General features: G+C 46.0%; 10 protein-coding genes and 1 pseudogene across 31 annotated transcripts; 3 read left to right on the forward strand and 8 right to left on the reverse strand.

Annotated features, from left to right (window-relative positions):
* Positions 1 to 4,418: 4,418 nt before the first annotated feature.
* Pex14 (peroxisomal biogenesis factor 14) lies at positions 4,419 to 140,530 on the reverse strand. 2 transcript variants are annotated; one of them, XM_075945693.1, is made up of 9 exons: positions 140,397 to 140,530; positions 116,838 to 116,885; positions 80,818 to 80,902; positions 31,908 to 32,036; positions 14,749 to 14,834; positions 11,358 to 11,460; positions 10,095 to 10,192; positions 7,279 to 7,370; positions 4,419 to 5,669 (listed from the first exon to the last, which is right to left on the reverse strand). In XM_075945693.1, the coding sequence occupies exons 1-9, from the start codon at positions 140,430 to 140,432 to the stop codon at positions 5,216 to 5,218; spliced, it is 1,131 nt and encodes a 376-aa protein (XP_075801808.1). In that variant the 5' UTR covers positions 140,433 to 140,530; the 3' UTR covers positions 4,419 to 5,215. The 2 variants fall into 2 exon arrangements, with proteins under 2 accessions (XP_075801808.1, XP_075801809.1); XM_075945694.1 differs by lacking the exon at positions 31,908 to 32,036.
* Positions 140,531 to 143,317: 2,787 nt separating this feature from the next.
* Positions 143,318 to 153,122, forward strand: Dffa (DNA fragmentation factor subunit alpha). The gene is given in 11 exon segments (XM_075944638.1): positions 143,318 to 143,329; positions 143,709 to 143,997; positions 145,616 to 145,876; positions 146,706 to 146,749; positions 150,940 to 150,967; positions 150,970 to 151,047; positions 151,050 to 151,127; positions 151,305 to 151,456; positions 152,375 to 152,461; positions 152,463 to 152,542; positions 152,544 to 153,122. Coding segments are annotated over 11 exon segments (1,146 nt in total). The 3' UTR covers positions 152,581 to 153,122.
* A 9,751-nt stretch (positions 153,123 to 162,873) lies between these two features.
* Positions 162,874 to 164,398, reverse strand: Cort (cortistatin). The gene is made up of 2 exons (XM_075946239.1): positions 164,150 to 164,398; positions 162,874 to 163,156 (listed from the first exon to the last, which is right to left on the reverse strand). The coding sequence occupies exons 1-2, from the start codon at positions 164,267 to 164,269 to the stop codon at positions 162,947 to 162,949; spliced, it is 330 nt and encodes a 109-aa protein (XP_075802354.1). The 5' UTR covers positions 164,270 to 164,398; the 3' UTR covers positions 162,874 to 162,946.
* Positions 164,399 to 166,598: 2,200 nt separating this feature from the next.
* Cenps (centromere protein S) lies at positions 166,599 to 175,142 on the reverse strand. Its single transcript, XM_075946238.1, has 5 exons — positions 175,038 to 175,142; positions 171,250 to 171,373; positions 170,230 to 170,263; positions 167,991 to 168,057; positions 166,599 to 166,872 (listed from the first exon to the last, which is right to left on the reverse strand). Exons 1-5 carry the CDS (start codon positions 175,083 to 175,085, stop codon positions 166,735 to 166,737), a joined length of 411 nt encoding a protein of 136 aa, XP_075802353.1. The 5' UTR covers positions 175,086 to 175,142; the 3' UTR covers positions 166,599 to 166,734.
* A 7,447-nt stretch (positions 175,143 to 182,589) lies between these two features.
* Pgd (phosphogluconate dehydrogenase) lies at positions 182,590 to 201,231 on the reverse strand. Its single transcript, XM_075946237.1, has 13 exons — positions 201,086 to 201,231; positions 200,559 to 200,634; positions 199,496 to 199,675; positions 197,452 to 197,517; positions 196,195 to 196,313; positions 195,080 to 195,149; positions 192,872 to 193,006; positions 190,036 to 190,225; positions 187,167 to 187,297; positions 186,858 to 186,991; positions 183,713 to 183,812; positions 183,462 to 183,584; positions 182,590 to 183,368 (listed from the first exon to the last, which is right to left on the reverse strand). Exons 1-13 carry the CDS (start codon positions 201,091 to 201,093, stop codon positions 183,249 to 183,251), a joined length of 1,452 nt encoding a protein of 483 aa, XP_075802352.1. The 5' UTR covers positions 201,094 to 201,231; the 3' UTR covers positions 182,590 to 183,248.
* A 10,595-nt stretch (positions 201,232 to 211,826) lies between these two features.
* Positions 211,827 to 346,413, reverse strand: Kif1b (kinesin family member 1B). 16 transcript variants are annotated; one of them, XM_075946213.1, is made up of 50 exons: positions 346,275 to 346,413; positions 326,985 to 327,164; positions 309,296 to 309,372; positions 307,547 to 307,726; positions 306,988 to 307,053; positions 303,331 to 303,509; positions 302,635 to 302,746; positions 299,739 to 299,816; positions 298,669 to 298,734; positions 297,776 to 297,793; positions 295,757 to 295,832; positions 293,998 to 294,076; positions 293,232 to 293,374; positions 292,173 to 292,214; positions 289,124 to 289,257; positions 284,524 to 284,603; positions 282,810 to 282,885; positions 277,205 to 277,284; positions 276,642 to 276,748; positions 275,955 to 276,038; positions 275,246 to 275,426; positions 275,043 to 275,115; positions 257,510 to 257,606; positions 257,017 to 257,165; positions 255,473 to 255,651; positions 254,479 to 254,616; positions 252,820 to 253,068; positions 246,847 to 246,965; positions 245,253 to 245,338; positions 244,794 to 244,923; positions 244,497 to 244,659; positions 241,666 to 241,756; positions 240,278 to 240,396; positions 239,587 to 239,642; positions 236,278 to 236,386; positions 234,525 to 234,591; positions 232,762 to 232,846; positions 231,703 to 231,808; positions 229,280 to 229,306; positions 226,173 to 226,287; positions 225,327 to 225,460; positions 224,228 to 224,289; positions 222,882 to 223,027; positions 222,494 to 222,733; positions 220,688 to 220,759; positions 218,774 to 218,895; positions 216,851 to 217,000; positions 216,371 to 216,563; positions 216,141 to 216,259; positions 211,827 to 215,591 (listed from the first exon to the last, which is right to left on the reverse strand). In XM_075946213.1, exons 2-50 carry the CDS (start codon positions 327,088 to 327,090, stop codon positions 215,549 to 215,551), a joined length of 5,403 nt encoding a protein of 1,800 aa, XP_075802328.1. In that variant the 5' UTR covers positions 327,091 to 327,164; positions 346,275 to 346,413; the 3' UTR covers positions 211,827 to 215,548. The 16 variants fall into 16 exon arrangements, with proteins under 16 accessions (XP_075802328.1, XP_075802324.1, XP_075802325.1 ...); XM_075946209.1 differs by having other exon boundaries at positions 289,124 to 289,335; XM_075946210.1 differs by lacking the exon at positions 297,776 to 297,793 and having other exon boundaries at positions 289,124 to 289,335.
* A 7,771-nt stretch (positions 346,414 to 354,184) lies between these two features.
* Positions 354,185 to 354,765, forward strand: LOC142833570 (small ribosomal subunit protein uS3-like; annotated as a pseudogene).
* A 10,907-nt stretch (positions 354,766 to 365,672) lies between these two features.
* On the reverse strand, positions 365,673 to 472,323 carry Ube4b (ubiquitination factor E4B). 5 transcript variants are annotated; one of them, XM_075946609.1, is made up of 29 exons: positions 472,118 to 472,323; positions 449,114 to 449,300; positions 436,609 to 436,744; positions 434,769 to 434,856; positions 433,361 to 433,505; positions 430,227 to 430,455; positions 429,626 to 429,770; positions 428,889 to 429,481; positions 416,312 to 416,453; positions 414,816 to 414,916; positions 412,436 to 412,550; positions 409,658 to 409,741; positions 406,970 to 407,026; positions 405,984 to 406,100; positions 405,805 to 405,903; positions 405,031 to 405,144; positions 403,440 to 403,638; positions 400,220 to 400,358; positions 396,991 to 397,090; positions 395,576 to 395,703; positions 394,738 to 394,836; positions 392,544 to 392,779; positions 383,196 to 383,322; positions 381,482 to 381,626; positions 374,623 to 374,757; positions 372,338 to 372,529; positions 368,287 to 368,461; positions 367,422 to 367,568; positions 365,673 to 367,005 (listed from the first exon to the last, which is right to left on the reverse strand). In XM_075946609.1, the coding sequence occupies exons 1-29, from the start codon at positions 472,139 to 472,141 to the stop codon at positions 366,944 to 366,946; spliced, it is 4,260 nt and encodes a 1,419-aa protein (XP_075802724.1). In that variant the 5' UTR covers positions 472,142 to 472,323; the 3' UTR covers positions 365,673 to 366,943. The 5 variants fall into 5 exon arrangements, with proteins under 5 accessions (XP_075802724.1, XP_075802723.1, XP_075802721.1 ...); XM_075946608.1 differs by having other exon boundaries at positions 429,530 to 429,770; XM_075946606.1 differs by adding an exon at positions 428,103 to 428,246 and having other exon boundaries at positions 428,889 to 429,770.
* Positions 472,324 to 491,901: 19,578 nt separating this feature from the next.
* Rbp7 (retinol binding protein 7) lies at positions 491,902 to 498,923 on the reverse strand. Its single transcript, XM_075945763.1, has 4 exons — positions 498,784 to 498,923; positions 496,945 to 497,123; positions 496,442 to 496,543; positions 491,902 to 492,131 (listed from the first exon to the last, which is right to left on the reverse strand). Exons 1-4 carry the CDS (start codon positions 498,854 to 498,856, stop codon positions 492,081 to 492,083), a joined length of 405 nt encoding a protein of 134 aa, XP_075801878.1. The 5' UTR covers positions 498,857 to 498,923; the 3' UTR covers positions 491,902 to 492,080.
* Positions 498,924 to 507,289: 8,366 nt separating this feature from the next.
* Nmnat1 (nicotinamide nucleotide adenylyltransferase 1) lies at positions 507,290 to 531,455 on the reverse strand. Its single transcript, XM_075946939.1, has 5 exons — positions 531,368 to 531,455; positions 515,308 to 515,478; positions 513,252 to 513,435; positions 509,551 to 509,693; positions 507,290 to 509,161 (listed from the first exon to the last, which is right to left on the reverse strand). The coding sequence occupies exons 1-5, from the start codon at positions 531,453 to 531,455 to the stop codon at positions 508,746 to 508,748; spliced, it is 1,002 nt and encodes a 333-aa protein (XP_075803054.1). The 3' UTR covers positions 507,290 to 508,745.
* A 40-nt stretch (positions 531,456 to 531,495) lies between these two features.
* Positions 531,496 to 543,119, forward strand: Lzic (leucine zipper and CTNNBIP1 domain containing). Of its 2 annotated transcripts, none has more exons than XM_075946940.1 (7): positions 531,496 to 531,830; positions 532,950 to 533,058; positions 534,166 to 534,301; positions 534,865 to 534,963; positions 538,604 to 538,699; positions 539,096 to 539,177; positions 541,134 to 543,119. In XM_075946940.1, the coding sequence occupies exons 2-7, from the start codon at positions 532,958 to 532,960 to the stop codon at positions 541,190 to 541,192; spliced, it is 573 nt and encodes a 190-aa protein (XP_075803055.1). In that variant the 5' UTR covers positions 531,496 to 531,830; positions 532,950 to 532,957; the 3' UTR covers positions 541,193 to 543,119. The 2 variants fall into 2 exon arrangements, with proteins under 2 accessions (XP_075803055.1, XP_075803056.1); XM_075946941.1 differs by lacking the exon at positions 531,496 to 531,830 and adding an exon at positions 532,108 to 532,204.
* Positions 543,120 to 546,077: the final 2,958 nt, after the last annotated feature.

Consider the following 546,077-nt stretch of genomic DNA (forward strand, 5'->3'; position numbering starts at 1 on the left):
TCAGGGCAGGGCTCAAGGAGTGGAGTCAGTTTCTGAGGTAGACTCATGGGGCCCAGAGGAGGGGGTTCACTAATCTTGACTGCCCCCCAAAACATCCCTTCATCTCCTGCCCCTGGGCTTTCTGGGCACGGACAGACCTTGGCAGATCCATACCCAGTGGATGGTGGAACCAGCTTTCTAGCCACCTTCGGGCAATGCCCAGGGAAAGGCACCAGGTGTGCCCCCAGAGAATGACTTGCTGTCTCTGACGGGCCAAGGACGACACACAGCCTTGCATCTGGTACTTGAGCCCACTTTGATGGGGTTCTAGCCCTACCCCTAGAGTTGGGAGGGGAGCTAGCTGCTGTGGGTGGCACCACACCTCAGGGCCCATGATGTTCCCTCTGGTCTGTTGGATTTGGCACAAAATGCTGTAAACCATGTTATGTCCTGGGCCTTAATTCGCTGAGGGGTGTGATGCTTCAGCACCCAAACTGGGGCAAATTCAAGAGTTTGTAACCTCAAGGAATGAGTTTGAAACAGCTGTGTGGGCCTGCAGGGGATCTCAATGGACGCTTTCCTTCCCAGACAGGGCTGGCCAGAGGGCTCTGGCAATGGGGCCAGCGGCTAGTGCGGGCCTTGCCCCCAGCTCAGCGGGAATGCACAGTACTAAGGCAGTGTCCTCCCTCTAAGCGGTACATTCAGGCCACTGGGGACACAGGTGTCCGTCATGAGAGGCGGTCCCAGCTCTGCAGGTGGCTTTAGCCCAGAGCCAGGACACAGGGATGAGCGTTCTGCTGCCTAAGGACAGGTCGGGCCTCTAAGAAGCAAGGCCCCCAGAGTGCTGGGGACCTTACAGAGATAAGAGGGCCACCTGGGCCTTCATTTCTGACAAGAGCTACCACAGCCTGGAGGCAAGCTGACAGACAGTGACTTCCAGGATGTGGCGGGCAGCTGCTTGGCCTCTGGGAGAGCATGCCACTAAAGGGAGACCCCGCTTCCCCACCAAGGAACTTTACCCGGCCCTACCTGCCTCAAAACGTCCAGCCCTTAGCTTTGCCTGAGTCTCTGGAGGCCAAATGCTGTACCCTGGAGAGGGTGTCAGGGTCGGGGAGACAGGCTAGCCAGCACGCACATCTGAGGTACCACAGATTTAGAGTCCACAGAAACCACAGTCCGAGGGGGCTGGAGCCATGGCTGAGCTGGTAAAGCACCTGTCCTGTAAGCACAAAGGCCCACGCTTGGCTCCTAGAACCCATGCAGAAATGCTGGCATGGCAGCACATGCCGGGGAGGTAGCGACTGGCGGGTCCCCCGGGCTCATGGCCAGTCAAGCCCGACAGTGGCAGGCCAATGGGAGACGTCTCAAAGGCGGTGGACAGTATTCCTAAGAATGACAGCACAGGCTGTCTCTGGCCTCCGCGTGCATATCCACATGTGTGTGAACACACATAAAAACCAAAGCGCAATTGAACCAGAAGCGGTCAGAGCTCGCAGTCCAGCGGCCACAGCAAAGGAAGTGGCCCCATGCCAGCGCGCCATGCTGCCGTGAGGGGAGTTTGGACACTTAACTTTTCAACGAGGGCAGGCTTGCTGACTGTACTGTAGGTCGAGGAGCAGCTGCATCTAAAGCCACACGCCTCCTACTCTATTTGGGTTTTCTTTATTCTTTGAGGGTCTCTCCAGAGTCTGGAGCTTCCCGGGTAGCTGGGACTGGAGGCACGAGCTACCAGACCCAACATCCCTGTTCCTTTAAAGTCTTCCCAGGCCTCACCGTAGAGCAAGGACAGACTCCAGGCATCTCCTTATAAAGCGGCAATAAACCCACCCTCTCCTGGGTGGATGCGGACTCTGAGGCCTCCTGGGAATATGAACTATAGTTTGTTCATCTTTCAGGTAAATCCACCCGAGAGGCAGGCCCAACTCTCAAACTCGTTTCTGATGAGGAGCCACGGGGTTTGACCCGAGATTGGACTGTGCAGGCAGGGGTGTGGAAACAGCAGGCCCCTGTGGCCGTATGTAATGTGTTCAATGGCACAGGCATGCCACCTCATGTAGAGACCCTGAGGTATCAGCTAACATGCCTCCCTTAGCCACTTGGCCAGACAGGATGGGTCTGGATGAGAAAGACCTGTGCCATGCCAGGAGCAGGTTGAGGAGAGTAGCCAGGCTCCACCTGCCAAAAGGCCAGTGAGGCCTGGGCTTCATGCCCAGGGAGTACTCCACGTGAGTGGGACCTCCCTGGTGCCTTCTGCTCTGGTGTCCCACCGAACTGTTTAGACCAAGCGTGCTCCTGAGAGTGACTACAGATTGCCTCCTTCCCTGAGCAGGTGCAGGGCAGTGCCCAGGAGCGGCCTGGCTGAAACCCCCAAAAGCTAGTGCCTTCTCAAGCCTGGATGGGCCCAAGTGAGCAGTGGGTATGAGGGCCCCAAAGGACAATCACAGACCCTTTTCCTATCAATAGGCAAGTCGCTCAGCATGAGGACTAACAGGAAATCCTACAAACATTAAGTCACAACTCAGTTGTCCAGGCAGAAGGTCCCTCTATCCCCTCCCAAGACACGAGTTTTTCCTGAATACATATATATATATATATATATGTATTCTCGTAGTATATATACATATACTACGAGAAGCCCAACACTTTGGGGTACAAACTTAACAGTCCCCGGGCACTCCTTTCCCCACCAACTATGCCTGGGATGCCTGATGCAGACCCACAAGCTCCAACAATGCTCCCCCATGCCCAGCATCCTCCGCCCTGGGTGGCAACTTCCACCGTCCTTTCTATCCTGCCCAAGGTAGTTGCAATGAGTCAGCCGGCATGGGGGAGGCCAGAGTCTGAGGGGAGCTCATGCAGGGGGGTCAAGACAGCTGGGTACGGCCTCCAAGCACTGGGGTTCGTCCTCTCCCAAACGACACTTTATAAAAAGACATCGTAATTGAGTTTAATAATGTACTCCCTTCCAGAAAGGGCCTGACAGGCGCTGCCTGCTGCTCACTTCTGCCCCATTCCAAATATTTTTACCTTATTTGGATGAAATGCATTATTTTTCTAATGAAAGGCTTTTTTCAAAGGGCCGTTTCCCCCGTCCAGCAGCCGCCTTTATTAGGCAGCCCTCACACAGTTTGGGGAGGGGCTTTTCTCTCCCTGAAGTCACGCCAGACTCTGTCCTCCAAAGCTGAAGCCAGGTTTCTGTCCCTTCTCTTCTGAGCGTGAGCCTAGGCCCCCCCCACCTGGTAACACCCCCAGGTGGGGAAAATGCAGGGGCGAAGAGGGACAGAGGACTCTCAGAGTATTGGGGGGTGGCGGAGGCTGCCAAAGCCCCTGCTCTGACTTCATTTCGGTCCCAGGGTATCTGCCCTTCTAGTCTGTTTGGTTCCCTTTGTGGGGGACCTCAGAAGGTACCAACAGTACAAATGCTTACTAAACCAAAGAGGATTGTGATCGCACAGCAACAATGTTCCCAGGGTCCAGGGTCCCATTCACTAGAGGGACATGACCCAGCCCTCTGATGGCCCAGCTCAGTCTACCCACCTGCCTCTTGACACTAGGACTCCTTGGGGTTCCTGGGAGAACAAGGTCCCCCAGCCATGCTGGAATGTGGTCCCCAGGAGTGAAGAAACATGGCTTCATCAGGGACATGAGAAGAAGAATGACTGCAGGGCGCGTTTTCCAGAGCTCTGCTTCTATCCAGGGACCAGGAGGCTGGAGATCCAGCCCAGAGGATTCATGCGGGGGGATAAAGGGGAGACCTGAGACAGAGACAGTACCGGGAGGTAGACATCTGGGACAAAACAGCCCAAAGCCACACCCCTCAGCTATACTATATGTCCTGCCTTCCTTTCCCAGGACAATGGGGAGCAGTGGCCTGCAAGTCCGCTGGAGGGACAGGTGCTTTGCTGTGTGGCTCTGCCTTCAGCAGTGGCCACTACTGGGCACGCTCCACTTCTCAGGCCCACACCCACGCGAGGCACATGATAGGCTAACTCTCCATGGCTCCAGGCCTGGCCAGACCCCATTGGAAGGAGTGGAGAGTGTCCCTCGGAGAATGCTCCTCCTGCCCCAGCTTTCTGGTCATAGCTCAGCACACTGTGAAGGTTAAAGGGAGACAGGGAGGGCTTGAGCGAGCAGGCGAGGGACTAGCAGAGCACAGACGGGCTCCTGGGGAATGTGCATCCATTTAAGGAAGGCAGCTCATCCCGCAGCAGCAGGTCTATATACAGTAACGAGTCCCTTCCTTCCTGCTCTCAGGGGAATGTCGCCCTCCACAGACACCAGCGCAAGGAAGGAGCCCCTCCAGTCCTGGGTGAGCAGCTCTGACAGGTCCCTGGGAGCCCTTGTCCCTCGGGGCCCTACTCTGGTGGTCACCTGGTGAAGCTTTAACTGAGACTCACCTCAGAGACGCAGGTGGTAGCAGATGAGGTCAGAGCCAGGAGTTAAATATGGCAACTCATATTTATTACAATTATGTACAGTCATATCTTATATTCTGAAATCTATACATGATCACATAAATGAACATGTGTTTCTCGGTGGGAAGAGCAGACGTGGCTGTTGGTCAGGAAGGCCCTGCTGCCTGGCTCCACTGCAGGAGGGAGAAGCACGCTCACCACCGAGTAGGCAAACCGTAACACAGCAAGCGAGGATGCTCTTGTGTAGTATACAGGACAACAGGGCAGGTGGGCTGGAAACAGGTGCCCAAGGGCAGCATCTGTCCGCCAGGACCTTGCTGTGGGGAGGCTGGGTCCTGGTAGGCCCACAAATGAAGGGCAGGTCCAGGGCTCTGGCTTTTGGAACAGGCAAAGAAAAAACCACAGGCCAGCCAGGGCTCAGTGGGAGACAGCAAGACCAAGGGGGGCATAGTTCTCCCTGCACGAAGGTGACAGGAGGCAGGAGATGCCATGCACGGTGTCAGGTAGTCAAGATACTCAGAGGACACACCTGGACAAGACACCTGTCCAGGAGGGGTTCAGCAGGGGCTTGAGCACAAGGCTCCTGAGTCCTCTGTCTGGCTGTGAAAAGCCAGAGCCACCAGGGCCGAGGCTAGGGCTGAGGCCGGGGGAGGTGTCTGAGAGGCTGGTGAACAGAAATACAACCCCACACTGCTGCATCTTAGGACAGCCCCATCCCTGCTTGGGCTGCTGGCCACCCTCATGGAGGCAGAGCCACGACTCATGCCCACCTGCCACTGATGTCCTGGGTCGCTGGAAAGGCGGACAAGCAAGTGCCAGCCCTAGTCTCGCTCACTCTCATTGCTGGCACCCTCCGGTCTCCGCAGCTTCTCTACCTGTTCATTGATCTGCCCGTCCCCGCCCCGCCGGTCCTCCCTCTGTACCCCGAGGACATCCTCCTCATCCACATGGCTCACATCGTCGTCCTCATCCTCCTCGTCCTCCTTGTCCTCCCTCTTCTCCTCCTCACCCTGCACCTCCATCCTCACCTGGCCTTTGACATCTACCACCCCCTCACCCTCTTCCTGGGGACCCAGCAGGTGGTATGTGGCTGTGGAGCCCTCAGGGCTGTGGCTCTCCTTCCCAGGAGAGGATGATGTGGATTCGTTGCTGACTGGGGAGATGTCACTGCTGCTGTGGTGGTTCACGGCTGCAGGGCTGGAGGGTGACGGAGACTTCACTGGGATCTGCCAGGAGGGGATCTTCGGGGCTGATGGGGAGGGAGGGAACTGCCTCCTGGCAGTGGAAGAAGAAAAAAAGGAAGTAGGCAGAGGTTGGTGATAGATCACTTCAGGCTCCAGAGTCACACACTCCCTTGATCCCTGATCCCCGAAGGCTCAGGGATGGGAACAGTTCTTCCAGGGCCACAAAGCAGGGGACTTGAGGTCTCATTAGTCAAGCTGGATACCGGAAGTGCCCTGTGCTAACACTGTCCTAATGCAGCCTTACACCACCTCAGGGCAGGACCTACCTGCCTTGGCAGCTGCTGGTCTGCCAGCTGGAGGTGCAACACACTCTGGGGCCTGCCCCACCCTATGCAACACTGTCCCTGTTCCACTCCTGTGGCTACACAGGGACAAAACAGGAAGCCAAAGAGACCAAGACTGGGAACACAGGAACCCTAGTTAGTGCGTTCATCATTTCAGCACAAGGCAGCAGGGGGGAACCCTGGCTACTGGTCAGGGCGCAGAGGCATTAAGAGCAAAAGGTGACGTTAGAACCCTCTGCTGGAAACCTGTGAGCCCAAGGAGAAGCCAGTTCTCCTTCCAGGCTCCGGATCAGCAGCCTGCCCAGAGTGACACCCGTGCCAGAACGTATCTGAAGTCAGGTCAGCGTGGTCATGGCTCAGAAATGGAGCTCTATGACAGGCTGGGAGGACAGCCTGCTCCTGTCCAGGGCTGTGCCACCTTCCAGCATCAGCTGCAGAGTCAGCCTCTGACCCAGAGCCCACCCGGTGGCAGCACTCATCAACACATAAACGCACTAAGAAACTCTGTTTGTCGTTTTCTTGGCTTGAGTATCACCCACGGCCTGCATGCGTCCCTTAGTCACACAGTCACCTCTCTGCTAAGTTTGGAAAGCCAAAGACTTCTAAGAACAACCTGCCTGCCCTGCCTGGATTGCCCATATCTGCTGTAGAGATCCATGTCTGTCCGTCCATCTGTCCTGTGCCACCCACCCCCAAGAATTGTGGTTTAGGAGGCTTTAGGAAGCACAGTCCTCCAGTTTGGGCTCACCACGGCACTCCTTACCCCGTCCTTGCACCCCTATAAAGCCCACCTTGGGTGTCATGGTCTTGTTTCTGGCCAAGTAGACACACACATGTTCAGGCCCAGCCTGCTAGGACACACTCAGGCAGACTGACTGCTCACTCCGGCTTCCTGGGCATTGCCCTTCAAGTTTTCGAACTGGGAACTCCCCAATCAGGGCTGCCCTGAGAACAATGTGCTGCTGCTACAGGGGGCACCGGGAAGCTTCATGGGGGCAGCGCTTATTCTGACTCTGATTCTGCAAGCTCTCACTCCCTGTAGCTCAGGGGGTGTTGTCGAGACAAGGCTGCCTAGAGAGGTGCAATGCTCAGGAAGGAGTGGACGCCTCCAGGTGCCCTGTGTCAGTCAAGTTCCCTGCTCTCTGCCTCAGCGCTGTCCCTCTCAATCGGTTTCTAATGCGACGCTGTGGACACTGTCCTCCTGAAGTGGGAGGGCCTCTTGGGAGGGGAGGCAGGATCTTCATCTTCCAGCTAAGTGAGGGTCCTGTCCCGCCCATGGCTGCTGGGCCAGCCCACAAGTCACATCCCCACCAGGTTGACCCTGGACAAGACTGAGCCCCAAGCGTCCCCTCCTACCGATTCAGAAGAAGCCCTTTCAAGGAGTTGATTTCCGACTTGAGCTCATTGATGTTCTGGGATTCCAGGATCCAGTTGGTTGACGTGGTGGCCTAAAAGTCAGAACACAGGGAACATGGGTCATAATGGTGCCTGTTGCCAGCCTGGGTCAGGTGTCGGGGGACTTAGAAGGACCTGGATGGGCAGCAGCTGGAAGCCATTCTGTTTCCCACTCTATCACTGTCACACCTGCCCGTGACAACACCCTAGAATAAACAGTCCCCAAACCCTGTCTGGGTATACAGTTGACGCTAAGATCACTGCATGTCCGTAGGCTGGCACTACAGTGTGGTGTAAAATAACAAAACAAGCCCTATCCCTCCCACAGACACTGGCATATTCACAGTGGCAGGTGACAGTGGAGGCTTTTGTAGCCATGAGAATCTTCCACTTCTGTCGAATACCTGAAACTTCCATTTAAACCACCACCCTGAAACCCAGTTCCCCCAGAAATCAGGGCTAAACCAGTCAGGAGAGGCCATGGACAGAGCACAGCTGGAGAGAGACCACTGTCTGCAGTTCTGCCTTTAAGCAGGGCAAGATGGCAGCCTCACCCTACTGTAGTCTCCATGGTGCTTGGGATCTCTGCTCTGGCGATGACCTCGGGTCTCCAGGGCCTTCCCAGGGTCAACAAGGACTCCCCCAGCCAAACCCCACGCCATCCAATCTTATTTATTCTTTGGGACAAATCAAGGCTGAGTGGTGAGAAGGCCTCAACCTGGCCTCCAAAGGGCAGGGGTAGGGCACCTTCCTCCCACTAAACGTCAGCGAGTCATGCTTTACAGTGTGAAGAGGAAAGGCCAGGCAGCGGTTTACACGCCAGGGCTGTGGATGGCCACGTGGTCTGTGTGGGCAGGCATGAGAGGCAGGAGGCTCTCAACTCACCAGACTCTCCCCAGGCTACTGAAGGGACACCCTTGGATATACCATGATTCCTGACAAGGTGGGGTACGTTAGGCTAGCCTAGACAGCCCACTGGGCACACTTTTGCGGGAAGAAACCTCTCCGCTGCTGGTCTCAGAAAGGAAGACTGGGGGAATCTAGAGGGAGCAGGAGCGGCCAATGTCCTCACACGCATCGCCATAGGGTCTGTACACCAGACCACAAGGCCCGGGAGCCACTGTTCTGGCTTCTGCGAGCCCTTGACAGCTACAGAAGCCCATTAACAAGGGAGCGATTTCCACTCACTGGCCACAAAGGACTCAGATTTCCAAACGCACATGGTGCCAGATGCCAGGATTTAGAAATAAAACCTGACATCTGGGGCTTTTTAGCCAGTCTCTTTAAAAAACAGTTGTAGCAAACTCGCAGGCTTCCGTTTTATGTAGGTTTTTAATTACTTAAAGCTCTTCTTTTCATTTTTTACAGTACTCCAGTAGGAGTTTGGAAGGCAGATATAAAAACTTACATTACAGCTGAGAAAACATAGCTTGAATCTTTGGTTTATGGGGTAAGAGGAGTCCGCACATACTGTGGGCCTGGGTGCCAGGCCAGAGCCCCACTTCGGCTAGGAGAACAGAGAAACGCTCTGCTGGGCGGGAGCTGTGACAACTGCAGACCCTCCCAGACCCCCAAGCCAGCCAGCCCCACCCTCTTAAAGTACAACACGTGGTCTTCATCTCGTGCTTAGGTCCTGAGAACACTTTTCCAATTTCCGGAATGGCTGCTGGCCACTGGCAGGCCACAGATCTGAATGATAACAGTCAAATGGGGGCACATGGCCTTCCTGCTTGCTTTACAGCCGCCTGGAGGAGACACACAGCCCAGCAGGGTAGCACCCAGTCACCTGAGCAGGAAGTGAGACAGCCTGTGTGTAAAATGGAATGGATGTTGGGAGAGGGCTCTTGGGAACTTTCCTTACAACAAGGACCCTGGGCTCCAGCACAAGTGCAAAGATGCTCAGTTTCCTGGATCTGCAGTCCAGCTGTGCAGTCTGCTCAGCACCCCTGGCAGCAGCTCGGGCGGGATCTTCCAGAGGGTCCCATGGACCCAGTAGATGCTGCCTCTCAGATCCTTCTAGCTAAGATCGGTGCTTCGGGGATGACACTTCACATCCAAAGCTGAGGACCCGAATCCTCGGCTCTGACTAGTACCAGACACCACTCTTAAGCACAGAAGACACACAACAAAGTAGATACTGTCCCAGCTCCATCTTACAAACAGACTCAGAACACATACGCAACTTTTGCCTGTGGTCTGACAGCTGGCAAAGGGAAGAGTGAGGATTTTATCCAGACAGACTGACCCCCCAGTCTGCTGTTGAGCAGACTGCTCCAGACCTAAGCAGCGAGGCATGGAAAGCACTTCAGTCAACCCTGGTTGGCTCTAATTCCTTTCAGATCATCTGACCCCATGGATTCTGGGTCTAGGAACTGCCCACTGCAAGGCTGAGCCCAGCACCTTCGGCAGAGTGGGAACTAGGAAACCACCCGTGGTGCGCTTCTCTGTTGCCTGGACTTCTCCTTGGCCAGGCTGTGACCCACAGCTTGCCGGGGCACGCCTGCCATCAAAAGTCCAGCAGCAGAGGGTGGCTTTTCATTCCTGTTGTCAGGAGGTGGCACAAAAACAGGAATATCATTGTTGATGGTTAATGCTACACTGAGGCAGTGGTGCCCCGCTTCTTTAATGGAGGACAGCGTCAGCCTGAGGTGTAACCCCATGACAGAAGATGACAAGCGGAAGACACTAGGCCCTCAGAATACAGTAGACAGGTGGAGACCTTAGAGCTAAATGGAACAGACCTGGGCCTGGGGACCCAAGGGTCCAAAGATAAGTACCTTGGCAGCGGCCAGCTCATGGGCCAGCTCCTGGACCTTCTGCTGCTGCTGTCTCAGTAGCTCTTGGACAGAGGCCAGCGTTGTCTGTACCTGAGTCACTGGGGAAGAGAGCATTACATCTGGTAGTCAGTGCCCAAGGTTCCCTCCTCGCCCACATACCTGCAAGCTGCCCGCCTCCCTGCTATGTGTAATTTATCTGTAGGCCCTGCCCCCACACCCAGATAATTTATCTGTGCCTGGGGTGATCCACCCGCACTGTGTGTAACCTCTGGTGTTTCTCCTTCATCTTTCCATTGTGTGCCTGTCCGTGGTCAACAGTACATCCGTCCAAAACCTCTCCCCTCTAATTACGCCTGGCTGTGATGTGCCTGGCTCTCTAGCTCCTGCCATGCTCCAATCATTCATCTCTCCGGACTCACAGTGGCCTTGGGGGCTCTAGGGTAGCTTCAGTCCCAGGAGAACTGAGACTCAGGTCTCTGCCATATCCAGGAATGGGAAAGTACAAGTCCCACCTGCGCTGGTTTTTCCATTCTGTTCTGCCCCACTGAGGACTTGTCAAGGCCGCTCTACCATGTGACTACTACTATGTCCCTGCCTCCTAGGAGCAATGGCCCATGGGACAGACGAGTTAGAGAACTCCAGACAGCTCTGCACAGGTGCCAGTGAGGGGCTGACTCCTGCCTGGGACAGGTGACTCTTCTCCCTGCCTCAAGGTTTAGATGTGCAGCTTCCACTTAGTAAACAAGTTCATAAAGGAGAAGAACCACCTCTGCCACAACAGGTCCCAGCTAATCTGGGCCATCACTGGGGCAGCAGGTACTGAGTGCCATCGGCATGGAGTCGATAACAGAGGAGGTGGCAGGGGTCCCGGGAGCCACAGTAATTACAGACTCTCTTGACCCTGCAACTGGATTCTTCGAGGGAAGGGGGAAATCACTGAAAACCCCCCTGAAAACCTCATAGAAGCAGAAATTAAAAATGAACTTTACAGCCCTTAGAAAGGCTGTCATTTTATTCCCCTTATTAATATTCTGAGGTTGGGAGCCTTTCCGTAAAAACATAATTAATTGAGGCCGCGCCGACAGTAAACAAGCAATTTCAAATTAAACCGAAATGACGGCGGCTTCATTTGCAAATGTGAACAGATTCTCAGAGCAGATAAATGAAGTCACCACAGAGTGGAGACGGAGGGAGAGGGAGGGGCCGAAAGGGGCTGCGTGAGGGGGCTTTGAGGGGTGACTTGATGGAGTCATTAATCTTTACCTGTCTGGGCCACGCTGCCACTCAGTTCGGAGAGACTCGCCGCCATCCTCTCCAGCTGCTTCCTGTCCTCTCGGCCTCCCAGGATGAGGGGCAGCAGGTACTTCTGCATGAAGGAACCAGGTGAGGAGGTGGCCACACCAGCCTCTCAAATCCCACCACCCAATTTGCCCTGATCTTCTGCGGGTCACTCCAGTCCCAACACACTCCATACTAGAAAAAAGGTGCTTGAGAAAGTTACGGGGCTGCTTACGGCCTCCTAAGAACTTCTGCGGGAACAAGGACAAAGACCAAGAGAAGGGGAGGAGGAGTCAGGGGTGCCTAGCACAGGCCGAGCCAGGTCTCTGAGCTGTCCCTTGTCCCTTTCACTTACTTTTCTTAGATATATATGTCTACGATGTTGTAAATTCTACTTGAAAAGTTCTAAGGAGGCTGCAGAGGGCTAGAGGACAGCCAGGCACTGGCCCCGTGGTAGGTGGCTCTGGGGGAGAGCAAAGCAGCTTTCACTGTTTCTTTCTGAATCTTTAACACCTGAACTTTGTGAATGAAACAAACGGCCTCACCCATCCAGAAACAGCATTAGATCTGCGTAAACACAAGGTTACTGGAGAAAGGGGGAAAATCAACAGCTTCTGGGGTGGTTATCTTCCACGGTGGGAATAAAGAGGGCACCCTGAACTCTTCTAAACATCAGAAGGGGCTTTCTTCACGGGAAGCCAAAACAGTCTAGACCCTCCCAGAACTGAAAGACAGGCAGAGGAGAAACTGCACCAGGGACACAGGAAGCCAAGGCTGCTGACTGCAGGGCTACCAGGCAGGAACACCTATGACCAGCCTCCCCATCCTTTGGGAAAGAGGGGGGCACAGCTGGAAATCTGTAGGGAGTGGAACAAGGAAGTACAGGGGTTGGAGGTAGCAGTAGCACGTGCTAGGAGAACAGATGGGAGAGGCTGTGCTTTGCCACCAAGCAGTTTGGGATCTGGAGACCTTCTGGCCCCCACTCTAGGGAGGCGAGGTCCATACCAATCTGAGAGGACACTGTTTCAGCCAAGCACACAAGCCTGGCAAGTGGTACCCAGAGAGAACTTAGATTTTCTGTTTATTTGGGTTCCAGACAGGAAAAACAGAGAGAATGTTCTCCATTATGGGTTCTGTACTAGGGAAGAAAAGCAAGTCTCATGGGGGTTTGTGGGAGAACTCATTTCAAGAGAAACTCCGAGTGAAGCTCACCACTTAGCATGTACACAGAAGCCGTTTCTATTTTGCAAAGTGCTTTGCAGCCACAGTGTGAGTTATTACCCACAACAGAGCGGAACTCATCAACTCAGCCTGACGTTTCCTAAGTATAAAAGTCAAGAAATTCTCAGTCGCACAACCAGCTACCCCCAATTCCTCGGGCCAGAGCCTGTGAGCAGGGAGTGCTACCACTGTTCTGGCTAAATCTCTGTGCCTATAGAAGGCAAGACAGTCCCCCACTTTTTAAAAACTTAAAGAAAAGTACCAGAAGATGCTCAAGACATTGTTGTGCCACCATTGTGACCAACACTTCAATGTTTCCTTTCTTTTTAAAGCAGGCTGGTGGCCAGAGCAGCACAGAAACAGGTGACAATCTCTGTGTCACATCTGAACCCAAGTGTCACACCTCCTGTTCTCTTGGAGGGTGGGGGCAGGCGATGGGACAATCATGTGCTGTTCACAGGACACTCTGTGTTGGCGTCTGTCTGCAGCTGCCCCATGCACACAAGGCAACACAGCAGCTCAGCAGCGGATGTCCCAAGCTTCTGAATTTCTGCACAGGAATTGCTATTCTGGCAACAGACACTACACTGAAGAGTTACTTTCTGCCACAACTCTGTCATTATCTATTCTATGAAGTCAAAAACTAAGAATCCAAGAATGCAATGCAAGGTTTACACACATTTCCTGTGCTAAAATCTACACTGCAAGCCTGGGAATTCAATAGGGTCCTTAAAAAAAAAAAAAGTTGCCGGGTAGCGGTGGTGGCACACACCTTTTTTTCCCAGCACTCAGTAGGCAGAGGCAGGTGGATCTCTGTGAGTTCAAGGCCAGTCTGGTCTACAAAGCTAATTCCAGGACTTCCAGGGCTAGATAGAGAAACCCAGTCTTGAAAAACAAACAAACAAACAAATAAACAAAAAAGTCACCAAACCACGCTGGATTAGTGGGAGACCTCAGAAGAGAACATGGCTTCTCTCCAGGGTAAGCAGGCCTGGCTGTGGGGCCATCCTGGCTGTGGCCATCCTGCCTGTGCATATTGTAGACTAGCTTCTCCCAATCAAGGCGGGGCCTTTCCACTGGTATTATGGGAGAAGATGTTTGTTCAGTGCCTTCAGCTCTGCTACAAGCATCAACTCTACAGTTGAGGGCTGGCTGACTCACAGGCTCAGGGAAAATCCCACATTTATACAGATGCTACCACAATCCACAGAAAACAAGAAGTGGGCTCCCTGAGCTAGTTGTAAATACCAGGGTGGAATAAAGCCATCTAAGGGGCTTCCCACGAGCCAGCACCACTCCAGCACTGTCCCAAGACTGACTCCTGGGTAAAGTCTACAGATGCTGAAAGCCCTCACTCACAGCCAGAAGATACATCAATACACCTGACCTCCTAAGCAACACGGTGCTCCCAAACTACTTCACTGTGCCCAGAATACTTGCTGCAGAGGTTGGGCAAAACTGTCAAAAGCAAAGCCTGTCTCTGTTTCTTCACTGAGTATTGTGCCCAAAGTGGGAATACTAACGTGGGTAGGCATACTTTCACACCACTGTGAAGTCAGATCATCTGGTCTAGTCCTGCCTTACAGACAAACCGCTACTCTGGGACAGAGTCAGGTTCAACACATACAACTGGGCTCCAGAGTCCAAGCTCTTAACCACGAGGTTACTATGTCTCTCAAACGTACTTCTCGGCCAGGCGGTGGTGGCGCACACCTTTAACCCCAGCACTTGGGAGGCAGACAGGCAGATCTCTATGAGTTCAAGGCCAGCCTGGTCTGCAGAGTGAGTTCCAGGACAGTTAAACCTACACAGAGAAATTCTGTCTTGAAACCCCCGTCCCCTCCCCCCAAAATTTACATACTTCTCACTGGTAACAGGCGCTACTCTGAACACCCACCTGGCCTTTTAGCTCATGCTGTGGGGGTGGAGGGGGGAGGATGGGGGTAGGGGTGATCCAGCACGGGAAGCTGGAGTAGCAGTGCCTGTGTGCCTTGTGTTTCGCTTGCTGTACTGCCTGCTTCCACCACAGCCTCTGTGCTCTAGGGCAGAGCATCCACTGAGGTCAGTGCCTCTGTAAGTCAGGGGTCAGGAAAGATGGCTGAGCGCCAAAGGGTAGCGGGGCACAACATTCTGCTGCCCTTGGGAGGCAACTTACCTTGTAGAGCTGGTGAAAGCCAAATGCAATTCCCGCCATGATGATGGCCAAGGCACCGTAATCTCGCCATCGGGAACCTCCGGGGCCTAGTCGTAGAAAAAAAAAGGAAGAAAGCTAGGTCTCCAGTATCCCTCCCTAGGAGTGGAGAAGTAGGAGTGTCTCAGTTGGCAGGCAAGTGAGACACACAGCTGTAGAAAGTAGCACGTGACCATCAGAACGTCTGTAAGGCTCTCCTCTCTTCTTCCCAGGCTCCCGGAACCATCTGCCTCACTCGAGATAGGAGTGACCTGACCCTGAGATGCTTAGGAGAGGTATCCAGCTGTGAGCTGAGGGTCCAGCCTTGAGTGCGGGTCAGAGGATCTTTGGCCTGGCCTATGAGGTCAAGGAACAAGGATCATTCTAGAGACTACACACCACACAGAGGGATAAACCAGGGCCCACAGTGACCTGGGCCTCCCTGCTCTGCTCATTCCTCAGGTTCTAAAGACACGAGTCTGCAAAGGACTAAGCAAAGCAACTTCTGAGAATGGTGAAGGACAGGGCCAAAGCCTACGTCCTGGAGGCCAGCGTGTGTGGGGTGAGGAAGACAGGTCGGGGCCATCAGAGTACCAGCCCACAGCAGTGAGGTGGCAGTGAAGGACTTGGGAGAGGAAGTGCCACAATCACAACTCTGTTCCAGGAGAATACTGGGATAGCTCTGGGGAAAGCTAGAAGTAGGGGACATTTTTGCAAGGGCCACGGAGGCGGAAATAGGCTAGATCAGAGGTCAAGGACATTTTAGAAGGAGAATTTGCCATTGTTTTGAGGAAGTGGACTGAGCATCCAGTCCTCACCTCACGCCAGGCTCCTGGCCATTTTTTTTTAATTGTATTCTTCCTTTCTGCAACTATGATCTGAAAACAGTAAATGGAAAATTCCAGAAAGAAACAACTCACAGGCTTTAAACTATATACCATTCTAAGTAGAATGATGGCATCCGAGTCCTCCTGTTCTGACCCCCAGGACCCCACCAAGCTCTGCCCAGCGTATCCACACTGTATAGGGCCACTGATTCCCATCTGCCTCTCAGACCGATTGTCTCAGCATCTCAGCACAGTCTGGGCAACCCTTATTTCACTTAACAATGGTCTCAAAGCACAAGAGCTGAGATGCTTTGAATCTGCCTAAGAAAAGCCTAAGCATTTCCCTTAAGGGAAAAACATGAAAGTCCTCAATAAGAAAAACAATGATGCGCTGTCAGATCCTGGGGTGAGGAGGGCATGCCTTTTATGACAACATACTACCACAGTCACACTTTACTACTGTTAATCTGTAAGTGAAACTTTCGCACGGCTGTGTCTGTAGAGAGCACCCAGTCTCAGGCTTCCACTGGGGTCTTGGGATGTATACTCTGTGGGCCAGGGAGATTCTACTTGCATGACACAAGTGGGCTCTCTACCATCCCATGAAGGGTTCATGAGGGGCTTGGGTCTGTAACCTGGCCTGCTTTCTCCAGGCCTCTGGGGCCCTGCCAAGAGGAAAAACAGAGACCACGGTGGGCACCCTTGGCAGTTACGGATGAAGCAAGGTACTGTGCCAAAGAACAACTGCCCAACAGGGCGCCTCACAGGCTGAGGGGAAGCTACCTTCCTCCAAAGTCAAGCCTGGGAGCAAAGAGGGACAGGAATACTGTGGGGACCCTCGGAGGGGGACTAGAACCAGCTTTGGTGCTTCAGAGAGCTCTCCTCCTCTCCCTTCCCTCTCCACCTGTGCCAGCAAGCTCACGGAGGTGCCTGCCACCATCTGCTGTCTCAGGACCAAAGGAGAGGAGCGAGGTCTCGTGCAGGCTTAGTGGTGGGATAGGCATGGAGCTGGGGTTGTGGGCCTGTGGCCCAGCCAGGAAAGCCAATTCCCCATGACTTCCAAGAAGGTGAGGGGCACACCCGTTCTATCTGGACTACTAAACAGCATTTTCAAGAGGCAAGAGGGTATCGGAAGAATGTCTCTTTTCCTGTACTCATGAAATCCACTTGGGATTCCCCAACATGGCCCAGCTCATCTTGGCCATAAAACTGCAATTAATGTAATGGCTTCTCCCAGCCTTCAACTCCCATTTCTATTTTACAGATTCTGACAAGACTCATAGTTTAAGCATCAAGTAGAAGTCAGCGTACTGTAAAGAGGCATTCTCTGCTACAAACAGCCGTTGTCCACAGCTCCACGCTATCCTTCCAGAGAATGTTTACACACGTGTAAAGCACGAGGTGCACGTCTGATTCTCCCCCTTCCTCCCACTTCTGAGCGTCTTCCCCAGAGCTGTCTGCTATTCCACGGAACCTGCTTGCTGACACACAGAGCCCCTCTCTGGCCCCTAACTGCAGCACACACACTGACTTGTGTCAGCTCCCATAGAGGCTGTCAGAAAACCCGAGACTTCACAGGGACATGGGTCAGAAGGCATGGTTGTGATGCCAAGAGACAGGCCAGACTCCTTCCATAGGGCTTTGCAAATCCAGCCACTAGCCACGGTTTCAGCTTCCGTTCGGTGCATTCAGCAGACGTAGATTGGCAGCAGCAGAACGGTGCTTTGCTCTGCTTTTGATGAGCACCCATCTTATTTGTGTGCATTCCATTTTCCTACTTCATTCCTTCCCCTCCTCACTTTTGAGAGACTTTTTTATGTAGCACGGCCACTAGTCCTTTGTGACAAGAATCATAAAGACCATTTTTTTTTTTTTGTAGTTCTGCTTATGGTCTTAAGTGGCATGCAAATGTTTCGTGTGTGTGTGTGTGCACAGACGTATTTGTCAATGTGTTCTTTTTTTGGTTTTGTTTTTTTTTTTTTTTGGATTTTTCGAGACAGGGTTTCTCTGTAGCTTTGGTGCCTGTCCCGGTACTAGCTCTTGTAGACCAGGCTGGCCTCGAACTCACAGAGATCCGCCTGCCTCTGCCTCCCAAGTGCTGGGATTAAAGGCGTGCGCCACCACCGCCCGGCGTCAATGTGTTCTTTTGTGAGGCCTGGGGTCTGTGTTATGGCTAACAAGGATGTCCCTACTCTCCGTCTGGACTACACTGTGATGCCCAATGAGGTGCTCACATCTGAAAAGGCCATCCATGAAGGTAAGGACTGCCTTGCTGGTTACAGACAACCCTGTGTGTTGCAAGTTCCCTCTAGTTCCATAGGAGGCTCCAAGGCCTCTCTTAGTTGGACCCTGAAATGCAAAATCTGAGTCTTGTGTGGGTCTTCCCATTGCTCCTTCTCTTCTAGTCAGCTCTGCTCGTTACGCCAGGTGTAAAATACACCTAGTGAGGGGAAGTCCATTTTTAGGAGAAAAATGTCATAAAAGAATGACCTTGCCACACTTCGAGAGGGTCCTTGTTCCAGAGGGACATCTGTCCACACAACCCAAATCCCCAGAGAACACCTTCCCATGGTGCTGCAACCAGCAAACCACATTCACCATTAACTCTCAAACTGCCACTGGCCACTGAGTATCCTACAAGAAGACAACTGCACTAGGCTGACAACTCGAGCAGACCCCCAGCCTGCTGAATCAGCTGCTTCCCCACAGGCACACCTCCCATGCTTGGACAAGCGCAGCCTCTTTCTGCTGACATCGAGACCCTGAGGCCAAGCAGCCTCCGCAGCTTGCGATCTGGGAGCTCAGGCCCTGCACAGCTGTCCACCATGCAGGAGCTCTGCCCTCCCCAGGCCAGAGAAACACCTGTAGTTCCCTGCCAGCTCACCCTTCGCCCTCACTGCCGTGGCGTTCCTGCCAGGCTCGCGTTAAGAACATTTTATTGCCCCCTGGTTTTCATTATTAATGAAAAGGGACCAGAATGATCTTTCCTAAAGTTCAGAGAGTCTATAAAGACTAGAAGCTGAAATGCCATGTACTCGTTTTAGAGATGTGTGATACAATTCTGTCTTGGCAAAATGAAGAGAGAAAAACTCAGATGCGAAAGCTTCTTTTCCGCTGCATGGCTTCAAGGGTAAAAGTCTCCACTGAAGCAGCAGACCCTGGCGCCCACCTCCTGCCCACTCTGAGTCCAGGAGACACTCCTATCACTGCAGAGCCCAGTGTCCGAGGGCAGAAGACAGGGCCCACAACCTGATGGCTCCAGGTAGGAAGGAAGATGAAAAAGCTTTTTAAAAATTATTGCATATATTTATCTCCCTATATGTGACTAAGGGCATGAGTGCACCCACGCGTGGCTGTGCTTTCCAGAGTCTGTTCTCTCCTTTCACCACATGGGTCCCAGGGACCAAACTCAGGTCATCAGGCTCAGTGGCAAGAGCCTGTACCACTGAGCCAGCTTGCCGGCCTGAATAAGCTATACAACTGGGGCTGGAGTTATGGCTCAGTGGTTACTAGAACTGGCTGTTCTTCCAGAGGGCACGAGTTTGGTTCCTAGCATCCGCATGGCAGCTCACTACTGTCCATAACTCCAGTTCCAGGAAATCTGATGCCTCTGTAGTCCAAGGGCACTGCACACATGCACACACAACACACAATGAAAACTAATACAAATAAATCTTTTTTAAAAAAGCTGCACGACTGACTACCAGGCAGCGTAGTCATACCCATAATCCTAGTATTTAGGAAGCTGAGGCAGGAGGACCACAAGCTGAAAGGCAGTCTGGGCGTCACGACACAAAAGTGGGAGTGCGAGCGCCAGAGAGCAGGATCAAGAGGGCCCTGCTCCTCTCAGACTACTGACGGCTTCAGCACCCAAAAGGTGGGACAGAGAGCGCCTCCAATACTGTATCCCTGGGGGCTTTTTTTTTGTTTTGTTTTTAAAGATTTATTTATTATATATACAGTGTTTTGCTACATGGTCACCTTCACACCAGACGAGAGCGCCAGATCTCATTACAGGTGGTTGCGAGCCACCATGTGGTTGCTGGGAATTGAACTCAGGACCTCTAGAAGAGCAGCCAGGGCTCTTAACCACTGAGCCATCTCTCCAGCCCCCCTGGGGGCTTTGTAAGCACGCGGACAGCAATGAGTGCGCTATACACTGGGACTCTAAGGTATGGCAGGGAACGTGCTGTGGTGAAAAGTCTTTGAAGTCTGACACTCTGTAACCTTTACACACTGCCTCTCTGAAGCTGCCTGGAGGTCTGCTCAGAGGTTCAGGATTGGGGCAATTGTAGGGACAGTGGTCACAGTGGCAGGGGAGCATCTCCAAGGCTCTGTAACTATTCTCCAAATACCAACAAACTCAGTATTGCCAGGTTCTTTCACTATATCTCAATCAAGAGAAACCCTCTTAGAACACAGGGACAAACAGAAGCAGGCAGGAATATGCAGAGGACTGCAGGTCCAAGGCAGGCAACTGAGCTGAGACTATGGTCTCAGAAGCTCCACCAACGGCTCAAGAGCAGCAGCAGCAGCAGCAGCAGCCCTGGCACTTGGCATGTGATCATCTTGCTGAGACAATGTACTTCAATGACTGCCCTTGGGAGGCTGGTGGCCCAAGCACAGGGTAGGGCAGTGGCAGACATCAGCAGGACAGGTGCATGCTCCTCCTTGCTCATCAAGGCTGGAACTGTGACTCTACAGTGGTGGGCCTAGCTCCTCAAAGCTGTCTGCCAGCTCCACTCAGAACCCACCCTGAAAATTAAATGACAAGACAGGATCACTCAGTAGGGTCCTGGACAAAAGCCAGTCCACAAACCAGCACCTGCCATGGTGTGGAGTCGCTGGGCCTTTTGCACAGACAGCAACTGAAGGTTCTGCAAACCAAGCTAAGCCAGGCTGGCTGCAGTGCCAGGCACCCAGGCACTTGGCTGTGGATTGCCACTGTGGACAGAGAACTGAACCTAGAGGCCAGCATCTAGAAGAAGACATCGCAGCTCTGTGCACAAGAAGTGAGCAGTCAGTTCAATTTTAGCTCTTCCACATGATGTTGACTCCTGGCAGCTTATTATATACTGGGCGTATCATGTCACAAATGAAGGCAAAGAACCTTAACACTAAATTGCCAAGCAGCAGTCGCAGCCAACATAACCCAGGCCTGGCTTCACACGCATTTCCAAGAGATATGAGCTTTTCCATATTTCTTGGGGCTGTGATGCTACTAGCAGCGTTATCTTTAGGCAGGAAGGCTAGCGAGTAGTGTGTCCACGTTCCCTCATCACAGCTGAAGAGCTATAAGCTCTGAAATCAGGTGCAGTGTAGTCCAAGATACTCAGAGGCTGAGCCCAGGAGTGGAAGACCGACTCAGGCAATATAGGGAATAGGGTCTCGACAAAAACCAGGGCTAGAGGGATAGCTCAAGGCAGAGCATTTGCCTAGCATTGATACCTTAGAAGAAAAGGGAAAAAAAGGGTAGGGGAAGGGAGGGGAGGGAGGGGAGGAAAGAAAATTGTGGTGGCTCAAGCCTTAGCTCTAGACTACAGAGTGAGACCTTTCATGTGCGCGCACACACACACACACACACACACACACACACACACACACACACACACACCCCAGCCTAATTAAAGAGAATCCAGAAGAGATCAGAAATAGACCATGTTGATGACTAACTGATTTTTAACAAAGAAGCCAAGGTCATCCTGTGGGAGAAAGGACGACCTGTGATAATGGCATTGGAAGAAGTGAAAATCCACATAAAAAAGTCATGAGTTTACACTGTATGCAAAAATTAATGCTACATGGGTCACATGAGCAAAGAACAAAAACTACATAGCCATACAGATTCCATATGAAAACAGAAAACACAGAAGTCAAGTCTTGGGACAGGGAAAGACATAAAAAGTGTGGGCCATAATGTTGTGGGATTTTTGTACACTCTGTGAAAATGTGTTGCTATGATCAGTGTAAATAAAAGCTGAATGGCCAATGGCCAGGCAGGAGGTACAGGTAGGATTTCTGGGAAGAGAAAGGAAGAGGAGAAGATAATTGAGACACCAGTGAGACATGGAGGGAATCAAGACATACAGAATAAAAGAAAGGTAAAAAGTCATGAAGCAAAATGTAGATTCATATAAATGGGATAATTTAAGCTATAAGAACTAGTGGGACAAGCCTAAGCTAAGGCCTCGCTTTCATAATTAGTAATCAGTCTCCATGTCATTATTTGGGAGCTGGCTGGTGGACAGAGAAAGACTCGTTACATCATAAAAAGCAAAACAACTGAAGAAATGAAAGTCAACAAAAGGAACCATCACAAAAAAATCTGGGTCACAGACTGGGAGAACAAGAGATGCAAACAGGAGGGACTGGAATATCGACAAAGTCTAGCAACTCAACAAATCAAAGACAAGGCAGCATTTAAAAGGTTGGAAGACTGCAAGAGTCTTCATAAAGGACTATGAACAACTGGGAGGAATCTGAAGGAGGGAGGGTTCAGCAGTTCAGAGCACTGGCTGTTCTTACAAAGGAACCAGATTCTGTTCCCATCACCTACACAGAGGCTCACAACTGTCTGTAACTCCAGTCCCAAGGGATCTGATGCCTCTTTCTGGCCTCTACAGCACCAGGTACACATGTGGTACACAAATGTACACGCAAACAAAACACTCATACACATAAAATAAAAAAATGTGACCCTGAAAATATGATTAGCATCACTCATCAGTATATAAAATGCAAAGTTAAACCACAGTGAATCCTGCTACATAATGTTAGGACAGCTAAACTTAAAACTGAGAGAACCGAATTCCAGCAAGGAGATGTAGAACTGCAAAACAAACACACAAACCTTAAAACTCCCATTATGGATGTCCTTAAGATGGCACAGTGGGTAGAGACACTTGCCACCAAGTCTGGTGTCCTGTGTTCAGTCTTTACAATACAGACAGTAGGAAAGAGCTGGCTTGTTCTTTGACCTCTACTGCATAGGGTTTCTCATGACAGATACTCTCTCCTGTTTCTTTCTTTTCTCTCTGTCTCTCTGTCACACACATTCACTGTGTGTGTGTGTGTGTGTGTGTGTGTGTGTGTGTGTGTGTGTGTGTGTAATATGTAATGTATGTATGGATCAACTTTTAAAGCATTTATGGTAATAAACTAAGCACAGAAACTACACATATGTAACCTGAACATAAATGAAGCTTGTGAGAAGACAGCTTTATTTTATTTTATTGAGCTCTACATTTTCTATGCCCCTCTCCCCGCCTCTCTGCTCCCCTCCAACCCTCTCCCATGGTCCCCATGCTTGCGATTTACTCAGGAGATCTTGAAAGACACAGCTTTCTTCCTTTTTTTTTTTATTAATTTTTATTGAGCTCTACATTTTTCTCTGCTCCCCTCCCTAACTCTCCCCTCCAATCCTCTCCCATGTTCCCCATGCTCCCAATTTACTCAGATCTTGTCCTTTTCTACTTCCCATGTAGATTAGTTTTATGTAAGTCTCTCTTAGGGTCCTCACTGTTGTCTAGGTTCTCTGGGATTGTGATTTGTGGGCCGTTTTTCTTTGCTTTGTGTTTAAACATCACTTATGAGTGAGTACATGTGAAACTGTCTTTCTGGGTCTGGGTTACCTCACTTAAGATGATGTTTTCTAGCTCCATCCATTTGCCTGCAAAATTCAAGATGTCGTTATTTTTTTCTTCTGTGTAGTATTTCATTGTGTAAATGTACCACATTTTCCTTATCCATTCTTCGGCTGAGGAGCATTTAGGTTGTTTCCAGGTTCTGGCTATGACACACAATGCTGCTATGAACATAGCTGAACACATGTCCTTGTGGCACGATTGAGCATCCTTTGGATATATACCCAAAAGTGGTCTTGCTGGGTTTTGAGGAAGGTTGTTTTCTAATTTTCTGAGAAATCATCACACTGACATCCAAAGGGGCTGTGCCAGCTTGCACTCCCACCAGCAATGCAGGAGTGTTCCCTTTACCCCACAATCTCTCCAGCATAAGTTGTCATCAGTGTTTTTGATCTTGGCCATTCTTACCAGGTGTAAGATAGAATCTCAGAGTTGTTTTGATTTGCATTTCTCTGATGACTAAGAATGTTGTACATTTCCTTAAGTGTCTTTCGGCCATTTTAGATTCCTCTGTTGAGAGTTCTCTGTTTAGGTCTGCACTCCATTTTTTATTAACAAGGCACAGACTGGTAGTTACCAGAAACAAGGCACGGTGATAAAGGCACAAAGAAACTCTTTAGGATAATAGAATCTACATTATGCTCCTTTTGGAATTTTCTGCATTGTAATTGCAGTGATGGTTACACTAATAAAATGAGTTACAATTTATCAAATTGGATACTGAAAAACCAAGACTCTTACTACATGCATATCATACTTGAGAAAACTGATTAGAAAGAAAATAACTAAGATCCAGAAATCAGAAACTTGGTATCCAGCAATTCCATGTAGACACCATCCATTCAAGCATGTGTCCACATAAGACTTGCACATCAATCTTCTCAGCAGCATTATACGTGCCAGCCAAAACAGGGCCAAAGACAGAGAAGCAGTAGAGTACTTGCCTAGCATGTACAAGGCTCCAAGTTCAACTCACAGGATGCAAAGAACCAAAAACACAAGCAGGAAGTCATATACTGCCCTTCATCTGGTGCACAAAATAAGGACTATTAATACAATGAAGTGAAAAGGAACACTGCAATGTGGCTGAGCCTCATTATGCTAAGAAAAAGAAGCCAAACACAGAAATCACCCACTCTGTAATTCCATTACCTAAAAGCCCAGAAGAAGTGGACTTATGGTGATGGAAAGTAGACTAGTGTTGCAAGAAAAGGGCCGCTTTTTCATCCTGGCCACCTGGCTAGCTCAGTAGGTAGAGCATGAGACTTTTAATCTCAGAGTCATGGGTTTGGGCCCCACATTGGGCACCAATTGTTGCAAGGGGAGGGCCGCTTGTTTGTCCCGGCCACCCAGCTAGCTTAGCCCCGAAATAACCACACAGAAATTGTATAATTAAATCACTACTTGGCCCATTATTCTAGCCTCTTATTGACTAACTCTCACATCTTGGTTTAACCCTTTTCTATTAATCTGTATATCACTATGTGGCAGTGGCTTACCAGGAAAGATTCTAACAGTGTCCCTTACAACAGGCAGAGGATCCACGGCGTCTCTCTGACTCTGCTTTCTTCTTCCCAGCATTCTGTTTAATTTTCCCCACCTACCTAAGTTCTGCCTATCAAGGGCCCAAAGCAGTTTCTTTATTAAACAATGAAAGCAACACAAAGACAGAAGGACCTCTTACACCAAATTAGTGGTTACCTGGGTAAAATGGTAGGAACAAGGGTTAATAGTGAATGGCTCCAAAGGGTCCTATGTGAGTATAAGAATTCTCTAAAGTGGGTCTATGGCAACGGTTGTACCCTAGCCGAGTTACTAAAAGCACTGAATTGTACACCTGTGTAGTAATAAGAGCAGCGGGGCTGTGTCCCCAGCACCCTGGCCGTCTGGCTAGCTCATACCCCGAAATAATTACACGGAAACTGTATTCTTTTAAACACTGCTTGGCCCATTTCTATCTAACCTCTTCTAGGCTAATTCTCACATATTAATTTAGCCCATTTCTAATCACGTATGTAGCACCCCAAGGTGAGCTTACCGGGAAGATTCTAGCCTACATCCATCCTGAATCGGAGTTCATTGCGTCTGCCCGGGAGAGGGTAGCATGGCCTCTGCTCCAGAGAGCAGAGCTGTCGAGTCTGAGCTCACTTCCTCTTCCTCTCAGCATTCTGTTCTGTTTACTCCTCCCACCTATGTTTTAACTTATGAGGGCCAGCCAAGCAGTTTCTTTATTTTTTTAACCAATGACCTTCCTCCATCACACCTGAAATGGGTAAGTCTTGTGATATATAAAGTATACTCCAACAGTTCTAAAAAAAAACTGTTTGAGGGGCTGGTGAAATGGTTCAACGTGGTAAAGGTGCTTGCTGCCAGGGCTGCCAAGTTCAGTTCATTCCCCAGAAACCACATGATAGAAGGACAACCAACTGCCATGGCTCCCAGCTGAAAACACCAGCTGCTGCAGCCGAGGCTGCTGGGGGGAAGCTGACACAGGATAACCACTCTGGAATACAGTTTACCAGCTTCTTATAAGGTTAAACATACACTTAACATACAAACCAGCAATTCTCCTCCTAGGCATTCACCCAAGAGAGAGAAAAGCACACAGAGACTTCAACAGGAATGCTCACAAGAGTTTTATTCATAATGGCTAAAAACTGGAAACAACCCAAAGTCCATCAACTGCTGAGTGGATAAACAGTGATACATCCTTCCATACAGTGGGATGAGGCTCAGTAATAAAATGAAGCAACTTCTGACATGCACGGCAACCTGGATATATCTCAGCACTATGCTGGGCAGAGAGACTAGACTAAAGCGTACATGCCATATGATTCCACTTATACAAAACTCAGGAAACAAAGCTCTAACAGGCAGTAAGAAAAAGCAGCATAGTCGTGGCCCTGGAGGCAGGATGGGGCTGGAGTGACTGGAAATGGGGCACAAGAGAACCTTTTGGGGGTACTGGAGATGTTCTGCAATGCAGTGATGTTTACCTGAAGTGCACACTCAAATCTCAGATGGTGCAATTACAATAGGTGCATTTTATTTCATGTAAACTACCCTCAATAAAGATCACACACACATACACACACACCCTGTTCAATGTTTTTTCAAGGAAGTTAGTGGTGGCTGAGAGCAAAACCCAATAATACTAAAAGTTTTCCCTAGGCAGTTGTGGCTGAAATCAAGGGAGAAATATGACCCAAGGATTCTAACACAGCCTGAAAATTCACGCCTGAAAATGCTTGACTTATACAAAAGAATCTAACATTTAGATGTTATAAAGAGTGATAATAAAGTAGCAAGTCCTACCTTCCTAATATGCCAGCTAAACCTTTCTAAATACCACAGTACTAGCCACTGGAGCCTGCCCAGGTAACAATACCCTGTGTGTAAGCGCTCATGTCAGCTCCAGCGACACCTTGCTGGGTACATGATAAGGAGGGCAGGAGCAACTTGGATAGGCATAGCCTCCAATGATAGCCCCCAATTTGTCAGCATCCATTGTAGATGGGAAGATGATGCAACCACACTCTTGTCAGCACGCAGAGGATAAGAGGATATGGAAATTCCTAGGTGTTCTTGGGAGGCAGCTGTGATCCTTTTCCTTCCTGTAAGTTGGTAGTGGCAGATGAGGCATTTGGGGCTGGAGCAGGTGGGCAGGACAAGATGGATGCCAGCAAGCTGTCAAGGATGCAGACCTGGGTCCCTGAAGACAGCAGAGCCTCCACGGTGAGCTAGATGCCCTATGTTTAGATAGCAGAAAACCTATTTTCTGAAATGTAGCCTTGACTTAGTGACACGCAAAACCAGTTCAAGCCTCGTCCTTTGGGGACACTGAAGACGACCATTCTGGAGTTCCAAACCTTTGCTCCTGCACACTGCCAGGAAACTCGCAAGCCCATCATTGCACGGCACAGCAGTGGCGACTCATCTCTGTCCCTCCCCAAAGCCAGGCCTCCTGAAAGTGAGCCTGGCCCTTACTGTTTCCACAACCTGCCCAGAACAGACTACATGGACTGAGCATGAAAATGGTCTGGCCAGTGGGCTGGTGACCAAATGGGCAATTGTCAACAAGCATTTCTTCTCGGTTCTCACACACATTCCCACCATAGTTGGTCCAGGCAAAAGCATTTCTAGACATGCTAAGTCAGAGCTTCAGGCCACTAGAGTTTTTAAAAAGCCTCAGGACTCAGACTAATATAAAAGACACTTGAAGTGCACAGTGGTAGGGAACAAGGGTGTGAGAGCCATAGGGCGCCTCCATCAGGTCAGAATGAAGCACTGAGAAGATGCCCTGAAGGGGTGGACAGTGGCCTTAGGGAAAAGCAATGTGCTGCTGGACAAAGATGACAAGGAGGGCAAGAGAGACTCAGGCAGGCACACCCCCTGTGTCCAACTCTGAAACAAACAACATTAGCTCTCCTTGTCTGTTGCTGCCTATCCTCTGTCAGAGACGGATAAGACGCTTTTTTTTTTTTTTTTTTTTTGCCTCTTCCAGCACGCTCCAGCTTCTCAGATCACCCAAAGATCCTTACAGTCGTCATGCAGTTTCCTGTCTTTGCGCTCTTGTTCATCCTGTCAGAACACTGAACCCGTCACCCACGGGGTCAGTGAAGCTTTTGCTCTCAGGAGCACCCCTTCCCCTCTTCTGCACCAGCCTCCTCCCTGGTCCTGCCTCCTAGGCACTGACATGCCGGCTTAACTGTCTTTCCCACTAGATGGGGGCAACCTCAGAGAGCGGCCAGGCTTCTGCTATGGTTTAGTTTGTTTCCCAGTGCTCTCAGGAGGTAGTGAGACCTTCAGCCACCATGGAAGTGACACAGGGCCCGAGACCCTTTCCTTCCTTTCATCTCTGGCCGTGACACCAGCAGTTTCTCTCTATTACATGCTCCCTGCCATTGTCACCCAACACCCACAGCCAGAGAGCCCAGCACCAGGGTAGCAGAAGATTGGAGCCCCACAGAAAAGAACTTCTCTCTCTCATTCTTTGTTTGGTTTCCAAGACCACGTTTCTCTGTGTAGCCCTGGATGTCCTGGAACTTGCTCTATAGACCAGGCTGGCCTCGAACTCACAGAGATCCACCTGCCTCTGCTTTCCCCAGGCTGGGATTAAAGGTGTGAGCCTCCATCACCTGACCCTTTTTCTCTTTCTGAGTTGACTCTCTCAAGTCTTAGCAATGGGAAACTAACAGATCTTGTTAATGACCTTTGTCCCAGAGGTCTAGCACAGCACCCGGGATACCAGAGTCCCTCAATGAGCGCCTGCTCAGTGGGTTAAGTATATGTTACTAATAGGACTGCAACAGGAGCAAACTGACAAGAATTCTCTCTCAGGACTTCTAATCAAATGATTCAAAGCTCTCTGCCAGCACCAGGCAACTAGAGCTCAGGCTAGCCTCTCAAAGGGTCCCACCGTCCATCAAAGATGAGAGCAAATGCTGGAGTCCAGAACTGCCCCACAAAATTTACACTGGCCCTGCTTATACCTCAGCGCCCCTTGGTGCTTTGTCCCTCTGGGCGGGAACAAGACAGCTCAGCACCAATCACTGAGCTCAGCATGAAGCAGGACCCAGAACCTATCCACAGGGCCTGTGGATGCACACACAGAGCTTTGAAGCAAAGTCAAACAATGAAACCAAAGGGAGAAACAGAGTATCAGATTTCTTCTTGGATGCTAGCCTGGCTTTTCTTGAGCTCTGCCTGACTTTCTCTCAAGTCCTCACACACTGGTTCATTCTTCTACTAGGTGACACAGGCTTCCCAGTGTCATCTCCTGCCACTCTCACAAAGCCTCCTGACTTCCTCAGCCCACATTAATTTTTCTCTTTTCTGTAATCTTATAGAAATTTTTGTCAGTATAATTAATTTTGGCATTAACTCACAATGTCTGATATTATTCTCTTTTTCTTAAGAGCCTGTAAAATTCTGAAAGACCATGCTTTGAAGCTCTCCCATAATTCAGAGCTGAGCATCTAGTAGGTACTCACACACCGAACTGTAGTAGGTGCTCACACACAGAAACACAGTGCTTTCTGGGAGTTCTTCCGTGTTCTCTCCCTCGCTGGCATTCACTAACTTTCAAGGTCAAACACACTCACCAGAAAGCAAAGATGGCACAGGAGGTACCCAGCAGCCATGGCCACTGGGCCAGGTCAGGAGATAAAGGTCTGCATATGCCAGCTTCTCCAGGTGTTCTCAAGAGACCCTAACCCTGACACAAGAGCATCTGGGGCTGGCCCGAGGGAAACCCATTTTCTAGACTTGGGCTCAGAGGTGAAAAGTCCTTAAGCAGCTGAGCAATAGGAAGGAAAGGCCTGCTGTGGATCTAGGCATAGAACCCCCAGGAACACACATGAACAGAGGCCATAAATCCCTCCCAGACGCAGACAATGCCTCGGTGATAAGCATGCAGATTGCACACCTAGTTCAGAAACTCCCCTGAGTTTGCTTGTAATTAAGGGGGTTAGAGAGGTAAAAAAATATATATATATATAAACCCAATTAATCATTTAAATATTTAAAGTCAGATTTTTTTTCCTCACTCCGGGATTAGTATATTTCATAACGCCAGCAGCCAACAGCCCTGGTTTTTACTGGGGTTCATTTTAGAGCATGTTAAACTAGTCAGATTGAGTGATGCTTCCAGCAACTAATCGCATGTCAAATAAAAGATATTTTATGTAATAAATTACCGCTACAAGTAATTCAAATGTCATTTATCAGTTTTATTATCAGTCAGGCAAAGTCTTGTTTCTCTATATTAATCAAAATCAAGCTTTTTTTTGCCCTTTTTTTTTGAGCAGTTTTGACACCTCTTGGCAAAAGTACAGCAGTGAAGAGCAGGGACCCCCAGAGCTGAAAGGAAAATGTAACGGTACGCGAAGTATGAAGCTGGATGGTGACAACTGAAAACTCCAGGATTAAAAATTATCATCCCCATTGTTTCTGTGCTGGTGTCAAAGCAGGAGGAAGCCTACCTCTAAGAGATGTGTGTTACTGCAGGAGACTAACAGACTCTAAGCCAGGAATCTTGAAAGAGACTGCAGACTCAATTGCTGCTGCTGGCCAGAAAAACTAATAGTTAACTCTTTGCGCTTCCAGAAGGCAGGCAAGCTTATGATGTTTGATGCCCACTCTGTGACCAAGCAGAACAATTTGTTCCAAGCAGGAAGTTTTCAAGTAGCAGAGAGACCTGTTTGGTATTAAGCAGTGGGAGGAAACAGCTGGAACGCAACAGATGTGCTTAGACAATTCTGCACCCCAGCTGCCACTGCCTATCCTCAACAAATCCTATCAAATGGCTGGGCTCAGGGACACAACTCAGAAAAGTATGGACACTTACTTAGCCTTTGGTTAAAAAGTATGTTTAGGGTCCAAAGCCTACACAACAGATCGAGAGGATTTGGACCGGGAAAGAGAAATGAGTCAGTCCCCTGCTCACAAACGGCAGAAGCCTGCTCCTGGGGTCTCAAAGGCTCAGGCCAGACACAGAGGGACAAGAAACATGGGTGTATGTATTCTGGCTTCACCACTCAGCTTTATCCAGAAAGCAAAGGACTCTAAATACAACTTGTGATGCACACAGCAGCCTGGCCCCCACCTGACCACAGGAGAGAACACCCTACTGGCTGTGTCTGCTGGAGAGAGATCACCTACCCAGCTGCAGACAAGGGGAGAAGGAAGAGGGCTTCAGTCCACGAGTTCTGGGACCAAAATGAACCTGTCACTTTAATTTTTTTTCTTTTTAAGACAAGGTTTCTCTGTGTAACTGCCCTGGATGTTCTGGAACTTGCTCTGTAGACCAGGCTAGCCTTGAACTCACAGAGATCCGCCTGTCTCTGCCTCCCAAGTGCTGGGATTAAAGGTGTGCACCACCACTGCCCAGCTGAACCTGCCATTTTTTAAAAATATACCCTTTAAAATCTGGTCTTGAACTCTCTTAAATCACTTTTTGAAAAAAAGGAAAACTTCTAAAGAATTAAAATGAAGACAATTTTAGAAAAGACTTGAAAGACAATAGAGCCTCTGCTGATTATGGAAAAGGAACAAATCGAGGCTGTTTCTTATGGCTTTGGAGATAATGGTAACTTTTTTAGAATTTTCCACATGACTTACAGAAGAGGTGATGTTCTTGTTTGCATGGATGCATAGCACTGTATCTGTTACTACAGCAACCTCCATTTAAAAAACAAACTCCCCTCTGCCAAGATCCCGTGTCATCATTAAAGGACCTTTGTACTTAATCTGAAATCACCCGAGACTCTGTCACCACATGAATGCACACAGTGGAGTCAGGACAAGGGAGTGAAGGCTGACCCAAACCTCTGAATATTCAGTTTAAAAATAAAATTAGGAGCAAATTACTTCCATGGGCAGAGGAGAACCCACTCACTCCCATGCCTGTGTTAGGGAACTGATGCTCAAAACCACTGGGTAAGAAGAAGGTGCAGAACTGATCACCATGTGACAACACAAAGGCTGGCTTCATTAGCCCTGAAACCTTTGTCACATACTTATAACTGGCTCTAGACAAACACAGGTGTGCCGTTTTTTTCCTAGAAAAGTCAAGCTCTCCCAGTCTGCTGTGGTGGGAGCGGTGGGGCCCTGCTCTTCCCCAGTGTCCTGAGTCCCAGTCCCAGTTCAGCAGGACATGGAACAGGTGACTTACTGTGTGGCTGCGGGATGAGGTGAGGGGGCTGGATAGGAGCCACTGGCGTAGCCAGGCCCAAGGATGGAGGCTCATCTGTGGCAGTGCCTGACTGCTGGAAAGCCAGGTCAATCTCGTCATCTGTCAGTCCTAAGGGGAGAAAAGCAAAGGACACTGGTGAGGACCTTGCCGGCATCCACACTGCAGCAAGCCTTCCTTTGCAGGAGGGCCTAACGGCCACGGAGTGCCTTGCATTCGAGTCTGCTGCCTGCTCGATTTCGGATTCTCGGGAACCTCTCTCAGCTGCAATTTAACCTTAAGCGACAGAATATTAGCCTCAACACTGCTTCCAAATGTGGCTCATTCAATTTCCTTAATTTATCCTTGAGTTTATTGCTGCCTTTGAAGTCGCTCCATACTGCAATTCTCCATTCTTCCCCCGAAAACAGATACCATCAACTGCAAATGTGGCTCATTTTAATCTGTAATGGTGTTAAAAAAAGAGGGGAAAAAACTAACAATAATGCATGAAAACAGACAGGGAAACAAAAAACTAATTATTGGGTGAGACGACTAATTAGTCTAGATCGTTTCCGAAGACGGGAATAATTTGCTTTATTTTATGACAAATGCAGAAATAAAAAGAAAAATCAGGACTGACTGTGATTAGTATGAATGGGATATAGAATGTAAAGAAGAAAATAAAACAAGAAAACAGATCAAAACAAGACCAGGCCCACACTTTTGGATGATTATTGCTCTACCCTATCACGGGCTGCCTGGACCGCCCTTGGCTAGTTTCTTTCCCCCCTTTCTTTAATCCTCCGACACTCTAAACTACAATGCACACAGGGCATCAGGAAACCGCGGGCGCCATCTGCAGTGGCTACGGCATGTGTAAAGGATTTTCCTAAGAAATGGAAGGCAAGTGAAAGCCCCCCAAGACCCTAGTCCCAGAAGGCTGAGCACACAGAGAGATTCTCGGGGGCCGAGACTGACAGGGTGACTACTGGTGTCAGCACTGACCAAAGTACAGAATAGCAGACGGGAACTGTGGAGCCCACAGGTGTGCAACAAGAGTCCCACAGGCCCCACCCAGGAAACAATGCTGTGTACAAGAGAGCCTCTGTGGCGGCTGGGAAAGCGGGTAAGAGGTCACCGCTAGTGTGACAGCTCGAGCTGGTCCAGGCTGTTCCGGGAATCCCAATAGCCACTGAAGCCGCAACACAGAGCTTTTAAACCTGGGCCGAGAGCTTTTCCACATCTGGTCAGCAGCTCTCCATTAGAGGCCCACAGCATGGTATACTTGCCCCTAGGGGTGGGTGAAGTACAGGCGGTTCTGAAGATCAGCAACTTCAAAGTGTGGTGCCTCGCACACTGCGCCTGGGGGCTAATACATGGTGCGCATTAATGCTTCAGAGCGCAGCTCTGCCCTGCATCACATAGCTCTGCCCTGATCACATTGGCCTGAGTGGACTCCCACCGTCCCTCAGACTGTTCATGCCCTACCGCAAATGGTCAAGGGAGTGCCTCGACTATTCCAGCGGCCCTTGACCTTTCTCTCAGGTGCTGCAGCAGCACTTCTAACGGGAAGCAAGCGAGCACTACCGCTGTCAGTCTAGGGAACTGCGGGAGCATTCGCCTAGAAGGGGGTAGGTGATCACATAACAGAGCATCTCAGACCGGGCTGGACAAGGTGCCCCACTTCTTGCCTCCGTAGCTTGCCACAAATGAGTTGTCTCTGCCCCAGAACAGGGTTAGGACAGACAGACAAGCCAGGCAAAATCGGAGGACACAGTTCCGTACAGCTTATGCCTCTCAGGCTTTTTCTCCTGTCAGTCACTGCCAAGTGCTCATCCTAACTAGGAAGGGGCGCTTCTGTCCAAGTGCTGGAAGGAGAACGCTGCTGTACCAATTCACAGGGAGAAGGGAGCAGCACCTGCGACATCAGCACAGGCTGCTGGTCACTGGCACACCATGGAATTCTAGAGACCTGGTGGATCGTGTGCCTTGTCAGCTGCTGGCTGCAAATGAAGATAATTTTCCCAAAAGGAGCATTCAGTTGCAGTCTCAATCTCCCTTTTGGCTCCTTCAAATATAAACAAGTACGATAATGTTCAACGCTGGGGAAATATACAGCAAGTTGCAGGCTGTGTCTCAGCCTTGCGAGCTAGAGCTAGTTAAAGGAACAGGACTTTGTGCCTGTTGTTCTGTTCTGCCCTCTGGCCCTGAGCTTTCAGGAGCCTATTTTCCTAATAAAACACACCTTGCATTGCCTCTGCTGCCCACCAGTGAGGCGACAGTTTAAATGCCGTCAGCACTTCCTTCCAAGTTCTTGCTCTCAGAGCCCTTATCATCTGATGCTTTAAATCTATGCTGGCTGGAATTCTCCCTACCTAGTTCTCCAGGAGAGTCAGCATTCTGATTCCATTTCAATAAATGAGTCATTTTTCTTTAGAATGAAGGAAGGAAGGGAGGGAGGGAGGGAGGGAGGGAGGGAGGGAGGGAGGGAGGGAGGGAGGGAGGAAAGGAGGGAGGGAGGGAGGGAGGAGAGAAAGGAGTATAACTTTAGAGTTGGAAAGTTCTCTCAGCCATAGCCCCACTCAGCAGATGAAAAGCTGGAGGCAGGGTGAGGACTGCCCAGATTAAACTTGTCCTGGAGAGCAGTGAGGCAGATGACAACCAGAGTTACAAACGCAGACTCAGAACTTCAGTCTTGAGTCTGTCCAGGTTTAGAGAAAGATTCAATTCCTTTCTCCCCTGCCACCCTGAACCCCATTTATAGGTAAGAGCCAGTAACATGGGGCATGATACCTGGATAACATTTTAACAGCACCAGAGTGACAAATGGGCATCCATGTGCTTCTCAGGGTGTCCCCAGCTCAGGCAGCACTGGCCAGTTTATGGACTCTACAGAGCCCGGTGACCCACCTGGGATGCAGCAAGGCCAAGCAGGGGGTCCCTCACTTCTCCCAGCCACTGGTTCCTGGTACAGAGATGCCCCTACCTCTGGGATGAGTTGTTGCCAGAGGGCCCGTGCATAAACACCCAGATGCCCTAGTCCCAGCTTTCCTACTCACCCACAAGATAAACAATGCAGATCTTTGATTGAGACCTTGCAGAATCCAAAAGGTTAAAAGGACTAATAAAGGAAACTGCCAATTGTGAGTGAATTATACTTGGTTCTGCGAGCCCAGGCACAGGCTATATTATAAAAGGCATCTCCTTGCGCTGTTTACCGTCACCCTGACTAATGCAGACCTTTTTTGTTGTTGTTGTTTTAAATAATCTCATGCAAATTAGACACACACACTTCCTTCCAGTTGATTGCTATCTGTGAGGAATAATCTAACCGCACAGGGTCTGAGCAATGGTTGAACAGAGCAGAGAGCAAAGAACTTTGCCATCCTGCGAGCTAGCGGCAAGCAAGCCACCTGCACCCTCCCTGCCTTTGGAAGCGTTAGTTCATTTTGATAAAGCTCATATTTTCCTCTTCGTTGAGGTGCAGACTGCTGTTATCTGACACCACTAGGACCTGGCATTTTATCCTCCTTGCAGTAACTTTCCTTCTACCACAGGGTGATTTTTCTAGAGTTCCATTCTACCCCCTATTACTGGTAAAGAATCACTCCAGAGAGTCCTGTCACTCACTCTCTCATTAAAAGGGAGGAACAAGAGAACCATCCAGGAGGGGAAGAGGAGCAGTGACAGGAGGCTGTGACTAGGGACAGAGAATGCTGCTACCTCACCTGCAAGGCCATAGTCGCCTCATCTGCAAAAAGTGAAGGTCTCGGGCACCTTTTTCGTTCCCTTGTGTTCCTCCAAACTACTTCCCCAGACACCAGCAAGCTTCCACTGCTGCCGGTGCAGGCGGGACTGAGGATTTCTTTCCCAGCACTTCTCCACAGGGGCTGCATTTAGAAGAAGGGAAAAGAGGAGCAGCACCCTTGTGCTCCAGAGGCAGGCTGCACTGCCATCCGAACTGACTCCTATTTTTATCTCCTAGCAGATAAACAAACCTGTTCTCTTTTTCTAAAGGTTTCTATTGGAACACAAACAAAGCCCAGCACACCGGGTGAACATGATGGCCAGCCTTCGTTTCCCAAGACTCAGGCGAAGCCCAGGACCCAGAAGAGCTATTTTCTGTGGGACTGGCTGCAACTCCACACTAACTCCAGCGTCTGCCGGGCAGTTCTCAGCCTGACTCTGTGGAGGTGAAGCTGAGAATGTCTGTGGAACATGACAGACGACAGCAGTGTTCTCTGCACCGTGCAAGGGCAAATAACCAAGACGGGGGCTAGGGACGGGTTGAGAGTACGCAAGGCAGTGAGCCTCAGCAGCACCTTCCAGTCTGTTCTGTGCTTTATGATCGCACTGCAGAGAATGAAAGGAACGTGGGAGGAGTGGGGGGAGGGGGGTCAGACCCCAGGCCCACAGCCAAGGACAGCAGTGAAGGACCCAGAATTCAGATTATCTTCCTCCATCCACAGCCCCTCCATTTCTGATTCATCTGGGACTCTGGAGACTGAGCGAGGGTCACCTCTCTCAGAACACAACTAGTTATCTGCCTGGCACATTCCAGAAGGAGATGAGGCAGGAAGACAGCTGGCTAAAGATATTCCCCAAATTAAAAGAAAAATCAACTCTCTCGGAATGGGTTCGGGGAGGGGAAAGGGAAAAAGTATTTTTATTTTATTTTATTAACATTTTGTTGGAACAGTAGAGTACAATAAGGACTCTTGGAGCCTCTAAAAGTCGTTGGATGACCTGTGGACCCCTATTTCCCAGTGCCTTGTATAAAATTGAATTTTTTAAACATAAATTACACGTAATGACGACACTGTAAAAACTAACAGTAATGGAAAGCTGTGCTGTATTTCATTAGCCTGTATTATTCCGTGCCACCTGATCCAGCCGGGCCTTGTTTATGAGTTAGTGTGCTAGCAGATGCCGATGGAAGCATTTGCTTCGACCTTGCTCTTCTCATTGGGGCATGAAATTACGACGGCAGCACCTTGATATTACAGCCATAAATACAGTAAACTGCAAATTTAAGCCAACGGCTCCTATTGTCTCTGAACATAAAGCTGATCGGTATTTATTTAAAAGGAGAACAAAAAAAATATTATATATCACCTTGTTTATGGGGCTGCCCCACCCACCCTCTTATCCCCTCCCCCAGGTCCCCAACCTGTCCAATCTGCTAGGTTAAAATATTAAGCAAATAAGCCAAATACTTTCTTCTCTGCTGATGACTATTCCCCCAAGCAACAAAAATGGTTTTTGAGAAAAACAGTTCTAAATATCACTAGTCTGAATGAAAGTTTTTATGCAAATGAAGGTGGAGGTGGGCTGGTTCCCATCATCTTGATATTGATGTGTAATTTCAAGAACAGGACCAGAGCCTTTCCCCTCCTTAAACGAAGGGAGTCCACACAACTGGGAAAAAGTTGCTGCTGAGCCTTGGGACTGGATGCTGCCTCAGTATCCTGAAAACTGCTCCGCAGAGCAGCTGCCTCGGAAACAGCCAAACATTTGTCTCCTGCCACCCAGGGTAAGAAAGATATCTGACCACGGATGTAATTCTCATCTCAGCACAGAGCACTTGGGCCTCTCATTAAAACTTGCCCAGTTCCTTCCTTATCCCAGTGATCCATAAAGACAACACATCCTTTAAATACATCAAGTGTGGAGGAAACTAAACAAAGATGAAAGGACCTGGATACCAGCAGGCACCTCTCCCAGTGTAAATCACTGAGTAAGAAGCCGGTGCCGACGACCAATTTCATTGCTAGCTACAGACTCAGAGCCTGGGAAGGCTTCTGCTTCCAACCCAAGGAAGGGAGTCCCTGGGGAGACAGAGGAGCTGTGAACACTCAGTCGTATCCAGGTGTGGCGCTCTCAGGAGTTAGCAGCCAAAACTAGAGCATCAGCAGGCAAGCTCCAAGTCTACCAACACAGCACAGAGGAGGACCATTTCAGCAGCAAACTAAATCCAGTCTGCTTGAACTTCAAAGCAGACTGGGGTCTTAGGGCCTGAGCCCAGTAGTACAATGACATAGGCAAGATCAAGAGTTTCTGTACACTTTTGGCAGGTTATTCATAAGGCAGATGTACTCCCTCGTAGCCCTAAATTATAACAGCCACACTGGCCGCCCTGAGCTTAGCACCTTCCACATAAGGAGGGAACTTTCTATAAAATTTATTGAGCGCCTCGGGGGAGTAGTATACCTACCGAACAAGACGGAAGTGAGCTGCCTCTCTACGTTACACAAATTGAGACCTCTTGTATAAAAGACGGAGGGGTTCCAATCAGCGTCCATGATGCCTGTTTCCAGGTCTGTGACCTAAAGCACCCCCACCTTCCTTCTAATTCTCCCTGGCTACACTGGAAATAAGCATGCAGAGGGTTACTTTTCATGTCTGCCACCAGGTCTGGAGGATTACAGACCACTCCCATCAGAAGACAGACAGCCTCTAAGGCTCAGGTCTTTAGCAGCAGGCTGCAGCAGTCTCTTCACAGGCCCAGGAGATGTGCAGTTATTTACACGCCAAGGTCTGGTGAGCTTTTGTGAAAGCCTGAGAAACCCAAGGAATGAACACTTGAGCGACACTGACAATGTCAGCAACACTTAAATTGCACTATCTCAGAAGAGACTTGAGGAGGCTGTTCACGTTTGTAAAAATTAGACTATTTTATGTGTATGAGTGGTTTTTTGTTCTGTTTTGGTTTGGTTGTGATTTTTCAAGACAGGGTTTCTCTGTGTAACAATCTTAGCTATCCTTGTAGTAATAGGAGCGGCGGGGCTGCGTCCCCAGCACCCTGGCCGCCTGTCTAGCTTATGCCCCGAAATAACAACACACAAATTGTTTTCTTTTAAACACTGCTTGGCCCATTTCTATCTAGCCTCTTCTTGGCTAACTCTCGCACCTGGACTAGCCCATTTCTAGTGTAGCCCACGAGGTGGCTTACCAGGGAGATTCTAGCCTACGTCCATCCTGGGTCGGAGCTTCATCGCATGTGTCTCAGAGAGCAGAGCTCTTGCGTCCGCCCAGGAGAGGGTAGCATGGTGTCTCTGTCTGAGGCATCTTACCTCACTTCCTCTTCCTCCCAGCATTCTGTTCTGTTTACTCCACCCACCTATGTTCTAAGCTATGAGCCCAAGCAGTTTGTTTATTACTTAACCAATGAAATCAAAAGATTGATATATGACACTCCCACATCATATCCTGGAACTCACTCTGCAGACTAGGCTGGCCTCGAACTCACAGAGATCCACCTGCCTCTGCCTCCCAAGTGCTGGGGTTAAAGGTGTGCGAGCGGTTTAATGGCATGTGCATTACATGTGTGCAGTGTCTGCAGACGTCAGAAGAGGGCGGTGGAAACCGTGAGCTGGAGCTACAGGTGGTTGAGAGCCATCATGTAAGTGCTGGGAACTGAAACCGGGTCCTTTACAAGAGCAGTCAGTGCTCTCAACCACCAAGCCATATCTCTAGTCCCTTGCCTGCCTTTTTAAATTTACTTTTTATCTTATGTAAGAATTTTGCCTGCAAGTATGTCTGCACCATGTGCACACAGTGACCATGGAGGCCAGAAAAGGGCACTGGATCCCCAAGAATGGAGTGACAGATGGACGTGGGCCACCATGTAGGTTCTGGGAACCCCTGTCCTATGGAAGATCAGTCAGTACTCTTACCCACTGAGATAGCCCTCTGGCCTCTTGTCCGCTTTTTAAACAATAGCAACTCATCTTTACAACCAAAGGAAGTCAGAATGAAAAGGAAACTTGAAGTTCTTGGGGTCTATACCATTCTCTTTCTCTTCCACCATCCTGCCCTTTTCATTTACAGATGAAGAAACAAACAAACAAAAACCCCATAGAAGCCATTCATGGAGGTGCACACCTTTAATCCCAGCACTGGAAAGGAAGAGGCAGGGGGATCTCTGTGAGTTCAAGGCACCCTGCCCCATGAGGGCTCTCTCACCACCCCAGGGTGAGTGGGGACATGCTGGAGAGCCTGCGTCCACTAACACCTGACATGACACATTTTCAACAGCAAAGTCAGAGAACAAATCCCCCCAAAGGAGAAAAGCAAAAAGGACAGGCGGTGCAGAGGGAGGCAGGACAAGGCACAGGTTCTGAGTTACAGACGGGCAGGAAGCGCTAGGGCACAGCTAGTGGTTGGAGGTAAGGGTGGCACATGGCGTATTTCTAAAGCGAGCAGAGAGAATTTTAATGTTTTCACCATAAAGAAATGATTCTTTGAGGAGACAGGTATGCTACTCTGATCCGAATATTATCTATACAATACACATATCATAAAACATGATGTGAGCCCCTATAAATGTTCAACATTTAAAAAAAAAACATGAAGCTGTACAAGGTAGCTCATGCCTGTAATCCCCGCACTCAGGAGGCTGAAGCAGGAAAGCTAAAATCTGAAAAAAATAGTGAGCCTAAAAAAAATAGTGAGGTCCAGGCTATCCTGAGCTATACATAATGACACCCTGTCTCAAAAAGGGAAAAAAAAAAAAGGTTGTGGGGGGGGGAGGGGGATTACTTATGCTTAAGAGCTCACAGTGTTGTAGCAGAGGACCTGAATTCAGTTCCCAGTGCCCACATCAGGCTACTCACAATTGCCTGCAACTCCAGCTCCAGATCTGATGCTCTCTTATGGATTTGTGAGCACGCGTGCGCGCACACACACACACACACACACACACAAGATCACAAAATAATAAATCTTTTTTTTATAAAAAAAAACTTTAAAATAAAAACAAAAAAATAGCAAATCCCTTGAAAAAGATTTAAAGGTATAAATTATTTGTAAACCTGGGTATGTTCACACACAGGCACGTACTTACCTGTGGATATGCACAATGCAGAGAGAGGAGGGTGGGGACTGGAAGCATGGGTTAGACATAAAAAGGGACCATCAGCTGGGGGCAAAGACTGAAGGTAGAATTTCTTCTGCATACCCCCTGTGAATTATGCTGTACATATATCCAACGTATTTTATTCACATGGACAAACTAAATTTTATTTTAATTTTCTTTCTTTTTTAAAAAGGGTATCACTATAGCCCATCCTGGCCTGAAGCTTGCCATGGATGAAGGCTAGCCTTGAACTCACAGAAATCTACCTTCCTCAGCCTCTCGAATACTGAGATAAAAGGCATGTGTCACCTACCATGTCTGGCTGGATAAATTTTTCAAAACAAGTGTCTGGAGGCAGGAACACAAAAACTCTGATCTTGTCTGTTTTCTAGCAGGGAAGCCAAGGCAGAGACAGAAAAGGTGCAAAGCTGGGCCTTGCACCTGAGACGGGAACAAGGCCACATTTCCAAGTTCTAGCATAGCCCTCTGCTGCAGCCACAGCGGTCAAGGGTAAGGGGCCTTTTTCTGAAACTGTTTTTAAAAGGCAAACATCTGTCCAATTTTGATACATCCTGGCTGCCCAATCGTTTCTTTCAGCTCTAAATATTTGCTTCAGCAACAGACATGTTTCTAGCACTGAAAGAAAACAAACATGTACTTTGTGACGAGGGATGGCCACCACGTTCTCACACGGCCTGACGCGGAGGCAGCTCTGCCATGGAGTTGCTGACCTCCGTCCCCAAAGGAAAAGCCTCCTCATGGCACTTGAGCGCAGTAGGGCTCACTCTTCAGTCACGGGCTGAGTGTCACAATGTTCCTTCAGGATTTTCTTTTACATCCTGAATCTTAAATTCATAACTGGAAGAAAGGTTTATTGTTTGATATTCAACTTCCCCAAATTTAAAATGCCCAAGCATTTTAAAAAGACCTCAACATTAAGCTGTACAAACACATTAAAACACTTTGTATCCTAATAGGTCAATATATAAATGACTTTGTCACCAACTATGTGTGTAGCTCAAATGCATGTGGTATTGCAGTCTCCTTCTCTGAGGAGCAGACTACTGCTAGACAGGCTGGAACCTGGACCAGGCTCCTCTCCTTAACTCTACAATCAAGGGGGAGAATAGTCCAACTTTTGCTCAAGTACAAAGTACCAACTACAGTCTACCATTCAAATGCACTGGCATAGTTATTAACTCTGATTACTTTTAAGTTAAAAAACTTTTTTATACAATGTTGGTTGCAGTCTGAGGGTATAGTGGAGGAACAAACTGAGAAACTACTGAAAGACAATTGGTATGCTGCCTCAATAATATTCTAAAATGTTCATACACTCAGACTCAATGATTTTATAATAATAAGATATAATAATAGTGCAAAACACTATAGACTAAGATGGCTTATCATTACTTTTTTCCCTAGAACTGGGGATTGAACTCAGGGCCTCACACATACTAGGTAAGCTACATCCCCAGCCTTCATGTTACCAATAGATAGATAGATGGGTGGATGGATGGATGGATGGACGGATGGACGGACAGACCGACAGATAGATAAAAGCAAGGGCTAGGCATGGTAGTCCATGCCTGCCATCACAGCACCTCACAGGTGTAAGGAGAAGAACCAGACTTCATGGTCCTCCATGGATTCAGGTGAATTTGAGACCCTACACCTCAGAAAACAATACAAAAGTAACAAAGAAACTTAATGACTGGGTGACATGTGCTACATTTCAATAACTGAGTATTATTCAAATGTTTATATTCATCTGAGAATTTCTCATAACATTTTTAAACATGAAGACATAAAGAGCTGACGTATATTTAAAGCGAATGTCATCTTTAAGAAGAACAAGGGGAAGTCAGAGTATTGCCATGCGAGAGGGAAGCACAGCTTGATGGAGCAGCACTTGCCCAGCACACACCAGACCCCAGGCTCAATCCCTAACACTGCACAAAAGGCAGGGGTGTGGGAAGGAGGAAGAGAAGGAAGAGGAGTGAAAGAATTTCAAAAATCACACAGCAGCACTATAAATGGTGAAGGAAGGCCCTGTCACTCTATCTGATGACAGCCTGCCTGAGAGTAGGCAAAAGGGGCAGAGGCTTGAATCTACTGGCCCCTCATGACATCATTCCCCTCTGCCTCACAGTCTGAGATCTCCCACTTCCCACAAATGCTACCTGGTAACAGACATAGCTTCATGGAATTTACTTAGTGATAATTTGCCCATCTTCTACATAATACCCTTCTAAGAAACTTTTTTATAATTGTTTGTAACTCTCATGGTACAAAATTCTAACAATACATATGCCACCTGGTTACTCTGTTACACCAGTCAGAAGAAATCACAGGCACTAGCTTCTATGTCAAAGCATGTGTGTATATACATGATTTATACATATATATTATGTGTATATTTACATATATGATAGAATGCTATACACAATTTTGTATCTTGCTGTTTTAATTAAAATTAATTAATGTGGAGTTGGAGAGATGGCTCAGCAGTTAAGAGTCTATACTGCTCTTGCAGAGGACCCGAGTTCAGTTGGTACCTCGCACTTCCATGGGCATATGCACACACATACATTCATCTGCATATAAGCAATGATATACTCACAGATACACATAATATGAAATAATAAATTTTAAATCAAATTAATATGTCCTCAGAGAACATTCGGAATGGGCACATCTACAGAGCATCACCATTCTGCTCAATGAAGTCTGCTGTGTGGAAGGTCTATAACTCCTACTGGACATCTCCTCTTACAATGAAGACCACATGACAAGACCTTGGATGCAGTTTGCACATGTATGGTATCACCTCAGGAACCCCAAGTTGATTCTAATCTGCTTTCCTCTGATGGCTAATAAGTTGGACACCTTAGGGTCTCACTATCTAGACCAGGCTGGCCTCAAACTCACAGAGCTCTCCCTGCCTCTGCCTCCCGAGTGCTGGGATTAAAGGTGTGCGCCACCAGTGCTATTGTCCTTTTTGTTTTTGTTTTTCAAGACAGGGTTTCTCTGTATAACCATCCTGGCTGTCCGGGAACTCACTCTGTAGATCAGGATGGCCTTGAACTCACAGAGATCAGTCTGCTTCTGCCACCACCTCCCAATTGCTATTGTTTATTCTTAATATGGCTGATAGATTGAGACTATTAAGGCATCAGTCCTCTGCCTAGAAATGATGATTTCCAGTGTGTTCAAAGTTAAGTACACAAACTTCTCAAGAAGCCAGTATCTCCTACACGCCACTGCATGGACTGTTGGTACAGTGACCATGCCTCCCACTACTGCCCATCCTCCCCACACAACACGCTTCACTCTGTTCCTGGAATTTGATAGATATGATTTTTCTCAAGCACAAGTCCTTCCCTTTTCATAGAATTCCTTCTCTATAAAAATTCATGAGGTTTGCTTCCTCATTTTTCAAGTGTTTCTCAAAATGTCACTTTACAGGGGCCTTTCCTGATCATTCCATTTAAAAATTGCAATTTCCTGAGAAGTCTGCTGCCTTACTAGCTTCACACCACATTTGCTTTTACCTGGTTACCACCATCTCCTGTAACAGGCTTCCTCTGGACCATTAACCAGCTCTCAAATCATGACACAGAGACTTACTATTAGTTATGAATGCTCAGTCTTTGCTTATGCTTGTCCCACCAGCTCTCATAATTTAATTTAATCTGCTTCTCTTCATCTGTGTTTTTCTTTCATTCTGTACGTCCTTCTCTGTGTCTGGCTGGCTGTCCCTGGGTATCTCTTCTCTTTCTCCCTTGTGCTCCCTTCTGGTTCTCTTCTCTTCTTCCAAGCCTAGATTCCTCCTACTTAGTCTCTCTGCTCACCAGCTCCGCCTATCCCTCTACTGCCTAGCTACTGGCTGTTCAGCTTTTTATTAGACCAATCCGGTGCCTTAGGCAGGCAAGGTGAAACAGCAACACATCAATTACACAACAATTAAACAAATGTAACACGCCTTTTCATAGTTCAAGTAATATCCCATAACAATCTATCTCCCTTCCTCCTTGCTACTGGAACGTGAGCTCGGCAGAGGCAAGGACTTGGGGCTACTTGACACACTATGCTCTTCCCTTATACACCAATTCTGTGCAGCAGTTCAAATGTCTTGCCTGGATGGCCATTCTGCTTGTCAAGACAGGAGGTATGAGTCAGCAGTAGAGCACATGCCTTGTTTACACAAGGTTCTGTGCCTCAGCACCACATACATACATACATACATACATACATACATACATGAATAATAAAGACAAAGGAACAATGACCAGAACTATGGTTGACTCAAAATCAGAAACCATGAAGCCAGCTAGAAATTAAATAGTGTCCTCAGAATGGTGAAAGAAGGCTGGTGAGGTGTTCAGTGGGCAAAGGTGCTGCCACCAAGCTCTATGACATGAATTTGATCTCAGCAATCAACATGGTGGAAGAAGAGAACTGATTTTCACAAGTTGTCCTTTGATTTCCACACTCAGATATACAAAATAAACGTAATAAACATACATGTGTGTCCTGCTAATGTTTAGTCACACTTCCTGGGTTCATAAGGTTTTGGTTTTAATCATAATTGGGGATTTCTTTGCCAATAACTTTTGAAAAACATTTTTTTTTCTTCTGTCTCACTCTTCTCTCCTTTTGGGGCCAGAAATTACCCCGATAGTCAGTGTGACTTTAGGCACTGTCCAGGTCTACATTCCCAGTCTTTTTTCCTCTGTGTACTTTGGTTTGTTTGCTTTCTACTGGTCTGTCTTCAAGATCACGGATCCTTTTTTCTGTTATATCCAAACTGCTGGCAAACTCACGCAATCAATTTTCCTTTTTAACATGAATTTATTTTATGTGTGTGTGCGTGTGTGTGTTGAGAACACATGTGGAGGTCAGAAACAACTTACAAGAGCTGGTTTTCTCCTTCCGCCACGTGGGGCCTAGGAATCAAGCTTGGCAGTGAGCACCTTCCAATGAGCCATCTCACTTGCCCCACACCAGTGAAATCCCAGAATCAAACTGGTTTTCAATTGTAAGAGCTCTTTTGCTTCCTGTACATGGTTTGTGTTCACTGCAATCACCCTCGTCACCCGTTCACTCGCTTTTATGTGAATTCTTTAACATTTTTCACTAAAGTTCTTGTTAGTCTTAGGTATACTAACATCAAAAGCAATTTGCTTCAGTCAGGGTCATGGGACTCTGCTTCCTTCCAGCAGATTCTAATTTTGAGTTGAGGAAAGCTGGTGAGACCCGGCTTCTCTTCCGAGCAAGCAGGCTCAACCTTAGTCCTGGGAGACAGTATTTGCCCCAGGTGTCCCTTATGGGGTCTGGTCTCTTTTACCATGAATCCTGCGTCTCCTACAGTAGCTGGCTAGCCCTGAGCTCCTTGCTGGTACCTGTGGAGCTTCTGCTGCGCACAGGCAGGTTGCCAGGCATCCCAGCGCTCACACGAGCTTCTCTATGCAGAGTTGGGGGCACCTCCTTCATAGTCCTCTCCTTTGGCTTCCAATCTCAAGTTCTGGCCACTCACCAGTCTTCAATCTGTCCCCCAGCTCCTCAGATCAATAGCACAGCTTTCTGCTTGAGCTCTGCTTTCTCACTCAGACGGATAAAGGGTTACCTCAAGAAAAAGGCCCACAAAAGTGGCTTTTTCAGATGCCCTCCAACCTTCAAGAAAGAAGTGATACTTCCCTGGTCTTTTTTGGTTTTTTAATTTTTTTATTTTTTACATTCACTAGTGTTTTGTTTGCATGCATGTCTGTGTGAGGGGTCAGATCTTGGAGCTACAGACAGTTGTGAGATGCCATGTGGGTTCTGGGAATTGAACCCAGGTCCTCTAAAAGAGCAGTCAGAACTCTTAACCTCTGAGCCATCTCTCCAGCTCGATCCCTGCTCTTATACATATTAAAATTTATAATAAAGACATAACAATTAAAACACAGTGGCTCTCATGTAAAAATGTATGGGTCAATAAAACAGAATGGATATCTCTGAAAGAGACTGTTATACATTAAAATTTAATATATAATAAGAGAATGACAAACAAATGATTTATTCATTGAAGGACAGTCTTGAAAAATGTTTGAAAGGAGCTTCACCTATACTACACAGATTTTAGGCTCAAAAAGTTAAATATAAAAACCATAAAAGCTAAAATAAAACATGGGAATATTTATCACCAGTTCCATGTTCACAGATAAAATACTTAATCATCTTAGTTTTTTCTCAATTACAAGAATATTTAAAAAACAAAAGTAAAAAACCCTCAACTCAAATGAAAGCTTTGTTTTTTTAAAAAAATTGATTTTATTGAACTCCACATTTTTCTCTGCTCCTCTCCCTTCCTCTCCCCTCCCCTCCCCTTCCACCCTCTCCCAAGGTCCCCATCTCCCAATTTACTCAGGAGATCTTGCCCTTTTCTATTTCTCATGTAGATTAGATCCATGTATGTTTCTCTTAGGGTCCTCATTGTTGTCTAGGTTCTTTAGGATTGTGATTTGTGGGCTGGTTTTCTTTGCTTCATGTCTAAAAGCCACTTATGCATGAGTACATATGATATTTGTCTTTATGGGTCTGGGTTACCTCACTCAGTATGATGTATTTTAGATCCATCCATTTGCCTGCAAGGGAGCTTTGCTCTTTGTCTAATATATGATCAGGTCTTCAGTAAATGCTATAATTATTATGATTGTTTAATAACTATAGAGAAGGAAGTTCCTTAACATAAAAGGAGTATCAGAAAATTGATTAATAGGACTGTGCAAAATAATCTACTTTATTTATTAATGCAAAAAGCAAGGAATAAGGGGTAAATGTTTCCAAACATGACAAAGGATATCCTTAATATAGAAAGGGCATTTAAAAATCAAGAAGCAAGGTCAAAGAGAAGGCTCAGTGTGTAAAGGTGATTGTTATCAAGCCTGATGGCCTGAGTTTGATCCCTGGGATTAAAAGGCAGGAGAACCAACACTCACAAGTTATCCTTTGACCTGAACATACACAGCCATATTGTCCTGGTTAGTTTTGCCATGAACTTGAGCACTTGGAAAGTGGTTAAGTGAATAACTGTCTGGATTGAACTGACTTGTGGGCATGCCTGTGAAGAAGCATTTCAATTGCTAATTGATAAAGGGGGCTCAGCTGACTGAGACAGGTGGGCTTGGGCTGTGTAAGAAAGGTAGCTGAGGAAGCCAAGGGGAAGTAAGCCAGTAACTGCCTTCCTCTAGGGTCTCCGCTTGAGTCCCTGCCCTGACTTCCCTTGATGATAATACTGTAACCTGTGAAATTCTGTAGTAAACTCTTTCCTCCTCAGGTAATCTTATGTGTGGGTGTTTTGCGTGCATGTGTGTATGTACACCATATGTGTCCCTGTGGAAACTGGAGAGGGTGTCTGACTCCTTGGAACTAGAGTTAACAGGAGTTGAGAGCTACCACCTGGGTGTTGGGAACTGAACCCTGGTCCTCTGGAAGTGTAGCTAGTGTCCTTAACAGCTGAGCCATTTCTCCAGCCCTTCATCAGTGTTTTATCACTGCAACAAAATGCAAACCAGGAAACACACACTCATGCACACACGCACGTACTCACACACGCACAAATCAGTAAATAAGGGCTAGAGAGATGGCTCAATGGTTAAGAGCAAGGGCTACTGTAGTATTGAATACATGCAAAAGAAATCAATCTGAGAAAGCTTGCTTTTGGGTGGCCGCTGGCAGCAGTAAATTGAAACGGACTCTCACTCCCTGAGAGGGATCGGGTAAGCCCTATTTGGGAAACTATGGCTGTGTGTGTGGAGTTTTGAGCCTGTGAGTCAATACTTCCTCATTTCAGGAATCTATTCTGAGGACGATCTCAGGCAGTGCTACTCACCATTCTTCTCTAATCCTCTTAATAAAAAAACAAGGATGAAAATAAATTAAGAACTCATCCCAAGAAGCCAGGAGAAAAACATTAGAAAAATCCCTACAAGGTAAACGAAAGGAGCTGTGTTTTACATTTTATGAGGGTCCAGAGTTTTCTCCCAGGGTTTCTGGCTCTAAGTTCTTATTTTACTGCCTCATGGAGAAGAAGGGGATAATATGATTTCTGCCTCTTGGTGGACAAATGACTTAATTTTTTATAAGTGAAGCAACAGTACTGAACAACTGAATAGTCTGGTCTCTGTGTACCAAATTCTGTTATTAATACAAAAAACAATTTTGTTTGTTACTATCTAATTATTTCCCATGAACTCTTTTGCCTGTTGGTTTATTAAACCCTGCAGTTCGTTAACATCACCAACCGTGTGGTTTTACATTCCTTTCAAACAGTCACTGCCTTACACACTGTGAAGCATGCATTTTCGGGATTATTAGCTCATAGGTAGGCTAAACTTCCTAACAGAATAAGCTGACTTTTCACTCTTAAAATTCTTTAACGAGTGTGTGCGACTGTATGTGGGTGTTTGCATGTGTGTGCAGTGCCTGAAGAGGCCAGAAGTGTGAGATCGCCTGGAACTGATTGTCAGCCACCTGAGATGGATGCTAGGAACCAAACTTGGGTCTGGAAGAGCAGTACACGCTCACAACCATTGAGCTATCTCTCCATCCCCAACTTTTCACTCTCTAAAGTATTTGTTCCTAGGACGTCTGGCCCACCTTCATTAGTGAGACATCTCTCCCCCTGCTGATTTAGTTTGCATTACTGCTCACTATTGCCTCTTCTTGTTTCAGTTTTCCCACACTTTAAGTATGTTTCATATATTTGAATGCTTAGTCTCTAGGAAGTAGCACCATTTGAAAGGATTGAAAGGATAAGGAGGTATGGCCTTGTGGAGGAAGTGTGTCACTGGGGGTGGGCTTTGAGGTTTCAAAAGCCCGGAGTCTCTCTCTCTCTGCTTACAGATCAGGATATAGCTCTCAGCTACTACCCTAGCGGCTGCAAGCAGTCTGCCTTGTTCCCCATGTGATGATAATGGACTAAGCCTCTGAAGCTGTAAACAAGTCCCAATTAAATGCTTTCTTTCATAAGAGTTGCCTGGCTCATGGTGTCTCTTCACAGCAATAGAACAGTAACTACGACACGTTCAGAGAATAAAAGAAAGCAAGGTGTAATGGCACACACCTTTAACCCCAGCACTGGGGAGGCAGGGGCAGGCAGATCTCTGTGAGATCAAGGCCATCTTTATCTACACAGTGAGTTCCAGAACAATCAGAGCTACACTGTAAGACTCTGCCTCAAAGAAGCCAAATAAATGAATGTATAAGCAAGCAAGCAAAAATAAAGGATGCATTCATGAAATGAGAACAATGCTGGAACAAAAGGACATTTGAAAAAAAAAGCAGAAATATTTTCAGGAGAAATTTTGGAAGATGAAGTTATTGTAAGATAAACTGTTGGAGCCTGGCAGTGGTGGTGTACTCCTTTAATACCAGTACTTGGAAGGCAAAGGCAGGTAGATTTCTGTGAGTTCAAGGCCAGCCTGGTATATAGAGAGAGTTTCAGGATAGCCAGGACTACACAGAGAAACCCTGTCTCAAAAAAACAAAACAAAACAAAGAACCCACAAACAAACAAAAAAGATAATCTGTTAGGAGAAATATATAAAGTAGAACTGAAAAAGAAAAGTTTAAAAAACTTGTTGAGGATTAACCCAAGACATTTCTCATCCATCTAACAGAGGGAGTTCAAGGAAAACAGAACACAGAACATAACAGAGAGAACACTACCATAGAAATCATTTAAGGCCATATCACAAAACTAGGGTGATACCTCTCCTAATAAAAGGCTTAAGGAGAGCCCAGCACTGTAAACACAAAGAATAACAAACAAAACCCCTGATGCACATTGTTGAGAAGTCACAGGACACAGCCTAGAAAAATAAGGGTTTGGGGAGAAAAAAAAAATAGTTCACATAGGAAGGGACCTGAGTCAAAGTGGCCTTGGACATCCCAACAGCAGGCAGCAGAACCGGCTGCTGAGAAAATGGTTTGTCCCTTCAAATTTCTTTAAAAAAAAGAAAAAAAGAAAGAAAGAAAGAAAGAAAGAAAGAAAGAAAGAAAGAAAGAAAGAAAGAGAGAGAAAATCCCCAATCTAGAACTTTAAACACAGGCAAGCAAAGATGGAAATGAAAGTCGACTCATTTTCTTGGTTTGCCTCCCATACACCTTCTCAGGAAGCTACTGAAGGGTCCATTCCATCAACCCAAAGATGAGAACCAAAAAGAAGCCAGGAAACAGGGAATGGAGCTCGGGGAGCTAAGGGCATCCACAGATTAAGAGAACAGAGGCGTTGCGATGCCACAGCTCTAGAAAGCAAACAGACTGCAGCAGGTACGCAGGGCTCTCAGACCAGCACCAAGAAATCAGTGAGCTCTCTGACATCTTTCCGGTGTCAAGGCAGCAAGCATGAGGACTGAGTGGTGATGATAAGCAATCCCAGCTCCCAATCAGAGCCTGTTATACCACTATGTGGTATAAGGGGAAAACGCTTATCATAGGTAGTATTCCTAAACTTACTAAACTACGAATACTGTCCTATTTTTTTTAATGCTTAGAATGTGGAATTCACACTGCTAGCAGCGTTCAGTATTTAAAGCCTCTCGTTCTGATAAACTAGAACTCCACGCCCCACTCTTCTGTTTCCAAACAATGTTCTGTCTCAAAACAATGATGGCTGAGAGCACAAACACAAAAGACAGCCAGACTTAGAGATAGTTCTGCTAACTGCACAACAACAGCACATAGATATAGGACATTAAAAACCACGATTGACTAGAATCCATGCTAATAATACAACGATGATTCACTACTGCCTATTATAATATTTTATTATATTAAGAGATTAAAAGACAACAATGATATGATTATTTCCGCAAGTGAAGGGCATTTGATATAATTCGATATCCACTCTTAATGAAAACTCTTAATAAAATGAACAACATGAATACTTCCTTGATGGGACCCAGCGAGAGCAGATGGGCTAGTGTCACTCAGAAGTTGGCGTGATGCTTTATGAAAAGATGTAGAAGCGGACCGTCTGAAAACGAGAGCAGGACAAGTGTCCTCAGGCCCATCTGCCTTATTCGTGTGGAGCTGCTCTGGGGGCCAGGGACCCAGACAAAAGGAAAACACGAACAATGCAGAGGGCAAAGCACTGTCTCCCAGGGCCAGGCAGGGGCTGAGCAGCCAGCAGCATGTTAGCAGTGCTGAGGCAAAAACTCGGTCCACAAAAGTTAAAGAAACAAGGAATAAACAAATGTGTGGGATGTTCATAAAGACAGGGATGGAAACTAAAAAAGTCAAGTGGGAATAACTGGCTCTTTCTCCTATAGAAGTGTTAGGATTATAAACATGTCATCTGTCCTAAGTTAATGTAACTCCAACATCCCGTATTCTCCTTTTAGCTGGGCAAGCTAGTTTTATAAGTTATATGTGTAAAGTAGCAAACATGAAGCACGGAATGAATCTGCATAACTGAGGAGATGGCAGGGTGGCTTAATTCTAACACAGCGCACACCTAAGAAAGGGAATGTGACATTCAGCAGGCACACTGAGGGGACAAAGTATCTCAGGACACTACAGACAGCTAGCACATGATGAAGTTTAGCGCAGGTCAGGGGAGGAAAACACCCAGCAGCCAAACTCAGCCTGCTGTTCACTTCGGTTTGTTGGATTTGGTTTTGTTTTAGGCAGAGTCTCACTCGCAGCCCTGGCTAACCTGGAGCTCTATGAAGACCATGTTAGAGCTGCCTTACTGCCAGGAGAGAAGGCATGCACCACCATGCCCAGTCATTTGTCTATTTTGGGATGGTCTTTCAGCTAAGAACAGCTTTACTGTCTTACAGGGGTGAGGAAAACAAGATCATTTTGTCACACGTGAAAAGCGTTTAAAATCCGAATGCCAGTGTCTGTAAATGTGGCTTTCCTTCTCGTCAGTTTCTCATGAGCGGCACATGCAGTTCCTTCATGGATACAGCCCCCGAAGCCCACATGCACTGACTGGCTCTTTACAAGAAAAGTTTCTCTACTTCTGCTGTGAATGGCAACTACACTTTATTAACCAAAAGAACAATAAACAAATAAAGTGGAATCTTTACACTCTGTTGACCAAAATAAACTTTGAGTTACTGAAGTCTATGAAACAAAACTCAAATCACAAAGGAACTGTCAAATAAGGAGCCACACAGGCTGGCTCTGCAGGTAAAATGTTTGCCACACAAGCCTGGCCACGCCTGAGTCCAATCCCTGGAACTCATGCAACGTGGAAGAACTGACTCCACAAAGTGGCTCGCTGATTTTTATGTGCCTGCGTGTGCACGCACGCACACACACAGACAGTCATGAGCACACGTATACACAAACACACTCTAATATTGAAAGTTTTTAAATGTCAAAAGAAAAATTTTAATGTCAAATAAAAAGTTCTGCCTGACAAAAGTACTGTAAAAGCAGCTGATATAAATCTGAAACCAAAAGACTCTAACACATATCCCCGACACAGAGTCAAGTGCATTCAAAACACAAATCAATTTCAAAACAATAACTATCATCCCATGAAAAGATATAAAAAAAAAACTGGGTATATGGTGATGCACACACCTACCTACAATGGTTACAACACAGAAGCTGATGCAGGTCTTAGGCCAGCTGGATCTACATAGTGAGACCCTATCTTTAAAACAAGGGAGGGAAAGAGTACGCGAAAAGCTAAAAGGCAAAAATGGAGGAATAAAAATGACTTGCATCAGTCTGGTGGGGCAGGCCTGTAATGGCAGCACTGATGATCAGTAATTCACAGCCAGCTAGGAGACCCTCTCAACAAAACAAAGTGCCACGCAGAGTGGTGAGCTCACACAATCCCAACAGAAGCAGAGGCAGGGAGATGCCGTGTTCAAGTCTAACCTGGACTACAGCATTAAGTTCCAAGCTAGCCTAAACTAGAGAGTAAGATAGACCCTATCTCAAAAAGAAAAGGAAAAACAAAACAAAAGAATCCCCGCTGAAAGGCATTTATTTCAAAACAAATTCAAAACAAAATGACCTTGAGGCCATGCCTCTAAGCCCTAGAACTTGGAAGGCAGAAGTAACAGGATCAAACAATTAAGGCCGGGCTCAGTTAGAGCTCAAGGCCATCCTGGGCTTCACGAGATTCTCTCTCTCTCTCTCTCTCTCTCTCTCTCTCTCTCTCTTTCTCTCTCTCTCCCTGTCTCTCTCTCTCCCCCCCCTCTCCCTCCCTCAAAAATAAATAAATAAATACCCACCTCATTGAAGGGTTTCCACATCTAAGGTGGGGTATCTTTTTAGACTCAATGATATTGCTAAGAACAACTGAAACAAAACTATTTTAAGGCACTAGGGAGCTACCAAGACAGCCAAGGCTTGACTGTACGTGACCCAGAAAAGGGAAGTGCAGACACGTGAGCAAATATTCGAGGTGCTCAGGCAGAATCTGTCATGAGATGAGAGAGAGCGGTGACTATCTCTAATCTGAAAATCCAAATTCTTAATACGTAGAGAATGCTACAGTTCAGAACACAGGTGCACTAACATGCTGTAGTGAGTAGAGAATGCTGGGATTCAGAACACAGGTGCACTAACATGCTGTAGTGAGTAGAGAATGCTGGGATTCAGAACACAGGTGCACTAACATGCTGTAGTGAGTAGAGAATGCTACAGTACAGGTGCACTAATATACTGTGTCAATAGACAGAATCACAGAGGACGGGCAATGTGGAACACACCATAAAAAATGGGACCTTAGCAAAGGTCTACTATAAACATCACTGCAGTCCAAGAAAGGAAAGAGAATAAAAAGCAAGGCAGACCAATATTGAAAAGTAAGATTGCTAATCTTGTAAAAGTTCATCAAAGGCAGATATTCCAAGACTCCATGAAACTTTATCTCAAAGACACATAGAAAAATGGGGTCTGGAAAGAAGGCTCAGCATTTAAGAGTATGCACCACTCTTGCAGAGGACCCATATTCCCAGCACCCACCTGGAGGAGCTGATGTCCTCTTCTTGGGTACCTGCACTCATGTGTGAACACACGCACAAGCAGGCACAAACACACACATTAATTAACTAATTAATTAATTAGAAAAATGATCTTAAAAGCAGTCAGAAAAGAATGATTCATTAACTCTCAGAGGAATACAAAACTGACAAATATCAGCAAACATGAGAAAATGAGCACAATCTGCCCTCCAGGGGCTGAGAGCAGCCCAGCAAGGAGGCGCATGGTCTTTCCAGCACTTGGGATTCAAGGCCAGCCTTAGCTACTTAGCAAGTTAGCAAGCCCTACCTGAACTACACAGGGACGATTTTTCTCAAACCAAACCAAAAATCATTGCTGGATGGTAAAAATGACGCATAAAAAAAAATCAATGAAAAATAGAACACACAGCCTTGAAGCCTCTGCTTAAAAGACACTTTACTAATTGCAAAGGGAAATATAATTCATTAATGGGAAGCCTGGGAAATGCAGCCTCAGTCAACAGGTAAAGGTGAAATCACCAGCAATGGGGGGGAAAAAATCACCGTCAATGTCATATACTTCCCATTAGGAAAAAGCAACACTTTCTATCAAAAATGAAGTCCACATCTAGTCATGAGGGTTTGTCACATGATCATCTCATTAGATGCTGAAAAGGCCTATGACAAAATACAATATCCCTTCATGATAAAGGTCTTGGAGAAAACAGAGATACAAGGAACATACCTAAACACAATAAGGGTAATATACAGCAAGCCAACAGCCAACATCAAACTAAATGGAGAGAAACTCCCAATGATCCCACTGAAATCAGGAACAAGACAAGGTTGTCCAGTCTCTCCATATCTATTCAATATAGTTCTTGAGGTTCTAGCTAGAGCAATAAGACAACAAAAGGAAATCAAGGGATAAAAATTGGAAAAGAAGTCAAACTCTTACTGTTTGCTGATGATATGATTGTTTACATAAGCTACCCCAAAAATTCTACCAAGGAACTTCTACAACTCATAAACACTTTCAGTAATGTAGCAAGATACAAGATTAACTCAAAAAATCAATAGCTTTCCTTATATCACAGATGATAAATGGGCTGAGAAAGAAAACAGAAACATCACCCTTCACAATAGCCACAAATAGCATAAAATATCACGGAGTAACTCTAACCAAACAAGTGGAACACCTGCATGACAAGAACTTTAAATCTCTGAAGAAAGAAATTTGAAGAAGACACCAGAAAATGGAAAGATCTCCCATGCTCTTGGGTAGGTAGAATTAACATAGTAAAAATGACAATCTTACCATAAGCAATCTACAGATTCAATGCAAAACCCATCAAAATCCCAGCAAATATCTTCACAGACCTCGAAAGAACACATTGAACCTCATAAAAGAGAAAGTTGGGAAATACACTTGAATGCATTGGCACAGGAGACTACTTCCTAAATATAACCCCAATAGCACAGACACTGAGAGAAACAATTAATAAATGGGACCTCCTGAAACTGAAAAGCTTCTATAAAGCAAAGGACATGGTCAACAAGACAAAACGACAGCCTACAGAATGGGAAAAGATCTTCACTAACCCCACATCAGACAGAGGTCTGATCTCCAAAATATATAAAGAACTCAAGAAATTGGACATCAAAAGACAAATAATACAATTTAAAAAAAATGGAGTACAGACCTAAACAGAGAACTCTCAACAGAGCAATCTAAAATAGCTGAAAGACACTTAAGGAAATGTTCAACATCTTTAGTCATCAGAGAAATGCAAATCAAAACAACTCTGAGATTCCATCTTACATCTGTAAGAAATGGCTAAGATCAAAAACACTGATGACAATTTATGCTGGAGAGGATGTGGGGCAAAAGGAACACTTCTGCATTGCTGGTGGGAGTGCAAATTGGTATCCTCTTTGGATATCAGTATGGCAACTTCTCAGAAAATTAAGAAGCAACCTTCCTCAAGACCCAGAAATACCACTTTTGGGTATATATCCAAAGAATGCTCAACTGTATCACAAGGACATGTGCTCAACCATGTTCATAGCAGCTCTGTTTGTCATAGCCAGAGCCTGGAAACAACCTAAATGCCCCTCAACCAAAGAATGGATAAGGAAAATGTGGTACATTTACACAATGGAGTACTATACAGCAGAAAAAATAATGACATCTTGAAATTTGCAGGCATGAAAACATCATATTGTGTGAGGTAACCCAGACCCAGAAAGACAAATATCATATGTACTCACTCATAAGTGTCTTTTCATCATAAAGCAAAGAAAATCAGCCTACAATTCACAATCCCAGAGAACGTAGACAACAATGAGGACCCTAAGAGAGACATACATAGATCTAATCTACATGGGAAGTAGTAAAAAATAAGATCTCCTGAGTAAATTGGGAGCCTGGGGATCATGGGAGAGGGTTGAAGGGGAGGGCAGAATCAATTTTTTAAAAAAGAATATTGGGTTTTGTAAAGCCAGATGTGGTGGTGCACACCTGTAATCTTAACACTTGGGAGCTGGGTGCAAAACATTCAGAAGCTCAAAGTCCCTCTCATCCACACAGCAAATCTGAATCTGGACTAGGTCACATGGCACAGCTCTCAACACCAGCAAGAAGAATGCTTGTTTCCAGAGCCAGGCGGATTCTGCTCAGCAGGCACTTGCCAACACTTGAAAATACCTGTTTATAACTTTAAAAAAAATTTTTTATTGAGACAGGGTTTCTCTATATGTAACCCTGGTTGTCCTGGAACCTGATCTGTAGACCAGGCTGGCCTCAAACTCACAGAGATCCTCCTGCCTCTGCCTCCCAAGTTAGGAGTGCCATTTGGCTAAATTATAATAAAGTATAAAAATAAGTATACCAAATTGTTGGACCAAGTTTCTGATTACAAAGGTAATATGGATATAAAAGTAAATCCAATCATGCTCAATTTAGATTTTCTGAGTATATATAAACATACATATAACATACTACAAATAAACACAAACAAGTAGTGTGTGTGTGTGTGTGTGTGTGTGTGTGTGTGTGTGTGTGTGTATGTGTGTGTGTGTGTGTGTGTGTGTGTGTGTAAAAGTCCAAAAGCAGTGTCTGTGACTAGTGTCCGGGTCCTGGCTTCCCAAGGTCATTCTCACTAAATAAATCTCGGGAAGATGTTTAATTCTGGGCTTAAGTTCTGAGATGTGTATCCCAGGAATCACGGGACCCAACCTGAGTCTGAACCCATTGGACCAAACCTGAAACAGTAAACCAAATACTCCAGACTACAGGATATAATAGATAGTCAAACATTTTGTTTTCAGACAGTCTCATAAGAAGCTGAGAACTTGCTTTATAGACCAGGCTGAACTGAAGTTTGCGGTAGTCTTCCTGAATCCACCTCCACATGCTAGAATTACAGATATGTAAGTATGTACCATCCCATTCAGCAAATAACATATAAATGATACAAATGAGAGTGATTTTCCCAGAAGAGGAAAGAGGAGGACGCGCTAGCAAAAAAAAAGTTTGCAAATAACTGTGGTGCTCGGTGATCCAGAAGGATTAAGAGTTCAAGGCCACTGTCAATCAAGACTGGTGCGGCTGGAGAGATGGGTTGGTTCTTCCCAAAGACCTGAGTTACTCCAAGCACCCATGTTCAGTGGCTCACAACCCTGTAACTCTAGCTCCAAGAATCTGACTCCTCAGGTCAACACCAGCACCTGCACATGCGTATACATATACAAAAACATACACAAACAGGCATACACATAATTAAAACAAATCTAAACAAAATATTTCTTTTTTTTTTTTTTTAAATTTTTTTATGGTTTATTTAATTTTATTTTATGTGCATTGGTGTGAAGGTGTCAGATCCCCTGGAACTGGATCTTCAGACAGTTGTGAGCTGCCATGTGGGTGCTGGGAATTGAACCCGGGTCCTCAGGAAGAGCAGTCAGTGCTCTTAACTGCTGAGCCATCTCTCCAGTCCCCAACAAAATATTTCTTAAAAAGACTTAGAACAGCCTGGGCTAATGAGATCATAACTCACGTAAACTATAAAAAATAAAAATAAATGTATGAGAAACAACATATTTAGGAAGTCCATTTTTTTTTCTAATTTCAAAGAAAAAGTCAATTATAGCAAAGTTCTCCACTAGATGCTAAAGGTTAGAGTGAAGGCTGCTGGGTAACAAGCTAACACGAGCTCAGAGAAGCCCTTCTTAGACTAAATGGATCTGCTAATCACCTCGATAACCAAATGGTCACATTAGCATCAGCAGAGAACTCTGACATTCCTTCCTTGTAACATGGTACAGTAACGAATATGTAACATTACTTATTAAGTATCCTTGCCAAAAACATGTGATCTCAATCTTATGAAACGGGAAAAATGAGACAAGCCCAGAATAGTCAATAAACCAACTTGATTTCTCAGATACATCAATGGCAACTAAAGCTACAAAAGTCAAGAGGGCAGGTCTCTAGAGTGAGCAGGGAAGCTCTAGGTGTGACCGCTGGCTGTCTCCTGGAATGACAAGCTACAAAAGAAACTGGGGGACAATTAGGGAAATTTAAACACGAAATATATACATCTATATGTATACACATACACACACACACACACACACACACACACTCCTGGAATGATATATATCAGGTACTTTATGAGATTCGTGTTAATTTTTTTCTCTGTGATATGTGAAGTGATTATGTGGGAGAACATCCTTATTTGATAAGGTATATGCTGAAGTAATTAAGAGTCATCATGATATCTACAAATCCCTTTCAAATGGCCACTGAAACATGCAACATGAATGTAGATGCATGTACAGAGAGAAGACAGAGAAGCATATATGGGAAAATATCAATCAGCAAGAAACAAGATAAAAGTTATCTGGGTGTTCTTGCAGGGTTCCATTTTTCTGTGAATTTGAAACTATTCAATATTAAAAGATTAAGGAAGAAGTCAGGTTGGATGATGCCAGCACTCAGCAGGTGGAGGCAGGACACTCAGACATTCAAGGCCATCCTTTACAAAGAACAAGTCTGAAGTTAGTCTGGGTTATGTGATGCCCTATCAAAGAAAGAGAAAAGGCGGCTGGAAAGATGGCTCCCTGGATAAGAGCACTTGCTGCTCTTGCAGACAACCTGGGATCAGTGCCCAGCACCCATAGTCTGTAACTGCAGTTCCAAGGGCTCTAACACCTTCTTCCGGCCTCCACAGACATTGCATGCACTGGGTGTACATTGGCACATGCGGGCAAAACACTCATACACACAAAATGAAAACAAATAAATCTTTATTTTGTTTTGTTTTTCAAGAGAGGGTTTCTCTGTGTAGCCCTGTCTGTCCTAGAACTCAATCTGTGGACCAGGCTGGCCTTGAACTCACAGATCTGCCTGCCTCTGCCTCACCCCCAAGTGCTAGCTAGGATTAAAGGTATCACCACCGTCAGGAGTAAATAAATCTTTTTAAAAGGGGGGGGGGGGGTCCACAGTGGGGTACTGGTGTCAAGTTGGAAAGAATCCAAGCCCACAGGCCTTGACCCAAAGTGCTGGTGCAGGGAATCAAGGCTGAGACTGAGCAGAGTCTTACTACTTGCCCTGACCAGAAGAGGTGAGACAGAAGACCAGTGCCTACTCCATAGTTACCAAAGTGAGGTGAAGAAAACATTCACCGTCCTGTGGCCATCAGCTGGCACTGATAAAGGCAACAGATTCCCGACAACACAGGAACTGCCATGGTTAGGTGTCCTAGTGAGGCCAGGCCTCCAGGTCTGTATCATAAATTATCACTCTAGACACCACCGTTTCCTGTAGAAAAGTTTGCCCTTTTCTGTTAAGATTTAGCACTGATGCTGAGCCCATCCACAGTCCCCTCGGTGCAATGGTTTTGCTTTACACAGGAGACTAAGTCACCTGTATCTGCCAACTGAGTGTAGGAAGGATTCCCACTGTTTCCCAGCTCTTCTGCTTGGCAACACAGAACACAGAAATAACACGGACTTTCTCACTGGACAGAAGACAGCAAGAAGCACATTAAACAGTCTGCCCAAAGGATAAATACCTTGCAGAAATAGGTTTGTTTGTTTGTTTGTTTGTTTGTTTGTTTGTTGTTAAGTCCTTTCGTGAGGGAGGACTTTGAAAAGTCTAGGGATCCTTCTATAATTATGCTTCTATGGTCTTGGGCAGGAGGCAGCAGGGTTATTCCCATTGACTACCTTGAACACTCAGGCCCAACACAGCTCTGGACAGTCCAGCACAAATAGTGTCTCCCTGCCACTGAGAAAGCCTAGGAGACCAATGTGCTCATTAAGACGATAACAAAGAACACGAAAGGATAACTGTAAAAGCACTGAAATCAACAAAGTATTAGCAAAGAACAGAAAATATAGTGGAAATAAAGGTCACAAAACATTAATAATAAATTTTAAAATACTTAGGATTAAAGAAAATGTGTAAGAGCTAGACAAGAATTTAGCCAAACCATCAACAGGAAACAGTTCACTTGAAAGAGACCTCACTTCCCAGGACACAAAGGCTGCAGTCTGCAAAGATGTCACTCCTACCCAAGGTAATTTCCATATTGAGTGTAATTTTAATCAGAATACCAAAGAGATTGATTGGCAAAGGGTGAGGGGAGGAAGAGCATCAAGAAAAGAAGATATGGGGCTGGAGAGATGGTTCAGTGACTGCAGAGGACTTGGCTGTCATTCCTAGCACCCACATAGCTCACAACCATCTATGACTCCAGTTCCAAAGGACACCCTTTTCTGGCCTCTGCAGACACTGGATGCATGTAGTTCAGATAAAATACCCTTACAGATAAAATAAAAATAAGAAGGGTTGCAAAAGTCCTTTCACAGGAGAGACTGAGAAAGAAACTGTAAATGCCAGGGCTATTCTCAGCAGCAGCAGGAACAACAGGGAAGTACAGTCTGCACCGACAGAGCAGGAAGTAACAATCGATAATAACAAAAACACTGCTACATGAGCACAACAGACAGGGACATCAACAAATGAGAACAATCAGAACACAATAGATGACAAAGTGACATGTCACTAAGCGGTGCCAAACAATCGGATTGGTCACCAGGAAAAATAAAGTTATAGTCCCTGCTGCTCAGCTAATAAAATAAATTCCATGAAAGAAAACTGGAGCCACAAAAGAAAAAGGGAGGCAAATATGTTCACGTCCTCAGAGCGTGGGAAGGATTTTCTCTGGTTTCAACCAAAACAAGGAACTATGAACTTGATAATCTGGAAGTTTAAGGCCTGTGCTGGAGAGCACGGCTGAGGTGAAGGGTACACACCAGCACAACCTTTCCAAAGGTCAGGAAAGTGGCACATATTAAAATGAAAACAAACCCATTTCCTTTAACCCAGGATTAGCAACTTAGTTTTTTGCAGTTTTTACCCTAAAGGGGAAATCACAAAAGTAATACCCGTTTCTCCAGAGCGTTCAAAGAAGGGCTGCTGTAACAGAGAAGAATGACAATCATCTGGATGTTAGAATAAATTATAACACACGTTCTCTGTCCAGCACTGAGCATTATTAACTTGGCGGTGGAGAACTGTATTTATAGACACAAATTATGTCTGAGAAACAGTGCCTAGCAAAAAGAACGAGCAGAAGAGGCAAAATCGGCAAAGATTTGACAAAGGAAAGGAAGATCCAACAGCCCCAAAGAAGGCAAAGGTGAAGGCTCCTACCAGCCTTTTTATTTGTGCCTTTCCACTGGCCCAAACATCAAATTTTTCCCTATCCCTAGTCTCTCAGTCTCTAAAATGGTAATTCCAAAAACCCAGCAGTGCCATAATCATGCCCTGTGCTGTCCCTGGGGTTCGTTGGTGTCTGTGAAGTACACTGCTGTACCAGGCTATTGCAGCAGATTTTCCATCAGCCTCACCAGGTCTTTAAAGTTCTTATGCAAAACTAAAGAACTTTAGCTGAAATGCCCCAAAGACAAGCAGGCCAGGTAACAAGGAAGCTACCTGTAGGAGAAACATCCCAGCAACCTTCTCCCCACCCCCACACCAGGTGCAGCACTGGCAGCAAGGCTAAGTCAGAGTTTCATCAGCAGTCCCCTTGGGATGAGGTCATCACATCCCGACTAGCTCTAGTCCTCCAGGGGGACGATTATCACACTGTCACCAGTGTCCCCAGGGCTCCTTATTAGTCTAATAGAAACCCTTCATGCTTGCATAGAGACTGACAGAGACTGTGAGCTTGAAATGAACTTGCATGTATAGGCACTCCTACCCCAGGGCCTAACAAGGGGTATAGCTCATCTTCCGGAATCCTAAGGGCAGCTGCCAGGCTCTGGGGATGTCTAGGGAGAAGTGGAGCACCTTCTGGGGGCAGGGGTGGGGGACAGTATACAAACAACACCTCAAATCACAGCCAAGAGCCCTGAAGACAGAGGTGATGTCACTAAAGGGCAGATGGGACACAGCTAATCCCTGCCACTTCATATAAGAACAAACATTGTGTCATGGAACTGGCAACCTCTCAGCAAGGGGTGGCATTGAGATGCTGGTGGAGGCTCCACAATGGCCTCCCAAGTCACCCCTCTGTCCAGCTCCCTGGAATGCTGGCTGTGGGCGCTAGATCAGTAACATAGGATGCTCTGTCCCCACAGGTGAGGCCGAGCACCACCTTCCAGACTATTCCACTTTACTCAGCTCACAGTTACTGTGTCTCTCTCTCCCTATATAGTATCCTGTCTCTCAAATCTACTACCGTGTGTCCCATGGGGCCAGAATGAAGCAAGTTCTAGCTATATGATGCAACGACCAGCCACAGGTGAGGTCTGGGCTTTTCTGAAAACCTAATGAACAGGCGGCAGCAGCTTGTGCGCTTCTTGACAGCACACAGGTGCTGGTAAATAGTCCCATGGGTGTCCTGGTAAACTCAGGCAACAGTCCCTCCCCCTCACACGCACACACTCTCAGAATTAGCGAACACACACACACACACACGCACACACTCTCAGAATCAGTGCATGCACACACAATCTCAGAATCAGCGCACATGCACACACTCAGAATCAGGTGCACATGCACACACTCTTCACACCTTGCCAGCTCTGCCTGGAACCTCAAGAACAGATCTAACCACTCTCTTCCCCAAGGGTTAGACTCCAGTTTCAAACTTGCAACTTCTTGTCTCACACAGAACACTCCGGTAGGTTCGATGCTGCTGCTGAATTACCGTAATGAGAGGTGTTTTTGGGGGAGGGGCTTCTGCAAACATTCATGTTCCCCTGTCCTACCTTATGTGAAAATCATGGTTCAGCAGTGTTTCCCCATAATCCCCCCTCCCCTTCCCTTACCTCCCCATGTGCAGGGAAGGAGAGAGGCTCTTCAGTCAGTGCCCCCACATTCCCAGAGGTGAGTGGGTACCTGCACCAGTTTCCAATCCATTCTTTTACACCGCAATGTTACCTGCAGAAAAGCAGCAAGGCCAGGGATGGTGTCTCACATCTATAATCCCAGTTCTTACACTGAGGCAGGAGAACCAAGAGGTCAAAGTCATAGAAAGTGAACTATCAGCACCACCCTGGTCTGAGGGCAGGAAAGTCCTGTAAGTAGTATTGGGAGGGAGGCGCCAGCTCCAGGGCTGGCCAACACAAGCTCTAGAGCAGCCCAGAAGGCTGCTTTCTGTGAAAAAGCTGGACGAGGAGGCTAAGCAAGATGGCTACAAAAGAGATTTGCTTTCAATTGCGCTTAAGTTTTAAAAGTGTACAATCTGCATGCTTTTCACTGCAACCCTATGGACCACCAGAGTCCTACCTCTGGCCTGGAATGTAGCTCATCAGCATCCACAAACACAAAAAAGAAAAACCTTAGCACAGACCCAGGGCTAAATACTCTGTCTGAGCTGGAACAGCAAAAGAGGAAAAATAAGGGTGAAAGATGCGCCTCTCCCAGCCTCTGCAAGCTGAGAGTCAGGATCGCCCGGTTCACTGGCTGTGTGCGGCTCTGAGATCTCCCAGGAAGTCAGTTAATGGACTGTCTTTTTCATCCTTTGGAGTCTCTGACCTTTAGCCTCTATACCCGAGCCACACATCTTTTTCCTCCTAGACTCTATGGATTTAAAAGCGAAGCGGTCCATCTGTTTCTAGAACACCAAGGCACAAACAAGGTCAGGTAACCACAGCGCAGCACCTTGCATGGAGGATCTGAAAGAGTTACAGCCAGAGCAGCAAGCCAACTGACTATCTCAGAAAGCCAGGGAAATGCAGACATGACACAGTCAGGAGGAGGGGAAAGAGTGGATGAGAAGGGCAGACAGGAGCTCTGCAGGAGCTGGGCGGTCAGTGTGCAGCGGAACAGCTTCTGAGAACTGTGGTCTGACACTGTGGGACCCTCCCATGGCAGAAGGGGCTTCACCGGGAAACTGAGTGACAGGGCTTGTCCCAGAGAAGCTACTTCTAGATAAAGTAACACTCGCTTCACAAATGTCATCATCTCTTTCTTCAAGATTTCAGTAAAACCACTTAGCAATGCACGGGTGAAGTGAGCAAGGCCCACAGTCCCTGTGTAAGCAGCTCAGCACCAGGGGTCTCCCCAGGACTTCCCTCCCCCTCCTCACTCTCTGACCCATCTTGCTGTCTTTCAGTCATCATCCCTCATGCCTAGCTGCTCCCAACCCTTAAAGAGAGCCTGAAAGCCCAACGTGACACACCTCTACACATAGAACTTGCCCACTGTCCACATAATAAAACCCAAATACCTGAGCTAATAAAAACGTCTCCCACTAAACAGGCTGTTTTCAAAATCTCTTGCCTCAGACTCTGTCTCCTCGCATCCTCTACAGGGACTAGTTACTGAAAGACAACTAATCCTGGAGGTGGGAAACGAGGCTGACCTCTCTAGGAAGGCTTCTTTTAGAGCTCTCCACCAACAAAGCTGGCCAAGCATTCCCGACCCTGCAGCCCAGTCGATCTTGCTCCAGTCCTCCCTGATTTTGTGCCTACTACATATCACAAACCCTACTCAACTGAAGACATACGGTGAGGCAGGAGGGAAAGGGCGTCTCACAAATGACCAGTGGCTAAATGAAGAGATGCGTTTTCCGCAGCCTCGCACCGCTGTGTGCTGAGCTCTCTGTGAACAAGCACATGACACAAATTACACGGATACAGAAGCTGCAGACAAAGGAACAGGAGAAGGAACCCAGAAGCAGAGTCTAAAGAGCACAGCCGGTTGAATACTGAGGAGTCATGCACATTTGCAATGTAACTTTCTGGGGTGTTTCATTAGATAAAATTAGTTTGCATCCCTGGCACCACAGTGGTCTGCAGGCAAGTGAAGCTGCAGAGAACTAAAGGAAAACTGGTCGGCGATGATAGTTTTGCGATGAATCATTCACAAGTGAGCAGCTGAGAACTGGCTGCACTGTGTACTCTTGGCTCCGTGAAATCCTTTTAAACAAATACCCACCATTTCCCCAAAACAAATAGGGCAATTATGAGAAAGCCTTGTTAGTGTTCAGCAGTATCCGTGCTCCCGTTCACTGCCCTGGAACCACCTCCATCTAACTAATCCCTGGCCTGCCGCGCACTGGGTGGGGGCAAGGCTTCCTAATGCACCTGCCTCAGCTAGGCATAATGGCTTCAAGCTAATGGAGATAAGCTCCGCTTCCTAGAGGTTCGACTCCTGAGGAGGGATCTTAAAGGTGAGGCACAGCAGGCGGCGCAGGAGAGAGTGGATTTAATTTGTTTAACATCATAAAAAGGGACATTTCCACATGGACAGCAAGGACATGAATATCATGTGTGTATGGCAGAATTATAAACGCATTTTTGGCAAAATTCAATAAAGCTGATTCTACTGCATAAGGTCAGCAATTTACTATAAAAAATGATATGATTGCAACTTTTAATATAACCCATGTATTTGCCGCAAGATGCTCTAGAAGACCATAATGTAACCGTCCGACCTCTCCTCAGGAGCAGAGCTCGCCAGCCCGTTTACCCTTCATGGTCCTGATAAGAGCAATCACCACCCCCCACCCCACCCCACCCCACCCCCGTTGCCTTCCATTTTGATGCCTCACCCTGCTTTCACGCTTTTGCTTATTTGTTCATATTCTGGAGGAGCTGTTTCTAGAGCTGATCTGTCTGCTCTATTCACCAGGGCAGCAGAGTGTCTTGTGAGGTACCCCCACTCAACCGATACTTGTTAGGTGGGTGGAGAGATGGACAAATGGACAGGAAGAATCACTTAAAATCAGGCAGAAAGGTCTTCCAAGAAATACCACTATTTTTGCCATTTCTATTTTAGCATTTAGTTTCCTCTCTGCAGGACTGTTTAAAGCAGAGCCTTTGATTAGAAAAAAACCTAAGTAAATATCAAAAATCATGGAGCTCCATATTTGTTCTCTTTCAATTATATTCTGTGCAAATCATATCCATGTGTAAGTTAAACTGACTCCTAACTGCCTCTTCTTCAAACGCAACCTGTGTTCTTTCGGGCAGGACCCCAAGTTTTGCAATTAGAGAAATATAATTCACAATTCCATTTGTGACTCTCAAGCTGGAAAGGGTTTGTCTTTGTTCTTCAGCTTCATGCACTGACAGTGAGTGGTAAGGTATTTTTCTTGTCGGTCAAGAGTACCAATACAGCTTGCAGCCAAAGCAGTAGGAGGGTCGCCTTCCCACACACTTGCGCTTTCCCTGGAAAGATGACATTTATTCGGGTGTGATATTTAATTTATCACAGAGGGTCAAGATGGTTGGGTTTTTTTTTCTGAAATACCATGATATGATAAACTTCAACTTTATGAATGAAAGCCTTTGCAACCATTTAACAAACTCAAAAGTGTGCAAAATTTAAAGACCAGCATCTCACTAAAGACAATCTAGTCAACAATCTAATTACAGAAAGATTACTTTAAAGGGGCTTTAAAACTAAAAGGAATAATTACCAACGGAGACAGTGCCGTCCCAAGCCCCTATATCTGATGACAGAGGCAAGCCCTGAGAAGACAGGCTCCTGTGATGATGGTGTAAGCCAAGCTCTCTGACGCTCCAAGTCTGGAGGTGTCCAGCTCTGTCAGTTTAAATAGAAGCTTGTGTGGTCCATCCCTCTGTGCACTGAGGACTTCTACTGAATTGCTTCTGCCCACTTCAAAAAGGAAAAGGAAATAAGATTGTGCTACTACACAGCCTGTGCTGAAGCAGGAGGATCACAAGTTCAAGGCCTGCTTGGCTACCTTAGTGAGTTGGGAGCCAGCCCAGGCAACTTAGTAACAAAACAAAATTTAAAAGTCTATATATAACTCAATCATAGAGCTCTTGCTTAGTGTGTGCAAAGTCCAGGTTTAATCCCCAGTGTTACGAACAGTAGTAGTAAACAAATAATTAGCATAACAATAAAACTTTCCTGCTGTGTCCTGAATGCTCAAAGCCGTGCTAGCCAGACTCCTCAAGCAGCTGAACAAAATAAGCATGAGAGTGAGGATGGGGTTCCCTCAGTGAGATGCACCCACAGGTCTCTGGGAAGTGGAAAGGAGGCAAACAGGAAGTGACCCGCCCTTGCTGCCCCTGCCTCCCCCTCAAAAGTGAATGCATGTGTATGGATGTGTGGGTGGAGTCCTGGAGATGACAGTCACTTCTTCAACTGCTCCTCTATTTTTTGAGACAGGTCTCTCAGTGAACCCTAGACATGCCATTTCACCTAGACTGCCTTGCCATGAAAGCCCTGGGAGCGTCAGTCTCTGTCCTCCAGCTGTGCTTAGAGACGTGCACCCCACACCCAGCCTTTCACATGTCTAGGGATCTGCACTGCAGTCACTTGACCCACAGAGCCATCTCCCCAGGCCCTCTCTGTTGCTTTTGGTTGTTGTAGAAGTCACAGATGGATAAGGAAGATATTAGAGACGCCAAGACTCAGCTGGACATCAGCAGCTTTCCCTTAACCATACTAGCTGGGAGGCTGAAGAAAGAGGACCCAGCTTGAGGTCAAACTGAGCTACATGGCAGTTCAAGACCAGCATGGATGGCATGGTGAGACTGTCTCAAAACTAAAGTAAAATACCACCCCAGTTTCCCACGGCAGTGCCCCATCTCCGGCCTCTGTTTCCCAGGGATCCGCTTTAATAGGTGGAGGCCAAGCTCACTTTCCGAGGTCTCTGTGACTATTTTTGTGACTGTCAGTAGACACCTGAAGTGGTATCAGCAATGACTTCCTGGTCCCTAGATTACAGACTGGACAGTGTGCTTCAGAGGCAGCTTTCTTTTTTTTTATTTATTTATTTATTTATTTATTTATTTATTTATTTATTTATTAAATATACAGTATTCTTTCTGCGTGTATGCCTGCAGGCCAGAAGAGGGCAACAGATCTCATTACAGATGGTTGTGAGCCCCCATGTGGTTGCTGGGAATTGAACTCAGGACCTTTGGAAGAGCAGGCAGTGCTCTTAACCTCTGAGCCATCTCTCAGCCCCGAGAGGCAGCTTTCTTATCCAGACAGACAGCAGAACAGTGTCTCTGGCGAGTTCTTTAATGCTCTGGACATTCCTTGTTCCTGAAGGCCTGGCTTCAGGCAACTCCTTCAGCACTTTCTTTCTTTTTTTTTTTTAGTGTGTGTGTGTGTGTGTGTGTGTATGAGAGAGAGAGAGAGAGAGAGAGAGAGAGAGAGAGAGAGAGAGAGAGAGAGAGAGAGAGAGAGAGAGAGACAGAGGGGGGGGAGGGAGGGAGGGAGGGAGGGAGGGAGGGAGGGAGGGAGGGAGGGGGGGGGGGGGTGTATGGCGCATGGCGCATGCATGGGAGTATGAAGGCATGCCTATGAGTGCACATGAGAAGGCCAGAGCTGGACTGTATCCCCTCTACTGGCTTCTCTCTTGTGGCCTCACACACTGTCCCTCACTGAACCGAAAGGTCACTGTTTTGGCCTGGCTGACTGAGTCAGGAAGCTCTCTGGGCCTCCTGTTTCTACCTCCTAGTGCTGAGGTTACAGGCACATGTAGCCATGCCTGGCTTTTTGTTTGTTTACTTGTTTTTGTTTTTCAAAGCAGGGTTTCTTTGTGTAACAGTCCTGGCTGTCCTGGAACTTGCACTGTAGACAAGACTAGCCTCAAACTCAGAGAAATCCAACCTGCCTCTGCCTCGCAAGCACTGGGATTAAAAGATGTGTGCCACCACTGTCCAGCTATGCTGAGCTTTTTATGTGGACACTAGCGATTTGAAAACAGGTCCTCCTGTTTACAGAGAATGTGTTCTTCCCCACTAAACTACTTTACACCCCTGCCATCCCCTTTTAAAACAAGGTCCAGTCAGTGTGGTAGTGCACACCTTTAATCCCAGCACTTGGGAGGCAGCGACAGGCTGATCCCTAAGTTCCAGGCCAGCCTGATCTACAGAGTGAGTTTCAGGACAGCCAGGGAGACCCTGTCTTGAAAAACAAAAAAGCAGGGGCTGGAGAGATGGCTCAGAGGTTAAGAGCATTGACTATTCTTCCCTAGAGGTCCTGAGTTCAATTCCCAGCAACCACATGGTGGCTCACAACTATCTATAATGAAATCTGAGGCCCTCTTCTGGTATACAGGCAAAAACACAGACACAATACTATATACATAATAAACAAACAAACAAATCAGAAAGAGAGAGAAAGAAAAAAACATGTCTCATGTAGTCCTGGCTGGCCTCAAATTCACGATGTAGCTAAGGATGACCTGAATTTTCTGATCCTTCAGCCCCCCACCCAGGCCAAGTTGTAGGATCTGTAGATCAAACTTACAGCTTTGTGCATGGTAGGCAAAAACTACCAGCTTTCAAAAACCTTTCAATAAGTATGTGGGTCCTAGAAGTTCCTGTTGTGTAAAGTGTTACAGTACCATCAACTTCATCATGTCAACCTATTTTACAATGAACTCAATGCGGCCTTGACAGTGAAGAATCCAACACCTCAGCAGAGGTCTGTAAGTACAGGCCGTGTATACTGCTTGTCCCATGCACGTACACACGTTTATTTTATACAGTAGGCACAGTAAGAGATTAAAAACTAACAATAAAGTAGAACAATTACTGCACTAGACTGCAGTAAGATTTACATAACTGTGGTCTCCTCTTATTTCCCCACACCCGGGTATCTTACCATACTGCATTCACCTCCCTGCAATGCCAACAGGAACAGAAGAGAGTTGAGGGGTACGGGCCTGGTGATGCTGCACTAGAGACTATGCTGTGAAAGTCACCTGCACACAAGCACTGTGACAACTCAGACAGACAGATGGTAGGTTGTACAGAGTGGATCCAATGGATGGAGATGACCCATGTCCCAGTTAGGACGGAGCAGAGCAACTCTAGATTCCATCACCTGCCCATATGTTATGTATTTTAAAACTTATTAATTGTTTATTTCTGGAAATTTCCCTTTTAATATTTTCAGACGGAGAGAGATTGCAAACAACTGAAACCACAGAGAGCAAAGCGGCAGGTGAGGAGGGCTCCTTCAAAGCCCATTAAGAGTGCATCTTCTGAGGGCAGTGGGGAGGGGACTGAGAACAAAGATAATGCACATATGAATGAAAATGTTACAATGGAACCCATTACTGCCTATGCGATCTTTCAAAAGAGACTCATGAAAAAAGGAACACATTTTCTAAAGGATATACACTATTGATCACTGTTGCCATCAACTAAGCCTTCATTTTCATAGTAGGCATTTTTTTGTATTATTTTCACTCAATTCCGGCAAGAATCTTTTGATACTATCATCAACCTCTTCTTACAGACACAGAAGCTGAAACACAGTGGTTAAGTATTTAATGCAAGTTATACAGCCAGTGAGACTGGGTGTGACCCCGGGAGGCTATGCACCATGGCAAGGGCTCTCAACCTTCCAATGCTGCGACCTTTAATGCAGTTTCTCCTGTTGTGGTGACCCCGAATTGTACAATTATTTCGTTGCTATTTCTTTTTTCTTTCTTTTTTTTTGGGGGGGGGGGTTTCGAGACAGGGTTTCTCTGTAGTTTTTGGTGCCTGTCCTGGAACTAGCTCTTGTAGACTAGGCTGGCCTTGAACTCACAGAGATCCACCTGTCTCTGCCTCTCGAGTGCTGGGATTAAAGGCATGCGCCACCACCGCCCGGCTTTTCATTGTTATTTCATAGCTAATTTTGCTACTGTTATGAATTGTAATATAAATATCGGATATGCAGGGTATCTGATATGCAACCCCACAGAGGTCAAGACCCAAAGGCTGAAAACCCACTGCAACTATGGCACTCCAAGCTTAAGTTTTCCAAATGTGACCTACTGTTTGGCCCTAAGGCTGCCTCCATGTGGCTCTACTAGTGGATAATTGTGCCTGCATCTTGATTCTATGTTCGAAATGCTGGTACACACATACGCGACTGGGGAGAATGGAAATGGTATAACCACTTTCAAGAAACAGTTGGGAAGTTTCTTAAAAAGAAACTCGGGGCTCATCAAGAGATGCCAAACCTGACATGACCTGAGTTCGATTTCCAGAACCCACATGGTAGGAGAAAACTGATACAGAGAGTTATCCTCTGACCTTAACGCGCACAATAAATCGTGTGAGGGCACATACAAACTTCAAATGTAATTTTTAAAAGGGGGGGGGGACATCAAACTTAGGCATGAGGTCCTGAGTTCAAATCTCCACAACTTCGAGGATGGTGGTTCTCGTCTGTAATCCCAGTGCCCTGTAGTGGGGCTGAAGGGAAACAGGAGGATTTGTGGAAAGCCTAAATACGCAGAGGCGAACGATGGCAAAGAGACCTCTCTCAAACAAGATGAAAGACAAGGACCAAGCCCCAAGGTTGACCTCTGACCTCTACATGTGCACCATGGCATGCTCACACCCCATACATGAACACGCGTGCACACACACCTCCCTCTCGTGCATACAATCACAGAGAAAATATACTCTGACTCCACAATCTAGTTATTCTACCCCTAGGTACTTACCCAAACAGCATCATATAAGCCTCCGAAGTCTTACTCACAAATGTTTGTATCAGTTTTAGTTTTAGTATCCCCAAACCAGAAACAACCCAAATGTCCAGAAAGTGAACAGGTAAACAAATACAGCCAAACACCTACTGACACACAGTGCAGGGGTAAACCTCAAAATGATTATACTGTATGATTCCATTTCAAATACATTCTAAACAGGCTGTAGTGCTCGCCTCTAATCCCAGTACTTAGAAGGCTAATGCAAGAGCAACGGGAGTTCAAGGTCAGCCTTGGGTACAAAGCAAAGCTCTGTCTCAAAACAAAACAAGCCGCCATTTATGTCCCTGCCACCACCCCAGCCCAGATCCTCCACAGCTGACTTGCAATGCACTTAGGAGCCTTTTGGGAGCTGCTTGGGCAACTGCCAGGCAGCCTTTAAGTACAGAACCTAGAGTGAACCTCCAACTGGCCCAAGAATTACTGCCATCCATACTTAGGGTAGGGGCTTCGCCCTGGCTGCCTAGGCCATCAACCCCAGTTCTTTTCTTGCCTCCACAGGCCAATCTTGTAAGAGCGTCCCACCTGAATGACGTCCTGCCCGTTCTTCATCTAAGTCCCTGGTCTCCCTCCAATCCAAGTCAAAATTAAGCTTTGATGACCCCAGTGCCTGGGAAGAGGGTTCTAACTAGACAGAAATCTGAAAACAAAGGACACACACCAGTCAGCATGTACTCTAATCAGATGCCTGAAGGCCAACCGTTCTGAAACTGCATTATTAGACTGGAACAAATAAATTGTAACTTTTTTAAAAAGGGACTGAACAATTGCAGCCATTTTCATCCATCTTCAGTCGCTGAGGGCTGGCAAGGTACTGAGGGTTCTAGTAAGAATATGATGAGATGACTGCCCTTGGGCTCAGCTGAGTGAACATTACACGCCAGCCTCCCCTGCCCTGACTGCTGACTTTCAGCCCCTCCTCCTAGCCAGCATCTACTAATGCAGGTGCATGCTAACACTCTGTAAACAGTAGGTGGCAAATTAAGGGTGAGCATCCCAAGGGCCACTGTCCCATGAAACATCCAATCACAACAAAAGAAAGAAAACATACAAACTTCCCTTGCAAACAGATCCTATCCTTCCAGTCCGAGGCTCTCCACTTATTTGAGCATGTGCCTGGACTGACGTAAACTTCTGAGGCAGGTGTGGTGGCACACACTTGCAGTTCCAGCTACTCAGGAGTTCAAAGCCAACCTAGGCAACATAAAACCAATTATCAAATAAATAAATAAACTGGTTAGTCAATTAATTAAAATTATGAGCCTGTTTATTCAAAAAGCAAGGAATGAATAGATTCTTCTAGCAGAAAAGTATCACTCAGGTAATCCAAGACCAAAATGTCCCTCAGGATCCAAACCCATGCGAAGCAGTAACAGCAATGCGTGAGACTGTCCTTTTTCTCTTCATAGTTTCTTCAAGCCAGGTAGAGTGGCTCCCTCCTACTTGCAATCCCAGCACTTGGTAGAGGTAAGAGAATCGTGAATGTGAGGCTAGCCTGGGCTATAAAGAGAATTCTAGACCAGCCTAAGTTACGCAGTAAGACCCTGTTAAAATAATAATAATTTCTATGTACAGTTATATGTTCCTATTTCTACTAGAAAATCATTGTCTAATTTCCTATAAAACTTAGAATTTTTTTATTACTGATTTTTATTGCACTCTACATTTTTCTCTGCTTCCCTCCCTGCCTTTCCCCTCCCCTCTAGCCCTCCAAGGTCCCCATGCTTCCAATTTACTCAGATCTTGTGTTTTTCTACTTACATAGATCTAATCTACATGGGAAGTAGAAATAGAAAAAAACTTCAAAATTTTAAGCAAGAAAAATATCCTGTTAGCCTGCTTATCATATGTAGAACTCCTCTTGTTTTCAGCAAGTGCGCAAACTCACACATGATCAACCACACCTAAGCAACAATAATCACTATGGCATTGTCTCAAACAGCAAAAGACAGAATAAAAGACCAAACTACAACCCTGGGGCTGATTTAAAAAAAAAAGTTAGGATGCATGCACACAATGGAATACCATGCAGTCAAAGAAAAGAGTAAAGCAGTCTGTCTGCTTCTGAAGGCCACAAGTCAGATGGCTCTGTGTGGCTGGCCAGCAGAGATGTTAAGGCTCTTTCTCTCAGGCTGGGTTGCCTCTGGGCATGCCAGACTCCAGCACTCTCCAGGAGGGAAGCAGGGCAGAGGACAGCTTTGTGGAGTCTGCTCTCTCCTCCTACCTCTGCATGGGTTCCAGGGATTAAATTCAGGTCACCAGGCCTACAGAGCAAGCATCTTTACTCAGAGCCATTTTGTCAACCTCTGACTAAATTTTCAATATTCCAAGAAGAAGAAGAAAAAAAAACTCTGGAGGCAGAGGCAGGCAGATCTCTATGAGTTCGAGGACAGCTTGGTCTACGGAGTGAGTTCAGGACACCCAGAGCTACATAGAAAAACCCTTTCTCAAAAAAACAATAGTTTTTTTATTTGAGTAACACAAGGTATGTGACAGTGTCGATGCAGTCACGCCGTCTTCGCAGAACGGTGTAGGCACAGAGTTTTTGGAAGAACCCTCCTCCTCTTACGAGAGTATCTGGGCAAATCCTCAAAAGCACCCCACATAAGAGCCTCTGTATAGAAAACCACACAGCTCTGCTTCTGGGGCAGCGAATGCTATTGGCCCCCCTAAATGGGACAGCACACCATAGCTGTTCTCAGCACTAACGTGCTCAGCAGCTATAGGCCTCTCCTAGACGCTGAGAAAAATCTTCAGAGTTCAAGACAAGTTTGGATAACAAGGGGTGCAGGAAAATTGATGGGGAGAAACCAGTCAGCATGATGAATAGGCTGGTCCAGAGCAGCAGGTGACGGATATGCAGATGCAAGACTGGCAGGGAGGGAAGAGAGTCCATGCACAACAGATGGATGGAGATGCTCAATCATCCTCAGGAACAAGCACACGGTGCCACAGTCCTGGTCTGCTTGCCGGCTCCTCACTCACCTGCAGGGTGCAGCCCCCACTCCCAGCAGCTTAGTGAAACAGCCCCATGAGGAGCAGGGCCCAGGGTAAGAAGAGCAGGAGGAGGGAGGAATGTGCCATCCCCAGCAAGCTGACTTGTGGGCCATGGTGAGCGGCCTCCTCCAGCTCTTTGTCTTTCTCACTGCCCCACACTCCCAGGGAGAGCTTTTACTGTTTGCCCAGGGTGGAGGGGCTATCACTACACAGGAAATTTAGTGGGAACCAGAGAGGCAGGGCAAACTGGGATTGCTGTTCCAATGTCCACTGTCCTGTTTTTGTCCATCATTATCAGTCTGTGACAGAAAACCTAAGTCCAACCTGTTCATATCAAGTCTGTGACTGCAGAGCTCATCAGTTAGGGGGAATTGTTCCCCCACCTCATCTGAGGTAACAACCGCAAGAACAAAACACTCACTGGGGCCTGCAACGGGGCTCAGTGGCAAAGCACTTGCCTAGGATGCCAAAGGTCCCTGATCTGATCCCCGGTACAAAATCAAGGAGGGGAAGAGGGGAAGGAAGGAGGAGAGAGAAGAAGGGAGGGGAGAGGGGAGGGAGGGAGAGGGGGAGGGAGGAGAGGGAGGGAGGGAGGGAGGGAGGAGAGGGAGGGAGGGAGTGAGGGAGGGAGGGAGGGAGGAGAGGGAGAGAGGGAGGGAGGGAGGGAGGGAGGAGAGGGAGGGAGGGAGGGAGGAAGGGAGTGACTCCGCAGGAATTGCTTTTAAAATGTCTGTGCTGTACCAGGTTCAAATACTCCAACAAATACTGGAATGAATCTAAATCTTGGTGCCATAATCCGCATCTCATGAACAAAGACTCAGAAGGGCCAGATGGCCCCTCACGGGACCAACACTGCTGCTTCCAGCTCAGCCGCAGTCAAGCAAGGGGTGGTGCTGGCAAGGTGTCCACCCCCTGCCCCTAAGCTATCTGCTGGACCCCAGCTCCAGGAACAAAAGCTCTATAAAAACACTTCTGCTTTCACTAAGACATATTAAAGAATTCATTATAAAGTAAAGCTGAAGGAGAAAATTAATTTTAGAAACACAAGAGGTTACTTTTTTTCCTAGAGATGGGGGAGGAAGCAGTTATTTTTGTCTTCATCCTGGGGCACAAGCTGGGAGCTGTCCAGTCGATAACCTGGCCATCAGAACAAGGTTTGTAATTAAAAGGTCAGCGACCTGGAAAGCCGGGCCCACTCCCAGAGCTTCTCAGTAATGACGGAGCTATTAAATTAAGACTGTTATGAAATCAATGCTAAAAAAGCTTTCATGGTAACGAGATTCCATTCAAGGACATGCAAACTACCTCATGAAATGGACGTAAATGATAAAAAAGAAAAGTAATAAAAGAGAGTTAAATTGAAATCTGTGCAAGAATTTACTCCCCCCTTAAAGGACTCCAGGGAGAGAAGCCCTTCACCTCTACCCCACCACCAAGGTTGAGCCCACCAGGATTCTTTCTTCCCCAAGTTCATTTCCACAAGGAGGTAGCGTCTGTTCTGCCTTTAAGAAGAAAGTCATGGACAGGTGAGAAAAAAGTCCTTGGCTTGCACACTTGAGCAGGCACCACCCTCCCAACTCCAAAGGGTTATGCCGAAAAGCCTAGGCTGGCTTTGAGAGCTCCATTAGGGCAGCAGCTGACAACTCTATCCCCTCCTCCACCTCATCCTCCTTAGCCTCCCAGGCACAGGCATCTCATTTGCCCAACCTGTACTCAGCCTGCAGAGCATGCTGGGAAGTGACTTGCCTTATCCTACATTTTGTGGTAACGAATCAACAGCAGCCCATGGACAATGCTCTCCAAGCCTCTAACTCTCTGGACTGTTGCTACCGCTGTTTCTAGGCTGCCCTGCTGAGAGGCCCACTGCCTGCTCGGTCAGAAAAGTATCTCTATATAGACCAGCTCTATGAGGGCTTAAACCCCACGTGGTCCACCTACTGTCCTGTGTGGCTGACTCTCCCGTGGCGGTGTCATCTGCTCAGTCAAGAAGCTGGACACAATACAAAAATATTCATTCTAATATTCTGAAGGTGAACAGCTGCCTTTTCCTTCCATCAAAAAAAAATCCTGCTAATAGGAAGAATTGATGTAAATTACATAAAATGGCAATACAAACTTCAAAGAAAATGATAAATGATTCTAGAACTTCATGTTTCTCATTAATGACTCCATATCCAGCTTTAAAGCATCTAAAAAAGATCACAAAACAAACAACAACAAGCCAAAGAAGACAGACCCTTGCAGACCAATGCTCTCCCACTTCAGCCCACTCCCCAACCCCCATCAGAGAGCGCAACACTTAACCTTGTCGGTAACAGAGGCACAATGCAGCCCCTGCCCAGGGCTGTGGTTTCACAATAAAACAAACTCAGGCCGATACGCCCAAAGTAACCCTCATTTTCCGCTGAACTGACATGTACTACAGGGACCTCAATTTCTATATTAAATATTAAATAATATTAAAAGAAAAACAAAATTGGATTTGCTTTTTCAGGAAAGAGATGTTTATTAAGAAAAAAAAGAAGAAGAAGAAAGTCAGATTATAATTCAAGTCAGTGCTTCACTGCAATTCCCCGAAGTGACATTGCTAGGAAAAGCCAAAGCTACAGAAGTTGAGAGCTCTCCCGAAGCCAGCTCCCCAAGCCTCCCTTCCACAGCCCTGCAGAGAAAAGACCTACAGTAAGGTGCCAAGGCCTCGCTTCTTCCCCTTCCTCGCATAGCTACCATGAGGGGCGCGGTAGATGCTCCTTGCCCATCCTCATCACGGACGGCGCCAAGCACACTGGTTGTATAAGCCTGACCCAAGGAATATCAGAAATTTAAAAAGTGAAGTTTAAATCCACGAAGGGGCTTTTCTTCCCTAGATACCAATCAAACCTTGGAATTCTTTGCCCAGAAAAGGTCCTGCCAAAACTTACCCTATTGGGATTCCCCTCGGAAATGGAAAATCACCAACTGAAGGAGCATTTTAGAGGATAATGGAGATGGGTGATTAGCTTCAGTGATTCCAGGCTTAAGTACAGGGTGAACCAGTGTGGTTCTCTTAGGAACAAGAAGGGCTGGGTAGCCTCCCTGGGTTCTCAACACCCAAATTTCTGAAGACTAACCTGAACCAGGAGTCCACTCTACCAACACACTTGTCTCTCTCACAGCTCTGTGCCACGTGGCCCCCAGAGACCGCTGACAGCCTTTAGAGTCACCTCCCCTCCAGCCCTGCCGCTGCGCAGCCCCCACCCCGGTCCTAGTTTTATTTCCTCCCCAGGCACCTGTCACTGACACATCATGGACTTTGCTATTCCATTTGTTCATGTCCCGTCCCCGGCCCTGCTAGGATAGAAGTTACGTGAGGACAGGCTTGTCTTTTCTGTCCTCAGAGAATTCCCAGGGTGTGACAGAGAGCGGAAACTGACTCTTGGTGAACTAATTAATCAATCAGCTGAATGTTCTTTTTTTTTTCTCTCTCTCTCTTTTCTTTTTCCTTTTTTGTGAAGAACAACAAATAATAATTGCATAAATCAGCTCCCCCTCTACAGTGGTTATGAGCCAAGTGACTCAAAAGAAGTATTATTTGGTCCAGAGTTTTCCTCTCACTCCCTCTCTCCCTCTCCCAGTCAGGGATTTATTAAAATTAAACAGATTAGATGGAGCTCCTGATACTAAAACTGCTCAGCAAAGCCTGCGGTGGGGAAGTGCCGAGCAAACACCAGAGACATTTGTCTCTAAATTGCTCTAAATACCTTCTGCAAATGAAATTCTAACCCAGCTGCGTTTGAGAGAAAATGAGGACTAACTGGTCATTGTCGGTGGAGGAGAAGATCAGACAGTTATAATACTGCACAATGTACTGGGCTAAGGATCTCTCGGCAACCATAGATTTTGTCTCAGGTTACCCCGGGTAATCAGCTCAGCTTTTAGGCTCAGCTTTCCCCTGCTTCAATGCTTTGATGAGAGAGCTGAAATCCCCAAGCCTTTATGATTAATTACTCCCCATAGGTACACATATTTCAAGGAAAATCTCTTTTATGGCATGATGCTTGCGGAGTGGAGAGGCCAGCCAACACACTCCAAATTTTAATAATCTCCTAATGATGGGGCGAGTACCATGCAGCCAGCAAGCATGCACCTCTTTCACGGGCACCCTGCCTTGTGTCTGCTGCTAAGCAGCTGCTGTGGGTGCAATGTTTGGGCCTACTGTGTCCAAACCCTGTGAGTGGGTAGAGCATTGTTTTGTCCCTTCAGTGGGCACCACTGGGGTGTCTAGAAATGTTATGAAAACATCCCATCATCCATTTCAGTTAAAAAATAAAAATAAAAGACAAAAATCACCAAAATTTTGAGGTCCGTATTCTAGCTTTTAAAGGAAAAATAGTTTTGGGGTGAAGAAACACCCCCTCGGTGCCATGTAAGGCTCTTTAAGGAGCTTCCTAGATCTCTAGAAAAGTAAGCATCCTAAGAACGAAAGCCCGCCTTCTTTTTCGGTTAGATGGTTGTTTTCACTTTACAAAAACCCAAAAATATCCTAAACTCCAAGAAAACCAGAATAGATTATATCTGCTTCAACAATACAGAACTTGTCAGGATCCCTTTTATCCCAGCCTACAGAAAGAGCAAAAAATCAGCAATTTACCACTTCAATCTGGAAATCAGACTGACCCCAGGCTTGACCTTATTCTGTGTTTATTCATCTTGTTTGCCTTGTCTGTGATTTTTTACTGAGGCAGCTGGCTTCTCCTAGGCCAGGCAGGTCATTTTGTAGTCAGGTCACTAACGGACTGACCAAAAAGCAGGAGTCCCCCAGTTTTAGTCAATGGGCCACTTTTCTACTGAGTGCTGACTGTACCATGATGCTCTTGGCCTCAGATATGCTGCTTAATTATTCAAATCCTGTCATTTCTGTGCTCCACTGCGAATAAAGAAATGTACACTCCACTGAGGGGAGGTCACCTCCCCACTACGTCCCACCAGCAAACATGGGCAGCCACGGGCGATGCTAGAAGCATTCAGCACCTGTCTCTAGCTATCATTTCCACCTGCCCCAACCCCAGCCTCAGCCCCTTTCTACAGGCCACCCTACACTGCAAGAAAACCTGTACCTTTCTTCTTAAGAAATGCTCTCCTGGTTGCAAGTGGGCTCTGCCGGACCCGAGAATTCTGTAGGAACTTCACTGCTGTGGCAATCTGGTGGGGGAGATAAAACAGAGAGAGTAAACTTCAGCAATCTGAATTTCAAGGCCAGAAATCTTGAGTTCCAAGAGCCACAGACAGAAGGATACTGCTGGGATCAAATACACAGCAAGCTACTTCTTCAACTTGAAACCCACCTAAACAGAAGACTAGGTGTCTCTGTCTTCATTGGCTGGCTGTTTCTGAGAGGAACAAGTCGCACCTCCTTGGTTTAGCTTTTCTGACCTGCACAAACTTTTCCTGTCTTCCTGCTTCAAGCTGCTGCTTCAGTCACACTCAGTCAGTTACTATCCTTGCACCATGCACACCCTCGTTCTAGGAGGCTTCTCTTTGCTATCTCTACCTGTCTACACACACACACACACACACACACACACACACGCGCGCGCGCACGCACACACTCACAGAGGACCCTCATACAGCCTGTTCTGACTCCTCAGAGCTTTCCCCAAATCAGGAAGTACTTTCCAATTTTCCTATTCTCTCTTTAATTCCTCAGTGCTGTAGTGTGTACCATATAATTGAAGACATAATTATACTGTCTTCTCATGCTCAGGCTGCCTCCCCAACTGCACAGTAAGAAATGGCAAGGAAGAGACAAGCTCCCTATCTAGTATCTGGCAAAGTACTCGAGCTGATGGGTTTGTAAAGAACACGCAGCTGGCCACACTGGCCCACCATTGTGGTGAGGCTGAATTCTGGTGATCCTTCAAAGGGCAAAATTTGGGACTTCCTGGCTGCAAGCAAATAAGCTGACAGACTGTCTCCCTCTCTCTGGTATGAACAGGATGTGATAAAATCTTTCTACCTACAAATAAGTCGAGTGGGGATAGAAGAGGCTTCAACCCCACCCTTAGCACACACAAGGCATGTGCTTATCCTGCCTGACTGCTATTCACAGCAAACATGGCCCTACAGGGCAGAAAATGCCAAGCTGCTCCTGTAGGAGAGGAGGCTTATTTAGAATAACTGGTACTGTTCACCTCATCAAAACCAGAAGAAAAACATGATCTCCTGTTATGGTAAAGCTAATGCCGTTCACTTCTCGGGGGCCAAAAGTAAGGAGGTTTCTGTGATCCTAAACTGAGGGCAAACAGCAAGTGCTGTGCCCGTGCGTGCCGCCCAGGCTGCATGCACATCACCTCCTGAGACCAGAGTCCTCAGGAACAAAAGAAATGAAGGCAGATCAGGAAGAAAGAGGAAAAGAGAAGGAAAGCCAGGGAGACAACTCATTCTCCTCTAGACGAATATGATTCCTCGGTGTATGAAATCATATGCCTTCAGTGGGAGACTTACCCTGGGCTCATCCTTAAAGGTCAGGTTCAGCATCCCAACCCTCTGGAGCTGGACCTGTCACTCCAGACATACTACTGAGCTCAAGAGCCAAGCCCAACTCCCTGCGGGTGATGATCCCTCTGTCCACCATCGTAAACTGCAGTACAACCACAGTTCTAGGCTAAGGAAGATTCAGTGTGGGAACCCCAAAACTGACACCTCTCAACTAGATCACCTCAGCTTACACTAGAAAAAAAAATCTAACAAACCTCTACAAAATTATGATGAAGAGACTGGGGAGGGAGGGCACAGAGGAAGGACAGAAAAGAGAAACAGGAAAAAAAGAAAAAAGGGAATGAGCAAAAGAGATGGGAATCCAAAGGAGACACAGGAGAAGGGGTGGAAAGAGAGGAAGGGAAAAGAGGAAAGTTGGGTGGGGGTGGGGGGATGCTATGCTCCAGAGAGAGAAGGGATAGGTACCCATCACAGGCCCTCTAGGGTCAACACCAATCCGCACCGCTTACATGGCTCAGGTATAATTGTGTTCACCTGAGAAAATCATACACCTTCTACATGTTAGAAGCCGACAGTGCTGGTATCATGCGGCAGCCTCTGCGGCTGTGCTATGGGTACCAGGTGTCACAGGAGATGTGGGTGAACAGGTCTTGGGCAGATGGGAAGCACACCACTCCTATCATTCACCCATACAAAGAGAAAGCCTTCTGCATCCTTCCAAAATTCCCCATGACAGAGAAAGAAGACAGAACCACACCACTAAAACGCCCAGGCTTCACCTGGCTCTTTTAATACAGTCCTTGGTATATGCATTTCTGGTCAGAGAGCAAAGTTCTGATGGGTTTAATGGTGCACTCAATGCAGTGCTTGGCGCATTCCATCAATTTTTTTTTTTAAAATTGCATCTCTTATTTCTTTAAATACATTAATCAGCCTAGTGTAGGCAAAACGGATCCATCGGACAATGCAATAAACATGAATTATCATCTATCCAACACGCATAATGGCTTAAAAATACATAATAGCAGGTGTAGTTTAAATGATTAGTTATTACACCTGTGGTGGGTCTGATTCAATTGGGAAAAATCATCTTTAATAGGTTAAAAGGTTTAGATCACCATGCTTTCCTTAAAGTGGCTGCAGAGAGGGAATGATGGAGTGCTCTGTCATTAGTAATTCATTTAAGAAAAACGTGGGGGATATAGCAAAGAACAGCATAAACGAGTGAATCCAATTTAAACATCAGGTAAAGTAGAAAACACCTTTTAAAAAAGCAAGATAAATGAATTTGGAAGGGAGATGAAATTGACGTATTTATTTTAACGGGAATTTGACAAAGTCCCGGCACACTTCAAACTTGCAAAAATATGAACAATTTCTTTTAAAGTTTCCACTCACTAATTTCAAGTCATATAAAATAATACTGCCAAACACCTACATAAAGTGTTTTTGAGGCTTGTTTATGTTCCCCTTGATCTTTGTCTGAAAATGCAGGCGACAGGCAAATCACATATTTAACAGCATCGATATCACTACGCTAGATGCAAAATATAAAGCACCCAAACTAATAGCCTCAACATAATGTGCTGAATAAGAAAGATGCCCAGATAAGCGGCTGCGTGTAAGCGTGAGCACACGAGAACCTCTCTCCTCCTCTCACTGCCTATCCCTCCAGCCGCTCTTCCCTCTTCTCCTTCCTCCCCACAGACACTAGCACAGTGAAGGGGTAAAGGACTTGTCCAACCTAGAATTTCATAACCCTATGATTCAAGCATTGATGGTGAAAGAATTCCAAAAACTCCTTACCCATTATGCAAAGATCTTTGCCCACCAAATTAACTGACAAGGTGCTCAGGGTGGGCCTTTCACCAGCCTATTGTTGGACACTTTTCATTAACTTCATGAAACAACTCAACTGGCTTCTCCCTCTGCAAAGGTCCAACACCCAACACGTTTTTGTTGGATTCAATGATGGGGTTCCTGTGGCCTATCCTGTATTATCATTTGATTTTCTAATTAGAAATGAATGTGACTCTTCGTGGATTATATTTGTGCCCACCTAAATTACATAAATTCAGGCCAAATCTTCCGCCTCAATGTCAAAGATGTAAAACGGCGCCGGGGACTTGATTGCACATGCTGCGGGAGTGCAGCGAGCCACGGAGGATCCATTCTTGACGCCACTGCCACTGTTGAGCCGACTGCTGTGAAGGCCACGCCTCACCTTAGACTGAGTTCTCAGTGAGTGTCCCCTGAATTAGCAGTAAACTAGTTTGAGTTTAAAACATTAAGGATTCGCCGGGCAATGGTGGCACACGCCTTTAATCCCAGCACTCAGGAGGCAGAGGCAGGCGGATCTCTGTGAGTTCGAGACCAGCCTGGTCTACAGAGCGAGTTCCAGGAAAGGCTCCAAAGCCAGAGAGAAACCCTGTCTCAAAAAAACAAAAAAAAAAAAAAAAAAAAAATAAGGATTAACCCAAGGAAAAAAAAAAACAGAAGCAAAGTTTCCCCCAATTGTCCCAACAAGCAAAACAGAATGACTCTGCCAACTACCAACTCCATGATTTTAGGGATGTTTGTAATCTCACTGCTTATCCCTCTAAAGCTACAGGAAAAAACTGAAGAAGACAAATTCTCTTCTCTGCAATCTTGAAACAGTGATTACATTGGAGCTCCTGACAATTACTTGATGAGGAAGTAGAGGGGGGGATTCAGACTATGAAATACCTTTGGATTCAAGATAACTGGTCAACTGAGCAAGACCAGCATGGGAGCCCAGGCTCTGTAACTGCATAGTGAACAGAGCACGGTGATTCTGGGTGATCTGGCACTGGATGCTAAACACACAGAGTAAGTAGGCCTGCAAGGAAGAACCCAGGGTCCTGATGGTCTTCACTGAAGAGCCACTTCCTATGTGTTTGACATTCTCCCAAAAAAGAGCTACACACTGTGATCTTCAGAGCACACACGGTCTTCTGCTTAAGGGGAACGGGAAAATAAAACTTGGGGTTTCAGGGAGGCGTAGGCACTTTGCACCTGACATGCAAACCCTGATGTACTGTCTCTGGTGACACTTATTTGGAAAGTTACCAATTTCCAGCATACCTGTGTACTACGTACACATCTATCTCCTAAAATGAGAGCATTCATTAGCCAGTTTAAAATATTAAAAATATTCAAAAATTAATGACTTTAACAACCAAAGCCAAGTCCTTTTTAACCAAGGGAGAAAGCACCTAGAGGGCAGGGGAAGTGACCAGCACACAGGCCTGAAACCCACTACAGTGCCCCATTGCTCCGGCATTGCTCACCAGATTAAATTGCCTGGGAGAGGCTCCCACTCCAGCTCTCAAGCAGACACCCAGAATCCTATTAACAGGCGCTAGACCAAAGCCAGCTTGAGTTTTAACAAGGGCTGACTTTAAAAACCACGCAATGCTGAGGAAAGAGTCCTCGTGAAGCAGAAATGCTGCATTTTGGTAAGAAATCAGTACTCTGTCAGGAGTTCCTTGACAAATATGGTCATCGGTGGCACAAGGAAATAGTTGCAAAGCAGCTGTTAATCAGAGAAACACATCGTAGAACGCTGATGCTAGCACTCGTGAAAAAATGCAACGGGCTAATTATGAAGCCATATATCTCACTAAAGAGGCTGTGTGCCTGGAGATTCCAGGCAGAGCACACTCGGATCCAGGGTCCTAGGACAACATAATTCTGGTTTCTGCACCCAGATTCCTCTCTGATCTATAGTTCAGTGCCAAGCTCTTTCTTAATTCTGCACTTTCTTTCTAGGTAGGGCTAGGGAGGGACGGAAGCAGGGACAACCACAAGCCACATTCCAAGACATTGCAGGAATACATCCAAAAAGAGCAGATCTTAAGTCAAAGCAGAAGAAGTCTATGAGCCTGCGAAAAGAAAGGGAATGCTGGACCGGAGAGGACGTGTGCAATGTGTGGGAACTTCGAGGGCAGAACGGAGACCAGCATCGACAAACAAAAACCAGAAGCAACGCACATCGCACATCGGAAGCTCAAAGGAAGAAAGGGAGCCTCCAGAAAGCTTTCACCCGGGCGTGAAATTCAGTGCAGAAAGCTAAGGGTCTCACAGCCAGGTACAGGAGGGAAAGTTAATATGCAGAGGAAGGCTCGGTCAGCCAAAATTCAATACGGTTTGCTGCAAGGACAAGGAGGAACAGGCTCCCCGAAACCAGACTAGGGGAGGGGGAGGGGCGCCACAGCACACTCACAGCAAAACCACTGGAATGGCAAGAGGGGAATAACCTTGAGGTGGACATGTAGTCAGGAACCCAAGCACAGAGCCAAAGTGCCCCCTAGCCGGAGCCGGCGGAGGCGCAGGCCAGAGGTGGCCGCTGGGCTAACTCACACAGCCCAAATTAAGTGTTTCCACTCAGGGAAAATGAAATGTTTTGCAAGATGAAACAGAATGAAAATTGAGGTTTTAGGTAATTACTAGTTGGCATTTACATATCACGGGCTGGTTCAACACCTATTCATTTTCCTCTTTTATTTAAAAAATTGCTCATTAAAAATGAACAGATGACAGTGACAGGGTTTGGGTTGTTTTTTTTTTAAAAAAAAATATTCTTTCCCCTTCTCTGAGGGTTACACATGGAGAGGTACTTTTTAGTCCACTTATCTACAAATGAGACACAAGTGTGTGAATGCAAACATGAATGCACACAAGTATGTTTAATTCATATTTCTTTGAGAACGGAGAAGGGAAAGTGTCCACAAAACCCTCAAGTTCACCAACTGAAGACAGTGAGCTGTCTTAGCCCAGAGGGAGGGATGAACGATCAAGTTCTCCGGCACTCAAAGGGTTAAAGGAAGAAGTAGTCTCTCTTTCAGTTGGAATTTCCTGGTTGTGGTCATTGTGTCCTTCCTACTGTTGATGTGGGTTACAGCCCTGTAGTAATTATGCTTGTGAGCCCTAATTTCCTTTGTTTTATTTTCCTTAGTCCTTTTGTTTTTTACATTAAAGAAAAAAAAATACCTCTAATAGAAGCCAGAAGAGTTGACATGATACAACATAATATATTTAAGGGGCTATTGTGTAAATCTGTATTTAGGGAATTCTGAAGCATGCATTATTGACCCTAGTCTCTCTTAAAACACTGATATATGAAGTAAAAGCCTCTGTGAAAAGTGGAACTTCACACGCGCAAAAACCACCTTTCAAAGTGAATACCTCTGTCGTCTATATTCTTTCTTGGCCCTAGTTAAAAATACTGCATGAGCGACTCACCGGAACGACACTACTTATTGTTTTATGGGAGCAGTTCTTCCAGGGACCTCAGTCTCCTTAAACCACCACACACTACTTAGTACCCAGCAACAGTGGTCTTACGGACAGAGTGACTTTGGAGAGGTTTTCTGCTCAGCAGAGGACTCTGGGCCAACTTACAGCACAGAGGAAGATGCAGCAGTGTGGACAGCGGAGCCAGCTGGGAGGCAGGGCTGCGGATGCTGAGAGCCACTGAGCACGTTGTGCAGGAGCGAAATACACAAGCTCGCTATAGAGGAAATGAAAACCTCAGCCTCTGGGCTGAGAAGATCAAAGTTCCTTTTTAGGAAAGGTTGAGACGGAAAAGGAATTTCTTCTTTAGGGGAAAGAAAAGCAAATTTAAATGCCTTGTCCCCACGCATCCCCACCTGAATTTCCACAGCAACCCCTCTAATTTGTGATGCAGCCAACAAAGCAGTTACCCAAAGAGGGGAGAAAAAAAGGATGACATTTGCCTTTTCCTTGGCTTTGAAATCCAACTGGCAGCAAATTGTTTGAAGTCCTGTCTAGAGAAGAAACTGTAATAGCCTCCATACTGAAGAGGAGGGAAATGTCATTATACACGGATCACGGCAGCAGTGACCTCAGCAGAGAAGGCAGAGAGCTGGCTGCGAGCCGGAGGTGCGGCTGGCTAGCACGCAGGAACAGAAATGAAAGGTCTATGTGCCAGAGTTGAGTTGGTCCTGGGAAGCACCAAGACGAGCAGGGAGCTCAAAGCCCAACACAGCATTTCTCAATAGCCCCTGGACTGCCCCTCTCCCAGTGCCTTGCTTTTCTAATTCTAATTCCTCTAACAACTCCCTGCACTGTTAGGAGAGGAAGCAGAAGACACCTAGGCTTGGTGTTGTAAAATTAATGGGGTGTCAAGCTGCTGAGTTGAATCACTCCAAAGGAATGTAATGACTCAGTGTCCAAGATGCTCCTTAGAACCATGAGCTCACACAGTGACGGTGGCTGGTGACTCCAACACTAAAAATATGTAGCATACAGTGCCCAGAACCTTCCTGATAGTACCTAGGTTCTTTCTCTCTGATTTGTACTGCTCCACTTGGAGAGAGAGCTCGGGAGCTCAGGCGCTTGGCAGATGGAGAACTGCTTCAGCTCCTACTACTTCTGAAATCTGGACCAGACAAATTCCTCTCTTGTCATGCACAGCCAAGCTGTAGTACAATCATGACGGGGACAAAGAAAGGTTGTATCCCTGAGAGTGGCAACCTTAAACATTAAGTCATTACTGGGGCTAGATACAGAATAAATGACTGCCAGGTGGTGTGTACAGCACTCCCTCTAGAGGGCTTGGACACCTTGTAATCCCAGAGCAAGGAGGGCTCCTGAGTGCCAAGGAAGAGACTTGTTCTGGGTCAGCTATCACTGTCTACCGTCACTCATGGAACAAAAATAAAATGGTTTTGGTTTTTTGTTTTGTTTCGTTTGGCTATGTAGCCTAGCCCAGAATTCACAAGCTTCTTCTTCCAGCCTCCCAGAAGCTGGGATTCCAGCATGTGTTGAAGTGTCTGTATGAACTAAAACACCTTTTGAGGAGTCGTTACTTGGCACCTCCGACAGATAGCTAAGAGGGAAAGACTAAATGTTAACAAATAGGTGAGTACAAAAAAAAAAAAAAAAAAGGACCAGCCACAGCCTATATAAATAGCTAAAGTCCCAAGAATCTGGGCCTGGAGAGATGGCTAAGCAATTAAGAGTACTTGTTGCAATTCCAGAGGACCAGGATTCAATTTCCAGCACCCACAGAGTGGCTCACAGCTGTCTGAACTCCAGCTCCAGAGGTTCCAACACTCTTTTGACATCTGCAGGCACCAGGAACACGAGTGGTACACAGATAAACATGCAGGCAAAACACTCATACATATTAAGTGAATGAATGAATAATGAATTGAAGGTAGCAAGAATTAGAAATGACAGATTTGGGTAGCTAAAGATCACCTTTAGCTCCATCAAAAAGCAGACCTATGGCTAACACAAGACTACCTGGTCCTAGCTCCTGCTGTTACTCTAGAGAAGTTCATGGCCCAAGGGGAAAAAGCAAAAGTATGACTTCCAGAAACATGATTCATAACAGAGTAAGCTGGCAGGCTTGAGAACTTTCAAACTGACGGTAAAATGACAGGGACTGGAAAGGCACTACTCAAATGGTGGGATATGAACAGCTCCTCTGGGAGGGAGGTCACCCTCCTCATCAGACACAGGCCTAGACACTGAACAGGAGTGGGCTCACCACTGGAACCAGCTCTAGCAGTAAGAGGTGGCAGACATCAGATGTGCCTCATAGCCACATGAAACAAGTTCACAGCCAGGTCCTACATTCTAATAATAGGATCCCTAACACAAGCACCATGTCTGTAGACAACTTCCTAAGTAAGAGTCCATGCAAAGTGTCCAACACAGAGGGGCCTGTGACCCCATGAGGAAGAGGTACTGAAGAAAGGATGGCACAAGTGTCAGGCCTGCGCCATGGGGCACTTCATTAGTAGGAAGGTGCCTCAAGGAGCTCTTGTAGCGAACTTCAGTTTAGAAATGTTCAGCTCAGCAAGGAAGTCTGTCACGCACAGGGACAGTCGTCAGGGTTTAGAACCATCCAGCAGCCTTCCACTAGACGCCCTAAATATTGCTATTAAAAACTCGAGCTATTAAGAAATACACACACATAAAGAAGGAGGAGGAGGTAGCAGCAGCGGCAGCAGTGGCTGAGGAAGAGGCGGCAGCAGCAGCAGCAGCTTGTGGTGGCCTTAGTCCCCGGACTTGGGAGGCAGAGGCAGGTGCGCCTGTGAGTTCCAGGACAGCAGGGCTATACAGTAAGACCTTGTCTGAAGGGAGAGAAAAAAAAATCTCACAAAGGTCTCCTAGGCATCAAAGCCATGTTGGCCCCAGGACTGCATCTCACCCACAGAGGAAGGTAGAAGGAGCTATGTTAGTCTGAAGCTCTTACCAGCCCTGGGCATCTAGGGCAGGCCAAATGAGCATGCAATACACACAGCATTAACGCTAACTTTACACAGTTCTCACCATTAAGAGAGCCAGCTTTATTGAGTATCCTTCTCAAAATCAATGGTAACTCATTTCAAACTCCTTCCAGCTCTGCATGGGGGAACAGACAGAAGTTCACTTCTGTTATCCAAAGAATTATGAATTATCACTCTCTCTGCAGCCGTCATTCTTCACACTCTCTTTATAGAGGAAGGCACTCGAAAATCACAAAAATGCCTGAAATGTTCTCAATTTGGATCCTTGCAGCTCAGCGAGTTTCCTGAAGCTCGTGCATCGCCTTTTGCTTGCTATCCCTTCTGTCTCTGACTGTTTAAACACATGGACAGGGAGTTATTAACTTTTACAGGAAAGACAAATAAAATAACGTTGAAGCAAGAGCGCAGTGATGTCAGTCTGCAGCTAGCACCACTCTTCTGTGGGAATCTGATTAGCGCTCGAGTGGCAGAGCTACCTGGAAAAGTGCTCACAATCAAATAAAAAAATGATACCAAAACATTAACCTGATGGCTAAAAACTCCACATTTAAACAGTTAAAGTAATAAAGAAGCTTTTATTGAGTATTTTTTATATTTCATTATGCCTCAAATTGACGAGGACTCCCGGATACATTTTCTAGACTTTTGGTTCCTCAAATCAAATGCTCTCTTTGACTTTTTTTTTTTTTTGTAACTAAAAGGAAACAGCATTTCTTGTAAATTTGAAAGGATTAAAGCTCCAACAATATCGACATCAGCCATGAGTGCAAACACAGCCTCGACCCGCTCACCAGACACCACAGCATTTCTGTGATTTTTAAAAAACTTTCACAGTGTCTACGTTTCCTTATTTATACACAGTCTGTTCAAAATAGGCAGGGACAAAGCTAAAGGTGTGGCAGGGCAGAGAGAAGCCAGGCCTCAAGACAGCTGAGCACAGGGTCCAGCTGATGCCGATGTGCCATGAAACAAGCTCCCTGCATCCCTGCTCCCGACCAAGCCCTTCACACCTGGACACATGACCTCTCACTGGGGGTTTTTTCTTCTCTCTCTCTCTCTCTCTCTCTCTCTCTCTCTCTCTTGGTTTTTTGAGAGGGTTTTTTTGTGTAGCCCTGGCTGTCCTCTGTAGACCAGGCTGACCTTGAACTCAGAGATCCACCTGCCTCTGCCTCCCAATTAAGGGTGTTGGCCACCATGCCCAGCTCTTTTCTTTTCTTTCTAAGTCAATTTCATTAGGTAGTCTAAGACACCTACCTCAACCAGCGAGGTAGTCTTAGGACAAAGACAGTTTGGACAAGGACTGAGACGATGGCCTAGTGGGCGAGGTGCTGCCTCACAAGTATGGGGAGCCAAGTGTGAACTTTCGTAATACATACATACATACATAAAAGCATGTGTCTGATTGCGGACGGCTACAGCAGATACACAAGTCGGAAAGCTCCCAGGCCTATTAGCTTGGTGCATGCAGCAACAAGACAAGAGAGACTGCCCCAGACAGATGTGAGGTGAGGACCGGTGCCTGAGGTTGTCCTCTGACTCCATGTCCTGCATGTCCCAATCCACACAAATTTCACATGCATAATAGAAAGACAGAGAGGCATAAGAGAGAGAAAGGAAAGAGGAAGAATAAAGAATGGAGAGAGAGAAAAAATGAGGGAGGGATGGGTTGTGTGTGTGCGCACATATACAGATCAAAAAATAAATTTTAAAAATTAAAAAAGGAGAAATTAGAGACAAGATCCAACTTTTTTTCTTTTTTTTTTAAAATATTTATTTATTTATTTAGTATACAATGTTCTGTCTGTATGCCTACAGGCCAGAAGAGGGCGCCAGACCTCATTACAGATGGTTGTGAGCCACCATGTGGTTGCTGGGAATTGAACTCAGGACCTTTGGAAGAGCAAGCAATGCTCTTAACCACTGAGCCATCTCTCCAGCCCCAAGATCCAACTTTTTATTTAAAAAAAAAAAAACAACTAGCAAGCCATAGTGGCACATACCTTTAGTTCCAGTGTTCAAGAGGCAGAGACAGAGTTTGAGGCCAGCCTCGTTTACAGAGTGAGTTCTAGGAGGGCAGTATAGAAAACCCCTGTCTTAAAAAAGAAAGACAAAATCAAAACAAAAAAAAATTGGTGGGAACAGGAGAGGGGAAGAAAGAAGTGCCAAAAAAAGACATGGAAAAGCCATCTTTTTACTCAGAGAAAAGCATTCTTCATACTATGTACTATTTAATATAAGCTTAGTCACCTAGGGTTGGGAGAAGCAAGCCAACAAGTAGAAAGCCACCTAGAGAACAGAGACACAGCAGAAAACAGCTGACTGCAAACTCAAGAGAGGAACATCCATGAAAGTAAACAGAAGGTTTTAAAAGTTACTACTTTGGGGTCACTTAGCATGGTGAGCCAGCCACTCAGAGCAGAGGCCAATCAGTATTTCAGTGAGCTCAGGCCTATGCTTACAAAGAACGTAAATGTTTACATCTAGAACCTGGGCAGTAGTGGTGCACACCTTTCATACCAGCACTCAGAAGGCAGAGGCAGTAAATTCAAGGCCAGCCTGGTCTACAAAGCGAGTTCCAGGACAGCCAGGACTGTTACACAGAGAAACCGTGTCTTGAAATAAAAAATAAAAACAAAAAAACAAACCAAAAAAAAAAATTTACATCTAAAATGATGATACTAAGCCATCAGGATTAAATTATATCCTAGATAATGATGCTTAATAAAGCAGGAACATATACGATCCATTTGCAATCATTCTTGGCCAGAAATTGTAGAGGGTTTGGTTTACTGGATTTCATGTGGATCTCGATGGCTGCTGAGTAGGTAGGTATAGCTATCCAGAGTGACAGAGAGGGGTGGTTTTTCTGAATTGAACAAGAAGAATTTTTACACAGTTAGGTTAAGATTCAGGAAACGGGGCTGGAGAGATGGCTCAGTGGTTAAGAGCACTGGCTGCTCTTCCAGAGGGTCCTGAGTTCAATTCCCAGCAACCACATGGTGGCTCACAACCATTTGTGCTGAGATCTGGCGTCCTCCTCTGGCGTGCATGCATACATGGAGGCAGAATGTTGTATACATAATAAATAAATAAATATTTTAAAAAAAAAGATCAGAAAACAATGCCAGGCAGTGATGGCACACACCTTAAATCCCAGCACTCGGGAGAAGGAGAGAGGCAAATCTCTGTGAGTTTGAAACCAGCCTGGTCTACAAGTGCTAGTTCGAGGACAGCTAGGACTGCCTCAAAATAAATAAATAAACAAACAAATAACAAAAAAGAATCGGGAAACAAAAGATTAAATAATGGTTACCAAACATTCACTGGGTCCTCACAGTATGACAGGCACTTAGAAAATCAAAAGGAACAAGCAAGATGGTGCTCTGCTGTCATAATCTAGGGCAAGGGAAAAGGCCAACGCAATCTGAGGCCACCTGGTCCCACTCATGATCAAGGCCTCCTCTCTTCAATAACCAAGACAAATGATCAGCAAGCCTCTACTTAATACTTACAGTGGGCAGGAACTCATTCCCTTATTCCCTCAAGAGCCTGTTGACTCACTGTCAGGAGCCTTTCCCTTCCTTTCTTTTCTGTGTGCAGTTCTCCCTGTGCAGCCCAGACTGGCCTCCAACCTCAGATCCGTCACTCACATACGCACGCACACACACACAAAACCTCAAATCCATCACACACACACACAAAACCGCAGATCCATCACACACACATACACACACACAACCTTAGATTCATTACACACACAACACCTCAGATCCATCACACACACATACACACACACAACCTTAGATTCATTACACACACAACACCTCAGATCCATCACACACACACACACACAGAGCACCTCTGCCTCCCAGGCTGCTGGCATTACAGATGAGCACACAGGGCTGGGCCCTCAGGCCTCCTCCCTTTAAAATGATTTAAATCCCACTTTCCTGACCCTGCCATCCACTAGTCCTCTCACTATACGGAGTATTATTTCCTGACCCAAGTTTTGAGACCTAGGGAGAAAGGTTAGGGAGGCTTCCTTTCCCTATCCCCTCTGCTAAGTATCCACAGTCAGTACTGGTCTCACTGAATCCGAGTTTTTGAGAATTCTGCTCTTTAGCTCGGTTTTTGAGAATTCTGCTCTTTAGCTCGATGACAGGAGCCAAGCCCTTTCTGGAGAGCCAAGGCTGCACCTGTGATGTCAGGACACATTAGCAGTAACAAAGGCCACGGTAATGCAAGAGACCACTTCATACACACGTCATTCCAAAATGGCTAAATTCAATCAAACATGGCAGCGTTTCCTACAATGTTCTGATCACTAGGCCAGCGTGTGTGACGTGGGCACATTTACTGGAAGCTGCTGGAACCGGAGTGGGAGCCTCCGCTTGGAGATCATAATGGACAGGGTTTTTACCAGCCTCAAAGTGGCTTGGCATTCTTCTTTCCCAGGAATTACCCAGAAATTCATTTAACATCTAAAGACTGCAAATGGACTCCAGAAGGTTCCAAGTCCACACAGAGAAGGGAGACAGAGAACAGGATTCTTCATCTCACCTTAAATACAGGCCTCTCAAGGAGGGCAAAGTAGACTCCCTAAGATGGTAAATCAAGAGTCAAAGTCAGAGACATCCTGATTTAGTTCACTTCAATCACCAACTTCTTCAGTGACTTTTCAGAGTCACCTACCCAGTGTCTGCTTCCGCATCTGTAAAATGGAGCTGCTGCTGCTTCAGAGACTCACCAAGGTTACAAGGAGTAATTAGTTAGCATCATACGGTGCTTTCATCTTCAAAGCAAGATTATTAGACTATAAAGTAGAGTAGATGTGGTTTGAAAAATCTTTTTAAAACCAAAAATAAAGCACGTAAGCAAACAGAGATACAAAACGGGATGACATCATCCCCTCCAGGCAGCAGGCACTGCCTCCGCAGACACCTAATCTCTGTGTTCATAGAGACAAAGGCACAAAACAGTGAGGAGAAGAAATGGTAGGAGAGAGAAAGGAGAAAAAAAGGGAGCAAGGTTTGGGAAAGACAAGGCTGAAATGTAAAAGGAAGAAGCGATGAGGATGAAGGAAGGGATAGGAAACAGTAAGAAACAGGAAGGAAGGCAAACATCCCCAAGAAAAGCAGGATAAGGAAGAGAAGGAAGAGGAAGAGAGGGAAAAGGAAGAGAGGAAAAAGGACGGGACTGTGTGCAAAACACCAGGGTCATGAAGGAAACATTTTTTCCTTTTTTCAAAGAGAAAAAAAGAGGCTAAAAGTTCAATTTGTTAACTAAAAAAATGAGAAAAAGACAGACGAAAAGCAGACACTAGAAAAAGAGAGCATGAGGCTTCCAGGAGAATGTCTGGGAACCAGAGGATGGAAAAGAAATCATTAGCAAGTCCACAGTGTGTCCACGGCGCTGCTGTGCGGATCAATTCATTTACCGCTGCCCTGCACATTTACAGAAAAGTACCTCTGATATAATAAAGGCTCATAAACACGCAGAAATTGGGTTAGACCCGTTTCGAATTCCTGCCAAACAATGGTTCAGAAAAATGAAGCTCTATTTTAATTAGCTGGATTCATGAGTGATTTGATAACGGCAGATGCTGTCTGGATGCTTTCAGCTTGATGGGCTCCACATACATGAACTTAGAGTGGTTTTGATGCAATTAGGTATTTCTTTCTGCTCCTACATGGCAGGCTCAAGGATCTGACATGCTACTACTATATTTATCTGCACATTAATATTTCAAATCACAAAGATGAGAAAAATGATCACATGAGATAGATAGAAAAATTACTTTTTAAAAGTCATTGGTGGAGAGAAGGCTTCTTTCCACTGAGTAAGGCAAAGGCGGACAGCTGAGAGAAAGCCACACAGAGTGCAGAAACACCCAACGCCCCAGCTGAAACACGACACACTGCATGCACACTTCCAATTCTCCAACTGCAGTCCAGCATCACGGCAAAGGACTAGTGCACCTAATGCACAGCCTGGCCTAGGACTAAGTGGCCTTCAAAATGTCTTTGTAATCAGGTAGCCTATTATAAACCTTGAGTACTATTCCCCGGGACGCAGGACTCATGATCATAGCGCTGAAAGTCCAAGTATCTTCACCAGGTGCTTTCAAGCCCAGCACCTGGCTGCCCCTCTCCTTTTTAAGCACTCTCTCTTTCCCCGCAGTGCTCACTGCCCTCTGCCATGACCACTTAGTGCAGCACCACCCATATGCACTAAAGGAGCGGCAGAAAGCACAGCAGCTTCCAGCATCGGGACGCAACTAATAAGAGCCAGTCAACGCAATATCTGCCTGTGTGTCATGGCTATGCTGAGAAGCAGAGGCTAGGAAAAGGGGGCGCAGAGGGAACCCCTCCACTACTTCAGGAGTGTGTGACTCTTCCAAAATTCTGATGTAGGCTCTCAAAATTGCCACACACATACACACACACACACACACATTGGGTAGCATGGAGAAGAGAAGACACGGAGTGAGGCTGACTCCTCTGGCACTGCTGTGACAGGCACACGAAGAAACACAACTCGGTTCTTTTCTCCCACAGAGGACAAAGCGGACACAGGGACCTTCACACCATCTCCCCTTCATCGGCGCTAACAAGCTGAACACTGTAAATCAAGGATGAAATTCCTGTGCCAGGAAGTGACGGAGAGGCGTTTCTTCTCTAAAGAGCCCCAAGATGCCGCCTGCTTGGGAATCAGCATCTAGGGGCAAGAAGTGGAGAGGCAGGGAGGACGGTGGCAGCAGGTCTTCACCTAATAAACACAACTTTATTACATACAGTGGCCTTTCTTCAAAAGTTATTTATTTCACAAAACCACTCTGCTAAATAGAGGTTTCAATCTAATTGAATCGCATCTGCATATGGTAAATGCACTGAGTGCGTCTTTGGGATTCGCATTCTCCTCCACAGTTGAAGGGTTCACTGATTTCCCAATATGTACACACGCAAGACTGGAAGAAGAGAGGAGAGGACTGACTGCCCCTTAAACTACATATCCATTGTTTCAGCCCTTTACCGAAGACAGGCTCTGTAACACAGTTTAGTGTTTACAATACCCTAAAGGACACAAACCAAGAAGGCAGAAGGAGGTGCCTGTGCCGCGGGGCCCACAATCATGGGCGGTTTCTGCTCACACAGGTCTTCAGAATGCACCTGCCCACTACTACCTCCTTCTTCCACTCCCGAGGAGATGGGAAGGAACTCTTCTATCGGGCTCACTGGAACTCTCAGGGCTCATGGCCACATCCCAGAGTAGACAGCCCAGTGAGTTAAAATTGAGATACAAATAAAAATGACCATTTTTAACAATAAACAAAAAGTGTCACTAAATCAAACAAAATAGGGGTGGGGGTGTTGTTTTTAAAGGAGAAAAAATACTCAAAGCAAAAGATCCCATATGAGGAGCTGAAGAAGAGACAGGTCAGGACTTCCCACAAAGGCTCATACTAGGAAAAAGCGACCACGACACAGGAAGAGACACTATTCTGAAGAAGGGAAGCAGGGGCACAGATCCCAGATTCTGATGCTACTCCTGGTGGCATTCGCCCGCATTCCTGGCTACTCAAGAGGAAGGCAGAGGCATTGGCTACTGAGGGTGGGAGGCCTGCCTCATAATGACGGGAGGTCTGGAATCCAGCCTGCACCCAGGATGTACATCCCTGCACTATGGTCAACTGTTTCTTTCCCCTGATCCTCTTGCTCATGTCACAAGAAATTTAACTTTTTCAAGAACTGCATCCCAGAAGACATCCCTGCTCCAAAAGGTTAAGTACCTAACCTAGAAAAACTCTTTTTGGCCCTTCTCGTCCTCTATTAGACTAGCCTGTTGATACAAACTTCATCAAACCTTCCTATTAAAAACAGAACAGACAGAAAGATGCAAAGAATACAAATCAAAAGGAAAATTCTGCCATAAGCTGAGCCTCCTAAATCTGGTTCAGCCACATTCTTGCCCGCAGCCTGCACCTCTCGGTGCCTCCCTACGGTTTCAAAATGCAGCTGCACAGGTCTCTTCAAATTCAGATTTCTAGCACCTCTAATTACAGGCCTCTTGAGCCAGGCTCCTTTAATTAATGAACCTGACTCTCTCTCTTCAAAGGAAATCTGCATATGAGATGCACAGGGTGAGCTGACCTATCAGGGCTATATGATGGCTGCACAGCACTGCACAGCACACGATGGCAGCAGCACTCTGCATCCAACAACAGCAAAGGTGTCTCCACCTCCATGGCCCAGTCCAAGCCATCCTCACCCAACACTGTGTGCTTAAGGCCATAAAATACTTCTTGAACTCAAGAGAAGAGAAAACAGCTCTGCTGGGTGTGACTAGCAAGACCCAAAGAGAGCCCGGTTCTCCCTGGTTCCTGTGCTCCCTTGTTTTCACTTTCTTTCCTCTGCCAGAGTGAGTGTGGACTGCAGGCTAGAGAGAGGACCACTGCTCAAGGCTGGACCAACCGCAGAGGGAACAGCCTGGATTCTGAACTATCTGGAAGAAGTAAACACAACAGGCCTGGGACTGAGTTCATAGGACTGAAATAAAACTGGTTAGAACTTAATATAAAGCAGGTAGGGACCGGCTCCTGAAGGAAGGCCACCGTTCACCAGGTGTGGCAAAGGAAGAGCACATGCCAGGAGATACAGCCTTGGGGTCTGCCCTCACAGACCCTCCGCACCGCTCCTCTTCTGTCTGACTCGCTGCTGAGCCAGTTCTGCCTACAGCCCTCTCCCAAAAGTGGCTATGAGGCAGCTTGTACCTAGGAAAGCCGCACTATCTTTAGACTGCACAGAGCCTAGAAACATTCATAAATAACAACACAGACGGCAGAAGAGACAAGGTCTGGGCCACATTAAAACAATTCCAGGTAAAGTTTCAAGCCAAAGATTTGAGGGGCAGTAAAAGATCCAACAGGTTTGGCAAAAATGAAAACAGGCTGTGTTCTGTCCCTATCTAACTGACAGCCATTTCTCAAGGGTCCCACAGCAGGCCTAATGGGACAACATTTCCATTTTTTCCCTAATAAACACACCTCTTCTCCAAGGAAATAGAAGTTCTTAGGACACATAGGCTTCTCACCGAGGGTCATGGTATAAAACCAGGCTAGAAACTATGAGAGAACAGGGCCAGGACGAAAATAAACTGAAAGCACAAAGTCAGCTCTTCGTCCACTTAGTTCTTCCCACAGTATGTCACAAACCAGACATCGGAACTGCAGTGAGTTTCTGTCACTATGAACACAGTCGTGGAAGGGTGAAAACATGCGGCATCAGTCCAGCTAATAGTCAGCCTGGCACATTAATGTAGGGCATGCTCACCGAGCACTGAATCTCATGGGTCGCTTGCCATGTTATGCCCAGTACCCAGGAACTAACATGGGCCATCATTTCTGCACTCCCATTACGCCCAGTCTCCAAATCTGTCTGACTCCTTATTCCCAAAACATAAGCAGCCAGAGATGGCCAAAGAATCTTATATTTGGTTTGGTTTTCCAACCAAAACATTCTCTAAGTTCACTGTTATTTGAAGTGGAAGCATTTAATTTCCTATCAAAAGGTAAAAACAGAAGAATGGAAAATGCAAAAGCTAAAGATGAAAGTTGGGATGCACAAAATAAAGGGCTGGGAGTAGCTGAGATCAGGAATGTCCAGGGATTCTTGGCATGGGAAGCCACACCAGCAAGCCAGGCACTCTCTTTCCAGGGTGTCTCAAGGGGAAATCACCCATCGATCCTAGGACACACGCGCTCTAGGACCAATCCCTTACCTCAGATCTGCCTCTGCCTCAAATTCCTGCTTGCGCTTTAATGTTTAAATTATTAAATGCATTAATGTATTTACATTATTCAAGTCTTCTGTGCATTTTTTCTAAGATAATTTATGTATAAGAGTTTGGATGTCCGTGACTGTTAATGTCTACAACCCTTCCTGTTCATTATTGATTCTGGAAGAAAAAAAAAGTCAGAGTTTTAATGCCTTATTTTTAATGTATTAAGAGTCTGAATAAGTGCATTCTCTTTTTTCTTTTGTAATTTCATAATTTAAGTAGTGCATTTATTAAACTGACACAGTATGAATTGTGGTGAAGCCTGGCATGGCTCCATGCTGCCTAGCAGCTCACTCTGCTCCTGTGCAACCAGGCATCAGCCAGCGTTCTCTCAGGGAGCAATTCCCACCTCCGCATCAGGGGAGAGGCAAGCATTTGCCCAGTGCGTGCTCTCTAAAGAAGATTTTCTTCCTCCTTTTCAGGTTCTTGCCCAAATCAGCCCTCCTTACTACTCGGCTTCTAGAAGTCCTCTGCTCATCGGAAGTCCTCATCTGGATGCACTGCGGGTTACATCCAAACAGAGCTTGCAATCAGCACACAATTTTCAAGAACAATAAACATGCTTGAAGCTTAACATAACAAAATCAAGCAAACAAAACTACTTTTTGAAAGAACTCTCAAACATCTCTACACATAACATCTCCAACTTGGGAAATAAACGCTTGTTCCTATTGAAATCCAGTTCCCCCAGCAAAGAAATCACTTTCAACTATAGCCAGATCGACAGTGACACCCAATGGCCCATTAGTTTAATCCCAGCTGAGCAACCCCAAGAGGTTGCCCCTGGGGAAAAGGGTTTTAGGCACAGAGTTCCTGTGTGGTCACAGGGTGGGGCTTGAAGGAAAAATCACCTACCAACCTCTTTTCACGGCACTAAATTGCTAAGGGGTAGACAGCTTACCCCACCTGGACCAGGTGTATAACTTCCATGTGTGCAAACACTGGGCAGTATAACACATGGCAAGTCTCCTTCTGGTGGGAGGTGTGAGCACATCTGCACTAAGTGAACACCTACACATACATGCAGTGCACAACAGCTGGACTGAACAACACTGTCCCTATCAACTGGAAGTGAAAAAAGGAAACCAGAAGTTTGCTGCTGTTTTTAGAGCTTGACCCTGCCACATCTCACACTGAATGCACGTATGCTCATACACACACCTACCCATACATACACTACTTTATATATTTTCTCCCTTTTTTTCTGTTTTCCTGTTTCTTTTTTTTTCTTTTCTTTTTTGGCTACTCATTACCATTCTTTAACTGTTACAATTTATATCAGCATATAATGTTAAATAATTACAGGGAACGAAGCTCACTCTAGTGAGGATATAAACGCGCTGTGGGAATCTACAGATTTAAACAAATAACACTCACGGTAGGGGGTGAGCGGATGAATTAGCATTAATATCCTGCCTGGGAGATCCCAGTGCACTGGTACTGCTTAAATACAGATCTTTTCTGTAACAGTCAATATGACAGCTCCCGGCAATACGGCCCCTTTCCCTTTCTCAGTCAATATAGCAGCCAGTGAAAATAGAAACGTCCCTATAGAAATCAATATAGCAGCCAGCTAAAATAAACCCTTCCCTTTTAAGGGCTATATAATAGTCAGCTAAATGGAAGAATTGGCACCCCTGCTGGATAGCTCAGCAGCAAAGCCAAGGAACGAACAAGCCACGAACACTGAATGATCCTTGAGCTCCTACCTAGAAAGGGAGAAGATGTGTCCTGGGAGGACACCAAGTGAGAGCTGCAGAGTGGCACCGGCCAGGCTGTCTGCAGAACCTACAACCAATCACCCACGATGTAAGCAGCTACGGGGTCACCCCACACCAGAGTTAAATTAAAGCGGCCAGAAATTTTAGAATAATTTAAAATAACCTTATTCAAACTTTTGTTCTCAAAGAGGAGAGGTAGTATCTGGATTTGAACCCAGTACCAGTTCCCACCTTAGCCTGAGAAGGGTGTTGTACTAAGTTAACAGATCTGTACTTTCTGATCCCTAGCACCAGGACTAGTGAGTGAAACACACAGTCACGGGAGGGAACACAGCACTCCGTGTGAACAGACCCAGTGCACACACAGCCACGGGAGGGAACACAGCACTCCGTGTGAACGGTACCCAGTGCACACACAGTCACGGGAGGGAACACAGCACTCCGTGTGAACAGACCCAGTGCACACACAGCCACGGGAGGGAACACAGCACTCCGTGTGAACAGACCCAGTGCACACACAGCCACGGGAGGGAACACAGCACTCCGTGTGAACAGACCCAGTGCACACACAGCCACGGGAGGGAACACAGCACTCCGTGTGAACGGTACCCAGTGCACACACAGCCACGGGAGGGAACACAGCACTCCGTGTGAACAGACCCAGTGCACACACAGCCACGGGAGGGAACACAGCACTCCGTGTGAACAGACCCAGTGCACACACAGCCACGGGAGGAAATACAGCAATCCGTGTGAACGGTACCCAGTGCACACACAGCCACGGGAGGGAACACAGCACTCCATGTGAACGGTACCCAGTGCACACAAAAACACAGGAGGAGGAAATACAGCACTCCATATGAACGGTACCCAGTGCACACACAGAGCTCGTCTTAAAAACTCTTAAATATTGCAATGAAATCATACATCATACATATCTGGTACTCCACACACACATCAGGGAACGTAGTCTCCTTCCTTCAAGGCATGGCGGGGGAATGGTTATTACAACAGAATTTAGGAGATGACTCTTCCAAAGGCTAAAACTGGCCAAAGACCTTTTAAAAAAAAAGAGGACGGGGTGTTTGAATGAGAAGTCACTGGAACATTAGTTCTGCTGGACTTAAGGGTTTGACAAATGTGGAGTGCAATGCAGACACCCGCGCAGGTTTCCAACCAACAAGCCCTGGAGTCAATGCTGGGGCTGTTATGCTCCAAAATAGCTGAGCAGCAGGGACCCACCCCATCTTCATTAAAATTCGACAATCTGTCTGCCATCCTTAGAGTAAATCCACAGAGAACCCCTGTTTCCCTGGCCAGGTGTTTAACACCCAATGATGCTCATGTCATCAATCAGGTGACTCCGTCAAGTGCCACGGTGTCAGGTATCAGGAAAAAAAGATTCTCCAAGTCCTGGTTGAAAGCCCTAGTACTTAAAGTGTTAGATTACACCATGCTACCTACAGATACCTGCCCTTCACATCAGAATTCCAGTTACAGAGCATCTTCAGGGTTAAAAGGGTTAGCATCCTACAGCCCCTAAAAGTCACTGTCCCTTCCATTCCAGTAAGTTCTACTATGACTATGGCAGTCATCTGGTGGGGAAATGAACCTGTAGGATAGGCCAGGCTGCCTCTTACCTTACCAAATGTGCGATCATGAAAATGAGTCACTGCTATGACTTGACATGGCACTCAGCTTCCAGCACTGACCCCAATGAGTGCTTTATAAACCCTGACGTGCAAGGGCCCAAAAATGTGGGGTGGGCACTAGAGATGGCTCAGTGGTTAATAGCACCTGATGCTCTTGCAGAGAACCCAAGTTTGGTTCTCAGCACCCACAAGGTAGCTCACACCCATCCCTAACTCCTATTCTAGAATATCTGATACCCTCTTCTGACCTTCTGACCAGGCACACATGAGGTACATACACGCACACACAGCAAAACATTCATACACATAAGACAAATCTTAAAAAAAAAAAAACTTGTTTTTAACTGGGGTTATACACTTTCAGTCAGGAAGTATTAGAGCTAAAGAGAACGCATCATGATATTAGCAAAAACTGTCAACTCCAGATGCCACTATAGTCATCAAAGGTGAGCAAGAGGCAGGAAGGGAGGGAGGGACAGAGAATGAGAGAGTAATTAAAGAGAAATATAATTCTGAAAGGAAAGAGGGAAAGAGAAACACAGAAGACGAGATCGGAGATAACACAAGAGCTCACAAAGAAAGACAAAGCCCTCTCTGGCATTTGCAGCTCGCGGCTTTCGGGGCATTTGTGAAATGACGGTTGCAATAATACAAACAGAACGGTGAGTCATCTGCTTCCAACCTGAGTCAAAAAGGGCTGTTTCTAGACAATCTGAAAGCAAAGCAGCTCTGCCTGCACACTTAACCACGCCTACCGTGCACCACTGCTACAGGACAGGATGTGGGGAAGAACGAGGCGGTGGGAGTGAGTGCCGTCTTTACTGGTCCCAGTGTCACCGCAAAGAAATACTGTCAAGATTTAAACCATAATAATGGAAAGGCTATAAAGGTCTCAGTTATAATGCTTCCTCTGATGTTCCCGTTCATAAATGCCCCTTTATGCTGCCCACGTAGCAATGCTCCACTAAACATCAGTACATGTGTACCCCAGTGGGAACGCTGCACCCTAGGTTCCCAGCAGGAAGCCAGGCAGCAACTAAGCAACCCAACTCCTTGACTCATCATCTCCAGCCTGTGTAAGTGAGCACATACACTCACTTCCATCTCTCAAGGGTGGACTGAGTGCCACCCAGGAGCTAATGAATAGAGCATACAGCCATCCCATAGCAGGGTCAACAAGGCATCTACATGCCAAACACCTGGGAAAAACAGACATAGATGTATTCCATGTGGACACACATCCGTGTAATACAGAGACTCTTTTACTACTTGGACACCTAAAATCCTCACACACACACGCCTAGTGGCCTAATGTGAAATGCAGTTTCCTCTGCTTTGTGTTTTGTGTAGATTGCAGATCGGTAGCACTTAAAAGGAAGCTAATTAGGTGTGTTCAGAGAGACACCTTTACTTGGATTTAGCGGGCAGAAAGGTTTTAAAAAATGGTTTCAAGAGATCATTTCCCTAGCAGGGTATTGGGGTGCACGTTTTTAGTTCAAGCACTCAAGAGGCAAAGGCAGGAAGATCTACATAAGTTTGAGGCCAACCTGGTCTACAAAGCAAGTTTAGGACAGCCAGAGCTACACAGAGAACCCAGACTCGGAGAGAGAGGGAGAGAGGGAGGGAGAGAGGGAGGGAACGAGGGAAGGAGGGAGGGAGGGAGGGAATTTCCTAGCTGGGTGTAGAGCTCAGTGAACACAGCATACACCACCCTGAGCTGGCTCCCTAGATAACACCAGACAGTCACAAGGAAAGGTAGAGGGCTGGGGTGCAGTTCAGCAGGAGAGCTTTTCTCAAGCATGTACAAGGTCTGGGGTTCAACCCCCAGTAGCTCCAAAAGTAAAGAAACACTTCCCCATACAAATTAAGACTATAGGCATGAAGGTTGGGCATGGTGGTACAAGCCTTTAATCCCAGCACTTAGGGACAAAGGCCGGTGAATCTGCGAATTCTAGTCTAACAAGATCTATATAATGAGTCCAGACACCAGGGCTATATACTGAGACCCTGTCTCTTACATGCATGAATACCTCAGATGCATGTCGAGGAGATATAAACTAAGACATGGTGGATACAAGAACAGATGCCAGGATAAAATGAGGCTAAAACCTGTACCAAGAAAACCATGAAAGGCAATCAGGGAAGTCAAAGTATAAAATTATGAAAAGATGTCGGTTGCGGTGGCGCACTCCAGTAGGATTTGCTGAAGGAGGCAGAGGCAGGAGAATCACAAGTTCGAGGCCAGCCTGGGCTACACATTAAGAAAAACTATGAAAAGACTGATACAGTAAACCCAGCTTGGTGGCTGAAACAGGAGGACAGCGAGGTGGGCAGCCAGTGCCAACCACAAGCCACCACCGGCTTGCCTTCCCTGTTGATCTGGAATTGGTGAGTCTGTGACAGAGCCAGCAATTATCGTTAGGCCCCCTGTATTTATTTCACACACACAAAGGCAAGCAGAAGAGACCAGTTAGTAATGAGTAAGTGATGACCACGGAACACACTGTTTCACAGAGCTGCCAGAGCAGGAGACTATTTGGAAATACAAAGTGAAAGGATAAAATAAGCTAGAGAAACTCAATTTTCTTCTCCCTTCCTCCCAAAGCCACACTTAGGATAAAATGAGGTTTGTGCAGGTTAATCCTTATGAGGTAAGAAAAAAATGATTAAATACATTTAAAAAATCAATTGTACATTAAACCAAATCCAGGAACTGCAAAAACAAACACCACAGCGCTCCTCCAGCCAGTATTAGCTACAGTCTGGTCAGCAGGGGATACCCTGCCTGACAGAGTCCCAGGAGGTAATGGGGGCGGGGCACAGAAGAGGAACTGTCTATCAATCTATCTGAACTTCACTGGAAATACTGACTTCTAGATACTACAAAGGAAGAAATCTCCTATAAATAAGCCTCTAGAGATCAAGATGAAATCTTAAAAACTCCACTAAAACAATGGTAACCATTTGATAAACAGAAGTTATAAAATCACTTCAATGTTAAATTATTTGCCACTATTTCTAGTCATTCCTTCTGCTCATTAACAAAGTCTATTAACCGTCATTTCTAGAGGGACAACAGAACTAGAGAGGTTGTCTTTGAGGGGCACTCTGTGGGGAGCCCCTCCTGATTCCCAGGGCCCCGGGAGCCTCAGAGGAAAGACTATCAGAAGGCAAAGCCCTGGCTGCCTGCCCCTCCCACAGGGGCCAGGATGGTGTACCTCGCTAGCCTTCAACACCTTCCCAAGGCTGGCTGCCTTCTCTGCATGCACCAGCACCACCCAGGTCTTCACAGGCCTTGCTTTAGCTACACAACAGAAGCTCAGGGCCAGGGTAGAAGGGCTCTTCTGGGAAAGCTGTCTGGTTTACGCACTTCCAACAAAGCCCAGGGCCCAGTAATCAGTCTTTGACTCTAAAGTCTCAACAAGTGGCAAACCCAAAGCTTTCCCCTCCGTGTGCTTCTGACAGAAGCAGTCTGGAACTCTAGAGAAACCTCTGAAGCTGCCAGGATTGCAAGGCAAGCAGGTAATCGAACACATGACAGTGTATTCTCACTAGAGTAAGACAAGACTCATGGAGACGGTTCCAAAGCTCACAGCACTGTTCAAGTGGGTTATTGACGGCTAGCAGTTGGCAGCAAGCAGGAGCCGACAAAAAGACTACACTCCCTTAAAGGTATCTCGATTCTCTTATCTTCAAAGACTATGAAGGCCACTGCACTAACTGACAGGGGAAACGCCTGGATGCTGATGGGGTACAGATAAAGGATTCACCTGAGGGGCAGAGAAAGGGGAAACGGGGCCCTGGATATCGAGTTTCCTTTACTTAGGTGGATTCCAGTGACTCCCAGAGGACCCTGTGAGTCAGAAAGCAAAGCGCTCGCTTGCCCGACCTTGCCAGCAGGAGATGGAATAACAGGCAGCTGCTGCCCCCTAGAAGCTACCTGAGATGTAGCAGCTTCCGTAGAGACACCAGATGAAAAGATCCTATTATCTCCCTCGATCTCATAACCTGTCATTAGTGAGGTGCATGGGTGCAGACGCCTCCTCCGAGCCTGAGGAGGCGCACATCACCTGTGATAAATTAATAGGTGCCTTCCCAACAGCGAAGATGCACACAGAAGACTCCAACCAGGGAGAGCACAGCAAGGCAGCAGCTTCTCAGCAAGCACAGAGCAGCAGGCAGCCCCTGCCACAGCCTGTCTGAGCGGCACCGCACCACGCCAGTCAACACTGTGCCCAGATCTGCAGCTCCCATCCGCTCAAGTTCAGCAGGAACACCTGAGACTTTGAATCTCAGCCCACTGCACTCACTCTGGAGGTCTGATTGCCCTGGGCTTCAGGTCCCTCACTAGAAAACCAGAAGGGTAATCCTCACCGGAGTGTGAGACTTGAACCAGACGAAAATAAAGAAACAGGCACTGAGGCCACAGAACTATACAGTAGCCCTCTTGGCCGATGAGATCAGAGCTAATAATTGCTCAGTTAATAAAAGAAACTTTCAGTTAAATTGAAGAATCATTAAAAATGGAGCCTACTCTACTTACCTTCAACATTTTATACTAACTGAAAATCTATAAATGTACAGTCATTCACTAATCTTTTGATGTGGAGCCAAGACCTCTCCTTTGAGTGTGGGCCCACAGACTGGAGTTCCCAGACATCTCTCTCCTGAATAAACCCCGCCCACAACACACCCTCCACATTTCTAAAGCAAAGCAAGAGCCTACAGACATTACAAAAGCAGCTGCAGCATGGATCCGTCTGGATCCGTATGGTCTCAGCCTGGTGTTTATTGTCCCAGGCTGAATTTGATGGCAATCTTCTTAGTTCACTTCACCACACAAGTAACTGAATTTTTAATAGAAAATTTTGGTCTCGTTAGTCTCTACAGAATGCATCCCTCCGTAGAATCTTCACTTTGTCTCCGCTGTTGGTATCACAGTTAACGAAAGAGCACTGCTCAATAAGAAGCACACCTGGCAGGGGAGGGCTAGAAGCTGGCCGACGTCAGTGATAGGAAGAATATGGGATCAGCTGGCCAGCCTGCATCATGAAAATCCTGGTCAGGAGATGAGGTTCTGGAGGCCTGAAAGGAGTGGTTCTTAACCTTCCTAATGCTCTGACCCTTTAATACCCTCATGTTGTGGTAACCCCGACCACAAATTTTTTTTCATTGCTACTTCATAACTGTAATTTTGCTACTGTTATGAACTGTAATGCAAATATCTATGTTTTCTGATGGTCTTAGGTGACCCTGTGAAAGGGTCATTCAACACCCGCTGAGGGACCAAGATTCACAGCTTGAGAACCACTGAGTTATAGGCCGTCAGAAGACGCTCTTGACACTTTTAAAGAAATACATGTTTAGGGTACCCTACTTTATTTCACAAGAGATCGGTAGCAGTTCTCAAAAGTACATACAGGCCCAAAGTGAAGACATTTGCTACCAAGAATGAATGACAAGTTCAAGCTCCACATGTGTGCCATGGCAAATCATATGTACACACACACACACACATAAATAAATGCAAAACAATATTTTAATGTACATGCAAAAGCCAGGTATGATGGGAAACTGAGGCAGGAAAATCACAAGTTCAAAGACAGCCTGGACTATAAAGTAAGACCCTATTGCAGAAAAAAAAAAGGCACATAAGACAAAAAGCTGGAAAAGGAAAATACAGGAAAAGGGGAAGAACTGTTAACATCTCCAAAATCCACTTCCAGTGAAGTGTGGAAAAATAGGAAACCATTTAGACAGTCAACTTGCGAGCTGGATTCTGCTGGTACTAACTCCTGGTTACACAAGGCTAGAAAAAGAGGCCCTAACCCAAAGATCCCCTTCACTGTGGGCCTGGCTGAGTCACAGCTGACACCAGCAGTGAGAGGCCTCCTGGAAGATCCCTTGGCAAAAGGAACACTCGGAGCACCACCCCCGGACTGTAGACAGAGGAGCTGCAGCCCCGGGGGCTTCCAGGCAAGAGGTCGCAAAGGTGGCAGTGCAAGCATCTTCTCGACAGGGCAATGCATCCTCAACACGCTCCACTGGGGGCCATGTGTTAGCCCCTCTCTGCCTCCGACTGTCAAGGGGTACCCCTAGATAGATTTACCTCCAGAATCACTCAATGTCAGCCCATCTCAAGCCTGCTCGGACAAACTCATAATGGCAGAGCGAAGATTTGTGGAGCAACAAGCATAAATCTTGGTTATAACTACAAACCATAAAAGAAAGGAGAGCTGGGAGGGAAGAGGGAAGGGCGGCAGACACGTCCTTCTCCCAAGCACCACTTTATCTTCCTGCAGCTCTGCACCACGCACAGGGGATTAACTATGGGACATATTTTTCAAGCCCAATCAGTCTGTGTAGTTTGACAATGGGCTCAAACATTTTTAAATGGAAATTATCCTGGAAATGTGGGGCACACAGCTGTCCTAAGAACAGCGTATTCAGTGCTCTTCAGAGGGCTATATGAGTTCTGTTTGCCACCCTACAGGCCACACGAGAAGATATTTATATATAACAATTTTTCAAGTATGATAATGATCAACTTTAAACAAAGGAAAAGCATTTTTGGAATGTCCCTCTGCCCCAGTAAGAGGCATGGAGCCCACCTTCAGCAGCACTACTGGAACAGCTGAGAAACAGCCACAGCTGCAGGAGCAAGGGGCCACAGGCGTCCTTCTTAAAGAATGCGTCGGGACTAGATTAAAAACAAACCTCCCTTAGTATGCTCAGAAAAACATACAACCGCTCCAGCCGTGGATCCTACAGCTCCGAAATAAGAACGCTGTTCAGTGATCTCCAGGGCAGGGCCTCTCCTTACAGGAGCCACAGCAAACACAAAATAGAACCATGAAAAGCCAGGAAGCTAAAGCATAAACAAAGGTGAAAACTGTCTCAATGCCATTTCTCTAATTATTACCCCAAGAGTTTCGATTCATCTAATAATTATTTGTAAAAGAATACCTCCAAACTGAAAAAAACAACCTCCTCATCTACCTGAAAGAGGAAACAACTGAAGGGCACCGCCTAGTCTTTTCCATAAACCTCCTCAGACTATAATAGGAAGGATGGAGCAGGAAGAGGCAGTAATTTCAAAATCAGTAAGTGGCCTGGAGATTAGAGCCACCCAGAAATGGAATGAGGCTTGTTTCCAGTTCATCCATTTCAGCCTTTAGAGCTAACCAGTGTTCCTCCTAGACCTGTCAGGAAGAGGGAGCACCGGCACCTCCCCGCCCGGAGCTGCTCTGGGTGAACATTAGTGGTAAAAGGGTACATTTTCCTCACTAAAGGTTTTAGACTACTTAGGAGAGAAGCCTGGGAAAGGAGGGAAGCCAGCATGTCTTCCTATCCTGGCTCATCACACGGTGACAGCCTCCCCATCAAGAGGCACTGAGAGAGAGCCCCATCCGCAAACGCTTTACATGTGGTCTTGTTCCCGAGTTTCTCAGCAGCAAATACAGCCAGTAGCAGTTCTGCTAGTCAGACAGCTGAGGCCAAGGAATCATGAGAACAAGGGCAGCCTGGGCTTACAAAAACAAAGTAATGGATTTTGCACTATCTGTCTGGTGTCATCCCTATTCACTGCATTCTGACAGAGGTTCCTGTGCAAGAAAAAGGCAAGCAAGAAGTGACAAGCCAGCATGTAAACTCTGCCATATTCACTACCTTTCTGGAAAGAGAGACAACTTCCTGAGATTCCCGCATTTCTGGTTTCATTACTCATATGTGTAAAACACTTTTGCAAATGTATCAAAAACAAATATATGCCAGGTATGGCGGCATATACCTGTAATTCTAGCACTTTAACTAAGGCAGGAGAATTGCCATTAGTTCAAGGCCCAACCTGGGCTACATAATGAGTTCCAGACGAGCCGAGATTATTGAGTGAGATCACCTTAATGCTTCCACCCCCACCAAATTTTCCCAAAGAATATCTGAATTTTATAATATATCTACATTTGTTATGCTATTATACACACACATGTACACACATGTATACACGAGTATGCACAAAGAAATGTATTGAGCATATGAATGTCATCCTTCAAAAATGTTCTGATGAGTAAAAAAAAAGAACCACCTATTCCCGCTGACCCTGCCAATTAGTACAGCAGCAAGGTATTCCAACCACAAAAACTGCAAAAGACACAACCCCAAGGCAGACTGTCAGGAATACCCTAGAGATGGAGAAGACAGGCAACAGCCATAGCCATTCTTAAAGAAAAGCTCCCTAAATTCACCAAAATAGTTATGGTCTGTTTGTTTGTTTGCTTGTTTTTCAAGACTGGGTTTCTCTGTAGCTTTGGAGCCTGTCCTGGAACTCATTCTGTAGACCAGGCTGGCCTCAAACTCACAGAGATCCACCTGCCTCTGCCTCCTGAGTGCTGGGATTAAAGGTGTGTACCACCACAGCCTGGAATTAATGGTCTTTTGATAACCAGCCTCTGGTGAATTGGTTTCAAAAACAAAGAGAAGGAGCTGGAGAGGTGGTCTGGTGGTTAAGAGCACTTGCTGTTCTTGCAGAGGACCCAAATTCCGTTCCCAGCCATCCTCCACACAGCAGATCACAACTTCTGTAAGTCGGTTTCAAGATCTAGCGCCCCCTCTGGTTTCCTCAAGGCCTGGCACATCATGGTAGACACATGGAAGCACATACACAATGAAGGGTGGGGAGAAGAGCTGAGCTGAGCCATGTAGCACATGTCTTTAACTCCAACACTCAGTAAGCAGAGGCAGGCAGATCTCTGTGAGTTTGAGCCTCTCCTGGTCTACATAGCAAGTCTCAGGCCAGGTATGGTTGGTTATACAGAGATTCCATCTTAAATTTTTTTTTAAAAAAAAGTTTTAACCTAGAAAAGCTGACAAGGTAGAAATTTACTATCCTCTTTGGATTATTTTGGGGAAAGATGCAGAGAACAGGATCAAAAGCAAAAACAGCAGAATGGGTAATCCACGCCTGTGGTCCCAGCACTCAGGAGGCGGGAGCAGGAAGAGGCCAGCCAAGAATATAGCCTTAACTACAGAGTCTGACACTGTATCAAAACAAATAAATGGAAAACCCTTAGACCTACAGACCAGAAGCAGGAAACTCACCCATTAGAGAGAATTTGGTATCCAAGAGCAAGAAGCTGAAACTCTATTGAACCCAGCACAGGCCTGGGTAAAGCAGGGGAGCAATAATGCTGCTGGATACTGAGACAGATGGAGGCAAAAGAACAGATATGCAAACTAAACCGTATTTATCACTTCAAACAGCCAGCAATCAGATGACTAAAAGGAAATCTCAGGTACGTAGGCCTAGTTTCAGCATCCAGGCAAGACGAGAGCTGAGCTGTGCCAGGCGCTCGGTCATTCAGCGTCACATATGCAGACAAGTGCTCTACCACTGAGCTTCCCATGTACCGGCTCTCACCACACAGTCCAAGGCTGGCCTCGGTCTCACGCTGAGATTACAGGCGTGTGCCATGTGTTCAACGGCTTTCAGAGAAGTCCAGGGAACCAGATGCGGGATCTGTATGAGCCCCAGAATGGGCATACATGCATGGCCAGAGTCCTGGCTCAACAGAAGAGCCACAGGCTATTTTCAACACACCTGAGAGAAGACAGAGATCAACCCTCCTGAGGGCTGTCAACATTTCCTCCCTTAGGACAAGGGAGACAGCTCAGTGGGTAAAAGTGCTTTCCACGCAAGCCAGACTCCACCGAGAACTCAGAGTGGAGAAAGAGAAGCAACTCTGCTGTCCTGGAACTCACAGAGATCCACCTGCCTCTGCCTCTCAAGTGCTGGCTGGGACTGAAGGTGTGTGCCACTACACCCAGGCCTGAATTGTAGTTTTTAATAAGGAAAAAGTTTACTTCAAAGTGATCATCTGGGATTTAGCAAGAGGGCAGGTAACAGGTAGCACTTGTCACACAGACTGACAACCTGAGTTTACTCCCCAGAGTCACAGCAGGAGGGGAGAACCAGCTTCCCAAGCTGATCTCTGTTGTACAGAGCGCAAGCAGTGCTGAAGCATGTGCACACCCACATTCACACGCGCAAACATGCGTGCACACGCATGCACATGCCCCAAATAAAAGATAAATCCACTTTTAAGATGACCATCTAGGTTTTTTTTTAATAGTGGCGATTCGTTTTTTGTTTTGTTTTGTTTAAGACAAGGTCTTATTTAGCTCAAACTGGCTTCAAACTTACTATGTAGCTAAGGACGACTTTACCTTGAACTTCACCTCCCAAGTGCTAGGATTACAGGCATACACCACCTCTCCTGTTTCACGTTGTACTGGGGATGGAACCCAAGGCTTCACGCTTGACAGGCTACCAACTAAGCTACAACCACAGCCCTAATGATCATCTAGTTCTGGAAAACAAAATTATCTGCCTTCAGCATCTTGTGTTTAATCCTTCCCGTGCAGAGCCCAGAAAACAACCATTAAGGAATTTTGTACAAAATTCACAAGCAAGCTGGGGCATAATAGCACACACCTTTAATCCCAGCACTAGGGAGGCAGAGGCAGGTGGATTTCTGAGTTCAAGGCCTGCCTGTCTACAGAATGAGTCCCAGGACAGCCAGAACTACATAGTGAGACTCTGTCTTGGAAGGAAAAATTACAATGAGTTAAAAATAAACATAATTTTATCATCATAGTCCTCAAGACCTAGCTTCAGATACCTCAGAAACTATCCCTAAGCTCCCATTGACAACGCTCCCCCTTCTCTGAATGAGGCGCCCTCTCCGACTCCCAGCCAGGCAGGCAGCTCAGCCCAAATTATACCCAACTTTGTGCTGCTTTCTAAAATTACAGACAGTGCTCCCTTTTCGCTAATTGTTTCATGTACACAAATGTCTTTTTTTCCACCAAATAAAATACACGAATTACTTAAAAACAAGGCCTGTTTGATTTTGTAATCGTCTATTCTCCAGTGCTGCAGTTAAGCACTCACGAAGCAGCCGACACACTGGGCTTGCACCGTCTCCCTCCCTGCCGAAGGAGCTGAGCACCAAGGCTTCCCAACCACAGCCCTGTGTACTGAGCTGTGGGCCCGAGCTGCTCCCCACTTGTCCAGCACCCTAGGGTGGCCACCTAGCCAGTCACCACCAGTCCACAGCAGCCAAGAGCTCTCTTGCTACTCAATCTGTGCCCATGGCTTGCCCCAAAAGCAAGTCTCTGTGGGCTCCTCTGCCTGCCACCCTCCTGCCACCATTCCCAAGAGGAAGGAGTTGCTCACACAAAACCATACAACTCGGCTGGTGCCCTCATTTAATCAGGCTGCTGCAAATGGCTGGCCAAAAGCAATAAGGGCATGACTGAGAGACTGTGGGAGTTTAATATAAAAAAATTAATAAAAAAAGGGGGGGAGGAGAAAGGGTCTACCTTTTAATAGGGCCCTAATTACCCAACTCACAGGATCAGCCCAAATGAGATGGGAGTTTATTTCGGGTTTTTTTTTAATTATTGTTTTTTTTATATATATATAAATTGCTGCTATGTGTTTTCTTTCCTCTGAGCAATTATGCAGTAAGTACGTAAAGAAGAGAAAAAAATATTAATTAAATATAAGGTAATTGTAGCGTTGGCCTGGAGAGAATGAGTGTGAACTCTGGACGATCACAGGCTACCAGGGTTTGAAGACTGCTCAGGGGCTCCCAGGAAAGAAAGAAATAACATAACCAACCAACAGGCAGATGCACTGTGCAGCGGAAGAAGCCACATTCAGAACCCCACACAGCACAGGCCTGCAGGGCTCCCCACTCCCAGGAGTTAGCCAATGTAAGACACTCTGGGCTGCCAAAAGCTTTCTTAGTCGTACCCCCAAAAGACAGCCTGTCCTCACTTCTTAGGATGGAGAGCCAAATCAGGAAGTTTCAAACAAGCCCACAGTAGCAGGGATAAAAAGAGCACTGTGCTCAGTCTGGACTTGAGTCTGAAGGGTTTGGAAGGAGGACACACCTACGCCTGGGAGTGTGAAGCATCCTAGGAAGGGGCAGGCAATGCCAAGAGAGTGAAAGAGGTACGCAGAAATGTCGATATGAGAACCCACAACTAGTGACAAAAGGTGACAAGAAAAGTCTCAGAGGTACTTGTGTCCTCTGGGCCTAACTGCACCACAGCCGGATTCATCTCACCCACTGCCTAGAAAGCCTCAGAACATGCTAGAACCTGGACCTGTTCATACCAGGCCTTCACATCATCCCTCCAACTCGGCCAGGAGAAGAGTGGGAAAGCAGGGACGACTGCAATACACGGGCTGCGGAGACAAAGCCTGGCACTGTGCCCTGTGCTCACCAGTCTCCACTACTCTGAGAGAGGAATGGCTTGGCAAAGTTAAACCAAAGGCTGGCGCACCCCTAAAACTGATCTGGTTTGTACAGAACCGGTCTGACTACCCAGCCCAGAGGATTTACATCAAGTCCTGAAATGACAAACAGTGAGAACAGGGCAGGCGGACAGGGACTCTGGCTCAGACCACTAAGCAAAAACACTCTGCAAAGAGAGTGACTTAGCTGAATGTAGCAGCATTCGCCTTCTTAGTCCAGCACTTGTGAGGCTGGCTGTAGCAGAACTGTTGTGAGCCTGAGGCCAGCATGGCTGCTTAGTGAGTTCAAGGATAGACTGGGTTATAGAGTGTGAGCCTCCTGTTTAAGAAAAGAAAACGGAGAAAAAGAAAAAGCCCTTCAACACTAAGTAGGCCTCTTTCCTGTCAGAGTCTAGGATACCACGGGTGATGCAGCACTCAGTAGGCCTCTTTCCCATCAAGAGTCTAGGATATCACGGGTGATGCCGCACTCAGTAGGCCTCTTTCCTGTCAGAGTCTAGGATACCACGGGTGATGCCTATCACAAGCAACCACTGACCAGACCCCTTCCTCTTCACTGAGAGACAGAGCGGCTGTTTCAGTCTCTGACAATCGGCAACTGACACACAGCAACCTCAGGTGTCACTCTAGTTCTGCCATCAGCAGCAAGCAGTGCTCTCAGTTCCAGAAAAAGACAAAGAGGTTTTGCTAATTCCTTCCACTAAGCACAAGTCAGAGGCCAGAGTCAGGGACATGGCATCTCTAGGGAACATGTACTGGGATGCTGCTGGGAGGGGTTGGGTTCTTCAGGCTCCCTGACACCCAAACAGCGTTCGTACTTACCAGTGGGTCTCGGGGCACCACCTTTTCACTTCCCGGAGAAGAGCTTGGCTGCAGAGAAAAACAGAAACAAAACTAAGATCACAGTGCCACCCAATGGACAACAGAAAAACAAAGGTGTGCTGCTTCCAAGCACTGCACCCAAGTCTTTCTCTGTTCTTCATGGGCTGCAGTATGGCAAAATTTGCCGGGAAATGCAGAAACTGTGGGTTCGCTGTCATGGACCCTCACAACCAGGGCTTGCTTTTGCCCAGGAGGACTTTAGGATCAGATGTAAGCAAGCAGACGGGGCCATGACAAAATAAAGACCAGAGAAAGGCCTAAGGGGGAACCTACCATTTCTTCTTACCACCTCGCAAGCTAGAGTGAACAACAGAGCAGCGAGAACGTGCAGAACCAAAGGCAGCCACAGGGGGGCATTAGCTACCCATATATGGGTTTTTCTCTACCTGGAGTCAAGTGCTGCTTTCCTTGGGTTGTTTTGTGTCTGTGTTAGGGTCTCCAAGTAACCAAAGCTGACTTCAAACTCACTGTGTAACTGAGCGCAACTCTGAACTCCTGGTCCTCTTGCCTCAACCTCCCAAGTGCTGGGATCAAAGGGACATCCCACAAACATACCACCACGAGCCACTACGCTGGTTCAGGACTGCCCATCACAATGAACCCGCACTAGGGTTAAGTCTTTCGTGGAAATAATCTAGTGACGGTCTGAGAGAGATCCATGAGCAAGCACTGTGACAGATGGCCAAGCTCCCATCTATTCCCACAGCCTTTCTCTCACACCTTCGACCTGTTACTGCACTGACCAAAATTCAGAGTAGGGGTGAGGCAAGACACAAACCTCCAGAAGGGTATGACTAGCAGCCTGTCTGAGCAAGCTGCGGCCAGTTTACTGTTACTGATGTTAGAGTCAATTGCCAATTTTCTACAGATAATGTCCAGACAAGTGCAGCTAATGCGAGTGTCCCAGGAGCTGGCCTCCAAACCCTCCCAGCTAATCAGACGGTCTGTTCCAGGTCTCCTATGAACAGGGCAGAGGCTGGGAGAGCAAAGAGTCCTAACGACTGTCACTTCACGGCTGTCTGCCACCACACAGAAGGTACCTGACACAGTGCCGAGGCCTCTGCTGGATGAAGGCTCTGATGCCTCTCTCCATCCAGAGTCCTATCCTAAGAGCTCTACTATCCCAAGACTAGAAGTGCAGGCAGCGTGCAACTAACTGGAGGCAAACCCTCATACCTGAGTGACCTTACTCTTCCCCCTGCCATCTTCCCAGGCTCCCAGGCACCAAAAGCTCACACATTTAGATCTCTGACCTCCTTCCTGCTCCCCTTAGACCTTCAAGACAGACTACCCTGACCCCACCATGGGCCCGTCCTCCAGTATTGCTGGAAGGCCTTCCTCAAGCGCTCCCCTCCCTAAAGGTCCCCTCTCTCCTCCTGCCAGTCCTCCCTTCTAAACAGCCATGGAGTCAACCCTCAACTTCTATTTATCTCTCCTGCCATCACTTTGGTACAAGCTTCCAGAATCCTTTGCCTGGACCACTGTAAATGCTTTCTAATCAGCTTACCTGGATTCGTGCTGGCTCTCTTCCAACTCACTTTCCACAACACAAAAAGCAAACCATTATAAAGGAAAACTCAATCAGCCCCCTTACTTACTCACTCATCCACCCCCATAAGCAACATCATCAATAGCGTCTCACTGCTCTCAGAAGACAAGAAAAAACCCCTCGGTGCAGTCTTGGAAGCCTCACGTCTATCCTAACCACATCTCAGGTCTCACGTGGTGCCGAACTCAAGCTCTGTCCACAACAGCCACGGCTTGTGCTTTCTTTCAAGGGACTTTGCACAGATTGTGCCTTCCTCTCCTCCCAGACACATGAGCCCCTGCAGAGCCAGCTACGGCACTTCCTCAGGATGAATTCTTTTTAAGGCATCCTTGATCAGGTCAGTTTTCCCCGTTACATGCTCATATGGCACCAAGAAAAGAAGCTGAGGGGCTGGAGAGATGGCTCAGTGGTTAAGAACGCTGACTGTTCTTGCAGAGGACCAGGATTTAGTTCCCAGCATATACATGGCATCTCACAACTACCTGTGAAACTGGATCCACTTTCAGGGGATCCAATGTCCTCTTCTGCCTTCCAAGGGCACCACAGACACATGTAGTACACAGGCATACATATGGGCATATACTCATACACAGATAAATAAATAAATAAACAAAACGTTTAACCTTTTTTATGAGACAGGGTTTGTCTTGTGAAGCCAATAGCCCCTGGATGTCCTGGAAGAAGTTCTGTAGACCAGGCTGGCCTCAAACTACCCGCCTTTGCATGGGATTAAAGGTGTGCACCACCAAGCCTGACTTAAAACTTTTTTAAACAAAGAAACTGAATGTGGTGGCCAAGTTTGTAATCCCAGCACTCAGGAGGCTAAAGCAGAAGCTTATGAATTAGAGGCCAACTTCTAAGTCAATACAGCATGAGACCCTGTCTCAAAAAGAAAAAGGGGGGGGAGGAGGAAAAGGGGGAGGAGTCAAGAAAAGGGGCAGGGAAGACAAGGGACAGGGGAGGGGAGGAGCAGAGAGGGGAGGAGAAGGAGAGCAAAGGGACCAGGGTGAAGTTCACTGTGAAGTTCAGGTCCTAAGGTCAATTCTCAATAAACAAACAGAACAGTTGCTCTCAGTCACTAGCTCACAGTGGATTACACATCCAAATTCATCCTCCTCCTGAATGCTTCCTTCAGTGAAACTGGCAGATACTAACTCTGAGTGCTAACATTCATTTAGCTTTCTTCACTTAATTCTCACACTAACTGTACAGAATTATTGCTGAGGAAGAAAGGAAAGCAAAGGAGGTCACATAACTCAGCAAGCAGTAGTATCATAGGGATTTGCACATGCCTAACTAAATGAAATAATCAAATTGTTTCAATCATATTTCATTAAGCAGCAGCCTTAATTTAATGCTACCCCATAAGTAATAATGTAGCCTACCTGACTAGACAAAACAAACACCAGTGATGTGGTTCAGCAAATAAAGGCATTTGCCACCACAGCTGAAGACCTGAGTTCCATCCCCAGAACCCACACAACACAAAGAACCAACTCCCACAAGTTACCCTCTAACCTCCACATGCAAGTGCGTGGGAGCTCAGGCACATGCACACACACATACAGAAAAGTGTAAAATGAACACAAACATCTTTAGTATTTAAGCCGTCTCTCTCTCCCTCTCTCCTCTCGGCGGTTTCTCTGTGTAGTCCTGACTGTCTTGGAACTCACTCTGTAGACCAGGGTGGGTTCGAACACACAGAGGTCTACCTACCTACCTCTGTCTCCAGGTGCTGGGATTAAAGGCGTGTGCCACCACCACCTGCCCCCCCCCCACACACACCTTTATTTCTTTGAATAGTTTCACTATGTAGCCCAAACAGACCTGAAACTCATGATCCTCCTCCTGCCTCTACCAAGTACTGGGATTATAGGTGTACACCATTATGCCTATACTAAAATTCTTTACTTAAATAATTAAAACAAAGGAACTACTTGGTATATACAAGCCCAAAGGAAGCAAGCACCAACCAGGGCTGTATCTTTCCCCAGAACCAAATACGAATGTGACCCTTACTTTAATGTTGTGGACCCCAGTTATCTGTTATGGGACAGTGTCACTCCCAAAGGACATTCAGACACATGTGAAGGCCCTTCTGACTCCAGCGCTCCACTGGTATTTAGTGACAAGCAGCCAGTACAAAACTATTCTACCCCAAATACCCTCTGAACCCCTGGGGAATCCTGACCACTCTCACCTCTTCACACAGGCAGCACCTGGAAGATGAGCAAAGAGCAGAGCAGCTCACAGCCTGCCCAAACTGGACAGACCCAGCCTAGTCCCGTCTTTGCAAAATGTCCAGTGTTTTTTAATACCTGCCCCTAGATCTACCACTTTAAGTGATAGCCTGAAAAAAGATCCCTGCACACTAAATTCTAACTTGACTCTGGAACACTTCAAAATATCCACAGTTTTAAACAAAAGAGAGAGAAGGCTTATAACCCACCGACTGAGGTCTACAGCAGAGGTTTAAGAAGGAAGCTCTTGTGAACCCAACTCAGGACCCTTAGAGGTCAGAATAGGGATGTTGGGATGGGAAGAAAGCAAAGGATTAAGAGGGCTTTAAAAAAAATACGAAGTTGGGGTCAGTGAGATGGCAGAGTAAAGACACTTGCCACCATGCCTGAAGACGCAGGTAAAGGTGCTTACTGACAAGCCTGGAGACTTGAGACCCACAGACCCACGTGGTGGAGGAAGAAAATAAACTCAAGCAAGTGTACACACACACAGCCCCACACACACACACATACACACAAACACTATTTCAAAACAGCTGGGTAGCCAGGCAGTGGTGGTGCACACCTTTAATCCCAGCACTCCTGGAGCAGAGGCAGGGAATCTTTGTGAGTTCAAGGCCAGCCTGGTCTACAGAGAGAATTCCAGGACAGGCTCCAAAGCTACAGAGAAACCCTGTCTCGAAAAAGCAAAAAAAAAAAAAAACAAAAAAAACAAAAAAAGAAAAGAAAAAATAGCTAGGTATAGCTGGACAGTGGTGCAGTGGTGGCACACACCTTTAATCCCAGGACTTGGGAGGCAGAGGCGGGCAGTTTGAGGCCAGGCTGGTCTACAGAGCAAGTTCCAGGACAGCCAGTACTACACACAGAAACCCCGTCTGGGTGGGTGGGGGAGATAGTTGAGTATAGCACATGCTTTAATCCCAGTACGCAAGAGACAAAGGTAAGTAAGCATAGTCTATGAATTTGAGGTCAGCCTGATCTACATAGCCAGTTCTATACTAGCAAGGACTACATAATAAGACCCTGACTCCAAATTGATTCATTAACTAATAATTAAAAGTTAAGTTAGCAGGATATGATGATCTATGTATAATCAATCCCAGCTCCTGAAAGGTGGGGGCAGGAGGATCAGGGGTTCAAGGCCAGCCTCAGCTGCGTATTGAATTTGAGGCCAGTCTGGGCTACATAAGACCATGTTTCAATAAGCAAAAGTTAGGGGCCTGGGGAGATGGCTAGGTCAGTAACATGTTTGATGCTCAAGTCTGAGGCCCTGAGTTTCATCCCCTGAACTCAAGTAAAAGATCTGGCAGTGGTGGTGTAGGTTTATAATCCTAGTGCTGGGGAGGTGGGGGCAGGAGAATTCAATCCCGTCTACTAGGACTCACTAGCCACCCAGCCTAGCCTAACCTAGTGGGAGACCTGATCTCAAAAATCAAGATGGCCGTTCTCCTGAACAGTAATACCCATGGTGGATCTCTGGCCTCTGCATGCACACATCTATATGCAGACATGAGAGTGAGCATGTGTGCGCACACGTGCGCGTGCGCACACACACACAAATATTTTAAGTAAAAAAAAAATAAAAATAAAAAGAGCTGCCAAGAAGTAGTGGCGCATACCTTTAATCCCAGCACTCGGGAGGCAGAGGCAGGTGGATCTCTGTGAGTTTGAGGCCAGCCTGGTCTACAAGAGTTAGTTCCAGGACAGGCTCCAAAGCTACAAAGAAATCCTGTCTCGAAAAACCACAAAAAAAAAAATTTAAAATAAATAAATAAAAGAGCACAGTGGAAGAGAGGGAAGCTGTATGCGACAGAGACAAAGGTGTGCCCTCACCCCTGCTGTGGAGGGGTGACTTTCCCCTTCTGGGAAGCTTGCCAAGTGCTCACCTCACTGCACAGCAAAGGCCAACCGCAAAGGGTTCATGAACTTGAGCAGTCTGTGAGTGTAAGTCAGTGTCACTCTGCTTACGTACTAAGCCGTCCATATAAACAGCCCTTTGCCGGGGAAAGAAGAGCCAATCCACAAACTCTCTTGAGGCAGTGTGGCACGTGGAAAGGGCTTGTGCAAACTTGGGCACTAACAGCTAAGTGACTGGGCAGGCTGCTCGGCCAAGCTGAGCCTCAGTTGCCTCGCCGTGGGAATGATTCTGCAACATCTACTCAAGAGGAGGAGATAAACGGTCCTATCAGGCCAGCCCTTCGCTCTCCACTTCCAGCTGCGATGGAGCACCATGGAGACTCGGGTTTAGTCTCCCACCAGGTGGGATGCTTGCAGAATAGGCTCCTGCGACAGATACGGAACAACACCAAGGGTCTGTGCCCTGACACCACCCTGGCTTCCCGCCACGGGGCACACTCCAGACAGAGAAGAGGAAGCCCAGCACAGCATGGCAGTCGGTGTGCTGAGGAGTCAGAAACCAGATTTCAGGGAGGCCAAGACAGACAAAAGCGGCAGGACGAGTTCCAAAGAAAGCTTTGCAGAAAGAAAGTTCCAGAAATCCACATGGAGTTTTCTTTGAAACTTCGTTCATCACTACAATCTGTGCACACACATGGTGAAAGTCCACCACGAAGGTGGGGAAAAAAATGGTGAGACAGGAGCTATGAGAGCTCTCAGGTGCTCACAGGACTCTGGACCCCAAGTTGTCACAATACACTGCCCTGCTTACTCAGGGAATTCCATAGACACCTGAAAAATCTTCATCCAGGGGCAGGGATGCTGTCAAGCTATTCCCAGAGCAAAAGCTACTCTAACAAACCTTAAAAAAAAGGATTCGAGGGGCCGGGGCAATGTCTCGGTGGTTAAGAGCACATGTACAATCACGCTGTAACAAGCCAGGTGCACAAAGACTTGTAACCCCAGCTCTGAGGGGACAGAGACAGACAGAAGGATCATTGGGGCTTGCTGCTTTCCAGCACAGGGTTAGAAGACACCAGGCTTCAAAAGACTAGGCAGAGCAATTGAAGAGGGCATCTGATACCCTCTTCTGGGCTTGATTCTAGCACACAGATCCACTTAAGCAAAGAAAGAGACAAAGAGGAAGAAGAGGAGGAGAGCAGGACTTGAAAGAATCACAACCTCCCCTTCAGAACAAAGACCAACATTCTTTAATGAACACAAATTGCAGCCCAGTGTGTCCACACATGTAATACTACCATTCAAGGAGCTGATAGACAGATCCTGAGTTCAAGGCCAGCCTAAGCTACGTAGCAAGATCGTGTTTCAAACAAACAAGCAAAAACCCCACCAAAGACGAAAACTGAAGTTCAGCGGGAAAGGATGCTTGCTACCAACCCTCACAACCTGAGCTCGATTACCAGACCACAGGGCAGAAGGAGAGAACCAACTCCTGCAAGTCCTCTGACCTCCACACACACAAACACATACACACACTAAATAAATTCATAGTAATTTGCTTTTTAAAAATATACAAAATTGCTAGATGGTAGTGGCGCACACCAATTCCAGCACTCGGGAGGCAGAGGCAGGAAGATCTCTGTGAGTTTGAGACCAGCCTGGTCTACAGAGTGAGTTCCAGGATAGCCAAGGCTACACAGAGAAACCCTGTCTCAAAAAATAAAACAAACAACGAAAAAGTCCAGATCCTGAACATAAAAGTCACAACAGTAGAGGTAAAATTTACAATAGCCAGCACCCATCAAACCCCTGTTAGGCATGGTGCTCAAAGGCTAGTCATTCCAGGTGAAGGCAGGGGGACCAGGAGTTCAAGACCAGACTTTACTACACAGAAAGCTCAAAGACAGCCTGGGCTACAAAGACCCTGGAGAGGGGGAGGGAAAGGGGGAGGGAAGGAAGGGACCAGAAAGGGGACAGAAAGGAAGGGGGAGAATAAATGAACACCAATAGTTATATTCAAGTACATACAGAAAAACTGTACTGGAGACTGGAGACACAGCTCAGTGGTTAGGAACACTTGTTGCTCTTACAGAGGACTGTGGTTCAGTTCCCAGCATCCACATGGTAACTCACACCCATCCTGTGTCCTGTTCTAGGGGATCTGATGATGCCACCTTCTGACCTCCCTCCCCAACCTCCCCACACTGCAGGGACAAGCTGCACATACATAAATACAGGTAAAACACTCACATACATGAAAAAAATCTTTTTTAAATAAGGCATAAAAATAAAATAGCTCTTCTGGATATGAAGCGTTATATAAAGTAAAAATAAGTCCTTTGTGAGTGGCAGTGACCCTAAAGAGCTTTTGTAGCAGGCCGTGCTAGGGCTCCCACCGTGGCACTCAATGCTGACCAGAGCAGGGGCTGTCATGCTATGGTGACACCTGTGTCGCCCCCTCCTCAGAGCTCACCTCTAGTCTCGCCAACATGAGCAGTTCTCCACTGTGAGACCAAATCCCAGCTGCCCGCCACAAGCTGCATCGCCACCAAACGGCCCAATACCTTTTTCTAGTCCTGCCAAACTCCAGAAGAGAATTGAAAAGAAAAATACCAAAGAATAAAATGAAAATGAAGGAGCTGGAGAGCTGGTTCAGTGGTAAGAGTGCTTGCCGCTCAAGATGAGGACCTGAGTTCACATCCCCACATCTCCTATAAAAATGCTGGCAATGGGATCTACTTGTACTACCGTCGAGAATGGAAAGAGGAGGCTCCCTGGGGCTTGCTGGCTGCCAGCCTGGCTCCAGGCCCTGTCTCAGGGAATAAGATGGAGTGTGACAAACATCCTCCTCTGGTGACCACATAGAACACAAAAGTGTCTAAACACACAAATACAACACGTGAACACACATAAAGATTTTTAAAATGATAACAGCAGGGCTCGCCTTTAATCCTAGCACTCAAGAGATAAAGGCAAGCAGATCTCTGAGTTCAAGGCCAGCCTGGTCTACAGAGTAAGTTCCAGGACAAACCAGGGCTACACCGAGAAACCTGTTTTGAGAGAAACCCTGTCTCGAAAAACCAAAAAAAAAAAAAGAAAAGAAAAAGAAAAGAAAAAAGAAAGAGGCTCAGTGGTTAAGAGCACTGACTGTTCTTCCAGAGGTTGAGTTCAATGCCCAACAACCACATGGTAGCTCAAAACCACCTTTAATGAGATCTGGTGCCCTCTTCTGGCACGCAGGGACACATGCAGGCAGAAAAAAACATTGTATAGATAATAAATAAATAAATCTTTTTAAAAAAGAAAGGGGGAAGAGAGGGAGGATGGACAGACAGCAACAAGAAAAAGAAAGTATACTTAAAAACAGGGAAAAAACTAGACAAAATGAAGGACTAAAAAAAACAATGAAGAAAAATGAGTCTCAATGATCAGTCAGAACTATGGTCTATCAAATATCATAACACATATTTTATTATAGAACAACAAAAAATAGTGAGGCAGGAAAAAAAAGTGAAGAAATAATGGCTGAAAATTTTCCAAGTATAAACAAAACCATAAGCACAGAGAGCAAGTTCCAGGACAAACCTGACAAGTGCCAAGCAGAGCATACACAAAGCACTTAAGGAAATCAGAGCTCAGAACACATGAAGAAAAAAAATCTTACAAGAAATCTGAGAAAAAGAACATTGCCCAAGACCACCCAGGATCGGCCATGACTGGAGGGAGACTTCAGAAGCCATCCGAGCTACAACATAACAGAATGTAGCTGTCAATCACCCCCAACAGGGCTGCCAAGGTAGAACTCTAGCTAACTAAGCTGTCTTTCACAAATGGATACAACTGGAAGGGAAGGAGTTGGGGAGGGAGGAATGAATTTGTCAAATGGATACAACTGGAAGGGAAGGAGTTGGGGAGGGAGGAATGAATTTGTCAACGGAAGCATCAAGACATTAGTTTTCAGCCGGGTAGCTCAGGTATATTAGTGATCACAGGTATTCAAAGCTGAGGCAGGAGAATCACAAGCTCAAGAACTGTCTAGGGGAGAGTGAGAAAGACCCTATCTCATAATAAAAAGTAAAGAATTAGGGGCTGGAGAGATGGCTCAGAGGTTAAGAGCACTGACTGCTCTTCTGGAGGTCCTGAGTTCAATTCCCAGAAACCACACAGTGGCTCACAACCATCTGTAATGAGATATGGTGCCCTTTTCCGGCCTGAACACTGTGTACATAATAAATAAATAAATCTTAAAAAAAAAAAGAGTTGGGAAAATAGCTCAGGGGTACAGAGCCTGCCTAGGTTCAGTCTCCAGCACGAAAAGAGAGAGAGAGAGAGAGAGAGAGGGAGAGAGAGAGAGAGAGAGAGAAGAAAAGAAGTGAAGGAGAAAGAGGGAGGCAGAGAGGGAAGGAAGGAGAGAAGAATGAATGAATGAATGAATGAAAATGAATATAGTAAAGACTGTATTTCAAACAGGCCGGGCATGGTAATACGTACCCTTGATCCTAGAACTCGTGAGCAGAGGCAGGCAGATGTGAGTTCCAGGCCAGACAGGGAGTCGTAGAGAGACCCTGACAAAACAAACAAAACTAAAGATAAACGCTCTGTGCTTTCATCTCACAAAATGTCTGATAAAGCTGAGCAAGGAGACAAGCAGGCGGATGCCTTTCTCCAGCAGTTAAAAAGAGTAAGCTTGAGGCCGCTGAGGCCAGAAAAGGAAACCCAACCCAGCCAGGCAAAGCCCGACTCTCCTCAGAACTGGCACGTGTTCCAAAAGGCCATGCATGAGAGGTGGCCCTTAGCCATTAAATACATGATGGAAAAGAAAGACTCTTACTACTGTCACCAAATCAGTTGGTCATGCCAAGAACGGTGGTACCCACAAGGGAGCTTTGCAAAGATGCCCAAACACTGTCCTACTCAAGATGGCTGAACACGGAGTAGGGTGGGTAATCCTTGCAATCACCAAGTGAGAAACTGAGCGAGGGACCTGTCTGGTCATCGTCATGGGGCCATGAGGGAAGAAAGGGGATTTCCTGTACAGCCAGGCAGCAGCTGACTTGCTAGAACATCTTCCCGTGGGTAAGTTCTGCACAGCACACACCCAATGTCCATCATCACCACCTCCATAAACATAGTCTGGCACCATGAAACTCTTCCCCGATGCTATCTTGATATTTCAAGAAGAGCTGGGGTTGGAGAGGTGGGTCAGTGGTTAAGAGCACTTGTGGCTCTTGCTGAGGAACTGGCTTTGGTTCCTAGCACCCACATGGTGGTCCACAACCACCTGTAACTCCAGTCCCAGGGGACCTGTTGCCTTCCTCGAGCCTCCACGTGCTCCAGAACACACATGCTACACATACTACACATACACACATGCAGACTCAGATATGAAAAAATGTAATTTTTAAAAAGGAAAAGTCATGAAAGTTAGAACATGGGACTGGAGAGATGGCTCAGTGGTTAAGAGCACTGACTGCTCTTTCCAGAGGTCTCAAGTTCAACCCCAGTATTCATACGGCAGCTTACAACTGTCTATAACTCCAAGATAACATCCTCCCACAGACATACACACAGGTAAAACACTAATACACACAAAATAAAAGTAAATTAAAAAAATAAGTCAGAGCCTTGGGAAGATGCGATCTATCACATGACTACAGAGCAGTGAGGTCATCAGAAAGGCACAGGAGTCGAGGCTAGTCCTCAGCTCCAGCGGTACAACTCATCTCCACTTTAACAATAAAATTTACCCTTACCAAGCATTCCAAATTTCCCATCAAGAACCTAAATAAAGTGATACCTTTAAAAGGAGGAAGGGGGAAAGAAATAGCCAGCCAGATGCTGTCCTACCTGCTTTAACCCAGGCATCAGTCAGGAGATGGAGGCAGGAAGATCGGAAGATGGAAGTAGACATACCACACACGGGGTGGATGGTTTACAACAGGCACACACCAAAAGGGGTGTGGGGGTTATCCAGTGAGATGGTTCAGGGGACAAAGGCACCCGCCACCAAATCTGAAGCCCTGAGTCTGATCCCACAGGATATACACGGTGGAAGGTAAGAGCCAATACTATCCTGCAAGTTGTTCTCTGACCATCACATGCATGTAGATACACACGCACACACTGATAAATAAATGTTTTTTTAAAAAACTAAAATGAAAAAATTGTGAAGGGGCAGGAGGGGAGCACACAGGCATGCAGCTCGATTAGCAGAGTGATTGCCTAGTGTACAGGAAGCCCTAGGTTCCATCCCCAGCACTGTATAAACCATCACAGAATACAGCCTTGTAATTCCTCCAGCAATCGAGAAGTGGAGACAAGAGGATCCGAGGTCCAAAACCATTCTCCACTATCTAATGAGTTCGAGGACATGAGAGCCTGTCTCAGAAAAATAAGTAAGGCTGGAGAGAAGATGACTTAGCGGATAAAGGTGCTCACCACCAACCCTGATGATCCAAGCTCCAGCCTTAGAACCCACATGGTAGAAGGAGAGAACTGACTCCTAAAAGCTGTCCTATGACTTCTGCATGCATGCTGTAGCACACATCAATAAATAAATGTAAGAACAAATAATTAAATTAAAAATAACCCCCAGACCAAGCGGTGGTGGCACACGCCTTTAATCATAGCACTTGGACGGCAGAGGCAAATGGATCTGAGTTCAAGGTTAGACTGGTCTAGAGTGTGTTCCATCACAGCCAGGACTGTCATTGAAACAAAATTCTGTATTGAAAACAAAACAAAATACAAAAACCCTAGTTAAATAAATATGAACATATCAAGCCTAGCAAAATATAAAAAGAGTAATACTACATATATCATGACCAAGAAAATATACTGAGGGAGCTGGAGAGATGGCTCAGTGGTTAAGAGCACTGGCTGCTCTTCCAGAGGTCCTGAGTTCAATTCCCAGCAACCACATGATGGCTCACAACCATCTGTAATGAGATCTGGCGCCCTCCTCTGGCGTGTGGGTATACATGGAGACTGTTGTATACATAATAAATAAATAAAAATTTTAAAAAAAAGAAAAACCAAAATATACTGAATGAATAAACAAAGTAAAATCAATTCAGAGAACAAAGGAAGAAACCAAAAATAGCAGATACCAAAAAGAGCAAACGACATCACTGTTGTGGAATATTATTTTAAGATGTGTGGTATTTGTTTATGCTGTGGAACATTTGTTTTAATGATGCAAAGATGTGTTGCAGCCAGGCGATGGTGGCGCACGCCTTTAATCCCAGCACTCGGGAGGCAGAGGCAGGCGGATCTCTGTGAGTTCGAGACCAGCCTGGTCTACAGAGCTAGATCCAGGACAGGCTCCAAAGCCACAGAGAAGGCTCCAAAACCACAGAGAAACCCTGTCTCGAAAAAAAACAAAAAAAGAAAAAAAAGATGTGTTGCATTCTTTTATGTTACATTTGTTTAACTCTGTGAAGCTTTGTTACTTTGCCTGTCTAAAACACCTGATTGGTCTAAGAAGGAGCTGAACAGCCAACAGCAAGGCAAGAGAAAGGATAGGTGGGGCTGCTAGGCAGAGAGAAAAACACAGAAGGAGAAAAAGAGGGATTGGGCAGCAAGAAAGATCAAGGAACGAGAAAAAAAAGGAGGACATGGGGGACAGCCACCCAGCCACATAGCCAGCCACAGAGTAAGAAGAAAAGGAAGGTATATAGAATAGAGAAAGATAAAAGCCCAAAGGCAAAAGGCAGAGAGGATAATTTAAGAAAAGCTGGGGGGGGGGGGGGCTGGAGAAATGGCTCGGTGGTTAAGAGCACTGACTGCTTCTCCAGAGGACCTGGGTTCAATTCTTAGCACCCACATGGCAGCTCATAATTGTCTGTAACTCTAGTTCCAGTGACCCTGACACCAATGATAAAACACCAATGCACAGAAAACAGAAAAAAAAGAAAGAAAAGCTGGCTAGAAATAAGCCAAGCTAAGGACAAGCATCCATAAGTAATAATAAAACTTCACGGGTGTTTATTTGGGAGCTGGGTAGTGGGCCCCCAGAAGAGAAAAGAGTAAAAAACAACCAACATCACATCATTCAAAACTTACATACTTTTAAAAAAGATTTTTATTTATTTATGATTTTTTAGATTTATGTTTTATTTTATATGTATAAGTGTTTCACCTACATGTATGTATGTGCATCACATGGGTGCCAGGTGCCCAGTAAGGTCAGAAGAAGAGGCCAGATCCCCTGGAATTGCAGTAACAGATGGTTATGAGCTTCCATGTGTACTGGGAACCAAAGCCAGATCTTCTGCAAGAACAACCAGTGTTCTTAACTTCTGAGTCATCTCTCCAGCCCCTCAATTTGCTTTTGAAATTTTAATTTTTATGTGTATGAGTGTTTTGCCAATATCTGTGCACACCATCTGCAATGGCTGCAGAGGCCCAAAAAGTGTTGGACCCCCTGAAACTGGAGTTTGTAAACAGCTGTAAACCACCATGGGTGTGCTGGAAACCAAACCTGGGTGTGCTGGAAACCAAACCTGGGTCCTCTAAAAGGGCAGCAAGCGCCCGTAAGCACTCAGCTTCTCTCCAACCACAAAACACATCATTATTTTTAACCTTTATCTATTTTTTTTTTTTTTTTTGGTTTTTCCAGACAGGGTTTCTCTGTGGTTTTGGAGCCTGTCCTGGAACTAGCTCTTGTAGACCAGGCTGGTCTCGAACTCGCAGAGATCCGCCTGCCTCTGCCTCCTGAGTGTTGGGATTAAAGGCGTGCGCCACCACCACCCAGCTACCTTTATCTATTTATAAATGAGTTATGTGCCCCCACGCATGGAGGATTCCGAAGCAGAAGGAAGCCATGTGGATTCTGTGGGTTCTGTGAAATCCAGGTCCTCTGGAAGAGCAACAAATGCTCCAGCCCCACACACAATATTTTGGGAACAAAATACAAAGACAAGAAGTAGTGGATTGGCCGGGCAGTGGTGCACGCCTTTAATCCCAGCACTCGGAAGGCAGAGGCAGGATTGCTAAAAATTCAAGGTCATCCTGGTCTACTAGCTAGTTTCAGGTAACCTGGTCTATTCGGTGAGACTCTTATCTCAAAAATAAATAAATAAATAAGTAAATAAATAAATAACCCAACAGGCCAGACTTAATGGCATACACCTTTAATTCCAGCCTTCTCTGGGAGGCAAAGGCAGGTGGATCTCTGTGAGTGTGAGGCCAGTCTTATCTACATAGTAAATTCCAGGAGAGCCAAAGCTAGGGTAGAGAGACCTTGTCTAAATATATATATTTAAATAATAAGGAACCAGCTGGGGCCAGCACTTCAATGGATGGATGGATGGATGGATGGAGAGACGGACAGACGGACAGATGAAGGGACGGAAAACTCAGCAAGCTAAAAAATAAAATGTGAGTTTCCTCATCTTGATAAAGGGAACCTCAACAAAAACCCTACAGCTAAACACCTGAGTGTGGAAGACTATATACAAATATACAATCCCCTCAGATTAGTGACAGGGAAAAATGTTCAGACTCACTATCCCTTTGAGCATCATCTTTTTTTTTTTTTTTTTTTTTTTTGAGACAGGGTTTCTCTATGTAACCATCCTAACCATCCTGGAGCTCTGAAGACCAGGCTGACCTCGAGCTCTGAGAACTGCCTGCTCCTCTGCCTCCCAAGTGTTGGAATTAAAGGTGCGCACCACAGCCTGGCTTGAACATTATTCTTTTTTTTTTAAATATTTATTTATTTATTTATTTATTAGGTATACAATATTCTGTCTGTGTGTATGCCTGCGGGCCAGCAGAGGGCACCAGACCCCATTACAGATGGTTGTGAGCCACCATGTGGTTGCTGGGAATTGAACTCAGGACCTTTGGAAGAGCAGGCAATGCTCTTAACTTCTGAGCCATCTCTCCAGCCCCTTGAACATTATTCTTAAAGTTCTAGATAATGCAATAAAACAAAAAATAAGCTGCGCATAGTGATGAAGAAGAGCGGCTGGGAGGGAAGAGGAAGAGGAGAGAAGAGGTAGAGGAAGGAAGAGCTTAAACTGGAAAAGCAAAAGCACAGTTGCTTTTTTGCAGATGATACTATCGTCTACAGAAACCATGGGGAATCTACAAAAGGTTACCAAAATGCAAACCAGGGTTTTTTTTTAATTTATTTATTTCTTAGAAGATTTATTTATTAATTTATTTCTTATGTATACAGTGTTCTGCCTCCATGGATGCCTACAAGCCAGAAGAGAGCCCCAGATCTCACTACAAATGGTTGTGAGCCACCATATGAGTACTGGAAATTGAACTCAGGACCTCTGGAAAAGTAGTCAGTGTTCTTAACCTCTGAGCCATCTCTCCAGCCCCCGAAAACCAGGTTTAACAAGGTTGCAGACACATGGCCAATACACAAACCCACAATTTCACTTTATATACTAGCATTAAATAATTGTAAAGAAATGAAAACTGAACATGGTGGCACACGCCTGCAATCCTAGCACCTAGGAGGCGGGGCATGACAGTCATAGTCTAAGGCCAGCATGTGTAGTTGGAATTCTTTGGGGCAGCACCCAGCTCCCAAATAAAGACACGGAGACTTGTTATCAATTATGAATGCTTGGCCTTAGCTTAGGCTTGTCCCACAAGCTCTTTTAACTTAATTTAACCAATTTTTAATCATCTATGTTTTTGTCTCAGGGCTTTTTATCTTTCTCTCATTCTATATGTCCTGCTTTCCTGCTTCCTCTATGTCTGGCTGGCTGGTTGGTCCCTGGCATCTCCCTCGTGTCTCTTTTTCTTTCTTCCCCAAGCCTAAATTCCCTACCTGGAAGTTCCACCTATACCTCCTCCCCATCAGTTGGACATCTTTTTATTAACCAATCAGGTGCCTTAGGCGAGGTAAGGTAAAGCAGCAACACATCTTTACATAATTAAACACATTTTTGCATAGTTAAACAAATATTCCAAAACAGCATGGCTACATAGGAGAAGGCCTGTGTCAAAACCCAAAAATACACAAAACCTATAAATACAGTAGCACTCTCAATAGAATATACTTAAAGAAATTTAATCAAGCCAGGCAGTGGTGGTGCACATCTTTATTCCCAGCACTTGGGAGGCAGAAGCAGGTGGATCTCTGTGAGTTCAAGGCCAGACTGGTCTACAGAGTGAGTTCCAGGACTGTTATGCGGAGAAACCCTGTCTCAGAATAAGAGGGGGGCCGGAATTTAATCAAATGTGTCCATGACCTACACACTTAAAACTATAAGACACTACTGAGAAAAGCCAAAAGATCTGAGTAGGTGTCGACATGCTTAAATGGGAAGGTCTCAAAGAAATGATTGTTCTCTTCAAATGACCTGTGGGCTATACTCAGTCCCCATTATTCCCAGCAAGCTCTTATGTAAGACTTTTTTAAAGGATACCTTGGGGGGGATGAGGGGTGGAGAGAGGTGAGCCGCTGTAGTCCAGGCTGGCCTTGAATTCAAACAATCCTCCTGCCTCAGTCTCCTGTAATCTGGGGTTTTATGGAGGAGTTACTGCACCTGACTAGAACTATAAAATTTACCCCTAGAGCCGGGCGATGGTGGCGCACGCCTTTAATCCCAGCACTCGGGAGGCAGAGGCAGGCGGATCTCTGTGAGTTCGAGGCCAGCCTGGTCTACAAGAGCTAGTTCCAGGACAGGCTCCAAAGCCACAGAGAAACCCTGTCTCCAAAACAAAAAAACAAAAAACAAAACAAAATTTACCCCTAGAGGATGAAGAGATGGCTCAGTCATTAGAGTACTTATTATGTAAGCGTGAGGACCCGAACATGGATCCCAGACACCCAGGTAAAAGCCAGCTGTGACAGCGCATCTGTAAGCCCAGCACTAGGGCAAGTGCACAGCTAGTTTTGTCAATCAGTGAGCTTTAGGTTCAACAGCCCTATCCCCCAAAAATAAAAACAGAGCCAGACATATGGCATTCGCCTTTACTCCCACACTCAGGAGGTACATACAGGCAAGCTGTATCCAAGGCCAGCCTGGTCTACATAGGAAGTTCCAGGACAGCCAGAGCTACGTAGAGAGTCCCTGTCTGTCTCAAAACAAACAAGCAAACAAAAACAAAACCACAAAAGTGGAGAGCAACAGAGGAAAACACCTGATATCAACCTCTGGCCTCCACATACACACAAACAGGCACACAGATATAGACACACAAGTTACCAGGAGACCCAAGGCTGGACCATAACTTTACAGCAAAGCCTTTACCACCCCATACCAATAAACAAACAAACAAAATCAACATAAAGACACAAAGGACCAAAACTTAAACCATCTGCTTGTTGCACCACAAGACCCAGCCATACATTTTTTTTAAGACTGAGGACTTGGCAGATAGCTTGGGGGTAAGAGCACCTGCATACAGCATCCCCAACACCAATGTAAAAGGCAAACACAGACCTAGAACTGGGTGTATGCAGAGTCAGGAGACTCACTAGAGCTTACTAGCCAGCCTAGCTCAAAATAAAACAAAACACCAGCAAGCTCCAGGTTCAGTGAGCCATTGGCTCAGGGTGATAAACCAGAACACTGATGCCTTTCTCTGGCCTCAACACACACGACTGGAGCAGTTGTGAGCTCACAACCACCTCTACCTGCAATTCCAGGGTATCCAACACCCTCTCCTGGCCTCATGGGCACGTGCACACAAGGGCACACTCACACACAGGCACAACTACACATACACAAGAATAAAATCAAGGTGCTGGCTGGCCACTCAGGAGGCAGAGGCAGGCAGAGCTCTGTGAGTTTAAAAGTAGCCTGTTCTAAATAGTGAATTCCAAGACAGCCAGGGCTACATAGTGAGACCCTGTCTTCGTCCACCCCCAAAAAAATGGGGGGAGGCGAGCAGCTGGAGGTCTAGGTGGCTCCATGGTTAAGAGCACTTGCTGCTCTTGCAGAAGACCAGGCTCCACTACCTGCACCCAAGGGTGGTCACAACCATCCATAACACCAGATCTAGGGAATCTGATGCCCTCTTCTGACATCCAAGGGTACCAGTCTATATGCGGTTCACAAAACACGTGCAGGCAAAACATTCATAAACATAAAGTAAATAAATCTAAAAAAACATTTAATTAAAGGAAAACATCTTTAATAAAAGTTACAGAGTTCAAAACAGTGTGTATTTGCAATAGGCTTATAGATACACAGAATAGAATCCACAAATTCACCTTTGTGCATACTTAAAACAATTTGATTTTTAACAATGGCAGAGATAATCTAAAGGGACTCTTATCAACAAACGGCACTGGAACGAGGACACCACAAACAAAAGTGAACCTTCACACAATTAACACGTACAACCAGCCTCAGCATTAGTCAGCACAAGTAAATGGAAGCCATAAAGCAGTCCCACCACACACTCAGTAGAAAGGTTAAAATCAGAGTAACAGGCAATACCACGAGCTGCTGTGCGTGTGCACCAACCAAAGCTCTCAGACACTGTGGGGGATGAAAGACATAACACAGGTTTGCACGCAAAGCTAAATACACACTGACCACACGACCTAGCAATTCCACTCAGGAGAATTTACCAAAACCCTGAAAATGTCCTTACACACTCTACATGAATCGTATAGCTTTAAGCTAGCATCCAGGCTGTGGATTCTAGGACCACATCCTAAATGACCCCAGATTCCTACCTGCTGACATTTGTCCCCTTTTGTGTTCCTTCCCCTAGATTATGGGTGGAATCTGTGACTTGCTCCTGCCAAGAGGAGGCCAAAGAGGACAGGATACATGTAATTACATTAATGTGGGCAAGATACAAGACTACGATTTCCTTTAATCCATGCACTCTGAAGGCAGGGACAACTGGATCTCTGGGACTTCAAGACCAGCTTGATCTACAAAGCAAGTTCCAGGACAACCAGGGCTACATAATAAAAAGATCCTTGTCAAAAAATACATAAATAGATAAAAGAAACATGTTGTTTTGAACCTGCCAAGTTTGTGTAGTACTGTTACAGAGCAATAGAAAACTAATGCAATCCAAACGTCCATCAGCTAGCGTACATGGTGAACTATGCCTTAGTAGTAAGTTGTTGGAGGGGCTGGAGAGATAGCCCGAGGACAAGAACATTGTTCTTGCAGAGGACCTGAATGTGGTTCCCATCAGCCACATAAGTAGCTCATAACCACTTGTAATTCTGGGTCCTGGAGCCCTGATGCCCGAGACTCCACAGGTACCTGCACTTACATATGCACACACACAATTTAAAAAATAAAACACCACCAGGCGGTGGTGGCGTACGCCTTTAATCCCAGCACTCAGAAAGCAGGAGGATCTCTGTGAGTTCGAGGTCAGCCTGATCTAAGGAGCAAGTTCCAGGACAGGCTCCAAAGCTACAGAGAAACCCTGTCTCAGGGGACGGGGGAGGGGGGATTTAATTAATTAATTAAATAAAACACCAAAAATAAATTTTAAAAAAAAACTAGCAAAATTATAAAAAAAAGCCACTCACTTAGAAAATTACCTTACAACTGGGCATAGTGGTGCACACCTTTAATCCAGGCACTCGGGAGGCAGAGGCAGGTGGAGTTCAGTGAGTTCAAGGCCAGCCTGGTCTACAAAACCAGTGAGTTCCAGGACAGCCAGGACTGTTACACAGAGAAGCCCTGTGCGGTGCAGTCCCACAGGTCTATAAACCGTGTCGTCAGGCCCGGGGGATTACTCAACAGCCCTTTCCGTACCTCTCTGCCCACATGAAGAAATGCCAGGTAAATGCGGTGCACACTGGCTCTCCTGAAATGCACACTTAAGTGGGCTAGAGAGAGGACTCAATGGCTAAGAAAGCCTAGGTTTCAGTTCCCAGCACCCATAAACGGACACAGGCCCATAATCCCAGCACTGAGAAGTTCAACCCCTAGGACCCACATAAACAGACACAGGCCCGTAATCCCAGGACCTTCTACAAAGATAGAAGGCTTGCTAGGGCTCACTGGCCAGCCAGTCTAGCCAAGCCATAAGTTAAAGGTTCAGTGAGAGACCCTGCCTCAAAAAAATAAGGTAGAGCCGGGCGATGGTGGCGCACGCCTTTAATCCCAGCACTCGGGAGGCAGAGGCAGGTGGATCTCTGTGAGTTCGAGACCAGCCTGGTCTACAGAGTTAGTTCCAGGACAGGCTCCAAAGCCACAGAGAAACCCTGTCTCAAAAAAACCAAAAAAAAAAAAAAAAAATAAGGTAGAAAAAGTAAATAAAAAGGGTAGAGAGTGTGGGCTACAGAGGGCTTGGCAGCTACAGCGGGAGCTGCTCTTCAAGGACACAGACCCTCAGCTTCCACGTGGGGCCTCAGCACAGCTCCAACTCCACTTCCGGGGGTAAGAAGCTCTTCTAACTCCTGAGGTGCTAAGACACACCAACTGCAAAGACAAAACACCATGCACACACATAAAGAGCAACTGAGGAACACACCTAACTGACCTCTAGACTAGTCTGAGAAAGACAGCTTGACCTTGACCTACACACACACACCCCACCCCCCACCCCACCTCTCTCTCTCTCTCTCTTTCTCTCTCTCTCTCTCTCTCTTTCAAAATATAACAGCTGGGCATAGTGGCTTTTAATCTCATTTTAATAAATGCTTTTAATCTCAGCACTCAGGAGGTGGAGCCAAGTGGAGCTTGAAACCAGCCTGGCGTACATAGTGAGTTCCAGGCCAACTCACGGTTACAGAGTTAAGACTGTGTCTCAAAAAAACAATTAATTGGTTAACTAATTAATGAAAAGATTTTCTAATTAAAATTGAGGCTGGGAGTGTAGCTCAGTAGGTAGAATGCCTCCTTTGCATACACAAGGTCCTATCTCAGTCTCTATCACCAACAGCTTGGTGGCACATGCATGAAGTCTCACTTGTTTTAAAGTGTGTATTTACAGCTTGTTGTTAGTGACACAGCACGACAGAAAGCTCAACTTTTTCCTCAGGCTGCCAGCACATTCTGATGCAATCCCGTCGCCATCAGCTTTGGAAAGGAGGGCAAAGGAGCAGCAGAGCTCAAACCAAACAGGTGCTGCCAAACCCTAGAGACCTTGGACCCTCCAGACCAGCCTGGTCTACAAGGCAAGTTCCAGTTCAGCCAGGACAGGACAGTTACACAGAGAAAAGAGAAACCCTGTCTCAAAACACCCGAGAGAGAGAGAGAGAGAGAGAGAGAGAGAGAGAGAGAGAGAGAGAGAGAGAGAGAACGAGAACAAGAGGGAAACCCCAGAAACAAAGGAACCCTTCCTTAAGCACCCGAAGGGTTCCAAGTGGGAAGACTGTTAGTAGCCTTGGTAAAATGGCAAAGTGTCTTGGAGGAGGCAGAAACTGTGGGCGCATTTCAATCCCATTCCTAAGCAGTTCAAGAAAATTCAGGCACCGAGGTAGTTGATCAAACTAGGTGGGACAACACCAGGAAAGGAGATCCTTCTTTCAGACACCCCAGAGTCCAGAACCCTGGGCAGTGAGAAGTCCAGAATCAATTAGGAGTTCCTGTTTCTGTCTTACAGCACCCACATCGGCCTGAATTACACATACCACTAACAGAGGCCGGTCTAAGTGTCCAACTCCTTTAAGTGGGATCCCTCTGATTGGCTTATCACCAGCAGTAAGACAACAAGAAATATAAGTGCTAGCCCTCTGCCTAGGAAGGAAGTGAAATACTGGTGAGTGGTTGAAAACTCTCAAAGGTGCTTGAGCCTCCCAGGGCATGTGTTTTTCTTTTCAGGTCTATCCTAATTAAATTTAAACACAGATGGCCAACTAAAGGAGTCCCACACAGTGCGGGCTGAAATCAAGGCTAGGTGGGGCACAGGATTTAGGGCCCGTTGCAAAACCCTGCCACCCACTTCTGCACTTTGCAAAGGGCAGACAAGAGTTAGCTAAAAACCACTACTCGGTGGCCAAAGAGATGGCTCTGCAGGTAAAGGCATTTGCTGCCAGGCTGGAGGACTTGAGTCCCATCTTCGCCATTCACAAGGTGGAAGGAGAGGAAAGAGGAACGACTCCCGCAAAGTTGTCCTCCAACTTCCCCCAGTGCCACGGATTGTGCATATTCACAGGAATAAAACAAAATTAAAAGTAAACATAGCCTGACTTCTGCAAGGACAACGTTCAAGCAGTAAGTGGGCTGTCCCTTAACATCGCTCCTCATCCCAAGCCTCCTGGGCATCATGACCTCCCCACCGCAGAACCCCAAGCAGCAACCCTGCCCCATAACCGAAGCGAGGTTTGCTCCCGTCTACAGGTGAAGAACTCGGAGGGGAGTCCTCGGCCAAGAAAACCGAACCGAGAAGCAGAGAAGCGCGCGTTGGGTCCTCAGCCAAAATCTCGGTTGCGTCTGTTATTGACACTCCGTCCACTCTCCACGAACGCACAGAGAGCGAAGAAGTCCTCGGAGCGACCCTCCAAGTTGGCAAGGGAGCCCCCAGGGGACGGAAGACCAAGATACCGTCACGGGAGGGGCCGCAGCGGCGGGAGGGGAGTCGTCGGGCCCCTCCCCATGGGGGGGACAGCCGGGTACCAGCTCCTTCCCCACCTCGCCTCCGACAGGGCCCTCACATCAGTGCGCTGAGGTCCCAGCCGGGGCCCGCCGTCCCCCACGACCAAGTCCAGCGGGCTCCTAGGGGGCCTGAGGCCGCGGCAGAGACCCCAACTCCGAGATGTGGGAAGACAGGGGTCACCGGGGCAGGAGCCGGGCGCCGAGGACCCCAGAGGGGCGGGGCCCGGAGGAGAGACCACGTCGGGGGACCTCGGCTTCCAGGACTCGGGTCGCCACCCCAGAGCCAGCCGCGCGCCGAGAGCCGCGGCGGTCCCGGTCCCCGCCACTCGTGGCGGGGCAGTCCCACTCCCCTCACCTGGCTCGGCTGCTCTGCCTGCTCCGAGGACGCCATCTTTCTGAGACCTGACTAATCGACCGCCGCTGGCCCGAGTGTCTCCCGAGAGCGCTCGCTCTGGCTCTCCAGGCAAGACCAAAGTAGAAGGACCTGAGCCTGTCGATGTGGGCGGGCTCCGGGCAGAAAGGGTTGAGCCCGGTGTCAGGGTTACCTTGCAGGTTACAGAAAAGTCCATGGTCCCCATTCTCTATTTCTAATATAATATCTTTTCTTGTGGTTTTACATTGTTACTATGTTGACTTTGGGGTTTAGTCACATCCACTTTCAACTCCTTCCTCTCACTCTCCCCACATGGCCCACCAGGTTCCCCTTCTTTTTATTTATTTATTTTTTTTTTTTTTTGGTTTTTCGAGACAGGGTTTGTCTGCAGCTTTGGAGCCTGTCCTGGAACTAGCTCTGTAGACCAGGCTGGTCTCGAACTCACAGAGATCTGCCTGCCTCTGCCTCCCGGGTGCTGGGATTAAAGGCGTGAGCCACCATCGCCCAGCCCTCTTCTTTTTAAAAATAAATTTATCACCTGGCAGTGGTGGCGCACGCCTTTAATCCCAGCACTCGGGAGGCAGAGGGAGGCAGATCTCTGTGAGTTAAAGGCCAGCCTGGTCTAGAAGAGCTACTTCCAGGACAGGAACCAAAAAAAGCTACGGAGTAACCCTGTCTCGAAAATCAAAAAAAAAAAAAATCAAAAAATAAAAATAAATAAATTTACATGTTTGGATATTTAAAGGGGATTTAAAGAAGAGCTACTTCCAGGACAGGAACCAAAAAAAGCTACGGAGTAACCCTGTCTCGAAAATCAAAAAAAAAAAATCAAAAAATAAAAATAAATAAATTTACATGTTTGGATATTTAAAGGGGATTTTCATTTGTTTTCGTTTTCTAGACAAGGCCTCATGTAGTTCAAAATAGCCTCAAACTTCCTATGTAGCCCAGAATGGACTCCTGATCCTCCTGCCTCCACCTCCCGATGCTGAGATTACAGGTGTGCGCCACACACTCATTTTAATTCTTTTGTGTGTGTGTGTGGTTTTTCGAGACAGAGTTTCTCTGTGGTTTTGGAGCCACATTTTAATTCTTGAATTAAAACTCTCCCTATTCTCAGAGCACCGTGGTCACATTTAGGGACTATTTATTTAGTAAACAATCATAGTGGCAATTAGAGTCCAAGGTGTCAGCCACCAGGCTACTCTCTGATGACTGAATCTCATTTAGGCAAGGCCATGGGAGTACAGACCCCAGAATGTCTCTGGGTCCCAGAAAAACCACACCCTAACTTGGTCCCACCTCTTAAAGATAATTGGTTAACAAGACTGCCCCGTCATATGAATGCATGTGGGTTCCTGGGATAGTTTGTTTTTCACCTGTAGTACATAAAATGTTTAGTCATGTAAGGGATATGAAAAACATGATATTTTTTTTACTGTTTGTGTGGCATTCTTTGCAATCATTCACTCTAAAAATAGAATGTAATCACAGTGTAATTCTTATATTGCCTGAAAAACTTCATTGGGATGTATGAGCTGTAGGGAAAATGTATACAGTAGAAAGAACACAGAAAGTGAAAGAACACAAAGAACACGAGAAGAACAGAGACTAAAGGAGCAAGCCATCCAGAGAGTGAGCATTTCCTCTCCTAAACCCCCCTCAGATAGAAAAGTCTAGTTTATGTCAATTCCATGTGGATTCCTCTCGAAGCCCTGTGCTGTGGCTGGAAGCTGACCCCTCAGACAGCAGTCATCCATAACCCATCGAATGACTAAAAATCACCCACCCCACTCTTGGAAATGTGGCCACTGAGTTCTCTAAGCTGCTTCCTGGTGTTTGTGGGCAAAGGCATCTTTAGAAAATCCTGAGAACATTGAGATAAAGGTCAAGTCCTGGGAAAACCAGTTGTAACTTTTGTTGCCAAGTATCAGAACTGTTCCCATACCCAGGGATCTGCACACAGGTCACATGTCACATACTTTTTCTTGGTTCATTTCTTATGTCTGTAGTCAAGGTTTGCAGGGGATCTCCCCCAATCAAAATTGATCTCTATCAACCTTGAAAGAATCCACAGCCTTACGTTTCCTGTAAAATCAAAAGACTAACCTCTTCCCCAACTCAACACATTTTTTGAATTCCATTTTAAAGTTAAGGCATCCCTAAAATATCTAGGCTGGTTTAATTCAGCAATCCTTTTTACGATCCCATGTCTCTCAGCAACTGCTGTTCACTGATCAGCAATCAAAACATTCCAAGCCAACACAGCTCCATACAGGACCCAGACTCCCTGTGTATTTCCCATCTTTATATAGCATTTTTCTTTTTATATTACTCTACTTTCTCTTTAAAGACTTTATTATTTGAAAACTACTTTTTTCTATGACTGTCTATACCCATTTTTTTTCTTTCTTGGCCTATGCACATTTTAAATACACTGTAATCTGTTTAGAGAGGGGGTTTTTTTCCATCTAGACCTGTCTTTCCTGCATATCTCTAGCCTTTTCTCTCTCTCTCTCTCTTTTTTTAGGGGGGGAGGGGGATTTTCGAGACAGGGTTTCTCTGTAGTTTTTTTGGTGCCTGTCCTGGAACTAGCTCTTGTAGACCAGGCTGGCCTCAAACTCACAGAGATCCGCCTGCCTCTGCCTCCCGAGTGCTGGGATTAAAGGTGTGCGCCACCACTGCCCAGCTTGGGCTGACAACTCTTAAATAAAACATAAGAACGTGGTTAGTGACCGGTCGGTGGTGGTGCACGCCTTTAATCCCAGCACCCGGGAGGCAGAGGCTTGCGGATCTCTGTGAGTTCAAGGCCAGCCTGGTCTACAAAGGGAGTTCCAGGACAGGCTCCAAAGCTACAGAGAAACCCTGTCTCGAAAAAACAAAAAACAAAAACAAAAAAGAACATGGCTAGCAATGTGTGGAACTGTGCTATCCTAGGTTCCATCATACAGTGTTTCTTGCTTTTTTTGTTTTTTTGTTTATTAGTTGGTTTTTGTTTGTTTGCTTTTTAGTTTTTTGAGACAGGGTTTCTCTTTAGTTTTGCAACCTGTCCTGGAACTAGCTCTGTAGACTAGCTCTGTAGGTCCAGATCCGCCGGCCTCTGCCTCCCGAGTATACTGGGATTAAAGGCGTGCATCACCACCACCAGGCATTACCATACAGTGTTTTAAAGAAGAGAAGGGAGGGGATGGGTGAGAAAGGGGGGAGAGAGGAAAGAAAAGAATTTTAAAAAGGAAAGCCAACAATCTCTCCCACTTTCCTGAGCTGAATCCCTGACCCCAACTTTGAACCCAGAAACCAAAGGACTCCGGTAGTGCCCTGAAACGCACGCGATTAGCCAGCACTACATCTCCCGGCGTGCCTTGCTCTCACATCACTTGCTGTGGCGAGACCTGGAAAGCGGCTCTGGACTGCCCGCGATTTCCCAGTCTATTAGGTTGCACTTTGAGGAGGCTGGCGCTGTCGCGAGGAGCCAGCGACCCGGACGATATCCGGCCTCTCAAGCCGTGTCTGCTGCGCCGCAAACACAACCGCGATCTGTACGGCGTGGCGGCCTCCTGCCTCGAGGAGCTGAGGCGCAAAGGTGGGCTGCTGAGGGGACCAGGAGGGGTCGGGAAGGTGACCCCGGTCACCTAGGGACTGCAGCGGCCCACGTGGGTCCAGCGATTGACAAGGTTTTGGCGCTTTCATTTATCTCCAGTGTGAGGCTCTGTGCGGATCCAGGCTCACTGGCCTGATTCTGGATCCAACGGAGTCCAGCGTATTCACTCTACTCTGGCTCACAGAGGCGGTCCTGGGATCGCTGGCCGGGTCGGGACGGGTGGCCACAGTCCGTACCTGTCCCATTAAAAGGGAGCTGTCAGTACCTGCCCCCTTGAGTTCATACAAGGAACGTGAGCTGACCCAGGTTCTGAGCCTGACTACACGGCTGGACCTTGCACTTATCTTTGGAGCCTTAGTTTTTCAGCAACGTAGTGGATGCATTTCCAGCCTTGTGTCAAGGGATTGTTGGAGCTCTCAAAGGAGATGTTATGTTAATATTCTTTACGAGCGTTATTATCCCGCAGCGACAAATTGTGTAGCCAAAGAAGTTCTGCAGGGTTTCCATGGAAACTAGCCCAGGACCTGTAGTCATAGTGCATGCTGGGTGTGCAGAGCTTTCTCAGAGCCACTGAGACCCAGGAGCAGGGTTTGAGTTGGTGACCGAGATTCTGCCACATCAGTGTTTGCGTTTCACCCCTGGCACTAGGTTACTTCTGTTGCATCGGCTGGGTGTCCTTGGCACAGAGAACTATGTTTTCTGCAGCTGAGCCTAAAGGAAACTGGCTGTCCTATTTTGGGGGATGACAGCATTGTAGAGGGCCTCTTGCCTGGCAATAATAAAAATGAAAAGCTATTGAGACAAGCTTCTGCCGCTGCTGTATTTTCCTTTGGTTAGAAGAGCCGTGAAGGACGATAGCTACCAGCTATTGTATATAGCTACAAGCAAGCAAGCACTTTTCTCTCTTTTCTGACACTGGATATGTAGAACTCAAGACGAGTACTGAATAAGTGAACAAGAGTCAGTGTTACTTGTCCACAGGAAATTAGACCAGGTTCTGGGTAATGGCTCCTATGTCAGGGTGCAGAGAAGCAGCCGGAAACGTTTTCAGGAGCCACTCGGTTTAAATCTCAGTTTGGGGTGCTGGAAAGATGGCTCAGCTGTTAAAAGCACTGGCTGCTCTTGCAGATCTGGGTTCAGTTCTAAGCCCCCACATGACAGTTTCCAACCATCTGTAACTCCAGTTCCAGGGCATCCAGCGCCCTCTTTTGGCCTCCTTGGGCACAAGACATGAATGTGGCCCATATACATACATTCAGAAAAAAAACATTCATACATACAAAAATCAAAAAAATAAAAATGCATCTCACCTGTGCCACTTACTGTGGGATTTTGAATAGGTTACCTAATCTGTCTGAGCATAGGTTCATTGTCTGTAAATTGGGAATAAAAATAGGACCTCCTTACAGGATTCGTAGTTTACCTGACAAGCAGTTAGAATAGTACTGGGCATATGGTAAGTGTTACATTGGTACTAAGAGTTATGGTTATGATTTATCTATTATTATCTTCGAGCAATTCTACCTAGCTCTTGGGGCACACCCGAGAGGGGTGTGATTTCCTTGACATGTTTGTCACCTGCCGAACACTCTATTTTCAGCTTGCAAAGTAGTAGCCATTGATGAGTCCCTGACACCAGTCACCCTGGTCCTGGCAGAGGACAATTCAATAGTGGACGATGACGACTACTTCCTTTATGTCCCTTGCAATACCAAGTTTGTGGCATTGGCCTGTAATGAGAAGGGGGCGTGTAACAATTCGGGTAAGAACTTTGGGCCGAATAGCCAGTGTTGCTGTCACGATTCATTTGGCTTCACGGGCGAGCGGTTGCTGTTCGTCCGGCTGTCTAAACACTTACACGGCCATGCTACCTGAGCCTCTGTGTACCAGGCACAGGGCTAAGGGATTTAGGATGAGTGAGACTGTGACTCTGCCGTGTCTAGCCAGGTGACCGGGCAAATTACACAGCCTGCCAGGCCCTTGTGGAAATGGTGATTACAGTATCTGTCTGTCGCGACTGGGACAACCACAGACCCTAGCCAAGGCCTCGTCTTCGTGACTGCTCTTCTCTGGCACACGGGAGTTCAGTAGAGGCTAGTGATACCGTCATCATCACCACAGCAGATTCAAATTAACGCTCGCTCGTCCGAGAGCTAGAGAGGCGCCAGCAGCAGAGAGGTGGTGAAGCGTCTGCGGAAAAAAACCATTGCTGCTACGCTGAGGAAATCACCCGTCAGCCGTAGCTTTATCAGCCACCATTGTCCCCACCCCTCGCCACCCCAGGACCAGTGCTGCTGGTCAGAGTCACGTACAAAAATAACACAGCCAAGCATGGTGGCCGGCACCCGTTACCCCAGAAGTCAGAGGCAAGCGGATCAGAAGTCCTAGGCTAACCTCCACAACATAGTGAATTCAAGCCTAGCTCAGGCTACATGAAACCCCAGCTCCCCAAAAAAGAACACGCCCAAGCACAAAGACTAATCAAAGAGAGGTGTGGTCAGAGGGTCTGTCCATCATCATCCTGCTCCCAGAAGAGGACCTGTCCATCATCCTGCTCCCAGAAGAGGACCTGTCCATCATCATCCTGCTCCCAGAAGAGGACCTGTCCATCATCATCCTGCTCCCAGAAGAGGACCTGTCCATCATCCTGCTCCCAGAAGAGGACCTGTCCATCATCCTGCTCCCAGAAGAGGACCTGTCCATCATCATCCTGCTCCCAGAAGAGGACCTCCAAGTGAGTCCCCTCCACAGCCCACAACGCTCCCTAGCCTCTGCTGTCCTGGTACCTTAGGTTCTGTGCCCCCACCTCTCCTGCTGTAGTAATTCCATTTTTTTTTGGCTGGGGGGGGGTGGTTCAAGACGGGGTTTCTTTATGTAACAGCCTTAACTGTCCTAGAACTCACTCTGTAGACCAGGCTGGCCTCGAACTTACAGAGATCCGCCTGCCTCTGCCTCCCAAGTGCTGGGATTAAAGGCTTGTGCCACCACCTCCCAGCTCCTCTAGTCTTTTTCAAAATCAAGTATTTTATCTTTACACGTATGAGTGTTTTGTCTGCATGTTTGTCTGTGCACCATTTACATGCCTGATGCCCTTGGGGACCAGAAAAGGGTGTCCCATCCCCTAGAACTGGAATTGCGAAGAGCCATGAATAACCAGGTCCGTGCCTAGAAACTCATCTTGGGTCTTCTGCAAGATCAGCAAGTGCTCTTAGCCTCAGAACTGCCTTTCCAGTCTCTTGTCAACATTCAGTTTGCATCAGATTCATGAGTGAACTTTTTAAAATGTAAATTTCTAGGCCCCACCCTAGACTTATTCAAGAGAATACACAGAGTGGTATATAGGGAGTGGTGGGGACTACTATGTAGATTGGGAGATGATAAGCAAGTGACTTTCTTATTACTTTTTAAACTTACAAGTTTATTTTGAATAAATAAGATAAATTGTAACTGGAGGTTTCTCATCCTGCCTGGTCCTGCAGCCGCTTTTAAAATAACCACTCTGAGGTTTAATATTAATCACAAACAGTTTAGTCTATTAGCTCAGGCTTATTATTAACTAGCTCTTTGCTCTTTTTTTTTTTTTTTTTTTTTTTTGGTTTTTCGAGACAAGGTTTCTCTGTGGCTTTGGAGCCTGTCCTGGAACTAGCTTTGTAGACCAGGCTGGTCTCGAACTCACAGAGATCCGCCTGCCTCTGCCTCCCGTGTGCTGGGATTAAAGGCGTGCACCACCATCGCCCAGCTATTAACTAGCTCTTACAACTTAAATTAACCCATTTCTTTTGTTGTATATTTTACCATGAGGCGTGTGGCTCGTTACCTCACATCGTGCTTCTCTGGCAACTGCTGACATCTTCCTCACTCTTCCTTCTTTCTTCCTGACCCTCTGCTTGGATTTCCCACCTGGTTATATTCTGTCTTGCCATAGGTCAAAGCAGCTTCCTTTGTTAATCAATGGTAATAAAACATATTCACAGCATACAGAGGGGCACCCCAACCAATAAATACATTCACATAGTTCAAAATCCAAGAGGTATAAAAAAATAAGCTGACGTGGTGGTACGCACCTTTAATCCCAGCACTCAGGAGGCAGAGGCAGAAGGAGCTCTGTGGGTTCAAGGCCAGCCTGGTCCACATAGTTCCAGGACAGCCAGAGAGCTACAGAATGAGACCCTGCTTTGAAAAAAAAAAAAGTAATAAAAAGATAATGTCCTCGGTAAGGGAAACAGGCGTTCATCCACTGCTGACCAGGTCAGCAGAGTGTGGTGAGTGTGTCCATAAAAAGGCTGGGCTCTCGGGGCTGAGGAGACAGCAAGAACAAAGATGAGTTCATCCTCAGAGGCCAAATGAAAACAGTCCCCTGTGGTGGGGCACGCTGTGTCCCCAGCACTGGAGAGGCAGGCAGGTGGTCCCTGGGAAGCTTGCTGGCTAGCCAGCCTCACCTGCCTGCTCGGAGAGAGACGCAAGGGTGGATAGGACCAGAGGAACACTAGCCGAGGCTGTCCTCCAGCCACATGATGTATACACATCAGCATGTACGCAGAAAGAAAAGGTCTTATCACACGCTACAGCACCATTGAGTCTTTTTTAAATTTAGCAGTGTGTGTGATGGGAGAGGCTGGCCTCTCGTGGCCGCGTGTGGAAGGAGGAGAATGACATAGTGGAGGCAGTCCTCCCCGTCCCGCCACCTTTATGTGGGATTCGGGAATTGAACTCAGGTCCTCAGATTTGCACAGCAAGTGCTCCATGCTCTGAACCATCTCGCCAGCCCAACATCAGTGAATCTTGAAAGCACTGTAGTAGGTGAAAGAAGCCAGACATAGGCCATATAATTTATCATTGCAGCACCTAAAGATTTTTCTGTATTTACTTTATTTTGGTTGTTTTCTTTGGGACAAGCCTTGCTTTGAAGCCCTGGGTGGCCTGGATCTTACTACATGGCTCAGCTTGGCCTCGAACTTGTAGTAAGTAATCTTGCTGCTTTTACCTCCCAAGTGCTGGAACTTCAGATGTTGGCTCTGTGATTACATTTATACGAATTTGCTAGAATTTGCAGTACCATGGAGATTTAAGCTGAGGGTAGTAGTACTGGACGATATCCCAGCGCTTGGGAAATTGAGACAAAGGGACCATGAGAGTGTGGCCAGCCTGGGCTACACAGTAAGACCCTGACTTAAAAATAAATAAACAAGCTGGGCAGTGGTGGTGCTCGCCTTTAGCCCAGCACTCAGGAGGTAGAGGAAGGAGATCTGTGAGTTCAAAGCCTGCCTAGTCTACAGAGTGAGTTCCAGGACAGCCAGGGCTACACAGAGAAACCCTGTCTCAAAAAACCAAACCAAACAGAAAACAGAAGCAGACTCTTGGGTGGCGCGATGGCTCAGCAGTAAAAGTGCTTGCAGCACAGGCCTGACGACCTGAGTTCAGAGCCCCAGACCCCAGTAAAAAGCCATGCTACCTTCTCGTCTCCACATGCATAGACAAAAGTAAATACATAAATATTCTTTTTTTTTTTTCGGTTTTTCGAGACAGTTTCTCTGTGGCTTTGGAGCCTGTCCTGGAACTAGCTCTGTAGACCAGGCTGGTCTCGAACTCACAGAGATCGCCTGTCTCTGCCTCCCAAGTGCTGGGATTAAAGGCGTGTGCCAACATCGCCCAGCCTACATAAATATTCTTAAGAAACAGGGCCAGCAACTCCGCTTAGTGGGTAGAGGCATTCCCCACCAAGCTCAGTTTCATCCCCGGAGCTCACAGGGTAGAAAGACTCACTTCCCCACTGTGCACACTAGCGTCTTCATGCCTCCGCTCACAGACACTGTATACACTGTGACAACAATAACAGATTTTAAAACCCTTTTTATTGACTCATTGTGGAAACGGTCAGTTGCATCCTTTTTTTTTTTTTGGTAAGATTTAATGAGGTGTGTTTGTGTGTGCACACACGTGTGTGCTAGGAGGGGGAGTGGCCTGTGTACGTGAGTACAGGTGCTGGTAGAGGCCAGAGATGTGGATCCCCTGAAGCTGGAGCCACCCCACATGGCTGCAGGGAACTGAACTCAGGTCCTCTGCACGCTTAGTCCATAAAGTGCTGAGCCATCTCTGCAGCCCATGGAGTTGAATTTCTAAGTGGAGGCTTGTTTGAGGTAGGGTTTCTCTGTGTAGCCCTAGCTGTTCTGGAACTACTTCTATAGACCAGGCTGGCCTCGAACTCGCAGAGATCCACCTGCTTCTGCCTCTGAGTATTAGGATTAAAGGTGTGTGCCCCATTGCCCAGCCCTTAATTTTGTTTTTTTCTTTTTTTTTTTTTTTTGGTTCCCTGACCGGGAATCAAACCCGGGTCTTAATTTTGTTTTTAACGAGACCCCGATACATGATTCTCCCTGATGGAGGAAGGTCATTGGTTAAGTAATAAAGAAACTGCTTGGCCTCATAGGTTAAAACATAGGTAGGAGGAGTAAACAGAACAGAATGCTGGGAGGAAGAGGAAGTGAGCTCAGAGAGATGTCATGCTCCCCTCTCCCGGGCAGACTCGACAGCTCTCCTCTTGGGGGCAGATGCCTCAGAGAGATGCCATGCTCCCCTCTCCCGGGCAGACGTGATAGCTCTGATCTCTGAGGCAGACAGCGATGCGGCCAGCCACCAGATCACACATGCTGAATCTTTCCTGCTAAGCGCACCTCGTGGTGCTACATAGATTATTACAAATGGGTTAAGAGGCTGAAACTAATGGGCCAGGCAGTGTTTAAAAGAATACAATTGTGTGTTGTTATTTCAGAACATAAGCTAGCCTGTGGCAGGAGCTGGGTGGCGGAATGCAATCCCGCAGCTCCTACTACATCTCGCCGTTTCCACACTAGAGTTTTGGAAAGGGGTGTGCCTGAGAGCTGCCACACTCCCTTGAGGTTTCTCAGAGCCTTTATTGTCTGCCAGGTGCTCATTGACATCCCGTGTTCAGAACTGGTCAGGAGCTCTGCCAAAGCTGTTCCATTGTCCAAAGGATCCAGAACGCGCTCCAGCGGGAGCTTCACCAGAGAGAGGAGGCCGCCAGTTCAAGCAGATGCTAGAACTGTATCACCGGGCTAAGGAGAAGATGGGCTCCATCTTCTCCAACCAGGAAGGTAGGATTAGGCTACTCTGAGAGCCTCCTGGAGGGTGGGGCCTTGTCTGCAGAGCAGCTCGATTCCCTGAAGACGACAGTCCCCTGGGCATGCGGCTTCTGTCACCCTGGCGGGTTCTTGCTTGACTAAGTGACTGTGGGCTCACCACCTGCTGCTTTCCCCTGGTCTGCTCTGCAGAGCCAAAAGCCGCCCTCGGTGGAGACGTGGATGCGGTGGACGCGGGCATCAGCAAAGAGACGGCTTCCGAAGTGGCACTTACAAGCCAGATCCTCACTGTGCTGAAGGAGAAGCCTGCCCCAGAGCTGAGCTTATCTAATCAGGATTTGGAGGTGGGTAAGAACTAGGGGCCCTGACCTGCAGAGAGTGTGAAGGTGCGGAGGCATGTATCATGTATGTGGTTTCATGTACGTGGTATCATGTTTGTGGTTTCTCTCACCTCTGCAGGCTGACCCACAGCTGATGTTTGCCTTTTAACACATTTGCGAACATCTCAATCTAAATCCAAGTGGCTTTTTTCCCTTTTTTTTTTTTTCCAGACAGGGTCTCTGTGTAGCCTTGGCTGTCCTGGAACTTGCAGGCTGTCCTTGAACTCACATCAACCTGTCTCTCCCTCAAAAGTGCTGGGATTAAAGGTGCCGCCGCCACCCAGGTCCGAGTGGCTTTTAAGAGAAAAAGGATCCTCAGGTCACCGAACATTAGTTTTTAGTTCAAGTTGACAATGACCTGACCTGGAGAAACTGCTCGGTTTCAGCTTTTGAGGTGGCTTCAAGATAGAGTCAAAAAATCCCTACGTACTGCACAGCCAGTACAGTAGTAGCACAGGAGGCAAACATAAGGCTGGGGGTGACGATCAGCCCTTGGCGGACATTCACGGCTTGTGAATGTCGGTTTCATCCTCAGCACCATGGGGCGAGCAGGCAGTCTGTGGGGTCCGTCCTGTGCTGGCTACCTAGAGGGAGTCCCTTGGGGTGGGTATTCTTCACCCTTTGTCCTTGTCCCTGTGCACCGAGTGCATCCCAATTCTAGGTAGAAGGAAAGGGAAATGATAGCCACTCGAGCCTCCTTCAGCTTCCTGTTGGGCTTGAGCGATCTGTGCTCTGAAAGGCGCATTGCCATGCATTCGAGGCCAGCCTGGGCCGCAGTCCCGGACCCTGTCTCTAAAGAGAAGAAGAGGAAAAAGCGGGCACGCACCGCACAGGCAAGGGTCCCAGAAGCTGTGGGCTCAGTGGTTCTTATTCTCGCTGCAGCTGGTCTCCAAGGAGGACCCCAGAGCCCTGGCTGTTGCCTTGAGCGGGGACATAAAGAAAGCAGAGACAGTCTAGCGGGCCTGCAGCGCGGGAGTTTGCCCTGCGCCTGCAGCAAGTGCAGAGGTTGCATTCCCTCAGGAATGTCTCGGTGAGGGAGGGATCCATTGCCTGAGAGCCCCAAACGCGCCAGACAAGACCCCAAGTAGCTCCACCGGAAGCACGCTTTGCTGAGGAAGCCCTTGGTTTTGTTAGCAGTGAAGAACCTCCCTTCCGGGGCTGGAGAGATGGCTCAGCGGTTAAGAGCATTGCCTGCTCTTCCAAAGGTCCTGAGTTCAATTCCCAGCAACCACATGGTGGCTCACAACCATCTGTAAAGAGGTCTGGTGCCCTCTTCTGGCCTGCAGACATACACACAGACAGAATATTGTATACATAATAAATAAATTATATATATAGAGAGAGAGAACCTCCCTTCCCACTGTACTGCCTCCGAGCTGCTCTACCTCCTGCCTTCCAGGATGCTGTTGTAGCAGAGGTGGCCACGCCCTCCAGAAAGGCCGCTCCGGCGTCCTTCTATGTAGGGGAAGCCCCCCAGCCAATCACCTTGCTTGTAGGGCGTGGTCCCCTGAGGATATTTCTTACTAATAAATATTCCTGGTGTGCTCCCTGCCTTCCCTTCTGCTTTCCTGTTCTCCACGGGAACCTCTTATTATTTCATTATTAAATATTATTAAATATTTTTTAATTATTAAAGCCTAAGGTTATAATTTCCATCTGCCGTTCATTTACGCTGGTATACTTCTACCTCCTCTCGGCGTACTTAGATCTTCATTTTTGTTTCTTGTATGTGTATGAGTGTTTTGCTCGCATGTATATCCATGTACCATGTGTGTATCTTGAGTCCACAAAGGCCAGAAAAGGGTGTCAGGTCCCCTGGAACTGGAGTTACAGACTCTGGGTACTCTGGAAGAGTAGCCACTTCATTTAGCCACTGGGCCAACTCTCCAGCTCCCAGAATGTATGTTCGGCCTTAGGTGCCAAGTAAAAGTATTGTCCAAGGCTGTGAAAATCTCTCCTACTTTGGACTCAATGTCCTTATTCAACAACTTGAACAGTAGAGTTTTAGACCCAGATAAGGAAAGAAAAGGCTAATGCAGTGATCGTGGCCATGAACTTGCTTCTCAAGCTAATGAGTGTGGCTGCTGTTTGTTTAAAGGCATATTCTGAATCTGCAGCCCCCAGGGACGTGGAGTCTAAGCCACCGTCTCTGGTACCCAACTCAGGGCTGCGGAGCTGTTGCCACTGCAAAACTCCATTCCGTTTTCTAATATGCTCTTCCGGCAGGGGGTCCAAAGCGCCACTAAGTGATTCTTGCATGCTCTGTGGGTCCCGGTCTCCGCAGAGCACAGCACTTCTGGCTTTCTCTCCCGTATCTGCTCAGGCTTCTGCAACTTCGCAGCCTACACAGTGCTGGCTGCTTTCAGGGAAAGGACGCTCAGTTTGGGGGCATTTGATTTACGTATTCTGGGAAGAAAACAGCGCTGTCGGCCAGGCAGTGGTGGCGCACGCCTTTAATCCCAGCACTCGGAGGGCCGAGGCAGGTGGATGTTTGTGGGTTCGAGGCCAGCCTGGTCTAGGAGCGAGTTCCAGGACAGGCTCCAAACCACTACACAGGGAAACCCTGTCTCAAAAAACCAAAACCAAAATAAAACAAACAAAACTAGTGCTGTTGAGAGACACATGCCTTAGTTACTTTTCATTTTGTGTGTGTGTGTGTGTCTGTGTGTGTAGGTTCTGGGTGCTGGGGATTGAACTAGGGCTTCATACATGCTGAACATGTTCCCCTAATGACCCATCCCTCAGCACTGACCTGTTAAGCAAAGAAATATAGCATTAAGTCTTGGGGTGAAAGTGGGGTACAGAAAACAGAATTGCTTTCTTGCCTATAGCAGGAGTCATGTCCACCAGCCCCTTTTACATCTCAGTGCCTTACACGTCAGTTCCTGTGTCAGCACCGCCAGCTCCCAGCATCTCTGTGACGCCGCTCGGTCCTTCAATAAAGCCTCTGCTGATGCTGCCTCTCGGTCTTTCCTGTCACTTGTTCAGAAACACCAGTCCCTTCTGAGTGTAAAGTACACAAACACTAAGGGAAATGCCTTCCGATAAAGTAGTGTGTGTGCCGCTGTCTGCGTGTGACCGCATGCATGCACAGCTAGCTGTCGGGTCATTGATGACCGTGGATTCTCAGAGGCAGGCTGGCAGAGTGAGTGGGCCGTGAGCCCTAACAGCAGTCCTGGCAATGCGATTTCCCCAGTGAGGTTCTGAACAGAGTAACATCTGTCCTTAGGCTTCGTGTTAAATGTGTAGGTTCCTAGAAGTCCAGGTTATATTAGAACTAAGAATACTAACAACATTAATAACCTCAGCACTCAGGACCTCTGGGTTTGAGGCCAGCCTGGTCTACAGCGTGAATTCCAAGTCAGCCAAGGTTACAGAGGAAGACCCAGTCTCAAAAAATATAAGAGAATTTCAAAATAGAATCAGGTTTGGGGCTAAAATAATTTGGTCCAGGAGTTTGCTTTGGGTTATTTACCTGTTCTGGGAATGGTCTTTCTTTCCTACCACGTGAGCCCTGACGACTGAACCCAGTTCTTCAGACCTGGAGGGGGTAAGCGCCCTTATCCGCCGAGCCAGCTTGCCAGACACGGAACAGATTCCATCCGTGTGGATGATCAGCATGATTGAGTCTTGCAGGAAGCCAGGTACCATGTTATGGTGCACCTGTTACCCACTGCTTGAGAGGCTGAGGCAGGAGGATCATTTGAGGCCAGCCTGGGCAAAATTATCTCAGATAGGAAAGTAGTACTATGGGTTATGGAACAATTCTTTACATTCTGTACAACTTTACAGATTTACTTATTAAAATGTTTAGATTGACGTAAAGTGGAGGACTGTTTGGTTGCATGAGTGGCTGTGTACCACAGGTGTGTCTGGTGTCCCTGGGGATCAGAAGAGGGCACTGGATACCCCGGAACTGGAGTTATGGATGATTGTGAGCTGCCCTGTGGGTACTGAGAGCCTCAAACTCAAGGTCCTCTTCGAGAGCAACTAGTGCTCTTAACTGACCGCTGAGCCGTCTCTCCGGCCCCCTCCCCCATTTTTAAAAATTGTATGTGTGTGTGAGATTTGAAGTGGGTGCAGGCATTGTGGGTACCAGGGCACACATGCGAGTCAGATGCAGGCATTGTGGGTACCAGGGCACACACTCGAGTCAGATGCAGGCATTGTGGGTACCAGGGCACACACGCAAGTCAGATGCAGGCATTGTGGGTACCAGGGCACACACGCGAGTCAGATGCAGGCATTGTGGGTACCAGGGCACACACGCAAGTCAGATGCAGGCATTGTGGGTACCAGGGCACACACGCGAGTCAGATGCAGGCATTGTGGGTACCAGAGCACACACGAGAGTCAGATGCAGGCATTGTGGGTACCAGGGCACACACGCGAGTCAGATGCAGGCATTGTGGGTACCAGGGCACACACGCGAGTCCGAGAGACGAAATCCCCAGGCTCCCTCGCTCTGGAACTTTGCCACTGGGTCATCTGCTCAGGACACTGGGTGTTAAATCCCCAAGGCTGCAGAGGTTACATAAAATGCCGCGTGACCTAGGGAGAAGGCAGGATCCCTTTCACACCCCAGCGTCAGGAGGTGTGAGGCAGGAACACAGTCAGCACTGTCAGTGAGTCTAGGGAAGCCCTGCCCCAAGATGGGCTGAGAGCAGCTGGAGAGCGCAAGCTCACCCCAACATCCCCTTCCCACTCCACCATGGCACCTGACCTGCAAGGGAAATGCAGCCGCTTGCCAGTGTGCTAGAGCTGCTGAGTGAGGCCGGCCTGTGGTGTGCTAGAGAGAGCTGCTGAGTGAGGCCGGCCTGTGGTGTGCTAGAGAGAGCTGCTGAGTGAGGCCTGCCTGTGGTGTGCTAGAGAGAGCTGAGTGAGGCCGGCCTGTGGTGTGCTAGAGAGAGCTGAGTGAGGCCGGCCTGTGGTGTGCTAGAGCTGCTGAGTGAGGCCGGCCTGTGGTGTGCTAGAGAGAGCTGCTGAGTGAGGCCTGCCTGTCCGGTAGGAGAAAAGAATGTCGAGGCCACGCGGGGACTAATGACCTCTCCATTAAGCTTACTGCGCTCTTTCGACTCCGGTCCAAATGTCGGTCTCCGCTAGGCAATTGGCTTTGACAGGAACCCTGCTAATCACCACTTACTAACCTTTAATTTCCAGATAAAAGCAAGAGAAGAAAATGAGTGGATTTTTCATTTTCCAGAGAGAAAGGGCTAATGGTCATCTTTGAAATATATATATATATATCTCATTCATTACAAGAGTTATTACTGGGTCCTTAAGGTAATAATCTAGCCATTCAGTTCCTGATTGGCTATGCATCTTGCTTCTTCAGATTTGTCTATTATATTTTATTTGTAGGGTTTTATACGTTTGGTGTTTTGGCTGGATCTTATACTATACTTTTGCTTGTTTGTTTATTTTTATTTTGTTTTTTTTTTGATTATTTTGGTTTTTTTTAATAGTTTTTTTTTTCTTCAAGAAAGAGTTTCTCTGTGTAGCAGAGCCCTGGCTGTCCTGGAACTAGCTCTGTAGACCAGGCTGGTCTCGAACTCACAGAGATCCGCGTGCCTCTGCCTCCCGAGTGCTGGGATTAAAGGTGTGTGCCTCCACTGCCTGGCTCCTACCTCTGGTTTTTACGAAACTTGGGGCCAGATATGGTGCTGTTCAGGCCTTTAATCCCAGCACTTGGGAGGCAGAGGCAGAGGCAGATACATCTCTGAGTTTGAGGCCAGCCTGGTCTACACAGCAAGTTCCAGAACAGTCAGAGCTACACAGAGAAACCCTGTCTTGAAAAACAACAACAATACTGGCTCTTACAGAGGACTTGGGTTGGATTCCTGGCACCACAAGGTGGCTCACAAGTGTCCATAACTCCAGTTCCACAGGTGTTACCTCTTCTGGCTCCAGCCAGACACATGGTGCATAGACACACATGCAGGCAAAACACCCATAGATAAAATAACCACCCCCCACCCCCACAAAGTTGAATTGGATTTACAGTTCCCGATGGTTAAGTCCATGATGAGAGCAAGGCACTGACAACAGGGAACGCACGTCTCGGACCACAGGCAGAGCAGATAATGTCCTCATCCTCTGAAACATCACCCCTCAGGTGACGTATTTCCCCTGATCCTCCTCAAACATCTGCCAGCCAGGGACCAAGCATCCAAATGCCTGGGACTTACGGGGACATCTTCAAACCAGCACAGTGACATGAGATGCGGCCTCAGAAAGAAGTCATAAATAAGGGGTCACTTGGCTGCTCTTGCTTCTTTCCCACCTAAAAAGAGAGCGTCTCTTTTGTCAAATAACTAGATGCTTTCTTTCCTGGTTTGTTCCCGTGGAAGCTACTGATTAAGATGTGCAAGGTGTGTCCCTTGAGTTTACTGGGCCAAGCAAGGCTCCAAAGCCTGGAATCCTCTGCTGTTACCCCAAAAATACAAATCCTGTGGAGGAAGTGAAGGACACTCAACTCTTCCTCAGCAGTCAAATAACCAGTGATAAACTCTGGGTTAGAGTGGACGAGTCAGCTGACCAGGTCTGTGACACTGGCCATATCCTGACTACACCAGCTACAGAAAGGCACGCTCTAAACTGGTGTGGGGGCACTCAGAATGCAGAAGCAGGTGGATCTCTGAGCTTGAGGCCAACCTGGTCTACACAGTGAGTTCCAAGATGGCCAGGACTACATAGGCCCTGTCTCCAAAACACAAAAACAAGAACAAGTGTGCTCTGGGGCTGGAGAGATGGCCCAGAGGATAAGAGCACTGGCTGTTCTTCCTGAGGTCCTGAGTTCAATTCCCAGCAACCACATGGTGGCTCACAACCATCTGTCATGAGATCTGGTGCCCTCTTCTGGTGGGCAGGCAGAATACTATATAAAATAAATAAATCTTTTTTGCTTTTGTTTTTCGAGACAGGGTTTCTCTGTAGTTTTGCAGTCTGTCCTGGAACTCGCTCTGTAGACCAGGCTGGCCTTTAATTCACAGAGATCTGCTGGCTTCCTGAGCATTGGAATTAAAGCCACGCACCAACACTACCCAGTAAATAAATAAATCTTTTAAAAAAGGAAACAGTATACCTAAATCCTGATGCAGGAAGTTACCTCTTTACCCTTTACAGTTTTTTTCTTCATTTATTTGTGTGTGTGTGTGTGTGTGTGTGTGTGTGTGTGTGTGTAGTATGGATGTGTGTGGGTCCAGGTGTAACAACCCATGTGGGCGCATGAGAAGCCAGAAGCTGACAGGCTGTCTTCCTTTCCCTCTCAAGCTCATTTGTGACAGTGTAGACAGAAGTTTCTATTCCACCTGGGCCCGCAGCTGTCTAGTCCCAAAGAAACACACAGAGACTTATATTAATTATAAACTGTTTGGCCTATTAGTTCAGGCTTATTATTAACTAGTTCTTTTTTTTTTAAATATTTATTTATTTATTTAGTATACAATGTTCTGTCTGTATGCCTACAGGCCAGAAGAGGGCGCCAGACCTCATTGCAGATGGTTGTGAGCCACCATGTGGTTGCTGGGAATTGAACTCAGGACCTTTGGAAGAGCAGGCAATGCTCTTAACCACTGAGCCATCTCTCCAGCCCCCTAACTAGCTCTTAACAACTAAAATTAACCCATAATTCTTGTCTATGTTTAGCCACGTGGCTTGGTACTTTTTATGAGTAAGGCATTCTCATCTGGCTTCCTCTGCATTTGGGTTGTGACTGCAGACCGAGCCTTTTCTCTTCCCAGAATTCCCCTAGTCTGGATGCCTCACCTGTACTTCCTGCCTGGCTACTGGCCAATCAGCATTCCATTAAACCAATACATGTGGCAAATCTTTACCGGGTACAAGAGCATGATCCCACAGCAAGACAGAGTCTCTCAGGGAACCTGAAGCTGGCCATTTCAGGCGCATGGGTTAGTCACTGAACTCACAGGGTGTGCCTCTGACCCCAACACTGGAGTCAGCTCACAAGTGTACATTACATCTCCTGGCTTTCTTTACATGAGTGCCAGGGACCCAAACTCAGGTCCTCATGAGCGCAAGTACTTCACCCACCTATTCCCAACTTATTAATCATGTATTAATCATGATTAATATGGATCCATTCTGTCTCAGTTAGGGTTTTTGTTTTTGTTTTCAAGACAGGGTTTCTTTGTAGCTTTGGAGTCTGTCCTGGAACTCATTCTCTAGACCAGGCTGACCTTAAAGTCACAGAGATCTGCCTGCCTCAGCCTCCCAAGTGCTGGGGTTTAAAAGCGAGCACCACCACTGCCTGGCACAGTAGCTCTTACAAGGAAAACATTTAATCGGGGTGGCTCACTTAACAGTTTGCAGAGGTTTAGTCCATTATCATCATGACGACACGCAGGTAGACACGGTGCTGGAGGAGTGGCTTAGAGTCCTGCACCTTGAAGGCCACGGGAAGTTAACTGAGACCCTGGATGGTGTCCTGAGCATGGAAAACCTCAAAGCCCACCCCTACAGTGACACATTCCTCCAAGGCCACACCCACTCCAACAGAACCACACCTCCTAATAGTGCCATCCCCTGTGAGCATATCAAGGCAAATACCTGCAAACCGCAGACAGTCTAACACAGCTGAGGCCAACAACAAAGTCCTGAACTTAGGAGCCTGAACCAACAGACTGCCTGGCAGGATCATTAGCTTTATTGTCTTCCAGGGGGGCATAGCTAAGGTAAATTCACAGCCTCAAGGACAGTGCAGAGAAGACTCCCGGTGAATTTAAAACACTAGTATACCTCTGTTCTAGAAAAAAATTTTCAAGACCAGTTTCTGGAGCCTCTCTGGCCATTCAGCCGGACAGCGGCCACCAGGACACGGACCCAGCACTGGTCCCTAGGCTGCTGTGCAGAAGACCAGTTTCTGGAGCCTCTCTGGCCATTCAGCCGGACAGCGGCCACCAGGACACGGACCCAGCACTGGTCCCTAGGCTGCTGTGCAGAAGACCAGTTTCTGGAGCCTCTCTGGCCATTCAGCCGGACGTTGGCCACCAGTACACGGACCCAGCACTGGTCCCTAGGCTGCTGTGCAGATTGAGATGCAGCTCCGTCCATCACCATGTTGCCGTACTCAGCTAGTAATTACAGCCGGCCGGGCTCAGCTCTGAGGAGCACAGAGCCAAGTCAGCAGTCACAGTTGGAATCCGCTCCCTGGTGTCCAGAGAAGAGGATGAAGCTCATCCTGGTGAGCCAGCCTTGGGCTTTTCCCCCATTTTAGGTCCGACTCTCAGAAACCGATGTAATTCTAGATGCAGAACTGTATGCTTTGTGGTTCACACCTAGGCAGTTGCATCCCAGCCTCTTGCCACACACTGAAAGAAAGACCCACCCACTGCAGTGGCCTTCAGCCACTGCCAAGGCTGATCCTGAACTCACAGCAACCCACCTGTCTCAATCTCCTGAGGGCAGCAATCACCGCCCTGAACCACCACACCCAACCTGCCACAGTCTTGGTAGTCTGCAAGACAACTCAGTGATTAAAGGCGATCGCTCCCAAGCCTGAGAACCCTGGGTTGATCCCTGGAAGCAACACAGTGGACTAGAGAACTGTTGTCTCCAGCCGTGCTGACGCCACGTGCGCAGTGAACAAAAGTTTAGCATCTCGAGCCTTCACACTTAGTGTTTCTCCTAATGACTGTGGCTCAACAGTTCAAGTGTGTGGGACTGGAAAGGATTTCAGGGCTATGGAGGAGAATTAAAACATGCTAAACTTGGGAATAGTGATTTCTCTTCTGCTTCCTGGGGAAGACCAAAATCCTGCTTAGCTGGGAGGTCAGTGCTGCTTGCTGTCAGATCAGACACGGAATGGCCTCTCATCTGTTACTCACTGGAAATTAAAATGAAAAGCTGCCGTGACAATTGCGCATTAAGTGTGTGTTAAGTTTCAAGCCCAGGACAAGCAGCTGAGGTGTCTAACTCATCAAAGCCGATCTGGCTGCCAGGTTCTCCCAGCATCCCTCAGTCCCTACCTGTTACAGGGTATGGCTGGCACACCTGCCCTCTGCTCTGAACTCTTCAGCCTAGGGGTGGGTTGCCCTTCCCCAGAGGCTCTTCCTATATAATCCAGGCATTTTGGTAACCTCCCCTTTTACCTTTGGCCTCCTGGCTGCTGCACCTGCTTCCCCCTCACTCCCCATCTCTTCACCTGGCCCAGCTCAGCCTGGTCACGTCACTCTGGACTCTCCCAGTTGTTCCTGCCTCTGGCTGTGCTCTGGCTTTTATCTACGGTAAACGTTCTCCACCACACCTAGGAGCAGTCATGGCCTCCCCGCCTTTCTCTCATTCATCATGGATACTGGATTTTGGGGGTACCTGTCTCAGAAGTCAAGGCAAGCCAGGCAATGTGGTACACACGCCAAGTCCCAGCACATGAGAGGCAGAAAGAGGCGGCTCAATGTGCACTGGAGGCCAGCCTGGTCTGCACACCAAGGCGCGGGCCAGTCAGGGCTAAACCATGACTCCCGTCTCCAAATGGCTGGATGAGGCAGCGCTACTCAGTGTGATGCTTTTGTTAGATGTCTTTTCTCACAAAGTAAAACTGAAGCTACAGGCGGGGAAAAGAAATGTAACAAATCAATATTTCTAATTAAAACTGCTGCAGAGCGAATTTGAATATAACTTTTATAAGCATGTCAGCATGGTGTCAGCTTAACAGCACAACATTAGTTTCAAAATTAATTTTAGCTAAACTATGAGGAATAAGCAGGGTGCTGGTTGAGCAGTGTTGCTCACTGGCTTGTGAACTTCAGTGCTGAGGAGCAGGGGAGACCCTGTGGCTGTGGGCACACACTCTGCCTCAGGTCTGGGGAGACTTTAAATTAGACAACTCATATTAAAACAGACTGGAATAGAGCTGGCTGCAAGGGTGCATCTGTAATCCCAGCACTCAAGAGATGAAGACAGGCTGTGAGTTCAAGACCAAGTGGGCTATATGTGAGACCCAATCTCCAAAAGCCAAAAATAAACCGAAGGTGCTGTTTGGAACTCTTAAAAATGCTACCTTGAGCCCTTGAGGAGTAGAGGCAGGAGGGTCATTTCAAGGTCATTCTTGGCTATACTGGCCGTTTGAAGTTAGCCTGAGCTTACACAGACCTTGTTGAAAAAATTGTGTGCTCTGTACACACACACACACACACATACACATACACACAATTTTAGCTGTTTTCAATTGAGAGAAGAGAAGCCCTCTCTCTCAGCACCAGGACGGAAGCCCAGTGGTCCTGCTGGATACACTCTGGCAAGCAGCACCAAATTTTGAGTTGGAGGGTTCCCTATGGGTTTCCAGTTCCTTATTTCACCAATATTTGTAGTGGCCATTACTGAAATTTAGTAATTTTCACATGGCCTGGGAAGAAAAGTTGACTTATGAAAGCTCCATGCTGCCCGACACTCTTTATTCAGACTATGGATGCATTTCCAGGGGTGGCCAGGGCGGGGTTATTTGCAAGAGGAGAAGGTTTTCCAGAAGAAGTTCTTGCAGGGCTTTTTATCCCGGCGTGGGGGCTGCTGGAGAGGTGGGCTTTCCTGTCGCCTAGACACCTCGCTGGTATCCCCTCCGATGAGGGCGCTGGAGCTGGCTTGGGAGGTCCACCCGTGCCACCAGGCAAGGAAAGTCAGGAGGCTGGCCCTCTTCCCTTCCGCAGCTTCCTGTGTTTTCAGAGAAGCAAGGACAAGGTAGAGTGAAACAAGCCCTGGACAGTCTCAGGAGAGTCCGCCGCTCCCTCCCAGGCTTCCTCCCAGATGGCAAGCTTCTCCTTAACAAACCACACTTCCTTCAAAGGCTGCATCTGGAGAATCCTAGAGAAACTGCTGTGCAGAGGGAAACGGACAAATAATTTTTTTTTTATTTTTTTTTTGCTAATTTTCCCAGCCATGGTAGCACAGGTCTTCCTCAGCACTTGTGGGCAAAGGAAGCTGGATTAGTGTAAGTTTGAGGCTAGACAGGGCTACAGAGTGAGACCTTGTCTCAAAATACCAATGAGTGAATTGCTGACCTCTCCCTTCTAACACTCTTTGCTGAGGTCCTTAGCTCTGAGAGAGCTGCCCATGTGACTGACGGCACAGACACCCCGGGCAGACAGGTTCATTTAACTTGCTACTGTTTTCAGACACCCTGCTGGGTGTTCGGAGACCTGAAGAGACTAAGGTCTGGTCTTTCAAACCCCTTGGGAAACCGGCTAGCAGTATTCTGATGATAAACGACCCTCTGGAAACTCAGCTGGTAATTTCAGAGAAAAATCCGTTTCTAATGGTCAACTTTATGTACTCTTTCTTGGAATTTTTTCAAAATTGAAAAAAAAAACGAGAAAGTAAATCATTTGATGAAATTAGGAATTTATATCATAGAGAAAGGGATGGCAGGAATTAATGTGAGCGAGCGTAAATTAAGGCTCTTGCCGTCTGTGTGACCAATACTGGCAGGAGCTGGCCCACAAGCTCACGCTGACAGTCAGAAGTCAAAGCAGACACCAGCAGAGAGCCCCTGAACAGACACAGGCCAGGACAAGTGAGGGCAAGGGAGACCCGTGGTCTGAATGGTCCATTGTAGCATCCTGGGGTCACACACACACACACACACACACACACACACACACACACACACACACACACGGCAACTCACTGGGTGGGGACTGTACTCACCCCACTGTCCTGGCCGGTGGGACCACGCTCCAGCGGAAGGGCAGTGGCCACAGTCCCCCACAGCAGCAGCAGCAGCCCGAAGGCCGACAGCCACTGGCCTCTGGCTCGGCAGCCACCCATCCTCGGGCTGTCCGCAGGTCAGTGCTCTGCGGATGGGGTCTTTCTCTGGAGCTCTGGTATTTTAAGCTCCCGTGCCAGCTGTTTTGGGGCCTGCACACGTCCACTGAAAACTTGCATGCCTCTCCACTCGTGCCGTGACGCACAAGCCGGAGCAATCAGTTCTCACAGAAACATTCGTGAGGTTGGATTTAGCCCCTTAATTAAAGACTCAGGACTTTTCCTGCGCCAGTGTGGATCGGCTCTCATTTTAGAACACGTGCGTGCGCATTTGCAGTGAGGAAGTTCGGTTTCCTTGTAATTGTGCCTGCAGCAAGCAGGAAGCCATTAGGACAAAGTCGAGCGATTTAACAGAATAGGAAATTAGGCTTGGGTAAAGAGCTTCAAACGTGGGATCTTACCCATAAGAAAGCAAAGCTGAGGAAGGGGGTGCAGCACAGCACAGCACGGCACGTGCTTGTCAAGTGTGAGGCTCTGGTTCCGTCCCCAGATCAGAAATGAAGTCTGCCTGAATCTGCTAGAGAAGTAATAGGTGCAGAGAGGACTCGGGGACACAGGACAGCAGGGTTTCACCCACACAAGGGATGAACCAAGAGCTTGTCCCAGTGTTGGGGGCTGTGGACCCCCAGACTCTGAATTTCCTGTAAATGACTTGTTTTCTTGTGTTTGCAGCTGCTCTGAGCAGGAGACCCTCAGGAGTTCCTGATGGCAGGGGAGTTTCTGGTGGGCTTGGCTGGGGCGTGGCTATCAGTTAAGGATCCCTACATAAGCTGCCCTGGTACATAATACAGGGGGCATCTTGTTTCAAGGATGACCCACGTTCCTGTCCCTGTGTCTCTGTCTGTGTGGGTGTGTTTTTAAATCTCCAGCCTAGTTCCCGGTCCCGTCCTGTAGTGCAGGTGCTACATCCAGCACTGCCCTCTGCCTGGGCCAAACCCTGGTTCTTCAGCCAGACCTCCAACTCATTGACGTATAGATGCTGATGCAGAAGGCATAGGAGGAACCAAGGGCTTTCTGCATCCTGGTGACACCGAGCATAGCTCATGGTCTAGGGCTTCCCAAACTCCCCGTGTTAGTAAGTGTCACATTCTTTAAATTAGGCCAGTGAGATGGTTCAACAGGTAAGTCTGTCACCAAGCCTGAGGGCCTGTCAGTCCCCTGGAGCCAGCATGCTGGGAGATACGAGCATGCACACCATAGCACATGCGTGTGCCCACACACAGGCCGTGCGTGTTGACGCACCTTTAGTCCCAGCACTTGGAAATACACGCCTAATTCTAAAATTGGTGGTGCTTATTTTTTTGTTGTTTTGTTTTGTTTTTTTTGAGACAGTTTCTCTGTAGCTTTGGAGCCTGTCCTGGAACTAGCTCTTGTAGACCAGGCTGGCCTCGAACTCACAGAGATCCGCCTGCCTCTGCCTCCCGAGTGCTGTGATTAAAGGCGTGCGCCACCATCGCCTGGCTATGGTGCTTATTATTTTGGTCCAGAAAAGGAATGGCCAAACTTGTGAGGCAGAGGCAGGTGGATCTCTGTGAGTTCGAGGCCAGCCTGGCCTACAGAGCTAGTTCCAGGACAGGCTCCAAAGCTACAGAGAAACTGTCTCAAAAAACCAAAAATTTAAATTAAAAAAAAAAAACTTGGGCCAAATGTACGAATCCTTCAGAGCTGCCCAGACCTGAAACCCCTCTCAGGCCACTAGAGACCACCAGGACCCAAGGAAGGCTCATACCTAAAGCAAACTGAAGGCCGGAAGGCGCCTTCTGAAAGATCTCGTCCCTTCTCAACTTCTGGGAATCAGTTTTCTCCTCCAGCATGGGATTAAACTCGGGTCACCACGCTTGACAAATGTCTCACTTCACTGAGCTACCTTGCCGGCCCCAGGCCACCCTCTGGACCCTACCACTGTATAAAGGAAAGAGTGGGCCCTGAAGTCTATGCGGCCCCCTGCACCACTATTTCACACTGGAGCTCCAGACTCCCCCTCAAGCGACCTCTGCTCAGCAAAGCCTAGGCTTCATTACAAAGGTGCGCTAAGGAACGGGAAATCCCATCCCCAGCACCATCTTTCACGGATGATCAAGGGGCCACGGGTCTGAAAGAACCTTAGCAGCCAGAGCTAAGGAAACAGCTTTATTGACTGTTCAGAGACCGTCACGGCCTAGAAAGCAGGCAGTGAAGGACGGCTCACCCCAAACCCAGCATGTCTAACTGCTAACACGAGCCATCAGCCTCAGCCACGTCAGTGTGCCATCCAGACGCCAGCCTCGCCCGTGCCAGGGACGGCACGTGGACACCCTGCAGGCGAGGAGCGCCTGGTTCTTCCAAGCTGCCCTCAGATGTCTTGAAACTGGCAGCAGGAAAAGCTGCCCAGCCACGTGTTTCTTTTAGACGCCTCTACTTATCCCTCTGACTTGGTGGTGGGCACACTTGCGCGTGCTGGAGGCCGCCGGGTCCCACGTGGCCAGGACTCAAGTCTCAGTGTCCACCACTTCGGCAGCGGGCTCCCTGGAGTTACTGCTGTCATCCTCTGGCTTCCTTTTCTTCTTGGCCTTTCGCTCTAGGTTGAGCTGAGCAATCTCTTCGTTTTTCTCTGTGATGTATTTTAGCTATGTAGGTACATAAAAAGCAAAACTGTATTTAAGTCTTTACATCTGTCTGTAAACTTATTTGTAAACCTAAAAATAATCACGATAACTTATGCCTTCTCCAGGATTCCAATTATGAACACTAAAACTGAACTGAAGACGGAGAGGGACACAGTTCAGAGGCTGAGACCCGGCAGGGTTATGGTATTCTAGATCCGTTAGCTACAGTCAGGTGACCCTGGCACCTCTAAGTGTCAAGAGTCTTCACCTAGAAAATGACAGTTTGGTCAAAATGATTTTTTAGATGTGAAAAAATAGAAATTGTGCTCGCCTGCATAACTGACCTGGCAGGCTTCCATCGGTCCCCAGCCCATCAGAACTGCGGTACGGCTGGGCCTGGGGGCATACCTGTCGCACGTTCAAAGCCTACCTAGGCTAAAAGTCAAGCTCAAGACTGGCTGTATACTCAGCATGCCCCTTGTTTTGTCTCAGAACAAGAACTGAGGCTGGAGAGAGGCTTTGTGGTTTGCAGCACTTGCTACCTTCACAGAGGACCCAGTTTTGAGTCCCAGCACTCACTGTGGCTCACAACCACCTGTGACTCCAGTTCCAAGGGATCTGCCCTCCATGGGCACCAGACACACACACACACACGGTAGACAGGCACAAATGTGAGCAAACGCGCGCGCGCACACACACACACACAGAATAAAGGGGGCAGGACATGTGGTGCAGTGGTACAGACAGCATCTGACTAGCATGCACAAGGCCCTACTTTCAATCCCTAGCATTAGGTGGGGGTGGGGTGGGTACCACAAGGAAACCATCCCCATAGACCAACTAACCCATGACTGGTCTGTGACATCATGTTACAAATGAAACATGGCACCAAAGTTTTGAGATATTACTAAAAAGGTAAATTATGGAATCCAGAGAGAGCTGATTAGAAAATTTCAAATTGGCTTTGCAAGATCTATCATGATGAAAGGAGGGCTATAAATTACAGGAGGTCTGAATGGTTCAGCCATCTCCAGTTTTTAATGCAAGGTGCCCTGGAGAATAACTACACGCCTTCAAGTGATTAATTGGGAATAATGTATTCCGGGGGGACGGGGGTGAGGAAGAAATTCATCTCTCACCAGTGAATTACTCCGCCTGGCTAAGAGCTTCACGTCCTCAGTGGTAACTGTGCTTCTTTTCGCGTGTCTGCAGAAAGGGCAGAAACACATCACCAAACTGTGGTGTTAAAGTTAGGACAGGACATAAAAGTTCACGGCCGGAGGAACAAGGATGCCTGACCCATCCCGTCAGAGTCAAACCACCAGGCAATCATGACACAGTTTGCCAAAGAAACCGGGCGGTAATGGTGCACACCTTTAATCCCAGCACTAGAGAGGATTATAAAATGGGAGGAGACAGCTCCCAGACACAGTCTCATTCTGAGATTCCTGGAGGCAGGATCGCCAGTTCGGACTGAGGTAGAGGTAAGAGCCAGTGGTTGGCTGCTTTGCTCTTCTGGTCTTCAGGCTGAACCCCAATTTCTGTCTCTGGGTTTAGTAACCATGCTACAGGATACCAACTCCACAGAGGACCCTGAAGACAATCTGTCAACTGTGTCTGCGAGCCAGTGTGCTGGACAGCAAAGAAGGGTTAGACACTGTCTAACGCCACCCTTCTATCGCAGTCGTCTGTAAGACCACAGACCACGCAAGGTGCGCATACAAGGCTGGTGGAGAGAAAGGAGTCACATAAGACACGACTGCTCTGCATAAGTAGACGTTAGCTGAACGGGCAAGAAAACAGCCATGATGCTGGCTCTTGAAGCTCTTCTCCAGGACTGAATCACAGACAAAGCACCTGCAGCTCCTAGAACCCACTTCCCTGCAAGCTCTGAACGCCCCCCCACACACACACACACGAGAGTCCGGCAGAATTGAGACCTGCCTTTAAACTGGTTCTGCCTCCTGCTCACAGCTTGGACCGAGGTCCTTCACATCCTCCTGCAAGCCTCGCTGGGAAAGATGGGGGCTGCAGAGAGGGCTGCTCCCTGCTCTTGCAGAGGGTGGAGTTCAGTTCCCAACATCTGCATCTGGCAGATCACAACTCCAGCTGCAGGGGACCCACAGTCCTCTTCATTTCTATGCCAACCATATGACTGTCACTGAACTGCATCCTAACTCCTGGCTTCTGGATTTTACATTTTTACGTGTAGCATGTATGTCTCTCTCCCATTTGTGTCCTCGTGTCTGAGGATGGAAGAGGACGCTGGAGTTGTTAACACTTGTGAGCCATGGTGTAGGTCTGGAATTGAACTTGGGACCTCTACAAGAACAAGGGCTCTTGTTCTTGAAGCCACCACTCAGCCCAGCTTCTGGATTGTTCTGACAGCCTCACTATGGAGCCAGGCCAGTCTTGAACGTGGACGCCTCCTGCCTCACCTTCCCAAGCACCAAGACTGCCCCACCACGCCCAGCTTGTTTCTGGAACCACACAAAAACATTTTTTAAGAATTTCACTGACTTCCACAGCTAACACAGAAAGGGGAATTGAAGGTGATAGATACTTCGTGGGACTTGGGGGTGGGGCACAAATAAGCAGCAGCTGAATGAGCTGTCAGCATCCCATAATAGCGCTGTATTCCCCTCAGCCGAGCTGACGATGCCAAGCAGTTTTTAGGGACTGATAATATATACAGGAAGGGGAAGATTTAGAGCCCCTTGCTTTAATTCAGCGGAAAGATTCATCAGAGAATCAGCGCAGAGGGGTAAGGTGAGAAGTGTGGCCCAGAGGCTGAGGTGAGCAGAGGCAAAAGAGAAGCTTCAGCCCTCCCAGGCCCCAGCCATTCCAACGGCTGCATAAAAGCAATGGTTTCCAATTACCTGAGGTACTAATTGAAGAGCCGAACATAAATCACCTGTAAGAGCTCAGGCTTCTCCAGCTGAAGGCAAGCCTCCCCCTTCCCGGGAAGATTAGTCTTCCTCATAGCAAGCACGGAATGAAAGCCCTTGCCTGTCATTCTATGACACCTGCAAGCAATCAGGGCTGTGGCGCTCTGAGGCCCTCTCCACAGGGGGACTGACCCCCCAACTTCCCACGTCCTGAGCAATCGCAACCTCCCCAAGAAAGGGTTTTTAAAACAGGCAGCCGCACACCGCAGTCCTGGGGCCGCCATTCAGACCTCAGTCAGTGAGAGACCTTCAAAAGGACTCGGAGATACCAGACGATCAAGTGACGTGTTCGGAGCAGATGTTAGGTCCCTGTAGCTTCGTCATCAGGCACGAGCCCCCAGCAAACAGGCGCCACAGAACTGAAATACACCGCCAGATGGGGGCGGTGATGTCAATGGACCTCAATTACACAGCCAGCTCTTCTACCCACCTGGCAAACATCTCAAGGTCTTTGGCAAAATTTTCTGAAAGAGAAGGGGAGGAAAAAAATAGCTATCAGCTGGCCCATCTCCACCTCAGAACTGAAGCCTAGGCTTCTAGTCAGCAGACTCGGCAAACCTCGGAGGCGAGCAAAGGCACCCCAGGCCAGCAGTTACCAACTTTTCTTTCTTTCTTTCTTTCTTTCTTTCTTTCTTTCTTTCTTTCTTTCTTTCTTTTTTTTTTAAAGTTTTTCAGGACAGGATCTCTGTGTAGCACTGGCCGTCCTGAATCTCACTGGTCCAGGCTGGCCTTGAACTCAAGAGACCCACCTGCCTGTCTCCTGAGTGCTGGGATTAAAGTGTGCATCACACCCGGCCCCACCAGCTTTTCCAAACCGTGGCTGCATCCCTGTCCTTCCCAGCACCCTCCACTCCTCTTACAAGCCTTGTCCTACCTGTGATGACACCTTTGTTCGCTAGGGACCGCCCTGTATGTCTGCCCCAAGTAGGGTTAGTAAGAACTCTGATTTCCTCACGAGTGAGTATCAGCTCCGGGGTGCAGCTGTCACACACACTGTGGGAAGCATGGCCGTGTCACAGCACTGAGATGGAACGTGTCCAATGTTCCAGCCACCATGGCCATTTAAATGTCCTTCCCAGGGGCTGGAGAGATGGCTCAGTGGTTAAGAGCACTGACTGCTCTTCCAGAGGACCCGGGTTCGATTCCCAGCACCCACATGGCAGCTCACAACTGTCTGAAGATCAGTTCCAGGGGATCTGACACTTCACACCAATGCACATAAAATAAAGTTAAATAAACCATAAAAATATTCTATAAATAAATAAATAAATGTCCTTCCCACACAACTCTTCTGGCCATGAAGTGATCAGGGAGCCCGTGTGTGTGTGTGTGTGTGTGTGTGTGTGTGTGTGTGTGTGTGTGTGGTGTGTGTGTTGGGGGGGATGAGCCACACCACAGCTCCCACCCACACGGGTCCCCGGCCAAGCCCACAGATATCCTGGCCTCGTACCACACTGTCGGAAAGTCACCTCCGCGATGGCTGCCACGGTCTGCTTGTTGAACTGCACCTGTTTGTCCAAGGCCACTTCATTGCACAGACTGCCGACCGTGTAGTGAACTGCTGCCTTTAGCCTCTGCAGGGAAATCACACATCCTTAAGTGAAGACCAGGGAGAGGGGCTGCCCGGCCTAATTCCTGCAGAACATTCCATCATGGCGGAGTGACAGGCAAGTGCACTAATCAGTTAACGACACCCTCTGGAGTGTGACTTGGGGGGACATGACTTTCCAACTAATGGTTATGATTTAGGTCCCATAAAGATGAGAAACCACGCTAGTCAGCAAGGAGCATTGACAGCAGCCCTTGCTGCATCCTTCAGCTACTGTCCAGGCCCTGCGTGCTGAGGGCCCATCTGGAGAATACAGTGAGACACCAGTCTGCGGCCTTAAAATAGCTAACGAAAGACAGAAAGATCCCAGGCCTTGGCTCCAAGTCTCTAGCAGCCACAGCCTCCAGGCCCAGGCGACAGGACAGCCAGGGCTGATGACTACGCATCTGACCATCCTCTGGTCTACAGGGTCACCAGCCACCACAATGGTCTTCCTGCCCCACAGGAATTACCCTCCCCCATTTTTGGCAGTGCTGGGAATGGAACCAGAGCCTCACACACTAGGCAAACACTCCCACTGAGCCGCATCCTAGTCCCCAGAAAGCCTTTTAGATACTGAAAGTGTCACTCTTCCTAGGCAGACATCCCAAGGGGAAGCAGCTCAGAGCAAGCAAGGCAGCAGCCCTGCGGTCTCTCCACTGATGTGTGACCTCCTTCCCCGCGGAGATGTAAACCAACCTCTACCCCTCTTCACAGGGCACCAGCAAATAGTACCAACCATCACCCACGTCTAACTTGGGGAACCAATGTATTTAGTGGATGCACCTACAGAGCACGGGTGAGCCCAGAGCAGCCACAGGACCGCAGTCTCACCCAGCATGGATGATAACTTCCCCCGATTGCACACTGAGTGCCGCCTCCTGGTAACCTAGTCCATATTCACTCTCGCCCCCGAAACCCTGAGGCCAAGTACAATTAGGGCAGAATTATGTGCAGCTGTCTGGGAAGAGCAGGCTGGGGAGACTGAGATCAGGTGACGGGCTACCGGCCCTACCCACTTCCGATGAGGGGTATCAACAGTCTGCAGGCCTGATGGTGAGGGTCTCTCAAGTAGTCACGGCTGCTCTGTTTGGAAGACAGAGCCCAGGCAGGTGTGGTGTCACCTGAATCCAAGACACTAGCAAGTATCCGCTACACAGGCAGATCAACCACACAGATGGTCCAGGGCCTCTGGGCGAGGCCAGGAAGATGAGCTTGGGACCTGTTCCCCAACCCCCTTGTCTGCTCGGACATCAGACAAGCAAATCCAGCCTTTAGGAGATCAAAAGAATCATCAACCTAGAAGGGCGTAGACCCTGAAGGCCCTTTTAAATATGAGTGGGGGCTGGGGACAGGACGCAGAATCCTGAACACATCTGGCTCCAGGAAGTTTTGTCTGCTCCTGCTGGGCCGCCTTCCTTCTGCCACACTTTAGATCTTGGAGGCTAAGTCACGAGACTTGAAACTCAAGGGCAGCACCTTGTCAACCTTATCCCACACAGTCTGCATGCCAGGAATGCTGGTGGAGTGGGTGCTGGGGTCCTCAGAGCAGAGATGCAAATTTGAGCTCTTTTCTTGTTTGCTTTTTGAGATAGGGTTTCTCCGTGTAGCCTTGTCTGTCCTAGAACTCCCTTTGTAGACCAGGCTGGTCTCAAACTCACAGAGATCCACCTGCCTTCGCCTCCCGAGTGCTGGGATTAAAGGCGTGCGCCACCACCGCCCCACTTGAGTTCACCTTTCTGGCCTCATTTAATCAGTGAGCATTTACTGTCTCCTAAGCCAGGCTTTGCTCTCAGAGTTGATTCTACAGAAACAAAAAGACCCGGTAGTGTAGTTCAGGTACAGAGTGCCTGCCCGGCATGTGTAAGGTCCCAAGCTCGATCTCTAGCACCTCACACACAAACGAATAATAATAAAATTAAATAAAAAAAAGCTGGGCGGTGGTGGTGCACGCCTTTAATCCCAGCATTCGGGAGGCGAAGGCAGGTGGATCTCTGTGAGTTTGAGACCAGCCTGGTCAACAAGAGCTAGTTCCAGGACAGGCTCTAAAGCCACAGAGAAACCCTGTCTCGAAAACAACAACAAAAATAATAAAATAAATAAATAAATAAATAAAAGCAAGACATCTAGACGTGGTGGGGTGTGCCCTTCAATCTCAGAACTTGGGAGGTAGTGCGGGAAGGAATTTCTGTGATTTCCAGGCTAGCCAGGGCTAAACAATAAGACCCTGTCTTAAAAAAAGGGGGGGGGGGCTGTAGCCAGGCAGTGGTGGCGCAGGCCTTTAATGCCAGCCGTGGGGAGGCAGAGGCAGGCTGATCTCTGTGAGTTCGAGGCCAGCCTGGGCTACAAGAGTTGCTAATCCTGACAACCCGACTTCTGACAGCACCCCCATCAAAATAAATAAATATAATAATAACAAAAAACCCCATAGCTCCTGCTCTCCCATCCTACCCTGGCTGTTATCGCTCTCTTCACACCTGCTGGTGTCACAGATTGAAAGTGAAGGCTCGGGAGACAAGAGTAACCCTTGATTTGATCCTAGATAAAGAGAGGAGACCAGTAAACCTGCAGGTCAAATGGAGGCACTCGACTGCAGACTGTACAGCCAACAATGGAATCCCATTCAAGTTAGACGGCTGTTCCAGGCCTGGCTGCACGGAGTGCCTGACGTCCGGCACAGGGGAGGTACAGGCAGGAGATCTGAACAATGGGGACCAGTCTCCAAACACAGAACTTCTGAAATGTGATAAACTATGGGGAAGAGGTGAACTATGCCACCCTGACCTTGACCTGTTCATTTCATTGGATTTTTATTTTATTTCTTAGACAGGGTCCTACTGTAACACTGGCTGGCCTGGAACTCAGAGAGCAGCCTGCCTCTGCCTCCCCACGGCTGGGATCAAAGGCGAGTGCCTGGCCTCATCTGAACTTAGAGCCTCCAGCGGGCTAAAATGGTGATCAGCTGATCTCTAAGCGGGGTCGGGGCTTTAACGCTTAAATAGGAGCCCAACTACCTGAGAACGGTGCTTGCTACAAGAAAACAAAGAAAGTAAGATGCCAACAAGAGAAAACAACTGTGGGCATTTGGGTGTTCATGACTCGTCTAGCAACGCTTCTTTCTCGCTCTTCATCCCTTGGTGTCTCCTTGATAGGCTCTCCCTAGGTAGACTAGGCGAGCCGAAAGTTCTGCCTCCTGAGCGCTGGAAGAAAAGGCCTGAGCCCCGACGCCCTAACCTCTCTTGCTTTCGAGACAGGAGCTCCCATGGTACCTAACTGATCTGAAACTCATAATTCTCCTGCCTCAGCTTCTGCAGCACAGTCCCAGCCCCTCTCCCTTCACCGCACCCCACCCCCAGTCTTCTTCGAGACAGGTATTCCAGGTTGGCCTCGAACTCGGTATATCACTGAAGACGACTTTAAACTTGCTTCTGCCTCCACCCCACAGTGCTAGGATCACAGTCGTTCACCCCAGGCCCGTTTGTGCAGGGCTGGGACTCGAACCTACGGCTTCGCGCATGCTGCGCGAGCATTCTGCCAACCAAGCGCCGCCTTCTCCCGTGAGCGCCCACATTCCACCTTCCCAGCCCTGGGGAAGCCGGGAAAACAGGAACTCGCAATCCTGCCTTGCTGGGACCCCGTTTATTGTCTACCTGCCGGTGAGAGAACTGCCGCTCCTCCTCCTCCTCCGTCTCCTCCATCGCTGCGGGGCTCCCCGGGCAGGCGGGCCGCGGCCGAGTCAGATTTTCCCGCCCTGCGTCTGCGACGGGCCGCGCAGAGGGTCAAAGCGCGAAGCGCCTCCTTCCTGGCCCGCACGCTCCCCCTGGCGGCGGTTTGTGGAAGGGTCTTGCTGGCATTGGCGCGACCCCAGGATCAGGTGCAGCACCCTAGACGCTGTCTCAAGTCCTGTCACTTCCTTCAACATCTGAAAGAACATGTATGAGATAGCTCTGTAGCTAGCAGTAATTGAGGGCACCTGCCGCGTGACCGAGGATCCAGTACCCACACCAAGCGGCTCACAAAGCACCTGTAATTCCACCTCTAGGGGACAGATACAATGTCATCTTTTGGTCTCCATGGCCCCTGTGTGCACATGCACATACCTGCACACATGCATATGCATAAATAGTAAAATCTTAAAAATAACTTGGCTGGTCGTGGTGATGCACGCCTTTGATCCCAGCGCGGAGAAGGCAGAGGCAGGTGGATCTCTGTGAGTTCAAGGTCAGCCTGGTCTACAGAGTGAGTTCCAGGGCAGCCAGGGCTGTTAGACAGAGAAACCTTGTGTGTAGGGGGGAGATACGTATGTGCTGAGTGTGGTGGTGCACATCTTTAGTCCCAGAACTTGGGAGTCCAAGGCAGGTGGATCTCTGTGAGTTCAAGACTAGCCAGGGCTATTTAGTGAGGTTCTATCTCAAACTAAAAAACAAAACGAATGTAAATTACTAAAGGCAGTGCTTTCTATGGAAACTCACACACATGCAGCCTCAGGAGGCTTTGCAAAGAGCCACCAACTGCAGTGACCCCAAATCAGACTGAGATGCTTACCCAAATAGCATTCATTCAGAGTGAGTGGTTCCCATTGCCAGGGCCAGGGGAGCGTTGGCATGAGGACTGGTCGAGTCTCCCTTATGCTGAGCTATAGAACGAGCTGGGCAGTGAAATGGCTCAGTAACTAACTCATCGCGATTGCTACTCTTGCAGAGAACCTGGGTTTAGTCTGCAGCGCCGACGTGGTGGCTCACTTCTGTGATGACTGTTTCAAGGGATTCAACACCCTCTTTTGACCTCCAAGGGCACGCACCAGACACACACATACAATGTACAAACATGCATCATGCAAGCAACACATATACGCATAAGGTAAAAATAAACCAGTCTCTAAAGGTAAGGATCAGCGGGAGAGCTCTTGCCTAGTGTACTTGGGTAAGGGTGCAACACGAACCCAGTGTGGACCATCCTTCCTTCCTCCAGCTGTCTGCCTCCTTCCTGACTTGTTCTTTCAGACCTCCATTCATATCTCAGTTCCAAGAACAAACGACTTCTCTGCTGCTCCACGTATTCAATGTTGGAGGGCGGTTCTCGCTAGTGTGCTGTCACAGGTGAACAGACAGACGGTGCCTGCTGGAGTCTCCCGTGTGTCAGCATCATTACCTCCACCCAGTGTCGTCTGCTTCGGAAGGCAGGATTGGCTAGGACCGCTACACAGCCAGCCATCTGCCACACAGACACCGCAACGTCGGGAGCACGGGCAGACGCAGATGACACAATGCTGTCTAGGGGTGTAGGAAGGAGTTCATTTGTGCCACCAGCTAAAGAGTGAAAAGGTGCCTGGCAGTGGTGGCCGCGCACCTTTAATCTCAGCATTGGGAGGCAGAGGCAGCCGGATTTCTGGGTTTAAGACCAGCCTGGTCTGCAGAGTGAATTCCAGGACAGTCAGGGCTACACAGAGAAACCCTGTCTCAGGAAAAAAAAAAAGAATTAAAAGATAATGCCAGGAGTGGAATCCCAGCACCAGGGAGGCAGAGACAAGCACATCTCCTGAACTGAGGCCAGTGGGTCTACAGAGTTCCAGGGTAGCCGTCTTCTACACAGTGGGACTCTGTCTTAATAAGGAAAAAGAAAGGGGGGCTGGAGAGATGGCTCAGCGGTTAAGATCACTGTCTGTTCTTCCAGAAGACCCATGTTCAGTTCCCAGAACTCACAAGACAACTCGCAACCATCTTAACTCCAGTTCCAGGGGACCTGGAACCTACGGTAAAACATTAATGCACATAAAATAAAATTAAAAGAAACGATGACTGCTCATGACTGACAGATCAATCAGAATGAATTGTGAGTCATCTTCTGGGAACAATAAGATAAGAACTTGCTCTTTAACATTTGTTTCTTGAGACAAGGTTTTACTATGTAGCCTTAGCTGACCTGGAAGGAATTCCATGTGTAGATCAGGTCAGACTTGAACTCCCAGAGATCCGCCTGCCTCTGCCTCCCGAGTGCTGGGATTAAAGGCATGCGCCACCACCGCCCAGCTAACGTTTGTTTCTTGAGACAGGTTTCACTATGTAGCCTTAGCTGGCCTGGAAGGAATTCCATGTGTAGATCAGGTCAGACTTGAACTCACAGCACACACACCCCAAAACTTAAAAAAAAACAATGAAGGGGGTGGGGAAAGAAGGAAGGAGAGAAGTCTTGGAGAGTCCTGAATCTTGATAGAGAGATTAAATGATACCAGGGAACTCTCCCTCTTAGGGTCTCTCTTTCAGGTTTTCAAGACAGGGTCTCACTATGTAGCCCTGGCTGTCCTGGAACTTACTCTGTAGACCAGGCTGGCTTCAAACTCTCAGAGATATACCTGCCTCTTTTTCCTAAGTGCTGGGATTAAAAATACCTGCCACCACACCCAGCTGGGTTCTTTCCTTCCTTCCTTCTTTCAGTTTTTTGAGACAGGGTTTCTCTGTGTACTCCTAGCTGTCCTGGAACTCACTCTAAAGACCAGGCTAGCTTTGAACTCATGGAGATCTGGCTGCCTCTGCCTCCCAAGTGCTGGGATTAAAGGCATGCACTACTACCATCTACCTTGCTCTTTCTTTTTATAAAAAATAATTTATTTTAATTTATTCTATGTGTATTGGTGTGAAGGTGTCAGATCCCCTGGAACTGGAGTTAGACAGTTGTGAGGTGCCATGTGGGTGCTGGGAATTGAATCCAGGTCCTCTGGAAGAGAAGCCAGTGCTCTTAAATGTGAGCCATCTCTCCAGCCCCAGGTTTTTGTTTCTTAATTTAAGCAAATTAAGCCAGGCAGTAGTGGCGCACACTTATATTCCCAGCACTCAGGAGGCAGAGGCAGGCGAATCTCTGGGAATTTGAGGTCAGCCTGGTCTACAGAGCTTGTTCCAGAACAGCCAGGGCTACCCTCTCCCTAAAATAAAAATTAATTAAATAAATAAATTAAGAACAGATACAAAAAGAAATTTGAGGATAACGCATTGGTGTTTAAAAGGGAAGCCCCAGGATAGGCAAGCTGTAAACCCTGCAGAAAGAGAATGGAGAAGAGAGGACCATGGAGTCAGCCACATGGCCTCAGTCAGCCATGCTGTGTTAACTCCAAAGATGGGAGGAGAAAGACCACCGACCTAAGCAATCAGGGCTAAATGAGTTAAAGAAGCAATTAATTAAAACAAGCTTTTCTGCTCATGTATACAGGCTGTCCTCCCCCAACCCCCGCCTAACGTGGGGGTTCTGGGATATGTGCCACACTGACACTCTAAGACTGAGGGCAGAGCCAGTGACTGGCTGACTGAAATTACCCATAGACATTTTGGAGGACCCAGACAGGAGGGCACAGGAAGATAGAGGAAGGGGCTTAGAGAACGCTCGGCCTTTTCCATCTGGGAAGTGTAGAGAGTTAGGGTCACCTGATTGTTCCAACACTGCTCTTTGGATCTATCAGGCATTTTAATCCTAATATCTGACTCCAGACATATTATTTTATTGATATTAGAATAACTTACATAGATGAAGTAGCGGGGCTCAAGGGATCCGCAGTGGCTGTGAGGAAGGTTTCGGCAGATAGAACAGGCAGGGTTACAGGAGCGGAACAGAAGCATAACAAGCTAGTCATAACGCGCTCCAGAAACAAACATGATTGCAAGGTGGTCATAACAATCTTTTGAAACAAAGGTGTAGCATGATTAATAAGCCAGAGACAGAAATTGTGGTTCAACCTGAAGGTCAGAAAAGCAAAACAGCCAGCCACTGGCTCTTACCTCTACCTCAGTCCAAAATGGCGACCCTGTCTTCAGGAATCTCAGAGAGAGGCTGTGTGTGAGAGCTGTCTCCTCCTGTTTTATATTCCTCTTTATGGCTGGGATTAAAGACATGCACCACTACCGCCAGGCTTCTATGGTAAACTAGTGTGGCTACTGTGATTAAAGGTGTGCATCACCACTGCCTGGTCTGTAAGGCTGACCAGTCGGACTGTTTTACTCTCTGAGTAAAAAGTAAAACATTTCCGGCAAACTTTATCTATTAAAATACAATTGAGCCAGGGGGTGGTGAAATATCACTACACAAAGGTAGGTTTGCAAGATGGTTATAACAACTGTTTGAGATATGGTTGCCATTCCAGGACAGGTCACACGTAGGGTATAGCTCAGTCCTTGAGAAACAGAGATTTATTCATAAACAGGAATGAACTTAGTTTGTCTTTACTATCAGGAGGCTTTCAAACATAAGATGGAGGCGGACTGGTTCATCAACCTCAGGGAGGAGGCAATGGAGAAAGAGCAGGGAAGCCCTGGCCAACCCCAGAAGAGAAAGACAGAAGGAAAGGGAACAGTTCTGAGAGAGCACTCGGGACCAAGCGCAGAACCCCATGGCAGCTGGAGGGGTGATACTAGGGGGCAGGAAAAGTACGGAATCTTAACTTCTTGGAGTGTCCCTGGAAGCCAGGTCCCTGAACCATCCCACTGGGTTGGTTAAGCGTGAGAGAGAGAAGGGTTTGTCTCCACCTAAAGGAAGATTCCATTGTTTGCAGCAATAAGACCACAGGTCATCGAGTTTTGATTATTCATTTTTTAAAAAAGTCTCGAAAAACCAAAAAAAAAAAAAAAGAGTCTCTGAAGGCCTTAATCGATGGCCTAGTCTCCCCAATTTTCACATCAGCTTCTCTTTGTATGAAAACCATTTATGTTAGCCAGGATGGTGGTGAATACCTTAGGCTGAGTCAGGAGGCTAGTGAGTTCAAGGCCAGCTTGGGCTACTAAGCAAAACTGTCTCAGAAAGGGCTGAGTGTGGTGGTGCATACCTTTAACCCCAGCACTCAGAAGGCAGAGGCAGGCAGATTTCTGTGAGTTTGAGGCCAGCCTGGTCTACAGAGTGAGCTCTAGGACAGGCTCCAAAGCTACAGAGAAACCCTCTCATAAAAAACAAAGACACACAAAAAGACTTACTTCTCAGTCAGTCCCCACTCTTTGTTCTCCTCATCCTACCTCGTTTTGAAGTGGCCAATTACTAGGGTTAATGAACATCACTGTGGTGACCTGTGGGGTTTGAGTCCTAGCCTAGGACTGAGGCAGCATATTGCAGGTGTACTTTGGAACTATTTTCAACTGATAATGCAGGAGCCTGTACTGGCCACTAGATGTCATCATTGTCCCACTGATGATGCAGGAGCCTATACCGACCACTAGATGTCACCACTGTTCCACTGTACCAAGGTCAGGGTTGCCTTGCTGTACTGGCATACTTAGCACTGAATCTGGCCCTGTTCCCTAGATGCTCCTTCTCTCATCCGCCCGGTGTGAGCCTCATTTCATAAGCAGAAATAGTTACGGTACAAAAGAGTTCCTCATGGGATTAAACTGCTTGGAAGTGGTCTTCATCCTCCAGTTCCGGCGTGCCAGAGCTAGATGTGTCATGGCGCCCAGAAAGATACACACACTATGGCCCAAATGTCAGAGCTCAACTCCAGGAGCTGGCCCAGAGACTGAACTCAGGTGGTCAGACTTGGCCTTTCCCTGCTGAGCTATCCTGCTGCTGCTTCCTTTCAATGCTGGGGCTGAGCACTGGGCTTCACTCGTGTTAAGCAAGTGTTGTAACCACAGTTCATAAGAGATGGGGCGGGATTAGAACCCATGCCAAAAAAGCAAAGATCATCAGTCACCCAGCATGTGCTTCAAATCTGTCTGGGGAGGGAGGCAGGTGAATCCCTGGGGCTCACTGGCCAGTCAGCCTAGCTGAATTGGGTGAGCCGTGGGTCACAGTGCGACCGTGTCAAATAAACAATGGGCCTCCACACGCACATGAATGCGCTGCAACATGCTTAGGTGCATGAGGAAAACACCGTCAGGACAGCTCGGAATCTGAACTCTGCCTACATGGCTTTGGTGAGATTGGATGTTGGGACCAATTGGGTCCTGGCCTTCAGCTGCTCTTCCCTGCTAGAGCCTTCTAATTGAAGTGACTAGAAGCTGCGCTTTGCCTAGAGGATCAGAGGATGGGATTTTCACCTGTTGGCCATTGACGGCTGGGTATTTAAGCCTCCATGGTGCTATTAAAGAAGGGCTTTTGTACCAGCGATTGGAGGTCAGTGTGTCGGTCTTTTTCTGCGTGTTTCCTCAACCTCCAGCCCCTTGTCCGAAGCTTGCGAACTGGGTTCTAGCGCATAGAGCGCAGACAGGGGGGAGGGGGGAAGCAATTGTACATTAGTCCTCTGGCAGCTTTGCTACTGGAATCTTTTGTGTGGGATTGTGTTCATGTGCACGTGCGCCAAGAAGCATGGACACCAACTAATTTGTTGGAAATGCAGAAAGCGGGGCTCCACCCCAAACGGCACTTTTTGAAGCTCTCCAGGTGTCCGGGGGACATCATGCTGGTAGTATAGTATGAGAAGCACCGATCTGTTTTTAATTAGTACACCTACTGTGCGCACTCCATGCAGGACACTGGCCAGAGGCCTTCTGAACGTCTGTACAAACTCCCAATACAAGGTCAGATCCCCATGGCAACCGCTGTGTGGGTGCTGAGGACCAAGTGCCGCTTTTCTCGCTGGAGAAAACAGACCGAGGGCAGGAAATTATCTCCCCAGTTACACAGCCAGCAGGAACGGCTGTGTAACTCCACAGCTTCTCGCGGGGTGAACCAGGAAGGGCTGCAGTTGAACGTCCCGGCTCTCAGTCCTTCGTTCTTATCCTCAGTTTCTCCCCAGAATTTGCTCTATTCTCCAAGCATCCCTCTGCCTCTAAGGACTGCCTTTCCAGTCCTTAGTCTGTAGGCAGGGGCTGTAGGGGTGGGTGGGCCTGCTCCTCACTCCAGGACGCCTGGGTAAAAGGACACACCCAGTACTCCAGGAGTGTGTCATGGAGGCCATCGCCTCTGATAAAAGCCACTTTCCCAGTCAGCTCTGCCTGCTCTGCAGCTCCCGAGACTGAAGCCAGAGGCAGACGAGACAGGCCAGCTGTCCAAACAGGCGCTGTTTGCTCTGCTCTCAGGCCCCTCAGGGGACTAAATGGGTCCAGAAAAATCATCACAGAGCAGAGTTCACTGCTGGCCCAACACAGTCGAATGGCCCCAGCCTAGGTAATGGTATCACTAAACAAGACAAAGAGCCTGGTGGAGGAACAGATCCAGGGCACTGGAAATCCCATGGCAGACCAGGGTAGGACCCAGCCAGCTTTCACACAGCAGGAGAGAGCACCAAGCTAGTCTAAAAAGTTTATTACAAGAGTGTGGTGGGGTAGATGGTACACGAACTTCCAGGTACCTAGTGTGTCCGGTCAGAAACAACACAACACGAGAATCCCTGTCCATCTACTCCTCGGTGCCTCCTCACCTCCCTCCAGACTTAACATCACCTTCAATTTAATGTGTCCCGTGTTATTTGGAGTCTTTAAAGAAATCACTTCCCATCTATGAACTCAGTGCAGACCTTTCTGCCCACGGAAGAGCAGCTGGCATGCGCAGGCACGGCCAGAGAGCGGGTAGAAGAGGGTAACTGTATATAGCTTTTACTGAGTGGAGGTTCTGAGTGTACAGAGCCCACACACATGATCATGGTCCAGGTTGTACAATCCCACACACCCAGCCCCGCTGTGGGCTAAGAGCTGCAGCCTGTCTGACCCACATGGCACGACTCAGTCAGGGAGCGGTCACGCAGTGGAGCACAGGATCCAGGGCAGTGCAAAAGGTCGAGGTGGAGCGTGTGGTGGTTTCAGGACTATCGGACATCGGACCTCAGTGACTTCTTCAGCAGCCACAGCCAAGACTTGGCCAAAAGATCTGAGCAGGAACTAGGGCAAAGAGGAGTGCTGGCGCCGCAGGAACTGTCCTGCTGGTGGGAGGGAGGGCGAGCCACAATCCTACTAGGCATTGTATGAAGAGGATGACACATTGCCACCGTGGCCCGTCCAGTTGGTATGGATAAATTCTCCTGGTTTGGCTAAGAGTTCATAGGTGTGAGCCCCAAAGTAATCCCGCTGAGCCTAGGAAAGGAGTGCAGTTGGTTGGTTAGGTTGACACGTAGCACACAACCCTCAGGAACCAAGTTCAAGGGCACTGCCTGCTCCCACGCTCACCTGGATGAGGTTGGCTGGCAGCACCTCATGTCTGTACCCGTCGTAGAAGGAGAGGGCGGTAGTGAAGCAGGGCATGGGGATGCCTGCTTGCACCCCAGTGCTGACCACCCGCCGCCAGGAGTCCTGAGCACAGAGAGCAGAAGGTCAGTGGCTGGGTTTGCCCAGAAATGCTGAGGCTCCAGGCTGCAGGAGACCCCACCAGCATCAATGCTGCTGAATGAAACAGCCCAGCACCTGGGCCAGTTACGCACCTGGCAGTTGTCAACCGCTGACTTAAAGAAGTCATCTAGCAGCAGGTTCTGAAGCTCGGGGTTTCGTTCAAACGCATCTTTAATTTTCCCCAGGAACACACTGAAATTGTTTGCAAGAAATCAATCTCATGACAGAAGCAGGCTGAAGGCCTGGAAATAACCAGTCACTGCACTCCACAGAGGCACAAAGTCACGGCTCTCCCCCCTAGAGCTAGCAGAGTAACACTGAGAAGCACAGAGCAGCCAATGAGGTGACTCAGCAGGTAAAGGTGTTTGCCACCAAGTCTGACATCTGAAACAGTGGGAAGAGAAAACCAACCCCCACAAATGTCTTCTGACCTCTACACACAACTGTGGGACATGTGCATCACCTGCAAATGCATGGAGAGAGGAAAAGAGAGAGAAAGAGTATGTGCATGTGCTGCTTGCATGCATGCATGTCTGGGTACCAGAAGAGGACATTGTACCCCTTGGGACTGGAGTTACAGATGGTTGTGAGCTACCATTTGGGCGCTGGGAATTGAATCAAGGTCCTCTGGAAGAGCAGCCAGTGCTTGCCCCAACCCCTGTTTTTTTTGTTTTTTTTAATTGAGACAGGGCTTCTCTGTAGCTTTGGTGCCTCAGGAGAGCTGCGATTGAAGGCGTGTGCCACCACCTGGCAGCCAGTGCTCTCTAACTGCTGAGCCATCTCTCCAGCCCCGTAAGAACTACTGAAAAATAATATTTTTTTTCAAGTACAATGAGGTAGAGATAGAAGGATCAGTAGCTCAAAGCCAGTCTAGGCTATGTGAGACCCCTATTAAACAAAAAAGGGAGTGGGCCCCTGGAAACAAGTCCAGGGCCACGACACTTCTCAGAGCTAGCTACTTGCAGCGTGCAGGATAGACAATCCAGCTGGTGAGACTGAGTTGTCCCTCAAGTGTGGACAGGGGATGGGTTCAGTCAAAATTTGTGGGTGCTCAAGACCCTCAAACAGCTTAGTATTAATGGGCCAGTGACATGTCAGCGGGGAAAGGGGCCTACGACCAACCCTAAAGACCCCCAGGTAGCACAGGTGGAAGCGAAGGACTGACGGTGAGCGTAGGCATCGTAATGGGCCTGACCTGTAATGGCAGCACATGAGTTTATGGCGGCAGAACTCTGGGGACCTTTGACACTGGCTAACCAGTGGGGTTTCCAGGGACGGAACAGATTAGATAAGAAGCAGGAAATGCTCAAACCAAAGGCTATGCTGGATCGTAGCAAGATGGAGTCTCAGCTCAAGAACTAATTTTCAGACCCAGAACCCTTGGATGAGGGGCAGCAGGTCCCCTGAGGAAGGACACTGGTGAACTGCCCAAGAGCCTCACTGTTAGCCTTTCTCCAGCCCTTCCCCAGAGGGCCCACGGCCTTTACAAAAAGGTAACTGTGCTGCAGGTCGGGGAGAAGCAACTGCTACTGAACACCGCGTCTGAACTGACATTAATTCTAGGACATCTCAAGAAGCTCTGTGGTCCTCCAGCTAAAGTAGGGGCTTGTGGAGGTCAGATTAATGGTTTTGGCTGAAGTCAGACTCACAGCAGATCCAGTGGGTCCTGAACTCATCCTGTCAATTTCCCCGGTCCCAGAATGCACAATTGGGATAGGTACACTTAGAAGTTGGCAGAATTCCTACAGATTTTGCTGACCTCCACATGTGCCTGGCACCTGTAGCGCCTCCCACATAGAACTAAATGAATGGTGCTTTAAGTTACCTACACATCTGGGCTCTGGTGGCCACGCCTTTAATCCCAGCACCCAGGAGGCAGAGGCAGGTGATTCTCTGTGAGTTCAAGACCAGCCTGGTCTACAAGAGCTAGTTACAGGACAGGCTCCAAAGCTACAAAGAAACCCTGTCTCAAAAAACCAAAAAATCAAAACCAAACCAAACCAAACCAAACCAAAAACAAACAACAACAAAACCCTACACCAGCTCTATATGTTTTGAATCATCTCTAGCTGGCTTACTATGATGCAAATGGTACACAAAACAGGTTCACTGCACTGCCTAGAGAATGATGCTAAGAAAATAGTCTGTAAAAGTTCAGAACATTATCTGGTGCTAGTAGTAGAGCAGGGCCTAACAAGTGTTTTACACGTTTTGTTTCTTTGTTTTTTGAGACAGGGTTTTTCTATGTAGCTATGACTGTAGTGGAACTGTAGCTCAGGCTGACCTTGAACTCAGAGATTCATCTGCATCTGCCTCCAGAGTGCTTGGATTAAAGGCATGCACTACTACCACATCAGACCCCAATTTTCTTTCTTCCTTCCTTCCTTTGATGTGGGAGTGTCATATATTAATCTGTTGATTTCATTGGTTAAGCAATAAAGAAACTGCTAGGCCCATTTGATAGGCCCACCCTTAGGTAGGTGGAGTAAACAGAACAGAATGCCGGGAGGAAAAGGAAGTGAGGTCAGACTCGACAGCTCTCCTCTCCAGAGCAGACGCCTTCAGAGAGACACCATGCTGCCCGCTCCAGGGAAGATGCACGCTATGAAGCTCCGACCCAGGATGGACATAGGCTAGAATCTTCCCGGTAAGCGCACCTAGGGGCGCTACACAGATGATTAGAAATGGGCTAAATTAATATGTGAGAATTAGCCTAGAAGAGGCTAGATAGAAATGGGCCAAAGCAGTGTTTAAATGAATACAGTGTCTGTGTAATTATTTTGGGGCATAAGCTAGCCGGGCAGGGCAGGCGGCTGGGGTGTTTGGGGACGCAGCCCCGCCGCCGCGTCAATATTACTACCTTCCTTCCTTCCTTCCTTCCTTCCTTCCTTCCTTCCTTCCTTCCTTCCTTCCTTCCTTCCTTTTTTCAAGACAGGACTTCTCTACGTAGTCCTGGCTGTTCTGGAACTTGCTCTATAGACCAGGTTGACCAGGAACTCAGAGATCCACCCGCCTTTGCTGTGCTGGGATGAAAGGAGTGAACCACCACTGACCCGCTCATTTTTCCCCCAAATACTTCTGAACTATAATTGTTTTAAGGCACAGAGACCTATCCTAAAGGGGGGGAGGCTGTAACAATGTAACCCACACTGTTGCCAATGTTCAGCTGCAGGATGGCTGTTCCCAGATAGACGGAAATACAAGCACTGCCCAGGCCCTGAGTTCACCTCCACTTACCTTCTGATGATGCAGCCCCCTCTCCACATGAGGGCAATGCCACCATAATTGAGGGTCCAGCCAAACTCAGTGGCTGCCTGTCTGAGCAGCATAAAGCCTTGCGCGTAGGAGATGATCTTGGACGCATAGAGGGCCTAGAAAGCAACACCAGACTGGTTAGTGGAGTAGCCACACCCACCTCCCAGGTTCATTCTCACCTCAGAGGAGACCCCAGAGAGGAAAGGCTGGAAATGAGAACATGGTGGAGGATCTCTATAACCCCCACTGGCTTTCCCTGGTCCACAAAGGCCAAGGCTAGGGGCTGCCCACCTTTCGAATGTCCTCCAGGAATGACTCCTTACTGCCAGCCAGCTGGACCTTCTGGGGGCCCTTGAGCTTCCTGCTGGCCTGAACTCGCTCCTCCTTCAGAGAGGACAAGCAGCGAGCGAAGACAGCTTCTCCTACATAGGAAAGACGGAGTCGGTCAGAGAAGCCCAAGGAAAGGATGTGCACAGCCAAAGGAGAGAAAGATCCAATCAGTCAGAGATCCCCGAGACCAACACCTGGGCTAGGAGCTCTAAACAGTCAATTCCACAACTAAAACTCCAAGTTAGCATCCCAACACAAATGCATCAACCACAAAGACCAACCCAAAATTCCAAGGGAAGTTTCAAGGTGAAATAGAGGCAAGGCAATGATTACATATAATTCACATAATTACTCAATATTAACCCAATAGTAAAATTTCAGTTTCTATTTAAAAGGAATTAATTTTATGAGACTGAACTTCATGAAGTATAAGCTACCTGAAACTTACTATGTGGCAGAGGATGGCCTTGATGCCCTGGTCCTCCTGCCTCTACCTCCAACTGCTGGGATTATAGGGGTGTACCACACCTGACTTAAGAAAAATATTATTTTTTCCCTCAAGACAGGGTTTCTTTTTCTTTTTTTTCTTTTTTTTTGGTTTCAGGCTGGCCTCAAACTCGCAGAGATCCACCTGCTTCTGCCTTCTGAATGCTGGGATTAAAGGTGTGCGCCACCACTGCCCAACTAAGACAGGGTTTTTTTATGTAGCCTTGGCTGTCCTGGAACTAGCTCTAAAGACCAGGCTGGCCTCGAACTCAGAGATCCACCTGTCTCTGCCTCCGGACTGCTGGGATTAAAGACATGCAACACCACTGCCCAGCGAAAACAAGTGCTCTTAATAGCTAGGCTATCTCACCTCACTAGCCCCCAGGCTTAGCTTTGTTTTTTGGTAAGATTTATTTTTAAGGGTATGTATTCCCACATGAGTGAAGTGCCCTCAGAGGCCAGAGGAGTCAGATGGCACTAGAGTTACAGGGGGTTGTACTCAACCTGCTGTGGGTGCCAGGAAGCCAATCGCTGGAAGGGGAGGGTGTGCTCATAACTGCTGACCGTGGCTCCACCTCCCAGGCTGTTTTTATACCCACAACCACTGGTTTCACAACACCTTTCAATACAGAGCATGAAGACATTTAATACTTTCACAAACCACCCTTGTGACAGGCCACTTGCTCAATTTATTGAAGATGAATGAATTTTCTTTTCCTTCAACACAATGGGTTGAACCTCTGGGGCTAACAACTAATTTGGAACTTCAGTGCTGGGGAAAGCGTGCGAGCCACAGCTCAAGAGCAAGGTGAAAAGGCAATGTCTTCCTGCCCTTACCCAACCCGTCCTTCCGTGCAGCATGACTTGACAATTGTGCAACAGCAAGCGTGGCAAACCCTCCTGGCCATACAATAACTTGGACTGAGACTGTGTCCTTTTATTCTTTAGGTAGGAAAGGACCACATCTGGCCAGCATGGTGGGAGGGAACCCAGTCTCTAAAACTGAGGACAACACTGCTACATGTAGTGAGTCAGTGGTGGAGAGATGTTCCCGGCACACAACACTACTGGGATTGGCCAAAATGCAGCCAACTTCCTCCTACCTGTGCAGGGCACGCGCGCGCGCACACACACACACACACACACACACGCGCACACACACACACACACACACACACGCACACGCACATGCACGGCTTCCCTGTCCCGCCCCAAGTGTCTAATACAAGGTGAGCATGACTAAGCAGAAAATAAAGGAAGAAGGAGAAGGAGGGAGAGACAGCCGTGCATCCATATCTGGGAAGGTAAACAGGAAAACGCCCGAGTTATCAGAGAAGAACTGTTCCACCAGGAGCAAAGACTCCTGTGAACACCTGACTCACTCTGGTTATAACCTTGCAGAGGGGCATTTTATCTCTTAAGAAAGAAAGACAAAATTGGCAGAGTGCTTGTCGTACAAGGTCCCCAACACCTGTGTAAAAAAGCTAAGATGTGGCCACACATAACTATGACTGTAGCCCAGGAGTGTCAGAGACCAGTGGTCCCTGTAGCTGGCTGGCCAGTCACTCTAGCCAATCAGGTTCAGGTTCAATGAAGAGATTCTGTCTCAAAAATAAAGGTAAAGAGTGATTGGGAAGTGATGTGGGATGTCCTTCTGTATGTGTGTTGCTTCTATTGGCTAATGAATAAAGCTGGCTCAGCCAATGGTTTAGCACAGCAAAGCCCTATTTTTTTGTATATATGGGTAGAACCTGTAAAATATTAATAAATGTTGACTACATAAACAAAATGTGTTTGTATATGAACTTTTGTTCTGGACCCATTACAGAAATCTTAGCAAAACAAGCCAAAAAAAGCCAGGCATGCCTGCATTCCTCACAGTCAGGAGGCAAGAAGACACGTGTCCAAGGCTAACCTGAGCTCGAGAACCAACTGGACAAAGTCTTTTATGTTACTGACTATACTTAGTCAAATGTTTGTTTGTTCGTTTTGGTTTTTCAAGACAGGGTTTCTCTATGTAGCTTTGGAGCCTGTCCTGGACTCACTCTGTAGACCTGGCTGGCTTCAAACTCACAGATATGCACCTGCCTCTGCCTCCCCGAGTGCTGTCCGGCTTCAGTCAAATGTGAACATATCCAGGTTTAAAAGAGCACAGAAAGGACGGTAACGTCTGTGTTTACCTCGGAGCCCATAAGGAGAGTTCCCCTCGTGCAGAGAGAGGAAAGGCGCACTGACACCTGAGCAGGCCCAAAGACCGTCTCCAGACTGTCCAGAGCAGAGTTCCAGAAGGACACCAGGATCAGAGCAGTGGGACCAAAGGCACAGGTGGTAGATGTGACATTACCAATGAGGGTGACAGGCATGCCGTAGTCCAGTGCTGAGATGGCGGTCCACTTCCCAGTGCCCTTCTGCCCAGCACTGTCCCGGATCTTGGGTAACAGCTCTTTGCCATCAGTGTCCAGGAACTTGAGGATGTTAGCAGTGATTTCAATCAAAAATGAGTCCAGCTCTGTCTTGTTCCATTCCTCAAAGGCCTATACACAGAAGAGAAGGCAGGGTGGGTTGGGTTCTGTGGGCACCCTGGCTCATCGGCCGTATCCTTGCCTCTGAAACTGGTGCACCCACTGCTGAGCAGGCCCTCCTCTTGGTGGCCTGTAGCCTCCTGCTCCTGCCCACTGAGTCACGCTCACCGGGTCAGGCAGCTGTGTTGAGTGTCAGCCTGACGGCTTAATTTCTCACCACTGGAACTGCCCTCCCTCTCCTTGGAGCCAAGCTCCTCACTTCACTTGGGTCTATGCATGCTGTGCCTTCTTGCCCTATCTAAGTCATCTCTGGATGGAACTGGATGTAGCTCAGTGCTGGAACACAAGCTTAGTGAGCATGAGGCCCCGAGTCCCATCCCAGTACCACAAAAATAAAAACAAGAAACAAAATGAAACCTGTCTGTTAAGGCTGGAGAGATGGCTCAGCGGTTAAGGGCAATGGCTGCTCTTCCAGAGGACCCGGGTTCAGTTCCCAGCACCCACACGGCAGTTCACAACTGTCTGTAACTCCAGTTCTGGCACACTCACACAGACATACATACAGACAAAACCAAGTGCCAGGCGGTGGTGGTGCGAGCCTTTAATCCCAGCACTCGGAAGGCAGAGGCAGGTGGATCTCTGTGAGTTCGAGGCCAGCCTGGTCTACAAGAACTAGTTCCAGGACAGGCCCCAGAGCTACATACAGAGAAATCCTGTCTCAAAAAACAAAAACAAAACAAACAAACAAAAAAAAACCCAAAAAAACCCAAAACCAAAAACAACAACAAAAAAAACAAAGCAAAACACCTAATGCACATAAATCTTAAAAAAAAAAAAAAAAAGCTAAAATCCAACCCATCTCAAACCAAAACTCTGTCTGCTAATCCCAGTTTGCTTTTGTCTGTAACAATGACCACCAGTTTTCTGCTTTACACCCACTATTATTGTTTGTCTTCCGGCTCCGGAGCGCAGACTTCAGTTATGGTCATTGCTCCGCGCTCACACAGCCAGCACCTCACACATGCTAGGCTACACTATCTGAGCTCTACCCGGCCCTTCACGGTCTTATACTTAGCGTTTAGAATAGATCTTGCATATAGTAAAGTACTCACTTTGTTGTAGGAATACATTATTAAGTAAATGAATGAAATACAAACACAAATAAAAACTAAGTTAAATGTTTTAGAATGAACAAGGGCAAGCCAGTGAGACAACCAGCTGCCAAGATACATGAGGATCAGAACTGAAGCTCAGTGACAGTCCACGAGGCCTAGTCAATCCCCCACATACATATACACACACACACGCACACACACACACCCTTGTGCACAAGACCCGCAAAGCCAGCAAAATCAGTCAATATTCTAGCAGGCTGCAGTAATTAAGAGACAGTGGGTTATAATAAAGAGAGAGTGAGTGAGCGAGAGAGAGAGAGAGAGAGAGAGAGAAAGAGAGAGAGAGAGAGAGAGAGAGAAACACAAAGGGAGGGTGGGTATGATCAAGATACACTGTATCTGTGTATAAACTGTCAAAGGACAAATGAAAGATTCTGAAAATGACTGGTAAGACATACTTGCCTATGTTGGTAACTAAATATTCATCTAATGATGCTACATTGGGGAAAAAGGTCTCATTTTGACAGATTACCCTGGAATGTCTCCACACAGGATGGAAAGGGGCGGGGCTGGACAGTATGTGGTGAAGTGCAGTGACATGCTATGGTAGGATCCAGATGTGCACACACGAAATGACAGTGAGGGTCTTCAGTATTAGAACATTTTCATAAGAAAATGTGGGGGAGGGCTGGAGAGATGGCTCAGTGGTTAAGAGCATTGCCTGCTCTTCCAAAGGCCCTGAGTTCAATTCCCGGCAACCACATGATGGCTCACAACCACCTGTAATGAGGTCTGGTGCCCTCTTCTGGCCTGCAGACATACACACAGACAGAATATTGTATACATAATAAATAAATAAATATTAAAAAAAAAAAAGAAAGAAAATGTGGGGGAAATGCTTACGCTTCTCCACTGAGATGAACTTAAAATTTTTTAAAGGTTTATTAATATATTTAATTCTTACGTTTGGGTGTTTTGCCTGAGTGTATGCATATATATGCACCACCTGTATGCAAGGCCCACAGAGGTCAAAGAGGACATCAGATACCCTGAACAAGAGTTACTTGGCCCTCCGCCTGGGTTCTGGAAACCCAACCCTTCCAGTGCTCTACTGCTGAGCTCTCTCCCTGGCGCTAGGAGGAACTATCAGGAGTAACTTCCAGAGCTCTAGTCCTAACTTGATCAACAAGGACAGCCACTACCCTCCTCACGGAGCAAAGGTAGGAGTGAGAAAGAGAGTAAGGACTGGGATGGGCTCTGTGACAGAGTCCTTGCCTACCATGCCTAAGGCCAGGCCCTGGGTTCCACAGGGAGGGCCACATACGAGGTGGTGACACACCGTGCTGACAAAGCCTGGCTCACTAAGTGCCGACAATGATTACTGCTCTTGGCTGGATATCACATTTTATGATGCCATTACCACAGCTTCCCTTACATTAGGTTGAGTCCATGTGGGCCACCAGACAGCCAGATAAACAGGAAGGAGGAAGTCTTAATTGTCAGGGGCAAGTTCTCCCTCATCCGGTCAGTGCCTGGGACTCACCTGGGCCATCTCCTCGTGCCGCATGCCCAGAACGTCCTTCATCAGGTGGTAAGCCTCGCAGATCAGCTGCATGTCGCCATACTCGATCCCGTTATGCACCATCTTCACAAAGTGACCAGCCCCCTCGTCTCCCACCTGTCAGGGCAATCAGCAACAAGAGGCCTTCAGAGCAATAGACTATACAAGAGAAGTCTCAGAAGACACAGAAGAAGACTTCATCTCATACAATAGCATGAGAAAACAGCGTTTTTAACAGGAACCCCCCAACATACCTGAGCTCTTTAGTCTGTATTTCCCACTATTAAAAGCAACTCCCTATTCCCCAGCTCCAGCCACAAGTTAAAGTAGCCCTGGTCTTGAAGTTGCCACATTTCTAGCAATTGCTGCTTAAATTACTTGTATCTTTCCTAGACACAAATGTAATGCTGTTGTTCCTCACAGCTGGGGGTAAAGTACCCTTCTAACAAGGTACCATCTTGACCTTTCAAGTCCAGAAATGCATTCCCTTGTGGTCCTGTCACTGGCAAGGTACTGGCTAAGCTGGTAGGATGTCTCCAGTTTATCACGGGGACTTTACGAAGGGCTTTTCAGTCATGTTACTCTGATCAACGCTCTGCTCTCTAGAAAGGCCTCCTCTGAAAACTGTCCAATGGACAGGGAACAAGAACGAGCGCAGCAGAGTCAAGAGCATCACGGCACAGGCTCTGCAGTCCACAGCAGGCGGCTGGGACAGTCTTCCTGGCAGTCACTGCTGTGTCGACACTGTGATGCTTCTATCAGAGGCTTCCTTTTATCGCTGATCTGCCCCTTCCGATTGGGACACTAACTGTGCAATGTGAGGACATCTTACTTCACCCTCCTGTTGCTCCAGCAGTGGATAAACCTACCGTCACCTCCTTTCAGTCTCTACCATTTACTCTTATGGCCTGAACCCAAGCTTTAGCCCACGGCAGTCAACTCTGACTGAGTCAAGACCCACAAGTGCGAGCTGGCTTTTCCTTTTGACTTTTCCTAGAGGGAGTTAAAGGAAGGTACCGTGACTGTACTCTAAAGGTTCTACTCTGCCATCAGAGAAGGAATCCCTTCCACTAAGAAGACCGGAAAGTTTGGACGACTTTTACATCACCTTAGCAGAGGGTGACTAAACTTGGCACTGGCCCCTGGGGAAGGGCAGCCACCAAAGCCGGCAGGTCAGTGGGAGGGTTTCCCTTATGCCCAAGGCTGGGCCCTTAGGTTATCCCTATCTTAATCATACACATTACTAAAATGACCAAGTGGGCATATAAAATAACAGGTATAAAAAGGGAGCTAGGTGTGGTGCACAGGTCTGTAATTCAGGAGACTGATAAGGGGGCACCAAGGGCCCAAGGCCTGCTTGGCTACGCAGTGAGGAGACCCTGAGTGCTGGGGATGGTCAGGTGGTCCAGAGGTGAAGGTGCTCGCTGCCAAGCGGGACGACCTGAGCTTGATTACAGCACCCACACGGTGGAAGGAGAGAACAGACTTCTATAAACTGTCCTCTGACGTCCACATGTAGCCTCAAGTTCTCCCGTGCATATATATCAGACAGGTACAACTCAAAGTCAGACAGACAAAGAAAATGGAGGGGGAAAAGGAAGAAAAGGGAAAAAGAAAGGAAAATTAAAGGAAAGGAAAAGAGGAAGAAAATCTGGTGAGAGCATCGAGATTGTCGAGGGCAACTGGGGATTTCTCAGACAAGTCCTCCTGCAGTGACCTGTCCCAGGTCACACCATCAGCGAACAAAGACTCTCACAGGCAACTCTTGCCGCCGAGGCTGATGTGCTTTCCCATACATGGCACTGGCTGAAGCCACAGTGGGATAGTTATTTTCCAAACAGGAGGGAAAGTGCCTATGACCAGATTCCTCAGATCCTCACGGCCTGAGACACCAGCGTGACACGGCAGCAGGCCCGCTCTAACCCCAGCGTTCTCTGTAACGACCCCTGCTCCCCGGCTCCTATTTATGAAGCCCTCCTGTTAGGAGGACTGAGGATCAGCTCTTAACACAGTAGCATCCAGGCCCTGAAGGGCTTGTTAGGGCACAGCACCATCAGACAGGCAGGGATGTGCTTCTGGCACCAGCGGGGCAGTGACTTAGATGGAAGCTTAGAGCGGAGAGCTAAGCACTGGGACCACGGTGGTCTTTCTCCAGCCGTGCGGTTGGTCAGAGGGGAGCCCAGAACTTGCCCAGTCACAGCAGGGTTCTCCAGTTCCTACTTTTGCAGCGATGGCTTGGAAGATCGTCTTGATGTGGGGCCTGTGGAAAGGGGAAGTACAGTTTAGCCAACAAGAGAAGGCCGAGCTTTGGGGTCAGTGCTCAAGGGCACTGCTCTGAGAGTAATGGATGTGCTCAGCTTCCCAGAGAAACCCCAGTCCCCACTGCTGACAGGTGTGGACTCCACACCCCGTGTGTGGGCCTTAGAGAGGAGGCCACAGAACAACCGAGTCAACACAGAGGAACAGACAAGGCGGAAGCACCACGGAAGCACCAGAAGAAGGCAAGGGACGTGGCGCAGTGGTAAAGTGCACATCTAACATGCACGAAGCCTTGGGTTCCGATTCAGAATCTTGCTACCCTAACCCCCACAAAGCAGCAGAAGACTCTTCTGTCACTTTATCAGAACAAGCCAAGACTCCAACCCAAGCCATACAAGATCATCCTCAAAGACACCCTCCCCAGTGATGTCTGCTACAGGATCAGAGAGCATGCAGGGCCATGGACTGCGGTACAGGAAGAGACGCTCCTCTGGATCAGAGAGCATGTAGGGCCATGGACTGCGGTACAGGGAGAGACGCTCCTCTCTGGAGCAGAGAGCATGCAGGGCCATGGACTGTGCGGTACAGGGAGAGACGCTCCTCTGGATCAGAGAGCATGCAGGGCCATGGACTGCGGTACAGGAAGAGATGCTCCTCTCTGGAGCAAAAGCAGCTCTCCATTTCACCCCGCCCTCACTCTTGGCTCACAGGAACCCCAAGACCTTCTCACTATGCTGCCCTCTACCAAAGAAAAGGGCATCCTCTCAAATTTTTTGGTACAGACCCTCAAGCCCGACACCTGCAAAGTCAACGCTTGGGACTGGGCTAAGGTATAGCTGTCTCTATGCCAGTGACCTATCTGACAGGAAAAGTACGAGGAAAGCAAGCATGCACATGACGTAAGAACAAACTGTCCAGACGACAAAGCTGTGCCCATGCACAGTTCTAACCCCCGTCTCCACAGATCAAGCACAGAACTGTCTCCCCGTCCTGTTCACACCAGGCCGGGCCTGCACGGAAATGCACCTGGTGCTGATGGTACTCACCAGGCCTCTTTGTTTCCTCCTGGCATTAGGGAGGGCCCGTACCGAGCCCCTTCCTCACCACCACTGACTCCACTCCCCACAAACAGGATCCCCTTAGCCTTGAGGTCCCGGCATCGTCTCTAAAAGAGAGAAAAGCAATTTTAGTGTTTTCTCACAAAAATAAATTCTTTTTGATGAATGAGGTGGAAGGCCAATACAGAGAGCTCAAGTTTGCTAGTAAATGACCTAAGGGAATAGGAGCAGCCAAGCATTCGAGAGTCTAGACACCCAGTCTGGAGGGCTGAGCTTTAAAACAGTAATGGAGTCCTGGAAGTCACTCGGGAGGCTACAAACACAGGAGGATTACAGGATTACAGGCCCTGTAAAAAACTTAAAAGAAAAACCTGATTTTTGAGAAACCTACACCACCCCCTGTGGGAGTGTCATATATCAATCTGTTGATTTCATTGGCTAAGCAATAAAGAAACTGCTAGGCCCATTGGATAGGCCCACCCTTAGGTGGGTGGAGTAAACAGAACAGAACACTGGGAGGAAGAGGAAGTGAGGTCAGACTCCACAGCTCTGCTCTCCGGAGCAGACACTTCAGAGAGAGATGCCATGCTACCTGCTCCAGGGAAGACGCACACCATGCCCCAGCTCCGACCCAGGATGGACTTAGGCTAGAATCTTCCCGGTAAGCGCACCTAGGGGCGCTACACAGATGATTAGAAATGGGCCAGAGCAGTGTTTAAAAGAATACAGTGTCCGTGTAATTATTTGGGGCATAAGCTAGCCGGGCAGGGCAGGCGGCTGGGGTGTTTGGGGACGCAGCCCTGCCGCCGCCCCATATTACTACAACCCCCAAGGGGGCTCCCATCTTAAAGGAACAGACCGTCCAGGGTAAAATGCAGGGAAGGTGTAGTGGGGGACCCACTCGTGTCACACTTTAGACACGAGACTCGCCTGAGGTCAAAGGGCAGCGCTCCTCAGCCATGCCACACTGTGGCATGCTACGCATTATAGAAGGCAGAGATTATGCAGAAAAGCTCTCAGCCTGTTGTATCTAAGCCATCGTCTCTTGAGTCACACACACACACACACACACACACACACACACACACACACACGCACGCACGCAGCAAAGGCTGAGATCTAGCCCACCAGCACCGATCCCCAAAGGATCACGAAACAGTTCTCTCTGCTGTCACGTTTACAATGTAACGTTTCTTTCTAGAACGTTCTCAAGACCCGAAAGAATTTGGACTGAAGAACACTTACTGTTGTATCCCGGTATTCAGAATTTCCTCCATCAATGATGATATCACCAGTGTCCAACAATGGCACCTGTAACCAAATACTAGCTTAGGGTGGACCAAAGACAGAAATAAAACATACCTAGAACACTAAAAACAAGAATGTATCCCAAAGAAACAGCAGGAAGGCATTCACTATGTATACTCCAAAAATCTCTGCCTCTAACAGCAGCTTTAACTTGGAAGCTACTAACCCAGTCAGACCCTCCACAACATATTCTCTCTCTCTCCCCTTCTCTCCTTGATGGGATCTCACTGTGCAGCCCTGGGTGGCCTCACTCACAGAGATCCACCCACCTCGCTTTTGGAGCACTGGGATTAGAGGCGAGCGTCTCCGAGCCCGGCCAGCTTATGCTTTACCTCCCAGTCTCCCCTGCCACAGCTCCGCTTGAGAGCGCTTCAGTACTTTCCTACGTTGAAGAAAACTCAACCAGCTTTCAGCCCCCGTTTGGGAGGAACGGCGGGCAGTTGGCACCTTGCTGTACAGGGAGCTTTGTCCGTTATCACAGCGCTCTTCCTACCTAAGCCACCTATTTAGACAGCAGCGAACTGGTTAGATTTTCTCTCTTGGAGACAAACCCAATGGCAGTACTCTTCCGTAGACACACACGGAAGCCCTTCCCTCTGCAATCACGTGGTTTCTAGCAGCACTCCTGCAGCAGGTACCTTTCTTCTCCAGGAGCTATTGCACAATTATTTCTGAGGACCTAAATCATTTTTCTACGTGTTTTCTTTCATTCATAAGCATATTTCTTCTCTCTACAAAGATATTCTTGCTAAAGCCAAGGTACAAAGGTGTTAAAAAAAGCAACGATCTATGAATACCGAAGTGCGGGGAACCTCATGTCTAAACAAAACCCATTTTGGCCACTATGGTTTACTAGTGAGTAGCACTAAATATTCATAAATGTTTGTCAACACTGCAAGACACCAGAGATGGGGATACATACATCTCAGTGTGAGAGTGGGCTCAGAAGGTGGAAGGCCTTGGGTTCTACTTCTCAGGACCAAAACAGAAACAGTAACACAGACAGGTATGATAGATGGTGCCTATTAATCCTAGCACTAAGTAGGCCGGGGCAGGAGGATTGTCAAGATCCAGGCCAGCTAGATGGCTCAGTGGGTAAAAACACCTGCCGAATAAGCCTGATGACTTAAGCTTGATCCCAGGAACCAAAGCAAAAGTGGAACAGGAATCCGAGCGGCGGTGGCAAACACCTTTAATCCCAGCATTCAGGAGGCAAAGGCAGGAGTTTGAGGTCAGCCTGGTCTACAGGCCAGCCAGGTCAACACAGAGGAAACCATATCTCTATACACCCCATAAAAAAAAGTGGAAGAAGAAAACTGACTCCAAAAGTTGTCCTGACCTCTACTTGCAAGCCCGCCTCACAATAATAATAATAATACATTAAATAAATACAACCTTGGTCCAGTGAGAAGGCTCAGCAGGTAATGGGACCTCCCATCAAGTCAGACAACCCACGTTCTTTCCAGAAACCACACGGGGGAAGTAGAGAACCAACCCCCACAAACTGTCCTCTGACTTCTATATCCAAGTATGTCATGCTTACACCCCCACAAATACTAAATGAATGTAAAAAAAAAACAGAGCTGGAGAGAGAGCTTAAGATCACTGACTGCTGTCACCAAGGACCGGGGATTGATTTCCAGCATCAACATGGTAGGTCACAACTGCCTATTAACTCCAATTCCGAGGGATCTGATGCCCTCTTCTGGCCTCCTCAGGAACTTGACGAATGTGTGCAGTTACACATGCAGGCATATACACACATATAAAATAAAATGAAAATAAAGTCTTTTTGGAAAAGAATGGAAGAATTCCTATTGAGCAAGTGCCAGACTGAAACATTTAAGCGATCATTTCCTCAGAACTGATTAGTTCCTATCCAGAAACTGAAAATAAAAACATCTCTGAAGTAAGACATTAGAAGGAGGAACAGACACAAGCTCTGAGGTGCTAGCAGAGCTTTGCGCAGAGCTGGCCTTACCAGTTTCTCGATGAAATCGTCGACAGCTTGCCCGGCCTTCACGAGAAGTACGATCCGGCGCGGCTTCTTCAGCTTGGAGACCATCTCCTTCAAGGACTTTGCACCGACCACTTTGGTTCCCTTCGCCTCATTGGCTAAGAAGTCATCAACCTTGGAGACCGTCCTATTGAAAGCACAGACCTGGAGGACAAAAGGCCCACTTAGAGGATCCTGGACACACGTGACCTTTGGGTGGTGGGTCCAGAATAACAAAATGGTTATTTGGTCTGAGGTCTAAAGAGAGCTGGTCTGCCTTCTCTTTTTCCTAAGTGCCAGCGGATCCCTGCAGTTAGGTCTCGGCAGGACGAAACACAGAAGGGAGGCAAAGGCCAGCCACCACTTGTTGCTTATCAGGTTGAGCTTGTCACTACGGCCTGGTCTTTTGTCCCTGGTCATCCTGGCCTCTAAACCATGTTACTATTTAGGAAGAACACCCAGAGCCCACAGGCAGGAGGATCCTGTAGCTCCTGCTACTCGGCTGGCTAAGATGAGGATTCCTTGAGCCCTGAAGCCGAGACTCCAGTGTGGCAACACCGTGAGACGTTGTCCACAGGGAAAAAGAAATCCCGTTTTCCTTTGCCAAGTCTCGCTAGTCAACTGAGCTACAGTGCTCTATCTCCCTTTACGTCAGCGACTCTCAACCTTCCTAACGCTGTGAACCTTTACTACAGTTCCTTATGTTGTGGTGACCCCAACCAGAACATTATTGTGGTTGTTTTCATAACTACTTCATGACTGTAACTTTGCTACTCCTATGAATGGAAATGTAATTGTTTTTAGAGCTAGAGGGTGGTCAATGGGGTCGCGACCCACAGGTCGAGAAGCACTGTTCTATAGTCACCTCTCTCTAAAGAGGCTCCTTCTTCAACTACACGAACAGCACAATTAGAGCAGGACTTCTTTTACAAACGCGACTGAGCAACAACAGGGCTCACTGAGTGAGAGGCGCTCTCCAGTCGCCTTGAGATCTGCAAAAAATGCGTCAGTGCTCACCCCGGGAAGGCAACGTGCGCCCACCACTTACCACAAATCCATGGTCATTCATGTTCAGGATTAAGTTCTGGCCCATGACAGCCAGTCCAATCAGTGCAATGTCAGCCCTGAAAGGCCGGAAAAAGAACAAAGAAAGGACGTTGGTGCCACTTGGTCGCTTTTAACAGGACAGGTAGCTCGTCTGCACAAGCATGGCAAGCACCTGGGACCGCCCGCACCCTGCACCCCGCTGCTCCATGGGCCTCCGAGTTCCTTCTTATGGGTGCCCCGGCCATCACCCCTGCACGCCCGGCCCGCAGAAGGGGCGTGGGCCGTCCCCCACCCACTGCAGCCTGCCTTCCCCGCGAGCCCGTTGCAGCCGCGAGCTCCCACGCAGGGGAGGCCGGGCTGGTGCAGCCCACGGCGGGGACCCCGAGGTGCAGGAGTGCGGGCTGCGCAGGGAGGGCCAGGCGACCCCCGGGGCCGCGGCGCGCAGGGAGACAACCAGGCAGAGTCCCGCCAACACCACGCTCAGCCCCGGAAGTGTCCCGGGCCTGGCTGCGCGTGCCGGTCACTCACTGGGCCATGGCGGCGGCGGTCAGAGCTGGGGCGACAAGGAAGGATCACGAAGAACTGAGCGCTCCGAGGCAAGTGCGGGACGTCCGGCTCCAGGAGCCTCAGGAGGCTCACCACGACATCGGCCAATCGGAAGGCAGGGGCGGGGCGATGCCCCACGCTATTGGCTCGCACCGGCGCCTGTTATACCACCTGAGGGCAAACGGGCCCGCCCACCCCCGGGGCCGGATGTGTAGAGCGCCGAGCAGTCGATAGCACCGGAGAGTCCGAGGCGAGTTCCCGGGCATTGCGTAAGTGATCCACTCGGCCGCACGCTGCCTTCCCCCAGCGCCGGGGCTCGCGTGTGCACAAAGAGAAGACCCTGGGCTTGGTGCAGCCCGAAGGATGTAATTCCCTTAGACCACACTTAACAATTGACCAAGCCCACTGGCGCGCTTGGTCCCTCCGCACGGAGGCAGGAATCCAGTCTGATCCTCCTGTGGAGCTCAGTGTGGTCAGCGTGCACCATTTTTGCAGGCCCAGGGACAGAGGCACAGACTGGAGCGAGATGGTCAGCGGGAAAGGCGACAAGAGGGTGGAAAGAGAACCAAGTCCACGAAGTTGGCTTCTGACCTCCCCTGGCAGCAGTGGCTCGTGTGCCCACACGCACGGAAAGGAGAGGAGTGGAGGAGAGGCTCGAGGGGTTTTGTTTTTGTTTTTAGTTATTGTTTTATTTTTATCTGTAGGGGTTTTGCCTGCATGTATGTCTCTGCACTTCGTGCGTGCCTGGTGCTCAGGCAAGTCAGAAGAGGGTTTGGGATTTCCTGCAACTGGACTGACAGACAGTTGTTACCCACCACGGGGAACTCGGACCTGGGTCCTTTGGAAGAGGAGCCTGTGGTTTTGTTACTGTTGTTTGATTTGTTTGTTTTGGGCTTTTTTGTTTGTTTTTCGAGACAGGGTTTCCCTATGGTGTAACTCTGGCTGTCCTGGAACTCGCTCTGCTTAGACCAGGCTGGCTTTGAACTCAGAGATCTGCCTGCTTCTTCCTTCCGAGTTCTGGGATTAAAGGCGTGGGCCACCACCGCCTGACTAGCCTGTGTTTTTTGATCTAGACTGAGAGGTCATGGCTTATCGTTCAGTTGGGAGAGTGCTTCCCTGCCAGGTGTAAAGGCCTGAGGTCTATCCTCAGCATCAAGTGTAGTGGACAGCCGTTATCCCAGCAGCGGGGCGGGGTTCATCGCCGCTTTCCTGTCTGTCCATGTAGGAGCACTGGGGTTCCAGTCCTGCCCAGGCTCTGGCTTTACATGGGTCCCGGGGATCCGAGCCCAGGCCTTCATGCCTGCTTAACAAAGGCTTCACAAGGCTGGGCTTTCTTTTGCAGTTGGGAGGCTGAGGCAGGAGGACCGCTGGGAGTCTGAAGCCACCCCAGGCTACAAAGTGAGAATAAAAATAAAGTCCAAGGGGGCTGGAGAGATGGCTCAGTGGTTAAGAGCATTGCCTGCTCTTCCAAAGGTCCTGAGTTCAATTCCCAGCAACCACATGGTGGCTCACAACCATCTGTAAAGAGGTCTGGCGCCCTCTTCTGGCCTTCACGCATACAGACAGAATATTGTATACATAATAAATAAATTTATTTTTTAAAAAAAATAAAAAAATAAAGTCCAAGCACCAACACCATAGAGATTTTAAAAGCCTGGAGACGAGGGCTATGACTGAGACCCTGTGTCAAAAGCCTGGAGACCAGGGCTGTGACTGAGACCCTGTCTCAGACAAGCAAAACAACCAAACATTAAAGCAGAAACTTGGCTTTATTTTTTGGCCCTCAGGGCCTTCCACAAGCTAGACAATAGGTTGACTATAAGAACAGAGAACATGCTGCAGCAGCTCCCATCTCCCATATGGTACTGCCTTGGTGCCCGCCCCCTCTTGGAAATAACAGACTGACCAGCTCCCAGTGGGGCAAACTTGACTGTGTTGCTGCTTACAGGGGGCTAGAGAAACGGGAACAGCAGTCACCTGCCAGAGACACAGAAACAGACAGAAAGACATGGAGGGGCAGGCAGGGCAGATGTGGCTCAGTTGGTAGAGTGTGTGCCTGGCATGTACTGAGCCCTGGGTGCAATCCTTATCACTACATCACACCAGCACTGGTGAGATGCTTGTGTGGGTAAACTTTTTTTATTTAGGTTTTTCAAGACAGGATTTCTCTGTGTAACAGCCCTGGCTGTCCTGGAACTCACTGTGTAGACCAGGGGGACCTCGAACTCAGAGATCTACCTGCCTCTAACTCCCAAGTGCTGGGATTAAAGGTGTGCTTTTTGGTTGTTTGTTTTGAGATGAGTAAAAGCTCATGATTTTATTGTTGGCTCAGAACTGGATCACTTGGCCCTTTCTCATCTTACTGCCTCCTAGTTGAGACACTTGAATCTCTTACTAGCCAGCACTCTCTAGATCTGCAGTTGGGCTCAGCACCCTCCAGTCTCAGCATGGTCTTCTTTAGCTTTTTTGTGGAAATCACCTTTGTCTTCCCACCATAGTCTGTAGTCTGTTTCCTGTGTCATGCTGCTCTCCCTGGTCACACCGAGAACCCTTGCCCTTCTTGTCCTGTGTCACTTTGTGCCAGTTTCTTGCAGAATGCTCAGAGGGTCTTATGGACATGTTAGCGGGAACAATATCAGCACCAAAAGAAAGTCAGTTACTAAGGGTTTTTTTTGTTTTTTTGAGATAGGGTTTCTCTGTATAGCTTTGGAGGCTGTCTTGGGACTTGTTTTGTAGACCAGGCTGGCCTCAAATTCAGTGATCTGCCTGCCTCTGCCTCCTGAGTGCTAGGTTAAAGGCGTGTACCACCACCTGGCTCAGTTACTATTTTTTTTAAAAGATTTATTTATTTATTATGTATACAACATTCATTCCATGTGTGCCTGCAGGCCAAAAGAGGGCACCAGATCTCATAGATGGCTGTGAGCCACCATGTGGTTGCTGGGAATTGAACCTGGGTCCTCTGGAAGAGTAGTCAGGTCTCTTAGCCACTGAGCCATCTCTCCAGCCCTAGTTACTAGTTTTTTCTTTTTTTTTAAATTTTTTAAAAATATTTATTTATTATGTATACAATATTCTGTCTGTGTGTATGCCTGCAGGCCAGAAGAGGGCACCAGACCCCATTACAGATGGTTGTGAGTCACCATGTGGTTGCTGGGAATTGAACTAAGGACCTTTGGAAGAGCAGGCAATGCTCTTAACCTCTGAGCCCTCCCTCCAAGCCCCAGTTACTAGTTTTTTAAGGCAGCATCTTACTGTGTAGCTCAGGCTAGCCTCAAATTTGCAATCGTCAATTCCACCTCCTGGGATTGCAAGCTTGTGCCACAACACCCAGCTCTAAGGCCGTCCTCTTAAGACCAATGGAAAGGAGTCGGACCTGGACCACCAGAGAGGAGCTGGGTCGGCTGCCTTTCTCTACAGGATCAGAACACTTCGCCATTACTCCTGTACTGGATACCACAGGCATTTCTCTCTCACAGACTGGATTATAGCAAGTAAGGACCAATCCAGTTCAGAAATCCTAGGAGCAGGCCTCACAGAGGTCAAAAGAATGAGGGAGTTTTGCATAACCCAGTGATGGGTACAAAGCCCTGGGTTCAGTCTCCCGCACTGCCAACGCACATACACACAAAGACAAAGGAGTCAAGTCCATAAACACCTTGCAGAGCTGGTTGTGGTGGCAGAGGCAGGAGGATTGCTGAAAGTTCAAGGTCAGCCTAAGCTACAAAGTGAGTTCCATGCCAATTGGGACTACGTAGTGAGACTGTGTTAAAAAAAAACAAAACTCAGTCTCTCAGTGGAGCAGTGGTGGCGCAAGCCTTTAATCCCAGCACTCTGGGGCAGAGGCAGGCTGATCTCTGAGTTCAAGGCCAGCCTGGTTTATAAGTGCTAGTTCTAGGACAGGCTCCAAAGCAACACAGAGAAAACCTTATCTCGAAAAAAAAAAATTCAACCTCTCCAACTGGAGAGATGGCTCAGTGGTTGAGAGAGCTGACTACTCTTCCAGAGGACCCAGGTTCAATTCCCAGCACCCACATGACAGCTCACATCTGTCTTTAACTCCAAGATCTGACATCAGGCAGGCAAAACACCTATACATGTAAGTACAAATAAATTTTTTAAGATAGGAAAAAAAAATTCTTCATTTTGTGTGAGGTGCTCAGGGAATTGAAGTCAGCCAACAGTTGGTGGAACTGAACTTTAACCCCAGGCCCAGCTGGGACCAAGCCCTGGACTCTTTTAACAGGATCATGTCTACTGACAAGCCAGTTTTACAAGTTGTAAGTAGACATGATCCTGTTAAAAAAAAAAAAAAACTCTGGCTCCATCTGTGTATTAGAGAGTTTAGTTGACTTCAAATGGAGGCCTGCATTGAATTTCTCAACACAAAGTTTGGGAGAACAGCCATTTGGCGGAAGCATGGCTCTTTTAAGAGCACCGTGGTGGCAGGCACACCTCTCAACTCCGTGGCAACTTCTTCCTCCTTCTGTGGGCTTACTTCCAACAGTAGTTCATCATCACAGTTTGTCGCAGGAATGGATTGATTGCTCTTGTCTGAGATTTAACAAGGGAGGAATTATGCTGAGTCAATGTGACTAAACATCTGGACTTCCTAAGTCACCATTAGATAGACATTATGCACACATAGTGATCAAATCGCTGTTTTTCTTAGTTTACTGCTGTTAAACCCTTACTTGGATTGTCCAGTTTTATGTTAAGGTAGTGAGGAGAACATTCCTGCTGCCTGGGATTGTTGGGAAATGGTAGCAGAGTGGCAGATAGGAGAGATGAGACCAAGGCCAGTGGCCCTGGAGACACTGGTCACACTGACAGTGATGCTTAAAACTTCAAACAACTTTTTGGCTTGCCCTAATCACCTACATCAAGAAAGGTCAAAAACAATGGGCAGTGGTGGCACACACCTTTAGTTCCCGCACTTGGGAGACAGAGGCAGACGGATCTCTGTGAGTTCGAGGCCAGCCTGGTCTACAGAGCTAGTTCCAGGGGAGGCTCCAAAGCTACAGAGAAACAAAACAGAAAAGAAAAAGGTCAGAAACAGCCAGCCCTCTGCAGGCGGTGGCAGGAGCGCTGAAGGCGAAGCTAGCATGAATGGCAGAGATCGTCCAAAAAAAAAAGGTTGGGAATACAGCTTTGGGGTAGAGCATTTGCCTAGCAAATAAGGACAAGGCCCTGGGTTAAATGCCTAAAACCTCAAAACAAAACTCCACAACTGCCAAAACCCTTACTCCCTTGTAGCAATTAATCCTCCCAGGGCGGAGCCCTTTGTTTGACTTACGTAAGAGGGTGTGCCAGCAATGACTTAGTTGGTACAGACTTGAACATTTCAGCTCTGCTCTAAACTTGCTGTATCATTGTAACTGAGCTTGAATGGTTGGAGGCAGGATAGGGAGAAAGCAGTTCACACACATACACACGCACGCATGCACGCATGTACACACACACGGATATGAATCTCTAAGCCAGAAGGCTGAGCTTGTGACGGTACTCAGGGTTCTGCAGGGGCAAGGTAGTTACAAAGGGAGGTTGTGAAATCTCCTCCAGTGAAAAGCAGAAGGTTAAGAGAAAACTGGGCTGGGCTGTAGCTGAGTTGGTCAAGTGTTTCCTGGGCAGGCTTGAGGGCCTGAGTACCAGCCAAGTAATCCCAGTGCTTCCTGGCCAGTCAGCCTAGCCAACTATGAGAGGCCCTGCCTCAAATCAATCAATGAATCAATAGGGAAAAAGTACCTGAGAAATGACTCAGGAATGCATATACATACCAAAATCAATTTTAAAAAGGCCTGAAAACTATAGAAATAACACCAGAAAGTGCAGTTCCGTGACACTGCCTGGAGAGAGACAAGGCCGAAGTGAGGTAACCACGTCTGTGAAAAATAACCCTGGCACTCAGAAGGTAGATGAAGGAGGGTCAGAAGTTCAAGGTCAGCCTTGAGCTGAAGAGTTGGAGTGGTAGTTAAGAACACTTACTGCTCTCCCAGAGGATCTGGGAATATTCTAGAACCCACAAGAAGGCTCAAGACCCCAATCCCAGGGGATCTCTTGCTCTTTTCTGGCACTTGGGAGGTGAGGATCTGGAGTTCAAGGCCCTCTTTAACTATGTAGCAAGCTCAAGGCCAGCCTTGGGCTACAGGAAACCGTGTTTCAAAACTAACAAAGAGCTGCTCCAAACCCTCAACCCCACAGCTACCGAGGTTCAGATTTAGATGAATTACATTTGCTCCAAACCTAATTGGCATCTTCCAATAGCAGTTTTATTAATAGTAACAGTGACTGGGGCCAGCAAGACGACTCAGTGGGTTAAGGCACTTGCTACCAAATCTGAAAACCTAGAATTTGATGCCCATGACCCATTGGTAGGAGAGAATGGACTCCTTCAAACTGTCCTCTTCCCTCCACGCACAAACGATAAAGAAACAATGAAAAAGTAGTGATGTGGCCTCCATCTACCTTGTTCTTCCAGTTGGTTCGGAAATGAATAGTGACGTAATGGGTGACATCCTTTCCTGTTGCCCAAGCCTGTGGTCACTGCTCAGTCCTTGTTTCTGGCTCATCGGCCTCACAGGCCGTGGCAACTGAATCCTTCCTCTTTGTTACTTCCTCACTCTGGTGGCCAGGTGTCCCTTTGGAGACCCCCAAGACCATCTACTCCTCTTCCTCTTTGTGGGACCTCTTCCTGACCTCTGTGTAGTGAAGCACTCTGCCGCTTGCTCCGGCTGCCTGCCCAGGTCTTCTTGCCTGGTGGAACCTTTACCTCCACAAAGACCTTCTGCCATCCTCGCCACCTTGGGAAGCTGCAGCCCTGCTGAGGCGCATGCCCAGTGAGTGCTATGAAAATTTCAGCAGAGATGTTAGTTCTTTGTCTCAGTCTCCATAAATGCTGGGATTACAGCATGAACCGCCATGCCCATCCTAGTTTTATTAGAGAAAAAACCCTAAATTACATTAATTTCGAATGTATATGTGGGCATGGGTGCCAGGTGTGCACTGGGAGGTCAAAGGACAGCTTGTGGGAGTTATTAGTTCTCTCCTACTTTGTGGAAAACTGGGGATAGAGGGCTGGAGAGATGGCTCAGCGGTTAAGAGCACTGGCTATAGTTCCAGAGGTCCTGAGTTCAATTCTCAGCAACCACAAGGTGGCTCACAACCATCTGTAATGAGATCTGGTGCCCTCTTCTGGTGTGCACATGCAAGCAGAACACTGTATACATAATAAATAAATCTTAAAAAGAAAACTGGGGATAGAACCCAGGTCATCAGGCTGGGTAGCAAGTACCTTTACTTGCTGGGTCATGTTGATGGCCTAACCCACTCAGCTTTAAGCTTTAAATGGATGTTAGTTCTGTCTTTAACACATACTGAATCTGCTTGGAGACTTCCCTAAGGGACTGAAACGGCCTACTGTGTGATGCAGGACTCACCGAGTGCCGTCCTTCCCTGAGCACAGTCTATGCCCTCTGTCTAGCCTTCCTTCTCACCTCTCACTTGGCTTTGTTTCCTACAGTGACAGCCTGAAGAGATGGGGCAATGCCTCCCTGGGAGAGACAGTCACTGTCGGTCCTGCCCTGACCAGTATCTGGCTCCTCCACGAGCTATGCTGAACTAAACCATGTGGTGTTAATCCCATCACCCTGAGAAGCTGTGGATAGCACCCTCTTTGTTCTGGGGGTTTCTCTAGGTATTTTCCCCTAAGACTAAGAGATGTTTCTCTGCACCTCCCAGTTCTCTTTCTCTTACCCCCTCACCCTTGTTTTTTGTTTTTGTTTTGTTTTGTTTTGTTTTCTGAGACAGGGTTTCTCTGTGTAGCTTTGGAGTCTGTCCAGGAACTCGTTCTGTAGATCGGGCTGGCCTTGAACTCACAGAGATCCTGCCTCTGAGTGCTAGGATTAAAGGCGTGCACCACCATCTCCCGGTTTACTTAAGCACCACTCTAGGTTTTAAGGCACCCTTCACACTTGTAGCACATTATATGCACATGCATACACACACATTTTCTTTTTATGTTCTCTGGTGTTTTGCCATGAGCGTAGGGTCTCCTGGAACTGGAATTACAGTTCTGAGCTGCCATATGTGTGCTGGGAATTGAACCCAGGTCCTCTGGAAGAGCAGTCAGTGCTCTTAACCACTGAGCCCTCTCTCCAGCCCCATCATTTTCTTTCTAATGCTCTCCCTTCTACTTCATGGCCTGACTCCTGAAGAGTAATTCCATGCCAGCTTCATTTCCTGACCACTGCACTGATGTACCAAACACTTTCTGCTTGGTGTTATACATCTGGACAACCTCTCGCTGCAGTGGAAACCACAGGCATATTTGCTTGCAGTCTGTCGTGGAAACACCGCACCCGGACAGCACACAAGGTGTTGGATGGGCACTCAAATGTTCATTGAACACATCACTGCTTTTGTTTTTAATAGGGTATGCTGGGCTGAGCCACAATTCCCAGCGGCCACATGGTGGCTCAGAACCATCTGTAATGAGATCTGGCGCCCTCTTGAGGAAGAGATCTGGTTTGTCGTCCTCATCAGCTTAGACCATGAAACCCAATACGGACAAGTTCAACAGAACCACCAAATACGGGCTGCCCATGCAGGCTTTAGCACTGCCAGGGCATAAATAAAATAAATAAATAAATAAATAAATAAATAAATAAATAAATAAATAAATAAATATATATATAAAAAGTAAAGATGCTGACCTGGAGTTTGATAGGCATAAACTCTAATCCTTGTGCCCTTACACTTCCTGGGGTTCCTGGGGGCTGAGATCAGAGCTGTGTGCCACCATACCTAGTCTATATCTTGCTGGAGACTGAATTCAGGGCTTTGTGCATGCTAAGTAAGCAGTCTATCAACCACGACCCGGAACGCCCAAGTACTGAGACTGCAGGTGCGCACTGCCACACCTGACCACGTCATTGCTTCTGCTTAGGTCCAGCCTTCCATGCCATGGGCTTTACCTGGGTTCTGCTTACAAGGGGAAGCTCACTGCACCTTTCCCAGACTCTCTCCACCCTTCCCAGACTCCCATACAACTGATTATCTTGGGTAGTTCTACAAAAAGGGGCTTTCAGAGAATGCCCACTTCTTTTAGACAAACAACTGATCACACATTTAGCAGGAAACTCTTTCAAACAATAGTACCATATGTATTTCTCAGTTAGAAAGGAGCCTGTAGAGCACCATGGCCTTTTTTTTTTTTTTAAAGAGATTTATTACCAGGTTCAGTGGCAAACACCTTTAATACCAGCACTCAGGAGGCAGAAGTAGGCAGATTTCTGAGTTTGAGGCCAGCCTGGTCCACAGAGTGAGTTCCAGGTGAACCAAGATCACACTGTGAGACCCTGTCTCAAAAAACCAAATAAATAAATAATTAAACAAGCCAGGTGTGGTGGCGCACACCTTTAATCCCAGCACTGGGGGGTGGAAAGAAGAGGTAGGCAGATCTGAGTTCAGGGCCAGCCTGGTCTACAAAATGAATTAGTATAGATTTTGCTTTATTGATAGAGATTTACGGTCAATTTTGTTATATGTATAAATGTTTCTGATGTAACTTTTACTTGATAACTTTTGTTATATGTAATTTTGCTATGCTAAAGTTAAAGCCTTTTTTTTTGTTTAAACAGAAAAAGGGGAAGTGATGTGGGAGTGTCATATATCAATCTGTTGATTTCATTGGCTAAGCAATAAAGAAACTGCTAGGCCCATTGGATAGGCCCACCCTTAGGTGGGTGGAGTAAACAGAACAGAACGCTGGGAGGAAGAGGAAGTGAGGTCAGACTCCACAGCTCTCTTCTCCGGAGCAGACGCAGGAGAGACGCCATGCTACCTGCTCCAGGGAAGACGCACGCTATGAAGCTCCGACCCAGGATGGACTTAGGCTAGAATCTTCCCGGTAAGCGCACCTAGGGGCGCTACACAGATGATAAGAAATGGGCTAGTCCAGGTGCGAGAGTTAGCCTAGAAGAGGCTAGATAGAGATGGGTCAAGCAGTGTTTAAAAGAATACAGTTTCCGTGTAATTATTTCGGGGCATAAGCTAGCCGGGCAGAGCCGGCGGCTGGGGGATTTGGGGACGCAGCCTCGCCGCCGCTCATATTACTACAAAAATGAGTTCCAAGACATACAGGGTTACACAGAGAAACCATGTCCTGAAAAACCAAAAAATAAAAAATACAAAGAATTATCACTGTAAGAAGCAAAATTAGTATGCAATGGCTTTCCAAAGGGCACAGGAATAAACACAAGAGTCATTTGATGCACTGGTTGTACCTTTATTATTCTTACCTCGTTCACTAGCAGGTCTGTGATGCAAGGTTACCATACACAGTTAAATAATGTCTGCACTACACATCTAAGGCTATACAGCAGAAGAGTCAGGATTAGTACAAATACAAGAACTGTATTTACATTTTGTATACTCAAGCTCCAAACATCAGATATTTACAAAATAAAACATGAAAATGAAATCCAAAATTAATAATGTACATTGTTGCTTGTGCTCAACTCCTTCACTGGGGAGAGATCAGTTTGCAAAGTCTTGGTTCAAAAAGGCCACTTATGCTTCACGGGTTCTGTCACAGCATGGGGTGGTGATGAGAGACGTGGCTCTCAACAGACAAGTACTTTGGAGCCACAACGTCTAAGACAATGGTAACCATGAGGAGGCTGGTGAATTCCTTGGGAGAACTGATGCCAGAATACACAGCATGAAAAAAAAACAACCAAAGATGTGACAAGTGACGTGTAACATCCAGGACTTGGCATGAGACCAACCTCTGCCTGGACCTTCTGTCTGAGCAGCTATCTACTGGGAAGTTTTTGTCTCTCTTCGCAGTACTGGGGGACGGAATCAAAGGCATCACACAGAACTGCTAAGTGCTCTATCACTAAGCTACGCCCCTGGCCTCTGGCTGTAACCTCCGGTGTTTTTAACACCAGTTCTGTATCAACTTAATTTCTTTAAGTCATAAGGGGCTCTCTTAAGATTTTACAGAGCTCCAATACCCACTTCATAAATGGCCTTTTGAACAGTAACAGCAATAATCTCCCCGCCGATGGTCTTACCCAGTCTTGGTGGCTCACTGTCACGGTGGATGGCCGTAGTGCACAGCGCCAGAGTTCTATTCCAATGCGCTCAGCAGACCTTCTAAGAGCAGCAACAGAACTATGCTTTCCTTCTCACAGAGCGAGTTAAAGATTACACTTACAAAAGAAACCCAAGTGAAAAGTGAAGGACCCATGCCCACGAACACCCAGCCCCAGTACTGTTCAGGAGAACCAGAGCACGACACCCAGGAGGGAGTGCCGGAGTTCCACCAGGCACCACCCAGGGCAGAATCATCCCATCAGTCCAGTGTGCAATTCATTACAGCTGTATAAATATACAAATACCTTACAAAAGTAAATCTCCCTGTAAATTAGACAAGCAGCAGCGGGTAACAAAGTCTATGCTTTGAAATACATGAAAGAAGCCGTCTGTTTTAGACCCCAAAGCCCTCTCACAATCATCCTTCATCCTTCATCTAAACAAGATAAAAAAAAACAACTTGAAAACGAATAGATACATAGATTCCACACAGCTGAAGGGAAATAATGGCGTCCCGGTTGATGAGCCTTCAGCACTTGCCGCATCAGCTCTCTCATTTATGGATGGAGTTTGGAAGCAGCCTGGCCCGTGCTCTGCCTAACCTTGTACAGGGACTGCCTGGACCCGCACAGTCTGGGCCTGAGAGCTGGCTGACTCCCAGGGTGGTTCCCAGAAGCAGGCAAGGCCTGAGCACTGGTCAGGGGCAGCTAGGAGGCTGCATTTGCTCGGGAGAAGGAAGGAGGGAAAAGTCAGGAAGAGAGAGGGTAACTAGCACTCACTTTCTGTAATTTGTATGTTTTCATTCTAGATGTTTTGTTTAAAGGAATGCTTTGAAAATTAAAAAAAAAACCTTAAAAGGCAATCTCCTTAAAGACTAGTTGTCTTAACTTTCCTACTATTATGGCGGCCACAAAAATGCCACAAACATGTCCTGCCATAAAACCCTTCCTCTTTCAGAGCAGAGGTGACCGTGCCTGGAAAAGGAACTCAATCCCAAACTGCTCAGATTCCAATCTGAGCACGCACCCTACAGAAAGAGGGCGCCAACAGCAGCAGATAGAAACATGCCTGCCCAAGTTCCACCTCACTTTCCCTGGCTTCCCACTGAGGCCGCCTTATCTGGGCATTTATGAAGGGTCCGTTTGGCTCATTCTAACATTGATATTTGCAAAGCAAAGACTTTCTCACCCAGTTTTGTCTGAGTTTCAAGAGAACACAAGCATCGCATCGCACAGTTCCACTCCCTCAGGCTGCACACCTCTCTCAGAGACACGGGTCCCCCCCATCCACCCTCACAGCAGCAGCAACGTCAGTGACTCAGTTTAGAAGTGGCTTTTTGTCTTCATTTCCTTGAAGGAAAATTTAGTTCTGGTCCAGGACGCTGTCTCCAAGCACGGACAGAGCCTGCTGGATTTGAGTATACACCAGAGGGGCATGTTGAGTCCATTAGACAACAGGCTTCTGACTACATTAAACCTCAGACATGCGCTTAGAAGACAAGTAACATACAGTTAGTGACCTATGCTTTAAGGAGAGGAAGGAAGGGTTACAAACCCACCAGAGTATTTGCTGATCATTCTTTCAGATAAAACAGTCTTGATTTCTGCCCTTTCTTTCCATGGTGCACTTTTCCTTTCCTTTGCAAGGCAATGGTAATAACCGCAAGGGGCTGGGAGTCTTGCTCTTCAGGGAGAAGCCCCGCTGAGATGTCAGGAGCGGGTCTGCATGCCCACGAGCCTCCTTAATGGCTGCTCTGCAGTGCTGAGTGAGTTCCTGACCAGAAGGAAAATCTATTCCACCACTACCCTCACGTGGGGAACCCTCCCAGAGTGGAGGTGAGCAGACGCTTTCCTGGGTGCCTGAGCGGTGGTGAAACAGGCTGGCAGGACCACTCACTGGCCAAGCAACTGAAGGAAACAAGCCAGGGCTTTCTGTGCCCTACTAAGTCCCATAACACTCACTGGCAGGTAAAGGAAGAGCATTAGTTTCTGATGGTCTCTTGAATCCTGACCTGGTTTGTTAGAAGCCACGGGAACTAGTGGCAGGGAGTTCCTCTTCTTTCTAAGAAGGCATTTCCAAACCACCGGGGAACAGTGGCCAGTGGAGGGGAGGGGTGGAGGTGGTGGTGGTAGGGCCCCGCAGGTCAGGATCCAATGCAAACCACAGGACAGCTGGGGACACTCCTTCTTGTCCCTAAGTGTTGTCTTCTGATTTGTTTGGAATGGTGGTGGGGACTGGTCAATTCTGGCATTCAGAACCCAAAACTCACCATGTTCGTTAAGGAGACTAGCATTATTGGGAATGGCTGGAGTCAGAAGACGATTTCAAAGTTTACGCTGAAGCTGCAGTCCTTTGACCAAAGGGAGCTACAACAATCACAAGCTGCACTCAGCAATCTCATAGCAAAGTTGATCCAGTTTCTCCCACACGTCAAACACTCCACAGCGCCCCCTGCTGGGAGATGTGTGCATGACATCACATGATTCCAAACTGTCACCAGCATCAGGAATGCTGAGGACAGAGTTGGAAACCTAGACAAAAGCCTCCTTCCCAGTGAGGAGGAGAAAGGCTGCAGGACTCCACTGAGAGCCAGCGACTACAGCCTTCCTTTAAAGATCACCCCCACTGCCCACTGCCCGCTGGACTGCAACAGCCTGGCCTTAAAGGGCCAGCAGCAGCCGCTCTTCCAGGCCTATCACAAAGGCCCTTCTGTCTCTTCCAGTCTAAAAGTCCATGCTTTAGCCCTGATTTGGACAGAGAATATAAATCCCATTTCTGAGTTTCCCACAGTGCTTTCCTGAATGGAAATGCAGGATTAGTCACCAAAAAAAGAGACAGACGGAGGGAAAAGCAAGTTTTTTCTCACGGGCTGACATGCCAAATGTCTCCTCCCTTAGTCTCTAAGCCACCCAGGAAAAAGTAGTATTATCATAGACAGAAAGAGAGAGAGAGAGGGAGAGAGAAGTTACCCTGAAAACCAGAGTCACACAGAGACAGCAGACAGACAGTGATTATGAAGGGGATCTACCATTCAAACAGAAGCTGAAGTACACGGGAAAATAATCTGGAGATTTGCTGGATCCCCTCAGGGTTTGTGTGTGAGTGTGTATGTGTGTGTAGTGTTTTCCCCCTTTTGTTAGGCCACATGCTACAAGTCTTAGCACAAGAAAAAAGAAGAGTACAGAACCATGGAGATAGGGGCAGGAGAGCTGGAGAAGTGCTGGATGGAAGGGCAAAGGAGGAAAGCCACAGGTTACATACAAGAATAACCGTCAAGAATCACAAAGAGAATGAGAGGTAACACTTTCTTTATCTGTCGAAGTGAGCAAGGCTCAGCAGAACTGCTTAGTATTTTGGCTGGCTTGGGCATCTGCGAGAGAGTTTTGACCTGTGAGAAAGATGGGAGGCAGGGTTAGAAAAAGGCAGGGTTAGGTCTCCTCAAAGGTGACCCAGGGTCGCAGACCCAGTGTGCTATGCTCCTAAACATGGCTCTGGGAACTCTGTGAGGTAAGCCCCTCAGAAGCAGAGAGCTGAACTGTGGGAATCCATTAAAGCACTCACAGTCATCCCTTCACTCAGTGCCCTGCCAGCAGGGCCTCTTGACAACCGAAACCAAGAGGAGGCTCAGTGGTGAGCACAGCATCCTTATGGGAGGACACAAACGCCTTACAGAAAGGGTCTCATTCACACCTTGTGCCTTCATCACATTCTTGGCTTCCCTCCACTTTCAACCCAGTTAGGATGTCTTTCCCATTCATGTTGCTATCTCGGGGGCTAAAAGCCAAGGAGAGAAAGGAAATGGCTTCCTAGAGCTAGGCATGGTACTGCACACCTGGAATCCTAGCACTTGGGAGGAGGTGGAGAACTCAGAATCCAGCCTGGACTACACAGGAGGACTGTCTCAACAAGACAAAATCAGACAAGAGAACACCTTTACCTTATTGTGCCAGCCAGAAGTGGGTTAAAGGCATATAACCAGTCATTCATGTCTTTGTCATTGAGCGCTTGCAAAAGGACCCCACGGTGCTTTGTGCATACAGCAAAGGTATTAGGTGTCTGGAAAGAAACATTAAGTGAATGAGAAAGTCACTATAAGCACCTCGGATATAAAGTAGGGCCCATGCCACCGACCAGAGGGCCAGACTGTAAAGGGAAGGACAGACTGACCTTCACCATGGCCTGCTGGTCCTCACTGTACTCCACCTGTGCTGTAGACAGGTTAATGATGCCACGCTCCACGGGATCTTTGTCACTGTTATAGATGAAGACATAAGGGCGACGGACCACAACAAAATGTTTAACCCAGTTGCTGGAAAGAGGCTCCTTGAAGTGCAGGTATCCCTTCTTAGATACCACTGACCTAAAGGATAGAGCAAAAAGTCGGTTTGTCCAAAATAAGTGATAATAAGCTGAGAACCATCGACATATGCCTCCACTAGGGAAGCCCCCAGATGCAGCAAGACAGGCAAACGGTCCCTTTGGCCCAGAGTCCCATTGGTCAAAGCAACACAGAAAAGAGCAAATGCCACAACAGCGTCAAATGCCAGGCTCGGATGCCAGATACACACAACAGAGACAGTCAGTGTACTCCTGGCTGGAACACACTTGCCCAGACAACCCACTCCTGCTGCCTGTCACAGCACTCACCCTGCTCTGACTTCTTCAATGTCTGGAACAAGATTGAGAAATTCATTTTTTCCCGCTCGGGCCAAATAGGGCGTCTCCACAGTTGGGACGATCTGAAACTGTTCAAATTCTTGGCAGGGACTAGAGGCACGAGAGTTGGCTTCTGGGGTCCTTACAGAGAAGGGAAGGAATAAGAAGCGTCTCGGGAAGGTCAAAGCACCTGTGGACATCACCCTACCAGGACACAGTGCTTCTGCTTGACACCAGGGCAAACATCAGCTGCAGCGTTCAGCTAAGACAAGCTGGTGTCAGAAAGGTAATTCTTGATTACACTTTCTCATGAAAGGGCACTGGGGGCCACTGAGTCAGGACCTCCCGCTAGTCTATAAACTCTATTCCCTTGCGAGTTTCCTATCAGTCTCATGGCCAGACCCGAGGCAGAGGTTCCCAAGGTGTGCCCCTGACTGACAGCAGCAGCATTCTCTGGGACTGGTAGACTTCACGATCAGAAACTCAGGGAAACAGATGCTTGGCCACTGTGTCTTTAGTAAGTCCAAGTAGAGAAGCAAACAATGAGAAGCATCTAAGTCCCCAAGCCACAGGAGCAGAGGGCCATCTGGACATTCTTTATCCCTGTTCTGATTGTGTTAGGGACCTGAGGATACTGTATCTTTCTGATTCTAAAAGTCAATTTTACAAGCCTTATTATTCGTGTGTGTGTGTGTGTGTGTGTGTGTGTGTGTATGCATAGCTAATGATGCAGAGGTCAGAGGTCAACACTGGACATCTCCCTCTATCATTAGCCACTTAATTTTAAAAGTTTTAATCTTTTATAAAGAGTCTATTTTTTTCTTTGAGAGTTTTATACCTGGACACAATGTATTTTGCTAATCTCTACCTCTCTACTTCCCCCGACTCCCTGACTCACCAACACATGCCCCTTCCAGCTTCGTGTTCATAATCTACTGAGATCAGTTAGCGCTGCCTGTATTCACATAGGTGTGGGGTCATCTACTAGAGCAAGGATAACCTAGTAGTGGCCATGTCCCAAAGAAAAATGACTCTCTCCCAGAAGCCATCAGTTGCCAATAGCTCCTCGGCTAGGAAAGGGCCTTGTGAGCCGTGCCCTGACCCGTGGTAGGGCTGTGACTGTCTTCACCTTGCACAGATCTTAGACAGGCAGCCACAGCGGCTGTGAGTTCATAAGCTGCAATGGCTGTGTGACACTCAGGAGACAGCATTTCACAGTACTCCTTCCTGCCCCAGCACTGAAATTCCTGCTGCTCCCTCTTCTGGGATGTTCGTGAGCTTTGGAGATGGTATTTTTGAGACAGGGTCTCTCATTGAATCTGACCCTCACCAACTTTAGCTGGACTAATTGGCCAGCAAGCCCCAGGGTTCACCTGTCTCTGCCGCCTCGGCACTGGGGTTACAGGCACAAGGCACTGAAAATGCTTTTTACCTGGGTGCTGGGGGTCTGAACTCGGGCGCTCATGCTTGGACAGCAGGAATTTTATCATCTGAGCCGCCTCCCCAGTCCTCCACGTTTCATCATTTCCTCTTGAACTGGGAAGAAGCTTTCATTTGGTTGGTGTGTTTAATTAGCTTTTCCTTTCTTAGTGACAAATATAACAATTTTATAGTTAGTAACACTCTAAATTGATTGACTGACTCATTGATTGTTTGGTTTTTCAAGACAGGGTTTCTCTGTGTAGCCCTGGTCATCTGGTAACTTGATCTGTAGACCAGGCTGGCCTTGAACTCAGAGATTGGCCTGCCTCTGCCTCCTGAGTACAGGGATTAAAGGCACGTACCACTGCCGGGCCCTTTATTAAGGCATAACACGAAAAGAGCTCACACACATCTGGGTGGTCTGTAGCATCTTACTGAGAACCACAGAAAAGCTGGCATTTTCTCTGCCCGTCTGTGAAATCGGGGACTTACTTCTGGTCCATTGAGCTGCTCCTTGAGTCCGCCAGAGAGGGGCATGTGGAGGAGGGTGTGAGGGTGGAGCTGCTGAAACTGGCCACAGACGGGTCCCGTCCAATTGGAGAGACGTCAGACAGCTAGAAACATGAACATTACCTCTGAGACTGAGCAGCAAAATAATGGAGCTCACCAACTTTAGCTGGACTAACTGGCCAGCAAGCCCCAGGACCTACCTGTCTCTGCCTCCCCAGCACTGGGATTCTCGGCATGTTCCACTGGAAATGCCTCTCACTGGGGTGCTAGGGATCTGAACTCACATGCTCACGCTTCTATGGCAAGAGCGTTAGCTCTGACTCTTCTGTCGAGAGCAGCAGAGATTCTCCAAGACAACCAGTGCCTCATTTTATTAAGCTGATCCAAAGGTCATAAAAGAAGACAAACCTCAGCTGTGTGTAGAGGCACATACTCGGGGAGCAGAGGCAGGTGGATCTCTCTGAGTTCAAGGTCAACCTAGTGTAGAGTGATTTCCAGGACTGCCAGAGCTACACAGAGAAACCCTGTCTCAAAAATCCCAAAACAAAACCAAACAACTAAACAAAAAAGAAGCCACACCTCTATTTTCTGCATCAACAATTCTCCTTCTAAAGAGCCTCATGCACATACACATCAAGCACCTACAGCAAGCATGCCTTACTCTAAGCACATGGCACAAGTCCTGCTCTCACGGAGCATACATTATTTGATGAAGAAAATAGACACAAGCTTTCTCTGTTTAGTTCTGATTATCCTAGAACTCTGCAGACCAGGCTGGCCTCAAGTTCCAGAGTAGCCAGAGTTACATAGTGAAACTATGTCTCAAAAAAATTCACAATAAATAAGTACATAAAATAAAAATTAAAAGTGGCTGATAGTGGGGCTAGAGAGATGCCTGAGTAGTTAAGAGCACTGGTTGCTCTTACAGAGGACTTGGGTTCAATTTCTAGGACCCACATAGTGGCTCACATCTATCTGTGACTCCAGTTCTAGGGGATACAACACCTTTTTCTGACCGTAACAGACACGAGGCACAAATGCAGTGCATAGACCTACATGCATACAAAATGCCCATACATATAAAATTAAAAGAATAAAAATGAAAAACAAGAGTTTCAGAGAGCTGCTAGCTTGCTGGGGGTGCTGAAGAAGGCCCATTCCCAAGAAGGCAATGCTGGAACAAAAACCAGAAGACATGACGGATCCAAACATGGGAGTGTCTAGAAGAAGGTATATGAAGTATACAAAGACCCAGGCAGGCAGTAGTTGGGAAGGCTGAAGGAAAAGCCAGAGAGTCAAGCTGATTAAGACCGTGAAGGACACACAAGTACGCTCATGAATCATCATCATCCTTTGCTGAAGGCATTGAGCCTGATAGAGCCAGGAGCCTTACAATCCTTTTTTTTTTAATTTATTTATTTTATGTGCGTTGGTGTTTTGCCTGCATGTACGTCTGTGTGAGGGTGTCAGATCTCGGGGTTACAGATAGTTGTGAGCCACCATATGGGTGTTGGGAATTGAACCCAAGTCCTCTGGAAGAGCAGCCAGTGCTCTTAAGCGCTGAGCCATCTCTCCAGCCCTGCCTTACAACTTTTGTGTCATACAAAAGCATACCACTTCCTACAGCAGATGCTCTCCTAAGGGAAGCAGGAAAGAAACAAAATACTTCCTGTTTGACAGTGGTCCTAAGCATTGTAGAGGGAGACTGCCATCTTCAAAAGGCAGTGTTTTGACTACAAATCAGAAGATATACCAGAGAATAATGCTATGTCCCTCCAAACAAAATCTATGCCCACCGCAGGGCCTGAAAACACAGAAGCTGTGATAGGAAATCTGGAGCTGGCAAGGAAACAGTCATCACCACAGTGGTGAAAACAGCTGCCTTTGTGTGCTCACCTTACAGTCGCTGATGCTGCCATGAACCTGGTTGAGTTCCCGGTTGAAAGTGTGGGTGAGAAGCTGCAGGCACTAAAAAAGAAAGAAAGACAGATGAACTGGTTAAGGTTGAACATCAAACTCCAATGGCTAAAGGAACCACTGTGTACAAGGAAAGCTGGCATGTCCAACACCTATGCCAGAGCTCAGATGTTGCCTTAGAGTAACTAGGAAAATCCTGAGAAAAGCCAGCATATATCTAGGTAAAGCCATAAAGAACACATGGATTTAAAGAACCATTCTTTTTTCCAAGACAGGGTTTCTCTGTGTAACCACTAGCTGCCCTGGAACTCACTCCGTAGATCAGTTTGGCCTTGAACTCACAGAAATTCATCTGCCTCTGCCTCTGCCTCTGAGTGCTGGGATTAAATGGGTGTACCACCACCACATTCTTCATACAACCAAAACAAATGACTACAAACATCATAATTTCGAAGTGCTCAGGAGTTGAGCACAGTGGCCCTTGCAGAGGCAGGTGGATCTCTGTAAGTTCAAGGTCAGACTGGTTTACATATCAAGTTCTGGGCCAGCTAGGACTATGTAACAGAGAGACCCTACCTCAAAAAAAGGCACTGCTGTATTCAGAAGCACTATAGGCATGGCACTATACACCTCTAATTTTAGCACTCAGCAGACAGAGCCAGGAGGGTTGCTGCAAGTTCAAGGCTAGCCTGATCTACGCAACAAGTTCCAGCTCAGTCAAGGCAATACAGGAAGATTCTGTTTCAGAAAACCCAAAAGAATGGACATCCCTTTAATTCTCATTCAATAAAAGACATGGACATGAGTTGGCAATCTAGCTTAGTGGTAGTGTTTGCCTAGCGTATATGAGGATCTAAGTTCAATGCCCCACACTGGAAAAACAAAACCCCCGTCAGTTTCCATTTCCTCTGTTACCATCTACTGAGCAGCTACACACCCATGGGTCATCCTCATCTACCTTTGCCCTCTCCCATCCACCCAGAACCCCTTCTTCCCGCTCCTAAAAAGGCATCATCGCTCTTCCTGGATCACGGTCACAAGCTCTCTTCCACAGTCTCACAAAGCAATCCTTTTCATTTCACTAAAGAAAACTATTGTTGGGCTGGAGAGATGGCTCAGTGGTTAAGAGCGTTGCCTGCTCTTCCAAAGGTCCTGAGTTCAATTCCCAGCAACCACATGGTGGCTCACAACAATCTGAAATGAGATCTGGTGCCCTCTTCTGGCCTTCAGGCATACAGGCAGAAAGAATATTGTATACATAATAAGTAAATAAATATTTAAAAAAAAAGAAAACTATTGTTGTTGTTGTTTAATTTAATGTATTTTTTTATACTTAAGGTCAAACTCAGTGCCTTGCACATGCTAGGAAAATGTGCTACCACTGATTTATATACCATTATTTCTATAAATAATTATTAAATCTTGTTTAAAACGACATAGAAACAAATGCCATTTAAAATATTTACATCACTCCCAGGACCCACTGGACAGTCTTGGATGACCCACACAGAACCCACTCCATTCCAGCCCCCCCTCCCCACCTCATGAATTCCCTAAGCTACTAGCTGCCTCCTACCACGCACTTCCAAGGTCAGTTCAGGAAGCCTCATCTATGGGGCACACCCCGTGATAAGCTTGTTATCCAGGTTTAAGCTTAAGGGCAAGAATTGATCCCTATTATTTTTACATTCAGTGTCAGTGTCTTTAAAGAACACAGAGACTATCTCAGTCGTCCCCTCCACCCCTGTGGTAGGGACTCTGAGCAAGAAAGAAGGGATGTTCCACCTTTGTAGCCAGCTCTTTCTCTCGGTCCACCAGGCTTTCGATGTCTGCTGAGTCATAGCCACTGCTCTCGCTAGGTGTGATGGCGCTTTCAAAGGTGGTGGTGGAGATCTGAGAAGACATACTGGTGGAGGTACTGAGGGTTCCACTGCTGAGGCTGGGGGACAATGAGTCACTCAGAGACTTGGGTATGCTGTCACCAAGTCTATCCCGAAGCAGCAAGAAGTGGCGTGTTTTCTCCACCTGAGAATATGAACATCATTATCTAAGATCATTAAGTGTTTAATGCGCAAATCACTATGCTTGCATCTCACAGACCAACAAGCCGAGAGCCGTGGAGAGAAGGCAGGAGTGGACTGGGTGTTTGCTATCCTGCCTGAGTCCTCGATACCTCGTGCAACAGCTCCAGCTTCTCCAGTTCCCACTGGTGCTCCAGGATGAGGCTGTCTCCACGAGGTCGCCAGCCTGCTAGGTTCTCTTCTCCCCGCACATATGCCACAGAGGTGTCCAAGACTTTTCTCCTCCGCCTCTGCATGCCTAATATAAGAGGAAACGTATCTTTTGTTTTTTATTCCTCCAGAGAAAAATCTGATTCCAATTTAGGTCAAAACAAATTCCTAACTCTTACACATTTTTACATAGCAAACTAAATTTGGCCTTAAAATCTGTGAGATTTTATTGACAGCATTGATGCCTGGAACGGTGGCACTGCCTTTCACTCTGGCACTGCAGAGACAGAAGCAGGGAATCTCTGTGAGTTCAAGGCCAGAACCTCTACACACCGAGTTCCATGACAGTCAAAACTATATAGTGAGACCCTGGGGCAAAAAAGAGAAAGAAAGCCAGGTGGTGGTGGTGCACTGCTTTAATCTCAGTTCTTGGGAGGTAGAGGCAGGCGGATCTCTGAGTTTGAGGCTAGCCTGTTCTAATACAAAGGGAGTTTTCCAGGACAGGCAGGACTACACAGAGAAACACTGCCTCAAAAAAATGAGAGAGAGAGAGAGAGAGAGAGAGAGAGAGAGAGAGAGAGAGAGAGAGAGAGAGAGAGAATATATATCCATGGCATTCTCCCAAAGCTATTCTCGAAACTTGTTTCCATGTGAGATGCTGGGCTCAGACCTAGAGCCCTGCACATACTAAACTACTATTACTATTACTGACCTATGTCTCAGCCCTGACTGTAAACCCGATGGACTCTCAGTAAGGCTGATGTTGTTACAAGTTCAATAATGCAAGGCTGACAAACAATCTTCGTTAAGGCAGTACAGTAAGCAGCTGTGAGGTTTTCTGAGCAGCCATGCAAGGTGGCTCAGAACCCATGCCCCTGGCACGTGAAGGTAGGAGGACTGATGGAAGTTGCTAGCCTGAATAAAACCTGGTCTCAGGAAAAGCTTTCTAAGTCAAAGTTATCTAATTCTCAACAGCTTTATATTTCACAGTCTAGCAGATCATAAATCTTGTGTTTATGTACCCTACCCCCTGGTTTTTTGTTTTATTTTGTTTTTTGCTTTTTCGAGACAGGGTTTCTCTGTGGTTTTGGAGCCTGTCCTGGAACTAGCTCTCGTAGACCAGGCTGGCCTCGAACTCACAGAGATCTGCCTGCCTCTGCCTCCCAAGTGCTGGGATTAAAGGCGTGCGCCACCACCGCCCGGCTTTACCCCCTGGTTTGTAAAATACAGTTTCTAAGAGACGTGAGTAAGAAAGACTCTTGAAGCACATGGTATGATGAGCACTTACCTGGACTACCAGTATCTGCCATTTTGCATAGGCTCAGTTCATAAATTCCAGTAACTCGGTTGCTATTTGAAAATAAAGTAGAACAATGGCTGAGTTTCTTGTAGCATAAAAGTGGGGAAAACCTAGATTTGTTTACTTAAGAAAGAGTGGGTCTTCTGAAGGGGCTACAATTCCACATACACACTTCTTTTTTCATTTTTTTTTTTTTTTGGTTTTTTCGAGACAGGGTTTCTCTGTGGCTTTGGAGCCTGTCCTGGCACTAGCTCTTGTAGACCAGGCTGGTCTTGAACTCACAGAGATCCGCCTGCCTCTGCCTCCCGAGTGCTGGGATTAAAGGCGTGCGCCACCACCACCCGGCTTCTTTTTTCATTTTTATTTTGTGTGTGCGTGTGTGTTGAAGGACAGCTTGGGGAGTCAGTTCCCTGATGTCATCACGTGGGTTCTGAGGCTCAGACTCGTCTTTCTGCCCTGGCTAAGACACCGCTCACTTTCTTGGTAACTGTGGTTTACTTGTCTTCTCCTAAGAGGAGCTTATTTTCATTTTATTTTGGCCACTGTTATTTCAACAGGATGAAAAGAATAGGATAAACTAGAAAATTTACAACGTAACTGAGAAAACAGAAAACTTCTTGACATAAGAGAAGACAGGAAACCGTCTGACTGGAATGAAACGATCAACAATTCTGAACACTGTGAACAGAAAGGGCCTCTCAGCCTTTCACTGTATTATAGTAATTCTTATTTTCTTTGTTAAGCTGGGTGGTGACAGTCATGTGTCCATGCCATATCTTGTCAAATGTATTGGTATGCCTTAAATATGTACAATAACGCTTACAAAGACAAAACTATCATTATCAATTTGTTTAAAAATATGATTACTAGTGACAATTAGCCCTTGGAAACCTGTCCTGGAAGTATCTGCCATACAGCATTCTCCGTGCCTCACCAACACTGCACTGCATGCCAGCAGGTGAGCACTGCATCTCAGCTGTCAGTTACCCAGGTGGTCTGTAGACGGCAACGGCAGATGGGTACCCAAGGGCTGTTGTTTCTTTCTGTTGAACTGGGCGAAGACCTGGAATTTGTTTAAAAAACTTACGAGTCTGGTGACTTTGAATAGCCACTACCAAAGAGGCTTCGCAGAGAACGTGGCGGTGAGATCTTGGCATCTCGGGAATAGAAGACCATGCACACATCCTTGGTGATGACGGCTGGCTGAATGCAATGATCCAACTGCAAACAGACAAGATAAGGTGCCGAATGAACGCAGGCAGAGCACCTGGGATGCGAGGCTAGACCGTAAGCTGGTGTGGAGACAGGCAGGCTTCTGCTTCACCAATGATTTCAAAAGCCGCTCAACGGATAGTGATGGTGGATTCATAATGAACACATTCATTTTCCTTTGAGGGAAAATGCTATCATTACACGCTATTTAAAAATGTAGAAAGCTTATCTAAGGACATGGGCAGTAGGTGGCAGCACAAGGATTAGAACTCAGATCAGGCATGGTGGTACACGCCTGTAATCCCAGTACCCGGGAAGGGGAAACAGGAGTACCAAGTCACCCTCGGCTACATAGTAAGTTTGAGGTAAGCCTTGGATACATGAGACTCTGTCTCAAAAAATAAAATTAACAACAGAAGAACTCAGCCTTGTTCCCAGACACAGAACTATTAGTTTCTATTCTGACCAGGAAAGCCTGGTATGAAACTGTCTTAACCGGTGACTGGGTTCCTGAAGCTTAAGTAATCAGAAAGTTGTTATCTTCTGACTAAATAGAGCCCTGGAACAGAATCTAAAACAATCAGAACAGTTAGCAAAGTACAATCAAATAAAAAACTTTAAGGATACAGAGAGAAAAGAATTAAAAATAAGTTGAATTTTTGCTGACTGTTCCATGTCACTGCCCACTTCTTAGGGCCTGCTCAAATTCTGGGTCCCTTACCTCCAGATAAGCGGATAAAGTCATGTAGATCTTTTCTCCATAAGGTGTCACTCGGTTCAGAAGGAGGGAGTTATGTAGGGAGCTGTCCCATACAGCCTCAAAACGGTAGAAGGTCCTGGGTCAGAAAGACAATGTGTCAACCAAAAGGGGCTGATGTTAGGACAGCCAAGGGACTGCCAGTGTCAGGGATCCTAGAGTCCTATGCCAACCACTGCTCTGTCAATCACACTCTAACAGAGGGAGAGGCAGGTGCCCAGCCATCATTTAGGGACACTTATGAGCTCCCATCCCTGACTTTTGATAACCTTTCCTCCTATAACCACGACAGCAGTGACACCACCGCCAGGGACGGTGGCACAAGGCTGCAGTCCCCACACTCAGGCAGAGCCGGGACTGCTGAAGCCCCAGACTACCTTGGCCTAATACCGAGTCCCAGGCTGGCCAGGGCACAGCACAAAACTTGTTCTCAAACAAGAGCAGCCCCGTCAACAACATAAACTGTGAGAGCACTCAAAAGAAGGAAGACTCTGACGGAGTCTGCAAGAAGAAAAGTGACGGATGAGAAGGAAGGAGGCAGCCACTGTGAGGCAGTCCGCGCAGCAGAGAGCCAACCTCCCCGCACAGTCGGCTGACACGTAGAAACTCTATCTGGGAGGGCTAGAGGGAGGAGTGGGCAGAATTTAACTATGGAGAACGTTATTTCACTGAGTGACCACAGACCAATCCATCAACAGGAGAGAATTTCACAACACTGGAGGTGGTTAATTATCATTCAGTCCTTCCAAACACGTCTGAAAATCAACCTTCTATTTAAGAAATCATCAGAGCAGGGCGGTGGTGGCGCACGCCTTTAATCCCAGCACTTGGGAGGCAGAGGCAGGCGGATCTCTGTGAGTGAGTTCAAGGCCAGCCTGGACTACACGAGCTAGTTCCGGGACAGGAACCAAAGGCTACAGAGAAACCCTGTCTCGAAAATCCAAAAAAAAAAAAAAAAAAAAAAAAAAAAGAAATCATCAGAAGCTGAACTACTTAGTATTCATCCACAAAACGAGTTTAAGTTCTTCAAAGATTAATGTTTCCTGTTGGCAAAACGACAGACAAGGTGACACTGGTCGGCTACAGATGAATTGAAGCTCTGTACCATTTTCCTCCTTAGAACTGTAACACCTCGTGCAGGAGATGCCTGGTCACCCCACAGCCTCACAACACAGCTCCTCTAGCTCACACAGGAGTAAGCTCACCCTGTTCCCTGCAGCCCCATTCTTCCCCGCCCTTCTGACCAGTTCTTGCACACTACTTCTGCTTTTCTAGGTTTCCAGTGGAGGTCAGCAGCTGCCATCTGTCTGAGCGCACCCATGCATCTCCTCCTGCCTCACCTCATCAGGCCAGGGCCCAGGTTCCAGTGCCCTGTGTAGCTGTTCTTAGCTCTTTTCTGGAATGGGATGTTTCTCAGTGTCGAGTTCCGGAGGGAATAATATGAGTCATGAAAATTTTCCGTATAGACTCAGAAGGCAACAAAAATGCCAAACAGGGGAAGCCTTTTTCATGACTTACAGATTGACCAGAAAACCTTCATGCACCCCAAATCCCGTTTAACGTAAAATCGTTATTAAATTTGGTTTAAGGACAACTCTAGCTGGGTGGTAGTGGCACACGCCTTTAATCCCAGCCCTTAGGAGGAAGGCAAGTGGATCTCTGAGTTCAAGGCCAGCCTGGTCTACAGAGTGAGTTCTAGGACAGGCTCTAAAGCTACACAGAGAAACCCTGTCTTGGAAAAAAAAAAGGGGGAAGGAAGGAAGGAAGGAAGGAAGGAAGGAAGGAAGGAAGGAAGGAAGGAAGGAAGGAAGGAAGGAAGGAAGGAAGACTCTAATAATGGAAGATGGCATTCTGCCCTTTTATTCTGTCCCTACCTGCCACAGTGTCTGGGATGGGACTACCTGTCAGCTTGCCAGGGCTGGGGACATACATACTGAAGGAAATAAAGGTCCCTTGGAGTAGAGGGTGCAATGACAGAGATTTCTATCACTGTTCCCTGTCCTTAGAGCTATATTCATTCAATCCCAAATCCTCACTGAGCTCCACCTGGACCACTCCTGGGACTTCCCGGCTGAGACCATGTTTGCAGCTGTGGAAGAAAAGTCTTTTCACACTTCATTTTCAAGCTAAGACTGAAACAAAAATTATTCTAGTGCAGACCTGGCTAAGACAAAGGGGAACTCTTTCTTCCTTTCCTTTTTTTTTTCTTTTTCGAGACAGAGTTTCTCTGTAGCTTTGGAGCCTGTCCTGGCACTCACTCTGTAGACCAGGATGGCCTCTGCCTTCCAAGTGCTGGGACTAAAGGTATGCGCCACCACTGCCCGGCTAAATTTTTTTCTACACCCCCAAAAGAAAAACATATTAAGACATACAGATAAAAGAAATGTTTTAAAATACATGAGGCCACATGGAATGGCACACGCTTTTAACCCTGATACTCAGGAAACAGAGGTAGGAGGATCTTTGTGAGTTTAAGGCCAACCTGGTCTATACAGTGAAACTCTGTCTTGGAAAAAAAAACATAAAATAATAAACAGTTTAAAGAAACTAACGAGCTAACATTTCTTCTCACAGACTCAACACCCAAATAGCACAGAACCAAACAAAGATGAGCGGGACCTGCAAAGCTACAGAGCAATGAACCTTTCACACTTTTGAGAGAGTGGGGGTGGGGAGACAGGAGGAGGGCATGTCAGAGAATAAAGCCTGAAATTTCATATGAAAGGTGAGCTATTCTATTTCAGGATGTAGAAGAAGCATTTAAAATTTAGTATATGGAATGAGAAACTAGTTTAGAGCATTAAGTCATTGGAGAAGCTACATATGCAGCTGTGTACACGGTGAAGAACTACACAGAGAAACCCTGTCTTGGAAAAAAAAAGGGGAAGGAAGGAAGGAAGGAAGTTCTGAGGCTGCAAACTAAGGTCTTGCTCTGTTCTAGGTACAGCTTAGGCTTACACAGAAGTAAACCACTGAGTCAAAACAGCAACCAAAGCAACATGAGACAGAAAGCATTGGGTAAACTAGGACCTCTATGTGCAAAAAAGCAACAGAAAAGCAACAGAAAGTACCTAGGAATATCCTTATCAAGAAAGAGCCTGCAAAAATAGAAAAAGGCCTTCGTTAGTCCAGTGGCCAAAAGACAGAAGGAGAGAGAGACGGAGAGAGAGAGACAGAGACAGAGAGACAGAGAAAGAAATAGACAGAAACACAGAAAAAAATATTTTTAAAAAAGGCAAATTATGCTAACAAGCAAACTGAACTCCAGTGGGCAAACAACAACAAACAACAGAGACCTCTGGGACACAATCTAGCAGGGAACTTACAGTACCATGGACTCTTCTGAGACTTCATTAAGAAAAAGCATGGACGTACGAAGAGATATGGAGATCAGATCTATTACCCCCGCCCGCCCTTCGCCACGGGGACCTTGTACTGGTAAGAAACTGCTGTTGAGCTAAGAGAAAACCAAGGTAATTGGTCAACACAAGTATAGGTGTGGGAAGAAAGGGAACTGGGATCTGGCCAATTATTCTCTAAGACACAAATATACTACCAATCTGCAATCTATGCATTCAATTTAAACACTAGTCCTTAGATATGAGAACATGAGTCCCCTTAGTCAAACGCACTTAGCAACTCACCACACTAATCTGAGCTTGCAACGCTTAAAACTGTGTCAACTTGACAGGGCCTAGAAATCGTCCTCGGAGACAGCTCTGTAGGCATGTGCGTGAGGGCTTGTCTGGTTAGTTACCTGAGGCGGGACAAACCTCCCTAAAGGAGAGCTGTGCCATCCCACGGTAGGGGTTCTAGACTGAATCCAACGAAGACAGTGAGCTGAGCACCACTGAGTACCAGAGTGCTCCTCATTCTGCTTCCTGCCTGCAGTGCATTGTGACCAGCTGTCTCAGGCTCCTGCTGCCTCACTGTGGGGACCATGTTCCTGAACTGCCACAAACCTTTCCCTCGTGAGGCTGCTTTGCCAGGTGTGCTGTCATAGCAACACAAGTGATTAATACAGCCCTCTGCTGTCATAGCAACACAAGTAATTAATACAGGCCTCTGCCGTCATAGCAACACAAGTGACTAATACAGGCCTCTGCTGTCAAAGCAACACAAGTAGTTAATACAGACCTCTGCCGTCATAGCAACACAAGTAACTAATACAGGTCTCTGCCGTCATAGCAACACAAGTGACTAATACAGGCCTCTGCCGTCATAGCAACACAAGTAACTAATACAGGTCTCTGCTGTCATAGCAACACAAGTAACTAATGCAAGCCTCTGCCGTCATAGCAACACAAGTAACTAATACAGGCCTCTGCCGTCATAGCAACACAAGTAACTAATACAGGCCTCTGCCGTCATAGCAACACAAGTAACTAATACAGGTCTCTGCTGTCATAGCAACACAAGTGACTAATAACAGGCTTCCACCTCCCTAAAGCATAAAAATGTGAACATTCCAAACTAGAGAGGTGCTGGGCGGGGGGTGGCACATGCATTTAATCCCAGCACTTGGGAGGCAGATGCAGGCGGATCTCTGTGAGTTCGAGACCAGCCTGGTCTACAAGAGCAAGTTCCAGGACAGGCTCCAAAACCACAGAGAAACCCTGTCTTGAAAAACAAAAAAAAAACAAAAACAAAAAAAAAAAAAAAACCAAACAAACTAGAGAGGTGTCTCGTATGTCTCAGGTACTGGAACTGGAGTTACAGACAGTTCTGAGCTGCTATGTGGGTCTGGGAACCCAACCTGAGTCCTCTTGAAGAGTAGCCAGTGCTCTTAACTGCTGAGAAATTTCTCCAGCCTTCTTAATCCTTTGTATGCCAGCTGTGTTTATTGTTATAATAATTTCAATTTAATTAAACATTAGGCATGTCAATCAAATATGAAGGCTAAAAGAACTTTCTGCGGAGACCAATTGAAATGTTTTTTTCCTAAGTGAAAATTCTGAATTATTTAATTTAGTGCTAAATTTAGGTGAGTTTTTTTTTTTCTTTTAATCTGAGACAGGCTTTCACTATGTGGTCCACATGATTTCGGAATTTAAATCCTCTAAAGCTCTTCCTCTCAGCTGCCAGTTCTTGCTCCACCAACTTAATTAGAAAATTACACAATACATTATGAGTGTGGTTTTTACAAAAAAGAATGAGAATTCCAACAACTGACCCCACAACTCAAAAAAAAAAAAAGACTTCGACCTATTGCAGGGTTTGATAAATGAATGTGTATACACAAAGCTTCAGCCCTGAAAACATAATATTTTTGTTTATATTTTAATTAATTAGTTAATTAGAGACAAGGTCTCTCTATGCAGTCCTGGCTGTTCTGGAACTTGCTGTGTAGACCAGGCTGGCCTTGAACTCATGGAGATTTTCCAGTCTCTGACTCCCAGGACTGGGATTAAAGGTCCTAGGAGTTGTTAGGGAATCTAATGTGAGCCCCTCAATCCACACAGGGCTGACACCTCCGTGTCAAAAGGTACCCTACCTGCTGGAGTTGTGGGAAGACTTCAGGGACTTGGCTGAGATGATGTTTAGGGAAAGGATAGCATCAACGGCAGCTTCATCTACCTCGGGTTTATTCCTAATCCGACCTTAGAGAAGGAAACCAGAAGATGAGCACATCACAGACAAGACATAACTTTGTTAATCAAAATGTCTGGTGGCACAGGCCTATAATCCTAGCTACGCAGCAATAGCAGAAGGATCACAAGTTCAAGGCCGGCCTGGGCAATTTAGCGACATCCTGTCTTTAAGAAAATATATATATAAAGAAAAGATATAAGGAGATAGCTTAGTGGTAGAACACGTGCAAGATTCAATGTTAGGTACCTAGATTCAATCTTCAGTACCATATCTCAGTGAAAGACATTTGCCTAGATGTTCTTTCTCCTCTGTCTCTGTCTGTCTCTCACACACACTTCTTTCTTTGAGACAGGGTTTCTCTGTGTAACCCTGGTTATCTTGGAACTCGCTTGTAGACCAGGATGGCCTCAAACTCATAAATCTGCCTGCCTCTGCCTCCCAAATGCTGGGATTAAAGGCCTGTGTCACCACTGCCTGGTCACACACACTAGGTGTTAGAGATCATTTGGATAAGTGCAGGATCCAACATGATTTCCCAAGGTTGTCTCATTTTGTTTTCCTGTGCCGGGATGTAGGTCAGGGCTCTACCACTGAAACATGGCGCTGACTTGCCTAATTATTGTACATCAGCCAACTGCACATTCAGAACACGCAGAGACTTTTTCATAACCTCTAGCTCAGATCCACACTCACAGTTAATAGTAGAATGGCGTAGTAATAGAAACTGAGAAAAGGAGTTTCTTTCTCTCTTTTTCCCCCCTTTTCTTTCCTATTTGCAGCAGAAGGGATTAAACTCAGGACCTTGCATTTACTAGGCAATCACTCTATTCCTAAGCTACAACCCCAGCACCCAAGAGAACTTGAAACTCAAGGCCTTTATTTCCTCTACTCTGTCTTCTCCACATTTCTATACTTGAATGACGACACTTCTGAGAAGCCTCGGCTGATGGAATATACTCACCCACCACCAGCTCACGGACGTCTTTCCAGTGGAGCTCGCTACCCTTCTCGTGGATCATGGTCACTGTGATCCGCCGCTGGATGCCCTAGGGAATGGAATGAGATTACAATGTAGAATATGCTAGAAACTGAACAAGGCGATTGCTGAGCTGGTTTTAGGAGATGCCTGAAGGACACAGTGCTTCACACCTGTAAGCACAGCATGAAGGCTGAGGCATCCTGGGAGAGCGACATAAAGAAAGAGTGGCAGGGTGGGTGTGGGACGGACACACAGGAAGATACACAGGTGGGGGACTGATTGACTGAGCCCTGGTAATATGCTCTAGGGTGGTGGTTCTCAGCCTGTGGGTCTTAACCCCTCTGTGGGTTGCCCATCAGGTATTCTGAATATCAGATATTTACATTATGATTCCTGACAGTAGCAAAATTACAGTTATGAAGTAGCAACAAAATAATTTTATGGTTAGGGGTCATCACAACATGAGGAACTAACTTAAAGGGTTGTTGCGTTAGGAAGGTTGAGAACACTACTCTAGGGGAGGAACCCCATGCAACATGGATGGAAATCTAGACAAGTCGTTTTGATTTTTTTTTCTTCAAGATAGAGTTTCTCTGCATAGCCATGGCTGTCCCTGAACTCACTTTGTAGACCAAACTGGCCTCAAACTCAGAGATCTGCCTGCCTCTGCCTCCCAAACGCTGGGATTAAAGGCTTGAGACACCACCATACTTGGCCTGGCTAATTTTTTTTAAAAGATGGACTCTTGTTATTTAGCTCAAAATGGACAGGAATTTACTAAGAAGCCAAGATTAGCCTTGAACTCATAATCCTCCTGCCTCCTGGATGCTGGTATTACAAAAGTGTAGCAGCATACTAGATCTGAATATAATTTTACCAAATGAGTAGCAACCATTTATAGAGTGTATTTTTAATCCATCCAAATTTTCATCATCTGTGCCCATGAAGAACTTCTGGCTGGGCTAGCAGCACATGCCTGTAATCCCAGTACATGAGAGGCTGAGGCAGGAGGATCTCTAAGTTTAAGGACCTGGTGCTGTAGAGCATTTTGTATACCATGAAGATTTGTCATTGGATCGGTTTAATAAGAAGCTGAAGGACCAACAGCTAGGCAAGATTTTTGGGGCAGAGAGGACAGTGGGAAGAAGGGCAGAGAGGCAGACAGACACCAGGAGACTCAGAGGAAGCAGCGTGGGCAGTACACAATAAAGGTAACTGAGCCATGTAAAAGAATGCAGATTAAAAGAAAAGGGTTAATTTTTTAAAAAGCTAGGTAGAAAGAAATAGCTATCTTAAAATATTTTTATACAAAGAGGATATTAAAAAAAAACAAAAATGTTACGATGATTATTTTGGCTGTCAACCTGACTACATCTGGAAGTAGTCTAAACTAAAACCCAAAAATGGCAGGGCACACCTATGAGGGCTTTCTGCTTAATTAAATAATTTGAAATGGGATGATCTGCTTCTAACCTGGATCTCTGAGATGGGAACATACACCCTTAATTCAGATCTTGAGGTAGGAAGACCCACCTCTAAGCTGGGCCACACTGGAAACTGCTACTCTAGAGAACTCTAATAAAAACAGAAACAGTATTTGAAGTTTTGTGTTCAATTCCCAGTCATTTCCTACCCTGCTAAAAAAAAAAGGGGGGGGGACACAGCAAAAACGCTCTCCCACTTTACCCCCTCCAAATAGAGATGAAGAGTTGAGAAATCTGTTGTTCTCTCTCAGACTTCAGTACCTGGTGTAGCAAGAATGTCCCCTGGCAGGGTAAGCCTGCTGTATGGTCAACCACAGCCGGAATATACCTGTAAGAGTAAAAACACAAAACACAGAAGTCAAGGCTACTTCATCTGCCAAGTCTTCCTGGGCTGCTGTTTTCCTACACTCCGATCCCATGTCCGACCCATGCAAGCACTTCACCACAGAGCCCCGGGTGTCTGTCACCCTTCTCACGCATCTGCTTGTCATCGTCCAGCCCGACTGGAGTGCTCAAGAACAGTGATGGGGCCGGGCAATGGTGGCGCACGCCTTTAATCCCGGCACTCGGGAGGCAGAGGCAGGTGGATCTCTGTGAGTTTGAGACCAGCCTGGTCTACAGAGCTAGTTCCAAGACAGGCTCCAAAGCCACAGAGAAACCCTGTCTTGAAAAAGCAAAAAGAACAGTGATGGGTTTTGGTTCCATGTCTGTCCCTTGCACAAAAATTCAGTAAATAATGTGCAATTCATTCAGTAGAAACCATCAGTGTAACTACTTCTTCATAAAGCAAGCTATGACAGTGTCATGGACCTGCTTATGGAAAGCCACATTCTTCAAAGTGACTGACAACTGAGGAGTTACAGAGCTCCACTGAACACAGGCCGTACGCACAGCAGACATCACTAATGCTCATGGTGCTGACCACTGCTGATGTGGTCTGCTGCATCTCACACAGAGCAGCGCCACCTAACAGGTACTCCCCGCTGTGGTAATGGGTGCAGCTGCTTGCCTCTTCCAGGAGAAGGTTTTCTCTCTCTCTCTCTTTTTTTTTTTTTTTTTTTTTTTTGGTTTTTTGAGACAGGGTTTCTCTGTGGCTTTGGAGCCTGTCCTGGAACTAGCTCTGTAGAGCAGGTTCTCTTTTGTGTTCTTCCCAAGGCATTTTAAAGACAACTCTAAACACAACTGCATTGATTATTTACTCTACACAGCTCATAAGGACAAGGGTGCTCATGTTCCTGCTCACTCAGGAGGCTGGCTCTTCTCTAGGAGATATCTTTGGTCAGCACAGCTGGAGAGAGCTGTTGCTAGCCTTTCTCAGGTACAGGCCAGATACTGCAAAACACCCTAAAATGCCACAGTGGAAAATAAAGTGGCAAGGTTGAGTTTTTTTTCTTTATTGGTTTTTCCAGACAGGTCTTCACTGTGTAGCCTTGGCTGTCCTGGACCTTACTATGTAGACCAGGCTGGCCTTGAACTCACAGAGATCTGATTAAAGGGATGAGACACCACACCTGGCTAAGGCTGAAATTTTAATCCAGGGAAATATCCAAAGGGTCCCCCCAACTGCCCTCACTGAGATTAGTACTCTAAATTTACATTACATTTATTTACTTATTCCTCTGTGTATGTGAGGAGGGGGCATGGCACTGTGTGGAGGCAGAAGGACAACTCTAGTAGGTGGTTCTCACTTTCTGCTATGTGTGTCCCAGGGGCCAAGCCACCTCACTGCTCCCTAGTAACGTCCATCGGAACCTGAAGCATGTCTTCACCATACAGTGGTCCTCCGTCATAACCACGTGCATTAGTCTCCATCATATTGCTGTTGCTAACAAAAATGTCAACAATTCTACTGGATGGCCTCTGGCAAACATCTCATTTAGACATAAATAGCAAGGCACCCAAATTCAATCCCAAGGAGGAATTTGACAAGATAAAAACATGAGCCAAAACATACTCAAAACCCTATCTCTTAATTCTAAAATTTAAATGAAAAATATTTAAAAGTTGGACTTACTCTCCTGTAGGCTCCAGTTCACTGATCTCAAACCAAGCCAGAAGGTCATACTTGCTCATGCTCTGCCCAGGGCTGGTCTTGTTCATGGTGTTTAACTTGGTGGCTGGAACTTTAAAAAAAAGTTTATATAACACGTCAAAATCTGTTCCAAGTTCACTCAGCAAAAGCATAGACATCTTTATTTTTAATTAACCAGTTATCTTTATTTTATGTATACTAGTGTTTTGCCTGCATCTATGTCTGGAGACCCTGTGACAAGGGTTTCAGACAGTTATGAGTTGCCATGTGGGTGCTTGGAATTGAACCCAGGTCCTCTGGAAGAGCAGCTGGTGCTCTTAACCACTGAGCCATCTCTTTAAGAGGACAGATTTCAATGTGAAAGTTCCAGAGAACGTTCAACACTAAGTGAGCAGTGCCTCTCTGATCCAGAGCACAAGGAAAGCAAGCAGAGGCCCTCTGCCTCAAGACACTGTTCTAAACATGTGAGTGAAAATGGGTTTTATAGAAAATAAATGTGCTGCATAGAACATTCAAAACCGTTTTGAGAGCTTCCTATCCAGGGGCATGGTGTCCCATCACCACGGTACCGAGGAGAGGATGCTCGGGAAGCACCAGGGAGAACCTGGCATGTTACAAGGGTTGTCTGCCAACTCACAGCTCCCAGACCTCCCCACACCCAAGAGTCACAAAGATTGTAAAGACGGTGAAATCCAGGCCACACCCCAGATAATCAAATTATAAATAATGTCTTTGTGTGGGAAGCAGTTCTGCCTCCCATGTGGAAAGATCTGAGCGCTACTGGCCTGACTTATAGATCAGGAATCTGCATGCACTCTTTTGTACACATTTTCCTCAGATGTAAATTCCACAGTCTTAACAATACTTAATGTGGCTTCGGTTGAGCTTCTTATGCTGTGAGCCTTTCCCCAGTTTATAAAATGTGGATCATAATATTTAGTATGCTACTTAGAAAAAAATATTGTGAAGACCCATTGGCATAATGTATATGAAGAGGCTTTATCAACCACGGGGCATTTCTCTAATGAACAGCCCATTGTTCCATGTGCTGTTCATTAGAGAAATTACCCATGTGTTTCCATGTGCTGGGGCTGCTAATAAGGAAACTGGTAGCCAGGTGGTGATGGTAGTGGCAGTGATGCACACCTTTAATTCCAGCACTTGGGAGGCAGAGACAAGTGGATCTCTGAGTTCGAGGCCAGACTGGTCTATATAGCCAAGTACACAGAGAAACCCTGTCTTGAAATGACCAAAAAAGAAAGAAAGAAAAAGAAAGGAAGGAAGGAAGGAAGGAAGGAAGGAAGGAAGGAAGGAAGGAAGGAAGGAAGGAAGGAAGAAATCAAAAGAAAAGAAAAGAGAAAACTGGTTACTGTTCTGGTAATCTTCTAAATAAGCAAACCCTAAGTACTTAGGAAAAAAAGAGGAGAGGGGAGTGAAAGGGAGGAGACAGGAAGGAAGAGGAAGGGAGAGGAAGGGAGAGGAGAAGGGAGGGTAAAAGAGGGGAGGGAAGAGGAGAGAAGAGGAGAGGGGGAAGAGGAGAGGGGGAAGAGGAGAGGGGGTGAAGGCTTGAATGTAGCTCAGTGTTAAAATGCTTGTCTAACAGGCACAAGGACAAGGGTTTGATCACTAACACTACAAACAAACAAAAACCAACTCCTATTTTAAAAATCAAAATCAAAATATTATTGCAAAAAATACAAACGAAGTATCAGGAGGCCACGGTGGAGATGCAGCGGAGTAGGAAAAGTACTGGCCTAGTACGGATAAGGCCTGGGTCCAATCCCTAGCACCCCATAAACTAGGTACGATGGTTCATACATATACAGGCACTCTGGAGATGAGACTGGAGGGCCAGAAGTTCAAGAACATTCTCAGCTATATAGCTAATTCAAGGTAAGCCTGGGCTAGAGACCCTGTCTCAGAGAAAAGAGAGGGAACAAAAAAGAAAAAAGAAATCAGGGCACCTCATCCTCAAAGAGATGGAGGTAAAAAGGTGCCCCCTGCATCCTCCCCGAAGGAACTGGGATGTGATCTTGACAACAGAGCTCTACTGTAAACTAAGGGAACAAACTGAATTATTGGTATATCACATATGATGAGCCAGGTTTTAGGAGAAACGCCTAAAGTTGATTCTACATCTAAGGCGGAGCTAGTTTAGCTACTAACCACATCGTTTAGGTACCCTACATCTAAGGGGGAGCTAGTTTAGCTACTAACCACATCGCTTGGGTACCCTTTCATTCTGGAAGCTGGGAACTGGCAGAAAGGGCAAAGGTGGCAATGAATCAGCCTCATTCTGGAAGGTGGCAACAGCGGAGGAAGCTAGCACATTGGCGTGCTCAGAAAACGTGTCCAACACATGCACATTCACATAGCCAGACAAGAGGAACTGTATCAGCTCAATCTTTCTTTCATGGTCTGAAGCCAATGGGGTATGGAACAGAGGGAGGAGAATGAGCACAGGGGAGGGAGGGGTGGGAGTTTGGTAAGTGGGCAGAAAGGGAAAAGGACAAAAATAAAGAAAAGTGAAAACAAGATAAATGAAGAGCAATAAATTCTGCTGTTCTATTGTAAAACAGGATATCTATTATCAGTGTTAAAATGTAACAAGAAAAGATTTTGAATATACACACTACAAATAAGAAATGCTTAAGATATGGATATACTAATTATACTGATATATACATGTGTTCCTCAGAGCATATAGTTACAAATGCATTGTATTATAGTTTAAATATGTTTAATTATTATGTGTCAATCAAAAACAAAAATCCCAACAGCAAAAGTGAACAGGCAGAATAAATTTAATACGCAAATAAATGTTAAGAGACTGACAAACTAATTACATACAAAGCACAGAGATTTAAGAAATAGGAGGAAGTTATCAAGTCTGAATGAGAAGGCCAGAGAGACAGAGTCCATAGTTTCTGACTTCCTATCTCAGATCAGGAACCCAGCATTCGTGTTCCTGTTAGAAATACACAAGAGGAACAGGAACACACAAAGACACAGAGAGAAGGAACGCTAGTTATGATTCTTTTTTTTTTTTTTTTTATAAATGTATAGTGTCCTGTCTGCATGTCTGCCTGCAGTCCAGAAGAGGGCACCAGATCTCATTACAGATGGTTGTGAGCCATCCAGTGGTTGCTGGGACTAGGACTCAGGACCTCTGGAAGGGCAGCCAGTGCTCTTAACCTCTGAGCCATCTCTCCAGCCCTCTCCAGTGTGACTCTTGTCTGGAAACCATTCAGAACAGATGTATGCACATCAGGCAGTTTAGCTGCTGCTCACCTGGTTTGGAGAGTGGCATGGGTGGTGGAAAGAATCTTCGAGAAGGCTGAGGAGGACTGCAAAGAGAGGAAGAAGACATTTACCAGGACTACATACATGGAGTTAAGTGTTGCCATTAGTGATATGTTTATACCTTTTTTGGGGGTTTGGAGACAGGGCCTCTCTATGTTGTCCTGGCTATCCTGGAACTCGTTCTGCATACCTGGCTACCCTCAAACTCCCAGAGGTCCGCCTGTCTCTGCCTCCCTAGTGCTGGGATTAAAGATGTGTGCCATCACCACCTTGCCTTTCTTTCTTTTTTTCCCCCCAAATGTTTAAACCTTTTTAAGGAAACAGAAACACGCTGGGCGGTGTTTCCTCATTAGAAGCAATGACTCCACCCCAGTCTCCACTTTATAAGGTAAAGGCATCAGAAATAACTACACGCGTGTTCTAGCTCTACAGCACCAACTTTCTACCCTATTAAGAATTTCTTCTTACAACAGAAAGAAGGCATTCATAGTCATGTGGACAAAATCCGACTTGCTGTCTCTCAGCTTAGTGATTAGGTTAGCTACAAGAAGGCAGTGACATTTCAAGAGCAAAACCAGGGAAATGTATGAATCTACTGTTCAGTTATCTGCAGCCATGCAAAGGGTTCTTTTCCGGAACAACAGCAACAACAATCCACGTCTGCTCATCTGACTCAAACCTGTTAAGATCTTGTCCTTGCAGATGGAGCGGGTGCTGCTGGTAGTGCCCAAAGACCTCAAATACGATGGGCTTGGTTTTGATGTAGTCCACAAATGACTCGGTGACCTCCACTGCAATCTAGGAAGAAGAAAGTCCAGTGAGGCCGGGGTGGGTGAGGACGAGAAAGCGCAGGCTTGTGCATGCAGCAGCCCTTCAACACTGCTAGGCATCCCGCGCATGCTGGGTTCACTGCCAGGCCTCCTACACCACAGGACAGGTTTCCCTCTGGTTTTGCTTCGAATGTGACTTTACCAAGCGTCAGCATTCTAGACCCTCCATAGAGCATCAGAATTGACTTCACTTTGTTGCTGCTCATGATTTCAAGTCTTGCCTGTTGCTCTCTCTACCTGCTTTTTCCTTTGCTGTACCTCAGAAAAAGCCCAGGCAGCAACTCTGCTAGGAAGACCTTCTCTCCAAAGCCCAGGTGGGGTAGTAGAAGGGATAAGAAAAAGTGTGTTGGCTGTGGACTATGAGCAAGGCTCAATGCCCAGTTTGAGACACCCTTTCTTCTTTTGTCCACCTTTTATTTATGCTACATCTTTCAGAAAACCTACCTCTCTCTTCAGAACCATTTTCCCTCACCCAGAAAAGTAACTTAAAGTCTTTCTATATGGAAATCTTCCCTTTGAATTTAAATAATACCATTTTCATGTCCCTATACTGTATGACTATATTTCTCCTTAATTCTAAGCTCCTTGGGGACATCTGTGGTTTCATGTGTCAGTGGCTTGATAACAGCTGATCGGCATTTATCAAAGACATACTTTATTTTTAGTTAGAGATATGTACATATGTCTATGCCTGGGTTTGGACTATGTGCATGTTGACTATATGAACAAGTGTCCTCAGAGGCCAGAAGAGGTCTTTGGATCCCTTGGAACTGGAGTCTTATGCAATGGTGCCCCCGGGGAAGTGAGGTAGTCTTCAGGGGAGGAGCAGCCAGTCTCTTCCTGGGTGACAGTGGCCCAGCGAGTGTGTGCAGTCTAAGTCTCCCAATGAAATCTTCCATCCATTTGAATATCAGTTTTTAAAAAGATATTCCTACCCTAGAAAAAATGAGCATGGGCTGGAGAGATGGCTCAGCGGTTAAAGAGCACTGACTGCTCTTCCAGAGGTCCTGAGTTCAATTCCCAGTAACCACATGGTGGCTCACAACCACCTATAATGAGAGCTGGTGCCCTCTTCTGGCCTGCAGACATACAGACTCATTCTCTCTGCTCATTCTCTCTGCACAGCAGACAGCTCACACCTCACACGATCGTCACACCTCACATGATCGTCTTTCCTTAGCAAACAAAACCAGGAATGTAAACCTGAGGTGTGTGGCAAGCCATGCAGGTCACTCACATTCTGTACATGATAGAAGCCCAGGGGACTTCCTCTTCCGTTGTTTTTGAGGGGTTCGGTGGAGAACGCTTCATCATGCCGATGCAAAAAGCTTAACAAAAAGAGACAGATGAGTACTGCATCAGAATTCATCAGATACTGTTAGATTTTGAGAAAGCCTCACTATGACGCTCACCAAACTCTGTCTGCTTCTGCCTCCAGGTGCTAGGATCCAGGGTGTATGCTAGGGTGTCTAGAGGGGTCTGGACTCCACAGCTAGGATCCAGGTATATGCTAGGGTGTCTAGCGGGGTCTGGACTCCACAGCTAGGATCCAGGTATATGCTAGGGTGTCTAGCGGGGTCTGGACTCCACAGCTAGGATCCAGGGTGTGTGCTAGGGTGTCTAGCGGGGTCTGGACTCCACAGCTAGGATCCAGGGTGTGTGCTAGGGTGTCTAGCGGGGTCTGGACTCCACAGCTAGGATCCAGGGTGTGTGCTAGGGTGTCTAGCGGGGTCTGGACTCCACAGCTAGGATCCAGGGTGTGTGCTAGGGTATCTAGCGGGGTCTGGACTCCACAGCTAGGATCCAGGGTGTGTGCTAGGGTGTCTAGCGGGGTCTGGACTCCACAGCTAGGATCCAGGGTGTGTGCTAGGGTGTCTAGCGGGGTCTGGACTCCACAGCTAGGATCCAGGTATATGCTAGGGTGTCTAGCGGGGCCTGGACTCCACAGCTAGGATCCAGGTATATGCTAGGGTGTCTAGCGGGGTCTGGACTCCACAGCTAGGAGCGTGCTAACAAAGCACTTCCTCTGCTTCTGCTGCGTCAAGTGATGATTATTTCTTTCCATGCCAGCATTTCCCTATCACACAGACAGCATTTTAGATTCAAAATGGATGAAAAATTAAGTGACCCCGATTATTTAGACAAAGGGACATATACAGAAGCATGGCTCACGGAGAGTAAAGAAGTCAACTAAACAAATTTGTAGCAGGATATTGTAGTGCATGACTGTAACCTGAGCACTCAGGAAGGAGAGTGGGGAGAAGGGCAGGGCTCAGGCCAGAGAGGTCTACACAGCAGTTCTGGGCCAGCCAGGGCTACACAAATCTCTCTGTCTTAAAACAAGCAAACCCATAAAAACAAGTAAAAAAAATATACCCCCAAACCTCAATGAATGAACGTTACTACTCGCAAAACCCCAAAAAACAATGAACAAACCTACCCCCAACCCCCCCAAAAACGTGAAAAAACCTACCCCCCCAAAATCCCAATCAACAAAATATAAAGTCTTGTTCTTGTTTTACTGAAAATGAAATCACATTACTTAGAGAAAGCTTGGAAATTTGAGCCTCTGCCAGGCACGGTAAACCCTATGGTAGACTTGTCTAGCAGTCTATTATCTGGACAAGAGATGCTCAAAGTCATCTTCCAGGAAATGCCTCTGACATAGGCCTGATGGTTTTGTGTTCCCATGGCAGGGGACCAACTTCTCCTCAAAAGCTAAGATCTCACTGTTTACAAAGATGTACTCAATTGCCTGCTCTCCAGCAGATGGTAAGAGTTTATCCACAGGGCTTAACACACAGGTTACACTCTAAAAGGTCAGATGGGGGAAAGAACATATTTAAAAATCTTTGATTTTTTTTTTCATGACAGTGTTTCTCTGTGTAGCTCTGACTGCCCTAGAACTCACTCTGTAGACCAGGCTGGTCTCAAACCCACAAAAATCCACCTGCCTCTACCTCCCAAGTACTGGGACGGAAGGCGTGCCCTACCACTGACCCGCTTATTTAAGAATTTTTTTAGACTTAAGTGTATGTATGTTTTGCTTGCATGTATGCATATGTACCACATGTGTGCCTGGTGCCTATGGAGGGCAGAAGACGTGGTCAGACCCCCGAAACTGGACGTAAGGATGGTTGTTAAGCACTTTGTAGGTGTTCAGATCTGAACCTGGGTCCTTTGCAAGAGCAACAAGTACTCTTAACCACTGAGCCATCTCTCCAGCGCCCAGGAATGGGGAGGGATTTTGAACAGTGATCTTGATTTTCACACCAGTTGACAGCACCTCTGCCAAAGGCTCCAAATTACTAACAACTCCTACTGCTGACGCTGATGCTTTCTGTAATTATACAATATCTTTTTGAACTCCTTTTAAAAAATACACACATTTTGATTTTTTTTTTCTCAAGACAGGGTTTCTCTGTAGCTTTGGAGCCTGTCCTGGAACTAGCTCTTATAGTCCAGGCTGGCCTCGCTCCTGGAGCAAGGGGACTCCACTGAGTCCTCAGCAGTGTATGCTGTACGCTCCATGGGGAACCCTGAGCCGTCATGCCAGTGCAGGGTTTGATTCTCACCCTGGGAGAAGAAAGTGCTCTCAGAGACCTGCCATCTTTATCCCTCAAGAGCCTTAGTCTTTCACACAGGTAAGGCGCTCTACAGCAAGAAGGAATCTCTGCAGTTAACTCGCTGGATGGGCACAGCAAAAGGGCCGTGTGGTGTTTTCAAATGAGAAAAGCCCCATAGGTTCAAGTATTTTAGCACTTGGCCCCCAATCGGCAGCTGTTTGGGAGGCTATGGGTCCTTGAGGAGGAGAGCCTTGCTAAGGAAGTACATCACTGTGGGCAGACCTCTCTCTCTCTCTCTCTCTCTCTCTCTCTCTCTGAACCTGCCTGCAATGAAAGCGTGACTGGCCAACCTCTTGCTCACGTTGCCATGCCGCTTTCTCTGCCATGGCGGACTCCGGCCCCCTGAAGCTGAGATCTGCAGTGAACCTTTCTTCTCTCTAAGCTGCTTTTGCCAGGGTGCTCTTTTCCAGCAACAGCAGAGTAACAACGGCAGGTGGCTTACTTGAACTGACAGAAGATGTCCGCATACTCCGGAAGGATCCCACTGGCCTGGAGCACCGTGACTCGGAAGGTGAAGGCGCTGCCCAGCTTCAGGTGGTTGCCAATCTCCTCAGAAAACCCTTCCATCACCATCTTCCCATCCAGCAAAGTGCCCGACTTCAAATCTGCAGAGTTAATGATACACATACGGGTCAAGTAATGTGAAGAGGAGGACCTGGGTGCTCTTCCTGTTTCCAGCTGACCAGAGTCACTGCTCTGCCGTGGTATCAATGTTTCCCCTGAGAATCTGCCTACGCACCCAAGTCATTCATTCGGTTGACTTCTTCGGCAGGAGTGATGACATCAGAACTCTGACCCTGCCCTTCCACGATCCTCAGCTCTTCCAAAGACAGGCCAGAACGAGTCATTGCGACCGAAGAAAAGTCACTCTGGAAGTAAGGCAAGGCTGGGTAAATGACGTACTCTTCCATGTCTTGATCGATTCTTATTTGTATAACAATAATAATATTTTTATTTATACAACAAATAATTATTTGTACAAAATAATAGTAAGTGGGACTAAGAGATGTGGGAGAGAAGGCAGTCTGTTAACGCATTTTCATCTTTGTAACTATTAGACATAGCCCATATCTTACTGAGTAACTAACAGTGGAGTAACCAGCATCTTAGGATTGCTAACGTTCTAGGCAAAGGAAATGGGTGTTAGCACCTCCTCATAAATCCATTTACTTCCTTTTCTTTCCCAAATACTTCTTACCTGATTAAAGTACTCGTTATCAAAAGATATTTTAGCTGTTCCTGACTGCCGAATCCCAGAGCCATAATCAGGAGCTTCTTCATCCGCTAAATAGAAAGAAGCCAACAAAGATGGGATGATAGTGCACGTGAGGGGAACAGCGCTCAGAGAATCATAAAGTAGGGAGGAGAGACTCGGTATAAGAGTGCATGGCACTGCAGAAATGAGCCGCAGCTGCCGCTCCCAACCATTTCTGCTCAAACGAGAAGAGTTAAAAAGAACTGGTTTCAATCTTGAGTTTGTTTATAATGTCACACCTAGGAATTCTGACCCCTTAACATCTTGGCAAGACTATATATTCAATAATAGGCAACAGAGACTGAGACATTATATTGACTTGTGGACGAGGTGACTATGTGACAGTCTCCATCACACAGAGCCCAGCATTTATGAGTTAAGATAGACAGTACAGGAAACAGCCATATTCGTTCCTCAAAATGCTGGCACAGTCATGGGAAGTGAAACAGATTTGATCCATGTATTACATTTAGCAGGGAAATAAATGGCCTCTTGTCTTGAGACAGGATCTCATATATGAGTCCAGGTTGGCCTCAAACTCACTCTGTAGCTAAGGCTGACCTTCAGCTCCTGATCTTCCTGTCTCTACCTTCTAATTCTGGAATTACAGCATGTACCACTATGCTCAGTTAGAAAGAAAAAGTCTAATAGAAAGCTAGGCCAGAATAACCTAAAATCCTTGGTTATTCTGACGTTCAAGGCCTATCAGCTGGCTGTAGGGGCTCATACTTGTGAGGCCAGCACTCAGGACATCAAGACAGGAGAACGGTTGAGTACAGGACAACCTGGACTACACTGTGAAGCCTCAAACTACAAACAATTCAAAATACAAAAGTAAAATGTTCAATACGTGAGCCAAGCACTGGTGTATAATCCCAACACTTAAGAGGCTGAGGTAGGAAGAATTTGAGTTTGAGGTCAGCCTAAGATATACAGAAAAAAAAAAACTATCTCAAACCAAAAGAGCCTATCCTGACTTTTTAAAAACAAACAAAAACAATGTCTTACTATATAGCTCAGGCTGAGTTCAAACTACACAATCCTCTATGCTGGTCTAAACTGCTCATCACTTTTTCAAAGTCAATCCTAGAGTTAGATAGTTACACACAATTTTTCTCAAAACAGGCAATATCCCAGACTAAAGTGAAATCTACTTATGATACTTGTGGTGGTGAGGATATAGATACACTAATAGAGAGGAGGCTTAAGGAGGCCTTCCTCAATTGAAAAACACACTGCCACTTATATATGTGGCTGGAGTGTCACCCACATGGAGCTAGCCTGTTTCTCCTGTGATTTCTTTCTTTTTTTATTTTAAGAGAGTTGGTGTTTTGCCTGCATGTAAGTCTGTGTGAGGGTGTCAGATCCTCTGAACTGGAAATACAGACATGAGTTGCCGTGTGGGTGCTGGGAATTGAACCCAGCTTCTCTGGAAGAAAAGCCAGTGCTCTTAGCCACTGAGCCATCTCTCCACCCCCTATCCTGCTTTTTCTGTAGGAAAGAACCCACAGCTCCCATTGAGAAAAGGGTCACTCACCTGCAATGGCCTGCACAGCCACGCGCAGAAATCCCCGCACTTCCCCCTTCTCACTGACGATGGCCACCCTGTGAATCAGTGGCACCGGGTACAGCAGGTTGCTCAAGTACACAAATGCCCTGGAGACAGAAACCCAGAGACGAACGTCAGAACATCTGAGGAAGGAGAGGTTGGGACTTTCCATCGATTGAGAGAATGTTTCCCCAAACTGGTCTCTGGGCCTTTTAAGATGTCTCTGAATTCTGACATCTTAAATTGCCTCCAGCTGCTTTCTCACACAATCAATACATAAGCAAGTGTGAAGACCGACTTAGACCAAATTATTCTCTTAAAAAAATTACACCATAGGTGGAAGAGTAACAATTGGAAGTAGATGATCAATACTGTGATTTCTGCAGAGCAGAGGAGCTCACTGAAGAGCTAAACCTTCAGAGGTAAGCACGGACCAAGAGATCTGGCTTCTCACCATACACAAAAGAGAAACCAAGAGATTTAAAAAAGGCAGGGAAATGTGTCTGGAATAGTTACTAGTTCTAAAGTGGATTTTACATCGCAGTACTATGAGTCTTTGCTTTACTTAAAGGACTATTTAAAAGTGAGAGAAGCAGACATGTAGGCAGAGAGGCTATGCAGCCAGAAATTCCCCAGTAGTGAGCTGGCAGGAGAATGGGCATCAAGATGAAGGCTAAGGGAGAGGACAGAGCCAGCCCTATGCAGTTAGTCCCTGTTCCTCAAACTAAAGTCATCATTGTAAAAAGGGGAGTTACAAGTCTCTCCTGCCTCCCCTTCTATTTTCTTATTTTGTGGTCCTGGGGGAGAAACTACAGGTTCATACTTATTACATAAGACCTCAGCATTCTACCAGCCCAGCCCTTCTGAGACAGGGCCTCACTACTCAGGCTGTCTTTGAACTCACTTTGCAGCCTAGGCAAGCATTAAAAATCTCTATCCTTCTGCCTCAGTCTTCCAAGTAACTGCGATTACAGGCCTGAGCTTCCAGACCTGGCCAATACTTGATATTTCTAACACACTAGACAAGTCCTTTTAAAAGGTTCACTATTTTGTAGACTTTTTTAAACATTTGTATTCACGTGGTCTCACGAGACTGTGTGTATGCTGTAGGTGAGGGGATGGGAGACAACTGTGAATGAGTCCCTACTCTCTTTCCACCATGTGGGTTTCATGGATCAAAGTCAGGTGGTCAGGCTTGGTGGTAAATGCCACTACCCAATGAGCCCTCTCACCTGCCCCTGCTCATTTTTTTTTTAAAGCAATTAAAACTGATCATCACAAGTCCAAAGGGCACATGTTCCAATGACTGGAAGAAAAAGTGGAATCTAGTTCCTACTGTTACTCCTGTCTTCTCACTTGGTATATGCTGATCTTTGTACATAAAACAAAAGACAAAGAGTATATTACCCCAGGAAACTAAATATAACTGACCCTGATGCACAGGACTGTTAGCTGCATTTCTTGATCTAACGTTTACATTACAAAGAGAGAAGAATGAAGGAATGGATACTCAGGATTTCAACTCAAAACAATGAAAGAGATTATGAAAATAGGTACAATGCATTACATTAATAACATTTAAGAGCATAAATGAAGACGCATGAAAAGCAAACACAAATAACTGCAAATGAACAGGAAATTGTAGCATGATGTCTAATTCCCTTTCAGTCTGCTCCAAAGCAAGAGAGAATATTAACAGAGGAGTAACTTTCGCTCAACAGAAACTTATGAATGAAAATGTAATCTGAAAAGGATTACCAGTAGGATCAAACACCACTACCTCGACTGAGTTTCAAAAACTAAGGATTTGGCATATGGAAACAAATGGCTAATTTCACTTCCAAAGTCAGCACACACACAGGCTACACTCCTGCCTCAATGGCATTCCAGTCAGACCTGCCCACTTCCTGGGCCATTAAGAGCCATCACACGTCTCTTCTTCCTGCAGTCCTGTCCTCCACCCCATGCTTTGATTTCACAGCCTTAGGTCTTACTGTAAATGCTGCTTCCATGACAGGCCCTCCCAACATTACATGCTGGAGACACACACACACACACTCCTTTCACTGTGGCTATCACTGGCATCTATTTGATTATCACTCAGTGTCTTCATCACTCACCAGACTACAAGACTGTGAGGACAGGAGCCAGCTCTGGTTTGCTCACCTCTCTGCAGAGACGTGGCTTGCAGTAAATACACTCAATGAATATCTAGTAAGTGAATGCTTAAGTATGTTAGAACCCAGGAAGGTGACCCATCCTTTATCTTTACACAGAAGTGGAAAACTTTTCAGGAAGATGGGTCATACCGGGACAGAAACATAAGCCACCTAACTTTATACTAGTCTGACTTTTCAAAAGCAAACTTATGATGGATATTGACCACATAGACTACTTAGAGATCCCACTGTTACTTAATTTTACTATGTAAAGTATAATTATTAGACAAAATTAAAAACCACTGTAGTGCATGCGTTCTTTACGACCTTGACATGTTAGGCAGAGGCTGTACTGCTAAGCAAAGTCACCAGCCCAAGAGCTACTTGTTTTTAGAAACATACATTCACAGGCATATCATCACAAAATAATGCTGGACTGCACATTAACGGTGACAATTCCTTCTGCCCATGACAAAGGCTGTTCTAAACACTGATGCACTGGAGGCACTGTACACGCCCATCTCTAGGAGAGTCTACGGCAAGGCAGAGGCACTGGCTCTGTGACACAGACACGCTCACTAGACAGCTAAGTGCTGTGCAATCAGAACACAGCCTTTAGCCCAACGCTGTGCAAGGCTTCTCCTCGGAAGCTTTCAAACTCGAATTTCACAATTAACTCTGCATTGAATGTCCTTATACTTTGACCCAGCAGACTGAAGGAGAACAGGGATGGAGGGGAGAAGATGTAAAAAGACACATGAGCAGAAAACGATGTGAAGTTACATCAGTAAGAGAAGCTAATTTGTCAACATAAAGAAAATCAGCATAATTACGGTGATAGTCATAGAAAAGACATCAGTTTAGGTACTTGAGAAAGGTCACAGAATAACCACCTTTTCCTCCTTTCGCCCAGAAGACTAACATATATTTTACATTTCAGCCCGAGTTATGATGGCATTTCATAACATCCCAACATGCCGTAAGAGAATAGCTAAAGGGACAAGCTCTTTTACTCTGGATACAAAGATTCACCAGAGGCAGCCATGGCCAAGAAACACACCTATCAATGGAATTCAAAGGAAACATGCAAATTTTTACAGTGAGTTCTGTTTATAATTCTGGGCCAATAGGGAACCTGACACCGTGAACTATACAACAGGAAAGGACTTATAATGTGACACGTCCGGTCACCAGCGCACAACTGGGAGGTGCAGCTGGGGCAAAACTGGAGAGCTGTTCTTCACTGACGGCTGTGACTTCACCTTCTCCCAGGAGCTTCTGTTTGGTGGTAAGATTTGAACCCAGGGAAATCACCACCGACTTCTCCCCAGCTCACCACCTCAGCCCCCTTCTTGCAAAGAAATGATAGCTCTAGAACCCAGAAATCCCAACTAATGAAAACATCAACTCCTGAGCCCACAGCTCCACAAATATTCTAAATGAAAATCAGTGTAGCTGACTGCTTTATATCTATTCTTTTTTTTTTTTTTTTGGTTTTTCGAGACAGGGTTTCTCTGTGGCTTTGGAGCCTATCCTAGAACTAGCTCTGTAGACCCGGCTGGTCTCGAACTCACAGAGATCCACCTGCCTCTGCCTCCCGAGTGCTATATGTATTCTTATATACGACAGACGGAATAAAACTAGAAACTATGCATTTTACTTGGCACAGTGAGTGGCCACATTAAGGAGGATTCTGACTTAACTCTTTCATAAAACCAACTCAAGATACAAGTACTTCTAAGAAGAAGTCTTTTTTTTTTCTTTTTCTTTTGAAGACACTATGTAGCCCTACCTCTCCTGGAACTCACTATGTAGAGATCAGATTGGCCTTGAACTCACAAAGATCTGCCAGCTTCTGCTGTGTATCACTATGCCTGGCTCTAAGCAGAAGTCTTAATGGCTACATTCATTTTGTTAGTAGAAATAATAAAAAATAAAAAAGGGGGAAAATGGATTTTTTTATGGTGTTTAATTAATTAATTAAGTATATATATATAGTGGTCTGCCTGCCTGCAGGCCAGAAGAGGGCACCAGATCTCATTACAGATGGTTGTGAGCCACCATGTGGTTGCTGGGAACTGAACTCAGGACCTCTGGAAGAGCAGGCAGTGCTCTTAACCACTGAGCCATCTCTCCAGCCCGAAAAATGGATTTTTTAAAAAAGGTTCTTTTCCTCTAACTCATTTAAGTTGCTTGTCCTAAGTGAGTGCCAGAGAAGCCCAGGACTCAAGGTCCTCCTGACCACTGTGTTGGGATTCTCTTTACCAGGCCTCCTCCTCATAGCGTGATGTTGCAGAACACGGCAAACAGACAGAGGAGTGAATGCAAAGTGAATAAGCTAATGATCAGAATCTGGTTCTACTGCCAGTCTTCTTAGACTAGAACAGGAATGCAGAGGGATACAGATCGGAATAAATAAAGCACTCTTCATGCACACTTCTCTCACTTCAACATAAAATGGCTTCTCTAAAGCCCTAACACTGGCAATGCACCACAGGCTAACAATATTCACGACTATATAATCTCATCTCATTTGTTCATGGAGAATCTGTATTATAGAACTCAGGCCACTATAGCAATTTCGGTGTCACTTCTACCTAAAGCTTTTCTTTCTGTTCTCACCGTCATCCTCTCCAGTGAGTAACGAGTTCCCACCAGGGGTCCAGTCCATATGACAGTTAAGTCTGAACTCTATGTCTGTTGTGTCAGGAGACAAGCAACTGGTGCTTACCCGTTCCACAGTGGTAGATTAATGCATCATTAACCTTAATCTTTGTTTTTTCCAGACAGGGTTTCTTTGTATCACCTTGGTTGTCCTAAAACTAGCTCTGTAGACTAGGCTGGCCTCGAACTCACAGAGATCTGCCTGCCTCTGCCTCCTGAGTGCTGCCACCACCACTTGGCTTTGTTTCTGTTATTTTTTTTTAAGACAGAATCTCATGTGTCCCAAGCTAGATCTAAACTCTATGTAGCCACGTATAACCCCAAACTCTAATCTTCCTGCCTCCACCCCAAGTGCTGGCATTGGAGGAGTGCACTACCATACCCAGCTTAAAGCAATGAGCATTCTACTATCAAACCTAAAATTACTTCATTACCAAGAGTGGACGTGGAAATATCAGGAACCTATGCACCTCTGACAGAGGGGTGTGCACACCAAGAGCTGGAGACAGTGACTCAGCCTGGTCAAAGGTAAAGGTTTCATGTACCACAAACAAATACTGATGATGGTGACGAAGATAACTTCCTAAGATCCATGATTATAAACCCTACAAGTTATTTCTGGCAGAAGTCCAGACCTGCAGATAGGTTCAGAAACCAGACACAGCAAGACAGCCGCTGTCAACAAAGTCGGGCACTCCCAACTCTCCTCTAGAGCAAGTCCACTGCAGTCCTTTAATTTCTGAGGTGCCACCGATTCCTCAGCCTAACCTGGGGCTTTCTTGGCTCCCGCTCATTTTATTCCCATCTGTTTCCCTTTAGAGATGAAGCATCTAGACTACAGTAACGTGTACTGAACCCATTACATGGGAATCTTAATTGCTGGGCAATCTGGGCCAAGCAGTCTCCAGGTAGTCCTCATAAGATGCTGTCTCGTGTACTAAGTAGACCGTGCCTCCCAGGCAAGGCCTGTGATCATTTTCTAGCCTCACTGGCCTTCACAGACCTTTGAGCACTGGAAGACTCAGGCAGGACTGTTCTTGAAGTAAAGGGCTAAAGCAGGATTATCCAAAATTGTACAAAGAGGCATTTAGAACAAGAGCTGGTCCCTTTTCGCCTTTCTCACAATAACCTCACCAACCTTCCTACTAAAATGAACCAAGGGGATCGGTCGTAAAACGGGTCATGCCCATCACTGAAGAGATCTGATCCCTCTTCCATCCCTGTGTCAGAGCCGGTGTCATCCACGAATGCCTCATCATCAAAATCCTCCATGTCATCCTGCTGCTCGTCAGCCAGTTCAGTGATGTCGGAATCGGCCGTGGAAAAAGTGGGGGAGGGTGTGCGGTCGGCAAGGCGCTCATTCACACAGCCGTGGAAAATGGGGGAGCTAGACACCAGGTAAGACGCCGATTAACACAGGCAGGGAGAGAGGAACAGTTGGTTAAATAGGACGCTCAGGTGCCACCAGGACAGAATCCACTGACAGATCAACACGGTAAAAGCAAACAGAAAAGCAAAAGTGGAAAATGAGCATAAACTGCACGGCTCAGGTAAAGGGAGCAGGGCAGACTGAGAAGATCTATAAGGACAGAGACTCAGAATAAGAAACGCAAAGAGCCTCCATGAGTGGACCATCTCAGGTTGTTTATGTTCTCCAGTTTACACAAAAGATCAGCATTCTGTCCTCCAAAAGCCACTCATAAGGAAAATAATACGGCTTTAAGCAAATTCTCTTGTCAGTTCAGAGCAGAACACCAAATGGATGAAACTGTGTATACCAAAGCAGCAGAGGCTCACATGAGATGTGTCTGGCCGGTCCCCCTCTGCAAAGCCTCGTCTACTATCAGAATAGAGTGGAAAAGGTTGACCCATAACTACCTTCAGTCAGCTCCTTTACAAACCATAGCAGGGCATTGAAGAGTAACTCAAAATTCTGGAACTAGTAACCTCAAGATTCACCTAAGGCTGGAGAGATGGCTCAGTGGTTAAGAGCACTGGCTGCTCTTGCAGAGGACCTGGATTTGGTTCCCAGCACCCTCAAGTAGCTCACAACCATCTGGAAGTCCAATTCCAGGGGATCCAATGCGCTCTTTTGTCTCAGGTGAGCATCAGGTATGCATATAAATACAGACACATATGCAGGCAAAATACCCATACACATAAAAAATAAAATCTTTTTAAAAAATTTACATTTCTCTGCTTTTACATTTCTAGAACTCTTTAGAACTAAAATCTAAATACACACTCACTAAGGTGCTTTTGTTTCCATAAAATGTTGGGAGCGATGTCTTTATAAAGGAAGAGGCTAGCATGGTGTGCAGCTAACTTGCCCTGGGTAATAACCGAAGCAAGAAAATACTGATCAGATTTCAGAGGTTCTCCACCACAGTCTGAGAACACACCCTGTGACTTCTATCTATGCCGTATGGGATTCAGACAAGTCTTCTTTTTCTTCTCAGTTTACCTTGATCAACTACAAAACGTTTTGCAAGCTGAGAGTCCAGGATGACCGTCAGATGCTCTGGCTACAAGTCTGACAAAGCAATGCACACTGTGTGAAACTGCAGTAAATATACTAAAGAATACGGTGGTTCTGAGTGGAGAAGATCAGGCAGAGGTGGCTTTTGGTTTGTTTTTTCTTCTAGTGCTGGGAACTGACATCCTAGGCTGAGCACCAAACCTCACCTGAGAAGAAGCTTTTATATACATATTCCTTTCCCCCATATTCTCTACCAACATTTTCAAAAGTAAAAGTACTTGCTATTATTTTTCCAAAGACAACAAAATCACTACATACCTTCCCACAAGCTTGAACCAGTGGAACCGATCGTAGAAGGGGTCGCTGCCGGTCATGGTGGCTTCGCTCTCATCTTGGGCACCGGAAGCCATCTCACCTGCTCTGTCATACATCTCTCGCATTAAATCCAGTCTCTGTCTGTGGGGCAAACACAGGGCAAATTGAGTTCAGATCAGGAGACGGCACTAAACTTCGCTCTGGAAACTGCTTGCAAACCACTTCTAAGAAGCCACTTCTATCACTTAATGCTATTAGATCAGGCACAGCCATCAGCACAGAAACCAAAACGCTCAGAATCCAAAATGTGTGAGCAGAGAGAGAAGACACTGGAAGTAAAAAAACGGCCTATTGAGTCAGATTTTCTCAGAAGCACATACAAGCGTGTGATCTGATTTGATTAAACTTATAGTCGGGGAAGACACGAACTTCAATGGTGCTCGACATCTCAAATAAAATTAGATAAAAGGAATTATTTTGTCACACTCGATGTAAAAGAAATGAAATGGTCTCTCCCCTGTTTATTAAAGATAACCATGAGGTCCAGGACTAGAGTAAGAGGATCCAAGATAGAAATAAATACAAACTTGGCTCATCTAAAATATAAGAGGGCTTATGAAAGCAAATTAAAAAAAATCAATAAATGTCGAAGTTGTCTGAGAAATGAGTGTCACTGACTTGAGAAAATGGACAGATGATAATATTCTTGACAGTGCTTAAAGACCACAGAAAAGGAACTGACATTATCTTCAGAAAGAGGTGAGTATGAGGGGACCCATTTAAGCAATCAGCACAACCCTCTTTTTTTTTTTTCCCCTCAAGACCAGAGTTTCTCTGTGTAGCCTTGCCAGTCTGGAACTTGCTTTATAAATCAGGCTGGCCTCGAACTCACAGAGATCCGTCTGCCTCTGCCTTCTGAGTGCTGGGATTAAAGGCGTGCACCACCACAGCTGGCTATTTTCTTTTAAAGAATATTCTTTTATGAGTATTTTCCTACTTGAGTTTATCCAAAGACCAATAATGTGTTGCTCCATTCTTCAGGTCCTGGACTTCCACTGCCACCACTGTACGAGGGAAAGGCCTGTCCTCGTGAGTTTTTTCCATCTCCGTGGGAAGTAATTCAGGAGGCAAAGGGGAATACAGTGTGTCAGTCAGCAGAACGAACTGAAACTGCACCTAAAGCGAGAGAATAAAGACGGACAAGTGTGCATATGACTGTCTCAGCACGTGAGGGTCAGACACAAGGGACTGGGGATTTAGCAAGTGCAAGGCCCTGGGCTCGGGCCATAGTTCCGGGAGATTCAGAGACAAGGCGACATAGCATTGCTAAGGGGAAAGAGGTCAAATACAGAACATCTATCCAACAGACAGCTGTGGCTAACTGAAGACCTGGTCCACATTTTAACTGAGGGGACAATCTTAATTTTAAACTAAGGTGTTCACAAACTTTGTTTTCCTGGGGTGGCGACTTTCCCCCCACAAACCAAAACCTCAGTAAATCTGGTAGGAGGATGAAGACTCCCGTGGAACATAAACAAGAGGCTGAAAGGAGGACGGCCGTTTCCCAAGGGGAGGACGCACGTGCGGCCTTTTAGTGGACTGCGGAGGGTAACCACTAATCATTCAAGCGTTTGCTATGTAGTAAGTATCGTGACTATCATTTTCTTCTTGCATTAGTATTACTCCTTGCCTTGTATTATTACCTCCAAATACTAATTAAGCAACAGGTATGGCAACAAGAAAAGATAGAGTTCCCGACTTTAGTTCACGCAATGAAGAGAATGGTTAATAAATAACACAATGTATTTCTGAAATCATGAGTGAAGATGTCGCCTACCCCAGTTCACAAATGTAAAACACTCGCCTAGGAGAAGACAACAGTTTTCCAGTCAGGTAGTCTGTGTTTCTTCCTACTCCACAATACAGTCCCCAGCTCTTGAGCAGTGAGGCACACAGAAGAACCAAGGATTCCAAATTTAAGAACAATATTTGGACGTTGCACACAAGGCGGTGTGCTCAGTCACAGCAGCAGTTTGGGGCTGTTGACATGTCTAGGCACTGTTAGAGTTCTGCATGCAGCCGTGCTCTCTCGTCTCTCATCGTCCTTGGTGGCAGGTTCTGCTGCCACCCTAGTCTGTAGATGAGGCCATAAAGCTACGGAGCCATTAGGTCAGCTCAGCTGCTGCTGGGCTGGACTGGCTGGCTGAGCACAGAGCACATACACTGGTCTCAAAGCTGAAGGGCGAGAACTACAAGAAGACCATGGTTTTCCCCAGAAATCCAACAAAAGCATGTATCTGCTGACAGGTTTATCCAGCTCCCACTTAGAATACTCAGGTTTGTAAAATAAGCCAGAAAACAACGACTGTAAATTTTTCATTACTACCTATGTTAGCTTTTCATTACAACCTATGTTGTGCTGGCACACAGATGGAATAAAGCTTTTCACGGCACCGAAAAGCTGAGTCCCCCCAAGTGAAAAGCAAATTTAAGGCTATTAATTTTAGTGAACACACTCTGCCTCCAGATCACCCTCCATACCTTCTTCTTTAGCTCCACGCTGATGGCATTGGCTTCCTTCAGGTATACTGCATTACCCCAGAGTAAGTCCCGTAACGAAGTAAACTGGTGAGACTTCCATTTCCGGAAGGCCCACTGGGCCAACTCAAACTCATGCTGTGTCCAAGGAACTGAAAGAGCAGAGGAAGCAAACTTAACAGTGACTTCACAACCGTGAGGGACTTCATCCCTCCTATGCAGTATATATATGTACTCTAGAAAAACCTAAAGTGTAAAGAACACGGTTCTGGGTTGCTTGGCTTGTTTGAGACAGGGTCTCATGCAGTCCAGGATGGCTTCAAATCTGCTATGAAGTCAAGAGTGGCCTCGAACTCTTCATCCTCCTGCTCAACCTCCAAGGGTTGGGATCACACGCATCCCTGTTAGTTTGTTATATTTGTTTATTGTAAACGTTGCCTTGCAGTTTTTTATTGGAGGACGGGCATGTGCCATAGCTGCACGGAGAGGCTCTCACCTTCCTCCTCCTCCTCTTCTTCCTCTTCAGTTGTTTCTGCAGCCAGAGAACGAGTCTCGACCTGCCTCTGCAAGGCCTGCAGTTTACTCTCATAGTCCTGAGTGAAAAGAAAGGAGATAACATGTAGAGAAGGGAGGAAATAAGAAGGAAAGGGGAAAACGGAAGGAGGGAAAGCAAAGCCAGCAAGGGACAAACACAGGAAGCGGGTGGGGACAGTATCTCACACATCAAGGATTCCAGAGAACGAAAATCCCAGGGAGAATTCAAGTCACCAGGACCTCCTGAGACCCCACTCTTCTAACTAGTCGAAAGGGGAGAGAATTAGGCTATAGATTTTGAGGCTCCTTGTGGCTGAAGACTCCAAGCCCACAGTACTCCTGAACTGAAACAGCTGGTTCAAGGGGAAGTCTATGTTAAATATGTATTAGTATATGGATTGAAATGAGTACAATACAAATCAGGTTTACCTCTGTTTCTCCACCTGACCCACGTATTCTCTTTTCTCACTGAAGGACTCATTATAAGCTTTTAAATTTTGTGTCTGTGGGATCGTGCAGAAGAGGTCACAACAGGGTGCTGGAGCCCAAGGAGCCAGGGGGACAGCTGTGAGCAGCCCGCTGCTGGGACCTGGACTCATGGCCTCCCCAAGAGCAGTACCTGCTCCTCACCGCTGAGGTGTCTCTTCAGCCTTGCTCCGTGGACTTTCGGTACAAGCAGCATGACCACAAAGGGAGCAGTGGTCACTGGATGATGGGGAAAAGTCTTGTTCTTTTTATTAATTAAGATTTATTATTATTAGTTATTAAATAGGGGACTGAGTTTTGGGTCTAACAACTGGTCTTACTGTCTTTGGTTTTTTTTGTTTTTGTTTTTTGTTTTTTTTTCTTTTCGAGACAGGATTTCTCTGTGGTTTTGGAGCCTGTCCTGGAACTAGCTCTTGTAGACCAGGCTGGTCTCGAACTCACAGAGATCTGCCTGCCTCTGCCTCCTGAGTGCTGGGATTAAAGGCGTGCACCACCACCGCCCGGCCTGGTCTTACTGTCTTATAACTCCAGAAAGCAAACGTTTTCCTAAGTAACAGTTTCTTCATTTTTAAAGATTTTATAGTCTATGATCCTTCGTACCCAACAGCTGGAGAAGGATCAACAGATAAACACGAGAGCTCTCTTACGTGGAATGATGCTAATCAAATGGCACTCCTGTGTGTATGCATGCACACACATGTTTCTGTGTGTGAGTTCAGGGATGCACATGTGTAGAGGTTGTCGTTGGTACCTTCTTTATTGTTTTCTCCACCTTTTAAAGTTTTAAATTCTATTAATTCGTTTGCTTATTTATTTCTTTGTGTGTGTGTGTGTGCGTGCATGTGAGTGTGGGCACACACGTGCTGCAGTGAGGTGGAGGTCAGATGACAAACTTTAAGAATCGGTCCTCTCCTTCTACCATGTGGGTTCCTGAAATGGAGCTCAGTCAGCAGGCTTGGCATCCAGCGCCTTTACCCGCTGATCCATCTCACCAGTCCACAACAAAAAGATTAACAAGTCGAATCAATTCCATGGATAAATGTCAACTGAATCTCAGATTAAAACACACATGTTTTTTGTTTGTTTTGTTTTGTTTTGTTTTGTTTGATTTTCGAGACAGCCCTGGCTATCTTAGAACTTGCTTTGTAGAGCAGGCTGGCCTTGAACTCATAGAGATCTGCCTACCTCTGATTTCCAAGTGCTGGGATTAAAGGCATGAGCCACCACCACCTGGCTAAAACACACATTCTTCTAAAATTTGTATTTATGAGAAAAGTAAGAATAGATTATTTATTTATTTGTTTGCTTGTTTTTCAAGACAAGGTTTCTCTGTGTAGCCCTGGCTGTCCTGGAACTTGATTTGTGGACCAGGATGACCTCGAACTCACAGAGACCAGCCTACTTCTGCTTCCTGAGTACTGGGGTTTAAAGGCATGTGCCACCACTGCTCAGCTAAAAGGAGACTTTTAAAAATGGGTGTATATTGCATAATGTAGAACTAGCATTAAATTTCTTAAAAGATAATCATATTAATAGACTAGCACTGGATTTAGAGGTATAAATATAGAGGCATCGAGGAGCCAACTACCATGATGTCTTCCGTTTTCAAACTAAAAGGTGAACAAAGTGATGAGGGCTGGTGAGATGGCAGGGGTGAGAGGACCTGGGTTCAGTTCCCAGCACCTGCATCAAAACCACCTTGTAACTCCGGCTCTGGGAGATCCAATGCCTCCTGGCCTTGGCAGGCACCACGGTGCACATAAACTAATAAAGGCACATCACGTGCAGATAAATAAATAAATAAATAAAGTTCTTTGCACCATTTTTTCAGCTTCTCTGTAGTGTTGAAATGTGCACTTGGTAGCCATTAATTATTCTCCCCTTACGACCTGTTTATAACATGGGATCCTTCCAGCAAAAGGAGAAAGGCATGCCATTTCATCTCACAATCACCAGGGAGAAAAACCCACATTTCCTCTTGGGGAGTTCTTCAAGAACAAGTCTTTGAGTTGGTCAAACTACCAACCAGAACAAAGTCTAGACTCTACCAGCTAAGGTGTGAGGACAGCTTTCTTCAGAGGTTCTCCCCAGGCTTTAGTGGGAATAAACGATCTCTCATGACACTCAGAATGGGGAAAATACCAACCTCCAACTAAATTCTGACCAGAATTTGGTAGTTCAATAGAAGAACCATTTTCTGAATTGAAGTTCTTTTCCAAACCTAGCCACTTATGAGCTTCCAAGAATAGAGTCACAATATCTGTGTGTGTGCACGTGTGCACACACGAACATGTGCACGCATGCATGAGTGTACACATGTGTGCATGTGCCCCTCAGAGGCCAGAAGGTGGCACTGGCTAGAGCTACAGGTGACTGTGAGCTGTCTGACATAGGTGCTAGACATCCAACTCCGGTCCTCTATAGCAGCCGCAAGCTCTTAACCTCTAAGCCATCTCTCTAACCTCGAGACATATGTATTGTTTTCCTACGAAGAATCTGATGCTACAAATACAGAGGTTAGTAAGAAAAAGGGCCCATAGGTGAGGGGAAAACAGACGGCAAACAGTGGACATTCCCACACTCTGACCTTGGTAGAGAAAAGCATTCTGGAGAATAGACAGCAAGGCAGAAGACAGACGAGGAAGACCATCAGATGGGGTGGTAGGAAAAGTGAAGTGAAACCAACGTCAGCAGAGGGACAGGAGAGGCTGCTTGCATTCCTAGAGGCACCTGTCAGACCTTTTACAGCATCCTACATTTCTCTCTTGGCTGGTCACACAGTACTGATAACCAGTGTGGTTATCTGTCCAGTGGCTGCTTCTCCATAATTCTGAATTTCTCAAGCACAGGGAACACACTGTCATTTCCGATCCGAGCATCTGACACATATCTCTCTTCCAGACAGAGACAGTCATGTCCTCATCTTCTAGATCAAAAGGACTCAAAAATGACCGCCTTTTAGATCAAAGCCCAGCACACCATGGCCTCTGGGCTGGATCCAGACACCTATCCACATGGTCAACAAAGCTCAAAGCACTACTAAGGACTAGAAGTAGACTCTAGTACACGCACAAAGCCCCATCTGGTTCCATCCCAACACCAATTTTAAAGTGTTACAATCTGGCTTTTTACTAGAAAATGATCTGCAACCCCAGTTCTACCTCAACAGTTTTGGATTTCAAAGGTGCTTAAGGGATCAGACATCACCTAGGTACTCTGGATGCAAACGATTAGGTCTCATGCCAGACCTAGGCATCATTAATTTTGGCGGTGGACACATCAACTGCTCTCACAAGACTCTAGGACACTGTGACACTATACTCAGGAACGACTGCTCTGAGTCCTGTGTGCTCGAACACAACAGAGAAGGCCCTCATTCTGTTAGCTTACATATGCACGAAAGAACCAAGCAAGTGTATAGGCAGGCTAATCACAGGTTGTAATTACTAGAATAATGTGAGTTGATAGACCACTTGTCTAGAAAACAAAAATATATATAGCACTGTAGGGACTAGGTGTGTTGGGGCAAGCCTGCAATGTGAGCACTAGGGAGGTGGAAGCAAGAGGAACACAAGTTCAAGGTCACCTTCAGCCACACAGAAAATTAAGTGCCACACATGAGACCCCATTTCAAAAAATCATTTATTTCTTTTGAGACAGGGTCTTACTATGTAGCCCTGACTGTCCTAGAACTTACTAAGTAGACCAGGCTGGCCTCGAACTCATCCAGATCGGTCTGCCCCTGCCTCCCAACTGCCTGGCTGGGGTGAGCTGGGGTAGGAAGATTGGCACAGAAGCAAAGATTTGGAAGAGATAAGCATGACGGGAAACAAGCTGCTGTTGTGAGAACGTGTAACTGAGGAGGAATAAAAGGCCAGTGGCATTTGCGCTATGATGTGGTCGAGACGTGAGCTTAGAGGTCGGCAAATAAGCACAATATCTAAAACCTTGTAAACACCACCACAATTCAGGCTTAAAAGTACGATGGAAAACCCAAGAGGCCACTGACAGGAAGCAACTCGGACTCAGATGGCTCTGGCTACAGCATGGGCAGTGAAAGGCAGACATGAGAGCAGGCACAGGTCAGGCTAGGAGGTGAGAGGCGATGGTGACACAGCTTGGTGTCTCTACGATGACAATTTAGACAAAATCAAAGTCCCTACCCTGAGTTTTCTGGGTGGGCAGTTTTTAACAACAGAAGCTTGGCTTCAAACAACAAGATATAATCAACAAGGAATCACAAGAAGGGGTACATCCATATCCCAGGCGACACCTCACACCTTGTCACATTTAAACGTGCCCCTCATCAGGAGGAAGATAATCTCAGACCTATGTCTGCTCCCCACGGGCCAGTGGTCTTTTTTTTTTTTATATTTATTTACTTAGTATACATTATCCTTTCTGCGTGTATGCCTGAAGGCCAGAAGAGGGCACTGGACCTCATTACAGACAGTTGTGAGCCACCATGTGGTTGCCGGGAATTGAACTCAGGACCTTTGGAAGAACAGGCAATGCTCTTAACCACTGAGCCATCTCACCAGCCCCCTAGTGACCTTTAACACATCGCAAGACATCTTTTCAGACTTATTTATTTTATTTTATGTATATGAATGCTTTCCCTGTCTGTTGGATCCCTGGAACTGGAACTGGGGTTATGGATGATTGTGAGCCATGTGGATGTTGAGATATGAAACTGTAAACTCTGCAAGAGCACCAAGTGCTCTTAACCACAGAGCCATCTTGCCAGCCCCCTGTAGCCGCCCCCCTCTTTTTTTGGAGCGAGAGAAAGAGAGGCCCAGGAGATCTCCCTGTGGCAGTTTCCTCAGTGCTGAGATGACAGGAGTGAGCCACCATACAGTGATATTTTATTTGTGTTTTAATAAAGCTTGCCTGAAGATCAGAAAAGCAGAGCAGCCAATACACTAGCATTCTTACCTCTAGCAGGGCTCAAACAAAGGGGCGATCCTGTTCTCAACGTGACTGCAGACTGCAAGGCTCTCCACCAAATCTCCAATGGCCAACTGAGCCCTGAGCTCCTGTCTCCTCCCGTCTTATATTCATCTCTAGTGCCAGGATTAAAGGTGTGCACAATAAGAGAGAGTTCTAGGACAGGCTCCAAAGCTACAGAGAAACCCTGTCTCAAAAAACAATTAAAAAAAAAAAGTGCACCACCACTGCCCAGCCTCTATGGCTGACTAGTGTGGCTGCTGGGGTTAAAGACGTGTGCCAGCACCGCCTGGCCTGTATGGCTGACTAGTGTGGGTGGCTTTGCACTGATCTTCAGGCAAGCTTTATTTATTACACCGTTGCTTCTAAGGCTTTCCTCTCCCTCCTGGCACTGCTTAGACAAGCACTCTTTCTCACCTGAACCAAGCAGCAACTTCCCAACTGGCCCGCATGGTTCTGAATTGGCCTGCCTACAATTTACCTTATCTATCAGCGGCTCTCAACCTTCCTAACGTTGTGACCCTTTAATCCATTTCCTCATGTTGTTGTGACCCCCGACCATAAAATTACTTCACTGCTATTTCATAACTGTGTTTTGTCACTGTTGCGACCAAATGTAAACATCTGCTATTCAGGGTATCTTACATGTGACCCCTGTGAAAAGGACATTCAACCGCAAGGGGTCGCAACCCACAGGCTGAGAATCACTGCTCTATTCTGTGCCCACAGTGGGCTTTCTAAAAAGATGGATCTAATAAAGGAATCTCCAAGTTGACACACTGGGTTGACAGTTTGACCCTCATTCCTTCCAATCTCCTTGTCTTTTGCCCACCATGACAAATATGGCCATCTGACCATCCCAAGTAATCCACATTTCCCCAGTCCTATCCTGGTCTCTTCCATTCGGATCCTTCCCCCCCTTATTCTTTTTACTTTGGGAAATCCTCAGTTCTGCTGTGGGGCTTGCCCTTGGCTTAAGGCTTCGGTCTGCCACAAGCCTCACCTACCACTATCCTCTCCAGATGTGATTGCCCACACAGACACTACCGCATATACCGTACTGCACCTAAATCACTCCTGGGTCCTAGGACACGCGTGCTCCTGGAAACTCCACTAGTTTCTCCCAGAGCAGAGAAATATAAAGTAAGAGCCCTGGCCCGGAACAATTCACACTTAGCATGTCTCATGCATATCAGTTACATAAGTTGTGTTCTGAATTGCAATACACAGCTGTGTTATTTTCCAATTTGAAAAAGCTGCTAGGTCCAAATTTTTTTAAAGTCATGTCTGTGTAAAGGTGTCAGGCCCACTGGAACTTAAGTTGCAGATAGGAGTGAGCTGCCACGTGGGTGCTGGGAATTGAATCCAGGTCCTCTGGAAGAACAGCCAGTGCTCTTAACTGCTGAGCTCTCTCTATAGCCCTTGGCTTGGCTAAGATTTTTAACAAGACCAATGGCCCACCAAACAAACAAAATGAAAATTCTGCTTTGTCCGGCTTCATCTTTAGCAAACTAACAATAATCCGAGTGGAGAAAAGAGGAGGTTAAAGGGGAAAGAAATGGTTCATCACTTCAGGGAATTTCAAACCATAACTATATATGAAAAAATGGAAACATTTAATACAAACTAAAATCAAAAAGTATTACTCTCGCTCATTTAAAGTTCCCAGGGAAGACTGAATTACTTGTTTTCTTGTTGTTTTGTGGCGCTAGAGATAGAACCCGGGGCTTTGTGTAATAGGTTAAGCACTAGCATACCACTTAGCTACATTCTGTGGCCACAAATTTTGCAAAATAGAAAAGGCTATTAAATACAAAAGCTTGAAAATAATCCATACAAAATAGATCTAAAAAGGTCCATACAAAATATATCTAAAAAAAGATACTTGGTACGCAACTACCTTCCGCTGAAAGGGCAGTAAATACGGGTCAGGAGAGACTGATTAATCAGCATAGTCTGGTTTCACTTCCCTCCTCCACACAGAGATAAATCACACTTCCAAGAGCATTTCAACTTTTATTTATTGAGGACTTTATTTTTTAACATTACAAACTAACTCTCCTTTTCTGAAAAGGCAGGTCTTACACTCAGACAATCTTCAAGCATTGTTTTAAGAAATTGAGAAGAAAACCACAGTTCATCCACAAGAAGATTCACAACTTCTTCTTACAGTGATAAGAAAAACAACACATTCCACACACTAAAGTGGACCAAACTAAGTCTACCTAGAGCAGATTTTAAAATCTGGGGAAGATGACATCAGCCAGACAATTATAAAAATTGTTTGTAATGAATTTGTCCCTAACGATGCAGAACCCATGCTTGCTTTGCTCTGAACCTAAGCCTCCTTCATGATGGTACACAGACTACAGGAAGCTTTTCCTCCTCTTGGGCTTCTGTGTAAACCATTAAGGCAAGTCAACAAAGGACCAGTAAGGCACCAGGTACAGCAGCTGACCACAGGAAGCCTGTGTAATCTGATAGCATTTACAAATCCAGGCATTGGAGTGGCAAAGTCGGTGTTTTGTTTTTAGTATCTTACACTTAAGCACAAAAGGTCACTTCAAGTCACTTCAATGTAATAAACAATTTGCTGTACTAGAAGAATCAGAAACAAGAATAAAGGAAAGGCCCTTTGGTTTAAATTCATTAACCGGATTTTCTAACTGTCCATAGAATTACATTCTAGTCTGGAAAACTCAGTCCCAGTAATGCCAGATCATTATCTAATTTCCCAAGCACAAACACTTTCCCCCATTTCACAATGATAACACTAGGAATATTTTCATAATCAAACAATGCTTTGATGAAGACAATTTCTCTTTGGTCTTGTTTAATTTAAGCTGAAGGAGAGATACCACCATTTAAAATACAAAACAAAACAAAGGAGAAAAAAAAAACCAAGCTGACCCTGGTGACACAAACCTCTAACTCCAGCAACTGGGGGAAGCTGAGGCAGATGGAGGGTGGCAAGTTTGAGGCCAACGTGGGAAAATCAATGAGACTCTGTCTTAACAAAGTAATAAGGTCCCATGGTGGCGCTATATATGTCAGTGAATCAATCAAGCAATTTGTGCACACAGTTTTCTACGGTAAGTACTCTGAGATGCACGAGACGACATGGCTAGCAGTCAAGCCTTGGTTCATTTCTTTCCTGGTCACCTAAAAATGAAGGGCTCCTTTAGATGTCTTACCATTTCAGTATATGAGGGCACTTAGATTAGCAGGCAAAGAACAGAATTAACTCTCTGGACTACCCCGTGGGCCTACCCGTTCCCACATCTCACATGACAGTGTAAACACTCTATTCCAATGTCAACAGTGGCAAGTTAGCCGGCTCTAGTGTTCAGTAGTAAAGTGAGTATTTTATCTATAACTAAAAGCCAAACTCTGTGGACCTGAAATATGTTATTTCAAGGATTTTTTGCTAGAGTTGGAACCTAAGAAATTATGACTTTTAATTTTAGAAAATGAAATTCTTGACAAAAAAAAAGTCAGTATAATTATGTGTGGAAAAGAAAAGACAACTGTAGATTTTCACAGATTTGAAGTGACTGACATGAAGTAGCCGCCAAGAGTACATTCAAGCCAATGGCACAGATTGTCATCTCAAAGAAGTCAACCCAGAGCAGGTATCACTCACCCGCTGAAACTGCCACACAAACTTCCACTGAAGACTAGAGCTGCTCTAGCTCTAGCTCCCCAAATTCCTTTTTTTTTTAAGGAAAAAAAAAGTTGGAAGCAACTTTCTGTGCATTAAGACATTTTCTTAGAAGAGGGGAAAAAAGCCTGCTACAATGAAAAGTAAGGCTCTAATAAAGCATAGCACCCACACACAGAGCAAAAAACCAGCACACAGTCCCAGGCTAGAAGGCCCCCTGGAGGCTCTTGGCTGCAAGTTCTCACACTGTGGGGAGACAAGATGCTTGGCAGATGTCTGGGTGTGACTAGAATCTTCAACACTGTCAAGTCTGGTAATCTCTAGCTCTTCAAGCTGATTCTTAGGAAAGCTTCTGACAAGTCCAAGAGATCAGAACGTATATAGAAAGCCATTCTTTCCTTCCATTTAAATCCACTGTTTCTGTCTTTCTTTCTCTATTTAAAGAGAATTCTCCATTGAGGCAAATGCAACCACAACATGGCGAAGTGAGGTATTGACAGTTCATCAGGACTCATCTTTCCTTGCTTGAGTATCTGTGAGCAAACAACAGTTGACCACATGTGTCATCTCCAGACTCAACCACAGTTCATTTTTATTAGCTCATCAGTTATTGGAAAAGGCAATGAAGAGGTGAGACTCAGCCTTCTTCCCATGTCCAATCTCCTTCTCTCACCAGATAATCTTCTTAGAAACGTATACACATTGCTCAAAGCACATAATAAAATTTTTGTTGGTATTTCTGCTGGCATAATTTTAGCAAAAACAGTTCATTCTACATGTGAGATAGTAAACTTTGAAACACAATCAAATAGAAGCCCAGAGAGATTAAAGATTTCAGAGTCACAGCAAGTTTTACATGTGTTCTGATACACTAAAATTACTGTGTCAGGGCCCAGCAGTGGTAGCCATGCCTTTCATCCCAGCACTCGGAAGGCAGAGGCAGGCAGATCTCTGTGAGTTTGAGGACAGCCTGGTCTACAGAGTGAGTTCCAGGACAGCCAGGGTTACACAGAACCCTTGTGTGAGAAAAAAACAAAACTGAATTAGTTCCTTACAAATAGAGAGTAAGATGGCGATGCAAGGCTGCGCAGGACCAAGTCTGTCTGAAGAGCTTGGGCTTGAGCATCTAAAAATGCCAACTGTATTTGATGAGAAGACCAGACATCAAGGTGAAATCTTAGGCTGTGGCCACACAGTTACGTGTTATTTTAAAGCCAGTTTCTAATGTTTATGGGGACTAAGAGGCACTTATTCTATATATCAAAGTCCTCTTTTGAATGTTTGTTTGCATAAACCAAGTGGCAGGTCTTTTTGAATATCAAATCAATTTCTAAGGTACTATAAAAAAATAACAAAACTTACACCAAAACAAGACAAACCAGTGTAAGTGCATTAGTAATCTAGGCACCATGGAGAGAAGTGTCACAAAAACCAGGGCCTAGATGTTTTATACCAAATTCTAGAACCTGCCCACTGATAATACACAAGCCAAAGGGAGGTGTCAAAAACGCTTACCAGTGTTTTACACTTTAACAATAAAAACCAGTTAGTATTTGTAGGAACGTAACATTAAAATCATAATGCTCCGACACAATCCATGAGCTAACATTAACACTGCCTGTTTGCTTTGCTACAGTTTCAAGTTTGTCCAGTAATGTATTTATACTGTGGTTTCTCGACCAGCTTTGAGATTGGGTGCTGAGAATTGTCTCCTCATCCTTGGAGGTGTCACAAACTGGCTACAGTGGTTGGGCTTGTCAGTCTGCTTTTGACAGCAATTGGCTGTACTGCCTTCTGCCTGACCTCCAGTGTTGTAATTACAGTAAGACTGACGGTGTTGGTGAATATGACGCTTGGCCTGGAAAGCTTGGAGGTCAGCGGTGGGGTGGCCACTGTGGGAGTTTAATGACTCTGAGGAGGCAGTTGCCTGGCAGCGCGTATTTTTCGGTTGGCCATTATTGAGAGAATTGCTTCTCCAACGTAGCTGAGGTGGTGGTTGTTGATTGTTAAGATGCTGTTTGCTAACTTGGATATGATCTTGACTTCTTGTACCCTGGGAACCCCATGTTGACTGGGGGTCTTTAGAAGGTGCTCTACCAACTTTTTCTTGGCTTTCTTCTTTATTTCCTTTTCTTCCTTCTTCATCTTTTGGAATTCTCAGCTCAATAACCTCATCTTCTGTTATAATAATATGTGTCCCAGGACTCCAAGAGTTTCTATGTTTAGGATTGCTCTTAAAGGGGAAACGGGGCTTCCGGTTCTCAGGAGGGATGAACCTGTGGGGTACATTCTGCCGACGAAGCTGTTTTGTTATCTCCTGCTGTTGCAGGTTCTTAAAACGGATTTGCTCTTGCCTCATCCAGCGTAGACGCCCACGTCTAAAAGCTGGATCCCCATTCATCAGCTGGGAAACACGTTCTTCTTTGCCAAGGTCTCCACTTTCTCCTTTATTGACTCCATTATCAGAGATGCTGTTAGCACCAGCACCAAGAGGCTCTTTTGTTTTCTGATTTCCTTGGCTTTTTTGTTCCTGAGAGCCAATCAATGGCAAGACTTTCTCCATTTTGAGCATTTTATTTCTTAAGACTTTGATCTCTTCATCTTTCATATTATTCTGCTTTTTGACTTCTTGCAGAATATCTTCCAGCTTGTCTATGTGAACCTTGAGGTCATCCACATCTGTCCCAGCTTTCCCAGTGGCCATCACATCTTCCATCTTCTCATCCCCTACCCCAACAGTGTCCCAGACATCCCTGGCCACTGCCCTCCAAGAGTCCCGCTCATTGGGATCTTTCTTCCCATACATGGCGCAAAGTTCTTTCATTTTAACAATGGCCAAGGCTTCGATCTCCTGTCGACTGTGCCTAAAATCGTTGAGGGCAACTTCATAACAAATTTCTTTAACAGCCTGAATCTTAAGATCTGAGATGGTGACCCACTTGGAATCTTTACTCAGACGCCTTCTTTGAGGGATCTGATACATTTTAATCGGTTCTCGTTTCTTTCCACTGCTGGGGAGGCCACACTTTTTAACAATGGTTTGTAACTTGCTGGGAGGTAGCTTTTCTCTCAGAGAAGTAATAAGTTTCCAGCTCTCTTCACAGGACCTCTTGTCAGAATCGTCCCCGCTATCAGAATCCGCGTCCTTTGGAAAAACAAAATAAAAAAATGGCCCCCAAATAACCAAAATTAAAATGTAAAAAAGGAAAATTGAAGAAAAAACAAGCAAAATGCCTTAACCAAATTTAAAAAATAAAACAAAATACTAAAAAACAAATTAAAAAAAACTAAAAATCAAAACAAAACCTAGATGGGGAGGTCTACTAAGACTTCTGTATAGGTAGATTACTAGTAATTAAAGATGCTGGTATTCCTGATCCAAATACTTTCTGAGGTAAATGAAGCATATTACTGGAGGGTTGACAGCCTCTCACTCTAGTCACGTGAACTAGTGTGAGATAACCCTTCCATCATACCCAAAAACATGTAAAGCCCACGTCCCACACATGCTAACAACATGCAGCCGTTTCCCCACATTTGCCTTGGTTATTGCTGTTGCTTCTTCCAGAATCTCTTCCCCAAGAGTGAGCACGGATGCCACACAAAGATGTGACGAGCAGGCAGATTAACAAAGGTTAGTAAAACTGCAGGATGCCAAGTTTTGTTTAGCTTTACTAAAGTGAGCAACCCTAGGAAAAAGTTAGAAGAAAGTAGAGAAAGAAGCGAACAGAGACGATGTTAAAAGTGCCAAGAATTCCTATTTGCAGAACATAAAGGTTCTAATCAACCACATTCCCTTTTCTGTTGGATGGGGGGATTTTGAACTAATCCTTCTAGAAGCAGATACTGGATTTGCCCTTTTCTTTTGCATAGTAAATTAATCCACTTCATTTGTACATTAAAGTTTGTTACTCTGAGACCAACAAAGCATTTTAAAAAGGGATAATGGGCTATTTTTATTTTTACACAATGAAATCAATAATAACCTTCCTCTAAAGTTTTGAAGTTACTAGAATAAAAATTAAATTAAATATAATTTAAAAATTCCTAAGTAACAGTGTATTTTAAACTTTTTCCTTGGGAGAGGGTGTTTGGGCCTTGTATATGCTAAACAAGCACTCCACAATTCTAGTTTAACAGAGTATTTCAGAAGCTAGGCTTCGGAGTTCACACCTAGAGTCTTAACACATGGGAGTCTGAGACTGGAGGATTGCTACAAGTTCCAGGACAACCTGGGCTTAGTAGACAAGACTGCTTCCAACAAAAAAACCAACCAACAAAAATTCTACAGACAAAATGATTCATGTTTTCTACCTAGAAAACTTCTGCTTGGGGACTGTCACCTTTTTTTTTTTTTTTTAATTCAATATGCCAGGTTTTTTTTTTTTAAACTTTATTTAACTTTATTTCATGCGCATTGGTAGAACGATATCAGATTCTCTGAAACTGGAGTTACAGACATCTGCGAGCTGCCATGTGGGGGCTGGGAACTGAACCCGGGTCCTCTGGAGGAACAGTCAGTGCTTTTAACCACTGAGCCATCCTCACCAGCCCGGAGACTTTCACTTTTAAGTGGAAACGCTGCCAACAAACATAAAGAAAAGAGTCTGGCTCTGTGACGTGGACACACTTGGGCTGTCTTTCAGTTATCTGAGCTACAGTATTACTTCTTTCCAAAATGCAAGGCAAAAAATTTAAACCTAGGCTTAAACTAGTGAACTGGCATCACAAGACGATTTCATTTTCAGTGTACCCTGTGCAGGCCTGGGGCCCAATGAGACCCAGATTCACATGGTTCTCCTCCCCCAGGTTAGAGAGAGACGTGACTCCATGCCTGGGTTTTACACGGGTGCGGGGGAGAGCCACAGACAAGTCCTCAGGTTTGTACAGTAAAGCCTTTGCTCATGGCAGCCTCTTGTCCCTCTTCTCCTTTTTAGTTTAAACCAGCAGAGCGGTGGGAGCTTTAAGTGGAGTTCAGTGCCAGCGTGCTCGCCTAGAAGGCTAATCCTGTGTGTGCACGAGTGCCCAGAGAGAAGGTCCAAGGACAATGTTCTGAGCTCACGAGTTCAGCTAGGCTGGCCGGTCCCTGAACTTTAGAGATACACCTATCTACCTGCCTAGTTGCCACGCCCGGCTCTTTCCTTGAGTTCTGGAAACTGAAGTCAGGTCTCTACGTTTGTGTAGCAGCTACTCTACTGAGTGAGTCACCTCCCCAACTTCAAGACATCAGTAGATAAGAGTAAAAAGCATGTCTGGCTTGAATGGTGTATGTGTATATATACACACACTCAATTTATAGAATACAACTTTCCTTTGATTCTTCTACAGAACTATCACCCTTTTTCTTGGCTGTTTTTTTTATAACTGCTTAGGAATAAAATGACTATTACTGAATATAAAAAATAACAACTGTTCTAATCATTACTTAAGTGTCATACTTGAGAAATAACAAATACCTTTTAAACTCTAAATTGAAATATAATAGTTTGTATAAGTTCAAAAGTTCAAATCAAACAATTGTATTTTTCCCTCGTCACTAATGATCTATCTACCATCATTATACAGCGAGTGCCCGCTGAAAAGTCCCACACATGCACATACGTAAACGAGAAAGAGACAGGAAGGATAAAAGACACCAGGTGTAAAAAGCACTAACTAAAAGGGAGTGCTCAGAAACATAAGAGTGAGGTGCATTTCGGGAGCTATCATTACAGAAAAGTCCTCAATTCCAATTTTAAAAACTTATGAAATGTATCTATGCATGCATGTGCATGTATACTCGTGCATTTGAAAGCCTGCTAATACCATGGTACATGTGTGGAAGCTGGAGACAAATGCATGAAGGAACTTTCTCCTTCCACCATGTGGGTTCCGGAGGTGAAATTCAGCTCTTAGTTTGATGGCAAGCACCATTACCCACTGAGCCATCCTGTGGACTCGGAATTCCAATTTTTAATGTTGTCACTATGTTTAAAAATTATAGAATTAAATGTTTGATGATAATTGCTATCTAAAAAACATGAATATTTTAATAAAATATTTAATGAAACTACTTCATATCCTCTGAATCTTTATCCTTCTGTATTGGTCAACATAGAGAATCATGAAAAGCATATTTTCCACCAGTATTGTTAGATAATCATAGGCTACAAGTGTTAGATATCAGTTCCTCTCAAAGTCAAGAATCTTAAGCGAGATTTATGAATGGAAAGCAACTTCCTTGCCACTAGGGAGCTGTACTTACTATCCTAGGTTACCATTAGATACACAGAACAAATGACAACCAGAACCTCATTACCTGCAGACTATTGATGGCCCCCTAAAAACCAACACTAAGAACATCTTAAAGACAATTTACTTTCTCTTTATTAGTATCTCTTTCTCTATTCCTCCCTGCCTTCTTCTCTGTCCTCAGAACTGAATGCTAGGTAATCCCTGTCCTTCTGAACCACCCCCTACCCTTTCCAGCTCCTTTGTTTTAGATTTGAAGGCAGCGCCTTGCTGAACTATGCAAACTTTACTATAAACTCAGGGTCCTCTTGCCTCAGCCTTGTAGGAGCTGGATTCAGTTGTGACACCACATTGGGCTCTGTCAGTGTTTTTATCTCAAGGCATAACATGGTGACGGACCGCACCAGACACAGTTACTCTGGGACGCCTGTGCACTCAGTGTGTTCCCAAGGCCATTCGCATGTTATCACCTGGGAACGTCTGAGAAGCTCAGAACTGCAGATTCCACCCTCAGACCTAAATCACTACCTATATTTTAAACATATGCCCAGTGACCAAGAAGCACAGACATAAGTTAGAAGACTATGTAAGGCCACTACAGAGGTAAATTTTTAAAATGTGCGCATGCACATCAACATCGTTTTCAGTCCTGATCCCAACCATAAACTGAAGGCGACGTTATACACTTCATTTACATACACATCTACCAGAGCTGCTGTGAGGGTCAAGATGACAGACATTAAAGCTCTCTGTAAATTACAAAGCAACATACATTCAAATGGAAGACACTACTGTTAATAAACAGTGCTCGTGACGCCTTTCCACTTTGATGTCTCCGACCATGAGGAGTGCTATTAGAGCACACTATGATTACGATGAAAGGCCCCTTCATGGCCAAAGCTTTCAAGCCCTAGCCGTAAAGCCAAAGCCAAGGAAGCTACCAGAGCTACTCTTCCTGTAACACTGATATTACCTTGTTCCAAACACTTAATTTATTCTTCCAATCCATATTTTTGAGGGCCTCACTATAATTTTGAAGACAGTAAGTTAAGAACCAAGTGCTCTGACAAAGGCTTTTACTTAGCATCTTGGCTTTCATGGGCCGCAGGCAATGGTTTTCCAGCAGAACAGAGTGGCATGCGGCTGTAACTTATACGTTATACTTCATGATAAGGGAAGAAGTCAAAGTTCTCCTCCCTGATCTCGCATTAATGCCCCCTGTTGCTGTTGTTTTTTAAAGGGTAACTTCTTAAGCGGTATCAATTGTATTCAGTCCCTCTTTGTAATTCTGGAAGTCCTGGAACTCAGTAGGTAGACCAGGCTGGCCCTGAACTGAGAAATCCTCCTGCCTCTACCTCCCTAGTGCTGGGATTAAAGCCGTGCACCACCACCACATCCAGCACTACTGAACTTCTTACTATCAGAGCTTTATGGCTGGCTTTAAATATTAAAATCCACTAAGAGCAATTTATTCATAAGACATTTTTATAAAACTTGGGAAACCAATTATCATCACAAAATCCTAACCTGTTATAGCTGGGATGGGCAACTGACTTTCCAACTGTCCACCCGAATCCTTTCTCAACCCAGAGCAAGGAGGTGAGCCTGTCTGAGATGGCTGTGCAGCCCCCACCACACTGCAGCACCAAAGCCACTGAGAACCTCCCTGAGAATTCAGACTCATGCAGGGGAACAGAAGAGGATTAACACATGCAACTGTGCAGCAACACTTTTAGACACAGTTTAACTTTAAAAAAACAAAAAACAATCTGCCCAGCACAAGAACAATCCCATGTCAGCCTAAGAGCAGAGAATTAGTACTATCAAGTGGCCAGAAACAAAACCAAGGCAAACTCCCACCAAATTCAATATTCAGTTATTATCATCCAAAAAACCGCTGTTGGAACACATCTATAAAGCGCTACCAAAGGGCAAAGGTATCATCAAAGCTCTCATTATTTCTTCCTGATTGTGACAGAAGATCTAATGTTAAGAAATAAAAGGTACAAAATAGTACCCTACAGATGTTGTCCAGACCCAGATTGCCAGAAGATAACACGACAGTTCATTAAGAAAATGACAGTTAATGTGTGACACCAATGAGAGCTTGCTAGAAGGTGTGAGAGCCAACTGCCCTTCCCAATAGTTATAGCTCAGGACAGATTCCTACCAGTCTTTGCTGCTCCAGAAGAAGGTCAGCTTCCTCCTTCTCCTTTTTGTATAGGATCTCCATTTCCTGGAGCCTAGAAACAAAACAAACAACTTCTAGACAAAATACCAAAAGAGAGTATGCTGTGAAATCCCCAAGCTGTCGCTGTGAAAGCCACTATGTGCTCCAAACATCACCCAGGCTGCACAACACTTATGGGTTACCTTTTCTCCATCTCCTGTTTCATATCGATCCCTTGCTTTTCGAGGAGCTCTCTCTGAGCAAATGTCCAGTCCACAGGCTCAGAGGGGGTCTCGGCAGAGGGAGTCTTCTCCCGCTCAGCCCGTGCTTGCTCAGGGTGGTTGAAACGAAAAACGTGGTTTTTACCCATGATGATACGGTTCCCTATAACAAAACAGAAATAGGAACAAAAATGTATTTGTTTTGTAGTGCTGTGAGTCAAATCCAGGACCCTGTGTATACTAGCAAATGTGTTTATCACTCAGCTATAGCCCCAGTTCCAAAGAATCAATTTTTAATGAATAGTATCTAGGAGGTCAAGGCAAGAGATTTACAACTTTGAGGCCATCCCAGGCTATACAGTGAAAATCTATCTCAAAAACAGAAATACAATTTCACTCTCTTAATCTAAGACTACAGACACTCAGCTGGGTGTGATGATCCACCCATTAAATCCCAGCACTCGGGAAGCACCAACACGGTTTTATACGCACTGTGAATTCCAGGCCAACAAGAGCTACTTAGTGAGACCCCGTCTCAAGGACAACAAAAACAAACAAAACAATCAAACAAGCAAGCAACAACAGAAACAATGGATTCTAGATAACCTTGGCCTTTAGATAAAGAGCCGAGGTCAGTTGCTCACACAAGCCACACTCGTTGCTGAGGACTTCAGACCCTCCTCAGGCTCACCTGAGCGCAGCTGCACAGGCTGGGCCACCCTCTTGCCATTCACATATGTTTCAGAGCGCTCACAGGGCTCTAAGGTCACGATAACTAGGAAGAATACAAACTGACATTAATATCATAAACTACTGCAATCAAACCATGAAAAGTGGTCACTATCAGGACTCATGGAAAATATTAATCCTGATAAAGTATGATACAGCAGAAATCTTAAGTATTTAGCATTTTAGCCGATGAAGAAGTCAGTGCCTAGCACAAAATCCATTAGTCAGCTGCTGGCCTGTTCATGAACTGGGTTGTGTTGGGAACTCACCTAAGATTGACTTTCTCTTCCCTTTAAGACAAAAATAATTTCTACTAGATTAATATTAATGACTCTTCAGTTCTCCCATTATCTATCTAGTATAGTTATTTTTCTCTTACTCCCTACTAAATAGCTAACACTCAGACCCAGTCTAACTGCCCGCATCCTGCTCATCCCTTGGCAGGTAACAAAGGGCTCCTTTTGCCTAGCCATTTTCATGCTAAGGAGCCACATCTGCCCTGGCATTTATAAACATCACAGGCTCTCCATTTCTCAATATTTTGTTGATAAAAAAATTTTACTAACAGAGATAGGAAATGCTAAGTCTCAAGGATTTTGAGTACTCCAGAGGAAAAGGTGCTTGAGAAATTAAAACACAAGACTCTCACCTTCACCAGTGCTGTTCCTCTCACTCCGAAAGATACAATGCTCTTCTTTAATGTGGGCCCCGCTCAGCACTATGTCCTGGCGCCGCTCAGCATCGGCTTGGCCAACCCTGAACAAGGGAAAAGTGTTTCCCAGGGAAATTCAGACACAAAAAAGCCCTTAGAAACAATGAACTGCTTCCCCCAAAGAGCATCTTGGATACACACGAAAACACACTGCTTTGTACAGCCCATCTCCCAACTACAAGTTCTACTCTCAAGGAAGACGAACCTCCTTACAAGATCAGCACACTGATGTGTTCACACACCATAGGGAAACAGGGCAAACCAAGTTCTCTAGTGAACCTATCTGTGTCACTACAGGGTAATTTTCATTCAGGTTCTTCAAGAGGGAAACTACATCCTAACTGGTTCTACTTAAAACTGGGAACAGAAGAGAAGGTAATTTCTAATCACTTAAGAAAGAAGAAATAGCAGATTCCTACAATTTTTAGACAATTTCCCTTAGTTATTAATTATCTAGAAGAAAAGAAAATATTAAGTGGCTCAAACTAGAAGTAAATTACCTTGTAATCCCATCTTTGATATAATAAAGCAGACACTCCGACATTAGTGGGTCTTCATTGAGGTTAACAAGATGAGGTGTCTGAAAAAGTTTACAGATTATCAGTTTGGGGCAGAATCCATGAGACAGCTGTGTAGCAGGAATACACAGGAGGCCTAAAAGCTTTTCAGATTCTCCACAGTACCTGGAGGAAAAGGATCAATAAAAGTCCTACGTGTAGCCGGGCAGTGGTGGCGCATGCCTTTAATCCCAGCACTTGGGAGGCAGAGGCAGGTGGATCTCTGGAAGTTCGAGGCCAGCCGGTTCTACAAGAGCTAGTTCCAGGACGGGCACCAAAGCTACAGAGAAACCCTGTCTCGAAAATACCAAGAAAAAAAAAAAGTCCTACGTGTAATGCTGTAACTAATAAAAAAAAAAAAAAGCATGCTCTATAGGTCTCCTCAAATTAGACTACCACATCCTGTTTAAGAACGTGATTCTGCTGGGCATGGTGGCACACACCTTTAATCCTAGCATTCTGGAGGAAGAGACAGTTGAATTCTCAAGGCCGGCCTGATCTACACAGTTTCGGGCCAATCAGGACTAAGTAGTGAAACCCTGTTTCAGAAAATAGAATAAAATAAAATAAAAATAAAAGGAAAAATAAAAATGAGGTTGGAGCTGGGCGGTAGTGGCGCATGCCTTTAATCCCAGCACTGGGGAGGCAGAGGCAGGCGGATCTCTGCAAGTTCGAGGCCAGCCTGGTCTACAAGAGCTAGTTCCAGGATAGGCTCCAAAGTAACACAAAAACCCTGTCTCGAAAAACCAAAAAAATAAAATAAACAAATAAAGAAAAATGGGGTTGGAGACATAGCTCAGTGGGTAAGACCACTGTTTGTTCCTCCAGGGCAACTGATCAGTGATCTAATGATCTCAGCTGGCCCGTGGACATTAGGCATGAACTTGGCACTCAGAACATACACAGGTCAAACAGAAACGTAAAAAAGGGAATACGAGCTCTGAAATTAAGAAGACCCACTTTTCTTTTTTAAGTGTGTGTGTGTGTGTGTGTGTGTGTGTGTGTGTGTGTGTAAGAGGGGGGGGAGGTAGAGAGAATATAAATTAATAGATGTAGGGGCCATAAAAGGGCATTGGATCCTCTAGCACAATGGTTCTCAGCCTTCCTAACGCTGCGACCCTTTAATACGGTCCTTATGTTATGGTGACCCCCAACCATGAAACTATTTCCATTGCTACTTACTTCATCACTGTAATTTTGCTATGATCATGAACCATAATGTAAACCTCTGTGTTTCCCAATGGTCTTAGGTGACCCTGTGAGAAAGGGTCCGTCGACCACCAAAGGGGCAGAGACCTGAGACCTACTGCTCTAGTTGTGAGCTGCCCAGCAGGTTCAGGAACCACACTGGGGTCCTCTGAAGAGCCACAGGTGCTCTTAGTCACTGATCCATCTCTAACACCAAGTTATTTGTTGTTTTCATCAAGCATTTGTTTTGTCTGTATGGATGTACGTGTGCTGTATGTGTGTGCATGTACATGTGTCACAAAAGGCACATGGAAACCAAAGGACAGCTTGAGGAAGGTGGTTCTCTCCTTCTGTCTTGTGGGCTCAGGGGTTCAAACTCAGGCTGTCTGCTTAGTGGCAAGCACCGTCATTGATGAGCTGAAGCCCAGATCCTCACAAGGACACAGCATCGTGAACACAAAGGGGTGAGTTAAATATAGTCTTTGAAAATACCCAGATTAAAGGTCTTAAAACACCCAGGTGGTGGTGGCGCACACCCTTATTCCCAGCACCTGGGAGGCAGAGGCAGAGGCAGTTCCTGGGCAGCCTGGTCTATAGAGTGGGTTCCAGAACAGCCAGGGCTATATCTCTCGAAAGAAATCAAAACTCTTAAAACAGATTTTTCATTTTTACTAAAATAGCCATACCCTTGAAGTTCCCCTACTGTAAGTTTATGGCCCTACTTATTGTCTTTACTAGTATTTACCTTACCAAAAAAAAAAATTAAAGTTACTAAGAGGCAACCACATAAACATCTAAAAGTATTCTTCATCTAACACTAAATATTTCTAAAAATCTTAAAAACCACCCTTCTTAGGTGATGTGGGAGTCTCATATATCAATCTGTTGATTTCATTGGTTAAGTAATAAACAAACTGCTTGGGCTCATAGCTTAGAACATAGGTGGGTGGAGTAAACAGAACAGAATGCTGGGAGGAAGAGGAAGTGAGATAAGACACCTCAGACAGAGACGCCATGCTCCGCTCTCCCAGACAGACGCGATTCAGCTCCGACCCAGGATGGACGTAGGCTAGAATCTTCCCGGTAAGCGCACCTTGGGTGCAACACAGATGATTAGAAATGGGCTAAATTAAAATGTGAGAATTAGCCTGGAAGAGGCTAGATAGAAATGGGCCAAGCAGTGTTTAAAAGAATACAGTGTCCGTGTAATTATTTCGGGCATAAGCTAGCAGGCGGCCAGGGGGGCTGGGGACACAGCCCCGCCACTTTTATCACTACACTTAGGTAAAAAGCTCTCATAGGAATCAAAAAATAAGTCGCATGGCCTTGGGGCCAACATCTACTCCACACAGTGCAGGCGAACACGGAAGGCTGGAAGAGCAGTCAGATGAGCGGTGAGGAAAAGGGACTGCCGAGGGCGTCTAAAGGGAATGAAAGAGTCGCCTGCATCTTCACCAGCTTTTACTTTCTGATCCAAGAACTGGACTGCTCAGAAAGAGTCAAAGTCGGCTATGGGCAGCATTCCTTTTGTTTGATTTTTGTTTTTGTGAGACGGGTTCCTCTGTGTAACCCTGGTTATCTTGGAACTTTCTCTGTAGACCCAGGCTAGCCTTAGAGATCCACCTGCCTCTGTTTCCCCAGTGCTGGGATTAAAGGTGTGCGCCACCTCTGCCCAGCTAATGGGCAGCATTCCTTAAAGTCTCATTAGGGAACTAAGAAAAGGGAATCTGGGGATAGAGAGAGGGCTCAGTGGTTAAGAGAGCACTGACTGCTCTTCTAGAGGACCTGGGTTCAATTGCTGCACCCACATGACAGCTCACAAGAGTCTGTAACTCCAGGATCTAACACCCTCACATAAAAGTACATGCAGGCAAAACACTGCACTTAAAGTAAAAATAAACTCTATAAAAAAAGAAAAGGCAGTCTCAGTAACAGTCTCTATTGAGTCTAAATGTGGTCTGCAGTGTTTTTTCCCTTTCCTGAGAATGTCTAGATAATTAAAGCAAAAAAAATCTTTGAAAGTAGGGTTCAGCTTCTAATTTTATGCTGCCTACATAACAACAACTGTTTGGACTATTTTAAATTCTGACTAAATACCATATTATTATTTATTTTATCTAGTTTTTCAAGATATTTTCTTGTGTAGCCCTGGCTGTCCTGAAACTCACTATGTAGACCAGGCTAGTCTTGAACTCGGAGATCTACTTGACTCTGCCTCCCAAGTGCTGTGATTAAGCCAGATGTGTGCTACCATATCTGGCTAAATATCGAATTATTTATATAAGATTTTTTTGTTTACTTTTTTCCAGTGCTAAAGATAGAATCCAGGTCTATACATAGTGTTCTATTAGTGAGTTATGGTTCTTAACACACACACACACATTCATTCATTCATTCATTCATTTTGGTTTTTTGAGACCAGGTTTCTCTGTTCCTTTGGAGTCTGTCCTGGAACTAGCTCTGTAGACCAAGCTGGCCCCAAACTCACATAGATCCACCTGCCTCTGCCTCCCAAGTGCTGGGATTAAAGGCGTGCGCCACCACCGCCCGGCTCATATAAACTTTTTAAGGGCTGTGGATGTAGCTCAGTTAGCAGAGAGCTTCCACAAGTCTATAACACTTAAGAGTTGGAGCCAGGCTCCTTCTGCTACATAGTGAGTCTTAAGTGACCTGGGATGTGTGAGAGCCCGGATCACAAGGAGAAAAACCTTTCAAGGTGTGCAAGAGCATACTCTAACTCTACCTAACTCTATCAAAGCCATGACTGCCAACATCTCTATAATATAGGTAATACATATGAATAAATAGCTCAGTAAGGTAAAAAGGACTCAACTTCACATAAATATATAATTGTTGATATTCTATATATCTCAAAATCTTTAAAACAATTTCTATTTTTATTTTTGGCTTTTTAAGACAGTTTCTCTGTGTAGACTTGGCTGTCCTGGAATTCACTCTGTAGACCAGGTTGGCCTCCAACTCACAGAAATCCTCCTGCCTCTGCCTTCCAAGTGATGGCAAGTTCTGGTGCTAAAGGTGTGCGCCACCATGCCTAGCTTAATTTCTTCTTCTTTTTTTAAAGATTTATTTATCTCTCTGTGTGTAAATGAATGCTGTGTGTGCATAGATACCCACAAAGTCAGAAGAGGGCTTTGGATTCCTTACAGCTGGAGTTACAGGTAGGTTTTTAGCCTCCTGACTTGGGTGCCAGGTACCAAAGTAGGGTCCTCTGGAAAAATAGCAAGTGTTCTTAACTGCTGAACCCTCTCTCCAGCCCCTTTCTTCTTGTGCATAACCCAGTTGGTTTTGAATTTATTATAAACCAGATGCAGGACTCTTATATTCCTGCATTCACCTCTCAAGTGCCACTATACCCAGATAAATCAATGTTTTCTGCTGAAAATAACATATTGAAATTTGTAAGACAGTTTTGTGACTATGGTTTTTTAAAAAGCAAGCAAAAGAATTCTCACAAAATCCTAAGAACACTGGTTCACGTCGAGCAAAAGTGCTAATGCTAAACTCTGACCTTATACTCTGTCCTAGAACAGAGTCCACGCATGTATGCACTTGTTAATGATACAGTAGTAGACGCTGACACTGGGGCCATACACACAGCAGGGTACCACAGACACTTGAAGGAAGTTATCAATACTGACATATAGGCTTGATACATCAATACATGCTCTACTGTTGTCATATAAATAAGCACACAAAACAATTATTTAATAATGTATTCTAGTCCAACACTAAGAAGCAATTCAAGTCAAAAAGAACACGCAAGACACGTTATCAGTCTAATTAGCTAAAAGGCCTCTATTCTACAACTGTGATTACAGAAGTAGGAAAAGTGACTAATCTCATCATGTCTTTAAAAAAAGCATGCTGAAAGGGGAGCAGAGGCATCTAGAGGGTAGGACCTGGGCTGCAATAGAAATCATGGGACATTCCCATTGTTCACAAACCTTACCAGCTGAAAATGGTTCCCAGAAGCACGAGGATTATAGACAGGTGACACCTTCCCAGAGATCAAGCCTAGGGCTAACTGCATGCTAGGCAAGCACTCGACATTAAAAGGAGCACAGCTAAAGCAACTGGTGCTACGGTCAGGTCAGGAAGATAAGAGAGGCAACAAAAAGATGCTTAAATACACCCAAGGCTTTACAAGGTTCAGACTCACTACCCTGGGTTTTATCTTTTGTAAACACTATAATCATTTTACAACAAGGTTGCCCTTGTACTGTAAGATGAAAGCAGAAACATCTGAAGTTAAGCTAAGGCGCTAGATGAAAATGGCTATGTCAGAAGGACATGAAGACAACTGTTTTGTTTGCTTGAGTTTTACAACATGGTTTCCTACCTTTTTAGGTGAGAAAACGCCAAGTGTTCCTCCATCTTCCCGTATGGCAACTCCCATCTCAGCCAACAAGGCTTCTCTAGAAAAACAAAAAACAAAACAATCAAAAAACCCCAGTATACCAATTAAGTTAATTTAAAAAGAACTAGAAAACAAGACAGGCAACGCAAAACACTTGGCTGTATCTAAAGCTGGCCAGAGAGGTATAGAATGATATGCTTATCACTAATGAGAACTGATTTCTAAAAGAAGTAACATTCAGGGTTGAGGATTTAGATCAGTGGTAGAGCGCTTGCCTAGCAAGTGCAAGGCCCTGGGTTCGGTCTTCAGCTGGGGGGGGGGGGAGTGGGAGAGAGAAACAATATTTAAAGTAAGTCAGAGAATGTCCCCATGCTAAATTTCTGTTCACTCAGTTGAAATTTTGAAAGACTGTACTCCTTATGTCTGTGCAACCAATTTGAAAAATAATTTCCCCAGCATCTAAGAAAGCAATCAAAGTAACCTGGGGGTCAGCACTCTGGCTTTAGCATCAGTAAAGCCACAGACTTAATACTGTGGTGATGCGGGAGGGTAGGCTTGGGCATCTGAAGCATGGTCTGTAAATGTGATTTCTCCCAATATTCCCATCTCACCCCCATTCTGGCACAGTAATTCTAGGAAGGTTTTTCGTTTTCTGTTCATTTTATTTGTTTGTTTTTGTTTGGTGTGTGTGTGTGTGTGTGTGTGTGTGTGTGAGAGAGAGAGAGAGAGAGAGAGAGAGAGAGAGAGAGAGAGAGAGAGAGAGAGAGAGAGAGAGAGCGAGCGCCTAATGTGGGGACAACTCTGGGACTTGATTCTCTTCTCCACCTTTAAGTGGGGCCCAGGGATCAAACTCATGACAGGCCTGAGAGGAGAGTGCCTTTCTGTGCTGAGACATCTCACCTGTCCCAATAATTCTAGTTCAAAAAAATCTAATGCGAGTAAGAAAGTTCTTGGTTACATTTACTGATAGCACACTGGAGTTCATTTCTCCCTTATTTTCATAAAGGGGGAAGATAAGAACTGACTTTAAAAAAAGAAGCATGTATTTATTCCAACAGCATAGACAGAACAAGAATTTTAAAAGTTTGCAAGCTAAACAATACCTTTTACCCAAAAGGTTCTAGATGAAATAACTCTAAAGACAGGGTCACAGCTCTTTGCATATGGGGCTTTGCCAAGTAAAATCTACTTTTTACAAATGACAAAATCTCCTTTATTTAGTATGACTTTTCTCAATTGAAAGCCACATTCAAGTGTGAAAACTATTAAGCACATGACTCTCCATAGCAGTGGTTCCCAACCTTCCTAATACTGCACCCTTTAAATTCAGCTCCTCATGTTGTGGTGACGCCAACCATAAACCTATTTTTGTTGCTACTTCATCACTGTAATTTAGCTACTGTTATTAATCGTAATATAAATCTCTGATATGCAACCCCTGTGAAAGGGTCGGTCAAGCCCCAGAGGGGTCATGACCCACAGCTGAGAACCCTGCCTTAGAGACTCTTTCAATGTGCAGATTTCACTTCAGAGTGTAAACGTGACTGGATGCACTCCCCCGTGGATGTGGATGTGTCTGTGCTGTGTCAGGTGGGGAGAGTGCCCTTGTTTTTAATCCTCTTTCATCTTTTCTTACTACGAAATCAACTCAGACTTCCCAGAAAACTCAGCAGCATCCAGATTGTTAGTTCCCAACCTTTCCATTCTGATGGCCTCTGTCTTACGAAGTTTCTCTTCCCAGGTTTCGTTTAACTCAGCAATTATCTTCTCTGATTCCTATGGAAGGATGCACAGAATTTAACAAACCATATTCAGCAAGGAAGGCATGAAACATACAATATTCTTAGAAGACAAAGGAAGAATCCAAAGTGATGGGCCCTTCTTCTTTTTTAGAAGGTAAGAATCATAAATATTAAATCTAAAACTAAGTAACCCTCAGACACACAAACCTTCCAAGTCCTAATAAAAACAGGCAAACAGCAAATCCATGTATGTGTGTGTGAATACACAAGACAGAGGGAGGAAACAGTGAATTTGTGTGTGTGTGTGCATAAGACGGAGGATGGAACAGTGAATCCGTGTGTGTGTGTGTGCACAAGACAGAGGGAGGAAACAGTGAATCCGTGTGTGTGTGTGTGTGTGTGTGTGTGTGTGCGCGCACAAGACAGAGGGAGGAAACAGTGAATCCGTGTGTGTGTGTGTGTGTGTGTGTGTGTGTGTGTGTGTGCGCACAAGACAGAGGGAGGAAACAGTGAATTTGTGTGTGTGCACAAGACGGAGGATGGAACAGTGAATCTGTGTGTGTGTGTGTGTGTGTGTGTGCACAAGACAGAGGGAGGAAACAGTGAATCCGTGTGTGTATGTGTGTGTGTGTGTGTGTGCACAAGACGGAGGATGGAACAGTGAATCCGTGTGCGTGTGTGTGCACAAGACAGAGGGAGGAAACAGTGAATTTGTGTGTGTGTGTGTGCACAAGACGGAGGATGGAACAGTGAATCCGTGTGTGTGTGTGTGTGTGCACAAGACGGAGGATGGAACAGTGAATCCGTGTGTGTGTGTGTGTGTGTGTGTGCACAAGACAGAGGGAGGAATAGTGAATCCGTGTGTGTGTGTGCTGGGAAAGTAATATAAACATCCAAAAATACATGCACTTTCTTCTTTTTTTAATCATGGCTTCAAGTTCTAATATTTATGATGTTTAAAGATGTTATTGTTTTAAAAACTCAAAGGCCAGGTTAAAGAAAATGTCAACCGAGTGGCTCACTAGGAAGCCACTAGTGCATAATCACTCCACAGATAAGAAAACTGAAGACAAGAAAAAAAACCTATTTAATTAACCCAAGCCCATCCAGGTCTTCCTGACTTTCTTTACATTTATGAGGCATGACAGCCTTTTTGTGAAGGGTCTCATGGAGTTATCCCTGGCCTTAAACTCACTATTTAGCCAAGGATGATGCTGAATTCCTGGTCCTCCTGGTTCAGCCTTCCAAGTGCTGAGACTACAGTATGTGTCACCCTGCCCAGCTTTTTATTTCTTCTTGATGATTCAATAGAAGGCAGAAAATTTGATAGGGTAAATCAGACACACACACACACACACACACACACACACACACACACACACACACACACAGAGGGTAGTTTAGGTTTTGACATTCAGAAGGTTAACGGTTACTCCATGGAACATTCCTGGAAGCCATCAGATAGCTAAGGGTTTACTGTACAGGACAGCATGCTTTCTGAATAGGCTCCAAGTGTGGGTCCTCAGACTGCTTAGTACAGCATTTGCCCTGCCTATTCCTGGGATGGATGTTTATGGATATTTATAGGCTAAGTCTGTGCAATGGCACACATAGTACTGACTTTGATGCCAGTCTATAAACATCAGAGCCAGTGGCTATAGCTCCATGCTTGAAACTTTACTGAATAAAAATCACACACACAGGGATTTCAGTTCAAGCTGTGGCTTTAAAGTAAAATTACATACCACTATTTTTTTTTCTTTTTGCCAGAGAGGTTTATAGAGGAATCAAGATATTAGCATGATATATGGAAATCAGCCATACAATGGAGAAAGAAGTAGCAGCACCTATGTAAAAGCAGTGACAAACACTGGTCTACAGTTAAAAATACAGAGAAGCAAAGGCAAATAAACCGTTAGGAAGATGAATTAGCCTCCACTGTTGCTGTTTTCCACTGCAGTGTTTTCCCCTTGCAGTGTCATGCTTTAGGAATGCAGCTCCTAAGACATTCTCAAGCGTTTGCATTGCACAAATGCTGTCCCACACTCTGGACCAAAGATGTTCTCTGCCTGCATCATTAAAATGCAGGTCTGTCCCAAAGGAATTCTCACCATTCACAAAGTAAGAGTAGAACTAAGGCGCTTATGCTTCAGTGAACTACCGCATGGACTGAACACAAAGCGGTAAAGAAGCCATTGCACTCTAGAATAAAGCTGGGGAAAAAAGCTTTTACTTATGTTGTTTCAGGGAAAATTAAGAGAGCAATTTATTTGCTGATTAACATAGTACAGCTTTGTTTTAAGGAGATTAGGCAGCTGAGGGCAGAGTTCTTTGAATAAGGACAGCATTATTCCCTAGAAGCCATTTGGAAGACACTGGGTGACCTAATTCTTAAAAAACCTAGTGACTGTCGTAACTCCTAACATGTGGCATTATTTTCAGTTGGTTCTGGAAAAAAAAAATTCTTTATACCAGAGGTGAAAAAAGGTAATCTTGTTTATTTAGGAAGGCACAATATATAATAGTTAGGATTCAAAATCCCTAAAGAGAACACTGGATATAAAATAGTAAGAGGGAAGTTTCACTTCTCCCAAATGCTGGTAACATGATCACTGACCCCTACTTATGAGAAAATTTGTGAATGAATGCATTCTCCCACACAGAACATCAATAAAGTCTACAGGAAAGCGTCCAAGTCAATTTTACAACAGCAGAGATCACCCTGTACCTCGCATCCCCGAAAGATTTCTCCTTCCTCTCCTTTTGCCAGGCATGTTAGAACTTGACTGACTTTATGAATCAAGGCACAAAAGCACTGGTTTTATTTCTGAGTACCTTCTTTTTGAAGTAAGTAAAATGCCAAGGGAAAGGATGGGACGATAAGAAAGAGAACTCTGAAGCCCACTTCACATTAAATTCATTACAGCTTCACCGAAAACTACAATGGACGCATCTGACGCTGACTCACTTTTAGTAGTAAAGAAGCTCAACAAGTTAGTTTGCTTTTCCGAGACAGCGTTTCTCTATATAGCCCTCGCTGACTCTTGAACTCACAAGAGGTCTACCTGCCCCTGCCTCCTGGGTGCTGGGATTAAAGGCAAGCACCACCACTGCCCGGCTCTTTCTGTTTTCACCTTTACCTATTAGAGTACCACTGTTCTAACTATCTTTGAATGGGCAGCAGTTGGTAAATGGGGGAACTGAGTGATGGTGAAGAGGATCCCTGACTGGTAGCAGGACTGTAATTCCCCATATTCTAAGTGAGTTTTCTCTCCAACACAAAGGCCAGAAGGTAGAGGGAAACAATATCCCCGGAGGTAGTGAGCCAAAGAGAGAAAACAAGATGCTCCTGATAGGATCTGATGGCTGGCAAGAAGGCTGGTAATTGTTCTCAGCACCACAAGTGACGACACCTGTCTGCTCCCATTGTAGTCACTGAAGGGAAGAGGACAGGCACTGCCTCTGACTTTCAAATTCACAACCAGACAGGACAGAAGTGGATAGAGCCAGCAACAGCCTAAAAGAAAGGTCCATCCACAGAGGTGGAGCCAGGGATAATGTTACAGTTAATCAGATACACGTCTGACTGTCTGTGAGAGTACTACCAGGGAAGTCGAGTCAAGAGAGAAAACCCACCATGAATATGGGAGCACTAGCCTACAAACTGGGGTCCCACACTGAAATAAAGAGGGGAGAAGAAAGGCAGCTGAGTACTGGCATTATCCTTTCTCTGCTTCCTCATCGACAAAGATGTGAACAAGCAGCCTCACACTGTACAAACACGGCTTCCATGTAGACTGACCTCACATCATGAGATAAAAGAAGTTGCTTCTTCTCAGGTATTTGTAGCCAACACAGTGGGCAATCGGTAAATGTACAGCACCATGGCCCACAGACCTCAAGGCCCCAGACAGGAGGAAGCCTGCTTCTCTCATAACCAAAGGCTTTGTAAGGACTTCTAAAAGTTATAGCTTCATGTAACCTAATAATGCTCAAATGTCCAAACTTCCAGTTAATTGTATATTATTTACTAACAGAGGAATGGCACTACAGAGACTTCTATTTTCAATAAAACCAAATTTTCCAACTAGTTATTCCATTTAAAATGTAATTATTACCACTTTAGAAAAGGTTTCATACTGTCTAAGCCGACCTCACACTTACTATGTAGCCAGGATGACCCTGAATGCCTTATTTTCCTTTCTCCATTTCTTGAACGCTGGGTCAACAGGCTCATGCCAACATGTCTGGCTTTAAAACTAAATTTCTAACAAGCAACTTCACTATGATTTATAAACTATCCCCAAATTATTGTAAGTTTCTACTCAATGGCTATTTTGCATGGCTAAATTATGATCTTTCCATCTCTGGTCAAGTCAAACAAACATTCTGATAAAAAGAAATTAACTTAAGAAACAAATAATTTCATTTTCAAGGTACCTCTAACTGTTAGCATCTCCATGTGCTAAGACAAAATTTCTGGGCTGTTCATTCAGTCCTAGTTCTGCCTTCTGGAATGACATAAAGTGTTGTGCATTCAAGCTTCAGACTCACCTTTAGACGTTCAATGGCTTCCTCCCCTCCAGGTGTGGACATGATCCGCTCTTGAATACTGGTCACAGATGTTAAGCCCACCTGACTACTAAGTGAGCATGAAGATGGAGATGAAGTAAGGGACCCCATGGATGCTGTGGAAAAATTGCCAGGGCGTTGATTCTCAGAGGCTAGCAAGTACCTATGCTTATTGTTCTGAAAGTCTTTCAGATCTGGGAGACAGAAAGAAAGGAAGGTAGAAAAAGAGAAGGCGAGAAGCAGAGGAGGAAAAAAGACAGGAAGGAACACCAGTGTGAGAAAGGAGAGCATCAAAGCGCAAGACTAACACACGCTGACACACAAAGACAAGCTCTAGACTGTACAAATGGCAGTTCTAAAACATGTCGCCCTGTCATATTCGATCCTAAGCAGTCAGCCACTTCTGGGTTTAGAAGTGAGAGGCACGGGAGCTAGAACCAGAACTTCAGCCATGTCCTTCCTAAACAGGCAAACTGCAGCCCTGCAGTTCCTCCTCCTTCCTCCGTCTTCAATACAGCCTGACTGCAGCTTTAAACTCCAGGAGTTTTAAACAGAGGGATAGCAATTAGTGCCGCACATTGGCCGAGCTCAGCGTTTAATGCAGATGTTAGTTACGGTTCTGAGCATAGCAACATTTTAATATGCCAAAGATACATTCTAAATTCAAAGAAGTAATTGTAGAAATGAGAAGAATTTTGAGGAAGTATGATAATAACTTTGTATTGAATGGTTATTTCAAAAGGAAAGAATGATTAATGAATTAACAAGTTTTAGTGTATTTTTCATTTGAGTCAAAGCAAACAAAAATGAAAAACTATTTGATGATTTAAGTAAAGCCCTTCTGTGTCTAACAGCACAATCACTGGGCACTGCTAAGTCTCCTTTCCAGTATGACAGCCCAGTTTTCAGGACACGTTTTCACTGGCCAAGGTCTAGCACACAACTGGAAATTAGGACGTTCAACTCGGGCTAGAAAGTTTACCAATAACAACGCTCAATGATTTGCTTTTTTGTAATTTCATTCATTAATCAACCTTCTCAAATGACAGCAAAGAAACCACTGCTATTGGTACAATCTTTTTGGTTTTCTTTGTCTGAAGACAGGGTCTCATGCACCTCAGTCTAACTATAAGGCCGAGAATAACCTTGAACTCCTGACTGCTGATTCTGCTGGGAATACAGGTGGCACGACATACATTTGCATTTCTATGTCAAAATTTTTCTTTATTACATTTATTTATTTTGTGTGTGTTCCTGAGTGGTCAGAGGACAACTTGTGAGAGTCAGTTCTCTCCTTCCACCATGTGGGACCTCAATCCGGTCCTCAGCTTGGTAGCAAGCTCCTTTCCACCCAACCATCGTGCTGGCTCTCACTTTTAAATATGAGAAATCTACATCTCTGAATTTACATCAAAACTACATTTCCTTAAAGGATATAAGGCAATAGAAGTAGTTGGGAAAAACAGTCACTCTGTGGGTTTACTAATGTTTACTATTTAATGAAAACCAGTTCTTGAATCCCCTTAAAGCCTGTGGTAGTTGCTTCAAGACAGTTTGAAAACTACCATCTGCAAATATAGAACATGGGGAAACAAGCAAAGAGGCATGTTTGCAAAGTGAACAGGAATCAGAGCAAAAATCATCTGTCAGCTGATGGCAGCAAGGTGGAAAACGGGGGTAGACAGAGATTAGAAGGTCCCGCGGACACATGCAAGCCCTAAACCAAAGGGAAACTGCAGAGTAGCCAGGGCTGCTCTCCTTTGTGGATAGAAGATTAAAGCTTAGTCATGCATGGTTTTCAGGAAATGCCACAGCTGCTCAGAGAAGGGATAGGCAACAGGCCAGCAGCAGCAGCACCTTGAACACAAAAGCAAGAACAAGAAGGCATCCTCTCCACACCAATATCCTTCAGCTTTGGAGATCTCAGACAGAGCTGTTCCAGGCCAAGAGCCACAAGTGTGTTTGGGCATGCCAGTCCTGTGGGCTCGAGTCAGTACAGTAACTGGTACTACATTTGGGTTCTCCTATGTATTCCCTTGTCTGAAATGGCTTCCTCCAGATAAAAAGATCAACAGAATCTAAAAATTCCCAAACTAAGATTTGATATATCTTCATAAATTATATTAAAAGCATAAGCAACTATTTCCTTGTCAACTTAACATTTATATCGAAAAAATGGCTTGTGATCTTCTGCAATATATATTTCCATTTAAGTCATATACTTCAGAGATGTATTTTAAAATTTTAACTGTAATTTAAGAAAAGAGGAAAAATGTCAATCTAATGATCAAGTAAGATAAGGCCCAAGATACATAGAAAACCAATGGAGTTTAAGCACAGGTGAGTGCTTAACCCAGCACGCACAGGGTTCTTTTAATTACAGAACAGTTTGGCTAACTGGAACTGATTTTTGTAATTATACAGACTCACATTTACAATGCTAATTAAAAAGGAATTTTCCTATTAAATAATTGGTTCATAAAAGGAAACAAATCAAGAGGGAAAAGGGGGTGTTGACATAGTAGTGATTAAAACAAGAGCTCTGAGTTAAACTGCCTAACCTCAACACGAGAAACCGTGCAGCTCAGAGAAGGAACCACTCCTGGCTAGAGTATAATGGGGATGAAGTAACGTTATCAATAACAGAGTTAGTAGTGATAATATGTTTATGGTGCCTAGAACAGGGCCAGGGATATTACAGACATTCAATAAAAGTGAGCGGCTACCATCACTAGCCTCACCAACTGTAATTTTGAGTTTGATTTAGTTATATGGGTAGAAACACTGAAGACTGAGTGGAAGACTCAAGTTCTTACACCTCTAACTTCAGTCAAGGCACACACTAAAATTCACTAGGTTATTTTGCTGAATGGAGAAGGGCATACACAAGAGAATTTGATTTCACATTACACTCTGTCTGGGATTTCCCTGTTAGGGCTGCTGGCATGCAAAGCTCGCTGTAAGGCTGACGCAGCAAAGGCCGATTAGCAAGTCAGCATACGGGACACAAGCCAATACACGATATACACACATTTGCCTCCACTTCCAGAGTAATCATCGATCAATGGGTCAACTAAAGATAAGCAAGAGGGAAAACACAAGAAGGGTCAAAGTTCAGACTCGGTAGTGACATAGAGTGAGATTTGGCATTTGGGAAGCTAAGAAAATGAAAATTCAGTAATATATAATATCATTTTCACAAATTATATTAATTAAAATTCAGATTTTAATCAATAAGAGATAAATTGAAATATATTAGTATTTCAAAATATATATTTTTACATTAAAAATAAAAATATGTTTTACTAAATAAACCCATATTCTATCTGAAAAGTCTATTTTACGGCAAGAACTTTTTTTAAAGTGCTGAGACTAAAAGCAGAGCCTTGCACATGCTAATCAACAGTGATCAATAATGAGCTACACTGCCAATCGTAACTAAGAAAAAATGGATTCCATGCTATACACAGAGATGACTGCAGTCTTAAAGTCATGCACTATACAAGAACACTGTGCAGCAGTACTTTCTGAAAGTCTAGCTCTTGAACTCAGCAAGAATTAGCCTTTTCTTTTCACTTTTCCACAGAGAACGGTCATTCAAAGGTAACTCTCATCTGACAGTAGACAGGACTGGGGAATCCTTACACAAGCATTATTGCTACTGCACCAGTCCAGGGAAACAAGAGCTTCCAAGTAATACTTTTATGAAGTTTTTCAGAATGAACTTAACATTAACATGGCTTTGGGGGACATTTTGCATAAAGAAATTCTGAGATTATCTCATTTCACTGGCTTTTTTTTAAGACAAAAAACTTGTAAAACCATTTTTACTATCATTTAGCTTCATTCATCGAGTCTCTAAAATCTAAGCTTATTTTATTTACTTACTTATTTTTTTATTTGAGGCAAGGTCTCACTGTATAGCTCTGGCTGTCCTGCAGCTCACCAAGAAGACCAGGCTAGCCCTGAACTCACAGAGACCAGCCTGCCTCTGCCTCCTGAGTGCCCACCACACCCAGCCCTAAGCTTTTTTTTTAAGTCTACAAATCTGCAGAGGAAAGTAAGACTCTGTAGCTCCTTCCTCACTTACTATCAATGATGTCTCCCAGTCCCTGAGCACGAAGCAGGTCCTTCAGTCGGGTCACTTCCTCCTTCAACTCCCGTACCAGCTTGGCATTAGGGTCCTCATTGATAACAGCATTGCATTTAATTTGTTTTGCACGATCTGCATATCTAGATACAGAAAGAAAATGCATCCTTGACATTTCTCAGAGGCTCTAATTCTCATAAATAGCATACCATTTGCCTCTAAAGCAAACACTTGAAAAGCCCTGATAAATACCTTATTTGTAGAGGTGACACAGGCTCAGAAGAACTTAAGTGATTTGGCTAAGATCACAACAAAAATAAATACCAGAGAGAAGGCTCAAACCCAGTCTGTATTAAAAATATCTTTAATGGGAGAAGGGAAGATAGTTTCAGATTAAAATCTCCTATATATAAAAATTCAATGAATATTCCATTGGTAATTTATCAGAGCTACATATGCTGATAACTGTATTACTTTTTACAACTTAAACATATCTATAAAAGGGAACACTTCTATTAACATAAATACTATAAGACAATTTTATTATCTAAAACTTATCCAATATCTCACTCAAGTAATTTGAACATATTTCCTGTAAAAAAGCTCTTACTTATTCCAATGAATCTGGAAGCCACAGAAGTAAATGCCATCATAACAAAAATAATTCCCCCCTTATTATGAGAAAGAAAGATCATGATAGCCTTCAACGTGTAAGAAAATCTATGGCATACAAAACTACTCAGCTACTGAGAGCAAAGGAGTGTACCTCAGAGTGCTCAAAGTTTCATCGTAGTTGATATCTGCTGGGCTCAGAGCAGCAACCATTGCAGTTCGAGAGTTGCCACCTAAGAAAATGAAGTATGAGTATCTCCAGTTACACCCATTTTTAAAAGGAGAATTTTATTTACTATGATAAATTTGAGAGCAGACCCTGACATGTAACCAAAAGCCAACAAGTTTTTTCCTTTTATCATTTGTTTGTTTTGACAAGGTCTCCTGTAGCCTTGTTGGTCTGAGCTGGCTATCTTCCTGCCTTCATTTTCTAAGTGCTGGGATTGTAACTATGTGCCACCACGCCTGGAACACCAAAACATTCTTTTATACGATTTCTTTTTTTTCCAAGACAGGGTTTCTCTGTAGCTTTAGAGCCTGGCCTGGAGAATTTATTTTTAAAGATTTATTTATTTATTTATTTATTTATTTATTTATTTATTATGTATACAACATTCCTTCCATGTGCAGCTGCATACCAGAAGAGGGCACCAGATCTCATTACAGATGGCAGTGAGCTACTACGTGGTTGCTGGGAACTGAACTCAGGACCTCTGGAAGAGCAGTCAGTGCTCTTAACTGCTGAGCCATCTCGCCGGCCCCACAAAAACATTCTTCAATGTTCCCTTGCTATGCACTGTTTCCCTCACATTCTGCTCTCTGAATCTCCTGTTCAGCTCCCCCGCCAACCACTCTAACCAGGTATGGTAGTACACGCCTGTAGTTCCTGCACAGGAGGCTGTAGCAGGAGTTCAATGCAGCCTGGGTCGCACATGACCCTATCTTAAACAACCACTCTAATCAAGTCAACCACTCCACCAAAACTGCTCTGTGACAGGAAAACTGACTGGTTGCTTTTTCTGAATGAGGAGGAACAAGGATGAGGAGAATGGCTGATGGATCAAAAAGCATTAGGAGTAAGGAGGAGTAAGACTACGTGGTGAGCCAGGCACACGCCTTTCATCCCAGCACTCAGGAGGCAGAGGCAGGTAGATCTTTGTGAGTTCAAGGCCTGCCTGGTCTACAGAGTGAGTTCCAGGACAGGCTCTATTAGCTACTGGAAAACCCTGTCTCAAAAAAAAAATAACAACAAAAAGACTATGCAGCATGTACTTGGCTATGTAAAATGTGGAGGACTATGAGCTTCTAAGTACTCTGAGGAAGGGGCCAGAGAGATGGCTCAGTGGCGAAGAGCGCTAACTGCTTTTGCAGCAGTGTTTGGTGCCAGGGGATCCAATGCTGCCTTATAGCTCTGCAGGCAACAGGCACACACATGGAGGAAAACACTCGGGCACATAAAGAAGACTCGGCAGGAGTAGAGAGCTCTAAGTGGCTGTATAGAGTACAGAAGACAAAAACTGCTCCTCAGTGTCACGAAGTAAGTGAATCCAACCAGGGGAACCCAAAAGCAAAACCAGAGAAAGACAAAAAGGACTCAAGTTTACTATGAATCATCTAGAGATAATTCTTCTCCAAAGCGGACATGGAAGAATGAGCCATAACAGGCATCATTAGACAGTACTAAAAAGACATCTACTGCCGGGCGGTGATGGCGCACGCCTTTAATCCCAGCACTCGGGAGGCAGAGGCAGGCGGATCTCTGTGAGTTCGAGACCAGCCTGGTCTACAAGAGCTAGTTCCAGGACAGGCTCCAAAACCACAGAGAAACCCTGTCTCGAAAAACCACAATCAATCAATCAATAAATAAATAAAAAGACATCTACTAAGTTAACAGGGACTCGTGGTCAACATACCTAGATTTTCTCTAAGGAGCCAAGTAAGAACAGAATCCCTGTAAGGAATAAAATCAGTCTTCTTCTTCTTTTTACTCTATCAAAGAGAAGAGAATAATTTTAGCAATGTTATGGGGAAAAATTCACATGAAAAGCAAACCAGTTGAAACTTCTGAAACAAGCAAACTGTAATGGAATTCCATCATGATTGAAACATTTCACTCACGGCCCAATTTTTCAAAAAGCACATGCAAATTTTTTTATTTTAAAATCTTTACAATACAAAAAGTCAAGAAAATAGTATTACAATACACATGGTAGACTTACCACGTAGTTTTAATTATTATTATCTTGCCATTACCCAAACCACTTGAGTAAATTGCAGGCACAAGATCTAAATGCTTCAGCAAATATGTAGTTTATAAGGAACAAATTTAGTAAATTTAACAATAATGCTATTCACTAATAATACTATCCACATCTCTAGACCTGCTAATATTTTAAAACAAACTCAGTATTTCAGTTATAAATACTTCAAGCACATATCTTTGACAAGGAGTTAAAAAAACAACATGACCAGTAATATGGCTCAGGACTTGATACACTAGATAACACCCCAAAGGAGAAAGGCTCAGGACTTGATACACTAGGTAACACCCCAAAGGAGAAAGGCTCAGGACTTGATACACTAGATAACACCCCAAAGGAGAAAGGCTCAGGACTTGATACACTAGATAACACCCCAAAGGAGAAAGGCTCAGGACTTGATACACTAGGTAACACCCCAAAGGAGAAAGGCTCAGGACTTGATACACTAGATAACACCCCAAAGAAGAAAGGCTCAGGACTTGATACACTAGGTAACACCCCAAAGGAGAAAGGCTCAGGACTTGATACACTAGGTAACACCCCAAAGGAGAAAGGCTCAGGACTTGATACACTAGGTAACACCCCAAAGGAGAAAGGCTCAGGACTTGATACACTAGGTAACACCCCAAAGGAGAAAGGCTCAGGACTTGATACACTAGATAACACCCCAAAGGAGAAAGGCTCAGGACTTGATACACTAGATAACACCCCAAAGGAGAAAGCCAGCTCACAAGAGCTGTCCTCAGACATGGACACATGTACCACAACACATTCCTGCCCACAACAATAATAAAGAAAATCATTTCAAATAAGACCCAAGCAATGTCAAAAACAAATTAAACATTTGAATACTAAACATTTTAATGCAAATACTGCTTCTACCCTGACCTTATTTCATATAATTCTTAACTATTAGGTGCTCTGAATATTAAAAGAATATTCAGAAGAATAACAAAAAACTTAGCGTATTTGTATAGAAATAAAAGGAAGAGAGAACATACCATTATCTCATACATCTTAACTATTAGGTGTTCTAAATATTTTTGTTCATAATAATAACAAAAAATTTAGAATATTTGTAAAGAAATATACAGAAGAGAAAAATCTATGCTATTGGATAAAGGAAGATATGAAGAGTCGTCTCTAGCTTCAGTTAAGAGTTTAAATTCTACAGCCTTTACTTCAAAAATGTTTTACATTACTCATAAGCTTCAATTGTCAGAAATAAGATAAAAAAGGATAGAGATGTATTAATAATATATAATTTTATTTGTTTTATGTTACTTGTTTGCAATAATCTCAACAAATTAGCTATGCTTTAGACCAGGACTACAAGAAATATAAGCTTCTCTCTTTGGAGTGGTTTACAGAACTATTAAGAGACACTCTTACAGATCGCTGGATCAAGCATCATGAGACAACACAAATGCTTCCTCAAATTTCTCTCTTCTTCCTTTATTCTATTCCTTCTCCAAAGTACTTTATGTTCCTTAATTATTTCTAGTGTGAAGTCCCATGATTCACAGCATCCTAAACAATCATTCAAAATTCCACAGCCAGAAAAACAGCAACAAACCCTTTGTGAAGGTTCTGTTCTAACTGATGCCCCTATTTATCCTCTAAAATGTGCAAACCATTTGGCTAGTTCAGTGTGACTAATCCCCGCCGTACCTTGCTGGTGCAGTTATCCTACAAATGAAAGCATTTCAAGGAGAGAAAAAGAACACAGGATAAACCTCTAGAATAAATGGAAATCAGAGTACTTTCTAGAGACAAGAAAAGATTTAATTCTAAGTGGATTTGAATCACCCATTAATCTAAATTAGAGCATACAAAAACTATCTTAGATATTAAACCTAAATAATGAAGACTATGCAAAATTTGTTTTAGCTGTAGTGTGCCAGTGCTGTAGAAACAAAGACTTTAATCCACATATGCACTGCAAAGACAGTGACGGTCTGTTAAGATTATAGTGGAATTGAAAAGTTACAGTGTTGTTGCTCTCTTCAGGTGGTATCACAATGCACTGTTTAAAGAAATGTTGGTGGAAACAAACCTACTATACTGCCAGTCATATAGAACATACAAGTACACATAATTCTGTTCAACACAGGGCACTTGCTGATGGAGACTCACCTACGTATCACCAAACTGTTTTCCACTGCTTTAGTGTACCCTTTTCACTTCCTCAATGACAAAGTCATCTAATGGTGCATTTCTAGGAATGCATTCATCTCATTAAATGATACATGATTGTAGTTTAAAATATATATTACTGGCTTCTAAATTAACATCATTCTCCAAAGCCACACTGGTTAAAATACTCCAAAAATATATTTGAAGTAAGGCTCAAAAAAATTCGTCAAATTTTGTGTCTTTGCTCTAGCTTTACACACAGGTATAGCTGTTTTCAGTCCACTTCCAGTACAAAGCTATATTATACCCTAGCCCTGCTTGAAAATTTAAAAAACCACATAAAAAGGCCGAAAACATAAAGACACGTAAGTATCAGCAGTTTACTTGCTGAGCAGACATCCCCTCTGAGAGTGGAACAGAAAACTTACCACCTCCGCCAAGGCCGAAATGACTTTGCCCAAAGTCGTAAGAGACTTATTAATATTTGCACCTTCCTAAAATAAACACAAACATGAAAGAATCACAGCAACGAATTTCTACTGCGCACACCACTCATGCTGCTCCAAGCTGAGCACATCTGCTTCTCCCTGCTCCCCACCCCACCCCAGTCCCTGTGGGTGCTGGGATCTGAGTGCAGGTCCTGGAGTGGCAGCAAGCACTTTACCCAGAGACACCTCCTTAGCCCCACATATCTGCTTCCTTAAGACAGAAGTTCTAAAGACATCTATGTGTAGCCTTTGGTCTTTCCTCTGCTCACTTGGTAATATGCTTAGAGCACACACCCACCTCCCCATCCTTTCTGCATGTGCTGTGAAACCTCACACAAGCAAGCCTTCCTCCCACAGCTCACCAACATGGAAGTCCTGTCCTTGTGAAACAACAGCTCTGTCTCAGCTCACACATGTTCTTACATCACTATCTCATACATCTGATTCCCATTTTACTATCTCTTCCATCTGCCCAAATTTTGCCCATTTCTCAAAATATAATACAACTCTCACTCTTAATCAAAAACTCTTCTCTATTTTGTTATCTAACTTACCATTTCATTGAAATTATAGATCAATAATTGATAGATTTTTTTTCATTAAAAAATAGATTTAAACATTGGGTTTTGTAGGTCACAACATCTCTGATGCAATTCTGCCAGTGCAGCATAAAAGCAGTCACAGAGGACTGGGGTAAAGCACACTGGTAGTGTGCTTTGCTAGGACACACAAAGCACCACATAAAAGAGACACGGTGGCACACACAGCTAGTCTTAACACTCAGGATACAGAGAGATCAAGCCCATCCTAGCTACGTATTAAGTTCTAAGCCAGCCTGTATCAAAATAATAAATAACACTATAAACAATATATAAATTAAAAATCATAGCTATCTCTCAATAGAAACTAATTTGTAAAACCAGGGAGAAACTAGATTTGCCCCATAGCTACAGTTTGTAGGCCCTTGTTACAAAACATTGATTGACTAGATCTTTTGCTAAAATAAATACCTTTAATCGAGTTCCTTTGGCACCAGTTGAATCAGCTCGTTCGCTTCCTGCTAGATCCACCAAGCTGATTTTACTGACCTAAGTAAAGAAGAGTAATATGGAAATTATAAAATAAGCAAGATAGTTAGGTGTGTAGTTCATGGTTGTGATCCCAATACTCAGGAGGCAGAGCAAAGGCAGGAGGATCATCCACATGAGCTCAAAGACAGTCTGCTCTATATAGTGATAATAAATTCAAGACTTGACAACAAAGACAGGAGTCCATGCACCCAGGAAGCAGGCAGAGATGAATTTCTGTGAATTCCAGGCCAAACTGGTCTCCATAGCAAATTCCAGGCCAGCCAGAGATACATACTGAGGTCATGCCTCAACACTCATTGACATCATATGCATGCACATGTGCATACATGCACACCCACAGACACACACATGAAACCTATTAAATTGCCTTATGAAACATGAAGGATCAAACAACTGGAGCTCTGTCTCTCTAGCTCTCTCATTCTCTCTCTTTTTTTCTCCAAGACAAGACTTCTTTGTAGCTTTTTCGAGCTCACTTTTTAGACTAGGTTGGCCTCAAATTTACAGAGATTCACCTGCCTCTGCCTCCCAGTGCTGGGATTAAAGGTGTGCGCCTCCACTGCCCAGCCACAACTGGAGCTCCTATAAACATCTAGTGGCAATAACTATTTTGAAAACTGTTTAGCTGTTACTTAAGAAGTTAAGTATGACTTTAATCCCAACACTTAGGAGGCAGAGGTAGGTGGATCTCTGTGAGTTCAAGACAAGCCTGGTCTACATGGTGAGTTCCAGGACAGTCAGGATAATAAAGAGACCCCTCCTCAAAAAGCAAAACAAAATAAACCCAAACCAGAAACTAAACACACATCTGACACAAGACTTAATTCTACTCTTAAGTATTCACCAGTACAAATAAAAACAAAGTCAGATTCAAATTGCCAGCTGTGCATGGTGTGTACAACCAGCTGTGCGTATTGTGTACAACCATCTGCGCGCAGTGTGTACAACCATCTGTGCGTATTGTGTACAACCAGCTGCGCGCAGTGTGTACAACCAGCTGTGCATGGTGTGCACAACCGGCTGTGCGTGGTTTGTACAACCTGCAATTCCAATACTTGGGATGCTCATGGAGCTGAGTGAGGTCTAGGTCAAACTAAAGAACCAAAGAACGATCAGAAAAACAAGAAACAACAAATCTACACACACACACGTGCACAAATGTTCCCAGGGTCAGGTGAATGAAATAATAAAATATCTGTCATCAAGGAAAATGAACAAACTATCAACATAACACAAATGAACCTCAAAATCATCATAAACAAAAGAAAGTTGGCAAAAATGTAGTATATACTGTATCACTAAATATAAACTAATCTATAGTGACATAAAGCATTGGATGATGCTTTATAATACCTTTATAAGACCTCAATATAACACCTTAATAATATCTCAATAAAATTTTTCAAAATTTTTTAGTTTGAACAAAAGAAGAGATGACTTAAAAGTTGCTGAGCTGAGGTAAAGCTAATGGCAGGACACCTGTCTGAAATGCAAAAAAACCTGAGTCTAATTAGCAGAAACAAAAAAATAGTCACTAAACATAAAATGATTCTACTCTTAGTGACAACACTAGCAGATAGCATTCCCTTGACAGGGCAAAGGGCAGAGCGTCCTGTCTAAGGATCAGTAGAATAAATTTAGATTCAGGTGTGTCACACTAGGGATACAGCACAGGGGAAAGCACTTATCTAATATGAGTGTGTTCAAGTCCTAGCACCCCACTCACCCCACTCCAAACAAAAAGAATACCGCTGAATGCCACTTAAAAGTTTGTCATATTAGCCAGGCGGTGGTGGCACACGCCTTTAAACCCAGCACTCGGGAGGCAGAGGCAGGCGGATCTCTGTGAGTTCGAGACCAGCCTGGACTACAAGAGCTAGTTCCAGGACAGGAACCAAAAGCTACGGAGAAACCCTGTCTCGAAAAATCAAAAAAAAATTGTCATATCATAAATATATTTTAATTAGTTACAACTACAAATTAACAAATGTTGAGTGGTTACTTGGAGCCAGGCATTACTATATGAAGTTAACCTACACTGATCCATAACCATTTAAACAACTCTCTGAAGTTGTTACAGAGGGAGAATACAGAGGCACAAGGAGGTTAAGGTAGTTTGCTTGAGATTATGTAACTAAAAAGTAGCAAAGCCATAACTCACAAGCAAGCGATTTTATTTCAAGCTCTACAATATTTAACCACTAACAAAATGAGAAATTAACAATCAACAGTTGCTGGAGAAAGCTTGCCTAGTATGCTTGATGGGTTTCGATCCTCAGGACCAGAAAAACAGACAACAACAAAGGAAAACGGGGCTGGCAACAGCTCGTAGTAGAGGGTCTGCCTACCATGTAGGCTCTGAGTTCAATTCTCAGTAACAGAAACAAACAAGCAAAGGTGTTTGAACAATATTAGAGTTGTTACAAAGTTATTTCCCAAGAAGGAGCACACTATGCATGCCTGACCACCTGCAGACATCCCTGCAATAACTTTATCAATGGTTACTGTCATCCAGTCAAGAAGAAAAAGTATTTTTCCCCAAAAGAACTACTTAACTATCTTGCATGAAATAAGTAAACTATTAGACCCAGTTTTAACTTATATTTTAGCCGTGTTTTCTAGCTTTCAGTTCCATTAAATACCCACACTGAAAACTGATGTGGAGTAAATGCTGAGTGGAAATTAAAAACCACCTCCACAAAGTCAAAGAACACTTATCCCGTCTAAAACTAGCAGAGCTTAGTAGTATAAAAGGGATTTCTCACACTTATCTCCACAAAATCTCCTCATGACAAGAGATCAGAAGCTCTCCTACCTTCTCAGTGGACAGGTTAGTCTCGGTATCATGCTTCTTCTGGGTGAAAACAATGGTAAACACAGCGTGGGAACGGCTACTGGTCTCATTCATGTTGGTAGCTGCCACTGTCCTAAATAAACCCAAAGGTGATCATGTGACAAGAGAATTCTTCCATGAGAATTGAAATGGGTAGCAGGCTCTATGCAACCACACATAACAATCATGGACAACAGTCTGGAATTCAGACTAAAGGACTGTCACTGACACAATTGCTCTAAGTGCAGTCTTATTTGGGAGCCCATCAAGTTACCCCACAACTCCAAAGGCAGCCATCAGAATCACTCTTCAAACTCCAGCTATCCCTTTAGTAATCACTAGAGTGTTTAATTTTTATTCCTCATTTGGTGCTCATTTATTCCAGAATCAATTACTACCACAGCCTCATCTAGACATTACAGCTAACATTTTACCATGACTTAAATCAATACCAAGAGTTAACTAAAGTTCTGACCTGCTTCAACAATGCACCATTTTAATGAAAAGACATCTACTTAATGTGTTGAAGCCTATACCACTCCAGCATAGCCAAGACTCAAAGGACTCTGCAATTAAAAACAACTTAATAGTTACAAACATGGTTTCAATCCTTACAATGGAAAAAAGGACCTCAGAATATACCAAAGGACTCAGTCATTAGTCTATTTCCTACCATACCTGGCTTTGTTCCCAGCATCCATGAGGTCAGCAATGTCAGTATAAGAAGTGACTGCCAGCTTGGACAGATCCTCCACATAGGGTCCAAGAAGCGGGTGTTCACGCACACGCAAATTGCCCTTGTTTTTGGGATTCAGCAAATCTCGTACTCTCTCACAGTAGATTTCCATGTAGCTCACCTAGGAACATTTTATTAAAGTAAATTAAAGAATTTGGAAAAGATATATACACATTAGACACTTTTTCAAAGCTAAGTATAGTGTTTCAGACCTGAAACAGAAGGATCATGCATTCGTGGTCAGCTTAGACTGAAAAAAGGAGATCCTGTCTCTTTTAAAAAAGGAAAACATTCGTAAAAAACTGTTCAACCATAGGTCAGAACACTATAGTCCTGGACCCTGTACTCTACTATCAGTATTGTGGATGTCAGGTTACAGGGGTCAGAAATAGTCTTTCCTCAAGAAGGAAGAGAGGGGAGCTGGAGAGGTGGCTCAGAGGTTAAGAGCACTGGCTGCTCTTCCAGAGGTCCTGAGTTCAATTCCCAGCAACCACATGGTGGCTCACAGCCATCTATAATGAGTTCTGGTGCCCTCTTCTGACCTTCAGGCAGAACACTGTATATATAATAAGTAATTTAAAAAAAAAAAAGAAGGAAGAGAAGGCAAACAGGTACATATAGCAGCTATGTGTCTTAGGCACAACATATATTTCAGTAGAACTGTATTGGTGCTCATCCCCTTTAAAGCAGGATCTTTTGTAGCTAAACTGGGTCTCAATCTTGCAATCCTCCTGCCTCAACATTCCAAGTGCTAAGATTACAGGAATGTACCATCTCACCCAGCTTTATTGGAATTTTAAAAATGTGTATTACTGTCAGCATTGAGGCTTAACGTGAGGTTATTCTAAAAGCCTGGAAATTAATATTTTGATTAGTATTAAAACCAAGGGATAGCCAGGAGGTGGTGGCCCAAGCCTTTAATCCCAGTACTTGGGAGGGAGAGGCAGGTATGAGCTTTGTCAAGCAGTGTCTTCAAGATGCTTGGCATCGCCATTCTGAGTTCAAGGTCTGCCTGGTCTACAAAGTGAGTTCCAAGACAGCCAGAGTTAGTACAACCAAACCAAACCAAAACTATTCAGACAGAGAAAACAAGAGACCAATGACTAATTCTTTTGTTGTTGTTGTTATTGTTTTTGGTGTTGGTGGTGGTGGATGTGGTGTGTGTTCATGTGGACACACGTGTACATGCAGTGAAGAAGTGAAGTGTACATGCAGTGTACAGGTGAAGAAGTAGGAAAAAAAATCAGGAAATGTGGCAAGGAACCATAGTGCCCACTAGTATTTAAAGATGCACCCCGAACGATTTCTAGAAAGTAACACAAAATGGTATCTTCTCTTATTACCTATAAGCTCAAAGTTCTGCACCTGATTTACAGAACTGTTCTAGGCCAAGACAAGCTAGTTATAGAGAAAGTTGAAAAGAGCTCTTCAGAAATTCAGAGATATGTGCAACCCCTAATTAACAAAGAAAAAAGTCCAAAGCAATTGCATAAAATAAGTAGAAACCATGTAAATACTGTCAAAAATCACACCACACATGAAAAAAATGAATAAAAAAAGCTGGGTGGTGCCTTTAATCCCAGCAGAGGCAGGTGGATCTCTGAGTTCAAGGCCAGCCTGGTCTACAGAGTGAGTTCAGGACAGCCAGGGCTACACAGAAGAACCCTGTTTAAGGGAGAAGGGGAATCACTAGCATTTTCTTCAAAGGTAGCTTTACTTCCCAGAACAGCATGTTTGTGTGACAAGAGCATTTCCATTATTATGAAGCCCAATAAACAAAGGGTGTGTTTTTCTGTTGTGTGTACAACAATTTAAAAACCACATATTAGCAATATTAAAGAGAGTTTACATCAAGTAAAAAGAAAAACTGATTCTCAATGTAAATAAAGTCTGTGTTGGTGTTACAGTAGCGAGCAAAGCTGCTTTGCCTCCCAAATATTAAAGTGTGAATATAATTTATGAGATGATCACACACATTAATAATCAAAGAAATTCAAATTTAAGAAAAAGTTATATGCTATCAAAATGGCAAAAAAAAATTATCTTTTAAATGAAGTTTATAAACGTGTTTGTAAAAATGTGAGGGCAGAGACCTGCAGAGTCCAGGAAAGGGCATCAGATACCCCAGGGGTAGAGCTGCAGGTGGATGTGAGTTGCCTGGTTGGGTCCTGGGAACAGAACTCAAAGCCTCTACAAGAGCAGTTCTCATTCTTAACCACTGAGCCATCTCTCCAGCCCCAAATTGGAAAGAGTTAAAAATAAAAACACTTTATGGTTGCCAGTTTCTCCTGGAAGAATGAAAACTGCTATAGCCTTTCTTTCAAAAAGGCCATTTGCCAGTCAAGTGTATCACTTAACAACCAGATACATAACAACAACCAAAAATGACAGCCCAGAACTCTGAACTATTTCTTATTGCAACATTATTCATCATAACCCAAAGTCAGAAACAGTCTAAACCCATAAAATTAAGGGGATACTTTAAGTGAGCAGTAACAAAGTCACAACCAAGAGCCTTCTAACACAATGGGGTGACAGCACAGCCAAGGGGGGGAACCCACCTATAATCCCTGTACTGTTGAGACAGAGCCAGGGCATCTCTGATTTCCAGACTAGAGGAAGGAAGGAAGGAAGGAAGGAAGGAAGGAAGGAAGGAAGGAAGGAAGGAAGGAAGGAAGGAAGAAAGAGAGAGAAAGAGAGAAAGAAAGAGAGACACAGAGACAGAGAGACAGAGAGAGAGAGAGAGAGAGAGAGAGAGAGAGAGAGAGAGAGGAAGAAGAAGGAGGAGGGGGGAGGGAGGGAGAGAGAAGAGAAGAGAAGAGAAGAGAAGAGAAGAGAAGAGAAGAGAAGAGAAGAGAAGAGAAGAGAAGAAAAAAAAGCAATGGGGCCCAGCCTAGTGAGATGACCTAAATTCAATACTTGGGATTCCACATAGTGGAAGGATAGAATCAACTTCCATTCCTGCATCATGACACTTGATTGTACATTTGTGCACAAATACATTAAATAATTAATTAAATGGATTGTTTTGTTTGTTTGTTTTTCAAAACTTGGTTTCTCTGTGTAGCCTTAACTGTCCTAGATTAGATCTTGATCTTTGGACCAGGTTGGCCCTGAACTAAGAGATCCACCTGCCTCTACCTCCCACACCACCAGGCATTAAATGAATATTTTTATTTATTTTTTTTTAAATATTTATTTATTTATTATGTACACAATATTCTGTCTGCATGTATGCCTACAGGCCAGAAGAGGGCACCAGACCTCATTATAGATGGTTGTGAGCCACCATGTGGATGCTGGGAATTGAACTCAGGACCTTTGGAAGAGCAGGCAACACTCTTAACCACTGAGCCATCTCTCCAGCCCTCTAAATGAATATTTTTAAAAGATAATAGAGGGAGGCTGAACGTGGTAGCACACACCTTTAATCCCAGCACTCGGGAGGCAGAGGCGGGTGGATCTCTGTGAGTTCGAGGCCGGCCTGGTCTACGGAGTGACACTAGGGCTGTTGTAAGAGACCCTTTCTCAAAAAAGAATGCAAGGGAAAGGAGGGACAGGAACCTAAAAGCTCCCGGTCTCCATCACGCTCTACTCACCTCTACAGAGTAAGACATCTCTTCGTTACAGTTGTCATTGATCTTCTCAAAGAGCTCTTCGCACAGCTAGGAGAGCAGAATGAAAGGGACCGTCAACAGCCCAGCCAGAGAAGCACCTCATTATTCACAGCGATAAGATGATAGTCTCCCTTTTTATCTCTCCAAATGTGCATGTCATAAATCTCAAACACAATTAATTATTTTAAATAAAAACTTTATACTCTATCCGGGCAGTGGTGGCACACATCTTTAACCCCAGCACTTGAGAGGCAAAGGCAGGCGGATCTCTGTGAGTTCGAGACCAGCCTGGTCTACAAGAGCTAGTTCCAGGACAGGCTCCAAAACCACAGAGAAACCCTGTCTCAAAAAACCAAAAAAAAAAAAAAAAAAAAAAAAAAGCCAATCTTTTCCTCTCATAGGAAGTACTTCTGAGGGAACAGACAAGCGGTCTCCCTTGTGCCTTACATATCACAGTCTCTGAACACATTTTCTGGTAAATCAAAAGCAATCTGCGACTGAAAGTACTGATGGGCACAGATGCTGACACTCAATGCTTTACCTGTGGAATGATGCCAGCTTGGCTTTCTTCTTGCTTCCCCATCATTGTGTAGGATTTCCCAGCACCAGTCTGCCCATAGGCAAAAATACAGACATTATATCCTTCAAAGGCATGTAAGAGCATTTCCTTCCCAATGTCATTGTACACACGATTCTGCGATGCAAAGCAGGGATCTTCAGGCTGTAAAGATTAAGAAGAAAAGTTACAGTCATTTACTGAAAGTTTTTCCTATATTAATTTGACAACTTCTATATTAAAAATGTTTGGAATCAGAGTAGTCATTTAAACTATACATTTTTAAAGAGCCTTCTACACATTTTTTTTTCATTTACACACACACACACACACACACACACACACACACACACACATATTCACATAGAAAGGCACTACAGAAGTTGGAGCTCCAAGATTTTCTTAAGTAAAAAACAAGAATAACAGACCATAGGTCAGGTTCACACACAAAACTACTTCTTTGAACTTACTGTAGACAGTGTGGCTACTTCAAAGAAAAATACAATTTTAGTGAAGAACATTTTCAATTCCTCCCTCAACCCTCTCCTTGATTAGGCTTTGCAGACAGTGTGGAACATCTCTCCTCACAAAACAGGACAACTTACAATGCCTCAGACACAAGTGCACAGAAATGAAAGCCAGTCTTTAAAGTCACCAAGATTTGGTCCTACACTGACTAAAGGAGTCAGGAGGAACCAAAATACTTGATTAAAGTAAATGTTTTATTCCTCAGGTAGTATTCACTGCATCAAAACTGAATTTATGGCTGGATGTAATAACACAGAGTTGTAATTTCATCACTGAGGAGGAAGAGTCAGGAGGATCAGGAGTTCAAGGTCAGCTTCAGCTACACATAGTGAGGCCCAAGTCAGACTCTGTCTTATTTGGGTTTGTTTTGTTTTTTTTTTAAAACAGAGTTTCACTATACAGCTCTAGCTAGCCTGGAATTTTATATATCAACCAGGCTGTCCTGGAATTCACAGAAATCCATCTGCCTCTGTCTCTTGATTGTTGGGACTAAATCACCCACCACACCAGGACTTCAAAAAAACTGTCTTTAAAAATGAAAATAAATTAAGAAGCCAGGGATATGGCTCAGTGGGTAAACTGTGGGCTTCTGTGCAAACAAGAAAGCCAAAGTTTAGAGTCCCAGGACCCACATCAAAGCTGCCTATGGCAGCATGCATCTTTAACGGATCATAGGGCTCACGGACCAGACAGTTCAGCCAGTCAGTGAGCTACTGGTACAGAGAAACCCTGTCTCAATATGGTGGAAAGTGATGAAGAACACCAGATATCAACTTCCAGTCTTCATATGTACACACATGCATCCCCTGCACGCACTCACACAAGCACATGCGTGCACGTGCGCGTGCGCACACACACACACACACACACACAAATGAATGAACAAACAAATAATTTTTTAAAATGAACTTATAAACTGGGATTTTATTAGCCACGTGTTATAGCCTATGCCTGTAATTCTAGCTCTTGAAAGGGTAAATCAGGAATACTGGCCCAAGTTTGAAGCTAGCCTAGAGTATACAGTAAGTTCAATGCCAATGTGAGCAATGAGATTCTGTCTCAAAACAACAAAAAACTAGCAACACATCTTCCTCAAACACACAGACAGAACTCATCCTTGGCCACACTCGGAAAATCTGAATTGGATCTTGAAACAACCTAGGATAAAAGTAAGACAAGAAAGGCAGAGGGAGGCAGGGGACTCACCGAGGTGTGAGACCAGTAAGAGTAGTCGAAGCTGAAGGACTTTGGTGCTTCCTTTGGGTTCTTTGGGTTAATAATACCTAGAGAATAAAAATATTAAATTGTATTAAGTCCTTCAATTGTAAGTTCATTAGCTCAATATATTATACTATATGCTCAAACCATCCCATATTTATACTATTGAGTCTTAAGAGGACAATCAAAAAATAAAAATATCATTTAAGAGACAATTTATACTTATACTAGAACACACAAACACACTCAGATCAGACCACACACTCAATTGGATGTTACCAGTACTCAGAATATAACAGGTTCTCAGTAAATCTAGGACTGAGTGTCGTTTCAAAGGTAAGTTAGCAGATAAAACTTGGAAATGGGCTGTTTCTATCTCAAAGCACCTCATAAGGTTTGAAATACTTCAACACATTAGAAATAAAAATTAGAAAGATATTATTATATTAATCCAACCTAATATGAAACAAACTCTTTTGGAAATGCTTGCTATCTACTTCGAAAAAGTATTTGGAGCCGGGAGATGATGGAGCACATCTTTAATCCCAGCACTTGGGAGGCAGAGGCAAGCAGATCTCTGTGAGTTCGAGGCCAACCTGGTCTCCAGAGCTACAGAGAAACCTTGCCTTGAAAAACTAAAAAACTAAAAATAAAAAAATAAAAAATCATTTGGTAATGAGGTATTCATTGCAGTTTGTGTTTTCTGAAATTCACAGTAGACAATATGCAATCTACTACATGTATATATGTGCATGGATGTTTTTGCAGAACCACAGTGTACTAATAAATCACAAGTCTCATCACACGTACTGAAAATGCTTTCTCATGTGACTAATACCACCATACCACACTGCAGCAACTGACTGAATGCTGAAGTTTAATCCTTCTTTTTTATATATACAAAGCTTTATCTCATATTTCACATGAGACAGACTGTCCCAAACATGTAGTCATGAAATCTCTAAGACTGGATAGCTCAAGCAAATCATTTCGCTGAGGCAAGGCTACATCCCAAACAGTCCGGGACAACAGGACTGCAAAGTAAACCTGTCCTCAGCAGCTGGTGTGCAGTACACAAACAGCAACCGTTGCTACGATGCTAAGTTCTCCCTCCGGCCGGATTCCTCTGGGTACAGCCACATACTTATGTGGCAACCTCAAACGCTGACAGAGAATTAATAAGTCTCACATTACACATAATCATGTGTCAAGAGAACATGGTTCTAGAAAGAACATCTCTACAAATACACGGTGATTTAATCCAAGTCTGACAAGAGTACAACCAGCCAGAATTCGCCACATCGTTCCTCCAACCCGTTAAGTCTTTTGCATTTAGAAATCTTTTTTATCTTCCCAATCACCCAGTGAGGTAAATGCTTTCTCATCCCCATTTTATAAAGAAGTCATCAAAGAAAAGCTCAATATTCCTCAGGTCACAGAGCAGATTCAGAATTTGAATCTGCAGAGCTGCCACAATTAGCCAAGACATCATCACGTAAATGCTTACTCTCTACACACAATGATCACCAAAGTGAAACAGAAGGCGGCATTTTATATATTTGCATGTAACTATATGCATGTAGCTACTCCCTAAAATTAAGCCACAGGCATTGTTTAAAACTCTCTTTTATTCCTTGCTTTTTTTAGTTTTTCAAGACAGGGTTTCACTGTTTTGCTCTGGCTGTTCTGGAACCCATTTTGTAGACCAGGCTGGCCTCGAACTCACAGAGCTCCACCTGCCTCTGCCTCCCAATCCTAATGCTAGGATTAAAGGCATGCACTATCACCAACTGGCAAAGTTTCCTGGTTTTAACAGTACAAATTAGACAACAAACCCTACCAAGAACACAAATTTTAGAGTCCTGTTGTATGAGACAGAGCTAAAAACTAGTAAGAACCATGAGGTGCTGGGCATGTCCCTGAAGTCAGTCTTCACCACTCTGAAGCATGGTTAAATAAGCTCATCTAGAAAACTGACTGTTCCCAACACTTCATCCACATGTCAGTCTGTCAAGAACATGAGAAATACAAATTCTCAGATCCTGTCCCTTGATTTATCATTTCCCTACGGAGAAAAACAAAGAAATCTACATCAGAGTGTAGTAAGTTGACATGAAATCCTTTTCTTCTTTCTCAGCAGTTTTTCTCTCAGATCTTTGAAGCCTCTGATAGTTATACAACCAATCTGGGTTTCTTGTTTGTTCGTTTTCTGGGATTAAAGCCAGAGATTTGCACAAACTAAGCAAGTAGGCTACCATATGCTACATTCCCAGCCCCCTCCTATTTGTTTGTTTTTTAAAGAATCACTTATATCAACATAAATAGGCCAGGCAGTAGCCTTTAATTCCAGCACTCGGGAAGAAGACAGAGACAGAAGGAGCTCTAGGAGTTAGAGGTCAGCCTGGGCTACAGAACAAGTTCCAGCAGAGTCAGGGCAGTTACACAGAGAAACCCTGTCTCAAAAAAACCAAAACAAACAAACAAAATCAACAAACAAAACAAAATAATGAACAAAAATATACAAGTTTTCAAAAGCTCTTTATAAGGCTTGAGTTCTAGCTCAGTGCCTTCCTAACACATAAGACCAAGCTCAATCCCAAGCAACACACAGACAGTATATAATTGTATAATAGTTTTCATAAATAATATTAAATATACCCATGTTTGATTTTTCTTTTCGAGACAGGGTTTCTCTGTAGCTTTAGAGCTTATCCTGGATTTAGCTCTTGAAATCTACCCATATTTGAAATATTTAGTTATCAAATGAAAAAACATTGTTACTTATATTGTTCAGGAGGAAAGCATTATCAGGAACCTCAGAAGGATGGTAATTTCTCTACCTTTAGAAAACATCGTATTTTATGTGTAGGGTATTTTGTTTGCATGTATGTCTATGCATTTCATGCAAGGCCAGAAAAGGGCATCAGATTTTCTGGAACTGGAGTTACAGATGGTTGGTAGCCATCAAATGGGTGCTGGAAATCAGACAGTCCTCTGAAAGAGCAGCCAGTGCTCTTAACAACTGGGTCATCTCTCCATCCCCTAATTTCTACTTAAGTTTTGTATCTGTGATTGCAGAATTATTTGTTGTTTTCTTTTCTTTGGGTGAGGGGGGGTTCTTCTATGGGAGTTTACCTGCACTGTGTCTATGCATCACTTACATGCCTGGCCTGAAGAGTGCAGAAGATGAATGTTGGGTCCATTGCAGTTGGGGTTACAGACGGTGTAAACCACCCCATGGACACTATTAACCCAGATCCTATGAAGTGCTTGTAACCAGAGCCACCTCACCAGCCATATTCTTTTTTTATATTGTTTTTCAATTTTTTTTGTGTGTGTATGAGTACAGAAAAGGTGTCTGATAATATATAAAGATATCGTTAGGAATCCCCCCTCCTGAGACAGGATTTCTCTGTGTACCAGCCCTAGTTGTCCTGGAACTAACTCTGTAGACTACACTGGCCTCGAACTCAGAGATCTGCCTGCCTCTGCCTCCCAAGTTCTGTGCCATCACTGTCCAGCTCGTTAGGAATCATTTTACTGATCTTTTTCTATCATAGGGCTATTTGTGCTATCCAGCCTATGATTCCTGATAATATTTTTAATTAGGAAATATTTTATATATCTAAGATAACATATATATAAATAAAATATTAAAAAATAAAATATATCTGGCCTGGGCTGTGACCAAGGGCCAAGTCTTGATCCAGGGCCCTAGAACAACGCAGAAGCCTGTGTTGATGTCTGTGGCTTCTGTCGTCACTAGGGTCCATGCAGAGGCCTGTGGTGGGGTCATGTAGGTGTCCAAGGGTCATGCTGCCATGGTGGCCTTGCCAATCTGGGTGACCTGCATGGCCACCTGGAACCATGGTGACAACCCTGCCTGGGCTGCTGCCGAAGACCATGTCTGGGTCTGTGTTGGTGTTCCTTGCTCATGCTGCTACCAAGATCCATGTGGATGCCCGGCGTTTGGGACACACCTGTAATCATGCTGGTGTCCAAGGGCTGTGCCGCTGCCAGTGTCAGGCCAATTTGAGTAGCTAGGGCTGTCAACTGGGGTCATGGTATTGTCTGGACCGGGGCTGCAACCAGGGCCTTGTCTGGGTGTGAGACCTGCTACATCCATGGTCATAGATCAGTGCCTAGCCCAATCGACCCACAGCCAAATACTACATGGAGAAAGAGAGCCCAAACTGGAGATCTCCGTTGGGTCCCTCCCTAGGACATTGGGGAACACCATGGAAGAGGGGCAGAATGTAGGAACCAGAGTGGTTGAGATTACCAGGGGAACACGGTCCACAGACATCAAGTAAGTGGGTTCGTAAGGGCTCACAGACTGAAGTGGCAATCACAGGGCCTGTATGAGTGTGCACTAGAGCCTCTGAATACATAATATGTTTGTTAGCTTGGTGTTTCTGAGGTGGTCCCCTAACAGTGGGAGTGGGAGTCTCTGCTCTTTCAGATGCTCGTGTGACCCTTTTCCTCTTACTGAATTGCCTCACCCAGGCCTGATATGAGGGTTTGTGTCTAGTCTTACTGTATCTTGTTATGCCATGCTCATAGATATTCCTTGTGAAGCCTGCTTTTTCTGAAGGGAATCTGAGGAGGATCTGGAGGAGAGGGGAGATGGGGTGTGAGGGATGGGAGAGGGGAATGTGCAGTCAGGAAGTACCAAAAACAAGAGAGAGAAAAAATAACACCATGTACACATGCATATTAATACACACAGAGATACACACACACTTGATGGAATGGTAGGGGAAGGACCTCATAGCTCAGGCTGACTGAAAAGCTGTGCTCCTTCTACTCCCCTCCTGAATGATACTATTTCAGTCCTCCTTTATCAAACTGAAAAGCAGGTGCAGGGCCGAAGTCCTGAATGTTTCCTTTTCCCAAACCAAAGGGAAGCTAGAACCCTCATTTATCCTCTCCAGGAAATCTTCACACCGTTTGCCTTTGGGTTCAAACTCTTAATTCCTCATGCCACAGTCAACACTGGTTACCTTAAAAGGACAGAGAAGAGCAAGATGGAGTCTGCTACCTATAGTAGAGACGACTATCTTTAAAACAACGATCATGAAATGTTCCAAAGGCCTTAGTTTAATAATGAACCAGAACAAATGTGTTCTCTTTCTTACAGTCACTTCAAGTTAAGATTAACTTCAGAGGGGCAGGGAGATGGCACAGAGGACTCAGGTGCAGCACCCTCATTCAGCACTCCCACGGCAGTGCACAGCCACCTATACTCCAGCTCTAAGGGTTCTGACAACTACTGAATTCTTTAGTATAAATAAACTCACACAGGTGCACACAAATACACACAAATAATCAATAGTTTTTAAAAAGCTAAACCTTAGAGAACTGGCAAGACGGCTCAGAGGGAAAAGTGCTGGCCAATCAGGCCTGACGACCTGGTTTTGGTCCCTGGGATCCACACGGTGGAAGGAGAGAACTGACTCTCACAAGTTATTCCCTGACCTCCACAAATACACGACAGCTTGTGCACAGCCACACAATAAACTAAATAATGTTAAAAACAACCTCCAAAGCTGTTAAACACTCAATTTTACTCCTTCCCTCCTCTTCTCCTTGCCTGCTTTCCAATTTAGTTACCACAGCACAAAGACGCAGAAATGTTTTCATTACTGAACCCCAGAAAACAAGGCACTTAAAACAAGATTTGTATTTAAAACCCCTTTTATTCTCTAGAATAAATTTGTTTATCTAATATCTCAAAGTCACTAATGTAGTAATTACACTGTTGTCAACAAACTACTAAGACTCTGCTGCAACTATAATTAACACATCAGTGTGGGAGCACTGTAACTTTATATTCGCTCTTCTCAAAAGCATGCTTGGGTTGGTTAAAACTCCTAGTGATGGACTAGGTGCAGTGGTTCATGTCTGTAATTCTAGCACTCAGGATGTTGAAGCAGAAGGATCATGAGTTTGAGGACATCTAAGGCTGCACAGTAAGACCCTGCCTCAAAAACACAAAATAAAAAAGTCCAGTGATACCAGAGTAGCCTTCTTCTGCCAAAAAATATCCTATGTCAAAAATTAATGAAAAAAAGGCACAAAAATAAAAATACGTACACCACTTATATTACAAAACCATGAAATCAAAGCCTAAAGCCATACCCTAGTAGAGTCTTCTGGAAATATAGTAAAATGGCAGAAAGCATAAAGTACATTTGAACAAAATACATATAATCACAAAGTGTTTTAATTGTTTAAAATAACTACATACTCTAACATGATAAAAACTAGTGTAGGTATGTTATACATGCTCACCATATACTCGATCCCAAAGAACAAAAAAATATATAGTAAGAAAAGAAGCTGGGGGTGGTGGCACATATCTTTAATCCCAGCATTTCAAAAACACAGGCAAGCAGATCTCTATGAGTTCGAGGTCAGCTGGGTCTACATGGTGAGTTCCAGAACAGCCAGGGCTATATAAAGAGACCCTGTCTTGGAAAAGAAAGAAGGAAAGAAGGAAGGGAGGGAGGGAAAGAGGGAGAAAGGAAGGAAAGCGAGAAAGAGGAAAAATGAAAGGAAAACTACAACTCTTCCATGTCAGTACAGTTCTAACACACAGATACAGACATACGGTGCAATACAGCTGGAGAGACAATCAGTACAGTTCTGACACACAGATACAGACATACGGTGCGATACAGCTGGAGAGACAATCAGTACAGTTCTAACACACAGATACAGACATACGGTGCATACAGCTGGAGAGACAATCAGTACAGTTCTAACACAGAGATACAGACATACGGTGCATACAGCTGGAGAGACAATCAGTACAGTTCTAACACAGAGATACAGACATACGGTGCAATACAGCTGGAGAGACAATCAGTACAGTTCTAACACACAGATACAGACATACGGTGCGATACAGCTGGAGAGACAATCAGTACAGTTCTAACACACAGATACAGACATACGGTGCAATACAGCTGGAGAGACAATCAGTACAGTTCTGACACACAGATACAGACATACGGTGCAATACAGCTGGAGAGACAATCAGTACAGTTCTAACACAGAGATACAGACATACGGTGCGATACAGCTGGAGAGACAATCAGTACAGTTCTAACACACAGATACAGACATACGGTGCGATACAGCTGGAGAGACAATCAGTACAGTTCTGACACACAGATACAGACATACGGTGCAATACAGCTGGAGAGACAATCAGTACAGTTCTAACACACAGATACAGACATACGGTGCGATACAGCTGGAGAGACAATCAGTACAGTTCTGACACACAGATACAGACATACGATGCAATACAGCTGGAGAGACAATCAGTACAGTTCTGACACACAGATACAGACATACGGTGCGATACAGCTGGAGAGACAATCAGTACAGTTCTAACACACAGATACAGACATACGGTGCGATACAGCTGGAGAGACAATCAGTACAGTTCTGACACACAGATACAGACATACGGTGCGATACAGCTGGAGACAGCGCCAGGGTTAAGAGCAGTGACTGTTTTTCCCCGAGGTCCTGAGTTCAGCTGCTAGTACCCACAAGGCAGCTTACAACCACCTGTAATTCCAGTTCCCGGGGATGTGACCTCTCCTAACCTCCACAGGTACGAGGAACACAGGTGGTACAGAGACGTCCATGCAGGCAAATATTTATACACATAGAATAATAAAATAGAATTTAGAACATGCTTGTTTTATAGTGTTTTCTAAAATTCTCAAGGCTGAATATGGTAGCATATGCCTGTAATGCAATCACTCAGAAGATCAAGGCAGGAAAAATAGCAAGGTGAGGCCTGCCTGAGCTACACAGTGAGGCCCCACACTCCCACACCAGAAATGAAGAGCTTCTCAACGAACAATTCTGATCTTCCTAAGCAAATTTTGAACAATCGTACAAGGAGATGAGGTTGGAGCCAGAGAGGTAGCTCGGGGGTAAAAGTACTAGCCACATAAACCTGACTTTAACTCCCAGAGTCAGCAGCTGCACAGACGACTCTGCAGCTAAGAGCTTGCTGCTCAGTTAAGAGGCCTAGAGTTCAGATCCCAGCACCCTATCAGGCACCTCACTGACACAGAACAGCAGCAGAATCACGAGAGATGCCTCAGCAAACTGGAAGGCAGGAGACCCGCCTCTAGAAAGCTGTGCTTTCACCTCTACACATGCACCAAGACACGTGAAAATGCCTACTTGCTCAGGCACATACGTACACACTCAACGGATATTGAAAACAAACAGGTGAAGCTTCATCTGTTGGCACAGACCTGTAATTCAGCACTAACGAGGCAAATCTGGGAGGACAACCATGAGTTTAAAACTAACCTCATTTACAAAGCAAGTTCCAGGCCATTGAGGGCCACACAGTAAGGCAATCTCAATGAAAAAAAAAGAGGGGGGACTCTCTGGAAAGCCCCAATCTTATTTGATCTGAGTAGCCCAAAGATTTGAAGTTGTGCCCTTCTATTTTATGATTTCACTTAATAAAGAAAAACACTGGGCAGTGGTGGCACACACCTTTAATCCCAACACTCAGAGGCAGGTGAATCTCAGTGAGTTCAAGGCCAATTTTCAGAACAGCAAGGGCTATACAGAGAAATCCTGCCTCAAACACGTCCCCCCCAAAAGCCAAACTTAATCTAAAGTTATATCCAGATTGGACAAAAGTGTTATTGAATGAAATAGTACAACAGTAACTATGTTGAGCTGTACAGCAAAGGTGACTCTTACAAAGACTGGGGGACAGGCCAGACAGCCAAGGTCTAATTACAAGATAAAGGAGAGTCTAGGTAAGCAAGACAAAGTCTCCTAGCCTCAATGACTTCAAAGCAATGAGAAAGATCAGGAGGGAAGGAGGGGGAACTGTGGTTGGTATGTAAAATGAAACAAAATAAACAAAAAAGCCTTTTAAATAAAAAAAGTTAAGGAAACCAGTTAGATTATTTTGAGGACTGAATGAATAAACTTTGTAAGTGCCTAAATAAGACAACTTAGGTGTTTATTGTTTTGAATTAGAAATCACATTTTCTCCACAATTAAAAATATATAAAAAGTAAAGGTTTTTGGTTTTCCCTGTACATGTTTTGCCTCAAGTTTTTCACAGTGAAAGGGGTTCTCTGGTTTCTGGCCAGAACATGTCTGGCGAAACAATATAAGCAGTTAACTCATGTCTTCAATGTGTTCTCTGTCCTTCGAAAACAAAGGCTTCTAAGAAATTTCCAGCCTTTCCCCTCTCCTCTCTCCCTTATAAAGACGCCCAGCGCCAGGGCTTTCTAACAGGCGCCGTACTACTTCAATTACTTACACTATATCCAAAAAAGACTTAAAAACTAAAGCTTTGTGCCCTCTGCTTGCTGAATGACAAAACCCAATTTCCTATTTATGCCCACATCCCCACAACACTAACAACACACTGTGAAGAGCATTTAGTCTACTACGCTGCACAATCCTCGACAGCAAACACAGAAGTTGTGGATGCCTACCTTGCCTGACAGGAAGCAGATCAGCTCTCCAGCTCGCTAGCTAGCTCCCTCTCTGTCTCACACCTCACCAGGCTACCAAAAGCAATCACAATGTCCATGCTACGGACATGGATTTTTAAAACTGAACTCTAAAACGGAAAGCAGAAAGCAAAGACCAAATTTCCTAGCAGATCTTATTGTTGGGAGAGCACAGTGGCACACGTCTTTTTTGGTTGGTTTTTTGTTTTTTCGAGACAGGGTTTCTCTGTGGCTTTGGAGCCTGTCCTGGAACTAGCTCTGTAGACCAGGCTGGCCTCGAACTCACAGAGATCCGCCTGCCTCTGCCTCCCGAGTGCTGGGATTGAAGGTGTGCACCATGGCCGACTGCACTTGGCTCTTCACAGTTGCTCCAGCCAATGGAAGTCAGAAGACAGTATGGGGTTCCCCTGGATCCAGAGTTCTGAGTTACCCACCCCAGTGTGAACCTGGTCCTCTGCAAGAACAGCAAGTGCTCTGAACTGCTGAGCCATCTCCCCAGCCCCCAGCTGTCTCCTGCTGAGTTGTTTTTTGTTGTTTCTGTTTTGTTTTGTTTTTTGTTTTTTATTTTGGAGACAGGGTTTCTCCGTAGCTTTTGGTTCCTGTCCTGGAACTAGTTCTTATAGACCAGGCTGGCCTCGAACTCACAGAGATCCTCCTGCCTCTGATGCTGAGTTGTTTTGCTATGGAAATAATTCAAGTAGCTGAAGAAGCCTATACATAATAAAATCGGTTCTTGGCCAATGAGAGGCCTTGGCACTTGCCACCAAATCTGATGGCCCACATTTGGTCCCCAGAATCCCCACGGAAGGAGAGACTCTGATCTCCACACGTGCTCCATGGCACAAACACTGTTCCCACATACACACACACTAAACACACAAACTAAGTAAATGAATAAACAAATAAATAAATGTAATTTAATATTTTTAATGCAGTTCTTGGGCTAGCAAGATAGCTCAGCAGGTATGGGGTATGGGTACTTCCTGCACAAGCCTGATGAGTTGAGCTGGATCTCCAGAACCTGTGGATGGCAGGAGGAACAAAACTAGCACCCCATGGTTGTTCTCCACATAGGCGCTACCGCAAAGCACACACATACCACCCCCCCCACACACACACAGGATAGAATAAGTCTGAATAAATGGATGAATGAAAAACAGTTCTAAGTACACAACAGAAAAAGCCCTATCCAACTTATGCACTATTATTTCTGACTTTAAACTTATATTGTTGACCAGCAAGATATCTCAACCAGTAAAGATGCTTGCTGCTGAGCCGGACAAATTCAATCCCCGGAATCCACAAAGCAGGAAGAGAAATGACTCTCACAGGCTGTCCTCTGACCTCCATACATGTGCCATGGCATGCACACACATACACACAATAAAATACAAAACAAAATAAAATGAATGCAAAAACATAAAATAAAACAAAACATTAAACTTGGGCTGAAAAGCTGGCTCGGCAGTTAAGAGCACTGGATACTCTTCCAGAGGACTTGTGTTCAATTCCCCGCTCACAACTGTCTGTAACTTCAGTTCTAGGGGATCTAACACCCTCACACAGACATAAATGCAGGTAAAACATCAATACACATGACATTAAAAAATAATTAATTAAAAATTAAACTTAAACTCTGACTGAAAATAACTTTGGCACTAAGATTAACCACAAAAATTAATTTTTCAAATTTCATCCTACAAGTATACATCATTCTATCTGATCCCTGCAAAGAGCCCCAGAAGAGAAGGTTGGAAAGACATTAGCAACACCTTTGTTTCCCCTATTTATGGATTCTGGAAACTGAAGCCTGTGCCTAACACGTGGTAAGTGGTGGCTGTATCAGTGAACTACAACAAGCTTAACATCTCCATTTAATAAAGGAAGACTAAGGCTCGAGTGTCGGAAGACAAAAGATGACATAAGTGAAGCACAGATCATAGACACAAAACACCACTGTCAATCAAACTCCTGAAATCATGAGGTGTGGGTGCGGGACTGAGTTTGGCTTCATAGGGACTAAGCACCTGGTCTACCTGAGCTATCCCACTAGCTCTGGAATCACACTGCTTTGTTTTATAACAGGTTCTCATTATGAAGCTATGACTGGCCTCACACTCATTAAATAGCCCAACCTGACCTGAAAATCCAGATCTCTTGCCTCAACCTTTCCTAAGGGTTGACATTATAGGTTGGCATTATAGGTCTACGTCATCAAGCCTGGATGAATCATGTGCCAAGGAATGGGGGAAGGCAGTCAACAGACTATTAAGTGACACACCACTTTACCTGAACTACAGTGGTTTCACAACATGAGGGACGATCACTGTGCAAACTATGTTATTCTCACGGAAAATGGAGCAAACAGGAGAGTTCTATTTTTATTCTTAAAGGTATTATCTACAGTCAGGCATTGACGGTGCACGCCTTTAATCCCAGCACTCGGGAGGCAGAGGCAGGCGGATCTCTGTGAGTTTGAGGCTAGCCTGGTCTACAGAAAGAGTTCCAGAATAGCCAGGGCTACACAGAAAAACCCTATGTCGGGGGGTGGGGGGCTATCTGTCTGTCTATCATGACCAAAGAGAAAGGTAACAAATTCTATTTCCTGAACACTTCATTAAGGAAGGTGCAATGGATATGAAACACAATCTCAGAATTCCTCCAAATTCATGAGACCACTGCACAAGGTAAAAACCTGTACTCTGACACTTCGTCCAAAGGCCAGGCCTGCAATAGAGCAGTGAAGATGATCATCACAGCCAGACTAAGGTAAACTAAGCAAGCTAATTCTGATCTGCTAAGAAATGGATGAGTAAGGCTGGCTACATGCTCAGTAAAAGTGCCATGAAGCCTGACCCAAGCTTAATCCTTGGAGCCCACAAGGTACAAAGAAGGAATCACCTCCCTAAGTTGTCCTTTGACCTCCACACACACACAAATAAATAATATGTATGTGGATAAATACCAAAATGTCTTCAGAATAACTATTCTAACACTACCCAGATTTTCCCTAATATAAAGAAAACAATTACAACATTGACAGTAATTCTGCTGCAAATGATTGTTAAATCAAAAGAATCCTCTTTTGTTTGTAGAAACAGCCAAGAGATACATCATCTCTTCCTCAATGCTGTGCTATAAAAAGAACTCCACAGCAGGAACTTCTAAATAAACACAAGATAGACCACACACACCAAAAACCAGGTCCAACACTAATATTCTACTAATTTGTGTTCATGAACCCAACTAACCCTTCAAAGCAAGGAAATAAATAGAAGTAGAATATAGAAGAACTACTTCTAATTTACCAAAACCAGTATTATTTTCTATCACATACAAATATGTCTCAACATGATATGCTCACGTAATCAAATGCAGTAATACTTTTTAAGCAAAATAGGAAACAAAAAGAAGTGTACCCGTGGTCAGGATGTCACTCAGCATACACAAGGCCCACTGTCTGGCCCCCAGTACCCTGTAGACTAGAAGACTGATGACTGCCTCTAATTTCAACATTCAAAAGTGGAACAGGAGCATCAGAACGAAGCTGAAACTGAAAACCATCCTCTACTTTACAGTGAGTTAAAGGCCAGTCTGGGTTACAAGAGATAGTGTCTTAAAAAAAAAATTAGAAAAGAAGCCGGGCAGTGGTGGCGCACGCCTTTAATCCCAGCACTCGGGAGGCAGAGGCAGGCGGATCTCTGTGAGTTCGAGGCCAGCCTGGTCTACAAGAGCTAGTTCCAGGACAGGCTCCAAAGCTACAGAGAAATCCTGTCTCGAAAAATCCAAAAAAAAAAGGAAAAAAAAGAAAAGAAAAAATAAGAAAAGAGAGAGAAGGGTGCTCCTGACACCTTGTCTATAAATGAGAGCACAATCTAATGCCCGTCTCTATGAGAAAGCAACAGATATAGCAGGACAGAGCCAGCAAGGTGGCTCGGTGAGCAAGTGCTCTGCCATGCAAACTTGCTCCCTCAGTTCAAGATCCAGAACTCACGGAAAAGTGAAAGAAGTAAAGAATCTCCAAGGTTGTCCTCTGACCTCCATACCCACATAGTCACACATATTTGCTACACACACACACAGCCCAAACTGTCAAATAAGTATATAAACAAACAAACAAACTGGAAGAAGGGGCTGAAGGCCAGAGTGGGAAAGGTCCACACAAAGTCAGTACCCAAATACACAAGCCTGTGCCGAGGAAAGGTGGCCTTGAAGACCACAGTCCTTCCCAACCTTGACATTACTGAGAAAAGAGAGGGCCAAAGACAGTGCAGGATAGGGCCTGGAGAGGACCTGGACATTGTCTTACTTCTGAGAAACACTTAATCAAGTAGACATGTGGCTTTAGAAGTAAAGATTCCTCTCTTTGGAAAAGGAGCAAAAATACGGCAGAGAGATTTCAGAAGGAGCAGGCTATGAGGCAAGGCTGTGCCTTGGAAGACATGCCCTAACTTCTGCTGTGGACGGCATAACGCACCCAACTTCTCTTTTTGCATGACTGATTTAGATTAATTCATGATAGAAACATCGTACAAACTTAAGAGCACTCCCTTCTACCAGTGTGTAGTGGCTCACAATTACAATCCCAGCACCCAGAAGACTGAGGCTCACTAACCATGGGTATGAGAAAAGTCGAGACTACAGAGTGACACCTGTCTCAAAAGAGCAAAACAGTAAAATAAAAGCATTCTTTTTTACATCAGTCTTTCCCAAACTTCCATAATGGCCAAGCCCTCCCGACAGCCGTGTTCTCAGGAAGCAGACGTGGGACGTCCTCCGTGCCAGTCGTGATTTGCATCACTTGGTTCAGAATGCGTGTGTGTGGCTAGGAAAGCCTTAAAGTGCACCACTAGGAATCAAAACAAAAAACATGTCTATCCCACTGAACCTAAGATACCCGGCAAGAAAGACTGATAAACAAATGGATTTACCCAAGGGCAAGGCACAGAATTCTATGAAACACAAAGCAAAATCTTATGGTTCAGTCTCACGCCTGTGAGAAAAGCAGCTCTACCCAGCTCCTCTTTGTCTGAGGGAATTAGTGTATGCTCACTGTCTCCAAACTTCCACACATAACTCAAGCATGAATTTCAAAAGTTAAATCATTACTTTTGACCCATTTTCCTTTTTACTAAGTAATTAGACAAAAGAAATGCATCTCGGGGGCTGGAGAGATGACTCAGCGGTTAGGAGCATTGCCTGCTCTTCCAGAGGTCCTGAGTTCAATTCCCGGCAACCACATGGTGGCTCACAACCATCTGTAATGGGGTCTGGTGCCCTCGTCTGGCCTGCAGGCATACACACAGACAGAATATTGTATACATAATAAATAAATAAATATTTTAAAAAAGAAAGAAATGCGTCTCAAGTGGAAGAAATGTGAGGGAGGAAAGGATATTACTGAGCAAAGCTGTCTGTGTTCAGGACTCCAGCGTATGTAAGGCAATAATATTTGCTGTGCCAGAAACCACAGAGCACTTAAATAAAAAGGCTGCCAATAACCTTTCTGATTTTGCATAGTCCCCAAAGTATTCTTTATGCTTTTCTGCTTTTTGATAAAAATTATTACAGAAGGGCAGGCACTCCACTGTACTCCATCTGAAATGAGCTACAATCCTGCTATTACCCAGGCAGGCCAGTTTGCCAGCATCAACGGCCTTTTAGTATGTAACACATATGGCTATCCTGTATCCATTTTTTTCAATAATGCATGTACAGGCTGAACGGTGTGGTACACACACTTAATCTCGACATTCTCAAGAGGCAGAGGCAGGTGGATCTCTGTGAATTCGAGGCCAGCCTAGTCTACAAAGAAGTTTCCAGAACAGCCATGTCTGTTATACAGAAAAACCCTGTCTGGGGAGGAAGGAAAAAAAAAAAAGCATGTACCCTCTCAATCTAAGACTAATCTTTTAGTAAGAACACATGTTCTGCCGGGTGGTAGTGGGCATGCCCTTAATCTCAAGGGAGGCAGAGGCAGGACAATCTGTGAGTTCAAGGTCAGCCTGGTCTACAAGAGCTAGTTCCAGGACAGGCTCTAAAACTACGTGGAAATCACGTCTTGAAAAACAAAAACAAACAAACAAAAAACTACTTGTTCTTACAGAGGACTCAGGATCAGGTCCCAGCACTCATGTGATAGCTCACAACCATCTGTAACTCTAGTTTCAGGAGATCAAAAACCCTCTTCTGGTATGCATCAGGTATGTACATACATGGTGCACATGCAGGCAAAACACTCAGTCATACACATAAAATATAACTTTTTAAATGAATAGTCTTAATCTGTTTATTTCAAGTGCACCCTACAGCTGTCTCATTATTGACTTAGCCAATAGTCCCAGGAAAATGGCTGTTTTTACCTCCCTAGCAATGTGATTTCACACTCAGCCTTTTTGTCTGACTGTTTGTTTGTTACAAGACAGGGTTTCTCTGCATAGCCATGGCTGTCCTAGAATTTACTCTGTAGACCACGCTGGCCTCAAATTCAGATATCCACCTGCCTCTGCCTCCAGAGTGAGGGGATTAAAGGCGTGCGCCACCACTCAATCATACTCAGCTTTCCTAAATGAGGACTCTAGACCCAAACTCAGGTCCGGGGCCTGCAAGGGAAGCACTTTACTCACTGAGCTAACATCCGAGCTCGAATTTTTATTTTTAAGACAGGGTCTTACTCCATAACCAAAGCTATCCTCAAACTCACCATCCTTCTGCCTTAATCTCCTGAGGACTGAGATTACAAGTATACGCCACTACACCTGGCTGCATTTGCTCTTCTAAAAAACTTTAGTTTATGACAAGTATCACTTTGATCACTTTTATTTAGTATCATAATTTTTTTTGAGATTTGAGATTATAGCTCAGTTGGTTGAGTTCCTTTCTCATAGGCAGAAAGTCCTGGGTTCAACTCTCAGCATGGTATAAAGTCAGGTATGGAGGCACAGGGCCTGTAGGTATTCATGAGGTAGAGGCAGGAGGATCAGAAATCCAAGTTTGAGATCAACGTCTCATATATAAGACCCAATCTTTTAAAAAAAACTTTTTTTTTTTAAGGAAAAGAATTTAAAAGGGGGCTCATGGCACATGACTTGATTGCTCTGTGTGGGAACCAACACTTAAGAAGTTTTCAGAAGCAAGAACTTTTTGTACTTGGCCAGATGATCAACACTGGCTGTTTTGTCTTGTTTTTTTTTAAAAAGGAGAAAGTGAGCTGAGCAGCAGTCTCTGTCTCTCTGCCTCCCTCCCTCTAATTCCTGATTGTGGATGCAATGCAGCCAGCAGCCTCCAGCCCCCTGCAGCTATGTCCTTCTGGCAGGTATTTTGTTGCAGCAATGAAGAAAATAATTAATGTGGATGGATCACTAGCAACACACAGCTATTTTAGTATGTCACATTATTCCTATTGTAAAAGAATTCCACTGTGAGGGTGTAGCAGTAATCAGTCTGAAAAAAATCAATAACTCTGCTCTATTTACAAAGTAGACACTAAAATAAAATTATATTTTGCCTATAGACCCAAATAAAATAATTTAGTAATATGTGTGCAATGGAAACAGCTTAAGTCACTTTTCTCTAAGCAGTTTAATAGAGAACCAAGATAGGAGGAAACGACTGTTGGAGTATGTGTTGACCACACTGCATTTCTCAAGATACGGTCACTAAATAACCAGCAACCTTGGAACTCACTCTGTAGCTCAGTCTGGCCTCAAACTTCTTCCTGCCTCAATGCTGCAAGATTTATAGGTGTGTGCCACCATGCCTGGCAGTTTACTGTACATTACAATCATAACCAACATACAAACCAAACATTGTAGTCAAAAAACATCTTAGCAAGCTCAAATCGTATTTAATAAAAGAAATAAAAATAATCTTGGGGCTTTAAAGTTATATTTTACTTCAGAATCTAGTAAAAATCACTGCTTACACCTTCACTGTCATGTACCATCGACACTAGTGAAATTACTTAAGCTATTCAGGCTTTCTCAAAGACCAAGAGTAGAACTAACATCCCGTACTGCAGCAAAATGGCCCTAAGTGGAAGCCATCCAACGGGTCTTTCTGAACAGCAAAGGTCAAAGTGCTAGGACTTATCCTGAGCACCCTGAGAGGGAGGAAGGAGGGAAGGGAAGCACGGGTGGAAAACAGCTTGTACTCACTGGTCGAGTTGCCCTGCATCTGAATGATGCACTTGGACTCCTTGCTGGTCTCTCGAGAATTGAAGGGCCTCACTCGAACAGCTACCTTCACTGAGGCTCCCGACATTCTGGTGGCCTTATAATATATATGCAGTCCAGAGATAAAAATCAAATCTTCTTTTGAAGTTCTGTTCAAGACTCCTTTAAAAGAGAAACAGTGTACACTGTGATTAGAATTAAGGGACGTAAAGACTGACTCGTGAGCGCGGTCAGTTCTATTTCTAAAGTCTGTCCTTTCCAGGCTACAGATCTTACATTCCCAACAGTAACTTACCAAACAGGAAAGAGGAAAGTTCCTTTTCTTATCTTACTATTTTTCTCAAACCCTAAAATGTCTCGAACTCAGAGATCCACCTGCCTCTGCCTCCCAAATGCTGGGATCAAAGGTCTGTGCCACCACTGCCCCAGTAAAAACACCATTTATTACTTTAAGGGAAGTTGACGGATTTTTCTCTACTTGACAATCTGAAACACTTGGTTCTGTGACACTTAAAACAAAAAAGAGAGAATGTGGGCTGGAGAGATGGCTCAGCGGTTAAGAGCATTGCCTGCTCTTCCAAAGGTCATGAGTTCAACTCCCAGCAACCACATGGTAGTTCACAACCATCTGTGATGAGGTCCAGTGTCCTCTTCTGGCATGCAGGCATACCCACAGACAGAACATTGTATACATAATAAATAAATATTAAAAAAAGAGAGAGAGAATGTCCTAGTATGCTCCTTTACATACGACAGACTCTCTTTGACCCTCAAAGGCTCTGCACAACAATCAGGAGACTTGCCAGTGACTTGTGAGCTGAATCAAACCACTACACTCCACTACTGCAAAGACCAGAGGAAAAACACAAACATGTCAGAGGAAGTTTCTCTCTCCACAGACTAAAACCAGTAAAAGCCCATAGGGAAGAAAATGAATAAAGAGTAAGCCGTAAGTAATTTCCAAAAGAAACAACCAATAAGGTATTTTTATTCATTACAAAAACATCTTCAAGAAGAAACAATCAAAAAGCTAAAAAGACAAAGTATTTATGAGTTTTATCATAGAACCCTACAGAACTTTAAAATCTGACCAATATTTTCTTAAAAAAAAAAACAGTTCCCATATCAGAATTGAATCACATCTTTTTACTTTTTTGAAATTATTATCAATTTTGAACCACATGCTGAGGTATATAAGCTAAATGTTTTTTAAAAATATTTGAGATTATATCATTTTTACTCCTCTTTTCTCCCTCCAATTTCTCCCACACTCCCACCCCCCTGTCGAATTCAGAGCTTTTTTCTGTTATTTCAAGTGTGTGTGTGTGCGCGTGCGCGCGTGTGCGCAGATTCTTAAATACATAAATACACTTGCTCTGTATAATGTTACCTCTATGAGTAAGTTTTCAGGGCTGAACATTTGGGATTGGATAATCAATTGGGATGCTCTTCCCTTATGAATATTTTTTCTCCTGCTCTCAGCATTGCTTAGTTACCTATAGCTCCAAGTTAACATGTCTCTTGGTGAGCCCAGTATGGTGGCGCACACCTTTAATCCCAGCACTCGGGAGGCAGGTGGATCTCTGTGAATCCAAGGCCAGCCTGGTCTACAGAGTGAGTTCCAGGACAGCTGAAGCTACCCAGAGAAACCCTGTCTCGAAAAACCCAAAAACAAAACAAAAACATGCCCTTGGTGTCAGCCCTCTTAAGCTTATGTTTAGAAAGCATGTTGTTGAGACTTCATGGATGTAGCATCTTTTGACTTTTCTAGGAGACAAAATCTCATAGCAAACTCCCTGCTCTTCTAGCTTCGACAATCTTTCTGCCCCCTTTCCACAATGATTCCTGAACCTTACATTCAAGAGTTGTGTTGTAAAATATCATTGGGACAGGGTTCCACAAAACTCTGCATTTGCTCAGTTGTGGCTTTCTGTAATGGTCTCCACCTGCTGCAGAGGATGTGATGGGTCCTTGCAGAGGGGCGAGAACTATAGCAGTCTGTGGGGAGAAGGATGAATATTTAGAATGTAACTAAGGAATACACTAGGATAGTAAAGTGGCAGTTGTAGGTTCTCTTGCAAGATCTATGACTTCTATCACTAGCCCGGAGTAGAGTGGACCAGGTTTCCAGTATCAGGCGCAATTTCCTTCTTGTTTTGTTTTGTTTCATTGAGGTGTGGGGGAGGTCCTCTCTGTGTAGCCCTAGCTATCCTGGAACTCACTATGTACACCTGGCTGGCCTTGAATTCACAGAGAACTGCCTGCCTCTGCCTTCTGAATGAACAGGCCTCAAACCCAGTGAGTCCCAATGATGTCCCTGTCTCCATCTTCCCAAACACATGACACACAGGTTTTTTGTGTTATTTTTTTTTTTAACATGGTTTTGGAAATTGGATTCAGGTCCTCAGCACTTACTTCACTGACTAAGCTATCTATCTCTCCAGACCTCTTCTATGACAGGATTTCACTGCTGAGATCTGGCTAGACTGAAACTCACTGTGTAGACAAGGCTGGCTTCAAACTCACACAGATCTGCATGTCTCTGCCTCCAAAGTGATAAGATTAAAAGAATGTGCCACCAGACCTGGCTCCATTTTTTCAAGACAAGGTTTCTCTGTGTGACAGACCTGGCTGCCCTGGAACTCAATCTGTGGACCAGGCTGACCTAAACTCAGAGATCCACCTGCCTCTGCCTCCAGAGTGCTGGGATTAAAGGAGTGCACCACCGCCTTCAGGCTTATTTTCTTTTTTTTTTTTAAATATTTTTTTAATATTTATTTATTTATTATGTATACAATATTCTGTCTGTATGCCTGAAGGCCAGAAGAGGGCGCCAGACCTCTTTACAGGTGGTTGTGAGCCACCATGTGGTTGCTGGGAATTGAACTCAGGACCTTTGGAAGAGCAGGCAATGCTCTTAACCACTGAGCCATCTCTCCAGCCCCAGGCTTATTTTCTTAATAATATCATCACTGTTTGAAATTTTTCCTCTTGGGAAATGTTTTCTCTCTTTCTTTCTCTCACACCAGTCCAAACTGCCCAGAAATCTCTTGTCATATTGTATTTAGTACGTAGAACAGTATCTGGTGTAAGGGCCTGGGCAGTGTCCATTAAAGGATGGGGAAATAACCTGTTTCTTTGCCAGGTTCGATAATTTTTGGTTACTGCAATGTTTTTGATATTAATTTTTTAATACACACATGTTGCAATGTTTCTTTCCAGTCTGTTTATTTTATTGTACATAAACTGAAGAGTTCTTAATATAGCAAATACTTCTGGGGCCACATTTATCAAATGAAAGCTTGGAGTTATGAACTTTCCCAATTAATGTTGCATATGCTATAGTCACCAGTTCAATACTATCCCCCCATGACACCCTCACATCCACAAAAGAAAAGCAGCATTGAGGAAAAAGTTACATATAAAAACATAGTTCAATATGGGTGCGGTAGCATATGCCTGTAATTACAGCTACACAGGTAGGCCAGGAGGTTTGCTAGTTCAACACCAGTCTAGACTTGGTCCATTAAGACTTCGTCTCCTAATAAAACTTTTTAAAGGGCTGGGGATGTAACTCAGTGATCACCAAATGGATGGATGATGGATGGATAGACAGACAGACAGACAGACAGACAGACAGACAGACATACGGGGGAGGGAAAAAGAAAGGAGAAGGGAAGGGAGAACAGATGAGAAAGACAAACCACATCAACATTTCAGCCCCACAGAACTTTGACAAGTAACTATCATTTTAACTATTATGATGCCCAAAACTCAGTCATCTCCCCAACTAGCAGTCTATCAATTCCCACCTTTTTTCCCTTTTGGAAGCAAGGCCTCCCTCACATGTAGCCAAGGCTGGACTGGATTCTCCATCTTCCTCTGCCTCAGTCTCCCTACCTCTCATTCTCATCACCTGCACTCTGATCCAGGCCTAGGCCTCTCACAACAAATGAACTGTTCTCTGAGCTTTGTTTTTGTCCAATAGTCCTTTAGCAGGGCTGTACAAAACAGATCTGAGAAGCAATAAACCTAAGACAGCCACTGGCCAGTATTCAACAGTCTTAAGGGAGGCATCAAGTACTGAATTTTTGTTTTTAACTTTTTATTACATTTGATTTATTTTGTGTGCCAGAGGACAATTTGTGGGAAATGGTCCCCTCCATCCACCATTTGGAGCCTGAGAATGGAACTCTGACACAGTATCTACACAACTGCTCCTGCGTATCCTGACACAGTATCTACACAACTGCTCCCGTGTCCCCTGACACAGTATCTACACAACTGCTCCCGTGTCCCCTGACACAGTATCTACACAACTGCTCCCGTGTCCCCTGACACAGTATCTACACAACTGCTCCTGTGTCCCCTGACACAGTATCTACACAACTGCTCCCGTGTCCCCTGACACAGTATCTACACAACTGCTCCCGTGTCCCCTGACACAGTATCTACACAACTGCTCCCGTGTCCCCTGACACAGTATCTACACAACTGCTCTCATGTGTGCTCCCCGACACAGTATCTACACAACTTAAACCTCCCTCACGGGGCTGGGCTGGCAACCAGCGAGCCCCACAATCCACCTTCTCCTTCCCCTGCAGCACTAGAACTAGAGGCTTACGGGGCCATGTCAGCTTGTGCAGTTCTCAGGATCAAAACTCACGCACCCAAGCTTATGCACAATGAGTCCAACCCCCAACTCAGCTTCCTACACTATGACTTTCTACGCCACTCTTCCTTCCCAAGAGGCTACGACCAAAGCCAAAGGACACATCCCTGTTCTAGCCCGACTCCTTCAGTCACCCACACTCGCATGCTTTTACAATTCCTCACTAGACCTCCCTTACAACAGACCCACACATTCCAGAAAGCAGCAGTATTTCCTAAGCCTTACAGTGAGAACACTACCGTCACTTTACATGACTGCACGCTCTCAGGCTGATCTGCAATAGCTCCTCAAAGGGAACATCCCAGCCCCTTCGGAAATCACTTTGAACTTGGGCTGGGGGAGAGGCTCATACCATCTCAGCAAAGAAATTCAACATGATCTTAAGACATTTTAGTTAGGCCCAAAGCAAACATCTGTCAAAAATGACTAGGACATGTTAAAAGACATAGATATCAATTTTTAAAAATTCCCACTTTAAAGAGAGAGTAATGAGGGAAAAGGAAAAACAAAACAAAAACCAGTCAGGCACTGGCAGCATGTTTCTGTAATACCAGCACTTGGGAAACTGAAGGCAAGAGGATCAAAGAGTTCAAAGTGATTCTCAGCTACGTAGGAGGATAAAGACCTGTCACACGCACACACACACACACACACACACACACACACCAAATGTACAGTCTTAAATTCAAACAGCATATCTTATATAAAATATTCCAAGATAACCAAATAGTAGATAAGGGTAAATTATTATTATTATTATTTACTATCATTATTGGTTTTTCAAGGCAAAGTGTCTGGATGTAGCCTTGGCTGTCCTGGAGCTTGCTCTGTAGACCAGACTGACCTCAAACTCAGAGAGATTCACCTGCCTCTGGCTCCGGAGTGCTGTGACTAAAGGCGTGCGCCACTACCACCCAGTTTAATTTTTTTTTAAAGGATATATTTTCATGACTTTAAATTGTGTGTTCTCAACAACAACAACAACAAATCAAGCTAATAAACACAGAAGAAATTAGAATGCTTCTCTTTTCCAACTTAGGCAGCATAAAGGCTTTCTGCCACAGACAACAGTGGTTGCTAAAACACATTACATAAAAGAGTGGTAATTCGTTCTCTCATTACTAGAAGCAGGACATGTTTCCTGGTGTCCTATAAAAGGAAATACACCGCACACCTACCTACCACCTACTGACCTACTACCTACTGCCTAGAAAGTATTCTAACTCCCACCCCCTAAGAAGAAAAACAAATAGAATCAAGCCTTAGAAATTCATCATTTTGCAAGACACAAAAAGTAAGAGAATCTGGATAACACATCAAAGACATTATCCGAATCCAGAATACGGGAAGAAATACTCCACAAGTCACCTAACTTCTTCAAACAGAAAAACTAGGAGGAGACTGTAAAAGAGACATCATTGATCAACCAATTGAAATGATTTCAGGCAAGAAAACCTGTAAAAACATTTTTCCAGATAACCAGGAATAGAAAAATAAATGCTAAAATGTTTATAGTTATGTGACTACTTAGATGTTTTTAAGTGTTTCTTTTTTGTGTGTTCTACCCAGGGCCTGGTAAAGTACTCAAAGCTTCTGCCTTAGAAATAAAACAGAAAACACTGAACATTCTAGCTCAACTTTTGACATGACTTACAACTATGAACTAAAACAAAAACATCCTTAACATTCTCAGTCATTCTGCAGCAGGCTTAATTCCCCTCCCTAAATATTCTGCCAGATTTCATTCAACCTCACACAACCAAAGTCAAAATAGCTCTCACCGAAATACAAGTTTGCTTCCTCTATCCATCTAATCCAATAAAATACAATGAGGAAAAAAAACTTTCCCACAACAGAAACATGCAAAAATATATAAAATATAATACTTTTTCATTTAACTCTGTGGTAAAACCGAGAATATCTTCATAAATGAGTTAAAATTGTATACAGTAATTGAAATTCCAGTTAAGTGAACTACAAAGAGTTACTGTGTAAACTACCTACAACTATAGTCTTCTGTAACAGATGTCCATCAGGGAACTACAACTTTCCAGGTGTGACGGCCCATGCCTTAAATCCCAGTACTCAGGCATACTCAGAAGTTAGAGGCAGGGACAGACAAATCTGTATGATCTGGTCTACATAGTGAGTTCCAAGCCAGCCAAGACTAAACAGTGAGACCTTTTCTCAAAAAAACAAACAAACACCTGTCCCAGAAGCAGGAAGGCAGGGACAGAAGGATCTGTGTGGCTCTCTGGCCAGACAACCAACCTAATCATAAACTTCAGAAAATGAAATACCTTGTCTCAAAGCCAATGGATGACTCCCGAGAAACGATTGCAGTATGAAGAAAGGCCATTTGCTGGCTCCTGGCCACTTGGCCCCAAAATAATCACACAGGAACAATATTATTTAAAGCACTGTTTGACCCTTTAGCTCTAGCTTCTTATTGGCTAACTCTTACATCTTAATTTAACCCATTTCCATTAATATGTGTATTGGCATGTGGCAGTGGTTTACCAGGTAAAGTTCCCAGCATCTGTCTCTGGTTGTGGCTCCATAGCTTCTCCCTGACTCCACCCTTCTTTCTCCCAGCATTCAATTTAGTTTTCCCCGCCTACTTAAATTCTGCCCTGCTATAGGTCCAATGCAGTTTCTTTATTCATTAATGGTAATCATAGCATACAGAGGGAAATCCCACATCAAACCACTCCTAAAGCTGTTCTCTGACTGCACATATATGTACACACTAACACATATACACACATGACAGGTCACCATCTGCACCCCAGTTCTAGACTGTCTTGCTGACTAGTTTTCTTTCCTTATGGCATAGTTAGAAGCAGTAGGAAAGTAGAATGGAGCAAAACTTCCAGAAGCATTCACTAAAGGAACAATAAAACACTGAAATTTACCATTTGAATATTTCTCAAATTTTGCCTGTTTATCTTTAATCTTGTCAGATTCCCATTTGTTCTCAGAAGGAACATGGATTATTAGGAGTAAGGAGAAAACAAATGGATTCTTCTGCAAAGAAACAGGAATGAGTACTTGTTTATTATGAATAATACCAGATGTGTTGGCTAGTGTTTTGTCAACTTGACCAGGCTAGAGTCACTGAGAAGAGGGGGTCCTCAGTTGAGAAAACACCCCCATAAGATCAGCTGTAAGCAAGCCTGCATCCTCCTGGCAGATGACTAGTATGGAAAGGGCCCAGTTGACCCCTGGGGAGGAGGTCCTGGGTTCTGTAAGAAAGCAAACTGAGCAAGCCCTGGAGAGCAAGCAGTCACCTGCCTCCCACTGGTGGTCTCTCCGCAGTTCCTCCTCCTGGTTTCTGCCCCAAGCTCCAGCCTTGGCTTCCCCTGGTGAAGACACATAACTTGTAAGCCAAAGAATCCTTTCTGCACCACCTGTGGTTATTAAAGGTCTTTACCACAGCAATAGAAAACCAAACAAACACACCAGGCTGTTTTGATTTATTTGGGTTAATTTATTTTTGTCATATTCATCTTCTATAGAAAACATGTAAGATTATATTACCAAAAGAGATTAGTTCACTTCATTCTCTCTTCTTAAAAAGCATTATTTAGGGGGCCTGAGAAATGGTTCAGTAGTTTAGAGCTCTTGTTGCTCTTCCAGAGGACCTGAGTTCAATCCCCAGCACCCACATGGCAGTTTTTTACCAGCTGTAATTTAAGTCCCAAAGGAGCCAATGCCCACTTCTGGTCTCCACAGGTACTGCATAAGCACAGTGCACAAACAAACATGCAGGCAAAACACACATACACATAAAAATATTAAAATGTAAAAAGAAAACAGTTTTTAACCAAGAAAGAGTCTTTTTAAATCACTAGAAATAAGACAGACAGTGGTGGTACATGTGTTTAAGTCCCAGCACTCAGGAGGCAGAGGCAGGCGGATCTCTGTGAGTTCAAAGCCAGCCTGACCTACAGAGTGAGTTCCAGGACATCCAGGGATACACAGAGAAAGCCTGTCTTGAAAAAACAAAACAAATTAATATGAACAGAAGCTCACTGAAAGAAGCTGGGGAGGCCAGGTGGTGGTAGCTCATGCCTGTAATCCCATCACTAGGGAGGCAGAAGCAGGCAGATGTCCGTGAGTTCGAGGCCAGACTGCTCTACAAAGCAAGTTACAGGACAGCCAGAGCTGTTACACAGAGAAACCCTGTCTTGAAAAAAAGAAAGGAGGAGAGAAGGAGGAGGAGGAGGAGGAGGAGGAGGAGGAGGAGGAGGAGGAGGAGGAGGAGGAGGAAGAGGAGGAGAGGAGGAGGAGGAGGAGGAAGAGGAGGAGAGGAGGAGGAGGAGGAGGAGGAGGAGGAGGAGGAGGAGGAGGAGGAGGAGGAGGAGGAGGAGGAGAAGCAGCTGAAGAGATGGCTTAGCAATTAAGAGCACTTGTTGGCCTTACAGAGGACGAAGGTTTGATTCTTGGTATAGAAACAAAGGCTCACAGTACTCTGTAACTGCAGGGAATCCCACACTTCTGATTTCCATGGGCACCAGGCACACAAATAATAAAATAAATAAATCTTTAAAGAGTTTTCTAAGAAGTTCACTGAGCTGCATAAAGTTTAGGACTGAGTTGGTGCTTGCTTCAGCGACAACCATAATCAAGTTTTCCTGAGTTTATTATACTAAGGAAATTTCTATTTCAAAAAAGAAATTATTATAAACTCAACTTTCTGGAGCAATAAGCTGATATCAAGAAATTTAAAAAACAATCTTTTCCAATGAACTTTTTCATTGGAAAAAAAATATTTTATACTTTATTTAATTTATTATTTTTCTTTCTTTCTTTCTTTCTTTTTTTTTTTTTTTTTTTTTGGTTTTTCGAGACAAGGTTTCTCTGTGGCTTTGGAACCTGTCCTGGAACTAGCTCTGTAGACCAGGCTGGTCTCAAACTCAGAGATCCGCCTGCCTCTGCCTCCCGAGTGCTGGGATTAAAGGCGTGCGCCACCATCGCCCGGCTTATTTTATTATTTTTGAGACAGGATCTCACCATGTTGCCCTGACTAGCTGGAATTTCAAAAACCAGGCTGGCCTCTAATTCACAGAGATCCCCCTGCCTCTGCCTCCTGAGTGTTGTAATTAAAGACATGTACTACCATGCCTGTGACTGAACTATATTTTCAAAAAATAATTGTAATTTAAAGACTAAAGAAAGAAAAAAAGGCATGGGAAGTGGTGCACACCTGTAATCAAAGCATTTGGGTAGTAAGAACAGATCAGGAATTCAAGGTTATCTTAGATAGTGAGCTTTAATCTGAGCCGCGCGAGATCTTGCCTCAAAAGAAAAAAAAAGAATAAGCTAGTCAGGTATCTCATTCACTTGAAGAGTGAAGGCAGGAAGATGGAAAAACAGGATTTAAGAGCAGGCTCTACTACACAGGAGTTGAAAGCTAGCCTATACTGAATTAGACTATGCTTCCAAAAGAATAAATGTGGTGATATTTTGTTTATAATCTAATAAAGTTTGTCTGAAGATCAGAGCGCAGAGCTACACCACTAGTTAGCCATAGAGGCCAGGCAGTGGTGGCACACACCTTTAATCCCGGAAGGCAAAGGCAGGTGAATCTGTAAGGTCAAGGCCACCCTGGACAACGCACCCTGTCTAAAGGAGAAGCAGAGCTCACACAAAAGTGAGCCCAGCACTAGGGAGGTGGAGAAAGGAGTGACATGGCTGGGCAGAGAGAGGAAAATAAAGTGAGAGGAGACAGGAGCTCAGATACAGTCTGGAGATGGCAGTCTAGGATTCCTGGAGACAGGATTGCCCTTTCGGTCTGACACTGGTAGAGGTAAGAACTCTCTAGTGATGGGCCGCTCTGCTTCTCTGATCTTCAGGTGAGCTTTATTTGTTAGATTACAAATAGAATATCACGGGGCTGGAGAGATGGCTCAGCAGTTAAGAGCAGTGCCTGCTCTTCCAAAGGTCCTGAGTTCAATTCCCAGCAACCACATGGTGGCTCACAACCATCTGTAATGAGGTCTGGTGCCCTCTTCTGGCCTGCAGGCATACATGTAGACAGAATATTGTATACATAATAAATAAATAAATATTTTAAAAAATAGAATATCACTACAAATAAACATATCACAGAATGAAGTAAATCTCCACAATAGAGCCCCATTTAAGATGCTATAAATAGACGCTGGAGAGATGGTTCGACAGTTAAGGGCACTGGTGCTCTTCCCAGCAGCCACTTGGCAGCTCACAACTATGACTTCAGTTCTAGGGGACCTGACAGACATATATGCAGACAAAACACCAATACACATTAAAATAGATACTATTAATAATTCCTTTCTAGGGGGCTGGAGAGATGGCTCAGAGGTTAAGAGCATTGCCTGCTCTTCCAAAGGTCCTGAGTTCAATTCCCAGCAACCACATGGTGGCTCACAACCATCTGTAATGGGGTCTGGTGCCCTCTTCTGGCCTGCAGGCATACACACAGATAGAATATTGTATACATAATAGATTGTTTAAAAAAAATTCCTTTCTATGTAACATTTATGCATTTCTCTATCCAATAACTTCCATAAAATCCAAGCAGGTGTTAGGACCATGGCTAACCAGTAAAATGGCTCCAAATATGTAAGAATTTGTGTGTTTGTACAAGAGACAGACAGAGACAGAGGAGTGTGAGTGTGTGTGTGTGTGTGTGTGTGTGTGTGTGTGTGAGTGTGTGTACTCTTGATCTTTGGTCTTTAAGTCATTCTGAGATGGGAATGCTGCCTTTTGCATCCTAACTCAATGCCAGGAGTCAGTTTGCACAGGAATAGTCTTCAACAGATCAGATTTTCAATCTCCAATGTATGTGAACAGGCTCAGCCAGGCTTCCCAACTGTTTTCTTTAAACCACTGTCTAAAATAAACTGATACAATTTTTAGACTTACCAAACATATGTCCTCCTGCCTCTGCAACTGTGAAATCAAGAATCTTCCTTTGCACTGCTGACATGTTTTTGTGTTGTTTCTCTCTCTCTCTCTCTCTCTCTCTCTCTCTCTCTCTCTCTCTCTCTCTCTCTCTCTCAGAAATCAAGAAATGCCTCAAGAAACAACTTGGAAATGTAGCTCAGTTGTATGTAGAGTCCTTGTCTCAGATTCACAAAGCCCTGGGATTCCACCCCCCCACCCCACCTGGAAGTTTGGGGGAGGCACCCAGGGACTAGAGAACAATAGTCCCTATGGTTCATCAGCTTGAAATAAACTATTCTAAATGGAAGTCAGAATAGATTTTCTCAAAGAGCCAAGATTTGATTAGTTAATATTAAATCTATCCAGAAGTGACCTAGCTTTAACGACTAACCATATTCTAGAGATTTTTAGAGGAAAGAGGCAGATGTGAAACTCTGCCACTCAGACTCCAACATTCCACTAACATTCTCCAATGATCAAAATAAACGGTGACTATTCCTGAATCTATCCAGCAGAAAATGAGTTCAGCTTAATATGATACAAAAATGGCTAATTTTAAACAAAAGACAATTCAAATGTATTAATATTTATTTCTGAAATCAGCTTCTCATCACACCTACATACCTGGGTGATAACTCACTTTTGGAGGCAAGAAGGAAGGGCCAACTTTTCCATGTGTAACAAAGTATCACATGATAAACTGATCTGAATTTAATATGTTTTCTTTTAGATGAAAACACAAAATACAAGTACTTCAGGCTTTCCCCAAAATAGAACCATGAGTTTTGGGCTGATTTTCACTAATCTGTATATAAAATTGTACATTTAAACCACACCAGTTATATTTTTCACTGAAACAATTCAGGTATACTATATTTCCAGCTTGGAAAACAAGTGGATTTGGATTTTTTTGAAAGCATTTCCATTTATGTGTGAGTGTGCGTTTGTGTGTGTGTGTGTCTATGCACACACACAGCAGTGTGGTGGTCAGAGGAAAACTTGTTTAAGTGAATGCTGGGAATCAAACTCACGTCATCAGGCTTAGTGGCAAGTACCTTTACCCACTGAGCTATCTTGCCAGCCTGTGGATTAGTTTGTCAAAGAAATAAATATTAATACATTTGAATTGTCTTTTGTTTAAAATTAGCCATTTTTGTATCATATTAAGCTGAACTCATTTTCTGCTTGCTTTTGTTTTTTCGAGACAGGGTCTCACTATGCAGCCCTGGCTGTCCTGGAATTCACTAAGTTAACCAGACTGGCCTTGAAATCACAGAGATCCTCTTTGTACATAACGACCTTTCAATTAGACCAGTGGTTCTCAACCTGAAGGTCTCAACCTCTTTGGTGGGGTCATCTAAGACCATCAGAAAACACAGATACTTACATTACAATTCATAACAGTAGCAAAATTACAGTTATGAAGTAGCAACAAAAATATTTTTATGGTTGGGGTCACCACAACAAGAGGAACTGTATTAGAGGGCTGCAGCCTTAATGGAGGTTGAGGACCAGGCTCACCTCCTCCTGCCGCAGTCGACCAAGTGCTGCTGGCTTTATAGGCATGCCTACCACACCTGATCCACTTCAGAATTTAGCATCGGAAAAAGTGTCTCTTGACAAACCATTAACATTTTTTTTGCCAGATTAAAAACCCTATGATTAATATTTTCCTTTTTGCTTTGATTTCTAAATGTTTCAAAACTAAAATAAACCACATTAGCCAGGCAAGCTATATTTTAGTTAACTCTCAGTACACAGATTTTTGCTTACTTATTTTAACAACTTTATCATATATGTAGAGCTTATAGTAATTTGCTCAAATACTTTCCAAAGGCAATTCATATTACAAATTTTTTAAAGAAATCTTTTTTAAATTATTTATTTTTATTTCATGTTTATTCGTGTTTTTGCCTGAATGTATGTCTTATGAGGGTGTCAAATTCCCTGGAACTGGAGTTATAGACAGTTGTGAGCGGCCATGTGGGTGCTGGGAATTGAACCCAGGTCCTCTGGAAAAGCAAACAGTGCTGTTAACTACTGAGCCATCTCCCAAACCCTCATATTACAAATTATAAGTAAAGAAAATTGTATTTTAACTGGGATACGTAGTTATGTGGTCCAAGTGCTAGTTCTCAAAATCAAACAACAAAGCAAGCCTTTAAAAGTTATACAAAACTTTGTGTGCAATGAACTTGATAACTGTGTAAATGGACAGAAACGCAGGGGACCCAGCAGGTGACACCAACACCACAAACAAAAGAAGACAAAAGTTGAAGAGCAGAGCAACTTAAGTGAGCAATACTTCTAGAATGATGACATAAAACGCGCATGCCATCCCACCTTCACCTAGCAATAAAGGCTGGAACCCTGAACAAGAACAGTGTCCAAGATATATCTAGATTCCCTACGATCTAGAACCACTCATGCTGGGGTGGCAAAAAGAGAAAATGCCATCATAACTGACTGTGATAAACAAGAGAAAGGGAACAGGAATGAAGAAGAAATCTTTCTCTCCTTATCGCTTAATTTTTTTAATAGAAAAGACTCGCACTTTTGCATGTTGAATCAATACATTGCATACATATAGGGAATCCTTGTCTTGGAGGCACTCCCATTCTAGTGGGAAAGAGGCATTAAAAGTGATGAGCTACTGTGAATGTCACTGAAGGGAGGGAAGTAAAGTCAAGAAGGAGACGTGCTGTATGTAGCTAAGTCGGGGAGGCTTTGGTGAAGTGCTGAGATCTAAGCGAAAATCTAAAAGAGGTGAAAGAGTTAGCCAAGCAGATTAGAGAGAAAGAGCAATCCAGGCTAAAGACAGAGCGTGAGTCCCAAGGTAGAACTCGCCAGGAATGTTCAAGGAACAGTGGGGGAAAGTCAGTAAAGGAGAAATAAGAGCAATCAGTGAAAGTAATCCCAAAAGATTAGGAGCCAGTGATACACAGGGCACATGCCAAGGGATTAGCTGCAGTTGGGGGAAGATAACCTTTCTCAGGCTGGAGGAGAGGAGGAGGGCAGGGAGGATTGTCAGAAGAGGAAGGGGAGACTGAAGGAGTTCGTGCCTTTTCCCTACGAGGTAGTAAATATATGTTCTGCTAAGCAGAGGCAGTGGGAGACTTTAGCCACTGTGGACATCCTGAGAAACACCAAGCAGACCTGTTCCAGCAAACATCACAGAACTGAGGGACTCGATACGGATGGTAGCACTAATCCCCAGCCCTGGGAAGCTTCTCCATGAAACCAGAGTAAGAACAGAAGGTATGGATGCAGGAATGACTCAAGCTGACCTTCAGAGGAGCAAAGGATTTAAAACAGCCAATGGTGATATTGTAAGAAGAGCTGGAGCAATAAACGCGAGCCATGACAGTACGGGAGAAGAAGAAACTAAGAGCCTCAGAGACCTAACGTGGAATACACAAGCAGAGACTACAGAAGAGGGGGCTCTAAATTATCGGGGTGAGACCTGAAAGCAATGACATGTTAAAAGATGCGGCACAGGGGCTGGAGAGATGGCTCAGTGGTTAAGAGCACGGACTGCTCTTCCAGAGGACCTGGGTTCAATTCCCAGCACCCACATGGCAGCTAACAACTGTCTGTAACTCCAAGATCTGACACCCTCACACAGAGATACATGCAGGCAAAATACGAATGTATGTAAGATAAATAAATTACTTAAAAAAAGAAAAAGATGGGCTGGAGAGATGGCTCAGTGGTTAAGAGCATTGCCTGCTCTTCCAAAGGTCCTGAGTTCAATTCCCAGCAACCACATGGTGGCTCACAACCATCTGTAAAGAGGTCTGGCGCCCTCTTCTGGCCTGCAGGCATACACACAGACAGAATATTGTCTACATAATAAATAAATAAATAAATAAATATTTTAAAAAAAAAAGAAAAGAAAAAGAAAAAGATGCAGCACAGAACTTCACTAACTAGAAAAGAGCCAAGGCGGTGTTTGAGCAGAAGTGAAGAATTTGAAGTTATGGGTGTCTTTTAGGAAGTTCAGCACAAGGATAACTCAGTTAGAGCTAGTGATGCTAGAGAAGTCATTTAGCATGTTTAAGTTTCTTCACTGAGAAATGGGACAATAACAGTATCTTCTTGGCATGGTTGCCTATGAATTAAATTAATAAATCCGCTTACAAAAGGGTCTGGCATATAGAAAGTGCTCAAAATGAGTACTATACTTTATCATTCTTGCTTCTACAACTACTGTTTATTTATACAGCTGCAGACATCTGCCAAAATAATGTGAGAAATCTGTATGAGGCTAGAATCTCAGCTCGTATTAAGAGTCCCTGGCCCAGCATGTGCAAGGTCCAGGGTACAATCTTTAGGAACAAAAAAAACAACAATAAAATACAATTTAAATGGAAGGGAAAACTAGGCCAAAGGGCCCAAGTTACCAAAGGTGGAAATGGCAGAAAACTACATAACTGAATGACAAGCTTTGTTGTAAACAATATGATAGTTGGGGCTGGAGATTTAGCTGAGTGGTAGAACACTTCTAACAACTTCTAGGCTCTGGGTTCAGTCCTCTGCTCCCCCAACCAAACAAAGGTTTTGTATCCAACAGGTATTTTCAGTCTTTTAACTTAAAACACATATGCAGTCTCAAACAATTGCAAAATCACTAATACTACACAGCATAAGAAGGAGAAAAAAGGCTAGCTGGAAACCACAGGAGCTTCCACAGCACAAGCAGCAGCGCACCAACTGCACTAGAATAAAGAGAGTTGGAGTCTGAGTACAGATGGTAGAGTTGACATTCTTTTAGGATAAAGGCCTGAATCCCTATAAGGGCTGGATTATCTCCTAATGACTATGAGAACGAATCAATCACCGAGTTGTTAACCAAAAGAGAAAAAGAAAAATCCAAATCATAAGATTTTCCTATCACAGCAAAATCTGTTTAATGTCTTCTATCCTTCACCAAAATAAAGGTTCTAGAAGTGTCCATACTTATTCTCTCTCTTAGGGAGTCCACAAGTTTACTAGACTCTGCTCAAACAATACCCCTTCAAAGGGAACTTGGTGGAATAGGAAGGATACATCTTTAACTTCAGGACACCGTGAAACCATATCATGTCGGTGTACTAGACCGCAGGGGTATGCTTCCTCCTGGGAAAGGCTGATCACAGTGATCAGAAAAGGCCTGGAAAGGGCTTTGCAAACAAGGCAGCAAGGACCCACTGCTGTCTCTATTCTGTACCTAGAACAAGGCCCAAACTGAAAAAGTAGATTAGGAAGCTTTGGCCTGGGAAACTGCTAGCAGACTTTTCTTGGGCAATAATTTGACCTATGCCTTAGAAATTGTACTTAATTGGATAAATTCCAGAAAGATAGTCAACAGTTAAGACCTATACAGACTTAAGAAATCTTTCCTCCACTTCAGACTCACAATCAGGTCTGATTTTATCAAATGCTTAAATTATATTTAATCACAGTTCTTAACATATACTTACAACTACTTCTTATCATTTCTGACATGGAATCATAAAACAGACACTCTCTATTTCTTGAATATTAATGTACAGGAAAAACCACTGACTTCAGGCTAGAGAGATAGCTCAACAGCTAAAAGCTCTTGAGGAGGACCCATGGATTCCCAGCACCCATGTGGTGACTCACAACCACCTGTTACTCCAGGCCATGGGATCCAACCTCATCTGTCCTCAGAATGCACTAGGCACACACATGGTACACATACACACATGCAAGTAAAACACTCATACACATACAATAAATCAAAACAAAAAAAAACTAGTATCTGTTGAAGGTTAAAGAGATTGCTTAATGATAAAAATTACAAAAAATAAAGTGTTGACTTCTCTTAGAAAAACATTGGACCTTTTTTAGTAGTCATTCTCAAGAAGAGAAAAAAACAGAAAAAATTAAACAAAGAATTTATGCACTAAAAAAATGGAGTATGAAGGGTGGAAGTATAGCTCAGTAGGAGACAGCTTATCTAACATGCCTAAGACCTGAGCTGGCTCCCCAGCCCCCACCCATTGCCAAAGACAAAATATACATATATAATGAATAAAGTTAAAATTGAAGAGCATAAGGAAGGCAGGAGTCATGCCATCTCCCCAAGTCCTGTGCATGTTCAAAATAGAGGAAACCACATTTACAGGCTCACTCTGAACCCAGTTATCGATCATTTCTAGATCTACTTTAATACCAAGATGAGTAATCTTCATAATCCATCCTCAAATAGAACATTAACAACTTCAATGACTTCATAATCAATACCAACAAAATTAGAAAGCGCTACCACACTTCTCAAGTGAAAACACAAGCTAAAATGTTATGACTAAGCCAAGTGCACAGCCTTCGAATGGAATATCCACCGTAATGTGGCTTTTTAACTGTTCTACAAACCCCATCACCGCTCTCTCCGGGTTAGGACAGGCACACAACGACACAAAGCAGCGTGCTCAGTGCTGCCAGAACAGCTGCTTGGAACAGTGAGAGCTGCATAAGCAAGAGATCTGTTGACAATCTAATTTAGGCTACCTCCAGATTCCACAGCCATGACAAGCCGCATCCTCGGAGCCCCTGCTGCAAGTCTCCGCTATCAGAACATTCCAGTTTACCTAATCTCTGCACGCTGGGCTACTGTGCAAATCTATCCACGCAATGCAATATGCTGAGAGTTTCCAACGTGGTAAAGTGGCCTTCGCAGGAGGATGGGCATCAACAGGCCTTCGAGGGTCAAGGCAGCAATGGACAGCGGAGATAAGGACAGAATCCCAGAGTCCCACCCAACAAGAATGGACTCTCCTAGCCAGTTTACCCTAAAGGCTCCTGCAGCAATTCACCAAAGAGAAAGGGTGATTTGGGGGCTCAGTTTTGCTTTCAGAGTCGGCGAGGGTTTGCGTTGCCTGAACAATGACTCGCTTGCTCCGAGCGGCCTCCCAACCCCCACAACTTGGCTTCTGGTGCGGCTAGTCACCCTGAAAGCTGCCAGGGCTGTCACTCGGTGCCTTCCAGCAACCGGACTTGGCTCATAAACGATTTGTCAGATCATCCTCCCAATATGGCTGCCAGAGTAATCCTGGTCGGCTGAACGTCGAGCCCACACCAGCCTTCCTCCCAGCTGGCCAGCATCCAACAAGCCCCCCTCCCTTTGCATCCTAGGTCCTCCGTCCAGCCCTTGAGCCCTCGGCACCACCGGACGCCCTTTCCTACCTGCATCGGGCACAGCGGCATTGACACATTCCCAGTCGGAACCCTGATGCCAACCACAATGGGGATGAGAGGGTGAGCTAGCCTCAAGCCGGGCAGGGCCGGCTCCCTCAGAGCTGCACTGTGCGCAGATACGGCGGCGGGACAGCGACGGCTCTGCTGGCCCGAGGACAGAGCGAGGCCTGGCAGCCCGAGGGAAGCGCGGGGCCGGTGCAGGGCACTGCGGAGGACCCGCAGGCCGCTGGACCAAAGCCCGGAGCTCGCGATCGGCCAGCCTGGGCTCTCCACCGAGGGCGAGGCTCCTCAGCGCGGACCCGCTGCTCCGGTCGGTCGCCCCGCTTCCTCGCTTCGCCCGCCCCAGGCCCGACCCCAGCCCGGAGTGTGTCCAGCGGGAGCGGCCCTCTAGACCGGCCGCCGCCGCACCACCGCCCACCTCCCCTCAGCCGCCCCAGCTCCACCTCTCCGCTCAGCCTCCTCACCTCAGCGGCGCTGCGGACCGACGGGCGAGCCGGCCGAAGTCAGAAGACGCCAGGGCGCGCAGGGGCGCGGGAGGCCGGGCACCGACGCAGCTCAGAGCGAGCAGCGGCCGCCGGGAGCCGCAGGGCGCCGCTCCGCAACCCCATCACGCAGCCGCCCAGTTCTGCATTGAGGGTTGGCGGGAGGCAGGGGCGCGGCGGTGGCTGCGGCGAGGGAGCAGGGGGAAGCTCGGACGCGAGCTGTCGTCTCCCGGTACCACGGCCGTCTGACTACACAGCGTCGCCGCTCGCCAAAACTCCGCCCGAAGCCGCCGGCGCGGGACACCGCCCCGAGCTAGAGCGCCGCGCGTCACTTCGGCCCGCCCAGCAACCGAGACCGACGCAAAAGGTGACCAATCGAGAGGAAGATCGGGAGACGGACGACCAATAGGAAGGCGAGTCCGTCAGAGAGGGCGGGAGAGGCTGGCGGAGCGACGGAGACCCTCGCGCGCCCCCTGCTGGCCCAGGCTCCGATGCGGGTGCGGGCGTGTCGGGTGGGCGAAGCCGGTGACCCCCCAAGGGTGTTTGTGCGTAGCTGCCGCGCCTGTGTGGCCGGATGACCCGCTTCGTAAAGGGACAAAAGGCTGGCTGAGTGACCGGGCAGGACTGGACGGCCCAGCTGCCATCCGAGGGCTGGGATTCTGTGGGAGCGGCCGAGTGTGGAGTCATTGTCCGTTTGGAAAACAGCTCACACGGGTGAAGCCGCCGAGCCCGGCGCGGTGGGAAGGGAAGCACGCGCAGGCAGGAGTGTATCCAGCAGAAAGCTTCCTGGCCTATTCTTGTCGAACCCCAGCACAACACCTCCCACACGCCACCTTGGGAGAAAAGGAGGAATGAGTAATGGGAAAGCAAGCATGACTTCGTGGGCATTCAGCGTCTCCTTGGGAGACGGCGCGCTGGTGTGAGCCGAGGGAACAAAACGCTTTGTGTGGCGCCCAGTGAATGGGGTGAGCGGCCCGGGAGAGAAGCCCCTAAAGGGGGTTCCAGAACTCAGAACACAAAAGCTCTACGAGCCATGTTTTTTTTTTTTTGAAAAAAAAATCAGATTTAGGTTCAGCTTCAAAGGAAAAGCCCCACAGCCGTTCATGAGCAGCTCAATTCAGTACTTAAAAAAAAATTACAATGACAACCTGCCAATCACACTTCCTTTGAAGGTTGAGTAACATCTTTTGGATTTACTAGCAGAAATTGAAAGTAGGATTTTTTTCTCCTTCCTGACTTTAATACAGTCTTTTTGGGTAGAGAAAGGCCTACACACTAAAACATGAAAATGAAAATTAACTTTCTAAACTAACGGTTCTGGAAAATCGCCCATGACCCAGTAATTCCATATTTATTGGACAGCTCTCATTGTATTTTTTTCGTTTGTTTTGTTTCCTCTACCTCCTGTCTGCTGGGATTAAAGACTACCCTACGACCGGTTCTCATTTTATTTAGAATTTATACTTCATCGTCCAACAAAAAGATTTGATGTACTTTATACTGAAACATACAAGCAATAAAATTGCTTAAAAAGCTGGGAGGAACGAACTTGTGAGCTAAAGGCCAGCCTGGGCAACAGAGAAACAAGCAGGTTCGCCAAAATGGCTGAGTGGGTGAAAGTGCTTCTGATGAGGCCTAATAACCTGAGTTCCACCTTCAGAACCCCTGACGGGGGTGGAGGGGGGGGGCACACAGAACCTGATCAGCAAGGTTGTCCTCTGGCTTGGACACACACTTCATATACCATGCCATAATAATAAACATTTAACAGACAAAAATAATAAAACAAGAAGTTGACCTGGAAGGGTAGCTAAACTGTGGAGCGTTTGTTAAGCAGATGAGAGGTCCAGGGTGCAGTCCCTAGAATGGAGGAGGAGGAAGAGATGAATCCCTTAACGGATCTGCACAGGAGCTAGAGGTTCTGATGTGCGGTGCTGTTCCCAGGAGGATGTCCAGGGTCACAGTGACACACTTCAGAAAACTAGGAGAAAGGACCTCGAACGTTTTCACGATGAAGGAATGTTTGAAAAGGGGCTGGCGAGATGGCTCAGCAGTCAAGAGGGCTTCCTGCTCTTGAAGAGGACCTGAGTTCAGTTCCCAGTACCTGCACTTGGGCACCTCACAGTCACCATGGGGACCCGACATCTCTGGCCGCCAAGGGCACCTGCACTCATGTAAATTCCAACACAAAGATATGCACATACACATAACTTTTTAAGTTAAAAAATAAATCCTTTTAAAATGTTTGAGATAAATATGCTAAACCTGAATTAAACCTTATTCAATATATTTGGTGTTTTACTTTGTTTTGTTTTGATTTTTTGAAACAGGGTTTCTCTGTGTAACAGTTCTGGCTGACCTGCAACTCTCTCTATATACTAGGCTGGCCTCAAACTCACATAGACCCGCCTGCCTCTGCCTCCTGAGTGCTGGGATTAAAAGTGTGGGCCACCGCTGCCCGAATAATTTTATTTTTTTCCTCACTTTAAAAAAAATATTAAGGGGCAGGAGAGATGGCTCAGAGGTTAAGAGCATTGCCTGCTCTTTCAGAGGTTCTGAGTTCAATTCTCAGCAGCCACATGGTGGCTCACAACCACCTGTAGTAAGATCTGGTGGCCTCTTCTAGACTGAAGGCATACATGCAGGCAGAACACTGTATATATAATAAATAAATAAAATTTTAAAATTTAAAAAAGAAAATGATATTCTTTTATTTTACATACCAATCCCAGTTCCCACTCCCCTCCTCCCATTTCCTCCACCATCCCCCCATCCACTCCTCTCAACTAATTTTAATATCTTCATACATTATAAAGTTTTTTTAAGCAAATAAGCTATGAAGAGAAGCCTGCTCGAGCCAGGAATGGTGGATTGTCTATAATCCCAGCACTCAGCAGACAGGCAGGAGAAGCTGTGCAAATCAGGAACCAGCCATGCTATACATGGAGTAAGCTAGCCAGGGGTACATAGTGAGACCCTATCCCGAAAAACCAAGCAACAATCAAACAAAAAGAGGCTGCTTCAGCTCAAATAAGCAGAATACAGAGAAAGAAAGGTGATATCAAAAAACTAGAGCCAGGGAAATATGCTACCTCTGAGCATAGATTCCATACCTTAGCTTCCTGACGACCAAGCCAAGACCGCAAGTGCAATGGCTAAATAAGCAGAGCTCCACCGTGTCTTCGGAGACACCCACTTAAGTCCAAGCGTAGAGCTCCAAGATTACAGACCCCTAGGGTAGTGACTATGGTTTGAACACTCAGTGAAGCTCATTCTAAAAGAATCTCATTGGAGCTAGTGCGGCAGAAAAACAGAACCATCAATAGAGGCAGATAAGGCTGCTGTGCACAAGCTTTTCGCCCTCTGATGAATGAAGCCATTCTGCAGTCATTCAATTGGTCAGCTAACAGATTTTGTATAAAAGATTCTCCCTGAGATCACAAATTACTGAGTGAGCGAATGCACCATGGTCTGATGGGGCTACCCCTGAAATGCAAGGAATAAAAGTACAAAGAAAGGGAGAGAGAAAGGCAATTTGCCCATAGCTAGATGCTGTAACATTGTGCGGATTAGAGTTCAGTTGTGTTGGCACAAGGAAATTCACTAGAAATGGAACTGAGGAGTCAGGTGCACGTGCACACAAGCTGTGGAAGGAAGCGCAGTCGCAGCAGGGTTACAAGCCAATCGCTGGGCCCGTGCTAACCTACAGCACCTACAGCGACGCTAGATGGTGAAGGACACTAGCGTGTGCCATAGCAGGGCGAGGTGCTGCAGACTCACTCTGGGTGCTGAGAAAAACAGAGCCGGAGTTCAAGGAGTCAAGGTCATCCTTGAGCTTGAGGACAACAAGCCGTACAAGATTCCATCTCAAAGAGCAACAATAAAAACTGTTGAAAGATGATTTTTTTTAATTTTTTTTGTTTTTTTGTTTTTTGAGACAGGGTTTCTCTGTTTAGCTTTGGTGCCTGTCCTTGAACTCACTCAGTAGACCAGGCTGGCCTTGAACTCACAGAGACCTGCCGGCCTCTGCCTTTGCCTCCTGAGTACTGGAATTAAAGCCCTGCACCACCACCACCCAGCATGATTTTTTTCTTCATACTGTATAAAATAGAAATTCACATAGATTAAAAACCTAAATAAAAGCCTGGCATAGTGACTCAGGCCTTCAAACCCAGCACTCGGGGGGCAGAGGGAGAGCTACGTGGGTTCAAGATCAGCCTGGTCTACATAGTGAGTTCCAGGCTAGCCAGAGCTACACCATGAGACTCTGTCTCATAAAAAAAAAAATAAATGTTTTTTTTTTGTTATTTTTTTGTAAGTGGGGTTGTGGGGCTGGAGAGTGGCTAAGAGCCCTTGCTGCTCTGGAAGAGGACCCAGGTTCAGTTTCCAGCATCTACAAGGAGACGTATGACTGTAAGTCCAGTTCCAGGAGATCTGACAATGTCTTCCGCCCTCTAGACCACCAGGCACATCTGTGGTGCAGTTACATACATGTAGGCACTCACACACAAAAATAAATAATTACTAATATAGTTTTTGTGTGATTATTTGGGTCTTGACAGTCTCTGTACAGTCTCTGTTTACAGTATCCTGTCAAAACTTTCACCAAAATAAATTCTTCTTTAAGTCAAAAAAAAAAAAGAGTTACATACATGTAGGCACTCACACATAGACTGTAAAATAAATAAATAAAACTTTAAACAAAACAATCCCCGCCCCCAAGAAAAAACTTGGTTTCTTATTTTTGTTTTGTTTTAGGGACATGGGTGAATTCAATATATATAGTTCTTGAACTTTTCCTATTATAGTTCTTGGGGGCTGGAGAGACAGCTCAACGGTTAAGAGCACTGACTGCTCTTCCAGAGGACCCGAGTTCAATTCCCAGCACCCACATGGCAGCTCACAACTGTCTGTAACTCCAGTTCCTGGGCATCTGACACCTTCACACCAATGCACATAAAATGAAGCTAAATGATTATTAAAGAAAATAGTTCTCGGGTTGGAGGACATAGCTCAGTGGAACATTTGAGAGTGTGCGGCTCTGGGTAATAAAAACGCTACAAATTATGGGCTATATTTGTTCAGAAGCATCTGAGCCATGATACCACAGTAATCCTCTGTAGATTAGGACAGCCACTGGATCAGAGTGCTTGGGGGCCATGGCAGCTGGGCCCAGCCTGAGATGCCGCGTGGGCGGGACACAGAGGCCCATAGCCCTCCTCTGACCTGGCTTTAAAGCACACTAGGCTGCCAGCCTGCACTGTCAAAGCCTCCACATCTTGGCCAGACAGTTGGTAAAATGCGGAGAAGGGACACAGATGTCCTCTCTGGGGCCGCAGGAAGGTCTTTGAGAGTTGACTGAAGGGGGCGGTGGGAGTGGTGGGGATAGGGGGGTGGGGCCGTAGGTGGGGGGCAAGCTTGGAATTTCAGCTTTAGTGCGGCTGTGAGTTGCTTCCACTCCAAACTGCCACAAGCTGCCACCGCTACTGCCAAAACCATTTGAAAGGTCTATTTTTATTTTGGGGAGGGAAGATTTTCAAGACCTCTGCTGAGCTGTCCAGGCGCCTGAAGAGAAAGCATTCTCCAGGCACTTTAACGAAGGTCAGGGGACACATGTTCCCTCGGATCATGTTGCATATTTAAAAATAGGAGCCACTTATGGTTTTGGTCCTAGGAAACTAGAAATCTCTACCCTGCTAAGTTCCCCAAGTTTACGTTCCTATACAAAGCCTTTCCACATATTATCCAACACCTATTTTATATAGGCACGTCTACAGATTGCATTAAACTTTGTATTAACGTATGAGAAGCTGCTGAGCGTCAGTTAAGGCCCCGTGTTTCCCGGGAGTATTTTAACAACAGAGTGTGGTTTGGTTTGACTCATTCATATTAACGTATGGTGACACCGCACATGCCAGGTTATGTGGAACCAGAAAATCGAAACCTGAACGTACTTTGGAACCAGTTAGTCTGCTCTGTCAGAAAAGGAGTGATGCGTGTGTTTCTGTTCTGCTGCGCATTTGAGGCTAGCTGACCCATGGAATGCTGGGGCAATTCTACTGTTTCCGTTTCTTACATCACCATGGAAGTGCTGGAGTTACTGATGCAGGCCATTGAATGGGATTTTGTTTGTGGGTTCTGGGGTTCAAGCCCAGGCTTTCAGGCCTCACCCACTGAGCCATTTTGCCCACCTGCCCTTTTCAGTTTTTTTTTTCCTTCCTCCTTCCCTCCTTACTTCTTTCCTTTTTTTAGAGTCTTACTATGTATCCCTGGTTACCTAGAACTCAGTACCCACTATGTAGACCAGGCTGGCCTTAAATTTATGGAGATACACTTACTGGGATTAAAGGTGAACTTGGGTTTTCTTCTGAGACAGGGTCTTGCTATGGAGCCCAGGCTAGCCTGCATCTCACTACACAGTTGAAACTGGCCTGGAACTCTCAACAAAAGACAATTTTGTTTGTTTGTTGTTTGTTTTGCTTTCTGAGACAGGGTTTCTCTTTGTAGCCCTAGCTGTCCTGAAACTTGCTCTACAGCTGGCCTTAAATTTATGGAGATACACTTACTGGGATTAAAGGTGAACTTGGGTTTTCTTCTGAGACAGGGTCTTGCTATGGAGCCCAGGCTAGCCTGCATCTCACTACACAGTTGAAACTGGCCTGGAACTCTCAACAAAAGACAATTTTGTTTGTTTGTTGTTTGTTTTGCTTTCTGAGACAGGGTTTCTCTTTGTAGCCCTAGCTGTCCTGAAACTTGCTCTACAGACCAAGCTGGTTAGTCTATAGAGATTGCCCTCCTCTGTCTCCCAGGTGCTGGGATTAAAGTCGTTCGTCACCACTGCCCAGCAAAGATTCATTTATTTGTGCATTTTATGTATATGAATGCTCTATTTCAGAAGAGGGCATCAGATGTCATTACAGATGGTTGTGAGCCACCATGTGGGTGCTGGGAACTGAACTCAGGACCTCTGGAAGAGCAGTCAGTGCTCTCAACTGCTGAACTATCTCTCCAGCCCCCCGCCAACATTTAAAAATATATTAATTTAAAATGTTATTAATTTATTTGTGAAGGGGAAGGGATGTGTGCGTGAGGGGAGGAGATGGCTCTCTTCTTCCACTCCAGGTCCCAGGTCTTGAACTCAGTTTATCAGGTTCATACAAGGAACATTTTTGCCATCTGAACCATTGCATTTGTTTCTGTTGCTGCTGTTCGCTTGTTTTCAATTTCCTCTGAGACAAAGTCTCATATAGAGCAGGCTGGCTTCAAACACGCTCTAAAACTGAGGATGACTTCAAATTTTGGTCATCTGGTCTCTGTCTCCGAAATGCTGTAACTGCAGGCATGAGCCACTCTGCCTGGTTTTCTATGCGGTGCTATAGGGAGCACAAGACTCAGCGCAGGTGAGGAAGGCACTCTTCCATGTAGGAAGAAGGATGACTTTGATAGCCAGGCGGTGGTGGCACACACCCTTAATCTCAGCACTTGGAAGGCAGAGGCAAGTGAATCTCTGTGAGTTCTAGGTTGGCCTGGACTACAGAGCGTGTTCTAGTACAGGCTCCAAAGCTACACAGAGAAACCCTGTCTTGAAAAACAAACCAAGCCAGGCGGTGATGGCGCATACTTTTAATCCCAGCTCTTGGGAGGCAGAGACAGGCAGATCGCTATAAGAGCTAGTTCCAGGCTTTTCTCTTGCAGATTTCTAAGAAGAGGAAGTTTGTGGCTGATGGCATTTTCAAAGCCGAACTGAATGAGTTTCTCACTCGGGAACTGGCTGAAGATGGCTACTCCAGGGTTGAAGTCCGAGTCACACCAACCAGAACAGAAATCATTATTTTAGCCACCAGAACACAGAATGTTCTTGGTGAGAAGGGTCGCCGTATCAGAGAGCTGACTGCAGTGGTCCAGAAGAGGTTCGGCTTCCCTGAGGGCAGCGTGGAGCTTTATGCAGAGAAAGTGGCCACAAGAGGTCTGTGTGCCATTGCTCAGGCTGAGTCTCTACGTTACAAACTCCTCGGCGGGCCTGCTATGGCGTGCTTCGGTTCATCATGGAGAGTGGTGCCAAGGGCTGCGAGGTCGTGGTGTCCGGGAAGCTCCGAGGACAGAGGGCCAAGTCCATGAAGTTCGTGGATGGTCTGATGATTCACGTGGAGACCCTGTCAACTACTACGTCGACACCGCCGTGCGCCACGTGCTCCTCAGACAGGGTGTGCTGGGCATCAAAGTGAAGATCATGCTGCCCTGGGATCCAAGTGGTAAGATCGGCCCCAATCACGTGAGCATTGTGGAGCCAAAGGACGAAATCTTGCCCACCACCCCCATCTCAGAGCAGAAGGGCGGGAAGCCAGAGCCGCCTGCCATGCCCCAGCCAGTGCCTACAGCCTAACAGGGTTTGGGCAACTGCACCTGGAGGCTGGATGTTGTCCTGTACAGACGTTTAATAAAATCTTGCACCAAAAAAAAAAAAAAAAAAAAAGAGCTAGTTCCAGGACTCCCAAGCTACAGAGAAACCCTGTCTCAAAAAACTAAAGGCAAAAACAAAAACAAAAAACAAAGGAAGGATAATTGTGAACTGAGCTTCCTGCCTCTAGCTTCCCCAGTGTTGGGACGACATGGAGGTGCCACCACATCCAGCTTCTGTGGTACTCAGAATGGAACACAGGGCCTCCTGTGGTGACCAAGGTAAGCCTTTTAGCCAATGGAGCTGCACCCCTGTTTGGCAGAATCCAGAGGAAAGAATCGAATCTGTCAGAATCGTTGTTGTAAACACAGGTCCCCTACTCACAGAGTTCCTCAAACAACACACCCAGTGTCTACTTCTTCATCTGTTTTTCTCAGGGGTTAGAGAGATAGCCCAACAGCTACAAGTGCTAGGACTAGGCCCATCCCCGGGCCTGATGGTTCTTGAAGAATCCCTCAGGTGCTGGGCACGGAAATACATATCTTTAGTCCCAGCTCTTGGTAGACAGAGGAAGGCAGATCGCTGTGGGTTTGGGGACACCTTGCTCTACACAGTGATCCCCAACAGAGATTGACATTTTAAAAAGTCAGGGCTGCATAGTAAGTTCCAGGACAACTTGGAACATGAGATACCTGTCTTAAAAATCAAACAAAATAAACGCAAACAGGGCTGGAGAAATGGCTCAGTGGTTAAGAGCACTGGTTGCTCTTCCAGAGGACCTGGGTTCAATTCCCAGCACCCACATGGCAGCTCACAAGTGTCTATAACTCTGACCCCGGGGACCTGACACCCAAGGCAAAATGCCAATGCAAATAACAACAACAGCAAAAACCCACTAACAAAAGCAACACATTTATCTATTTATTTGAAGCAGGGTCACACAGTAGTATCTCAGGGTGACCTTAACCAACAAGCCTGCTTATCATGATTTCACCACCTCTCTCCCTCTCTGGGATCAAACCCAGAGCTAGGCAAATACAAGTCCAAGTCCACTACCAAGCCCCGTCCCAACCAGCCTGAAATTTTAGCTAGAGAAGTTAGAAGGAAGTTGAAGATGAGAGATCTCAATGTTAGGGGGAAGCTCGGATTATTTACAAAGATTGATCTTAATTAAGATTTTTAAGAATTTACTGTGCACGCCAAACCTGTATGTACATGTGTGCATGGTGTACATGCAGTGCCCACGGAGAGCAGACGGGGCATCAGATCCACTAGGACCATAGTTACAGATAGACGTAATCATTCATGTGGCTGCTTGGAATCAAACCCAGGTCTTCTGGAAGAGCAGCCAGTACTTTTGACCACTGAGCCATCTCTCCAGCCCCAACAGAGATTGACATTTTAAAAAGCATATATAGGGAGCTGGGATAGGGAGCTGGGGTGTGGTGGCTTTAAAGAAAATGGCCCCCATAGGGAATGGCACTATTAGGAGGTGTGACTTTGTTGGAGTAGTGTGGCCTTGCAGAAGGAAGTGTGTCACTGTGGGGGCGGGCTTTGAGGTCTCCTATGCTCAAGCTAAGCCCAGATGAACACAGACTCCTACTGCTCCCTGTGGGTCAAAAGTTAGAACTCTTAGCTCTCTGTCCAGCTCCAAGATTCCTGCAGGCTGCCACGTCCCACTGTGATGATAACGGACTGAACCTCTGAACCCCAATTGAATGTTTTCTTTATAAGAGTTTCTGTGGTCATGGTGTCTCTTCACAGCAAGAGAAACCCCAAGACATGGGGATGTAGCTCAGCAGCTGGTAAGCTTGGCATGCATGAAGCCTATGTCAATCACCAACACAGAACAAACATTAACATGGGAAGGTAGAGGCCTGTTGGGTGAAGGACAGAAGTGACACCTTCGAGAAGATAAGATTCTATGGCTGGTGAGATGGCTCTCTGGGTAAAAGCATCTGTCACCAAACCTGGTTACCCAAGTCCTATCCATAGAACCCACATGGTGGAGGAGGGGAATACACACACACACACACACACACACACACACACACACACACGTGCACTAGAGAGTATACTAAATCAATAGGTAGAAAAACAAAACATAATAAAGAGGCTAGTCCTCTAGATGACCTTGAAGAGAGGAAGTGTTTAGCTTCCTAGTGACCTTTTCTGATGACCTTAGAGGAATAGCAACTGAAAAACGGGACAGTTCCTCCTTTCCCTTAGATGCTACGCAGTGAGTTCAAGGTGACTCTAAGATGCACAATTGGGCTCTGTCTCAGAAAAGGAAGTGGGGAGGGAGGAGAGAGAAAGAAAGGATTGAGATCCAAACTCTAGGGCTGGAGAGATTGTGTGGTTAAGAGGACCCAAGTTCAGTTCCTAGCACCCATGTTGGGTGCTATACCTATATTGGGCATCCCTATACCCATGTTGGGTGCTATTACCTATAATTCCAGCTCCAGGAGATCCCATGACCACTCTCTTCTGGCCTTCAGGGACACCTGCACATGTCACTCACAGACATACACACATACACAAATAAAAATAATTTTAAAAAACTTTGATGCTTCGATAAAGACTGAATGAATGTTTGTTTTTGTTCTTGAAGCAGGATCTTACCCGGTAGTAAACCAACTTGGCCTTGAACTCAGATCCATTTACTTCTGCCCTTGGAGTGCTGAGATTAAAGGCGTGGATGCCTGGCCTGGCTGAATAGGAAGCTTTTATTTGATGTGTTTGCCCACAAGACAGGGTTTCTCTCTAGCCATGGCTGTCCTGGGACTTGCTCTGGAGTCCAGGCTGGCCTGGAAATCAGAGACAGCCACCTGCCTCTGCCTCCCAAGTGCTAAGATTAAAGGCGTGCGCCCCCGCTACCTGGCGTGATGTGTTTTCCTGGTTTGCAGTGGTTTATTTGGGATTTTGTGCTAATCAGCTATTGGCTCTCGCATGCACCGTCAGCCTCTATAATCAGGGCGTCTTTCGATTTCCGTTGGTCCCACTGGGCATCTCTCATTCCAGCCAGATAAGAACACTCTGCATAGATTTCCCTCTTCTGAATTGTAGTGTGTGCATCATTTTTCCCTAACAGGCATTTTTACTAATTAGGAACAACCTTGTATCAATTAACTTTGCTCTTAAAGCCATGATTTGAGAACGAAATTGTTGTTTACTGGGCTTGTTGTGCCAGTGACAGATGGCCCTGGAACACGTGGGCAAGAGACTGTGACTGAAATGGGCTCCCTGCAGCACCAGAGAGAGCTCAGCCACCAGGAGGGAGCCCTGCAAAACAAGAACGGGGGGGGGGGGGAGGGGGGGGACATGGGCTGTGCATACAGCTCAATAGTAAAGCGCTTGCTTAATGTGCAAGGTCCTAGGTTTAAATCCCAGCATGGCTATGTGTGGGTGACAGAGGAGAGAGACAGACAGAGACAAAGAGACAGGGAGGGGGAGAGATTCAAACAAACATACACACACAGAGAGACAGAAACAGAGAGACAGACAGAGACAGAGAGAGACAGGCGGAAGATAGACACACACACAAGACAGACAGAAACAGACAAAGACAGACAGACACAGAGAGAGAGAGACTGGGACAGAGAGATAAACAGAGAGAGGCAGATAGACAGAGAGAGAGACAGACAGACAAATGAAGGGAGGGAGCGAGGGTGTGAGGGAAGAGGAGATTCCTAGCACTCAGAGCACAATGCCCACTGCTAAACAGTTGCAATATCCTAAGGGACGCATCTTCTCCACCAGTCCCAAGTCTCCAGTCTGAGGAGACAATCCTGACAGCTCCAGGCACCTCAGTCCTCAGGCTTTCCGGCAGTGCTCCTGGGAACTGAACTTTATCCCTTTTAGTAAATTTACATTTTATTTATTTTGTGTTTGCACGTGTGTGAGGAGCGAAGGACAACTTCAACCCTGGGGCTCTCACCCCGGTGTCAGGTGTGGTGGCAGGCACTTTCACCTGCTGAGCCAATCTCACTGGTCCTAAAATGTTGCTACTCTGAGCAGGCTCTTTAGATGAGAATATAACTGTGCCATGAGAAGATGTCTGCTGGCAAAGAGAGCGCTGAGGGAGAGGCATCTGGCCTTGCCACGCTCTCAGCTTCCCGTCACGGTGACAAAGTACCTGAGATAGTCACATTACGAAGCTCATGGTTTCAGAGACCTCAGTCCACGGCCATTGGTGCTGCCAAGGTTCTTGAGCTATGTCAGATCCCCGGCTCAGTCACCAGCATCACACACACAAACACAGAGGTAAACTGGGCGGTGGTGGTGCACACCTTTAATCTCAGCACTCAGGAGGCAGAGGCAAGCAGATCTCTATGAGTTCGAGGCCAGCTTGGTCTACAGAGTGAGTTCCAGGACAGGCAGGGCTGTTACACAGAGAAACCCTGTCTTCAAAAAACAAACAAAAGAGGGGCTGGAGAGATGGCTCAGTGGTTAAGAGCATTGCCTGCTCTTCCAAAGGTCCTGAGTTCAATTCCCGGCAACCACATGGTGGCTCACAACCATCTGAAACGAAGTCTGCTGCCCTCTTCTGGCCTGCAAATACACAGAGACAGAATATTGTATACATAATAAATAAATAAATATTAAAAAAAAAAAAAAGAACTATCCCAGAGGAGCTGGTGAGATAACTCAGCAGGCAAAAGCACCTGCTTTTGTGAGCCTGGCAACCTGAGTTGGACCCTTGGAATCCACATGGTAGAAGCAGAGAACTGACTCCCAAAAGTTGTCTTCTGACATCCATGTGTGCACCATGGCATGTACATGCACACACACACATGCACACACAACATGCACACACACATGCACACAATGCACACATGCACACACACATGCACACACAGTGCACACACACATACACATGCACACACATGCACACACAACATGCACACACAACATGCACACACAACATGCACACACATGCACATGCACACACACATGCACACACAATGCACACACAACATGCACATGCACACACACATGCACACGCACACACACATGCACACGTGCGCGCGCACGCACACAGAACTACAGAAGAACAAAAGTGGGCTAGTCTGCGGCAATCTGTTATAGCAGTCCTATGAAATCAACACAAAGGTCATTTCTTGAAGGTCACAATTCACTGTGGTTGTGGACCCAGGACTCAAACTCAGGCTACCGACTCATGCTTTTAAGAAAAACACTGGATTCATTATACATAAAACAAACACAACACAAACAGAAATGAACTATTAACCAACAAACGAAGAAAGAAGTAAGACATCTCCAAACTCCATCAATATTAAGGTACCAAACTGGTTCTCCTTTGTGCAAATACCAGGATGCACTTTAGAAGTTCATTCTCCTACTCGCTTTACAGCAGAATTAGGTCACCATCGCCATCCCCGCCAAGAACTTAAACAGGAAGATGCGCTTTGTACAAAGGAGGTAGCTAAAGAGTGCACTTGGCAGCAATCTCAGGCTCTTGTGGCCATCAAAGAAACAGGAGCTGCTTATCTTTTCAGAATGTTTGTTCCCTTTTGTTACTTCAGTTGGGGGTCCAAAAAGGAAAATAGGGGCTGGGGCTTGAGAAGCACAATACTGGCCCCGGGCTCAGTCCCCAGTGCCGCACATACAAACATAAAGGTACCCCAGAACTGTCCCGGTTGTCAAGAAAGCCAACTAATGGGAAAGTTGGGGTGTAGCGTTGAATTCTATCCTGATCTATAACACAGGCTGTTCTGGAACTCACAATCCTCCTGTCTCAGCCTCTTAAGTACTGAGATTTCAGATGTGCATTGACATGTTTGGCTACGTGTGTGTGTGTGTGTGTGTGTGTGTGTGTATAATATTCGTTTGTTTCTGAGACAGGGTATCATGTAATCCAGGCTGGTCTCAAACTCATTATGTCTCTGAGGATGACCTTTGCCTCACCCACAGCTGGCATTCCAAGTGTGCAACACTAGACTTGCCCATGCCTAGCTTTTGATTGACTATTTTTTTTGTTTATTGGCTATCTTGGAACTCACTCTGTAGACCAGGCTAGCCTCTCAATTACAGAGATCTGACTACCTATGACTTCCTTCCAAGTGCTGGGATTAAAGGCATGTGCCACCACTGCCTAGCATAATTTTTTATTCTTAATATCTCCCCCCGTCTCTGACTCTCTCTCATCTGCCTGTCTCTCCCACCTCTTTTCTCTCCTTCTCTGGCACCAAGATGGTACCCAGGACCTCATGAATGCCAGGGCAAGCACTTTCCTACTGGGAAACACCCCCAGCCCCTCATCCCTCGTACTTACCAGTGTCTGCCTGTTGCATTTATTCTTCTTATCTCCTCTTCAACTTTTTTTATTTTGCCACTTCAATATATGCAAAGTTTTAATATAAAGGGTCACAATAGGAGGGTGGTTCTATATTAAATATTAATTGCAACTTAGGATCCTGGACCCAAAGCAGTGTGTTTGGACGGCTCTCCAGATGTGGACAGCTCTCCAGATGTGGTTTCCAAGGTCTCTGTCAGGGAGGTACACAAGGACCAGAGCATGGCCTTTTAAGACAGGGTGTGGTGGTTTGAAAGAGAAAGGCCTCCGCAGGCTCATGTGTTCCAATGCTCAGTTCCCAGCTGATGGAACTGTTCGGGAAGGATTATGAGGTGTGGTCTATAAGCAGGCCTACAGTTAAATGATTTTTTTATACGTTGCCTTGCTCATGGCCTCGCTCTTCACAGCTGTTGAAAAGTAACTGAGTCTGGAATATCTTCAAAGGAGGGTGAAGTAATTAAATCTGTACCCTTCGCAGAAGCAGCTGACTCTGGGGCGGTGGTCAGAAATTAGCTATGTACTTATTAACAGTGCGCTTGCCTCACAAGACCTCAGGGTTTAAGAAAACTAAAAAGTAATTTCATCATCAATTTCCTTCCATCTTTGAGATGTTCTGGAGAGGCAGAGGAGAGAAGTATAATGCAAGTAGTTATAAACGTGTAGACAAGGGAGTGTGTGGACATGAGGCAAACATGTGCTACATGTTTGACAACGTCATAACGAAACCTAGTATTTTGTATGCTAAAAATGTAATAATAACAATTACAGGTATAAGCCCTAGGCTTCTAAACAGAAACAGGGCAAGTTTGATAGCCAGACCATACTGGCAAGTTTTGGGTTCCGCTGAGAGACCCTGCCTCAATAAATAAGATGGAGGCCATCTAATAAGATTTGTGCTGTAAATCTCGGGCCTCCACATGTATGCTCACACATAAGCACATGCACCTGCATACACACAGAAACGTATACATGCATACACATGAGCGTACACGGTACATACAGATGTATAGAAAAAGGAAACAGGAGCTAGATATGGTGGTGTGCACTCTTAACCTAGAAGCAGGCAGATCTCCATGAGTTCAAGACCAGCCTGATCTATACAAGTTCTAGGACAGCCATGGCTCATAGTGAGGCTGTATAAAAAGAGAGAGAGAGAAAGAGAGAGAGAGAATGCAGAGATTAGAGACTAGGTAACCAGAGAAGCACTGACATCCAGTCATCTTTGTCTCTTGTGTCTGATGAACACACACACACGCACGCACGCATGCACTCCTTCACCAAGAGTCTTAAGTTATAACAATATTGAAATGTCTCTGTCCTGCCACAATTCAGTGTGCTTGCCATTTCCTGCCCTTCCCTTGGTGACAGTTCTCTAACATGCTTTGCTTTCAACAAAACAACATAAATAATTTAAACGACTATAAAGTGATACACGATACAAAAGGATGGAAGATTTAGACTGTCTGTTGGGAACCAGCAATGTCAAGTCCTCCACCCGCCCTGGGCTCCCTGGGGGTTTGGAAATGACTGAAGCAAGGCTCTTCCGTCCGTGTCTCTTTACTGTTTATGACAAAATGCTCCAAAGAGCAGCTTAGAGGCCATTGTAGGTATGTAGGCTGAGAAACATTGTAAGGAGGCCTTCAAGATATCTTCAGCCCCAGCTCCAACTTGACCTCAAACACAGCAGTTCCCTTAGTGAGAGCTTCCCGAGCTCAGTCAACTCAAGCCCCGATTTGCAATGATGAATCTCAGTTCCTGGTTTAACTGACAAAACTTAGGTGATCTGTTTAAGACCAAGACTTAGGTCCTCAGAACTGGGCAATTAAACCCAATGCAGGTGACAGCGGCTTGGGACAGAGCGGCAGATGAAAACAGAGCACACTGAAGCTTGTTTAGTTTGGGTTTGAGACAGGGGCTCAGGTAGCTCCAGGTGGCCCTGAATTCCTTATGTAGCTGACTGTCTTTGGACGCCCCGAACCTCTGGCTTCTACCTCCTAACAGCTGAGATTCCAGACATAGCCGTCCACTGCTGGTATTATTTTTCTATTCTTTTTGAAGTGGTCCCACGGAGGCCAACCTGGTCTCATCATGAATTAGCCGTGTAGCCAAAGATGACCTTGAAGTCCCAGTGTTCCTACATCTTCCCCTGATGTGCTGGGACTCCGGGTGTTTGCCACTGTGGTCATCTCACACGCTCACCGCAGTCAAACGCCTCCAATCCAACAACTGTCAGTCATTCCAAGACTCTTGGCTCCAAATTTATGTCTCCGGTCCGGACATTTCCTATATTGCATTTCCACTTTCTTTACTGGTTTTTCAACACAGGATTTCCCTGTGTATCCCTAGCTGTCCTGGAACTCACTCTGTAGAGCAGGCTGGCTTTGAACTCATAGTGATCAGCCTGCCTCTGCCTCTCGAATGCAGGGATTAAAAGTGTGTGCTACCACTGCCCAGCTAGATAGCCTAAAATCCTCGCACTTCACGCAAGTCTGCTCCACTCAGTGTCCCCATCATTGTGCCTGATGTCCTTCAAAGTCACATGGACTTTCTCCCTGACCCCTTGCCTTGTGCAGTTCTTCCAATCTATTTACAAATCTCAACTCCATCATCAAACCTGTCCCAGAATCCAGCCTCCCTGGCTCTACTCCAACTGCTTTGCTCTGAGTCATTCGCAGTTGGCTATCTCCTGGATTATTGAAAGAGCATCATCATAAACACGCAGATCATCCTCTTGTCTTTTCTAATAATAGCTGCTGGGAGGGGAGGCTTGAGATGTAGCTCAGTTGGTAGACTCGGTAGCATATAAGAAGTCTGGGATTTGATCCCCAGCACCACAGACCAGAAATGACGGTGTTCTCCCACTCCCTTTTGGAACCCACACAGCGGTGACTCATGAGATGGGCACAATGTACCTGTCCCCTTTTTGCTCAAAGGCTTCCCTTCTGCTGACAGGTTTCCCGGTCTCCTTGTGGGACCATCTTCCTTTCAATCCAGACATACTTTTGAAATATTTTGGATCCTATAATTAGTAGATTGAAGGCAAACAATGAGTTTCCATAAAACAGCTACCCTAATACTCCAATAAAGAAAAAAACAGCGCCCCTAGAGGCAAGGAGATGGGCTGCATCGGTGCCCCACCTTTCCTAAAGACTGCCCTTGGAACACTGCCAGAAGCAGCACCCCTTAACACTGATAGGGTGAGAACAGCACCTCCTAGGGGTGGAAGGAGATAAGCACCCCTCAATCTTGAAACCAACAAACATTAGACATGGTTCTAATTAATATAATTAACTTCATAGGCTTGTGGATAATAAGCCTAGTAACAAGCAAACAAAATAGAATCATCTGAAAAGTGGGATCATGGGTAATTGACCCAGATCTTCACACATGCTCAGTAGATGCTCTTACCTCTGAGCAACATTCTAGCCCAAACTCTGTTTGGGATGGGGGAAGGGAGATAGTGAGTCCAATGTGCTCAACAGACGTAGACATCAAGGAAATAAATGGCATGGGCAGAGCCAGGATACTTGCCAGGGGACAATGGGCAAGGCATCTAATCTGTCTGCAGCTGGTATCCTGACCTATTGAAAAGAGCCAAACAAACGAGGTTCTATCTACCTGGGGCCGGCACTATAAATACAAAAGCTTTTTACACAGTGCCTGGCATGCAGGAAGTACCATCTAAGTGCTGCCTGTGGCTGGGGTTATTACGGCCTGTGCTAACTGGGGAGCTAATGGAATGGATGGGACCTGAGTAAGCAGGCTGGCCACAAGGATCTCTGAGGTACCTGAAGAGACGGCGCTGAGGCCCTTCACACCAGCAGAGTGGAATGCGAACCAAGGGCCACGTCAAGGAAGATGAGTGAGGATGAGACGGTTTTATTTTCAAGTAAACATTTTATACCTTTATTTATTGTATGGGGGTGTGCTAGACCATGTGTGGGGTTCAGAGTGTAACTTGTGGGAGTCAGCACTCTCCTTCGAGCACATGGATCCCAGGGATCAAACTCAGGTCACCAGGGTCGGCAGCAAACACCTTTATTCCACGAACCATCTCAATGGCCCATAATGCTTTACTTTAAAACCAGCAATTCCTAACTGGCTCCAGAAAGAGCACTTCACCACATGCACACCCACTTGGCTCTTCTTTGCCCTCGTCCCTTTATTCTTATGTGTGTAAATGCTTTGATTGCATATGTGTGTACGTGCGTGTGTGTGTGTGAGCATCATGTGTGTGCCCAGTGCCCATGGGTCCCTGAAACCGGAGTTCCAGGCAGCTGTGAGCTGTAGATGCTGGGAACTAGACCAGGTGCCCACTGTGAGAGCCACAAATGCTCCTGTACCTGCTGAAAACTCACTCTGTAGACCAGGCTGACCTCGAACACATAGACCTCATAGACATCCACCTGTCTCTGCCTCCTGAGTGCTGGCATTAAAGGCGAGTGCCACCACTGTCCAGTTATTTACTTATCTATTTATTTTAAATGTAGCACTTCATGATGTAGCATAGGATAGCCTGGAACTCTGTATGGAGATCAGGGTAGTCTCAAATTCAGAGATCTTCCCGCCTCTTCCTTGGAAGCCCTGGGACTAGAGGTGTGAGCCACTCTATGCCCAGCCGGTCCCCGCCCATTTCTCTTCCACAAAAAGACTACGCACAGAGGACTCCTTCCGAATGGGCATCACTCTTTATTGGAGTTTGTGTTGGGAACTGAACAGAGCACATTGTCTGTGGAGAAGAGGAGAAGGGGAAGAAAAGAAAATATGCTTCTGAAGATTTCATTTTCTTAGAACACTTTACGGTTTCAAATCCTTTTTTTACCCCACAGGAAGTTCAAGAATTCAAGTATGTTGCGTAGGGAGCGGTAATACAAAGGGTTTCTGCTCGCGTGTGCCAGCGTGGTGGCGTTTGTCCGGGCATGGAAACAAGCAGACAGATTTTCACATTTCTTCTACCCTCTTTTTTTTTTTTGTTTTTTGTTTTTGCTTTGGTAAGGCCAAACACCAAAAGGACACAGCATACAAATAAACCCAGGGTTGGGGAATCTATTGATTCCCAGAGGATAATGGCAATAGGTTTGGAATTGTCACATTGGATTAAAAAAACAAAAACCAAAACACAACCCTCACCTCCCCAAACCCCACAAGTCACACGAGTCCTGATCCACTTCAGCCATCCCGATGCTGCACCTGTTCCTCAGAATCTTACTCGAGGGCTTGGCAGAAAGGCCAGGGCAACAGGGCTCTCTTCATTTTGTTTATAATAATAAAAAAAAATGTAAAGGGGCTATTTCAAAAGGGAAAAAAAACTGAAATTCAAATTCTGAAAATATCTTGCCTTTTTTATTAATCATGTCATCTAACACCAATTAAAAAAACAAGTATGTGAATATGATATAAAAATACGATCCCAAGATTAACACTTTGTCGCAGGCACAGGTATCTCACAGAATACGTGTTTGGAGGCCGGGAAAGGAGTCTGGTTTTGTTTCTCTTTAAAAAAAACCCACAGCGCAAGGAGGGTGAGGAAGGGGGAAGATTCTTTAGCAGCAAAATGTCCGAGTTCTCTAGTCACATCGAAAAAAACCAAACAAAACGAAAGCTCAGGGGGATGCTGCCCACACCCGCTCGCCATCACTAAAGACTTCCGTCGCCACAGCCCCAGGTGTGACAGGCGAGGGACGCGCTTTACTACACAGGCAATCGTAAAACTCGTCCCTCAAGCTTTTGACAGTTTGTCACTTAAATATATGTACAGGAATCGGGCTCCTCTTCTCATCATGTCTCTCAGATCGCTACTGTTTGGTCACTCGGGGTGGGCTCTCAGGATCTGGCCACATCTGGCTGCAGGGTTGAGCAGCGGCTTTGAGGTGGATGCTGCTTCGGCCTGGCTGGCTGGCGTGGCTGCTTCCAGCAGAGAAGTGCGACGGGGACGGCTTAGTGGTCACTGCTCTGCTTCTCTCTCATCCAGGCTTGAATCTGCTCCTTCAGCTCTGGCACTGAGGGAGAAAAGACGGGGGATTAATGGCCTAGACGAACAGGCTCTGCAGCTTGTAGCTCTGAATAAGAGGAAAGAGGCCACTCATTCCCTCTGCGTGCTGAAGTCCCTGGCAGAAGCAGCCACAGAGAGGGGGGCATTTACAGAAAAAGCAGGCAGAGTGCGTTCTGGCTTTTCCATAAAGAGCTTCACCTGGGTACTTTCTGCATGCGGTGTCTGTTTTTGACGTTGGTGCTGGGGACTGAATTTGGGGGTGTGCACACACTAGGCAAGGGTTCTGTGGGTAGAGATTTAGCTAACTTGCCTTTTTTATTTATTTGAGGCGGTGGCTCAACTAAATGGTCTAGGCCGGTCTTGAACAGGCTACCCTTCTGCCTTATCCTCCCATTAGCTGGGATTACAGGCTGAGCCTCCTACCTGGTTCCAGCATGCTCTCAGTCAGCATCTGGCGGTTGAAGGGGTCAGTGGGGGAGTTCAGAAGATGCCGCAGGATGATGGAGCGGTCCATTATGGTGCCAGAGGGCAGTCTCACAGGGTCGGTCATCAGGGTGTCCATCAGAGGGTCTGCAGAGACAAAGCGTAGCACACTAACCCATGGTGGAAGCTACGACTGAAGAAGCACACTGTCCAATCAGTAAGAGATACAGTCAGAGAGAGAGCTGCGTACAGACCCCAGGGTCCCTGCATCCAGGAGGAGAAAATAGCAAGGATGGACAGCCGGGAAGCAGGCCCCTGGGACAGGACCCTTTGCCTGAAAACCAGACTCCTCCCTTTAGGAAGGTAGAGCCGTCTTTAATAAAGTCCTCATGGGTATCTGGTGAAATCACACTAAGGACGTTCATCCTTTAGTCTACACTATAAGTCAAAATTTGTATACATAATTTTAGACAACTCTCAAAAAAACACCTATAGCATGCCACCAAACAATTAGTCATATTAGTCATAGAATAACCCCCTGAAACTGCAAATAAGCCCCTAATGAAATTCTTTCTTTTATAAGAGTTGCCTTGGGGCCAGGCAGTGGTGGCGAAGGCCTTTAATCCCAGCACTCAGGAGGCAGAGGTAGGCAGATGTCTATGAGTTTGAGGCTAGCCTGGTCTACAGAATGAGTTTCATGACAGCCAAGGCTACACAGAAAAACCCTGTCTCAAAAAACCAAAAGGAAAAAGAGTTGCCTTGGTCAAAATGACCTTTCACGGCAGTAGAACAGTGACAAAGACAGCCCTCTCAATGCCACACACTTCCCATTACACCACAGACATGGACATGAGCAGTAACTTGCCTCTAAACTCATCCGGCGCATCGCTGTAGTCAATTTCTGCCCGTGCATTCTTGGCCACTATTTCCTCCACTTTCTCAGCAAGAAGCTTAAACTTCTCTATTGCAATGGTGGATTTGATTCCTGCCTTCCGCATCTTTGAAATGACTTCTTCAAACAGCTCTTTGCTGTAGGATCGCTGCAGATGAGGAAAGGCCGTGAGATGAGAATGGAAGAAAATCTTTAGAAAATGTCTTAGTGCACTGGGTGGTGGCGGCGCACGCCTTTAATCCCAGCACTCGGGAGGCAGAGGCAGGCGGATCTCTGTGAGTTCGAGGCCAGCCTGGTCTACAAGAGCTAGCTCCAGGACAGGCTCCAAAGCTACTGAGAAACCCTGTCTTGAAAAAAAAAAATCCAAGTGCAATGCATTTGATCTTTTGCTCCTAAAAATTACAACTATAAATTCTATATTCCAGTTTCCCAACAGATTGTGCCATGTGCACAGACAATAATGAATATAGTCACGAATGCAGACAGAGAATGACATGTGCCAACTGACTGCAGTCATCTATGGAAAAGGCTACTGGACCCAGAAAAATGTGAATTTTTATACTATGGGAGCTAGTAAGCACTTATTTTAAAATTAAGCTACTAAAAAGAAAAAGAAACGTAGTTTATTTCAATTTTTGTGGAGCGCTGTACCCTAGAAGCCCATGAAACCAGGTAAATTCCAGTTTTCTCACATAAAGGTGAGCACAGATAAAAATCAAATACACACCACTGCCTGATCACAGCGACACTTAGGGCTTGCTTTGCTCTAGTCACCGTCGATTCTCTAGGCTTGCTTTGCTCTAGTCACCGTCGATTCTCTAGGCTCGCTCATGCCTGGCACGGTGGCCATCACATGCGAACTCCTTCCTGCCACTCAAGGGGCTGGAATGGGAGGATGGAAGGACGTCTAAGGCCAGCCGAGGCTAAATGGTGAGGCCCCATCTCAAAAGATCACAGTAACAAACAACAACAAAAAAACCAATCACCAAGCACGCGAGAACACAGCCATCCCTGAACCCAACGCTATTTAACGTCAGATATTCTACAGCACTGGACCACTCCAATGCTGTGGGATAATCTTTTGTACACTGAGTATGTATGCTCTCATTGGTTGGTAATAAAGCTGATCTGGCCTATACCCAGGCGGAGTAAGACTAGGCAGGACAGCCAAACTGAATATACAGAGAGGTGATGTGGGAGGTCCTTCTGTGTATGTGCTGCTTCGTCAGTTGATGAATAAAGCTGCTTCAGCTAATGGACAGGTAAAGCCAAGCTAGATAGAGAGAAAACGTGGGGAGCCAGGGAGATGCCATGTAGCCGCCAAAGGAGCAGGTCTGAACATTATCAGCAAATCACAAGCCTCATGGCAAAATATAAGCTATTAGAAATAGGTTAATTTATAGTTAGAGTTAGTCAGTAAGAGGCTTACGCCATTGACCAAATAATTATAGTATGTATTAGGCCTCAGAATGGCTAACAGGTGGACAGGACAGAAAAACCTCCATTTACAGAGAAGAATAAGTGCAGAGTAAGAGAGAGACACGAGCTAGCCGCTGGGGAAGAAAGATGCTAGAGGACAGAGAAAGCCAAGACACATGGCCGATTTAGGGTTTTTGCTCACATGGAAAAAAAGGATTAGAAACATACACTAAGGACACATTGAGACAAAAAGCCTTCTGAACGAGTAGCAGTGTGTTAAAAAAAATCTGTGTAGGTTTGTGAGAGAGAAGAAAAAGGGTAGAAACAGTCACAGGTTAAAAACGACTTAAAATAATAGTAAAGAGGCAGGCGGTGGTGGCGCACACCTTTAATCCCAGCACTCTGGAAGCAGAGGCAGGCGGATCTCAGTTAGAGGCCAACCTGGGCTACAGAACGAGTTCCATGATTGTTACACAGAGAAACCCCGTCTCAAAACAACATAAAAAACAACAAAACAAAACAAAAATAAAGTCCATTTTAGGGACTAAATACAATAAGCGAAACAAAGATGGAAAACACAGAGTCTGGATTACGTATATTATTGTGTTTTCTTTAGTCATTTTGACTGTTAATAACCAAATAACTACTTAGAGAAATTTAATGATAAAAACTGCTAGATTAAACCAACCTATATACTTTAAAATATCCTGACTTCAAAATTTAAGTCAAAAGATATGTTACTTAGGTAAAGAGGTTCTGCTTTTATTTCTATAGGAAATGAGAGCTCTGGCGCTGTTGGATAATGCTCTTGCACACTGTAAAGATTTGTCACTCATATTAGCTTAATAAAATGCTGATTGGCCAGTAGCCAGGCATGAAATATAGGTGGGGTGACCAGACTAGGAGAATTCTGGGAAGAGGAAAGGGAGAAGAGTCAGCCACCAGCCAGATGTCCTGTGAATTTCTGAGCAGGATCCACACTGACACCTACATACAGACTCATCTCATAGCGGCGTTCTGCTGCAGCACTGGACCCCTTCCCCATCTACCTACCCCTGCCTCCTCGGTGCTACAATTCAAAAACTTCCATTTCTAAATAACTACATAGCTCGCTTGCTCTGCATATCCACCCTACCCTCACTCACCACACCCACAATTCCAGCAATGGAGAAGCAGCCAGCTACACAGAGAGACCAAGTCTCCAAAAAATAAGCATTGAGGCAGTGTGTGGTAGCACACACCTGTGGCTGCAGTACTCAGGAGGGTGACACTGGAGGATCGTGGGTTCAAGGCCAGCCTGTTTCAAAAATTTTAAGAAGATGGAAGCATATACAGTTCTTCTGTTTTCACTTATTCCTTTGGGTTAGATACAGGGAGACTGTTAGACTGTGTAAGGATGGAGAACACTGCATGAGTCAGACTGGAATGTTATGTGTATGAAGATAGAGACTTGGAACCAACACCGCAGCTTCTTGGCCTTTAGGTAGAAGGGAGAAGAATCTGCCCTCTACACCAAACTATGGCACAGGCTAGACCGCTGCCACAGATCTGCCCTCTACACCACACTATGGCACAGGCTAGACCGCTGCCACAGATCTGCCCTCTACACCACACTATGGCACAGGCTAGACCGCTGCCACAGATCTGCCCTCTACACCACACTATGGCACAGGCTAGACCGCTGCCACAGATCTGCCCTCTACACCACACTATGTGCTCCTCTGTGCCCCACTTTCCTTATTTTAAAACAAAGAATTTAGTAGAAACTGAGTCATTGAATCAATGTAAACATGAGAGGTGGTCAGAAGTGGTACACAGTTAATAGGAGCCACTACTATGCTCAAGATGTCCCAAACGTCATGGTCATCTGTGTGCATGATGGCACACATCAAAGTACCTGAGGGCAGAGTTTGAGATCAGGAGTTCAAGGCCAGCCTAGCCAAGAGGAGACCTTATCTCAAAAGACCTGGGAAAAAGTAGAAGCAGGACCAGAGACCAAGGAAGGAAGGAGCCCTTGGTTTTCCTTTTTAAGAGCTCTGTGGCTGGACTGAGGACTGAGCCCCGGACTTTGCACATCCAGGTGCTCTATCACTGAACTACATTCCCAGCCCAGGGTTATTTTCAGAATGATCTCAGTAAGTCCAGGTTAGCCCTGAACTTGTGACTGTCCTACTTCTGGCCTCCTGGGTATCTGGAATACAGGACTGTGCTACCAGGGGAGCCCCTTTTGTTTCGACTGTGACATCACAGAGGGAAGGTGTGGAGAACAGTATGTTCTGTACCAGTGGCTGACCTGACCCCCAGTCTCTCTTCATGAAGGACAGGGAGAGATGTGAACAGCAGGAGGCATGGCAGCTCTCAGGCAGAGTACCTAGGAAGACCTGCATTTCCTGAGAAATATCAAAAGTCCCACTTTTTCCTGCATATGAAGTGGGGAAAACTCAAGGAGAGAGAGAGAGAGAGAGAGAGAGAGAGAGAGAGAGAGAGAGAGAGAGAGAGAGAGATATGCATAGGGTCTGCCAAGAAGGTGCAGTCAGAAGATTCAAAAGTGCACAGCCCAGTGATGGGTATCAGGTCTCCTGGGAAAGGCCCGCTTCTCACTCACCTGGTCATCAGCAATGGCTTTAGCAAAGCGAGCACAGTCCAGCTGCAAGTAAATATCTGTCAGTTGGTCCAACAGCTTCTTTGGCTCAAAACCGTACTTCTCTGGGTTTTCAACTTTCAGGTCCCGGCACTTGGGGCCACACAGCTGCTGGAGGTTAAAGTTCAGCATGGCTGCTAATCGGGGTCCAAGTTCCTAGGAAATGAGAGGATAACAAGACAGGTCAAGCTGCTGAGAATGTCGGGGACCAGAAACTCCCACTCAAGTGAAGCCACAGTAACTGGCTAGTTTAAGCTCCAGAGAACCCTGAAATGTGCTGTGCAAATGCTAGAGAAAGCTGATCTGAAAACCCTATAGTCCAGTGTGGAGCAGTCGGGGACAGGGAAGCAGCAGACACAGCTATAGTCCAGTGTGGAGGAGCCGGGGACAGGGAAGCAGCAGGCACAGCTATCGTCAGTCCAGTGTGGAGCAGTCGGGGACAGGGAAGCGGGCACAGCTATAGTCCAGTGTGGAGCAGCCGGGAACAGGGAAGCGGGCACAGCTATAGTCCAGTGTGGAGCAGTCGGGGACAGGGAAGCGGGCACAGCTATAGTCCAGTGTAGAGCAGCCGGGAACAGGGAAGCGGGCACAGCTATAGTCCAGTGTGGAGCAGTCGGGGACAGGGAAGCGGGCACAGCTATTGTCCAGTGTGGAGGAGCCGGGGACAGGGAAGCGGGCACAGCTATAGTCAGTCCAATGTGGAGGAGCCGGGAACAGGGAAGCGGACATAGTTATAGTCCAGTGTGGAGGAGCCGGGAACAGGGAAGCGGACACAGCTATCGTCAGTCCAGTGTGGAGGAGCCGGGAACAGGGAAGCGGGCACAGCTATAGTCCAGTGTAGAGCAGCCGGGAACAGAGAAGCGGGTAGAGCTGCTGGGTTTCTTGGCTATAAGAAGTGCTTAAGCCAGCCAGTAAAGAAGGTAGAAATGAAGGCTGAAGAGATGGCTCAGCTGTTAAGCACACTGGCTTCTCTTCCAGAGGACACAAATTCGGTTCCCAGCGCTCACAACAGGGAGCCCATGACTACTGGGTAACTCCAGCTCCAGGGGCTCTGACACTGTCTTCTGACTCCAGAGGCACTGGCAAACATGTGGCAACATTGACCCCAGCACCCACTTGTAAATACAATGAATCTTAAAAAAAAAAAAAAAGAGTAGAGCTAGTACTAGTGGCCAATTCCAGTCAGATTCTTCTTTTGTTAAAGTTTTATTTGAATATGGCCATTATTTTGTAAATATAGCTTTATTAGAAAACAGCCCGGCTTGTTTATGTCCAGGCTATTAGCATGAGCACAGCTGACAAATTGCCCAAGACATGCAGTCTACGCATCTTCAAAGGGCTTCGTAGAGAATGTTAGTAAATCCCTCCTGCACATCCTTGAGGGAAGCAGGCAGTGGACGGTGGGCTGTTTTCTCCCCACTGCTGAGCTGAGATCTGCTTATCAAGAGACAGGAAAGGACCCAGTCTCAGGCTGCAGACAGGCCACTGGGTGACAGGGCCTCTGCTGGAGGCAACATGAATCATGTGATGAGCAAGGAGGAAATACGAAGAACTGGAGGACACACGGCAGAGCTCACATGAGAACTGGAGGACACACGGCAGAGCTCACATGAGAACTGGAGGGGACACACAGAGCTATCTGTTGACAGGCCTCGGCTCCCTTTGATGGCCCCTCTCCTTGAACCGCCACACCACAAAGCATCACAGCTTCTTACCGGGGTGGTCAAAACAAGCAGGTCTCTTAGAGTATACTGCTCAGATTCAACCTCAGAAATAGGAGCAGGTGGATACTGAGATGCCTTTGACCAACCACAAGCCTCAATCAATTTTCAATGGCCTCAATGTTACAAAATTACTCAGTTCTCACTGGCCTTCAGTGGCCTTGATGTTACAAAGTTACTTAAAAAGCATCCAAGACATCTATCAATCATTTTACTTAATGTCCTCCATTATACTTTTATGATACAAAAAAACCAGAAATCAGTAACAATAAAATTGTGTTACAAACCCATAATCCAGTGTTGTGTAAACAGAAAAAAGCAAGCCACCTAGAAGCCAGCATTTGAGTACATGTTAAGGGGTCTCATTTTAGACGGGTAGAATAGCACGTAATGTGTTATCAACTGATAGAACAAAATTAGAAAGAATTTCACCACTGATTGCTGTGGTTAAAATTAACAATTGTGCTGAGTTCTAAGTGCTGCATGTGTCACCCCAAAGATAACACAAGCACCCCAGTTTCTACTCACTGGTCTGAGGAACGGCTTCTGGACTTGCTTAGTGAGGAGATGGAACATGTCCACGGTTTCAGTCGCCAGCGCGAGATAAGATCGTGAAACACGCTCATCCTGAGAAAGCTGAGATTGCCGGGCCTGCTGCTGATCCTAGGAAACACCAAATGGTTGCCAAAGAAATTTCAGTACCAGCCACCTGCTCATAAAAACGTCAAGTGCAAAGGAAAAACAAGCTGGCTCACAATCTAGATTGTAATAAAGCCACAGTACTCTGGGAAGGAGGAAATGACCACACCACCAGCACACTGTCCACACAGCCTTCTAGACATGTAGTATGGTGGGCGGCGGTGGATTACAACCCAGGACCTGGCACATGCTAAGCACAGGCTCTACCACTGACCTACACCCCCAGCCCTGGCCTGTTACTGACTGTGGGATTTCCCTCTGTATGCTGTGAATATCACTGGTGAATAAAGAAACTGCCTTGGCCTGTTGATAGGGCAGAAGTTAGGTAGACGGGCCTCCCAGAGAAAGATGCCAGGCAGAACTTTACCCAGTAAGCCACAGCCATGTGGCGATGCACAGAATAGAGATGGGCTAGTTTAGGTTATGAGGTAGCCAGAAATACGCTATTGGCCAAAGAGTATTGCAAATAATATGGTTTCTGTGTGATTATTTCAGGGCCAAGCAGTCAGGAAACATATAAGTGACCTCATGAGAACGGCCACACTGAGTTCCAGGAAGGATGACTCAGACTATCAGAGTACCTGATACACACACACACTCGAGCTACAGAGAGGGTTCACTCCCCTTACAAACAACTTTCACTTAGTCATCAACATTAAAAATATTGTATTGAGACTAGGGTTGGAGAGGTGGCTCAGTGGCTAAGAACACTGGCTGCTCTTGCAGAGGACCCTGGTTTAATTGCCAGCACTCACATGGTGGCTCACAACCACCCGTAACTCTAGATCCAAGGGATTTGAGGCCTCCTGGACTCCACAGGTACCAAGTATGCATGTGGTGTAAGCTTGCACATGTAGGCAAACATACACCTAAGTGCCTGCAGACGGCTACTGTGCGAACTGCGAGACCCGGCACCGCCAGGCTGCCGTTCTGTACAGCTCCAGCATGCTTACCTACAGCACCATCCTTTGCTTCCATCCTGCCACAGACCAGGAAATAAGGTAATAAATAGACTTTGATTCATGGGGGAAATCGGTAGAACAATGAAAGCTTTGCAGCCAGCTCATCAGCTAAGGCTTAGTCATTTTTTGAGATAGGGTCCCACGCAACACAGGCTGGCCACCAAAAAGCTACACAGCTAACGAAGACCTGGAAGTTCTCATCCTACAAGATCACATGTGCACGCCACTACATTCAGTTTAGCAGACCTGTGTGTGCATGTTCACATGTATAGGTAATACAAAGTTAAGGCCAGAGAATAACCTTATGTCTTACTCCTGGACTATTCCCAACACATCTTTTTTTTTTTTTAAACAGTTTTTTTCACTGGCTTGGAACTTGCCAAGTAGGCAAGGCTAACTTGCCCCAAGGACCTCGCTGTATCCACCTCCTAAGCAGTAGAATTACAATTGTGAGCTACCACACAGCTTCCAGGCCTTTTTTTTTTCCAGGGGAGGGTCAGGGCAAACATCTGGAATAACTGATATAGGCCAGTGAGCACCCCTGGGCCTGGTGCTACAGTCCGTGCCTGGCAGAGACTCTGCAGTAAGAATGGGGAGCTGCCCAGCTCTCCATGGTCTAGAATGAGCCTACTGAGAAAAGGCTGCATCAGGAAAGACACAGGGAGAGCAAGGCCTCCGTGTCCTCAGTGTCAGTCTGAGTGCCAGCTCCTCCATTTGTAAACACTCTGTGGGCTCTGACATAGGCTGGAGCAAGACAGACAAGGAAAATTAGGGGAACACTTATTTACAACCGGCTAGAAGCCTGCAACTTTACTACAACTGATCACACAAAATCACCTATGGAGACGAGTGCTGTAACAAAAGACACCTCAAAGACGGTAGAACAACAAACCTTTTGTGCTTAGGGCCAGAATGTGTGTGGCCTTGAGTATAACTGTGTTAGCCCTTCGTTTTCATCCCTAAATTTAAGCAGCAGACCTCACAAAACCACCTCACAGTTACATTTATAAAAGGTAATTCTTCTAAGATGAGAGAAATAGCAAACCAGTTCATCCACCCACCCATCTATATATGCGCATTTTACTGATTTTTTTTAATGTGAGCATATTATGCCTAGATGAATGTCAGTGAACTAACTGTGTACCCGTGGAGGTCAGAAGAGGGTGCTGGATCCCCTGGACCCGGAGTTACAGACAGTTGTAAGGTAGTATTGGATGCTGGGAGACAAGCTTGAGTCAACTCTCCAGCTCTTGGTTCATATGTTTTTATTTAATTTTAAAAAATAAACTTTGTGTTTTGCAAATTACAGCACTGTAACATGTGCTACAGAAACACACAATCTCCACTTTACAAACATCTAAGGTCAAAGGCTAGCCTCACAACCAAAAGTATAAAAATAAGCTGGCTGGAGCCTGGTGGTGGTGGTGGCAGCACACGCCTTTAATTCCAGGATGCAGGAGGCAGAGGCAGGCAGACCTCTGAGTTTGAGGCCAGCCTGGTCTACAGAGTGACTTCCTGGATACCCAGGGCTACACAGAGAGACCCTGTCTTGAAAAACCAACCAACCAATCAATCAAACAAAAAAAACCGAGCTGGGTGGCAGTAGGGCACACCTTTAATCCCAGCACTCAGGAGGCAGAGGCAGGATCTCTAAATTCAAGAGTAGCCTGGTATACACGGTGAGTTCCAGGACAGCCAGGGCTACACAGAGAAACCCAGCCTCAAAACAAAACAAAAAAACAAAAACAAAAACTCCTAACACACCCTTCAACCAGACAGCCAGAAAGGCTGACAGTGATGGTGAAGGATTAGGGAGGCTTTGGGGAGAGAAGAGTGGTATTGGGGTCCCAACAGTCTGGATGCACAGCACTGCAGGAAGAGGGGACAGCAAGTGCAGAGAAGCCAGTGTAGAAGTGGGGCGAGATCAGAGGGGGTGTCCCTATGCTATGTGCACCAGAAAGGGTGGAGGCTGGGAGCCCAAGACTGTACTGCAAGTACCAAGGCCAAACGGAATAGTGACTAAGACAGCAGAAAGGCCACATACACCCGGAGTACTGCCAACGGCAGGGATACAACCACATCCAGTTTAACCCAAAGCTCCACGCATGTAGGGCAAGCGCTCTACCAGTGAGAGCTTTAGCTCACGGAGATAAAAGAGCCTCCAGATGAGGGAGGGAGCAGAGGAGAAACAAGGTGACCCAGCATTCAGTAGAATGAAGCTGCCATTTACGGTTGCTGACTGGAACTCAGAGAGGAGATTTAAAGGACAACATGGACAAGCCAGGATTGAGGGACTCATGCACAGCCAAACGGCAGAGCAAGCCAGCACTGTAGAGGTCCGTGGGCAGAAGTGCTCTCGGCAGTGGAGCTGCACTTGCAGTCTTTAAAATAGCACTGGAAAAGATGAGATCACCTGGCAGGGACTTCAGGCAGAGTCATCAGAGAATGTGCAGGTGTATTTGGCTGTGTGAGGAGTGGAGGGTTAGTGTGTTGGGAGGGGTTGGGGTATAATGATGACGGAGACAGGATAACACGGGCAGACACATCACTGCTGTGAAATGAACAGTGTCAGGCACAGTTGCTTATTATAGAGTTTGCTACGACATCAGATATCAAAGCTTCAATATTCTTCAGCATCCTGCCGGTACCCCACTGAGAAACACTACCCAGGGGAGGGGTGGGGAACACTTAGAAGAAGCAGAGGACTGAGCCCTAAATCTACCATTGCTCAGAGGCTGGGGGATGAGGAAGTGGAAGGCGGGCAGCAACCTTGGATCAAAGCTCAAGGAAAAGTTGTTTGTAAAAAAGCACCTTCGAGACATTTATGCCTTTAAAAACCCATTAAGAGAAGAATCAGTAGTATTTGTTGTCTCAAATAAATGCACTGACTAGGATAAAGAGAGTGTGCTTCAGGCCCAGAAACCAACCTCTAAGAGGTCTCCACTAGGCAGCATGGGAGGGTTTACAAGTACTGAAGAGGAAGTCAAGTGAGGTGGGGCCATGCAGGACACTGACTTCGTACAGCCAACCATTCGGCTGGGTTTGGACAGAATGGGGAGTATTCTCACACATTAAGGACAGGACATCTGATGCTTGGGAAGACCAATGAAACACTAGAACACTGCACACTGAAGGCTAGGTCTGTCCTGGGCTATACTGCTTACAATGTCCTTGTAGGTCACAGACCCAGCCCACCTCGAATGAAAGAGCTGAGGCTCTTTTGATTTGCCTTATTTGGTTTCTCAGGATGGTTTCAACAGTCTGGAGCCTGATTAGAAGTTAGGGCACTCTGGGAAGGTACAAGGCAGCAGGGCCGCGTAGATTCTACCCCAAGAGAGATGGGAGCAAACAGATGAGGAGTATCTAGAAATTAACCGGAGCAACAGGCAGAAGACACGCAGTGGGGCAAACGTGATCCAGTGGAAAAGCTGCACTAACTCAACAGTGTCAGAGGCAAGGGCTGTGGGGACAGGGAAACAGAGAGCCAGGCAGTCGTGGACACCCAGGTAGAACAAGATGTGAAATTCTCATCAAAGCTGCAGGAATACTTGTAATGAAAAGCTTCCCTAAACTGGGGTATGGTAGTACATACCTTTAATGTTAACTATCAGAGGGCAGAGGCAAGGGGATTTCTGTGAGCTCCAGGCCAACCAGGAACAGGGGTCACAATGATACTCCACCTTGGGAACAGAGCGGGGGGGGGGGGGGTGTCCCTTAAATGCCCTTCAGTGTCCTACAGTGAAGACACTTATGACAGGATGTCAGCACTGTCACTGTGAGCTCAGGCTGCCACAGGTCTCTCAAAGGGCAGACCCTAGGGGAAGCAACTCTGACTCTGAGCCAACCCATTTATGATATTCCTAGGAGCTGTCAGGGTCTGCTAGGTGTCAGAAGAGGGCAGTGGACGTTTACTGGCACAGCATGAATTTATCATGGAACCTGGCAACTAGGCCTTTTTCTAACAGTAACGGAATGGGAAAACCAAGGAAAAGCTCCAACAGAATCCTAGGAGATTCTCAGCCATCTACAGAAGGCCATGTGAACAAACCCAGCAGAGAGAAGCCTGGAGATTTATTTCCTGGCTACCACACAAGTCAAAACACACACAAATAAACATTCCTCTAAACAGTCCTTTAACTAAAAGGCAGGGAAAGTGTCCACAATGCATTGGGAAAGGCTTCTCATTTCTCATTTTTTGGATTTAAGATTTTATATTAAAAATATGTTGGTGGGCCGGGCGGTGGTGGCGCACGCCTTTAATCCCAGCACTCAGGAGGCAGAGGCAGGCGGATCTCTGTGAGTTCGAGACCAGCCTGGTCTACAGAGCTAGTTCCAGGACAGGCTCCAAAGCCACAGAGAAACCCTGTCTCGAAAAAACAAAAAAAACAAAAACAAAAAAATATGTTGGTGGCTGGTATAGGAGGTCCTTCTGTTTGTGTGTTGCTTTCATTGGTTAATTAATAAAGAAAGTGCTTGGCTTTATAGGGCAGAACTTAGGTAGGTGAAGAAGACAGAACTGAATTCTGTGAGGAAAAAAGCAGAGAGAGAGAGAGAGAGAGAGACAGAGACAGAGAGAGAGAGCGAGAGCGCTGCCATGGAGCCACCAGGTCAGACATGCTGAATCTTTCCCAGTAAGCCACGACCTCATAGTGATACACAGATTATTAGAAAGTGGTTAAATCAAGATGTGAGAGTTAGCCAAAAAAAAGGCTAGAGCTAATGGGCCAGGCAGTGTATAAATGAATACAGTTTCTGTGTGATTTTTTTTTCTTTAAAATATATGTTTATTTATTATGTATACAGTGTTTGCCTGCATGTAGGCCTGCATGCTTAGAAGAGGGCACCAAATCTCATTAAAGATGGTTGCGAGCCACCATGTGGTTGTTGGGAATTGAACTCAGGACCTTTGGTAAAGCAGGCAGTGCTCTTAACCTCTGAGCCATCTCTCCAGCCCCAGTTTCTATGTGATTATTTCAGGTGTAAGCTAGCCAGGCGGGCGGGACAAACAAAGGGACCTGCTCTCCCTGTAACAGGAGGCTTTAGAATCCAGAACATCCCCTCAGGACAAGCCTGTGTCCTACTTCTGAGCTTTACCTTCACCCTCTGAAATTATATACTGACACATACATAAATTTTTGTTTCTACAAATATGTGTGTCTTGAATTTCTGTGCATTACATGTGTGCAGAAGGCGTGAACCATCAGAGATGACTTAAAGGCACGGTGAACTGCCAGATGAGGGTGCTGGAACTGAACTTGGGTCTTCGGGAAGAGGAGTAAGAGCTCTTAACTGATGAGTCACCTCTCTAGTTCTCCACACAAGACTGTTTTTAAAAATGAGAATCTGGCTTTGAGGGGAGGCCTGACAGCCAGTCTGAGGATAGTAAGGAACATTCTTGCCTGAAACTCCAGCACAGAATGAACTTTTTCTCCCCAGGGGTTAGGGGCAGAACTAAGGATCAAATTCAGGACTTAAGCAAGTTAGGCAAGCCCTTGACCACTGACTTGACCACTGAGCCACACCCTCCACCCCAGTCTTAGCTTCTGAAGAAAACCTTTAGGAAGCTGTCTCCTAGCTCAAACCTGAAATGGTACTTCGTGGAAGCCTACAGGTAGGAAAGTCCTAGCAACTGAGATCTGGTGTCTCCAGGCAGCCCTGCAGGAGCAGCCCCAGAGCCAGCCCCAGGCACACTCTGCAGCGCTCTGCAAGCACTAAGGCCGCCCTACCCGAGGCAACTGGTCCCACTGCTCTTTGTTCTTCATCTCCTCTTGCACTTCATGGATCCGCTTCAGCGACTCCAGACTCTCGTCCAGCAGAAAGGTCGTGTCGTTTATCAGCATATTGATGTAGCGGACGAACTGCTTTCCAGAACTGAAAAGGCAGTGAGACAGCGTGGTTACACATGTGGCCGGTCACTGAGAACGTGAGCCTCTGCCAAGCACCAACCGGATCACCTGGGAGACTGCAGGCCCAGCACATACATACACATCAACTCTCCTTAGACTTTGCTATTGTCTTTTTTGCTGTTTTGTTTTGTTTTGTTTTAAGGGTCTACACAGCCTCAGGCTGATCTCAAACAACTTTCCTGCCTCAGCACGACAGAGGTAGGACAACAGTCGTGAGCCACCAAACTCCAGAGTTAGGAAAACAGTCGTGAGGCACCAAACTCCAGCCCTACTAATCTTCCTAATTCACTGTGATAAGTTCTTTCGAGCAGCATGCTGGACCAGCCCTGTATGGCTGGTATGAACCAACTGCTAAATATTCCAGAATGTTTTCTGCTGATTTCCTTGGCAGTTTATATCTGGCAACAATGTATACAGTTATACCACAGAGAAGCAGCAAATGCTGGAATTCCTCCTGCTCACAGCATAGCGCCAGCTCACTGCTCAGTGTTTGTAAATAGAGGACACACTCTCCCAGGCTGGGAAGGGAATGAGCTTGACTCGGTGTGACAAAGCCAGCACAGACTCACCCAACACAGAAGACAAGAAATTACTTAGGGAGAGCGATTCCTTATCGCAGAGAAGATGGACAGACAAAAATAAGTTCTGTCACATTGGTAAAGGAAGATAGGGACTCACTGCATAGAAGCCAAAGCTGCAGGTCTAGGGAGACCCTGTTGACTACACCATGGTGAACTGGAACAGCCTGGCCTACCTGCTAAGTTCTGAAACTAACAAATTTGTGGCAAAAGAGAAGACCCACACAGGACCCACCAAGTCCATGCTGGGGAAGAGGGAACTTTGTGAACAAGGACAGGTGGGTGGCCTCCGTCTCAGGAATGTGGGGACACTAGGACATTCATTTCCAAAGAGCACCATCGAGCACAAACTGGGGACTGCCTGGAACCTAAGAGATCCGAAGAGCAGCTTAACTTAGTTTACCTGGGAGAAGCTGCAGTTAACACAAGATAGACAGAGTTGATCAAGATCTGACACGTGACGGACAAAACTTCCTTTGAAGAATAACACAAGGGTTTGATGTTTGTACTCGCCTTTCTTCCTTCGGAGGAATTACTACCGGCCAGGCTTAAACAAGGCCCTGCAGTTTTAAGCTGGCACATGAATAGTTATTAACATGGCTTGGCACCTATGCACACCAAGTAAACCTAAGTGCTTCTAAATCTTGTTTTCTCAACATTTCTGGGTCAATCTGACAACTTCATTTAACAGCATATAATAAAGAAAACATAAGAACCACTTCAAATGTGCAATGTGCATATCCCAGAACATTCCCTCATGTAAGCCACTCCAAGGGTTGACAACTTTGAGGAAGCAGACAATTAGAATAGGGGCCACATTGAGCGGTTCCCATGGCTCCTTGCAGGAGGCTGAAGCCAGGCAGTCACAGAACCTGCTGCAAAAGCTTTCAGCGGCTCCCACCTGAGCTCTCCCACCAGCGAGCAAGCTGCACGCGCCATCAGGGCCCAATACTCACTTGAACTCCTCCATGAAGGTGCCATGGTGAGCTATGTTTTGCCAAAGGCTCTTAAAAATAGTGCTAATGTGATAGCGAATGGTGAACTTGTCATAGAACTCGCTGGTGGCTCCGGTATGCTCGACATCTACGGAGGAAAGACATTTGTCTTTTATGACCTTCCAGATGCAGTTACCACAGCGGCATAGGAGAAACCATGACTCCACTCCCCCAACTCTTCTTTCAATTAATTAATTAATTAATTTTGGCTTTTCAAGAAAGGATTAATCTGTGCAGCCCTGGCTATCCTGGAACTCGCTCTGTAGACCAGGCAGGCCTTGAACTCAAGAGATCCTCCTGTCTCTGCCTCCTTTCTGGGATCAAAGGCATGTACTGCCACCACTTGGCTTCTTTCTTTTAAAAGACTGGGTGCCACTATATAGCCCTGGACATCCTGGAAGCCAGAGAGTCACTTCCCTCTGCCTCCCAGAGTGCTGGGATTAAGGTGTACCTCTCCCCCATAACCTGACTTAAAGATCAAGGTTCCATGACATCAGTCTGCAACGGATGCAAGAGCTACACGAACATGAGAAAGACAGCATCAAGCTCGACAACAATAAAACTCATTTATCACATCTCCATCCCATTTTATGCTGCTAGTTTAAATTAAGGAAATTCCAGAGCAGTTCATACATGTATCTCTGAGGAGAAAAAAATAGGCTAAATTTCCTATGTACCTATTACATATCTATTATTTTAAACACTTCTGTATCAGACACTTTTTCCAAGCACATCCTCAAGTAGAGAAATGCATGGTGACTGCCCCCACACTCATGGCTCGTGCCATCTGCACCCCTGTAACGTAAGCCAGGTGAGAACCAAACCCGGATATGCAAATGCCTAATAGCATACACATGAAGCTCCAAATTCATTGTGAATTTCAAAAAGGAGAAAAACTGTCAGGTAAAGACAGTTATGGGCCGGTAGTGGTGGCGCAAGCCTTTAATCCCAGCACTCGGGAGGCAGAGGCAGGCGGATCTCTGTTGCAGGATTTTGATCACATTGTGACACCCTGAGACTGTGTTAATACTAACCTTGAATTGGGGACAAAGTCAACAACTAGCTAACTGGAATAAGCCTTAGAAAGTAAGGAATACAAATAGAGAAAATGCACAGGAAGGAATACGGAGGGACTTAGATTTCGTGGCTCTGCAATCGGGAAAGTGTGGAGAGGTCAGCTGGCTGCTCCTCCACCTTTAGATTCTCTGACCTCTCAGGTTCACACCTGGCACTTGATTCCTGAGTCTTTATTGGTAACAGAACAACTTAAATAAGTATTGCAAACCAAGTGGTGGCGACGCACGCCTTTAATCCTAGCACCAAGGCCAGCCTGGTCTATAAGAGCTAGTTCTAGGACAGGTTCCAAAGTTACTGAGAGACCCCATCTCTGAAAACCAAAACAACAACAACAAAACAAAAAACAACAAAGCTGTATGAGTTTGAGACCAACCTGGTCTATAGAGTGAGTTCTAGGACAGCCAGGATTGTTACACAGAGAAACACTGTCTCAAAAACCAAAAAGTAATATTAAGACCGAAAAGAGGTGAGGATTTGAGAAAACAGGCACACTGTACATGGGGGTTGGGAGGAGGGGAGATGACACACAGTGACATAATCTCTCTTAAGACAATCTGGTAGCAGGCGTGGTGGCATATACCTGTAATCTCTGCACTCAGAGGCAGGAAGTCAGGAGCTCTTGGGCGTCAGTCTGGGTACACGGGACTGTCTCAAATGTAGCAACCCCCAACCTCAACAATTTCACAAACTGTAGGCTAACAATCAGCATGCTTTCCACTGGCCTACCGACTCTACTTCAGAAAACGCTCACAGGTTTGTACAGAGATCAATTTCCAAGCATGGCCATCAAAATACTGCATCTGTTTTTATTTTTTATTTTATTTTATTTTTGTTTTTTTGAGACAGGGTTTCTCTGTGTTGCTTTGGAACCTGTCACGGAACTAACTAGCTCTTGTAGAGCAGACTGGCCTTGAACTCAGAGAGATACACCTGCCTCTGCCTCCCAAGAGCTGGGATTAAAGGCGTTAGCCACCACTGCCCAGCCTTGTTTTTATTTTTACAATACTGGGGATTGAACCCAGGGCCTTGAGATGCTAGGCAATTGCTCTACCACTGGACAGAAATAGTGTTTTGGGCTAGGAGAAAAAAAAAAAGAATAATCCAAATGTTTAAGAGACAACATTACACACACACACTGGCTGAAAGCCAGAGATTGCACAGTTTAGGAAGAATGACAGCTTTTTAAAGTGACCAAGAAGACAGCAAGATGGTTCAGTAAGAAATGCTTGCCACCAGGCCTCAAGACTGAGCTCAATCCTCGGGATCCACATGCTGGAGGAACAGAAATGAACCTGCAGTTTGTTCTCTGACCTCTATTCATGCAACACACACATATCAAAAATAAAAAATGTAACAGATTTGTAGTAAAATATTACACAGACTCTGAGCACAAAGATGATGTGGGACTTCTAAATTCTGCTTGGTACAGTCTTCTGTAGTGCTGTGGGTTGAACCCAGGGCCTGGTACATATCACACTATCATTTTAAACACTAACCCCAGCCTTTCTTCCTATTTTCTGTATTTTCCAAAGTCTACATTTTGGAGGGTGAAACCAGTTATTTAATAGTAAGGGGAAAAGACTAAGACATTCCTCCCATGCTAAGATCTGAAAGTATTTATGTACACTCACTGAGCTGGCTCTTCTCTGGAAGAACCAAGTGCCATTTTATTATGCAAAAGTGTGAATGAAGGTGTCAGCAGTGACTCAAGCAAAGCTTGCAAGGGACAGAAAACCAGTGGCCCACACACCTCCATTATCACTTAGAGCCGCCCACCCTGGGCTACATCCCAGACAACCAAACCAAGTCACTAGTGTGAGCTCACTGCCCACCAGCACCACCTCTCCCAACATTTCTGGTTTTATTTGCTCCTAAAGTTTCCTCAAAATCACCCCCACCTAGGTTCTAATTTCAAAGTTTTAGCTCTAGACAACTCTCTATAGATCAGGATGGCCTTGAACTCACACAGAGACCTCTCTGTCTGGGATTAAAAGCATGCGTCACCATGCCCAGCTTGTACAAGGCTTCCTGCTACCTTCTTTACAGATTCATTTTACTGCTTTCTCTTTCTGCCACTCTGCAGCTGAGATCTACTGATGCTCACGTCTGTAACACTCTGCAGCTGAGATCTATAGATGCTCACGTCTATAACACTCTGCAGCTGAAATCTACAGATGCTCACGTCTGTAACACTCTGCGGCTGAGATCTACTGATGCTCACGTCTATAACACTCTGCAGCTGAGATCTACAGATGCTCACGTCTGTAACACTCTGCGGCTGAGATCTACAGATGCTCACGTCTGTAAGACTCTGCGGCTGAGATCTACTGATGCTCACTCTGTAACACTCTGCGGCTGAGATCTACTGATGCTCACATCTGTAACACTCTGCGGCTGAGATCTACAGATGCTCACGTCTATAACACTCTGCAGCTGAAATCTACAGATGCTCACGTCTGTAACACTCTGCGGCTGAGATCTACTGATGCTCACGTCTATAACACTCTGCAGCTGAGATCTACAGATGCTCACGTCTGTAACACTCTGCAGCTGAGATCTACAGATGCTCACGTCTGTAAGACTCTGCGGCTGAGATCTACAGATGCTCACGTCTGTAAGACTCTGCGGCTGAGATCTACTGATGCTCACTCTGTAACACTCTGCGGCTGAGATCTACTGATGCTCACATCTGTAACACTCTGCGGCTGAGATCTACAGATGCTCACGTCTATAACACTCTGCAGCTGAGATCTACAGATGCTCACGTCTATAACACTCTGCAGCTGAGATCTACAGATGCTCACGTCTGTAACACTCTGCGGCTGAGATCTACTGATGCTCACGTCTATAACACTCTGCGGCTGAGATCTAATGATGCTCACGTCTGTAAGACTCTGCAGCTGAGATCTACTGATGCTCACGTCTGTAAGACTCTGTGGCTGAGATCTACTGATGCTCACGTCTATAACACTCTGCAGCTGAGATCTACAGATGCTCACGTCTGTAACACTCTGCGGCTGAGATCTACTGATGCTCACGTCTATAACACTCTGCGGCTGAGATCTAATGATGCTCACGTCTGTAAGACTCTGCAGCTGAGATCTACTGATGCTCACGTCTGTAAGACTCTGTGGCTGAGATCTACTGATGCTCACGTCTATAACACTCTGCAGCTGAGATCTACAGATGCTCACGTCTGTAACACTCTGCGGCTGAGATCTACTGATGCTCATGCATCTACTGCTCTGCAGCTGATATTTATTGATGGGGGAAGAGTCTTCTGTTTTGTGTTGATTTCATTGGTTAAAAATAAAGAGACTGCCTTAGCCCTTTAATAGAACAGAAAATTAGGTAGGCGGAGTAAACAGAACAGAATGCTGGGAGAAAGAAGCTGAGTGAGTAGGAGTCGCCATGATTCTCCCACTCCAGACAGACGCAGGTTAAGATTTTTCCTGGTAAGTCACCTCGTGGGCTACACAGATTATTAGAAATGGGTTAGATCAATATGTAAGAGCTAGCCAATAAGAGGCTGGAACTAATGGGCCAGGCAGTGTTTAAAAGAATACAGTGTCGGTGTAATTATTTCGGGGCATAAGCTAGCCATGTGGGCGGCCGGGTGCCGGGGACGCAGCCCCCCCCGCTTCTATTTCAACAGAGTGGCACCCAACGTGCTAATGAACTCCATGTAAAACCTGAGAGGACCTGAAAAGGAGAGAGAGAGAATTTAATACAGCTTTTTGGTGTTTGTGGGTTGCGTGCGGCAAAGAAATTGTCCTGACTCAGGAGCAGGAAAAAACTGGCTGTTTTAAATTGCCCACTTTTTGGGCTGTGCCGCCATTGTGATCTCTGCCTGGCTCCTGCAGGAGACAGAGCTTTTGAATGGAGCATTTGGAGTAAAGTGCTACGATTTGTTTGATGGCAACTAGACTCGCTGTGTGCCTAAAAGGAAGCCACTGCGTGCTGCGGTTCAGAGGCACAAGCAGCTCCATCACGCTACTGGTGCAATGTGCAAGGATCAGAGGCACAAGCGGCTCTGCCATGTTGGACAGGGCGGGGCAATCAGGCAGTACCTGTTTTTGACCTAGGAGTGTCACAGCTTAGATTCTTAAGTGCTTAGTGATTTAAAAGGCAAAAATCAGAAGTGCTCCTGGATAGTAAAAAGTTACAGATTTACAATATTACAGATTCAGACAAAGACCACTAAATGGGTCACAATGTTGGATGAGTGTACATAGGCTTGAGAAAGAGAAGAAAAAGAAAGTTAATGCCTTAAAAAAAAGGATAAAGTCTTTAAAGAGACAGAATAAAGTAAACTGATAGAGTAAAAATAAGCCACGTAAAAATGGAAAATTCACAGAGAGTCTGGATTCTTTGTATTATTGTGTTTTCTTTAAAATTTTTGACTGTGAAGGAGCTAAGTACAGAGAGACATTTCATTATATGGGCTGCCAAATGGAACCAGAACGGATATCATAAGGGTATGACTTCAGAATTTGGGTCTAAGGATATGATGCTTTGGAAAGGGTCTTCTTTTGTTTTCACAGAGGACCAGACCCTGTGGATTGATTCTATCCCGATATGGTATGATAGACCACAACCTCCCGAAAAGTTGCTGTGAACACCCTCAAAAAATTACTTCACTCAACTGCCAAATGAGATGAACCTGACACACAGGTTACACCCTAAACGATCTGATTAACAGCGCCCCCATTCAGCAGGAAGCAGTTTGGAGAGAAAAAACTGTGCCCATGTTCCCAAAATATTGTTTATAAATGTTCTTTTACATTTAAAGGGAGAAATGATATAGGTATGAATAATTTGCATTGGTATGGATTTTAAGGTCAATTGTTATATGTATATGTATTTCTGATATTGATTAAGGTATTGTGATTGTGTAGTTCATTTAAAAACGTAATGTATAATAGGAAATACAGGTTGCTAATGGATAATTATCGATAATAGTAAAGCTTGTAGTCATGTTAGTTAGATTTTCTAGATATATAGAGATACATTTCAGTTAGATAGACATACTTCATCTTTCAAAGACTGCAGAATATGGCATTTTAAATGTTTTAATAACTTAGGGCTTTTCATGACAAGGAGACACGTCTGCTCCTGGCAGCACCAGCTACTTCAAGAGGAAGATGGGCATCAAAGAGGATCCTTATGGAGCTTGACAGCCATTTGGGCAAGAAACTGCTCTTGCCTGGACTGATGCATAAACTGGACACAAAGAACCCGCAGAGAGAGGACTGCTTAACTTGCCTAAAGGTGAGATGGTCTTTCAAGGTTCCTGATTCATGAAAGAGTCTACAAGACACTCTCTGCAAGACACAGCAGATAGTGACTGAACTGTCTTTGAAATTTCCTGCTTCATGGAAATGTCTGCTGGATACTATGGGCCTGAAGGTCGAAGATGGATGCCCCAATGGTACAGAGGAACTTTGGGTGACTGTCCAGGCAGCGAGATGTCTCTGCCATTTCTAGAGTTTTGGATTTCTTGTTTGCTTAGGTAATATTATATCCTTCTGGAGTCTTTGATGGAGTTGAAGAATGGTTAGTTATAGTTTTTTAGTTATGATAAAAGATAAAATAGATATAAATATTGTAATTGTAATTCTTGCTTGATAACTGTTTTGCTATATGTAATCTTACTATGTTAAGTGAAAGCCTTTCTTTTTTGTTTAAACAGAAAAAGGGGAAATGATGGGGGAGTCTTCTGTTTTGTGTTGATTTCATTGGTTAAATAAAGAGACTGCCTTAGCCCTTTAATAGAACAGAAAATTAGGTAAGAAACTGGAACTAATGGGCCAGGCAGTTGTTTAAAAGAATACAGTTTCCGTGTAATTATTTCGGGTAAAGCTTGCTGGGGACGCAGCCCCGCTGCTCCTATTACAACAATTTATCATGTTTGTGCCACTCCGCAATTGCGATCTACTGAAGCTCACTTCCTCAGACCTTCCCCAGTCAGTCTTCTTGAAGTACCCCATTTTCTTTCTCCCACACCTACTGTCTCCAGCTCCTCTAAATCTCCCACGTTTGCCCCCCACAGTAGTCCCAACATAAGTATTTGCTGAATTAGTGACAGACTCTGCCCTGGCTGCTGCTTTGTACAGCCAGTCAGCTCTGGGGAAGGAGAAGCCTGGAAAGACGACTAGCTCCATCCACAGACTTCCTGTCCTCAGAATTCTTTTCTAAGGACGGCAGTTAGGATACACAGAAAACCTCTTATTTTGATGTCTAATTTTCATTTTAAACAAGATTGTGTGTAAGTACTTGCTAAGTGCAGTACGCTGTAGCCTGAGAGGTGCTGGCTCCAGCAATCTATCTACAACTCTGCGGCCCATCTTAGGGTGGCCCGCTCAGAAGCAGGATCTAACGCGGAGCTCCTGACGCAGTGCGGCATAGATGTGGGGAGTATCTGGGAGGCATCATGCAGGCTCACAGCTCTTGTAAGCAGTCAGGCACACTTGTGCTAGAACCCAGCTGCTGGGCACCTGCCACTCACTAGCCAGTGACCTTCAGCAAGTTTCTTGACCTTTCTAAGCTCAAGTTTCCTCATTTGTAAAGTGGAGGTATTTATAGTGCCCATCTCTGTGACAGTTATGAAGCTCAAGTGGACAGCGACCATGAGTGGCAACTATTTTTAGGAAAGGTATCGTCTATCCGTGACCATGGAAGGGGCTTAGGCCGGAGGGCATACTGCTCCAGGATAAAGAAAAGGAGCAAATAATACCGACCCACATGCTTCTCAAGTGTGCTCGTTCTTGCTCTTTCTGTCTTTTACTCACTCACATACTTACACACACACACACACACACACACACAAAATTATCATGAAGCTACAATAATGTGCCCAGACCACCAACTGAATACTAATTATATTTAACAAAATCTATCATAAAATATTAACACATCATCTCCTATGGAATGTGGCTATTACTTGGCATTTTCTACACTTTTTCTTTTTGAGATGGGATCTCACTATGTATCCCTGACTGGCCTGGAATTCCACTGTAGACCAGGCTGGCCTCCAACCTGCAGTGTGTAACCTGTCCTGAATACACACCTAAATACCACTTGCACCTAAGTATCCTGAGCTAATAATCCTGACCATGGCTATGAGATCAAAAGATTTACACCCCAAAAGGGGCCTTTTATCCATCAGTACACTGGACTATCTCCAAAGGAAGGATGCTAACAAAATATCCAAGACAATGTGTGCTTACTTTAGACTCCTGAGAATCTGAGTAGGCTGAGGGGAAACCTCATCAGACGGAACAAAGTCAGAGTGAGGAGGGGAAAAGCAGGCAGACGGGTTCCCAACAGCTACCGTCCCTGAGCTCTGGGCATCCTCAAACAGGTGGCCCCTGTCAACAGCAAGGGCATGTGTCGTAAGCCGCTGTATTTTCCGTAGAACACGGTGGGGTCTACTAAATGCCAGACACTTACAGAGTGGCCAAATTTACCAGGACATGAGAAGACAGGACACATACAACATCCTGAGAAACTGTTTGAGTAGCACAGTCTTGGGCCTTTAGTAAGAGACAGTCTAATCCAACAGTTTAAAGGCTAAACTTTAAAGAGATTCAGAAGGCGGAACACAGTTTGACCAGAAGAGGAGGTTCTCTTTGAAGCACAGTTTCCAGGCTCTGTCACTTCCAAGTGTAACAGGGCACAGAGCACAGCACCCACAAGTATCAGGTGCTCACTAAGTGTGAGGAACGAATACACGAGGGAAGGCAGTCAGGGGTCCAAGTATCCAATAGACTTTTTGCTGTTGTTGTTCTGAGTAGCTCAAGCTAGCATCAAACTTGCTATCAAGGATGACCTCGAACATTTAAAACAAACTTCCTATTTTACCTACACTTTGAAAACTCAATTTCAGGATGGTGTTACATATCAAATGCTGCAAATTTAAAGGCAAATGAACCAGGCAGTTTTACTCAGATGAAAACACCATCTTGGGCTACAAACGACAAATGGAGTCTGCTAAACCAGCAGAAGCCAGCACACGCAGCAGCCAGTGTCATCTCTCAGATGCCTGGGAGAAGACAGAAGAGCCCATGCCCTGGGCTGGGGCTGGTAAGTGACTGCATAAGCGGATGTCGGGGCCTAGAAGGCAGGATTATTTACTTTTCTATTTATGGATTATAGGTCGCAGGTTAAGGTTTATGTTCACTCAGACAACCTTGTCTGTCATATAACCAGAAGGCACACTCTGGAACCTACCTGTATAAAATTTCATGAGGGAAGGTACCAGCAATTTGGTAGAGAGAGGATGGTTCTCAATCATCTCAAAAAACTTCTGAGTTCGAGGCTGAACAGAGGGGTTGGTCATAAACATGACCTCCACCAGTTTGGCCACTAGGTATGGGTTGCGGATGTAGTTCTGGTTGCACAGCATGACGACGAGGAACATCACAATGTCCTGAGTACAGGGCTCATACAGCACCTGGGGCGAGTATCTATAGAGAGACAAGGACACTCCATGAACCTCCGGGAACCATGGGAGAGTTCGCTAGTAGGAAAGGGAAGGAGAGTGACAGGGCACAGTGGAGGAGGACAGGTACTGGGTCCCTTGAGATGGCTCAAGTGATGTGCTCGTGGATGCAAAGCCTAATGTGTGTGCTGGCTGCAGCATGCTATGCTCGCTGCGCTTTAGAAAGGAAGCTAAAGCATGCATGGCTGAACTTCACAAAAAGACCTTCACGCCAGGCAGCAGTGGTGCAGAAGTAGGCGGGATCTCTGTGAGTTCAAGCCCAGTCTGGTCTACAGAACAGCGAATTCCAGGATAGCCAGGGCTACACAGAGAAACCCTGTCTCGAAAAATACAAAACAACAACAAAAGATCTTCATATTTAAAAAATTTACATATTTAATTTTAAAAGGGTCTCAAACAGCTCCAACAGGCCTCAAATTCACTACCCAGTTTAGACGGCCTTTGAACTTGTTATCTTTTGTCTCGCCCTCCCAAGCACTGGATTATAGGAATGCATGCACTGGATTATAGGAATGCATGACCATGCCCAGCTTTAAAAAGGTTTTGATGGAGTTAATGTCTAACTTAAACTTCTAGGGCCAGCAAGATGCTGAATCTGGCATGGGCACTTCGTGCAACGGCTAACACCTGGGTTCTGTCTCCAGCACACACACAGTAGGAGAGGACCAGTTCCCACAAAGAGAAGTTCGATAGCAAGCATACACAGGAACAAATACATGTAATTCAAAAATTTAAATGTTTTAAGAAATAAAAAATTCCAAGTACATGTCTATATTACTGTGCTTGGAATAAATGACTGAACCTACTTAAATCATAACACTGGATTTACTTAGCAACCCAACTATAACCTTTAATCTCCCTTTAAAATTCTTACCATTCAGAATTCATGTATCACTACTGACTGGGCCTGTCTGGAAATAGTTTTTCTGTTCTTTTGTTGTCTGAGGACAGTCTCTTTGTGTAGACCTGGCTGGCCCAGAATAATCCTCCTGCCTGAGCTTCCAGGTACTGGGATTACAGGTGTGGGACACCATGCTCAGCTGCAGATAGCTTTTATGATAATAACTCAACCAGCTTTAATTTTGGATTTTGGTTGTTACTAGAAAATGTTTGCAATTTACACTTTGGGCAATGAGTCTACGCTGCTTTTGTCTTTTTTAATTAAATAAAGATTTATTTATTTATTATATAGACAGTGTTTTGCATGCATATATAGCTGTATGCCAAAAGAGGGCACCTGATCTCATTACAGATGGTTGTCAGCCACCATGCAATTGCTGCGAACTGAACTCAGGACCTCTGCGAAAACAGCAACCGCTGTGCCATCTCTCCAGCCCCTGCTTTTGCTTTTGTAAACAGACTTCACACACATCCCCCTGTCACCTAGTACTGTTTCCATGTTATGGTGATGTATCCAAAGCAAAAAGTGAAGGGTTTTACTTGTTTTTGGTTTTCTTTTGGCAGTTCTGGGAATCAAATCTAGGCAGATACCCTGCCACCGAGGTCTACCTTGGTGAAGACTCGAGCTCCCGACTGAGTATTGTAGGAAAACAAAAACAAAAATTCAAACAAAAAACTAAATTCTGCCAAATATTAGACAAGGTGCAACCTTTTCTTTACACCTTCTCCAATTTTACAAACGTCTGGTTTTGATGTTCACTGGGACATTTCTCAGGAACGCACTCCACGGTCACCCACTCGTCTCAGGAGGTCTCACAGAGCTCGCCACCTACACTGCTCACCCTGCTTCTGTCCTGACGATGGTACTGGAATGAGCTGCTGAGCAGGGTTTAATCCTCCAGTTTCTCAGCAGCACTTGCGTAAAGAAAGTTACCCAACCCCAGGCTTAAATGAAGGTTCGAAACCCAGCTCACAGCACCGTGTACAGTGCATAAGCAGAGCATACATATATGAAGTACTTACTGTACAATAAAAAATAAAAATTCAGCAATATCCTCTATATAAAACTCAGGCAATGCTGCAAACGCCTTGGGGACATCTGAACTTAAAGGCAGTGTTACGCTGTAGAAGAGAAAAGAAAAAGAAAAAACACAATTTACGAACTGGAATCACGGCACGTTGACTACAAGGGATGTGACACCACTAAGTAGCTCATTTAGGGAAGAGAAGCCCTTCCTGTGCGACACAAGTGTGTAAAATGTACACAGCCAACAGCTGTCATCTCCAGAAGTGAAAGGAGGATGCAGGAAAAGGGCACACTCTGTGTGCTGCTTGCCTCGTCAGGGATTTCTGGCTAGAGGTAAGGCAGCAGGCAAAACAACAAGAGGTCCAAAGCTCATATTTGTCATTTTAAGCAACTTAAACTGAGCCCACAAACCATGCATATATTTTATATAACCTTATCACTCTTAGGGGTACAGGCCAAACCTCACAAATCCCTGTGACCCAGCAGCTTCATAATGAACACAAACAGCCGTAACTGTGACAGCAGGGACTGACATGCCTGGCTCTCGGGACCTGGTGCGGAGGCCTCAGTGGGCTGCTCTCTCTAGCATTGTGCTTCTAATTTATAGATTTGCTTTTCTATTTGCCCAATGTTATAGCAGTTTTTTAAAATGCCACCCATTAAAAACACACAGGGAAATATTAATATAGCTCCAAAGTGTATGTAATATAAGCACAGTCTGGCAAATGAAAGGCAAACCCTCAAGAGGGTAAGAGTTTCCTTTAGTTATGATGAGGAACCAGGACGAGGACACAGCAGGCACAGTGGTGACTCGGCAGGGGAAGACACACTCACTCGGGATACGCAGGGTCCAGGATGCGCAGCATCAGCTGAATGAGAAGGCCATAAAAATTCAGACATCTTCTCAGGAAGCTCTCGTCAAGTAAGCCAGCGTCAGCACAGGCCTTGCACCGTACCAGTTTCTGTGGAAGTAGGCGTGCCCCCACCCACAGATTAGTCTGGAGCCAAGGCCCCTCAGTGTGACTAGGCAGGGAGAGGGGCCAGGAGCTAAGACCAGTCTCTAGGTTCTAGAGTGTCTAGAACGCCCTCTCTAACTAGCTACAGGACACCGATTGCTGTGCCAGGTCTTTCTTTTTCCTGAAAACAGTAGGATGTTTTCATCGAGCACAGAGGACCGCACGCAGCTAGTGCTGAGGTTAGTCACTGATAACCACTTCTCAAGAACCTGGATGGGGGATAGGGTTGACTGGGAGGCCCTCTGGGTGTCAGGAAAATGAGTGGAAAAAGCCAGACCAATTGAATCTGACTTTCCACACAAGCACTGATGTGCCACCCTCGAGGCTGCTACACCTCAGAGGACGGCCATGAGAATGCGATCCACACAGAGGGACATCGCACTAAGTAGATTCCAACAGTTTATTACAGGTCCCTTGAACTGCAACTGTGGAATACTAAGGGGGTACAGATCTGAAAGGGGAGCCCTGGCTTATTCTGCATCCTGTTGTTAAGACAGGGCCTCCCTCTGTGGCCCAGGCCGGCCTTAAACTCATAGCTACCCCTGTCTTGGGCTCCAAAGTGTGGGGGTTACAAGTAGGAGCCACTACGGCCATCTCAATTTTGGATCTTAAAAGTAGTCTCGTCTATTAGCAAATGAAAACCTGAAATCTCAGCCTGTCACATAAGTCACAGCGATACTTTTCTCTATCATTCCACCAAGCACGAGCAGCCAACAGTCAGCTTTACAATCTGAACGTAAGCACAAAAAAGGTGCACATGTGTTTCTCTGCCTCCTGTGCAAGGTCAGCCAGTTTGTGTTTAGCTGAGCTTTACCAGCAGCGAAACTTCTGTCTACAGTTAGGTTCTATGTAACAGATGGTTTTCAATCAGAAACGGCAAACAAGAGAAGGGAAAGAGATCTTTAGCACAATGCACTTGTCAACACCATGACCTCGAGTGCCTGTGTGTAGAGCGTGTGTGTGGCAGGGTAAGGGTCTTTCACAAGGCAGAGGACGAGAACACTAACAAAGAATTCATGGTATAAGCATATGTATATCCTCTATTGGGATTTAAATAATCTTATATAGAAATATTCAAGGTATCAACAAGTTTTAAATTAACCTACTTTACCTCGAGGGAAAAGAACGATGAAGACAAACTAAGGACATACAACTGCCCATCAAGACGCTTACTCTGGGGGAAAGGTTACTATCGTGAGGCACGATATGATTACACCAATTAACGGTACAAACCTTAAGCTGAGTTTTACAGCGCTTCAGCATTTCTCGGTGTCTGGGGGCCAGTGGGGAATCTTTCCACTGGCTTTCGTTACTTTTCAAATCTTCCACAGTTCTGAAATGAACAAACAAAGCACACTAACAATCAAAATAAAACACCCAAGTCCATCCTATCTATTCACTTTCCATTGCATGGACTCTCTGACGTAATTCTTAACACACTTAGGAATTTTAAAAAGTAGAGTCCACAGGCCAGACATGGTGGTGCATGAGTCCAAGATAACCAGAGTTCCACACAGATTCTGTCTCCGAACAAAATAAAATACAAACCAGAGCAAATCCCACTACAGTAAGTTCTGGATTAATTGATGCATTTTTTTTATTTCGGGTTGTTCATAAAATAATAAATAATGTGTCTTCTGGGGGAAAGAAGTGTTTTAAGACAAGATTTCTATGTATAACCCTGGCTGTCCTGGAACTCACTCTGTATTTTAGGTTGGCCTCATCCACAAGAGCTAGTTCCAGGACAGGCACCAAAAGCTACAGAGAAACCCTGTCTCAAAAACCAAAAAAGTCACATCCAAGGACTGAAGAGATGATGACCCAAAGGTCAAGAACAAATGAAGCTCAGGACCTGGGTTCAGTTACCAGCACCTGCATGATGGCTACAACAACCCCTAACTCCAGTTCCAGGGGATCTGATGCCCTTTTCCGACCTCCAAGGGCACCAGTGGCACACAGACACACATGCAGGCAAAACACTCACACATAAAAATAAGTGAATCTACATAAACCACGTAAGGACACTGAACCCTGATCCTGGGACAAAACCTGCAACACGTGACTGCGCTGGGTAGTTCTCTGTTTTGTGTTCTTGCTTTTTTTGTCAAGTTGACAGAAGACAGGGTTATCTGGGGAAGGGGAACTTCAACCAAGGAAATATCTTTGTCAGACTGGCCCGTGGGGTCCAGGCACCAGACTGAGAGTGCCAGGCTTGGTGGCCAGTTTCTTCACCCACTGTGCCATGTCAAAGTGTAACTATGAAGAACTGTGAACGAAATAATCTAAGCAAGACGTGCTTCTAATCCCAACAACGTGGTGTATGTGTGTCAGGGAGGGGTACTCAGAGACAGGTGGATCTCTGTGCGTTCAGTGAGTTCCAGGGTTGTACGATAGAGTCCTTACCAAGGGGGAGACTGGAGGTGGATCTACTACTGTCGGTCACATTTACCACCCAGTTCTGGGAAGCTGTTGGGTCCATGCTGCCAACTGAGTCTGCCTCTCATAAACCCCATTTACATGTTCCATGACAGAGCCTCTTAAAGGAGCTGCACCTATGTTAGCCACTAGTACCAAATAAGCCTTCTTTCTCTTAAAGGAGCTGCACCTCTGTTTGCCCTTAGTTTCAATCCTACCCAAGAAAAAGCCATTATCAGGAAGCTGTGTTTGGTTCCAATTTGTAAGTTTAAAAACTTTAAGCTTTCCTCAGGTTTTATGTGGACATTTTCTCAGGTTTTTTTGTGGATGCCCCACATTGGGTGCCATATGTAGGTGGAGTTTCTGTCAGGGCAACCGCTCCCAAATAGCCATTCAGAGATGTATTATTATAAATGCTCAGCCAATAGCTCAGACTTGTTATTAGCTAACTCTTACACCTTAAATTAACCCATATTTCTTATCTGCATTCTGCCACATGGCTCAATACCTTTTCTCAGCATGACAAATTCATCTCCTCTCTGTGTCTCCTCCAGATTCTGAGAGACTCCTTCTCTTCTCCTTCATGCTCTTTGTTCTGCAAGTTCCACCCAACCTCTACCTGTCCAGGTACTGGGCAGTCAACCTCCTTATTAACCCAATCAGTGACACATATTCACACAGTGTAAAGGAATATTCCACATTTGTCTATAAGATATACTAGGCCTGTAGGCCAAAGTTGGATAACCCAACATTACTGAAGAACTCTGGGTAACTGTGGAGGAAGCTACCTGTTTCTGTCATCTCATAATTTTGGAAGTCACTTGCTCTGAATTTCTTGTTTACTCAGATAATATTATATCCTTCTCGGGTCTTTGATGGGGTTGAAGATGAGACGCTATAGTTACAGTTCTCCCTAATAGTGGTAGAAAGCAAATCAGGTACGAAACTCTGGACTTCCCAGGAGAGGACAGCTAGGAGTATTTTCTCTATTTTGCCAAATACAAATGGACTAGATATTGCAATTCTAATTCTTACTCGATAACTGTTTTTATTGTATATCATTTTACTATGTTAAAGTTAAAACCTTCCCCTTTTCCTGGTTTTTCGAGACAGGGTTTCTCTGGTTGTCCTGGAACTTGCTCTGTAGACCAGGTTGGCCTCAAACTCAATGAGATGCGCCTGTCTCTGCCTTCCAAGTGCTGTAATTAAAAGCATGAGCCCCTATTGTCTGGCAAAACCTTCCTTTTTAATTAAACAAAAATGAGGAAATGTGGAATATGCCTTTACAGTGTGTAACATATAAAATTTAAGAATTAGCTAATAACAAGTCTGAACTATTGGCTGGGCATTTATAATTAATAGTCTCTGAATGGTTATTTGGGAACATCTGCTGAGACACAGATAAACTCCACCTACAGGAAAAAGAGAGAGAGAAAAAAGGAAAAAAAAAATGGGAGATACTGACTGACACAGCCAAGGAGACCTTGAACTTTGTCTCCACCTCACAAGTGCTGAGTATGTGTCTCCACAGAAGTATGCCACCATGTCACAGCTTTGGCTATAGCATATTATTATAATTGTTCCATTTTGTTATTAGTTGTTCATCCCACAGTGTACTTAATTTATCAATCTGTATCATAAATATGTATCCATAAGAAAACATTACAAGTAAGGTTTTGTAGCATTTATGGTTTAGTCAGACACAGACAATAGCGCAAAGGGGATTCCATGTTTTCTTGAACCACAGAAAACAGGGTTTGACAGTCCAGGGCAAGAAGGTACGCCGAAAAGGCAGGAGCTCCTCAAACTGGTTCCTGGTAATCTTCACACCCAGCAGAAAGCTTTTAGCAAGCACATCCAGAGATCAACCTCTGCACCACTTTATCACATACAGAGCACAGGACGAACGGGAGGCACCAACACGGTAGTAGAGGCAGAGAGAATACCGCAATGTATCAGATCTACTGACCACAGCAGACAGCTTGTGCCTAAGAGGCAGCAGTAACAGTAACCAATGCCAGAGCAGAGAAGGGATCATGGCACATACCTGTTGAGCTCTCGGATAGCTCGTAGTCTGCGAATGTAGCGACGACAACTAGGCAGAATAGAGAGGTGGTGAGCGTGCAGGGTGAGAAAGAAACATTCCGTAGGGAATTTTGGCTCAGAAAATGGAGGCTGATCTCCATCTAGAATAAAAGCAACAACAAGCATCCTTAACTAAAATCAATTACAAGCCTTAAGGAAAACGTTTTATTCCAAAGGAAAATCGGTGAAGAATATTTTCTGTGTGCATGTTTTTGTGATGTAAGGACATATTTTGCATTTGCATACGTGAAATTGTCTTGTGTCTTTTACAGCTTATTTTTTTGAGACTGGTTACCTATCTATCTCACTGAACTCAGATAGTACCAACTGACAAGCTAGACAGACAATGACTCGGATCGTCCTGTCTTTTTCCACCAGCACTGGGAGCAATAGATGTGCACCACCAGGCCCAGCTTTTATGTGCCTGCTGGGAAGCTGAGCTCATGTCCTCACGCTTGCAGGGCAGTGCTTTTCTGACCAAGGGAGCCCTTCCACAGTCCAGGCATTTTCATTCTTTTTTTTGTTGTTGTTGTTCTTTGTTTTTTGTTTTTTTTTTCTTTATGTGGTTCTGGCTGTCATGGAACTCTTTATATAGACCAAGCTGTCCTTGAACTTACAGAGATCTCCCTGTCTCTGCTTCTATGGTACTTAGATTAAAACCATACAACACTATCGCCAGCCTCCAAGAATATTTTTTAAAGTACAAACTTATGTGACACCGTAAGAAAAACAAATTCCTATGTGCTTTAGTTAAAGGCCCTGTACCTTGTCTTAGCTGATTAGATGTTTATATAGATTAACCTTTTATGATATGTCTTCCTAATATATCTTACAAATCATCTTCATATCCCAAGATGTACATATCATTTCAATCTGACAATAGTATTAGGCATATTAATCCACCACTGTCATTTTCTTACATGTTTGTTTTCCTACTTTCTAGGAAGAACTTTGTACTTTGAACATCAACTTCTGGAGTATAGGCAGAAAGTAGAATCACGGAGAGAATATCATTACATAGTAGGTTTTTGGTTTTGTTGTTTGTTTATTTGTTTTGCAGTTGTTTTGGTTTGGTTTTGGATTTTCCATACAGGGTTTCTCTGTGTAACAATTCTGGCTGCTTTGAGAGTTGCTTTGCAGACCAGGCTAGCCATGAATTCACAGAGATCCGCCTGCCCCTACCTCCTGAGTACTAGGATTAAAGATGCGTGCCACCACAGCCCAACTACATATGTAGTAGTTTTTAATCAGTACATAACGACTCATTTATAGGGTAGAGTTGGTACTTAACACGTGTGTATAGAATGTCATAGTTAAATCATTCGAGCATTTATCCAATCTTTGTGCTGAAAACAGTCAAACCCCCTCCGCAGCTTTTATGAAACATGCACTGAGCTACTGCTGACCACTGCTACCCTGCTGTGCTAAAGAACATTAACGGTGATTTCTCCTATACAACTGTGCCCTTAACCAGTTGCAGTGCTTCAGGGGCAGTCTTGCTGCTTAGGAGACTGAGGTAGGAGGGTTGCTTGAGTCTAGGAACTTGAAGCTAGCATGACACCACAGGAAATCCTTAACTTAAAAACTAAAGCAACCTAGTCCACTGCTGCTCTATCACCATCCTGTGTGTGTGTCTCCCTCCCCGTCCACTGCTACTCTATCACCATCCTGTGTGCCTCCCTCCCCGTCCACTGCTGCTCTATCACCATCCTGTGTGTGTGTCTCCCTCCCCGTCCACTGCTGCTCTATCACCATCCTGTGTGCCTCCCTCCCCGTCCACTGCTGCTCTATCACCATCCTGTGTGTGTGTCTCCCTCCCCGTCCACTGCTGCTCTATCACCATCCTCTGTGTGCCTCCCTCCCCGTCCACTGCTGCTCTATCACCATCCTGTGTGTGTGCCTCCCTCCCCGTCCACTGCTGCTCTATCACCATCCTGTGTTGTGCCTCCCTCCCCGTCCACTGCTGCTCTATCACCATCCTGTGTGTCTCCCTCCCCGTCCACTGCTGCTCTATCACCATCCTGTGTGTGTGTCTCCCTCCCCGTCCACTGCTGCTCTATCACCATCCTGTTTGTGTGCCTCCCTCCCCGTCCACTGCTGCTCTATCACCATCCTGTGTGTGTGTCTCCCTCCCCGTCCACTGCTGCTCTATCACCATCCTGTGTGCCTCCCTCCCCGTCCACTGCTGCTCTATCACCATCCTGTGTGTGTGTCTCCCTCCCCGTCCACTGCTGCTCTATCACCATCCTGTGTGTGTGTCTCCCTCCCCGTCCACTGCTGCTCTATCACCATCCTGTGTGTGTGTCTCCCTCCCCGTCCACTGCTGCTCTATCACCATCCTGTGTGTGTGTCTCCCTCCCCGTCCACTGCTGCTCTATCACCATCCTGTGTGTGTGTCTCCCTCCCCGTCCACTGCTGCTCTATCACCAGAGCAATGACTGTTCTTCCAGAAGACCTGAGTTCTATTCCCAGCAACCACATGGTGGCTCACAACCATCTATAATGAGATCTGGTGCCCTCTTCTGGCCTTCAGGCATATATGGAGGAAGAATGTTGTATACATAATAAATAAATTCTTTAAAAAAAACTGTTATAATTTTATAATATTCCCAGAATTAATTTTAGGCTGAGGAAACAAATTTCTTAAACAACATCTATTTTTTTCTTTTCTTGGTCTTGTAAGGTAGGATCTTGCTGTGTAGCCCACACTGGCCTTGAACTCGTGATTCTCCTACCTTCCGCCTGAGTGCTGGGGTTCCAGGTTTGTACTAAGACTGAGCACCAAGTGATTACTTTCCTAGAAGGTGTACATTTCATCATGGCATTTCCCTTTCCAGGTAAATAGGAATTCATCTTATTCCACACATAATTTTCAAATATTAAAAAAAGAAGTGGCAGGGGGTTTTGATTTTTGTAATTACAAATATATTTTATGCTACCAAGAAGCAAGATAATTATCCTTATACCTTAAAACAGCCATATTTTCAACTGCCACGATACAACATAAAATCTGTAATGGAGTTGTTCTTATCGAGTCTTCTCTTTCCTGCCCATCTGTCCTATGTATCTGTGTTCAGTATTCAAGGAAGAAATTTCACTATGTTAATTTTAACTCTGCATCTCCATCTCCCAGAGCCATGCAGATGAAAGAGAGGTGACCCAGCCATGAACAAAGCACTCACAGAGCTCAGCCAGCCACTCATTCACATCCTCCATCGTTGCATTTATCCGTGTCTCATCGTTCGGGAGATTAATCCGACATTTCGGGTGGAATATGTAAGTGGGGTCGACTGTTTCTAACTTGATCTTTGTACTTAGCTGCTGCAGGACCCAAAGGAGGTTCAGCATAAAGCCGTCTGTGGACACCAACCGATCATCTGCCTGGGATACAAAGTGAAAGCAATTCAAACGACTGGTAAGTCCAAATTCCTATGAGAGCACCTGGGGCACTCCAGTGTGACCACTCCCTAAAGTCAGTAACAGATGTATGGTGATGCCAGCCAAGCAAGGTCCCACCTATCCACCACCATGTCCTCACTGACCGTCTGCATAACACAATTCATATTTAGAGAGGTCCCACCTATCCACAACCATGTCCTCACTGACCTCTGCAACACCCCCAATCTGCACAGCACAATTCATAGTTAGAGAGGGAGTGAAGGTCAGAGAGGGAAGCAAAGGCAGAACAAATGTAGCTTCCGTTCTCGTTCCTATTCCTCAGGAACATCAATCAGCACAACGAGCTGCACCCCCATGTGACAGCTTTGTCGTATAAACAATGAGCATAGACCCACGTGAGCAACTAAGAAGCCATTAGAGCTGAGCAGCCACTGTACACTAGGGACTATTCTAATGCTTTACATAGAAGCAGCCCACAAGTCAGCAGTCACTCCTAACCCCATTCACCAAATGGAGACCCTGAGGCACAGAGAAATGCAGGTGTGGCTGACTTACAGACCACATGCAGCTGAGGCCAGCTATGAATGTGGCCCAACATAAAACTGAGACTCACATAAAACAGGGTGAAATTTCTGTGTGATCTCCTTTGACTGCATGGTCCTTGGGACAATGTCAAGGGGCTGGACACAGCAGACACTGTACGCAGCACCAGAAGTCACTGGGCTTTTGCTCTTCTCTATACTTTATTATTTTGCTTACAAGTTCATTCTGTTAATAATAATCTGGAATTTTTAATTTCCCTGCTCTTACCATGAGCAATGTAGATCTTCTTCAGGCCTGCTCCTGACCCCGCCCCTGTGATCTCCTGGCTGACGCCCCTCCCCTTCAGTGGATCCCACTACAGTCCTCACCAATAAGCCCTGACCAGACTCAAGCTTCTTTTTCACCTGCGCATTTGCCCCCAGTCACAAAGGCCTACATCCTGGCTCACAATGAAGCTGGCCCATTTCTGCTCTACTACCGTATAGGTACTGTATATGTTCTAGCCTTGTAACGACAGGCTCCTCAGTCAAGGAGCCTCCTCAGAGAGGCCACCCTGCTACCTGATCAAAATTCATTCCTGTACCTTCCTTCTGGCACTTCACACACTCCCAAACCTGCGCACTTCCCTTTCGGACTCTACTGCTGTCTGGAATACTGCACTTGCACGTCTACTCCCTACCAGAGAACTCAGGATCCACACAAGTGGGAGACTCGCCTGTCTTGTCGCACGCTGTCTTCCTGACCCCAGCACTCAGCCTGGGAGGAGCTGCATTAAGTCTGAGCAAGATAAACAGGTTCAACGAGCACCTGAGGCATTAGGGGGACTCGTACCTGCATCTGGGCTTTCTTCATATTGGCATTGACGATGGCCGCCATGTAACTGAGAGCTGCTTCACGAGTTTCGCCATTTAACAACACACTATGCAGAATCTTGAAAAGCTCTTGCTGAATTATTTTCAAAAAGAAAAAACAATTGACTTCTTTTTTACTTTGAGATTAGCCTACCACTCCCCCTTCCTCTCCCACACCCATTCCTTGCATGGAAGCCAAGACAGTCAGCACACAGAAGTGTGTGTGAGAAAGCAGGAGGACCGTGGAGGGCAGCAGCATGCAGTGGGGTGAGTGCTGAGCAGCCACAGGTTTAATAACCCAGCCTCTGTCACTGCCGTCCCGTGACCAATATGGCTTCAATTGGCAAAGGCACTTCACGTTTGCAGTTGAGGACAAGGGATCGGCAAAGGGTGCCACACTATCAGCTTTTGCTCATCCTCATGGCTTCCATGGTTATGGCAAGATGGAGGGAAAGCACGGCCACTAGACATCACTCCAGCCCTCAGTGACAGTCCCAGAGAAACAGCATAGCTGGGCTTCGGTCATTACTCATGTCACAGTGGGGCTTGTACCCTCGAGGTGCTGGGCCTGGGCTCCATCTCTGCCCCGAAGCAGCAACAAGAGCTAACAGCAATGAGCTGAGCTCTACATGGAGCATCTTCCTGGTAGCACATCTGCCTTCTGTGACGTGGAGACCCCGGCAGCACTCATCTATGAAACAGGCTTTCTTCCCCCGGGGGGCCCTCGCCTCTGCCTTCCCTTCTCAACACCTACCCGTCCCAGCTCCAGGTAATGCTGTAGTGACTGGCTGACGACACGGGTGTTCTCCAGGGTAATGGTGGGCCCTGAGAAGTATTTCTCAACCACCTTTGCCTGGAAGGAGATGGGAAATGCTTGATCGGCATACAATGACCACTTGGGAAGGGCTGAGCGGGCGTCAAATGTGTACTCACATCGTCCTCTGCAAAGACCGAGAAGCTAAAGAAGGCCCCTAAGTAGGAGAGTCTCTGCAGCTCCCGCCCAGAACCAGGGCTTAAAGACTTCGGCAACCACAGGGGCAAAGAGGCGACCTAGAGACAACACAGAGGGACCCATCAAGCTGCTGAGGGAGATGGTGTGGGAGGAGCCCAGAGTGCCCAGCAATCAGCTATACAGGTGGTTCTGGCCACCAAGTACCCCCAAAATACAAGGTACAAGTCAGGTTCCTTTTAATATTTTTTGACCTCTGACAGTAGGTGCTCTCCAACTTCCACACTTTTGTAACAAGCACTTTACGTTTTTTATTGAATCTTTCAGAATGTTGTGTGTGTGTGTGTGTGTGTGTTTTGACATTTCTCCCCACTGTCCTTTTTTCTCCTCTGCTCCCCCAGTCTCTTTTCCCCCAGCACTGCTTCTGTTCTCGTGTGATTCTTGTGTGTGTGGTGTGACATTTCTCCCCACTGTCCTTTTTTCTCCTCTGCTCCCCCCAGTCTCTTTTCCCCCAGCACTGCTTCTGTTCTCGTGCGATTCTTGTGTAGCACACTGCACCTGAGCAAAGACGCTGGCCTGAGCACAAGCGGGCGCCACCACTGCAGCAAGGTTCCCGCAGCAGCAGGCAGACACTGAGGACTATGACTCCCCCAAGCCACTACCTGCCTACAAGAGGTCAGGACACTCCTGAGTGAAGCTTACAAGACCCGTTGTGATGTTCCTCAGAGGATCTGCTCATTTCCCACAGCACCTGCTACTCTTGCTGTAGAGCACTTATCCCCCGGAAAAGCAGACAAAGGAAATACGTCGGTACAGAAGACACCACATAGAACAGTGATGTACAACATGAGGGCATTACACCCCTCCCCGCGCCTGCCTCTATCCAAATGTCTTTCGCGAGAAGTCTGTAGCTGACTCTACTTGTCCTCTGCGGTGACAGAACCAGCGCATGGGTTCACCAGGCACTTACCAAACTGCACACAGGGTGTGTCTTCCCAAACTTGGTTTCACAGAGTTCACCTAGTGCCTAGAAATAAGACAGGACAGAATCACTGGGTATGTTCTGTTTCACACTGCTGTTGTATGTGACAGCAAGGGACAACTTTCATTTCCACTACAAATGCTTGACGATGCTCATTGTGAGGGCATCAACTTCACTACTTTTCCTACTTAGTAAAGGAACACACACGAATGGCAAAACAAAACAAAAAGAACACATACAAAAACAGGTGGTGGTGGCTCATGCCTTTAATGCCAGCACTCAGGAGGCAGAGGTAGGAGGATCTCTGTGAGATCTGTTAGAGGCCAGACTGGTCTACAGAGCGAGTTCCAGGACAGCCAGGACTATTTCCCAGAGAAATCCTGTCTCAAAAAAACAAAAACAACAACGAAAAGAAAAACAATCCTGTCTATGTGGCCTGGTGCATACCTTTAGTCCCAGCACTCAGGAGGCAGAGGCAGGCTGATCTCTGTGAACTGGAGGCCAGTCTGGCCTAAGGAGTTCTAGGATAGCCAGCGCTACATAGTGAGACCCTGTCTCAAACAAAACAAAATAAATACCTTTGTGGGAAGAGGGAAAACATGATAAAAAATATTTCATGCCGGGCGGTGGTGGCGCACGCCTTTAATCCCAGCACTCGGGAGGCAGAGTCAGGTGGATCTCTGTGAGTTCGAGACCAGCCTGGTCTACAAGAGCTAGTTCCAGGACAGGCTCCAAAACCACAGAGAAACCCTGTCTCGAAAAACCAAAAAAAAAAAAAAAAAAATATTTCATGAAAGAATATTTAAATTAAAAAAAAAAAGCATTTAGGAAATGGCGCACACGGAGAATAGCTGGAATCACTCGGACACTCTGGTGTCCTTCCCAAAGGGTGTGAACATAGTCTTGAAGACTGAGTTTTTGCTTAATGTCATTTCATAACACAAGATTTGTTGCATGGACTGTGTGTGCTAATCCTGCCAGCGCTAAGCAGGGCTTTACCCTGGACCCAAGAACTCTTCTTTAGTGCTGTCTTCATTCTATACCAGACAGTCATGACCACAGTTTAGCCCAAGTCCATCAAGCCACAACGAATATGAAATTAGTTTCTCCGTGACTTAGACAGAAGCTGCCTATCAGCCATCGAGCCAAGATGTCCTCGTGAACGACAGAAGCATCATTTGTGGTAGACAGTGGTTTTACTGGGGAATCTTCCAGCTTATTCTCACTGAGGCAGAATCTCTCCATCAAACTCCCAGGTCAGCAACAATGGCTAGTTTCTCTAGCTGGCCTGATCCAGGGATCCTCCAGCTCCACCTTCTAAGGCTAGAATGACAAGCAGGGCACTCAACACACCCAGATTTATGTGGGTTCAGGCTTCCTGATTTTCAGGCAAGCACTCTGACTACTAAGTCATCTCCCAGGCTCTATTCATAGGTTAACAGATTCACTTAGTGTGAGTATGTGCGCATATGTGTGTATGCAAGTGAGCACACATATGCCACAGCACATGTTGGGAAGTCAGAATAAAACTTTCGGAGTTGGTTATTGTCTTCCACCTTGTTTGGGGGCAGAATCTCTGATTTCTGTCACTGCACTTTGCTATTCCAAGCTAGTTGGCCCATGAGCTTTTGGCCAGTTGTCCTGTGTCCACCTCTGACCTTCCCCAAGATGTACTGGGACTACAGTTACAAGCCCCCATATCTGGCCTTTCATGTGCAGCCACAGGAAGCAAACTCAGGTCACAGAATCATGTGGCAAATATTTTAGCCTACTGAGCTAGCTGTGGCTCAGTAAATAAGATTTTCCCCCTGCTGGTCAAGAGCACACACAACTCTAAGCCAAGCACTTAGGAAGCAGAAGGAGGTTCGTGAGTACAGGGCTAGCCTGGGCTACACAGGGAGATATTAAAATGGTTTCATTCATTGGGGATTTCTAAAGAATATTTATTTTCATTTATGTGCACATGTACATGTGCCTCCTGAGTGCAGGTACTTGTGTAGGCCAGAAGAAGGCAAAGTTCATGGGGTTGGAGTTACAGGCAGTTTTGCAAACCAAGCCCAGGTAACATAGAAGAGCAACAAACACTCATAACTGCTGAGCCACTTCTTCAGCCCCAATTTGCTGATGCTGTTTTTCCATCTATTTTTACTGTGTGTGGGGGGGATACAGAATGTATGTGCAAGACAGAGGAGAACTTACGGAGTTGGTACTCTCCCTCATCCTTACGTGGGTTTAGGCTTGCACAGCAAGCATTTTAAGATGAGCCAGACTCTTAAGGGTTTCTCTTTGAAATCCCAAGTATGGTTTGTTTGCTGTTCTGAAAATCAGCAAGTTGCCCCCAAGAGTGATGCTTTGTGCTAGCAATCTAGGCTGGCAAAGCACGCTGGCATTAGAGCTTCACTTGCTACGTCTGGGACTGGCAGGGGTGGAGTGCAGAGGGCTACAATGCACCCAGGCAGCTCAGCACACAACCGCATTCCATCTGGCCACACCAGGCTCCGGGCTTTACATGTGAATGCGGGATTAATCTACACCGTCACTGCAACACATGAAAGGTAGAGGCGGTGGGACCAGAATCAATGGTCATCTTCAGCCTGAAGACATGAGACTGTCTCAAAAACTAAGACATTTGAAAACAAGACTGAACAGAGATCTAAGAGAAAGTGTCTTTTTTACCATGAGGGGGTATTTGAAGTAGTCACTGTCGAGAGAGCACTCCTTGGCAGCCAGAGCCAGGCCTTGTAAAACAGGGATAAAGATCTGTAAGAAAGAAAGGCACAGACGTTAGACCAAAGGCAAACAAAGCATGTCGGGCAAGGTACTGGGGCCGCGGGGCCAGGCACTCCTGCTCTTCCCCCAGGAGAAACCTTTCTTCCTTTCTTCCTTACAAAGGATTGTAGAATTCTTGAGTGCTGACCTGTCACTCAAACTCACCACAGAGTAAAGGAGCTGAGTTTTCCAGAAAAGGATCTGATGAGCACGAACACTCCAGCGGGACACTGACATCCAACAACAGCCAGCACAGGTTACTGTGAGGGGTCCCTGCCTCACTGCGGACGCCCGCCCGCACACCTCACTAGCACCCCCCTCCTCCCCGAGTTACTGTTACTGATTAACACAGACCTATGATCTGTAGGAAAAGTACCTAAGTGTTCCACCTTCTCCTCAAATCCACATACACTAGAAAACCAGTTCTGTTCTGTTTGTTACATTCAGCTTAACCGAGAGAGCAGGGAGACAGCTGATGAATGTTCAAACTGAAAGACAAATGATGACTAAGAATGCCTCGCCTGCATACACAGTGCAATTAGTATAGTCACCTGATCTGGACCCGAAGGGCACAGAAACATACAAGGCTGGCAGGATACGCTAACAGAGTGCAAGCCCTGCTCAGCACTGCCCACCTTAAACTTCACAGCGCCCTGTCACTGAGCCACACAATAGACAACAACATCAAGGGGAAAATGAATGATCACAGCAGCTGGCAATCTGCACATGAGCTGGAAAAGGAGCTTATGTGAAGCCACTAGAAAACCTGGACCCGCCCCTTAGGACAGAGAACTTTCAGCACAAGAGAAGACACAGGACCAAAAACAGTGCCCAAGATCACACGCGCCTGTGGAGCATTTTGCGCTATCAAAACGGCTCTGGGAGAGATCAACGTGGTTTCGGTAACTGGGGTTTCAGGGCAGAAGTAATGTGCCTTCGTAAGCTAGCTCCAAACGGGGAGTAACAGTCAGCACGGGAGCAGGAGATGCCAAAACTGCCTCCAAGAGGAAAAGACAAAACAAGTTCTAGAATCCCACAGATAAATGCCAATAACTGTCCATCTGAAAAATCTTTAGATATGCTTTAAGAAATACTTTACTTTTTTTTAGTAGAGTATCCCTTTGTGCAGGTAAGAGCTTATTAGATAATAAGCAGGCAAAAGAAGAATAAGAAGAAAATGTTTCCCAAAATACATCAAGGATTGTTATTGTTTCAATTTAACTTACTGTGTTTGTGTAATGTGTGTATAAGTGGGTATGTGCATACTAAACATGGAGGTCACAGGGCACCTTTTGGGAGTCAGTACTACACCTCTGCTGTGTGTTCAGGGACCAACTCCAGGGCACCTGGCCTACACAGCAAGCGCGTTTGTCCACGAAGGCAGCCGCAGCCTGGTGCCACGTTATTTTTGTACCTGCAACACTGCAAAGCACTCTGTTACTTCCCGACTGAGCGCCTCGCGGTCGTCGGCCTCCTCTATTCGTAGAAAGCACCACCCAACATTAAAAGTAAAGTGGAGGCCAGGGGAGGACTTAGCAAATCACATCTGCCATTGTTAGGCAAAAAGGGAGGACTCGGCCCAATGCAGTCAGCAGCTCTGTTTCTGCAGGGCTTCTCTCCACATAAAACTCAAATTTATCAATAACATAAGCATAACAAACATGTCCATTTCAGGTGATTTTGGGCCTGATTTTTAAAACTACTCTGGGTTCTTCAAATGCCCGCTTTTATGGAAAAAAGTATTCATTAATGCTGACCACACGTAAAGGCCGCTTCATTTAAACCTCCTGAGACAATTTTTTTGTGCACTTGAGTTCACTTATCTCCCTAAGGAGAAAGAGCTCATGGTGCCACTTTATTGTTTCTGCATGCCCACAGACATCACAAAAGGCCACAGTTAACAACGTCAGAGAGGGCATACCCTGAAACACAACTTTTCTTCTGGAGTCCTGAATTGTCCCCTCCCCCCATTCAGATGAAGTCTCACTATGTAGCCCCGGCTGGCCCGGAACTTACTATGTAGACCAGGCTGGTTTCTAATTCATGGAGATTTAGCAGGTTCTGACCGGTGAGTGCTGGGATTAAAGGCATTCACCACCACACCTGATGTGACATGGATTGTGCTTTTACAAATATTTAAAAATTCAAAAGTCTTAAAATCAAGACTTATGGATATACTAGCTATAAAACAAAGTCAAGGGAATCATGTCAACTGATAACATACACAGTGAAATCTAGGCAGAGGCATTTCCCACATTTGATGTTCTTGTTTGTTTCCTTTTTAGCATATATTAATTATGTGTGGCTCCTTATGGAATTTTAATACAAAAACATAATGTATGTTTATCGTATTCACCGCATTACACTCCCATGTCTTCTTCCCATTCATGCCTCTTAACCAGTCCCTTCACTATTTTCATATCCCCGCACCCTCCCACACACCTTCATCTTCTGACCCAATAAGTTTACTTAGGGCCACCTGAAGAAACACGGGATCGGCTGTTCATAGGAGAATGGGCACCTTTATCGGTGGCTGTATCACTCGAGAGAGAAAGTATCTTTCCATCCCATCCCCGAGCCACCACTAACTACAGGGGAGGGAGGAGCTGCATGAGTCCCTCCCCTACTCCATGACTCGGCGCAGATGCAAGTAGCTAAGAGGTGGAGTATCCACTGGCACTGTACCTGCTTGAACACCTCTTCATCCTGGTGAGTGGTCCTCACCAGCTCCTGAATGAAGCCGTACGGGAGGTTCCTGCACAGCATGTACGGCACGAGGAAGGACGGCTGCTGCAAGGACCTGCAGACCCAGGAGACGCAAGGGCTGTGATGGAAGCACGTGGAACACCATGGCCCATAGACTACCCAGTCACACAAACGTACATTTTAAATGAGACACCAGAAGAAATAACACAAGCAACTCTTTCTTTGTGGAGTCCTATCTAAGTGAAGAGTCAGGGCTGGGACCTCAGCCACAAGACACTTTACTAGCAAGTGCGAAACCCCAGGTCAGATCCTTGGCAGCGGAAAATAAATAATAAACGCACCTAAAATGAATTACGGGAATGAGAGAGATGGCTTGGTACTTAAGAGCTCTTATAGAAGGTATGTTTGGTTTCCGGCACCTGTGTGGTGGCTCACAACTGTTTTTAACTCCAGTTCCAGGAGATCCAACACCTTCTTCTGACGTCCAAGGGCACCACAAGCACCCGGCACACACACACACAAGCAAAATGCCGTACACACAGTGAACTTAAAACTCCTTTAAACAATGAAAAAGAATTGTTGTTCATTTATTTGTTTATGTCTCATCCACATTGAGGAAAAGAAGATTAGTAATCAAACACTTTTTCTTTTTTTTTAATATTTACTTATTTATTATATATACAATATTCTGTCTGTGTGCATGTCTGCAGGCCAGAAGAGGGCACCAGACCTCTTTACAGATGGTTGTGAGCCACCATGTGGTTGCCGGGAATTGAACTCAGGACCTTTGGAAGAGCAGGCAACGCTCTTAACCACTGAGCCATCTCTCCAGCCCCCGCTTTTTCTTTTTTGTTACTTGTTTTTTTGTTTGGTTTATTTTGGTTAGTTTTTCTAGACAAGGCTTCACTGTGTAACTGGAACTCACTCTATAGACCAGGCTGGCCTCGAACTCACAGAGATCTGCCTGCCTCTATCTCCTGAGTACTGGGGTTAAAGGCATGAGACACCACTGCCCAGCATGTTACTTGCTTTTTAAAGCCAAGAAATCACTATGGAGTCCAGCAGACTTCAAGAAATGCTCAACCTAGACCTCCCAAATTCTGGGATTATAGACATGTGGCATCATACAGCTTAATTTTCCTTCATTTGAAAAGAATACAAAACATAGTTATAGTACAGAGTATAGCAGAAAGGAAAAATGCAATTTTTTTCCATTTTTCCTTTAGCTATTTTTGCATAAAAACAGCAAACGCAGGACTAGAGGGATTGATGCCAGTCCTTAAAGAACACTGCTGTTCTTCCAAAGGACCTGGGTTCAATTCCCAGTGCCCACATAGAGGTTAACAACTGTCTCCAACTCCAGTTCCAGAGGGAGCCAATGGCTTCTTCTGGCCTTTGTGGCCACCGGGCATGCACGTGATACACAGATATACAAGCAGATAAAACACCCATGCACGTTAAATAAAACATTTTAAAAATGCAATCTTTTACTAATGTTGAAAGTGATACAGAATTTTCTGATACAGGCAAATCACAGAACTTTGGCCAATTTCCAAATCATTTCCCTATTGTATTTTATTTTATCTTGTCTTTATGAAAGGTCTCACCATTAAATCCAGGCTGGCCTAGAACTTACTGCTTAGGCCAGACTGGCCTTGAATTGGTAGTGATCCTCTAGCCTCTGCCTCTTGCTAGGAATATAGGTATGTGCCCCCTCACCTGGTTCCCCACACTATTCTCTAACACCTAGTAACAGAAACCAACGTGGAGACACAGGGAACATGATCATTTTGTCACAAACACACACTAACTTCAAACTAGGTTTTAAATTAAATTATTAATATTCTGCCTTGGTTCTTCATATTTCAAAGGTACACAGAACTCTTAAAAGGTAACTAACTTCTTTTCCAAAATAGGCTCTATACTATTTAGAAGATGAAAACATTATATTATTACCACAGTATTCATGGAGGAAAGACTCAGGCCTTAGATGGATCTATTTTTATCTTATGTGTGAGTATTTGTCCTGTATGTATGTCTATGTATTATACCACATGTATACAGTGTCCTCAGAGGCCAGAAGAGGGCATCAGATCTCCTGGAACTGAGGTTACAGATACTATTACCCACCAAGTATATGCTGGGGATCGAACCCAAGACTTCATTCAGCAAGAGCAGCCAGTGCTCTTAACCACTGAACTATCTCTCCAGCCTGAGCTTTGAAGACTGAATCAAACTCATTCCCTGTACAGGTCACAGAGTTATCTAGCCTAGCATGAAACAGCTGGAAGACGGAATCCAGTGAGAGATGGCCCTCCCTCCAAACACCAGAAACACGTAGCGTGCGAGTCAGTCATACCTGGGCTGTGTGAGGGAACCTTGCAGCACTAGCGCGGTGTGGGAGATGCACTGCGAGCGGATGTTGCTCAGAAGCTGGCTGACTGCTGGCTGGCTGCACATCTGGAGAAGAAAGTCAGAGTCAGGATGACACACCGGAAAAGGGCTGGAGGAGAGCAACGGCTAGAAAATGCCCCGCTTCCCTCTCCCTAGACTCAGAATGGACAAAGCACAGGAAGTGTGCCACTGGCCTGTGCCACCTGTACTGAGGTAGTAAGGGAACACGAAGCAGAATGGGGGGGCACACCCAAGCTATTTCCTTTTCAGGGTGTTAGATCATACTTTGAGGCAGGGTCTTTCATACAATAGCCCGGTTTGGTTTCAAACTCACAGCAATCCTCCTGTCCCAGGCTCCCAGAGTGCAGAACTGAAAAGTGTGCATCACCACTTCTACCTAGCATGTCTTTGCTTTTGCTAAGACTAAGGACAATTCCTGAAGAGGCCCCACAAATTTAAAACTAACACAGGCAAAGTTAAACAGTGAAATGGTAGGGAATGAGATGGGCCGGGTGTGGTGGCACATGCCGTTGATCCCAGGTGCCAGAGGCAAGTGGATCTCTGTGAGTTCGAGGCCTGCCCGGGCTATCTAGTGAGACTCCATCTCAAAATAACGGGCTGGAGGATGGTAATGCTTCCTTGGTTTAGCATGATTCTACAGCTTGTTATTTAATAATTCTGACAATTAGAGCTCCACCTCTGAGGGGCAGCTCTTACTCATACATGGCTGCTCGGATTCACTGGGCAACTGTGAAAATCCAAGCTCATGGACTGATTACAGGTCCTAGAATCCACAACATTGCTTTGGATGTTTTCAGAATTCTATCAGGCAATTGGTACTTTGGTTTCAAGATAAGCATGTCCCCTGAAGGCTCACATGTTACAGGCTTGATAGCCTGCTTACGAAAACTGGAGGGCGAGGAGATCACCATGGCTGTGACTCTAGCTTCAGCAATGTCCTGCTGATGATACAGCAGACCTGGTAGGTAAGGCCTCATAAAGGGACATAGGTCAGCGTGTGACTGAGTGATACAGCTCATCCTGGGGCTCTTCCTGTTTTTCTTTGCTTCCAAGCCACCATGATAACAGCAACATGGCTGTACCACACTTGTCCACCATGACGTTCACCACATCCCAGAAACAAGGGCTCAGCTGATTATGGATTTAGATGTCTGTGAGCACACGGCACCTCTCCTCCTGTGAGCTTCCTGACCATGCATGACACAGGGCAGACAAAGGAGAGGCCTCCAGAGCCACGGCACGTGTGCTCATGTCTAAGCTCTGGCATCACCTCTCTCCACAGCAATGTGGTACAGACAGATCCTGAGCTGCCGGTGTTCTGCCTGGTACCTACCAGCTGCTCCATCACTCCTGACTAATCCAGCTTCCCCTGGAGCAGCAACAAGCACGTACACAAGATAACCAGTTTGCTTTCTTTCTGGTCCATCCACTTCACAGTACCTTTGGTGCTTTTTTTTCCTCTATTCCAACTCGGTCAAAACACTCGATGAGGTAGTTCAGCATGTCTGTCTCCTTGCAGGTCTCAATGGTGAAATGATCACTGTACGAATCCCAGTTACTTGCTCCACCAGAGGCTCCCAAACTTTGGAGAAGAGAAAAAACATTGACAATGCTTACCTCTTAGTGACCATTCCTACAGAGAAGCCTGACACTCTGCAGCAGAAAGCCTGTTAGGAGCCCGGCATCCACGGTGAAGCACAAACACCCATGCAGCCAGACTGGAGCTCACCGATGCTTTATCTGCTCCCAGCCCAACCAGTGATCTCTTATAAACATGTTCTAGCCTGTCAATGGGACCTGGCCTTTCTAGGGAGGGCACCTTATAAATCAGAAGGACTAGGAATCGCTGCTGACTATAGAACAGCTAGAGTCAACCGCAGGTTCATAAGCCAAACCGAGTAGCATCACTTGGGCATAAACAAGTGGCCAGACAATATTATAATCCATCACCTCAGGAGAGATGCTCTGAGCGACTATGGGATATCTCTCACTTCCAGGACAGCTACTTAGACCTGAACAGACTTCACTCAGCATTGACAACAGGCCAGAACTTACAGAAAATACCAAAATGGAAGGAAATAAAAATCCTGCAAGGAGTAAGCTCCCCTGGGCTGTCTTCCAGCTTAGATTGCTACCTGCACCCACAGCCTTCACTACACCTGCAGGGGGCAGTATGGAACACTGTTCCTGTTTGCAGTGACTATTCCCACACAAAGGCCAAACATCACAGTGGTTTAGGTTCAAGGATACTGAGTAAAGCTGAGGTCAACCTCAAACAGATCACAAACCAAACTGGGTGTTGAACTACCACACTCATCTGTTACATACAAAGATCACAAGAAGTTTAAGACGGAGGAAGAAGTCAGGGAATTCTTAAAAAAAAAGGGGGGGGAGCAAAAACCACACATCACATATGAAAGATGATAAAGACGGAAATAACCAGAATCATGATAGAAACGTTTCTCCTCCAACCTCATGCAGACAAAGTACAGAAACTAAAAGGCCCAGGAACTGAGATAGCAATAATATGCTATGCACTCAGAGGAATGCATCATTAACTTTGGGAAATCCAGGAATAAATCACCCTGCACTGGGGACTCCACATAGCTGACCTGAGAGAGAATGAAAGCAGGGTGTGTGAAAGACTTCAGGACAGAGGCTAACAAACCTGATTTACTAGAATTTATAATACAGCCTGATAAAAATTTTAAAAGAAAGGGAGGAAGGAGGCTAAGGGGCAGTCTAGAGGAAAAGGCAGGCCTCCGGTTTGCAGGGTACCTCACTGGATCCTGGACAAAGGTAGCCTGGGGAAGCTAAAGCAGGGTACAATCGTTCTGAGGCAGCAACCAGAGTCTGGGTGTGCCTTACCTTAGGACCTCTAGCAGGTCCTAACTGGCCAGACAGTAGAAGCCTGCACTGTGTGATGAAGCACAGGAGAAACTCATCCAGCACAAGCATGCTGAGTGTAGCGAGTCCTGGGAAACCTGCCCGATCCACAGCAGTCTGAGTTCATCTGTGACTCTCTATTTACCGCACAATCTGAAGACGGGCACTGTTAATACAACCTACATGTATGTGTAATTCATGGTAATTTTCCTTGTAGCAGCTCTCACAGATGTCAATGAAAACATACTTGGTGTTTAAAATGAAAAACTTAAACTGTTTTCCTGATAAGCCTACATTTCAAACATTTTCTGAAACTAAAAGAACAACTTACATTTGATGCCTGTGGCTCCTTACCAGCTGCAGGCATACAACTGTAATCCCAGCACTCAGGGAGACAGGTACCCTGACATACAACTGTAATCCCAGCACTCAGGGAGACAGGAGACAGGTACCCTGGTATACACCTGCAATCCCAGCACTTAGGGAGACAGGAGACAGGTACCCTGGTATACACCTGTAATCCCAGCACTCAGGGAGACAGGTACCCTGACATACACCTGTAATCCCAGCACTCAGGGAGAGAGGAGACAAGTACCCTGGTATACACCTGTAATCCCAGCACTCAGGGAGACAGGAGACAGGTACCCTGACATACACCTGTAATCCCAGCACTCAGGGAGACAGGTACCCTGACATACACCTGTAATCCCAGCACTCAGGGAGAGAGGAGACAAGTACCCTGGTATACACCTGTAATCCCAGCACTCAGGGAGACAGGAGACAGGTACCCTGGTATACACCTGTAATCCCAGCACTCAGGGAGACAGGTACCCTGACATACACCTGTAATCCCAGCACTCAGGGAGAGAGGAGACAAGTACCCTGGTATACACCTGTAATCCCAGCACTCAGGGAGACAGGTACCCTGGCATACACCTGTAATCCCAGCACTCAGGGAGACAGGTACCCTGGTATACACCTGTAATCCCAGCACTCAGGGAGACAGGTACCCTGGCATACACCTGTAATCCCAGCACTCAGGGAGACAGGAGACAGGTACCCTGGTATACACCTGTAATCCCAGCACTCAGGGAGACAGGTACCCTGACATACACCTGCAATCCCAGCACTCAGGGAGACAGGTACCCTGACATACACCTGTAATCCCAGCACTCAGGGAGACAGGTACCCTGACATACACCTGTAATCCCAGCACTCAGGGAGACAGGTACCCTGGCATACACCTGTAATCCCAGCACTTAGGGAGACAGGAGACAGGTACCCTGACATACACCTGTAATCCCAGCACTCAGGGAGACAGGTACCCTGGCATACACCTGTAATCCCAGCACTCAGGGAGACAGGAGACAGGTACCCTGACATACACCTGTAATCCCAGCACTCAGGGAGACAGGTACCCTGGCATACACCTGTAATCCCAGCACTCAGGGAGACAGGTACCCTGACATACACCTGTAATCCCAGCACTCAGGGAGACAGGTACCCTGGCATACACCTGTAATCCCAGCACTTAGGGAGACAGGAGACAGGTACCCTGACATACACCTGTAATCCCAGCACTCAGGGAGACAGGTACCCTGGCATACACCTGTAATCCCAGCACTCAGGGAGACAGGAGACAGGTACCCTGACATACACCTGTAATCCCAGCACTCAGGGAGACAGGTACCCTGGCATACACCTGTAATCCCAGCACTCAGGGAGACAGGAGACAGGTACCCTGACATACACCTGTAATCCCAGCACTCAGGGAGACAGGTACCCTGGCATACACCTGTAATCCCAGCACTCAGGGAGACAGGAGACAGGTACCCTGACATACACCTGTAATCCCAGCACTCAGGGAGACAGGTACCCTGACATACACCTGTAATCCCAGCACTCAGGGAGACAGGTACCCTGACATACACCTGTAATCCCAGCACTCAGGGAGACAGGTACCCTGGCATACAACTGTAATCCCAGCACTCAGGGAGACAGGAGACAGGTACCCTGGCATACAACTGTAATCCCAGCACTCAGGGAGACAGGAGACAGGTACCCTGGCATACAACTGTAATCCCAGCACTCAGGGAGACAGGAGACAGGTACCCTGGTATACACCTGTAATCCCAGCACTCAGGGAGACAGGAGACAGGTACCCTGGCATACACCTGTAATCCCAGCACTCAGGGAGACAGGATATAGATCTGTGGCACACCTAAAATCCCAGTAATCAGGGGCAAAGTAGTAGATAACAAATCATCCTAGGTTACATAGTGAGACCCTGTGACAGGGTACATAACAATCTATCTAGACAACACAAAGAAAGGACCAAGAACAAATCGGAGGATTTTCAAAGCTAAGAGATGTTTCATGAATCAGACACCAAACAATCAGCTGATTTTCATCAGAAAAAAGAAGAAAGAAGTAAGATGAACCTTCACCCAACACAGAAATAGAGAGAAAACCCTGTGTCTATCAACATGATGTTTGAGGTGCCAGAGGCAACCACTCTCATCAACACTAAGTAGAGGCTAAGAGTCAGTGGTCAAGACAACTGTGAAGTCTCAATACATCCACATTGTGAATACTGCACCAGAGGAGAAAGGGTGTATTTATACGGATACATGACATTCTAAACACTGGCCAATATGTAGATGAGGTCCAGTAGACTGGACCTTGAGTCCTGGCTGTTCGGGAGGCTGAGGAAAGAGGGTGGATGACGTCCCGGAGTTGAAAGCCAGCACCAATAACATAGCAGACCCCCTAGACCATACGGAACAACTTGCTCCTTTCTATTTCTAAAAGAGGGTGACTTATACACTTTCAAGATCTCTGACATTCTAAAATCCTGGGAATGTTTCAAATTTAGGTTACAAAAACAGCTTAAAAACTTACACCACCACTTAAGAAATTGTAAGCCAATCACCAGCAGTCCACCAGCAGTCCAAATTAATCAGGTAATCGTTGCACATAACAGGAATGTAGCACAATGTTCCCAAAACAAAAAAGTACTCTAAAAAAAATAATGCATGCCTCATACGCAGATAGACTGAATTACATTTCAAATGCACCAACCCCTGCTTCTTAAAGGGCACCAGTGTGTTTCCTTCTCTAACAGGAACTCACTTCCCATTTACCAAGCTCTGCGTGCGTGCGTGCATGTGTGTGTGTGCATGTGTGATCACCACTGAACGCTGTTCCTCAAGAGCATGAGTCTTTAGAACGCTGCAGACAGTCGGTGCAGAGAGCAGAGGTCAGCGGCCAGGCTAGTGGACGGGACAAGTAGGAGATGGAAACTTCCTGCCCACTCCTCCCACACTGCGGCCTCTAACAAAAACCGCAGTGCACACATCAGCTTCCCTCTCTACTCATGACCTTCACTGGGATAACAGGGCAAACAAGGACGAATACAAAAGACAACACCATTCAATTTCTTCCTAGATACCAAGTTCCCAAGAATCAATTAGAAGGCTTTTCTCGTGGTGTCTGAATCACAAGGTGTCTTCCCTCACTCCAAGAGAAGCATTTCTTCCCGTAGAAGGAATCTTCCTTCCCCCACGCCTTTTCATCTTTGCTTATTTATCTTAAAATTATGTTTATTTAAGGTATACAGCTATGCATGTGTGAGTACATGTGAATACGTACACACGCTTGTGGTGTGTGTATGTGTGTGTGTACATGAAACACAGCACCAGTAGGGAAGTAGAAGAAATCTCCAGAAGTCAGTCTTCTCCTATTCTCCTCCCACTATGTGGGTCAAACTCAAGCTGTCAGGCTAGTCCTTTGCCGGAGGAGGATGTTCCTTAGAAGACTGGGGAGCCATCTCCACGCCCGCCAGTTTTTATCAAGTTTTACTAAGTCCAGACTCTGCATTTGAGAGCTTGGCTTACTCCCCTTAGCGTAGTAATCTGTGGTGGCAGAGCCCTTCCACATGAACTCGGCTGACCCTCGACACCAAGTACTTCTGGTGCTTTCTTTTACTTCTTTCTCCAAGTTTTAAAAGTTCACTGTAGAAGTCTTTCCCTTCTTTACAGGCTGGTTGTCCTTGAGACATTTTGCTCTTAACTTTGTAAAACTCATGAGGGATTGTTTTCCAGGTTTCTTTCTGTTTCCTTATTTGGTTTTTTGAGACAGAGTTTCTCTGTGTAGTCCTGGTTGTACTGCAACGGCTCTGTAGTCTGGGCCTCAAACTCAGAGATCCACCTGCCACTGCTTCCTGAGTGCTGGCATTAAAGGCATGTTGTGGTGGCATTTCATTTGTATTCTAATAAATAAAACTTGCCTGAAGATCAGAGAGTAAAATAGCCCCACTGGTCAACCTTACAGACCAGGCTATGGTATCACACACCTTTAATCCCAGTAGCCACACTAGTTTGCCATAGAAATCAGGTAGCACATGCCTTTAATCCCAGCCCTAGAGAGGATTATAAAACGGGAGAAAACAGCTCTCAGACACAGTCTCACTCTAAGATTCCTGGATCACCATTTCAGACTTAGGTCAAACCAGTGGCTGGCTGTTTTGCTTTTTTGATCTTCAGGTTGAACCCCAATTTCTCTGAGTTTTTATTAATCATGCTTCAGCATGCATCACCATGCTTGGCTTCCAGGTTTCATTCTTAGTGTGATCATTACTGTTATATAGAAAAACGACTCATTTTCTTGCATGCTGACACCTCGCTGAAAGTGCTATTAGACCTAGTAGTTTTCTGGTAGAGTATTTTAACAAAGGATCACAAAGATGGAGAGATGGTTCAGTGGTTACATGCATTTGTTCCTCTTGCAGAGAACCAGTTTGTTTCCCAGCACCCACAATGGCTGCTCACAACCCCTGTAGTACCAGGACACCCGATGCCCTCTTCTGGCCTCCAGAAGCACCTACATGCTTGCAGTGCACACACATACACATAAAATTAAAAGAAATAAAGTTTTTAAAAGCTACAGAAACAGGCTGGAGAAATGGCTCAGCAATGAACAACACTGGCTGTTATTCCAGAGGATCTGAGTTCAATTTCCAGCAGCCTTACGTCAGTTAACAATGTTGGGAGCATAGCATAAAGGCCCTTGAGCCTGCAGATCTCCAGGGAAACCAGGAATGGTAAGCAATGAAAGACAGGGTTGTCTTTCCAATGGGAAAGATGTAATGTCTGTCCTTCCATACAGAGAACTGGAAATCGGAAGGGATTAACAGGCTGGTGAGCTGTGTCATCTGCTGGGCCAGGCCACTCAAGCTCCTACAACCAGGACGGGCAGTGGCTAGTAATCTAAATAGCCTCAATCGCCAGAGGCTCCCCCAAGCTCCTACAACTAGGCAAAGAGGGGTGGCTAAGAGCCCAAATGACCTCTGTGTATTTGTATGACCAAGACGAAGACAGATGCTTGGGCCCATACATTGTGGCATATTTGTACACGGTGTGAAGCTACAATGCAGTGATTGGTTTAATAAAGAGGTGAACAGTCAATATCTAGGCGGGAGGTCTAGGCGGGACTTAGGGGCAAAGAAAGGAAGTAGAAGGATATAATCAAGGCACAGAGGAGATGCAAATGAGACATGGAGAGTAAGTCACACAGGATGAAAGAAAGGTAAAATCTATATAGCAAATAGAAGCAGGTTAATTTAAGTTATAAGAGCCAATGGTATATCAGGCTTAAAGGCTGAGCTTTCATAATTAAAAATAAGTCTCTGTGTCATTTTCTTTGTGAACTGGTGGTCCAAATTAAAGTCAACTACATATGTGGTCCAATGTGGAGAGTCAAATAGCCACACAGACCCTGGGAAAGCAGTCTCTCGGGTAGGCTCAGCGGCATGCAAAGGCATCTCTCTCTCCCTCCCTCCTCCCCCCCTTCTAAGTTTGTCGAGACAGGGGTTCTCTGTGTTCCTCTGCTGTACTGGAACTCACTCTGCAGACCTGCTGTGCAGCAGAGCGCTTGAGCAGATGGCACGCTAGGTAAAAATGCCTGACATATCAACAGGAGTGGGGGGAGGGGGCAGAGACAGCATGCAGAGTCACATTTAAGGTTTGTCTCACAGTCAGAGAACACTACAAGTGAGCAATAAAGTGGTCCAGATGAAGAAAACCTTTAAGCAGACAAAATAAAAACGGGTGTAGATAGTCATAGGAAAAAAATAGTAAAGTAAAAAAATAATAAAGTCTTTAAAGAGAATAAAGTAATATAAAAATAAGCCATATAAAGACGGGAAATGAACAGGGAGTTTGCTGAGAGACACTGGATTACGGAAACTGCTAAATTAAACCAACCTATATTATTTTTAAAATATCTCAACTCCAAAATGGAAGTCAGGAAATAGTTTGCACTGGGGGAAGGTTATGCCTTTCTTTCCACAGGTAACAAAGAGTTATTGTTTTCTTCAAAATTAATGAAGATCAGATTTGATCGGGGAAGATGTCATAAATCCTTGGCTACAAACATAAAAGAAAAAAACAAACAAACAAACTACAGAACAGGTCATGTATATGCTGATCCCCCTACTATGGGAACAGCTCTAAGACTGGTGAGACATGATAAATCTTGTTGGCTACAGTTTGGGTATGCAGTCCAAGTGGACTCAGAAAGTTGACAGATGCCTTTTACCTGCTTAAACACAGAATAAAAAAAAAATCATCTGGCTGGGCGGTGGTGGCACGTGCCTTTAATCCCAGCACTTGGGAGGCAGCACTTGTGAGTTCAAGGCCAACCTGGTCTACAAGAGCTAGTTCCAGGACAGGCTCCAAAGCAGAGAAACCCTGTCTTGAAAAACCAAAAAAAAAAAAAAAAAAGTCATCTTTAGCTGACTTGTGCACACCACACATTCCATACTTATGTTAATATAGATATATACGCTACCTTTAAAAGTTTGTGTTTTCAGAAAAAAAGGACCAGACACCAATGAAAACAAGTAGCCCTGGCGATCCAACCTCTCAGAGTGGCTCTGTTGCAGTTTCCTCAAAATTCTGTATCCAGAACTACTTCAAAATTGCTAACTGAGATGGTCCAGCCTCAGACCCTTCTAGCCAGGACTTCAAGCCCTGCACTTTCCCATCAGCAGAGACTGGACAACAAATCACAGCTAGCTCTCCCAGGACTTGACCATTATCCCAACTATCTCAGGGTCCGCTAAAATACCATTGCCCCCCAGACAAGAGGAAGCAATTTTAACACTACAACTCCCACATTCCCAAGAGATGGGGTAGGTGGGTTTTGGTTGGTTGGTGGATTATAAATGTCTGTCATCGTTTAAGGGGGGGTTGTTATATTATTACTGGTTATAGGAAGGGAGGAAACTTAGCAAAGGAGGTTAGATTCAGGGATCTCTTTCTGAAAAGAAAAACGCCTCCCTTTCTATAAAAATGATAGGAAAAGCCAGTCAGTGATGGTGCATTCCTTTAATTCCACCACTCCACTCAGGAGGCAGAGGCAGGTGGATCTCTATGAGTTCAAGGCCAGTCTGGTCTACAGAGCAAGGTCAGTACAGGCTCCAAAGCTACACAGAGAAACCCTGTCTCGAAAAACCAAAAAAAGGAAAGAAATGATAGGAAAATGTGTAATTATTGAATCTACTTTTAAACAAACAAAAAACTAGTCTTAAATATTTTACATTGGTATGAATTTTTGTATATTGATACAAATTTAAGGCTATTTTTGTTCTACTGAATATGTTTCTAATATTGTTTAAGGTATTGTACCTAGTGGTTTGAAGTCTAAAAGATTGTTTTAGGATAGTATTACAAGTTATAATATAAAATTGTTTAAGTATAAAACTTTAAATCATCAAGATAAGGTAGATAATATAGGATTTTTTCCAAATATGCAAGTTACAAATGGACTGGACATTGTGAATATAATTCTTACCTAATAACTGTTTTTACTATATATAGTTTTACTATTAAGAGTTAAAACCTTTCCCTTTTTTTTAGACAAAAATGGAGACATGTGGGATATTTGTATACTTTATAAAGATATATTATTGTGATTGGCTTAATAAAGAGCTGAGCAGTCAATAGCTAGGCAGGAGGTATAGGCGGGACTTATGGGCAGAGAGAGGCTGGCAGAGAAGACACCAATGAGACATGGAGAAGAGTCAGACATACAGAATGAAATAAAAAGCCACACGTTAAAAAGTAGATTAATAGAAAGGGGTTAATTTAATTATAAGAGCTAGTTAGGAATGAGCCTAAGCTATAGGCTGCACATTCATAATTAATATTGTCTCTGTGTTGTTTTGTGAGCTGACAGTCCTAAGAAAAATCCATCTAAGGGATTCCTCAAACAACTGTCAGTAACTCCAGACCCAGAGGATTCAAGGGCATCAGGTACCAATTTGTTACAGACAGACAGGAGGAGACAAAACCACCCTACACACAAAATAAAACAAACATATCTTTCTTAAAAAGCCACAGAATCACATCTCCTGCACATAAACATAATCTGACTTCTTCCTTTCTTATTTACAACCCATCTGTTGGTCTGTTTGTTGGCATCCTAAGCTACATAACGCTACCTACTGATAACTCAAAGCAAACCAGACAAAGCACCTTTACCATGAACAAGTCATCCCTACAGATGTGTTCTGTGTGAACTATAGTCACACAGGACTATATAGGCACAAGAAAGACTCTCACTCAACCAATTAACAAGTTCTTTTGCTATCTCTTGGTACCCTGAGTTCCACGTGTTCTTTATTTGTGTAGTGTCATATGCTCTGAGACCACCTTTCTATACTTTATCTGTAATCTACAATTAGATTACCTAATAGACAATTTGGAATCTACCCACTAGTAATCTACAGTCAGATACCTAATAGACAATCCAGATCATCTCGTTTCAGTGTAGCAAAAGAAGGTCATGCCTGTAAGAGAAGTATAGTCTTGCAACCGAAGCCTATAAATGTCTGCTGCACCTTCTGCGCAAGCACAGAAGAGACAGAGACTCTGGGTGGTGAGGTGACCAGTAGAGACCCAGAGCCGTACAAACACCACAGGCCAGAAAGAGGGCGCTGTGGAGGAGCAGAACTTGATTGGGCTCTGGTTCTGGCTTCTACACAACACTGGGTGACAGGTGTCACAGCACCAGGATCACGGCTACTAAGCACAGAACCTGGATCTCAGGTGAGGTCAGAAGGCAGGAATCTAGGAAGAGGCATTAGTAAAGGCAGGCTGTGACTTGCTAAGAAACAGAAAACTCAAAGCGAAACAGATGAAGCATTTTTACCACGATGGAAAGCTATTCCTATGGATGTCTGCTGTGTGAACGGTGAGCCACACGGGATCCCTACGGATGTCTGTTGTATGAACGGTGAGTCATATGGATTCCTGCGGATGTCTGTTGTGTGAACGGTAAGTCACACGGGATTCCTATGAACGTCTGTTGTATGAACGGTGAGTCGCAAGGGATTCCTATGAATGTCTGCTGTGTGAACAGTAAGTCACACAGGATCCCTATGGATGTCTACTGTGTGAACAGTGAGCCACACAGGTTCCCTTTAGGAATATTAACATGGGAAATGGTAATAAAATTTTTAACCTAATACAAACAACAACCTTTGGAATCATTACTCATCCCCACGTCAACATTCTTCTCCCTCTCCATGAGCAGTCGAACTCAATCAAGTCTACCCAGCTCCTACTGCAGCCTCCATTTAGAGCCCGAAGCTATCTGTGAACAACGATGGGCGTGAACACAAACGGGGTCCAGAGGGGATTTCAGCTGGAGAACAAAACTGTGAAGGCGACGTAGAAACAAAAGGTCGTTATATTTTTGGGCTCAAACACCTAGAAATCCAGAGTTTTTAACTCAGTTTTCAGGAGGAACACTCAGTGTCCTGAAACAAACGGGACCTGCTTCACTGAGACACAGGAGATGCTCAAGGAGATGCAAGGTCAGATGTAAGAGAGAATCCTAGTTACCCTGGACAACATAAGCCCACACATTCATCAGATTGCCCAGACGGAGCCTCATGTGGAAGGGATGGACACACAGCCAAGCTACAGGGCTATTCCCTAATACCTGCAATCTAAGCAACCGAACTCATAACAGGTAACTGGAGGGCCCCTCATTTCCTTCCTAAAGGTGGGTGATCTTGAGGCTGAGTGGTAGTCCATCTTCTTTCAGGTTTTTGACAAATGATTCAGCTATGTTTTCTTACCAGTTCAATGGGCAACAACTGTCCTATGTGTCCCTTCGTCCCAGTGTAAGGTCCTCACACTTCAGTGCACATTGCTGACCTCCCTCAGTGACAACTACCGTGTCTGGATTCAAAGCAGAGCCCAAAGCCTGGCTTGCTAACGTTAGTTCCTGAGCGCCTAGAGCACATGCAGGGGGTAAGACTCCATTCTTCTGATACCTGGACCCAAACTGGACACAAGAAAAATCACCACCACCTTCATCATCATCATCATCATTATCTTCTTCTTCATCATCATCTTCTTCATCACTACTGTCCCCAGAAAGTGCGAGGAAGAGGAAGGAGAAAGGACTGTCGTACATACTACCACAACAAGAGCAGAAAAGGGCATCAGGGAAGAAAGGAAGTGAGAGGGAAAGACGCTGCTGCGGTGCTGTCGTCTGGAGTCAGTCTCACACCTAAGCTGTACTGACATGCAAAAACACGGTCCCCTGAATTACATTTGAGAAAGGGGGCCACCGGACTCAAGGGTGCTGCTGCTGCTGCTTTCTGAGAGACTGGAATTACATGCAATCAGACATCAAGGCATAAGGCATGGCTAACAGAAAGAGCAGACACTGCCCAGTCCAAAACGTCACCCTGTGAGCCCCAGTTCTCAAATACAACACTGACCACAGTCTCTGAGATTCATTTTTAATGAGAAACACATGAGCTAGGTCGCAAAAAAATGCAACTCTTTGGTTTTTGTGCAGACGACAGGATGAGACGGACAGGAAGAAAGGAGCGTACAACACTGCAATCTTCACTTTCTCGTGGACCAAAGCCTGGGAGAGTCATGGAGGCAGGGCACATGGCCACCAGAGAGCTAGCAAGCGACACAGGTTAATAACCCAATGACTCCCAGAATTCAACTGAGGTCAGTTCCACACAGCAGTTCTTTCCAAACCATGTTAATTTCTTTCCCTGCACTGCAAACACACACACAGCTCTCCTGCAAATAAATACCTAGGAGAGGTCCGCAGGGAGGAGGGACGTCTGCTGGCAGCACTGGGCGAGCCGGGTGGGAAGGCGGGGCCCCTGCTGCGGGGTCTCTGTCTGGAGGAGCTGACAGGTACTGCTCGGGGACTACTTGGGCGGGCAGGGAAGCCTGGGGAGTTAGCCTGAATGGAGGGTCGTGGGGTGGGGCAAGGTGAAGACCCCCATGGGTGCATGAGAGTGTAGGGTCGATACCTTGGGGATGAGGCTTGGCTTCCAGCCACAGTTCCAGAAGCTGCACTGTGAGGACTGAGGGATGTGGGAGGCACAGCCACCCGGCGGGCTGCCCTGTGAGGATTTGGGGATGCGGGAGGCACAGCCACCTGGCGGGCTGCATTGTGAGGACTCGGGGATGCGGGAGGCACAGCCACCTGGCGGGCTGCATTGTGAGGACTCGGGGATGCGGGAGGCACAGCAACCTGGGGGGCTGCATTGTGAGGACTCGGAGATGCGGGAGGCACAGCAACCTGGGGGGCTGCACTGTGAGGACTCGGGGATGCAGGAGGCACAGCAACCTGGGGGGCTGCACTGTGAGGACTCGGGGATGCAGGAGGCACAGCAACCTGGGGGGCTGCACTGTGAGGGCTGAGGGATGCAGGAGGCACAGCCACCTGGCGGGCTGCACTGTGAGGACTCGGGGATGCAGGAGGCACAGCCACCTGGCGGGCTGCATTGTGAGGACTCGGGGATGCAGGAGGCACAGCAACCTGGGGGGCTGCACTGTGAGGACTCGGGGATGCAGGAGGCACAGCAACCTGGGGGGCTGCACGGGAAGGTGAGGCCAAGGATGGACTCAGCCCTGGTGCAAAGCTCCAGAAACTGGCAGCAGGAGCAGGGCTAGTTTCATAGAGGCTAAATTAGTTGGAAAAGGGAGGAAAGAAGAGAAAAATCAAAGAAACACTTGAGATAACTAAGAATGGATAACGTCAGCTTTTAAAGGATAATACAATCATATTATAAATTCTAAAAGTTTAAGTAGATAAGCATTTCAAAAATGACCAGACACTAATTGCTACATTCATGTGGAGGTGCCAATGATCCCTTCCAAAGAATAATGAGCACACAGAGCCATGTGTGTCTAAAATTTAACCTACCAACAACCTAACCAACCACAGAAGGCTAAGAAATTCAATCAAAGAAGGGTAGCACCACCTGCATGGCCACAGCCACCCTGTCCCCCTCTCTCCCCGCATGTTAAAGACACTGTAACATCAACGACACACACATCAACACTGTGGAACAGCTCGCCTCAACATTCTCCACAGCTGTTTTCACTGCCAGTGAGATGTGCAAGAGAATCACACTGACCTAGACAACGAGCTGGCGCCGAAGGAGCCCAGGCTGCAGAACATGGGGCTTGTTCCTGGATTGGAGCCAGTGTTCAGCATGAGATTTCTGTCAGGTGACCGAGCTGCCGTGGCAATAGGCTGAGATGTGGCTGTCAGACTGGCAAACGGATTTTCATCTCGTGTCTGAGTGGACATCATCAGCACTTCCATTAAAATCTGGCCAATCAGATCCTTAAAATCAGAGAACACTGTTGGGAAGGCAGAGCAAAAAGCAGGTTATTCACGGGTTGTCATTTCCACGGTCCTCAATAAGCCAAACAGAACCAGAGTGACGCTGTGCGCTGTGCGGTACTGGGTTCTCAACACTAAAAGGATACTAGCTGAAACCCAAAAAGAGGTCCAGTGTTCTTTCCAGTGATTTCTTTTTCTTTTTTTAATTTATTTTTATTTTACTGGTGTTTTGGCTGTATGCATATCTGTGTGAGAGTGTTGGATCCTGGAGTTACAGACAGTTGTGAGCGGCCATGTGAGTGCTGGGAATTGAACCTGGGCCCTAATGAGCATCAGTGCTCTTGACCGCTCAGCCATCTCTCTAGCCCTTCTTTTTCTTCTAAATATTATTGTACATTTTTCTCTGTGTGTATATATGTGCACACACATGCCCATGTAGGGATCAGAGGACAACTTTCAGGATATCTTTCCATCCACCGTGTAGGTTCTGGGGACAGCACTCAGGCCATTATGCCTAGGGGCAGGCATCTCTACCCATTGAGCCATCTCACTGGTTCACCCCATAGTCATTTACAAGTTTGGGCAAACATACCACAACTGTGTAAGAGGCAACATTAGGGGAAACTGTGCGACCACAGCTGTATAGAGGAAACATCAGAGGAAACTGAGAGACCACAGTTGTATAGAGGAATCATCAGAGGAAGCTGAGCAACTACAGCTGTACAAAGGAAACATCAGAGGAAGCTGAGAGACCACAATTGTATAGAGGAAGCATCAGAGGAAGCTGAGAGACCACAGCTGTATAGAGGAAGCATTAGAGGAAGCTGAGAGATCACAGCTGTATAGAGGAAGCATCAGAGGAAACTGAGAGACCACAGCTGTATAGAGGAAACATCAGAGGAAACTGAGAGACCACAGCTGTATAGAGGAAGCATTAGAGGAAGCTGAGCAACCACAGCTGTATAGAGGAAGCATCAGAGGAAGCTGAGAGACCACAGCTGTATAGAGGAAGCATCAGAGGAAGCTGAGAGACCACAGCTGTATAGAGGAAGCATTAGAGGAAGCAGAGCAACCACAGCTGTATAGAGATGACATCCGAGGAAGCTGAGCAGCCACAGCTGTACAGAGGTAATATTAGAGCAAACTGAGTAAAGGTTATGCAGAAGTTCTTCCTATTTTCCTCAATTTTTTTGTAAATATAAAACTAATCTAAAATTAAATTTTATTTAAACTAAGTTAGAGTGCAGCCAGAGAGCTGCCACAGATGACTGTTTACTGTAGAAAGGAACCGGTCCCTACTAGAGTTGCCCATGCCATACTATGACAAACACAGCAAGGTTAGTGGTTCTCGGCCAACATACACTTCCCAGAAAGTCCAAGCTCCAAAGGTTCTATGAAGGGCTCCATATTCAGTCACCACCTGGTTCCTGGAGCAGATTCCAGCCTAGCTTCTTTCTTGTTCTTTGCAGCTCCTGGTTGATTTGCTGTTGATCTTTAGATATATCCTAGATACCAATAACCAAAGCCCTGATCCGTATCAGTTTCACCTAGTTAGATCTTTTTTTTTTTTTTTTTTGGTTTTTCGAGACAGGGTTTCTCTGTGGCTTTGGAGCCTGTCCTGGAACTAGCTCTGTAGACCAGGCTGGTCTCTAACTCACAGAGATCCACCTGCCTCTGCCTCCCGAGTGCTGGGATTAAAGGCGTGTGCCACCACTGCCCGGCTCCTAGTTAGATCATTAAAAATCATGGTTGATGTGTACAAGGGAATCATGAGAACCTTGGAGTTAAGAGTGAGAGCATTGTGTGGCAAGTCTTTAAAACCTACAGTCGCTTGGCTCTTCCCAGCCAGTTACTAAGACACTAACATCAGAAACCCCTGACCTTCCAGGAACACAGGACTTCCACTGCCCTGAAGAAGGCAGGCCGGGTGGAAAGGGAACTGTAACCATGATAACAGTGACTGCGCACTGAAAACATATCTCTTTAGCACTCCTTATACAAACGCCTTCCTGAAGATTGGGGATAGACATCAATGGGCAAAAGGCGAAAGATCCCACGACCCAGACAGCTGTACCCAGCAATGCAGCCCTACTCTTCCTCTACTGCAAATGGTTACATTGCGCCACAAGGCCTGCAAAATAGCCTTAGTATAGTTCAGCACAGCTAATCTCTTAAAATAGAATCTAGGGAGACAGCAAAACGTAATTATATTCCATTTTGCTAAGTAATTTAATAAAAAGATTTGGACTGACTATCTACACATGGCTTGGTAAACACTGAGCCTACAGTGACAATGGACCTGCAGTAAGGGACGAGATCTCCTCAACTGTGGCTGAAGTCAGCAGGCTACAGATACAACAGGTGGTTGTCTCGAGTCCCGGGGCCAGCAAGCATGCTACTTTACAGGGACTAATGCCCTCTCAGAGAGTATTCCACCATAAGGCAAAAACCTCGCCAGAGACAGTGGAAACCATCCGTTTATTTATATATATTGGAGGTGGAGAGATGGCTCGGCAGTTAGTTTGCCGCTCTTCCAGAGGAACCAACTTCAGTTCCTCGTGCTCACACACGTGCCCCCAACAATCTGTAACTCCAAATCCAGGGGATGGATCTGACGCTCTACTCTGGCCTCCAGAGGCACCTGACCATACATTCATGCATAATATGCACAAGCAAATGAATGCAGACATAAATACCCATTTTAAAAATCTCAAAAACAAAACAAAACAAAAAAAAAACCATGTAGCAATCAGATCAGTGGAAAGGGAAGAAAGTGAGCACACAGGTGTGTCTCCATCAGAAGCAGCCCCATAATAAAAAGTGTGGTTCTGTACCATGGGGACAAAGACCCACAGTCTCACATTCTATACATAGGTGCTGGGGGGGAGGGGGTCTAAAAAAAAAGCCAGACAAAGAACCCACCTTCTTTTGGGTTCTGTTTAAACTGCGCAGAAAGAGAAGAAAGGAAGATGACATCTCTGTCCCGGTCCTTCCAGGAGACGCGGAAGATCTTACAGACCAGCTGTAAGGCCTGCTCTTCGGACACTTCAGGACCTGACGAAGGCTCCTAGTGGGAAGATCTGAGTGTTAATGTACAGTAGGAGACAGGAGTAAAAACATTTGATTCCATTTTTATTCTTTTTTTGGCTTTTTGAGACAGGGTTTCTCTGTGGTTTTTGGAGCCTGTCCTGGAACTAGCTCTGTAGACCAGGCTGGTCTCGAACTCACAGAGATCCGCCTGCCTCTGCCTCCTAAGTGCTGGGATTAAAGGTGTGTGCCACCACCACCCGGCTTTTTATTCATTTATTAACAGGGTTATTAACAGGGATATTTTTAGATGCATAAAACCGTTCAGCCGGGCAGGTGGTACGAGCTGGGAAGCAGAGGCAAATGGATCTCTACAAACACAAAGCAAGTTTCAAGTCATCCAGAGGTACGCATGGGCTTCTGTGGGCTGGGGGAGTAAGTTACAAAGTCAAGTTCTCATTAAGCTGATGCCATCACTGATGAGAGAGCGGAGGCATTGTCAGGAGTAACCAAGAAGAAGAGGCACAAAGTGTGCCCACGTCATCTACCTGCTGAGTGAGCGCTGCAGAACCAGGCTACATCCCCGGGTCATGAACACTTTCCTCTGAGGAATTTTACAGCCTTTCATGACAGAAGCACTATTACATATGAGAAACTTGAGGAACTTCACAAACAGAGGCCACACCACAAGGAAGCTATTGTCTAAGAACCATCACAAGGTCACCAAAGTAGTTCTGTGAACTTCTTGAATGGAATGTGGTGTACTGGCCTATACCACACATGACACCCAAACCCGCATGGCACCTATACCCACATCCACACCCAAACCCGTCACCCAGTCCAGAGATCAGAGCTCAGATAAAACAGACAGAAAGGCCTCACCAAGTCTGCACTTGCTGGTAGATTTTACATGTCCTTGCTTTAATTACTTCAGAATACAGCCAAAGATAAAATGATCTACTGCCTTAGTAAAGACCCACAAAAATTAAATTTCACTGAGGAAAAGCACAGACCTAGTCAGTCATGGTGGCACACATCTTTACTCCCTGCAATGAACAAACAGCCAGACAGATCTGTGAACAGCCCAGGCCAGCCAGGGATGTATAGCAAGATTCTGTCTCAAAAAAAAAACCCAAACCAAACAAACAAACAAAACGAAAACACAGGGACCCAACCCAAAGACAGGTTGACTGACACTTCCCAGGAAGCCTGGACTACATAGTGAGAACTGTGGGGAACGGGAACCACCCAGCAGACCGCAGCTGCCAGAAGGGAACAGAGCGCCGTCCTCCTCCCCACCAACCTTTTCGCTCAGGCTCCTTTTCTCCCGGCGGTCATTCTCGTCCACTTCCATGTTTTCAATTCCCGAATCCACATCCACCTGGGACATGCTTCAAGTACAAAAGACAAACAAGGCTTTCATCTTTTTTAAAACTCCCAGCGTCAACCTGCATTTATCAGGAAAGCAGAATAACACTGGCTCCCTTCTGAAAATCTAAGAGCCCCTCATGTACTGGCATGGAAGCATCCTGTCTTCTTACGTGCTGGACTCATTCTCCCAAGGTATCATTTCCTTGAGATCACTTTCAAAATCTAAGCTATCAGCAGGATGGATTTTCAGGATGTGCTATTTTTAAACAATGCATGCTGCAAGCAGAGTTATTTGCACTGACTGTCCAGCACCAGGTACTAAATCATCCCTTCGACCCCGACAAGAACGATGCTCTGTCATTTGTCTCATTCTCACAAATATGTGGCATTTGGGGTACTCATTTCTATTCCACAGCCAGCCACTCTGTCTCACCAACCAAAACAGGTCTTGCTTTGGTCCCATCACGCCTTGCTCTAATTCTAGATCCATACAAATTTCCACTATGATTTCTCTTTGGCGGAAAACGTATTAGGGTATTTTATTAAGTTCTATGCTAATTTTCTGGCTTAATATACAAGTCAAAACACATGGCCCTTATGTGTCTGACTCTCGTACCTTTCCACCCGATGAGCACATAGAGCCCTCTATTTTTCAATTAGATCACTGACTGCACTGCTTAATGTATGCTTCCTCATGTTCATCCTCTCCTTGATCTATTTCTGGCTAAAAAAGGCACGTCTGAAGCCCCTGAGGATGGTTTTACATATGGTGATGGCTTCTCGACACCCTGTCAGCATTCGCTTTACGGCATGCTGATATTATATTACTAAGCGTGTGCACACTTGGAGCTGCCATGGTTGCAGGTAAACTCTTCACAGAAAGCTTCCTTCTGGTCATGAAGCTGGGTTACAGGACACACAACAGCCCACGGTTTACCTTTGCCTCCTTCAGCCAATACTGAAACTAGAAGTTTTGGAGGTAAGCAATTCATGAATCTAAAGTGCATGCTGCTGAGTAGCGTGGCGAAATCCTGCACCTTGCTGCACTCTGCCCAGGCCGAAGTCCTCCCTTGGTCACAAAATCGATGCTAGCTCTCACTTTATTTGGCAGCTTGGTTACCAAACCTGGTGTCGCCATGCTAGTCCTCAGGTCACTCTTCCTTTACTCAGCAGTGGCCCCAAAGCCCAAGAGGAGTGACATTAAGGAAGCCCAGGGCATAAAATGTGGAAAGAAGGGTCAACTCTGGTACTACATGGTAGGGCTACAGAGGGAGACACTAAACACAAGAATCTAAGGGCACTTGGTCTAATAGCAGCCTTTCTGGCTTACCTGCTATGGCTGCTGAATATTTTAGAGCCATTTAACCTTTCTGATTTCTCTGTCTCACTACTGTTGCACACACTGGTATTATCATTTACACGCTGAGATCTAGTCACATGTATCACATGTTTATCGTGAGGTCATTTTGTTTAATCATCCATACCTTATGTCTCATAAAAAGCATCTGAACACTAAACTCTGTGGAGAGGTGGTACTTGATTATAACTACTGAGCCACCTCTCTAACTCATAAAGACACTTGATTCAGGCAACCGTATAAAGACTATTTCATTCAGAACAGAAAAACTTCTCAACCTAGGAATGAAAATTGGATTCAGTTTGGTAATGACATGGGGTCTCTGGGTTGTCACTTCAGACTACTAGGCTAAAGACTAGAGTTCAGATTTCCCTTCCTCCTGGGGAAGCAGTGAGAACAGATGGTATCAAGTTACCTTTTCTCACAGGAGACGCCGTCGATATCCATGCTCTGGGAACGGGAGAGGGACTGAGACTGCGTCTCAAGGCTGTTGGACGGTGAGCTGCTCAGAGAGCTGACTCCTTCGCTGCTCTGGCTCCGATGGGCAACTCCTACACACGAGAGGCGAGACACAGAAAGGCCCACGTGACACAATGCAAGCTCAAGAGGAAAGGCAACAGCAACACACGCTTGGTAGTCAGCCAACCCCGGGAGTGTCAGCGAGAGATCATGATTGTCGTCACGCAGCATCACGTACAGTCAGTCATGGCGCTACACGTGGTGCTTGAAATGACTCTGACGTTCTAACTGTGGCCCTGGACACAAACTGACAAAACAGCGAGTTGTCTTTCATTTTGCTTTAGTACATTTTATGAGTGTGAGAGAGAGACAGAGAGAGAGGTGTGTACACCTCTGTGTGCCACCTGTGGATGTCAGAGGACAAAGGACAGGACTCAGTTCTCCCTTTCCACCACGTGAGTTCCATGGATTGAAGGCAGGTGTCTCACCCAGTTAGCCGCCTCACCAACCCAACAGTAGAGAAAAATCCTGAAATGCACTGGAAATAAGATGCATTACTGAACTGGCAGACATGCAGAGGAGCCAGCAACAAATGTGCATGCACAATCCAGATGGTGGGAGGGGAGGTGTCTGTGGCTGGTCTTTTGACTTTGCCGCAAAACTGAGACTCTCAAACATGTTGAAAATACAGCAGAACTTCACCGTCCCCTTTCGTACAGATTCGTCCATTTGAAAATGGAATATATTGGAGAAAATAAAAAAGTGACACCGTCCTTGTTCCCACAGAGCTTACTCACGGTGACATAAAGCTGGCATCAGGGCAGAGGGGCAGACTACTTCTCAGAGAACTTTACTCATGGATGTCTTAAAAATGGTTTGTTACAGAACTTTAAAAATCACCTTAGCCAGGTGTGAGGACACACACCTTTAATCCCAGCACTAGGGGGGCAGAGGCAGGCGGATCTCTGTGAGTCCTAGGACAGATTGGTCTACAGAGTGAGTTCTAGAACATTTAAGGATACACAGAGAAACCCTGTCTGGGCGGGGGGTAGAACAAAGGCACTCAAGAGTTGACTCTGGCCTTGACTTGGGTATACACAACATAAAAACTTTATTTAGGACCGTGTACTATATATAACAGACTATACATAATAGGAAGAAAGCACCATGACGTACTGAAAGTACAGCATATCTGTAGTGTTTTTGTAAGAATCATCTGAATTCACTTTGTGTATTAATAAGGGTGGCGGGGCTGCGTCCCCAACACCCCAGCCGCCCGGCTAGCTCAGTCGGTAGAGCATGAGACTCTTAATCCCAGGGTCGTGGGTTCGAGCCCCATGTTGGGCGCCAAAATGTAGCGGCGTAAACAAATGCAGACAGATTGTAACAATATATATAGCTTTAATGTCGAAACAGACTTACAGAACCACCATTCCTGCGGAGACCAGGAAAGCAGAAGCTACGGCTGGGAGCACGCTTGCCAAATTTATAGGCAGACATTAGCCCGAGGCGAACACGCCCCCCAAGGGGCGGGACTTATCCCTACAACTTTGTCCTGCCCTTCAAAGATCTTTACACCCCAGTTCTCCCCACAATCCATCACATGCGCTCACACCAGGGTTCTCCCCACAATCCATCACATGGCCTCACACCCGGGTTCTCCCCACAATCCATCACATGCGCTCACACCCGGGTTCTCCCCACAATCCATCACATGCGCTCACACCCGGGTTCTCCCCACAATCCATCACATGCGCTCACACCAGGGTTCTCCCCACAATCCATCACATGCGCTCACACCAGGGTTCTCCCCACAATCCATCACATGCGCTCACACCAGGGTTCTCCCCACAATCCATCACATGCGCTCACACCCGGGTTCTCCCCACAATCCATCACATGCGCTCACACCAGGGTTCTCCCCACAATCCATCACATGCGCTCACACCAGGGTTCTCCCCACAATCCATCACATGGCCTCACACCTCGGTTCTCCCCACAATCCATCACATGCGCTCACACCCAGGTTCTCCCCACAATCCATCACATGCGCTCACACCAGGGTTCTCCCCACAATCCATCACATGGCCTCACAACCTGGGTTCTCCCCACAATCCATCACATGGCCTCACACCTCAGTTCTCCCCACAATAGATCACCTGCCCCACAATCGATCACATAGCCATCTCTAAACATCACAATGATCTACTTGTTTTAAAATTTTACAAAGTTTGGTGGCTCCTTCAGTTTTACTTAGAATATAAAATATCATGACTAAAACACACGAAAGCAAAAACAAAATGTCACTTTCTCCTGAAACCTCCCTGTGCTTTTATCACCCTCTTCCACTTCCTGCTAGAGAAATCAGAGTGGAGGAAGTGACCTCTGAGATTAAGACTTTTTTATTCCACCTCCCATCTTCCAAAGGCCAGATACTAAGGTGAAAGCCCAGGCATAACTTCATCGTGCACATTAACAACCTTCACCTATCAACTTACAAAACGAATCTTTTAAAAGTGAGGGCACATGAAGCAAACGAAACAGAAAGCCATGTTTGCTTTTAATACACATGGATTATACACACATGCAAGGGGGCTCGGCTCTTGGCAGGCTCTGGCTGGGGAGGGCTGTGGAAGGCACTTCACACCCTGGGAAAGGCAGACGCTGAAGGAACTAAGATGGGATTCACTGAGTCCTTCCTCCCCTATCAGCACAGCTCCTCAGCAATAGGCCCGCTCAGATACAAACCACACCAAATGCCCACTTAGGACTCGTTACTGCTCAACTTGTTCCGGTCATCCTTTCACCCTGTCTCTGTCTGTATGCCTGTCTGCCTGTCTCTCACATACAGAGGCTTGCTGAGGGAAAAAAAATGAATTATAATATTCAAAGCACCCCAGGGCCAGTGAGATGGCTCAGGGGGAAAAGACCCTTGCTGCCAAGCCTGACCTGAAGACCCAACATGGCAACAACATTCCTCAAAAGGAATAGAAGTAAAATGTTGCTTTCCAACTGGAGACATGCGGCATGGCAAGTAAACACACATACGCTCAGGCACACACATACACACGAATAAATGAATGAATAAATGCAAAGAACTGACAAAAGGAACCCAAAACCTTTAAAAACAAACAAGAAAAAAGAAATTAGAGATTTGGGAGGCAGAGGCAGGCGAATCTCTGAGTTCAAGGCCAGCCTGGTCTGCACAGCAAGTTCCAGGACAGCTAGGGACACACAAAGAAACCCTGTCTTGAAAAATCTACCCAAAAAGGGGGGTGGAGTTTAGAAAACAGGGGAGGGGCTGGAAAGATGGCTCAGTGGTTAAGGGCACTTCCTGAGGGCCAGGATTTGATTTCCAGCACCCACATGGCAGCTCACAACTAACTCCAACTCCAGTTCCAGGGGACGTGGTACCCTCTTCTGGACTCACAGGCACCAGGCATCCACGAGGTACATAGACATGCACGCAAATAAAGCACCCCACGCATAAACTAGAATATTTTTTTATTTTTCGAGATAGGGTTTCTCCGTAGCTTTTGGTTCCTGTCCTGGAACTAGCTCTTGTAGACCAGGCTGGCCTCGAACTCACAAAGATACACCTGCCTCTGCCTCCCAAGTGCTGGGATTAAAGGCATGCGCCACCACCGCCGGGCGTAAACTAGAATATTTTTATAAAAGACAGGGATGTGGGCTGATTTTAAAGAGCTCATCCAACCCTGCATTCACCCTCTTCTATAGGTAAAATCACGCTCTCTGAAGCCATGATGGGGGTACCTGCTGTAATCCTAGCACTCAGGAGGCAGAGCCAAGTGTCTGGAGTTTGAGATTAACCTATACGTAACAAGACTCTTAAAAATCCAAAAGAGGGCTGGAGAGATGACTCAGAGGTTAAGAGCACTGCCTGCTCTTCCAGGCAATTCCCAGCAACCACATGGTGGCTCACAACCATCTGTAATGGGGCCTGGTGCCCTCTTCTGGTCTTCTAGCATACACACAAACAGAATATTGTATTCGTAATAAATAAATAAATATTTTTAAAAAATCTAAAAGAAAGGGGCTGAGAACATGGCTCAAACAGTAAAGCACTTGCTGAGTTCAAATCCCCAGGGTCTATGCTTTAAGAAGAAAAGGTTGGGCACAATGTTCACTTGTGAGCTCGTGGAGGGAAAGCAGGAACTCAAGAGTCAGGTGGCTCTCTGGAAGCTAGCCAGCCGCTTGGCAGAGTTTTAGGTCTTGTCTACGAAAGCCTGTCTCAAAACAAAAGGAAGAAGGTTCCTAAGGAATGACATCTGAGGTTAACCTCCTACTGCCACACACACACACACGCGCGCATGCAAGCACACGCACATGGAATTTGAGAGCTATTTCTAACTTTATAGAAGCGGCATCAAGCAGGTTTCCATGACCTCTGTAATCTGTCATTTAAGTTAGTGTCACAGTTTATTATCTGTGTAATGATGGGGATAAAGGAGGAAAATCTCTGCCCCTTTCTTTGCTGTCTTCTGGTGTTTGTGTGTACAATTGTGTGTGCATGCACACAAAAAGGACACATTTCCAGGAGCTCTTGTGTTCAGTATTGCTCCTCTGCCTTCACAATACCTGCAAACAGGGTAAAGGAATGCCAGCAGTACCGTGCACAGCTGGCGCCAGATCAGGCTGCAAAGGCTGTCACAGCTGGGATGGCAGGACTATGGAGACAACTGGCGTAGACATGCCTGTCACCAGCAGACACTGACGACACCTGCTCTGGATTCACAAGGGGATTAATGTGGCCCCAGGAAAACACAACTGCATGCTAAAATGAAACACTCCAGCCAAGAGGAGGAGCCTCCAGGGTCTCTGTTCCTCTGCATCCCTCAGCCTAGGGGCTCTGGCCTGTCTCTGCCTCTAGCCAGATTTGCTTTTATTTATTCCACCTCCTCAGACAGATCCATTATGTAGCCTCCACTGGTCACAGACTTGAGATCTTCCTGCCTCTGCTTCCCAAGCCTTGGGTTTACAGGCATAAAACCATGCCCTGCTGTTTGTTTGTATTTATTTGTTTATTTTGACTGTTTCTACCTTAGCAAATGGAACCCAAGGCCTGTTCCACTGGTTGCATGCCCACCTGCAAGTCAGCTTCTAGACCACACGCAAAACTTTCCTTATCCCAAGCCTGAACCAAGTATAAGAGGAAAAAGGATATTACTATAAGCAAATGGTAACAGAAGAAAAGATTACCACTCTGCTGGCGCTCCTGGTGCCACTCTTAGGCAAAGGCAACGCACTGCGAAAGAACAGCTTCCACTTAGTTAAATTCTCCAAATGCACAACGTGACCTTCTACGCCCAGCACCAGTCACTACTGCCCTAGGACTCTGCTCTGACTTCTCCTGTTCACAGCCTTGTTCTCTAAGGTGTGGCAAGACTGAAATAAATACTAGGTGGGGGCTGCACGACTGACGTTACAGCATTTGGCACGTCCCTAGCAACACCTAGACACACCAAAGCATCAGATAAAGCCTAACAAGAGAATTCCGGGGAGTGAGATGATGCCTGAAGCGAATATACAAGGATTATCCCACTTTCAAAGTTAATAATGTTCTTTTATTTTATTTTTTAAATTTATTTATTTATTACATAAACAGTGTTCTGTCTGCATGTTTGCCTGCATGTCAGAAGAGGGCACCAGTTCTCACTATATGTGAGTCACCATGTGGTTGCTGGGAATTGAACTCAGGACCCCAAGAAGAACAGCGAGTGCTCTTAACCTCTGAGTCATTTCTCCAGCCCTTTATTTTATTTTATTTTATTTTATTTTTAGGTAGTTTTGTGACTGGGTATGGTGGCATAAGCCTTTAATTCCATCAGCCAGAGCTACACAACGAGACTCTCTCTTAAAATAAGCATACGGAACAGGAGGAGAGGAGGGAGGGGGAACTGGGATCGGCAGGTAATAAACAAATAAATAAAACTAATTATAAAGAACAAATAAACAAAAACAAGGTAGCATGCGTGACTGACACTAGGGCCTTGCACATCCTAGGCAGGTGTTCTTTCACACAGCTACATCCCCAGGCCCAGGGCAGACTTAACACCACATACAGTCCGAATCAGCGGCTTTGGGGGTGGCACCTGAGGAATGACACCTCAGACTGACCTTTGGCCTCCACACAAGCGCACAATCAGCAATCACTGGCAGTGGAAGTCTAGCAAATACACACCAGGCCTTAAGAGACTCAAAAGCTGTGTCGTGTAACTCAGTCTTTCTTGTCAAACCCAGACCAAGGCGAAGCCAGAACAGCATGAGCGAAGCAAGGCGCTCCTACACTCTCACACCTAACAAAAGCCAGTAAAAGACTCTCAGAAAATCATGGCCTTGCTGAAAGGCCATGGCAACCTTTCCATGAGGACAGTTGCCTAGCAACTCCCCCAGTCAACCTTGGACCAAGGCCTCCCTATTATTGATTCATGTGGCCAATGATAATGCCAAACAACTTACATAACCTTCCCCACTTTACCTGTGAAACTGCCTGCCTTCGCCTCCCCACACATGGCCGGGATCCCTAGAGAACACACAGCCCCAAACAACCCTCTGCTCATTTCCAACTAAATTCATCGCTTCCTTAGAGAGCTTTCTTTTCTCTCCATCCTTAGATTCAAAGTGCAGTTCAGTGAAAAACTTAAGAGGTGTCTGGGAATGGTGTACAAGGTCAGAACTTAAGACCCATGGTGGTGGTGGTGGTGGGGAAACACAGGTGGAGTATTAGGGCCTCCACAGAGGGGTTCACAGGCCCTGGCTATATTTCCATATCCATCTCAAGTATTTTGTCTGGTTTCTTTAATTTTAGAAGGAAATGCATAGTACAGATATAAATTCTCTTTAGGAGAAACAGCGAGGCAGACTCACCGGCTTCAGGGAAAGGAGGGATCTGCGTAAAACTCTTCTCTTACTTTGATTCTAACACTGCCAACCAAACCATTGTTCTCCCCAGGCCCCGATGTGACTCAGGAGAATGTGCTGGGATGAGGCTTGGGGCAAAACGACGTGACCAACAAAGGGCTGGAGGGACTGCTCAGCAGTTAGGAACACTTGCTGCTCTTGTAGAGGTCCTGGTCTAGCCCAGCCCCCACGTCAGGAAGCTCACAACCACCTGTAAGTCCAGCACCAATGGACCCAATGCCCTCTTCTGGCCTCTGTGGGCACTTGCACACAAGTGCACATATTCACACACAGACACACACACACACACACATACACACATACATACATACATGATTTAAAATAAAATAATCTTGTCAGGTGTGGTGGCGCAACCACACTTTTAATCCTAGCACTCAGGAGATAGAGGCAGGAGGGTCTCCATACATTCAAGGCCAGCCTGGTCTACTCTTCAAGTTCTAGGCTACCCAGGACTACACAGTGAAACCCATTCTCAATAAACCAAATCTTAAGTAAATAAATAAGCAGCAGAGAAAAGGAGGAAGCAAGGGTGTGAACACTTCTTGTTTACAGCCACAGTGAGCTGGCTAACACTAATGGAGCTTTCTGTGGACACGCTTTGTGTCTGGGCTGCTGGAATGCAGGATCGAGCGCATGCTAGGAAGTGCTCTCTCACAGACCTACAGACTTAGCTGAAGGGGAAAACATTTCTTCATTCTGAAATGCAAATCTCTCCTTCACAGCTATATACCAGAACTCTGGCTCTAAACCAGTTTTCAGGTTGGCAGGGAATACACACAAGCAATCACTTCCACAGGGCAACTTCCCTCTTCTTTCTGAGATGGTCTCAACATACCGTCCAGAGTGGCTGTGAATTCACGATCCTCCTGCCTTAGCATCTTCCAATTTTTCATTTTCATTCTTAAAATTTTATCTGTTTATTCACTTGTGTGTGTGTAGGGGGTGTGTGTGTACAAGTATGGGTATATGTGTATAGGGTGAGTGTGTGTGTATAGGGTGTGTGTGTATAGGGTGTGTATGTGTGTATAGGGTGAGTGTGTGTGTGTATGTATGTGTGTATAGGGTGTGTGTGCAAGCAGGGGTATATGTGTATAGGGTGAGTGTGTGTGTGTGTACAGGGTGTGTGTGTGCAAGCAGGGGCATATGTGTATAGGATGAGTGTGTGTGCGAGTGTGGGTATGTATGTATAGGGTGAATGTGTGTGAGTATGGGTGCGTGTGTACAGGGTGATTGTGAGTATGGGTATATGTGTATAGGGTGAGTGTGTTTGAGTATGGGTATTAAAGGCATGCACCACTACAACCAGTCAGCTTTTCTTTATTTTAAATTATTTATATTTGAGACAGGGTTTCACTATATGGCCTTGGTTGGCCTGGAACTCATTATATAGACCAGGCTAGCCATGAATTCTTAGAGATATACCCGCCCCTTTTTCCAAGTACTGGGTTTAAAGGCATACCATACTTGGCAACTCTTCATTTTTAAAATGACAACTGTCATAATTTCTGGGAATTTCTTTTTTTTTTTAAATATTTATTTATTTATTATGTATACAATATTCTGTCTGTGTGTATGCCTGCAGGCCAGAAGAGGGCGCCAGACCTCTTTACCGATGGTTGTGAGCCACCATGTGGTTGCTGGGAATTGAACTCAGGACCTTTGGAAGAGCAGGCAATGCTCTAAACCACTGAGCCATCTCTCCAGCCCTGGGAATTTCTTTAAGCTACATAAGCCCATGTTGTTTGGTCATTTCCTCTTGGTGATTCATTCACTAATTTACCCCATCTTAAATTCTATGCCAGGCTCTGGTGAAGCACTGGGGATACAAAAGTGAGCAAAAACGAGCACAACTTCCTGACCCAGGGAGTTTCTACACCATCAGAGGAGGCAGACGAGACAGGGCACACAGCCAGACATGGTCCTGTGGGCATGGAAAGCCAGCATTAAGGAGGTAAAAGCAGGTGGATCTCAAGATTGAAGACAGCCTGTGTTATACGACAATACTACGTCTCAAAATCAAAACAAGAAAACTCAAGGTGGACAAGCAGACTGGAGGCCAGAGCAGAGAGGAATAGTGCTACATTAGAATGTGTGCGATTTCAGATAGCGGCCAAAGAGTTTTCCTGAGAAAAGGACATTAAAGACATTTTCTTTGATTGGTTTGGGTTTTATTTCTTCTTTTTAAGAATCACCTTCATTTATTTGCGGAGGGGGGGGTGGCTGCTAGTGTGTGTGTGTGTGTGTGTGTGTGTGTGTGTGTGTGTGTGTGTGTGTGTGTGTGTTGTAGGTCCGGGGGACTGAGTTCAGGCTGTCAGGATTGGCAGCAAGCACCTTTACTTGCTGAGCTGTCTTGCCAGGCCTAATTTTGATTTTCTAGGTCTGGGGTAAGATATGAGGAAATATCAAAACTTGATTTTATTATGATGGGGGAGGGAGTGACTCATGCACACCACAGTATGTGTAGGGAGGTCAAAGGGTCACCCTGTGGAGCCAGTTCTTTCCTTCCAATTTTCTATGGGTTCTGGAGTTTGATCTCAGGTCATCGAGTCTGCTTAGCAAGCACATTACCTGCTAAGTCATCTCAGCACCCCTAAACTCGACGCTCAAGAGCTGGGAGTGCTTGCCATGCATGCAGGAGAACCTGAGTTCGGATCTCCAGGACCCACATAAAGCGAGGGGTAGCAGTGCACAGCCGCAATTCCAGAGCGGAGGAGGACCTCGGGGTCTCGCTGGCCAGGCAGTTTAGACAAATTCACAAGCTCTGGTTCAGTAAGTTCTCATAAAATAAGGTGGGACAGCTGACATCCATTTCTGGCCTCCACACACAGGAACAGGCATGTGCACATATACCTGTACATGCACACATGCAAACACACAGACATCACTTCTAACGTTTGAACGAAGAGATGCCAGTTAGACATGAAAGTGAAGTCACTAGCGTCTAAAGTTCAAGACACAGGTCAGAGCTGGAAATGTAAACTAAGAAGTTATCAAATTGGAAGGAATAATTAAAGGCAAGAAACAAGATGAGATCAATTAAATGAATAAGCACAGATAAAGAGACCAAGAGTTTAAACAGTGAACCCTGGCATTCTGCTGGCAGACATCAGGGGAGAGAAAGGAATCCTGCAAGGAACTGAAAAAGAAGAGAGAGGATGGGGACCAGGACAAGATCGTCTTCTGAAAGCTAAGGGTGTTTCAAATCAGAGAGGGTGAAGCCACCAAGTGAGGCTGACAGAGATAAACAGACTCAGCAGAGCTCCCGCCACACACTCATTCAGGACACACTCATTCAGGTCTGCACAGGGTGCAAGAGCAAAAGATGGAGGACCAGGGGACTTGCTCCAGAAGACTGGAGATGTGTGGGAGCTGCAGAGAAATGGGAGAAACGAGCTCCATTTAACCGGTGTCGAAGGGAGAAGCACCGCACTGTGCACATGCTTGCGATGTCTTGGCACAGCTAGCGAACGCTCACCTGGGGTACAAAACCTCCCCAGACTAGAAGGAAAAGGAGCCACGAGAAGCGAAGCTTTGTGCGGTGATAGGACATGGTATCACAAGTACAGGCATTGATGAGGCAGCATAGTGTGTCCTACCAAGAATAGGGAGCCAGATGGAAGCCATGATGAAGCTTATACAGGCTCCCTTCTGCACGTGTGTTTCCTCCACACACTGAGAGTGTGCATGGAGAATGAGGTGTTGCACACTCGGTAGCAGAGTGGAAAAGTAAACAGGGAAACATGGCATAGCTGCCTGGACATGTTGGGTCTACTTAAACTTGTGATCATGGATTCTAAATGAGATGGCCAGACCACGTGGCTGTGTGAGCTCTTCTCCAGCCTTGCTCCAGGGCAGGGGCAGACAGCAGGTGGGAAACGGATGTAACCACAACTGTGCTACAACCTAGCAAGAAAAACAAATTCCAGAACCGCAGGGATGGCCCGACACAGCAAGGAGGCAGGACAGTTGTGAGCACATTTCCCAAGGAAAAGACAACTTAGTCCTGGAATCCTGAATGCTTATCTGCAAACTGCCACAGCTACTCAGCCCACGCGCTCACACAGGTGTTCTTCCTGTTATCACTACAAGAATGATGGACAGTTTATCCCCACCGAGAAGCCGCCACTGAGGGTTAAGGACCCAAGGCAACAGAAACTGCAAATGCTCTTAGGTTTCAAGAGAAAGGGGGCTGTCTGGATGGCTACGGCAGAGCTCACAGAGCTGGAGATCAGATTATTATAAACGACACACACAGCTTGCATAGCACCTTTGCGTCTTCTCCGTAACTGCAAAAACTATAAGATTACCATGTTTATCGAAGCGTCATGTGAGAAAATACATTCAGGCACACGTGAGTAGATATCTTTTCCTAAGAAGGAAAAGACCCTGAACATTGCCCGCCTAGGAGCTCATTTGTTTTAAAGAACTTGTACCAGAGTTAAGCAGCTCCCCAGAAGACGGCTACAAATATACAGGTGGAGCTGATTCCTGTAGAGCTGGGGACTGAACCCTGGGCCTCTCACATGCTGGCAAGTGCTCCGCCATCCACAGCACGTCTGGGCCTCACACATGCTGGCAAGTGCTCCGCCATCCACAGCACGTCTGGGCCTCACACATGCTGGCAAGTGCTCCGCCATCCACAGCACGTCTGGCAACCGCTGTAATTTAGAGGAAAAGTCTGTGCCAACGCAGCCCAAAGACAAGAGCGTCGCTATTTGACCATTATTTCAATCTTGCATTTGCAAACAATTTTTTTGTTTGTTTCTGAGTGCATGCACGTGCCCACGAGCATGAGTCAAAAGTTGGTGGTGGCGCTCACCTTTAATTCCAGCACTTAGGAGGCAGGACACAGGCGGATCTCTTTGAGTTTGAGGCCAGCCTGGTCTACAGAGTGAGTTCCAGGACAGCCAGGGTTACACAGAAACACCCTGTCTCAAAAAGAACCCAAAGGTGATGATGGCTGTCTTCCTCTTATTTTTTTGAGACAGGGCCTCCCACTGAACCTAGAATTTACCTATTGACTAGACTGGCTGGCCATGAGTCTTAAAAGTCCTTGCCTACTCAGTGTTAGGGTTACAGACATGAATCTCTGAACCAGTTTTTAAAGGGGTCCAGAGAATAAGAATGTGGGTCCTCACACGTATGCAGGAATCACCCACCAAGCTCTCTCCCCAGCCCCTAGAGTACAGTAAGAGATGACAGAGGACGGGGGTAAAGCACATGCTATTAGAGAAGGAATGGGGTGGAGGAGAGACACATCAACCAAATTCACAAAACCAGCAGAGTCAAATTCAGTCTTGGCCAGCTCCAAAGACCAGACCTAAGCCTGCTGGTAGAGCTGGGAGGGGGTTGGGAGAGGAATGAGTTTGCAAATCTTCTCCGGTCACTATCAAAATGAACTGAAACAGTGAAATACGCAGCAGTGACCTTTAGGCCACTGATTGTTTTAATTTGTGTGGTAACATTGGGATGATGACATCAGAGGTACAACTGCTTCCAGGTCGGAGGCTGAGGCTCACCTGCTGCACCTATGGGGGAGGTAGCTGGGGTCATGTTGTGGACATTGAGACCAAGACTCTGGGAAGGGCCTGGGGCTGATGCGGGTATTGGAGGTCCTGGAGGGTTCTCCCTCTGGGGAGACGTAAGCGGGGTGCTCGGTTGGGAGGTCTGTCCACCAGCAAGTCGTGCCAGGCGCCTCCGGCGAATCTACAAAAGGGAAAGAGAGAGGACATTCTGTAACTAAAAGCAGAAAACAAACATTGTAAGAACAATGACATCCATGTACTAAAGACATCAACAACCATTCCCAGGCTGAGCAGCCCAACAGTCCTCGAAACCAATATACTGAGAAAAGTCAGGAGGCAAAGCCAGTACTCTAGGTTTTGGTTTGTGTTTGCTGTGCAGGTGAGTCTGAACGTGAAAAGTCCAAGGACAATCCCAAGCCCTCACCTTCTCCTAGTATAACCTGGGTCTTGCTGTTCCCCGCTGCACTGGGCATGCTAGCTGCCCTCCCTTCCTCCAGGGAATCTGTGAAGTCTCAGCCACTGCAACCCTTCACCCCCCACTTCGCACCCCTGCATGTCTAGAAATAAACTCACACTGACCTACAGGATTTCTGGTGGTCAGATAAAAGTCAGCGCTCCTGAGGAACTGATGAGACGGGTTTTCTATCCCCAAAAGGAGTCCCTCCCCTCCAGCTACTCGGCCTCATGTAATCTGTATGATCTGTCCGCCCCACACTCTCTTGCTACTCTGGCTATGCCCGGTCTCTTGCTGTCTCCCACCCCACCCCGCTCTCCCACATTTCTAGCCTGCCCATGTCCATGCTGCTTTCTTCTCCACTCGGCACTCCTCCAGATGCCCTGGCTATTTTCTCTCTTAAGCACAAAAAATCTTCCCCTAATAGAGTGCTCCTCCAGGCAGTTTCTTTACTGCAGCCCTCACAAGCACCGGGAATAAAGCACACACTACTGCGTCTGGCTTCACGTGGGTTCAAGCTTGGGCAGCCAAGACAAGGCTCAGTGAGGAAAGCCCACAGCCTGGTCTACAGAGCGAGTTCCAGGACAGGCTCCAAAGCTACAGAGAAACTTTGCCTCAAAAAACAAAAAACAAACAAACAAAAAGATATAAGACACATACACAAAATAAAAATAAATCTAAAAGAATTAAAATAAAAGTCAACTTCATCCAAAAGGAGAAACAAAAGACATAAATTTTATTATATGCTTCAAGAGCAAAATATTTAGGCTGCTTTTCTTGCTGTTTTTCATATGATGAAAAAGAAAATATAGTCTGCCCTTCTTCCCCAAGCACTCCAGCTACCAAGGACTGAAAATACAGAGCGGATCACAGCCATGCTTCCCATTTCGGTGACTGACAACTAGGCGAGAGGGTCACAAACCACCCCCCCCAACACCCACTACCACCATCCCTCACCCGGGCTATGCACCAGTACAACTGCTGGCATCACAGAAAGAAGCCAGACCCTGGTACACTCCTACCAGGAATAGGGAAGATAAAAAGCCTCAACTACCGCAAATGGTAACAAGGACAAACTCACTTGAACCTAGGATGTGTGTGTGTCACTCTCACACGGTACTCAGACCAAGGAAATGTCCTGAGTCCTCTGCCCAAAGCGAAGCAGCTTCTCCTGCTGCCTGTGCTGCAGACAAACCAGCCCCTCCCTTCACCCTAAACCTGAGCGGCTCACATAGTAGCCAGTTTAGGTTTACTTGACTGGATTAAATCATCTGAGAACAAGATCAGGAGAATTCCAACAGTGGTTCCCAGCCTTCCTAATGCTGCAGCCCTTTAACTCAGTTCCTCATGTTGTGGTGACCCCCAACCATCAAACTATTTTCGTTGATACTGCATTGCTGTAATTTGGCGCCTGCTATGAATTGTAATGTATATCTCTGATATGCCACCCTGTGGAAGGCTTGCACTACTCTCAAGGAGGTTGCAACCCTGTGAACCACTGAGCTAGAGAGACAGCACAATTGAGAAAGTTCTTGCTTGACCAAGCATGAGGGCCTGCGTTCAGAGCATGACTCAGCTTTCTTTCTGATGCTGTGACTCAGGCATCTTTCCGTTCCAAATCTCAGAAGAGGACTCATGAATCCCTGAACAAAATCCCATGGCTTGTTAAATTCAGGAGGCTGTGCTGTCTTCCCGTGGTCTCCATCCCCCGGAGAGCGTGGCAGTGTGCGGACAGCAGCATCTGCCTTCTTCACTACTGGGCTCTCTTACACTGAGGACTAAAGTCGTATTTAACCCCTCCCGGGGACAACTGTGAACAGCTAGCACATTCAAGAGCCTGAGCTATGCTTACATCTGACTTGGGTATCTTTATCCAAGACCCAGAAAGCAGTCAGGGTGAAGGAGGGAGACGCACTGTCAGAGGCAGGTGGGTCTGCAGGAACCCACACTGCTTCCCCAACAAAGGCAAGTGTGTCCAGATGAGCTGAGCCACAGCCAGGGCAGGCAGGCTGAGACAAAAATCGCTTACCACCCTGAGGTCTGGACTTGCTCAGGAAGGCAAGGAAAAGACTAAAGAAGTGTGCATGCAAGGGAGTAACTGGGACAGACGACCACTCGGCACCACAGCACCAAGGTGGCACAAACACCACCCTGGCAATGAGGACATAGAAGAGAAAGGACAAGTTCAGAGACATTTTTTAATGAGCACAACAACAGAACTTGGTCATTCTTTGGAAGTGAGGTAAGAAGTACCAGAAAGTATAGATTTCAGGCCTGGCTATTTACATGAAGATAAAACTCTGTAAACTGAAAATACAAGAGATTTCTTCAAGCAAGCAAGACAGCCAGGCAGGAGGCGTGTACCTGCAGTGCCAGGTCGTGGGAACGTGGGGAATAACTGTTGGAGCCCAAACGGTCATAGCAGCTTGTATCTCTATCCATCCCAGCAGTGGGAAGCTGGAGAAAGGTAGTTTCCAGAGTTTCTCTGGCCAACCAAAATGGCAAGCTCCAGGTTCAATGTGAAATTGGCTCAAAATAATAATAATAATAATAATAATAATAATAATAATAATAATACAGAGCCATAAACAAAATTAACTAAATCGATCTTAACCTTTTGCTTCTACAGGCTTCAACACACATATGCATACACGCACGCATGCACGCACGAGGGAAGGGTACTGGAGGAGTTTGAATTAAACTACGGTATGAAGTATCTGCAAGAAACTCAGGTCAGCCGGAGGCTGAGGTGCATGCCTGCAATGCCATCTCTTGGAGCCTGAGGCAGAGCATTTCTGTGGTCAGCCTGAGATACATAGGGAGACTATTAAAACTCTAAATGAAGGGAGGACAACTACTAACATGGTGCAGGGGCTTCCGGGCAGGCCAGCACCCAGGCTGTGACAAGACGATTGCTGGCTGCTTCTCCACAAGTTCAGTGAGAACTGGGGCTTTAAAAAACGAAGTAGAAAGATCTGAAAATCTTGTATTTTGCCCAGAAGGGAGCATGTTTAAAACTGGGACTAAGGAAAGCGTGATTTCTAAAAAAAGATTAAGGCCATTAAAAAGAAAAAAATCAAGCGAGCTGGAGGTGGCTCAGCGGTTAAGAGCATCTGTTGCTCGAGTAGAGGATGCACGCTCGACTGCCAGCATCCACATGACACCTTCACCCACTGAGCCATTGTATAGCCCAAAGGACACAAGCTCAAAACTTGCATATCTCCATAGAGTTACTTTTAATGCTGTTCTTTACAGGGCTTTTGGATTTTGCTTAGGTTTGTTTTGGTTATGGATTTTTCAAGACAGGGATTCTTGCCCTGCCCATCCTGGAACTCACTGTAGATCAGGCTGACCTCAGACTCAGATCCGCCTGCTCTGCCTCCCCAGTGCTGGAATTAAAGGCGTGTATCATCACCATCCACTTCCTTACAATTTTTAAATGTGTTATTTGATTTATTTTCTCAAATAAAGAGATATAAAGTCAGCTGAACTAGGACAGACTGAAGAAAACCTGAATGGCTGACAAGAGTTTATAGAGCCTGCAAATCAAGGTCCACAGGAACTGACACCCTCTTCCGGCCTCAGCAGGCTCCAGGCATGCCAAGTGGTACACAGACATACAAGCAGGCAAAATACCCATGTACATGAAACAAAATTTAAGTTAAAAATATCCTTATGCACATAAAATAAACCTATAAAGGTTGGGCAATGGTGGTGCAGCCTTTAATTCCAGCATTCAGGAGGCAGAGGCAGGTGGATCTCTGTGAGTTCAAAGTCAAAGTCAGCCTGGTCTACAGAGAGAGTACCAGGACAGCCAGGTCTACTCAGAGAAACCTAGTCTCAAAAAAAAAAAAAAAATACTCAGTACAGCACAAAGAAATATATAATAAAGGCTTAATACTTAGTACAGTGTTCGTCCTTGGAATCCCAAATCTCGACATCTGGGAGATGGGAGACCCGTAATTCAAGGTCATCAGTGGCTACACAGGTCATTCAGGAGCGGTCTGGGTTACATGGGACCCTATCCCCCAAAAGACCCAAAAGGTGGGGGATTTTCCAAGATATTCATCAACATTTGATTTGAGGGAGGGGTTGCACACACACCATGGCACAAGGGTCTCATTTTCCACCATGTGAGGCCTGAGGATCAAACTCCCATCATGAGACCTGATGGGAAGATCCTTCACCCCACTGATCCATCTCACAGGCTCTAGACCAGCAGTCTCAACCTGGGGGTCATGACCTCTTTGGGGGTCAAACCAACCTTTCACAGAGGTGACGTATCAGATATCCTGCATGTCAGATATTTACATTATGAGTCACAACAGTAGCAATGAAAATAATTAGATGATTGGGGGTCACCACAACATGAGGAATTGTATTAAAGGGTCACAGCATTAGGAAGGGTGACAGTCACTGGGCTCTACAAACTTTTCAAAAAGCCCTTGAGCTCGGTGTGGTGACACACTCCTGCAATCAGAGCACTCTGGAGGCTGAGGCAGCAGCATCCTAAGTCCCAGGACAGAGGAGGAAGAAAGGGAAGGGGAGAGAAGAAGTACTTCATCTCTTGACCTGAAAATAAAGCAGTAACCACAGGCTGTGGCTGAGCAAATACTGCTTCATCTTCAGTCTGCCTCAAAGCTAGTGACCCTCTAGCTGGGTCTAGCCACAACCTCGCTCTGCTGCAGCCACGTCTACCGGGATCGCAGTAAGCATAAGAATATGGTGCTGTACAGCTCCATCTCGATTAGCATCTGTTTACACGGGAAGAGCAGGGTTTGGTTTATTTTGTTCACTTCTTCAGCCTCAGCAGCCCTAACAATGTCTCATCCAGAGAGCGCTTGGCAAACATTTGCTGAACAAATGACCACTGTCCCCTAGAGACCTGTGAAACAGTCTTCTCAGAGACATGCATCACACACCGATACATTTCAGCCCAGAGCCGTCTCCGTCTTTCTGCTCTTTAATCTCGTTGAGGCTCAGATACTGTTTTCCTCTGGCTTAGGTTCTGCTCCAGGACAATAATATGAGTGTGTAACAAAGCTGCCATAGGGTACATCACCTTCGTTAGCTGAGAGCATGCAGGAGAGACCGGGAGCATCCAGAGACATCACATGGCAGGGGACAGCCCCAAAAAGAAACTGCTTAACCACACTGCTCCTGGTTAGTTCATCTGGTTGGTTTGGGTTTTTTGGATGGTTGGTTTTTATTTTCTAAGACAGACCCTCACTATGTCGTCCTGGCTGGCCTGCACTGTTAGTAGCCCAGGCAGCCTATTAATTCAGAGACTGCCTGCCTGCCTCTGCCTCACTGGTGATGGGATTAAGGCTTGGCCACCATCTTTGGCTTCCCTAGGGGGTTTTGTTTGGTGCTGGGGTTAAACCTGGGTAAGAGGTCTCCCACTAAAGTTACACCCTCAGTTCTGTTTTTTTGTTTTGTTTTGTTTTTGTTTTTTGTCTTTTGGTTTTTTGTTTGGTTTGTTTTTTTTTAATTATGTTCTTTTTTAAATATTTATTTATTTATTATGTATACAATGTTCTGTCTGTGTGTATGCTTGAAGGCCAGAAGAGGGCACCAGACCTCATTACAGATGGTTGTGAGCCACCATGTGGTTGCTGGGAATTGAACTCGTACCTTTGGAAGAGCAGGCAATGCTCTTAACCACTGAGCCATTTCTCCAGCCCTGATTTGGTTTTTTGAGACAGGGTTTCTCTGTAGCTTTGGAGCCTGTCCTGAAACTAGCTCTTGTAGACCAGGCTGGCCTCGAACTCACAGAGATCCACCTGTCTCTGCCTCCTAAGTGCTGGTATTAAAGGCGCCACCACCACCCAGCTTGTTTTGCTTTTTTGAAACAAGGTACCACTGTGTAGCCCAGGTTGGCCTTGAACTTTCAGTGGTACTCCTGCCTCAGCTTCTCCAAGAGGAATTACAAGAATGTGTCAATAAAGGCCAGGTGTCAAAGGGCACCAAAACCCTTTTTAAGAGTACTGGGGAAAGGATGGTTTCTAAGGACCTGAGCCTGGCTCCCTAGCACCCACATAAAAACTGGGCAGGAGCTTGCATCTGTAATGGGATGGGGGTTGTCAACAGGCAGATTCCTAGAGCTCACCGATCAGTATATGAAGCCAAGTATTGGACCACAGATCCAGTGAGCTCTTGTTCATGAAAATAATGGGAAGAGCAATCGGGGAAAACACTAACACTGACCTCTGATCTCCAGGAACACAAGTTCTCTCTCTCTCTCTCTCTCTCTCTCTCTCTCTCTCTCGCTCGCTCGCTCGCACGCACGCACACACACACACACACACACACACACACACACCAACCATATACATACACAAAAATAATTATTTAACTGGACATGGTGTCAATCAGTGCTCTTTATTGCAAAGCTATCTGGCCCAAGATTTTACACACACACACACACACAAACACACACATACAAACACACCTCTTTTTTTTCTTGTTTCGTTTTGGGTTTTGAGACAATGTATCTCTGTGTAGCTCTGGTTCTCCTGGAACTTGCTTTGTAGACCAGGCTGGCCTCAAACTCACAGAGATCCGCCTGCCTCTGCCTCCCAAGTGCTTGGATTAAAGGTGTACACCATCACCGCCCAGCAGGATTATAGTTTTAAAAGACATTTTATGTAAGTTATGGCCTCATGTATAATTTATATTTCATGAAAACAAGATAGAGAGACAGTTGAGCAGTTAAGATCACTTGCTGCTCTTTCAGAAGACCAGGATTCAAGAACCCACATGGCAGCTCACAAGTGTCTCTAACTCCAGTTCCAGGGGAGCTGACGCTCTCCTCTGGTCTCCATGGGCACCAGGTACGCAAGCAGTGTGCATACATACATGAAGGCAATACATCCATATAAAAAACATCTTGTTGGTGCCGGGCGGTGGTGGCACATGCCTTTAATCCCAGCACTTGGGAGGCAGAGGCAGGCGGATCTCTGTGAGTTCGAGACCAGCCTGGTCTACAAGAGCTAGTTCCAGGACAGGCTCCAAAACCACAGAGAAACCCTGTCTCGAAAAAACAAAAACAAAAAAAAAAAAACAAAAAAAAAAAAAAAACATCTTGTTGGGCAGTGGTGGCACACGCCTGTAATACTAGCACTTACAAGGCAGAGGCAGGTGGATCTCTTTGAGTTCCAGAACAGCCAGGGTAGTTACACAGAGAAGCCCTGTCTCAAAAAAAGAAAAAAAAATTTTAAAGACAGGATCAAAATAGTATTGTACATGATAAAATGCAAAAGTTTTACTAAGATTGGAGACATAGCGGCTGAAGAGATAACTCATCAGTTAAGAGCACTGAGTATTCTTCCGGGACCCGGGTTCAGTTCCCAGCACCCACATGGCAGCTCACAACTGTCTGTAACTACAGTTCCCGGGGACCCAACATTCTTACACAAGCAAAACACCAGTGCACATTAAATAAGAAACAAACAAATAGGAGAAATGAGGTGTATGACATTGGGCCTTCGTGCGCGGCACATACTTCTGTAATCTTAGTCAGTGGGCTAAGGCAGGAGACAGAGGCTAGCCTAGCTACATCGTGACACTTTTTAAACTGTAAAAGTGGTGAGAGGAGGCTGGAGATGTAGCGCAGTAATAAAGAATTTACCCGATGCGAGCAAAGCTGTGGCTTTAATCCTCAGCCGTAACAACCAACCTCACATAAACAGGATCAGTTTGCTAAAAACCTACTACATCATGGCCAGTATTGCCGATGGCTTTACTTCAGACCCAAGGTTTGTTAGAAGTTGGGTGAGCACCAACATTATTAAATGTTTACAAGTCAACCTTCAGGAAAGACAGTGCCACACTGCACAGACCCCAGAGAGCGGAAGAACACCACCAGGAGCCAGCGCCCCAGTCACCCACACACAGGGAGAGGCTCACCCAAACAGCCAGTCCTAAGGAAACACAGGTGTATCTGATCGAAATCACAACTCTGATGAAAGGGTTTCTTCTAAGCATCCCCTCAACATGTCCATAGCACCTTAATGTAGCAATAAACCCAAAACAAAAGGCACTAACACAAGGCAAGAAATGGGGTCACAAAGAGACACACTGTCTTGTTCTGTCCACCATGCACTCAAACAAACATTTGTCCTGGACCACTCTGTGCCCAGCCCTGTGCTAAAAACTAGACAAAGGAGCTAAAAATGAGCATGAGCTGGGGAGTCTATGTTCTGGTGGGAGCCACATCAGTGAATAGGCCATTCAAGGTGGAGTGACCGGTATTGGGATAGGAAACTAAACGTGAATGAGATGCCTTTTCCTTTTTGTCCCAAGCCCTCCCCGCAGCTGAGGCTGCCCTTGCTGATTGGCAGTATGGGACAGTGAGTTGAGGTTAAATGTTCGCCTGTGCCACTGTAAAACCTTTCCGAGTCGAACACGATGGTACACGCATGCGATCAACACTTGAAGACCAAGGAACCCACCTGAGGGCAGCCTGGGCTACGAGAACAGATGTATACCTAAGTTACATAAACAACACCCTGCCTCAGAAACAAAAACAGCGTCCCAGATCTACTCCTAGAAACAATTCCAGAACAATGAACAGTTTGCCCAGAGGACATAGTGAAGTCTCTATCCTCCTTCGCCTAATCTTGGCCTAATCAGACCTCCCATTGGAATAAACTGCTCCCTCCACACACCCACAGCACGCTCTTCCCATCTACTTAGCACATCAACTCCAGCTGTTTGCTCCTGTGCCCGGAGAGGAGTGCTGGCTCACTGGAGGACCAGGCCTCTCTCATCCCCGACCTCAGCATGCCCCTGAGAAGGCACCCGACATGTATTTGTGAACATTAAACTGGATAATAATAACCAGATCTTTCATCATTTGCATGTTTGTCAGCAGTTTCTTTTTTAATCTGTTGTCCTTTTGAGACAAGGACACAGGTAGCCCAGGACTGGCGGCAACTCACTACGTGGCCCAGGATGGAGGGGCGGGAACTCACTATACAGCCCAGGACGGGGAGGAACTCACTGCACAGCCCAGAATGGAGGGGCTGGAAGTCGCGATGTGACCCATGAGGAGTTGGAATTACAAGTATGAACCACCAGAGCTGACTTTTCTAAGCTCATACATATACTTGCAATAAGAGCCACAAGTTCAAAGCCAGGCTGGTCTACATAGAGAATTCTGGACAAACCAAGGCTACAGATTAAGAAAGCACTGCCTCTAAAAGCCAAAAGAAAAAATACAGTATGATCCAGTGTTCTCTAGACTGATTCACAATTTACATACGGGACTCAGGCCCAGAGCATCAGACTAGACAAACATACAGATGTACACAAATAACTACTGAATAAATAAAGTAACCCGAGCTTAATTTTCTTTCTGATTTATGTGTATAAGTGTCTTTACCTGCATGTATGCATGTATGTTTGTGCACCATATGTTTGCAGTGCCTGCAGAGGCCAAAAGGGGGCGTCAGATCCCCTGGAACTGAAATTACAGATGGTTGTGAGCTGCTATGTGGGTGCTGGGGATTAAATTCCTGCCCTCTAGAGGCAGTGCTCTTAACCAATGAGCCATCTCTCCAGCCTCCAGCATCCTATCCCCATTTTAGCTTTCTAATAAAAATAGTGATTAGAATAGGGAAAAATAAAATTTAAAAGAACCTGCTCTCCAAACTTTTCTTCTCATTTAAACTTATGGCTTCCACCACTATGTACAGGGCGCTTCCCAGGGCCTACACTTCACTTCCAAGCTCACTCTCCCCATTCTCTTCTAACTTAGGCAGCAGGACAACTGGTCCTACCAAGGTCTCATGACAACCACACTGCCAAGTCCACTCTACATCTTTCCCTAAGCAACTGCCATGTAGGTCTGACAACCCGAGTTCATGGCCCGGAACCACATAAAGGTAAAAAAAAGGAACCACTCCCCAGAAGCTGTCCTCTGACTTCCATACTAGTGCTGCAGAATACACAGACAGAAACACACACACACCCCAAGCTAGTGGTGGTCATGTGGGCATCCTCGGGAGATTCTAAACTTTGCCTGAACGAAGAGTCAACCTTTTCGGAACTCTGCCCAGAAAGGCCAATTCCTTCCTGATGGCCCTGCATTTGGAAGTAGGGGAACAGTGTGGGGGGCGGACAGATGGTAAATACTACCTGTCCCTCTCAAAGACCAGCTGCCACTTCCAGATCTGCCCACCACGATGGCTTGGCATTGCTTCCTGGCCTCAGAGAAAGCTTTGGAAGTAGCCGTTCTGCCTGCTGGGGCAGGACTTTCAGGCACCAAGGGGCTCCTGGGACTCTGGAAGGGTAAGTGGGAAGCAGGCTACTGAAGACTCATCTGAACGGCTTGTGTTCTATAAGCTGCTGCTGGGTTACGTGCTGCGCGAGTTGTTTTTTTTTTTAATACTGTATTTTTGTATGCTTTTTGCAAAGTGGTGTTAACTGTTTTTGTACAAGAAAAAAAAACACAAAAACCAAAAAAAAAAAAAGAAAGAAAAGAAACACACACACACACGTTCAATTTGTAAAAACAAGCTGGGAAAATGGCTCAGTTGGTAAAGTACCTGCCAAGTTCAGGGCCCCAGCACTGGGCTTTCAAGGAGTGCATTTTTGGGCCATTGTGTAGGGTGGGAGCAGAGACAGGCAGATCCCTGGAGCTCACTGGCCAGGCAGCCTAGTCAATCAGTGAACTCCAGGTTCAGAGAGACCATCTCAAAAATATATGGTGAAAAGTGATAAAGATATCTGATTTTGACCTCTCCTGAGGCATTTACACATGTGCATGCACACCTGGACACACCTACAAGCACACAGCACACACACACACACACACACACATCAACAGCTAAGCTTCTGTCTTGCTTAGGCCATTATTATCCTGCTGTATCTGCTAAATCTCCATCCTAACTACCTTCCGGATTTTGGAAAGTGAAGTCACTGACCTTACTGATAGATATTAATGACCCTGACTCGGGTCAGCATGGGCATGGATGCGGCAGAATGGAGAGCACGTGACCCTCCTTAGGCTTCAGTAAGTCATCTGGGAAAACTTAGGACATCTGGGTAACTGAGGCTGCTCCACAAGCAGAGCACTTGCTTGCAAGCCTATCGACCTGAGTTTGATCCCTGGGTCCCAGAAGGTGGCAGGAGAGAGCCAGCTCTAGCAAGGGGTCTCTGACCTCCACACATTCGCCAAGCCCCTATGCTCTGCCCCTCCCCAACACATAAAATAAGTAAAGCAAAATGTTTAAATCTATGACATCTTAGCAAACAGCTCAAACGCCAACACAGCCTACGGCTGTAGGGCAGCCACTGAACAATTCAGATCTGATTATTTCCTGGCCTCACGCCACCGTAGGGAAGGTGGATAAAAGGAAGTAAGCAGGGATCTGATGGAACTGCTAAGGAGTGCCCAGGCCTACGGTTTAGGTTTCCTCAGGAGAAAGCCAACTTTGTCAGCATTCAGGGGGCGGGAGCTGGAGAAACTGTCCTATTTCAGGAAGAGTGTCCAGGCCAGCAAAACAGTAAGAAGTATACTAGCTAATGTTATGTCAACTTGACACAGGCCAGAGGCATCAGAAAGGAGGGAACCCCAATTGAGAAAATGCCTCCATAAGATCAGGGTGTAGGCAGATCTGCAGAGAATTTTCTTAATCAGTGATTGATGAGGAAAGGCCCAGCCCTTTGAGAGTGGGGTTGGCCCTGAGCTGGTGGTCCTGGGTCCTGTAAGGCTGAAGACAAGTGCTGGTGGCGCACTTGGGAGGCAGAGACAGGAGATCTCTGTGAGTTAAAGGCCAGCCTGCTCTACAGAATGAGTTCCAGGACAGCTAGGGCTGTTACACAGACAAACCCCAAAAGGGCTGCTGGTTGGGAGGTCAGAAACCCACACCTATACAAAAGTAAGCCCTCACACAAGGCCCTAGAAGGAGGTGACAACGGTCAAAGGCCAGGAAGGGGTATGCCCACAAGCTACATTCTTTCCTCTCCCAGCAAGGCACTCCCAACACCCTAGCCCTACTCCAGCACACGTGAGTAGTGGCAGGAGAGAACTTGTGTTTTCATTTAAGGTTCCTGGACTTAAAAGTTAATGTGGGGCTGTCTCCCTCGGAAGGGTGCAGTTTTAGATCTGGGAAGGTCTAGATGGAAGTCCCTAACATGAAAACTTTCGGCTGAACATGTGGCTGTCCAGTGAAAACTATTTCTCAGCCTTCCCAACAAGTAACCGTGCCGGTGGCTCAGGCTCTGCGATGTGTGCCTCTTCCAAGCTGTGCCTGCCCTTCTCCTCTCCTCTCTCTGACGAAATGCAGGTGGACACACACGGCCATGAGACGAAGCCTTAGTCAGGGAAACAAACCCAAGACAGTGGCTGGGCCCTGATGAGCAGAGTGGCCACACCAGTCCTCGCCTCCTGGCAGACTTCTGTCAGAGAGAAATCAACGGCCACCTGGCTTCAATATCTTTCATCACCATCGACGGAGTAACACGCTGACTCCTCCAGCATCCTCAACTTCTCTCTGAACCCCACAGCCAGCCAGCCCATCACCCAAGTCTGCCTGTTCTCCAAACCACTGATGGTCTGACTCACTCAAGTTCTCCACCACCACCACCGGCTTCCCCCCACCCCCCACACACACAGCCTCTCCCTGGGACTTCTGCAACAGCCTCCTAACCTCCCTGAATTCACCATTTCCCTATTGATCTATCCTCTTCACAGAAAACAAAAAGGATTCTTTGATAACATAATACCAAATGTGTGCTAGCTAGTTTTTATTGTCAACTTAACACAGCTTATCATTTGGAAAGTCTCAATTGAGGGGTTACCCAGACCAGATGGGCCTGTGCTGGTGTCTGTAAAACTGTGTCTTGACTGACAATTGATATGGGAGGGGCTCAGCCCAGTGAGCAGCACCATCCCCTAGGCAGGTGGGCTATAGAAGAAGAATAGTGAGCAAGCCAGTAACTGCTGTTCCTCCATGGCTTCTGCTTCAGCTCCTGCCTCCAGGTTCCTGCCTTCAGTTCCTGCCCTGGCTTCTCTCGGTGACAGTGTGACCTGAGAGCTGTAACACGAAATAAGCCCTTCCTTCCCCTCCTCAAGCTGCTTTGCTCAGCTTGCCTTCCTGCCTGTCGCCTGCCTGCATCACAACAGAAACGCTAAGACGCAGTGCAAGCCTTCCGTGGGCAGAAGGTTCCTATTTGTTCACTGCAATAGCCCCATCGTCTAAAACCACGTACAGAATTAATTTCATAAACTACGAGCTGTTAGCTGGACATGCTGGTGCCCACCATTAGTCCAGCACCGGGGAGGCTGAGACAAGTGCATTCCTGAAGCAGGGCCAGCAGCCTGGTCTACACATCAAATTCCAGGAAAACCAGGGCTACATGGTGAGACCCTGTCTCAAGAAAGAAAAGGACAAGAGCAAAAGTCTCACTGCTGCAGACAGGCAGCTGCGCCGCCTAAGGCTGCCCATGAACCCACAACAAAATGCCCTGTCAACAGACAGGCCCAAGCGGCCTATAGCCCGAGTGCAGGGCCAGCCTGGGACACAGTGAGACCCTGTGCGAAAAGGAGACAAAAACAAGGTCATGCGTGGTCGCTTTGCTTTGAGGTCTCTTTCTAAACAGTGTGAGGTGCCTCTGACCTTCAGATGCGTAGTCGGTGTGAAAGCAGGCCCTAGAGGCTGGTGTGGTGGGTAGTGCACGCCTTAATCCCAGCACTCTGGGGGCCGAGGCAGGCAGACGTCTGTGAGTTCAAAGCCAGCATGATCTATATATAGAGTGCGCTGCAGACCAGCTAAGGCTATATTGTGAAACTGTTTCAAAAACAAAACAAAATGCAACTCTAACTACATGTTCAGGGACCAAGTGCAGCATAGCTTCATGAAGCCACTTTCTGCCCTTCTAACGCTGATAACATACTTGGTTGTCACCTTACAATGAAGAGTAATGGCAAACCCAGACCCTAGTGCTATTTCCATCCCACCTTAGACAGAGTAGCGCTCCCTGGCGGTGGCACGTGAAAGCACAGTGTGTGCTATAAACTTGTATGTGGTGCGTACCATGTGCGGAGGCCACAGGCCTGCTGCTGGTGTTGCTTCTATTGCCCTGGCTTTTGAGACAGGGTCTCCCACTAAACCGGGTGTTCCTCAATTCACTTGACTTGCTGGCCATCAGTCTGGGGATCTCGTCTCCCTGTTCAAGGCTGGCGTCAAGGCCCAAGCACCATAGCAGCTTTCTGGGTGGGCGCCAGGGGCTCCAGACTTCACTCTCCTCAAGCTTGTGGAGCAGGCACACTTTAGCCTCTGAGCCATTTCCCAACCCAAAGCATGTTTGTTTTTTAAAGACACTCAAAAAGGCAGGCAAACTCAGCAGGTCTAGTACTCAAAGGGACTACATCAACAAGTAGAACCAGATTTGCACACGGCCAGGAAATGGCTGTGTCACACACCAATTAGTCGAGAATAATTACACTAGCCACAGTGAGAAGCGTCCCGGCTCCAGATACTAAGATGTGGAAACAGGGAGGCATCCCGGCTGACACGCACAGGGGAGAACTCTAGAAGACTCCAGCTCTCACCACTATGGCCACCACACAGCAAACCCCAAGGACCCAAGTGGCGCACTCCTTTAATCCCAGCACTTGGGAGCAGAGGCAGACGGATCTCTGAGTTCCAGACCAGCCTGGTCTACAGAGTAAGTTCCAGAATAGTCAGTGCAATACAGAGAAGACTTGTGGGAGATGGGGGCGGGGGAATACTCCCTCTATGGGTTCATACAGTTAAAAGCTTTGTTATTGGGAGGTGGCATTATTTGAGAAGGATAAAGAAGTGGCCTTGCTGGCAGAAGAGCATCACAGCGCTCTGCGGTTTCAAAAAGCCCACACTAGGCCCAGCATCTTCTTTTTCTCTGCCTGCAGATCAGGATACAGCAGCACTCAACTACTCCATGCTTGCCACCAGGCTTCCCACCATGATAATAATGGACTAAGCCACTGAAACTCCAAGGCTTCTACTAAATGCTTTCCTTTGTAAGTACTGCCACAATCATGGCGTCTCTCCACAGCAATAGAACAATGACTAAGACAAACGAGGAGGCCTATCTCAGAAAATAGAAGGCCAGCAAGCGAAAAGACTCCTCTGGTCTTCATATAGGCATGCATGCATGCACACACATGCGCAGACGCAAGACACCTTCTCCTAAGCCAAGGGCAGTGTCACACGCCTAGAGTCTCAGCTACTCTGGAGGCTGATGCTCTTCTAAGCTCAGGAGTTTGAGGCCAGCCTGGGTTACACAGCAAAGCTTCTCTCCCTTCAAAAATGCCAACTGTGAGAATAACTGACTTTAATCCCAGACCTCAAGCAGAGGTAGGTGGATCTCTGTGAGTCTGAGGCCAGACTGGTCTACATAGAGTTCCAAGCCTGACAGAGCTACATAGTGAGACCCTATCTTTAAATAATAATAATAATAGTAATAATTTATTTTACCCATGTTTGGGGGCTAGAGAGATGGCTTCAGTGGTTAAAAGCACCTAACACCGACATGATGTCTCACAACCACCTATGCAGATCTACATTCCAGCATACAAATAATAAAACAAAAACCACAAAAGCCACCCCAGTGTTTTCTATCTTTTCAGGCTACTTTATTTCCCTTTATAGGGATGATCATGAAAAACCATCTGCTGTGCCTATGTGTCTGCCTCCTTTGAGGAAAATGAAGATCCCTAGAAGCAGGTCTCAGTATAACTGGGCATACAGCAAGGAAAAGCAGCAAAGTTAAGGGCAAACCGCGACTAAGCCCACTACGGATGCCTTCCCGCCTTCAAGCCACACAGCATCCGGGGCCGTCTGAGGCCTGTACTCTCAGCCACAACTGGAGAATAAAAGTCTCCTGGTTTCCACTGCCCCTCTTCCCTACTCGTAAAGGGAGGTTTCTAATGGTGCTTTAGAAAAGGGACTGAGAACTCCACAATTAGGCTCTAGATTGGGATCCAGATCCCACATTAAACTGGCTGTATGCCTTAGAGCTATGTGTGGTTCAACTGGTAGAGTGCTCGTCTATTTACATGCCTTTTGGCAAGCTAATTAATTTCTATTAACCTTGATATTCCTATCTGTAAAATAGAGATGATAATAGCTATTCCTATCTGTAAAATAGAGATGATAATAGCGAAGGTGTCAGAGGAGTTAAGAGCTTAGCACCAAGAACTCTGAAGTGACAGCAAATGTCACCATCATCGTTCTGTCTCTTTTCTTATTTTTTTCTCTTTTTTCTTTTTTGGATTTTCGAGACAGGATTTCTCCGTAGCTTTTGGTTTCTGTCCTGGAACTAGCTGTTGTAGACCAGGCTGGCCTTGAACTCACAGACATCCACCTGTCTCCGCCCCCGAGTGCTGGGATTAAAGGCGTGCACCACCACCACCCGGCCTCTTTCCTTATTTTTATCTTTTTTGTTCTGTTTTGTTTTTATCTATGAAGCCTGTCCTGGAACTCCCTCCGTAGTTCAGGCTGGCCTTGAACTCACAGAGATCCGCTGGCCACTGCTCTGGAGTGCTGGGATTAAAGGAGTGCACCACCACTGCCCTAGCCTGAGGCAAAGGGCCAGGCAGTGGGGCCTTTAATCCCAGCACTTGGAAGGCAGCAACAGGCAGATTTCTGAGTTCAAATCCTGCCTGGACTACAGAGTGAATTCTAAGACAGCCAGGACTGTTACACAGAGAAACCCTGTCAAAGGAAGAAAAAAAGAGGAGGCAAAAGGCTGACTGGACGGTTCAACAATGAGAAGCAAACACTGCTCATGCAGAAGACCTGAGTTTGGCCCCTAGTACCCACATCAGAAGTCTCACAACCAACCATCTGTAATCCAAGTCCAGGAAGATCTGTCTCTTGTCTCTGAAGGCAAGTGCATGTACAAGTAGCGCACTCCCTCTTTCTCTCACATGAACGTATGTATGCGCGCGCGCGCACACACACACACACGCGCACACACACACACACACACACACACTTAAAAATAAAATAAATGGCCAGGCACTGGTAGTGCACGCCTTTAATCCCAGCACTCAGGAAGCAGAGGCAGGTGGATCACTGAGTTTGTGGCCAGCCTGGTCTCCAGTGGGACGACAGCCAGGGCTGCACAGGGAAAACCTGTCTCAAAATAAATAAATAAATAAAATAAATATGTAACTCTGGGTAAGAAAGAGAGAAAAAGGGGGGCTGATGCATTAAGAGTATACAGGTCAGGTGGGAGACACCAGGTGAACACATCTATTTATTGGGTATCTTTGATACAAGCTTCATGTGTTCCAGGCCGGCTTTGTACTCTTATGTAGCTGAAGACAACTCAAACTAACTTCTCATCCTTCTCTGTGTCCATCTATACAGTTTCAGCTGGGAATGGAATCCAGGGGCTCAGGAATGCTGGACAGCACCTGCACCCTCCAGTGGAACTGTACAACTAACAAACGCTTTCAACAATCTCAAAGAACTCACCTTGCCTTCTCTAAAATCTGTCCGTGTCCAAGCCCAATCAACCCTGCTCCTAGTTAGAACCAAGGGTTTGAGTCTCCATCCCCCTCCCCTTCACAGCTGGTGTTGGAACTGGATGAAGTTAGTGAAGCATTCTATCATGGTTCTAGCATGGGCCATGAGAGCACACCCCAGCCCTGGGAGGCAGAAGCAGAAATCTGCAAAGCTGTGGCCAGCGTGGATCACAGAGGGTGCTAGGGCAGCTGTCAGGGCTATGGACAGTGAGATCTCATTTCAAACAAGAAGGAAAGAAGAAAAAAAGGGGGGAAAAGCAGACTAATTTAGAACCTCAGTATTTATTCCTGGTGTGCCTGCTCACCACGTCTCACCATCAACGCCTGGTGTGCCTGCTCACCACGTCTCACCATCAACGCCTGGTGTGCCTGCTCACCACGTCTCACCATCAACGCCTGGTGTGCCTGCTCACCACGTCTCACCATCAATGCCTGGTGTGCCTGCTCACCATGTCTCACCATCAATGCCTGGTGTGCCTGCTCACCACGTCTCACCATCAACGCCTTAGTGTGCCTGCTCACCACGTCTCACCATCAAATGCCTGGTGTGCCTGCTCACCATATCTCACCATCAATGCCTGGTGTGCCTGCTCACCATATCTCACCATCAATGCCTGGTGTGCCCGCCCCCATGTCTCACCATCAATGCCTGGTGTGTGTGCCTGCTCACCACGTCTCACCATCAATGCCCCCCCCACATCTCACCATCAACGCCTTAGTGTGCCTGCTCACCACGTCTCACCATCAACGCCTGGTGTGCCTGCCCCCACGTCTCACTGTCAATATCTCCATCCCATGGAGCTCTACTGCCTGCCACATGGTTAACAACAGCCTCCTACCAGTCATCTTAAAGCCTTAACACCCTGCAGGGGAGAGATCACAGTCTCACAGAGAGCTGAAACTTTCAGACAGCTCTCCAAGGCTGAGGACAGCCAGTGCCACCAGCAAACAATTCCAACCGCCCCAGCGCCAAGACTTGGTGTTGTTTTCAGAGCCCCTATCCCTCACACCAGACTCCCAGCACTTCAGGGGCAAAAACACAACATAACCTTTTTCTAATGTCTTAATTAAGACCTCATTCCACAGGGCGTCCCTTCTTCCTATTCTGAGTGTCTAATCTGCAAGTGACATCACACAGCTACACTGTACATTAAAATAAATTTTATGTTTTATTTTATGTGTATGAGTATTTTGTGTGCATATGTGCGTATGACCACATATGGGCCTGGTGCCTGGAGAAGTCAGAAGAGGACACCAGACCCCCTGGGACTGGAGATACAGATGCCTGAAAGCCACCATGTGGCTAGTGGAAACTGAACCTGGGTCCTCTCCAAGAACAAGTGCTTTTAGCTGCTAAGCCATCTCTCCAGCCCCTATATATTGTATATTTTAGGTTCCTATCTCCATCCCCCAACAAAACCTCCTAACTTATGGAGTGAACCATTTGAGGCTGGGTTAGGAGGAATTGGTGAGGGAACATTACTGCACATCAGTCAATTCCAAAAGGACCAGACCACATTATAAATGTACTCACAAAAGCCGGGCGGTGGTGGCGCACGCCTTTAATCCCAGCACTCGGGAGGCAGAGGCAGGCGGATCTCTGTGAGTTCGAGACCAGCCTGGTCTACAGAGCTAGTTCCAGGACAGGCTCCAAAACCACAGAGAAACCCTGTCTCGAAAAACCAAAAAAAAAAAAAAAAATGTACTCACAAAAAAACACCGCTTTACAGAAACTGGGAGTGTTAGCAAGATAATGTAATAGGATATTTATACAGATGCTGTGATCAGTCAATGGCCAACTGGTAAACAGTGAAATGTAATAAAGGGGGGCTTGGGAATCAGGAGCCTGGAGTTTGAATTCTAACCATGTGACTTCTAAACCAGGTCTCTTTTGCCAAGTTATTTAACCTAAATCTGTTTCCTCACCTATAAAATATACAAACTGGTTCCTACTTCATTGAATTATTTTACCAAATAAAACAATGGCTACACCATGCAAAGTGCAGGATTCTAAGGCTGTTCACAACTGTCAATCTTTTTCCACTTAGAGAACACTGCTATTCTGTGATCCCAGCATTTGGGAAGCTGAGGCAGGAGGATTACAAATAAATCTAAGGTCAGTTTGGAATATATAGCCACACCCTGAAATAAAAATAAAGATCCATGGGGCGGTGGTGGCACACACCTTTAATCCCAGCCCTCGGGAGACAGAAAAGAGAGAGAGAGAGAGAGAGAGAGAGAGAGAGAGAGAGAGAGAGAGAGAGAGAGAAAGAGAGAGAGAGAAAGAAAGAAAGAAAGAAAGAGACACACACAGATCTCTGAATTCAAGGCCAGCCTGGTCTACAAAAGCTAGTTCCAGAAGCTCCAAGCTACAGAGAAACCCTGTCTCAAAAAACAAAACAAAACGAAACAAAAAAAACTGATAAATATGATTTTAAAAAATAAATAAAAAAACTCCAAGGTCATATATGATACATTTGGGAATAACACTTAACTCTTCTAAACCTTGACCATACTCTGAGTCCCAGGCAACCATCTCTCAGAAGTAGGTCAGAAAGATTTACAAGAGAAAAAGGGGGAGAAAAGGTACAAATCATTTCAAGGCAATTTCATCACCACTGCTGAAAAGCAGCTGAAAACCCCTGCCCTTCTTGCAGCACTGCCTTGGTCCACAAGAACAACACGTGAGTAGCAGGAACATAATGCAAACGATGATGCTGTGGAATGTAAGGAGGTTAAAGGAGGCTGAACTTAGTCCCGGCTCAGTTCTGCGGAGCACAGAGCTCACTGTAGAGCACACAGCAATGCAGGCCAACAACCCTTTCAAATACGCAGAAAAAAGAAGAGAATCCAAGGTGACCTATGAAAAAGGGACCTAGTGTGGCTAAACCAGTTTTTATTCTTCTAGCCTGTATTGTGAAAATATTCACAAATATTCTCATTTTGTTAAAATATGAAACTCTGATTTAACCCAGTTTCCTAACTTCAGATGAGGGAATCGCTGGCATGACTGCTTTAATTCTGAAGCTATCCTTCAACAGTCAATAACACATGTGTGTTATCTTTTAACCAAATCCAAATCAACATCACCTGCAGTATCTGTGATACAGGTTTCTACTAACAAAGTAACAATACAAGGGCAAAAAAAACCTTTGGAAACTTATCTGTTGAGAAATGTTCGTAACCCAGTATTAAAGAAACTGGATTAAAGCTAGGCAAGTTGGTACACAACTTAATTCCCAGCATTCATAGCAGAGGCAGGGATATCTCTGAGTTGGAGGCCAGCCAGGGCTACCCAGTTAGATGCAAGAAAGGGAAAAAGAAGAAAAGGAAAAAAAAAAAAACTTTATAAAGAGATTCTGGTCTAGCTTCTAATGAGGGGGAAAAAAGACCACTTATTATACTGCCATTGTCGTCAGGCCAACTAATTTGCTGAGGTTAACTTTATACTAATCCTTCACTGGTGAATTTAATTTTTCATAAATGTTTTAGTGTCCTGTTGACCTTGAAAAATTTCTTCCACAAAGATTATATGTATTCCTTTCAGGGTCACTAAGAGAGTTACACCATCTCAAGAACTAAGCAAAATGAAAAGACACCTTTGACACAGTATCTGTGGCCAGTCTGTATACTTTATGGTTTGAAAAAAAATTAGTAAAAACTCAAATCTGTAAAGGCCTCTAAAACACAAACTATTTAGAGGTCAGGAGAAAAAAAACAGTACTTTCTGGAAGTAAAAGATTACTGAAAAACACAGATTGTGTATTTTTAAAATTAAAGAAAAATCGAAGAATACTTTTAAAAACTTAAAAAAAAAATACCAGATGTTTCCAAGGCAGTATTTTCTGAAACTGCTCAAGACTTTTCTGATTTAAGATTACACTCCTGCTGTAATTGAGGAAAACCAAGTTAGTTGACACAAAATGACTTAACAACTAAAGTATCACAATCCTCAAAATTGTTTCTTTTCCCACATGACCCTTCACCCACCCACCCACGTGCAGGCTCCATCCCTGGAGAATTTTAGTGACTAAACAAACATGAGAAGACCATGGCCAAAAGTGAGCAAGAACCTCTTCCAACCAACCTGATGACAGATGACTACTTTCATATACTGCAGGGGAAGTTTACATGAAGCAGTGGAAGAAATTAAACCAGTGAGGGTCTTGAAAAGAAGGCCTTCAATTTGTAGAATGATGGGAAAAGTCAACCTCACAGGAAATGCCTTGTGCCCTAACTGCCACTGCTTTTCAGACAATCATACACAGCACAACCCAAGTTTAAGGGAGAGGGGAGTTAAAAAAAAAAAGTAAAATAGAAGACCAGCAGTCATTAGTAGTCTGTTAAAATTACTACGATTTAACTGGACTCTTTTAAACTATTAAGGATATACACTTTGTTCAATATCAAGGAATCTGTAACTACCTCTCAAACACAAAGGTACCTTTGATCAACTTATACAATGAAATGGCCACATGTATCTGGGATTTCCAATACTTCCTTTTAAAACCATTAAATATTATGGTAAAAGTGTTCTTTAAATCTCTAAAGACACAGGCATACACAATATACCATGATCTAAATCTTGCCCTCTTTCTTGAAAACCCTTTTAAAAAGACCGAACACCTTCAAGATGTTCTCCTTGTCTTCAGACCCTAAAAGAAAAAAGCAGTGGAGTTCCGAATGAAGATACAAGGAAAGAGAATAAAGAAGAAGAAAACATGAGGCCCTCTCCGGGGTCCTGCATTCTCTATCCCTGGAGTATTTTAGTGATTGAGTAAACATACTGAGGAGACCGTAGCCCAAAGCAGAGCAAGGGCTTCTTACAATACAACCAACCTGATGATGAATGGACTACTCCCATAATATCTCATTATTCTTGAAAATGCCATCTCCGTCGCCTTCCCATCCCAAAAGCCAGACACCACTAGGGCAAAATCGTCCCCGTCCAAAGCGCCAAAGAGTTGCCAAGTAATCCTTTCAAGGTGCCCCCCCGCCCCCCACGCCCCAGCCTCCTCACCTCGTCAGCGCTCAGCTCCTCCATCGCTTTCCTCTTAATGGTGAAAGGCGTTAGGGAAGAGATCCTCAATTCTTGAGATCAGGGCGGGAGCAAAGGAGACGGGAAGGTATCTAGCGAGCTGTCTGGTCCCCCCCAATGGGGGAGGTTTCAGAATTGCATAGTCAGAGGTTGAAAGCTAAGAACACGAGGCACTGAACCGCCTTGGCTCCGGTCGCTCAGATGGCCCCAACCTCCTCCAGCTGCAAGCGCCCTGAGCCGCCTCCTCTGGCCACGACCGCAGCTACGGGGTCCTCTCCAGGCTCCACGGACTCCCCTAGCTTCCCAGGTTACTCAGAGCGGGCGGCGCGGTCTCCAGCTCGGCTCGTGCCCGCTGCGCCCCGTGTCTTCGTGGCGGTGACGCGGCAGCTGCGTTTCTCTCCCGCAGACCCTGCTCCGGGTCCCACCCTTGGCCCCTGGCGGGAACGGCTCCGCTGCACGCTGGATGCCCCCGAGGCGCCGCTACCCTACAGCAGCCCAGCTAGAGCGCTGGACCGGGAAGCCCCTCCCCTCTAAAAAGCAGGCCAGGCTCGCCCCGCCTCCACGCAAGAACCCTGGTGGGGGGAGGGGAGGGACTGGACTGGCGAAGCCCTCGCTGAGAGCGTGAATCCTCCTACCCCTCCAACCCTACTCTTACCCCCTCGCCCCACCAAGTATTATTCATCAAAACAACAGGGCGGCCATCTTTGAAGGGGATCACGTGACCCTCGCTGGGGAGGCGGGGCTTTTGGCTCCCGGACGCGGCAGCCAATAAGCGACGGGATCCGCGCCGCCGATTTCCTCTTCCCCTGCATCCTGTCCCCGCCCCCTGCCCCATCCCCTCCCTCCAGCGCGCCAGGCGGGAGGGGGAGGGGGAAGGGGAGCTGCCAGGCTGAGAAGGGAGGGAGGCGGGGCGGTGCGTTTCCATGGAGACCGCGCGGAGGCGAGGGGCGCGGTGGGCGGGGTTCGGGTAGGCTCGGCCTTGCCGGGGTCGCTTGCTTGGCCCCTAGGGTTTTCGCTATGCGGGTTTGCTGTCTAATGACGTGGGAATCGGGCCACCCGCACCTCTTGGATGCTGCGAGCTGCCGCAGAAACTAGGAGAAGAGAGGAATCGGAGAAACGTTTGCTCTCTGCGGGGAGCGTTTTTGCACCAGGCTGCAGATGCCTTGTTGCGCTCTTCCCCTCCCCCAGGAAAGCCCATGGAAGAAAACTAATAGGAACTTCATTTATTTTATTTTACCTTGTTCTTTTGTTCTTTTAGAGAGGCGCTCTTCTTTGTGCTCGAGAGTACTGATACAATCTGAAAGTGTCAGTGATGAGAGACATTTCAAATGACTGAGAAATGTGTTGAACAGCTTCTTTTCTTTGTTTTTTTTTTGTTTTTTTGTTTTTTTTGTTTTTTGGTTTTTCGAGATGGGGTTTCTCTGTGGTTTTGGAGCCTGTCCTGGAACTAGCTCTTACGTAGACCAGGTTGGCCTTGAACTCACAGAGATCCGCCTGCCTCTGCCTCCCAAGTGCTGGGATTAAAGGCGTGCGCCACCACTGCCCGGCTAGACCTATATTGTAAAGAAGTTTTAGTCGGGCTGAGCAAATCCGGAATTGGCCACAAAATATATATTGTCTGGCGTACAAAAGCCATAATCTTTAAACAGAATCTTGCTATGTATCTCAGATTGTCTCAAATTTGAAATCCTCCTGCCTGACGCTGGAGTGTGCGCCGCCATCATAGACTATCGAACTATACCATTTATTTATGTCTCTTTATTATTTGTATCAGGGTCTCACTGGCCTGGAACTGGCTATGTAAACTGAGCTGGCCTCGAACTCACTGAGATCAGCCTGCCTCACCCTCCCGAGTGTTAGGATTAGGAGTGCACAGCTACTCCTAGTTGAACGATAATCTTAAACATTCCACTCTAGCCTAAAAGAGTTACATTTGAACTTAGTCGGAAGGCCGAGAAGTGACTAAAATAGCTACAATTTGTTTGCTACATGCTAAAAATGGGAACATGACTACTAGATATGCAAAGAATCTGTGACTAAAATTGAAGTCTGCAGGCTTTTCAGGAAGGCTTTCTACTTTTCAGGAAAGGAATTCTGTGTGAGCTGTTCTGGACCCCTAGTTAACACTGATGCTAATTACACTGTTTTTTTTTTTTTTTCAAAAACATCGTAATTGCCATGTAACCACAGATTAAATCACACATTTAAAGTATACAATGGCTGTAAGATAGTTATAGCTGATTAACATCATTGCTCTCTAATTCCAGAACATTTTAATCACCCAAGAAAGGAACCCTCCAACACACTAAATGTCCCTCCTCTTCCTGCCACTACCTCCTGTAACTAATCTGCCTTCTGTCTCCATGGATTCACCTACACTGCACCTTTCACAACAAATAAAGCAAATATTCTACTTCCAGTGACTCTTCCTCTTTTCTCACGTTCTCTTGTATTTTCTTTCTCTTCCATCCTCCCATCTTCTTTTTTCTTAATAAATCTTTATTTTTTAGCTTTCCCTTACGAATACATATGTTTTGCCTACATGTATGTATGTACACAACATGTGTGTAGTGCCTGAGGAGGCCAGCAGAGGGTATCAGATCCTCTGGAACTGGAGTTACAGATGAGTCACACACAGGGCCTGGGAACTGAACCCAGGTCTTCTGTAAGGAGCAAATGCTCTTAACCACTGAGCCATCTTTCCAGCCCTCTTTCTTTCCTTTATTCTTTCTGTGTAGCCCAGATGGAGCTCAGATTCCCTGGCTCCTGAACTCTCTTCAGCATTTGTCTACCAGTGTGCACCATCACAAACAATCTGCTCGTCTGGCCCCCATGATTCATGTGTCTTGCAGCACATCAACAGTGTTTCATTTCTTTAATGTCAAACAATACTCCTAGCCAGGTGTGGTGGCACATACACCTTGTCCCAGCACTTGAGAGGCAGAGGCAAGCAAATTTCTGTGAGTTTGAGACAAGTCTGGTTTACATAGTGAGTTCCAGAACAGCCAGGTCTATCTAGAGAGACCCTGGAGAGAGAGAGAGAGAGAGAGAGAGAGAGAGAGAGAGAGAGAGAGAGTTTGGTTCATGGAGACTTGGACCTGTTACCTTTAGGCTTATGACAAAGAAGCATGCGGTGGAAGGGCCAGGATGTCAATAAAAAAAAAATTTTTTTGTTTTTCGAGACAGGGTTTCTCTGTGTAGCTACAGAGATTCGTAGAGACAGGATCGCCCCTTTTGAGGTCTGAGCATTGGTAGAGATAAGAGCTCTGTAGTGAGTGCTCTGCTTCTCTGATCCTTTAGCTTTCGCCCCCTAATATATGACTTCGAGTTTCTATTATTAAGAACAATTAGAGGGTGGGGGAAAGGTAGGGGAAGTGGAAGGAGCGGAGGGAAAGGGAACTGAAATTGGTATGTAAAATAAAAGATTGTTTAAAAAATAAAATAAGTTCAAATAAAATTATTTAAAAAGAATAATTAGAAGTCATGCTACACATCCCTGCTCTGCATTCTGGGAATGAAATGCAAAGTCTCACTCACTACCCCTCCATAATGATGTTCTCCCTTGCTTTGGGCCCAAAAACAGTGGGAGCAATTAATCACAAAGTGGAACCTCCAAAACTGTAGGCCAGATGAATCTCTTCTCCTGTAAGATGATTAGCCGAGGCAGACCTGCTATACTGACAGACAGCTGCCTAATTAACCTCCACTTAACTAAACCTAAGCTCCTGCTCAGGCAGGAGCCATAAGGTCCGCTGCATTTGAGCTACCTGTCTCTCTTGTCTTCTCTTGGAAGTTGCTTACAATGCACTTCCTGTTTACTTAGGTAATACTATAGCCCTCTGAAGTCTTTGATGGAGTTAAAGAATAGATATAGTGCCGGGCGATGGTGGCATACGCCTTTAATCCCAGCACTCGGGAGGCAGAGGCAGGCGGATTTCTGTGAGTTTGAGACCAGCCTGGTCTACAGAGCTAGTTCCAGAACAGGCTCCATAGCCACAGAGAAACCCTGTCTCGAAAAACCAAAAAAAAAAAAAAAAAAAAAAAAGCCGGGCGGTGGTGGTGGCACGGGCCTTTAATCCCAGCACTTGGGAGGCAGAGGCTGGCATATCTCTGTGAGTTCAAGGCCAGCCTGGTCTACAAGAGCTAGTTCCAGGACAGGAACCAAAAGCTACAGAGAAACCCTGTCTCGAAAAATAAAAAAAAAAAAAGAATATATATAGTTATAGTTTTCTTTAGTTATAATAAAAGATAAAGTTGGCACAAATATTGTAACTGTAATTCTTGCTTGATACCTGTCTTGTTATATGTAATTTTACTATGTTAAAGTTAAAACCTTTCTTTTTATTTAAACAGAAAAAGCGAAATGGTGTGGGAAGTCCTTGTGTATATATGTTACTTTTATTGGTTAATGAATAAAGCTGCTTTCAGACAATGGCTTAGCAGTGTAAAGCCAGGCAGAAAATCTGAACAGAGATATAGAGAGTAGGCGGAGTTGAGGAGAAGCCATGTAGCTGCCACAGGAGACAGATACCTCCCCCAGAGCCCACCAAAACTTTGCCGGTGGGCCACGACCTTATGGTGATGCACAGATTAATGGAGATGGGTTAGTTTAGGATGTAAGAGCTAGCTAAAAATACGCTTAAGCTATTGGCCAAGCAGTATTGCAAGTAATATAGTTTCTGTGTGATTATTTCGGGTCTAAGCACCCGAAAACAAACCAACAACCTCCGCCAACACTACACCCTGCCTCCTGCAGTCCTTCAACTCCACTGCCCTTTCATGCTTCAGAAAGGTAAACATTTTCCCTCCTTGACGCCTGACACTGGTGTCTCCTTTGCCTGGAAGACTCATCTCCTGGATTTTGCATGGTTTATTCCTTCTTAACTTTTAGGTTTTGGATTAAATGTAGTTTCCTCCTTCATGCATTCATTAATTTACCAAAAGTATACATGCATAGCCGGGCAGTGGTGGCGCACACGTTTAATCCCAGCACTTGGGAGGCAGGTGGATCTCTGTGAGTTCGAGGCCTGCCTAGTCTACAAGAGCTAGTTCCAGGACAGGAACCAAAAGCTATGGAGAAACCCTGTCTCGAAAATCAAAAAAAAAAAAAAAGTATACATGCATGTGTTCCTGTTTGTGTATGTGCACATCTATGTATGTGTGTGCATGTGTGTGAGGCCAGGGGACAATCTTGGATATCTTCTCAGGAACACCATCCATCTCCTTTGAAACAGGGTCTCTTGTTGGTTAGACACTAGCCAGTGAGCTCTGGGATCCTCCTGTTTCCACCTCCCCAGTTGTGGGCTGACAAGCACGTGCCTCCATACAGTGGTTGAACTCAAGCCTTCATTCTTGCAAAGCCAGACAACAACTTCCAGAAATCGGTTCTTTCCGTCCACTGTGTGGGTTTCTGGATTGCACTCAGGTCAACAGGCTTGGTGGGAAGTACCTTTACCTGCTAAGCTCTCTACCAGACGAACTCATCTTTTTCCTTTGCACAGGACTGGGGGGAGGCCACTGAGCCACATCCCCAGGAAAGGAAGAAAGAAAAAGTCTTCGGATGTTGCTCATGCTTTCTCTTAAACATTTTTGACATGTAACTAGCATGTAGTCTAGCTCTCTGTTTTTTTCCCCTTGTCTGTCTGTATGTCACAGGCAAGGTCATGATTTGTATGCCTTAATTGACCAGCTCACCTCCATGTCCTGTATAGGGCTTTGCTCATAATGCTGTATGATGAGGGGTTCCTAAAAAGAATGAATCGAGGCCCTTTGAGTCAGCAGCACTGGCTTACTTCCTGGGTTTAGCAACCACACATGCCTATCGTTAGGCATAGCCACACAGCCCTGTGGAGATCAAGCTGTAGCCAAGTGTGGTAGTTTGAATGTAATTGACCCCATAATCGCATAGGGAATGGCACTCTTAGAAGGTTGGCTTTTTTGGAGTGGGTATACCCTTGTTGGAGGAAGTGTGTCACTGGGGGGCAAGCCTTAAAATTTCCTATGCTCAGGACCCTGCCCAGTGTGTCAGTCTACTTCCTGTTCCATGCAAGATATAGCCCTCTCAGCTCCAGCACCATATCTGCCTGCACCATGATCCCTGTCATGATGATAATAGACTCAATTAAATGTTTTCCTTTATAAGAATTGCCATGGTCAGCCAGGTGGTGATGGTGCACTCAGGAGGCAGAGGCAGGCAGATCTCTGGGAGTTTGAAGCCAGCATGGTCTACAGAGCTAGTTCCAGGACAGGCTCCAAAGCTACAGAAAAACCCTGTCTCGAAAAAAAAAAAAGCCAGTTCTGGTGGCACAGACCAGTAGGATTTGCTGAAGGAGGCAAAGGCAGGTGGATCTAGAGTTTGAGGCCAGCCTGGACTACACATTTGAAAAAAAAAAAAAGAAAAAAAATTGCAGAGGTCGTGATGTCTCCTCACAGCAATCCATTCCGCACTCTGGTCTTCTGATCTTCAGGCAAGCTTTATTTTATTTTATTTTTATTTTTTGGTTTTTCGAGACAGGGTTTCTCTGTGGTTTTGGAGCCTGTCCTGGAACTAGCTCTTGTAGACCAGGCTGGTCTCGAACTCACAGAGATCTGCCTGCCTCTGCCTCCCAAGTGCTGGGATTAAAGGCATGCGCCACCACCTCCCGGCAAGCTTTATTTGTTAACAAAATATCACCACACAAATCTACCCAGCAGCAATTTTCCTTACAACCATATTTTCCCATTTCCAAAACACGGGAATTTATTTTGTTCGTTTCTGTTTTTTGAGACAGGGCTTCTCTGTGTAACAGCCCTGGCTGTTAGGGAACTCAGCTCTATAGACCATGCTAGATGCTAGCATCAAACTCGCAGAGATCCACCTGCCCCTGCTTTCCAAGTGCTGGTATTAAAGGTGTGTGCCACCACCATGCAGCCAGGAATTAATGTTCAGAATCCCTTGGAATTGAGAACATTTTGACCCTGCTTTTATTTTATAGCCAAATGAGCTAATTCTATCTCTTGCTCCAAAATTTTTCCACTAATATATTAAGCTTAAGTTTTAATGTTAAAGTGTTCTGTCCATGGAGTCAATCCGGCTTCAGTTTTGTGGCTAGAACAAAATAAGAAGCTAAAACAACATCTCCTCTAACAGGCTCACGCCCAAGAGTGCAGGTGTTACAGATTGATTGACAAGGCCCAGTGCCCACTGGCATGAGAGCACTCGGGGTCTCCTTGCAGAAAAGAAAAAAGTTGGTGTAACTTACCACTTCTTTATGCGACCGGAGAGATGGCTCAGCAGTTAAGAGCACTGGTTGCCCTTCCTGAAGACCCTGGTTCAATTTTCAGCACCCACATGACAGCTCCCAACTGTCTGTAACTCCAAGATCTGACACCCACTCACAGACACACTTACAAGGAGAACATTAATGCACATAAAAATAAAATAAATACAAAAAGCAAAAGTATTTAAGTAATAAAGAATGAAATGTTTTTACATTTATTTATTATGTGTGTTGAGTGTGTATGTGTGGGCGTGTGCCTGCTATAGCATGTGTGTGGTGGTCCCAGGACTTCTTTCTGGGGTCAGTGCTCTCCTTCCATCTTCTGGGTTCTCAGGATTAAACTCTGGGAGACTTGATGACAAGCACATTTGCCCACTGAGCCATCCCACGGGCCCCTTTCCTATAACTTTGTAAGTAATGATTCTTAGTTTTTTTGTTCTTATTTTGCAGTACTAAACTCCAGACCCATAGCCTCCCATACGCTTGGCAAGCAACTTACCAGTGAGTTAGAGCCCCAGCACAAGGGATTTTTATCAACATTTAGGTAGTTAGGGGCTCGCATTGACCAGACCACTCTCAAACTCCCTATTTAGTCAAGGATGACCTTGAACTCCTAATCTTCCTGCCTCCACCTCCCAAACCCTGAGATCATAAGTATGAACCCCTGTGTTTATTAGAGGGGATATCATTTCTGTTTAAGAGTCTCACTCTAGCCGTGCAGTGGTGGCGCACACCTTTAATCCCAGCACTCGGGAGGGAGAGGCAGGCGGATCTCTGTGAGTTCGAGGCCAGCCTGGTCTACAAGAGCTAGTTCCACGACAGGAACCAAAAGCTTTGGAGAAACCCTGTCTCAAAAATCCAAAAAAAAAAAAAAAGAGTCTCACTCTGTAGTCTGGACCTCACTATCTAGACCAGGATGACCTTGGATTTTTGAGCCTCCTACTCCTCCCCCGCCCACCAAGTGCTGGATTATACTATGATTAATTATAATATTCTGAATCAATGTATGCATCAACCCATTTGGCTTTGCTGTCACCATAGTGTGTAGTGATTATATCAGCTCATGCTCATCAATGTTAATATTGTATACAAATTAACCACAAATTTAAATCTTTTGTTTCACACTCTTTTATTACTTAAATTATGAAACAGTTTTAAGGATCTACTCATTGTGCCTATTCATAATATACTAATGCTTTTGGTATGACCTAAAAAAATTTCCTTTTCAATGTCAGAATAATATATATTGAATTCATTATTCCTTTTATGGCTCTTCTTTCATATTCTAAGGTCTTAATAATGATTCATGGTGAACCTCTACAAATAAATGCAGAGTTGAATTCAACCTAAGCAATTATGATGAAAGAGCTTCATGAGCTATGGATGTGGCTGAGCTGGCAGAGTCCTTGCCATGCGCACAACACGCAGGCCACACAAAGGAGGCAGGGCAGCACAGGTCTGTAATTCTGGTGCTCAGAGGCAGAGGAAGGAGGATCAGAAGTTCAAGGTCATTTTTGACTACTTTTCAAGTTCAAGGGCAGCCTGAGCTATTTGAGACCTTATCTCAGAAACAAACAGAAAAAAAAAAACAAGGCTGGAATATAGCTCAGTAGTTCTTGGAGAGGACCCAAATTCCCTTCCCATCACCCTTTTCTGGTATCTCATAACTGCCTGTGTGCGGCTTCCGGGGATCTGACACTGTCTTCTGACCTCCATGGGCACTGACGTGTGTCTCTCTCACGTGTACACACACAAATAAAGATGAAAATGAACATTTTTATTTATTCTGTGTATGGGTGTTTGCCTGTGTGTACATCTGTGCACAGAGTTCGCACCTGGAGTCTGAGGAAGCCGGAAGAACTTGTCCGACCTGGAACTGGAATTACAGGTGGCAATGAGTCACCTTGTTGGTATTGATGATTGAACCCAGGTCCTCTGGAACAGCAGACGGTGCTCTTAATCACTGAGCTATCTCTCCAATCCTTGAAAATATCTAGTTTAAAAAAAGAAAAAAAAAAAAGAAAAAGCAAGCCAAGCATGGTGGTGTAAACTTTTAATGCAACCTGGTCTACTGGGCAAGTTCCAGGAGAGCCAGGGTTACATGGAGAAACCCTGTCTCAAGCAAAAAACTAAGTCTATACCCCTCTCTGTTTCTCTCCACAGTCTTCCTTTTCCTTTGCAGACTGAGGTGTAGCTGAGTGGCGCACACCTAGTATACAGGAGGTCTTGGGTTTGATTTAAATGTGTGCAGACTTTGTTGACACACAGAGACATACAAAGAGGAAACACCTCTAATGTAGAAAATAGGAACCATCCACGGCAGGATGACTCAGTGGGGAAAGGCTCTTACCATGTAAGTTTAGCAATCTGAGTTCAATCCCCAGAACCCACATAAAGGTGGAAAGAAAACCATGATTTCACTAAGTTGTGTTTTGACCTCTATACACACATCTTATACAAATGATGATGATGATAAATAAAAAATTTCAAAAGAAAATAAAGCAACGGGCGGTGGTGGCGCACGCCTTTAATCCCAGCACTCGGGAGGCAGAGGCAGGCGGATCTCTGTGAGTTCGAGAGCAGCCTGGTCTACAGAGCTAGTTCCAGGACAGGCTCCAAAGCCACAGAAAAACCCTGTCTCGAAAAAAAACAAAAACAAAAACAAAAAAAGAAAAAGAAAAAAGAAAATAAAGCAAGCCAGGTGGTGGTGGCACACACCTTTAATCCCAACACTCAGGGAGCAGAGGCAGGCGGATCTCTGTGAGTTCAAGGCCAGCCTGGTCTACAAGAGCAAGTTCCAGGACAGGACAGGCTCCAAAGCAACACAGAGAAACCCTGTCTCAAAAAACAAAAACAAAAAAGAAATAGAAAGAAAGACAGAAAGGGAGAAAGGAAAAAATATAAAGTTCATAAACTGCTTTTGGGACTACAAATGATCTGAGTATTGTGGGAAACAGGCTAACAACCCCTCAACAAGTTACACGCATACTATGTTACCCAGAGATTTAACTCCTGGGCAGATATCCCAAATAACTGAAATTAGATATGCAAGCAGAATTTTAATACATAAACGCTCATCGCGGCACTGTTCACAACAGCAAAAATGTGGAAGTCATTACACGGCCAGCGACAGATGTGAGCCAGTCATGCATGGCCTTGCTGGAAAATGGAATGTCACTCAGACGTAAAGGGGAAGAAATGGCTGGTGCACACTACAGCATAGACGGACCTCGAAGATGTTATCCTGGGTGGAAGAGAGCACATATTTATTATATGATGTCACGTATGTGAGGAGCCGGAATAGGCAAATCCACAGAGACAGACAGCAGGTTGTGGTTGGCAGGAGCTCCGTGGAATCCTGTTGGGTATGAAGCTCCCATTTGAGGGAATGAAAAGTTCTTGTAGCCTGACCTGGAAGCCCATGCCAACACTCCTAAGACAGATGCAGGAAGATCTTCAAGAGTTCATTGGTTTGGGGTTTTGTTTGGTTGGTTAATTGGATTAGTTAGTTAGTTAGTTAGTTAGTTAGTTAGTTATTTTTGAGACAAGGTTTCACTATATAGTAACCCTGGCTGTCTCGGAACTTGCTCTTATAGACCAGGCTGTTCTTGAATTTACAGAAACCCGCCTACCTCTGCCTCACGAGTACTGGGATTAAAGGCATGCACACCACCATCTGGCTAAATAATAATTTTCAGTTCAAGAAGTTATTAGGGTAGACAGCAGCGATAGATTGGACAACACTATAGGTATTTATTTGGTGCACTGAATTGTGTGATTTGGCCTAAAAGGTAACTTTGGAGCCAGGCGGTGGTGGCACACGTCTTTAACCCAACACTCAGGAGGCAGAGGCAGGTGGATCTCTGTGAGTTCAAGGCCATCCTGATCTATAAGAACTAGTTCCAGGACAGGCTTCAAAGTTACAGAGAAACCTTGCCTCAAAATATATATATATATATATATATATATATATATATATATATATATATATATATATATATATATATATAAAACAAAGGTAACTTTGGCGGTTGTAGAGATGACTCAGCAGTTAAGAGTGCTTGCTGCAGCGGGTGGTGGTGGTGTACACCTTTAATCCCAACAGAGTTCTAGGACAGGCTCCAAAGCTACAGAAACCTTGTGTCGAAACACAAACCAAAACCAAAAAGAGTGTTTGCTGCTATTTCAGAGGATTCTTGGGTGGAGTTCTCAGCGCCCATGTCAGGCTGCTCACAACTGCCTGTATCTCCAGCTTCCAGAGAGCCTCTGTGGACACATGCACACACCTGCATACCATGGTCACAAATACACATAAGAAAATCTTCTTTAAGAAAGAAAACAAGGGCTGAAGAGATGACTCAGGGTACTTGCTGTTCTTTCCGAGGGCCCAAGTTCAACTCCCAGCACCCTCGTGATAGCTCATAGCCATCTATAACTCCAGTGCCGGGGGCATTGATACCCTCTTCTGGAAGGCACGCCTGTGGCATGCAGACAAAAAACCCACACATATGCATTAAAATAAACATTTTAAAAAGAAAACAAAATAAAGAAAGTAACTTTGCTTTTCAGTTCTGGGCACCGAACCAGGGCTTGATTCATGCTAGACCATTAGGCTGCTTCTCTGGGCAACTTTATGCTATACAGATTTTACCATCTTTTTTATTAAAGTACACTCACAGGGATGGGTACTGTCAAAAGACAGAGATTGACAGCTGTTGGATGTTGTGCCCTGGCCATGGGTTGTGAGAAGGTCAATTAGTGATGTCACTGTGGAGGACTTTGGCCTTTCTTCCACAGAATTATCACATGACCCAGGAATTCCACTTCCCAGCCAAAAGGATTGGGACAGGAATTCAAAAACGATTTTTTTTTTTTACACTGTTTTGCTTGCTTTTGAGTCTTAGAGTGTTCCACCAGGCTGCACTGAAACTCACTCTGTAGCCCAGGCTGGCTTTGGATCCTGACATCTTTCTGCGTCAGCCAACCAAGGGCTGGGACTGCAGGTATGGTGTGTTACCACCTGTGCCCAGAGCGGCAAGGTTACACAGTGAGCCAGAAGGCCGTGGAAGACAGGGTGATTCGAACATGTTCCAGCCACATGAATGGTAACTCAGCCTTAGGAGCTGGAGAGACGCTCAGCAGTTAAGAGCACACACTAGCTCAGGCGCAGATCCCATGTCAAGCATCTCACAAGCGCTTGTAACTCCAGCTCCGGTGGGATCCCATGCGTCTCCCTCTACCAGCAACTGTACTTGGTGCATATACAATTCCCAAGTACATGTAACTTCAAGTAATAAAAATAAACCTTTATAAAAGAGTATCTACTGCTCTGGCAAAGAATCAGAATTCAGTTCTTTCTTTTTTCTATTATTTTCTCTCTCTCTCTCTCTCTCTCTCTCTCTCTCTCTCTCTCTCTGTTTGTTTTTGGAACTCTCTTTGTAGACCAGTGACTTCAGACTCAGAGATCTGCCTGCTTCTGCCTCCAGAGCTGGGATTAGAGGTGTACACCACCACCACCCCAGAGTTCAGTTCTAAACGCTCACACTGGGTGGTTCACACCCACCTGTAACCAGAGCTCCAGGAGATCTTCTTATACACTGACTCACACAGGCACACATTAATAAAAACAAAATCTTTAAATAATTCAGCCTTAAGAAGAAAGGGAATTCTGACTCACTCTCCAGCATGGATGGACTTTAAGGATTAGTAGTATGTGAAATAAGCCAGACACCGGGGCTGGGGAGATGCCTCAGTGCAAGCATGAGGATCAGAGTTCAGATGCCAAGCACCCACATAAAAAACAGGTGTTTGCTGGGCGGTGGTGGCACATGTCTTTAATCCCATCACTCGGGAGGCAGAGGCAGGCAGATCTCTATGAGTTCAGGGCCAGCCTGGTCTACAAGTGCTAGTTCCAGGACAGGCACCAAAGCTACAGAGAAAGCTGGTCTCAAAAAAAAAAGTCAGGTGTTGTGGTTGTGACTGTGTTTGCCTGTAATCCTAGCAGTGTGTGTTCAGGAGGATACTGGGGCAGACAGTTTTCTCTCCCTGGAGCTCACGGACCAGACGGTCTAAAAAAATGAGCAAGTTCTAGGCCCAGTGAAAGACCCTGTCTGAAAAAACAAAAGTGGAAGCCGGGCGGTGGTGGCGCACGCCTTTAATCCCAGCACTCGGGAGGCAGAGGTGGGTGGATCTCTGTGAGTTTGAGGCCAGCCTGAGCTACAAAGGGAGTTCCAGGACAGGAACCAAAGCTACAGAGAAACCCTGTCTTGGGGCTGGAGAGATGGCTCAGTGGTTGAGAGCACTGACTGCTCTTCCGGAGGTCCCAGGTTCAATTCCCAGCACCCATATGGCAGCTCACAACTGTCTGAAGATCCAGTTACAGGGGATCTGACACCTTCACACCAATGCACAGAAAATAAAGTTAAATAAATCATAAAAAATATTTATATAAAAAAAGAAAGAAACCCTGTCTCAAAAAAAAAAAAGTGGAGAGCAACTGACGAAGATACCCATTGCTGCCCTTTGACAAGAAGATACCCATCATTGCCTTTTGACTCCCCCACACACCATGCCATACCTAGAAATACAAATATTGCAATCCCTCCCTTCTCCAAGGTCCCTAGAGTGGGGACATTCTTTTTTTTTTTTTTTTTTTTTATTTTTTTTTATTTTCGAGACAGGGTTTCTCGGTAGCTTTGGAGCCTGTCCTAGAACTAGCTCTCGTAGACCAGGCTGGCCTTGAACTCACAGAGATCCGCCTGCCTCTGCCTCCTAAGTGCTGGGATTAAAGGTGTGTGCCACCACCGCCCAGCTTGAGTGGGGACATTCTTAAAGACAGATAAATGGTGGAGGTCTGGGACGTCAATGCTTACTGGGGACAGAGCATCCACGTGGGATATGGAGAGGGTTCTTCAGGTGCTGGGGTGGCACAGTGTGGGAAGATCCTTCGTTTTGATTTGTTTTTTATTTGCAGGCTTGAGACGGGGTCTTATGTAGTCTAGACTGGCCTTGAATTCTCTACTAGACCAGAACTCTTGTACATCCCGCCTCCTAATGTCGGGATTACATATGTGTCTCCATACCTGACAGAACGAATGTTTGTTTACTAATTTTGAGACAAGATCTCACTATGTAGTTCTAACTGTTGTGGAACTCACTCTGTAGACCAGGCTGGCCTCAAATTCACAGAGATCCACAGTCCTCTGCTCCTGAATGCTGGGATTAAAGGTGTGCACAGTATACTCAGCAGTATAAGTGTTTTCATTTGGTTGGTTGTTTGGTTTGCTTTTCAAGACAGGGTTACTCTGTGTAACAGCCCTGCTGACCTGGAACTGACTATATAGTCCAGGCTGACCACTAGCACCACCGCCGTCTGGCCAGTATGCATGGTCTTAATGCTACCCATTTGTGTTGTTTGAACTGACCAATATGGTCAATTTTATGTGCTTTTTGTTGTCTGCAATGCTTGCTTGAGCCCAGGGGACTCTGCACGCTAGCCCAGTGTGCTGCCATGGAGACAGCACTTGTCCACACTGGCATTATACCTCTAAGTCTTTACTAGACCCTAGGTGTGTTTTTTTAATTGATTTTTATTGAGCTCTACATTTTTCTCTGCTCTTCTCCCTGCCTCTTTCCTCCCCATCAACCCTTGCCCAAGGTCCCCATGCTCCCAATTTACTCCGAAGATCTTGTCTTTTCCCTAGGTGTATTTTTTTAAATATTTATTTATTTATTATGTATACAATATTCTGTCTGTGTGTATGCCTGAAAGCCAGAAGAGGGCACCAGACCTTATTACAGATGGTTGTGAGCCACCATGTGGTTGCTGGGAATTGAACTCAGGACCTTTGGAAGAGCAGGCAATGCTCTTAACTGCTGAGCCATCTCTCCAGCCTCCCCCTAGGTGTATTTTTAACATGTATTTATTATTTATGTGCATGTCTGAACACAGGTGTGGAGGTCAGCAGACAACCTTCAGGACTCAGTTCTCTCCTTCCAACATGTGAATTCCAGATGTCATGATCAAGTTGTCAGGGTTAATGACTTTGTGTGCTGAGCCATCTCCTGCACCCTGATATATATATATATATGTGTGTGTGTGTGTGTGTGTGTGTGTATGTGTGTATGTATGTATTTACAGCAATTAAGCTGGGCATGGTTGCCCACATATTTGATACCAGTGCTAGGGAGACAGAGGCAAGTTGGTCTCTGTGAGTTTGAGGCCAGCTTGGTCTACAGTGAGTTCCAGGCCAGCCAGAGCTACAAAGTTCCAAGCTTATACCTGCCCAAAAGGATATATACGTGTGTGTGTGTGTGTTTGTGTGTGTGTGTGTGTAGGTGTGTGTGCACTTGCATGTAAACTATTTTATTTTAATTTTTTTCCCCCAAGACAGGTTTCTCTGTGTAACAGCCCTGGCTGTCCTGGAACTAGCTCTTGTAGACCAGGCTGGCCTTGAACTCGCAGAGATACACCTGTCTCTGCCTTCCAAGTGTTGGGATTAAAGGCAAGTGCCACCACAGCCCAGCTTGTTTGCTTGTTTCTATTTCTCGTTTTAAGACAGGGTTTATGTATCCCTACTGGGCTGGAATAAATAAAATTTAGCTACAACAAGGACCAAGTGCCGTCTCTGCTTCTCCTCCAGTGTTCCTGTGGAGAATTGCAGGCCACTCCCTAATCACAGATTTTTCCATTGTTCCCCAGTCCCTTTGGAGTCCTGGCTGCTGAGCTGAAATTCTTTATCCTCCCAGGGAAGCTGGATCGCTTCAGACACCTTGCAGAAGCGTTTTCGCGAGAATCTTCCTCTTTTTTCTATAAAAGCTGATTTTTCTGTGTCATTGCAGCTTTGCACTCAGCCAACAGACAGCGCAGCCCACGCTCTGGGGGCTGACCGAGTCCCCGCGGCAACCCGCGGTTCCCCGCTGTCCTCACCGGGACACGTGGCAGCCTTTCTCAGGCCTGCACACCGAAGAAGTCCCCCTGGTGGACGCTTCGGGTTGGAACTCGCGGGGGCCATTCTTCCAATCTGAGCCCTATCAGCGCCGACCGCTGGCGTCAGCCTGCAAGCAAGGAAAAAGAAAGCCGTGGGAGGGAAGCTGCGTCCACGACCTGGCGCAGCTTTCACACCATTGCCTCTACGGAAGTCCTTCCTTTGCCTTCTGAAAGTATTAGGCTATTTCCAGGCATAAACTGTGGGGCTGAGGCCTCAGATGCTCGAGTCCTATGGTCCTAGTCTATCTGATGTTTCCCCAAATCTTTACTGAGTCCCTCCGAGGCAGAATAGAAAGACGGGAAAATCATCGTGATATGGGAAATGAAAAGAGTCCCTAACTGAAGCCTCAACCTCTAGACTTTCAGTACAACTAGCATCTTTCTGTGAAGGTGGCCAGCATAGTGTGTGTGTGTGTGTGTGTATTTTTTCAAATAAAATGTTAAAATATCGCCAGGCAGTGGTGGCGCATGTCTTTAATCTCCACTTGGGCGCAAAGGCAGATGGATCTCTGTGAGTTCCAGGACAGTCAGGGCTGTTACACAGAGAAACCCTGTCAGGAAAAAAAAATTAAATATCAATGAACTATCCTTAAAGTCTGGTATACACTGTCTTTACGTTGACAACCATGACAGGGAATGTTAATTGTGTTTAGACTCCCGACGCTGGGACTTCAACCAGGCTCTACCTGGGTCCCAAGGCTTCAAACTCGTGCACTTGGCTCTGCAGCCCCTTTATCTACCCCACTGCTGTGCAACACCCCTCCCCCTCCATGTCCCTTCCTCCTCCTTCAGCTGCTGTCAAACTCCCAGGGTGCTCACCTTCCATCCAGCCATTACACACCTGTTATCTTGGGCCTTGGATTCTCCATCTAAAATGGCTGCTTCTCTCCAGACTTGAGTCCCTAGCCTGATATTGGGACTTTCTCTAACAGGTCTTCCTGCTGGCGGATTCTTATCTGCAACTCCAGGGTCTCCCCTGGCCAACAACCCTATCTCCTCTGTGATCAAGCAGGTCCCCTACTGCTTAGGTTACCTTTCTATTGCAGTGTTGAAATACCCTGAGGATAGGGAGATAAAGGCAGAAGGGTTAGTGGTGACTCACAGTTCCCGGTTACAAGCCCACCTAAGGGGAGGGAGGGGTCAGTCCAGACAATGGCCCTCCCAGTTAGGGTAGGTCTTCTCACCTCTATTAACTAATCCAGATAATCCCTCCCAGGTATGCCTAGAGCTTGTCGCTGCCTATTCTAGATCCTGTCAAATTGGAGTTCAATCATCACACCTTATTGTAACCTTCCTGTTACATTGGGCATCTGACGGGTGTGTGTGTGTGTGTGTGCGCGCGCGTGTGTGTGCGCGCGCGCACAGGCATGCCATGATAAACATGTGGAAGTCAAAGATCAACTTGTGGAGGGTCAGTTCTCTCCTTCCACCGTGTGGGGATTGGATCCATAACATCAGGCTCTCGAACAAGTGGAGAGCAATCTTTTTTTTTTTGGTTTTTCGAGACAGGGTTTCTCTGTGGTTTTGGAGCCTGTCCTGGAACTAGCTCTTGTAGACCAGGCTGGTCTCGAACTCACAGAGATCTGCCTGCCTCTGCCTCCCGAGTGCTGGGATTAAAGGCGTGTGCCACCACCGCCCAGCTAGTGGAGAGCAATCTTGTTGGCCCCAAATTTTATTTATGAGTATGAGAATTTTACTTGCATGTATGTCTATGTGCCACATACATTTTTGGTGCCCAAAGAGGCTAGAAAAGGATCCCCTGGAACTGGGGTTACAACAGTTGTTAGCTGCCACTTGGGTGCTGGGGATTAAATCTGGGTCCTCTGGAAGAGCAGTTAGGGCTCTTAGACATCTCTGCAGTCACCCAAACTGTGACTTTTAAAATTTGTCATTTAAGGTCTTTCTTTGGTGACCTCCCTTGTCAGTCCAGTCTCTTCTCACCCCACCCATGCATTTCCTGTGCTCAGCCCTCTTGCCTCAGCCCGGGCTGCAGGCAGATGTGAAGTGGCCTGTACTTGGCTGAGGATTGCACATTCAAGGCTGCAGGAGCCGCCGTAGAGAAGCAAACAGCACCCTAGAGCTCTCCTGTTGTAGGATAATCTTTGGGTACTCTGTGAAGACGTGCCTCGATTCTACCTCATCTGCCTAAGGCACCTTCTGAAGCGCTGAGCAGCCAGTAGATGGGCAGGAGAGGATAGGCAGGTAGGAACTCTGGGAAGAAACCAAAGAAGGCAGGATTCACCAGACAGACTCAGAGGAAGTAGGACACAGTGTGCTGGGGAGAGGTAATGAGCCCTGTAGTAGAACGTAAATTATATAAATGGGTTAATTTTTTGTTTTTTGTTTGTTTTGCTTTGTTTTGATGTGGGGTTTTTGTTTTTTGTTTTGGTTTTTTGAGACAGGGTTTCTCTGTATAACAGCTCTTGCTGTTCTGGAACTTCTTTTGTAGACCAGGCTGGCCCCAAACTCACAGAGATCTGCCTCCCAAGTGCTGGGATTCCAGGGGTGCACCACCACCATCACCACGCAGCTTAATTTAAGTTTTACGAGCTAGTTAGGAACAAACCTAAGCTAAGGCCAATAATTCATACTTAATAAGAAGGCTCTGTGTTTCATGACTCAAGAGCTGGCAGTCCAAAGAAAGCCCTGTTACACTCCCCTCTGGCCTTTGGGTAAAATGCTTCCTGTTTGCATCTGCATAAAGGCTACCTCTAAGTACCCCACCCTTGCCAGTGCCACAACTTGTCCATCTCCGAAGCCACTTCCTCAACCTTTCTCACTAGCCTTGGAGGCAGCAGTTATGTCCTGTTCCCTAGCATGCACTTCACACATGGAGCAGGCTTTCAAACATTCCTTTAAAAAGTGGGTTGTGGGGGGCTGGAGAGATGGCTCAGTGGTTAAGAGCACTGACTGCTCTTCCAGAGGACCGGGGTTCAATTCCCAGCACCCACATGGCAGCTCACAACTGTCTGAAGATCCAGTTGCAGGGGATCTGACACCTTCACACCAGTGCACATAAAATAAAATTAAATAAAGCATAAAAATATTTTTTAAAAAAGTGTGATCTGGGCGGTGGTGGTGCACGCCTTTAATCCCAGCACTCAGGAGGCAGAGGCAGGAGGATCTCTGCGAGTTTGAGGCCAGACTGGTATACAAGAGCTAGTTCCAGGACAGGCTCCAAAGCTACAGTGAAACCCTGTCTCAAAAATAAATAAAATAAAATAAATTAAAATAAAATAAAATAAAAGTGGGTTGTGTTGGGCCTGGCCTGGTGACCCATGCCTTCAATCCCAGCACTCAGGAGGTAGAGGCAGGCCAACAGGTGGATTCAAGGCCAACTTCGTCTACACAGTGAGTTCCAGGTCAGCCAGGGCTGCATAGTAAGACCCTCTCTTAAATGTGTGTGTGTGAGTGTGTGTGTGTGTATAGATCGATAGGTAGGTAGGTAGGTAGATAGATAGATAGATAGATAGATAGATAGATATCACGTTAAATTTGGAAAGAAAATACAATTAGCATCCCTTGGACAGGTTTATTGAAACTGAGGTTGTTCTGCAGCCAAATTGTTTCCAGCACAGGCTGAATGACATCTTTCCAATTGCAAGGCCCTTCATGAAACCAGGACAGATAAACACCCATGCCTTCTGCGGGCAATTCAGCACTTAGCAGCCTTGAATAGGCTCTGCTGCTGGACAGTTCAGGCTCTCTGGAACGTTTGTTTGCACACCTGGCCTTCGCAGAACATTTCCTGTTAGAGGAAGGGGAGGAAGAAGAAAGTTAATGGATATTCTCAGCATGTTTGACACCAAATGGGATTTTGCCTCCCGACACCACATGTAGGGTCTTCTCTGCCCTAACTTCTTCACTCTGACACAAAACGGGTGTCAACAATTTAATCTGATCTCTCCTGGTGTTAGTGTAAACCCACAAACAAAGGCACGGTTTTGTACTTTTTTTGAGACAGGGTCTCTACATAGCCCTGGCTGTCCTGGAACTCATTACATAAACCAGACTGGTCTCAAATGCACAAAGATCTGATGACCTCTGCTTCCCAAGCGCTGGTATTCAAGGCGCTTGATGCCATATCTGACACCAGTTTTATACTTTCTAAAAGCAGAATTTTATACCTTCTAGATTGTGTTTTAGAGCTGTTGATTAGTTTGAGTTATACGCTGCAGTCAGGAAGTTCTGATTGTGAAACAAATCAATGCTTCCTCTGTGAGGAGGCCTTAAAGAAGCACTTAAAGAAGTGAGCTGTGCCCGGGCCTCTCAAGGGAACAAGACGCACTGGGGACCTGAGCTTTATTCATCGTAGAGACCACCCTGAGACACTATTATTTTGGGGATTTCATATCATTCAAGCTAATCTCCAACTTGTTCTGTAGCTGAAGATGACCTTGAACTTCTGAAGCTCCTGCGGCCATCTCCCAATTGCCACGCTTACAGATGGGGGCTCCAATTTGGGATTTCCCACTTGCCGAGCGTGTACTCCGCCAGCTGAGCTACACCACCAGAACCTGCAACGGTATTCTTTAATATTCAATCAAGGATGTGTTTCATTAAAATGTCACTCCCTCAGTCAAATGGACCACGAAACAGCCAGCTCACCGCCTTAACATATGATTTTAAAAATATATGGTGAGCAGGGCGCTGGTGGCGCACGCCTTTAATCCCAGCACTCGGGAGGCAGAGGTAGGCGGATCTCTGTGAGTTCGAGACCAGCCTGGTCTACAGAGCTAGTTCCAGGACAGGCTCCAAAGCCACAGAGAAACCCTGTCTCGAAAAACAAAAAAAAAAAAAAAACAAACAAAAAAAAAAAACAAAAAAACATGGTGAATTCAGCTAAGAGTGGCATAAGACACCTTTAATCCTGGCAGTCGGAAGGCAGAGGCAGGTGGATTGCTGAGTTTGTGACCAGCCTGGTCTACAGAGTGAGTTCCAGGACAGCCAGATCTGCTAAACAAAGAAACCCTGTCTGTCTTTTTGTTTTGTTTTGTTTTTGAGACAGGGTTTCCCTGTAGCTTTGGAGCCTGTCCTGGGCCTATTCCGGAACTAGCTCTTGTAGACCAGGTTGGCATTGAACTCACAGAGATCCACCTGCCTCTGCCTCCTGAATGCTGGGATTAAAGGCTTGTGCCACCACAGCCTGGCTGAGAAACCCTGTCTTGAAAAACAAACAAACAAACAATCTCTTTTTATTTCAAAATTACAAATTTTAGAAGAATGTGCACTTTAGACAGGTAATAGTGGCACATACCTTTAATCCCAGCACTTGGGAGACAGAGACAGGTGGATCTATCTGAGTTTGAGGCCAGCCTGGTCTACATAGTGAATTCCAGGATAGCCAGAGCTACACAGAGAGACCCTGTCTCAAAACAAAACAAAACAAAAAAAACAAAACAAAGAAATAAAGTAAAAAATATAAATACACAGTGAATTCAAGAGAAAAACTATCTAGAAAGCTATACAACATTCTTTTTTAAATATTTACTCTTATTTTTCAGTTATGTGTGTGTGTCTGTATGGGGGTATGTGCTCGTGAGTGCTGTTACCATCAGAGGCCAGAAGGGGAGGTTGGATCCCCTAGAGCTGGAGGTAGAGGGAGCGGTGCTGGGAGTCAGGTCCAGGTTCCTACAAGAGCAGCACCTTCTCATTTGATGATGCCATCTCCAGTCCCAGGAAAAGGTTCTTTTGGTTTTGGTTTTTCAAGACAGGGTCTCTCTGTGTAACAGCCCTGGCTGTCCTGGAACTCACTCTGTACACCAGGCTGGCCTTGAACTCACAGAGATCCACCTGTCTCCTGAGTGCTGGGATTAAAGGTATATGCCACCACCATCTGGCATAAGTTCTTATTTTTATGTGCATGGGTGTTTTGTCTGCATTTACATCTGTGCACACATGCCTAAAGAGCCAGAGGAGGCCACAGAAGAGGCATTAGATCCCCTGGGACTTAAGTTCTAAACAGTGGTGGCCCACAGTGTGGCAGCTAGGAATTGAGTGGAGGTCTTCTGGAAGAGCAGCCCGTGCTCCTAATCATAGAGCCATGGCTCCAGTCACAGAAAATGTTCTTCAGTCAGGCAACGGTGGCACACCTTTAATCTCAGCTCTCAGGAGGCAGAGGCAGAGGCAGGCAGATATCTGTGAGTTCGAGGCCAGCCTGGTTGACAGATCAAGTTCCAGGACAGCCAACGCTACACTGAGAAACCCTGTCTCGAAAAACAAAACAAAAAATTATTTGTTTATGTAAATGAGAGTTTGCATGTATGCCCATGACAGAAGAGGGTACCAAACAGAACATGGCATTAGATCCCACTATAGATGGTTTTGAGCTAACATGTGGTTGCTGGGAATTGAACTCAGGACCTCTGGAAGAGCAGTCAGTGCTCTTAACCACTAAGCCATCTCTCCAGTCTCCAGAAAATGTTGCAATACTGAATAAAAAGGCAGACCATCCTGAGCAGGACATGAAGGTAACTTGCAAAAGTAAAAGTTAAAACAATGATCGAGGGGCTGGAGAGATGGCTCAGAGGTTAAGAGTATTGCCTGCTCTTCCAAAGGTCCTGAGTTCAATTCCCAGCAACCACATGGTGGCTCACAACCATCTGTAAAGAGGTCTGGCGCCCTCTTCTGGCCGTCAGGCATACACACAGACAGAAAATTGTATATATAATAAATAAATAAAATATTTAAAAAAAAAAAAACAATAATCGAGAAGGGTAGGGCGACTGTCCGTGGCTAATGCGTTGTTCAGCCCTCATCAGAGCGGCTTCCTCTAGCAGGAAATGGCGATGAACACTGACTGAGACCCGCAATGGGACAACAGACAGGAAGTGGGAGACCTCAGCGCCTTAGGACGTCCCCGGAGGCTCGGGGATCTCTGCCGAAGGGTGGTGGGTGACTCCAAGGAGACAGCATCTCCCAGACACAACTCACAGAGACTGACAGCATGCAAAGGACCTACATAGGTCCGGACAAAATCCAACCAGGGAGAAAAAAATGGCCAAAGCCCCTCCCCTAGCCACGAACCTATTTGTGATTGATACCTTCTTGAGAGAGGGGAAACCAGTTTTCTCCAATGGTACTGGGTATTATCGGCCACACTCCAGGGGCTGACCTCATGCTCAGGGAAAGTGGGCCAATGCAAACTAGACTAAGTTTTTGTTGTTGTTATGGTTTGGTCTTTCTTTCTTTCTTTCTTTCTTTCTTTCTTTCTTTCTTTCTTTCTTTCATCCTGTCTTTCTCTTTTGGGTTTATTTTGGTTTCCGAGAAAGAACATGGAATCAGGTAGTTAGGGAGACAGGATAGTCTGGGAAGATTTGGGTAAGGACAAAGAATGTGATCAAAATATACTGCTATGACAACAATTTTTTTTTAAATAGTAAAAACATGTAATAGAGAATCAGAACAAGGGGATGGCAAGATGGCACAGAGGCTGACAGTTCTTGCAAAGGACCAGGGTGCAGCTCCCTGAACCCACACTGGGCAGCTCGCAACCACCAGTACCTCCAGTTCCAAGGGGATCCAGTGCCCCCTTTTGGTCTCTGCACACACTGCATGCATGTGGTGCACACACAGGTGCAGGTATACACTCACACGAATGAAAATAAAGAAATAGAGATTTGAAGCCGGGCGATGGTGGCGCACGCCTTTAATCCCAGCACTCGGGAGGCAGAGGCAGGCGGATCTCTGTGAGTTCGAGACCAGCCTGGTCTACAGAGCTAGTTCCAGGACAGGCTCCAAAGCCACAGAGAAACCCTGTCTCGAAAAACCAAAAAAAAAAAAAAAGAAATAGAGATTTGGGCTGGAGAGATGGCTCAGAGGTTAAGAGTACTGGCTGCTCTTTCAGAGGTCCTGAGTTCAATTCCCAGAAACCACGTGGTGGCTCACAACCATCTATGAGATCTGGTGCCCTCTTCTGGTGGGCAAGCATACATGCAGTACAGAACATTGTATACATAATCAATAATAAATAAATTAAAAAAATAAAAAAAAATAGAGATTTAAAACTCTCCCCTCCCCGCCAAAAATAGATTTTAAAGAACAAAATGTGGTAGGTACCAGGTGGAGCTGGCCCCCTTCAATCCAGTGGCTCCAACCTCTGTTCTTCTTCTCCCCTTTCTGCACACAAGTGAGTTTGTCGTTCTCCCAGGTAACCAAGCTCTGCGTGAAGGAAGAGAGAAAACAACGCTTTGTTTTGGCAGGACCCCTAATATCATCAGGTAGGATGCATGCCGAGCTAACCTTGTGAAATTGATAGATAGCCCTACATTTCAAATCTTTTAGTGTGTGTGTGTGTGTGTGTGTGTGTGTGTGTGTGTCTGTGTTGCCTACATGTATGCATATATACTGTGTGCATGCCTGGTGCTCACAGATGTCAGAAGAGGGCATCCCTGGAATTGGACCCCAGGTTCTTTACAAGAGCTTTTAACTGCTGAGCCGTCTCTCCAGCCCCATGTCTATGCTATTTTCTTTTCTAGCACCATAGGGTGCTTGAAATCTTAGCCAGCTTTCATGCATGCTAAGTGAGAGCCCGACCTCTGAGTCGCACCCTACTGCCTTACCGTGCATTTTCTGTTATCCAGGCCTTTGTTATCTTCCTCAAATTCTTCTCCAACTTTGAACTTAACAAGATAATTCCTTAGACTGCTGTATGTGTGGATGGTAAAGGAATCCCCATTTTGTTCGATCACCTTCTGTGGCTTCAACAACTTGGCGATCTTACGAGTCGCAAAGTCGATACCTGGAAAGTTATTGTTCTTATTATATTTTTTATCTTAATATTTTACATTTATTTATGTATGTATGTGTAAGTCAGAGGACAATTTGTTTTAAAACAAGATCTTACATAACTGCGCTGTCTTTGAACTTGGTGCAAAGTTGAAGGTGACATTGAACTCCTGATTCTCTTACCTCTACCTCCAAGTATTGGATTATAGGTGTGTACCATCATGCTTGACTCAAGAGATTTTTTTTTTCTTGTGGGTTTTTTTTTAAATGTGTAGCCCAGGCTGGCCTCGAACTCGTGATCCTCCTGCCTCTGCCTCCTTCAGCAAATCCTACTGGCGTGCGCCACCACAACCGGCTCTTGTGGGTTTTTTTTGAGACAGGGTTTCTCTGTGTAACAACATTGGCAGTCCTGGAACTTAAACTCACAGAGTTCCAGCTGCCTCTGCCTCTCAAGTGTTGGGATTAAAGGTGTGAGCCACTACACTCAGTGACTTAAGAACATTTTTGTAAATGTTATCTATTTATTTCATGTGTATGTGTGACACCCGCCTGCATGTCTGTACACCATGGAGTACCCACAGAGGCCAGATGAGGGTGTCGGATTCCCTGTATCAGGGCAACTGGGAACCAAACCTGGGTCTCTTGGAAAAGCAGCTAGTAAGGACTCTTAACTGAGCCACCTCTCTAGTCCCTCAAGAGCACTTTTTAAAAAATTGCTTTTACTGGGGTGTTGAATTCTGTTCTATTTACTGGAAGGCAAAAGGAAGAGTTTGTCAACTAGCAAGTGTACCAAGGTATGGTAGCTTAGACCTGTAATCCCTATACTTGGAAGACTGAGACAGGAGGATTTCCTGGACCAGCCTTGTCTACATAGTGAGGTCCAGACCAGCTCGACCTAAAAGGGAGACCTTGTCTTAATATAGATAAACAAAACCCCAAACAAATAACTCCCAGAACAAGCCTGCCAAGGCAACGATGGTACTCCGCTTATAATAACAGGGGCTGCCAAATCCGTAAAATCAGAGCAAGCTGAACAGACTCAGTTTGCAGGGCAGCATACCGAGAGTCCTTTGGGAAGCAGGGACAGTGACAAGACCCCCTCTTGTGGACCCATGCACCCCACTGGTGGCCACAGAACAGGGTCCAGGACTCAGTTTTCCCACCGCATGCATAGGCAGCCCAGGCTGACTCTACCGGCTTGCTCATCTGCAGGAGTCTGAAGTGGTCTCCCTCACCCAGAGCAGGGCCTGCTCTGGCGGGGGAACTGAATTCCCAAGGAGATTGTAGCTGCTGTCTGTCTGGTTCAGAGCCCTGGCAGGTCCCGACCGTCCCCACACAGAATTGGATAGACAGGAATACAGGCACATCTGGGACTCGACAGATGCAGAGGGGCATGCAGGAACCAGACTCGGGTGGGCAGGGACGATTGGCTGTCAGACAAGACAAGGGGGACAGAGCAAAGAGGATAGACAGAGGGCTGAAGATGGGTGCGGGGAGTCAGGGACAAGGACAGGACTAAGCAACATAACCCAACCGAGAGCATAACTCACGGGAGACAGGAGGACCTGGAACAGACAGGACAGGACAGATGGCCTTCGCTCAACCCCGAGACCCGAAGCTAGAGTCTTTCTCCCCTCCATTATCCCCTTTGCTGCACAACCCTCTGGTCCTACCCAGGGCCAGCATGTAGCCCTCGAAGTTGTCACTGCTGAGAAGGTTCCAGGTGCCGCTGAGGTCCGCTGGCATGGTGGGGGGTCGGCAGCCAAAGCCTGAAAGTCAGGGGACAATGCTGCCCTTATATTGTCATTGGGGTGGGAACGGGGGCCAGGGTGGGGCAGAGGGAACAGCAAGCCTGGTCAGTGAAGCTGGGGTGGGGGTTGGGAAGCCCTGGAAGCAGCCTCTGGCTGTCTCTCCTAGCTTCCTTCCCCACCCGCTTCTGGTTCTGTCCCTGCTCCTGTCACACACTACCTTGGCAACCCCTGTTTCCTTTGGGACTCCCTCCTGTCGTTCAACTCTAAACACCTGTGACCCCAGAGAGTGTCCCAGGTCACCCTTTATTCCATGGCCTGGATGTTAATGACTAAAGGAAGGGTTTCAGACTCAGCACGAAGTACTGTGCTAACCACAAATAACAGTACATGCATGAGCCCAAGGCCACTCACAGGTATCCCAGAAAATAGAAATTTTTACCTTGCTCGAGTTTAAAAAAATTATTTTTGTTTATGTGCCTATGTCTACGTGGGTGTATATCTCATGTGTGCTGGTTCCAGGAGAGGGTAGATCCCCAAGAGATGGAGTTAGAGGCAGTCTGCAGCCTCGCCCACCCCCACCCCACCCCATGGATGCTGGGGACCAAATTCAGATCCTCTGAAAGAGTAGCCAGTGCTCTTGGGGGTGTGATGCCTATCTAGTGCCTGCCTTGTTTTTGAGCAAGGGATTCGTGTAGCTCAGGTGGGCTCCTAACTCACTATGTAGGCCAAAGATGGCCTTGTGAGTTCATGATTCAGCTGCCTCTGCTGGATTATAGGTGTGCAACACACCCGTGCACCAGTCCTGTGCACCACACCCGGTTTATATGCTTGGGCTTTAACACAGAACTTCATGGGTAAAAGCCGACTGAGTCACATCCCAGCTTCTTACCCAGTATTTCTGTGACCACTAGATTCCTAGGTGACACAGAACGGACGTCTGCAATCCTGGGGACTTTTTACTTCTGGTTTTGACTTCACTGTCATGACTTGGATTTCAGATGTCAGCCAGGTGGAGAAGACTAGGAAATGTCACACACTGTTATTCCCTCAACAGAAACTTCCTTAGCCCAGTTCCAGTTACTGCTCGTCTATGCAACATGTCAATTACTACTGATAACTGCACGGGAGCCTGGGAAATGTAGTCTTCAGGATGTAGTCTCTACAGCAGAGCGAGGCAGAGGAGGAGAGAGGAGAAGAATGGACTAGCTAATAGTATCAGCCATAGTCAGCATCCTTATACACTGTCTCCAAGACTTAGAGCCATGCTCATTCTTGTAATCCCAGACCTTTGGAGGTAGGGACAGGAGAAACAAATCTAAGGCCGTGCTCAGCTACATAATAAGTTTAAAGCCAGCCTGGGTTGTATGAGATCCTGATTTACAAAGATGAAATATAAAGTGGGGGAGGGTTTAGAGAGGTTAAAAGCACTTACTGCTTTTCAGAGTCAAGTCCCCAGCACCCTCGTGGCTCACAGCCAACTGCACCTCCAGATCATTCATAACACCTGTTCCAGGGAATCAGAGGCTGTGCCTTCTAGACTCTGGGCGCCAGGAATTCATGTGGGACACATACATATAAGCAAGCAAAACACTCATACATATAAAATAAACCTTTAAAATTTTTTTTAAAAAGAAGTGGATTCCAGACCATAAGTAAAGGGCTTGGTGTGTGAGCAGAAGCCTGTTCTATGTGGTGAGGTTCCAGGCCAATGACAATCATGTCTCAAACAAAAGGTGGAAAGCGCCTGAGGACTGACATTCTGGGTTGTTTTCTGGCCTCCACGAGAGCACACTGTACACACACACACACACACACACACACACACACACACACACACACTCCATGACATATGCTTGAAGATCAGAGGACAACTTGTGGGACTTAGGTCTCTGCTTCTGCTGTGTGGGTCCCAGGGACCAAAGTCAGGTCAACAGATTGGCCACAAGCACTCTCTGAGCCATCTTGGGACCCCCGAGGTTTTATCTTTGAATGGAGTCTCTGTCATTCCCAATGGTGCTATTTTGGTTTCTCCATTTATGGCTTTTATGTTTTAAAGAACTTTAATGAAAAAGTACTTGGCTTTCTTTAAAAATCTCTGGGGGGGGGGGGATGGAGAGATGGCTCAGTGGTTAAGAGCATTGCCTGCTCTTCCAAAGGTCCTGAGTTCAATTCCCAGCAACCACATGGTGGCTCACAACCATCTGTAATGAGGTCTGGTGCCCTCTTCTGGCCTACAGACATACACACAGACAGAATATTGTATACATAATAAATAAATAAATATTAAAAAAAATCTCTGGGGGGCTGGAGAAATGGCTCAGTGGTTAAGAGCATTGCCTGATCTTCCAAAGGTCCTGAGTTCAAGTCCCAGCAACCACATAGTGGCTCACAACCATCTGTAAAGAGGTCTGGCGCCCTCTTCTGGCCTTCAGGCATACACACAGAATATTGTATACATAAATAAATATTTAAAAAAATAAAATCTCTGACAGTCACTTTCTCAATGAAACATTCAAATACATTTGTAAGTCTTTGAAAATTATTATTTAGCTGGGTGTGTAGGCAGATGCCTAATGGAGGCAGATACTGGAGGGGTTTGTGAGTTCAAGGCCAGCCTGGTCCACAGAGTGAGTTCCAGGACATCCAGGGCTGTCACACAGAAAAACATGTATATAATTTAATGTGGATATTTGTGGGTTAACTGTATGTCTTCATACCATGTGTGTACAGTGCCTTCAGAGGCTAGAAGAGGGTGTCAGACCCTGGAAGTGGAATTACAGGTGATTGTGAGTTACCATGTAGATTCTGGAAACCAAACTCAGGTCCTCTAGAAGAGCAGCCTTAATCTTAACCTCTGAGTCATCTCCAGCCCCGTGGATAGGCTTTATCTCCATCCATCCATCCATCCATCCATCCATCCATCCATCCATCCATCCATCCACCTATCCATCCATCTACCTGTAGGATTTTCTCTTGAGACAGGGTCTCACTATGCAGTCTTGCATTCACTATGCAGAGCAGTCTGGCCTTTAATTCAGAGGTCTGCCTGCCTTTGCCTCGTAAGTACTGCAAGTAAAGGCATGTGCCACCATACCTGGCCACAGAGATACTTCTTAATATCCATTTCACCTGCATCCCAGCCCTGCTTGAGGTGTTCATATGTCTCCCACTCCAAGATTTTTGCATGATGGGTAATCTTGAGGATCAACGTGGTTGGGCTGAGAAGTGTGCCTAGGAGATCAGTAAAGCACACTGCATGGGCGAGGGTTCCCAGAGAGCTGCCCTGGATGTGGGTGACATGATCCCATAGGTTATAGGAGCCTACAGGATGAAAAGAAGTCAGAGGGGAGCTACCAGGACAGGAAGTCTCTCTTTGCTTCCTGGCAATCAAGATTTGGACATATGCTCTGCCATGCCCTCCCCATTTTGATTTGAAACCCCTAATACTATCAGCCAAAAAGAAACCCCCACTCCTTTAAATTGTTCCTCACAGGCGTTTGGCCACAGAAATGAAAAGGTGACTAGTACTTGCCTCTGTTTCCCTTGTTGGCTGGCTGCCTTTTTCCTTGCAAGCAGAGACTGTGTTCACGTTATTCACAACTAGTGTCCCCAGGCCTTGTGCTTCTGCTCGATAAACGCTTGAATGAATGAATGCATGCATGAATAAATGTGACCTTTTCCAGGGTGGGAGCAACTTTCCCAGAAAGGGCTGTTGACGCTCTTCCATCAAGGCGTACCTTGAGGGATACAAAACCGTGAACTCTGCCCAGACTTCTGGAGTGTGAAACAGGACATGAACAGAACAGCACCTACTTCCTAGCCTTAACCGTCTTATTGTTCCAGAGCCTGACCTAAGGTTGTATCTAATAATACTCTTAGCCTCTGTGCTAGTTGCTATGGCTTTGGGCCAGTTTGAGCAAAGGTCACCTGTTCTACCCAGGATGGAGCTGCGCTGAAGGGGACAGAGATTTGACTATTCATAGGTTCCAGAATCACGTTTCTCCTGTTCAGTTCCAGGAGATTCACTCTAGGAAGGACCAGAAAGTATTGCTGGAAAGGGAAGAAAATCAAAGAAGGAAGGTATTTGCCTCGGTACCCCGGGCTTAAGGCTAGGGGCTCAACTCTAAACTGTGGACAAGATGAGGTCTGCTCGTAGACCTCCTCCTCGATGGAAACTGGACGGGAATGGATGAGGACACTTGGAGTGGGAACTGTTATTTGATGGAATTATATATTCTCCTCCCTACTGTCAGGAAACAATACCATCGAGAGAGTGTCTTCCATTCTGGGGATAGACCCAAATTAGTTTAAGGTTAACCCAATCACCGCAAGCTTCTCTCCTTTGCCAAGGACTGGCTTTAAGGATATGAAACTTCCAACGAATTTGAAGCACGCACTGACTTGTGACGGCTGCTGGGAAAGATGTCTGATTTGAACGACTTTTCCCCACATCTGAGCTCGGGCAGGCAGCTGGCTTGTTTTCTGGGCCAGGAGCCGCCGCACCTTCCAGCTCCAGGGGAACAGAACTAGGACACTGTGACTGGCAGGGACCGCGATGACTCTGGTGAGTCACTCGCACGAGCCCTGCATCCTGTCCTACATCTGCGCTTCTGAACACAAAGGTCTTTATTGTTTAGGCCACTTGGGGTTGAGCTTCCTACAGTGGACAAATCTGACAGAACATAATGTCGAGGTTATTTTCTCCCCCAGCAACTCTCTTGCCTTTGGTCACCTATGTGACCAGGGGGACATTCTGATTCAGTGCCAGTGCGTGGATCCACCGTTTTTGAGTGTCTGTGTTGAACAAAATGCTACTTCATAAATACTGTTCTCTCAACAGCAGTATTGTGGCTGGAAACACATGAATTCTGTTTTGGGGACTCTGCCACTTTGAGCGGTACCCCTGTAAAGTTTGTTGGTTGTGGCAAAGTTTGGACCCTAAAGAACCTACATGGACAGCTGGGGACCAACACAAGGGGCACTGAGCCCCTCAGCCTTGCTTGGCCACACCACTAAGGAAAGTCATCATGTGGATCATTTCTATCTGCTGCGTTCCCATGAAGCCGGCTCTTCCTCACAGCACAGGGCCAGAGATAGATGGCTTCTCTTGTGCACTTTTTATTTTGGAGCATTCTATGGTGGCCAGACCAGATTCAATGAAATCTATCCTCCAGCGAATCATCTTATGTTGGAGACAAGGTGTCAAAGAGCCCGGGCTGGCCTTAAACCTCTAATCCTCCTGAGTACTGGACTTCTAAGCATGTGCCACCACATCTGGCTACCTTCTTGTAAACGTTGTGTTCAATGTATTACTGCTGACTACAGGTACGCTATTCTACAGGGACTCTAGATCTTTTTAATTGCACTATAAGATGTTGGAAGGGTATGTGTGCGTGTGAGCTTGTGTGAGCACATGCACACTCAGACAGCATCTAGATGACTTTGTCAGATCTCCTGGAACTGCAGTTACAGGCACTGTGCTGCTAGAAACTGAACTCAGGTCCTCAGCAAGTGCTCTAACCACCGAGTCACTTCTCCATTCTCAGATTTGTTTGTTTGTTGTTTTTGGTTTTTGAGACAGGGTTTTCTCTGTGGGACAGTCCTGGCTGTCCTGGAATTTGTTCTGTAGATCAGGCTGCACTCAAATTCACAGAGATCCGCCTGCCTCTGCCTCCCAAGCGCTGGGATGAAAGGTGTGCGCCGCCACCCGGTCTCCCTTCTCCCTTAAAGGAAGGCACAGCAACTGTAAATTCCAGAGCTGGAGTGATGGCTCCGTGGTTAAGAGCAATGACCGCTCTTCCAGGGGACCCAGGTTCAATTCCCAGCACCCACATGGCAGCGCACAATCACCTGTAACTCTAGTTCTGGGAGATCCAATACCTTCTTGTTCTTCTCAGGCACAACTGGTGCACAGATACACATGCAGGCAAAACACCCACACACATAAAATATAAATTAAAAAAAAATTGTAATTCCCATTATCCGGAGAGGAAGTTCTGGTCTTGAGGACGTGTCTGCCTTTAGCAGAGCTATTCCCAAAAGCCAAGTATCAGGTTCTGTGCCGGAAGTTCACTCACAGTGTAATTCGGGGATCCCTGGGAGGGTCCCCGCAAGCCTTGCCCATGGGGTCCGAGGTGATCATAAGGTAGTAGGGTTCCAACACTTCCAAACGGGAGACACTAAGGTCTAAGGTAAGGTGACAGCAGGAACCCGTACAGCTCACGGCACACGAGATGAACTGTGTGTGTTCTGCCAGCGTCAAGTCTGATGGCTCTGCTGACTACTGTTACTGCTCAGTGCTGTCTCAGCTCTTTGGGATCCTTATCTTGTCTCTACCGATTGAGATCTGGCCATCCCCACAGTCAGCCAGCAGGTACTGAAGCTGTGGGTGCCAGACTTTTCGTCTCTGACAGCTGCTGGATGACTTTAGTAAGATGAGGAAACATTTCTCCCTTCCTGACGCCAGATTTGGATCTGTCAACTGCACAATTCCTTCTGTGGAAGTACAAAATCCCCCTCAAGAGAGGTGAGCATCAAACACGAATTTTGAGGGAAATTTAGGCTACTTGGGAGACAGGCAGGCAGATCTCTGTGAGCCCTGGGCCAGCCTGGACTGCATATGGAGATTTCCCATCTCAAAAATTTAAAAGGGGCCCGGCGGTGGTGGTGCACGCCTTTAATCCCAGCACTCGGGAGGGAGAGGTAGATGGATCTCTGGGAGTTCGAGGCCAGCCTGGTCTACAAGAGCTAGTTCCAGGACAGGCATCAAAGCTACAGAGAAACCCTGTCTCGAAAAACCAAAAAAAAAAAAAAAAATTTAAAAGGGGAAATTATCTTTTTTTTTTTTTCTGTAGCTTTGGGGCCTGTCCTACAACTAGCTCTTGTAGACCAGGCTGGCCTCAAACTTACAGAGATCCACCTGGCTCTGCCTCACAAGTGCTGGGATTAAAGGTGTGCACCACCACCACTGCCCAGCTCAGGTGAACTTGAACTCCTGATTATCCAGTCTCCATCAAGTGAGTGCTGGGATTATGAGTGTGTCCCACCATGTCCAGTTGAGAAGTTTAACTTTACCCCTGTACCAATTGCAAGACCACTTTCATAAAAGTCCACACTGACCCAGTACCACCCTCTCCTCTGGTGGCTGCTAAAAACAGGAGCATCACATGTGTGCCAGACACCTAGTGAGGTTCCCAGAGACACCGACTCAGAGACACCCTGGGTGAAGTCAGTGAGGACCAGTAGGAGCCAAGATGAGGCTTTTCTACCATGTGGTGTTTGCCACACTGGCTGCTTCTCCATTAAATTCTCACATTGATTTGACTGCGGGGAAAGATCTCCAGGGCTCATTCTAGAACCCCCTAACAATGTCAGAAACCCGTGGGGCAGATTTCTGGGGGCTACCATGCACAGTACACACAGAACCCTGCCAACTGCAGGGCTGGATCCTAGGGAAGGAGGACTTGAGAAGACAATGGCCCACAGTCCTTGGTGCCCATCATCCCCACCCAATTGAGTCCATGATTCAGGGCCAACCTGACCCTGAAGACCGCACCAGGCACTGACTATGTTTTCCAGGAGAAAATCCTAACTGAAAAAAAACAAAAAATGTGGCAAATTCCTGTAAAATTTCAATCAGTAACAAATCACGTAATAACTTTGTGTTTTAACAGCTATGATCTCAGTTATTGGGTCAGAGAAACAGCACCAGAAAAATGATGAGGCAATGGACCCTTCCTCGGCATAGGTGCAGGACATGCAGATTCACACGGCTGGCACAGAGACCACAGGGCTCTTCAGAAACTGACAGCTTCAGGTGGAGCAGCAGTCACTGGCTCCAAGGTCGAGGCAGGGAGGGCTGCTGGGGCTGACCCAGTCCACTCCTCATGTTCTTAGGAGCTTCACTCATCTTTTAATTATAAAATTATAGATAGGGGCTGGAGAGAGGGTTCAGTAGTTAAGAGCACTGCTGCTCTTCCAGAGGACCCAGGTTCAATTCCCAGCACCCACACGGCAGCACAACTGTCTGTAATTCTAGTGCCAGGGGACCCAACACCTTCACACTGACACAGATGTGGGCAAAACAACAATGTCTATTAAATATAAATACATTTTATAAAATTATAAATAAAGGTGAAGAGGACAGTGGTGGTGATGCTTTTAATCCCAGCACTTGGGAGGTAGAGGCAGGCGGGTCTCTGAGAGTTCAAGGCCAGCCTGGTCTACAGAGTTCCGGGACAGTCAGGGCTACACAGAGAAATCTTGTCTTGGGGGAGAAAAAGAAAGAAACCCACAGAGAATGGCTGGTTAAAATATGAATGCTCTTCACCTTCATTTATTTGTTGTTTTTTGGGACAGGATTTCTCTACGGAGCCTCCCAAGTGCTGGGATTAAAGGCGTGCATCACCACTGCCCAGCTCTTTGAGAATTTCTTTTTTTTTTATTTTTATTTTTTTATTTTTTTTTATTTTTTCTTTGAAATTTTCTTAAAGGCACTGAGACATTGTCTTTGAAGCTGTCCCCAGAGTAAAAAGAACGGTGAAGAGTCAGCAACGAAGCTTTGCTAAGATGACATTTGAAGCAGAGCCTGTCCCCACCCCCGCCTCCAAAGCGGGGTTTCAAGCAGCAACACCCAGGCAAAGCTTCACCAGCTTTGTTTTATTTCTCTCGTGCAGGTCAGCTACTGTTTAGGAATGGGTTCTCTATTGCTACTGTGTGGGTCCTGGGGCTTGAACTCAGGTTGAAAGACTTGGCAGCAGGTACCTTTGTCCACTGCACCATCTTGCCCGTGGAGCAAGGAAAACTGTGGCATAGTCTGACTTCTTCAGGGTGTACTCACAACCTTCATTTTGCAGAGCTGGAGGACCACTGGTCACTGGTCATTTTACAGGATCACTTATTTTATTTATATAGAGACAGGGTCTCCAGCATCCCTTGATGGTCTCAAACTTGCAGGCCGTCCAGGATGACGCTGAACATTTGCTCCTTCTGCTTGTCCTCAAGCACCTGAATCACAGGTGTGCACTGCCATGCCTAGCTATGTGGTAATTTAACCCAGGGCCTCAGGCCTGCTGTGCAAGTGCTCTACCAACTGAGCTACAGCCCCAGCCAAGGTGATTTAAAGAATCCCTTCCTCTGTCTATCCTGGATAAAGATGGCTGGCACCAAGCACAAACAGCATGTCAGGTCTCTTCATAGCTAAAGATAGGATTTTGTTTTGTTTCTTAGGAAGGGTCTATGTTGTCTAGAGTCATCTCAAACTCCTGGGTTCAAAGTGATCTCATATGTCAGCCCCTAGAACAGCCGGGGTCTCAGGTGTGCATCACTGACCTGGCTGAAGTGAGACTTTTCTTCCTTCTTCTTGTGTGGGTGTTCTCGTGCATGTATGTCTGTGCAGCACGCGTGTGCCTGGAGCCCACGGAGGCCAGAGAGGACATCAGATCTCTCGAATCTGGAGTTACAGCCAGTTGGGAGCTGCCGTGTGGGTGCTGGGTAGCGAATCTGGGTCCCCTGGAAGAGCATCGCATGCTCTTCACCTCTGGGCCATCTCTCCAGACCCTACAGGGAGGCTTGTGAATGGATTTGCTTTCACATCTGCTTCTCTTGTGTGGTAGAGCTGTGGGGTCTGTTCTTAGTAAACTTATTTACAGTAAACATGATTGAGATTTCATTTCAGTGAATCAGCTGTTATTTTAAAGAGGAATTATTCTTTTTCTAGAGACCTTATCTAAAACACTGATCTCAGCAACTGATCTGAATTTCCTGTTAGTTTTTAATCAAACTTTAAACTTCCGTTTATGAAACAGGATGGCAATTCCTTCCCTGAGTTACTAATACTGGGTTGTTTTGAATCTCCACAAGAGCATCTGACGTCAAGCAGAGCTTCATGCTGTGGAACTGTTGTGCTTAGCCTCGGCAATGTTCCTCTGCAGAGGAGCCAGAATGACCCCGGCATTCCTGTCCTCACTCTCGGAGCTGTACAGATCATGCTTTTCTATGTATTCTTGGACAAGGTCCGGCACCAAGTAGCGGATGCTCTGGCCCCTTCTGAGAGCTCTCCGGATCTTAGTGGATGAGATGTCATTGGTGATCCATTCATCCACCAGGTGGATGTTGCTCTGGTATCTCCACAGCACATCGGACTCATAGATGAATTTCTGAGCATCACTGCCGGCCCGCGTGATACATATGAGCCCATAGTTGGCTACAATTTGCGTGATGTCCTCGATCTTCCACAAGTTGGGCACACTAAAGGATTCCAGTAAATCTGCCCCACACAGCAATTTCACCCTGGGTACACCTTGAAGAGAAAACCAGAGCTTCAGGGTTTCTTGTCTCTCTCTCTATTTTCCCCCAAGACAGAGTTTCTCTGTGTAACAGTCCTGGCTGTCCTGGAACTCACTCTATAGACCAGACTGGCCTCTAACCCAGAGATCTATGTGCCTCTGCTCCTGAGTGCTGGGGTTAAAGGCAGTGCCACCACCTGACAGGTTTGTTTTCTTAATAAACACCCATACTGAAGTGCTCGTGCCTGTGAGTGTGAGAAGCAGATCTGCTGCCTTCTACCCCAGAACCACTCCGTCCTTCCCGACCATCAGAATCCAGCAGTTATGGAGTAAAATAAAACTACCCAGGGGTCTCTACTGTGGAGTCTGAGCAATGGCTGGATCCTGATAAGACACCACGAACCTGTTGGTTTGGACTCTTGGGGCTTCTTTGGACTAGAATCCTGTTTTTGTTCAGCCCACTTCCTCTTCCGCCCAGGCCTGTCCAGCGAAGGTGAACTTTGTGGGTGATCACAGCTGCCAGTTGCCAGTTTCTCTTGATGGTGTCTACAAGATGACAAAACAAAAGAATGTTCTTTGGGGGCTGGAGAGATGGCTCAGTGGTTAAGAGGACTGGCTGCTCTTCCAGAGGACCCAGGTTCAATTCCCAGCACCCACATAGTGGCTCACAACTGTCCAGTTCCAAGGGATCGTACACCCTCATACAAACATACACGTACACAAAACACCAATGTACATTAAATAAAGAAAAAATAAAAAAAAAAAAGAACATTCCTTGAAGTCAGCGTGCTCTCTGAAGCACTCTTGTGTGAGTGCTGCGACAGGGGAGTTAGTGGTTATTCCTCTTCACAACCGTCTGACCCCATCTCCTCAACTCCTCATGTAGTGATGGAGAGGAAGATGAAGACTGAAGAGATGAAGGTCTGCCGGGAAGTGGTGGCACACGCCTTTAATCCCAGCACTCAGGAGTCAGAAACAGGCAGATTTTTGTGAGTTCGAGGCCAGCCTGGTCTACAACGCAAGTTCCAGGACAGACTCCAAAGCTACACAGAGAAACCCTGTCTCAAAAAACCAAAACCCCCAAAACAGCAGCAACAATAGCAACAGCAAAAACAACAATAACAACAAAAAGAGTTGCAGGTCCATCTCTCCAGCCCAGAGATGGCTCAGTGGTTAAGAGCACTAGCTATTCTTCCAGAGGACATGGGTTCAAATCCCAGCATCCATATGGCGGCTCACAACTGTCTATAGTTTCAATTTCAGGGTATTTGACACCCTCACACAGACATGAAGGCAGGTAAAACACCAATGCATATAAAATAAAAATAAATCATTAAAAAAAAAAAAGAGCTGCAGTCCGCTTGGAGCAGAGTTCCTGACACTGACCGAGAACAGGCGCTACCATCAGCCCCACTGAGAGAGGAGCTAGTTACACTGCCTAGTCGTTTAGCTTATGCTCAGCAGAACTGGGATTTGAGTGCAGCGCTCTGGACTAGAGCCTGCACCTTTGCCCACTAAAGACCACGGCCCGATCTTGTAGTGAAGAAGAACAGGGCAAGCACAGGGACTGGGAGGGGCAAGTGCCTGAGGCCGGCAGCAGGGGCAAAGCTACCACACAGTATGGCCCACACCTCTAGAGCCAACAGTGGGCAACCCTCCACGCCCTTAACCCCGCCCCAGACTAACAGTCACACTGAACACGTAAGAGACACCAGGTACCACGGGGCCAGAGAGGGACGAGTGGGGCTCAAACAAGAGCACGGTCCCCAAGGAGAGGTTTTACCATTAGCAGGGAGACCGCTTTCCTGTCAATGCTGAAAAGGAAGCCCCAACACATCCAGGTAGCTTTTACCTTCTGGCTCAATGCCCCACCCTAACACCAGCCCATGCTCCTCATGGAAACTTCCCGTGTGGCTGAGCTTCTGTGGATGAGACCGATGCCACTGTCACACCGCAGCATCTTCCAGGACCCACAGAGATCCTGCTCTGACCGTGCAAGGGCCACTCTGCAGCCCCCAGTCTCTAACATGTGGATCTCAATGAGCAAGGACACTGCATCCAAAGTGCCCAGAAGGGTTTCTGTGGCCTTCTCTGACCTTATTCAGCCAGTCTGGAGGAGTGAGAATCCTAAGAACAGGCATTAGACAAAAGTTTTTCAGAAATCGCCTTAACTCTCTCTCAAGACTATTAGAGACATCACTTCCTTCACTGGGCTGGTTTCAAAGGTCTGAGCACGAAGGTCTGGAGAGCCTCCTGTGTGCTCCAGGAAGCACCACACAAGGTTGGGCTGGATCCTGGGCAAGCAATGCCAGACACTCTTCCTTATTAAAAATGATAAACCAGGCCGTGGTGGCACATACCTTTAATCCCTGCACTCAGGAGGCAGAGGCAGGCGGATCTCTGTGAGTTTGAGGTCAGCCTGGTCTACAGAGATAATTCCAGGACAGCTAAGGCTGTTGCACAGAGAAACCCTGTCTCAAAAAACCAAAACAAACATAAAGCAAGCAAACACAAAAACAGAGAGAGAGAGAAAGAGAGAGAGAGAGAGCGCTGCTGTGAGAGGGATGTGGGCAGAGGAGCGTCTTCAGAACATCCAGCACACTTCCCTGAGCAAATCCTGAGAACAAAGCAAAGCTCAGACATTTCTAAGTTTGGGGATGACTGGCAGGAAGTTTCCCTGATCTGGTCTAATTGAACATGGTGACGATGAGCACAAACAGCCAGGGTCCTAAGTGGAGAACTGTCAGGTCACGTTTCAGATGGCTTCTGAGTGAACCCTGTCCCAGAGACGGCTGCAGGGAGGGAGTCTTGGCTTCATGTCTTTGGGCTGTGAACCCTGGCCTTTTGAAATAATTGCTGTCCTGGAGAGGTAGGCCACGCTCCAACCTCCCCTTTAAGCCATCTCCTTCCCTCTTCCCCAGCTAAGAAGACAGATGACTACAATGCCCTGAGGAATTCTGTCTTTCTCCCTTCAGGCAGGAAGGCCAGGCTGGCTCCCTTTACTCTCTGAGGAACAAACATGTCAATATCTCACCCATGCTGAAAGACACGCAGGTGTGCCCGTGTTCTGCAGCCTGGGTAACTTGCTGTAGGAAGGAGCAGCCTTGGTGCGGTGAAAAAGAATGGCCCCCACAGGCTCGTACATCTAAATGCTTAGTCACTAGGGCCTGGCACTATTTGAAAGGATTGGAAAGGTTAGAAGGTAGGGTCTTGTTGGAAGTATAAGTATGTCACTGTGGTGATGGGGAATGGCCTTCTGTGTATGTGCTTTTTTTTTTCTTCGAGACAGGGTTTCTCTGAAGCTTTGGAGCCTGTCCTGGAACTAGCTCTGTAGACCACACTGGCCTCAAACTCCCAGAGATCTGCCTGCCTCTGCCTCCTGAGTGCTGGGATTAAAGACATGTGCCACCACCACCTAGCTTCATGTGCTGCTTTTATTGGTTAATGAATAAAGCTGTTTCAGCCTATGGCAGGGCAGAATATAGCCAGGAGGGAAAAGATATATTTAGAGAGAGTAGGCGCAGTCAGAGAGACTTCATGTAGCTGCTGAAGGAGACAGACTCCTGGAACTTTACCCGGTATGCCACACACAGAATAATAGACATGGGTTAATTTAAGATATAAGAGTTAGCATGGAATATGTCTAAGCTATTGGCCAAATGGTGGTGTAATTAATATATATCTGTGTGATTATTCAGGGCTGGGTGGCCAGAAAAAGAACGTGCAGTCTCCTCTGCCTACACTGTGGGTGGGCTTTGAGGTTTCAAAAGCCTGTATGCCAAGGCCTGACTCTCTCTTGGCCCGCTGATTAGAATGTAGCTCTCAGCTACACTTAGGCAGGCACAACATGTGCCGCTGTGCTCCCTGCCAGGACGATAATGGACCAAACCTCTGAAACTGTAAGCCAGCCCCCAATTAAACGCTTCCTCTTACAAGCACAGCCTTGGTCAGGGTGTCTCTTCACAGCAACAGAACACTAAGACGCTTGGTGACACCTCACAGACCTGACAACCAGAAGCAGGCAGAACTGCAAACACAGCAACAGGAGCATCCAGTCCCCTCTCCCTTCCCCAGAACCAATGACGTGGACTGTAGCGGGGTTACCTGAGCACCTTCACAGTCTCCACCCACTCCTTCTGAAGACTTTCCCACGTGTCCACTTCCACCCAGTGGGAATTCTTGGTGGCAAGTTCTGCCATGATAACTCGGTGGTGGGCAGGGATGAGGCCTTTCTTCCTGTACGCATCGCCAACAGGTGAAATTATACCTTTGATAACTCTGTATTTTCCTGGATAAAGAGTTGGCTTGATATTAGGGATAACAAATCAGATTTAATGGACAGGAAGTATGATTGATGTTATTTTATAGTTATAATCCCCCCCTTTTTTAAACAAAGAGTCAAATTAGTAGCTAACTGAAACTGTGGTAAGACTCTGGCAAGATGGCTCAATGGGTCAAGGGGTATGCCGTCAAGACTGATGGTCTGAGTTCAATCCCCAGGACACTCAAGGTGAGAGGAGAGAACAGACGTCTCCAACTGACCTGTGTAGCATGTCTCACACAACACCTGCACATGCAAAGAAACACATTCTTAAATTAGAAAAGAAACTGTACTAACATATTACAAAAGTTATCCTTTACAGGATTTTAAGTGTGCAATTCTGTAGTGTTGAGCACACTCATGCACACTGTACACAACCTCCACCTTCTCCGACTAAAGCCCTACACCCCTTACACACGCACTCTGGGTTCGCTGACATGACTTATATTTAGAGTTCTCGTTGGTCAGAATTCCAACCAGAATTGAACTCCCTTGTTAAAAAGCCTGACTCAATTTGCCTGTTCACCTAGACCAGAGGCAGGGATCTGTCTCTCCTCACTTAGGTGCTTGACCACATCTAGCAAGAACTTTCTGGACAGTGTCTGCCCAGCCCTGCCCCTTCTTATGCTAGTCATGCCCCACCACCCTTCAAGGTCTCACTGTGCAGTCATGGCTGCTCTGGAACTTGCTATACATATAGACCAGGCTGGTCTGACTCACAGAGATCCACCTGCCTCAGACTTGCAAGTGCTGAGAGCTCCGCCATGCTCGACCCGGCCTTATTCACATACATACTTTACAACATGTACTTTTCCTGCTGAGCCACCTCTGCTGGTCCTGTGAGGACCTGACCTTGCAAACTCCATTTTAAAGAAGGGGCTTCATCTTAAGCCATATAATGAGCTGGGGGGAGGAGAGCAGATCTCAGCTCCAGAAATGTGCTGTGATAGCAGAAATCTGAACAGATGCCCTAAAAATGGCCAATTAAGAAGATAGGGAGCAGGGCCATAAAATTTAACGAGGTCCAGATGTTCTTGGGAGGCATCCTATCCTTGAACATACCTTGTCAGTAATTTATGGCTCTTTGTTAGGTTTTCATGCCCCAAAGCTGACCAATGGATTCTTACCCTTACCCTATGTATTCCTCACCCAATCCCAAGACGATAGAACTGAACTCCCTGGATTGTGGTGTTTTTCCTTCCCCGGGTTCGGGGCTACACTTCCCTCACCCACTGTGTTGATGTGGTGGAGGTGAAGTTCAAACTTGAGTTGAAATAATATTAAAAACCCTCATGTAATTTGCATCGGAAATCTGGCTCTGTATATGCATTTGGGAAGCAGAAACTTGTGCATAACAGTCCCATTGACTTTTTTGGCTAATTCTCTATGCCAGGAAACATAGGAACACACTGTGTCCAGGGTCAGGTATCACACTGAATAGTTAAATGCGTTGCTAGTCTTTTTTTTTTTTTAAGAGACAGTTTCTCTGTGTAGCCTTGGCTGAAACTCAGTCTGTAGATTGGCTGCAAACTCACAGAGATCCGCCTGCCTCTGCCTCCCGAGTTCTGGGGTTAAAGGCGTGCGCCACTACCGCCCTACTTCATCTATAGTCTTTTTTATTTTTAAATTCATTTTTTTCACATTTTATTTTATTTTAAAGACTTATTTATTTATTATGTATACAGTGTTCTACCTGCATGTATGTCTGCAGGCCAGAAGAGGGCCTCAGATCTCACTACAGATGGTTGTGAGCCACCATGTGGTTGCTGGGAACTGAACTCAGGACCTCTGGAAGACCTCTGAGCCATCGCTCCAGCCCCGTCTCTAGTCGTAAGCTACCTGTTGCATTCATGTAGTCCTTGCCCAGCTCAAACAGCCTGAGGTGCATGTTGGTGATGGGATTGAAAGAGCCACAGGCCAGAAGAACCACGTCGGTCTTCTCAGACGTGTCCATGGCGACAAGTTGTAGCTGCCGATCTAAATGGAGACCTCTGACACCATTGCTGTCGTCTACAAAGGAGAAAGGAAACAAGCTCGTTTATAGATCTCTGGACATCTGCCATGTTCTCCCCGCAAACAGGGCAAATAGTCAACTTCACTGATGGGGATGAACTGCAGAACTGGCTTCACTTTCTGATCTCTGTCTATATAAGCATGCAGTTCCTACCAAGTGGAATGGGATTAACTCTATTCCTTATAATTCACTTTGCCCAAAAGAATACAGCAGAAGAGGGCATGTTAACTGAGCCTAGCACTGAGGCCATTATATCACAGAGTAACACATAATAACATGCTAGAGGATAGCATGTCCCTAATTTCAGAATGTGGGAGAAGGACACAGGAGGAGACAGAGACAAAGTCTCATAGCCCAGGCTGGCTTAAAACTGGCTATGTAGTGGAGGATAACTTTGAACTCCTGATCCTCTTGCTTTCGTGTTCCAAGTGCTGGGATCACAAATATGGCATCATAACTAAGGGTTAGGTACATTTTAAAGAGATTCCATAGGCCTAAGAACATAGCACCAGCGTCCTGGTTGCATCACATGGTGCAGAAAGAGAAAGTGGACAAGCCCTGTGTAGAGAGGGCCAAGCCTATGCTGTGAAACAAAGTGTGATGGGGGAACTCTGTTAACCAATCACCTTTAAGAAGTGGAGCCTCTTAAGGCGTGGCTACCTGGAGCCCAGGAAGAAAACTGGGACGGACCAGGTGCTCTCTCTGGGTGACTCCTGCCAGAAAACAGAGGAACTCGGACTTCCCATTCTTGTGGTGTGAGTTTCCCCTTATAGCAATTAAAAATATAATTATTTATCTTTAAGCTGGTCTGGTTATTTCCTGAATCAAGCCAAATTCAACAAAGGTGCACACCTTTAATCCCAGCACTCAGGAGGCAGAGGCAGGTGGATCTCTGAGGTTGAGGCCAGCCTGGCCTATAGAGTGAGTTCTAGGACAGTCACAGCTACACAAAGAGACCCTGCCTCAAAAAAGACAAAGAAACAAAAGAACAAAACCCTACTCTCCTGAGAACCAAGTCAGCCTCTCGACCTCCTTGTTTTCCACCAGGCACCTGTCCTGAAGGCACCGCCTCAGCACGGCTACACGGGATAGACACCAGGCACCGCCTCAGCACGGCCACACTGGACACCAAGCTTTCCACACACGGGCTTCTGAGGAAACAGTCAGACAACACCTAAACTGTAGCAGAGATGTCCCTGTCTTCCTCAGCTGCCCCTACCATGGAAACTAGCCCACGCTAGGCTGCTATGGGATGACAGCCGTGCCCGCCCCCCCAGCCCTGCTGGTAAGACAGCTGACCTCTCAATATGTGACTGCAGCCATCAGAGGCCAGCTAAGCCACAGCCAAGATGACCATTCCCACAGCAAGCCCAGGTGACACCAGAAGCACGTGACCAGCAAACCCACAGGTGGTCCTGTGTCACAAGAAATGAATATTTACTGATGGATGACGTCACAAGACTTTGTAATGGAGACAATCTTTTTTTTTTTTTTTTGGTTTTTCGAGACAGGGTTTCTCTGTATCTTTTTTGGTGTCTGTCCTGGAACTGGCACTTGTAGACCAGGCTGGCCTCGAACTCCCAGAGATCCGCCTGCCTCTGCCTCCCGAGTGCTGAGATTAAAGGCGTGCGCCACCACTGCCTGGCTAGAGAGACAATCTTCTTAAAGTAATGCACAGGGCTAAGTGACAGAACACTTGCCTAACATATAGGAGGTGTCCAATTCCCTGCATAGCAAGCAAACAAACAAGCAAGCAAACAAAAAAGGTAATTTATATCTGGGAGGTGGTGGTGGGAATGCAGATGAGCATGCCCGAGGCCCTCAAACCAAACAGCCCCTGAGCTCCAGCTGCTTGGGTGGGTGGGTGGGGTGAGGCAGGGGTCTGAGAGGAGCCTGAACAAGAGACCAAGACCTCACCTCAAAAAAACTTTCCAAGCCGGGCGGTGGTGGCGCACGCCTTTAATCCCAGCACTTGGGAGGCAGAGGCAGGCGGATCTCTGGGAGTTCAAAACTAGCCTGGTCTACAAGAGCTAGTTCCAGGACAGGCTCCAAAACCACAGAGAAACCCTGTCTCGAAAAACAAAAACAAAACAAAACAAAAAAAAAAACCAAAAAAACTTTCCAATCCCTCCCACCCTGTTCAAAAACAAACAAACAGACAAAATAACACCACAACTCAGGGGCTAGGAGACGGCTCAGTAAGTAAAGTGCTTGTCAGTCACGCAAACATGAGGACCTGAATTTGACCTCTGGAATAACATAAAAAAGACAGGTACAGACAGGAGGGTGTCAAGGGATCTCTGGCTAGCCAGTCTCTCCAAACCAGTAAATTCCAGGTTCACTAAGAGACCCTGACTTAGAAGATGGAGAGGGATTAAGAAGAAGCTGACAGTGACCTCTGACTTCTACATGCATGCATATACACTTTCGCTCGCTCGCTCGCATGCAGATGGGCATTAGGTTGGCAGTGCGCACCTATCCCAGCCCCAGAGGAGGAGTCAGCTAGTCTAGTTCAACCAACAGGCTTTAACTTCTGTGTGAGACCCCATTTCAAAAGTTAAGATGAACAGCTATTGAGGATGACATCAGATACTGACCCAGGTTCCCACATGCACACACACATATATATACATATATATACATGTGCACTTTCACACACACACATACCAACCAACCAATAAAACCAAACTGCAAAAGACACAGGGAAACTGTTAAGCGTGGACAGAAAATTAAGAAGAGTCCCTGATGGTCAGTATGCTGTTCAATGAGTTAAGGGCTGGGACAGTAGCTCAGCAATCCAGGGCTTGCCCCATGTGCAGGCGCAGGATGCCCTAGGGACAATCCCCAGGAGTGTTACCTCCACTTTCCAAAACAAGAAAAAGAGTGAGTTAAAACAGTTAGGATAGCTGGGCGGTGGTGGCACACGCCTTTAATCCCAGCACTGGGGAGGCAGAGGCAGATGGATCTCTGTGAGTTTGAGACCAGCCTGGTCTACAAGAGCTAGTTCCAGGACAGGCACCAAAGCTACAGAGAAACCCTGTCTTGGAAAAAAACAACAACAACAACAACAACAAAAACCCAGGATTTCAAAGACCCACCTCACTCTTCATCACAAAACCAGGGTCCCCAAAGCCTGCCCCTTCTAGTGTTAGCTCTATCCATTTCCCATACAAAGTACCTGTTGGAGAGCTGGAAGAAACAGAAGGATCAGAAGCTCAAAGCCAACCTGTCTCAAAAAAAGGCAGCATCTCTATAAAACTGTGGCCTAGGGAACTGGGGTGTCCGCCAGCCCCGGGCACGTTCAAGTCAGGCTCTAGACATTACGCCCCAAGGGTGGCAGAGTGGAAGGAAGGTAAGGCTAAGAGCACGGTGTGGGGGAGTCAAGGAGCCAGCTGGGGTCCTGAAACAGAGACGGAACAAAATGTTCCCAGCCCCACTCTGCTTTGGGGATGAGCTCGGGTTTCCTTCCCTTGGGGAATGAGGAGGCTGGTGGAAGCTGATCTCTCAAGCATACAGGAGGCAGTCTTTGTCCTTTGTCACACTGGTGACCTGTCTCAGATGTCCATCCTGGCCTCACCAACTCAGTCATCTCAGCGAGTCTCTCTACCCTCCAAGCCACAGTGAGCTCCTACACTGTGGCCTGTCCCAACATGGAGGTGACGGATGGGTGTGGAATCTCAGACAGAACTGTTCTGAACGCCACTGGACCAGGGTCGCCATGATTCACTTTTGTTTGGTGCACACAGCCTACCACCTGCACTGCTGGCTGCCGAGGTCGCATCGGCTCAGGCTGTAAGTGTTCCTCCCCAGCAAACTGCGTCAAAAGGCTCATTGCTTCCTGGGGTCGTCTTCAAGTTTAACTAAAGTTTACTTGTAATTCACCCATCTTTTGGGTTTTAAAGACACCGTGGTGGAAATGTTAATGTAACACCTTGGAAAACATTAACTCACAACTACAGCTGTTTCAAAGAGCACTGTGTCTGGGCTGGGCTCTCCTCCTCCCACTTCCGGATGCTCAGTCTGAAGCCATGTTTGCCCACTGTTAAAGGACCTGCCCAGCCACACCACCCTCTAACAGGACATTGTTTCTTTCAAACTAGTAACCTGAAGCATGATCCCATGTCTTGTTCTGATGCTGCTGCAGCAGCAGCTGTTTTAAGAAGTGTAGATTTTGAAGGTGCAATAGTTGTTTTCTATGAACATCCGAAAGTCATTCGGCCCTACAGCTACAGTGGAAAAGGCTATGGGGGAGGGGTCGGACTACTACGTAAAAACCAGCGTCTGCAGGTTGTGGCAGGCAGGCTACCTGGGTCTGTCAGTCACACTGTGGCTGACACCAGCAGGAGGCAAGGCTGTCCCAGTCTTGGTGACATGTTCCTCTCTAGTCCCAGTACTTGGCAAGCTGAAGCAGAGGACTGCTTTAGCCTATGAGTTCAAGGCAAACATGGGGACATAGTAAGACTCGGTCTTTAAAAAAGAGATATACACTCATGGTGGTGCTTGTCTTTAATCCCAGCACTCGGAAGGCAGAAGCAGGCAGACCTCTGTGAGTTCAAGGCCAGCCTGGTCTATATAGGGAGTTTCTGGCCAGTCAAGGATATGCAGTGAGCCCTATTTGTAAAAAAGAAAATAGAAAAAGAAAAGGGCAAGGGGGAGTGGGCATAGTCCTTACCTTGCAGAACTTTGTGAATATTGAATAAGATAGCACATATAAGATATTCAATATATCTATCCAATTCAAATATTAACTTTTTAGTTTTGCTTTTCTATTTATGCTTACTTTGAATGAATACTTCTTACTACTTGTATGCTGCTTCCTGACATTAACCACGGTAACGGAATCAAGGTCCCCCAGATTTCTCAGTGAGCTCAAAAATGGCAGCTAGGAATTTTTGCTTAGGTATTAACAGGTACGTCTCACTGGAGACTGCAGTGCGTGGCAATTCACTCTTGCCTGGTTTAAAACCCTCCCTGTGGTTTAATTAGCATGAAACAACTTGAATTTGGTTCCTCAAGGTCATAAAGGTGTACCTCCTGTCCCCTTGCTGTGCAGCCAGGTGGTGGTGTTCCTGTTTGGGATTGGCACCCTGACGCTCCAGTTCTACGTGCTGCTAAGGTGAGTCAGCCCAGGCAGGCTTATCTGCGGGGTGGTGCCCGCTGCTAAGGTGAGTCTCAGCCCAGGCAGGCCTTACCTGCGGGGTGGTGCAGGTGTTCCTTGGCATTCCTGTCACACGCCTGAGCGCTGCCTGTCCCATTGTCTCTGCTCCTGTTATTGGTGGCAGTCAAGTCCACCTCTCTGCATTCTTGAAATCTCAGTAGGGTGAAGGTTGCAGAGATTTTGACAGATCAAGTTTAATTTTAACACATATTGACTTCCTGTATAAGAGACTGTGAGGGCACTAATGTCTCTATTCATGGATTCCCCAGAGGCCGGTCCCAAGGGCCTAAGCATTAGCTAATGTCTACAGGGCCAAGGGGAAAGCAGGCACATTCAATCAATCAACTGGATTCTGAACTGATGTATGATACAATTCAGTGCTAGAGCTTAGTCATGGAGGCCAGAAACCGTCCACTAACCACGGTGGAAGCCAGAGACCATCCACTAATCACGGTGGAGGCCAGAGACCGTCCACTAACCACGGTGGAGGCCACAGATGGTCCACTAACCACAGTGGAGGCCAGAGACCGTCCACTAACCACGGTGGAGGGCAGAGACCATCCACTAACCACAGTGGAGGCCAGAGACCGTCCACTAATCACAGTGGAGGCCAGAGACCATCTACTAACAATGGTAGCGGGTAGACACTGTCCACTAACAACTTTCATTGAGGAAACAAAGCAAACATAATCTATTTGCTTAAAGTAAAGAGTCACAATCTTAAAAATGTGAAAATTGTTCAAAAATCTGAAAACTGAGAATTCACTGGCCTGATGGGGATGCAAAGCAAAGGCATGAGCTGGTGGAATTACTCAACACAAGTCTACCACAAGAGGTTTGAACACAACACAGCACAGTTCTTTACTCCCAAAGGTCAGAATTTCTACAAAGCGCTTTTCCCCAAACCGTCAAATAAGGATTAGCAAACCTCAGCATTATTTCCCAGCTTTGACGAATGAGACTCATTATCAAGCCAAGATGAAGCCACTGTCAGCGTAGTTAGGGCAGGGAGGGAGCTCCTGATGTGCCTCAGACATGGAGGGCTCTGTACTGAGTGGTGGGCGAAGGGTACCAGCCTGTGAATTGCTTTGCAGGCCCAGATCCTCCCGGCACTGCAGTCAGCCTCTCCTGGCCAACCTGGTTGGCAGCATCGTCTTCACCTTCTTCACTTTGGGTAGGTGTGCAGCTGCCTGTGGGTGCTCAGCAGGTGTCTATATCTGGTACCCGCTGTGGGGACAGAAGCAGCCAAGAGGAGGTTTCTGCTCTGGGGATGTTCACAGGCTGGCACCCAAGAAAATGACACTGGAAACTCCGGTGGTTGGCTGGGTTGCAGACCAATGGCAGAATGTTCACCTGCTATGTGTGATGCCCTGCGTTTGATTGGCACCATCACTAAAAATGAAACAAAACCTTGAATGAAGAGACTCTTAAATTCCTTGGATAGCAGCCCTTATAGTTATCCTACAATCAGAGTGTGGAACTGAAGCTGAACCTAGTATTTCACTGGATTCTCACATTTTTCTCCTTTCTTCGCCCTCCTCATTTTTGGGGGTGGGGTGTGGGGTGTTACTTTCTTGAGATGGATGGTCTTGAATTCACCGTGTATTCCAACTAGCCTCAAACTCATGGTAATCTTCCAGCCCCTCGGCCTTCAATGCTGGGATTACACGCCTGTGCCACCGTGCCTGACCTGCAACAGCCTATACAGTTATAATAAAGTTATGGATTTAGCTATTTATTCAGTAATAGTGTTGGGGCAGCACACTGGCTCAGCAGGTAAAGGCTGCTTGCTGGGCAGGCCTGGCAACTGGAGTTCTATTCCAGGATCCCAAGTAAAAAGAAGGAGACAACAGACTTCACAATGCTGTCTCCTGATCTCCTGCCACATACAGCCAGTGAGTGGTCCTTGTGCCCACACACAGATCTCGATTTTGATCCATCTCTCTCTTCTTAATAAATATATAAAAATAAGTCATGTTGAACAAGAGATGTTGTTTCTGAGGTCGGGCACAGTGGTGCACACCTGTGATCCCAGTACTCAGAAGATGGAGCTTGAGGCTAGCCTGGGCTACAATAGTAAGAGTGTGTTACAAGATACAAAAACAAAACAAGGAAGAAGCGCATGTCTCTGAGCACACCGTCCTGTCCTTCCAGGCCTCATCATACTGCTTTCTCAGATGGAGCCGGCCCCGCAGGCTCTGAGGACAACTTTCTTAGTGTTTGCTGTTGGGTCCTTTGGTGAAGGAGCGTGCACCGTGCTATTAACAGTCTTGGCATCAGATTGTGTATGCTTTTTTATTTTTTAACATTAATTTATCTGTGTGTGTGATTGCATGCATGCCACAATATTTGAAGGGGCCAGAGCACAATTACAGGAGCCAGGTCTCTTCTTCTATCTTTCCCATGGGCTCTAGAGATATTTGGGCTGTCAGGCTCCGCAGCACTCACTTCACCCAGGGAATCATCTCTCTGGTCTGGTCCTGGTTTGTTGTTTTGTTTTTTAAGGTTTTTTTTTTTTTTTTTTTGGTTTTTCGAGGCAGGGTTTCTATGTGGTTTTGGAGCCTGTCCTGGAACTAGCTCTTGTAGACCAGGCTGGTCTCGAACTCACAGAGATCCGCCTGCCTCTGCCTCCCGAGTGCTGGGATTAAAGGCGTGCGCCACCACCGCCCGGCTAAGGTTTTTTCAATCAGGGTTTCTCTGTATAGCCCTGGTTGTTCAGGCAGATCTCTGCTTCACAAGGCCTGGGATTAAAGGCGTGCACCACTATCGCCCGGCTTTAAGAATTTTAAAAGGCTCATCATACTCTGAAAGCTTGGTTACAAACAATCATGACTTTTCAATATTTACTATCTATTTACGCAGAAAATAGAAATATGCAGGCATGGAATTCCTCATCTATGCACAACGCAGCTACTTTAGGAAAGACAAAAACATCCTAGAGAGCTCAGCTGGTGAAGCGCTTGCCTCACACGCAAGGCCTGGATTTGATCCTCAGAAGACAGGATGGAAAGGCTGGGTGTGCTGGTACATGTTGTAATTCCAGTGTTGGGGAGGTGAAGACAGGCGGATCCCGGGGGGTCAAGGGTTGCTAGCCTAGACTAATGGCACGAGGCAAACAGCATTCCTGAGGATGATACCTGAAGCTATCCTCCTGCTTCTATATGCAGGTTTACACTTGCACAAACATTACACCCTCACACACACATGAATATACACACATGCACAAGAAAGAAGAAACCATTTTTTAAAAGAGTATGGGTTGTAGCTCATTGGTGGAGAACATGTGTACCATGTGTGAGACCTGGGGTTATGCCAGCATGTTCCTAAAAACATCCCCAAATGACATTTTGGTTGTTTTTGGTGGTGATGGTGGTCTTGTTGTTGCTTTGTTTGTTGTTGTTTGTTTTTTGAAACAGAGTCTCTCTTTGTAGCCTTGGCTGGACTAGAACTCAGAGACCTACCTACCTTTACCTCCAGAGTGCTGGGATCAAAGGTTTGCATCACCATACTTGGCCGAGATTTTTCTTATTGTGAGTTATTTCTACTTTAGTAGAATTTTATCTTTTAAAAATTTAAAACTGTATCACTATTGTGTGTGTTCGTGATGTATACTTGGAAACTTAAGCCATGGCAAGCAAGTGGAGGTCAAAGCTGACTCTGAGGAGTAGATGTTCCTCTTCCACCATGCAGTACTGAACTCAGGTCATCCGGCTTGGCAGCAATCACCTTTACCCACTGTCTTAGTTAGAGTTTCTATGGCTGGGAAAGACACCATGACCATGGCAACTTTTATAAAGAAAACATTTAATTGGGGTGGCTCACTTACAATTTTAGAGGTCCAGTCCACTATAATCATGGTGGGGAGCGTGGCAGCACACAGGCAGACATGGTGCTGGAGTAGCAGCTCAAGTCCTACATTCACAGGCAACAGGAAGTCAACTGAGACACTGGGTGGTGTCCTGAGCATAGGAAACCTCAAAGCTCACCCCCTCAGTGACACACTTCCTCCAACAAGGCCATGCCCACTCCAACAAAGACACACCTCCTAATAGGGCCACTCCCTGTGAGATTACGGGGACCAATTACATTCAAAGTACCACATCCATTAAGCCCTCCTGCTGGCCCTAAAAACCCTTTTTGGTAACTATTGACAATAAATGTGACAAGACTCCTGTAGAGCACGTGCCTGTGACTTCAGAACTTGGGAGGCAGAGCAGCAGGACAGCAGACTCTGGGTAGACTGCCTACAGATACACTAAACCAAAACCCAAAGAAACCCGGGCGGTGGAGTCACACACCTTTCATCCCAGCACTCGGGAGGCAGAGAAAGGCAGATCTCTGCGAGTTTTTGTGTAACCTGGTCTACAGAGTGAGTTTCAGGACAGCCAGAGCTACATAGTGAGATTCTGTCTCAAAAATACAAACAACAAAAAGTCAAACAAAACCCAAACCAGTCACCACTGGCCAAACAACAAAGGTGCTTCTGATGGTGCTTTTTGCATTTCATACAGGAGAAAACCAGCCCTGAACTGTACTACCTGTCTGTGCTGTTGTCAGTGGGCAGCCTGGTATCCACGGGTAAGTCAAAGCACTTCCCAAGACCCATCCGGGTTAGACACTTGCAGACCCTCAAGAGAAGACCACTTAACTAGGATCATTACACGGTAAGGAGCCCTGGCTCCTCTGACTGCAGACCCTCAGAGACAACAGAGCCACACAGGAATGGGGGGGCTTGGGATGGGAATCAAAGCATCTTGGGGATGTAGCTCAGTGGGGAGAGTGCTGACCCAGCACAACACAGGTCCAGGGCTCAGTCACTATGCCCAGGTGGTGGCACATAGGCTGGTAACCCACACTCCAGAGGTGCAGCAAGGGGATCAGTAGGTCAACCAGTTCCTGGACCACCTAAGGTATATGATACCCTGTACTCAGGAAGCAGAGGTAGGTGGATCTCCTTGAGTCTGAGGCTAGCCTGGTCTACATAGTGAGTTCCAGGAACTTCATAACAGAGAAATCCTGTCTAAGGTAAGCTTTTCACAGCAGCAATCATTAGCTGAGCAGGATTGGGCCTCTCAACATACCATCATTATGGACGGAGGAGGGGCCCATAAGGCTCCACCCTCCCCAAAGAGCTATAGACAGTTAACGGTTGCTGGTGGAGAGAAAGTCAGAATTCTCATTGGTGTACCCACTGGTAAGTTACTGTTGCATTCATTCTCTCTCTCTCTCCCTCTGTCCCTCTCTCCCTCCCTCCTCCTCTCTCACACACCTTAATTAAAGCCTCTGGGCCACAGAGAACAAAAGGAGAGTGAGGGGACTTGCTGGGGAGGAGGGTTTTGACGGAAGGGGAGGGGACAAGAGGATACTGTTGGGCATTTTATATATGTGGCCCCATGTGTATGAACTTTTGAAGAGATCTTTCCAACATAATATTTTTATTGAATATTTGTGAATTTAACATAATGTATCCCATCACACTCACTTCCCAGTCCTCCTAGGTCTGCTCCTCCATCCTTATGACCTCCTCAAAAAAAAAAAAAAAAAAAAAAAGAAGAAGAAGAAGAAGAAAAATACCAAGTCTAATTTGCATTTCCCTTATACTCCCTGGGCACGGCCAAAATCCCAGCGCCAGCCCCTTAAAGAGATCCGAGTCCTTCCCCACCCCCACCCTGCCAGAAGCCAGCAGGTGTGGAAGCTACACTTCAGCACCCTCTTACAACTTTGAAGAGTTCTCTATGGCTTCCTGCCTAGACTTCTTTTTTCAGGGGTGGGGGTGAGATGGGAGGGTGGGAGGAGAGGGCTGTCAACGAAGCCCTCTGTGTCTCTTCTCAACTCCAAGTCTGCAATTAGTGCTATCAGTGCAAAAGAAGCTTCCTTGAGAAGGCATGTTTTTTTTTAACGCCAAGTTCTGCTCCACCTTGACTAGACCCTGTGCTCTGTCCCGCAGTGCTTTTCTCTGGTATGGGGCTCATCTGGCTGTCTAAAGTGACCTGTCCAAAGCCAGACGCAAAGCCAACAATCTAAAGCCGGTCCGAGGGTCCTGCTGGTCTCCTGCCTCAGTTACACGCCTGGGTCAACTGAGCCTGTCCCAGCAGCACTGCCAGTGCTATCACCACCTCACAAGACTATCTTAGCTGCCACTCTACACAAAATGTCGGCTGCAAATCATGGCCACAATAGAAGCATGCCAAAACCAGCCATTGTGGAAGAAAGTTGCTTTTAAACATGAATGAGCGCTGAGGAAGTGGGAAATGAATTGGTCAAGTGACATCACAGGATTGCCATCACCATCAAATATACCCAAAGGAGATTGTGGCACTGGCTTCTGAGAAACCCGTTTCCTGTCCATGGAAGTTAGGCTCTGAGCGGATGATGACCACAGAAAGTAGCAGGGACATAAGAAGGGAAGTCACTTATCTCAGAAATGCAGAGCGAAGCTTCACAAGGACACAGCGACTCGGACCATTCATTTCAACAGCATCAATTTATTGACTCTTTACATTGTGGGAACTTTTGGGTAAAGAGACAGTGGATTACAAGAATCTTTCACATCATTACAGCCAATTATTGTGTAGCCATGTCTGAGTTTCATTCCTATGCTGTTACAAACACTCTAACCAAAAGCAGCTCGGGGAGGAAGTTTATTGCCTCCTATTTCCAGGTCAGTACATCATTGAAGGAAGTTGGGGCACGAACTCAAGTAGGAGCCTGAAGCAGAAATTACTGAGGAATGCTGCTTGCTTGGCTCAATCATGGCTTAGGCCTGTACACACAGGACCACCTGGCAGGGAATGGTGCTGCTTAGAGGACTGTGCCCTCCTCTATCTACAGGACAGTCCCCCACAGACACACCCACAGGCCAATCCAGTCCAGGCAATTCTTCAATCAAGTTGCTCCTTTCAGATGGCTCCAGGCCGTGGCAGTTAACAGTTACAGGTGATCATGAACCTTTACCCCTTATATACTTGATATGCAAACACACATTAAACCATGACCTTTCGATGTCTTGGCCCCAAAGTCTCATGTTAATATTACAATACAACCATCAGCCAACTTTCACAATTCTCTGTCTTTAAAATCTTCAATACTTTTAAAATTCTAAGTCTCTTTAAAAGTTCAAGTCTTTTTTGTTTTTTGAGACAAAGTTTTAGTGTATAGCCCTGGCTGTCCTCGAACTCACTCTGTAGAACAGGCTAGCCTCGAACTCACAGAGATCCACCTGCCTCTGCCTCCCCAGTTTTGGGACTAGTCATGTGCTACCACTGCCTGGCTCAATCCTATAGCTTTTTTTTTTTTTTTTGGATTTTTGAGACAGGGTTTTTCCGTAGCTTTTGGTTCCTGTCCTGGAACTAGCTCTTGTAGACCAGGCTGGCCTCGAACTCACAGAGATCTGCCTGCCTCTGCTTCCCGAGTGCTGGGATTAAAGGCGTGCGCCACCACCGCCCGGCCTAATCCTATGGCTTTTTATGTCTTAAAAGGAAACAGGACCTCACAGAGACCCTCAGACATTACCACATTCAGCTGCTAGCTCGAGTATAGTCTTGGACCCCTCTGGACTACAACTCCATGTACTTTACCTGAGCAAACACTTTGTCCCAATGAAGCATAAATTTCACATCAATGGCATTGATCTCTTATTAACTGTAGCTGTTTGCCCCAGCTGACCAGCAACCACAGATTCTTAATAGAAAGCATCACACAGAGCCAGGCATGGTGGTGCAGTGCACACCTTTAATCCCAGTACTCAGAAGGCAGAAGAAGGCAAGCATCTCCTATGCACTCATAGAACCTGACAACACAATGAGGTGGGACTATCCCCAAACCCACCATCTCTACAAATGAAGACGCTGGGGCTTAGAGAGGTTGATTAACCTGCCCAGGACTTGACCACTGGAGAAACACGGCTAATTCTAAAAATAGAAGCTCTTACCCATTATTGTAAGACTTACAATGGTACAAGCTATCTGTTAGTGGACACAGAAAAGAGGCCCGGGACTAGAGGTCTACAGGACTTGCCTTGTATGCAGAGGGCTCTGGGCTCAACTCCCAGCACTGCATGAATAGGACAGGTAGTGACTTTGGGAGGTGGAAGCAGGAGAATCAGGAGTTCAATGTCATTACATCTCTAGCTCAAGGCCAAGCGGTGCTGCATGAAAACTCTGCCTCAGATATTAATGAGATAATTAAGCTCAACACAAGCATTAGGTGTAGAACATTAGGCTTGGGTTCAATCCCCAACATCACATAAATAAATAATAATGGTGGCCCAAGTGTCCAGAAAACCTTTGGATTGTGGTCCTTCCCACCACTCAGGTTCCATCTGCCCCAGCATGTCCCTACTTGGTTCTCTCAGCTCTCACACTAAGTCCAGGCTGAAGTCCCCTAAACTCCTGCCAAGCCCACGTTTATTTAGCTTCTCTATTAGGATTCCCACTGCGGAAGTGGCTTTCTTTAGTTCTGTCTTCCACAGTGACTTTCCCAACACATCATTCCTCCTTCCTAATTTCCTCTCAGTCTCCTGCCTCAAGATCATAAACCCAACACAAGACCCCAAAGGCACGGAAGAAAACTTGGCACAGAACTGCCCTGTCAGACTGTCACTGACCAAGAAGAAGCAATACATAGAAGGCAGGACCTTCCCTGCACACCCAAGACTGCACACACTCAAGCCAGACGCAGTGCCTGAAAGGTTCATCATCTACAGAAGTAGCCAGGCAGTGGTGACACACACCTTTAATCCCAGCACTGGGAGGCGGAGGCAGGAGGATCTGAGGCCAGCCTGGTCTACAAGAGCTAGTTCCAGGACAGGCTCCAAAGCTACAGAGAAACCCTGTCTCGAAAAACCAAAAAACCTCTCTCTTCTATCTCCTGGTAGAACTGTCTGGAATAGGCCTTTTTCCTTATCCTGTTTTCTTGCAAGGGCAAAACTCCCAGATGCATAGTGGTGACCTCAAGCCGAACAGGCCACTTTCCTGTGTTTACATTTAAAAAAATTTCTGAGAATTGTCATTCATATTACTAGAAAATTTTTAAAAATTCAAACCACTTGAGTAACGTTCAAAAGAACTATTTCTCTCCACCCATCACTCCATAGTTCTGGGAACAGTACCCAGGATGAAGCATATGGTGACATACCTCCATTCCTGAGCTAGTCAAATGGCACACCCCCCTCTCGCCAGGGCCTCAACACGCAGCCCTGGATGTCCTAGAATTCACTCAGTAGACCAGGTTGGCCTTGAACTCAGAGGTCTGCTTGCCTCTGCCTCCTGATTGGTGGGATTAAAGGCATATACCACAATGCCTGACTGAATCTGTCTCTTTTCTTCTTTCTTTTATTTATTTTTTTTTAAATAATAAGGTCTCATATAGCCTGGGCTAGCCCGGAACTCCTGGTCATCTGGCCTGAGCATCCCAAACACTGAATTTAGAGGTGTGGACTATTGCACTCAATTTTAATTGCTGCTGTTTGGTTGAATTTTAAGACAAAATTTCAGCTGGCGGTGGTGCCTTTAATCCCAGCATTTGGGAGGCAAAGATAGGCAGAGTTCTATGAATTTGAAGCCAGCCTAGTCTACAAAGTGAGTTCCAGGACAGCCAGGGCTGCTACACAGAGAAACCCTGTTGTCCTCTGCATCCCCACCCCCCAAAAGACACATTTTCACGTTCCTAGGCTGTTCTAGAATTCACTTTGGTGCCTCCAGCCTCTACCTCAGAGTATAGCACCACTCCCAGTTTGCCTGGTGCTGGCGACCAAACCCAGGGCATTATGCAGCTGAGTTACAACTGAGTTTTCTCTCCAGCCCCACAAATCTCACTGTTGCCCTCTTCCTCTCTCTCTCCCCTCCCAATGTGAGCGTATGGCTGAAAAGTTCCCACACTTCAGGCTTCAAGTGTGGTACCACCAGAATGAAGTTTCCTTACACCCTTCGGGGCATTCCGCCTAAGAAGCTGGCACACATTCTCATATGGAAAATCAAAGACAGCTGCATCAACACAACAGGCACACGCTTGACTCGGGGAGCATTTCTGCAAAGCAGGCCGAATAGCTGTCTAGAAAGGCCGTTTCCACATTGCAACAAACAGCAATGACAAACAGCCGAGGCAAAGGGGCTGCAATAAACCCCGGAGAGCGCTATGATAATTCAAGTCTGGAGTTCGTACTGACGGAATGAAATATAAATTTTAATACTGTCTTTGAACGAAGTTTACTACAAAACCCAATGCTCTGTGGATCACTATTCAGGAAGATGGAATCACTCCAAAGGTTTTGCACTCAGTTTCCGGGTAACGTTTAAAGTCCATCCAGCAGATATTTTCCTAGTTCTCAAAGGCTTTGACAAACGGCTGTCAGTAAAGTGGATCTGATCTTTCCCATATTTGGAAAGAATTTAGGAGGGAAAGAGGAGTACCTCACAACGCCGGTTTTCCCCCACTGCCTCTCACCCACGTCCCTCTAAGGGCTCGGGCGCCTGCTCCCTAGAGAAGGAAACCCCCCAGGGCATCCCAAAGCTGACCTGCGCCAAGGTCACAGGACATTTTACCAACTTTTTGGTTCCGAGGGGGAACTAACGAGCAGGAGTTGACTCTGAAGACCTGGTTCCAGGGACCGTTACAAAGGACTCTAAAGGCCCAGCCACTGCGCTTTCCCCTTTGCTTGGCACAATAAGGGGTGCTGGGCTAACGTTCCCCAAAACGGGTTATCCTAGGACCGCGTGCGGGGTGCTTACCAAGCCCCGCAGGCCAAACCGCCCCAGTCCTCCAGCAGACAACCTCGGCCCGGAAGCTAGCGAAGGGAACACCGCACCGCGCTTTCATTGGTTCCACGCAGCCGGAAGTGCACTCGTCCAGCGGAAGTGCTCCTCCGGCCTGGTCCGCCCGGCCCGGGCCGTCAGGGGCGGGGCGCTTGGATCCAAACCCTAGGATCCGCTGGCCGGAGGCGGGCGGGCAACGCCAGGGCAGAAGGAGGTTGTCCGGTTCCCGATCACACGCCGAGCGTTTCGTAGGCGTCGGACCCCACGCCACAGCAGCTGAGCACCGCGCCCCGGCGGGAACCCGGCCTCCGCGGGACCTGCGGACCGGAGCTGCGAGTTCGTCCTCAGGGAGGAGGTTGGCGGCCGAGGGTGCCGCTTTCCCTGATTCCTGTCCCCAGTGGTCCTGGGTCGAGCGCTGCTCACTTCCGACCCTGAGAAGGTGTGCTTTCTGCCCTTGCCTTTCGTGCTTCTGAGTTGGACAGTTTTCCTCACGGCGTTTCCTGGGCGTTGTGGCCTCATCAGAGGAAACCTCAGAAAAAGCTACAGGAGGCACAGTCCAGGAGTTAAACGCCCTCTGTTGCGTCTTCCTAGGAGTGGAAAGTGTATTTCAGTTACAGGCTACTTATGCTTAAGGGGAAGTTATATGGACTTCTGTAGGCCAAGTTCATACATAGCAAATAAAACTACTTAATAGTTTCCCTTGGTCTAGCCAACTCCACCCTTCGGAGGTTTGACGTTTGAGCCTCCTTGTAAACCCTATGAACAATTACGCTTTTCTCAAACTGACGACACTCAGAGCTTCCAAAGTTGGCGGTTTGTGCAATCCGAGAAGCCCGATCAGCATGAATGAATGTCCCCTTCCTCTCCAGCTGACAGTACTGGAGGGCCATTTCTGCAGATTTGAAGAAAATGCATCTCTTATCTTTATTACTAGGTGGTGCCAGTGAGTTAAATCTTCCTGTCATAAATCTGTAGCGTGTGGTTAAAGCTTTTTAAAAAGCCTCAGTATTCCCTGAAATTTATTCAGAATAACTTTGCTTCTTGAGGCTGAATTGCGGCTTGGGGATGTGGCCTGGCGGTAGGGGGCACACTTAGTATGCTGGTTCTTCCCATTTCCCCCAAAAGGAGAGAGACAGATTTTTCTATTAAACAGTAAAAACTTACTGGGCAGGGGATTTTCTTAATGGTAGAGTGCTTGCTTAGGCACGAATGAGACCCTGAGTTCAATCTCCTGCAAAAAAAGAAAAGAAAAAGGCTGGGCCTGTTGGCGTATACCTGTAATCCTAGACATACTATAGTCTCTTCAGTTTTGTTTTTTGGTTTGGTTTGGGTTTTGGTGTGGCACTGGCTGTCCTGGAAATCACTCAGTAGACCAGGCTGGCCTTGAACTCAGAGTTCCCTCACACCTCTGCCTCCAAAGTGCAAGGATTAAAGGTGTGCGCCACCACTGCCACCGCCCAGCATTTTATATTTTCTTAATTTTGAATTGTACTGGTATGTTCAGTCTTCTTAAGTAACCAAATCCAATGTACTCCATGTGGGTTTATCATTCTTATAGTGATTAAAATGGCTTCCAGAGGAAAGACAGAGACAAGCAAATTAAAGCAGAATTTAGAAGAACAGTTGGATAGACTGATGCAGCAATTACAAGATCTGGAGGAATGCAGGTAATAGTATAATTATGTGTCATTACTCTGTTTCTGGTGGAGAGAGTTCAAGCTCCATGGATGTGACTTTGGTCTCCTCTGTAGTGTTCTACAGCACTCTGCCTGTGGGAAAAGTAAACTTCTCATAAAGCCTGGGATGTGGAAGACTTAAAATATTCCTGGAAATAGCTAAGCTTACGTTGTCTTTAGTATTTAAAACAGCTCTGTCTAGAATGAACTCCTAGCTAATTGCTCAAAATGCTGTGATTGGGCTGTGGGCGTTCTTCTGCAGATGAGTGGGTGCCTAATACACTTGGACTCAATTCCCAGCATCAAAGAAGGGAGGGAAGAGAGGGAGGTTGTACACTCCTATATCCCAGCACATGTGAGGTGGATGCAGGAGAATCAGAAGCTCAAGGTCCTTCTTGCCTACATTGTGAGTTTCAGGCCAACCTGACTGTATGAGACCCCATTTCAATAAAGTAGAAGAAAACAAGCTATTAATTGTAGTTTTTTATAGCCTCCCAAGGATGCTGTAAATATGGAAATGAAAGAGACAATATAGTGCTTGGCCTACAGTAAGTGCCCTGTAAATGGTAGCTGAGCGTGTAGAGCTCTTGTTACTTGTAGTAAATATTTAATAAGCAGCTTGTTTGGTAAATAAAAATAGCCTTTTACTCAGCAGACAGGTGTGCCGCTCTGCTCGCCAGTGGGCACACAAGGTGCTTCCCGCCATTGATGAGACTGAAGCTAACAGCAACCGTTTACCATTACTATAGACGCCAGGCGTTTCCTTCTTAATGAACACTTAGGAAAAGGCACTATAGTGATCTGAAGTTGTGTAGACAACTGAGGTTTGTCCCTGTTCATGCCTTGCCCGAGGTTATACAACTGGTCTCTTTAGGAGAAGGTACTGTGTGCCTAAGCGTGCCTCCTGGGGCAAGGGGAGATAACACACACTCAGCCCCAGGTTCAGCCGCAGTGAAAGACAGTGGAGATGCCAGTAGCTCAACTCTGTGGACATGTGCCACTCCAGCTGGTCCTCCCCTTCAGCCTTGCTCTAGATCAAGTACCGAGGTTTTCAGGCTTAGACGTGTTTTCTGCACTCTGATGTAAACTGTGCTTCAGAGAGGAGCTTGACGCCGACGAATATGAAGAAACTAAAAGGGAAACTCTGGAGCAGCTGCGTGAATTCAGCGACTCCCTAAAGAAGATTATGTCGGGAAATATGACCTTGGTCGATGAGCTCAGCGGCATGCAGCTGGTAAGAGGAACTGACCAGTCGAGTCTTCTGTGCATGGCTTGTTGTTTGCTTCTTTGTGAGTGTATTTCAGATAGAAAATGTGCACTTCGAAAGCCAAGGACTGAGCTCTGTGGTACTGTACGTGCCTAGCAAGTACAAGACCCTAGATTATTTCCCAGCATCTCAAAATAAAACATTAAATAAGTGAAGGAAAAGAAGAAAGAAAAAGTGCTGTGTTTCCGAGATTGCTTCTAGATTTTGTGTCTGCTTGGCTCCACTAATGTGCTCAGAAATTGTAAATTGAAACTGATCTCAAGCTGGGCGGTGGTGGCGCACGCCTTTAATCCCAGCACTCGGGAGGCAGAGGCAGGTAGATCTCTGTGAGTTGGAGGCCAGCCTGGGCTACAAGAGCTAGTTCCAGGACGGGAACCAAAAAAGCTACAGAGAAACCCTGTCTCGAAAGAAAAAAAAAAAAGAAACTGATCTCAAGCACTAAAACCTATTAACTAAGACTCATTAGTCCAGTATTGCAGATGTAATTGTGTAGAATGTTTTGGTTAGTTTTTGTGTTCCTGTGTTTCCAGGCTATTCAGGCGGCTATCAGCCAGGCCTTTAAAACACCGGAAGTCATCAGATTGTTTGCAAAGAAACAACCAGGTCAACTTCGGACAAGGTTAGCAGAGGTAAAGTTTCTTCACGTTGATCCAGTTGCTGTTTGTGTTTGTCTTCCAAGCCCGTGACTGTATTGATTGTAGTAGCCTACTGTTTACCATTTGCTCAGTTGGTGTTAGAGCCACAGCCCTCAAGTTTTTGACAGTTTGTACCTTGGACAGTTATAAAACATAATAAATGAATGTTTTAACAGCATGTGGCTATTTAAATCTCCCCCAGCCACTTCCCTTGGCCTCCACCTTTAGTATTTTGTCCTTTATATCTGGGGCCCTAACTCGAGATCCTCTTTGGAATTCAGCATCAGCATTGTTCCTGGGTATGCACTGTTAATCTTTTTTTTTTTTCCTTCAGATTTCTTTCTAATTTGTTTTTGGTTTTTCGAAACAGGGTTTCTCTGTAGCTTTGGAGCCTGTCCTGGAACTAGCTCCTGTAGACCAGGCTGGCCTGTGCCTCCCGAGTGCTGGGATTAAAGGCGTGCACCACCACCACCCAGCTTATTTCTATTGTTTTGAGTGATGTTTGCGGATGTATGTAAGTGCACATCTGCACATTTGTGCAGATGTCCTCAGAGGCCAGAAGCATCAAATATCCTGGAGCTACAGGAGGTTGTGAACAGCCTGAAGTGGATGCTGGGAATTGAACTCGAGTCCTCTCAGAGCAGCACACAGTTCCTAATCACTGAGCCATTTCTTCTGCTTGTCCAGTATCTTTTTGTTTCTTTCTTTTTCTTTGAGACAGGGTTTCTTTATCTCTGTGCTGCATAGAGGAGCTCTGTAGCCCTGACTGTCCTGTAGGCCATATTGGCCTAGAACTCAGAAATCTGCCTGCCTCTGCCTCACGAGTGTTGATATTAAAGGTGTGTGCCTCCACTGCCTCTTTCTTTTATTTTTTTAATTTTTTTATTTTATTTTTATTTATAAATTCTTACTTCCAGAAATCTTTCCGTGGACTTGAATATAATTACAGACTAATAGGTAATTTTCATCTACAAGTAATTCAGTAGAATAGTAAGAGCATAACTTTAGGGAGTGGAGAGATGACCCACTTGGTAAAGTATGCCAGGTGAGCAGCACACACAGTGGTCCTGGCACTGGGGAGACAGAGACCAGAGGCTCCCTGGGGCTCTTGCCAGTGAGAGACCCTAAAATTGACCTCTAGCATGACTCAGACTCGCATGTATACACATAGGAGCACATACACACACGGGGGAACATCATAGATTAAGATGAGATTATTGGGGGCTGGAGCAATGGCTCGGTAGTTAAGAGCACTGACTGCTCTTCCAGAAGACAAGTGTTCAATTCCCAGCACTCACATGGCCGCTCACAACCCTCACTAACTCTATACCAAGGTACCCAACACCCTCTTGTAGACTTATACAGACAAAACACCAATGCACATGAAATAAGAACGAGGGAAAAAATATAAATTTATATATATATAATTTATATAATATATTAATATATATATATAAAAGATGAGGTGAGTTGGGTCTGAGTTCCTGCTGTGCATCCTGGGTAGGGCAGGCGGCCTTTGGCGAGTTGTTGCAGTCACCCTTGTATCTTGTACCTTCGTTTTCTTCTTCTTTTTTTTTTAAAGGTTTTTTTTATTATTTATTTATTATGTATACAGTATTCTGTGTGTATGCCTGAAGGCCAGAAGAGGGCACCAGACCTTATTACAGATGGTTGTGAGCCACCATGTGGTTGCTGGGAATTGAACTCAGGACCTTTGGAAGAGCAGGCAATGCTCTTAACCTCTGAGCCATCTCTCCAGCCCCCTTGTTTTCTTATCTGTAAGGTGACTGTCAGTTTCTACTTGTGGTTGTCATGTGGGTTTGATGACACTTAGAAGCTGGCTGCAGTCCCAGCTCCTTAGGAGCCAAAGGGAAGATCATTTGAGGTAGGGCAGGCCTGGATAACACAAGAGACCCTGTCTCAAGAGTAAGAAGGGCCAACAAGGTGGTGCTTCCGGTAAAGGTACTTGCCACCGAGCCTGATGACCTGAGTTTGCTTGGGCCCATGTGGTGGAGGGGAACTGACTCCTGAAAATTGTCCTCTGAGCTGTGTTCATGCACTGTGAACACAAAGTAAATAAGTAAATGTAATTTAAATAATAAGAATGGGGGAATGTAAAGTGAGAGAATCACTTCCATGTCCTCTGACCTCTACATGCATGCTGTGGTATGCCTGCTCACATGCATACAACACACACAATAACAAAATTTATAAAAAAGGTAAAGGGGGCTGGAGAGATGGCTCAGTGGTTAAGAGCATTGCCTTCTCTTCCAAAGGTTCTGAGTTCAATTCCCAGCAACCACATGGTGGCTCAAACCATCTGTAATGAGGTCTGGTGCCCTCTTCTGGCCTGCAGACACACACACAAACAGAATATTGTATACATAATAAATAAATAAATATTAAAAAAAAGAAAAGGTAAAGAAAAAATTTCTGTCCCATAAAAATGAAAGTGTTTAGGAAACAGTGGAGGCTGTGAGTCTCAGTAGCGGTCACAGCTAAGCAGTGCTTGTGCTGTGGGTTCCAATTCAGAGCCAGCAAGATGGCTTAGTGTGTGGTGGATCCTTGGAGCCCATACCAAGGTAGAAGGAGGAGACAGACCTACAGCTGTCCTCTGAGCTCCACATGTGCACATGGGAAGCACACACCCTACATACATGCACTCACACTCAGTAATAATAATCTTTTTTTTAAAATATTTATTTATTATGTATACAATATTCTGTCTGTGTGTATGCCTGCAGGCCAGAAAAGGGCACCAGACTCCATTACAGATGGTTGTGAGCCACCATGTGGTTGCTGGGAATTGAACTCAGGACCTTTGGAAGAGCAGACAATGCTCTTAACCACTGAGCCATCTCTCCAGCCCCCAGTAATAATAATCTTAAAATGTATTAAAACTGGGCTGATGTAGTAGCTTATGTCGGTGGCCTTAACATTTAGGAGTCTGAGGCAGGAGAGTTACCCACATGTTTTGAAGTCAGCCTGAACTACAGAGTGAGTCAAAAAGGAAAAATGGAAAGTAAAAACTGTTCTAGGCCAGCAAGATGGCTCAGTGGGTAAGGCCACTAGGCCTGACAGCCTGACCTGATTTGATTTCCATCTCCAGACCCACATGGTAGGAGAGAACCACCTGCCACAGCTTGCCCTCTGACTTCACACAAAAGCCCAGGCATGCACACTCACACACAAGAACATACATGTACGCACATGCACACACGCACACATACATACACATGCATATACACACATGTATGCACACACAGATAAACAATGAAGGTAATTTTTTTTTAATTTCAAAAACTTACCTGATGGCACTTCTGTCGTGACGTTTCAGATTATTTCTATAGTTTTTTATATTAACCAAGTACTTTTGTTTTTGTTTTAAGAAGTAGGACTGGCTGGGTGGTGGTGGTGCACACCTTTAATCCCAGCACTCGGGAGGCAGAGGCTCTGTGAGTTCGAGGCCAGCCTTGTCTACAGAGTGAGTTCAGGACAGCCAGGGCTGTTAGAGAAACCCTATCTCGACAAACCACAAGCAGAACAAAAAAAGTAAGAAGCAGCACTGAAAAGCTGGGTTTTCTACACAGACTGCCTTTTGCTCATGTGCACACGCCTTGCCTTTGCTCTTTAGATGGACAGAGATCTGATGGTGGGGAAGCTGGAAAGAGACCTGTACACGCAGCAGAAGGTGGAGATTCTCACCGCTCTCAGGAAGCTCGGCGAAAAGGTCCTGGCACGCAGTGTGATTGGCTGACAGAACATTTGTGTTGTGCTTGTTACAGAACGTGCTGCCATGTGGTCTAGAGATCTAAGAAATTAAGAGAAATGATTTTAGGTTTATTTTAAGTGTGTAAATGTTTTGTCTGCTTGTATGTGTGTACGCTATGTGCATGTGTGCCTGGTGTCCAAGGACTTCAGCAGACAGTAGTAGATCCCCTGGAACTGGAGTTTGGGTTGGTTGTGAGCTGCATGTGGGTACTGGGAATGCACCAGGCTCCACTGCAGGAGCAGTGAGTGCTTTTAACTGCTGGGCCTGCCCCAGCCCCTAAGCCTTCCTTACTGCGGGCCCAGGACTTGCTCTGACCCTTGCTCTCACCCACTGCACTATGTCTCACCTGTGCAGCTGACCGACGATGACGAGGCCTTCCTGACAGCCAATGCAGGTGCTGCGCTCAGCCAGTTTGAGAAAGTCTCCACAGACCTAGGTGAGTGAGTTTCCTCTTCGTTCCCTCTCCCTTCCCATTTCTTTCCCTCCCCTCCCCTCCCCTCTGCTCCTCTTGCTTGATTTTACTCCTTTTCTTCTGTCTTTTAGAGTAAACATAGATTTAGTAAGGAAAGTAAAAGAACTCCCAGGAGTAGAAGGGTCTTAAGGGAGAGATACTGTGTGTTGTGTGTGTGTGTGTGTGTGTGTGTGTGTGTGTGTGTGTGTGTGTGAGAGAGAGAGAGAGAGAGAGAGAGAGAGAAGGGGGGAGGGATGGAGGGAAGGGTGATCAAACCCATCACCTTGTGCTTGAGACAACATAATGACCTTTCTTCGAGTTTAAAGTGACAGAATTATTCATATTTGATTTTCTTTCTGTATGTCTGTATGTGCATGTGTTTGTTCATATGAGTGCTGGTGTCTGAAGAGGCCATTTGAAAGCCCTGGGTCCCGGACCTTGAGTGAGCAGGTGGTTGTGAACTACCCATGTGGGTACTGGGAGCTGAACCGGGATCCTCTGGAAGAGCAGCCAGTACTCTTAACCATTGAGCTATCTTTCTAGCCCAGAACTATTTTCTTCAAAAATCCTTTAAATTAGTTATATTTTACAGTTCTAAAAAGAGATTTCTTTTTTATGTATGCGTGTGTGGTGTGTATGCACACGGTCATGCAGATACCCACAGAATGGAGCCTTAGATCCTGGAACCTAGAGTTAAAGATGTCTGTGAGCTTTCTGATGTGGGTGCTAGGATCCAGTTCAGCTCCTCAGATAGCACACTAGCCATTCTTTACCACAGATCTGACTTTCTAGCCTTTCCTTTCGTTCCTTTTCTATGCAGGCTCTTACCAGGGACCCTCATCTGGCCTTGAACTCAGAATCTCTCTGCCTTTACCTCCCAAGTGCCAGAACCATGAGCATGTACCACACACTTAGCCCCAGTACTCTAAAAAAATAAAATAAAGCAGATGAGTTTTCAGAAAATTACATGCCATGTTGCTGGAAAGATGGTTCAGAGTACTGGCTGCTCTTCCAGGGGGCCTGGTTGAATGCCCAGCACCCACATGATAACTCATAACCGTCTGTAGCTCTGGTTCCAGGGGCTCTGGTGGCCTCTTCTGGCTATAGGCACCAGGCATGTACAGGTGCACATCCACATGAAATAAATTGTTTGTTTTTGTTTTTTGAGACAGGGTTTCTCTGTAGTTATACTGTAAAGTCCTGGCTGTACTGGGACTCACTCTATAGATCATGCTGCCCTCAAACTCACAGAGATCCTCCTGCCTTTGCCTCCCAAGTGCTTGGGTTGAAGGTGTGCTCCACCACCGCCTGGCTTCCCCTTCCCTTTTCTTGAGATGCTCCTTTACTGTGTTGTCTAGCCTTGCCTTCACCTCTCAGCTGAAGTCATCCTCCTGCCTCAGCTGTCATGTAGCTAGGACTGTAGGCACACACCAACATTCTTAGCTGTTTTTCCTTTTTTAAAGAATTATGTATTTTAAAAATTTACATGTATGAGTGTTTTGGTTCCATGCATATGATGTCTTGGCGGTCCATTAGAGTGTGTTGGGTCCCCTGCAACTGGAGTTACGGTTGTGAACTAATGTGTACACTGGGAACCAGACCGGGGCCCTCTAGCAAGTGCCCTTAATCCCCAAGCACTGGCTTCTTAGCCCCAGTATCCCCAGCTTTGCAGCTGACTGTGTTCAAATACCTTTCAGCAACATGTAATTATAACAGTAAATGAGGATTTTACATATTTGCCTTCAAACCTAGAACTGAGTTAGGATTCGTCACCAGGAAGCCACTCCTGTGGCCGGAGTGTTTATGGAGGGGTAGGAGATCAAGATGGCAGCCGGCTTTGTTGAGGTTAATGCATCTGATTTCTGTTCTGTGTCTATGTGGTTCTTACCTGGGACTGTAAATGCCTTGAAATAACCTTTTTATTTTTTGTCTTTTCCTTAGGCTCTGGAGATAAAGTCCTTGCTCTGGCAGGTTTTGAGGTTGAAAAAGCCAAGAAATGACATTGCGGCGGTTTGGCGCCACCAGCCCCATCGTAGCTGCACATGGTGCTTTCATCCTGAGGACTTGGAGATTCTCACAATGCCCAAGAGCAGGTGACGCGGAAACAGTGTGGCTTCTGTTAGGTCCTTCATCCTAGAAGGTCCTTGTCCTTCTCTGTATGGGGCTCCCTTCAATGACCCTGGGCTTGTTGACACACAGGACCTGCTGGACTTTCTGATGGTTCCATCCATTACGACGCCTTGTGTTTAGTGCTGATAGTGAAAGCTGTGAGCTAGTGATTGTCTTGATTCTCGTCTGCACGCCTTGAGGAGACTGGTACGGTGATGTCACTAGCCCTCCTGTGTCTGTAGACTTTTAGAAACCTTTTCATTTTCCCACAAGGAAACCAAGACGCAGAAGGAGCATGTGATCTGTCTAAAGTCACATTAGGGACAGAGCTATGGCTCTGACTCAGGTGTCTTGACCCCTGGTTTTATTTTTTTATTCTATACTGTTTCAGTTTTTTTGTTTTTGTTTTTTTGTTTTAATAATTAACTTGTATTTGTGCAAGTTGGCGTCTATGAAAATTCCGTGTCCTAACCCAGAATTGAGTGGACACTGAGGTGCTGTTCCCAGCCTGTGCTGGGCAGCATGAATGGGGCCCATTGTATCTCTTAATTTCTAACAAGCAACAATGGGAGGCCCTGTTGAGAGCCTCCTGAAGTAACTTAACCTCCTGCCTTGTCTCGGTGGGGAAGCAATAGGAAACGGCAGCCCCAGGCTCTCTGAGTGTGACCTCTTGCCAACTCTGAGGGTGGTAACAGTAAGTTACTGTAAACTGTGCAGTTTGGGAGAAACACAAACCTAGTTTCTCCCTGAGAGCGGTGACTCTGCACGGGCAGCCACACAGCCATGTCCTTACATGTACCTTCCCAGGAGTCCTTTCTGTGTTTCTCATTGGTTTTTTGTTTTGGTTTTGGTTTGTTTTTTTGCACTTTCTACAAATTAAAAACATTTTTACTGCTTCTTATAAGCTTAACTCCACTAGGTGCTGTGCTACCTGGACAAACTAGGGAACCTCAGCTATGTAGATGCCTTATTTGGAACTTGTAATGTCTTTGGGATTTTTTTGAAAGGGGTGGGTCTCTGGGCCAACCAAATGGCCCAGTAGGTACAGGTGCCTCCTGCCAAGCCTGGTAGCCCAAGTTTAATCTCCAGATCCACCTGGTAAAGGAAGAGAGCTGACTTTTACAAGTTCTTCTGACCTCCACATGTGTGCCATGGCCCAAATGTGTGCACGCATACACACATATACCCACATACACACTCAATAAGTAAAAGAAAAATTGTAAAGGGTTCTCTCTGGGTTGGAGTCCTAGGCTCAGACTCTTCTCTGGCCTCAGCCTCCCAAGAAGCCGTTTCTGTGGATGAGTGCCACTGTGCCTCACCAACAGGCTGTCTCCGTTTGCTGTCTCCTGACGTCAGTCACTGAAGGGCAGCATACCCAGAAAGGCTGAGCACCTGCTGTGACCTACGGCTTGTGTGTAGGGCACCACCGTTTTGTAGCAATGAAGCTCATGTTAACACGGAGGTCACTGTGTCACGACGTAGACTCAGTAGCAGTATGTCCACAGTGCTGTGCAGTTCCCAGCCTAGTGCCAAGTCATCCTTTTATTCCATCACCCCCCGCAGGAGAACCTTGTAAGCAATCACTCCAAAATGCCTTCCTCCCAGCCTTCCAGCATCCGCTGGTCTGCTCTCCTGTCCCCTGGCCTTATCTCTCTGGATAGTTCACATGAATGGATGTGTGATTATGCACTTTGTGGCTTTGGTATGTATCTGGTTTCTTCACTTCATACAATATTTTAGGGCTAACCCACAGTGTAACACACTTCAATACTTCATTTCTTTTTAATGGCAGAATAACACTTCTCTGTATAAATACTGCATTTTGTTTAGCGTGTGTCTGATGAGCATCTGTGTTCTCGTCACACCCTCAGCTCCTGTGAATGGTGCCACTATGAAATGTCTACACAGGCACTTGTTGAATGCCTGGGTTTTTCAGTTCCCTTTGGGCAGTACCTAGTCACAGAATTGTGATGTTATTTTTAAGCCCTAACCTTATGCCTCATGATCCCCCAGTAAACCCAGGAATCTAAGAGTACTTTTCATCTGAAAGAGGCTCGTGTCAGTCTGGAACCCTTAATCTTGGTGACCTTTAAACATTGTTAAAGAACAGCACCAGGCCACACCTGTAACCCCAGTACTGGGAGGCAGAGACTGGGGGATGAAGAAGTTGAGACCAACCAGGGCTTCCTGGTGAAACCTATCTCAAGTCAAAAAGCAAATCAGACGACCAGATCAGCGAAGTGAGGCCCTTACTGCTCATCAGATCCACCTCCTGTACTTACAGCTATCCTCTATTAAAGGACGCTGGCGTCTGTGCTCACCTCAGTTACTTCATCCTTTTCTCTTTCGGTTTTTGAAACAGGGTTTCTCTGTGTCACAGTCCCGACTGTCACGGAACTATCTTACTTTGTAAACCAGGCTGGCCTCGACCTCACAGTGCGCCACCACACCCGGCTCAGTTACTTCATCCTATGGAGCCTCCCTTTCTGCAGGCCTACCTTGTACCTTACTTCGCATCTCCCTTCCTTAGTACAGACTAGCATTGGTGCTAACCCACCGGTCAGCTGCTGAGTTTAGCACTGTTTGACATGTGCTTTCCCAATGTCACGTTGACCAGGAAGTTCTGTGCAGTGCAGTTATTAAATGCTCGTAAGCCATGTCTCCTCTTCTCATTTGCATACTTTTCCAATCTCTGTAACTTGGATGGTCCTGTCACACAGCACGTAGCCTCTTAACATTCTTATGTCAAGATGTTTTGGGGAAAGTCCTGCATTCAAGCCAGGTGTGGTAACACACACCTTGATCCTAGCAGTGAGGAAGCAGAGGTTGGCAGGTCTCTGAGCTCCAGGCCAGCCAGGGCTACAATCCAAGACCGTGTCTCAAAATAGATAAATAAATGTCCTCATTTCTCAATGAATTAAGGCTGAAGCAAAAAAATCAGTTCCAATGAGTGAGTGTCTACATGAGCTGTTGGTGAGATCAATAAAACAGATTTTTTTTGTTTGATCTTGTGAACTACAAAACAGGTAGGTGGGTTTCAAGGAGAAAACCAAGGCTTCGTGGGGGGGAAACACCTTGTTAGCTTTGACGGTTAGAGTTCACTGAAGGCAGCATCCAAGGAAAGGCTGTCTTCCTGCAGACATGACGGGCAGGTTGGAATCACCGTGGAGTAAGTGATCCCGGCCATCACCACAGCAGTCACTCACCTTGCTGGCTGCTGTTTGTTCTGTTTGGTTTTTTTCTCTGTATTTTTTCTATTACAGAGACCTTTCTATTACTTTGCCTCTCGAAATGTTTTTCCAGCATTAGTATGGAAATTAAAACTGCCAGCATTTCACACACAGACTCCCAGGAACAAATTGGGCCATATAATTACTTCCATTCTGTCTGGCTCTAGGAGTCAAAAAAGATATTAGAAACTGGAGAAAAGTGTTCAATATTTCAGGCTTCTATAAACCAGCTGAAAGTATGGCTTTTAGTAGATAATCCCCAAATGTATGTCACTTATGGCATCTAACTCACCTCCATTTTGATGTTTTTCTCACTATTTCCATTGACCTCACAGTATAGAGACCATGTTGCTGGCAGCGCCTTGAACACGAGGGGTCACACTCTTCCCCGCAGATCTAGCACTTAACGAGGTTTGAGTTGGAAGCACCCTAATGTTTGTCATTTGTATATAGGGGTTTCATTGCTCACAGCCTCTGTCAGCTGGCTCAGATACCTGGAACTGGGGGTGGATCTCAGTGGAAGAGCACTCACCATACATGCTCCAGACCCCTTTATTGGAGAGGGAGGAAGGGAGAGAGAGAGAGAGAGAGAGACCGCCAGTCAGGTTTTGTTGTGTTGTTGTTTGGTTTTGTTTTTTAATGAATGTAAAATTTCATATCAAGCTGGTTGGTGGTAGTGCACACCTTTAATACTAACACTTAGGAGGCAGAAGCAGGCGGATCTCTGAGTTCTAGGACAGCCAGGACTACACAGAGAAACCCTGTCTTGAAAAGAAAATTACTGTATCAAAAGAGCACATCCAACATCGGTGCCATCCTCAGGAAAGACTTCGTCTCTTTTGAGTCATGGTCTCTCATTGACCTCAAGGTCAGTGTTTAGGCTAGACCAGCTAGGGACCCCAGGCACCCACCATAGTGCTGGGATTAACCAACATGTGCCACCACATTGGGTTCTATGTTCTAAGACTGGAATTTAGGTCCCTGTGTTCAAGACAACCAATGTACTTACTGAAGCATCCCTCTAGGTTCTGGCCCTCCTTCCCTATTGTGTGAATGACAGCAATCCTGAAAAGGGTTATTTCTAAAATCATGTATCAGCCATGGATTCTCTGCCCCAATTTCTAGCAACTGTAACCATGAACTTCTGGTACATTCTCCAGTGCCTCTGATGAAACCATGTTCCAGACATTATTTCAACACGAGTTAAGAACGTACATTCTCAGATGGGCGGTGGTGGTGCACACCTTTAATCCCAGCACTCAGAAGCCAGATGCAGTCTACAATAGAGTTCCAGGACAGCCAGGGCTACACAGAAACTCTGTCTCAAAAAACAAAAGGATGTAAGTTATCTTTTAAATTTTATTCATTTGGGTTTTTTAGACAGCCTCCAGCCCAGGATATCCTAGAATACACTGGGTAGCGTGCTGGCATTGCAGGCATGCGGCTCCACACTGCCTCATAAGAGTGCTGTCGGGGCTGGAGGGATGGCTCAGCACCCAATAGCACTGGCTGCTCTTCCCGAGGACCTGGGTTCAACGCCCATCAC

The sequence above is a fragment of the Microtus pennsylvanicus genome, chromosome 13, assembly GCF_037038515.1.
Source record: "Microtus pennsylvanicus isolate mMicPen1 chromosome 13, mMicPen1.hap1, whole genome shotgun sequence".
NCBI classification, from domain to species: Eukaryota; Metazoa; Chordata; class Mammalia; order Rodentia; family Cricetidae; genus Microtus; species Microtus pennsylvanicus.

Excerpts from the sequence above, each read along its gene's own strand:
- Pex14 (XM_075945693.1), bottom strand. The coding sequence starts at position 140,432 with ATGGCGTCCTCGGAGCAGGCAGAGCAGCCGAGCCAG. Across the intron at positions 80,903-116,837 it reads TGGTGCCCCGAGACCCACTG|ATTGCCACAGCAGTGAAGTT; the intron begins GTAAGTACGAAC and ends CTCCCCCACCAG. Across the intron at positions 11,461-14,748 it reads GCTTTCACCAGCTCTACAAG|AAGTACCTGCTGCCCCTCAT; the intron begins GTAAGTTGCCTC and ends TCCTTCATGCAG.
- Cort (XM_075946239.1), bottom strand. The coding sequence starts at position 164,269 with ATGGGTGGCTGCCGAGCCAGAGGCCAGTGGCTGTCGGCCTTCGGGCTG. Across the intron at positions 163,157-164,149 it reads CCACCGGCCAGGACAGTGGG|GAAGCTGCGGAAGGGAAGAG; the intron begins GTGAGTACAGTC and ends CTGAAAACACAG.
- Cenps (XM_075946238.1), bottom strand. The coding sequence starts at position 175,085 with ATGGAGGAGACGGAGGAGGAGGAGGAGCGGCAGTTCTCTCACCGGCAG. Across the intron at positions 171,374-175,037 it reads GGCAGTTCTCTCACCGGCAG|AGGCTAAAGGCAGCAGTTCA; the intron begins GTAGACAATAAA and ends ATTTCCCTGCAG. Across the intron at positions 168,058-170,229 it reads GACCTTGAGATGTTTGCCAG|ACACGCGAAAAGAAGCACAG; the intron begins GTGGGTAGAAGA and ends CCCTTTCTGCAG.
- Pgd (XM_075946237.1), bottom strand. Across the intron at positions 196,314-197,451 it reads CTGAATACCGGGATACAACA|AGACGATGCCGGGACCTCAA; the intron begins GTAAGTGTTCTT and ends TCTCTCTTTTAG. Across the intron at positions 190,226-192,871 it reads GGCACGAGGAGATGGCCCAG|GCCTTTGAGGAATGGAACAA; the intron begins GTGAGTCCCAGG and ends TTCTGTGTATAG.
- Kif1b (XM_075946209.1), bottom strand. The coding sequence starts at position 327,090 with ATGTCGGGAGCCTCAGTGAAGGTAGCTGTTCGAGTGAGGCCCTTCAAT. Across the intron at positions 241,757-244,496 it reads GACATCTTCTGTCAGTTCAA|CTTTTTGCATCGGCATGATG; the intron begins GTAAGCCACCTG and ends CTTTTTGTTAAG. Across the intron at positions 217,001-218,773 it reads AGCAGCTCAATGGACCAGAA|GACCCCAGAAGCCAACTCTC; the intron begins GTAAGTCCCCGA and ends CTTCTCTGTAAG.
- Ube4b (XM_075946606.1), bottom strand. The coding sequence starts at position 472,141 with ATGGAGGAGCTGAGCGCTGACGAG. Across the intron at positions 406,101-406,969 it reads CACACCCTGTGTGCAGTTTG|GTCGCCTCTTTGCCCCTGTG; the intron begins GTAAGTGCCTGG and ends TGTTGTCTCTAG. Across the intron at positions 381,627-383,195 it reads ACCTTCATGGAGGAGTTCAA|TTCTGGAAAGCAGTTCGTCC; the intron begins GTGAGTATTGGG and ends CTGCCTTTTCAG.
- Rbp7 (XM_075945763.1), bottom strand. The coding sequence starts at position 498,856 with ATGCCAGCGGACCTCAGCGGCACCTGGAACCTTCTCAGCAGTGACAAC. Across the intron at positions 497,124-498,783 it reads GGGCTACATGCTGGCCCTGG|GTATCGACTTTGCGACTCGT; the intron begins GTAGGACCAGAG and ends ATAACTTTCCAG. Across the intron at positions 492,132-496,441 it reads AAGGGGGCCAGCTCCACCTG|GAAATGTTCTGCGAAGGCCA; the intron begins GTACCTACCACA and ends TTCCTCTAACAG.
- Nmnat1 (XM_075946939.1), bottom strand. The coding sequence starts at position 531,455 with ATGAAAGCGCGGTGCGGTGTTCCCTTCGCTAGCTTCCGGGCCGAGGTT. Across the intron at positions 513,436-515,307 it reads GGACTACATGAATGCAACAG|GAAAATACAGAGTTATCAAA; the intron begins GTAGCTTACGAC and ends CTCTTTATCCAG. Across the intron at positions 509,162-509,550 it reads CCAAGAGTCCAAACCAACAG|GTGTACCCAGGGTGAAATTG; the intron begins GTTCGTGGTGTC and ends TTTCTCTTCAAG.
- Lzic (XM_075946941.1), top strand. The coding sequence starts at position 532,150 with ATGAACAATTACGCTTTTCTCAAACTGACGACACTCAGAGCTTCCAAA. Across the intron at positions 532,205-532,949 it reads CAGAGCTTCCAAAGTTGGCG|TGATTAAAATGGCTTCCAGA; the intron begins GTTTGTGCAATC and ends TCATTCTTATAG. Across the intron at positions 538,700-539,095 it reads TCAGGAAGCTCGGCGAAAAG|CTGACCGACGATGACGAGGC; the intron begins GTCCTGGCACGC and ends TCACCTGTGCAG.